At 40.5% G+C, this 487,587-nt stretch overlaps 3 protein-coding genes and 2 long non-coding RNA genes across 11 annotated transcripts in view; 3 read left to right on the top strand and 2 right to left on the bottom strand.

The window, feature by feature from the left end:
* Positions 1 to 9,078: 9,078 nt before the first annotated feature.
* Positions 9,079 to 312,169, bottom strand: STK39 (serine/threonine kinase 39). 5 transcript variants are annotated; one of them, XM_082396842.1, is made up of 18 exons: positions 311,414 to 312,169; positions 244,802 to 244,914; positions 230,239 to 230,347; positions 226,387 to 226,528; positions 225,124 to 225,179; positions 199,903 to 200,012; positions 199,531 to 199,632; positions 196,598 to 196,731; positions 188,933 to 188,981; positions 188,765 to 188,830; positions 124,567 to 124,689; positions 124,440 to 124,469; positions 116,251 to 116,313; positions 114,430 to 114,497; positions 66,132 to 66,184; positions 61,494 to 61,562; positions 20,867 to 20,931; positions 9,079 to 9,325 (listed from the first exon to the last, which is right to left on the bottom strand). In XM_082396842.1, the coding sequence occupies exons 1-18, from the start codon at positions 311,604 to 311,606 to the stop codon at positions 9,251 to 9,253; spliced, it is 1,620 nt and encodes a 539-aa protein (XP_082252968.1). In that variant the 5' UTR covers positions 311,607 to 312,169; the 3' UTR covers positions 9,079 to 9,250. The 5 variants fall into 5 exon arrangements, with proteins under 5 accessions (XP_082252968.1, XP_082252970.1, XP_082252967.1 ...); XM_082396844.1 differs by lacking the exon at positions 311,414 to 312,169 and adding an exon at positions 310,398 to 311,360; XM_082396841.1 differs by lacking the exon at positions 311,414 to 312,169 and adding an exon at positions 306,099 to 306,489.
* On the bottom strand, positions 46,588 to 61,487 carry LOC309630996. Its single transcript, XR_014245992.1, has 2 exons — positions 49,410 to 61,487; positions 46,588 to 49,370 (listed from the first exon to the last, which is right to left on the bottom strand). It is a non-coding gene; the product is annotated as an uncharacterized lncRNA (long non-coding RNA).
* Positions 124,697 to 404,224, top strand: LOC309630995. Its single transcript, XR_014245991.1, has 2 exons — positions 124,697 to 125,097; positions 404,146 to 404,224. It is a non-coding gene; the product is annotated as an uncharacterized lncRNA (long non-coding RNA).
* On the top strand, positions 348,373 to 350,367 carry LOC309630917 (cyclic GMP-AMP synthase-like; the record flags this gene model as incomplete). Its single annotated transcript, XM_082396763.1, has 1 exon — positions 348,373 to 350,367. A coding segment is annotated over one exon (672 nt), but the record flags the coding sequence as incomplete, so codon positions are not given.
* Positions 404,225 to 478,203: 73,979 nt separating the features above from the next.
* CERS6 (ceramide synthase 6) overlaps positions 478,204 to 487,587 on the top strand; it is a 313,957-nt gene continuing 304,573 nt past the window's right edge. For 2 of the 3 annotated variants that reach the window (XM_082396858.1, XM_082396856.1), the window contains exon 1: positions 478,204 to 478,744. In XM_082396858.1, coding sequence (XP_082252984.1) covers positions 478,575 to 478,744 — 170 coding nt within the window. In that variant the 5' untranslated portion in view covers positions 478,204 to 478,574. The remainder of the gene's footprint in view (positions 478,745 to 487,587) is intronic. The other variant, XM_082396857.1, reaches the window with a different exon arrangement.

Genomic DNA, 487,587 nt, shown 5'->3' with positions numbered 1-487,587 from the left:
TTCATCTGCTGTGTGTTTTTCTGTCTTCTCATTTTGCTTATCTTACTGTGTTTGGGGTCTCCTTTTTGCAGGCTGCAGGTTCGTATTTCCCGTTGTTTTTGGTGTCTGTCTCCAGTGGCTAAGGTTGGTTCAGTGGGTTGTGTAGGCTTCCTGGTGGAGGGGCCTAGTGCCTGTGTTCTGGTGGATGAGACTGGATCTTGTCTTTTTGGTGGGCAGGTCCACGTCTGGTGGTGTGTTTTGGGGTGTCTGTGGCCTTATTATGATTTTAGGCAGCCTCTCTGCTAATGGATGGGGCTGTGTTCCTGTCTTGCTAGTTATTTTGCATAGAGTGTCCAGCACTGTAGCTTGCTAGTCGTTGAGTGAAGCTGGGTCTTGGTGTTGAGATGGAGATCTCTGGGAGATTTTCGCTGTTTGCTATTACATGGAGCTGAGAGGTCTCTTGTGGACCAGTGTCCTGAAGTTGGCTCTCCCACCTCAGAGGCACAGCATTGATGCCTGGCTGGAGCACCAAGAGTCTTTCATCCACACAGCTCAGAATAAAAGGGAGAAAAGATAGAAAGAAAGAAAAAAAGAGGATAACATAAAATAAAATAAAGTTATTAAAATAAAAAATAATTATTAAGAAGAAAATTTTTTTTAAGTAAAAAAAAAAACAAAAACAGATGGACAGAACCCTAGGACAAATGGTGAAAGCAAAGCTATACAGACAAAATCTCACACAGAAGCATACACATACACACTCACAAAAAGAGAAAAAGGGGAAAAAATAATATATCTTGCTCCCAAAGTCCATCTCCTCAATTTGGGATGATTCGTTGTCTATTCAGGTATTCCACAGACGCAGGGTACATGAAGTTGACTGTGGAGATTTAATCCGCTGCTTCTGAGGCTGCTGGGAGAAATTTCCATTTCTCTTCTTTGTTTGCACAGCTCCTGGGGTTCAGCTTTGGATTTGGACCCACCTCTGCGTGTAGGTCGCCTGAGGGCGTCTGTTCTTTGCTCAGACAGGACGCGGTTAAAGGTGCAGCTGCTTCGGGGGCTCTGGCTCACTCAGGCCGGGGGGAGGGAGGGCTACGGATGCGGGGCGAGCCTGCGGCGGCAGAGGCCAGTGTGAAGTTGCACCAGCCCGAGGCACGCCGTGCGTTCTCCCGGGGAAGTTGTCTCTGGGTCACGGGACCCTGGCAGTGGCGGGCTGCACAGGTTCCCGGGAGGGGGTGTGTGGTTAGTGACCTGTGCTCGCACACAGGCTTCTTGGTGGCAGCAGCAGCAGCCTTAGCGTCTCATGCTTGTCTCTGGGGTCTGTGCTGATAGCCACGGCTTGCGCCCGTCTCTGGAGCTCGTTTAGGCAGCGCTCTGAATCCCCTCTCCTCGCGCATCAGGAAACAAAGAGGGAAGAAATAGTCTCTTGCCTCTTCGGCAGCTCCAGACCTTTTCCCAGACTCCCTCCCGGCTAGCTGTGGCGCACTAGCCCCTTCAGGCTGTGTTCACGCAGCCAACCCCAGTCCTCTCCCTGGGATCTGACCTCTGAAGCCCAAGCCTCAGCTCCCAGCCCCCGCCCGCCTCGGCAGGTGACCAGACAAGCCTCTGGCTGCTGAGTGCTGGTCAGCTCTGATCCTCTGTGCGGGAATCTCTCCGCTTTGCCCTCCGCACCCCTGTTGCTGCGCTCTCTTCCGTGGCTCCGAAGCTTCCCCCCCTCTGCCACCCGCAGTCTCTGCCTGCGAAGGGCCTTCCTAGTGTGTAGAAACCTTTCCTCCTTCACAGCTCCCTCCCACTGGTGCAGGTCCTGTCCCTATTCTTTTCTCTTTGTTTTTTCTTTTTTTCTTTTGCCCTACCCAGGTACGTGGGGAGTTTCTTGCCTTTTGGGAGGTCTGACGTCTTCTGCCATCGTTCAGTGGGTGTTCTATAAGAGCAGTTCTACGTGTAGATGTATTTCTGATGTATCTGTGGGGAGGAAGGTGATCTCCGCGTCTTACTCTTCCGCCATCTTCTCCTCTCTTGATTTCATTTTTAAAATTTGTTTTCTTTTTGCAATCCTGATTGGGTGATTTCCATTATTCTATCTTCCAGATCACTTATATGTTCTTCTGTATCAGTTGGTTTGCTCTTAATTCCTTCTAGTGTGTTTTTCACTTCAGTTATCATATTCTTCAATTCTGATTGGTTCTTTTTTATTTTCTAGTTCCTTGTTATAATTCACACTGTGTTCACTTATTCTTTTCCCTAGTTCAGTTAGCATCTTATTATTAATGCTTTGAACTCTTTATCCAGTAAATCATTTATCTCTGTTTCATTCATTTTTTTAAAAAAAATTATTTTTGGCTGCACTGGGTCTTCGTTGCTGTGCTCAGGCTTTCTCCAGTTGTGGTGAGTGGGGGCTACTCTTTGTTGCAGTGCGCGGGCTTCTCATTGCAGTGGCTTATTGTGGAGCATGGGCTCTAGGCATGCGGGCTCACTAGTTTTGGCTCATGGGCTCTAGAGCGTAGGCTCAGTAGTTGTGACACATGGGCTTAGCTGATCCACGGCATGTGGGATCTTCCCAGATCAGGGCTTGAACTCATGTCCCATGTTGGCCAGTGGATTCTTTACCACTGCGCCACCAGGGAAGCCCCAATCTCTGTTCCATTCATTTTTTTTCAGGTTTTTTTTCTTTCTTGTTCTTTTATTTGAAACAAACTCCTCTGTCTTCTCATTTTGCTTATCTTTCTCTGTCTCTATGAAATTAGATGAAACAGTTACCTATCCTGGTTCTGACGGGGTGTCCTTGTGTGGGAGCATCCTTATGCAGTCTGCATGTGCCCAGTGGCTTTTGTGGGTGAGCTGGATCTGAAGTGAGCATGAGTCACATTCCTCCTCCAGGTGTGCTGGCAGCTATCACCTTGCTAGGAGGTGGAGCTTGGAGATGGCAGAGATGGGGGAGGGCTAGAGCTAGAGCCAGGTGTGACAGGGGGTTTCTCCTCTGCCCAGTGGCCAACATCACCCTATCAAGGGAGGGGGTGGGTCCAAAGTTGCTGGAGCAGATGCCCTGAGGGTCAGGTTCTGTTCCCTCTGAGTGTGTGCTCTATTCCCTCCCAGCATGGGCACCTTTGCCCCGCAGGGGAGCATTGCTGGAGTAGGTGTCCCATGCAGGCCAGGGTGTGAGCTGGGGTGTTCCATGCACACCCGTCAAAGCTCCAGATCACTCCCAACCTGCTGCCTCTGCAAGTGCCAGTGATGGCCATCCTGACCCTGTTCAGATACAGTGCTGGGTCCAAGCTGGTTCCGTCCTCCACAACGGCATACTCTGCTCAGCAGCGGCAGCCTTTGCCTTAGTGGGGAGCTGTGCTGTGGAGCAAGAGGGGCCACAGTGTGTGCTGGGGTGGTCCCGGCACCAGTCAGAGCACTGATCTTTCACCCCTGTGAACACCAGGATGGATGCCTTGCCAGGTCTGAGCAGACTCTGTCCCTGACAGCTATGCACTTAGCTACAGCAGCCTTTGCCCTAGTGTGGAGCTGCTCTGCAGAGCAAGAGGGGCCACGGTGGGTGCTCAGCTTGGCCTTGGGCCTGCAATGGGGCAGTTGCAGAAAACCAGCCAAAGTCCTGGGTCATTTCAATCTGCTTCCACTGCCTTGTTGAGGGAGTAAGCATGTGTGCACATTTCATAAGAGTAGTCTAGGTTTCTGGCAGCCCTGCTGTCAGTCTCCTTGGCCTTCAAACCTGCTAAGGGGACCTTTCCTCCCAGTGTTGGACCCCAGGGATGGGGTGCCTGATATGTGGTTCAGACCCCTCACTCCCCAGGGACGATCTCTGAGGCTGTGTAATCCCCCTCCTATTCTGTGTCCCCTCCCAGGGACACAGGTCCTGACCTGATTGCTTCTCCTCTCTTCCTGCCTAACTCTGTGTCGATCTTTCTTACAGCCTTGGTTGTATAAGTCATTCTGCCAGTCTCCAGTTTATTTCCAGTGAGAATTGCTCCACATGTAGAGGTGTTTCTGATGTGTTCATGGGGGGGAGGTGAGCTCCACATCCTCCTACTCTGCCATCTTGATCTCCTCCTCTTAATTCACTTCTTTCTTCAGAATCCCACAGAGTTTGCAGAGAGAAGAAAACTACTTATGTATGTGAAAAATCTACCTGAATGTACTCAATCTCACTCTGAGCACCTGCTAATTTTGAACGTAATGTTACTTTACACATATAAGTGCTGCTGCCAGAATCGTTCAATACCAAATTGTCCATCTGGGTGGAGGTTGGACTGGAGTGTTGTTTATACCATTTAAAAAAAAAAAATTTAGTTTTTTATTTTTGGCTGCATTGGGTCTTCACTGCTGCACACAGGCTTTCTCTAGTTGCAGTGATGGGCTTCTCATTGCGGTGGCTTCTCTTGTTGCGGAGCACAGGCTCTAGGCGCACGGGCTTCAGTAGTTGTGGCACACAGGCTCAGTAGTTGTGGCTCATGGGCTCTAGAGCGCAGGCTCAGTAGTTGTGGTGCATGGGCTTAGTTGCTCTGTGGCATGTGGGATCTTCCTGGACCAGGGATCAAACCCATGTCCCCTGCATTGGCAGGTGGATTCTTAACCACTGCACCACCAAGGAAGCCCTCTATACCATTTTTTAAAGGGCACTATCCTACTTCTTCCAGATTATAGACTCATTAGTTTACTAAACATTCTATCTAAACAATAAGTTAGTTTCTTCTGTGATAAATTATAAATCTTGGTTTCTCAAGCCAGTATTCTACATGAGGGATAAATAAACTATAGGAATCATTATTCTATTACTGACCTTTCTTCATTCTGTAGCAAATTCAAATAATAGCATAAGATGGTAATTTTTAGTAATATTCCTTGCCCTTTGAGTTATAAGCTGCATTATACAGGTTCAACAAACCTCTTCAGCCAATGATGCTCATTTTGTACGCTACAATTCATGTGGGGAAGTTTTATGTACCTTTCTTAGCATACATTGGTTTGACATAGATGCACAGTAGCTGATAAGCTAACAGTGCAAATTTTTCTCCTTTTCTTAGGTCCCCAAACCAGCCATGACTAGGTTTGCTGAGCAAGGTATAAGAAGACAGGTAAAGAAACATCACTGTTATTGGACCGTGCTTTTTCTCTGTGGCAAAATAGCACTGAGGCAACCACTGGGACCTTCTGGAAACAGGTACTTTTGACTATTTTTTATGGCGTGTCTATTCCAGTGGAGTGCCAGCTCCTTTCATGTGTTTTTGGGTGTTGATATTGTGTCTAGGATCCCTGAGGGAGTCAGTCACTTAATCATATTTTAAAAATATGCCCTTACAGTCTCCACTCTTTATATGCATTAAACATTTTACTCGTTCTTGGTAGTGCACATCCTAAGCAGCTAACTCTAGGAAGTATTGCATCAGCTTAAAGGAAACACTCTTGTATGATCAAAGCTCATTACTTGAAATTTTAGTTCATGCCAATATACAATGGAAATTGTCATTTGAAAACCATTTGTTTATGCCTATTTGGCCTAGTAATAGACCTCTTGAAACTTAGAACCCTAGGAAACATTACATAGTTCTAGGTTGGGACATTCTGGCCCTGAGGATACATTCTAGTACCACCCACCCTGGCACACAAGTTATACTTAAACCCAACCTGCCCCTTAATGTCCTGGTGAGAGTACGAAATGGGCTAGGATTTCCTAACACGTTAGACAATAAATGTGTGCAGCAGAAAAATGGGGATATATTTGAGTTCCTTTAATTGTATCATAATTGGCTAAAGCCACTTTTGGATGAGCTAGAAGCATGCTCTCTGCTATATGAATGGATAAATATTTTAAACTGATCATATGATTTTACTGTCACAAACTCAATGACAGCCTTACTAAGCGACAGCTTCTCTTATCAAATACACCTCTAAGGCAAAAGAAGACCTAAGATCATTTACTATCAAATGCAAATCCTAACTTTGGGCAGAAGTCCTCCAATGTTAATTGGCTCATGTTCACCATCTCTGTAATTTAATTACTTAACTGTAGATTCTGCTTACCAATTTAACTTGGAGGGTTCACCAGGAAGGTATATTGCTCAACACAAAATAGACCACAGGTGCACTGTTGAGATGAGTGAAAATCCTGATATAAAAATTTCCCATGCTAGGATTCTATATGGGACTAGATTTGTCTTTTGAGAGAATTCTTGGCTCTTCCCCTAAAGACTGCTACTTCACCCTATTCCCATATGAAGAAGAGGCATGAAGATATACCATATTTACCAGCATATATGTAACAACACAGGGAAATTTATAACTTTACAAGGATAATTATTTGGAAAAAGAAATTAAGTTTTCATCGCACACGATTTATAGGAGTCTCTAAAAGTTGTCTTATATACAGAAAACCATTTTGTTCATATAAGAACAATATATTGAAGTTAAAATGAGATAATGATAACTTCCTTCTATTTTAGATCTTTTCAAGTTGACCACAGTAGAGACACATGGGATGTGGGACAGTTTCTGTATATATTTATGTATGAGATGTGAGTGCCTTGATTTTACGAAGAAGTGTAAACCCTCCTGTTTGTCAAAGCATGTGAAGCTGTCCAAATAAATAATGCCAAATAGCTGTGTTTAGCAACGTTTAGGTCTTTGCCAGTGAGCACAATCACAATGTGTCAGGTTTAATCAAAAGCCTGATTAGGAGAAACAGTCACAGAGGATTGCCTAAAGGGAACGTAGCCCACTCATTCCACTCAGTTTTAAATGTGTTATATCTTTCTAGACCACGAGTGAGAGCAACTGCTTGGATCACACTCTCAGCTCCTGGCTGACCAGCATTTCCTATCATATACCCTACACATCTGGGTCCCCGCAGAAAGTACTAGAAAGGGTAAGTAAGTGTTCAAAACTTGCGATATATGTATCAATGCTTTGAGGGTTTTTAAGTTTCTGAATACATAACTCGAACTTCCAAGAAAAATTTCATCTCAGGCTTTAGTACTAGGAAAAATCATGTTTCTCCTTGAGGAAAAAAAAAAAAAGTTCCTCTTCACTGTTGCTGTGTTGGAAGCTCTAATCCCAATGTGTGTACTGCTCTAGCAATGATGCAGGACCTCATCATGAACTTCTGTGTCCTGACTTTATACTTGCATTCATCTTGTTAGCCAAATCTTACTGACCCTTCATCCTAATTTCTTTATGTATTTGAAAGTCTTTATCTTGGTATATAAATATACGTAAGCTCCCTCAAATACCATTAGGAAAGGCATGGGAATATGGGCATAAAGAAAATATAGCATTATTCTTTACTATATTGCAAAACAGAGTTCTACAGTTCCTCATGTACGTTTTACTCTGAGAATATGAGGGTCTTTTCTTATACTGTTTTTGGCCACAAGTTGTGCAGTGGATGTCAGGAAGACAGGGCCCTAGGAGGCCAGCTCTGCAGGAAGCTCTGAAAGGCCCTGCACAAGTCCTATAACCACTCCTGCCTTAGCCGTTGGAAGGAATTCTTCTCACTTGTCCCCTGCAGCCCTGTGGTTTTTTGATTTAAAGACAGACAGACTGTCTACATGGAGTGTGAATGTTTGTCTTTCATTCTTTTATCAAGCAATTGTCATACCTGGTTTTCTGTGACTGGACGGATGCCTGATGGATGCCTTAGTCTTCCTCCGGGGCACTTTTCACCAGTTAATTCTCACTAGGCATTTTATGAAAGCGCTAAAGATCACTGCAGCAATGCAGACACTACCTAGAGGAGGAATGAAACAATGTGACACTACCTCTTTGTGCAATAATACACTTTTATTTTCCTTTTACCTTTGCAGTCATCTTTGAGTAATAATTGTTGTGTAAACAATAGAATGGAATGAAATTACATTAAATTGTATGCAAATGGCTCTAGAACACCTTAACAATTATGACAAGGCAATTATAAATAACTTTTTTTCCCTTAGTAATATATATTTGCTTTTTAAAGTACATTAAAGAGCTGCCATGTCTAGGGTTAGCTAGGAAAGAGCAAAGGCTACCACCTGGGAGCCACCTCCCTGAAAGTTTAGACTCCAATTTTGAAAATCCTAAGGTTTACTATTCCATAACGTATAGTCAAGCAGAGGGCTATTTGGGTTGAAAGTATTTATTCTTGAAACAACTTAACAGCGTTTTACCTTTCAGTCACTGCACAAAACCCTTTCTATTATTTTTCACTCCATCTGGGTATTCTGCAGAATTTCAAGTAAAACACGGATTCTGGTATTTTCAAGTTTATCATCACCTTTGGAACGACAGATCCTATCAATCAATCACTTCAGGAGATGTCAAATCAGAGGTGGGTACATAATTAGCAATCTAATAGAATGGCCACGGTTTATAGAGCATCCTAAACGTTCCAGTGAAGCAAAACTTACATATGCCACTTTATGTAGAGGAAATTTTAGATCTGAGACTATATTCCAGAGTAAAGCAGCCTCAGGCACATTCTTAATGTGAAAGTTTTTTTGTTTTTTTGTTTTTGCAAGGCACCTCCCTCTCCCAAGAGACAATCAATCAGCTTGTGGACTGGTTTTCAGGCAAACCAAAAGAGTAAGCGTCCTAGTTCCTAATTCAGTCAGTCATTTCAAAAATCACAAGTTATAAATACTCCAAAGATAGACCTGAAACTTTTTGTTTAAATAACAAGAGAGTAACTGCAAGAAGCATATATAATCAAAAACGTTTTTTCTTTCTTATAGCTAAGGTGTGTAATGCATAAATATATGAAAAATAAAATTCACAGTCAGTTTTAAAACTAGAATTCAAGTTCGGCTAATAAATCTTAATTTTATATTAATTTCTAAATACAACAGAAGAGGCGGTATTGTCAGATGTACAATAAAGTATTATAACAGAAAGGAAGGACAACAATGAGAGAAGAAATAGGCTTCTGATAGAAAAAAATTCCTTTTGTTGCCAATAAATAGGACCACCTGAGTGTGTTTCAGATTCTTTTCACGTAAGGGAGATCCGAATTGATTGCTGAGGATATTAAATAGCTTTTGGAAAAATGAGCAACAGTCGTGCAGCTGTGGTGTTTTTGCTTGTTCTCATACTGTGGGTTGCTAGAGAATAAAGCAGAACTCAGTGTTGTTAAGTTTAAAAAAATTCTTTTTTTATCCCGTTACGTTGAAGCCGGCCTCTTCACAATCCTCTGATTTTTGCTAGGGGGTGGGAGGAAGTGGCAGGAGAGGGAAAGGTTGGGGGGAGGGCACAGCGAGGGGTAGGCATGGCAGATCAGGGTGACATCAAGGGACAGACATCAGCTGACACTCAACTGAGCAAACCCAATCAGCTTCACTTCGTCGGGAATCTCCGACCCATCACAGCCAGAAGCCTGAAAAGGGAAAAAGAAATGCTCAGTGCTGGTTGGTTGCTACTGGTTTTTTTACAGACTTGTTCCTGTGACGGCGGATCCCAGCACCGTCTTCATGGGGCCAGGTGTCCCATCTCTTCCAGGAGACATCCTAAGAATCACTTTCTTCAGTGACTACTGGGTGCTAACTAACTACCCTGGGGAATCTGGGCGTCCAGAACAGAAGGGATTTGTTACCTGTGAAACCACCACCATTGGAACCACCGATGAACCACAGCACTGCCCGGAAGGTACATACACAATCTCAACAACTAAGTAAAATGCTTTTAAATGTGCTTTACTTTTAAAAGAATATTATGACAGTGAGCAGAAGAGATCTAACAGGTCACACTCAAGGGTAATTTGGTTTTTATCAAAATCACTTTCTTTGTCAAACTGGCCACCAGTTTGACACTACTGGCCACCAGTAGTACTGGTGACTACTTGGTCACCAAGTAGTGGAACGGCTCATGACAGACAACTGTTGTTTAAATGTGCGTAATTTTTACACGGAAAGGTACCATAACAATTATTTTTTCCATAAACAAACAATTTATAATATTCTAGGACACATTTATTACCAAGTTATAGCGTGCCAAATACTTTATCATTGCAAAAATCCAAAGAAACTGCAAATAAGCCATTGCCCATCAAAGCTTTCACTGGCCCTAATTCACAACTTAATCTCCTCTTTTTGACCTCCCTCTCCTACACACGCACACAGAATACTCAGATCACCATTCTAAGTTGCCTCTTCGCTCTGTAGTACACAAATCACAACTGGACATGATGTAAGTACTACGAGTGGGGTGAAGAAAGTTTGAATGCCTGGGAGTGGGCAATTAATTACCAAAGGGCCATACAAACCTTTTCTTGGCCTAATGCCTGCTAAATTATTGTCAAAACAATTAGTTTCCCAGGGTACGAAGCCGTTTCCAAAATCATCACGGTGAAGCTGCTTAGCATTGCTCCAAAACACCGTAGAGAAACCAGCCCTTTGCCAACCCCAGCATTTTGCTTTAAAATAAGCAGCTAATTAGAATTAAAATAAGCAGCTAATTAGAACATACAACTTGAATATTTTAAAATAATTATCCTTAAAATAACACTCCGTGTGAGCAGTTATGCTTAATAAGAAAATCCATAGCCTAAAGAGTAGGAATATTAACAATTAAATAATATACTTTGTGTCTGTCGAACGATGTCTCTAGTTTCACTTGACAGATAAGATATTCGGTAAAATACAATTTCCATTGTTGGCATTGCCAGGGGCAGAAAGGTCAGAAGTGCTTCTTTCCTTATGTCTGTGAACAAAGCAGTCATACTGATACTGCAATGCTTACCACCCCACCAATTTTCTCCTTCTACTACCTCTGTTTCTTGATCTATCTTCCTAAACCTTCCCTTCTCTCCTTGTCGCTATTGCTAACAACGTCATTTGCTCAGCCCACTGATGCGGGCAGAGACAATCTGTGTAGACAACTGACAAACATCTGAGGTCAAGCTATTGCTGCTGCCGTTGACAAAGAGGTCAGACTAGCAAGTGTGAAGCACGTCAGTGCATTTGAAAGCTACATCAGAAATTTGTCAATGTGAATAGCAGGAGGTTAAAATGGCTAGAAATAAAAACATTAAAATCCTTTCAGTGAAGAGTAATAGAAGTGAGAATTTATCATGAGAATGTGTAGTCAAACCAGTGATTACGTGGGTACACGGCATAGGGGGCCCATGTCCCATCCTATGTTCTGTTTGTTTCCTGGCAAAGAGGCACAGGCCAGGGGGTTTGGCTTTGCTTCAAGGCACTCAGCCCTCCCTCCTCCAACTATCTTGCTAGCTCTCTCTTAAGGCCAAGTCCTTGCCTCTTTGCGGCTTGCAAAATGCTCATGAGGGCAACATGCAAATGATACTAAAATCTAGAGAAAAGTGACCAGAAACCCTTAATGCAGCAGTTCTCAAACTTTATCAAGAACTCCAAACAGTTATGTCTCTGTGGGTTACATTTATTGTACCGACTTAGAGATGTTAAAAAAATTATTTTTATAAACAAATGGGACAGAACCAAACTTACAAGCTTTTGCACAGCAAAGGAAACCATAAACAAAACGAAAAGACAATCTACAGAATGGGAGAAAATATTTGGGAGAAAATATTTGCAAACAAACAGCTCATACAACTCAACAACAAAGAAACAAACAACCCAATCAAAAAATGGGCAGAAGACCTAAACAGACATTTCTCCAAAGAAGACATACAGATGGCCAACAGGCACACGAAAAGATGCTCAATTGCTAATTATTAGAGACATGCAAATCAAAACTACAATGAGGCACCACCTCACACCAGTCAGAATGGCCATCGTTAAAAAGTCTAAAAATAACAAATGCTGGAGAGGGTGGGGAGAAAAGGGAACCCTCCCACACAGTTGGTGGGAATGTAAGTTGGTGCAGCCACTATGGAGGTTCCTCAGAAAACTAAAACTAGATTTACCATATGATCCAGCAGTCTCACTCCTGGGCATATATCCAGACAAAACGAATCCAAAAAACATACATGCACCCCTATGTTCCTAGCACTATTCACAACAGCCAAGACATGGAAACAACCTAAATGGAACCTAAATGTCCATGGACAGAATGGATAAAGAAGATGTGGTACATATATACAATGAAATACTGACTCAGCCATAAAAAAGAATGACATAATGCCATTTGCAGCAACATGGATGGACCTAGAGATTATCGTACTAAGTGAAGTAAATCAGAAGGAGGAAGACAAATACATATGATATCATTTACGTGGAATCTAAAATATGACACAAATGAACCTATCTGCGAAACAGAAACAAACCCATGGACATGGAGAACAGACTTATGGTTGCCAAGGGGGAGGGGATTGGGGGAAGGATGGAGTGGGAGGCTGAGGTTAAAGTTATTATAGATATAAATGGAGAAACAACAAGGTCCTACCGTATAGCACAGGGAACTATTTAGTATCCTATGATAAACCATAATGGAAAAAGAATATTAAAAAAAATGAATATATCACTTTGCTGTATAGCAGAAATTAACACAAAATTGGAAATCAACTATATTTCAATAAAAAATATTTTTAGTAAAGTACTAAATATATTTTAAAACATAAAACATGTTTATGTAGGTTATATGGTACTGACCGTCTTAGAAAATAGTTATTTATTTCTAAAGTATTCATTTACTGATTCATTAAACATTATAGAAATAAACCCACTGCGTGCTAATAAATAAAAATCTTCATGAAAAATATATAACCATAGTTTCCCAAAACAGAAATTTGAGAAGAGTGGCACTACTTTTTCCATTTTTGCAAATCTTTAATGTCTTGCTTAATAGAAGATGGCTGGATTCTTACACCTGCATCTGCATTCACTCTATTGCTCTGTTTTCCTTAAAGTAAATAAAGAAAATCCAGTCTTTCACAAATAGGTAGTTGGAAAAGGGAAGAGTATCTTAATAGCCTTTCCAGATAATTGTGGATATCATTTGTTACTATGCTGAAACTTGCCAAGTGGTATTTTCTTTTTTTTTTTCAGATTCAGGTTCCTTTTTATTCAGGAGCACGTCTTTTCATAATGCCAATGGTGAGCATTGTCAAGATCCAGTCATTCATCATCAGGGGCTGTAAAATGATGATATTCTATCAATCATTCCTTCCTTATTTGCTAGCTGAATGCTTCTACAAAAAGAAACTTCTCCTCATCAACTATTTGGTTGCCCTTAATGGCAGTGTCCATATACTCCAGTTGCTGAGGCCTCCATGGACCGTGAGACGTGCAGACAGTCGCCGTCATTACATCGTGGAGGTGGGATGGGGGAGGGAGGTTCGCTGCTGCTTCAAGGCCCGGGCCCAGCCAGTGGGTGGCCGTCGAGAGGGCTCTGGGGGACACAAAGGCTCTGTCCCCGGGCCCCTCAGCTCCCCTGCTGGCCCCGAGGCGGGAGGACCTGGAGGGCCCGATCTTCCTCTCAACTGCACTCTCTGCCATGAGGACCACTGCGAGGCTGACTGCCAAGTGGTATTTTCTTAAAGCTTAGTTGCAATGTAGAATGTGAAACCATCACATTCAACTTTTCATAACTCTGTTATAGTAAACAGTGGTCTATTTTACCTTTGAATGGATCTGTTACCTGTGTATGATGTTTTAGCATCACTGAGCTATGCAAACCTTCCAAATGGTGACATCTTAAACAATATCAACAAATCATATTTATTAATATTACCCATCACCAATCTCATCAGAAATGCCTTTAAGTACTGGGGGTCGGGTGGGGGGTGTTTCTGTCAAGCTTACCGTGCCAGATACAAGTTTTCTAAAATCCTGTTTTTGCTTGAAATCTGAAATTTCTTATTGATTGACAACAAATATTGTCAGTTGTTTTCCTTGAAGTGTCAGGCTTACTTGGTTCATTTTGAAAAACAAGTCTGCCAAATCCCTAGTCTGAGTAGCCAATGTTTGTCAGTTGTTCTTCCAAGTAAAAGTGATACTCCATGGAAAGAAATATGGCTAGTTTGGCTCACAACTCAAACAAATCACCAGTGCTTTTCCTGGAGACAACCATCATGCTTCAGTACTGAAGAAATGCTTCCCATCTCATCACACAGCATACTAAAAAGATGTGTTCTCAAGTGGGGACGTGAGCCAGTTCCACTTATTTCTTAAAATTTTATTTATTTACTGAGTGATGGAATGAGTGCTTTGAAGATGATGGCTACTACTACGGCTTGATGTTCCTGCCTTGATTTGTGCCAACATCAGTGGCTTTAACCACAATGGCTTTTACACCAATGTCAACACAATGGAAAAGGCCAAGTAACACCTCAGTATTGTTATGAGAAGTTTTGACATTCAGGATCCCTTAAAATGGTTTCAAGGAATCCCAGAAGTTCAGTACCCTCACTTTGAGAACTCTGCTTCAAAGGAAAATGTATCCGTTATCAGGACTGTAGCACGATAGTGTAACACCACTGCTCTCACTCAAGTGTCTGTACTGATTCCTGAAAGACCCCACTTCCCCATCCCTCCTGACACACCAGCAGGTGTGGCCCACGTCCTGCGGAGGAGTTGAAGATGCGGTTGTCCAGCATCGATCATAAGGGTTCCCTCCACCGCCAGCCTGGGTGTGCTTTGGTAAGGATTCCTCACCACCTGGAGAGTTTCTGACCTCCTCAGGTGATTCAAAGGTTCAGCAGAGTTTGAGAACCTCTGTTCTACCCTGGTGCTCCACAAAGTGTGAAACTCCCTTTCCTTTAGAACGGGGGTTCCCAAACTTCAGCATCAGAATCACGTGGAGAGCGTGTTAACACATGGATTCCTGTGCCCCATCCCCCGACATTCTGATTCCTTAGGCCTGGGATGGGGCCCCAGAATTCACATTTTTATCAAGTTTCCAGGTGAAGCTGACACTGTCCATCTGGGGACCACACTTGCAGAACCACTGTTTCAGACTGAACAGGAGACAGCTGCTACATGGACCTCCTTGAACTGACAGTTTCAGTAGGGGGAGTAAGTTAATACTCTCAGCTAGTTTTTATATCATTTCAGTCCTGGCTTTACCTGTACTTTGGGGAATGTTGCCTTAGTTGTGCAGCCTCGAGAAATAAGGCTCTTTAGTCATTAATTACCAATGCTTATAAAATTGCTGTCTGCTGCTCACCATCAGTAATTATTAGAGAAATGCAAATCAAAACTATAATACAATGAGGTAACACCCCACACCGGTCAGAATGGCCATCATTAAAAAGTCTACAAATAACAAATGCTGGAGAGGGTGTGGAGAAAAGGGAACCCTCTTGCACCGCTGGTGGGAATGTAAGTTGGTACAGCCACTATGGAGAACAGTATGGGGATCCTCAGAAAACTAAAAATAGAGCTACCATACGATCTAGCAACCCCACTCCTGGGCACATATCTGGACAAAACTCTAATCCAAAAAGATACATGCACCCCTATGTTCATAGCAGCACTATTCACAATAGCCAAGACATGGTAACAACCTAAATATTCATTGACAGATGAATGGATAAAGAAGATGTGGTACATACATACAATGGAATACTACTCAGCCATAAAAAAGAATGAAATAATGCCATTTGCAGCAACATGGATGCAATTAGAGATGATCATAATAAGTGAAGTAAGTCAGAAAGAGAAAGACAAATACCATATGATATCACTTATATGTGGAATCTAAAATATGACACAAATGAACCTACCTACAAAACAGACACAGAATCACGGACATAGAGAATAGTCTGGTGGTTGCCAATGGGGAAGGGGTTGGGGGAGGGATGGAGTGGGAGGTTAGGGTTAGCAGATGTGAGCTTTTATATATAGAATGGATAAACAACAACGTCCTACTCTAATAGCACAGGGAACTATATTCAATACCCTATGATAAGCCATAATGGAAAAGAATATTAAAAAAGAATGTATATATATGTATAACTGAATCACTCTGCTGTACAGCAGACATTAACACAATATTGGAAATCAGCAATTTTTTAATTGAAGTATAGTTATCTGCAATATATGTGATTAAACTTCAGAAACTAAAATCTATACTGCTCGTGTAAATGTGTACCAACTGGATGTTAATTACATGTGCAGTTGACCCTTGAACAATGCAGGGGTTGGGGGTTCCAACCCTCCAAGCAGTCGAAAATCCAAATGTAACTTATATTTGGCCCTCCTTAAACATGGTTCCTCTGTATCTGCGAATTCAACTAATCACAGGTTGTTAGTACTGTGGTAGGTGTTTACTGAAAAAAATTCATGTCTAACTGGATTTGTGCAGTTCAAACCCATGCTGTTCAAGGGTCAACTGTACTTACAATTTGTGTTCTTTCTTCAAGGACAAATTAAATATTTTATATTTTCACTAACACCATTTCAAAAATTCCACATTGAAAGCAGCAAGACTTACCCACTTTACAAAACTGCAAGGTAGCAAATTAAAAAATGACTTAAAAAACATTTATGAAGACTTGCCTTGAGGCTTACGACAATAAAACCATACTGATATGTCAAACTCAAAGCACATACTACTTAAGCTGAAATGCCCCCTATGCCTGAACCACTCTGTTGAAAGTGGTAAGAAGGTTTACTGATCTCCCAGCTCCCAGCCATGTCAACAACGGAAATCATACTTCCCTTATTATCTTATCTGTCAAAGGAAGCTAAAGATCTCATTGGGTGGAGAAAAACAAGTACATGTACTTCTTTAAATAACCAATATCCTTGCCCCTCAGGCCATTGTCCTTCTTATATAAGCAGATATACAAGATAAGAGACACCTTTTTAAGCCTGAGCCAAATATTTCTAAATTGCGGTGGGAGCTGGGAGAGGAAAGAGATTGGAGGAGGAGTCATCTACAAATGGAATGCTTCCCAGCCTTGGCTAAACACTGGAATCACCAGGGGCGCCTTCCAAGTTCCCACAGCCCAGGCTGCACTGAAGGACAATTAAATTAGGCTATGTGGAACAGGACCCAGGCATTCGTAATTTTTTAAAGTGTCCCCACCATTCCTTGAGTGAAACCATTGTGCAGCCAGGTGAAGAACCACAGTACTAACTACTACTCTTTAGATAATTTTCAGGCCCCTTCCATTCTCCTTTAGAAAGCAAAGAAAGTGCTGAGATTAAAATGATAAACAGCTGGGAGATGAAAGAACTATGCGCAGTAGCAGCTTAGGAGGAAAAATGCTTCTGAAACATTTTGATCTTTTAGTCTTCAATAAAATAACCAAATTGGATCTCTGTGGTTTTACCAGGATGTTAGTGTCCTACAGAAGATTAAGCCAAGGAGCAGTTCAAATGAGCTCTGTCAAATGGGTCTCAAACTGGCTGGCAACTGACAACCACAAAGAAACCCTCTCAGGTTTTAACTAGGGATGGATGGAGAGTTAACTGACAGAAACAGAAGGTCACTCCTGAGTTTGGCTTTATTTAACATCTTGAACTATCTCTGGGGGAAAAGCCATCAATTTCCATTTACTGGGAATGCCACACATTACAATACATTCTCAAGCTATAAGGGGAAAGAAAAACCTGCACGGCTTCTCCTGCAGGTCTCCTGCGCCAGACAGGCCAACATTACTCACTCTGCTTAAGGTACAGAGGAGATCTGGTCTCAACCAGTGTAAGTGTGTCCAGCCATCCAAAAGGTGAATCCACAAACAGAAACCTGTAAAACCATAAGGCTGCAAGGTCCCGCCTGTAAGACTGAATAGTTGTTGAGCACTGGGCCGTGGTGCTGGATCAGGATTGAATTCCCAGCTTCTGCACTGCTTGATCCTGGGCACGTTAACCTCACAGAGCCTCTGATTCCCAAGACATAAAATGGACCCAGTGACATCACCATCTTGGAGGATTCGTGAGAACTAAATTGACTGAGATGAAGTATGTAAAACATCTCATGCAATGCCCTGCAAATGGTGGATGCCCATGAAACAGTAGTGATTCTTGTTATTTCTGCAGGCAAGGCCAAGGCATTTTGAGAGAAATTTTCCTAAATGAGGTTTGTGTCCTGATGTATTTTATTAATTATGATCAAGTCCCTACTACGTGCAGGGAATCCAACAGAAGTCCCTGCCCGCTTGGAGCCTCTAGACTTATTAGAGACACAAATAAGATTCTACACAATTTCAATATAATATCACCTTTCGGGGAGGGAATACAGGAGGAGCACCGAGGCCAAGATCGGATGCCAGAAAAAGCTTGTTGGAGAAGTGAAATTAAAGCAGAAAACTGGAACGTGTCTAGGTGTTGGTGACACAGAGAGCAGGCCTGGAGAAGTTGGGAGAGAAGGGTATTTTAGGGAAGAGTACATACAAAGGGTCAGCTGATGAAAATAGGAGGAGAGAGGACTAGGGGAAAAAGTGAATGGGGGGGGGGGCTTCCCTGGTGGCGCAGTGGTTGAGAATCCGCCTGCCAATGCAGGGGACACGGGTTCGAGCCCTGGTCTGGGAAGATCCCACATGCCGCGGAGCGACTAGGCCCGTGAGCCACAACTACTGAGCCTGCGCGTCTGGAGCCTGTGCTCCGCAACAAGAGAGGCCACGATAGTGAGAGGCCCGTGCACCGCGATGAAGAGTGGCCCCCACTTGCCATAACTAGAGAAAGCCTTCGCACAGAAACGAAGACCCAACACAGCCAAAAATAAATTAATTAATTAATTAAAAAAAAAATAAAGTCATACACCAGGAATGTCCCCCAAGGGAGGGAAAAAAAAAAAAAAAAAGTGAATGGGGGGATAAAGAAAGGTGGAGCAGGACCTAAAAGGAAGTTTGATCAGGGAGGACTTCCTTTAGCCATGATCAGGGTTTGAGTTTCAGAAGAGGACAGTGGAGAGCCAGTCGAGTATTTGGGGCACTTTGGAATTAAGGAAGAATTACGCGGGCTAGAGCCCCAGCGTGGTAAACAGAGCTGGAGGCTGGCAAGTTGTAGGCAGGAAGCTCAATTTCGGAAGATAAGAGGATCCCACTAGGGGGCTGAGAATGGGGATGAGGAAGAGAGGGAATCCAGGGAACTAGTTTCACAGGGACAGTATAGTTTATCTAGGGACAGTATAGTGGGTGTTTTTACAAAACCTTCAGTATTATGGAAGGCCTGGGGTTGCTACTCCTATTTTATAGGTAGGCGAGTTTAAAGACAATGGGAATAAGCCAGCGTAGAAGTTTTAATCTCTTATCTCTAGGTTTACATGTTCAAAATTTGGAAAATGTTCAGGAGGTGGTAGGTTGTAACTTCTTTTTTTGCAGTATAAAAAAAATGAAGAAACATTACTACTGGCTTGAAATGCAGACACAAGGTGCCATCTTTCTCATCCATATATCCTCATATAAATGAAACATGTTTATGAAGATGCAGGTGAATTAGAAACATAATAGAGGTGACAGGAGTCCCAAGCTAGAAGATGAATTTTCCAATTTGTTAATTTCTCACTCTTTGTCTGACTAAAATGTTCTTTTGTTATCAAAACAAAATGATTTTCTTCAGCTAAATTCTTTCTGTGAAAATCTTTGTGTTTTTCTTTTATCACTCAGCCTGGCCATCTGAATTTAGATGAGCAAGACCCAGAAAGTTAATTAGCACCAGGTTAACATTTACTGTAACGAATCATTTAGCATTTTTTGGCCATGCACATTTTCCATTAAATTTTCACAAGAAATAAAGAAGACAGACCATCAACGTATGTTGTGTAAAACAAAGTGTTGGTCATCTAGATCTTAAATTGCTTGCAGCATTCCAGACTGGCCCTTGATAAGATTAATTTATAATTTAAAAATGAGTCATTTAACATCCTGCTTGCAAAAACTTTCAGGAAAATCGTCACTTTTGACTACTTGGACTTCTCTCCATTTCTGGCCATGATCACAATCTCTTAGTTTCACAAGGACCCCAGAATGTTCAGTATCTGTATCTCTGTGGCTACCCTAGTTCTTACATTTAAAATCTGCTAGTGCAGAAAAACTGCTGGAATATCTACTCTCCACAAGAATCTGTTACTGTGATTTGAAATGTGGAGTTAAAATGTTATGTCTTTGCTCACTAGCCTTCAGAGGGCTGTTCTACAATCGCTTCCAATTACTTAAACCATTTCTACAACAATCGGCCTCAATTTTTAAACGTTAGAACCACTTGGCTTTTGCTTCAGGAAAGCTTTATTAAGAGTGCTGCTTCGAACTCAGTTTAATTTTGTCTTTATGGTCAAGTTGCCATACAAACTGGAAGCAAAAGGGTACAGACTTCAAGACTTCTCAAATGGCTACTCTTATTAAAGATGTGATGGTAAAAGAACAAGCTATGCTCATGGAAGAGGAACTTTCCAGTCATGATCAGAAAATGTTCCCAAGCCATAAAAAAGAACAAAATAATGCCATTTGCAGCAACATGGATGGACCTAGAGATTGTCATACTGAGTGATGTAAGTCAGACAGAGAAAGACAAATATCATATGATACTGCTTATATGTGGAATCCAAAAAAAGAGGGTACAAATGAACTTATTTACAAAACAGTGTCACAGATGTAGAAAACAAACTTATGGTTACCCGGGGGGAAAGGGAGGGGAGGGATAAATTGGGAGACTGGGATTGACATATACACACTACTATATATAAAATAGATAACTGATAAGGACCTACTGTATAGCACAGGGAACTCTACTCAATAATCTGCCATGACCTATACGGGGAAAGAATCTAAAAAAAAAGTAGATATATGTATACGTATAACTGATTCACTTTGCTGTATACCTGAAACTAACACAACACTGTAGATCAACTATATTCCAATTAAAAAACAAAACAAAACAAAAAACACCACAAAATCTTCCCAAATGTTGACCAGGCAAATGACAAATGCAAAAACGGATCCCCACCCCCCAGAACCAACAGCAGAATTACGGAACAGGTTACTAAATGATATTATTATTCCTTGTTGGCACAGCATGGTGAAATATTTACCTTCGTTCCATAACTTTCCACTTACCAACTTAAATGTCAATGTTTTTAAAGCTTTGGGATCATCTACAATCTTCTGTAAATTAGCAGCCACTGTAAAATACAAACATGGAGAAAAAGCGTCCAAATTATTTCCAATAACTGGATTTTCACATCAATGATTCAGAAAATCTGACTAATGATGCAATAACCTGCAAAATCATTTCTTTCACAGACATTACAAAATCCATATAAATGACCAAACTACTCTCATAAAGACGTTTTCTACTACAACCTACATCTTCAGCACATCTGAATTAATCACTATACACTGACCCCACGTTTTCTACAATAAAATGAGAAATTACTGTCTAGTGGAAAGTAGAAATGCTAGTAGCCCCCAGTGTTTCCGCCACCTGGTTTTTCTCAACACTCATTATTAAGAGATCTATTAGCCAGGAGAGGGCAGTACAAAACAAAGAGGAGGGGTATCGCAATGACCCATTTCTCTGGAAATAATAGGTCAGCATTTTGAACTCCTGTCCCTATAAATTCACTCAATTCTCTGCACCCATTTTTATCAAAGCAACAAAATACAGTGGATAACCTCTACGACTCAGGCATGTGTCTTAGTGCTTTCAGAGCATGATGATCTGTCACAGCAGTGAAGTGCCACCTTGAGCAACACCGAAATTGGCTGAACAGGGTCAAGCACTAGAGGCTGTCCGTTTGGAGCTCAATCGTGCAGATATGTTTTTAGTATTGGCCAGATCCATCAGAGACCCATCCTGCTCTCTGTGGTGCCATGACGTATTTGATGCTCTCAAAGAGAAGTCAGCCTTTCTTGCTTAGGGTACTGTTTATGACAGAATCCTCAACAGGTGATGCTGATGGAAATTTAACACCTTCCTCTTTCCATGTCCAAACCTGAACGTCAGGTAAGTACTATTGGTCAAAGAAAGAGAAGTTACTATTGAAGAAATTAGGAGAGAGGGCCTCTTCATCATTTTTATTTTTCATGAGGAAAATCCCCTGCTGCTTCAGTAATTAGGCATCTGAAAAGTTATCTGAATATTTTAAGGAAAAAAAAACAATTTAAGAGAAAATAGTAAACATATAAATATTTTGAGAAAAGTGTTTCAAGTAGGAAGTTTGTAAGTAGAAAGAAATCTGCAAATTTTATTTTTCTCTAAGGTTGACTGAAAACAACCTAGACACAAGAATTTTCGGCAGATTAGTTTCATTTAATCCATCTGCTGTGGAGGGAAAAAATTATATATTCAATATGGCCTGTTTCTCTTTTTTAAAATTTTTAAAATTTATTTTATTTATTTATTTTTGGCTGTGTTGGGTCTTCATTGCTGCACGCGGGCTTTCTCTAGTTGCAGCCAGCGGGGGCTACTCTTCACTGCAGTGCGCGAGCTTCTCTTGGCAGCGTCTTCTCTTGTTGCGGAGCACGGGTTCTAGGTGCGCGGGCTTCAGTAGTTGTGGCACATGGACTCAGTAGCTGTGGCACACGGGCTTAGTTGCTCTGAAGAAATGTGGGATCTTCCCAGACCAGGGCTCAAACCCGTGTCCCCTGCATTGGCAGGCAGACTCTTAGCCACTGTGCCACCAGGGAAGCTCTGGCCTGTTTCTCTTCATAAACCACAATTACAAGCACCATTTTATCTTCATCTGTTGCCCTCTTAATATTTCCAATCTGAGTAACAGACAAAGTTTCATTTTTGTTAACACCCGTCTCCCCCACTTATCTTTTTCTCTCCCTTGTTTTTGCCCACACAACAAACTTACACATATCATGTACAGATCCTGGGCCACCAACCTCAATGTTCTTTCGACCTCCTCCACAGTTTCCTGAACTTACCTCAGATACTAAAATCATTTAGTAATCTACACAAGAAACATTGGCTCATGGAGTGAAAAGCTCTGCTGTAAAATTCTGCCCACTAAAGCCAGTACTGATGGTGTCAGGGCATTCTGACCATATGCAAATTGCAGCAACTGAGCTGAGTCACCCTGTTCTTAAAGCATAAAAGTGTTCTAATAGTTCCTTGGATTTGGGCTGATTTCACGAGTGGCCGTAAAGTCTTCACATGAATTTCAGTCCTTTCATTAGAGTCTCCCTGTAAATGTGGATGATTTACTGCCTTGTTCTGGGTCATCTATTTCCAGTCTGCTCTCTAATGTTCCACCCAAAGCAGAGCTGCGTCCTACACTAATTCACAACCCTCTCTCTGGTGGACACGCATCTGCGGTAGGGCCAATTTCCAAGGAACATGGCTACAAGCAAGTTGTAGCCTGGAGAGCAACAATGACCTGCTGGCATCTTAAACAATCATCCCAGAAACCACGTCCCCAACTGTGAACCCTACACCTCAGGGGACATTAGAAATTCAAATTCTGTCTTCAGCTCAAAGCAAAAATAGCAAAACTGGCCACTTACCTGATTACTCATCCCAGGTGCTAGGCTTATTTTCAATTTCGTTGATTCTAATTTGTTATAAAGTGCTACAAAATACCTTCATTTAACTGACACCACATAAAATTCAGGGTGATGCTAATTTCTCTTCTAGTAGCAATGCTCATTAAAAAAGATGGGTGTCACTGTTTCCTGCCTTCTCCTGACTGCACCTGGATTTCTAAAATAAAAACGCTCCTTACCTGGAACGTGAACTGAGAAGGAAGGGCTGGGTTAGGGCTGGCTGTTACTTTAGAGCCCCTCAAGTATATGCTGATAACTTCATGTTTTAAGATACCCTAGTTTCCAAAAAAAAAAATACGGGGCTTCTGAACCCTGCTTACTCAGTGGCCATCAACTCATTTCTGATCCCTCCTGGCTTTCCCAAATAAAACTCATTCCCCTAGTTTCTGATGCAGACTCTGTGTTATTCCTTGAACTTGTCCCTTCCCTCCTCCACAGCCCACTGTCTTTGGTCTCTGTGCTTTCTCTGTCTCTTGACCACACAGGACACAGATGATACTCACTAAGGCCCCAGGGATTGTGGCCCTCTTGCCCTACCACTGGGACTACATGATACCTTTGTGTGAGCCATCTATTTCTTGCTATTTTTGTGTCCCTGCATCACACTTCAGGCTTGAATCTCTGTCAGGGCTGGAAGTCTCTATTTGCTCTTTTGGATCACATTTGGCCTAATGTACAGTAAGTACTGCCCTTTATGAAGCTGTAATAATATCATTAACAACCACATGGAAAAAGATGCTAATGCTCAATACCCTCCTGAATCTAAACAGAGAAGGAAATAAGAGTCTCCCAGGGGTAATCTACCGGAGGCCAGGCAGCAGAGGTGACATTTCTCTGGCAAACTAAGTCAGGCATTCTCCAGACACTGTTTTCTCTACAATCTCCCTGTACTACTCAAATTCTGCACATTTTGACAGTTAGGAAAAGTAACATTTAGCTAATGACTATTTACAGTTTGTGTTTGTATTCTGAGTGATTATTCGAAAGATACACTTTTCTCCCTACGTACCAGCATATTTCACAACAATCTCATACAGTACTGATGTTCTCATGGAGATGACTTAATTCGAGCTCTTCTCAAACAACAGCTTTGGGGAAAAGCACACCAACTGAGCCCCAAGGCTGATGTATTCCCCTAGTAAGAAATTCTGAGATAAGACAAAAGCGTAGACTTGGGTTACCTGACGACGATAACGTCACAATGTGTTTTACTCAAAGACACACCCTGTAGGTTGCACTGGTGCAGAAAGGCAGCATGAAATTGCAAAGAAAGAGACATGGGTGCCAAAAGAGAATCCAAGCTCTAAGTAAGGAGAAAAGGAGAGGCTAGGAGAGTGAGTTTCTTATGGATACCGCTATAACACTAATGCAAAATTATGGCTAATTAACAATTCAGTTTGGGACAAAATAAAAGAGATTTGCCCTTGTATTTCCCCCTGATCTCTGGCGCTTATCTTCAGGAGATGCCGTGAAGCACGGTGTGCAAGAGCCTGAATTCTCCAGCCAGACCGCCTGTGTTCCAATCCTCCTGCTTAGTTAGAGCTGTGTGGCCCCGTGAACTAGGGCAAGTTTCCTTAGCCTCTCTGTGCTTGAGGTTATGCATCTGTAAAATGTGGATATTAATGGTGCCTACCTGATAGCGTTGTTCTGAGGATTAAGTTAATAACAAAGTTCTTAGGATAGTGTTTGATTTATGGCAAGTACATAAAAAACATTAGCTTATTGCCTCTACCCTGGACAACGGTGAATCTTAACTGGTTTCCTTGCATTCAGTCTAAACTTCTCAAGAGCCCTGTTTCTCACACCTGAGTTACCTGGAGAATTTAAGTCATAAATTGGAACGTGTTGCCTCCTTAGGTAATACTGTTTAACTGTTCCCATCAGCTCTGGGATAAAGCTCAAGTTTTTAATGTGGTCAAACAGACCCTCTATGGTCCAGCCTCACCTACCTCCCTGGTTTATTTTTTGTAATTTCCTACCCCAAATTTTCCCAGGAAGGGTTCTGTAACCCCCATTCTCCTCTACACCTCTACCACTGTGTGCTGAAATTATCTGTTATAGATCTGATTTTCCCCACTAAACTCTTTGATAACCCAGACAAAATCTTATCCACCTCTGCAAAAGGTTTACCTTTGACATATATGTTTGTGTGTGTGACATATATCCACATACACAGAAACTGACGATTTCTCACCACCTGCACTGCTACGACACAAGTATAGCCACCATCATCCTGTCGAGATTCGTACAATGACCTATTGTCTCCCTGCTCCCAACCCAGTCCCTCAAGTCTGGCCTCCACCCAGCAGTCAGATGAGCCTTCTAACATATAATAAGACCATGTGACTTCTCTTTTCAAAGCCCCCTGCCAGCTGTGCAGCTCAGAGTAAAAACCACAGTCTCTACAATGAGCAAGTCTCCTGGTCCATGTCTGACCTCATCCCTCACCATTCTTTCTGGCTGCCCCTGCTCCAGCCACAATAGCCTCTGTGCTGCTCCTTGAGTGTTCAAAGCAGGCTTCCACCCGAGACCCTCTGAACCTGCCATTCCCTCTGCCAGAAACGCTGCTTCTCCATGGCTCTCCCTTCCAAGTTGCTGCTCACATGTCTCTGGCTACCCTATCAACACCCCTCCACAGCTCCACTCTCTACTTCTTTACCCAGAATATTTTTCATAGCACTTATCATCACCAGACATGCTATATATTTATGAATTTTTGGATATGGCTTTTCACTTGCCACCTCACCCCCCCACGAGGCACATAAGCTCCAATGAGTCCAGGAACTTTGTCTGTCTGTTCACTGCTATGTTCCTAGTGCCTGACACATAGTGTCAATATAGAGGGCTCTAAGATTCTAAAAACCCCAGGTTAATATCCTTTTATAGAAGAATTATTCATATCTTAGAAGAAGTTCTACAAATGTGTCTCCTAAAATAATCTAATTTATTTTCCCAAAGCAAATCAATTAACTCTTGGCTCATCTCAAATGAATCCTGAGTATCCTAGGCAACCATGACTTTGAAGACTGGCTATCAACAGGCACATGAAAAGATGCTCAATCACTAATTATTAGAGAAATGCAAATCAAAACTACATTGAGGTACCACCTCACACCAGTCAGGATGGCCATCATCAAAAAGTCTACAAATAACAAATCCTGGAAAGGGTATGGAGAAAAGAGAACCTTCCCACACTGTTGGTGGGAATGTAAGCTGGTGCAGCCACTATGGAAAACAGTATGGAGGGTCCTTGAAAAACTAAAAATAGAACTACCATATGATCCAGCAATCCCACTCCTGGGCACATATCTGGACAAAACTGTAATTCAGAAAGATACATGCACCCCTATGTTCATAGCAGCACTATTCACAAGAGCCAAGACATGGAAACAACCTAAATGTCCATTGACAGATGAATGGATACAGAAGATGTGGTACATATACACAACGGAATACTACTCAGCCATAAAAAAGAACAAAATAATGCCATCTGCAGCAACATGGATGGACCTAGAGATTGTCATACTGAGTGAAGTTAAGTCAGACACAGAAAGACAAATATATGATATCACTTATATGTGGAATCTAAAAAAAAAGGGTACAAATGAACTTATTTACAAAACAGAAGTAGAGTCATGGATGTAGAAAACAAACTTATAGTTACCAGGGGATAAGGGGAGGGAGCGATAAACTGGGAGATTGGGACTGACATATATACACTACTATATATAAAATAGATAACTAATAAGAACCTGCTGTATAGCACAGGGAACTCTACTCAATATTCTATAATGGCTTATATTGGAAAAGAATCTAAAAAGAAAAAGAGTGGATATATGTATAACTGAATCACTTTGCTGTATACCTGAAACTAACACAACATTGTAAATCAACTATACGCCAATAAAAATCTAAAAAAAAAAAAAGAATGAAATAATGCCATTTGCAGCAACATGGACAGACTTAGAGACTGTCATACTAAGTAAGTCAGAATGAGAAAGACAAATACCATATGATATCACTTATACATAGAATCTAAAATATGGTGCAAATGAACCTATCTACAAAACAGAAACAGACTCACAGATATAGAAAACAGACTTGTGGTTGCCAAGGGATGGGGGGTGGAGTGGGAGAGGGAAAGACTGGGAGTTTGGGATTAACAGATGCAAACTATTATATACAGAATGGATAAACAACAAGGTCCTACTGTATAGCACAGGGAACTATACTCAATATCCTGTGATAAACCATGATGGAAAAGAATATAAAACGAATGTGTGTGTATATATATATGTGTGTGTGTATATATATATATATATATATATATATATATATATATATATACATACACATATATATATGTGTATATATATATATGTTTAACTGAATCACTTTGCTGTACAGCAAAAATTAACACAAGTTTGTAAATCAACTATAATAAAGATTAGCCATCTTTTAAAACATTGAGATACAATCGACATATAATACTATATTAGCTTCAGGTGTACAAGGTATTATTTTGATGTATGTATATATTATGAAATGATCGCCACAACAGGTCTAGTTAACATCCATCACCACATGCTGGGCCCTGGCTGTAGCCACGGTGAGTTCCCATAAGCCCTCTGACAACTGTTTCTCAGTCCACTATAGCCTTGTGTGTCTTGCGGACACCAGCCTTTCAAAGCTCGATGGTCTGGGGGCTCATCTCTCAGGCGTGGGTCTTAAAAGTTGGGGTGCCAGGTGTGGGGTTCAAACCCTCTGCTCCTCAGGGAGAAGCTTGGAGTTGAGTCCCCTCCCAATGTGGGTCATGGCAAAATTGTGTCTCCACCCCTTCTACCCGTTTCAATGTGGATTTTTCTCATTTGCCTGATATGAAGCAGTCGCTCAGCTAATTTTGGGGTTTCTTTCAGAGGAAATTGTTCCACAGGTAGCTACAGATTCAGTGTGTCTGTGGGGAGGAGGTGAGTTCAGGATCCTCCTGTGTCAACATCTTGAACTGGAACCCAGGATTTATCTTGACCTATTTCTCTCATCTGTTACTTCTAATCCATCTGCAATTTCTGACAGTTTTGCCATTAATACAGATGTGCAACGGTTTACTTCTTTTCATCTCTGCTACCTCTACCCCATTTCATCTACAAGGAACCACCAAGATTGGCCGTTTTCCATTCATTTTTTTCAGAGAGGAGAGTCTAGGTCACTCGCCAGGTAAAACAGCCAGACTAGCACAGGGGGTCCGCAGATAAAGAAAATCTACAGTGGGTAGTAGAGGATGGACATGGTGAGTATCGCTGCGACCTCAAGACCAGCTGCCACAGTGGGCACTAAAAGTCACAGCACTAACCTTCCCTGTTACAGCTCTCCCCCAGGAAATGAGACCAAGCACTCCTGGAGGAACGATTCCCAGGTGGGTCCACGCAGTGCCAGGGCAGAACAGAGTGAATACTATTTTGTGCTGTCCAGATCTTCTTGTTAGGAATGAGGCAACTGTCCTCCCATCTGCGGGGGTTATTGGCGGCTGATGACTCTCATCTTCACCCCTCTCTGGGAATTCCCTTTGCCAAAGAGTACTATCTCCCCCCGAGTCTTTGCCCTCTCCCCAAAGGCAGCCCGCATCAGTGACTGCCCACGACAGCAGAAAGGCCCTGGTGCCTCAAGGCAGGACAATCGCAAGAGTCAGCTCAGATCCAAAGCTCCTCATGGGATTAGCGGAGGCTTTGGCTGTGGCTGAATCCTAGTTTTAATTCCTCCGTCTGCAAAATTCTACTTCCTTTACTCCCTCACAGATGTCAATCATGAAAGCACTCCTCGAAAAACCACCTGCATGCAAACCTATGCCTCTGAGTCTTTTCCCGGCGAAACCTTAAGCCTCCATCCACGGAGAGACATGGTACAATCATGAAAGCACTCCTCGAAAAACCACCTGCATGCAAACCTATGCCTCTGAGTCTTTTCCCGGCGAAACCTTAAGCCTCCATCCACGGATAGACATGGTACAATCAATCACCTTAGAAGGCGTTTTCATTAACGAAATTTTAAGACAGTACAAATGATAAATAAAATATTCAAGGAAAGGGGGGAAATCAGTGTGTCATACGACATTTTTCTTTGCATTTAGCTCAGAATTAGGATCCTGGATGATGAGAAAAAGCAGTAGTTAGAAGAGATTTTAGGAATGTTCCAGGTACTATAAGCAAGCAACCTTTGAGGTCAAAATTTTAAACAGAGTTGAGTATTAGTGTTACTTACATATAGCAGGAAGGGATTACAGGATATAAAAGAAACAGAAATACCTTTGCCATCCTCCTTAAGGTTTGGGCAAATTCCAGTTTATTACTATTATCTTGGCATAATGGGAAAGTCTGAAACAGTATGGAATAGCTCAAGTGGCTGGTATTGAATGTGTCCTCTAAAATATAATAATAAAATTGATATTTTTATCCTGAATTTCCTTTACTGTGCCTAAGGTAGAGTTTTATGAACTGGACAACAGCATGGTAATGAAAGTGTCCAATAAGCATTATGTTATTATTGTTCATTCTGAAAGCAATGAAATGCTATAATCAATAAAACTGCAGCCTCATTCAGCTGGTGGAGGTAATGTACCAGTATGTTTATAGTTAACTGTGAAGAATGGCTAAACTTCACAGTCGTGCTTGCCAAGAATACCCAACATTCATCCGAGATGACGGTAAGAATTAATTTATTTGCTTTGGAAAAGAAAAGAGGATTATTGCTTAGGAGACACAGTTGTTGAGAAGTGCTTTAGTTCTTCCAAAAATAGGAAGAATTCGATAGGTGTCTTAGCCTGGGGTTTTTAGTCGTGGAACCCTCTAAATTGTAGGCAAAATTTTGTGACCACATTACTGGAGAAGGGGTGTTTAGCTTTTACCAGATTCTTATGGGGTCATGTCCTTTATAACCTTAATAATCACTGTTCCAAATGCTTACTACCATCTTTTCTTACACTAACGCAGGCAGCTTGGAGGTGGGGCCTTTTGTTTCTCTTTATAACAGCCCCTTGCTGAAGTATAACTGCCATACAATAAACTGCACATATTTAAAGAGTACAACGTGGTAAGTTTTGACACATGTATACGCCAGTAAAACTATCACCACAAGCAGGGTAATGAACACGTTCGTCACACTCCAAAACTTCCTCAGACCCTTTATAATTCTCCCCACCTTCCCCTCTTTTTATTCTCTCCAGGAAACCACTATCCTGTTTTCTGTCACGGTAAACGTGCTGTTTGCATTTTCTAAAATTTCATTCCAGTGGAGTCATAGAGTATGTACTCATTTTGTCTGGCTTTTCTCACACATCATAATTATTTTGAAATCCGTCCATGTTGCAGCGGTATCAAAAATTCTGTCCTTTTTATTGCTAAGAAGTATTCCATTGTATGAGTATATGACAGTTTATGTATTCACCTCTTGATGAACATTAGGACTGTTTCCAGGGTTTGCTGTTACAAGTAAAGCTGTCACCAACATTCAGATACAAGTCTTTGTAGAGACATACTTTCTCCTTTCACTTGGGCAGATACCTAGGAGTAGAAAGGCTAAATCATATGGTAGATATATGTTTAACTTTTAAAGAAATTGCCAAAATGTTGCGGAAGGTGATTGTGCCATTTCTGTACTCCCACCAGCAGTGTATGAGAGATCCAATTTCTTACACACTTGTCAACACTTAGTATGATCAGTCATTTTAATTTTAGCCATTCTAATTAATGTGTAGTGAAATCTCACTGTAGTTTTAAATTGTACATATTTGGTGAAGTCGTTTTACAGCCACTTTCTGACAATGAAAGTATTTAGGGGTTCCACAAATACAAGTGTGGCTTTTCTGGGTTAAGTCGAAGGCTTTTTCTAAAAAGAATCAAAAGCCTTTGTTGAGGAACCATAGGCATTTCTTCATCTGAGAGGTAAGATATGCAGAGTGTCTATCAGATCTTCTTCTAGATCATCCAGTAAATGAATAAAAAGCATTTATACAGGTATCAGACAGAGTGCAAGCAGCACCAGCCCACATCTTGGAAAATCTAGAGCTTGGAAAATCTAGAGCTTCCTGTACAGTGCAGAAACCTCAACCCTCTTCCGCTAGGGATTTTTTTAATGTATAGGTCGTAAGTCTGAGTTGAATTAAAGAAAAGAAGGAAATGATCATACCATGGAAGGCAGAAGACACAGGAAATTCATCCAACTTTGATTTCTAGAGGCATCAAGAAAAGCCTTTCCAGGTCTACAGCAAAAAAGGTTTTACTGAATTATCTAGATGTCTGGATTCCAAGAGAAGAGTCTTACACCCAGGAGCACATTCTGGAAATATTAACAAGACTACATGTGTATAAAGCATGAAGGCAAAACATACTCTGGGATTCTGATGACAATCTCACAGCCACTGTTGAGGGAAGACTTATAACACAGCAAGTATTAACTAAGGACAAACTAAGACAACAGGGCGACTGCTCTCCAATGTACTGTATGTGTAAGACTAAAAACAATTTGTGTCTCCCTCAGTGCCTATAATCCCTTGATTAAAAACAAAAACACTTACAGAAATAAGTCTGCACAACCTAAGTCTGTGTAAGTCTTTAAGCTGTCTTTACAACCTTGTAAAATCATACACATTTTAGAAAAATTCTCATCAGTCAGAGGAAATAGGCCAAAGGAAAATAAAACACTTAACTTCATAGGACTTTTTCTTATAGTCACTCTTGCTTTACCTTAATCTGTTTTATAAAGAGGTTTTGCAATAAGCATATATTAATAAGACGCACACAGCTTGAGATTTAACCCAGTGGCTTCTGAACTGGGAAAAGCTTTGGAAAAGTTAAAATTAACGAGACAGTAAACACACTGATATGAGGAGGAATGCTACTTAAATTATGGGCCAATGCAGCCATCTGAGGGAGAGCCATCTGGCATGAGCACTAACAGCGGTGAGATCTGAAGGACGCTGAGCCTGGAACGTGGTGGCAGCCTTCCAAAGACAAACATTCCTCACACATGTGGCCCGCCCACGCAGAGGAGGAGAGAGCTGGCCTTCTGTGTACATCACCTGGCACTGCTCCAGAGAAGGACACCTCTTTTATCTTCACTTCTTGAGGTTTTTTGTTTTTTTTTCTTTATTTGTGGTATATTCCAAAACATTTAACGTAAGGGTTTAGTAGCCAGTGAAAGGTACAGAGCAAGGTTGAATAATTTCCTTCTTTGATAATAAGAAATCAAAGCAATTCACGGGTTGACTGGGTCTTCACTCTAGGTTAGGCTATAGCCTAAAAAATAAAGGACATGGTCACCCTACTTATTACAGGGGAGCTAGACTGAGGCTCCCTGAAAGCAGACACCGTCAATCACCTCTAGATCTCCAGTCAGTACCCAGCACTGGGCCTAGTGCCCAGCAGGCACTAAACAAATGAACAAAGGAAAGATTGGAAAGTGCTTGGTTGCCATGATTAGAAAGTATTTTTTCAGAAGCTGATATTTTCCCCCCACAAAGATGAAGAAGATGCAGAGCTGATCAGGATGAAGTTATAAAAGCTTGTTGTATCAGACCTTCCCCCTTCCACTGTACATGACCATCTCAACCCACAGAAGTCACCTCTTCGATCTTATTAGGTGCTTAACAAACTCTTCCCTCTCCCCAAGTGGCAAAGGCCAAGGAGGTGTGGAGAGAGAGACAAGGTCTGTTTAGCTCACTGTTGTACACCCAATACCCAGCACAGGGTCTGCCTCAAAGAAGGTGCACATAACTAACGATGGGATGAATGAAAATAAACTAGTGGTGTATTTTTTTCAAAGATAACATGTTAACTCTTCTAGGAATCTGCAATTAAATCTGAGCCTTGATTTCTCATTATGGATAGGATAGATTTCACAGTAAGGAAATGTTAGGTTAATTAGAAACTAGTGGAGATGGAATTATTCTCCTTTATTGTGGAAGGAAGGGGTGAAGCCTCTCTGTTCCTGAAATTTCACCAAACCTATAAGGAGTTCAGGCATTCAAGTATACCTTCTGATTATAGTACACTGAACTTGAGACATCCTCGTCCCGGCCTCCTAAATTAGGTCTCCCAGATGCTGGAGGCTGGGTATGAGAGCTCACACTTATCCCACCTTCTAATTATGCTAGATGTATAGCGTAATGCCCTAGGTCTCCTCTCCCTGAACCATAATATGAGACTTGGACTATGTTCTCCTACCTTCCTGCGCCTGCTCCCATCCCAACTTGAAAGCTCAGAGCCTCTGGACTCTAATTTCTACTGTTTTCAACCCTCCAGAGTCTCGAGGGGGGAGGGGGGAGCAGTAGTACTAACTCAGAGATCCTTCAGATGTATATTTCATCATCAGAAAGTAGCTCACGAGGAGACAGGCTACTGAGAACTCAGCTCCTCTGTGCTGTAGGGCAAAGGCTGGGGGTGGAGGGCACGGAGTGTTAGAAGCTGTGGACGAGAACATTCAAGTTACTGCCTATTAAAATCCATGACTTTTTAAAAGCAGGTGTGTGTTCCAGTATGTATATTATATAAGCACTGCTAGTAAACTCATTCTTACAAAAGTGTGCGCCCCAAGCTGGTGTTCCTGCTAGATTTTGGGGAGGTACAGACTAGAGTAATGCAGACCTTGCCTTGCTTAGTGTGTGGGTGGATTCATAAAGGAATGGCTACCTGAGCGCTGCTGGCGGGGGAGGAGTACAGAGCAAGGACGGCACAGAGGCAAAATGCCTGGGGAGTTCTGGGCAGGATTCTAGGAAGAGGTGATACTTGAAAGAAGAGGAGGAGCTTGCCAGGTGACCGGGAGCATTCCAGGCAGAGGAAGAGCATGTGAGAGGCGGAAGCAGCGCAGGTCTGAGTGCCGCACTGCAGTGGTCCAGCGCCCTGGAGCGAGCCCGGGCTGAGGGACGAGGGGAGACACAGGTGAGGAGCTGGCAGAGGCCAGTCGTCTACGCCTGGCCCACCAAGGAGTGTGGACTTCATCTTGTAGGAACAAGGTTTTAAACATGACACCGGGTGATAATGATGTTAACGATACACACTGAAGAATGTTATCATTATTTATGAAAGTTTGGAGAAATACAAAATTTGGGTTTGGCTTTGTAAAAGGAAAAATATTTTAACAGGCATGGGATACACGCTCATTAGAATTGAAAATATCATTCAATATGTCAACTTTTTAATGCATTTTTAAATGAAAAGCTTTATACATGTACAGCAGTGTTCACATTTACTGCTCATGTAAACTGATGTTCTCACATAGACTGCGAAAGAGGTTAATAAATAAAGTCCACTGTCTGGGTTAAGAGAAATTGAAGTGGGCATTAAAATACCCGACTTTAGTACTCTCATGCAGGCAGCTCTGCCTCACATATTCTAAGATGCCTGTGTGCATGGAATGTGGGTTTTAACGCAACCAATCTTATGTAGAGGAGCTTTTTTCCTCCAGACGATTCATTAATTGAGAAATCACTGTATCTCGCTATGTTAGTTGCCCTAATTGAACAGATAAGAAACCCCCTATGAGGGAATTCATTTTTCTTTCCTGATATTGTTCTCTTACCACCAGGGTAATGGAGAAGTAAGAGCTATTATTATAAACAGATAAAAAAAAAAAAAAAAAAACAAGAGTGGGAAAAGAAATCTTCGGTGGAAGAAGTTCAGAATTTTTTGTTTGTACATTTGTTTGTTTTACCACATACTGTATGAATAAAGGTATCAGTGGAAAAGCAGCTTACAGCGTGTCCTGATGTGAGAAGGGGCATCTAGGCCTTTCTTCTTCAGGCAGGATTGCTGTACATCATTCAAGACTGGGAGGAAGCTGTTTATCCTACACCTGAGATTGTCTACAATCAGAAGGACGTTCTGATCTTTCTTCATTACCCATTTTCATAGCACACCAGTTACAACTTTATTACGTGGTAGTGCATTTTTTTTTTTAACATCTTTATTGGAGCATAAGTGCTTTACAATGGTGTGTTAGTTTCTGCTGTATAACAAAGTGAATCAGTTATATGTATACATATATCCCCATATCCCCTCCCTCTTGAGCTTCCCTCCCATGGTAGCGCATCTTAATGAAACCAGCAGCCTTACTGAATTCTTGGTGGATAAATGACATTAATTTAGGGGGAACGGTGGCTGTCTAAATAGTAAAACACAGCCTCAAGGACTCTGCAAGTGCATTACTATTACCAATAATAAATATTAAATTGCATGCTTTGGGGTATCAAGACATTTGTTCAGCACCCACTATAATCCCTAAGAAGGTACTTTTAAAAAGTAAATATCGTAAAAATCCAACAGCTTCAAAACAACCTTATATTGAAAACTGTTATAATGGGCCTGAACTTCTATCTTATTCATTGAATAAAATGCAGTACTTGGGGGAAGAAAGAAAATACAGAGTATGCCAGACACTTATATCACAGAGTCCACAGTCACAGCCTTTCTAAATCTTTAAACCACTAACACTTCTCTAGACTGGAATTCACCAGTTATGTGTGCACAGCCAACAGTGCCTACTTGCACAGTGTACTGATCTATGAGACATTCCAACCCTGTCTGGGGTGGAGAAAGCAGAGATAATCTTAAGTGGATGCTTCAGGGACATTGCCTTTAATGCCAACCCCAGTGGAGATAATGATCAAAAAGATACTTTTTGTTGCTGTTATCAGAACTTATTTGAAAGAATGCCAGGGGAAATAAGACAGCCTGCAGGAAGGATGTGCTGGGTCTCTAAGGACTGCAGGGGGACTAAATCATTCTCATGCTTAAAAACAGCAACCCAAAGCAACCTGGGAAACAACGACGGAAATTTTTGCTTCGGTCCTTGCAATGATATTGGAACTTCTGAAGGAGAAGGTTATCAACCTTTCAGAAATGTTATATATTTATAAAGGGGTCAGCTGTCACAAGTTCCTTGCATGTACATGAAACATAATAAAACGAACTGAATTTCAGATTTCCATCCCATCCCCAATAAAGAGAGAAGAGATCAACCTGCTGTCTTTCAACCTTAGATACCTGAGCATGACACATGGATTTAGACTTTTGCAACAGATAGCAGGTAAAAAATAAGCCGAAGAGATATCACATTGATTTGGGGAACAAAAACCGGAGGGAGACAAACAAAACACTTCGGGCAAGGGAACAGACAAGAAAGGAACACTGTGAGGTCATGAAGTGCAGGTAGCTTACTATCCATATAAATAAAGCTGCTGATTATCTTCGGGTTTGTCAGAGGATGCGGAGCGGGGGCTCACGCGGTGTGTCGTAATGAGATCGAGGACTAAGAGGAGTCACAAGCAATCAAGATACAGAAGAGGAGCCAGAAAAGAGATGCTGACTTGGGGATGATCATCAATAATGCACTAAGGAATAAAAAGTGAGAAGAATGTTTGGCAGCAGTGAAGAAGGCAAACAAGACTGTGGACTCTGTGTGCAGCCTCAGAGAACACGTCTGTGCTACTTATTCCGAGGCTGTTTAAGGCAGCAAGATCTCATTCACTCTGGGCAGACCTGGCTTTTCCTACCCATCGGAAGAAATCGAACGAAATGCTGCGAGATGCGATGAAAGTCGATTGCGGGTTCAAAAGACCGGGGGAAGGGGGGGCACGGCGGGCACGGGGCCGCAAGCAAAGACAATGCAGTTGCCAGCCTCACTGTAGTTTTACTACAAGCCCTCCCTACCCTTTCCCTTCTCTGGGCTTATCATAATCCTACAATTTTAGGACGTTAAGAAGAGGGTTAACAGACTTAGATTAGCCAGCTGTGAGAAGAGTAAGGTCGTACAGACTGCAGCCTTTGTAAACTCTGTGATAACATCACTCCTCTTCATAGAAACTTCTACGGCAGCAGAGCATGCATGAGAAAAATAAGACATGCTAATCCTGAGGCAAAAGGTAAATAATATTTCTCTTTCTTACTGGTGTATTTTGTTCATGACTGTCCAATCATTTAATAGAACAGATCATTAAGGAGATGACCACTGAACTTCTAATCAGATCCTGGGAAGGGCACGGCAGAGGTAACCCCAGCTGGCTGACATCCTGATGTTTGAGCATTCTGCCACTAAGCCACCCAGGGAATACTGAAACCTCCAAATAACGCCCAATTAATCATGTCTTCCTGTGTTCCTCTTAATGAGATTTTAATTTCACTGATTGCTAGCGACCACTGGTTGAACAAGCCCCGGAGCTGACAGTTCATTTTGACTTTGAGGAATTCTGCAAACTGGAATAATGAAGTGGTTCTATTTCTAAACTATTATTAATGATAACATGTTTACTGAGATTTACCATGCTCTCTATATATCAACTTGTAATCCTCGCAGTCGCCTGCCCTATGAGGATGGAACTAGCATTTGCCCCGTTTGACAGAGGACACTGAGAGATAAAGCACTGCGTGCCCAAGGTCACACAGCGAGGGAAGGGATGGGGGGGAGGACCTGAACGCCAGCAGTATGGCTCTCCAGAGCTCGTGTACACAGCCACAGTGTGTGCTGCCTCTCAGATAGCTGCTTCCTTAAAACACACAGTTACTGTTTGAAGATACTTAAAATTTGGGATTTAAGAAGCACTACTGGCGCCCTTCACGTATGGGTCCTCTCCCCTACGTCAAAGGGCAGGTGCCAGTGAAGCTTCCAACTCATCTAAAAGCCAATTTTGCTACTGCAAAGCAATCACGATGTTCCTATGAAGATCCCCTCGGGGATCCAAATAGTGAACCAAGAGAAGAAGCAAAGCAAAACACACATCACAAAGCCCTCTGTGTTCTCCAGCTTGACTGTTTTAGAAAGAATTGGGGCTAATACTTGCCAGCATAGAATACCATCATCTTTTTGAGCTTAGTGTCTTTCAGTCAAAATTTTTCAGATGCCTCAACACTGAAAACACTTGACAGCTGGTCCCAGTTAAAGCTGTAGAAAAGTAAGCTTTGAGGATTATTTTGTCATTGATGTTTCTATGTCTTGTTTCCTGCTTTAAGAAAAAAAAACAAAACAAAACTTTTTCCTTAGGTAGAAGGCTTCATCTTGTAAGGGGGGAAAAAGTGTTGCTTGAATAGAAGATGGTAACAGAGTTGATTTAGTTTACATTAAATGACAATTTTAGAAAGTCACACGTAAAATTCCTGAGAGACGAGTGTGTTTAAAACCACCTAAAAAAAACGGTGGTGTTGGGATATATTGAGAAAAATGCCTGCAGCAGGCGAAGGGGGTGAGGAGACAGGCAGCTTCACGGCTTGCGTATGCTTCGTGTGAGGGCAGCCACAGTGATACACAGGGTGCAGCTAACAACCTATGGCTTTAACCTAGAGCAGCACTGAAGACATCACCATCCTCAGACCAGCGTGCTCAGCCCCCAGAGACCCAGGGTGAGCAGTACTCCCAGCTGTTACTTTTCTTCCTCAACACTGACATCCCTTAGTTAATACGGCTGAGACTAGGCTAGGGCAGGGCTGAGGATGTGACCAATGGTCCATCACTCATTAGCTGCTTCAGGGCTTTAAACCCACTCTCAGTCATCATAAGGAACCACCATATGGATGGAGCATCCTCTAAGCAATAAAGCCAGTCACTCTCCCAAACAAGGAATAAAAAGTACCGTGGTGAATGCGGGATCATGCGTGTGGTTTTGAAAGTCCAATGCTTGGCAGTAACATCAGGGAACTGACCCTTACAGCGAACTGTCAGGTTAATTGTCTTCACTAAATAGCTATCCTCTGGTGGAATTCCCTTGCTACCCAATACATTCCTATCCACCGTCCCTAAAGAACCAAGAGCACCTGGTTCAGGGAATTTGTCTGCTTTTTATGCAAGAACAAGTAAAACAAAATCAGAATGCTAAATATTCAATCAATGCTGGAAGAGGGGGGGGGGGGCGGGTAAATTTGACACCTAAGAGGTCCCTGGCGAGGATGGCCAGGCGGCAAGTGGGTAATGGAGTGACTGGGACTGAGTTGAAGGTTTGGACTCCGAAGTGCAGAATAGTTATTCAAGAAACCTCAAAAGGATATTGTTTGTAAGTTTTCATCCCTATTCATATATCCAGAAACAGGTATTTTTTTCTAGAAGATCAAAAATGAAATAGTCACCTGGTCCCATTGAATGTTATTTCCATCATACACATTAGGGACAGGGACTTTTTTAAATTGCAGGAAACTCTGAACTAAAAAAAGAAAACACATCAATCACCCATTAGAAGCATAACTAAATAAACAGGGTGTTAGGCAACAGGAAAAGCATGATCCAAGTTGCCCAGGCCGATGCATAAGAGAACTTATTTTTAAATGCAGTGATGGTAGATTAAATAACTTCTAGCTGCTATTAGAATAGAATTGAACGTGAGATATAATACCAAGTCTAACTGAAAAGAAGCAATAGGTTGAAACCTTAAGAACAAATTAGAAACATGGTCAAACACCAACTAAATGGTTATTAGAAACTAAACTAAAAAAAAAAAGACAAAACCTCATCCAACGTATATTTCAATAAGGTAAGAATGCAGCTAATGACAAAGTAAAGGAGGACAATTATATCTCTTCACCAATCCACCTTATCCAAGATGCAGCTGCCTGGGATTACAAAAGAGAAGCAGAAAAGACAGCAGGGCCCTGGCGTTTGATATGCAGGCTCTCATAAGACAAATGAGGCGCCCTGTTCACAGCCAAATGACATTGTGGCAAGATTATACAGAGGATTTATTTCTGGCTGGCTGGAGGTCAGTCAAATATATATGTTTTCCATTTCCCGAAAGTTAATCTGCCATAGGCCCACAGTGCGCTGTTCAAACATACATTCAATTCTTATTGTAGCAGAGTCCGAAATTTGGCAGTGTTCTAGATGAGATATTGGCATTAGGCTTTTAATGAGAAATGGTGAGATAAAAGTGATGAATTCATTCTTGCCTGGGTAATGTAGTAAAAAAATGATTGCATTCCAGCTTCTGGTTTCCGAGACATAATTCTGGAAAACAGAAAGCTCCAGAATGCCCATCCGGCTTAGTCTATGAATCTGAACAGTACAAATGCAGACCCCAATTTTGGCTGCTAACACATGCCGGCAATTTGACTAAGACCAAAACAACCCAATAGCAAAGAAGAACCTCATACATTTTTATAGCATGTACAAGGGTATGTCTTAAGTGAACTCGATCATTCATTCATTCAACAAATCAACACATATTTATTGGTATCTACTAAGCACTCAGTATTATTTTATTCTTCTAGTGTTCTAAGGTACACCAGTCAAGAAAGCAGGAGAAAACCCTGTGTGCATGGAGCTTGGTCCAGTAATGAGTGTACTTTCTCAGCAGAGCCACTGAACGCCCAGCATTTTCCAGAAACTACCTTTTACCAGGCATTACTAGCCACAGTGCCCAAACAGAGTCCAAAGTGGCAGAAACCTAGGAACCTGGAATGGGGGGGGGGGATGCCATGGGGAAATAATGGAGAGTAACTAGCTTCAGTTTTAAGGACCATCCAGATTACCTAGATGGGTAAAGTAACAAACACTTACTATCTGGGATTACTTAGCAGATGTTATAAACTTTCAAAACTTGCTGGTCTGCACAATCCTATTAATCATAAAAGTGTTATAAATCACTACTGGGAGAACATAAGAGTTTCTTTCAACTTACATACTTCTCCAATGATGGAACTTCCCATGACAAACATCTAAATCAGACTAGAAAAACGAAGCCAAGAACAGAGCATTATTCTAGGTTGTGTGCCTGGTCTGAGACTATCATTAGCGTTGGAATATTCAGCCCCGGGCAGCACCCTGGTTAGGAAGTGGGAGAATGGTGACCTAAGAAGTGACAGTCTGCCTAAACATAATCTGAAGGGATGTGAGTTAGAGTTTCAATATGAGTTTGTCTGATGGGGGTGGGAGAGGTCTTGGAGGTAGTTCAAAACTATAATCCTCAAGAGCAATAAGGGGATGTTAGGATGACACTGTAATCAACCTTGAGCAAGAACACCGTGTGTTGCTGCTGCCGCCTGATTACTGAGCCATAGGAACACGGCATATAAGTTCATGCTGCAGTTTTACATGTCAGATCGGGAGCACATACTGATTGAGCTCTATCAATAAAGAATTAATAAATGAGCAGGGAATCTGCATAGGAGACAGAAGCCCAGGAGGAGTGACCCCACAGTGGGTGTTCTTAAAGGGGGTGCTCCTGCAGGCACTGGCTGTGACTGACCGAGGGCCTGGCCCCCTGAGAAGTCTGTGTCTCCTTAGCTATCCACGGTCAATCCTCGTGATTACAGATGGCTCTTCCTCCCTTACGGGAAATGGTTTAGGACTTTATGATCTACTGGTTCGGTATTAAATCTTTTCCCAAACTGGCCAGTTAGGTGCCTACTGAATTCTTCTGGTCCAAGATCACGTCTAAGCATGATGTTGATTTCCAATGAGTTATAAGGGAGATGCGAGCCTTTAAAAAGCTGTAGAGCCTTAGGTCAATAGCCTGATCCAAGAGGAAACAACTGTACTTGTATTTTGCTCAGAAAAATATTCTTAAGCTAACTTTATCTAGGTCTGCAGGGCCGATATGCTATGTATGTAGGGAGAAAACAGGATGGCACCAGTTAGCACTAATGCACTCTACAGGGGTCAGAAACTCAAATGTCTTCAGGGGCCAGGGAGATCATGTAAATCATTCAGAGAGGAGGGGGCAGAATTTTTCCATTTAGGATTTTATGCCAGTTGTTTTCAGATCTTCTGGTTTTTCTAAGACAAGCCAGAAGTGGATCTTATGTCCACTCTCTCTCAATTTTTAAATGTTGGCAACTGATTCCAAAATTTAATAACATTGTCTAAGCCAGACAGAATACATTTGTAGGGAAGATCCAAGCCTGGGCCACTAGGTGGTCACCTCTGCAGTACAGCAAAAGAAAAATAATAAATAAATAAAAATAAAATACCAGAAGGAACTGCTGGAAACCGGAGCCGGGGCAGAAAAAAGGATGTGGGATGAACTAATGACTAAAATGTGGTTCTGAGGCTTTGCAGTAAAAACTTGAAGCTCAACAGATTTCAATTTTGGTATGCCAACAGAGGAAGAAAATTCCACAGGCAGAGAGACACTCAATTAAGACTGCCTAGGCTCATTTCCTCAAGAACCGTGATTAAATTAAGACATGAGATAGAAAATGCAGGCTGAAGTAATTTTAAAAATCAGTTTTTCACAGTTTGGGACTTATTTTTTAACATATTCAAACACAAGAGTCATGGTTTAAAGTCAGGGGAAAGTCTATAATACATAATGAAGGTTGAGCTTTTGCATACCAAATGCAGTTAAAGAAATGGAACAAAACAACACAGTCAGCAGTGAAGCACCAAGTGTGCACCAACTTGAAAAGAGGGCTTGTCTATTAAAAAAAAACCTATACAGCATGCAAAATCCAAAAACAGGTGCATACACAACCTAGATTTTCCTCTTCTGTCAAGTATGAGGCACTCACCAATGAAATATGAGCACAAAGGAAGGCACATTTTGGTTCTTCCTCCTCTTTAATATTCCTCGCTTTTGAAAATGGGCTGCAAATAGCACATCTCAATAGCACATCTGAAAGATATGTTACGCTACCATGGCCTAACCTAAACACAGCACAATAAATATTTCTTGTCTACACCAAGAATATAGACAGTTTAAAAGAAGACAATTTTAAAAGGTAGAAGATGGGCAAGAATACCACAGGGCCAGCAGTGGCTACTGCGGCTGATGCCCCACAATCAGTTCATGGGTATCTCAGCGCCCCACCCCCATGGGGCCTGTTTAGGGCTGGGCAGATGGATGGTAAGCCAATGTGGACCAATGACAGAGGGGGAAAGGCTTGCTGGGGGCTTCTAAGAGAGAAACTTTCTTGCTCCTTAGTAAGGACCACAAAAAGCCAAATGTGAAGTAGGAAACATGCAGCACTTTTTGCCTCTTAGGACAGTGAAGGGAATGAGACTTGGGATAAAAGCCAAAGCTGTGGAGAACCGGGCTAAGAGAGGAAAGACCGAAGGTCCTGATTGATGCCGCTGAGATGCTAAACAACCCTGAAACCTTCCCTTCCTCTAGGCATTTCCAGTTCTATAATCTAGGAGTCCTTCTTGTTAAAACCATTTTAACAGACTTTTCTGCTACTTGTAGCTTAAATCACTCCAACTGAAAATGCACTTTCCCCTGGAGAATCATTCAAATTCTTCAAAATGTTAAGGGTCCATTTTCACCCAGTGTGGTTTCTGGGTGAAAATCAGTGATAGGCACTGATTTTGTTCCTACAAAAACATAGAACTATAGAGAAAAAGATTCCCTTTGTCTTATCCGTTTCTTAAAACACTGTAATCTGCCAGGAATGATGTATTTTATTTGGAAATGAATGTCAACAGGCTAAATACAAATGGAGCCATTTTTTTCACACTATCCGAGAGAGATTCCTTTGGAGTCTCCGCAATGGAAAGCTTTCTGGGTTTGACCCAAACAATTTCTTTTGCCAGTTCTGGAATACAGTCTTACACCAACCCGTGAACAGCTTAAGTGAATGGCAAGAGTACATACCAGTACCCAAAACGTTACTAAAGACTTACAGAGCTTTCACTGCTATGAGCACAAGGAAATGACAGTCTCAAATATTATATGAACATAATTTGTTCTTAAAACACTATCTACAAGAACTGCTACACCGTCAATAACCATCTTCCCACCCACCAAGAAAAAAGCAGTACTTGAGGTTAGGTGTGTAGTAAATGATACTCATAATACAGTTACTAGTAAAGAAATATCAACATTACTGATTTCAATATTTATACACAATGCTCAATGCAAATATTTAAATATCATTTCATGGGCTTTGTTTTTTTTATTGAGATGAAATTCACATAACAAAAGAGTAACTCTTTTTAAAGTGAATAATCTGGTGGCATTTAGTACATTCAAAATGTTGTGCAACCACAACCTCTATCTAGTTCTAAAACACTTTCATTTCCCTGAAAGAAAACCCCACACCCAATAAGCAGTCACTCCCCATCCCCACCTCCTGGCAACCACTAATCCGTTTTCTGTCTCTATGGATTTATCTATTCTGGATATTTATATGAAATGGAATCATACAATATGTGACCTTTTGTGTCTAGTTATTTCACTTAGCATAATGCTTTCAAGGTTCATTTCATAGAATTTTAATAAACTTAAAAATTATGCCAGAAAGAGTGTTCGGTTTAGAACTCCCTGGAGAGAAGTCTCTAGCACAGCTACAGAGACAGACCCTGTATGGGCCCAAACAAAGAAAAATAATAACAGACAAAGTTAAAGCCTTCAGGTCATAAAAATCAACTATACAAACGCAGAATAAGAGCACACTGGGTAAGTAGCATCCAGAGGGAAAAAGATTCTAAAAGGGGATGCAGGAAGGGAGTGACATGCAACAAATATGTCAAAAACAATGAAATCTCAGTGATAAGTGTGTACGTCAACAGTACTTTACAGACTTCTCTGGATATTTGAAATATTTAATAATAAAAACATGAAAAAAATTAAAAGAGTAAGTAGTTTTTTGGCTGAGAAGTTCACTATAAAACCATGACATCTATTTTATTTAAAATTCTCATATAGTATTTGATGCCATTAGCTGAAATGTAGTATTCCCCTCACAAATGAAGGGTCCCCAAGCCCTGCAACCCCCATATCGCATTAGGAATTTGGAGTTCGTATACAATATTGACAGGGACTACCCTTCAGGAGGATTCAGATAAACTACAGGGCATCAAGAGAGATGAGATAGAGGAGGTTTTAAAAAGGATATTGGGGCTTCCCTGGTGGCGCAGTGGTTGAGAATCCGCCTGCCAATGCAGGGTACACGGGTTCGTGCCCTGGTCTGGGAAGATCCCACATCCCACGTGCCGTGGAGCGACTAGGCCCGTGAGCCACAACTACTGAGCCTGCGCGTCTGGAGCCTGTGCTCCGCAACAAGAGAGGCCGCGATAGTGAGAGGCCCGCGCACCGCGATGAAGAGTGGCCCCCGCTTGCCGCAACTAGAGAAAGCCCTCGCACAGAAACGAAGACTCAACACAGCCATAAATAAATAAATAAATAAATAAATAAATAAATAAATAAATAAATAAATAAACAAATAAATAAAATAAATTTTTAAAAAAAAAGATATTGCCACCCAAGAAAGTTCATTAAGAAAAGGAGATAAGGGGAAGCTTTGGCAGTTTAAAATATTTGAATAAATACTTGAAAAAGGGATTAGATGTGTTCTGCATTGCTCGAGAGGCCAGAAATTAAAGAGAGTGGATCTGGCTCAGGATAAAGACCTTCCAACCAGTAATTCACAACAATGGTGCCTCTCACCAGGGGAAGCTCCGCAGCAGTAGAGACAGTCAGCGAGCTAGTGACCCCCTCACACACCTCCCCTTCCCTGCCCCCTCGGCCTGTGCAGACACACAGGACCCCAGGCTTAGAAGGGCTCTGCGCTTGCTTTAATGCGCCACAGTCACCATTTTGAACTTATTAATTTTAGAACAATAGACCCTGCATTTTCATCTTGCACTGGGCTGTGCAAATTATGTAGTCAATCCTGTGTGTAGGTGTAGAAGAAATACTCTAATCTGATGAAGTTGGCAGTGCTATTTGGTTGGTTAATGCAAAAAGGCAGTTTAGGCAGGGAAACATAGAACTGTGATACAAATAAACCTTAAAATTAATGTTTTAACTTAAATCACATTAATGTACACTCCTTTACCAATATCGTGATGTAGGGTCAAGGCCATTTAAAAAATCCTAGATCTTAAAAATCTCTTTTTTTTACAATTATCTTTTTTATACCAAATTTAATAACAGTTTGTGTTTAACAATTTGTCTTTTTTCTTAATGAATTGTTTTTTGTTTTTTCTAAAAATATTTATTTATTTATTTTCCTTTTTTTGGCTGCATCGGGTCTTAGTTGTGGCACACGGGATCTTTGTTGAGGCATGCGGGATCTTCTTCGTACGGCGTGCGGTCTGCTTGGGCTTCTCTCTAGCTGCAGCGCACGGGCTTCTCTCCAGTTGTGGTGTGTGGGCTTTCTCTCTCTAGTTGTGGCGTGCAGGTTCCAGGGAGTGTGGGCTCTGTAGTTTGCGGCACGCAGGCTCTCTCTTTGAGGCGCGTGAGCTCAGTAGTGGTGGTGCGTGGGCTTAGTTGCCCCGAGGCATGTGGAATCTTAGTTCCCCGACCAGGGATCGAACCCGCGTCCCCTGCATCGGACGGCGGATTCTTTACCACTGGACCACCAGGGAAGTCCCAACAATTTGCCTTTTTAAAAAATAATTTTTATTGGGGTATAGTTGATTTACAAGGTTGTATTAGTTTCTGGTGTAGAGCAAAGTGAATCAGTTATACATATACATATATCCACTCTTTTTTAGATTCTTTTCCCATATAGGTAACAATGTGCCTTTATTAATAGATTTCCCCGAGCATCCCACTTGTTTTTTTGAACAAACAACTCACTCTTGGAACTAATCTTTTATCACTCATTTAAATGATATAATTTTAATAAGAAGTAAACCTGCATAAACAAATGTGGGAACAAACTCTTGTTAAACATGGACCTTCCCTGGTGGGAGCTGACATGGGGGTGGCGCTGGGGGGACAGACTAGAGTGTCATCTCCCAGCAGCGAGCAGCCAGCACGCCCTGGGCATCACTAGTGCATTTTACAAAGGGAACTGCGAGCACCACTTAATTCAGCGGGTCAAGTTCATGGAGGTTGGCTATTCTTCTGCAGAAATATTAGGCTTATTGCACCGTCTTCTGTTTGGGCTGTCCTGCTGAGGCTGATGAGCGCCGCCGCACGCCTGTGAGAAAGCAGTGTGAGTTTCCTTGAGGCAGGCGTGTAAACTCCCCCTGAAGCTGGTGGACATTCCTGCCGCCAAGTTCAGAGAAAGAGGTAGGTCTTTGGTGAAGGAACTGTAACTCAAAAGGTGATGGAGAAAGAGGCAGCTCACGGCTGTGGAAGTAGAGCTCAAAGGCAAGCTTCAGGGAGACAAGGGAATTCACATTTATCTCTGGACCTGTCTTCTTAGGCCACCCAGTACACATGTGTGTGACGTCTTCCCAGGCAGGAGGAAAGAGAAACTTCAGTCACAGGGAAACAGGCAGAAAACTAAACAAGGAGGTGTCCTGAGGGTCACACACCAGGCTGACCTCCAGGAAACAACTGGGTAGGACCAGTTATCTAGTTGCCTGTTCCTGCGTGTCTCTGTTCATTTTGTTGTCTTTACACCACTTTCCAGCACTGCTTGGGCCGGAGCACTAACGGGGGAAGGTAACTCCCAGTGCTAGCACAGAGGCGGCAGAGGTGACTAACAGTGACTCTCATAAACCCTATGTAGACCACAGTGTTTCGGTCATTCTTCCCAAAGCGGAGTTTCTACCTCCAGCCCCCGCCAAGGAACTCCCATCCTATTCTGGGAAACCGCAGGGCTGCCTTACATTCTCTGACTGGCATTTCACAGAAGAAGTATCATAGTGGATAGGAGGCCAGATGAATTCACTCCAAAATAGAAAGAGGAAAGAACTTACTGAGTGCCTCTGTGGGCCCGCTATCACACAAACCTCTCCACGTAATCAAGTAACACTCATAACAGCTCTACGAGTTAAGTGGGTCCCTCTATGGGTAAAGAAGAAACTGAAGACTAGAGAGAAGAACTATCTTCCCAATGTCACACGTAATAACTGACAGAGCTGGGATCTGAACTCGAATCTGTCTAATTCGAAAGCGGTTACTCCCTTCCCTACACCACACGGTCTCTATATGCTTCAGATCTGGAGAGTCTAAGAAATAAGATGGAGAATGTTTTATCAGTTTAATCACAAAAAGCAGGGACTGTGGAAAGCAGACACTCAAGAGACATGTAAAATTTGATTTTACCCAAATTTACCAATAACCAATCTGAAATCGGTTATTTAAATAATTATAGGAGATGTCAGCTAAAGGAGCCTGGAAGCTTGTATAGTAATTTCTATGCCATTTAATGTTTTTATTACCTCTACTTCTCAGAAGTTTGAAAAGATTTTTTTCCTAGAAAGAACTCCATAGAGAATAAAGCCAGTAAAGGGGAGGGGGTAAAAAAGGCATGACCAGCACTGTCAGACAGCTTTACTAGTTTATAAACACTCTAGAAATCACCACTGTGAGAAAACACTGTCACAACTCTATAGCCAGTTTACCAGGACAAAGGTTAGCTAAACAAGAAGTTATTTACTATGCCTGCATTCTGAACATGAGGCCACCTGAAAGCCTACTTTAGGTAATTAGAGTATTAGTCCCTGAAAAAAAATTTGCTGAATTCAACTGCAATTAATGGACTTGAAGTGGCAAGTTTTCTTTAACCCAATGAACATGAATATTTTATGTCTTCTGTACTCTATTATAATGATACTAGTTCTACTGTATGTGTAGTACTATCTTAGCCCACTCCATAATCTGTGTGAGAATTAGGCAATATTATGAAATGGAAAATATACTTCATCCTCTTTGGGAATATACATGAAGGCCCTTTGGTTACAATTAATATAAAGAAAATGCCTGCAATTAATATCCAAGTGTTGTCTTTTCTAGGAATCCTTATTTCCCTTTGATCGAATAACTGGATTCAGAATTACTGGAAGATATCTCTGAAATTCTCCTGATCCCCAAACAATAAATCACAAGTCACTTTTCTAATGCCCTCAAACTTAAATGAACCTAGAATGTTGAAACACCATTCAGTTTTTATTTCTCAAATTCTCCAGGGCTACTGTCCTTTCCTTCTGTGGTTCCTACTCACCTTGGTCAAATGGGCACCAAGTTCAGGCAGCAAAGGGATCCAAGCTTTCGTAAACTGCTTACTTAGATTCCCTGGCAGAGTAAATGAGCCTAAAGGAAAGCATTTATTTGCCCTGATAGGAAAAAGGCAAGAAAGGCACAAGATTTCTACTTTACCTACGTAGAGACAATCAAAGTTGAACAACTAGAACTTAGTATTCAAAAGGCGTTATGACTAGTGGCTATTTACAAGGTCCTACACTATCCAGCCCTCGCTCCTACCTGGCTTTATTTCCTACACTATCCAGCCCTCGCTCCTACCTGGCTTTATTTCCTATCACCCTCTCCTCGCTCACCTCTTCTGGCCACACTGGTCATCTTTTACAAAGCTCATCATCTTGGCACGGGCTGTGTGTCTGCCCGGGGTGGCCAGGCTAAATCCAGGACTTCACTCAAATATTTCTCCCTCAGAGTGGCTCACTCCGCTCTTGAATCTAAATGAGGAGCACCCCCAGACACCCCCTATTTGTTATTGTCTCCGTAGCACATTGTTTTTCCTGCACACTTCTCACAATTTGTAATTTCACTTCTACCTGTGTATTGACTTAATGTCTGCCTTTCCTGTGGGACTGGAGGCTTCATGGGGGACGAGAACCCTGCCTCTTCCGTTCACCTGGTGTGCCCAGCACAGCGTGGATGAGATGCTTTTTACTTATTGAGTAAATGAAGGAGGGCAGCTTCAGGGCCTGCATGACCAGTGTGGTAGAAGGCCCTTCTCCCCACTTCTGCATGAGAGCAACCACCACTCCGGCTGAATCACAAGAAGCCCCCTGGGACCTTCTGGAAGCAGCACCCCTGAGGCGAGCACTCAGGCCCTCATGCTGGCTGGTGACACTGGGGAGGCTTCTTCAAGAGTCTCTTGGGCAGGGAACAAGTGGGAGCCAATGAGCCTGCCACATGGTAACCAGCACTAACACAGCGATTCAAGAACCCCTGGGACACATTCCTTTGGAGACTCCCAGTAATATCCCAGAGGAATATCTGTTATTATTGGCTAAGAACTATTTAGTCTGCAGACATCTGAACTGCATGGATATTTCAGGTTACGCCAACAAGCCTGAGCTGTTCTATTTAATTATTGCAAATTAATCATGTAAAGCCACTGTTAAGAGTTCTTTCAAGTGCAGAATTCTGTATTTATGATGTTAAAAAAAAAATCCATCCTGAAAAAAAAAAATCAAGTTAATTTCTCATCCCCATTCCTCACCTAATGACTATTTTCATGAGCACTAAATTAAAAAGCCAACTTTTCATTTTTTTGTTTTTTGTTAAAACTCCAAGTGTTTTTAGTTTTTAAATTATTTATTTATTGGCTGCGTGGGGTCTTCATTGCTGTGTGCGCGCTTCCTCTAGTTGTGGAGAGCGGGGGCTACTCTTCCTTGTGGTGCACAGGCTTCTCAGAGCGCAGGCTCAGTAGTTGTGGCCATGGGCTTAGTTGCTCCGCGGCATGTGGGATCTTCCCGGACCAGGGCTCGAACCCGTGTCCCCTGCATTGGCAGGCGGATTCTAAACCACTGTGCCACCAGGAAGAGTCCCCAACTTTTCAGTTTTAAAGAAATCCTTAGAGCTCCGGTCTACTGTGCCAGGGGCCAAGAATCCCATGAGTCAGATAACCTTTGGCATTTTTATGCTTCCCAAGAATTGTGCTGTCCAAGCCATGTCCTCTCACCTGTATTCTAGCTTTCTGTTAGATATCAGATTTCCAGTGTATGCCATTCTCACCTTATCAGTCAGTTCCACTGACAGCTGCAAGAATTAGGAGCCAAACAGTGAGAAGCCTGTGTGAGGAATGAACAGTCAGCTCACGGGGAAGGAAAACAAGGCTACTGCCGAAGCCATTTGGAAGTCTTTCCTGTCCTTCTGACGCTGCATATCACAGACAGATTAGAAAGTGCAGAGATCTGGCAGTAGAATTCTGACCCCAGATCCATCCATCCAGTAAAGAAAAGGATCACAAGCACGTTGAGTTTCTCAAGACCCGGCTAGCAATCACAGACTGGTAAGGAGGCTCAAAATCTATTATAAATTAGACCTCCTGGGGGCCTATTACTGAAAAGATGCTGTGAATTTGATGTTCTTATTTCAAGTAACAATCTTCTCATGGCTGACCAAGTTCCCTAAGGGTGAAGATTAAGGCATTAATCTTTGCCTATTAAAAAATTAGGCAAAAATTTTAAAAAAAATCACCAAAACCTGTCTGCCAAGTCTAATGGACAGCCTCTTCTTCACTTTCTGCCATAGTGTGCTCTGGCCAGAAGGGGCATCGAGCCAGGCCCGCGGGTTTACACCCAGGGCTATTCAAACGATATCCTGACTACAGATTCCTGCTGGGTGGTTCTATGGCTCATCAGACATGGGCATGTGTCCCAGTCTATTAGAATGTGACCAATCAAGGCCTCTCCTTGTCTTAAATGAATCTGGGGTGAAACATTCTTAGACACCTTTTGGATGCAACGTAAGTAGTGCAGGATTAAGAAGAAGGTATTCTTAAGAGTCAGCAGGAAGGAACTCTTTGTTTTAAAAAAATGGTAACCAAATACAAGGTATAGGATCAAGGTTAAGAGTGTAATTGGATATGAAGCCAAAAATAAAATGATAATAAGCCCACATTTCGTCAAAAATGTTGACCTAATTTTCTTTCTTGGCTTTAAAATGTTCTTGATTGGATACACAAGTTTATTTTCTGTTATATAAGAAATCAGGAGGCAGTGACTTTTTTTTTTTACTAATAGAGTAAAAAATGCAGCAGAGAGATTTGGCTTGGTATTAAGAGATCTGCTTGTCAATCTACTAACAAGCACAAGAATCTACTTATATCTGCAACATTGTTCTATTGATGAAATAGTTAAAATTCACATGGGCCGGAGATTTCTGAAGTGGGTAAACACACACACACACGACTACAGCCCCAAACAGATCAATCTACTAATGAAATAGATTGTTCAGCAAAAGAGCCACTTCCTTTAAATCCTATATACTTGTAGTGTTAGAAAAATATATAGTATCAGGAAAACTAGGTTTTCTGCACCAGATTAAACCTACTTTACTTCCACCAGAAAGACATTCTCAGTACAAGTAGGGATTGGTATTTGGGGTTTATTGTAATACTACAGTCAGAAAGTTTGGCTGGATTGAATGTAATCCTCAGGCGTATCTGATTCTAGACTTACAAGACAGATTAACATAAATTAAAACAGGACAATTTAAAGTAATTGAAAAAAGCAAGACTGACAGTGGATGTCTAAAACTAATCCACTAGCAAGCTCTTGTTTCACTTAAGTGAAATTAAGCACACATCTTAACTGGAGTCTATCTTTATCAGTGGTTTTAAAGAGGATCCACAACTCCTAACTAAATAAAAAGTGACAAAGTTAATTAGAAACTCAGAGTTTACAGTGTGGTCTACTGATGTACTGATTCATCATCATGTAATACAGAAACTGAGAACACCTTTGGGGGAAATTACAGATTTTATGCTTTTTAGAACTTCCTGGAAATAACCTTTGCCCACATTTTGAAAGGTAATTTTGAATCACCCCCCCGCACCCCCCAAATCAGATGTCTTTGTAAACAAGAAGTCTGCCAACCCTTATCAGGATAGTCAATCATTTTCCATTGGAATCTGCAGATAAGTAAGCAGAGGGGGTGGCTAAGGCTGGCAGTGGGTTCAATCATAGGAGTAGGCAGCTTCTTTCGGGGTTCTGATTTGGTTTGCTAGGAAAACTTATGTTTAATTTCCTTGAATTTTGGGGGACAGGAGGAGTATGGTCAAAAAGATTATAAAAATGATACTTTGTTAAAACAAAAATTGTATTTTACTTCAGTCTCTCTCTTCCTGTTGCACTTAAACAAATTTAAAAAATATATTAACTTTTAGGTCTGTGACCAAATTAATGCTGAGTGTGTGTATGTGTACGTGCTCGCTCTTTGCATATTTATTCAGGCCTGGCTCCCAGCATTCGACAGAGCCAACAGCTCTTTAAATATTTAAACAGCGAAACTGTGATTCTACCACCTTGCCAAAGAGTACAAATGCTGATTAAGATGGTCAGTCATCTAATGCATGGTACACTTTTTATATATATTAGATGGTCCAGCCTATCACTTGTAAATATTTTAAAATAATTTCTGTACACTATTTTTTCATATTAAAATTAATAATAAATTTTCCTACTTAGGCATTAATACCTCAATAAGGATTTTTTAAAGAAGAAATGGTACTTGGAAAACCAGGAGCAATGAGCTACAATCAAATGGGCAGTGGCACATTTTTGAAAATGGCAACCCTATGCCATATCAAACTGTTCCACATTTATTTCTAGTAAATATATACAAGGAAAGTAATCAGTATAGTTCTCCCAAGCCACTTATAGTCCCTAATTCCCTAGCCTATTAAACTTAACATACTGACAACTTTTAATCAGGAATCACTCGACTGTATTTATTGACATCATTTAACTAACACTAAGCCTGTCTAAACCCAGGAAGGGCTTACCGAATTTTCTTCCTTTTTTAAATTGTCTGTCACCATTTAAAAATCATAGTACAGTTGCTTAATAGAGACACTATTTTTAAATGAAAGTTCTCCTTCATTGAATTTCAACATCAATAAACATCACAGCATAATCACTGAACTGAATGTAAGAGAGAATATGTTCACTCTTTTCCAAGACTTGCATTGTAAAAATGCACGGCTGCTCAATAAATCCTGGATCTCTCACAACAGACTTAAATATCCCTGGCTATAGCTGGGGGAACAAAGCACTTCACACATCCAATCATACGCTTATGAACGAGCAAATATTCTGTTGCTTGCGTACTTTGGAGCCTAAAGATACGTTGCCATTGTAGAGAAACATAAAAGCTGAAGGCCACCTGGAGGATCTACTGCACCCCAAGCAGCAATAGTAGTTTTAATAAAACTGTAATGACTCATTATGGTAAAAATTTATACCGACGAGGCTCCTCCACGCATCTACACCATTTACACACACACAGTTTTTAAAAGTTAACTGGCACAGTTTTAAAAGAGACTCCTAAAGGGAGAAGAGAATCAAGGCAGAAAAGCAAAGGAGATTAGTGAGATTGAAAAGGAGATACAGATGATAAAATGAGCTAAAACAGTCTCCAAAGGTTACCACAAGCACAACTGAAGAGGTAGCCACAAAATTCTACTGTGTTTAAGAATCACCTGGGATGCTTGTTAAAAATGCAAATTTCCACCCTCTATGCCCTAGACTCCAGATTCTGTAACTCTAGGCTGGAATCAAGAAACGTGCATTTTAAATACGTACCCAAGGTAAGATTCTGATGCAGGCCATCTCACAGTCTATACTTCTGAGACAAACACTGTAACCCCAGCAAGCACTGGAAGACAGAAGGCCTTCGAGACCAACCACATTTCCTACCCAAGAGGCAAGACTCAAAAGTCATGTGAATAGTCAATTCTTAAGAAAGAGAGAAAGAAGGGGAAGGTGGGCAGAGAGAGAGAGAGAGAAATCAATCATGGTGAATTACTCTTCAGTTTTGAGAGGGTGCATTAATATTTGTGTTGCCCAGGACATCAATTCATGAACTATTCCAGTGTTAAATTTCCCAAATGGAATTAAAATTATTCATTTATCCATAAACATATTGAAGTGCCTATGTGTGGCAAGGATGGTAGAGATTCAAAAAAATAGAAAACAGGCCTTGCCCTAAAGGTGCGCTCAACCTCCTCACACAGAGAAGGTGGGCGCCAGGAGCAGAGCAGGATGAAAGACACATGTTGCTAAAGGTAAAAATAGTTCTCTGGTGTTCAGGACAAGAAAAAACTGTCCTCTAGATTTCGGTAGGGAGGGGGTGAGCATCAGAGAAGGCTTCCTGGAGGTGGCATTTACAGTGAATCTTTGAGGGCAGACAGGTTTTGAACAGGATTCTCCATGTGCAGGAAAAGAGCATGCCAGGAACATAAACAGAATGTCCAAAAGTCCCCTGAGGGAGCTTATGGGAATATATATAGCTAATATTAGCTTCCAGGGCAATGCTAACTAGTTACCTAGGCACAAAATCCCTCAAAGGAAAATTGCATAAATAAAGGCAGAAACAGAGATCCCTTCTCAGGACACAGAAATTCCAACATCTGGCTCTCAACCCACTTAAAGGGAAAAAAAAAAAAAAAAGACATATGTTGTTGTTACAAAGCCAGGAAACGGTGGTGTAAAAACCCAGCAAAGAGCAGTCAGTAGGCACTTTCTCAAAAGGCAGCTGCCAAGCGGCTTCCTCTCCCACATTCACTCACTGTCAAATCTTGGACCCTGGAACAGGCCTTGGAGATTGAAGGAGGAGAGGTAACTGGCTAGCTTAACACTCAGCAGCGTTCCTTCTGCTGCTGAGGTCCTAACACTCATTCAACAGAGACTCAAAAATATCATGCAGCATAAGGCGTGAAGAGAATTCAGAACTTTTGCTTTCTTTTCTACATGAGTTTGTTTTTAATTTTCTCTCCTCTCTGCTTCTACTGCTGAGAAAACTTCTGATGGGCTGTTTCTGAACTAGGAGGCAAAGGGACCAAGTATCTCTGCTGCCTCACTGGGGGTCCCTCTTTGAAACAACTGGATCAAGGACTCAGATCTGGTCTATTTGTCAGCCAGCCCAGCGAGGCAAGAGAAGCAAATTCATACATGCATCAAGTTTTGCATCTTGCAAAGTTAACTTACTTTTTAAACCAACACCCACCCAGGAGGCCTTGTCATTCTTAGTTCTGATTTACACAAGGCCTAGATATATTTTCTGTTTCTTGCCTAAGGTAGTGCTGCATTGAAGCACAACTGAAGTGAGTTTATGATTTCAGTCTACAAATGCTGCATTTAATTTCTGTGCTGCTCTGCTTGTGTGAGAAAGCAATCACTCCATGTCACTAAACTGCTCCTTCAGTCTAAATTCTGCTTTGTGATGGTTGGCACTAAAGGCAGATTACCCTGAAGCTGGATACTGAAAAATTTTTTGTAACATTATGTTTGCCACATTACAGTAAAAGTCATAACACTCACTGAACCATAACATATACTATTGCTTTATTCAGTTTTTTTATATTGCCCTAAGCATTTACTCTGATTCAAGAGGAAATTCTGGTGGGAAAAAAAGGATTTTTAAATCTATTTAAATGTTAGCTGTTTTATTTTATGGAAACTGAAAAAATACACACACAAGAAATCACCCAGACCTCTACGTGCCAATGTTCTCAATTGAACTGGACTATTTTTGGTGCAAACTTTGTCAAGTGAATGTATTTCATATTTGTGAAATGCCATTCGATTTCTGTACTCTTGAAAGCAAGATTCTTAAAATAATTGAATCCTATACTTAAAATAGCCTTCTTTAGAAAGTGTTACGAGATATCTCTATATATCAAGGTAGTATTTGTTTATCTCTAACAAGTTACTGAGTGGCTACTATATGAAATGTACAGTTTAGGGCACTGGGAAAATAGCACTTAACAAAACAAAAATCCTGGCCTTCAAGAAACTTATGCTAGGGAAAATCCTATATAGTTAAAAAATGAATAAATGAACTATAGCCTATTAGATGGGGAGAGACTAGGTAAAGTACTTAAGTAAGGATGGGGGTAGAGAGTTGGGGGCGGGTTGCAATTCTAAGTAGGCTGGTCAGGGAAGGCCCCTTTGAGAGGCAGCATTTAAGCACTAGGAGATACCCAGGTGTACCTGGGGAAGGAGCATCCCAAGTATAAAAGCCAGTGTGGCTGGGGTGAAATGGGGAAGAGGGAGAGCCAAAGAGAGGGAGGGTATGAGAAATGACAGGGGACAGATCATATAGAGGATTGTAAGTCATTGAGATGTGGGATGGAGAGCTATTAGAGTTTTATTTAAAGCATTAATGTGATCTCACATTTTTTTCTTGAGATGTAATTCACATATCATAAAACTCACCCCTTTAAAGGGCACAATTCAGTGGTTTTTAGTATAGTCACAAGGTTGTACAACCATCACCACTTCTAATTCCAGAATGTTTTCAGCACTTCAAAGAGAAGCCCAAGACCCCTAAGCAGTCACTCCCCTTTTCCCTGTCCGTCTCAGGCCCTGGCAACCACTACTCTACGTTCTGACTCTACAGATTTGCATATTGTGGTCATTTCATATACATGGAATCATAATATGTGTGGCCTTTTGTATCTGACTTATGTTTTACTTGGATCTCTCTGGCTGCTGTGATGAGAATAGGCTGAAAGGAGGCAAAGTCATAAGCAGGGAGACCAGTGACCAGATGAAGGCAATAATTCAACTGAGAGATGAGAGGGGTTTGAAACAGGATGGGAGATGGTGAATAATGGCTGAGTCTTGGGTACATTTAGATAGGCTGGATATTGAGTATGAGAGAAAGAAAAGTCAAGGACAACTCTTAGGTTTCGGGCTTATGCACCTGAAAACATGGAGCTGACATCAACTTAGGGTACAAGGCTGCTGGAGGGGCAGATTGGGAGGAACAAGAGAGGCTGGTTCTTGGAGATGTTAATTAAACCTGGGATAGTGATTAGCCTTCTGTGTGAAGATGCCAAAAAGAGGGCTGAATATGAGTCTGGAATTCAAAGGATAGGTCTGTGCTGGAGATATAAATGTGGGAGTTAGAGAGTGGAAGGCATTAATACCATGAAACCAGATGGTATCACCAAGGATGTGAGTGACTAGAGAAAAGAGGAGAAATCCAGGGAAAGAGTCCTTGGACATGTCAATATTTCTGGGTCAGAGAGATGAGAAGGAACGAACAAAAAAGACTAAGAAGGAAGCATAAGTAAGGTGGGAGAACCAAGAGAGAATGGAGTCTTAAAAAACCAAATGAAAACACTTATGGAGCAGGGCATTGCCCACTATGCCCAATGCTGCTGACAGGTCACTGAGAATTAACCACTGGATTTAGGAGCGTGGCATGCAGTCATTCACAGATCATGTATCTTCTCTCCCTCCATCTTGCTCACTCCGCTCTGGCCACATCTATCTTTGCATTTGCCATTTTATCTACCAAGAGTGTGCCTTCCCCAGATATGGCTTTGGAAAAAATAGTCTGAGTGGAGTGAGGAAGTTGACTGGAGTGGGTTCAAGAGACAGTGGTAGAAGAAGAACTGAAATCAGGGGCAATTCTTTTGAGGACTTTAGTTGTAAGGGGATGAAGAGAAGTAGCTGTAATGGGAGGTGGAGTAAAGAGAGAGGACCTTAGAATGGGAGACAAAAACATGTCCATGTGCTGGTGGGACAAATCTAGTAAAGAGGGAAGTAAAGTGATGCAGGAGGGGCTGAGATAGGTTAGAGGGGACAGAATTAAACACATTTCATCTGTCTATCAAGTAGTCAACACTTAAAATATAAATCATCTACTGATACAGGAAAAACAGATAAGGGCAAGCTTTTTTTTTTTTTTTTCCAGGAGACACCGAAACCAGTTAAAATTATCTAGGTCCGTTCTTCAAGGCTAAAGATATTGGATTAATTGTACACAGAGTGTCAGGTTCAGGATTAGGCTCTGGGCTTGGAGTCACAAGATCCAAGTTCAGGGACTATGACAAGTTATAATAACCCAGAAACTTCTTTTGATCTCCCTTTTTTGTCCATAAAATACTGATTAAAACCTGTCCTCTCTACCTTATAGAATTGATGTAATGATCAAATGAAATATGCAGACATTGTAACTCTTAGGTGCGCTGTCCCTATGAGGCGTGGTCAGTACTGCTAGATAAGGAACAAGTGCACACGCTCAGTCTCACTCCAACACTCTACACTTCAGCTCTAAGAAGGGGAAAAAGGCAAAATGAAAAATTGGGGGAAGAATAAATACAGCATAGAAAAACAGGAGCTCTCTGGTTATTTAAATCACACTCAATAAGCTGGACATGAATTATGCCATAATTTCCACTTTTAAAAAACTCAACAATCCAAAATCCTCTAGTTTAGATTCAGCTGAGCCTGGGGCAAAAAAAGAAGTACACTAAATTTGACTGTAGGCCTGAAGCAAGATCATCGTGACCTGATACTTCTCCACGAATCTCTTTTATTCTTCCTGCTCCACCACCTGCCACGATGACCTCAAATCAAAAGACCATGTGCTCCTCAACTTTTTGCCAAATAGGAGACATTAGTGGGTGTTTTAAAATTATTTTTTATTTGTTAATTAATTTTAAAGTCTGGCTGCTTTGGGTATAGCTCTCTTTAAGGAAAATATATCAGTACCTTACAGGGTATCTTGATCTAGCCATTAACTTTTCTCCTTATTTCTTCAGGTAAACTAAGACACAGACGTATGTGCTCATTTTTTTCAAATGAGAGAATCTACCTTTATCAACTGTTAACATAAAGAATTCTGAGATGGAACTTATTGACACAATAGATGCCAAAGTTGAATTCATCTTATTACTCAACTTCCCCTCACATTTGATCAGAAAACTGAGGTAAGAACTCAGCTGACCATGGGAACTCACAAGGTTTTAAAGTAAAGTATGAAAGACAATATACAAGGAAATATATACACACACCTGTATGTACATGTGCATGATGTATGTCACTTTCCTTTAAAATATGTCTATATCTCTTTACACATGTACCACTTGGCAAAGGAAACAGAGCTCCCTTGTGAGGCCAATGTGTATACTTCATGTGTAATTAATAGGGAAAAGCTTACATTTTTCTAATTACAAAGATATCTTTGTATCTACATTTATGAATATTTGTATACCAATAACATATTAGATATTGATTCTTTAGTCAGAATTCCAATCTCCCACTAAACCCCGTTACTCTTATTTACATAAACAATTCACTTTATTTACTTTTTAATAAATTTATTTATTTATTTTTGGCTGCATTGGGTCTTCGTTGCTGCGCACAGGCTTTCTCTAGTTGCGGCGAGCGGGGGCTACTCTTCGTTGCAGTGCGTGGGCTTCTCATTGCAGTGGCTTCTCTTGTTGCGGAGCATGGGCTCCAGGTGCACAGGCTTCAGCAGTTGTGGCGCGTGGACTCTAGAGAGCAGGCTCAGTAGTTGTGGCACATGGGCTCAGTAGTTGTGGCTCGCGGGCTCTAGAGCACAGGCTCAGTAGTTGTGGCGCACAGGCTTAGTTGCTACGTGGCATGTGGGATCCTCCCGGACCAGGGCTTGAACCCATGTCCCCTGCATTGGCAGGCGGATTCTCAACCACTGCGTCACCAGGGAAGCCCAAACAATTCACTTTATAATGATGTATATTATAGAGATTCTAAGAACAAACTATTCTGATGGGTAAGTATATCTACCTCAAGCTCCCTCTTAGTGACACACTCCAGTATTACTGGGGAAGGATTTATTTCAAGTAAGTGATTTTTTTAAAAGTTAAAACATATCATTTAAGGGGCCCAAGCTATTTCAAGGATTGGTTTTGATTTGAATATTTTTAAAGAAAGTTTTATCATAATACTATTATAGTGTTATTATAATTATATTATATGTAATTAACAATATAATGAATATAATGTCATAATTAACATTAATATTAACTCATCGTAATTACTTAGGGTCATCATTACCAATATGCAGTAATAGGCTACATTATAAAATCTTCATAAACTCAGAATTTGCTGAAGAGTGTGGAGCCCTTCACCCTCACCCTTGGTAGAATCAGGCTATGCTTTTTCTTAGATGACACTGTCTGCCTCTTACAGCTTTCCTGCCTCGCCTGGCCAGCAGTAATTTCTTGCTCCTATCAGCATGCCTAGAGCTAGCAGGCTCCCCTATTTCCACGCAGCTTTTTCTTGATTCTAAAAGTAGTAGAAAGAGCCACAGTCTCAAAGTGTGGTGATTCTGCCACAGCCCAGCTGCATGGCCCTGGACAAACCACTGAATCACTTTAGGAATTCGCTTCCTCGTCTACACAATGGTAGAACTGGCCTGAATGATCGTTAAGTCCTAGCCAACCTTAAAACTTTATAATGAATGAACCTTGCTAAGAGCTAGGAAAAAGAATAGAGAAACTCAGAGAAAGGACCTCAGAAGTTCCCATACTTTGCTGCACGGAATTTATAGTATCTTGGGTTTGCTATGTCATGGACGTTTCGGTCTTCTAGGTTCTTTGTTTTATCTCCAATAAGTGACGTTCTACATTGGATAAATCACGTCCAGACAAAAGGGACAGAATTACATTAAGAGCTTTTGAAACAGGAAGTTAAATATGACTCTTAAATATACTTATTTCACATAAAAGATAAGAATTCAAGAAATTTTCAGAAATTCACAGAGTAAATTATTCCTTTATGAAAACTTTTGTTTCTAAGTGCATTTCCATTTGATGTATCAACAAAATGACACTACATGCATTAAAAAGTGACTTACCTATAACTACATCATGACCATCGACTAAGCCAGCAGAGAAGAGCTCCTGAGAAACGCCATCTGCCGTATCTGCCCAAACGTGAAATGAAGGTGTATCAGTAACCATACAGTAAAAACCAATAATCCAGTACAATGTAAAATATATATTTTTCATTTAGAAAAATCATCCATGTGTGTTTCAATTCAATAATTCAGATTCTATCAGGAGGAAAAATCAGAAGCAATGTGAAATACATTTGCCACGTACAATTTGCATCCTTTGCTCTTTATTCAACAGAAGTTATACAAACTTATTGTTTCATTTTTGTTGAACCAAAAAACTATTACCCTTTGTCTACTATCTGAATTATTCTCAAATGCACCTCTAGAAGTTAGCTCATAACTGTTCCCTATGAACACTGCTTTTCTTTCTTGCCAAGGTAAACTCCAGCCACCATCAATCCTTTTCTATCATTAGTAGCCACTGAGTTAGAATTTATGGCAAAGGTTGAAGATGTAGCATTTGATGCAACCTCATACTTGGTACAAACAGCCTATGAGCTTGTTGGACTGTTAAGATGAGCTATTTAAATTTATGCTATTAAGAAAATCCTTTAACATGACATTGATCATTTGATAGCAACAGACTCATTCTCTTAGAAAATGTGGTTGGATAAAAGAATGTAGTTTCTCAATGATAAGTGACAGGAGTTAGCAATCTCATAAAGATGGGACTGAACAGGCTGTAGCAAGTGAATATAACTGAAATTACTTAACTGAGAGGTCATACACGAACACGATAATAGTGAGAAGTCTGTTTGAAGACTTTGTAAAGGGAAATTGATAAATTGCCATGTGCTCAAAGAACCACGATGAACCCCTATGTTTTCACAAGGGAGATGACATGGTCTCCATGGCGGCCTGATAGTCTCACAAATAGCCAGTACTAGAGCTGGATAAGAAGAAACTGGGAAAGCATAGCTCCTGAATCAAACAAGCACCTAAACTGAATTGCAGTTTGCTATGCCAAAGCCTGCCCTCAACACAGACTGGGTTTCTCTGCTTAATCTGTGTTTCACATGTGGTGATTATGTAAGTGGCCTCAAGTGTGTGTGTGTGTGTGTGTGTGCGCACGTGCGTGCCTGTATGAGCACGTCGTTGAAGGTACAATTATCTTTCACACTGGGCTTTAATGTGCTTATTAGCCCAGTGTCTGACTCATAGTAATTACTCAACAAATGGTAATTGAAGATGATGAGGCAGCCAAAGATCATGTGAAATGCTCCTCACACCCTTGTGCTCTTTCTCCCTCTCATACGTGGCCCTATTTCCTAAATCTCCAATGAAAATTTGAGAGCTGATATATATTCTTTGTACTTTCAGAGAAACTGTGGTATTCTATCATTTTACTCATTCAGTGAAATGGAATGAAGGAAATGGAAAAGAAAAACATAGGAATCTTACTAAACAATGAAATTCCATAAAAGGTGGGCTTATCTTGGGCCTTGTCCTTACTGTTAGAAGTACAAGAAACACCTTATAAAATTCTCTCAGAGATAAAACCTCTCATAGCACGGAACCCAGGGTAGCATAATGAAAGGCTCTACTCTGAAAATGATGTAGCTTTAAAAGGTCAGCTAGGACATTCAGCCTCACAATCACCATCTTCCTGGATGCCACTAGAAACTTCAGGAAAAGAAGCCTATTGAATTCAAGTGCCTGCCTCGTAGACGCCGGGCACAGAGTAGTCAGTGGTTACTCTTCTACTGACTGATCTTCTGTTAAAGCAACTGGATGTGTTACCACCATCTCTAAAGTATCAGTAAGATCTTACACTTGAGTAAGGAGCTATAATCAAAGAAAGTAGTTGAAAATGGAATAATCAACAAAGTCACATTGAGGGCTAGCACTAAAGCAGTACGGAAGCAAATTAATGTTCCCAAATGATCAAAGTGTACAGCATCTCTGACTATTTTCAGGACTCTTGGGTACCAAATGAGTCATATTAAAATAGCAAAAGGGTTGTGCTGGTTGGTCAAAAATGGAAGTATTCCTTGTTTGTGTGTGTGCCATTAAGCAGTTATTTTTCATGCATGTTAAGTAACATATCATTAATAGTTTAGAAAAAAAACTTGAAGGTAATTGGTAATTTATTTTTCTTTAAGCTGCTTGACATTCCTAATGTGTAAACGGGTTAAATAATCATAAATAATCACGTACGCTCTGCTTTCTAGATCATTACAGCAACACAGTAAACACAAAGGGCTTGCCCTCAAATGACGACAGAATATTTGATATGTTCATATTATACACTCAATGACGTATATATTTATGTGTGTATACACCAGAGACATAGTACACACGGTATGCATGCACAGATCGAGTGCAAACAACATCTCAAATGCAGACAGCGTCGGTAATCACAGAGGTGCAGTGACATAGCTATGGTGTTTCTGAAACTAAACGGCTGTGCTCGTTCCCCAGGGAAGGTCAGCTATCATCAGGAAGCCAGCACTATGGTTTCTGTCTGGGCAACAAAAGCAGAGACTCTGAATCTAACCATGGCAAATGAGGCTGCCAAAGCTAGCACAAAGGGCCAGGTAACGCTGATAAGGCCATCTTATCCTCAGCAATCCTCAACTCAGAAATTCATTTCTTTGGTACCTTTGAAATTAAAATTGACTCTTATTGCCACTGTCAATCTTAAACAATCAGATGAAAAAAAAACCCTTAAAATAAGAATTCTTTTACTTACTACACTTGAAACATTTATTATATAATTGCTAGGTTTTATTACAGTATTGGCTGCTCAGTATCTTTATATTATGACAAAACAGCTTTTTGATAACAGCAACCGGCAGCTGTTCAATTTCACAGACTGACTCTAAATTGTCAAAGACTGCCCCCAGAAAGAAAGATCAGTTAGCAAATTCACTAGGGCCTTATTCACATTTCTTTTGTAAAAAGATATGTTTAATTCAAATATACTGGAAATCATGAAATCTTTGTGTTTACAGGGGACTAGACATCAGGGCCAATGAATCTATGACTGACCACCTATGGCCCAGGAACATACTTTGTTTGGGCACTGAACCTGAATGTATTTAGACAGAACTCTCTGGTTTTCTGAAGTTCCCACCATTCACTTTGGCTCCTGTAAGCATTTGAGTTTTTGTCTTCTTACAGTTGATAACAGCAGGGAGGTCAAGCAGTTAACTGACTGACTAGCTATCAAGCTAGAAAGTTTCAGGTTTTCAAAATTTTAGCAAATACAATTTATTTAATCGAATAAAAATTTACTTGGAATTCTAATACATAAAATAATTACAGAATGTTATTAGCTTACATATATTAATACGTTCAAATGTATAAGACTAATGAGACATCGAGGCTGTTTTCATGTACATAAAAGTCTGAAACCAGAGATCAAGGCGAACAGCTCCAGTCTTAGCATTAGCATCTGATTTTCACTTCTCCAGATTGTTTTGGTTATGAACTAAAGAGAGCAAAGAGCAATTTTTGTTTAACAACTGATGCTGTGATCTCCAAAGCCTGTATCCAATAATTAAGCAAAGTGACTGGAGATTCTCCTGCATACCAGGCACCTGCCAGGTGCTAGAGACACCAAGAAACAGGACATGGCTCGATGACTTCCCAGGCATCCAGGCGCTAAAAGAGCAACCAGTCTAGCCTTGAAACTCTTTTAATAACTACTCAAAATACTAAAATTGGGCTTCCCTGGTGGCGCAGTGGTTGAGAATCCGCCTGCCAATGCAGGGGACACGGACGGGTTCAAGCCCCGGTCCGGGAAGATCCCACATGCCACGGAGCAACTAAGCCCGTGCACCACAACTACTGAGCCTGCACTCTAGAGCCCGCGAGCCACAACTACTGAGCCCGTGTGCCACAACTCCTGAGGCCTGCATGCCTAGAGCCCATGCTCCGCAACAAGAGAAGCCACTGCAATGAGAAGCCTGCACACTGCAACAAAGAGTAGCCCCCGCTTGCCGCAACTAGAGAAAGCCCACGCACAGCAACAAAGACCCAATGCAGACAAAAATAAATAAATAAAATTAATTAATTAATTTAAAAAAAAAGAATAAACTTAAAATAGCTAAAAAAAAAAAATCTAGAAGAAATACTGATAAAAAAAAAATACTAAAATTATATTTGGCTGCAAGACTAGCACTGTTCCTACCAAGTTTCCTAGCGGTGCCTGCAGTAAGTAGAGGCCCAGATACTCCTCAGCACAGGCTTCGTGTAATCTGAACCGACAACAGAGAGGCAGAGTATGCTACCTTTTGGTCTGATGTTGTTTGTTGCTCAACCCTAATTAAGACTGCTATGCGCGTCTCATCACACTCATCATAATGTGTGGCCCTGCATCACCACGCCAGCACTTCTTTTCATGGTCGAGCTAATAGATCTAATTTATAAGTGCGTATATTCTGTGCAGCACGTGTCCCTGGAATTCATGCAGTCAGTAGTGGGTTCGGTTTGGATTCCCCACAATTACTACAAATCCTTCCTTTCTTCCTTCCTTCCCTCCTTTGTTTTTAGAGAACACATTTTTGAATAGCAAATTATAACCACATGCTTGTAATCAATTTCTGAAATGCTCTTGGTAGCAATAAAATGATAATTTCAATGAAAACTTACCTCTTCCTGGAGTAAACTCAAATCGTATATCATTAAGTTCCTTTCTGGAGTTCCTGAAATACATAACAAATAGCACATTAAAATCTAACGAAGCAAAGTTTAACCAAACTAAATGCATTCCAATTTTTACAAGATGCTACTGACATATAGATAGCATTTAATAGTTTTGGGTTACTTCTAAATACTTCCTCCACTGGAAGAGGCAGTTATGACAATAATAAAGGGAGATATTGTTTAACTGATTGAATTTACCTTATACAAACATGACTGTATCACAAAATTCCAAAACTAAATGCTCCTTTTATAAAATCTACACTAAATCAGTAACCTTAAATTTAATTCCATAATTAAAAATTTCAGAAGCTTTTAGTCTAGCATAAATAGTATTCAATACATTTTTCATATTTTTCCTGGGAAAATAGTATTGTATCAAATTTTTTTTTTTAATTTTTTTTTTTTTTGATGTGGACCATTTTTAAAGTTTTTATTGAATTTGTCACACTACTGCTTCTGTTTTTTGTTTTGGTTTTTTGGCCGTGAAGCCTGTGGGATCTTAGTTCCCTGACCAGGGATCGAACCCACACCCCCTGCATTGGAAGACGAAGTCTTAACCACTGTACCACCAGGGAAGTCCCCTCGAATTATTTTTAAAAGTGAAACAAACAAGGAAGATAGCCTTAGCGATAAACTTCACGACAGCACTATACATTAAATCATACAACAAAAATGTCCAGAATAAGGTGTGTATTTTGTTGTTAAAAATTTTATCTAAATAAATAGAGGGGGACCTCTGAATGTTATGAAATAGCCCACTGAATATATAAAATTTTTAAGAAATTTAAAATGCTTACATAAAACTACAATAGACACATATATGTACGTTCAATCAAAATATCAAATGACACTGGGGAAATATGGAACAAATAAGTATCTAAGATATGAGTTTTCCATTCATATTAATTTCAAGACATAATCGTAAGGGCCAGTGAGTTATAATTAGAATGGTTTTATTTTCTCATAAGAACACTAAAATATTATGAGTAACTCTTGACAGATGCTAGAATTAAAGTTAATTAAAAAGAAAAAACTTTTAAGAAACTGCAGTAGGACACATGAAATAGTCATTTCTGTATGCATTCAACTCTTTGCTCAGCTGCCAAGAGTGCCAGAGACAGAGACAGAGATGGTCTGAATACCAAGCCCTGAACATCCTCCTTCCGGTGCCAGGAGAGTCTGATCAAACCCTTTGATACTCCAGTGTGCTACTCTAAAACTCTGGTAATATCTTCTGGTCTCTAGGTACAGTGCCCGAATCTTGATGACGTCAGTCTATGGGCCCTTTTTGGACCATAGCCTGATGGTGGTTCTTTATGTCCTACCACATCCTACGACACCAAGTGTGAGGAGGTCCAGAACGATGACAAAGGCATGGTACCAACTGAGAGAAAGCCCTTCTCCCAGTGCCTAGAGAAGCTGACCCAAGTCTAATACCTTCCACAACCAGAGAGGTAAAGGGTCAGGAACTCCAGAGACAACCAAGCCCAGGCTACCTACATGAGAGCCTGGAACCTCGGCATCTCCTCTAGGGTGTCCGCACCACGACTTTATTGCTACTCCTCTCGAAGACAGAATGGGAACTAGCGGACATTAGTAATTCCTATAGCTGTGCTTCTTTCAGGACCTTCTGAGAATCTGAAAACTGTGAAAACTGTGAATGCTCCCACTAAAAAAGCAGACACATGACCAACGCATGAAATTGCAGGCAACTGTAGATGGTTCAGAGATCATCTTGGACCCCAGGCAAAGCAAGCCTGACCTGGAGGTGGAGTGGGCCATGAACAACAACCAGTGCCTGCACCGGAAGGGCTGTCTGCATGTTGCCTGAATTTTCTTAATAAACTACAATGTCACCACACATTACACAGTGTTTTCATATCTATCGGCAGTTCTCAAACTTTTTGGTCTTAGGACTCTTTTACATTCTTAAAAAGTATCAAGGACCCCTAAGGGACTTTTGTTTATGTCGGCTGTATCTATCAATATTTACTGTATTAGGAATTAAAACTGATAAGTTTTAAAATATTTATTAATTCACTTGAAAATGAAAATAATCAGCCCATCACATGTTAATGTCCAAAAATTTTTTTTACGTAAAATTATTTTACTTTCCAAAAGAAAAATCAGTGAAAAGAATGCATTGTTTTCTATTTTTTGTAAACCTCTGTAATGTCTGTCTTCAGGTAGCTGGATTCTTATATTTGCCTCTGTAGTCAATCTGCTGCAATATCACATATCATGTAGCCAGCTACTGGAAATTCTACTGTATGTATGTGAAACAATGAGAGAGAAAAAGGCCAATACTTTCTTAATATTATTATAAAAATAGTTTCCACCTCATAAGCTCCTTGAAAGGGTCTCAAGGACCCCCGGGGGTTACAGGACCACGCTTTGAGCAATACTGATACCAAATTTCATTTGATCCTGATAATCAACCTTTGAGATACACAAAGCAGGTATTACTTGTTTCCCATTTTTTGATGAATACATTCAATGGCTTTTTTACAAAGTTAATGAGTGGCAGAGTGAGGACCAACAATTCCAGACTGGAAATACCTAATGCAAATTACAAATGTTCAATTCCCTTTAACTTTTGAGTGAAAACAAATAAATATTCCCCAACATTTTACACATTACTATAAAAAGATCAGCAAGCATTCATTTATTTAACAGACTTGGTTTTGTGTGTTGTGCATCAGCAAAGGTTGAATTAGGACTACAACAATTCAATAAGAAAAAATAATCACTAGGAAAGCAAGTATTTATAGTGTGTTTAATAATGAAATGACAGAAGGAGAAATAAAGAAAAGGAATTAGGTTGGACCATAATTTATGCCATTGTTCCTTTCCTCTTTTTCTTTTGATCTGGCTTGTCTAAATTAGTTTGTTCTACTAAGGTCATGAGCAGAGAGGTATAAGAACCATACCCAACATATCATCATGCACATCCTTATTCTTTACATATCAGTCCTACAAAAGTAATACCCAACATCCATAATCTTTATCTACATCAACCGTGGCTCAAGTTGTGGAGGTTGCCTACTCACGTCATTCTTTTATGACTCTGAACCTAAAATACCCACCTTTGAAAAGATCACAGTGATTGATTGTGTGTAGTAGACTTGTCCCATCAGGATGAAATAAAGTTGGAAAAATGCCCAATTGGATCTAACTACTGAAGGTCATCCTTTCATAAAGAATTAATCTTTTTCGGACTCATACTTAACACCTTTAATTGAAAGTACATTTACTTTAATTGATATGGCACAAGATACTCCTGATTTAAGGGAAGCTGAAAATAGGTATGATTTAAAGCCAGACACTATGCCTGTGCAACTTTCCAGAGGAAACGTTAATAACTTGAGAGCAACAGTTTCAATACCCAGGGGACCTTTAATAACTCTTATTTAAAAAACTCTTTCAATCCTAAAAAAAAACCCCGAAACAACAAACTCTTAAACTTGGTAAGGCACAATCCCTTATTTCTTATTGGAGTATATACTGCATCACAGATGCAAATGCCTACGGGGCTCAAGGCAGAAAAATTTCTTTCTTAAAATAGGTAATACAATCACATGGCTTAAAAATCAAAAAGTACAACAGGGTATTCCATGAAATCTAGCCCTCTCAACTCCTGTCACTCATCTTCCTGGTCCACCTCACAGAGGCAATCATGCTATAGGCTCTCTGTGCATCCTCCCTGAGATTTTCTACGTATGCTCTAGCAAATACACGTACAGAGTTCCCTCTAGCCTGTTTAATTCAAGTGGGAGACGGTAGTAGCATACTATATGCTGTTCTGCACCTTGCCTTTTATTTAACTTAATAATATACCTTGGAATTTCTCCGTATAGGTTCACAGAGAGCTTTCTCATTCTTTTCTGTTCGTTTACAGCTACATAGTATTCTGTTGTATGCCATATCCTTCTTTAACCAGTTACCAGTCTATGAATAGATTGTTTCTAGTCTTTCACTATTATAAACAATGCTTCAATGAATAACCTTGTTCTTATGTCACTTGGCAAATATATGAGTATAAAAATAAATTTTCTGGAAGAAAATTGCTTGGTCAAAGGATACATATATTTACAATTTGCTAGATACTGTCAAATTCCCCTTCATTTAAGCTGTATCAATTTATACTCTCACAAGCAATTTGAAAGCACTACTGCAGGAACGTTAAAGGAGTATGGCAGAAAGTGTATTTAAAACAAAAAAACAAAAAACAGGGAGATGTGGGGACTATGCCAGCTGGAAAACTTATTCCCCATTGAAAGGGGGCAACCTCTACTCAGCACCACCTGGTTACGACGAAGCAGGATTGGGGCTTAATTTTGTTAAATTTTATTTTTTGCTATGTCCATTCAAAGTGAGAAGTTCCAAGATACGGACTGGCATGCATAGGGGTTTTCTTTCTGCTCTTTCAATTCATCTGCAAGGGACACAGTGAACACTCAATGGAGGCCTCTGGCTAAGAGGGTGGTGACGACAAACACATGAGCGAACACGTACGTACCCTTCCTGGTGGTGGAGGTGCAGGAGGCCCGGACGGTTGAAGTATATATTTTACAGGATGTAGCACTTTCCTGCACCTCTTAATGTACCATGTCAAGACAACCTGAAAGACTTACTGCTTTTGGAGGGCTCCCAAACTAAAAGGCCAGCTCAGAACTATCTGCATTCCTCAGCTGCACATGAATGTCTCTTAGCCCACGCCAACAAATATATGGGGGCACATGCACCCCAAGAACCAGATGGAAGCAAAACGCTTAGAAGTCCAAAGACCACTCATTGTCAAAGGGCATCATAAACTCTAAGTGTCCTTGGCGCTGCGTACCCTCCATCACAGGGTGCTCTGGAGTGAGGCTGAAAGTCAACCAGTTCCCCAAGCTCTGAAGTTGAAGGATGTAGTTGGAGTAACACCACTCAGGATCCCTGTAAGGGCAGTGGGTACAGTGTTTCCCAGGATCCAGAGGTGGCCCCTCCCTCCTAAGCAGCAGGGGGTTTTCTTAGCCAACAACATTCCAGGTGAGGGGAAAGCTGCTGGTGTCCAAGGAAGACCAGAGGGACTCCTGGACCCCTAGAGTGTCTCCCCGTCTCGGGAGCAGGATGGGGACCTTTCAAACATGTTGGGCTAGGAGTCAGTTGGAGCATCACTCAGCTTGCTTCTTTCCCACTCTTGGCACTGAAGTGACGTCCTTTCCCGCGGGTTTAGGAAGAGACACAGGACGCCTCTCCGTACCAGGAGACAGCGAGGTGCTAAGGAGGGGATCCTGTGAAATTGTGGAGAGAGGTCTGAGTTCAGATCCACCTGCTACTTGTCTGGCCTCTGGAATCCGTTTCCTCAACTATGAGGTGGGGAAAATAATAATTAATAGCATTTACAACCTGCTGGTACGTGCTTGGGGCTTCACATGTGTTATGTCATTCCATGCTCAAAACAACTCTTCAAGTAGGGATGACTATTACCCCCATTATTTTACAGACGAGGAAATGGAGGAAGCTCAGAAAGGGGAAAGGACGTATCCAAAACCAGGTGTCCGAACAGCACGTCTGGACTAGATCTAGAACTTAATAAACGTTACCCATCGTCTTTGCCAGTGCACAACCCTCACCTGTGGCTCTATCAGCCCCGCCCTGAGTCTGCAGGTGCTCCTAACTGGTCTCTCCACATTCAAGCTCACGGCCTCCAGAGGAGTCAGTCAGCTTGTACCTGAAAACCTAGTCAGGTCACCCCCTTGCTGAAAAACTCCATTTCCGTCTCCTTCTTCTTCTTTTTTTTTTTTTTTAAAGGGAAAGGTTTAAGCATTTACCCTGTCCTTTTTTTTTTTTTTTTTTAAATTAACTAATTAATTAATTTTTTAATTTTTGGCTGTGTTGGGTCTTCGTTTCTGTGCGAGGGCTTTCTCTAGTTGTGGCAAGCGGGAGCCACTCTTCATCACGGTGCGCGGGCCTCTCACTATCGCGGCCTCTCTTCTTGCGGAGCACAAGCTCCAGACGCGCAGGCTCAGCAGTTGTGGCTCACGGGCCCAGTTGCTCCGCGGCATGTAGGATCTTCCCAGACCAGGGCTCGAACCCGTGTCCCCTGCATTGGCAGGCAGATTCTCAACCACTGCGCCACCAGGGAAGCCCCTGTCTCCTTCTTCTTAAAGCAAGATTCCAAATCCTTAGCATGACCGTCTGAGACCTGCTCTTGTCCGTCTCCCCACCATGACCAGCCACCTACCATGACCCGTGGGCTATACCTTCCTTAAGTTTCTCATTTCTCTAAAGCTCCACTACTACTGACCAAGGGCAGGTCACCATTATCTGCCGCACATGAGAATAAATGGTTTTATGACCAAAGAGTATTTTACCCGCACTCACAGGCACCATGCAGATATACACAGAGAAAGCTGCTGCTAAAACTAAAGATGTACAGCAGAAGGGAAAAGGGCCATAAAAGGTGAGAGAGCTATTACTCAGGGTGTGACCTTTGGTAGATGAATGTGTAGCCCAGGAAGAAAACTGTTGTACTTCATGAGATGTGAAAAATGCCAAAGCAGCGATAAGTTGAAGGACACCTACAGGGTAAGGCCAGTGACAAAAGAATCAGGAAGAGAAAAAAGAAGCTTCCTATGGCCAGGCCACGTTTTCCTCACCCCGGGCTTTCCCAGAACAGAGTCTTTAAGTCAGCTAACTAGACCGCCTTAAAAGCTGGAGACTCACCTGGACTCGTCCAAGTTCACTTTGCAGTTCAGACCCTCCCCAGCTGCTTCCCCTGCCTCACCTGCAGTTTCTTCAGCTTCCCTCACAGATTAAACGAACTGTGTGAAAGCACCCTGTGGCTCCCGCACACCACTGACAGGCATTGTGATGCCCTAAATTTTGAGGCACACAGAAGTGGGCAGAAGGTCATGGTTCCGGTCCTGAATGAGTTTACAATCTTCCCAGAGAATGAAGAGACTGACAGCTGATCTATGCAAAATCACCGGGAAGACCCCAAGGTAAATACGTGCTTTAAAAATAGTAGCATAGAAGGAAATATCAGACTAATTCAGAGGAAGGAGCATTCCCCCTCTCTTGGCTCTCATTCTATCCATCCTTCATACTCCTGTCAAATTAATCTTCCTCTGAGGTAAAGGTCCAATCACAGAATCATATAATTTTACAACTGAAAGGGGCCCTGGAGGTCATCGAATCCATTTCCCTCATTCCTCGGGTGAGGAAACAGAAGCCACAGAGATTAAGTGGCTTGCTTAAGACTACACAGCTGGTTAATTCACTCAACACTCCCTAAATCCTTATTGATCACCTACTAGGTGTCAGCCCTATCTCAGTAGCCACTCATGGCAGAAAGGACACCCAAACCAGGGACTGAGATTCCTAGATGACTGCCCTTTATTCTCCACTGGTGGTTCTCAAGCTGCAGGCAGGGGACGGAGGCACAATCTCTAAAGAAAGAAGTTTTTTCCCCCAGTAACCCCCTGCCCCTAGTTAAGAATTACTGCATGCAATGCGAGGTGTTATTGATGGGAATTTGTTTCACGTATGATGGATGTGGTGGCAGAAGTAAAGGTGGAGAGCCACCGCTGTACCCACCAGCACCGTGCCCCAAAGGCCTGCCTGAAATCAAAGCTCTCCTGTATGTATGTATCTCCATGTACCACAAGCCATATGCTCCAGGAGTGTGAGAATAGTAACTGAGCCCTATACCTCCCTCTCCCCTCCAACCCCCGGCCTTGCATTTCACTTGCCTCAAAAGAGCCTTTTAGACCAGTGAGTGTCCTAAAAACTGAAAGTGAAAATTCCTCTCAGCACTATACCTCCAGACACCCAGAATTATGCCTATAGTCTAGAAAGTATAAGTTCGTAGCATCCAGAATTCTAGTCTACGTGAAGCCGTGCAGCATCACATAGCTCGTGATCAATGTCAAATAGATCAGGACATCATACTGTTCCCTTTAACCAAAAAAAAAAAGAAAAAAAAACAAGAGCAGTGACAAACATACATATGCATATGCACATGTGCAAGCGCACACGTGCGCACAGGCACAGACACGGGTTTCTTTAAATAAGGTATATTGACATACCAAAAAATTTGACCTTACATGTTGGTTGTCTGCAGGTTTTTCTGCAACTAAAACCCCAGGCTAAGGACTCTGAAGCCTCCCACTGGCTGTGGAGTGTGCTGAAGGACCCTTTTAGATTTGCAGCCTACAGGGAGCAATCTGGCTGCCTATGATTTCACACAGCAGACGCTTAAATTAGAGGTGCATATGCAGAGCCTTGCAAACAGAAATTTCTGATGCTCCGTACCAGGCTGACACCTATGAATAAATCACATGCAAAAAATTATCATAAATAACCACCTTTCCTGTCTACAAACAATAGTTTTCATCTGGAAATAGTCCAAACTAGGTTAAGGTTTTTGTTCTTTAACAGAAACCTCTTGAAAATCTCCATGCCTGCCAAGAAGAGGACACAGCTGTTTCCTCTCCCCAACCCGATCCACTCTCCAACCTAAACAAACACATCTGATCCGGTTTTCTCCAGTACATACTTGCAAAAATCATGACAGACATAGGGGATAGTGCAAAGAGTAACAAAACAAACACACATGTACCTACCACCCGGAAATTTTAAAATGGTAACATTTTTGTCATATTCTCTTCGGAGCCTAATCATAAAATTTTAATAATGTTTGACCTACACAGTACAAAATCAGTTGTGTTACATCTGAGCTGTGGTAAATCATGAGCAAACAGATTACTGTGTAAGGGCTCTGCCTCCTGTCAAGATTGTGGAACCATATTTCATGGGTAGCAGTCCTTTTCAGCATTCAGAATGTCCAGCGAACATATTTATTGAACCCATTTTCACCCACAGGGCAAAAGGGAGATGCAGTGACGCACAAAAACTAGGCTCATGTGTAGGGCTGGTGAGAACAGAAACATAGTCGAGTTGGAGTTCACTTTTTTTAGTAGCAGGAAAAAAATATTAAGCACACTTCTTACTTAGGGGTTTTGTGTATGCCTCTTGATTATAATCCACTGATGTAAGTATAGAAGCAGCCTTTGTTAACATTTGTGCCTGAAAGTTTGAAGTGTGTTAGGGTTTACTGCAGAAAACCCAGACTCGTCAATGTTTTTGTGATAGAAACCTCTCTTCAGTGAATCAGGATCCTGCATCAACACGCCAAGTCAATTATACAATAAAAACATAAAGGTACCCCTAAGACATGGATTCAATAAATGTGCAATTGGGCTCTAGACATCAGGTCAAGGCAGGTGTATTTATGCAGTTTGATATAGTATGTGGGGAGGTGGGCGGGGCTGAACATATTTACAGGATTCCAGGATGAGTAAATTTGCAAGACAATGGAAGCTTACTTCTTTAAGGCACAAAATGCTACAAACTCTATTATGGCCAAGTATCATCTCCCTTGCTAACTATTGGTTTGGCTCATTTAATTCTTGTAAAAAAGGATGCAAGTACTTTCAAAATAAATCAAGTATGTAACTGAACATTTGATTATTAAAAATAACATAAATTAGTTAAAGGGAACATTACACATGCTTGAGATGTCAAGTACTCCAACAGAGCACTGAATTTAGCTCTGTTTGCTTGCAACTAAGACAAAAAAAGGAAACACTGCATGATACAGTTCTTAATTTACCAAAAAGGAAACATGCAAGGCACATTTTCCCCCCTTGGCATTAATATCACGGAGAAATTTTTTATGAAAGCCCCTTTATCAGGGACACTGAGTAACGTCTTCAAATCTATGGTGTAAAAGACAGAAACTTTTTTTCATACAAATGTCTTCAACTATGTGGTGCAAAAGATGGGATATTTTTTCCTCCCATGTGCTGAAGGCACAATATTAAATCTTACCTGAATGATGGAATTTCTGCTGGGAGCTGAAATAATATACCCAAGGTACATTGTTTCCTGATGATTTACCTCAATAGAGGGAGCTCAAAGAACCTGGAGAAATGAATGGCCTACGCCGACAGCTTCCTGATGCCCCCAGAGTGTCTTTGCCAAGTGCCGCAATGGGCGATTTCATGACTGAACTCTGGAAAGTACTGGAAGGAGTCTGATGGTCTGTGCGCTGATGAAACACAGATCTTTCACTTTAGCTAAAACATACATGGGAAGCAGAGGTAACACTCTGCTGTGAACCTGTAGGAGCCTGACTGACTTACGTCCTCCCCATGAGAGCTGGCTAACTAGCTGCTAAGGGAGGTGGGCTGCAGGCTGTCTGAACTTCAAAAGGAAGCTCTGTGTCTGGCCAAGAACTTGCACATGTGCTGAGCTGAACACCAAACTTTGTTGCTTCAGAACAGAGAAAGGATAACTTTTTGCTTAAAAGCTTTAAAGAATTCGTGCTACTAATCAAGAGTCAGCCATAAAAGGACATTAGTAGAGTTGCAATAAATATAAAGTGAGTAGATGATAACAGAAGTCTTTAAACCTTAGACAGGTGACCACAAAAGCAGCAAGAACCACGCTTTATTTTAACTTTCCTATTCTTGTAATTTTCCTATTGATTTATGTGTATAACTGAATCCAGGGAAAGCTACATTAAAGATTAGCAAAACAAGCAAAAAAACCAAAAAACAAACAAAACAAACCCAAGCTCATGAATATAGAGAATAGATTGGTGGTCACCAGAGATGGCGGTGGGGAGAATGGGTGAAGGGGGTCAAAAGGTACACACTTCCAGTTATAAAGTAAATATGCCATGGGGCTGTAATGTACAGCAGGGTGACTATAATTAATTATACTGTATTGTATGGAATATTACTCAGTCATAAAAAAAGAAGAATGCCATTTTCAGCTACATGGATGGACCTAGAGATCATCATACTCAGCAAACTAAGGCAGAAAGAGAAAGATAAATACCATATATCACTTATATGTGGAATCTAAAATACGATACAAATGAATTTATCTGAACAGAAACAGACTCACAGACACACATAACAGACTTGTGGTTGCCAAGGGGGGAGAAAGGGGGGAAGCACTGGTTTGGAAGTTTGGAACTAGCAGATGCAAAGTACTGTATATAGGATGGATAAACAACAAGGTCCTACTGTACAGCACAGGTAACTGTATTCAATATCCTGTGATAAACCATAATTAAAAAAATGAAAAAGAATACATATATATGTATACCTGAATCACTTTGCTGTACACCAGAAATACAACACTGTAAATCAACTATACTTCAAGAAAATTTTTTTAAAAATAATAATACTCTATTGTATATTTGAAAGTTGCTATGAGAATAAATCTTAAAAGTTCTCATCACAAGAAAAAAAAATTCTGTAACTATGTACTGTGACAAATGTTACTGTGGTGAACATTTCACAAAAATATACAAATATCAAATCTCTATGTTGCACACGTGAAACTAATATAATGCAGGTCAATTATACTTCAATAAAAATAAAACAAAATACCCATCCAATGAAGGAGAAAACTATAAAGGCCTAATGAATAATAAGTGTTAATACCAGTGTCCTCTAGGTTAGAAATGTAAGCGTAGTTCTCCTTGGCTTTTCCACAGGTGAGATCTGAAGACAATTATATTTAATGATAAATGAGGTTGAGCAAGTATTTCCCCTTTTGATCCATTTCAGAGAAATGGCCTATAATTAAATGTATTTACAAGCCAGTGTGGATGACCCTTTGGCAAAGATAGCATAAATCCTCAAGTTGGACATTTCTGAAATTACTTCGGCAAATGGCTATTTATAAAATACGCAGTTGCACAGAAAATAACCTTGTTACTAGGCATTTGATAGGTTATGGATGGGCATCTGAAGGAAATAAATGTATATTAGGGTTCATCAGGTCATACTTGTCAGGAGGCTGGATTAGGACAGGACCTTTATTCAGAGTAATGTTGAAAACAAAAATTAAAAAATCCAAAACCACTCTCAAGGCCCCCCAAAAAATGCAACCACTTGTTTCTGAGACTTGGCATTATGTGATTCTCCAGTTCTTGGACCTAACAGGGCTGAAATGGCACAGAGAGCAGAGTGTGAGAAGCTTCATTCAGATTAACATATTCCAAAAAGGCAAAGGGCTGTGAAGGAGTTCATCATTTGCATGATATGATTTAAAGTGAGGGCAAATACCTGGAAGTGTTTACAGGTATTTTTACAACATTGATTTTCTTTTTAAATCTGAAGATCGCCACAAGCAAGAGAATGGAAATCTGAAGTTTGGTCTTATCTGCTTTCCATGGATGCTCTTTTGAAAACCCCCCTGATGCTCTTGAACGCATGACTCTTCTTATTACTGTAAAGTGGCCCTTGAAACGCAGCCACCGTGTGATGCCTTCTTCCTTCTCATCTGATCCTGGCAAATCTTTAGAAGTTAACATTTACAATAAACTTTAGTAAACACTAAATTTGTTCTTAGCCTCTGGAGCAGTAATGTATGGCACTCATTACAATGTTTCAGGAAGAAACCATCCCTTCAACAGTCCCAGAGAAAGTAAATAAAATGGCACTGATGACCTAGAAATCCAACCGTCCTTATTGGAAAATTCCAAGTATCCGCAGTTCACCAAAATTGGAAAGACCCGTAGCTGAATCGTGGAGGCTACCCTGCAATGGTGCCACGCTGTCTCCTCCACGAAAGGCGTATCTGAGGACAAGACTCCAAAGCAGACTGGTGGGGCTTCCCTGGTGGCGCAGTGGTTGAGAATCTGCCTGCCAATGCGGGGGACACGGGTTCGAGCCCTGGTCTGGGAAGATCCCACGTGCCGTGGAGCAACTGGGCCCATGAGCCACAACTACTGAGCTTGCACGTCTGGAGCTTGTGCTCCGCAACAAGAGAGGCCGCGATAGTGCGAGGCCCGCGCACCGCGATGAAGAGTGGCCCCCACTTGCCGCAACTAGAGAAAAGCCCTCGCACAGAAACGAAGACCCAACACAGCCAAAAATATAAATAAATAAATAAATAAATAATAAAGGAATTCCTTAAAAAAAAAAAAAAAAAGCAGACTGGTGTAATATATCTTATTCCAAATGCTCAAAACAGTCATTGGCCTGTGTTCAAACACATGTCGTACAATCGTCAAATAGTTAAACTGATTTTCATGTGTGAGTCGCGGAACCATTTGGAGCCATAACTCAAATTTCAGTGATTTTGAAAAACACGCTGGGAATGTTTATTAATCAACACCCACGTGTGTAACTGCACCACAAAGTGAAGGACTTAGCGTGACTGCAGGTTTCATACATTTTCCTTATCTTAGAATCATTGATTGAAAAAATATACCCAAGGATTTCCTTCACGATTTTTTTTTAAGTGACTGCTCTTTAAACTAGGTCTGTTGATCTTTGACAAGTTTTTGGGACTGGCTTAGCTTTTTAGATCTCTTAAGTGAAAATATAATAAAGGAGGTCAGGCTGGATAAAGAAGAGTTCTCACTCTACAGAAATATTTATACGGTACATCCTGCAAACTACTTGCTGTTAGTTTTTTTACTGTTAAGTTGACAGATGTGCTTTTCATAAAGGAAGTCCAAAAAATAAGTGCCGCTACACTAGGGAGGGGGTAGGGGTTCAGAAAGAAAAGTCAAGGTGCCCTTTCCAAAATGATTAACATATCAGGAGAGCCTCCTTCCATTGGTGTGAGGCAAAATAAAATAATCATTGATTATCTGTCAAGTGTAATGTAATATCAGAGAATTAGTTGATAACAAAAATAAGCAAGCCACTAAATACCCATAAGAAAGATAAAGAGATGGTAAAGGTGAACAATCATGAGCATTCCAAGTTAAAATACAGAATCCAAAAGATGGGCCAGAGGAGCCATGATGCGATGTCATGTCTTCCCCAGTGTGCCTAGCATGGTGTCTGCCACGTAAGTTCTCAATAAATATTCAAGATATCAAACTGACTCAAATGGTACACTATTCCTCCTTACCAGCTGCATGACACTGTATTAAATGTAAGCACACCTGACAAAACTCCTAGGTATGGAGTGAACCAACCCTACGTAAATACCCAAATAACCTAAAAAATGAGTTTCTGGGCTGTGGGCATTTAAGTAGCTATGCGGGCCAGAGCTATGATTAAAAGAGCAGATGTCACATTAGGAATGAATCTGGGAGAGGGAAGTGGGGTCTGTTATACTGAAGAGATTTCTGGCCAAGAAGCTATCTGTCATGAGCAGTGAGCCAACAGTCAGCATCCAAGGTGCTGGGCTCAACCTGGACAAGACTCGCATTAAACACGAGCCGTGGGCTCGGCTGCCCGGCACCAAGGCTCTGGGTGGCGGAAAAGTCCAGTTAGGAAATGCTGCTGCTACGGCACCTGTGCACTGCGCTTCAGGCTGCTGTAATGTCAACATCACACTTATTTGTATTTCAGTAAAAAAAGGCAAGGGAGCACGTCTCCTTATAACTGGCTTCTTCTCCACCTCATGTCCTTTCCTACCCTCTATTTGAAATCTTTGAGTTGGTTTCATGGGGAGTCCTAGGGAACAAAACATACTTTTCTTGCTTGGTCCACTAAGTCTATCATAGCTTGGATTCTGAAGACCACATTCTTGAGTTCACATGCCAACTGTAACACTGTCTTGCAACATTGACTAGTTATGACATCTTCTGGCAATTCACTTAACTTTCCAAGTCTTAGTATCGCTCTCTGTAAAATAAGGTAAAAACAGTAAGTACTTCGTAGGAGGATCAGAGAGAAGGCATGGGAGTGCCGGGCGCACAGCAAGCATTCTAGTCAGTATTTGTTAAATATCAACAACAGTAGTAATAAGTACACTCTTTCGCCATGGAGTTCTTTATGTCCGTTATTAGCCCCTGTCCTGAGATCTGTTCTTTCTTATCCCTTCACCTAACCTGGGCAGGAGTATAGGTATCCAATCCTCCAGAGTCCTACAGCAGATTCTAACCATAAGACCCAACATACATAACAAGATTTCAGGGGGAGTAAATGTCTCTATTTCTCCTTAAGAATCCCAATAATGCTTGAATCAGTGGGGAGGAGGAGACTGGCACTCTCCAGCTGAGCTTTTGAAGGAGACAAAGAGACTGGTAACTGGGCCTGCTTTGGAATCCTCCATAACCCTCAGAAAGTGAAACAAACCCATGAAGAGCTGAGAATTCTCCCGAGAATCCATCCCACACCTCTTTCTCTTCTGAATAATTTAAATTCTCCACTTTGTTTGGTTAAATCAAAGATCACAGTTTACCTGAAGGTAGAAAGACACACAGAAGAATGAAACAATGCCTAAGGTACGCAATCCTGTCTGTGAGATTAGGGGAATTTCCTGAGGAAGGAGACACAACAAAAGCACCCATTTTGCTGATGGTTTGACAGGCATTTCTGACAACTTTCTTTCCTTTGCACCAGAAGACAGCACACACATGTCATTCATATTATATACTCTCCACCACTGAGGGCCTCCTTGGACTCAGGAAAGCCTGAAGGAACAGTGCTCCAAGCTCAGAGTGCTATTTAATTGTGACTCTCATCATCACCGTTATTACAGATCTGTCATCGGAAACGCTCTCGGCTATCGGTGACAGCATGGCGCGTTATGAAGATGACATTTCCATGTTTTGTATTCTCAACATTAAAAGCCAGTTTGGCTCACCAAGTGAGCAGCGGCTGTCAAGCCAATTATATAACTTTTTAGAACACTAATAGGATCTCCCACTGACCCAACTGGGAGGGGGAAAGAAATACAATACTAATTTGTATCTGCGCCTCAGCAAACCGATCTCCTCCAGCCCGTTGATGTGGCCATTAATAAAAATGACCTGAAAGGCTTCTTATGAACTAGAGCCTGAATCTGGCTGCCACACAGCTGTGTATTTGAAAGACTTGGAGTTGGTATCAAAGTTGGCTGTTGATGATTCAAGCTTGTTCTGGGAACCTCCTGTGCCCAGAAGGTTGGTTATTCATACTTCTGATTGGTTACGGATGAAAAAATGATTCCCACTCTTGAGGAGTTTTAAAAGCTGGAAATAAGGATGCCTGTGATGATGGTCTTGCTTTGCCTGGGATGCATAAAGACTTGATTTCATTTCACTCCAGTTATCTTACATGTGATCACCAACATGCTTTCTTACAAACTCTTTTTAATGTTAGAATAATAAAGTAATATTACTACTTTTGCAATTCTAAAATATCCTAATGGGTAGTTCTTGAAAGCAAACCAGAGACAAGAGTTTGATCCTTTCTTACCTTGCCCTCCCTTTCTTCTGACAAAAATAACATAAGTAAAAATATGCATCAAATATGTAATTCTTTCAACTTCAAACAATATTTTACAGGCCATTTAACTGAGAAGATGTGATCAAATGTATTTGGGTGAGTTTTAAATGAGGCAAGCAGAGAAATTCACTCATTCAACTCAGATACACATAGAGGACACATGTAGGCAACGTGGAGTCTTGGGAGGAGAGAGCACACAGAGACAAAATGATGTATAGACTGTGCCCAGTGGGTTTACGACCAGCCACAGCATTCAGAGCTGGAGAGAAACGCTATAGCTGAGCGAGCTGAGGTGCATCAAAGGTGTCTGACGTGCTGTCCTTAAGAGAATTTCCATCTCAGATGTTGGGACCAGGAACACCTCTTTCTTTACCTTCAAAATGCCTACCCCATTCTGCTACTCCCCATCCCTACCACCCTCTCCTTAAACACACACACACTTAAAGAGCAAGGGAATTGCTAACACTATGAAGGCAGCGGTGACAGAACGGAGGTCATCCCCAGACTTCACATTTCCTAAAATAAACTGGCAAATAAATGCTCAAGCACAGAGAAAATTCAAATCTCTCAAGCTAGGAAAAAGATGACTAAGGAATTTCAATATCCCTTTGAGGGTTTCTTACGTTAAAACAGACAAGGGCAGGTTTACCAAAGATCAGTGCATAACTTCAGAATATTTTTTCGTGAGATTAGCCCAGATCTGTGTGGCTTCTGTGCCATGACCAAAACTGTAGTACTGTGAAGGCGGCACAGGGGAAGGACTTGCTGCCCGGTGGAAAGAGGATGAACTGGTGAAGAAGACTCACAGAGTGGGCTCCCCACCCTTGCCCACTCCAGTACGTGTTAGTCATTTGGAGGTTACACTCCAGGACTCCATCAGAGTCAGAAACATGTCACCATGTGCCTTTGTGGGAAAACAGATGCCATATTGGTTTCTCCATGGCATCAGGCAGGCCTAAAGATTCTGGCCCTAGAGTTGAGAGTTCTGCTAAGCTCTGTCTGAAACTGGGCTTACTGTTCTTAAGTGGAGCAAAACTGTTTACCCATATCAACAGACAACAGGCTCAAGAGCAGAGATTTTAAGGGGAGAAGGTGACACATAGTTCCAGGCTTATCTGGGTATCTCTGTCTGGTTGAACACTCGGAAGAGCAGTACCCCCCTGGATACTCATAAGTCAAGGGCTTCCCACAGATGCCCTGCTTCTGCTTCCTAAAAGCCAGCAGGGAAACCCTGCCACTAGATTCCTACTGCCCACTATAGAGGAAGGGTGAGGGCAAGGGCACACACACTGTCTTTTTAGGGAAATGTTAGGAAAGGAGAGGGAACAAAGAGACTGCTATGAAGAAGCTGCTCCTCCATATTTCGTTATTAAAGGGATAATGTGAGAGCACTCAATGATCGCTGGACTTCAGCAGGTAAATCACTAAGAACAGGTAAGTTCGGAATAACCTAATTTCTTCTCTTTGCTATTTTAATAAACTTTTCAATTTCAAGGGAAAGCCTTAGGCTTGCTTTGTTAAGACTAACACACATTTTGGAACATGGTGTGAATTCTTTCAGGGTAATAATAGAAATTTCAATTTCTTCTTATAAAGGGGTAAGTTATTTTACTGGACACCCTATAGCAATCAAATGGTCTTTTCATGCCCTCCCTGACTTTGTCTACCTGGGCATTTTGAGATTTGGCTCGACAGAAATGCAAACTAAAAATCCAATTACTACTTTTTTAATCTACCAAATTAAATTAGCAGAGCGTGAAACGCTCGCAAAGATACAGTCCGTTAGACTTTCTTTCACTGCTGCTGGGAATATAGATTGATACTCTCTTCTGAGAAGGCTGTTTGGCAATATGTTTACAAAATTTCAAAAATACCCCTTGATCTACCAATTCTACATCTATGAATTTGACTTACAAAATGAGAAAGTTGACAGTTTTCTGTATAAGGCCAGTCTTTACAGCATTTATTTTGTAACAAAAATCTGGAACCAAATTAAATCCCCAATGATAGGTAGATAGTTAAATAAACTGCAGTGGAATAACCACAGGATGCAATATTATGTAGCTATTAAAATGTTGTTTGTAAAGGATTTTTAATGACATGAGAAAATGGCTCTAATGTAACATTAAAAGCAGTATTAAAAGCAGAAAACAAAACTGCATATGTAGTATAATTGGAACAACAAAAAAATATATGTGCAGAGTAAAAGAAGTAGAAGGAAATACACCAAAACCTTAATTGCGCTTATCACTGAGTGATGGTTCGATGGGTAATCATTTTCTTCTTTATAATGTTCTGTGTTTTTCAAATTTCCTCTAATGAACGTGTATTACTTTTATAATACAGGTGGAAAAAAATCTCTTTAAAGGATCCACTAAGATTTGAAAGAGAAGATGTGCTACAAGGACTCATCATCATTTGGGTAAAAAAGACTTAAAAGAAAAGGCAGAACTGAGCTCAAACTTAAAAAATAAAAGCAACAACTAGGTAGGTGTTTTTGGTCACCAATGGAAAAAAACAGTGAAATAGGGATCCTTGGGTGAGGTTGAGATGATAATCTAAAAACAATTGGAGGAATGTTACCTGAAGCTAGGTTACAAAGCCATGTCTATGGCAATAATTAAAAACACATACGCAAGCACGGAGATAGTGCTTGAAAGAAAGACACCAACATGTAGGTGTATGGTTTAGATGGGAAACAATCTTTGTTTATTCTTTTGAACCATCCCCCCCAAAACATTATTTTTATTATGACAAATAAACTTTTGACAAATGTTCAGCTCATTGAACAAATGAGGCTGTAACTGTGTATCTGTAAGGACAACAAAAATGAGAATTGACCTTTACCTTACACCATACACAAAAATTAACTTAAAATATCCACAGACCTAACTGTAAAAGCTAAAATGATAAAACTTCTGGAGAAAAACATAGGGAAAAAAAAAGAAAATATCTGCAGCCTTGAGGTAAGAATTTTACCTTGAGGTTAACAGTTATACAAAAAAGCACAAACCATTAATAAATTAAACTTTTTATCAAGATTTAAAACTGTTTTTAAAGGACACTATTAAGAAACGAAAAAGCAAGCCAAAGTATGAGAGAATATAATCACAATACATATATTTGTCAGAGGACATATTCAGGATATACAAAGGATTCCTACAACTCAGTAATAAAAAGACAATTCAATAAAATATTGACACAAGATTTTAAAAGATATACAAATAGCTATTAAACACATGAAAAGATGCTCAGTGCCCCTAATCAGAGAATGAAAATTAAGACCATAATGAGATCCCACTACGCACCTATGGCTAAAATTTAAAAGACTGACCATACCATACAGCAGGGCTGTAGTGGAACTAGAACTCGCATATACTGCTGATGGAGTACAAAATGGAAAATCCACTTATGAGAACTGTTTTGGCAGTTTCTTAAAAAGTTAAACAGAAACCTACCATCTGACCTGGCTGTTCTACAACTAGGTATTTTCCCAAGAGAAATCAAAATATAGTCCACATTAAGATTTGTATATGGATGTCCATAGCAGCATTATTCATAAAAGTAAAAAAAGGGGGAAAAAAACAAATGTTCATAAGTAGGTGAGTGAATAAACAAAATGAGGTATATCCATAAAATGAAACACTACCCAGCAATAAAAGGGAATGAACTGTTTATACATGCAACAAACACGCGTGAATCTCAAAATAATTAAGCTGAGTGAAAAGAGCTCTTTCTTTTAGTACATGGCAGCTGCTACCTGATAAAGGTGCACAGGTCCCATACACGTACCCCCTTATATTTTATGTATAATCGGAATGGAAGACACAATATATCTCCTAATATAACCTAACATCGATTCCACTCTCAGAAGGGATTCTTTCCAATTTCTCTTTCATTAATACGTCTAAATAATGCCTTGGTTTTTAAATTTCGTGGTGTCATGCCCTTTTAACACAGCGTATAGGAAGGTAAGAATCTGCTTCATTTATCCTTTTAACAAGTGTTTTAATACGCTCTTCTAATGGCAGGAATGTGTGAGGCACAGAACATACAGAGATGAACAAAACAGACCTATAGTCATGGTGACTAAAGTTAATCTAGATAACTAAAGTTAATAATACTGTATTGCATACCTGAAAGTTGATAAGAGTAGATCCTGAAAGTTCTCATCACAAGAAAAAAAATGTAACTATTTGTGGTGACGGATGTTAACTAGACTTACTGTGGTGATCATTTTGCAACACAAATATTGAATCATTATGCTCTACACCTATAACTAATATAATGTGTATGTTAATTATATCTCAATAAGAAAATAAAGTGAATGTTGATCATATACACAGCTGAATGCTTAGTTAAGCATTTAATTTAATTTAAATAAAAAACCAGACCTGGTCCTTGTCTGCCTGGAGCTTACTGCTTGGTAGGAAGAAGCCAGGATTGAAATCACTAGGAGTCTCCCAGAGCAGGTGATTCTTTTGACTTTGTTTAAAAAAAAAAAAAAAAAAAAGGATTCTAAAACCAACATGGAGTGTTTGTGATGAACATTTGCTAACACTAAAATAAAAAATATGCAATCCTTCCGACTCTAAAGCAAAACTCTTGGAGATGTATTGAAACCACAGCATTTAATATAATCAAAGTTCTAAAGGATGTACCTTAGGCTTATAGACGAGGAAGCCATTAATCACATCTACTTGTGAAGTAATTTTGCTCAAGGTAAACACACTTCTGTATTGTATGGTTCAGAATCATGGGGTATAAATTGAATACTTGGGGGAAAGTATTAGAGGCCTTTTGTTCCTTCTCTGCAGTAGGTTTGCAAACGAGGACTCCTCCATCTGGGTGTTGTACAAATCAGCTTCTTGAATATTCCTATGAGAATGGCAACAGTGCTAGTTGCACATCTAATATCTATACATAAGAATTTCCTTTGAACAATGCACTGCAAAGGAGCACTCTGGTTGTCAGACTGTTAACTTGGACTAAATGCTATCCTCTCCCTGCCAAAAGCATCTCCTTCACTTCCCTAAGCTCAGGGCCCTCTCTGAGTTGATGAGCAGAAAGAATATAAACCTGAACCTGGTTGAGCCCCTGAAGAGATAACTTTATGCTGTAATTCAAAGAGGACAAGCCCTTGACTTATATAAGGAGGGTCTATCTAAGAAAAAAACAATTCAACAACACTTTTTGCAAAAATACAGGGAGTTGAGTTTTCTGCTCTGTTATCCAAGGTTCTTTATAGAAAGAACCATGAGATAAATTTCTCTTGAATTTAGTTTCAAGCAAAAGCTTACCTCTCTATATAATCTTTTAATGGTACAGGTTTACTTTTATCGGGAAAGGAGAACTACATAGACAACTATAATTTCCTGGTTGCTAAGAAGCTGAGAGCTAAATTTACCTCTCACTGGCTGTAATTATATCACTTTGGGTTCCTGGTCCAATTGTCTTTCCACTCTCAAAATAGTTTTAAAATCTCATTTTAGCTTCATCTTATTTCTCCTACTTGATGTCTTCCTATTTTAAGTTATCTCAAGTCTTCTCTGGAAAAAAGGCAAGGTAGAAATAAGAAGTCATTCGTGTATATCATGTGATTAAACCAACGCTTGAGTTCTGGTACCTCTAAATATCTCTATGGCACATTACACCAATCCCCCTTTTCCAAGTCACTAAGTCACTATTCAATATGCTGTTTTCCATGCACATCACAAAGCTCCTCTAGTTAAGTAATTCTTGCTGGGTTTAAAATGACACAATTTAAAAGTATTTTTTTCCTCGCAACGTTTACTCCCCCATTTCTAACAGGAGACATACTCTCAAAACATATAATGTAGAACATATGGGCCTATTCATAATTTTACATGAATTACATGTCCAAGTCCACCAGCACTCCTTCCATAGAGAACCTGGGGACTGGCCCGTGTGGGATGTTTCTGTTCTCTGACAAAGGAGGACACGGATCCAGAGAGGAAAGTAGAGGGGAGAATTAGGCAGGAACCAAAAGCAACTCAGGAAGGAAATCCAAGGGGCTCACCAAAACCAGATCAGCCAAAAGTAAGTTGAGAAGCCAGAGTGTGACCTAGGACTCTGGGAATGGAGTCAGGGAAGCAAGCAGGAGACCAATGGGGACGGATCCTGGGCAAAGGCCTACAATGGAGACCACTGACTGAAGCTTATGGGGCTTCAGTGGGTGCCTGGATTCAGTGTTTAAATGCATGGGTTTTACTGGAGGATTTAAAATCTCTCTTCATGTACCCTGGCTTGAATCGGTGCTTACATCCTTCACTGCTCCATTTTTCACAAGTACCTAATTGTTTTAATGAGCAATAAGCAGAAGTTAAAACTGCAAAGGGGTCAAATGCACAGAAATTATTTTCTGAACACGTATGGCAGTTTCCATTCATCTGTTCTGCCACTGCATTAATATCACCCCATCTATCTACCTACCTATCTATCTATCTATTTATCTATCATCTACCTACCTACCTACCTATTGAAGAGTTCTCTCTTTAGCAATCGCCTTTGCACATAGCCTATACTCTATGGTAGAAGTGAGCAATCTTCCTTTTGTACATTCAAAACAGCAAACAAATATGTTATGACATAATTCATATTTCAAGTCAGGTTAACACAGTTCAAAGGTAGGGGTTATGATGGAGCCTGGATATTCACAGAAAGACAATAACAACAGTAACAACAGGTTACAAGGTTTCTAATTCTAGCTCCCTGCTTTCTAATCGAGGAGACCTGTGGGGTCTAGGAAGGGTTTCTGAGCATCAGCAAACCCACTTAAACTGCATGCAAAATGCTGTTAAATGTTAAATATGCACATTGGGGTGGGGATGGGGGCAGCCCACAGCTTGAATCTGATTTTTAAGTCTATAACCATCCCCCAAGATGGTTAAGAGCTATTACCCTTTCAACCCCTCTGGCTCCCACTGCCCAACTCCACCTAATCAATCTTCAACTACAGAATCCTGACCACAAATACAAAACATAGCTCAAAGGTGACTTTTTACTCAGAAACCAGAGTATGTTTCCATTTATCTTTTAGCTTATTTTATTCACTTCTGTATCCCAAGCACAGTGCTTCACATATGGTGAAAAATAAAAAAAAAAAAATTGTTGAGCAGATAGAATTAATTAATCTGAGGAGTTCTATTTATTAGTCACTGATAGCAAAAGACCACTCACCAATAACTAATAGTGATAAGCCTAATCTGGAGGCCGCTGAGTCCTAATTTTTTAATTGAAAATAAATACAAACCATAGTAATAGGAGCAATTAAGTGTGTATGTACAGAAAAGAGGCAAACAAACAACCCCCTAGATATAACTAAACAATATTTCCCTGCTTGATTACGTTGTGTTGCAGCTGTTTCTAAACCTTAAGACATGGAAGCAATGCAAATGTGGATTTTCCCTGAAAATTCTCCTTGCAAGACTGAGGCAGCAAGAAGGGGTACATGAGCTTACAATGAAGTCAGAAGCACAAAGCAGGCACAACTCTTCACCACCGTCAAAGATGTGGGCCACTGCTAACACCACCACAGTCCTTTTGCAATCCTTTCCCTGGTTTCTCCCCTGACCAATGTCAAAAGCACACCCTGGAGGAGGAACCAAGATGGCGGAGTAGAAGGACGTGTTCTCACTCCCTCTTGTGAGAACACAAGAATCACAACTAGCTGCTGGACGATCGACAGGAAGACACTGAAACTCACCAAGAAAGATACCCCACATCCAAAGACAAAGGAGAAGCCACAATGAGACAGTAGGAGGGGCGCAGTCACAGTAAAAGCAAATCCCATAACTGGTGGGTGGGTGACTCACAGACTGGCGAACACTTATACCACAGAAGTCCACCCACTGTAGTGAAGGTTCTGAGCCCCACGTCAGGCTTCCCAACCTGGGCGTCCGGCAACGGGAGGAGGAATTTCTAGAGAATCAGACTTTGAAGCCTAGTGGGAATTGTTTGCAGGACTTCGACAGGACTGGGGGAAACAGAGACTCCACTCTTGGAGGGCACACACAAAGTAGTGTGCGCATCGGGACCCAGGGGAAGGAGCAGTGACCCCGGGGGGAGACTGAATCAGACCCACCTGCTAGTGTTAGAGGGTCTCCTGCAGAGGCAGGGGGTGGCTCTGTTTCACCATGGGGACAAGGACACTGGCAGCACAAGTTCTGGGAAGTACTCCTTGGCGTGAGCCCTCCCAGAGTCTGTCATTAGCCCCAAGAAAAAGCAAAGGTAGGCTCCAGTGTTGGGTCGCCTCAGGCCAAACAAACAACACAGGGAGGGAATCCAGCCCCACCCACCAACAGTCGGGTGGATTAAAGTTTTACTGAGCTCCCCCCACCAGAGCAACAGCCAGCTCTACCCACCACCAGTCCCTCCCATCAAGCCTCTTAGATAGCCTCATCCACCACAGGGCAGACAGCAGAAGCAAGAAGAACTACAATCCTGCAGCCTGGGGAACAAAAACCACATTCACAGAAAGATAGACAAGATGAAAAGGCAGAGGGCTATATACCAGATGAAGGAACAAGATAAAACCCCAGAAAAACAACTAAATGAAGTGGAGATAGGCAACCTTCCAGAAAAGGAATTCAGAATAATGATAGTGAAGAGAATCCAGGACCTCGGAAAAAGAATGGAGGCAAAGATCAGGAAGATGCAAGAAATGTTTAACAGAGACCTAGAAGAATTAAAGAACAAACAAACAGAGATGACCAATACAATAACTGAAAAGAAAACTACACTAGAAGGAATCAATAACAGAATAACTGAGGCAGAAGAACGGATAAGTGACCTGGAAGACAGAATGGTAGAATTCACTGCTGTGGAACAGAATAAAGAAAAAAGAATGAAAAGAAATGAAGACAGCCTAAGAGACCTCTGGAACAACATTAAATGCATCAACATTCGCATGATAGGGGTCCCAGAAGGAGAAGAGAGAGAGAAAGGACCCAAGAAAATATTTGAAGAGATTATAGTCAAAAACTTCCCTAACGTGGGAAAGGAAATAGCCACCCAAGTCCAGGAAGCGCAGAGAGTCCCATACAGGATAAACCCAAGGAGAAACACGCCGAGACACATAGTAGTCAAATTGGCAAAAATTAAAGACAAAGAAAAATTACTGAAAGCAGCAAGGGAAAAATGACAAATAACATACAAGGGAAGTCCCATAAGGTTAACAGCTGATTTCTCAGCAGAAACTCTACAAGCCAGAGGGGAATGGCATGATATACTTAAAGTGATGAAAGGGAAGAACCTACAACCAAGATTACTCTACCCAGCAAGGATCTCATTCAGATTCCATGGAGAAATCAAAAGCTTTACAGACAAGCAAAAGCTAAGAGAATTCAGCACCACCAAACCAGCTCTACAACAAATGCTTAAGGAACTTCTCGAAGTGGGAAACACAAGAGAAGAAAAGGATCTACATAAACAAACCCAAAACAATTAAGAAAATGGTCATAGGAACATACATATCGATAATTACCTTAAACGTAAGTGGATTAAATGCTCTAACCAAAAGACACAGGCTTGCTGAATGGATACAAAAACAAGAGCCATATAAATGCTGTCTACAGGAGACCCACTTCAGACCTAAGGACACATACAGACTGAAAGTGAGGGGATGGAAAAAGATATTCCATGCAAATGGAAATCAAAAGAAAGCTGGAGTAGCTATATTCATTTCAGATAAAATAGACTTTAAAATAAAGAATTTTACAAAACACAAGGAAGGACATTACATAATGATCAAGGGATCAATCCAAAAAGAAGATATAACAATTATAAATATATATGCACCCAACATGGGAGCACCTCAATACACAAGGCAACTGCTAACAGCTATAAAAGAGGAAATCGACCGTAACACAATAATAGTGGGGGACTTTAACACCTCACTTACACCAATGGACAGATCATCCAAAGTGAAAATTAATACGGAAAAAGAAGCTTTAAATGACACTATAGACCAGATAGATTTAATTGATATTTATAGGACATTCCATCCAAAAACAGCACATTACACTTTCTTCGCAAGTGCGCACAGAACATTCTCCAGGATAGATCACATATTGGGTCACAAATCAAGCCTCAGTAAATTTAAGAAAATTGAAATCATATCAAGCATCTTTTCTGACCACAACGCTATGAGATTAGAAATGAATTACAGGGAAAAAAACGTAAAACACACAAACACATGGAGGCTAAACAATACGTTACTAAATAACCAAGAAATCACTGAAGAAATCAAAGAGGAAATCAAAAAATACCTAGAGACAAATGACAATGAAAACATGACGATCCAAAACCTATGGGATGCAGCAAAAGCAGTTCTAAGAGGGAAGTTTATAGCTATACAAGCCTACATCAAGAAACAAGAAAAATCTCAATTAAACAATCTAACCTTACACCTAAAGGAACTAGAGAAAGAAGAACAAACAAAACCCAAAGTTAGCAGAAGGAAAGAAATCATAAAGAGCAGAGCAGAAATAAATGAATAGAAACAAAGAAAACAATAGAAAAGATCAATAAAACTAAAAGCTGGTTCTTTGAGAAGAGAAACAAAATTGATAAACCATTAGCCAGACTCATCAAGAAAAAGAGAGAGAGGAATCAAATCAATAAAATTAGAAATGAAAAAGGAGAAGTTACAACAGACACAGCAGAAATACAAAGCATCCTAAGAGACTAGTAGAAGCAACTCTATGCCAATAAAATGCACAACCTGGAAGAAATGGACAAATTCTTAGAAAGGTATAACCTTCCAAGACTGAACCAGGAAGAAACAGAAATATGAACAGACCAATCACAAGTAATGAAATTGAAACTGTGATTAAAAATCTTCCAACAAACAAAGGTCCAGGACCAGATGGCTTCACAGGTGAATTCTATCAAACATTTAGAGAAGAGCTACCACCCATCTTTCTCAAACTCTTCCAAAAAAATGCGGAGGAAGGAACACTCCCAAACTCATTCTATGAGGCCACCATCATCCTGATACCAAAACCAGACAAAGATACTACAAAAAAAGAAAATTACAGACCAATATCACTGATGAATATAGATGCAAAAATCCTCAACAAAACACTAGCAAACAGAATCCAACAACACATTAAAAGGATCATACACCACAATCAAGTGGGATTTATCCCAGGGATGCAAGGATTCTTCAATATATGCAAGTCAATCAATGTGATACATCATATTAACAAACTGAAGAATAAAAACCATATGATCATCTCAATAGATGCAGAAAAAGCTTTTGACAAAATTCAACACCCATTTATGATAAGAACTCTCCAGAAAGTGGGCATAGAGGGAACCTACCTCAACATAATAAAGGCCATATACGACAAACCCACAGCAAACATCATTCTCAATGGTGAAAAACTGAAAGCATTTCCTCTAAGATCAGGAACAAGACAAGGATGTCCACTCTCACTACCATTATTCAACATAGTTTTGGAAGTCCTAGCCATGGCAATCAGAGAAGAAAAGGAAATAAACGGAATACAAATTGGAAAAGAAGAAGTAAAACTGTCACTGTTTGCAGATGACATGATACCATACATAGAGAATCCTAAAAATGCCACCAGAAAACTACTAGAGCTAATCAATGAATTTGGTAAAGTTGCAAGATACAAAATTAATGCACAGAAATCTCTTGCATTCCTATACACTAATGATGAAAAATCTGAAAGAGAAATTATGGAAACACTCCCATTTACCATTGCAACAAGAAGAATAAAATACCTAGGAATAAACCTACCTAGGGAGACAAAAGACCTGTATGCAGAAAACTATAAGACATTGATGAAAGAAATTAAAGATGATACCAACAGATGGAGAGATATTCCATGTTCTTGGATTGGAAGAATCAATATTGTGAAAATGACTATAGTACCCAAAGCAATCTACAGATTCAATGCAATCCGTAACAAATTACCAATGGCATTTTTTATGGAACTAGAACAAAAAATCTTAAAATTTGTATGGAGACACAAAAGACCCCGCATAGCCAAAGCGGTCTTGAGGGAAAAACACGGAGCTGGAGGAATCAGACTCCCTGACTTCAGACTGTACTACAAAGCTACAGTAATCAAGACAATATGGTACTGGCACAAAAACATAAACATAGATCAATTGAACAAGATGGAAAGCCCAGAGATAAACCCACGCACCTATGTTCAACTAATCTATGACAAAGATATACAATGGAGAAAAGACAGCCTCTTCAATAAGTGGTGCTGGGAAAACTGGACGGGTACATGTAAAAGAATGAAATTAGAACACTCCCTAACACCATACACAAAAATAAACTCAAAATGGATTCGAGACCTAAATGTAAGACCAGACACTATAAAACTCTTTAGAGGAAAATACAGGAAGAACACTCTTTGACATAAATCACAGCAAGATCTTTTTTGATCCACCTCCTAGAGTAATGGAAATAAAAACAAAAATAAACAAATGGGACCTAATGAAGCTTCAAAGCTTTTGCACAGCAAAGGAAACCATAAACAAGACGAAAAGACAACCCTCAGAATGGGAGAAAATATTTGCAAATGAATTAACGGACAAAGGATTAATCTCCAAAATATATAAACAGCTCATGCAGCTCAATATTAAAGAAACAAACAACCCAATCCAAAAATGGGCAGAAGACCTAAATAGACATTTCTCCAAAGAAGACATACAGATGGCCAAGAAGCACATGAAAAGCTGCTCAACATCACTAATTATTAGGGAAATGCAAATCAAAGCTACAATGAGGTATCACCTCACACCAGTTAGAATGGGCATCATCAGGAAATCTACAAACAACAAATGCTGGAGAGGGTGTGGAGAAAAGGGAACCCTCTTGCACTGTTGGTGGGAATGTAAATTGATGCAGCCACTATGGAGAACAGTATGGAGGTGCCTTAAGAAACTAAAAATAGAATTACCATATGATCCAGCAATTCCACTACTGGGCATATATCCAAAGAAAACCATAATTCAAAAAGACACATGCACCCCAATGTTCATTGCAGCACTATTTACAATAGCCAGGTCGTGGAAGCAACCTAAATGCCCATCAACAGATGACTGGATAAAGAAGTTGTGGTACATATATACAATGGAATATTACTCAGCCATAAAAAGGAATGAAATTGGGTCATTTGTTGAGACATGGATGGATCTAGAGACGGTCATACAGAGTGAAGTAAGTCAGAAAGAGAAAAACAAGTATCGTATATTAACGCATGTATGTGGCACCTAGAAAAATGGTACAGATGAACCGGTTTGCAGGGCAGAAGTTGAGACACAGATGTAGAGAACAAACGTATGGACACCAAGGGGGGAAAACCACGGTGGGGTGGGGATAGTGGTGTGCTGAATTGGGCGATTGGGATTGACATGTATACACTGATGTGTATAAAATTGATGACTAATAAGAATCTGCAGTATAAAAAAACAAACAGAAAAAACAACGAATACTAAACTTTCTTTGGGTTATTTGTATGGAAATATGTTAATATAAATGTTTCAGACATTACATGAAATTTCTAAAAATATTATATGTTGTGGTATAATGTTGTAAGTCATAATTCTAGTTATTACTTTAAAATGTATATCTCAGAAATAAATTTCCTTGTCAATTGCATTATTATGAACTTTCATCAAATCTTTAACCATGGTCATTTTTAAGTCTTTTGTCATTTACAGACAGTTCTGGGTGTAGTGTGATGTTTTTGCAAATATGTTCCTATAAAAGGGTTTCATCTTCAAGGAATTCATGGAAAAGACTCTGACAAGTACAGGTTTCTGGTAACTGAGTATACTGCTGAACTGAATGAATAAGCATTTTCCGAACTCTAATGGAAAACTGATGAATTCATAAAAGTGCTAACAAAAGATCAAGATAAAAAAAATTAATTACATGGGACTGAGTGAACTGATGAGGATGATTATAATTTTTGTGACTTTCTGTTTGAGTAAAAAAAAAAAATTTGTATTCTCTATTCATTTATTCATTACATATGTTTAAACTGTTAATTATGTTATCAAAATTTATAAATTTGATTATATTTAATTTACTTAATCTTATAGTATATGAGGATGATTTGTTAAAGTCACCAACTATTTATTTTTCCTGTCATTATTTTAGTTTCTGTTTTATGTATCTGAGAGCAATTTATTTAGTATGCATGTGTTTAAAAATAAAATCACTGGTGTCAGTGTCAGTAAATAATAATAGCTGACTTTTGAGGGACAGAGGAAAGGTCCCTGCAATACTATTGAGGACATCAAAGGTATTGTCAGGTTAATGGCTGAGATAGCCTCCCTTTAAGGTAAGTGTAAACTTAATGAACCTTCCACCTTCAACAGTAGTAATACAGTAGAGAATAAAAGGGGAAAAAATATGTCTTTTCCTTATCACTCAACACGCAACTTGAAGTCCAAGGCCACTAAGATAAATGTGGAGTCCTTAAAACATGGTGATTTAATGAATGTCATAAATTCAATTCTAGGCTTAGAGAGGTTACCGAGCAGCAGCTTGGTTTGTCTTTAAGGTAATCTGGATAAAATACTGGAATATGACCCAAAGGCTGTTTTATACAAAAGATGACAACAATGAAGAGAGTAGCCTCTAATAATTCTCTAAGAAACAAAAAGGAAAGGACAGAAAGACCAGGAGCTTACAAAAAGAAAAGAAAGTGTAAGATTAAAAGGTACATGCTACCAAGTCTATCAACACCCCAAATTCATACACTGTCTCTGCTGCACTGTGGTGGGGCAGACTCAGCGAAACCAGTGACAGCTTTTTCGGGAAGGAGAGTGAAGACTGTATCAAGTGAAAGGAGAGGTGATAAGCATGTTGGGCATGGGTCACAGAAGACAAATCAGACTGGGGGAAGGAGGCTGAGAATGCAGCAAGCCGCAAACCGGGGGCAAAACCACCAACCGTATCCGAAAACCCAAGCACAGTAACAATTTTAGCAGGACCATTACCAAAGAGGGTGGGCATTTTTAATTCCCTATCAATTAAATACAGTGAAAAATGAATCAGTACACCGAACAGGAATAAACCTGGTAACGGAGACAAGAAAGAAAAGCAGTGAGCAAACAGCAAGCTCCTTGCAATTTCTATTTAAAAGGAAAAGCAGTTCTCAAAGGTACATTTCTCATTTGCACCTTCGCAAGTATGACAGACCCTTCTCCCCCTCCCAAAAAGTTACAACCAAGAATATAATAATATCTCAAAATTCAACTTGTTTTTTTTTTTTTTAAATCAAGTTAGTCTTAAAACTGTGCATTAGTACCTTTTCACATTTCCTCTTCCACTCCTCCCATTGCTCACAGTCTGTAGAGCACAGCTAGGAGCTGCACAGCACAGCTGGAAGACACCCCACCCAGTCACCTCCTCACTCACCCCCTGCCACAGCCCTCGTAACAGGTCAGAGATGCGGTCTTGGTGGGCTACTCCAGTGGACACTGCACCATTGCACCAGTATCCTCAATTACTGCACCATTTATCCTCAATTACATTTATTTGACAAATTCATCACGCGATGCCTGATACAGCTGTTTAATATTTCCTATGTTTATATTTTTATTTCCTTAAATTAAAATGTAATATGATCCTTAAAGGCCAAGGGTTATGTTTCATGATATTCCCTGGGTAACTTGCCCAGAAGTAGTTCTACATGGAGATGCATGCCTGTATCGGCAGACATTGAGTGGATCTTTTCCTCTTACTCCAAAATTGGTTCCCAGGATGCTAAGCCAAGGACAGACAGGCATCAGAAACCACATATTCTAAAGAGTGCTGCAAATATTAGAGGTCAGCCACTCCAACCCCTATTAATAACTCACCAAAATCACTCTGCTAGCACCAGTCATGATCTATGACTCCCTCGACCCTTACCTATATAAACAAAATTCGAGGGTGTGGGTGCAGAAGGTCAAACAATCTTCAATGGTGAATTACTGGTCCAGAGAATGTGCTGGGACAGCCCCAATACCAAGCCAACTACAGAAGTCTCCCAGAGCATCACTTAACACATCAGAGGTGCCTGTAAGGAGGGAAGGTTGGCATCTCACTCCACACATGTTTATCTGCTTATGGGGCAAATTTATCAACTTTATCAGCCTACTCCTAACTCCCTGAGCAAGGAGAAGAAAACTGGTGAGACACAGCAGAGTGGAGAGAAGGAGCAGCCGTATACATACTCACGCTTGGTATGCCAAGGAGTCAAGGGGAAGGCAGCCAAAACCAAGCCATCCTGCCATGATCCTACTCCTGAGGACCTCCTGCCCACCTGGCCAGGTGAAGGGAAGAAGGTGCTGGATCAGAACTCTTCAGAGAGTCCCAGCAGGGTCCCCACCAAAGAGGACACTGGCAGCCAGTTAGTGTTTTTGAAGCAGTGACAACCGAGAGGAGAAAGCAGCGCAGAAAAGGGAGGGTGGAATAGGGTGAAAGAGCTGAGTGTGTCCCCTACTCAGCCAGAGGGGACAGGTGGGGGAGGGGAGGAGACATAAAGGCTAAATTGAATAGAGACTGAAGTTTAGACTAGACTTGACTTCTTTATGTCATAACTAACTGGAGAATTATGGCCTACAGCCCAAGACACCATTAAAAGATGGGAAAGAAAGACTCAACATAGCTCTTTGAAAACGGTGACTAAAGAAAAATAAAACTTTCATTTTTACCCCAGATAGTACTGAGTATTCAACAAACTGATTAAAAAGAATGATGGAAGGATTATTAAATATCTTCTAGCCCTGCCTTTTTCAGCTCCTCATTTTCTTTTAGATTTTCTGAGAGGGGGTAGTGAGGGAGACAGAATATTTTGAGAAAGGAAAAAGACTTATCTTAGCTACTCGCATATTGCTCAAAGAACTCTAAGCAAACACTACACTTTCCTGCAACACAGCAGTTAGCCTAATGCAGTCAAAAGGCCAACCTGAGGAGGATCCTTGGTGTGATTTACAATGCAAGAGTTTAAAATGGTATAGTCCTTGCTGTGGTAATAAACATTCATTTTAAGCCTTTTAAAGGACTAATACTTCATCTGAACATTCTCAGAGAAAGACCTCTCTTTGAGCGAGGGAGCAAAATGGTTCAATCAAGCCATAAAAAGAGAATGGATCAAAGTACAAAAATTCCAATACCTTTTTCACCAAGCCGACCTCGTATCCACTCCACTGCATGAAAATCTAGAACCAACTCCAGAAAAATGTGCACAGTTTGATTTTATTGAATCCCCAGAGGTTCTCCATTAAGACAACAAAGGCAACCAGCTGGCAAGTTGGCAAATCTCCATTCAGGGAATTGACGCGTCATCACAGAGAACCCACCGAAGTGGGCTTTGACTTACACGACGAGCACAGGTAGAGCCCCAAACCAATGGGTGTGAGAGGAGCAACCCCTGGTCCTGGGGGCTCCCTGTGTCAGAGAAAGTGGAAACCACCCAGGGCAGAAGCCCTCCACCACTTCCTTGATCAGAGACATACTTCTGCAAATAAAAAGGAGCCGAGGGTTGTGAAGAAGACTTACATAAATATGTTGTGGCCAGGTGTACTTTCCAGCATCTTCAGTGTCCAAATTCATTAAAAACTCCACCAAAACTCATACTTTCTTTTGGAGATTAAAGTTACTTAACTATATACCTCACTGGGAAAACTCACGGAGCTAAGCAGATTATTAGAGGAAAGGATAGAGTTTTATTTTCTGAAAAATTTTAAAAAGAGTAGTTCCCGTATTTGTGTAATGGTCCGATTTCCACATGGCCCAGAGGCTGGGAACTCGGAAGATAATCTCTAGTTTCTCTATGCAGTGAAATTCTGATTCAATTAAGAGCCTTATCACGTGATGAGTTTTCATTTTGCTGTGGTCCCCTAAAATCTAGTGAGTATTTTCTACCTCTTTCTCAGACTATGCTTTTAAGTTCAGGTAAGTTAATGTTTTTCATCTTCTTTCATAAACACTGGGCCAAGCTTAGCCATCTGTGAAAGGCCACCTCCAGCCCCGAGGCACACACCTTCCTTTACCTATGTAACGCTCTCAACAGCAGCCCGCAGACTAAACATCGTCAACTCCAGCAAACAGCCCAATACATCATGCTATTGAGAAGATGATTTTTTTTTTTATCACCATCTGCAAAAGGGGTAACTAGTGACAGCACTGATAACCTGTGGTGACTGAGCATCTTATAAACAGGCAGGCCCTTGCCCCAATGCTCTGTGAACTGTCAGTTGATGCAGAGTCAAGGAGAAACAGTGTGAAACAAGCACTGCAGAACACTCCAGGTCTATGAGAGTGAACTGGAGAAGGCAAAGACTCCCCGAGTTAACCAATTCCCTCCCAGCCACCGCTTAATACCTAGGAAACATAAGTAATGTTGGATAATGACATAAATGAAAGCAGCAAGAAAAATAAACTCCAATTTCTGAGTAAGTGAAAGCCCTGAGAATTGTCTTACTAGTTTGCCTCCTGGAGATAACCTTGGGTATGGTGATGTCTATTTAGATACACCACCAAAGGCACAGTCCATGAAAGAAATAATTGATAATCTGACTTATTAAATTTAAAGACCTCTGCTGTGCGGAAGACAATGTCAAGAGAATGAGAAGACAAGCCACAGACTGGGAGAAAATATTTGCGAAAGATATATCTGATAAAGGACTATTGTCCGACATATACAAAGAACCCTTGAAGCTCAACAATAAGAAAAGAAAAAGAAAAATGGGCCAAAGACTTTAACAGACACTTCAAAGAATATACACAGATGGCAAATAAGCATATGAAAAGATCCTCCACATCACATGTCATCAGGGAAATGCAGATTAAAACACAGATACCACTACACACTGTTAGAATGGCCCAAATCTGGAACATTGATAATGACAGTCCCAAATGCTGGTAAGGATGTGGAGCAAGAGAAACTCTCACTCATTGCTGGTGGGAACACAAAATGGTACAGCCACTTTGGAAGACAGTTTGGCAATTTCTTACAAAACTAAACATACTCTTACCATGCAATCCAGCAATCATGTTCCTTGGTATTTACCCAAAGGAACTAAAAACTTACATCTACACAAAAACGTACACATGGATATTTTATAAGATCTTTATTCATAATTGCCCAAACTTGGAAGCAACCAAGATGTCCTTCAGTAGGTGAATGGATAAACCAACTGTGGAACATACAGAAAATGCATAGTGCTCACGGCTACAAAGAAATGAGCTATCAAATCATGAAAAGACATGGAGGGACCTTAAATGCACATGCCAACTATATGACATTCTGGGAAAAGCAAAACCATAGAAAGAGTAAAAAGATCAGTGGTTGCCAGGAGCCTGGGAGCGGGCTAACAGGCAGAGCACAGAGGATTTTTAGGGCAGTGAAAACACTCTACGTGGTACTGTAATGGTGGATACATTTGTCCAAAATCATAGCATGTACAACACCAAGAGTGGACTGTAATGTACACTATGGGACTTTGAAGAATACGAACATGTCACTGTAGTCTCACGGACTGTAAAAGACGTACCACACTGCTGGGGGTGTACACGGTGAAGGCAGCTAAGCATCTGTGGGGTCCAGGGGTAAATGGGACACCTCCACACCTTCCTCTTAGTATTGCTCTGAACCTGAAACTGCTCTTAAAAAATAAAGTCTTAAAAAAAAAAAGTCAAGGAAACATATTCTTCTCTAGAGGCTCCTGAAAGGACACAGCCCTGCCGACGCCGTGATTTTTTAGCCCATTGAGACCCATGTAGACTTCTGACTTACAGAACTGTGAGATAAGAATAAATAATAAAGATGATAAATTTGTGCTGTTCTAAGCCACTAGGTTTGTGGTAATTTATTACAGCAGCAGTAGAAAACTAATACAAAGACCAATCAATGAATTTCACTGGGCAGCAGAGACTTCCCACTACACCACCAGTTAACAACTGTATCAATTTTACCAAGAAGAACAAAGTTTTCTAGCACTCTGAGAACTGCAAAATAAAGTTGAAAGTATATTCCAGGGAGACTGGTTTCAATGGGGAAAGAAAAGTTAATGCAGAGAAAGCCCCCAAACTGAAATATGCTTGTTGCTTTTCCAAGACTCAACATTTTGAGGAAGAAATCTCACCACTCATTATCCCCAGGGATATGGTTAACTGACATAACTTTGCAAACAGACCTCAGAATTATTCAGCTCTGATCAAGAGGACGCGTCCTAAGAGAAAACCTTCCCTGATAAAACTGGAGAGGAGAATTTTTAAGAATGCTAAGAGCATCAGGTTACGTCATCAGCAGCTAGGAAAGGTGGAATATAAAAAAGGATAAGAGACGGCCTCTGCAAAGTGACAGAAAGGAGAACTTAAAACACTCAGGTGTTTGTTAAAATTTCGGGCTGTCGCCAGCCAAGGTGTCAGGTAATTAACACTGACTTAAATGACACCAAATCTTCTTCAGGTACCCACTATTTTAAGACATTTTCTCTTCATGCCTATCTGTTCGATGACATTACAAAAGCTCATGAGAAAGATGCAAGAGTTCAGGGGAGACGTGAAAGTCCCAGAAACGTGACCAAACAATTGGTCCAGCAAGTAAGACTGACTGCTGGCCAGAGCACGGCGGAACTTACGATCAGAGAGAGGACGGCCAGGAGGCTACCCCTCCGCAGGCTGATTTTGGGGTTCTGTTCTTGGCACCGATAGTGACTGGTCACGTGACACTGCCCTTCCGAGGTTAGATGACAGCTGCCCTGAAAACATTCTGCAACAGAGCTGCAGTTGTGGGTGAGCTCCACAGAGACACGCCAGCTGCCGCCTTTAAGCTGCCTGTAGGACTCAGGAAGACTTTTTAATAGGGAAACTTCTACCAGAGAGGGGTCTGGAGGAAGAAGCGTAACACACCGACACTTCAAAACTCACAAGTTGAGACCTGGTGCTGAGACCCAGAGGCAGGTATGGCCAATGGATGCTGGTGACAACCCTAGAGGAAGTAATCCAAGCTGGATGCATAGGAAGGGCAGAGGATGCTCCTGAAAGGATCCTCTTTCAGCAGGACTTTGTTCATATCTCTGCCACAGAAACCATCTTGCAATTCTTATAGCATGGAGTCCGTATGTATTTTAAAAAATAAAATAGATTATACCTAAAGTATTATCTCACTTGGGAATTTTTGTAGAGGAAATCTAGTAAAGAAGTATTTTTTGTACACATCTCCACTATAACATCAAAAACTATTGTTCCACTATAACATCTTTAGCCACATACATACATACATACAAATCTTGTGAGGCATCTTGATATTCAAAGTTTGTGGAAAATGCCTTTAGTTAAGAATCATTCAGTTGGCACTTGTGCAGTACACATGTATTAAGGGTCTATCACATGCTAGGCACTGTGTAAGGCTCTAAGAGAATAAAGGCAATCTGTCATCTCCTCCAACAGTTATGTCCCACACACATGTCACTTCCTCTAACCCCAGGCTGCTCACAGCAAGCAGCCAAGGGAGGATTTCTTAAAGAACATGCACTGGAGAGAAGAACCCAAAAGAATGGCTGCAAAATGGAACTCGGTGTTTGTGTTCTACTGTTGTTAGCATGTTACACTCAGGAATCATTCATTTTGGTGGCTTCTCAGTGCAGTGCCTAAGAACTCAGCCTTAACAAAGAGTAAGGAAGCAGTGTCAGCTGCCACATGGACACCTCTTGCGGACCCAAGTGCCACAACCAGACCCTAGAATCCCCATGTGCTTCGATACTGGGCTTACTCCATTTTGTATCTCCAGGTTTCTCAAAGTCTGAGAGCATTTCAGCAAGGACAAAATCCAGTGCTAAAGGGGATTTTTCTACTGGGCAGTTTTAAATCATCATTTTTGCACATATAAGGTTTCAAATACTGCCATACTGAAAAACTGGGAATTCCGTAAATATCAAATAATACTTCTAAAGTAATATGTTTTGGCACACTCAGTCAAAATATAAAGAAGCCATCCAAAAGGACTGTGTGGATTTATACTCATAGATATGAAAAGATATCAAAGACATTACTAAATAAAGCAGACCATAAAACATTATGTGTTTTGTGAAATAAAATATTTATACTATAACATTATTAACGTAAGTGTAGAAAAGAGTAGAAGAATATTTGTCAAGAGGCTAGTAATGATGTATCTCTGGGTAGTGAGATATGGAAGATTTTATTTCTTGTTCTTTTCTTTTAATTTACTTTGACTTTCTAAATTTCTAAGATGACCATATATTGCTTGAAAATACAGAACTCTATACATTCCCTATTGCTGAAAGTATCTGCACTGGAAAACATCTGCTTGCTCCACTGTCAGAAAGAAAAGGACATTATCTCACAATGAATGGCTTTTAATTCTTCTATTTTGCTTCTCATGCATTACCAAATTTTTCTGAATACAAATCTTCCTTCCTTTAGCATGTTCACCAGCAGAAGGATTTTGTAAATGCAAAAGATCTACACCCTGCACTACCCTATATCATCTCTACTTATACCATCTACCTATACCACACCACCAGTAACACTGGATTAACATCAGAAGACCCAGTCTCCAGCCTAAGTGTACTATCTCTGTGACCGCAGGAAAGTTACTTAACATCCCTGATCTTGCTTTTTCACCTGTAAGCAGCAAACACAGGATGAAAGGAAAAATTAAATCAGGCAAGTGATGTGACCGTGCTTTTAAAGTTGTAAGACACTACAAACGCTGACTGCTATTTTCATCATCAACTTTAGTATCTCCTCTAAAATATTTTCAGGTATTCCTGTCATAATATTTAACGATGGGCATATCAGGAAACACTGTTAAAAGAATACTTAGGTAAAATGTCAGTGAGAAGACAGGTAAGTGTAACAATCCTAAAAGTACATGGGTTTCTAATGGCATTCAGAACGGAACTGAATAGAGCACGGCCACGGGGTCAAGCGGTAAAGAGCAAGGACCAGCATGCTCAACAGACCCAGGTTCAAGACCCGTCTCTGCTTCATCTGAGCTGGAACGTATTGGACAAGTAACCCCCAGGACTTTACGCCTTAGTCTCTCACCTGTGAGATGTCAGTAACAACAGCATCGACGTTGCAGAGGTTTTGTGATGATTAAACACGACAAAGCCTACACAGTGCTTATCACGGTGCCTGGTCCATTGTAGGAACCTGATCTTTCTAAAGGATCTCACTCACAATATAGCCAAGATGTACAACAGCGACTCCAATTCTCAGAGGAAAGGAAATTACCAGAGGAGAACATTCCAAAAATTTAAATGCTAAATATTTCTCATAATAAAGAACAGTATTTCTAATAACTTGGCACCTACATAATAATACATAACCACTCTACTGAAAAACAGAGTCTCCTCAGGAATCATTTAAGTCTGATAAGGCCTGTACCAAAGACCACAGCCTGTCACTGCCCCTGGATTCAACCCAACCATTACTCTTCGCAAAACGTGGATGTTGAAAAAAATAAACACTGGTTACTATGGGAACAAGTAATCCAAAGGTAACATTCAGACAAAAGGGCTCTCACCTTCCTTTAACTACCCATAGCTCTTCTTTTCATCCATCTTCTTACAGCATTTATCACTTTCTACCTTGTGTTAGAGTCATTTGTGCAGGGTCTGATCTATCCGCCTACACAGTAAGCTCTTTGAGTGCAGAGACCCTGTCATATTCATCTTTGGATTTTCAACAAAGCCTTGCACAAAGAAAGCCATAAATAAGTAGTTTGTTGGGGGAAAAAAAGACCATGTACTAAAAAGCACTGCCACAACTGGTCACTATGACTACACTATTTAACCTTTGGGGGAAAAATTAATCAAGCCCCCCAACCACTTGACTAGAATTATGCGGTTAACCTGATTTTACAGACTAGAGTATCATTTAAGAATTCTAATCCCTCCTGAATGATGATAATATGGAATTAGAATTCAGGCATACTAATGCTAAAATGGTGAACAACATTGTTTTTTAGCAGCTTCAGCTTTCTTTATGAAATTATAACTTACTAAGTCTACAGTTTACCCATATCTAAGCTCACCTTTTAATAGAGAAACTAAAATAATAAGTCAAAGTAAGTAATACTGCCATGCTAAAGGATTTCTGTAAACTAAATATCCTATTCCAGAGATCCTTATCCCCCACAAACAGGAAAACTATTTTGTTGGTCTAGGGTCTTTAATTGGCCCATCAAGGTCTAATGATCTTGCTACATAATAACCAAGTAAATTCATTATTAGCAAACTGAGGGGGTAGACCAAAGCATCTATGTGTGATAACTGTCAGAGTTGCCCTCAGCTGAACTAACTGCGATCCACGGGGCTGCGCTGTCAAAGCGTGAACAGCATCCAACACAAAGGAATTAACAATTTAACTGATAAGTTTATCATTTTTCCAACTCACTGAGCCTGACTCTAAAAAAACATGTTTTATGTCAAATATGACTATTCTATTTTATGAAAAATATACTAATGACAAAATATTTGTGCAATGCCTAACTCAAACCAGAAGTTGTAATAACATCTACAGACAGTTACATAAATTACGAGGTGGCTCACTTGTGAGGTGGTATTTTTCTCCTCAGAGGTAAGAGGATTTCCTTATCTTATACCTAAATTTGTGACACTCATTTTTTTTGACAACACTACCATACACACAGTGGACAAGAGAATATCTGCAGAAAAGTACATACATGGAAAAAGAAAAAACTACATTTTAACTATGTCCAGCATTTAACATGGAGATCTAAGGTCTAATCCTTTTTCTCCAACCTTACATATAACAGATCAGTTTTAAAAGCAAGTTAAAGCAATATTATATTTTTTCAAAGAAGAAATTAGCCTTTGTCTCCTCGGTCTTTTGCCTATGATCACCAGAAATGAGAAATGGAGAAATAAATATACTACTTGTAGCTAAAATGTATTTGTCTTTTCTTTTTAGAATGTGGCGTGGTGAAAAATATTTCCCAGTTTCCTACCTAGAGAATGAAGGTGAGGTCTACCCAGCATTTTGGGGAAGGAAGCCATATTCCTAGCAGGTAGGTCTATAAAATGCTATGTCAAAAAGAAAGTCAGAGTGACCTTTCCAAGAGGTGGAGAAAGCAGCCACCCAAACAGCATTAGTTAACAACTGGTGAAATGCTGGCTTGAACCGATGTCTACTCACTAGCCTGGAGCACAATACACACACATGTCATGCCCAGATGGCCTCAGGGGATAAGAAAGGCAGGCACACTGTTTCCTAACACCCAATAGCCACGTGTTGTCTAGACCAGTGATCCACAAGGACAGAGCGAGGGTATATTTGTGTGTGTGTGTGTGTATATGCATATGTTTGCGTATGTATATAAATATGTGTCTATATGTGTACCATATACATATGTCAGAATCTTGTGGTCTAGATGGAAATGAATGAAAAGGGTACAAAACAGCACATGGATTTCCTAAATCTGATCAACACTGGCCAGAACAACCTTCCAGCTTCCTCTCACACAGGCTGGTACAAGTGATCCAGAGTAAGTTTCAAATGGGGACTGGGGTGTGATGAAGTTGCGTGGCAGGGACCAACACTAGATGGCAGATTTTGATACTCAATGAGCATGTAACGTTGAAAGTTCTAAGAGAAGCTGGCCCTGTGAGGGGGTGCTGGTGGTAAAAGAAGAGGCCAGGAGACTGCCACCCCACACACAAGAGACCACTGAGGGCAACTCTATGACCCATATTTGTTCATGATTTAAAAAGTGACTCTAAAGCTGGGGCCTGCAAGGGTGTGCTCATAGAACCCTCTAGGAATGTTTTTAAATGCTCTGTTTCCATTTAGATGATGATCACACTCGCACGCACTTATATTCTGGGACATCAGGATAATGTCCATTTCAGGGAACCGGCTACTGGTTCACCTTAAATTCACAGTCTCTAACCTCAAGTGATCACCGGTGCAGCCTGTTCATCCTATCACATCTCCCTGGTGAACTGACGCTCCAGCTCTCCTACACAATTATCTCCACATTTCTCCAACCTTGAACATCTTTTCCTTCCTCACTCTCAATGATGACATTCCTTATCTTACTGAGAGAAGAGAATTAACAGAAGAAGACTTCCACGAGCCCATACCCCAAATCACCAAGCTCCCTGCACCTCTGCCTGCGCTTCCATCACTGCGGCTGCAATGTCAGACAGACATCTATCCATTCTCCTGTCTAAGGCTGACATCTACATGGATAGCTGGGTGTCATCCCTTCCCACCCAGCTTGAGGGCATCAGGCTTACCAATGTCCCGTCTCTCATTCCATTTTCCTTCTCTATCGGATCATTTCCATTAAACAATACTTTAAAAAAAAAAACAACCCTCCCTTCATCCCATATTCTCATTGGGCTAACACCCCATTTCTTTGCTCCCTCTGTACAAGAGGGGAGGAAAGACTCCCCTTGTATGGACTCTTGTCCATACAAGAGTATGGACAACTCTTCTAGCAAGAGTTGTCCATACTAACAAGTCATCTATCTTTGTTACATTATGTTTTCTCTCGCCACTCTGTCCTGAACCCAGTTCTATCAGGCTTTTGTCCCCACCACTGCACTAAAATAACTCTTGCCAAGGTCAAGAATGGTTAAGAATGTATTGATATTTTGCCAAACACAATGGTGAATTCCCAGTTCCCACTGTACTTGATCTATTGATAACAACTGATGCAGCTATTCACTCCTCCTTTCTTGAGACTTCCTCTGTTTGACTTACAGGACCACCATCTCTCCTCGACCTCACCAGCCTCTCCTCACCAATCTGTTGATTGCTCCTCATCCATGCACCACCTGAGAGTGTGCAAGACCTTGAACTCTCTACCATCACTCACTCCCTACGTGAGCTCATATGACTTCATAGCTTTAAAAACCGTATGTACCAGTTCTCAAATTTATCTCTCTAGCCCAGAGATATATCTCCTTTGAAATCTAGGCTCGTGTACCTGAATGCCTACTTGACATCATGAAATAGATTTCCACTAGACAACTCAAACTGAACTTGTCCAAAACTGAATTCTTGATTCTGCCCAAACCTGCAACTCCAACTCCCCTCCTCATCTCAGAAGACAGCAACTCCATTCATCCGTATTTTCAGGCCCAAAACTTTTAAGTCCTCTCTCTTCCATCCAGAATCTGACAATCACTCGCCACCTCCATTACCTCCCACCCTGGTCCAGGTCACATCATCATTTTTTGCGCCAGGGCAATAGCCAGCCAATGGGCCCTCCGCTTCCACCCTGAATGATATCTATATGGTCTAGTCTCCATAAAGCATCACAGGACTTATTTTAAAATTTCACTCAGATGGTATAACTCTTCTGCTCACAAACCTTCCACCACGGTTTCCCATCCACAAACAGTGAAATCCAAAGTCTTCACCACAGGCTATATGGCCCTACATGATTCAGCCCCTGCTAACCTTCAGACCTCACCCCCCACCACCACCACTCTGGCCACACTGGTTCCCTGGCTGTTTCTATAACTACTTAGAACATCCTTCCTGCTCAGAATATTTGCGATCACTGTTTGCTCTGCCTAGAACTTTCTTCCTCCAAGCAACCTCATGGTTTGGTTCCTCACTTCTGTCAGGGGTCTGCTCAACTATCTCTTTATTTAGAGAGCCCTTTTATGGTATGTAGAATTCTATGATGGCCTCCAACCTTCCTGTCCCCTGGTGTACATGCCCTACGTAATCTTCTGCCCTGAGTGTGACCCGGACCTTTAAATATGATGGGCTGTCACTCCTGTGATTAAGTTATGTTTTATGACAAAGGTGCAGGGATTTTGCAGATGTAATTCAAGTTCCAAATCTGATGACTTCGACTTAATCAAAAGGGAGATTATTCTAGATGAGACTGGCTTAATTAGGTGAAAAACCTTTAACAGAGGGACTGAGCCCTTGGAGGGTAGGGGAAATGTTCTCCAACTGCCCCTGAAAAAAGCAAAGTCAGGCTGTGAACTGTCTGGAGTGGGGTGGCCTGTAGGAGCAGAGGATCTCAGTCCACACCTGCAAGGAACTGAATTCTGGCCACGCCCAAATGAGCTTGAAAAAAGACCTCAAGCTCCAGGTGAGCAGGTCTTAACTGCAGCCTGGTGAGCCACAGCAGAGGACCCAAGTAGGCCGTGTCCAGACTTCTGACCTACAGAAGCTATGAGATAATAAATGGAGGTTGCTTTAAGCCACGAAATTTGTGGTAACTTGTTACATAGCAATAGAAAACTAACATGCCTTCCTTATTACAGAATAGCACCCTCAGACTTTCTAGTCTCTTGACGCAGCTTTTCCTTCAGAGAACTTGATATATCATATCAGTAATGCTCGTATTTGAATTGTTCCTCTCCCTACCTCTAGAATGTAAGCTCCTGGAGGGCAGGAAATTTGCCTTTTGTTTTTTCCCTTATTGCATCACAGGGCCTAGAACAGTGCCATGCACAAGGTAGGTGCTTGATAAATATCTATAGGATGAATGAGAGTAGCTGCTGCTTACGTTTACATCAGCAGAGGGTGACCCCCAAAACTTAATAGCTTTTAACTGTTAACTTTTAAAGGCTATTTCTCAAATTAAAGTACAGTTGACCTGCAAACAACAGGGATTTGAACTGTGCAGGCCCACTTATATGAGGATTTTTTTTTTCAATACATACATACCACAGGACTACACAGCCCACAGCTGGTTAAATCTGTAGATGTGGAACTGTGTATACAGAGGGCCAGCTGTAAAATTATAAGCAGATTTTCAACTTCGCTGGGAGTCAGTGCTCCTAACCCCTGCACTGTTCACAACTGTACAAGGATTGCCCTTAAAGGAGTCCAACAACATATTCTGAGAGATTCATGAGTTCTCAAATGTAAAAAAAAAACACGAATTTAAACAAATACCTTGTAAACATTTAACAACAACAAAAAAGATGCATATAAGCAATTAGGCATAAACATGTGTTTGCTAAAAATAAGTTATACTAAAATTCACTTCCATTTTTTGAAAATATCATTGATATGTCTTAATTTCAGAAATACTTTTAATGGATCCTGTTATGATAGCCTTTTGAATAGTTAGTTAAATGTTGACTAAAAGGCAGTAGAGTCAATAGGATTTGTTTCTGATTGAGCAACTATACCAAAAAATACTAGTTAATTATTGAAAGCCATTCAGAAAGTGAGCAGTTTCTAACAGATGCCAGAAGGCTCTGTCCTACGTGAACTGTTGAACACGATAATCAATGTTCTGGATAAAGGTGCAAAAGATAGGGTCATCAAATTGACAAGGGACGTATATACAAACATTGTAACTAATATGACACATTGACAGTCAGGAGTGAAATGTACGGTGGGCGAGCAATGAGTCAAAACCACCAGGTCCATTCTTATAGTGACAAATGCGAAGATGTACACAGAGTTTTAAAACATAAGTTGCAGTTCAGAGTCAGCCTTGGTAGCCCTTCAAATGGAAAAAAACACAATCAGAGGTTTTTGTTTGACTGTTGGGTCATGCTAAATTCGTCATCAAATTACGCAGATATTTCAAAAGGCAATGAAAACTTGGACTGATTTAGGAGAAATTTATAAATTTCTCTATTTAGGAGAAATAGAGTGTGAATTGCAAAAAAACACATGATCTAACTACTGTATTCTAGCGTGCTCAGATCACATCTGGAGTCCTACATTTAAATATGGGTGCTCCATTTAAAAGGGACAAGGTTAAACTGGAAAATAATACCATGAAAAGAGTTCTGAAGTTGAAGAGGTCTTAGAGTAAACAAAGTTAAACAAATTCCTCTCCTGCAGAACTTCTTAGAACCTTTAATGTTAATCTTCCTTGTGATTTCCAAAAAAAGGCGTGTGTGTGTGTGTGTGTGTGTGTGTGTGTGTGTGTGTGTGTAATAGATGGATACTACCCGTTGTTTCTTAACTTATTTGAACATGGAACTCTTTCTTCATGGAGAACCTTTTAAGACTAGTGACCCAAGCCATAAACTCAGGAAAACCACCGCCTACGCCCATGAGAAAAAGGGTAACAAATGCAGATGCAGACTAAAAGTCACTAGGAGTAAACAAGGATGATTGGGAGGGGGATATAGAACTGTATCGTGAGAAGCAAGGCTAAAGTTACTTTTGCTGTTTTGCCTAGGAAAGGAGAAGAGCAAGCCTGGCAAACAACAAACGGCTCTCAGAAAAATGAGAGAATGCAACTGTTTTATACTGTCCCAGTACCTAGAGCAAAACAATATTTGGAAATAAGGCTCAAAGTATGCATTTTAACACTCTTCAGGAGACTTATCCAGAGAACCTGATATGTGCTCTAAGGGTCAGAATTTGAGCCCAGAATAGGAAGGTCGGCTAAATCTTCAAGAGGACATAGCAATTAAAGCTTTTCAGTATCACAGAGGTGATCGCGGAAAAAGAGTGAACTGAAGTATGCACAGGGGCTGGGTAAACACCCAGCAGGGGCACTGAAGAAAAGACTCCTGCGTATGTCAAGTAGGAGGTTGGATGACTGGGTTCTAAAGGTGACTTCCAACACTGCCTGCTCAGCGGGCTAGCCTGTAACCTCCGTAGTCTCACTCACCCTTGCGTCTCAAAGACAAACACTGAGCCCGGCGCAGAATTGCTTTCTCAGAAATATCGGTGAATATTTATGAGTGAATAAATGAACAAGTGAAAAATAAAAGGAGTACCTGTTTCCAAAGTCAAACGAAAAGGGAAAGGGCTATTGCATTCTTTGGAGACTGTTAAATACACTAACTGTGAATCACAAGCAAGGTTACTTTCAAATATAAGGAAAATAGTCTTGTAATAATTTCACATCTTGACTTGGAAATCAACTCTGAATTAAACGGCAGCAAGGGTCACTGTGAGGTTCCCATGGTAAGTACGGGAAAATGCACTGCAGATTGTAAATGACCATCAGAAGGAAGGGGTGATTATGGCGAAGATAATCTACCCTGACAGATTATGATAATTCAGAGGGCTGGAAACTAACCTTGAAAATGAATCCACCTTTTATAGCCACGGCTCTGAAAAAGGCCCATTAGCCATGTGTTCTATTTGTTTAATTGTCAAAGGAGAACATATTTGAAAATGCCTTCAAAAATGTGACAGGGAACTCTACTCAGTGCTCTGTGGTGACTTAAATGGGAAGGAAATCTAAAAAAGAGGGGATATATGTATACATATAGCTGATTCACTTTGCTGTACAGTAGAAACTAACACAACATTGTAAAGCAACTACTCCAATAAAAATTTTTTATAAAAAATGTGACAGTGATTGACCTGGTAAGTTCAGCTATTTACAATTAAGTTCAAGCAAATTTCTTTTGTCTTAAGATTCCAAATTCTTAACAAAGAATATACATTAAATTGACCTTATTTTTAAAAATCCTTGAAATAGAAAGCTTTCATTCACTAGATACAAAGACTAGACTGTCAGGCACCATATTTGTATCCATTTCCTGGAAGACTGAGGGTTCTTTCATAATATATCTATCATCTCTCCACAGTGGCTGATCAAACCTGTCACTGAAGAATGTTCTGAACAGGCAACTTGTCGTACAAGCATGGTTTATTTCTGTCAGAGACTGACTGCTGAAGTGAGAAAGAAACTCATTAAAAATCTCTTACTGTGATCTAACATTGTAAAAAAAAGAAAAGAAAAAAAAAAGAGAAAGAAAAACCCAAGGAAGAAAAGGCAAGGGAAAAAAAAAAACTTAATGAAGGGTACAGTGAGCCTGCAGATACACTCACATGGTGCTTTTCTTTCTTATTCTTCTTGAGGAAGCAACTAGAAGAGAGCAATTAGTCCTGGGAATACAGCACCCACAGGCTATTTGAGGAGATCAAACAAGGTAACAATTTTATTTTATGCTAATATTATGAAAAGCTAAGGAAGGAGATCAGAATATTGTACTATATGTAGGAAAAGTGATGCAAAATAAACAATATTATTTACCTTAATCTTAAAACTAGGTTCACGGCACAAGAAGCTTCTCTGTAGTCTTCACTAGCATTGAGTAAGCCCTTTAAAAACAAAACAGCAAACTGTTATAAACTCGGGGAAATAAATGCATAAAATCATGATAGCCCTTGACTCATAGAGCCCTTTCTTCCTGGAAATTTCAAATCTAGGTCTTTACACATGCAGGTCTTATTTGTCCACATAAGACCTCTGTGTGAACACTAGAATGGTGTCTACTTCCCATCACAACTGCGGATTCAAATGTTTCATACAGAAAGCCTCAGTAGGAGGACGGGCCCTAGGAACAACTGGTATAAGCAGCAGTTAAGTCAAAAGGAAAGCTCAGCCATCTAGAGGGGCGCCTTGCAACCCGAGCCGTGGACCGTACCGACTGGGCCTTGGTGATGCACAAAGGTTGGGCACTTTAAACCTCATGATGCAGAGGATGGAGGGACCTAGTAGGTAAGGCCACAGTTTACCTTTCTCGCCTTTCTTCCCTAGAGTCTATTTCCTTGAACATAGATCATCAGCCATGACTGCCTCTGCTACACAGCCTCTCCCTACTCCTACCAATTCCTGGACATGAGACATTCCTATTGGAGTAGAAAAACAACGGATTTTAGGTCAAGACTTGGCTCTGCCACTGACCAGTTATGCGACTGTGGGCAAGTCATTCTCCAGACTTACTTTCTCATTTACAAAACGGGGATAATACCTGCCTCAAAAGTTTTCTGGGAGAATAAAATAATGTATATGAAAATGAGTCAAACTATACCATGTTATTTACTACTAGGTATCCTAATCCCTTTTCCTGTTTCCTGTACTCTTTGCCTTCTGACCTGTTGTTATTCCTCCCTTTCCTTTTGTCATTCAACCAATCCCTACAGTTTACTTCAAGGTGTTTTACTGAGTTGCCCAATACAATGTAAAGGCTCTGCCTCTAAGTAGTTGTGCAACCTTGGCTGAGCCACTTCACCTCTGCAAATCTTTGCTTCCTCAGGTATAAAAGATAAGGGTCAAGGACTAGATGTCTGACCTGCAATCATGAAATCCCATCACTCTATCTCCTCTGCATACAGCTGTTTCATAAAATACGGATCAGGTAGAATAGAAATAAATTTAAGTGGAATATGCAGCTTTGGAGGGAAAATGTGATCCTCCGGCTGGTGATACTTGACAGTATAACCACTTTGAGAGTTGAAGGGCTTGCCTATTAATTACACAGCAAAACCAGAACGGGGGCCTGCACTCCGGTTCTATGTCCACAGCCCCTGCCCTGGAGAGCTCAGCATCCTTCATCAGCGCCCGACACAACTCGTGGCACACGTGTTCTGTCATATAACTTCTAATATGAATTCATTTCACAGTCACTGGACTATTATTTTTACAAGGCGAGTTGTAGAGATAAATTGGCCCATAAAACTCAGTGATAAAAGAATTATAAAAACAGTTTAGAAATCCAACCAGGAGCAAAAAAGAAAAGTGTCAATTAACTATAATGTTTTGTGGCTGGAATCTAGCAGAATGGTGAGTCATTTTCTTTCCCTTTTCTCATTTCTCACAGTACCAGCAATTTCAGAAGCAGTCTGGTAATCAGTTCTTGCTCTTGAACCTATCATTTAAAGGCTGGAGGCCCTGAAAATCACAGTCAACAGTGACAGTCCTCTCTTCTCCATACTTATTAAAAAAGAGTGTTTACAAGCCCCTGCTTTGGAAGCACCACCCTGATACTGTCTATCTTTCTAAAATGTCAGGTTTTGTTAAAAGAAAAAAGAAAATCTGTCTACAACGTAAATGACAGGCAGAGAAACGTACCTGAGAGTCCTGCACAGACAGGGATTGTATCTGCTTGGGTATGCTGCTGGCGTTCACCGCGATCTGTTAACAGAGCCACCATTACAGCACGTAAGAACACCAAAATCAGACGTTAAGGTCAGTGTGGTTACAGTAAGTCTCAGTTATCACAGACAAAAATCTTAAATAATTTAAGTAATTTTAAAGCACCATTTCCCAGAGTGTGGTCCTTTGACTACTTGCATTGGGATCACCTACGACACACGTTAAAGATTCCGGGGCACCACCCAGCCTATGATTCAGAACTTCATGGAGACAGAAGAGAATCTGTATCTTTAATAAGTGCCCCAGGTGATCCTTAGGCTTTTAGAGAACCACCGAGCTAAAAAGGCAGGGACTATTTGATATTTTAAACCTGATAACAGAAAGATGCCCAACGACCTTTTTTTTCTTGTCACACAACTTCATCTCAAGTTAAGGGCCCCCTAACGAAAGGATGTTAGGATTAGCACAACCTGCCCCTTTAATCACTACTTTGAACAATTTATTCACAGCACTGGATTTCAAAAATATATGTGTAGCTGGATTTTTAAAACACATTTTCCCCCAAAAGAAAAGCTAAGAGTAATAGGTTATATTTTTCTCTCCAAGCTGGAAACCTGACCCTAATGTGATACCCCAAATATTTCTGCCTCAAGTCCTACTTTTGTGAACTCTGCCCTGGAACAAAACTTGAAAGACAAACTAAAAGAGAAACAACATCAACAAAGAATGAAAAATATATATTATTCCCTAAACTTACTATCGATTCTAAAATTATCAGAAGTCATCAGAAACTCTTTGTGGCAAGAGTTTTCTAAAGTTTAAGAGCGTAAAATTCTTACTCTCTGTGCTTCCACGAAAAAAACTCTATTAGTAATGAAGAAATAAGGGGAAGTATACCCACGTCTGCAGTTTCCTTTGAATTGCATCCAAAAACGAAGATAGACTGATAGATGAATAGATGGCTGTGCATGAGATGAAGCAAGTATAGTAATGGCAGAATCCAGGTGATTGCTGGGTGGATGTTCACTATAAAATGTTTTTAATGTTGCAATATTTTGGAAGTTTTTCATATTAAAATGTTGGGGGAAAATGACTATGTTAGAAGAACAAACAATCTGTGTTCATTAACCAGCCAGAGGGCCTTGGCCTACCCCAAATGATCTCTTGTAAAGAATTTTTCAGACTGATTCCACAACCTTTTTTTTAAACTTAAATTTTTTTCTTTTTCTTTTTTATTGAAGTATAGTTGATTTACAATGTTGTGTTAGTTTCTGGTGTACAGCAAAGTGAGTCAGTTATACATATATATATTCTTTTTCATATTCTTTTCCATTATGGTTTATTACAGGATATTGAATATAGTTCCCTGTGCTATACAGTAGCACCTTGTTGTTTACCTATTTTATATATAGTAGTGTGTATCTGCTAATCCCAAACTCCTAATTTGTACCCCCCCTTTCCCCTTTGGTAACCGTAAATATGTTTCCTATGTCTGTAAGTCTGTTTCTGTTTTGTAAATAAGTTCATTCTTAATTAAGGTTTGAGATACTACCAAAAGCCACATCATATCACCTACAGAATATCCTACCTTTAGTCAAAGAAGGTTTGTAATATGGAAAATTCTTAATGGCATTTACTAGAGGTGACAACTTCTCTTTCCCCTGGGGAGGCCCATCTCATGCCCTGTCCCTTACTCCCAGACAGTTAGAGAGCTATTACGGTGCAACCTCACTGTGTAGGTGTAACCCTGCACGTGATGAAGAAACCAGTCTCCGGCTCCCACTGGTGCAGGAAATGTGCAGAGATGCACAGGAGTGGCGGAGAGGGAGGTTCCCTGCACAAAACATCTTCCTTGACAACCACTGTAGTCTGCCAAATTTCACCATTATGGACCCCATTCTATCAGTTTAGGGCATGACTTCTGGGCATGCGTTTTTAAATGTACAAACTTACAAGAAACCTAACACATTAAGCAGCTGTCATTCATTAACAGTATAATATAAATTTGTCTATTGGAATTTTTTAAAAATTTTAAACAGTTTGCTATTAAGAAGGATACTTGAGAGAATGGGTGTTTTGATAGGAGGGGAAGAGAAGAATAACAGATTAATGTTGGACACGGCCCTGGAGACAGGCCTCTGGGACTGAGTGAAAGAGGAAAGGATCTTGGAATAGAGACAAAAAAGGGACAACATCCACTTTCTAATTTTTCATAGTGCTCTATCTAATCTTCTCATTTTCTATTTTTAAAAATACTGGAGCTAAATGCAATGGGTTATCCTGGATTGGATCCTGGGACAGAAAAAGGATGTTAGTGGACAAACTAATGAAATACAAATACAATCTGAGATGTAGCGGATAGTAATGGAGCACTGATGGTTTTTAGTTGTGACAAACATGCCAGGGCTATGAAAGAAATTAATGGTAAAAGAGCATGGATGAGGAATGTACGGGAACCCTACAGAGTACACTATCTTTGCAAATTTTCTGTAAACCTAAAATTACTCCAAAACAAAAGGTTTATTTTCAGAAATACAGAAGATTCTAAGTTTATCCACAACCAGTTGGAAAGCCAGTCACCTGCAATAAGAACACCTTTTAGAGAGTGACATCATAAAAGCATCAAGTAAAAGCCGTCTGTGATCCAGTACAATCAATTTGGAGGGAGAAATCAAATCTTTGCCTCCAACTACAAATGCGTATAAGACAACATGAGAGCTGACAGGCGTCTGGAAAACACAATGTCATCAGAAATAATTTCAAAAAGCTAAAGGCAGTTTTAACAATCACCCAGCAATAGCACTGAGTAACATAAGCAATGAATTTAGCTTCCACATTGTGTCTAAGCTCTGGTAAAATTCACTCAACCTAAATCCACACCAAATGTATTTGCTCCTCAGAACAAAATATCAGAGTTGGGAAACAATTAACCTAGCCTAGACTCTACAACAAAATTCTTCAATATACCTGCCATGGGCCCTACAGGGCTTCTGTCATCAAACCTTCCCACCTGGCACCATTACACTTGATTAAATAAGGACAACTTTTCCAAGGGATTTCTGAAATGTCTTAATCGTTTTTTGTTTTTTTTTGTTTGCTTGTTTTTGGGGTTGTTTTTTTTTTTTTAGACTTCTGATAGGCAGATATTTTAAAAAAATCTTCAGGAATTTGCAGCACTCAATCTTCCTGGATTCCAGTCTGGACTTCTGGATTCAGAACGACTGGTGTGGTTTTCCTAGTCAGAGGGTCCTTGATCTTAGTCACATATCAGAATCATATGAACAGCTTTTTAAAAATCAGAGTTGCCTTGGACATCACCCCAAACCACCAAATCACAATTTGATTTGCTGGGTCTAGGGATCTGCATTTTTTAAACTTTTGGTTTTTCTGATGTGGAGCCAGGATTGCAAACCATGTTTTCATGACGCCTAACAGAAGGGTTACTATAAACCGAGTGGTCCCTTAATAGAAGCCTTGGAAAATGTCCTCCTCACTTAAATGAAACCAAAAGAAAGTGTGAATTTAAAGATAGAGTCAGGGCTTCCCTGGTGGTGCAGTGGTTAAGAATCTGCCTGCCAATGCAGGGGACACAGGTTCAAGCCCTGGTCCGGGAAGATCCCACACGCCACGGAGCAACTAAGCCCGTGCGCCCCAACTACTGAGCCTGAGCTCTAGAGCCCGCGAGCCACAACAACTGAGTGCATGCGCCACAACTACTGAAGCCCACGCGCCTATAGCCTGTGATCTGCAACAAGAGAAGACACTGCAATGAGAAGCCCACGCACCGCAATGAAGAGTAGCCCCTGCTTGCTGCAACTAGAGAAAGTCCACATGCAGCAACGAAGACCCAACGCAGCCAAAAATAAATAAATAAAATAAATAAATTTAAAAAGAATAAAAAAGTCAATTTTACTTTTATATAAAAAATTAAGGTATAAAAATTGCTTAAAGAATTATAAGACATGCACTGATTATTTTGGAGTCTGACAAAAGGATTCTAAAATCACTGGTCAAAAAGAAGATCAAACCACGACAATGAAAATTTTTTATAAAGCAAAAAAAAAAAAATCAATAATGAGATAATAGTTGAAAGGTTTTATATAAGCTAGGATGCTGTATCAACTAGGAAACCCTACCTAAGAAATATCACTTATTTGGTATTTGTCCTTGCAAATACCACTCCCAAGCCCTACACCCACAGAGATGAGCAGCTTCTGGAGAGAAGGCCCTCTTCTGTGTTTTTGTATAATTCCCACGATGCCACAGTGCCTAAGGCAGCTCCATGGGAAATCAGGCCCAGATTAAACATTTGTCCAATTAACTAACTTCATTATTATTGTTATATTATTAACCTTTAGTCTCCATTGGCTTCCACCATCCAAGTGGAATAAGATACTAAATAAATGAAATTAGCATGAATTATTTACTTATTACAAATTAATAATTACTAGTAGGTGACAAATACTTTGCAAGGCTATTTCTTAAAAACCAGGTTAAGAACACTAACCAATTTCTCACACTAGGACCAATTTCTCACTAAGTTTGGCTAAGAATCTCATTAGACAAGTGGTGTAACTCTGGAACTTTACATTTTACACCGGAATTTCTTATCTCCAAATACGGCCCAGTACCAGGCACATCTACCCAATGTCCCTCTGGCAAATACCCAACCCTGGCCTTCTCAGTCTTCTCCAACTAGTGCTGTAATACCTGGACATTCTGCCTATACTTCCCAGGAAGCCAAATAGCCCCTCACAAAATAAGCATTTCTAAAATGCCCCTCCTTTATTGCAGCATCTCACTCTAAGTGTGGAACTACTAAGGCTACTTTTTCTGAACTTCAGCTCGATTATAAAACGTCTGTCTTCTGATCCTTCCCCCACTTCTTACCTACTTATAAATATGATAAACCTATTCAGGCACTTGTTTAGAGTCTGATATTCAGTGCATAGGTTTCCATGTCACCAACAAATACATACAGCATGTCTACTAGATGCTAAGGGAACACGGACATGAAAAAAAAACTATCCCCAGTCACCTAGTGGCTTATAGTCAAGTAAATAACTCAACTGCAATTTAAATGACAAGTATTATTGAAAAGCTTATTACGAACTAAACACACTGGTATTTCAATGTTCCATTTAGTACATCTTTTCCCTTTAAAAGATGTTTAAAGGTATAAGGTACACTGTCTGAGACTGTATACAGCTTTTTTTTCAGCTTTGAGGTATAACTGACAAATACAATGATAAGATATTTAACATGATACAGCTTTTGATAACAGCTATAAAAATCCCAAATCAGCAGATTCTGTCAATCACAGTTCTACGTAACTATGCTTTATTTATATGTGCGCCCCTCAAAGTGCGTACACAAAAAGTGTTAATGGAATACAGCTTGTAATAGCAACCTAAATGCTCAAGAAGAAAGAAATGGTTAAATAAACCATTTTGATAGGTAATACTCCTCAGCAGTTAAAAATAAAGGGGCAGATCTATAGCAACTACTGTGGAAAGATTTCCAAGATATAAGGCAAGATGCAAAATTTTATAGTTTTCATAATCTCACTTATATTTTTAAAATGATATGCTAGATTTCTTTATGTACATATTTGTATGTGAACGAGCAGGAAAGGTCTGGAAGAAAACACTGCAAACTGATAACCTCTGGAAAGATAGGACAGTCACAGGGGTAAGAACGGTAGCAGGATAAAAGTGGTCCTCCAGAGTTATTTCTATTTAATTCTCCCATACCTTTTTACAAGTCTTTATGTGCCTCTCAGTAAGGCCTGTCCAGACTAACCCTTTTAAAATTATAAACCCCTACCATACTACCTCACCCTCTACCCTATTCTATTTTTTTCCATTACTCCTATTCCATTGTAACAAACCACATAACTCACTTACTTATGAAGGCTATTGGATATTGTTTATCTACTCCCATTGGAATGGAAGCTCCACAAGGACAGGGATTTCACTCTGTTTTTCTCACTGACGTATCCCCAACACCTACTATAACAGTGCACACAGTACACACATTATATATATAATTTATATTTTATATATATTTATATATATAATTTATGTTTATATAATTTATATACTTATGTTTATGTTTGTTGAATATTTACATATTCAACCATTTTAATTCCCTTTATAATAGATTAAAAAATATTTTTTGCTTCACAGCCAAAAAGTGACTTGGTGTGATTGGTAAATCAGGGGGCTACTTTAATTAAGAGCTGAAAGGACACAGGAACCAACACTGAAGAGATTCTGAACACAGCTCAGGATGCTGAAATGCCAGCCTTGCTAAAAATACCCAAAAAAACCAAAAACAATAAAATGGCATGGGAAGCTGTGTAATAGCAGATAGAGTTGGTGATTCCTAAAGTTTGGGGGTAGTGTTTACATTCAAACTAATGTATCCTTCCACAGAAATAAGAAGCTTATCTATATGCTTCCTTAATTATAAACCAGTATGGGAACAGACATATGCCACTGGGAAATCAAGTGAGTCTAGATACAGTGAAGTGCCTAAGACTTTCAAATTCCACTCAAGAAGGTTGACAGGGATGTTTGATGAACAACTGACAGCATGCTATACACTACTATTTTTCCTGTCTATGAAGAAAATATGTTTGCCAGAAAGATACTGCTATTATCCAAATAACAGATCAGTTATCAGAGCAATTGCAACAAGCACAGAGTAAGATATTCTCAAAATAAACTTAACAAATCCTCATGAGGAAAGACCTACACCCATCAGCCTATACTAGTAAGGCAGGATTCCAGTGAATATCATCCAACGAAAACGTCCTGTAGTGAACCAATAACGAATGATTTTTGAGTCAGTGATGCTACTTGAATCATGTTATTTTGTTCTATTTCTAAGGCGAACTGACACTTTTAGTTAGAGTCACTCTTAGAAATAGATGAAAAACCTTGATCTGCACTTCACTCTAGATAAAACAGTGACGAGATGAAGGCAGAGTTCATGATAATGGGTTAAGATCATTCCAAAAATCCAGCAGGATATGTGTGTAGCCAACATGTCCTACTGTGGAGCACATCACCATCCTTATAACTTCTTGATCAAAGCTCGTATTTGATGTACGAAACAAAGAGATTAATTCATGTGATAAATATAGGAGGAAACAGGATCTGAAGGAGAGTTACCAGTAGGAGGCAGGCAGACTGAAAAATCCCTAGGAAAGGCCCATCAAGGACGCATGAGAATGAAAAGAGACCAGAGCCGGGGTGGGGCGGGGTGGGGGGGATGACAGGGGGAAGAGTGGCTTGTAGCTCTGATGCTCTCTTCTTAGATGGTCCAGCTGGTTATTGCCACTTAAAGCAGAATGATAAGATTTACTCCATTTAATTAAATGGAGTCTGCTAATTTAAAAAGAAAGTTGGGATGGATATCATCTGTAGCCCGAAGTCTTCTGTTTTCTTAAAGAGAATTTATCAAAATACACATTAATTACTAGATTTGTAAAATACTTGGAGCTATTTAAATATGCTTAAACTTCCTCTAGGAGAATTAGGAAGTCCTTTGAACTACAGTCATCATTAGTCATTAGAATAATTAACCAGTGGAGGAAGTAAAGGTAATCAAAAGATGACCAGTTCTCAAAGGGAGTCTGATGAAAGACTGTTCCTTGCCTACTAAGTTACGCAGGAGATTTAAAAATCAAAACCAACAAATTCAACCTAGAGTTCCTAACCATGTTAGTATCTTGCTTTACGGTAAACTAAAAATCTAGAAGAAATTTTCCTGTATGCCTACTATGTTTTCTAAGTGACAGTAATCCTAATAATTAAGATTAAGTGAGTAACTAATTTGTGCTAAGAACCCCACTGAGTGCTTCATGTATGTGATTTTATCAATCCTCACAGCAATTTTATAAGTATTGTGATCACCCCCATTTGACAGAGGAGGAAACTGAGGCTCAGAGAGTAAAGTGATCTGCCCCAGTATACACAGCTCCAAAGTAACTCAGACAGTATCAAGACCTGCAAAGCCTATGTGCCTTTTCTTTTTTTCCCTATACCACGAGAACAAAATTTTGAAGGTTCTTCCCCGAAGAGATCAGACTCTGATACTCGTGGGAGGAGGCTGGGTGGGAGACGAGGCAAAGAACTAAATAAATAACCACCACTCACCTCTGGATTTTCTTCTTTTACTCTTCGTGACTGTAAAACAATTACATATTCATTAGTACACACACACCCCCAAAAACACAAAAATAAATTTGACACAGGTTAGAAAATCATCATCAATGTCATTTACCTTTTCTTGCGAAAAAGCTGCTTTCCCTTCTTCACTTTTTTCATCCATCTCGTCGTCACTCCACTCCCAGTCACCGTCTTCGGTTTTATGAAGGTGACCGCTTGACCCCGGAACTCTTCTCACCTGGACCAAAACAAATCCACCCAATTCTTCACCAGTTGAACACGACCAGTGTTCGCGGGTGCAGCTACTTGGGTTACACAGCATATGCTTACCCTGAAAATAACCTGAGTGGTTATGAATTCAGGGGTAACTAGCAGTGAATACCCCAAAAGACTACACAGCTTCCAGACTCCTACACTCATCTTCTTTCCAAAGATATTAAGTTCTTGGGCTTCCCTGGTGGCGCAGTGGTTGAGAATCTGCCTGCCAATGCAGGGGACACGGGTTCAAGCCCTGGTCTGGGAGGATCCCACATGCCGCGGAGCAACTAGGCCTGTGAGCCACAATTACTGAGCCTGTGCGTCTGGAGCCTGTGCTCCGCAACAAGAGAGGCTGCGATAATGAGAGGCCCGCGCACCGCGATGAAGAGTGGCCCCCACTTGCCGCAACTAGAGAAAGCCCTCGCACAGAAACGAAGACCCAACACAGCCATAAATAAACAAATAAATACCTACATAAATAAACAAACCCAAAGTTTAAAAAAAAAAGATATTAAGTTCTTGAAATGTTTTACTCTATGTGCAGAACAAAATATTTTGGAAGAGTACAACACACGTCAGCCATGAAGGATCAAGCCCATTTTTCACTTTGGCTTCAGTTAACACTTTATGAATCACTACACGTGAAAGGCCATGTGGTAGGTTTCAAAACTGCTTAAGGAAATGCATGCAAGCAAGAGACTGAGGACTAAGGGAAGACAAGGGACTCAGGCAGCCAAATGAAGCATACTAGTCTGGGGCATCAGCCATCTACAACCTATATCAAAAAAGCAAATACCCTTCTGTTGCCGCCTTGCTTTTTCAGAACCTGACATCATGCTTATTTTCCCAGGATTCTGCTCAACCTACTTGAGCAAAACAAAACAACATCAAGACTATTCTTAACACACCTTTCGCAATTGCTAGGAACACAACAAGATAAACAGCAGCCGTGTCAGATGATCTAAACAGATGATAACAATTTTCTGCCATTATTTCGTATTTTTTTGAGCTAAGGTAGAGATGTGGTCCACGGGGAATGCTTTCCACGTGTCTCTGTGGTTGAAAAGGCAAAACTTTTCAAAGGAGCAGATGACTGAGAATAATGAGCCTCTGACCAAAGTAATTTGCTTTAAAAAATGGACTGCGGTGACTCATAGACATAGAGAACAGACTTGTGGTTGCCAAGGTGGGGGGAGAGGGGGAGGGGGAGGGAGAGGGAGGGACTGGGAGTTTGGGGTTGGTAGATGCAAACTGTTACATTTAGAATGGATAAACAACAAGGTCCTACTGTATAGCACAGGGAACTATATTCAATATCCTGTGATAAACCATAATGGAAAAGAATATGAAAAAAGAATGCATATGTGTGTATAACTGAGTCACTTTGCTGTACAGCAGAGACTGGCACATTGTAAATCAACTCTACTTCAATTTAAAAAACGGAGCAAAAAATGGTCTGAGACATGGTTAAACAAAGCAATGTAGCAAGCGAACATGACGTGAACATAACAACCAGTGATCCACTGATTCAGAGAAACCACAAGTGGAAAGGGACCTTGGAGACTGTCTAGTCAAACCCCCTCACTTTACAGGTGGGAGAACGAAGGCCCAGAAAGTGACCCAAGATATCACACAGGTGTAAAATCAAAATGAAGGCAAGAAAAAAAGCCTTCAGATTCCCATTCAAATGCAAGTTTTCCTATGCCACTGAATGGTAACTGTGAAAAACCAGCTGTCTAAAAATGTTCTGTGAAGACTTTGCAAGAGTATGACATGAAGAAAGACTATTTTCCAGAATAGAAACCATCCAGTTATACCGCAGGAAGTTCATGAGTTCCAAGGGAAATACCACAGAATTTAGGTGTAAAGTAAGCATCTACACATGTTGGATCAATGTGAAGTCATAAACAATGCAGACTTGGGGTTGGGTTTGATTTGAAGGCATTACCATGTGAAACCTGTACAAGTAAGCCTGACCACTTGGTCTTGAGCTGCAACATAGAAACTTAAAAAACAAGCAAAAGGTTCTTATTCATAATTGCAAACGGTTATGCTCAATTTTTTTAAAAAGCTTTTTTCTCCACTAATTTACCTTCAAAACACTTAGCACTTAGTAAAAACTCCTTCTGTGCTTGGCATAAGATATTTTTTCCACTTGCATTTTGAGTCATTGGAAAGACCTATTTAATGATAGTGATTTTAATGATGCTTATAGATGTTGGCAAGGTACTGTAGAAAAGATGCTGAAATGCACTTCAGGATTTTTTAGAACAGATTGCTCATTTTAAAGCTACAACGAAATGGATAAAGAAACGATTTTCTGTTGACATATACAGTAAAATTAATTATTTTCTTAGCAACACTCATCATGACGAGAGCAATACAGAGGAAAATCTGATAATGACTACATTAAAAGAAAGCATTTAAAGCCACATCTACTACAAAACATACTATTAACTAAGAAGTGAGAAGACAAGTAAAATTGTGCATAATAAACAGAAAAAAACTCTACCTTCACTCAGATTGTAAAACCCAAGCATGGTTGACGAATTAGTATTCTTCAAGTACTCATTCAAAAGATCACACTAGAGACTTCCCTGGTGGCGCAGTGGTTAAGACTCTGTGCTCCCAACGCGGGGGGCCCGGGTTCGCTCCCTGGTCAGGGAACTAGATCCCACATGCATGCTGCAACTAAGAGTTCGAATGCCACAACTAAGGACCCTGCCTGCCACAACCAAGACCTGGTGCAACCAAATAAATAAGTAAATAAATATTAAAAAAAAAAAAAAAAAGATCACACCAGGGAAATCTCTCTTTCTGAAAAGCATCAGAGAGTGCAGCTTCACACCCTAAAATTTAGTTTATGTTCTTTTTCCTCTCGCTCTACGTTTACAAAAGCTGTCCGTTTTGTTTCTTCAAGTGGGATCCAACTACAGACAATAAAATGGCCAACTTCTATCTCTATTTTATTTTATAACCCTGACTGTGTCCCTCCTCTTAGTTTTATTTGCTGGAAGAGAGAACGATAAAGCAAAATGTCTAGGATTATAGCCTCAGACATTGAAAGAAACGGTGGGATGGGTCTTTAAGTAGTAAATATTGATTAAACAAATAAATGTAGAAATTAAGACGACGAACACTCAAAAATCTAGGTAGCATAAAATACTGGTGTAAGTGTAGCAAGAATAAGAATACAAATTTATTCCTTAAGACTGCTGTCTCAGTTTATTGGAAAGGAAAAAACTCACAGCATAATTTGAAACCCAGGTTTCACAGTGTATTTATGTGACATTGACCTCTACGGAAGAGACCAGAAAGCAATTTTACAAAATTACATCCTTGTAGGGAGTGTGTAGGGATGACAGGAAGCTTTTAGGTCTTGAGCCAAGGCAACTAAGTTTCACATAGTTTAAACAAATGGGGTTTTTATTTAGGAACTGAAGAATAATCTACAAAATAGATGCTTCAAAAAACGATGCGTAAAAGCTTCTATCCTCCCCCATCCCCTAGTGAAGAGAATGGAGGTTGCCCACCCTCAGAACTCTGACTGCATTCCTGTTACATCGCTCTTATTCTATTAAATGGCTCACTCACTGAGTAAAGCCAAGACGTGGTTGAATGAAGTTTTTTCTCTGTTGGGGATTTAAAAAAATAACCCAGTGCTTCTCAGAGAAATGAGCTCAAGTTAAGTGATAGCTAGAGCTATTCATAAGTCCACAAATTCCTCAGGTCAGAGCTGGCAGTAGCGAGGTTAGACAAAGTTTTACATGCAATAACATTTATTCCCAAAACTGGGAATAAAACACAATTGAGCAGTTCTATTTATACCATACCTCTGAAAAGGAAAGTAATATTATCTTCTCTTCCTTGAAACAGCATTTTTATGAAAATCCATTAAAGAAATGAAGTTCTGATTCCCACAAAAAGTCAGGCTCCACCAGACAGAGGGAACAACGGTGTGGTTCCCCGGCCAGTTCTTGTGGCCACGGGGTCACGTGTCAGAGGCAGAGCCAGGATGGGGAGGCCAGCGAGAGGGAACGGCAGCAACAAGGGACACAGTCCCTGGATCTGTTCCTGGACTCATCTTCCCAGGGGTGCCCCTTCGAACAGGAGCTGTCTATAAATATCAGGACCCAGGATCTCCATACAGTATCTCAGGTTGCCACCTGGCCCCAGACACCAGAACAGGAGGAAGGATGTATACAAGAGAGTACAAGAGAGCCAATGCAAGCACTTTCTATACAAGGGGTTAAATATGTTAGAAGTGCAAGTGTGTTTCTCTAACACACTCCTGAACAAAGGTTGAATGTGACCCAAAGAAATACTGACCACAGTTTAGTAGAATTCGTCTCAGTACTGCATGCCCTTCCTTCCAAGGCACCGGCCAGCTACTTCCACTGCCATATAACTTCTCCCTGGAGTGGGATTTCAGGGTCTCCTTGGAATGGTTTTCCCGTCTCTGGAAAGCCTGTTCTCCACCTCCCCTCCACCTGTTGGACAAACTACGTGCCTGACTGCAGCCTGCACCCAAGATGGGGAGCCCACCCACCTCACATCTGCCCACCAAGGACACCCTGGACGTGGCAGAAAGCAACACCCAGTAACTTTTCTCTCCTCAGGCATTCTACTAACCAGAAGTAGAAAACATGTTTCTAATCAATTGCTGTTTATAAGGTCCTTGAGGCACGGCCAAGCAAACAAAAAGCCTTCTAAATCATCAGAAATGAAACATCAAAAAATAAAATTAGACTCACCAAGTTTTCAGCAGTAAATATTTGCCTGTCCCCACAGCTTATACTCTGACATTGGCCCCTGTGCCCACCAGCTCTCGGGCACCTCCGTCCCTCGCCTACTGCCTGGCCTCACTGTGCTCTCGGGCCCTCGGTCTGCTTCCGCCTCTTGCATCATCCCCGCCTAGCTTCTCCCGTATCATATAAAGCCTGCAGCCCACAGCTGACGCTCTTGAGGCTGCACCCGTTAGAACCCCATGCCCCCGGGCCCATTCCTGGCCACCCCACACCCGGAGGAAAGCCTGGGCTCAGCCTGAGCCAATGGAGAGGAGGCACACTGCCTGGTGATGTCACAGGGGACCGCTGGCCACTCCTGGTCAGGGCATCAGTCCTGCTACGACGCTGCCACTCAGAGCGTGGCCCCCAGACAATCAGCAACGGCATCACCTAGAAATGCTCAATCTTGGGCCCCACCCCAGACCCACTAAATCAGAATCTTCCTTTTCGCAAGATCGCGCGGGTGATTCACACGGTCCCTCAGGTTTGAGAAGTTGTGCTCATTGTTAGTCTAAGTCCGCCTCCGCAGCCCTTGATACCAGCTGTTCCTCATGTACCAAAAGTGCCTGAGCACTTGAAACATATTAACTAATTTAACCTTCACAGTAGCCCTGGGAGCTGAGAATCACTTTATTCCCCCGTTTTTTTCAGAGGGGAAACCGAGGCGCAGGGGAATTTAAACAACCGGCTGGAGCTCATGCAGCTGCGAGTGAGGGCGTTGGCAGTCCCACCCCAGACTCCAGGGTTACCCCCTGCTACCGCTGCTCACAGGAGTGTCCATCCCGCCCCACCCCACTCACCCCAATAACTCCACCTGTGACCCTGAGAGCAACAAGGCCATCCCACTTACACCCCAAGCTTTCTATTCCCAAGAAAAGTCTTCACACCCTCACCCCCCTGAGCCTCTTTCCCTCCAGTGTGTAATGAAACGCCTCCTACTGTGCTTCTCATTTATTCATTCACTCATTCACTCCTTCAAGACACAAACAGCCAGGCTCTGGATCCTCTCCGTCCATCACAAACATGTGTAAGTATCTCCTATACTTCTTCTCCCCCCAAAAAGGACGGGGAGGGGGCTCAGTTTCTGCTGCTTCCATCACTCCATCACTCTTCCCTCTCACTGTCAACATTTTTCTAAAGAGCATCTCTGATTGCTGCCCTCACTTCCTCAATCTTTAATCTCATACAAAATGTTATCTGTCCCCATTCGGCCACGAAAACTGTGTGCTCTCTCTCCCCAAGATTTAACAACATCACAATTGTGTGATTCAGCGCTCCTCTCTGTTGCTATAATGTTAGCCTGCAGACACAGCTGAAATCCATTCTTCCGTTATTTCACACTCTTTCCAAACCTGTGCTGGTAACCTTTCTCTTCCTCCTCTCTTGTCCTGCTCTGTCTCCCGCTGTTCTCTGTCTTGAGCACAAAAATGGTTGCTCTTAGCCCACTACATGCTCTTAGCTCACTAGACGACATTGTCTAGTGAGCTAAAACACACAGTCTCCAGAGCCTCCTGTCTCTCGTGGAAGCCAATGACCTTGGAGACTTCATCTCTCAGTCTTGTTTTGCAAATGCTCTGTTGGATATGAACATCTGATCAATTTCTAGCTTGCCGTCTCCAGCCCATTTATCAATGCTCCACCCCAGCCTCACTCTGACACTTCTGCAGGGTCGCCTGTCTTAGTTAACACTTCCGGGGTGCAGCTGGCTCATGCTGGCTCAGGAGAGCCCACTGTTAGCATTTCAGAAAGTTTACAAGACACCTGACTTCACAGTGGTCACTTAAAATTGGCCAGTGTAGGAGTATTTACACAATGGAAATAGAAAAATAGTACAAATTAGGATTTGCACTCCCCCTTTACTGCCAAAGTGGCAGTTCTCAAGGTTTACAAGCACGCCACTGACCCTAAGACTCAGCTCACGGAAACATTTTAAAATTTGACAACATTTCACAAGAACTTAGTAGTTATTCCTGGACATAACTACTTTCCTTTGCAATGGCAAATATCTCAGTTTTATTATACAAGCCTCTCAAATCTCACCTTTAAAAGCAACACAGTAATTGATTTTTATATACCAAACATATACCAATGTAAGTACGGGGGCAGGGGGGAAACTATCTTAACATTTCTCAAACTGATACATATGGCTTGGGATAACATTTCTTATGAAAGCATCATGAGGAAACACAGGGCTATATATTTTTTTAATGTAGATAGAAGTGAAAAGAGTGTCCTCTGAAAAACTGTGTTAGACGATGCAAAAATTGGTTTTATGATAGTTACTGCCAACACTGCAAGTCAGAGCCTAAATAATACTGCTTGATACAAAGTAAGAAAGGAGAACAAATGGTGTATTTCTAAATAAAAATGTTTTGTGTAACTTATTTAACAGTTATATATAGTTATACTAATAAATTATTATGAGCAGATATTCTGTTATTTCACCTATGTCCATAAGTGTTCATAAGTTCAAACGACCAGAAAACTTTTTTTTCTAATCTTTAGATTTGGAAAGTAAAGTATCACAGTATTTTCAAGCTTCCTTTGTATTTAGGAATGCATGATAAATTTTACAAACAGGATCAAAAATTTTATACCTGGTTAATTTTTCTGCAAAATGGAAACAAAGATCCTTCTAGTTAAAGCATGAAACTAGGTTCTCAAATTTTCTGTAAATATTAATATGACAACAGATCAATGGTAAACATAAATGTCATTGAAAAATTATTCATTTTGTTTATAACAATTTGGAACCTTGATTATTTGATAGATTATTTGGGAGAAGTAAAATGTGAAAGATGGAGAACTACCAGCCTAGTTGACATTTCTGTCTGTACCTTCTAATCCCAGAAGAAACAGAAATACACACATAAATGTATTATTTCTACAATGCATGGGTATGTATGTGTGTGTTTGTATATACATATAAAATTTCTGCATGAAGCATTCACTGGATAACAAGGCACATATTTCCTATAAATTTTTTCAATTTAAAATAAAATTCCATTTTGGGTTAAAAAAAAAAAGACCTCTGAAACTCCCCCACCCCTGTCATTTTGGCCAAAGGGCACAGTCATATAAAGTTCCTAACATGATGCCTGGCACATAAATAAACACTCAAGACATGACAGGTGCTATTATCATGAATACACTTCATCTTTCTCACAAGCCAAATCTATCAAACACTATATTCTGCAGATTTTACCTCCTCAGCTACCATTGTGCTAGATCAGGTCCCCTTCAATGTTGATCTCCTGTCTCTCCTATTAAAACAAACTGCTAATCAATCCTCTGGCCTCTAAACTCTTGCCTATTTTATCCTTCATATTGCCACGAGTCACAGATTAGAACTTTCTCCAAAAGAAAAAAAACGACAAGAGTTCACTGTCACCTACAGAATGAGTTCAGATTCCTTAATATTCCAGTCTCTCCATACCCTTGCTCCAAATTACCTTTTCAAGACTTATTTCCCACCATATGCCATCAGACACCCACAATCCAGTTTTGTACAAATTAAATACTTACACAACTCTACCTTTTTACATATGTATCACATACATATCTTGGCCTGATCTGCCCTTCCACAATCTCTACTTACCTCTTTTCTTCCAATCCAAGAAGCTTCATTGGTATTTTGCCTGCACCTTTATATCATTCTACTCTGTGTTACATTTAACAGATGACATACTGAACTGTATACTCTTACAGGGCAGAGAGCTAGCTTTAGCCTTTTCAAAGAATCTTTTATTCAGTCAGTCAACAAAGTCTTATTTAATACCTACCTTGGTGACAAGTTCTAGACAAAAGACAAATAAAATAAAAGCCTATATCCTGGAGTAGTTCACAATCCAGAGAGGTGGACAGACATTTAAGCTAATAATTTCAAGAAAATGTGAATGCTACAACAGAGATACAAACGCTGTGAAATCTCAGAAGAGAGGATGACCATCTGTCTAACTCACCAGGCAGAGGAAGTGGAGAAGTTATTCCACCCAGTGGGAAGGTATGAACTTATAGAGTTCTGCTGACTCATGTATCAGGGCTGGGTCACACAGGACTGGGGCTGGTCTAGGGGCTGGGTTTAAGGAAACAGCTAAGAATAAGGTTGGAAAGCTGTGTGCAGCACTTGTACAATAAGAATGGCCACTTCAAAGGCCTGCAGGAACCAGGGTGGAAATGGAAAGCAGACCCAGTGAGGACCTGGGAGGTCTGGACAGGACCAACCTCATGACCACCACACCCACCCAAAGCGAGTCCCCAGCATGAGCTGACTGCTGCCACAGGAAGGTGTCCCAGTGTTGCCAGATCTTCTGATTCTTCCAGAGAAGTGGATTTTTACGTGAATGCTCTTGATTTTTTTTAATGTTAACAAGTGTACGTCAAGTTAAAATAAAATTCTCCTGCACAGCCTAAAAAATGATGTGTCTGTGGGACAAATCTGGCCTGTGAGTTGCACCCTCCATGGTCTACCAAGTCAGGGGGCTTAGAATTCAGACAATGGAAAAGCACAGAGGCTTTCCAGTGGCCACGTGGGGAAGGGGAATGATCAAATCTGGATTCCTGAAAGCAGAGCAGACGTCCTGTGACTTCAGGGTGACAAAGGCCAGAAGGAAAACAGTAGGGTTATTGGTTCCAGGAACTACTGACCTGTCACTAATCACACTCAAACTGCGTGACTTAAAGCAACAACAATCCCAGGAGCCCCGGGGCAGTCAGACTGGTTTCCTTGGTGGCCTGGGTTCCTAGCAAAAGAGCTTCAGCTCCACTCTGACCCCAAATCAGAACAAGCCCTTCCTGAATTCCTGACACACAAGATAATGGAAGATAATGAAAGGACTGTTGTTTTAAGAAGGTGGTCAGTGAGGGCTTAAAGGAAAGTGAGGAGAATATTACTGGATGTTGGAGGATGAGAGGACCTCGCTGTGCACTGACAGAGTTTGGCAACACTGATATCTGTGGTAAAGCGGGAATAGAAATGGACCTAATGATCTAGCTGAAGAGACCTCCAGGCAGAGTACTCGAAGTGACACCTGGGTGCTGCTCGCTGCCTGTGATAAAACGTGAGCAGAGAGAGGTGAGCGAAAGGACACACTGTTAAGTACAAAATGGTTCCTCATCCCCAGCCTCTCCAGACATCCAGCAGTTCTCAAACCCAGCCAGGGCTTCAAGGCAAAGATCAAATCCAGGGTGTGACTGTGTGACATTCTGTTGAGACTTCAGAAAGATCTAAGGCGGTGCCTCCTGGACGCTTTCGAACAGACCTAAGGCTTTCTAAGGCTCTGAAGAGCAAACCTTGCAGAAACTCTGCATTACATAATAAGGCTTCTGAGAATCTTAAGGGTGTGGTCCCTCAGTGTCACAGGGAGCCCAAGGTAGACAAAGCATCTTGAGGTCGTGGCTCCTGTCTAATACATGAACCCATCAACATTCAAAGAAAACCCACAAAGTTTTTTAGACATTTGTACTGTGAAATTACTGCCAGCTTAGACTAAAACAGAGAGAGTACAAAATGAAAAGAGCATTCAGATCCCCAAACTTTTAGGGGCAGAAAGCAGTCTGAGAAGGCTACTCAGCTGCAAACACTGGCTCTTTCTTCTGAAAAAGGAAGGGTCACTTAAAAAGTAGAAGTAAGAGCGCAGAGCATGGAACCAAGAGCCAAAGAGAACAGTGGAAAAGGAACAGGCAACAGGCAACTGGGCCAAATTCCACAACTCCCGTGGTCCCATGTGCCTCTGGTTTTCCCTCTTTGGGGCAGACCCTGAAGAGGCCTATCCTCCTGTTGTGTTCCGGGTGTGTGTCAAGCACATGATTAGAGGGCAAGGCCCTTGACTTTGAGCCTGAGCCTGAAGCCATAATGGGATGAGACTTCCGGAGGATTTTGGAAGCGCAAGAGTGTATTTTGCATGTGGGAGAGATGTGGATTATTGTGGCCAGAGGGTAGACCAGGGCAGACTGCTTTTCTCCAAAGATGCCCATAACAGTACCTCCTGCCTCACGTGTTCTTCCAGAATCTTACCACCCCCACCTGTCAAGAGACGGAGTCCAGTGTCCTCTCTTTAAACCTGGGTGGGTCTGTGCCTTGCCTGTAACTGACAGAACCAAGCATCAGAAAAGGTGACGCAGTTTCCACCTTGCTCACCGGAATAGGAGCAGCAGACGCCTGCAGCCACCAGATAAGCAGTCTGACGGCCCTGAGGCCTCCATGCTGCCCGGCAACCCAGAGGGAACCCATGAAGACAAGGCCTGACCATCTGACCGCAGCTGCACATGACCAGAAGGCAGCCTGCTAACACTATCCCGAACCCCTGACCCACAGAAGCTTATTAAAATGACTGTTATTGTCTGAAGCTGCTATAGATAATCAGAATAAGGATGGTGATGAGGTTATTTATTGAATTTCATTTCCATTTTTGTGTAGTCAGGAATTCTTTAAAAATCCGTAGGTCATATTTGATACCCCTTCCCACGACAAATAACAGGCTCTACCATACTTGGCTCCTTGGTCAGTGTTTTCTGACTGGATTTTCTGGACATCTGAACACTCAGATTTTAATTTATACTTACACATTTTTTTCTGTCTGACCATGTTATTACTCATTAAAATACCAAGAAGAAAAAAGTCCATTTCTATCAATAATAGATAAGTGGCTACAGCTAAATCTTGGACCTTTGCCAGTGATTTGCATTAACTGTTTTTTTTTTTTGACCTCTTGGAATTCAATGCTTATCTAGTTCTGCTAAAATTTTGCATTCCCTTTTTCTAGAATGTAAAAGGAGAGAATAAAGGACTGAGAATATTGAAACATTCATATAGGCAACTGGAAGAAATTCTAGAGAAACAAAGACTCATATAATTCAATAATAACAATTCAAAACACTGGGCTAGTTCAGTGAAGGACACACTTGTAGCAACTTCTTATAATGCTTTAACAGTTTCCAATGTGAAAGAATCAAATTTGATAAATGTCGCTCTTCAGATAATGACAATGGAATTCTGTAACCTCGGAAATCCAACATGAAAGGGCAATGCTGTGAGAGAGAATGTTCTGGAAGCTGGAAGGGAGCTATTCTGAAGCAGCAGCACAAAACAAAAAGTAATTAGATTTCTTATTCTGTTTTAGTCCTATCAAACCTCCAATATGGCATTTCCCCAAGTTAGGGTGACAAAGAACAATAACAATAGCCAGAAGCCAAGAAAGCAGCATCCAATTTTGCAACTATTGTCTTTGAGAAGGAAAGCTCCTGCTGGAATGGGTGCCAAGCTGATCTGTGACTTTAGCTAATAAAGAAAAACAATGGGAACGTTCTGTCCTGGTTAAGACAAATAACACAGATGAGAAAAACCAAAGGGTGAAAAGGGAGAATAAATGTTTGGCAGTGGAGCAGAGCCAAAGATGCTCTGGATACAGCAATGAGTTACCAAGTTAACTTAATTGCAGGGGGAGGAGGCGTGGGAATGAGAAAGAAGAGCATACAGCCAACTGCACGCAGCGCCAGGCAGGCAGCAGAACTGACCACGAGACCAGGAGAATTCACACAAGCAGCAGAGAGACACACTGTGATGGCTGGGTTTAGGTGTCGACTTGGCTATGCTACCGTCCACAGTTATTAATCAAACACTAATCTAGGTGTTGCTCACTCCATCAGCGGTAGAGGAGAAATGTTCCCTCTGCCCCTTCACACTTCTGTATCTTCTGAATTTTTAATCATTATTATGTATGATGCTATCAGTTGAAAAACAGGTATTTAAAAATGAAAGCTATACATATGTTTTTTAAAAAAAATTCAAACAACATGGGAGTGTATAAAACAGAAAGTAAAAGTAACCACTTCCTACTTCTAAACAATGTTCAAAGACATGACTTTTCCAGGAGGGGAGGAAGTGATGGAAATATGAGCTATCAAACAAATTCTCAAGATTGAAAATAATGAAACCTTCTAAAACCTTGACATGACAATGGGATCAACTTATGTGCACCTGCATTTATTACAAGTGTAACAATTTAGGATTTCCGACATTTTTAATGTTTGATTTTTATGCAATGAATTCTGGAATAAAGACTCACCATTACAGTGAACTATTTGGTCAATGAAATGATCATCAAATTTTTGCACACATAGGACATGTAATGACAGGAGCTGGTGCTTGTTAGTGCTCTGCCTTTACATTTCTCTTAGCCAAGTGGATGAGTTTGTGTTCTTCTATATTATGTCCACAGAGTAATGGATTCTGCTGTTTTTGTTAATCTGGTATTTGCTACGAAATTCCAAAGATATTAAGAAGATGTTCCAGCATGTAAGAAAATCTGGAGCTGGGAAAGCACATGCCCTGGTGGTAAGACACAGTTCAATCTATTCTGAGTCCTTATATTTAGAGTATCTTTTATTTAGTAGGTGACAAATATATATTTGTTAAACGCATAAACAACCTTTTTTTGCTGCCCGAAAAAAAGCTTTGCCAAAGCAAAACTCGAACCGGGAGGGAACTTCTCCCCATCCTTTTCTCACCATTTCCCCTGGAGAGGGATGTCAGGGGCGGCAGACACAGCATCATGGGGTTGTTGAAGGGATATGAGGGGAAAGGCAAGTTAAGACCCCATTACATCCTGAAACCCTTTTAGCTCCTCACGTCCATAATCCCTAGAGTCAGAACATACCTGAAAATTGCTGCAGTGAACAGAAAACCCTGCTCTATGAACCAGCACCCAATACAGACTACTAATGCATAACAGATACTTAAAACGTGTTAGCTGGACAAACGAACGAGTAAGTCATCCTTGGCTAAAACATACAGACGCAGTAAAGTTCTCGGCCAAAATATCTCAACCTGCAGCTCAAAGGCATTTTATCATGTCCTCAGAAAGCTACTACCCTTTGCCATCATGGACCCTGTCATTGTGGTGACATGCTTAACAGATGAGTATGAGGAAGCTGAAGGGCTTAATTTCTTCCACCTGTTTAAGCAAAGCAGCAGCTGGTGTCAAGGAAACTCTGGGCTTTCCTCTAAGCATCTGAAGATCCTGAGACGAAAGGCATAGTTCTAAACATCAAATAAGAGCAAAGCTGGTGATCAAAATGGATGGGCCCATCTGCCTCGGAGATGACATATTAACAACCCGCTGCGCTGGGAATAATTCAAAGAAGCAAACAAGCCCGTGGTGGTCCGCTGAAATCGTGTTCCCTTTGTAATGGACTCAGTTTCCTATCCTGCTGTCTGCAAAGGGCAGAGACTTCAGATGGGGGTTTAGTTAGAAAACAAAAAATACACACACAGCACTGACTTACACTTTGGTTTGAAAGAGTGAAGAGTCTGATTCCAGTACAAATTTGAACTGATAAGAAAGAAGAGCCAACAATTACATCATAAGGTCTCTATGCAAAAACATACCTCATATTGAAATCTCTACTCTCTCCCATTCCATATGTCTTTACAGACCACTCCACCCAAGTTATCATCTCATGTCTTACTCAGTCAAAAGTTTCAAAAATGTAACAGGGGGCAAGGAATACCCTGCATGGTCATTTCCACAGGGGGCTGAAGGCTCCGAGAAGGACGAGATAGGAACTGCCCAGACCACTGCCCGAGTCCTGGATGGTGCGGTGTTACACTCACAACAGCACAATCTAACGGTGGTGCCATATTCCTGGATTCTCGGGTCAAAAAGGCAAAAAGATTACCACCGTACGTGCAAAAAGAGTGACACGTGTCCACAGAAGTGTCAAAATGGGGTGAGAAGCAGACCTTCAACTCCCTCCTGTTCTGGCTTCTACATTTTCCTACATTCGCTTTTGTTAAGGCTTTTTTTTTTTAAACGAACTGTCCTGCCATTGACATTTCATCTTTACACCCCAACTCTTCAAGCTTCAGTATTCTCAAAGCAATCCTTAGACGTCATATCATTTTACCTGTAAATACTTCAGCACACATCTCTAATAGAGAAGAACATTTTAAAACACGATCACGATATTTTCACGAACAACAAAATCACCAATGATTCCTTAGTAGAATTAAACATCAGTCTATGTTCAATCTTGTCCCACTGTCTCAAAAATGTCTTTTTCAGTTTATTTATTCAAAACAGGATCTAAACACGACCCATATACGATCCACACTCTTAAACCTGTAATAGTTCTCATTAGGGTCGCTCTTAAAAAGCACGCCATCATACCCACTTAAGCAGGCTCTGACTTAGATGCCGCTTTTTCAACTAAAAAGACACGGTAAGAGCCTCATTGTTTTCTTATTGCTAACAAGAAACATTCACCGCCTCCAGCGGGAGAACACTCACTTCCTTTACATCACTGGGAAAATTAATTCTCAGTAATAAATTTTTAGAAGGCTACAGTGAAGGCTGAAGGCTCCAGCGTAAAAATGCTCCAGACAGGAGTTTTATTTCTGGGGCAAGGTCTCAACTGTGTTTCAATTCAATGCTGAAAAGGCCCATAAATTCTATTTTTGTTAGTTCATTTAGTACTAAGAAGAGATTGCCAGAGCAGCAAAGTAAGTAACATAGATTTCCCTGTAAAAGATTCCAAAACACTATATATTCTAATTCATGTATTTGCCAAAGACAATTATCTGTCCAACCACCGATTTAAAAAGAAAAAAAAAAAAGGAAGAACATAGTTGTGTATTCTCATGGGGTTAATTATTTTTTTAAAAATTGGAGCTTCGGTGTCCTTGGTAAGGGCCGGGGGACGGGGTGGGGTGGGAGCACGCGTTGAAATATACATGAGTTTTACAAGTAATCCAAGTCTTATTGTGGGATCTGATGCTCTTCTTCTAAGGATCCAAACCTCTCATCCCAGCTGCTAATCGGTAGTAAAGCTAAATATATTTGGATGCCATCATTTTTTTTCTTGTTCTGCCTAATGCCAGTAAGAGTCCAATGTCTAACCTGTGGATAGCTAAGACTGGAAAGTTAGAAGGCACCCAGAAAATTCAGAAAATGGATCATTAGTTCTTGAGTCGAGCGGCTCTGCATGTGTTTCTGTGTGTGTGTGTGTGCGCGCGTGCGTGTGTGCGTGTCTGTATGTGTGGGCTCCACACTCCAGGATATCTTCTGCATACACTGGTCTCAGCTATGGCTCCTGTGCTGTGTGTTCATGTTTCTCTCTCCAGGCCGCACCCTCCCATGATTTGCTGACACAGACACTGCTCTACTCTCCTCTCCAGCTGATAAGACGCATCCCACAAAGCTCACCACCTTCTAAACATTCAGCATCTCCCCCAGTAAATGTTTCTTCCTACCTTCCAAACAGTCTCGATGTCAGAAAGGAAGTCGACCTCACCTTTTCCTGAAATCTCCCCCCTCTCCCTTTCCTTCCTCTTAACCTCCCATCCCCATAAAAATCTTTCAGGTCCTCAGTCCCGTCCACTCTGCTTCCTAAGTGCCTCCTCTGCCTGTTCTCTGCCGGCTCTACCTGCAGTGCCCACCGATCCTCACCTGGACTAAGCACCAGAGTTCCAACCTGGCTGCTGCTGCCAGCCTTGCCCCCAAACCATCCTCCACACTGCTGCCAGGGTGGTCTTCCTAAAGGCAAACTAGATAGCTGCACATCTCTGCTTAAATTCTTACCACAGTTCCCCAAAGCTATCAAGAAAAACGAAAACCAACAAATGTAAAAACCTAAACTCCTCCTCAAGACACATGACATTTTTTTGTTCCGGCTCTCGTCCACCCCTCCAGCTTCACCTGTGAGTATCTTTCCTCTACTTCAATCACACAGACAACCGCTCTTCCAATACATTTCCAAGCATTTGCCCAGGTTGGCCCCCAACTTGCAATAAGCTTCCGTGCCTACTGGCGAAGGAACGTATATCCTACACAGGACAACAGAAGCACCATGTCCTCGATGAAGTCCTTGGCCACCTCGCCCTCCGCCCTCCTCGACACGGCCCGGCATCTGTGCATCATTGCATCTGAGTGCTCATCTTGATGCTCCACTGGTGTTTCCTGTCCGAGTCCTCCCGTCGTCTGTGGGGCTGCCAGCCCTGAGTCATCCAGGCTCAAATCCATACTGTCAACTTTCATCCTTCTCTTGGGATACTTACAGATGAAGGCTGAGTCTTACGTCTGGAGCCCTAGCACAGTCCTGGAACTTGATACGTGAAAAGTCAGTGTCTTTGGAACCACTGCCCTCTAGATTCCTCTGTGACACACACCATGCCTGCCCCACATGGAGCTCTGCAATATATACAAGTCTCCAGTGACCTCAAAGTCTTCTCACAGCCCAAGCCATGACAGTCTCTTCCTGCCCTTCACCATCAAGCTTTGAAAAATTACCCACTTGCACTTCATCACCATCTCTTTACTCATTAATCTGAATGTCCAGCTTCTCTCCTTACTATTAAAACTGAGCTAAATCCAGTGTCCTTTGAGAAGACCTCATTTTCCGTTCCCTCTCTGCAAAATTCAAAACTGCTGACCACTTCCACCTTCTTGGCTCCTGTGACAGCACTTTCTTTCTCTCCATCCTCCACCTGTTCCATAACTGCTCCCCCAGGACTTCTCCATCGCCCCTGCAATGTCCTCCTTGGCAATCTCACCTGATCACACGGTTTCCACAATCACCTACGTGGAGAGAACTGCTAAAGCACAGCTCCTTCAGTCACAGTCTCTCCTGAGCTCCACATTTCTGTCTCCCTACAGGACACCTTCAAATGGAAGCCCCAATGGCACTTCAAACTCCCGTAGATGCCAACAAGCCTGGCATCTCTCTTCCCTCCTCAACTGCCATCCTGCTATCCATACAGCCTCGATCTCTTTCTGTTGTCCCCCTTCTGTGATTTGCCTTCCACCTCCATCATTTGCCAGGCTCTTTCAACTCTGACACTTCAATAGTGCTTACTCATGTCCCTTCCTCCCTACACCTCTGCCGCGGTTCTAGTTCAAACCCTCATTATCTCGTGCCTCGAGGTCTTTAACAGCTTCCGCCAGCCCATAGCTCCTCCTTCAGGCTGCCCACTACTCTCCGCCCCTTCCAATCTGACTTCTACAGCTGTTTCCGGCTCACAAGGCGCCCCTCATGGGCTCCTCACAGCTTACAGCACCACCTCCCAAACCCATGCCTTATGATTCAAGGCTCTTCACGTTCTGGACCCAATCCAACTTTAAAATCTCATTTCCTACTGCTTGTCTTCATGCAGGCTTTCCTCTCACCCAGGAGTTCTCAAATATGCCTAATCATACAACTTACCCAAATCATTTGTTAAAAATGCAGCTTGTCAGGTCCTACCCAAGACCAAATGAGGCAAAACCTCCAAGGGACCATTGCAACTAGCTCAATGCCAAAAAGGACGGATTTGGGGGGAGGGAGGATTAAAGAAACAGCCTAAAATTAGCTGATTTAATTATCTAAATTAATTTGTCTCCCACAGTACTGATAACTGCTCCTAAAATCAAATTATGGTGGTGGGGCACGAGAAAGAAAAGGGGAAAAATGCTCAAATCCCCACTATTATCAGAAACTTTACTGAGTCTTCTAGCCACTCAGGTATCTCTCTTCCTTTAATCATCAAACTCCCTCAAATATCACCTATTATCTTTCTGTATACATAAATGTCTACAAAGAGGAAGGAAATGCTTTTCTTGTCCTTGCCCTAAACACAATGACAATGAAATAAGAAAATCAATTTAGAATCTGGGGGTAAAGATCTTAAATCAATAGGTTTTATTTTCCCAAGAAAAATAAATGAAGCAGAAACTTTAATACTTACATGTCTACTACATTTTATTTTAAGCATTAATTATAATACCTATCTAATTGCTAAATATAGGGGTACAATGTTCAGATGCATGTAGTTTTATATTTTTCACATCACACGCAAAAATATGTTTTTTAATCTAACTGCATTACAATACATGTTTAAATGGTATTGGTTGAGATTACTAGAATATAAAATTGATTCACATTAACTATAGAAAATTTGGTAAATAAAGCAAAGAACAAAGACGAAATTAGAATTTTTCCTCCAGGTGATAGTACAACATAGCAGATGCCAACAAAGGGGCTTTTACATCAGAGAGATCTGAGGCTAAGTTCCAACTTGACCACCCACTAGACGCCAATACTTATCCTAAGTGTCTGTCTCTTCATTGCAAAACTGAGTGATAATATCTACCTCATCAGCTTATTATGAGGACAAATGAGAATGTGTATAAAACATTTTTAGGCCAGGGCCCCAAAACTTGGCAGGTGTTCAAAAAAGGTTGATTTGTATTGAATTCTACTCCAGAAAAAAACAAAAACTGGGCATATCCTCAGCCTCAAGAATTCTCAGAGAATGAATCACTGTGGACTACATCCCAATATGTGGAGTTTTAAAACCTGCTGTAGACTTACCTATTTTCTTAGAAATATCCGGCCTGATACAACTGTTTTTGGATATTTGAGCTCATCATCATAAACACTGTTAATAAATGAGTGGATGAAGATGGCATCAGGCCGCAAATGTCCTCTAAGGTCTCCATACAGGAAGAAAGATGTGGGACTCAGGTTATAATGTTATAATGAGATCTAAAGTATTAATGATACAATGTCTGAGTTAAAGATAAACTCCCTTATGAGATCTTTTCTATATTTATATTCTGAATTATACTCTTATAAATATCTATGTTGAATCAGTGAGCATAGAAAAAAATCTTGCATAGGATATAACTGTGCCCAAAATACCCACAAGGGAGAGAGAACAAGCTATTAACTTATTATTGTAGGGCCCTTTCTTAACACATGCTACTGTGTCCTTGTCCTACTAAGCCTGGGTTCCTAACACCAGCCTGCGTTAAAGTTGACAAGTACCACCAAGTAGACCATTTCTCCAGCACTCTGAAACTGTTCAGGCAATACAATGCACTCAGAGCTGACTTCTTTGAAAATGCCAGAGTTCTACTGCATCATTGCTGACTGCTTTTTAACCAGTTGAAACCCCTTCCATAGCGTATCTATCTGAAAGAGAAGTACCGCCTCCGAAAATGCACACAGTTGGCTATATGTGCTCATGTGGCCATTTCACCTTTTCACTAAGTCACATGCATTTTCAGATCCTTTTCACAGAGGAATCCTCCTTATGTAGGTTCCACAGAACAGACACTTTGCCCAGCTTGTTCTTTCCTGAACCCCAGAGCCTGGTACTCTGGCACATTCCAGATGTTCAACCAAGAGTAGTGTAATGAAAGAAGGCAGACAGTCAGTAAACGCTTGAATTTATGCCAGAATTTATGTCATATGATTCTGCTTTGGAACATTTGATGGGATCACAGTCTATACAGGTGCTAAATTCAGCATTTATTAAGTGCTTCTGTGTGCTTTTCATTTTACAAACATGTCTCCAACACCTACAAGTGCTGTGCAAATGGGCACTACAGATAGAGTCTGAAAAATAGAGTCTCATCGAAGCTAAATGATTTTACTGGAGGTCTCACAGCAAGCTAACACTAACCCTTTCTCAAAATTCCTGTAGAGTAATTGAAACAGCTGTGTAAAACAATTCAAAGTAATCACTAGATTTACTCATCTTCACCCTTCAAATAGCCCAACCTAGAATAGTGCCTAGCAAACTGTAAGCACCCAATAAATATTTGATCCTTTTTATCAAGTGCACATATTTGAATAATCAAAATAAATATCTGTTGCAAAGGAAACAGGGAATGAGAACGGACAACTGTTAAGTGTCCATTTTCTCATTCAAGGTCTGCACGATCATTTTTTTACTAGTATCTTTTACTTCCCCTTACAGGAAGACTAGAAATCCCCATCTATCACAAGGCAATTCTGATACTACACTTATTGTACTTTACCACATGCTATCCTGGCCAGCTTATTACGGCAACTAGAGTGTGGGCCTGCCGCCTCCCAGATGCTGAATGGGATGGGTTAATATGCCTTGTACTCATGACTGAGATACCATCAAGGGCACATCCTCAGGTGTAGACCCTGTGACTGTGGTGCCAGTAAGCATCAGGGACACCCTATGCACCAGGGGTTCCATCCTGCCTCCCCCATACCTCCATCTGAACTGTTTCATCTCCTGCCTTTACCTCCCACTCTCATTTTTGCTGTATGCAACTCACTGTTGCCATACCACTACCAACCCCTCGGGTTCTTCTTTTTATTTCTTGTCTCCTCCTCCCATTATTGCCTTCTACTGAAAAAGTGACCATACAGATGGTGTTTTCCAACATGATCATGAGATTTCCCATCCCATGTGCTTTTTTACAATGCGTCATTGACACTCATCCCATTGACGGGTAGAGTTCATGTTCCCTCCTCGTGAATGTGGGTCAGCCTGTAACCACAGAAGCAGCAATGCTACCTGGCTTCCAAGGCTAGGTCATAAAAGCCACAGAGCTTCTGCCTGGCCCACTGGGGAAGCTCAGTCCTGGACCCCAGTCACTATGAGGAGAGACCACATGAAGAGGCCACACGTGGTCCCAGCTGAGGTCCCGGACAACAGCCATCTTCAGTTGCTTCCAGCTATGTGAGCGAACCAGCCTCAAGAAGCCCTTAGTCACTGATGGCTTCAACTACATGAGATAGCCCATCAAGATGCACCTGGCTGAGCCTATCATGCCCCAGAACCATGAGAAAGAATAAGAAAATGGCTGCTGCTAGGTTACGTCACTACATTTGGGGTAATTTATTACACAGCAATAGATAACCAATAAGGGAATGTAAATTGGTGCAGTTCATACAACTCAACAACAACAAAAAAACAAACAACCCAGTCGAAAAGTGGGCAAAAGACCTACACAGACATGTCTGACATATCCGAAGAAAACATATAGATGGCCAGTAGGCAGAAGAAAAGATGTTCAACATCGGTAATTATTAGAGAAATGCAAATGAAAACTACAATGAGGTACCACCTCACACCAGTCAGGATGGCCATCATCAAAAAGTCTACAAATAACAAATGCTGGAGGGGGTGTGGAGAAAAGGGAACTCTCCTATACTGTTGGTGAGAATATAAACTGGTGCAGCCACTATGGAAAACAGTACGGAGGCTCCTCAGAAAACTGAAAATAGAATTACCATATGATCCAGCAATCCCACTCTTGGGCATATATCTGGACAAAACTATAATTCAAAAAGATGCATGCACCCCTATGTCCATAGAAGCACTATTCACAATAGCCAAGACATGGAAACAACCTAAATGTCCACTGACAGATGAATGGATAAAGAAGATGTGGTATATATACACAATGGAATACTACTCAGCCATTTAAAAAAATAATAATGTCATTTGCAGCAACATGGATGGCCCTAGAGATTATCATACTAAGTGAAATAAGTCAGAATGAGAAAGACAAATACCATATGGTATCATTTATATGTGGAACCTAAAATATGTTACAAACGAACTAATCTACAAAACAGAAACAGACTCACAGACATAGAGAACAGACTTGTGGTTGCCAAGAGGGATGGGAGGTGGAAGAGTGATGCATTGGGAGTTTGGGATTAGCAGATGCAAAGCGTTATATACAGAATGGATAAACAACAAGGTCCTACTATAGCACAGGGAACTATATTCAATATACTGTAATAAACCATAATGGAAAAGAATATGAAGAAGAATATATATGTATAACTCAATCACTTTGCTGTACAGTAGAAATTAATACATTGTAAATCAACTATACTTCAATATATTTTTAAAATATAGATAACCAATAGATAATAATCAATAGTGACCTAACATATCAGAGTGTGCCTTCACATCTACAGAGTGAAATTACCAATCCAAACATGAGTGGGGTTGTTAATGTGAAGAGTTAACCTCTGTTAACTTTTTATTGATGTTTATTACTTGGAGGTTACTTTTATGCTCCAAAGAAAGGTCTTATTGCTTTATTCCACTACTACTTCTACAGGGAAAGCTGTTCTGGAAACCTAAGTATTCTTGAAATCTAATTTTCAGAAAGTTTCCATTTTACTGTAATATTTGTCAAGCCCTCAGCTATACCCTTTAAAGCCCTAAGCTTTATACAAAGTTAAACATGCACATTGTTTAAGTTATTGATAATTTATATGTGCCTTAACACTGATCAACAACAAACTGATATAATTCAAATCATCTAAAACTCTGTCAATTTCACTGGATTGAGACTATCAGGTTGATACTGAGCTTCATAATTTTTTCATGTCACAATGACTGGTCAACTCCTAGACTCAGTGGCCAAAAAAAAAAAAACATGACATAAACATTTAAAAAAAATCATAATGGGAAACCCAAATTTCACCTCACACCAAAACTACAGCTTCAAAAGTTATGCCAGATTGGCTACTGAGAAAACTCGAGAGACGGGTCTCCATTGCTTTTGAGTGCCCAGCCTATTTCAAGAGAGAAGTTTGAAAAGTGAAATGGCTAACCACAGGCTGCATGGAGAAAAAGTTAAAAAGCCAAATGCCTGGGGGCTTCCCTGGTGGCGCAGTGGTTAAGAATCCACCTGCCAATGTAGGGGACAAGGGTTCAAGCCCTGGTCCAGGACAATCCCACATGCCACAGAGCAACTAAGCTCGTGCACCACAACCACTGAGCCCGCATGCTACGACTACTGAAGCCCGCACGCCTAGAGCCATGCTCTGCACGCAACAAGAGAAGCCACTGCAATGAGAAGCCCGCGCACCGCAATGAAGAGTAGCCCCCACTCGCCGCAACTAGAGAAAGCCCATGCATAGCAATGAAGACCCAATGCAGCCAGAAATAAATAAATTAAATAAATAAATTTTAAAAAAGCCAAGTGCCTGGGTAACTCTGAGCCAGGCTAATCAGTCTCTGAGAAGTCAATAGCAGGCAGGGCCATGAATCAATTCAAGCAGTTTATCATGGTTAATTGAAAATTTTGCTGACTCTTTCAAGGTTTATATTGCATCCACAATTGGGAAACTCAAAAATCTTTTCAAGATGGAAAGGTTCAAGGCCAAATGAAGGTTAACTGAAGTCAAAACAATCCAAGATCTCCTTAGAAGGAACCATGGGGTCTCTATGGCTGCTCTCCTGAAGAAGGAGAGAACTCTGATTTAGGTTCAGGAGAACCGGGCTCTGGTTTAGGCCAAGGGAGCCACCTGATTAGGATAAGGCATTTCACCTCTCTGGGCCTCAGTTTCACCATTTGTTTGAAAAAGAAAAGGCTACATTTATTGAGTGTTTACTTAGTATACTGCTTATTGCACTACACTAAGAACTTTGTCGTGCATTATCTTTTGTGTGTGTGTGTATACACATATATGCATAAATAATATAATTCACCTACGATACAATTCACCTATTTAAAGAGTACATGTTGGGGCTTCCCTGGTGGTGCAGTGGTTAAGAATCTGCCTGCCGATGCAGGGGATGTGGGTTCGAGCCCTGGTCCGGGAAGATCCCACATGCCGTGGAGCAACTAGGCCCATGCACCACAACTACTGAGCCTGTGCTCTAGAGACCGTGAACCACAACTACTGAGCCCGCGTGCCACAACTACGGAAGCCCGCGCACCTAGAGCCCATGATCCACAACAAGAGAAGCCACTGTGCCATAAAAAGAAACGAAATTGAGTTATTCGTAGTGAGGTGAATGGACCTAGAGTCGGTCATACAGAGTGAAGTAAGTCAAAAAGAGAAAAACAAATACCGTATGCTAACACATATATATGGAATCTTAAAAAAAAAAAAAAAAAAAGGTCATGAAGAACCAGGGGCCAAGACAGGAATAAAGACGCAGTCCTACTACAGAATGGACTTGAGGACATGGAGAGGGGGAAGGGGAAGCTGGGATGAAGTGAGAGAGTGGCATGAACATATATACACTACCAAATGCAAAATAGATAGCTAGTGGGAAGCAGCCGCATAGCACAGAGAGATCAGCTCGGTGCTTTGTGACCACCTAGAGGGGTGGGATAGGGCGGGTGGGAGGGAGGGAGATGCAAGAGGGAGGAGATATGGGGAGATATATATATGTATAACTGATTCACTTTATTATAAAGCAGAAACTAACACACCATTGTAAAGCAATTATACTCCAATAAAGATGTTTTAAAAAAAAAAATGAGAAAAAAAAAACAGAAGCCACGGCAATGAGAAGCCCGCCCACTGTAAAGCAGTCCCTGCTCCCTGCAACTAGAGAAAGCCCGCGCGCAGCAACAAAGACCCAATGAAGCCAAAAATAAATAAAAATAAAAATAAAATAAATTTTAAAAAAAGAGTACATGTCACAGAGTAACCATCACCACAATCAATTTTAGAAAAATTTTATCACCCCCAAAAGAAACCCCATATCTCTAGCAGTTATTCCCTATTTCCCCCATAGCCTCTAGCCAGAGACAACCACTAATCTACTTTCTGTCTATAATCATTTGCCTTTTCTGGTCACTTCATGTAAATAGAATCATGCAGTATATTGTCCTTTTTTCCATTCATTAGTTGATGACATTTGGGTTGTTTCCACTTTGGGCTCTTACAAATAATGCTGCTATGAACATTTGTATACAAGTTCTGGTGTTTTCTCTTCAGTACACACCTAGGAGTGGCATTTCTGGATTATACGTTAACCTTCTGAAGAACTGCCAGAGTGTTTTCCAAAGCAGCTGCCATTTTACATTCCCACCAGTAGTGTATGAGGGTTCTGCTTTCTCCACGTCCTCACTAACACTTATCGGCTGTCTTTTTGGTTACAGCCATCCTCATGGGCACCAAGTAGTATCTCATCGTGGTTGGTTTTCATTTGCATTTCCCTCCCTTGCATTATCTTAATCCTCATGACAACCTCATGAGGTAAGAACCAGTCCTTACTCCTATTTGGTACACAAAGAAACTGTGGATTGGAGAGGTGAAGCAACTGACTCAAGGTCAAGTCATATGCAGACTCTGTTCCCTCCGGAGTCCCCTGAAAAGCACTACACAACTACAAGGCCAATACAAGGCCTCACACGATCCTAAGAAGGTTGAACAGGACGGCCTCTTAAGGCCTTTCCAGCTGTGATATTCTGGGTTCATGAATTTACACTGTTTAAAAATCTCTTCTCTAGGTGAATTTTCACGTTGGCCTCAATATCAGGAATATTTGACTTCTTCTGAGTAGGAGGGTTGTGATCTAATCATAACAACGATGAGGCTACAACCCCACATGCCAGCTCAGGGCCAAACCTGAGGCCCGTCTCGAGCAAGTACACATGACTTAATATTGTGGTTGAACCATACGAAACTGCCCACATGCAACTATTCTACAATGCCAAAGATAGCAATTTCATATTGCTTGTGTATTTTGTGAACTATCCTTACTCTTGGCTTTCTATTTCTTACCCTCATTTTCCGTTTACCTCCTTTTTCTCATCTATCAAATAAATTTTATCTAGCCCATTGTTTTCATCTTTGTAAACCATCTCAAATCTTTTCTGAAATAAAGTGGAGTAGTAAAGAAATAAACATATCAAAGTGTTTTCAAGTAGGCTTCAAAATAGCCCACAGCTGCAGGCTCTTTCATCAGATTGTGTACTTTCCTAAGCAAACTATTCTCCAAGAAACAGAAAACACTGCTCTTCTCTGTACCTTGGCAGGAGAGAAAATGCTTTTATAATATTCTAAATTAGACAAGCTTTCCAAAATAGTTTGGGGAAGGAGAAAGACAGGTAGTCAGTGCCCAGCAGGATAAAAGGCAGAAAGCAATGATTCATTTGTACACTCATGAATACATGCAAAGGTTATTTCTCCTAGAGTACCTCTTTGAGATTTTTTTTCCTTTTATTTATGTCTAATATTTCACAACACTTTTTGATGACTGAATGCTGTACTGAAGGCCACAGCTAACTATCAGAATTTGACAGCTGCCTAGGAAAAAGTACTCAACACTGCTTTAAACTTTCTTCTCTTCTATGAGTAATTATTTAGATCCCATAAGATTTACCCATGCTTTAACACAGTTCTTTCATTTCCAAGACTTTACCTTACCTAAAAAGATCATCACACTAGTACTGACAGATGCACTGACTCAGAGAGAAAACTATAAACCACAAATGTCAATCAGTTCAGTACTGGTTAAATGAACTACCGTGTGTGTGTAGAAACAACTACTATATAGCCATTAAAAATTATATAGAACCATACCAGTTGACATGGGGAAAGATCTAAATCTTCTATTGAAGAAAAGCAAGGTACTTAATTATTGGAACAGTGTGAGGTCACGTGTAAAACGGTGCACATCTATCTGTAGATCTATATATTTATCCATCAAGAGAGAACTGGATGCGTGACAACATGTCAAGAGTAGCTATCTCTGGATAGTGACAGTTCAGGGAGTTTTTCTATTATTTGGCACTTTTTCGTACTATTTTTTTCTTCATAAAAAGGAGGTGTTTTTAACCAAAACAATAAATCTGTTTTCCTCAGAAGACTGGAAAAGAATCCCACAATGGCACTGTCCTAGGCATTAACAAGTATACAAAATGTGAAAAAGGAAGGTAAGAACCCTCATCCTGCTGATAAACCTGCTGGGAAGGCCAGACATTGCAAAAGAAGCAATTAAGTTGCAAGTAGTATAAGATGGAGTTTCGAAATGAGTACAGTGTGTACACGCCATAAACATTCAGAAAAGAAAAGCAACATAAACTATGAGGCTGTGAGCCCGTAAGAGAGAAGGGTTTCCTGTGTGTTTGGGAACGATCTGTGAAGGTGTGGAGTGGAAGGAATAGGAGGAAAGGATGTTTTGAGAAAGTCAAAAATAGGTGAAAATCTTTATCAAGTTTTCCAGGGCCACTAACTAAGGCTCCTAATTAGTTTAGCTGAAGCCTAGCATTCTGACTGCAGAGTAATGAGAGGTGAGGGGTCTAAAAATCATGACGGTTTGGAAGACTACTGGGCCATATCTACCCACATGACATACACATACACCCTTTGATCCTGCATTTCTAGTTTTGAGTATTTAACCTACAGAAAAACTTAAATACATGCAAAATGACGTGTATACAAGAAAAATTAATGAAGCAATGCTTGTGATGGCAAAAGTCTAGAAACTTACCCAGATTTCCAACAATAGGGCACTGGTTAAATAAATTATAATATGCCTTGGAATAGAATATTAGGTAGCAGTACAAAAGAATGGGGAAGTTGTGTACACACATGAAAATATATTCAGTGAAAAAAACCCAAGGCAAAGAACTGTATAACATGCTGCCTTTCTGGGTTAAAATGAGTGAAAACTAAGAATCTGTGTTCGTACTGGGCAGATAAACATGTGAAAAACTATTTTTAAAAGGTGATTCTGACAGTGGTAGGTAGGTTGGATTTTCAAAGTGCTTCTTCATTATAACCTCTAATTACGGCCAGAAAACTCATTAATATGAGAAAGAGAACTCAGTCCGCCTTACTCGTTCCGATGCACTTCACAGCTTCCCGAGCTCTCCCTCCAACCTGATGCTCGCTGGGAACAAAACAAGGCCTGGGCTCCGTTAGGGACAACATAACTCAACGATTCAGCAAACTGCAAACTGGTTCCAGCCCACGCAGGTACCTTGAAGTCATTTTATAAAACAACGGAAGTCAGCAGATCAGACCTCGGCAAGGCAGATGGCTGCCTTGTTTCAGTGGGCATACTTCAGAAAATCCCCACAATACGACGTTATCTAATTGGCATGGAAATAAAAGGTCTTGGGAAAGGGAATCAGGGCTTATAAATCGATCTCAAAGGCAAGCTTACGCTGACACAGTGCAGCCATAAAACCTGGAAAATTAAAGGGAAATTTTTAAATAAGCAAATACCATTTCCTAGAGGAGCTTACTTCTACAGGAAATACCAATCATGTCTTAGAGGGATTGTGTGGAGATGTACACATTTAATTGAAATTTTTAAAGCCAGGGTTTGCAGGCTTCATAACCAAAAGGGCAAAACTTCGTGAGTAATGACTCCAATTCTGGGAGAAATGAAATCGGCTGTGTCCTACTGAAGGGCTACGTTTATTCCAGAACCTCACTTTAGCAATGAAATTCAAGATAAGAATTCCGTCTTCTTTTAAAGAACAATGATGGTTTCGTTTAAGGCAGTCTTGCCTTGCAGTCCTAGTGTACAGACCTTGAAAACAGCGATATATCAAGGCTCCAATATATCTGTAAAGTAATGATGCTCAGTGTGGAGGCGGAACTGCATATTCTTTTTAAACATCAGCTTTAGAGCTAGGCTGCCTCTGTACACATCCCCACCCTAATACTTACCAGCGGTGAGATTCCACATAAAATCACATTTTATGCACCTCAGTTCCCTCATCTGCAGTATGGAGATAGAACGGTACCAGCCTTATAAGGATTATGCAATGATTCGGTGAGATGTCAGTCAAGCACTTAGCATAGTATTTGCCTAGTTTAAACTCAATATAGATTAGCTATCATGGTTATTATTCCTGTTACTGTTATTGTTGTTATCAGTACTTCCTCTCCTATTGACTATACCTACGTTAGAACTAAAATTTAAAAGAACAGACTATATCCCAGATTAAGTTGCACCTAGGTTGAATCTTAAACTATAATCCAGAATTACATGTAATACATAATACAAAACTCACTCAAAAAAAACTAAAGGAATCGTTTTTGATGATTTGCATTTTTTTTTTTTTTTTACAATAGATGAGTCACCTGGAGAAGGGCAGTTGTCTCATATGACAGCTTTAAATGTAAAAAACTATCCCAGTTGATTATTTTACCATAAACATCTATTTAGCATCAACGGCACTGCTTACAAAATACTTTTAAAATAATCGTTAATTAACTTCAGGGCTATTAAAGTGGACCTCAGAGGTGACTATGATTTTATGCTCAGGTCTTATTCTCAAATATTCTAAACTTTGCTTTTTTTCTGAGTCTAATTCACAGATGAAGAACTTCACACATGATGAATTGGTCTTTTAAAAACCCATAGGTCTTGGACTGGACCTGCTACAGGAAAACCTTTTGAAAGATTTTAGGAATCTGAAGCTTTTCAGAGTGAGTCACCTCACTTACCATGTGCCTACTTGAAAGAAGAAAGCACCTGTCCTAAAAGACAGAAGGATAATTATACTTCATTCACGGTACACACAACATATCTCTTTGTCAGCCTCTGTAAAGCATTTAAATGTGGAATTAGTTCAAACATTCCTCATCAGGGAGTTGCCACAAAATAAAGGAAATCTGGACTGACTCGCTAGTTCACCTTAAAAGAAAAATCACTTTACATCTATGTACCTATGTTCAACTTTGTAACAGACTGCTTCGTGAAATATGTGGCCTTTTCCCTGCCACACAGTTACACTGAACAGTAAAATGAAAATATGTGTAAATATAACCAAACATTGGGGCATTATTGGAAATTTTACACATTTTCACATTCCTTATTAATCCACCGAGTGGTTAATAGCTACTGTAACACTGTTCATAGTGATATGTCTTGTGACCACACATAAAAATTTTTATACTTTCCTACGCTCGGGGTAACAGGCCACTTTATACAGCGACTTCCGCTCTTCCACCAATAATGCCATTCTTGACAAATCCAGTTTAGTGCTTCCCAATGTGTGCAGTCAAAACATTTTCAAACCAACCAAATTTTAAATGCTCTCTTTCTAATTCTAGCACAATTGTTTCAACAGCCCTGGCAAAATCTTACTTACTACAGAATATACATGCCACTTTGAATTATCCACTGGAGTTGGAATTGCATTTTACATTATAAAATGTCTTCTGGAGTTACTGAGCTCCATTCATACCCACTGAAGTTAAATGTGATTACTTCTAAGAGCACAATGGGATGTCTGTTTGGGGATGTCTTGACCCCATGGTGTATCAACCTGTGACCCACTTTTGGAAAATGGCCTTTCTCTAATGTTCTCTCGCTGTACTCAAGAAATGATGGAACACTTTTGCTAATATTCCAGAGTTTACAAGACTTAGCGGGCATAAAAGTTGCTCCTCCCTCCAGAAGACCTCTTCTTTGGTCTGTCAGAGTCAAGGAATCTCTACTAAACTCATTAACCCTTCTGAGTAATTCAATATGTATTATTTATGCATATTTAAATGCATATTGTGAACATCTCATTTCTGCCGTACGATCAGAAGTGCATTCTGTGTGGGAACACTGTCTGCTTTAATTCTAAGTGAAGTATTTAGCATCATATATCATGTTTTAAGAATAAGATAATGAAATAAAAGCTAAATATACTGCACACTTACTCTGTATTTGGCACTAACTTAAGCCTTGTGGAGTCCCATTTAATAATCACAACAGCTCAGTGATATAAGTACCATTGCTATCACCCCATTTTTCAGATAAGGAAACTGATCTTTGAAGAGGTTAGGTAACTTGTCCATGGTTGAACCTTTAGTGAACAGAAGTACCATAACAGGAACCCAGGTTGTCTGGCTCTTTATCTTGTTGCTATACAATTTTTTATACATACAAATGAACATATGTGCCATATGTATAAGTTATAACGCATAATAATAATAATACCCAACTTAAAATACTGCTGCATTGACACTTGTTCCTCCCCTGTCCCAGTCCTGGTCACTACCACAAAACTTCTGTTGTCATTTATTTCTTTTTTAAAAACAGTATTATCTCAAATACATATCTCTACATGTATCATTTAGTTTTGCTTGTTTTTAAGTTTTATAAAAATGGTATCGTTCTGACTAGTCATCTGCATTTTGCCTATTTTCACTCAATATTAAATTTTGAGACTCATCTACGCTGCTCAATTTCACTGTTATATGATATTCTGATGTGCATGTAGACAACATTTATTCATTCTCCTATGTAAGAATATATGGATTATTTTCTTGTGTTTATGATTACAAGCATAGCTGTTCAGAACATTCTCATAAATGTCTCCTGGCATGGGTGTGCAAAAGGTTTTCTGGATATAGAACTCCCTAAGTGTAGAATTGCTGGGCTATAGGACGTAGAAACAACTTTTATAAGAAGGTGCCACATTCTCTTCCAAATTGGTTGTAGTACTTTTCACTCCCACCAGCTATTTATAACAGGTGCAGTAGGTCTACATCCTGAACAAAACATGGAATTACCAGGCTTCTTAATTTTTGCTGATCTAATAGGGATAGAACGGTACCTCATTGCTTTTCTGGTTTACATTTTGTTGAATACTAATGATGTTGAGCATCTTTTGATATGTTTCTGGGTCACTTGTTTTCAATATTTATTCATCTGGGAAATGCCTGTTTGTGTGTTTATGTTCATTTTTCTACTGACCTGAAGAAGTTCTTTGTATATTTTAGACAAAAATCACTTGTCTGTTGTATGTCTTAAAAATATCTTTGCCCAGTTCGAGGTTTGTCTTTTTCTTTTTTTTTGGCTGCGTTGGGTCCTCGTTGCTGTGCGCGGGGTTTCTCTAGTTGCGGCGAGTGGGGGTTACTCTTCGTTGTGGTGTGCGGGCTTCTCATTGCGGTGGCTTTGCTTCTCTTGTTGCAGAGCATGGGCTCTAGGCACGCAGGTTTCAGCAGTTGCAGCACATGGGCTCAGTGCTTGCGGCTCACCGGCTCTAGAGCGCAGGCTCAGTAGTTGTGGCACACGGGCTTAGTTGCTCCGTGGCATGTGGGATCTTCCCGGAACCATGGATCGAACCCGTGTCCCCTGCACTGGCAGGCGGATTCTTAACCCCTGTGCCACCAGAGAAGTCCCTGAGGTTTGTCTTTCTATTACATTAATGATGCCCTCTGATGAACAGTTGTCATTAACTTTAATGCAGGTGACAGCCTGTTTTTTCATGGATCGACCTTTCGAATCTTGTTTTAAGAAAAACTTCCCTACTCCAAAGTAGTATGTTTTCTTTTTCTAAAAGTTTTCAAGTTTTGCCTTTACATTAAATTTCTGATTAGTCAGGAATGAAGTTATACATTTGTGTATTGATAGAGAAAGAACTGTTTTCCATAGGGATGTATATCTTGTCCCAGAACTATTTACTTAATTATTGCCTCTTTCCACTCAGATCTGCAATACATCTCTGTCATTTACCAAGGGTCCGTTTCTGAGTTCTTTATTTTATTCCATTGATCACTTGTCTATCCCCAATATCACAATGTCTTATTGAGCTACACTGTATATTCTTGGGCCTTAGTTCTTCAAATAAATTTTGGAATAAAGTTTCTCAGAAGTCTTTGTAGAAAATCTGATGTGGAAGAGCACTGACTCCATCAATCAACCCAAGGATGACTGGCTTCTTCATTATACTGAGTCTTCTTACTGATGAGCATGGTTTGCCTGTCCATTTATTAGGTTTTCCTCAAAATCCTCCAGTAAGTTTTATAGTTTTTCTACCTAAAATTCTTATACACCCTTTGTTAGATTTACTTAAGGTAACAGAAATAATAAACAATAATCTGTCCTGTCTGTTAATCTATAAGACTACTCAATTTTTCTTTTGTTTTCTTACCTTAATTTTGTTCAGTGACATTTTTCTTAGAATTTATCCATCTCCTCTAGATATATGGCATAGAGTAGTTCATAGCATTATTATAGTTTCTTTTTAATCTCAGCTAAAATTGTAGTTTATTTGTGATATCTTTTTTGTTTCAAATTTCACTAATTTTTGCTCATGCCTTTATCATTGCTTCCTTCCACTGTTTTCAGATTAACATTGTTTTCCTAGTTCAAGTTTGATGCTTAGCTTGTTTTCACTTTTCTTCTTCCTGAATGTTCCTTTAATGTAGGTTCATTAAGTATAAATTTTCTTTTTTTGTTCATTTTAAAATGGCTTCATTTCATCTTCAGTCTCAGAAATTTTTAATTTTCTCTCAAAACTTTGAAGATATTAACTGATTCCTCTGTCTTCAGGCTTTGATTGTTCCTACTGAGGTGTCTGCTGTCAGTCAGGTTATTATCATTCCCTTATAGGTGATCTGTTCTACTTCGCTAGATCACTTTAAGATCTTTCTTTTATCTCTGGGGTTCTGCAATCTTAGTTCAAAATACCAAATTGCAGATTTCATGTATGTTGATGGTTCACAATATTTTTTCTGTTTCTGTGGACTGCTATCTTTCAAATCTTCTTTTTCATAAATTACGATTTATGTCATAATTTCTCATTCTATCCTGTACATTATTAACCTCTCTGTCCGATAATTTTCATCTTCCTATGTCTCCATGTTGCATTCTCGGTAATTTCTTCAATTTGGCAGTTCTCATCTGTGTCTAATCTGTCTAATCACCAAATATTCTTTCATCTAAGACCTTCCACTGATGGTTTTTATTTATTTGTTTGGTTATTTTTATTATTTTAATTAACAATAATAAGATTCATTTCTAAAATCTGTTTCTTTTTCAGATCTGCTGGTCACTTTTGATATTGTGTTGCTTGTTCCTTTTTACGATTCTCTATTTTTTATTTCTTTAAACATTTCATTTATGATTTTTTAATAGAATGCAAAATACAGATAATTCCAACATCTGAATTTCATTGGGGGGTGCCACCTAAATTAGTTGTTTATGTTTTTTAAAGATTTATTTATTATTTATTTATTTGTTTCGGGTCCTAGTTGTGGCATGCGGGATCTTCACTGAGGCATGCAGGATCTTCGTTGAGGCATGTGGGATTTTTCACTGGGGCGCACAGGCTCTTTCTTGTGGCACGGGGGCTTCTCTCTAGTTGTTGCATGCGGTTTTCTCTTCTCTAGTTGCGGCGCACAGGCTCCAGGGTGTGTGGGCTCTGTAGCTGTGGCACACAGGTTCCAGAGCACGTGGGCTCTGTAGTTTGTGGCACATCGACTCTAGTTGAGGCGTGTGAGCTCAGTAGTTGTGGCGTGTGGGCTTAGTTGCCCCGTGGCATGTGGGATCTTAGTTGCCTGACCAGGGATCAAACCCACGTCCCCTGCATTGCAAGGCAGATTCTTTACCACTGGACCACCAGGGAAGTCCCTAGGTGTTTATTTTTAATGTTTTATTTATATTTGGAGGAAAGTGTTCCTTCAAAGAATAATTGTGTTTGCTTCTGCCAGAAGCCAAGAGGCACCATCTACATTTTAGCCATCTTTCAAGTTGCAAGATTATCAGCTAATTCAGAACACCTGGGCACAACTCTGAACTAGGGTATGCTGAAGGCTCATACATCCATCCTGCCACCAGAACATGTGAGACTGCCCCACACCTTCCAGTATTATGCACCAAAGAAACTAGCACTATGAAGATGGTAGAAACAAGTGCCTATATTAACAGTGCCAGTAAAATCAGAGCACTCTCAAGACTGACAGGCCCACTTAAATAGTGAATATAAGATTTCTTATGCAACACAAAGCAAAGCCATGGTTTAAGAAGATACCACAACTCTACTTCACATGGTATAGCCCTGCTAGCAGCTGATGGAATGCAGATAAGATAGGTCTTATGTGCAACAACTAGGAGGGGCTGCTCCAGTGGAGCTCACAGTGTAAATGACAGAGAGGAGGGGACAACACTGCCCAAAGGTGGGTAGGGAAAAGGCGAAAAGCAGCGGATGAAATATAGGCATTTTAATTATGGCTAAACAATTAGAAAAAAGGATTACTAACTTTTTTTTCTTTAATTTTTGAATTTTATTTATTTTTTATACAGCAGGTTCTTATTAGTCATCAATTTTATACACATCAGTGTATACATGTCAATCCCAATCTCCCAATTCATAACACCACCACCCCCACCGCCCCACCGCTTTCCGCCCTTGGTGTCCATACGTTTGTTCTCTACATCTGTGTCTCAATTTCTGCCCTGCAAACCGGTTCATCTGTACCATTTTTCTAAGTTCCACATTTATGCGTTAATATACGATATTTGTTTTTCTCTTTCTGACTTACTTCACTCTGTATGACAGTCTCTAGATCCATCCATGTCTCAACAAATGACCCAATTTTGTTCCTTTTTATGGCTGAGTAATATTCCATTGTATATATGTACCACATCTTCTTTATCCATTCGTCTGCCGATGGGCATTTAGGTTGCTTCCATGATCTGGCTATTGTAAATACTGCTGCAATGAACATTGGGGTGCATGTGTCTTTTTGAATTGTGGTTTTCTCTGGGTATATGCCCAGTAGTGGGATTGCTAGATCATATGGTAATTCTATTTTTAGTTTTTTAAGGAATCTCAATACTGTTCTCAGTAGTGGCTGTATCAATTTACATTCCCACCAACAGTGCAAGAGGGTTCCCTTTTCTCCACACCCTCTCCAGCATTTGTTTGTTTGTAGACTTTCTGAAGAAGCTCATTCTAACTGGTATGAGGTGATACCTCATTGTAGTTTTGATTTGCATTTCTCTAATAATTAGTGATGTTGAGCACCTTTTCATGTGCTTCTCGGCCATTTGTATGTCTTCTTTGGAGAAATGTTTATTTAGGTCTTCTGCCCATTCTTGGATTGGGTTGTTTGTTTCTTTAATATTGAGCTGCATGAGCTGTTTCTATATTTGAAGATTAATCCTTTGTCTGTTGATTCGTTTCCAAATATTTTCTCCCATTCTGAGGGCTGTCTTTTCATCTTCTTTATGGTTTCCTTTGCTGTGAAAAAGCTTTTAAGTTTCATTAGGTCCCATTTGTTTCTTTTTCTTTTTATTTCCATTACTCTAGGAGGTGGATCAAAAAAGATCTTGCTGTGATTTGTGTCAAAGACTGTTCTTCCTATGTTTTCCTCTAAAGACTTTTATAGTGTCCGGTCTTACATTTAGGTCTCTAATCCATTTTAAGTTTATTTTTCTGTATGGTGTTAGGGAGTGTTCTAATTTCATTCTTTTACATGTAGCTGTCCAGTGTTCCCAGCACCACTTATTGAAGAGACTGTATTTTCTCCATTGAATATCCTTGCCTCCTTTGTCATAGATTAGGTGACCATAGGTGTGTGGGTTTATCTGTGGGCTTTCTATCCTGTTCCATTGATCTGTGTTTCAGGTTTTGTGCCATTACCATGCTGTCTTAATTACTGGAGCGTTGTAGTATAGTCTGAAGTCAGGGAGTCTGACTCCTCCAGCCCCGTTTTTTTCCCTCAAGACTGCTTTGGCTATTCGGGGTCTTCTGTGTCTCCATACAAATTTTAAGATTTTTTGTTCTAGTTCTGTAAAAAATGCCATTGGTAATTTGATAGGGATTGCATTGAATCTGTAGATTGCTTTGGCTAGTATAGTCATTTTCACAATATTGATTCTTCCAATCCAAGAACATGGTATATCTCTCTATCTCTTGGTATCATCTTTAATTTCTTTCAACAGTGTCTTATAGTTTTCTGCATACCGGTCTTTTGTCTCCCTAGGTAGGTTTATTCCTAGGTATTTTATTCTTTTTGTTGCAATGGTAAATGGGAGTGTTTCCTTAATTTCTCTTTCACATTTTTCATCACTAGTGTATAGGAATGCAAGAGATTTCTGTGCATTAATTTTGTATCCTGCAACTTTACCAAATTCACTGATTAGCTCTAGTAGTTTTCTGGTGGCATCTTTAGAATTCTCTATGTATAGTATCATGTCATCTGCAAACACTGACAGTTTTACTTCTTCTTTTCCAATTTCTATTCCTTTTATTTCTTTTTCTTCTCTGATTGCCGTGGCTAGGACTTCCAAAACTATGTTGAGTAATAGCGGTGAGAGTGGACATCCTTGTCTTGTTCCTGATCTTAGAGGAAATGCTTTCAGTTTTTCACCATTGAGAATGATGTTTCCTGTGGGGTTGTCATATATGGCCTTTATGATGTTGAGGTAGGTTCCCTCTATGCCCACTTTCTAGAGAGTTTTTTATCATAAATGGGTGTTGAATTTTGTCAAAAGCTTTGTCTGCATCTATTGAGATGATCATATGGTTTTTCTTTTTCAATTTGTTAATATGGTGTACCACACTGACTGATTTGCGTATCCTGAAGAATCCTTGCATCCCTGGGATAAATCCCACTTGATCGTGGTGTATGATCCTTTTAATGTGTTGTTGGATTCTGTTTGCTAGTATTTTGTTGAGGAGTTTTGCATCTATATTCATCAGTGATATTGGTCTGGAATTTTCTTTTTTTGTAGTATCTTTGTCTGGTTTTGGTATCAGTGTGATGGTGGCCTCATAGAATGAGTTTGGGAGTGTTCCTTCCTCCGCAATTTTTTGGAAGAGTTTTAGAAGACGAGTGTTAGCTCTTCTCGAAATGTTTGATAGAATTCACCTGTGAAGCCATCTGGTACTGGACTTTTGTTTGTTGGAAGATTTTTTTTTTATATATATATATATTTTATTTTTATTTATTTATGTATTTATGGCTGTGTTGGGTCTTCGTTTCTGTGCGAGGGCTCTCTCCAGTTGCGGCAAGTGGGGGCCACTCTTCATCGCAGTGCGTGGGCCTCTCACCATCGCGGCCTCTCTTGTTGCGGAGCACAGGCTCCAGACGCGCAGGCTCAGTAATTGTGGCTTGCGGGCCCAGTCGCTCCGTGGCATGTGGGATCTTCCCAGACCAGGGCTCGAACCCGTGTCCCCTGCATTGGCAGGCAGACTCTCAACCACTGCGCCACCAGGGAAGCCCAATTGGAAGATTTTTAATCACAGTTTCAATTTTATTACTTCTGATTGGTCTGTTCATATTTTCTATTTCTTCCTGGTTCAGTCTTGGAAGGTTATACCTTTCTAAGAATTTGTCCATTTCTTCCAGGTTGTCCATTTTATTGGCATAGAGTTGCTGGTAGTAGTCTCTTAGGATGCTTTGTATTTCTGCGGTGTCTACTGTAACTTCTCCTTTTTCATTTCTAATTTTATTGATTTGAGTCCTCTCCCTCTTTTTCGTGATGAGTCTAGCTAATGGTTTATCAATTTTGTTTATCTTCTCAAAGAAGAAGTGTTTAGTTTTATTGATCATTGCTATTGATTTCTTTGTTTCTACTTCATTTATTTCTGCTCTGATCTTTATGGTTTGTTTCCTTCTGCTAACTTTGGCATTTGTTTCTTCTTCTTTCTCTAGTTCCTTTACAGGTAAGGTTAGATTGTTTATTTGAGATTTTTCTTGTTTCCTGAGGTACACTTGTATAGCTATAAACGTCCCTCTTAGAACTGCTTTTGCTGCATCCCATAGGTTTTGTATTGTCGTGTTTTCATTGTCATTTGTCTCTAGGTATTTTCTGCTTTCCTCTTTGATTTCTTCAGTGATCCCTTGGTTATTTAATAACGTATTTAATAACGTAGTGTTTAGCCTCCGTGTGTTTGTGTTTTTTACCCTGTAATTCATTTCTAATCTCATAGCGTTGTGGTCAGAAAAGATGCTTGATGTGATTTCAATTTTCTTAAATTTACTGAGGCTTCATTTGGGACCCAAGATGTGATCTATGCTGGAGAATGTTCTGTGCGCACTTGAGAAGAAAGTGTAATCTGCTGTTTTTGGATGGAATGTCCTAAATATCAATTAAATCTATCTGGTCTATTGTGTCATTTAAAGCTTCTGTTTCCTTATTTATTTTCATTTTGGATGATCTGTCCATTGGTATAAGTGAGGTGTTAAAGTCCCCCACTATTATTGTGTTACTGTCGATATCCTCTTTTACAGCTGTCAGCAGTTGCCTGATGTATTGAGGTGCTCCTATGTTGGGTGCAGATATATTTATAATTGTTATATCTTCTTCTTGGATTGATCACTTGATCATTATGTAGTGTCCTTACTTGGCTCTTGTAACATTCTTTATTTTAAAGTCTATTTTATGAGTATTGCTACTCCAGCTTTCTTTTGATTTCCATTTGCATGGAATATCTTTTTCCATCCCCTCACTTTCAGTCTCTATGTGTCATTAAGTCTGGAGTGGGTCTCCTGTAGACAGCATACATATGGGTCTTGTTTTTGTATCCATTCAGCAAGCCTGTGTCTTTTGGTTGGAGCATTTAATCCATTCACGTTTAGGGTAATTATCAATATGTATGTTCCTATGACCATTTTCTTAATTGTTTTGGGTTTGTTTTTGTAGGTCCTTTTCTTCTCTTGTGTTTCCCACTTAGAGAAGTTCCTTTAGCATTTGTTGTAGAGCTGGTTTGGTGGTGTTGAATTCTCTTAGCTTTCGCTTGTCTGTAAAGCTTTTGATTTCTCCATCGAATCTGAATGAGATCCTTGCTGGGTAGAGTAATCTTGCTTGTAGGTTCTTCCCTTTCATCTCTTTAAGTATATCATGCCACTCCCTTCTGGCTTGTAGAGTTTCTGCTGAGAAATCAGCTGTTAACCTTATGGGACTTCCCTTGTATGTTATTTGTCATTTTTCTCTTGCTGCTTTCAATAATTTTTCTTTGTCTTTAATTTTTGTCAATTTGACTACTATGTGTCTCGGCATGTTTCTCCTTGGGTTTATCCTGTATGGGACTCGCTGCGCTTCCTGGGCTTGGGTGGTATTTCCTTTCCCATGTTAAGGAAGTTTTCGACTATAATCTCTGCGAATATTTTCTCTGGTCCTTTCTCTCTCTCTTCTCCTTCTGGGACCCGTATAATGCAAATGTTGTTGCGTTTAATGTTGTTCCAGAGGTCTCTTAGGCTGTCTTCATTTCTTTTCATTCTTTTTTCTTTATTCTGTTCCGCAGCAGTGGATTCCACCATTCTGTCTTCCAGGTCACTTATCTGTTCTTCTGCCTCAGTTATTCTGCTATTAGTTCCTTCTAGTGTAGTTTTCATTTCAGTTATTGTATTGTTCATCTGTTTGTTTGTTATTTAATTCTTCTAGGTCTTTGTTAAACATTTCTTGCACCTTCTCAATCTTTGCCGCCATTCTTTTTCCGAGGTCCTGGATCATCTTCACTATGATTATTCTGAATTCTTTTTCTGGAAGGTTGCCTATCTCCACTTCATGTAGTTGTTTTTCTGGGATTTCATCTTGTTCCTTCATCTGGTACATAGTCCTCTGCATTTTCATCTTGTCTATCTTTCTGTGAATGTGGTTTTTGTTCCACAGGCTGCAGGATTGTAGTTCTTCTTGCTTCTGCTGTCTGCCCTCTGGTGGATGAGGCTATTTAAGAGGCTTGTGTAAGTTTCCTGATGGGAGGGACTGGTGGTGGGTAGACCTGACTATTGCTCTGGTGGGCAGAGCTCAGTAAAACTTTAATCTGCTTGACTGGTGATCCATGGGGATGGGTTCCCTCCCTGTTGGTTGTTTGGCCTGAGGCAACCCAACACTGGAGCCTACCTGGGCCCTTTGGTGGGGCTAATGGCAGACTCCGGGAGGGCTCATGCCAAGGAGTACTTCCCAGAACTTCTGCTGCCAGTGTCCTTGTCCCCATGGTGAGCCACAGCCCCCCACCCCCTGCCGCAGGAGACCCTCCAACACCAGCAGTTAGGTCTGGTTCAGTCTCCCCTGGGATCACTGCTCCTTCCCCTGGGTCCTGATGCGCACACTACTTTGTGTGTGCCCTCCAAGAGTGGAGTCTCTGTTTCCCCCAGTCCTGTCGAAGTCCTGCAGTCAAATTCCACTAGCCTTCAAAGTCTGATTGTCTAGGAATTCCTCCTCCCGTTGCCGAACCCCCAGGTTGGGAAGCCTGACATGGGGCTCAGAACCTTCACTCCAGTGGGTGGACTTCTGTGGTATAAATGTTCTCCAGTCTATGAGTCACCCACCCAGCAGTTATGGGATTAGATTTTGCTGTGATTGCACCCCTCCTACCATCTCATTGTGGCTTCTCCTTTGTCTTTGGATGTGGAGTGTCTTTTTTGGTGAGTTCCAGTGCCTTTCTGTCGATGACTGTCCAGCAGCTAGTTGTGATTCTAGTGTTTTCAAAAGAGGGAGTGAGAGCACGTACTTTTACTCCGCCATCTTGGTTCAGGCTCCTCTTGGCACTATTTCCCACATCTATTCTGCAGACTGACACTCCTCTGCAGAAGAAGGGCCTTCTTATCTCCAGCCCAGCAGCTTTGTTCCAGGATTATTAACTTTTTGCAAAGTGAGCTTAGCAATATAATTTCCTTCCAAAGCTGGAGAGAGACCAGGTTTGCCTCGATCCCTTGTATAACTATCAACTGACCTGCTTATGAAAAATGCAGAGTCCTGGGTCATGGCCCCAGACCTACTGAATGTGGATCTCTGGTTAAGGGGCCTGGGTATCTGCACAGGAAGTTTCAGAACAACTAGGTATTAAGCTTCTGTAAAGAAAAAGGACAGGAGAACATCTCTCAAATTGGTAAATAAGAGAAAAGCAAGAGGATCCCACGGAAGTAACATCCTATTACAGAAAACATCAGTGGTGGAGGGGACGGATTAGACATCATTTATTTCACATAACTTTATAACTTCGTTCTAACAGATAAAGTCATTATAGCTGGTAAAAGTGCATTAAACAGGGAACCTTTCTAATTATAACTTAAGTCTTCATAAGTAAATGAAGAAACTAGAAATCTTAATATTAAAACAAGAATAAATAATAGAGTTCTAGCTAAACTTCAGGAATTTGAAGTCCTCAAGGCAAGTAGTAAGACTGTGTGTGTTTTCAGAAGGAGGAGAACGGTTTTATTTGAAGAACAAGGGTTAGCGGCTGGGCTTCTACAGAGACAGGAAGAGGGAAGGAAGGAGAGGGATGAAATTCACTAATCTTAGACTTTAATTTCCTTGAGAAAATAAAAGACAATCCTTACATGACATTTAAATACTTCCTCCTCCTCATGTGAATAATATACTCTCCCTCCTTACAAAACCTTCCCTGATGCACAATGAGGAAAGGGAGACAAGGCAAAGGCAGTTATGAATCCCTGTTATGTTACAGATGCTGCAAAAGCATTTGATATAAACTGTCACACTGAAACTTTACAAAACCCTCAGAGTTTGGGAAGGTGTGAAAATCGAGGCTCAGAGAAGCTGGGTGACACCCCCAAGGTTCAAAGCCAGTCAAGGTGCAGTCGAGGGGAAGTATAATCTCAAGGTTAACTTTATTTAAAACATGGCACACAATGATTTAAAAACATAATGGGGTTTACAATTTTAAAAGCTATAATTGGTTAAGATCATAGGGGATCTGAACCAGAGCACTGGTATATAACAAAAGCAAAAAAAAAAAAAAAAAAAGAGGAAAAGCTCAGTACCCAAACTGTGTAGTACCACCCTTTGACTGTAGATGCTGGGCATGACCAACACCTTGTGTAGCACAAATGACTGACATCAGACCTCATAATGAGCACTCTCAAACCATAAACCAGGGGATGATGAAAATGGTTTGATCATTACTCACAGGCTGGCAGCTGCTTTATCATTTGTTTGTTCTGGACAGAAGAGATCACAGTGACAGTATAATGGGCAAAAACACCTCGTAACACTGTACACTCAAGCCCAGTCCCAACACTGAAAATAATTCCTTATCCAAAAACAGGCCACAGAAGAATAGGGCTTGTCATGCTTTTTCACCATCAACGACACTCTCTGAAATACCTTTAATGGCCCTAAGACTTTAGGACCCCAAGCTGGGACCTCCATAATAGGCTCTCTATCGATCAGCTTTTAGTACATGGTGCATTCCAATCTCTCCTAAAGTTACTGAAAGTCTCAAGGTTGCAAAACTGCTAGAAGACCTCCAATACTCTCTACAAAACAGCTGACTGCAGATCTAAGAAAGAGTGAAATAAAATAAATGTACGTGGAAAACATTTCAATCCCCAAAATACATAAGTAATAATATTAAATATCAAATGCTAGGCACTGGGCTAAGCGTCTGTGTGCATGTGTGTGTGTGTGTGCAATATGTTATTCTCAGATGAGAGACCTGAGACTCAGGGTAAGATCTGAAATACAAGGCCTCCCATTTTAGACGTGAGTAAGCCAAAGGACATCAATAATTATAAGGCATCCACTCTTTGACCAAGCTGACCAAGCAATTCCATTCCAAGGAACATGTCCTAACAAAATAGGTAACACTGTATGCAATAATGCACATACAATGATGTTCATTCCGGTATGGTTAGCAATTTTAAAAAATTGGAAACAGGGATTGTTTCCTTAATTTCTCTTTCACATTTTTCATCACTAGTGTATAGGAATGCAAGAGATTTCTGTGCATTAATTTTGTATCCTGCAACTTTACCAAATTCATTAATTAGCTCTAGTAGTTTTCTGGTGGCATCTTTAGGATTCTCTATGCATAGTATCATGTCATCTGCAAACAGTGACAGTTTTACTTACTCTTTTCCAATTTGTATTCCTTTTATTTCCTTTTCTTCTCTGACTGTCATGGCTAGGACTTCCAAAACTATGTTGAATAACAGTGGCGAGAGTGGACATCCTTGTCTTATTCCTTATCTTAATGCAAATGCTTTCAGTTTTTCACCACTGAGAATGATATTTGCTGTGGGTTTGTCATATATGGCCTTTATTATATTGAGGTAGGTTCCCTCTATGCCCACTTTCTGGAGAATTTTTATCATAAATGGGTGTTGAATTTTGTCAAAAGCTTTTTCTGCATCTATTGAGATGATCATATGGTTTTTATTCCCTAATTTGTTAATACGGTGTATCACACTGATTGATTTGCATATATTGAAGAATCCTTGCATTCCTGGGACAAATCCCACTTGATCATGGTATATGATCCTTTTAATGTGCTGGATTCTATTTGCTAGCATTTTGTTGAAGATTTTTGCATCTATGTTCATCAGCGATACTGGTCTGTAATTTTCTTTTTTTGTGATATCTATGTCTGGTTTTGGTATCAGGGTGATGGTAGCCTTGTAAAACGAACTTGGGAGTGTTCCTCCTATGCAATTTTTTGAAACGGTTTGAGAAAGATGGATGTTAGCTCTTCTCTAAATGTTTGATAGAATTTGCCGGTGAAGCCATCTGGTCTGGGAAGATTTTTAATTACAGTTTCAATTTCATTACTTGTGATAGGTCTGTTTATGTTTTCTAATTCTCCCTGGTTCAGTCTTGGAAAATTGTACCTTTCCAAAAATTTGTCCATTTCTTCGAGGCTGCCCATTTTATAGGCATATAGTTGCCGGTAGTAGTATCTTATGATCCTTTGTATTTCTGTGGTGTCAGTTGTAATTTCTCCTTTTTCATTTCTAATTTGATTGATTTGTGAAAATTAAGGAAACAATCCCATTTACCACTGCAACAAAAACAATAAAATACCTAGGAATAAACTTACCTAAGGAGGCAAAAGACCTGTACTCAGAAAACTATAAAACACTGATAAAAGAAATCCAAGATGACATAAACAGATGGAGAAATATACCATGTTCTTGGATTGGAAGAATCAATATAGTGAAAACGACTATACTACCCAAAGCCATCTACAGATTCAATGCAATCCCTATCAAATTACCAATGGCATTCATCACAGAATTAGAACAAAAAATTTTACAATTTGTATGGAAACACAAAAGACCTCAAATAGCCAAAGAACTCTTGAGGGAAAAAAACGTAGCTGGAGGAATCAGACTCCCTGACTTCAGACTATACTACAAAGCTACAGTAATCAAGATAGTATGGTACTGGCACAAAAACAGAAATATAGATCAATGGAACAGGATAGAAAACCCAGAGATAAACCCACACACATACAGTCATCTAACTGATGACAAAGGAGGCAAGAACATACAATGGAGAAAAGACAGCCTCTTCAATAAGTGGTGCTGGCTGTTGGTGAGAATGTAAATTGATACAACAGCCACTATAGAGAACAGTATGGAGGTTCCTTAAAAAACTAAAAATAGAATTACCATATGACACAGCAATCCCATTACTGGGCATATATTCTAAGAAAACCATAATTCAAAAAGACACTTGGTCACAAATTGTTAACATTTGTGGATCCTTTATATATACTTTGGATATACCTCAAAGGCAAAATTATCCCTTAATCAACTGATGGATTCATTTACTAAAGCACAGCTATATGTATTTTTGAATACATATTATGATCTTGAATTTATAAAATCCATTTTTATGACATTTATGCAGTTGTATAGGGATTACACCCTTTTATAATACACAGTATACCACGAAGGTCACAAATATTGAGCAATAAAAGCACTTTGCTTTGGCAGTCATTTTCAGATCACTTTCTATGTGTTTGAATTTTCTGGTATCAATACATAGTATAGAGTTTTAGGGATCTGTGGGTCAAATTGTGTCCCTCAAAACTTCCCAGGAAGGTGAAGCTCAAAGTTATGTATTCATTTATAGGGAATGAATTACTCATTTCTCCATGTACTAGAGTTGTAAAGAATTTGACTATGTTAATTTCCATCTCAGACCTACAGTTGACATTTTGCTCTCTTGTTTCCAAGTGTTTCTATCTTTTGTATTCTTTCATCAGAGGAATCTCACATTTCAGTGTACTTAGTGCCATTACTACGATATTTACTGCTGAAAACTGTTAACAATCTGAAGATTTGAAAAATGTTAAACATAGTTCAGTAAAGATAATAAAATAAATCTAAAAATGTAAAAAAATAAAAATAAAAAAAAAAGACACTTGCACCCCAATATTCATTGCAGCACTATTTACAATAGCCAGGACATGGAAGCAACCTAAATGTCCATCAACAGAGGAATGGATAAAGAAGATGTGGCACGTATATTCAGTGGAATATTACTCAGCCATAAAAAAGAATGAAATTGGGTCATTTGCAGAGGCGTGGATAGACCTAGAGACTGTCATACAGAGTGAAGTAAGTCAGAAAGAGAAAAACAAATACCATATGCTAACACACGTATATGGAATCTAAAAACAAAAAGTTCTGAAGAGTCTAGGGGCAGGACAGGAATAAAGATGCAGATGTACAGAATGGACTTGAGGACGCAGTGGGGGATGGGTAAGCTGGGACAAAGTGAGAGAGTGTTTTACATACGCTACCAAATATAAAACAGATAGCTAGTGGGAAGCAACCACATAGCACAGGGAGATCAGCTCGGTGCTTTGTGTCCACCTAGAGGGGTGGGATAGGGAGGTGGGGAGGGAGACACAAGAGGGAGGAGACATGGGGATGTATGTTTATGTATAGCTGATTCACTTTGTTATACAGCAGAAACTAACACACCATTGTAAAGCACTTATACTCCAATAAAGATGTTAAGGAAAAAAAAACAGTGATGCTGGGAAAACTGGGAAGCTACATGTAAAAGAATGCAATTAGAATACTACCTAATGCCACACACAAAAATAAACTCCAAATGGATTAAAGACCTAAATGTAAGACCGCACACTATAAAACTCTTAGAGGAAAACATAGGAAAAACACTCTTTGACATAAACCACAGCAAAATCTTTTCTGGCCCACCTCCCAGAGTAATGAAAATAAAAGCAAAAATAAACAAATGGGACCTAATTAAACTTAAAAGCTTTGGAACAGCAAAGGAAACCATAAACAAGACGAAAAGACAACCCTCAGAATGGGAGAAAATATTTGCAAATGAAGCAAGAGACAAAGGATTCATCTCCAAAATATACAAACAGTTCATGGAGCTCAATATCAAAAAAACAAACAACCCAATTAAAAAATGGGCAGAAGACCTAAATAGACATCTCTCCAAGGACATACAGATGGCCACGGGGCACATGAAAGGATGCTCAATATCACTAATTATTAGAGAAATGCAAATCAAAACTACAATGAGGTATCATCTCACACTAGTCAGAATGGCCATTATCAAAAGATCTATAAACAGTAAGTGCTGGAGAGGGTGTGGAAAAAAGGGAAACCTCTTGCACTGGTGGTGGGAATGTAAATTGATACAGCCACTATGGAGAACAGTATGGAGGTTCCTTAAAAAACTAAAAATAGAACTACCATATGACCCAGCAATCCCACTACTGGGCATATACCCTGAGAAAACCATAATTCTAAAGGACACATGTACTCCAATGTTCACTGCAGCACTATTTACAATAGCCAGGACATAGAAACAACCTAAATGTCCAACGACAGATGAATGGATAAAGAGGATGTGCTACATATATACAATGGAATATTACTGAGCCATAAAAAAGAATGAAATAATGCCATTTGCAGCAACATGGATGCAACTAGAGATGATCATACTGAGTGAAGTAAGTCAGAAAGAGAAAAACAAATATTGTATCTTAACACATATAAGTGGAATCTAGAAAAATGGCACAGATGAACATATTTGCAGGGCAGGAATATAGACACAGACAGAGAATGGACATGTGGACACGGCAGGGAAGGGGAGGGAGGGACGAACTGGGAGATTAGGACATATATACACTACCATGCATAAAATAGATAGCTAGTGGGAACATGCTATATAGAATAGGAAGCTCAGCTCGGTGCTCTCTGACAACCTAGATGGGTAGGATGGGCGGGGGTGGGAGGGAGGTCCAAGAGGGAGAGGATATATATATGTAGCTGATGCAATTCATTGTACAGCAGAAACTAACACAACATTGTAAAGCAATTATACTCCAATTAAAAAAAAAAAGTAAAAAAAAAACAACTGAAGAAAACAAAAACAAACAAAAAACAATACATAAAAATTTAAAAAAGAAGGCAACAAATTCTCAAAAAAAATAACAATAAAATAAAATTTTAAAACTGGAAACAATCGAACTGTCCATCAAGAAATAACTGATTATTAATTGCAGTCATTCTTGCAGTAGAATATTGTACAGCTATTAAAAATGATTGTGTAATCACAAGTAATGAAATTGAAACTGTGATTAAAAATCTTCCAACAAACAAAAGTCCAGGACCAGATGGCTTCACAGGTGAATTCTATCAAACATTTCGAGAAGAGCTAACACCCATCTTTCTCAAACTCTTCCAAAAAAATTGCAGAGGAAGGAACACTCCCAAACTCATTTTATGAGGCCACCATCACACTGATACCAAAACCAGACAAAGATACTACAAAAAAAGAAAATTCCAGACCAATATCACTGATGAATATAGATGCAAAACTCCTCAACAAAATACTAGCAAACAGAATTCAACAACACATTAAAAGGATCATACACGATGATCAAGTGGGATTTATCCCAGGGATGCAAGGATTCTTCAGGATACGCAAATCAATCAATGTGATAAACCATATTAACAAACTGAAGAAGAAAAACCATATGATCATCTCAATAGATGCAGAAAAAGCTTTTGACAAAATTCAACACCCATTTATGATTAAAAACTCTCTAGAAGGTGGGCATAGAGGGAACCTTCCTCAACATAATAAAGGTCATATATGACAACTCCACAGGAAACATCATTCTCAATCGTGAAAAACTGAAAGCATTTCCTCTAAGATCAGGAACAAGACAAGGATGTCCACTCTCACCGCTATTACTCAACATAGTTTCGGAAGTCCTAGCCACGGCAATCAGAGAAGAAAAAGAAATAAAAGGAATAGAAATTGGAAAAGAAGAAGTAAAACTGTCAGTGTTTGCAGATGACATGATACTATACATAGAGAATTCTAAAGATGCCACCAGAAAACTACTAGAGCTAATCAGTGAATTTGGTAAAGTTGCAGGATACAAAATTAATGCACAGAAATCTCTTGCATTCCTATACACTAGTGATGAAAAATGTGAAAGAGAAATTAAGGAAACACTCCCATTTACCATTGCAACAAAAAGAATAAAATACCTAGGAATAAACCTACCTAGGGAGACAAAAGACCGGTATGCAGAAAACTATAAGACACTGTTGAAAGAAATTAAAGATGATACCAAGAGATAGAGAGATATACCATGTTCTTGGATTGGAAGAATCAATATTGTGAAAATGACTATACTAGCCAAAGCAATCTACAGATTCAATGCAATCCCTATCAAATTACCAATGGCATTTTTTACAGAACTAGAACAAAAAATCTTAAAATTTGTATGGAGACACAGAAGACCCCGAATAGCCAAAGCAGTCTTGAGGGAAAAAAACGGGGCTGGAGGAGTCAGACTCCCTGACTTCAGACTATACTACAATGCTCCAGTAATTAAGACAGCATGGTAATGGCACAAAACCTGAAACACAGATCAATGGAACAGGATAGAAAGCCCACAGATAAACCCACACACCTATGGTCACCTAATCTATGACAAAGGAGGCAAGGATAGACAAAGGAGGCAAGGATATTCAATGGAGAAAATACAGCCTCTTCAATAAGCGGTGCTGGGAAAACTGGACAGCTACATGTAAAAGAATGAAATTAGAACACTCCCTAACAGCATACACAAAAATAAACTCAAAATGGACTAGAGACCTAAATGTAAGACCGGACACTATAAAACTATTTAGAGGAAAACACAGGAAGAACACTCTTTGACATAAATCACAGCAAGATCTTTTTTGATCCACCTCCTAGAGTAATGGAAATAAAAACAAAAATAAACAAATGGGACCTAGTGAAACTTAAAAGCTTTTGCAAAGCAAAGGAATCTACATACAAGATGAAAAGACAACCCTCAGAATGGGAGAAAATATTTGCAAATGAATTAACGGACAAAGGATTAATTTCTGAAATATATAAACAGCTCATGCAGCTCAATATTAAAAAAACAAACAACCCAATCCAAAAATGGGCCAAAGACCTAAATAGACATTTCTCCAAGGAGGATATACAGATGGCCAAGAAGCACATGAGAAGCTGCTCAAAATCACTAATTATTAGAGAAATGCAAATCAAAACTACGATGAGGTATCACCTCACACCAGTTAAAATGGGCATCATCAGAAATCTACAAACAACAAATGCTGGAGAGGGTGTGGAGAAAAGGGAACCCTCTTGCACTGTTGGTGGGAATGTAAATTGATACAGCCACTATGGAGAACAGTATGGAGGTGCCTTAAAAAACTAAAAATAGAATTACCACATGATCCAGCAATCCCACTACTGGGCATATCCAGAGAAAACCATAATTCAAAAAGACACATGCACTCGAATGTTCATTGCAGCACTATTTACAATAGCCAGATCATGGAAGCAACCTAAATGCCCATCAACAGACGAATGGATAAAGAAGATGTGGTACATACAAACAACGGAATATTACTCAGCCATAAAAAGGAACGAAGTTGGGTCATTTGTAGAGACGTGGATGGATCTAGATACTGTCATACAGAGTGAAGTAAGTCAGAAAGAGAAAAACAAATATCGCATATTAACGCATGTATGTGGAACCTAGGAAAATGGTACAGATGAACCGGTTTGCAGGGCAGAAATTGAGACACAGATGTAGAGAGCAAACGTATGGACACCAAGGGCAGAAAGCAGTGGGAGGTGGTGGTGCTGGTGTGATGAATTGGGAGATTGGGATTAACATGTATACACTGATGTGTATAAAACTGATGACTAATAAGAACGTGCTGTATAAAAAAATAAATAAAATTCAAAAATTCAAAAAAAATCTACTAGTGGAAAATAATCTTAAATATATGTACATGTAAATATCTGAATCACTTTGCTATACACTTGAAACTTATACAATATTGTAAAGCAACTATACTTCAATAAAAAGAAAGAACTATTCTCTTTTGCTAATAAAAGAAGAAAAAAAACCATCGTGTAAATCTATGTTTGTTGACACAAAAAATGTCCACAGATATTTTAAATGAAAATGCAGGTAGATCATAGAGCAGTAGATACAGCATGATTCCAATTTTGTTTTCTGGAGAAATGACTGAGCTGAAATTGAGGTCTGCTGAAGATGGAGGGGCTGACACTTCCAAACACCTGTTTGGGTAAAGCAGCATCTGTAAGAGCCTTGGGCCACTGGACACATGGAAAACTGGGTAGAGAGTGTGAGAGGAGTCCTAAGGGAGAGGAAGGGACTAAACCATGCCAAGCCCTAGAGGCCTGATTAAGGATTCTGGTTTTCACCCTGGAAGATCAATGGGAAGTCTGCATTTCACAGATGAGGCCCAGGGGGTTCAGCTGATGCTCAAGACTCTTCTGTGAGTGAGTGGTAGAGCCAGGGTCAGGCTGGGGCCTGTCTGCAGAGCCTAAGCTTGGTCGTAACTTTCAGTCACAGACATCTGTGCATCCCAGCTTCCTGATCGTGCGCCTCTCCCTCTCTCCAGGCCTTTTCCGCCTCTTTCCAGGCCTTTTCCGCCTCTTTCCAGGTTTGGTTTCTCATTTTCCTCTTCCTTTCTCTCCTTCCTCTACCTCCTTTTGCTTTCCAAAAAGTCACAGAGAAAGCCCACCCCCTCAGAACTTTGTCCTTATCCCCTAAGGGATCCTTCCCATCTGGATAAAACAGGACCTTCCCAGTTCCTCCCCAATTGAATCACAATCAGCCAACAAGCTGGCTGTACAACAACCAAAACAATTTCAAATGGTCTTTTAAATCTGGGTTAAATTAAAGGCCGTTGTTTGAATCTCTTAGCTCTGTTATTGCTTTGTAAGTTGTAATATAAGGCTCTTTGCCTTTCTGTATGTCTATATGTGAGAAGAAAATTAAAAAGTTATTATACACCCTTCTAAATCAGTATTTGAATTTGTGAGACTAATTTTATGGGAAGCTTAGAAAATCCTCTATCAAAGTGCAACCTTAAATGGGCCTCTTGAATTTTAATTTGTTTTAAAGCTACTGAATTTCAAAGTAAAAAGAAATTTTAAAAAAATACTTATGGATTTTTTTTAAAAAACAGAGCCACACATCTCTATTATGTCAGTCAAATCTGATTAACATAAAACAGGCAGAGTCCTCTGCCCCACCCCACATGATTTTCAGGCATGTGTACCACACGCCCTCTGCTGGCCTCACCACATTTCCGGAATGACCATAATGTAGTAAGGGACTAAGGAGGAAATAGGGCAAAACATCTGCATTTCTTTCGTTGGCATGGAGTTCTTCCTTTCTGAATTATGTACAAAAGTTCCATTATTTTCTGTCTCTTCTACCTTCCCTTCTCCAGAATGTCATACTTGTTTTAAAGATTTACAGGATCTTGATATAAGCGTTAAGTTTAAATTATTTCCCCTAAATGAAGAGATAAGTAACAGGTAAACCAAAATGAGAGAGTACTGAAAACTAATTTAAATCTAGTTTAGAAATATATTCCTAATTAGATGTGGCTTCAGGCAACAGGAAAACTTACATGCATACTGGCTGGGTGAAGAAAATGACAATAGAGAAACATGCTGAGTGCTAGGGACAAAATTTTTGCTGCCAAGCAATCCAAAGTGGATAATACACAATTGTTAGATAATAAAATCTAACCATTCTATTTTATAAGGCAGCAAAGGTGAATAAAATTAATTGGCTCACCCAAGACACTTAGCAAGTTGGAGATAACAAAGGATTTTAAACCTGGGATCAGAGAAACTCTGAGTCTTAGACTTGAAATACAAGAACACAGCACCAACTGAAAAACATCTTAGCAATTCTCCGTTAAAACTAAAAGCAGGGCTTCCCTGGTGGCGCAGTGGTTGAGAATCTGCCTGCCAATGCAGGGGACACGGGTTCGAGCCCTGGTCTGGGAAGATCCCACATGCCGCGGAGCAACTCGGCCCGTGAGCCACAATTGCTGAGCCTGCGCGTCTGGAGCCTGTGCTCCGCAACAAGAGAGGCCGCGATAGTGAGAGGCCCGCGCACTGCGATGAAGAGTGGCCCCCGCTTGCCGCAACTAGAGAAAGCCCTCGCACAGGAACGAAGACCCAACACAGCCAAAATTAAATAAATAAATTAAAAAACAATAGCAAATAAAATGTGGAAGGAAGGAACATTTAAAAAAAAAAAACTAAAAGCAGATTTGCTTTGCCTCCCCTCGTGCTCTCACTTCAACCCCTACATAGGTTGTCATCATAACTTCACAGCCCTGCTTGCTGAACTTCAATTCCAAAGATACTTATTGATTGACCAAGACACTGTGCTGGGTACTGGGGACATGGGGGATAATATGACACCATTCCTACACCCAAGGAGCTCACAGTCTGGTACAGAAGGCAAAAGTATAAGGAAATAAACTACCAACGGTGCAACGTGCAACGAGGGAATTATGCCTGAGGTTCAGAAGCAGCAGGAATGAAGGACGGATGAACCGTCTGGGGTGCAGGGCTCGGGGTGTGGTACGAGGAAGCTCCACTGGAGAAGCGCTAGCGTTGGAAAACTACAAGCTCAGGGAGAAGTCGAAACAGAGGGACCAGTACATGCACCTTCATGGAGAACACGCATGGGATTTCAGGAGTGTACTGGTAGGAAAGTAGAATCAGTAATTCTACAGGAGTGTGTCCAGGGTGAGGTGGCAAGTGGCTGAATGAAAGGCTGGAGACGAGGCCCAAACACAGATCACAGGAGCTTTGCGTGGTCCTTATCCTGCAAGTGACATGGACCTTAATCTATCAGCGGCAGGAACTTGAACCTTACCCTGTAATTCACAAGAGGCCATTGACTGGTTTTAAACCAGGGAGAAGGAACAATCATATTAGGGTTTTGACAAGATCAAAAAGGCATCTGCTAAGTTTTTATACTAGTTTTTCTGCAACCATAGACAAATTCCTTTCCATTCTTTGTGGTTTATTTACTTTTAAAAGACATGGTATGCTAGTATTAGAGTGAGCTGTAAAGCTGAATAAAGACAAACTACCTTAATGGCAGTCAGTACCTTGTATGTTATCAGTGATGCGCAGTGAATACCGGATGGGCAGACAGTCAGGGCCCCTCTCCTAGCACACACATGCCAGTTAAGTTTCCAAAAGTTCGTTGAATGCATACAAGCTTTGGAAAAAGTTAGCAAATTTCCCAAAGGCAAAAATGAAGCACATAATGTACTTGAACACAAAGGTCTCAAAAATCCAGCTGGATGTGAAATAAGGCCACTGATTCTGCCTATTCATTTCCAGTAACAGAAGACAATCAGTTCTCTACAAACTAAGTTGTACAAACACTATCTCTCACAATATTTTCAGAATGTATGTCATTATTTTTAAATTTCCAAAAGTAGATCTCCGAGATCTGTAAAAGTTTAAAACATTCTCTTAAGCAGTTGGTATCTTTAAAAGATACCTCAACCTGAAAATACAGACATTCGTCCTAAATTGGGCCGCCAGGATTAGCAAATCACAATTTCCAGAGTGGATCCTTTCTGCTCTAAGTCAAATGCCACCAGAAAGAGGCCACTTACCCAGAATATATGCATTTTTAAATTCAATTCACCAACTGAATTGAAAGTGATTTATGATGCTTTTTCCCCTTGCTCTTTCCTCTCTCCTCCCCTCTGCCTAATTCACCCCCAGCACAAACACCAGTCAAGTTCCTTACATCAGGCATAGAACAAAAGGAAGACACCCACAGCTGCAAGGGTTTTTATAGACGAGGAAGCAATTCCTGTCCACAGAGACTGAAAGTAAATGAACTATTCTGATAGCGCCCCCTAGTGACCAAAAGCACTTTATGAACTCTGCATGCTAAACTGATGAAAAGCAATGCATTTAAAATTTTAAAAATAGCAAACACATCAATGAACTTACCCTCTGGGAACACCTGTCCAGTTAAACCAATAACGTTAACCTCTGGCCAACTGTTCTCTCAGCTCTAAAATAGGAAAACTAACATTCCCAACCACTGTAGTCCTCCCCCCTGTGAGCATGTGAGTTCCTCAATAAGATATAGTCCCAAGTACATACAGCTGTTTTTAAACAAGAGGAAGTGGAAAAGAAATACAAAGCAATAAGAGGACACGCACCCTCGGCCCTACTTGGGTCATCAGGAGTATTTCTGTTAAACCCATAACATACATGGTGATGAGCATAGAGTTGTGTTCACTTCTCCTTCACAGGTATATACACTTTGACTCTCTCCTTCCCTATTTTACTGGCTCTGAGGAGAAGTGCAGGGGCCAGTGAACCTTCTGGAACTTTCTGCCACCACCCAGAACGGTATTAGTTTGACCACAAAATACTGGAAGCTCTCAAATCATATCTTCAACACTGAGACTTTTCTTTCTGACATGAATTATGTAAAACATAAATGTTAGGTTACTGTGATCTGTTAATAGAAAGTGTAATTTAAAATGAAATTGGTAATAACAAGAAGTACTTAAACCATCACCCTTCAACCTCCTGCCCAGTAAAACAAACAAACAAACACCCCAACTGACTGAGGTGCCTAGTACTCGGTGCTAGTACCTAGTAGTTCAGTAGGGGCCTAACATACTTTGGATCCTTCTACTCCAGCCGAACCTGAGACCTTCATCCAAGCTGGAAACTTTTGCTCAGCTCCCGGTCCACAACCACAGAGAATTAAAAGCCATCACTGCCCTCTACTGGGCAGACTTGTAACAAAACTAAAAATCCACCCATCAAGCGTTTGAAATCACCTAATTTCTTCTCTGGTTTCTTGATAATGTATAACCTTCAATATCTTATAAATTAATTATAAGATTCCAGGAGGGAAAAAAAAAGCAAGTTTGCAAAAATTCAGTCATTTTCCCTCTTTATCGACTAAAAGGAAGAGACTAAATGATAGCAAACTGGGAGGTTGGCTTCGGATTCAGCCACTACATGACAGCATGACCTTGGTCGGGGCCCAACCACCCTAGGTCTCAATTTTCAGGCCTGCAAATTGAAGGATTGCAAACCAGGAGACATTTATGATCCTGGTTGCTCTTTGCCATTCAGATTTCAAAATATTCATAGCTTTTTCTTAACCAGTCTTAACAATCTAACATATGATATCCTCTGTCCTATTACTGAGGACTTCATTGATTATTATAAGTCTTCAGTAATGAGACAGATGTAAACCAAGTGTTTTGCATGTGCATTACGGCCCACAATAAGTATGCGTTTCCCTCTCTCCCCTCCCCAGGTTCCCCGATTGACCAGTTCCATGACCCTTTCCATTCCTGTAGTACGTATTCTATGCCCATACCCTAAAGTATTTTTTTTTTTAAACATCTTTATTGAAGTATAATTGCCTTACAATAGTGTGTTAGCTTCTGCTTTATAACAAAGTGAATCAGTTATACATATACAATATGTTCCCATTTCTCTTCCCTCTTGCATCTCCCTCCCTCCCACCCTCCCCATCCCACCCCTCTAGGTGGTCACAAAGCACCGAGCTGATCTCCCTGTGCTATGCGGCTGCTTCCCACTAGCTATCTATTTTACATTTGGTAGTGTATATATGTCCATGACACTCTCTTACCCTGTCACATCTCACCCCACCCCCTCCCCATATCCTCAAGTCCATATCATCTCACACCGGTCAGAATGGCCATCATCAAAAAATCTAGAAACAATAAATGCTGGAGAGGATGTGGAGGAAAGGGAACACTCTTGCACTGTTGGTGGGAATGTAAATTGATACAGCCACTATGGAGAACAGTATGGAGGTTCCTTAAAAAACTACAAATAGAACTACCATACGACCCAGCAATCCCACTACTGGGCATATACCCTGAGAAAACCATAGGTCAAAAAGTGTCATGTACCCTAAAGTATTTATTCTCTGCTACTCTTTCAATTTTCCAGGTTTTGTGATGCTTGCACTGTGTTCCCCACTGAAAGGTGAGTTTCACTGGCTGGACTGTGTCCTTTATCTGTCTGCACCTCAATGTCCACTACTGGTAGCAGCGGTTGTAATGGTAGCAGCTGTTATAGCAGCAGCAGAAACAGGAACAGCAGCAGTTGGTGCCCCCAGCAGCAGCAGCAGTGAAACAGGTTACAAAAACAATACTGGGGCTTCTCTGGTGGCGCAGTGCTTAAGAATCCGCCTGCCAATGCAGGGGAAATGGGTTCGAGCCCTGGTCTGGGAAGATCCCACATGCTGCGAAGCAACTAAGCCCGTGTGCCACAACTACTGAGCCTCTGATCTAGAGCCTGCAAGCCACAACTACTGAGCTCGTGTGCTGCAACTACTGAAGCCTGTGCACCTAAAGCCCGTGCTCCGCAACAAGAGAAGCCACCGCAATGAGAAGCCTGCACACCGCAACGAAGAGTAGCCCCTGCTCGCCACAACTAGAGAAAGCCCACGCGCAGCAACGAAGACCCAACACAGCCAAAAATAAATAAATAAATAGATTAAAATTTTAAAATAATAATAATACCTGCCCTACCTGTCTTGGAGCACAATTGTTTAAAATAAATAAGCATATACGAAAGCAATCTAAAAGCTGTAAAAGCATAACAGCTCTGTGTGCATTTAACTCTTACTATTCTTAGGCTCTTTACAAACACGCATCCTGCACTTCACCCAGTAGAGGGGATTGCTACAGAGAGGGAACGCCCTGGTCCTTGCCCACTGTCAGTACTTTGATAGGGCAGAAAAGAACACGTGAAGACAGGTGAATAGGCAATGGTGATGAAATTAACGGCCGCCATTCTTTCCTTCTTTCTGTAGGCGTCCATGGGCTCTTACTCCATTCCGCCCAAAGCAACAGCAATAGACAAACACCCACATCACCCACCCCCACCTGCCCGCGACCAGGCCTCTTTCCTCACTCCCTGTTTCACTACTTATTTCTAAAATGCCTGCCTCCTATACCCACAAAAATTAGTCTCCTTATTTACATGATAGTCACGGCATCCACTGTTGGACTGAGCACCCGCTACGAGTCAAATAGAGCACCAGACTCCCTGGGCAGATCATCTCTCACCCCCAGGGCAGCACAACGTCCGTGTCCTTGGCTCCATTTGACAGATTAGGCTCAGAAAGATTAGGCAGCTCACCCAACAAAGGACACAGATCCAACTGTTTCTGCTTCCAGACCCGGTGCAGAGTCTGGAGCAGCACCATTACCACCTCCCACCTCAATGTGAACATCACACGCTAGCAAAGGGCTCCTCGTCTGCAAGATTGCTCAGAAATCATAGGGAAATCCTATCATTAACATCCTATGAATGCACAACCATAATGACACCAAGCAGATATGTTTCCTTGAAAAATGACTAATGACCCAGTACATTCACTTTACTTTTTAATGTTTAATATAAAGAAGGAATGTAATATTAATGAATTCTTCCTATTAAGAGGTAATTGTGTTTACAGTGAAGAAGCTGGCAGATACCTCCTTACGCATGTGGCAACATCACCAGTAAAGGACCAAATCAACATCATAGGCCTCTCAACATGATATGCCAAGAGGAACGTGGCATCACTTCCTAGATATTCCCGTCAAAAATGCATACACTGAATCTAATCGTGAAGAAATATCAGACAAACCCAAACTGAGGGACAGTCTACAAAATAACTGTCCTGTACTCTTCAAAAGTGTCACAGTTGTAAAAGGAAAAGAAAGACTATTCCAGATTAAAGGAGACTAAAGGAGACATAACAACTACATGATTCTGGATTGGATCCTGGACCAGGTAAATGACCAATGGCAAAATTGGCAAAATTGGTATGAGATCTGAAAATTAATCCTGTCACTGTTAGTAAATCTCCTGATTTTGACAATTATACTGTTATGTTAAAGAATGTCCTTGTTTTTAGAAGATACACACTGAAGTATATTTAAAGATAAATGGCATCACGTCTATAGTTTTGAAACATTCCAAAAGAAAGAGTGAGAGAAAATATACACAGAAATGTCTGTACTATTTTGGTAACATTTTTGTAAGTCTGAAATTATTTCAAAACACAAAGTAAAAACAGTAGAAGTTATCAATACATGTCAAGTATTAAATAAATGTGAATTGTAATATTCCTACCTACTGATTCCTAAGCACACACACAGGATGATCAAAACGAACCAACAGCCTTGCGTCCTTAATATGAAAGCAATCTTAGAGACTGATATAAGAAATTCTGGTACCCACAAATACCACCCTAGTTTTTCCAACTCACAATGGTTCCACTCAAACGTAGCAGTGATACAATACCCCTTTCCTCCTTCTGATAATCACTAACCGTTTCTACCTTCTCAATTTCATAATTAAGAAAATTCAAACCAAAAATCCTCCAGTGACTCTACTTCCCATGAAAACACAGACAACCAGAATAAAAAGATACACTGTGTATTACATTTCCCCACCTCATCCTTTTTCTGGCCAATACACGTTTGGCTAAGCGGTTGGCATTTAGACATCCCTTCGCCCCTGCCCTGCCCTGCATCGATGGGTTTTAGCCACAGAAAAGTATATGATATGAGTGTGAGTGTGGTGACTCAAGGTTCATTTTGCTAACGTAAAACAGAGACATCAGCCAACTCTGACACTTAGATGTTCCTACAGAAAGTGCACACAGCCTGAAGCATCTGCATTTGATCCTAACAGAATGATTTACACCTTCTCCACCTAGTGATTCCAGTAGTGTAAATGGTGGAACACCTCGCGGTCAAGCTTTCAAACCTCAAAAGATGGCTGGAGACGGGCCGCTAAAAAGCCACATGAGAAGGACTAATGGCTATGAAGCCTTTTCTTCTCATGCACAAGGATAAGCGAAAAGTTGAAAAGAAGTTATACAGCTGAACTTCACCCTGTTCTCATGGGTCATTATTAGCACGCTCTCATTTAGAATTTACAGTGTGCTGAGGTCCAGAAACATCAAATCTCCCATTACCCTTTATCACATTCCTGGGGTCAGACAGAATTTCTATTTCACAGACAGAAAAATCAAGGCAAAAGAAAATTAAGATGATCCCTAAACAACACTACCTTTTAGCCAAAGAACCCAGAATGGACCAAATACGCTGCCTTCAAGAGAAAAAAAACAAAAAAAACCACAAATATCCCTGATTTCTGCAATTAACACATCCAAAAAAAAATCATTTTATGTCACTAAATTACCAGAGAAGCCACACTGGTCTGTTTCTATTTTTTTATATTTTTTTCCTGATTTAGAGGAGTCATTGTGGATGCAGACAAGATCACATACCCACATGGAATTATGCGGCTCTCAACTAATGCTTCACATTCTGGGCAAACATGAATATGATAAGCCTCCGTCTCTGTCGCACCAAAAGACCACGTTGATGGGCTCCACAGGACCTCCTGAGAGCAGCTACAATACCAGTCCTTCTCTCTCTTAAATATGAGAGTTATTCATGTTACTGAAAAATAGCTCTTAATTTTGATTACCATAAAGGAGGAGAAGCAGAGACTATGGTTTACGACAACAAATTTCAAATCAACATGGTTGCCTAAATATCCAGAGCTTGGTCAACAGGCCCAGCTGTCACATAAACACTGGTATATCAATGAACTGTCTGTTCCTGTTTTAAAAACAACAAACTGAGGTGACAAAAGTCAAGGGACCAACATCAACAGTTATCCTCTAAGGAACAAATCCCCACCAAGAAACTAGAGCACCATCAACTAGTGGGCACCACAGCAAACAGGAAGGGAAACAGCTGAGCAGATGCCGATAAAGGCAAGTCCAAGGATGAATAACACAAATAACACTAAGGACTCCCCTGTATCAACTTTTAAATTAAATTTACTTAAACACTGTAAGGACCTAAGACAAGCAAAGACATAGTGCCACAAAGGTTTTCAACGCACATGGCAATTAAAATAATATTTACTTCCTAGTGGCCAGTAAGCCTGAATGAGGAGTTGCAAACAAGGAACAGTATGGCTGCTTATCAACATCATGAGCCCAGGGGAAGGAGGGCAGTTTGTCTATTATTAACAGGAAGCCTAGGAACAAGTATATGCCAAGCACTTGGGGGGCTCAAGTGAGTGACAAACAAGAGTTTCAAACGGTCTTTCCTTGGTCCACTGACGCATGTGTTCATTGAGTCAGCAGACGTTTTGTGGGCACTTACTATGAACAAGACACACACTGATTGATGCTGACCAGGACAGCATACCTGCCACGGAACCTACTGGCAAGGAGTAGAGTGCAGCTGATAACCAAAGTGCACTTTCAAATGAGAATTATGACAGGAAAACAGCCAAGCTGGAGAGCCAGAAGAGCATTATTATGGGCCCCTGTCTTCTCTATTAAGACGTTTAAAGAACTAATTTATATTCTCCCTTTCCTCCTTTGTGTGACTCTCAGCTGTGTGGCCATTTTCCATTTGAAGGGATGGATGACAAAACAAGCCCTGAGGAGTAAGTAAAAGGGCAGAAGACATGCTTGGAAAATCATATCTCCCGAAACTCTGGCTGCTTATTGTTTAAGATACGTGCAAAATGGAATTTGGAATGCACAACACACTAATACGTAATAATATGTACTAAATAATCTAAATTAAAAAAAAAAAGGAAAGAAAACAAAGTGAGAGTCTGAGCAGATTCTTCATTGATGGAATCTCAAAGGAAAGTATGGGTTATGTAGTAAGAACTATAGATGGTTCAATTTTCGCTGGAGTTTAGAATATAGTTGACCCTTGAACAACACGGGTTTGAAGTGCACAAGTCCATTTATACATGGATTTTTTTCGATAGTAAATGCTACAGTACAACACAACCCACAATTCATTGAATCCGCAGATACAGAGGAACCACACATACAGAGGGCCGACTATAAACTGTACTCAGATTTTTGACTGCTCAGAGGGTTGGCAGGTTGTTCAAGGGTCAACTGCATAAGGCGGGAAGTTGAAATGGTGCCATGAATTCAAGGCTAAGGGGCTTGGACTTTATTTGATAGGAACCTTTTTCTTTTCCCCCATTTATTTCCTTTTGTTTTTGTTTAATTTTGGAAACCACTTTTGAGCAATTAAGTGCCATGATTAGAAAGTTAATCTTGCACTAGTGTCTAAGGAGGAATGGGGTGGGGGAGGAGAGTAGTTAGAAATCCACTGCAAATGTTCAATTAAAAACAGGAGGAAACGTTCCAAGCAACGTTGCAGAGGGAAACGTGGAGAGGACTTGGAGCGGGTTTAGATGGGGAAGACAAAGAAGGAGGCCTAAAAATCATCCCAGAGCTCTGAGGTCGGGTGGCTCAGAAAGCAGCAGAGAGCACAGGGAGATGAGGTTTGGGAGGGAAGACACACAGTTTGGAAACACTGCACAGGGGGCTGGAGGTGTGAGGCTGGAGCTCCAGGAAGGATGCAGGCCTGGGAAAGTTCCTCCCGGGGAACAGCGACAGGATGTGATCAGAGGGAAACCAAAAACAATGTCCTCTGGGGACACATACTGTACAAATCAATGGCTTTCTAACAGCTTTCTTCAACTCTGGTTGGCGTTTTAGTTATCTGATCAAAAGGCCCCATGCTAGACTCCGACACCCCAGAGAAGTGCTCCAGGCACCTCCTTCAGCCCTCTGGATGGAGCGCTCGCACTCCGTTGGGCACTTTGACTTTCTGTTGCCTCAGACTGAAGCTTCAGCTTCTCTGTGCTGCCCCTTGGGATGTGCCACTCTGATGGACCATCAGTAAAGGTTCACTTTTCCCTCTGAGCCGTCCCAGAGACCAACCCTGGCTCAGGTCTCCGCAGTCAGTGCAGCAATCCCCCATCCCTGGCCCAGGCCCACAGCGCGAGAACCAGCCCACTCCAAAGGATTCTGTGGGTCCAGGAGAGGGGCTCAGATACCCACACAGAATGGGTCATTTCTTGAAGTCTATTTTAAAATCTGTTTAAAGCAATTCTAAAGCATCAGCTAAATGTATTTTATACCCAATGTTTTAGAAAGGGCAATGTCTGGAAGTTAACAGTCCAAGTCACCCACACCTAGTTATGATGAGATACAATCTCTCATGCCTATTTCTTTGTCAATTTTATTTACAGAGCAGACAACTCAGATTCATATCACCTTTCCTTATAACTATTAATTGTAAAAAGGAAAAAAAAAAACAAAGAAGCTTCCTCTTTCTAAACCTGTTGACTACGTCAATATTTTAAATTATAAATATCTAATATAATTTTCAAATCAAACTAAACCAAACCAAACCAGAGGTTAAATTTTGTTAGGTTTCATACCATGATGAAATCTGTAATAACAAATAAATAAAACTCTGGGTAAAAACACATAAATAAATACACTCACACATACATACCATTTAAAAACATCTAAATACTAGAATGGAAAGTTCTTCAGGTAATTATTAGCATAATTTAGTTCACACAGCGTAGACTACAAAAAAACCAAGGGTCTTTTATGATGAAAGAACCTATATCCCACAGATATTCAAAATAACCATTAAAAATAAAAGTTTTGTTTTTCGTGTTGTCATTTCAAACTGATTTAAAACGACTGTTCCTCTTCAGTAAAATCCCCCCGCCCCAAAAGATATTCAAAGATATTTTACCTCTCCAGTGTTTAAGCCTCAACATAAGCCCCTCCCCTCTGATCTTCCTTAAACAAGCCGATAAGTGGAAAAATGAAGTCATTTGAGCTTCACACCCAAACACAGAGCAGCAGACTGAGATAACAAAAAGGCAAAATTCAGTTATCTGAGTAATCGCTGATCAGATAACCTCTACATAACATATCCTGAGTATGTGGAAATCTTTTTCCTATTTTTCTATAGGCTCCATTGCCCTGAATGGGGAGCAGCTCCCACTGGGGCAGGAGGGCTCATGGCACTTACCTTTTTGGCTCTTTGGGCTATGTCTGGTGTTCTTGTAAGCAGCTTCTCAATCAGGTACTCTCTGTTCTGCAAAACAAATATTCCCAACAGTTTAACATCAAATACAATACACTGAAATTCATAGTGATTTCAAAATAGCAGATTTACTTGGGTTTTTAAGCATGTTACCTTGGCTTTCTGGAAGAATTTGCATTTTAAAAGTTCTGCTGCTGTGGGCCTGAAAGATCAATAATAAATTAGAGTTGAAACAATGACCACTCAATAAAGACACTGCCTTGACGAAACAACTTAATCCTAGAGTCTTTCTGGAAGACCAGTTTCAGGAATAGCAAAGCCACAGACTAAATTAATCATAAGCTGGCACCAAATTAAATGGTGCCAATTTTCCAGTTCCTTCCAAACACCTCTACTGCAAAACTCCTCCTCTACATAAACTCCTGTAAGTTAAATATGTGGGGCATGATCAATCTTCCATCCTTCATCCTTACACTTCACTAAGTGAATTCAGTGTTTCTAAAAGGTGGCAGACTGACACGTCTGTGAGCTAAATCCCTGTATTTATTAAGAAGCAGCACAAGCTGTGATATGACCCTATCAAAGAAACTCCCCAAGAGCAGCAGTTTCTGCAAGGGGACCACGCAGCATGCGTACAAGCTCTGTCTGGCCACCGAGTCACCCGGGCTCAAGTGTCCATGGACTATTGTTTTTCAGGGGAAGGTAATTAATAGAATGGTGATTAACAGAATGCAGATTCATTTAAAAGCATTACGGGATTGGTCTGATTGTTTCCTCATGGTGTCATTTAACTTGTTTCTCTGTCCTGTATTTCCCATAAACTGCAAGTTGGTTCTGACGGCTTGGCTAGGTTGACACAAGCATTTGGGGGAAGAACACATCATAGATGACACACATCTTACTGCAGCATGTGGGAGGCACATAATGATAGGTTATTTCAGCGGGAGGGATGCTAAGTTTAGCCGCGTGGTCCCGAGGCCCAAGGTGTCTCCATGGTAAGGGTTAAGTTTTCGGCACTGCAATTGGCAAGTATTCTGTTGGATAATACATTGCCACGATATGAATATCCTGTTCCGGAGAAACTTTCACCTGATGATTTTAGCATCTTTGCCTTAAATAATTATTTCATTGGAGGTGGCAGAACACTGATTTTCTACTTCTCTCATTCCTTCTACGTTTAATAACTGGCACTCTTCCATAAAGAATAGCTTCTTTCATCAATAGTTCCCGCAGTCATGCAGGAAGAATCACATAAACCGAGAGGATAGGACAGTCAGCAAGACAACTGGTCTGATCTCTTCAAAAAGTCGGTGTCATAGAAGAAAAGGGGAGACGTGAGGGGACTCTTCTAGATTAAAACAGACTTAAAGGAACATACAACCAAATGCAACACATGCCCCTCTCCTGAGTCCTGATTTGAACAGGACGGGGAGAGGCTGCAAGAGACATTTAGAAATAGAGACAGGTGAGTGTGCTAGGTATAGGACAATTTTAGGAAATTACTGTTCATTTACTTAGTGTGGAAAAGCATTGTGGTTACGTAGGAACGTGTCTGCATTTGGAGGGAATGCAAGCTGAGGCATTACGTCTGTTACTTATTTTCAAACTGTTCAGCAAATAAAATGTGGGTAAATAGGGACAGCAGATATGGAAAATGTGAATAATTGTTGAATCTCGGTGTTGGTGTAGAAGCAAACACTGTACAATTTTTGCACCTTTTCTGTTTGTTTTAAATTTTTCATAATAAAAAACTGGGAGGGAGGAGGGAAGTATGACTGAATACCATTAGGTCTCCTCTCGGGCAGTGGCTGCCAAAGGGACCAAGACTATTGTGTTAAGGGGATCCAAGTTTAAAGGGAGTCCTCACACTTGAAGAGATTGGAAACCAGTGCTTTGAACCAGGAAGCTCCACTAAAATGTTTCCAGGGACAAAACCCAAGCGTATAAAAGAATTAGGAAACATCATTAAGTGCAACGGTATACAAACTGTGTAAGTCTGCAGGGGCCATAAACTGTATTTCTGTGCAAAGAAATTTTCTCTTTCAATCGTTATTGCTCTTTTCCTCAATTTCAAGTGGAACACTGGTTAGGGGGTACCTAACAAAGAACCCCAAATCGCCATAGCCACTGCAATCAAGAGCCCCTAATTGCTAATCGCTTGGAGTAAACAAAGGTCTAAACAATAGGTGGGCCACGCTTTAAATTTTGTGTTCCGTATCCCTTGGTAAGCTGGTTCAAATTCATGAATTTGTACCTTGGACCTTGTTGTTGGACCTTGTTTACCAGGCACTAGAACTAAAAGGGATAACTGAAGTGATTTAACTTTGGTTGTCTCTTTAACGTAGACTACTCTTAGTGATTATTGGCAAAGTTTTTGGCTTCCAGCTACTCCAAACTCATCATTTCATTCTCTCAGTAAATATATACTGAGCATCTGCAGTTTGTCAGGCATCATGTTAGGTGCTAGGCACACTCTAATGACGACAGACATAAATACTACCCTCAGCAACTTACAATCTGGCAGATAAGAGTTAGAGTGTGCTGTCAGACTGTAAGAGGAAGGTCAGAACATTCAAACACGTGAATTGTGTTTGGGGAAAGGAGAGGACTACTGAGAAAACATATAAGAGGAACCAGTACACAAGGGACTGACCATGTTTGGTACCTTACCACACGAAACAAAATTTTAGAAACCAAGAGGCATACAAAATAACTTAGATTTAACTTTTTAGAGTGAAAAGAAAAGAAACCTAAGAAAATCAAGATGGTGAAGGAACTCAAGGCCACTCTTTTGGTAGAAACCCTCATCCCCTCTGGTCAATAGCGTTACGACACAGCCTCCCGGTGAGTCTGTCTGCCACTTCTCTCTTCCTCATTCCAACCCATCACCCACACTGCTCCCTAGCTGGCTTCTAAACGAAAACAATTTCTTATCCCTCCTAATGAATTTCAGTGGCCTGAGACCCCGACTCCTCCAGCCCCATTTCCCATCACGCCCCACGTGAACTCTATCCTCCAGCTACGGTGGTGGTCTCAGCCATCTCTTGCTCTTTCATGACAAAGCACACACTGCTTTTCTTGCTTTAGAATGTTTTGTGACCAACTGGCACACCTTTGCTCGTCAGTCAAGAACCCATTTAAACGCCATCCGTCTTCAGAGGTGTTTCTCCCAGGTCCTACAAGTAGCGGAATTCATTGCTCCCACCTTGGTGCTCACACACCAATCCACCACACTTTGCAATCATCTGTTCCTGTATCTCCCTGCCTCCACCCCCACGAGGTTATAAGCCTTTCCAAGAAAGGGACCACACAGTGTTCATTTTTTATATCGCCAAAGCCTAACACAGAGCACAAAACTGCTATAGCTCAGTTTCATGCTATAATCAAATATGGGGTAAAAGTGATGCCACTAGACACTGGAGCCCCAAACCACAGCTTCTGGAGCCAGAGTTAGTCAGCACTCTAAGCATCTACTCAATATGGTAGAGAGCAGGAGAATGATGTAATGAAAATAAGACTCAGGCTAACAAAAACGAAAAGGCGAGGGATGTGTCTGTGCACAGGAGGCACTGGGGGGGGGGGCCACAGACAGCCCCCCCTCTCCTCCGCACCCCACCTCCTCCCTCCTCATCCCAGGGTCAAGTGTAGGACCCATGTAGAGAGAAGGCTGGCAAATGCCAGGCATACCTGGAGACACAGGGCTGGGAATACTTTCCCTTCCCCAGCAAGGTCATTTCTATGGTAACCAAAACTGTAAAGGGGAAAAGCATGCTGCAGAGAAAACTCTTTCCTCTGGACTCCACCCTCAGCCTTCATCAACAGATACAGAAACACAATGACATGAGAAAGGAGAAGTGGTTTAAGAAGCCACACTCCTTTTTTAACAGGCTTAATATTTATGTTAAATAATAGGTAATTTCTACCCTATACAGAGAACTAAATAGCAGGTGCTTTTCGGAGTTGAATCCTACATGTGCCAAACTGTCTCCATAAAAAGTATGGAAAAGTGGAAGTGGAAAGAATGAGGAAAATGAGGAAGGGAAGAAAGTGATTAGAAGGTATGAGAAAAGCCAAGATGTGTGCTGCCCATCTGATTTTAGGGTTTTTGCGTGTTCTGTTTGTTTTAGTCTTATGCTATAGAAATTACTAGTGTAGGGTTAATGTGGAACCATCAGTGCTGCCTGCCTCTTAGCTGAGTACTACAGAAGAAAGAATTCTGCAAGCACCATTCTGTCTTACATGTCCACTAACAATTATCAAGAAATACAATATAATGTAAACACAAACACCATTTTACAAGAAATGCTAAAATGCTATATACCAGCAACCAAAATGATGGCCCAGGCTTTGAATAACGATTCAATTTTAAATCCTTAAAAACAATGCGGAAGTCTGCAAGTACCAACATTCTCAGAAGAAAATCCCTTAAAGGATTCCAATACATATGGATGAACCAAAGTCCACTGAGACTTAAAATAATTTTCAAAGGATTCAGGATGAATATGATACAGTTTAAATAGAAATTAAAATGCAAAATTTTAGAACAATACATTGACCTCTGGCAGAGCTGCATTTCTCACCCCACCCCTTCCCTCAGAAGAAATATTCAAATTTTATTTGTTTCCAGTGGATTTATCTATGTTTTTCCAGTGGATTAAATCTATGGATTTAACATCCACCCCTTTGTTGCTCAAAAAAAATGATAGTTACTTTTATAGTTGCCATTCATATGAAGTATATAACCTTCAAGATTAAGGCTCATTTTTTTTAAGAATAGCAAAATGTTCTGCTATGCAAATATAAGCAAATCTTTACCTATGCAAATGCAGGGCACAGACTTGGATGAGGCAAACAGCTCTGACACCCAGCTCTCAGGCAATAGGAAAGTTCCACGAGCTCTCAAGGTTGACAGAAAGCACAGCTCCTTCTCAGCTAGCCTGAGGGCTCCAGCATAGGAATGATTCTGTCCTGGTCACTGTTCCCCTGTGATAAATGTTTTCATTCATTGCTAAAAAGGTACTCAGCAAGACCAGGATTTCAGTACTGGTCAACTGCTTTTACATTACAAGCAGAGGATCTATATGCTGGCAACAGAAATAAATACAATGATCGAAACTCTTGCCTTCACTCCTCAACCCACTCCAATCTGGTCTGGTTCCGAAACTCTTTTCAATGAGTCCAAATCATCCCCAAATTGCAAGCTCCCAATTGTTTGCAGGTGTTCAAGAAATACCACTGAGTACGTAATACAGACCAGTCACTGTGGACAAAAAGAGAGATAGAAAGATGAGAGGCACAGATTCTCCTTCTAAAAAACTCAGAAACTCATGAGGAAATTGAATATGTAAGTCAATAAATGTACACAGTGTGATAAGTGCTACAAGAGACATATCATCAACATACTGCAGGAAACTCGAGGTTGCAACAACTCTACTTGGTCAGGAAGAAAAGGCAAATAATGAATGGCAATCCCAATTTCCTGAATACTTAGGAATGCTCCGGCACTGTGTTCTCTGCTTTAAGGGCATCATCTCCATCCTCATAGCAACCCTATGACGTGGTGTTATTAGGCCCATTTTACAGACAAGGAAACTAAGTCATGCAGATGATGTAGGGCTAGGAATCACACCCAGATGTATCTAACTTTGAGAACCTGGGGCCTTTGAACTAAGTATTGAAAGACAGGTGGAAGGGGGACAGGAGAAGAGGAAAAAAATCTTTGGACAATATAAACAAAGGCAGAGAAGATAAGAAATACTCGCAGGTTTCTTTCAGACCTGCGCAGCAATTAAATGTTTACTTATTAATTCAGTCATGAATACATATTTTTTAACTGCACCCTGTATAATAAATAATTTAACAATTATAATATTGCTTTTTTCCATTCTCACATTTCCTGAATCTTTTTTCCCCAAACTCCCCACGTCGTGTCTTTTCATTACAAGAAAAAATCACCTGGGAAGTTTGTGCACCAGTGACACTCTCTGTTTGTTATAGAGGACAATTGCGCAATAGTGAGAACAGATTACATTATACAGAAAATATCTAACAGAAGATCTTAACCTATTAATACTTTGTAAATCAATAATGTTACCAAGAGAATACTCTGAGGGAAAGATGTTGTAAGAATTCGAATAAATTCTGTATGGCTCTCTTCTAAAACTTTTGTTGTTATTATTGTTGTTGTTGTTTGGTGGGGTGGTGGGAACCTGATATTTGAGCTCATATAATAAATAAAATCTGGAAAGACTTTCAAGATTATTGAGAAGTAAGGATGGCTTGTTAAATATAATGTATGACGGTCTAATCTATTTTGACCAAATTATAAGTCTCCTAAAGAAATATATTTATCAGTTAGTACACTAACAGTTCTACCCTACAGAATCTTTTTTTGAAAGAGCTGGAATTGTGCGGCATTACACGTCACCACCACTAGGTGGAATCTCAACTATTTTGAGAATCACAAAGACCATCAGTCACAACCCAGTCCTTCCAATGGGGAAAATGAGTTCTCTCGCTGGGCTTTAGAGGATCAAATTCTGTCTCCTTGGTGATGCTAAAAACTTACGTTTGGAGATGACACCAAATACAAGGGGAAGGCAAGCAAGTGTTGCACCCCTTTTACAATAAATAATTTCAAGATGCGTAACAGCAAAGAGTCTTTAGAACTGGCTCCATGAGAAAGGTAACTGATATAGAAAAGATTCAAGGCAAATTCAGTAAAATGTAAAGGAATGAACAGAGTTGCTACAAAGAACAGGTAAAATAATGGAAACTGTGTTTATTCTAGAGAAGGGTAGCCTGCTCAAACAGTAGATCACTGTGTGAAGGCAAAAAGCTTAAGTTTCATAAAGAACTTAAGAATAAAGGAATCCTTCGAAAGGCAGGGTCCTTACCTGAAAAAGAAAGTTCCAAAAGAGAAGCCAGTTTTTATGTTTTAGAACGTAAGTATCAAGTTGGAGTCCTGGGTGGATGAGGGTAGCCAGTAACTTCTCAGCAGCCTCTCCAGGTGTGTAATCCAAGTTCACCGTACGTTAGGACAATGCAGCACACAGCCAAGCACTACAAAGGGACTCTACCCAGCCAAGGTTTATGCTCAGTTCATGTCATTAACATTCTCCTTCAAGTGACAAAGGACACTGGGCTCTACTATCACTACCCAGGATATTTCAAATTCACAGAAATGAAGAAGAAGAAACAAAACTCAGAAAACAGACATACCACAGTGCAGGGCAATAACCCAAGAATAAAGAGGAAATACTAAAGTTAATTTAAAACCATTTGCTTCTATTTATACGATTAATCTTTTGCATGTAAAAATGTTAATCTTCTTTACTGATAATCTTTTAAACAGCACAAACAACTTGTTCTGCAACTCAAAGGAAGCTCATGCAAAATTCAATAGCTCTGCCTGGTTTAGACTGGAGCTGGCAGGATATTCAAATCCTGAGAGGTCAGCGCAACCTACACAGTGCAGAATATTAGCTCAGCTTCTGAATTCACCACTGCCAATTGCTTTTGATTTCTGTTTTACTTCATTTCCTTTGATGACAGAGCCCATACCTAACAAGCACAACCAATCTTATTAACACGGAAAATTTTCCTCTGCCTCTCCCTCGTCCTCACTCACTACTCTCCCTTTTGGACCCAAGCTTCCACTAACAGGCTGGAAATCTGGGGACCAGAGCTGGATTTCCCTTGAACTAGACGGAACTAAACTTCAGGACTCCTCACACAGCCCTTCCCCATCCACAAACCAAGCTTTGTCATGGCACCACCCAGTCACGGCCACTCACTCATCCCCTCAGTTTGACATACCTTTTGGAGGGATCTTTCTGAAGACACAGTGAAAGTAATTTTCTAAAGGACTTGCCGTACTTTTTCATCATCTCCTTATCCTCTACTCCTGTTTCTAAAGTGGGTGGATCATTTTGCAAAGTCAGCATCAACACCTGCAGCAGAAACAAACAGGAAGACAGGATCTCAGGGCAGCAGTTGCTACAACTGAGTTTTTCATTTTTCAGCAAAGCCTCCAAGACCCTCCTTGACTGGGTACAAACGTTGCTTCCCCGTGATTTTCATTTTCTAGAAAGTGTGCATTCAAAGTATTCAGTTCCCTTTGCAAATCTGTTCACGTGCCCTTTAACCTTTTTGTTATTCCGTTGACAGAACTGAACAAAATCTGCTCTATGTGTTAAGAGTGCTCTCCCAAAGGGGCCAGGACAAGGGCTTCCTGGGAACTAGACTCTCACAAGGCCTGCAGGAGCACTTAGCTCCAGCACCGGCTTAGTGCAGGCTGTGCTCTGGCTGGGAAAGGGGGCAGTGGAGGGTAGAGAAAGAGAGGCCCAGAGCAGCAGGAAACGTTCACGTATACAGGTTATTCCTAAGTAAGGGACCTCCTGTACTCAAGGCTTCTGTAATACATTACCAGCCCTAAATATAAATCCACAACATCCCAAGAGGTAACACATGGTCTCCCTTTATTTTTTTTAAATGAAAAAACATACAGAAAATTGCTTAAAAGCTTGGCAAAACTGAGACAGTAAGACACTGAAAGATAGCTAGGACACAAGTGAGTTACTAAGAACCATAACCAGAACAAAAGGCCATGCTGCTTTTGGAAAGGGACAAAAGAAAATCAAAACACAGCTCTCACATCGAAAAGGTAAAAAATTCCACTCTTTCACACTAACGTCAAAATTATTTGTTCTTTTTTTAAAAAGTGTAGAATTTGTAGCAAACTATTGACCTATAAAATGAAGAAAAACCTCATTAATGCATAAATCAGCCTTAATTTATGCAAATGCTATACATGCCAAGACACTGTTCAAACACCTTCAGATGCGTGAATAGATGAAGGATTAAAGTGACAGTTTATTGTTTGTGGAGGATAATAGCAAACCGAAGAAAAGTGGGAGATCTGTGAGATTTTAAGAAAAGTCCTGCAGGACTTTAGGCTAGAATTAGCAATGTGACTGGATTCAAGTGGAAAACACGAAAAAGTAGGGAAAGAAAACAAACAAGAAATAAGAAAAAATAATAGAGAAAAACCAGATGAAAGAAAAGTCCTCAGAGCTGTTTCAGTGCTTTTTCCCCAAAAGGTCACTTCAATTGTTTACACCTCAATTTAAAATTTTCTGCTGACAAAATCAGGTGTGTACACACAACTCCCAAATCTTAACTATTTTAGAAATATGTATATAAATATATAGAGAAAAGCAATGTAACGAACTACACTAAAACTTTAATAGGGATTGTCTGTGGTTGATGAGATTATGGATGATTGTTTTCATCTTTATTCTTATTTGGACTTCCAAATTTTCTACAGTAAGAACGTATTGGGCTTCCCTAGTGGCGCAGTGGTTGAGAATCTGCCTGCCAATGCAGGGGACACAGGTTCGAGCCCTGGTCTGGGAAGATCCCACATGCCGTGGAGCAACTAGGCCCGTGAGCCACAATTACTGAGCCTGCGCGTCTGGAGCCTGTGCTCCGCAACAAGAGAGGCCGCGACGGTGAGAGGACCGCGCACCGTGATGAAGAGTGGCCCCCGCTTGCCTCAACTAGAGAAAGCCCTCGCACGGAAGCGAAGACCAGCACAGCCATAAATAAATAAATAAATAAAAAGCCAGACCCTTAGCTCTTTAAAAAAAACAAAAAACAAAAAAAAAACAAAAAGAATGTATTAAGTTTTTAATCAGTAAAATTATTTAACTTTTTTTATCCTCAGGTCTTTTTTTTTTTTTAATCCTCCTAAAGCTTTTCCAATAAAATCCTAGGAAAAAGTTGAAACAAACATGGACCACATTCTCTGTAAAATACCTTCATAATTTCCATTCAACTATTTCAGCCACAAAACAAAATCCAGTTGGGTAAATTAGCCCTGAGACCACCACCTCAAAACTAACAGAAATAAGGATGTAGGCTAGTTAAAAGAATAACAAAAATAGGGACTTCCCTGGTGGTCCAGTGGTTAAGAATCCGTCTTGCAATGCAGGAGATGCCAGTTCCATCCAAAGTCAGGGAACTAAGATCCCACATCCTGAGGGGCAACTAAGCCCGTGTGCCACAACTAGAGAGCCCGTGTGCTGCAACTAGAGAGAAGCCTGCGCACACACCACAACGAAGTGAAGAGCCCGTGGGCCACAACGAAAGATCATGCGGGCCGCAACTAAGATCCCAAGCAGCCAAATAAATAAATAAATATTTAAAAAAATAATAACAATAAAGAGTAACTTCCAAAAAAAATAACAAAAATCTAAAAATAGTATCCAAATCTATGTTAGTTCCTAAAAACACTGGGCTCCCTTATTTCAGATGAGTCACCAACATGACACTATGAGAACAGGAGTGAAATGTTACAGACCATGGGGAAAAAAAGGCCTGAACATTTGGGAAATCCATCTGTAAAGATGATATCACTATAATCTATTTTTAGATTTTTCTTGGGGAGCTGGGGGTATTCTGTGCTAGAGAGAGTAATGACCAGCATTTGTCTCATCTATCAACCTCCATCGACCAATCTGATCACATTCTTCTGTGCTAAGAACGTAAAGCAAGCTTCAAAGCTGGGAACTGTGCTACTTTTGTCCCATTCTGTCCACTGAGAGCATCAGATAACATTTAACTTGGCTGCATCCCTCCATTAATTCCCCTCAGGTCTACGAGAAAAATGACTATGTTTAAGAGAATTAGAGAATGGATTCTGTTAAATCATATTTCAAACCCGACATAATATTTCCAATAGCAATTACTTTCATAGGAGGATATTTGTGATAAGGCGCTGCTCCTGTGGCTAGTTCAATGGCAGTTATTCCAAAACTCCACATGTCAGCCTTGAAGTCATAGCCTCTCACCTAAGAAAGGAAGCAGGGAAAAAAACACAATTATACAGCCGGCATGTTATACATGACGAGGTCCATATTATGTCAGAAGTCCACGGCTGTGTGTGCACAACCTTGAGATTACTTTGCTAAGGTCCAGCAATCGGGAATTAAATCTTGCATGATGCATTCTAGTAAAATGATTGATTTGAACAAAATGTTAGTGTACTAATGATATGTATTGTACAACTATACTATGTCAATCAAAACATCCCTTTTATTTTATTTATTTATTTATCTCACCTGTTCCATGACTTCAGGGGCCATCCAACACGGGGTGCCAACAAATGTTTTTCTTACTTTATTCCGGGTAACATCACCCCCTGTTGCTAAGAAAGCACTTACCCCAAAATCTGAAAGGAAAAAAAAAAAAAAAATTAGGTTATTTTTTAGGTAAAATTTTAGGTAAGACATTATTTATTAGGGAAGACATTATGGCTTACAAATTCTGGCTTTATGAACATCTCTTTTTTTCCTGGTGGGCCTCACGATGGTGATGACTTGCTCCAAACACTGTGGAGCTCTCTCAGCCATCCAGCAGGGCAGTCCTGCCACCCGCCGTCCCCTACACCAGCGTTCCCCAACCTTTTTGGCACCAGGGACCGGTTTCGTGGAAGACAATTTCTCCCCGGGGGCAGGGACGGCCGATGGTTCAGGCGGTAATGCGAGCCGGAGCGATGGGGAGCGGCAGATGAAGCTTCGCTCACTCGCCCACCCGCCCCTCACCTCCTGCTGTGCGGCCAGGTTCCTAACAGGCCGTGGGCAGGTAGCGGTCCGCGGGCAGGTAGCGGTCCACGGGCAGGTAGGGGTCCACGGGCAGGTAGCGGTCCGCGGGCAGGTAGCGGTCCGCGGCCCGCGAGTTGGGGACCCCTGCCCTACACTTCAGAGAATGCCCTCATCACAGGTTATGGGTCAGCAAGCTCACCAGTCCAAAAGCTCAGCATATCATTTGATATTTTCTACCAGAAAGGTATCACAAGTCATAACTAACCATCAAAGATTACAATAAAAATATACATACCTTCCCAAAGCCCTAAATTAAAGGATCTTAGCTTTTAGCTAAGATTCATTTTAGAAAATTATTTATAAGAATAGCACCAAAGGCAGTAAAACTAGCATGTGTTTCCTTTTATGTTTTCTTTTATTATGATTATTTTCTAGCCTCTTTAATTCCACATCATCAATGTTTGGGGAGTGGATTTCTTCCTTGAAATAAAGGATGAGTAACATACAACTTCCACATTCCCATGCCCTTCCTTGAACAGTGCTCTGTAACACTTTAGCCAAAATCATAATGGCAAATCCACAAACCCAGGTACATAAAGCCAACATGCCCAGTTTTGTCCACATGTAGCAATCAACACAAAGGATAAGCCCAGTCAGTAAAGACTGGTATTTTTTCAACGTTTGCTTTCTGGATAATTTTCATAGATATAGATGGAAAGGTTTGTAGAATGAAGTAATACTCTTCTTGACATCCATTATATATTAGAAGTTCTTCTTGTGAGGACATGAATTAATTAAGCATACTGTATACGTGCATGCATTCATGCAAAAATTATGTTTGTATATGTGAAAGTAGAGACGGAATACCTAGTGATTATTAATGCATGCATTTGTGCTTAGAGTTTTACTAATGGTTAAAATTAGTTAGTAAGTTAAACTACCAACTACTTAGGGCTAGTACAGACCTACCAGTAAGAGCCAACTCAAGGACACCTCAATAGAAAGCTGGTAAATAGTTATAAAAAAGGGATGTCAATACCTCAAAACACTGCAGCAGATTATGCAGGGTGGACCCCTTCAAACTGCTCTCACATGACTCTCCTTTGCTGGCCCCCTTTGGTGATTGCCAGGATGATGGCAATTACCAAAGAACAACGTCAAGTACAAACCAAGGTCAAATATTAGCATTTGCGTTAGATCTACATTATTAAGTTATGCAATAACACTGGAACCAGTTCCCTGAGTTGAAATCTGTTGACTGTTCCATTTTATTTACGTTTAAATTTACTCAAATCCCAATAGGATTACAACTTCAAGTAAAAGGAATAAAAATTGACAAAGGGAGTCTTTATTCCAACTGCTACTCTCGTGTTAATAGTGAGCAAAAGTATGTTCTGAAAATGCTATATAATTTAATTTGCACGTATGTGCTGAACTCTATTTGAACTCTTATATTACAGTCAGAAAAATCAAGCTTTCTGAAAAGAAACCTCTGAAACCGCTGAACCAGTCTCCTGCAGGTAGGAGGAGATAAAATTCATTCTCTTACAGAAGAGCTAGGTGAACTTAATCATTTGTAAGTATCTACTATATTTGGCTAGAGGAAGAGACAACATGATAAGGCTTTCGAAAATATAAATTTCAACCTCATTTGTATTTCGGAAAAGAAGTTTAACAGTGAATCCAACATTGTTTTTATTAAAATAATTTTGTAACATGATAATATTAAAGAAATACATATCATCTGTAAGTAATTAAGGATATGGGTAAAAGTTGCTTTAAGGAAAAATAAATTCTTTTCCATGCAGTTGAAGCAGTTCTACAACCCAAATATACATATATCTTCCTAAAAGATATAATCTAGATAAAAATCCATTGTTAACATTAATTTTTTTTAATTCCTTAAAAATACCATTGGATGGGACTTCCCTGATGGCGCAGTGGTTGGGAATCCGCCTGCCAATGCAGGAGAACACGGGTTCGAGCCCTGGTCCGGGAAGATCCCACATGCCATGGAGCAACTAAGCCCGCAAGCCACAACTACTGAAGCCCACGTGCCACAACCACTGAAGCCCATGTGCCACTACCACTGAAGCCCACATGCCACAACCACTGAAGCCCGCGTGCCTAGAGCCCATGCTCCACAACCAGAGAAGCCACCGCAATGAGAGGCCCGTGCACCGCAACGAAGAGTAGGCCCTGCTCGCCGCAACTAGAGAAAGCCCGCACGCAGCAACAAAGACCCAAGGCAGCCAAAAATAAATAAATAAATAATAAAAATTAAAAAAAAAAACACATCTGATTACATTAGACCTTTTAAAGCTGCAAAAACAGCTGAGAGAGATGCATAGTTGCAATTCATTATTGACAATACCTCTTCAATGTATTTTCCTGATTCACATTTGTATTCACAGCCTCCACTTAGAACACTCACTTTTAAGTCATAAACAGATGGTTAAATGTCTTTAAAGTTCAGAAGAAAAATTCCGGAAGCAGAAACACCAATCCTAACATCTACTCACCCTATGACTACAGAATAAATGTACAATTTGCTCATACGTGTGGCCAGTGTATATAGAAAAAGATTTATATGTGCTGCGAAAGAGAACTTTTGGACTGAACTTTGTAGGGTGCTTGTGTCAACAGGAAGACGGGTATATTCTGTGGAGACAGCTTACATGTGACAGAGAGGTGGAGGCGGCAGAGCAGAAAACAGTGACAAGCGCCCTTGATTGCTGAGGGGGACCTCCAGACAGCCCAGGGGAGTGGAGCCAGATACGTGTGGGTCAGAAACCATGAACATTTCTCTGGCAACATGGAATCAAAGGCTACACATCAAGTTAGCCAGCCTCCAGGAATAACTGCATCTCAAACCAGAAAGAGTGCTGTCATCCTGGTAACAAAAAGGCTCTCACATCTTTTGAATCCATCCAGTTCTCTCCTTCCCCATTGTCACTCCCTTGGTTTAAGCGCAAGAGTCCTGGGGCAGCCTCCGAGGTCCCCACCTCCCTTCTTTCCCCAGACCAGCCTGCGACAGCCAGGCACTGCTATGTCACAGGCCTGCCGGCTCCTTAAAAGTCTTTAAAGGCTCCCTGCTCCCCCAGGATAAAGTCAGAATCCCTCGGCACAACATGCAAATCTGACTCCCCTTTCCTCTCCCGCCTCATCTATCACTACTCCCAAATTCCAGCCTTGAGCCCCGGCTCTCCTACTTACTTTTAATTGCCTGAACCCACCACCATCCTTGCCCTCAGCAGTGTTGCCTTTGTACCTGGACGATGCCTTTGCCTTTGCATCATCCCAGGGCACTGTTCCCTCCACTAAGGGGAGGACCATCAGCAGAGGACACTCTGCTGGTCCTTATTAAGGACAGAAGCATCTTTGGCACCCTGACTCTTGGTGCCTTGGGGCTTTTTCACAGCTGCCTCTGTGTTAGGGTATGGTTAAGTTTGATGTACCTTCATCACCTTTCCCTCATTTGCGGCATACGATTTAAGTGACTTTGGGAATTGTCTTGTTTTGATATGTGAACGCTAAGCCCTGTGGAGGATCTGCAGGGGTTTGGGGTGCAGCTACCTGATTTAGCAAGTAGCAGATCTGCCAGGAAATAGCACAGCCCTAAGGGACCAAGGCAGGATGCTCAGTGGTTAGGCTGAAGACTAAGCTATTCCCCAGTTGTGTGACTCTAGCAAGGCACTTAACCTTTCTGGAGCTCTGTTTTCAGGCTTCTTGGTTATGCCTGTTTTTACATTATTTTCACATTTATAACACTCCCCTACTTCTTTTTACCATGGATAAATATGCTTTATAATAATTGTTAGGTAGATCAATAAGCTATTGTTCTCTGCCTTATAACTGGGCTGAGGGGATAAGCATTAACGTTTTTACAGTGGTAGATATAAAATACAAGAAGGATATGCTTCCTGATCTTAAGGATATTACCATCAAGGAGGGAGAAGGCATGAAACAGAACGTGTAGAATCAAACGCTATGCTCTGCTGTCCGTGTAGAAGTGGAAGAGCTAGGACTGTAATAGCCATGAAACACTCCATCTCCAAGTGGGCCTTGGACCTGGCCTTGAAGATGACGTTGAGTGTTGGACAGACGAGCCCAAAAGGAAGTGACATTCCAGACAAAGAAGCAGCATGAGCAAAGCACAAGTGTTGAGCCAAGAAGAAAAACTGTCTGACAGCTGCATGGCTCAAAAACTCAAATACCTACAGGGGCCCAGGCAGGAATATGAAGGAGGGAAGGGGGTCCCGCAAACCAATAACACCATCTCAATGATGAAGGGCACTTGATATCTGTCTCAGCATAGGCGGACATTAGGAAGTGCAGGGGCCTTCCCAGGAGCCCATGCCCAGGTCTAAAGCAAGCTTCTGCTACTCAGCTGGAAAAGAAAACTGTCATAGAGGAAAATGGCCCTGGTTTTGCAGATGCCCCAATTTTCCCAGAGAAAACCGAACATTGAGATCTTGATGTAAAACCTCTTGTTTTTGCTGTCGTTGGCAACAAATTCATTTAAAAAAAAAAGGTGGAAAAGGACGATAAAGTACAATTCCGCCTGCCTGACTTAACCTGCAAAACTAGTCTGCCAACTGTGTTGTTATGATGTCTAAAATTTACCTATAATACTTCAATATACACCATGTGATATTATATTTGTGGTACTGCAACCCAGGTGGTCGACTGGTGTTCTGAGCCAGAATGCCCAGTGCTAGAAGGGTCTGGCAGCATTTGATTCAGGATGCCAGAGGCAGCTGCTAGAAGTATTTCTGTTATCCGTATCTAAGTATAGATAAGTATGAGCCAGGTGAATGCCCAAAAGGGACTATTGTTGGGGAAAAGAGTCACCTGCTGATAGGCATGATGCATGTTAGAAACAGGTTTTCACTGGTAAAAGTCAAAGCAGTGAGCACACAGAGAGTGGCTAAAATATTTTAGATATACTCCCCATCTGGCATGAATAGAAAGAAAGAATCCAGCCAGGCCCAAGAGTAAGCTAAACCCCTAACCAGTTTTCTGCCTAGTTAGATTCTAGATGCCAGGCACAAGTGTACAAGAAAACTGCATCTGGAATGTTGGCATGTCGGCTTCGAGTGAATTTTTCATTCACCTAGAAGGACAGAGAGCAGGAATCTCCTTGAGCTTACGGAATAAATTGTGAGAACCCTTTAGGGTTCTTGCTTGCTAACGAAGGGCAAAATTTGGTCTGAAACTTGATTTCCTTAAAACCTGGGAGTGACGTTGTAGGTGAGTTAGCCAACCCAAACCTACCTCAAACATCTATAAAATCTACTAATATCTGTGAAAGGGAACCTGAGTTGTGCATGGAAAAAAAAAAAAAAAGGCTTAGGTCCATTCCATACTTGGCTAGAGAGTAATGGAATCAACACTTGAGAGCTCAGAGCTTCCTAAATCATATTCAAAATGGGTTGCAACAGATACTGACCCTTTAGACCTCCAAGTGGCTGGTTGCAGGTCTGGGGCAGCGGGAGTTACAGTGGCTACAGGGGCCCCTGGTAGTTCCCTGCCAGAAGCAGCCTCTCTTCCCCAGAGGCCATGGTCTGGAAAAGGGAAGAAGCACTGAGCCTGTCAAGGAGCCCAACTACAGAGTCTGAGTTGCAGGTAAAGGAAGCTGTACTTGATCCAGTTACTACCCTGGACTACTGTTGCTTTCTCTCTAGTCAAGAGGAGAATTGGGGGAAAGAAATCAGGCAGGGATGTTCAGGAAAAGAGAAAGACGAGAAGCAGGAAGACCACAGCCATAGTCCAGGAGTAAAATCAACAGGGCCTATATTTGAACAGAGACTCTGAAAAAGGAAAGGGTGAGACAAATCCTTAACGAAACGTGATAACTTAGTGAGTACTGGAATTAAAAAAGAGGAAGGAATAAACAAGATGAAATAACTTGCCAAGGACCATATAGCAAGTTACTGAAGGTCTGAATGAAATCCACAGTCCTTCACAGAGGAGTTTTAGCCACATGGCCCCAGGCTCCTTTTTGGGAAAATTCGGTGTATTCTTAGGTACCGGAAAGGAAACACAAAAAGGAATAATGGGGTTAATATTCCACAACTCCTACACTCTTCCCTGAGTAGAGATCAAATTGTGATTACCCAGCATCGAAAAACTGGCTTGAGGTTCTCTGGTTAATCCTAAATGTCATATTTATATCATCAAAAACAATCCCTGCATAATTTGGTTTGATTCCCAGTTGTTGTTTTTTTCTCATGAGAGAGTCAAGACTTTACTGGCGAAACTGAAATGTACTTCTCAACACCCAGGAACATTTTCAGGGCTGCCAGCATTCGGCCTTCGTGAGTCTCACAGGTTTCCTTAAAATGTTATACATGCAATGTTGGTGAATGAAGAAGCATATAAAGAAGCACATTATGATTTAAATTATGCAAACTATGATAATGGGTATAAAACAGAAGCAAATATTTTCTTAATTCTGTTAGGAACTGCATGAACAGCTGTTTTGCTTTAAATGACGTATTTCGTTCTTTTCACGTTGTTTTTATAGTAAAACGTGTGTCAGTGGTGCAGCGCCCCCGTAGGCACAATAGTGTCCAACTGGCGTGGGTGTCGCTTTGATTTTGCAGAGCTTTGATTTAAACACAATGCCAGCCTTCTAGTGAGAGCTAACATGGGAAAATATGACATTAATTTAAATAGAGTGACTATTACATGACCTAAACAGCACGAATAGAAGAATTATGTTAAGGTATCATCTTCTGTTTGCTGGTAATTCCAAGGTGTCCTTTCCGCCCCCGGATTTTCTTTTTTTTCTTTTTTTTTTTTTTTGTTAGAGGAATGTCATGATAATTTTATCCTTTTACACCTTTAACTTTTTTTTTTTTTTAATTTTTTCTTTTTTCTTTTTTTTTTTAATTAATTAATTTATTTATTTATTTTTGCTGTATTGGGTCTTCGTTTCTGTGCGAGGGCTTTCTCCAGTTGTGGCAAGCGGGGGCCTCTCTTCATCGCGGTGCACGGGCCTCTCACTATCGCGGCCTCTCTTGCTGCGGAGCACAGGCTCCAGACGCGCAGGCTCAGCAATTGTGGCTCATGGGCCCATTTGCTCCGTGGCATGTGGGATCTTCCCAGACCAGGGCTCGAACCCGTGTCCCCTGCATTGGCAGGCAGATTCTCAACCACTGCGCCACCAGGGAAGCCCTCGCCCCCGGATTTTCTTGGTGAGAGAGGAAAGACACAGACCAGGGTAAGTGAAGGCTTTAGCAATTGCAGAATCAGAGGCATGCCTCCCCCAGCTGCAATCCAGACTTATTCCATGCAGATTACTCTTCCTAAAGCACAGTTCCGATCACAGCCCTCTCTGGTCGAACTCTCTCCCCACATGGCATCTGAAGAATAACAAGGCAGAATCCCCGGCCATAATCCATCCTGTAGGTAGAAGCCAACAGTCTCCCGGTATTGTTTCCTTCTGATGGCAATGTTTACCCCCTTATCACATCCTTGAGCACAGTGCTTTTCGCTTTTTTAACTGACCAAATCACTTGTTTCTCAATTTTACTTTTCTTTAATGTATAGTTAAACCCAGCCTTTTCTACCAGTTTTACTGCTTGTTTTATTTCTGTTTGTAAATTAAATAGGAACAACTTTTCACTCTCCTGGCGGCTTGCCATCTTCAGGGCGTCATCAGACCTCCAGGCAGTAAGAAGCAAGTCTGCAGGGGTGGGAAGGTGGGGAGGCAAGGGCGGCACTGCCTCGTGCCTGCTGGGAACCCCTGAAAGCAGGCAGGAGAGAGCACAGGGCAGCACTGACTCAGAGGTGGCAGAGGGGACGCCTCAAGCCCTCCAGGCGGATGCGGCACCTCCAGGTACCTGCCGAACTCAGCAAACCCAGAGCAAGAAGTACAGCCCAGAGCCCAGCGAGCCAAGGCAGGATGTGGCGAGACCTACACAGTGGCCGCCAACATTCACCAGGCTGGTTTCCTGCTTGAAGTAATGCCACTTTACTCAGAGGCGAAGTTTTCTCTCTATTCTAACAGTGGTGTGGGCATAACCAGTAAGAGGCCAAATAGCGACACGCTTGGTGTGGGATACGTGGCCCCCGTTCAGAGGCACACCATGGGGTCCTGACCGTTCCCGGTAAGTCCCCATCAATGATCCCTGAAACTACAGGGGAGAGGAGAGGCACCGAGGAAGGACACAGTGAGTAGCAAGGAACCACATTTCCACCCCGAGAAGGTACTTTGGAATCAAACAGGCCTGCGTGTGATGCCATTTACACTCCCTGCTCATCCACTTCACTCCTTTGAGCAACAGTTTCACAAGCTATAAAATGAGGGGCACAGAATGCATATAGTAGTTTCCTAATAATGTTAAGTCCCTGGCAGCACACACTGGTGATTTGCTACCCAACATCCATACCCCGATCTCTACCAGCATCTTGATTTGGTGTGCCGGGCCCCAGGGGGATTAACTGTACAGATCTAAGTCAATCATGGTGTCTGGTTCCTGGTCTGGTGAACGGTCTGAGGGTCTGCCCTAGTCCTGACCCATGGGATTCAAGAGGAATATGGTACAGACACTTGTGGGAATATTTTCTGTCTAACACAAGAACCACCCTACCAGGGTGGTTTCCTCCCCGCTCCCCCTGCCTGTTAGGGACACTGTCACGTGAGGATGTGATGCTGGGAGCAAAGGAGCCCGTGGGAACATGGGCTGCCTGACATTACTGAGGTGCAGAACAGAGAGTAGTAAAGAGCCCAAGACCTCTGTGATACCCCTGGGCTCCTGCACCAACCCTGGAACAGTATACCGCAGACTAATGTTACGTGAGATTGTTAAACGGCCGTATTGCTTCATCCCCTGACGGTCAAGCCCTCTGGTGTTTGTACCCAAAGGCTTTTTAATTCTTACAATCCCCTGTCTTTCCCCAGTCCAGCCATGTTTATTCATACTTCCTGACTCTTAAGAGTTAACCATTGCATCAGAGGCCAAAGTCGATGCAATCCCCAAATGGGCTTGGTAAAAATCAGCAAGAAAACGATTTGGCGCACGGTGCAATTTTGGAGTTCTAAACAGTTCCACTATTAAGCATGGCTTTTAATACCAGGGGCACAAATCAAAACAAATAAATGCAACCAGCGTCTCAAGGGGAAAAAAAAAAAACATACTACAAGAAGAGCCTAATTCACTTTTTTGCCAATAGTTTCTGTTTGGGGCTACGCTTACATAAATGTTCCAAAAATGGAACAATACACTTCTAGGAAAATAGGAGAGAGAGGTATCGTCAACATTCTCGTCTAGGTCCTTGCTACTCAAAGTGGGGTCCACGGACCAGAAGCATCAGCACCACCTGGGAGCCTCTGAGAAACACAGAATCTTGGATCCCACCCCAGACCTAGTGACCAGAATCTGTACTATAGCAAGAGCCCCAGCTGATTCGATGCACAGTGAAGCTGGAGAAGCACTGCTCAAGGGCACCGCCTTCCTAGCAGGCACCACGGCACGATTCAGGATGACCGGAAGACCTCCAAGTACAGCCATCTCCACGGCTTCCCTTCTCCACCTCTGGTGAAGAGAACCACAGCAGTAGAGAGAGAGAGTGGCTTGGAAAGAGTCGAGCGCACATTCACGTATTTTATGACGAGTAAGTACAAGGCCAACGCTACAAACGAAAATCATGTCCTACACAGAACTGTCTGACCCAGTGATTCTAATGTGTCACGCAGGACAAACTCGCACACGTGGCACATCTCTGTGGGAGTACTCAGATTTGTACAAAATCTTTCTATAATACACATTTACATAATTTATAATCACAATACTTATTAACAGTCCATCCGTAACAGCTGCTCACTGGAGGTGCCAGGGCATAGAAGAGCCGGGCTGAGGGCCCATCAGCCTCAGCACAGATATCTGTAACACTAAACCTCTCTCTCCCCCTCAAGAAAGCTCTGAAATGCAATTGTGTGAGGGTGATAGCATTATAATATTAAAGTGATAACACTGAATCCACTCATTGTTTAGGCAAGGCAATAAGAAATATGCTGGCACCTTATCTGCTATTAGTAATCAATTATTCACACACCACCTCACTATGGGGGGGTGGAGGACACCACCTGTCCTGCTCAGGAGGAAGGAACCCCAAGAGGGACCAGATAGAACCAAAGAGAGTCTTCTGAAAACCCTTGCTTTCCACCCAAACTTCTTTCCCTGAATCAGACTCCTGGTTTTCAATTCTATTTATTCCTTCTCGTAAGCAAATGGTCTCAATGGTCTGGTCTGGTTCTACAGGCTGCAGCCCCACCCACACGTGGCATGGTGTCCAAGGCATTCAGGATCAGAAAATAGGATCTGCCATATTTCCAGAGCCTGGGCCCTAGGGAGTCACTTCTAGCTGCTCTGTACAAGTCCATGTTTCCCATCTATTAATGAGGGAAAGGCAGTCCTGACCGGGTTTGAAACATCAGAGAATAACAATTGCATAGCCTTTTCTGACAGCAGAAGAAGAAATCAGAAGACATCGTTTTATTCTCTAAAGCTAGAGTTTCACCTTTCAAAGCACACACACAAAAAAAACCCACAAAGAAGCAAACCTTCCCATGATTGGTATTTCGTGTAGGTAGACTCTCGAAATTGCCATCAACAGGTTTCCTTCAAATGTGCTACATTTCTACTTATAAAGGAAAAGTTCTTAGTACTTATTTGTACTTCGGACATGGAGTCAACATCAATCCACAATGACACAGACAAATTATTTTAAAAATTCAACAGAGGTATTCTTGGTAAAAATTTGGAGGCTACACAAGCTGCCAGCCCTCCCCAATTCCTCAACCATTCTCACAATCAAGACAACACGGGCTTAAAAGAGACAAAAAGAAGAATAAATGGTAGCTGGTGTCAATTCACATTTGGCTCACAGTTCAGCTGACTAATCCAGCCAATTAGCCCCAGCGTGAAGGAGAACACTAGTTTAAGACAATGGCAAACTACCGATAATCTGCCCATCTATGTCAGAGTCGCTGAACCCTTCCCCAAAGCCCAAAGCAGGTGAACTTCTGGGGAGAAATGGAGCCAGAGGCCACACTTGGCGGGGCAGCAGCAGAAGGAAGGGGGGCCAGGAAGGCTGGAGCAGTAAACCCAGACCAGGTGTGCTGCAGGTGCAGGCAAGAGCCAGCTTTCTCAAGTCTAAAGACAGACACAACCAAGAGCCCACTCGTGGTCAACTTTCTATCACCTATGATAATTACAGTGAGCAAAGGAAAACCACAGATGATCCCCAAGTCACAAACTCATTCTCCCTGGCTCCCCAGTGGGAGTGGGAGGGATATTTTTAAAGATGCTTTGGTGAAAGTAGCCACAGGACAGATGCTTGGCTTACTCTCTGCTCCATGCCCAAGACCACCCTCTGATGTGAATGCTTTCAAATAGGACTGAGAATGCCTTTAGTGAGTGAGGCTAATGAAGGGACACTGAAACACTCTGATGCAAGATAGATCCTTGGAAAACATCCTGTCAACCTTCCTTATTTTTCAGCTGAGAAACTGAGCCCCGGGACAGCCGAGCTGTCAAAAGGCACAGCGTGAAGAAGCAGGTGGGGGAGGGGGCAGGGAGCCTAATGGCAAGGAAGTCAGCCAAGGATAAAAAGTGGAGTCTGGGGAGATCTGGAGTGATCTGCTTTTACGACCTTCAGAATGACCTCCAACAAGGCCACAATCACTCAGCAGTCCTCAGTACCCTCATCTGTAAGACCGACTCTGCTGAACTGACAGCAAAGTGAGGGGAACACTAGGTAAGCATATTATACAGGGATCATCATTTCCGAAGCCAAAGGCGTGCTCTGCAGTCACTGGGGGCTCCTGGCTGGCCATACCCACAAAGACAGGCACAAGCAACTTAGATCAAAGATTAATGAGTCTAAATTTCCAATGCAATATTCATATACCTCCAGGTGGTCTTTTTCATGCAAATCTCCACTCAACTAGCTCGACTATCAGAAGCTTCCAATAAACCAGAATGACCTATCTGTACAGTTTTAAAGAGATGGTCCCTACGGGAGATGATTAAAATAGCACAATTCCAGTTGCCACAAGTATTTAAAGCAACAATTCACATCATTTTCACAAAGTTTCAAGAAGGATTAGTCGGGGATAACGCAATCTTCGAAGAATCTGCAGATTTTTAAATCTGTGATAAAGAAAACCTCATATTTAAAACTCCTAACACTGAGGAGAGTCACTAAAATATGAGGAACATACATTAAACTCTATTGCTCAGTATTCTTTTAATTTAAATTTACTACATAGTCACATGTTCATTCATTCATTCAACCACTATTTACTGAGCTCTTACTAAGTACCATTTCCATTCTAAACTCTAGCACTATAGAACAGAAACCCCTGCCTTCACGGAGCTGACTTTAAGTTGGGGCAGGGGTGGGGAGGAGAGATAAATACAGGTAATAAAATTATGAAGCACAATAGACAGCAGTAGTTCTCAGACTTTAGTGTGCATCAGAATCATGAGAGGGCTTCTTAAAATATGGATTGCTGGACCCCACCTCCAGAGTTTCTGACTCAGCAGAAACTAGGGATGGAAGAGGACAGGAATTTGCATTTTTATCAAGCTCCTATGGTGATGCTGATACTGCGATTTGGAATCACACCTTGAGAACCACTAATGTAGAATACATTAACGTGCACAATAAAGATAAAAAGATCAGGGGATGGAGAGTATGGGGCAGAGGTGCTGCAATTCACCATAGGATGGCATCCATGGAAGCCTCACTGATGGGACATGTGAGGTATTGAGTAGAGCATTCCAGGTAGAGGGAACAACCCATGCAAAGGACATGAGACAGGAGCATGAGTGGCAAGGAGGCCAGTTTGACTGGAGGAAAGTGAGGGAGAGGAAGGACTAGGAAATGAGGTCAACAAGATAATGAGGAGCTAGATCTTGTAAGGCCCAGTAGGCCACCATTAGGACTTTGACTGAGGTGGAAAGGCATTACAAGGTTTTGAGTAAAGCCATGATACAAGCTGGCTTATTTGAACAGCATCACTCTGGATGCCGTGTAAACAGCTGAGCACACAGGGACAAGGACAGAAGGGGACCTCTTAGGAGGCTACGGTAATAATCCAGGGAAGAGATGATGGTGGCTTGGACCAGGATGACTGCAGGGGAGGTGGGGTGGTGTGGCTGACAATAGCGTTTGCTGACAAATTGGACAGGACATGGGGTATAAGAGAAGAAGGGTCAGGAACACTAGACTTCTGCCCTATTACATAGGAGGATAGAGCTGTCATTAAAAGAAGCAGGGAAGAATGTGAGGATGGCAGTTTGTTGGGGGGCATGGGGATTACAGAGCTTTTCTGTACTGCAGTTATACAATTTTTAGAGCTGAAAGGAAACTTGAGAGCCTAAGAGCCTCACTTTATAGGTGATACATGGTCAGCAAAGAACTTGAGGGAGGGTACAGGGTAAGTTAGTGACCTGGGGGCTAGATAATCCTTGGCTACTGTGTTCTCAAGTGTACTCTGCGAAATCAAGTGTTAAATTATATTACATACGGGGCTTCCCTGGTGGCACAGTGGTTGAGGATCTGCCTGCCAATGCAGGGGACGCGGGTTCGAGCCCTGGTCTGGGAGATCCCACATGCCGCAGAGCAACTGGGCCCGTGAGCCGCAATTACTGAGCCTGCGCGTCTGGAGCCTGTGCTCCGCAACAAGAGAGGCCGTGATAGTGAGAGGCCCGCACACTGCGATGAAGAGTGGCCCCCACTTGCCGCAACTAGAGAAAGCCCTCGCACAGAAATGAAGACCCAACGCAGCCATAAATAATAAATAAATAAGTAAATCCAAAAGTTTAAGGGGAAAAAAAATTATATTACATAGAGTGTAAATACATGTTAAATCTATTTAAATTTCCTAAAAATCTCTAATCTACATATGATACTGCAGTAACTTATGAGATGTTATTGATCAAAAATGCCTAGTCCCAAATTACTCATATCTACAATACATATTTAAGATTTATTCCCAGGACAACATATTAAACTGGACCTAGAGTGGCTAACTTAAATTCCTCGGGTATATGCATTTCTCTCCACGTACAAATTTTTGAAATTAAATGTCATAGCAAATTGCTGATAGCTGTCTGTTTCACCTGAGCTGTAAACTCCAGGACAGCAGACACGAAGTCTCCACTGCTAACGACAGATCAGCTCAGAGACTGTGCCTGGAACATAGTAAATGTTCAATAAATATCTGTCAACTAACGACCCCAGAGGCATTGAACCCAAACACCTAATGTTCACCTTTTCACCAGGGAAGGACCATTTTTGTTAGAACAATTGAAGGTTCTGGGAAACAAAAAGTCAATGAAAACAATAAAAATGACCCAGCAAAGAACTGAGTTGAACTGCTCTGCTCTCAGTCTAAAAACTCTGGAGAGGGTGTGGAGAAAAAGGAACCCTCCTACACTGCTGGTGGGAAGGTAAACTGGTGCAGCCACTAGGGAGAACAGTATGGAGGTTCCTTAAAAAACTAAAAATAGATCTACCGTAAGATCTTGCAATCCCACTTCTGGGCATACAGCCAAAGAAAAGCATAATTCAAAAAGACACATGCACCCCAATGTTCATTGTAGCACTATTTACGTAGCCAAGACATGGAAGCAACCTAAGTGTCCATGGACAGATGAATGGATAAAGAAGATGTGGTGTATATATATATATGTATATATATATATTCAATGGACTCTTAGCCATAAAAAAGAATGAAATAATGTCATTTGCAGCAACATGGATGCACCTAGAGATTATCATACTAAGTGAAGTAAGCTAGACAAAGACAAATATCATATGACATCGCTTATATGTGGAATCTTGAAAACATGATACAAATGAACTTATACAAAACAGAAGTAGGCCCACAGACTTAGAAAACAAACTTATGGTGACCAAAGGGGAAAGGGGTTGTGGGGAGGAATAAATTAGGAGTTTGGGATTAACATATACACACTGCTATATATAAAATATATAACCAACAAGGACCTCCTATCAATATTTTGTAATAACCTATAAGGGAAAAGAATCTGGAAAAAAAAAAAAACAGGTACATACATATGGATAACTGAATCACTTTGTTGTACACCTGAAACTAACATGATATTGTACACCAACTAAGCTTCAATTAAAAAAAAAAAAAAAAAAACTCTTGTTTTCCCCAGACCTCAGCAGCTTGTGGTAATACATGAAATTTAATTTAATAATGACAGTGCAGGCCCTTAAAGACAGAAAGGAAGGGAGGAAGAGAGAGAAAGGGAGGAAAGGAAAGGGGCAGGGGAGGGGAGAAAGGCGGACGGAGGGAGAAGGGTCCTGCTGCACTCTTCCTTGAAGCTCAACCCCGTCCCCCTGCAGCTGAACGTGCACAGCTGAGGAAAGATTCCAGCGGGCATACAGAGCAAAGTGGTCCTCCCCCACTGAGTTCACCCAGTAAGATTTCCTTCGACTGCTGCTCAAACAACTGCTACCAGCTGTTAAAGGATGGGAAGCTGCTGAAAATCTCCCCAAGTATTTCTCCCCGATGGTATACAAATGGAAAGGAAAACTAAGTTTCCAGAATTGATTTTATACACGGTTCACACCAGAGGGTTCACCAAATGGTACCATTTGTCAAGATCCCGAAATTCAGGAAGCCACATTAATTTGTTGTCTTTATTTACTTACAGCCCCCCAAAAAAAGGAATAAATGAGAATTTTGGCATAATTTGTTAAACCATAATTCACATAACTATCAAACTTCCTGAAACTCAAAACATATTTTGGTTCACTATAAAGCAATTTATACCCCCCCCCAAGATTTTAATTTGCACTGTACTCTATTTTCTGAGTGTGCCCAATGTCTCTTAAATTCATGCGTTTGCTCCACGCTTCCTTGGCTTAATTAATCATTTCATTGCTAGCTGGCTAAGGCAGAGCTTGCCTAAAATCAGAGCTGAAACATGTCTGTTAAAAAACTATTTCAGGCTTAATAAAATGGACATTTCATGTGGAATGATAATTCACTTATTATTATAAATGAAACTATATCCTGAGATAATTCACTTATTATTATAAATGAAACTATATCCTGAATTGTTTAGATGCATTAGTTGATGTAAATCTCATAACTTCCTGGAGACTAGTTTGGAGAAATATAATTCAATTAAATTGAATTATATTTAAAAAAAATTATTTCAGCCTTAAAAATGTGCATTAGTGTATGTGCCTAAATATTTTAAATATTTTCACCTTCCTCTCAGTTAAGGTGATATATTCTTGTTTGTCTGAACTTTCAGCTGTGACTGACACGAGCACCCCTATCACTGATGGATGCATATGGGTGCAGAGCCTGGTGAGACCACTCAGATCACATTGGCCAAAAGGTCGTGAACACCTGCCACGTGCCAGGTACTAACAGGGAGTGTTGAGATGAACACCATGGGGTTTCTACCGCTGATAAGTTTTGATATACGGTCTGGAGGGAAAAGGGGGACGTAGAGACCCAATTTCACTATCATGTAATAGGCAATCTAGTTGGAGTGTATTAAGGGCACTTTCAAGCCACCAGGGTAAGGTGCTTAATGCAGCGAGAATGGGGGTGGTAGAGGAAAGGATGGGAAGGGCTTTCTCAAGGAAAGAACGCCTTGAACTGAATCGGGAAGGAGAAGAAGTGAGCCAGGTAAAGAAGGGGGATCACAAAGAAGTACAGAGAAAGCACTGGTGGACGAGACTGGAAAAACACTCAGGGCCTTCATATGCCACATTAGGGAACCGGGGCTTTATTCCATCAGCAACAGTTTTCAGCTTTAGGCCAGGTAATCAGATGGTCAGATTTGCATTGTAGATTCTTTACTCCGGTGATATTGAGGAAATTGATGGAAAGAAGAAAGAAAGAGGGAGAGCAAAATGATACGGCAGGCGGTCACGGTCACACGAGGTGCCTTCAACCTCACCTTCCCAACCGCCTCCCTGTGATCTTAGGACACCTTGCATAATTAAAGGGCACGACCCCATTTCAATACAAAAGCAACACGAGCTCACTAATTCTAAAATGGAATGTGCGTTAACTCCTTTAACCCTCTGGTATTTTCACATTGCACAGATGTGGAAACTGAAGCGCAGGGAAGTTGAATAACTTGGCTACAGGGCCAGGATTGGACTCACAGCAGTCAGGTGTCAGAGCCCATGCTCTAGACCAAAGCACCCTTAAATATGGCGACATCATCCTTTCCTGATCCAGTGCCTCATGGGCTTCAGAGCTCTCTTATACTAATCAGAGGCTGCCTCTGGTGCACCTAGGGAGCCCAAACCACCTTGCTTGAAGCAGCAGCCTCTCTTCCCTATGACATGAGAAATATTCCTTTCCACCCCCCGATCCAAGTACACTTTACCAAAGCCAAAGAACACAGAAGGAACACAAAAGAACCCAGCAGCTATGGGTATAAAAACTCCACCACCTTGCACTTTCCTCTGGCTCCTTGAGAATAATATCTGAATACTGGAAGCAAGTTAAGTCTAGTTGCAAGTTTTCCTGGCAGAAGTTTTAGTCATAGGGTTTTCAGCATTCAAGAAGCTGACTAAAGCTGAAAATGCATTCGAAGGCTGACTAAGGAAAAAATCTCCCTCCCAGAAAACAGAGATGCTACCCAAAGTCACACCAATGTGCCTTAGACAGTGAAAAACCTAGGGCATAAGCTGATTTGTATGGGCTCAGATACACTGAGATAGATGTGATGGTAACTTTCTAAATTTCTAGGCTGCCATAGTTAGCTAGTACCAGATTTGATTTCTGTCGTGAAAAACTAGGAATGGGAAATTCACATTCACTCACATACACACACCTAAAAGGCAAAAGTAAGTGAAAATGAGCATGAGATCTACTTACATAATGCAGTTGTATGTTTCTAGAAAGTTCTTCAGAAATCAATCGTTTTGAAATTAACATTTTTAGAGTAGTCTAGTAGAGTAGATTAGATTAGTCACATAGTAGAGTAGATTAAGAGTAGTGACTATTTTTTAAAAATCCTAAGATAAATATATTTGTAGTGACCACCCCAAAGAGACCTGTTTTATATGAATTTCTGTTTTAAAATAGCGTCTCTCATAATTCTGGACAAACAGCCTTAGACACTTGCCAGACAAAGCACTAAGCTCTTCCTGACAGTTTATGACAGAGCATCAAATTGGAAAAGAAAATGCTAGGCCGTGGGAAAAGCATGACATTCAAATAGCCACTCCTTCTATCATATTGCAGCAAAATCTATTACACTTACCAAGGCATCCTCTCCAAGTTTATTATTAGGAAGTCTCTCACACTCACACACACACACATACACACACACACACACACACACACACACACACACAGGTTTTCTGAGCAAAGAAGATCTAACAAGAAGTAAAGCATTTTCTTTTAAACCCTGAGTAGGCAATCCTCAGGTTTTAATTCACTACATTTAACCTGAAGTTTTTTAGTCTGAAAAGAGTGTGGTGTCACTACCACGCTTAATCCTGCACCAAATGATGCCTAAGATGATGGCTTCTCCCATCCCCTAAAACCCTACCAGTGATGCTGTGAGCAAGGAGGGAAAAGGTGCTGAATATCTTCCTTAGCCCCAAACAGAATCAATTCGCAGAGATGGAGAAGCGCTAGTGATTGATATTGGTCTTCCACCAAAAACTGAGATCACTCAAATCCAGATTTAGGGTTGTCTTCCCAGAAAACCCACAGATGTGGCGTCACAGGCTCTGGAGCCAAACTGCCCAAAGCTGAAGCCTGACTCCACCACTTATTCTACGTGTGACCCGGGCCACTTACTTCCGTTCTCTGTATCTTAGCTTCTAGCATGTAAAGTAGGCATAATAAGAGCACCTCCCCATGGGGCTGTGGTGAGGCTGAATGAGTCACAGTGCGCTCAGCACACGGAACCAGGCCTGGCACACAGGAAACACTCGATACACGTTAGGTACTGACTTTACAGCCACACTCAATAAAACTATGTATAATACCCATGGGATTGGAACTGCTGGAAATAGAACCAAGCATACCAGCCTTATTCACCACACTTGTTGGCTGTATAATAAGGCAAGAGTTTCTAGTGGTCTGAACCTGGCCCCTTAATGTACCCTTTTCTAATAAAAAGTTCTGAGAAAGAGAATACACACACACACACACCCGCGCGCGCACACGCACGCGCTCATATATGTGTGTGTGTATATATATATATATAGAGTGAGTGATTTTTTTAATAAAAAATGTTATGTTTTCTATTAGAATAGTAAGAAAACTCTTTTTAAAAGAATACTCGTATTAATACTCTCAAGGTAAACATTACATTCAAAGAAATAAATGCAAAGTTCTCCCCAGTTTAACTCGTATTTCAAAAAACAGAGCCTAGAGAGCGTAAAGATGTGAAGGGAAGAGAGTACAAATAATCTGAGTAAAAGCAGTGGATTATTTGTCCAAATATAACAGCCACAAAGAGACGGTCTAGCTCTGCTGTTGCTGTGAGTCTCTGCTTTCAACTCTCCCACCCTCCTCCCCTACACTTCACCCACCCAAGATGCCAGCAAAAGACCTGAGGACTCCTGGTCCGAGTTTTTCAGGCAGTGACCCACTGCCTGACCAAGAAAGTCAAACTCCTGTAACGTGGGGAGACCAGCAGCATCCAGCTCTTCCAAGAAACCATTACAAATGTTTTTGTTTTTTTTAAGGCAATAATCTTATTTTAGAGTTAAAACCACACAAAAAAATGTTAAATACTGTATAAACTCAATGTTATGCTCAGGTTAGAGGACACGGAGAACATTCGCTGTGAATTCTAGAAAAGCTATAATGGCTCCAGAGATGTATCAACAGAAAGTGCACACTTAACATGCCTGAGAGCCGACCATTACTCACCGGGAAGTGAGGCTTTCGGGTAACGTCATTACACAAGCATGAAGTCGCATACACAAAAAGGACACCAAGGAAAGCCCGGAATGGCTGTCTACAAAGTCCTCACCATGTGCCAGGCACTGTCCTACACACCATAGACACTGACTCATTTAATCCTCATGACAACCCAAGCGGTGGCTTCCTGCACGGGCCCTTCCGAACCCAGGAGCCGAACATCGCACCCACCAGCTGCTTACATTCAACACCACCACCCAGGGTGAGGAAAAAACCCACAGACCTGAGAGGGAGAGAAAAAGTCGGGAAATCTTACCTCGGGGGGTCCCAACTGAGAAAAAAGAAAAGGACAACGTGGTCCTGAAGGCCCAGAGAAGGAGCTCGGGTCGGTACTCTGACAAGAATAATGGGAGAATAAACGGAGTGACTGGCAGAGTAGCAGATGGTAGAATAAGCCAGGGGCTGGCCTGCCTCTGCATTTCAAAGGCAGTTCACTGCTGTTTTGACCCTTTTAGTGAGAAATGATCATTTCATCACAAAACAGAGGAAATTAGCTGTGCTTTTTTATCAGCTTAGAGCAAGATTAATGACAAGTTAGCTTCCAAGTTCCATAATTAACAAGCATCCCCTTTTTATAACTCATAAAGCCCCTCAGAACTGAACCTCCCGCAAGACAAATGTGAGGTACGTATGACCTCCAGGCAGTGCGAGAGGGGGTCGGTGCAATCCTGTCAGTTGCAGTAACAGTAGTAGCAGTAGTAACAGTAGAAACAGTAGCAGTAATAGGATTAGCAGTAGCAGCTGCTGCTATTTTCTGTGTGTCTATAATGTGCCAGCCACCGTTATAAGACTGCTAGATACGAAGAGCCTCATTTGATTTCACAAAAAAAGATGAAGTGGGTTATACCTGTATCTCCCTTTAAGGAAACTGAGTCTTTAAGACGTTGAGCCACCTGACCAAGGTCCCAAGAGCTTGAGTGGTAACCTGGGAATTTCAACCAAGCCAGTTGATCTCAGAGATTATCTTCTTAACAGCTAGACTATCTGATGCTGGATGTTTGAAGCTTTCAGTTGTTTAGTTGAAGTCTTTTCTTCATAATGCCCCTAGCCTGTGGGATAAAGGCTACTCTCTAGAGGAAGGACAAGATACGCATACATAAGGCACTAACTTAGATGACTCAAGAACAAAAGTCAGCATCAATAATGATAAGAGCCTCCAGAGCAAGGAGGGGAAAGAGAGGTGAATCAAGAATCGGCCAAAGACTGATGAGGACCAAAGCCAGGTGATGGGTACCAGAGGATTCTTCCTACTCTTCTCTACTTTGGGCTACGTTTGATAACTTCCATAATAAAAGGTTTAAAAATGGCTCCGACTTACTGCGAGTTCATTAAGTTTGTTGAGTCATTTCTTTTCATTTGTTTTATTAGGTCATACTTCCACATGGTTCAAAATTCAAAATGTTATAAAAGGTCTATACTAAGCAGTCCACCCCTGCTCCCACTGACATTATCCTTCTAATGTTTCTATATATAGAGAGATATTCTTATTTCTCCCCATTTCTTTCACAAAAGGTGGCATATTATATACATTGTATTTCACCTTGTTGTGTTCACTTAACCATGTAGCCTGGTGTTTTTTTTCATGTCAGTGTACAGAGAACTTTTCATTCTCCATTGGTAGGTCTTCCATAGTGAAGATACACCATATACCATCTTTAACTGGGACACCTTCGTTGTTCCCAATCTCTCGCTATCACGATAAATAAGCTTAGACTGTCTTTTCCTGTCTATTGCCATTTTGGGGGTCACACTAAGCATTTCTCACATTCATTTACTTAATGCAACAACAGTAAGCAAGGGTGGATCCAGGCTTCATGGGACATAAAGCTTATACAATTTGGAAGATCCTCTGTAAAACAGAGAATACAAAATTATGAGTACAAAATTAGGTATAAATGTGTATATTTCTTTAAAATTAAAAATTCAGGGACTTCCCTGGTGGTCCAGTGGGTAAGACTCTGCACTACCACTGCAGGGAGGCACGGGTTCGATCCCTGGTCAGGGAACTGAGATCCCGCATGCCATGCGGCACGGCCAAAAAATTCTTTTTTAATTTTAAAAAGGGACTTCCCTGGTGGTCCAGTGGGTAAGACTCCACACTCCCAATGCAGGGGGCCCGGTTCCATCCCTGGTTGGGAAACTAGATCCCGCACGCATGCCGCAACTAAGAAGTCCACATGCCACAGCTAAAGATCCCACATGCTGCAACTAAGACCTGGCGCAGCCTAAATAAATAAATAAATATTTTTAAAAAAAATTTTAAAAATTCATTACCAATTCACTGGAGTTTTTTTTTTAAATAAATTTATTTATTTTTGGCTGCTTTGGTTCTTCGTTGCTGTGCGTGGCTTTCTCTAGTTGCGGGGAGCAGGGGCTACTCTTTGGTGCAATATGCGGGCTTCTCATTGTGCTGGCTTCTATTGTTGCGGAGCACGGGCTCTAGGCACGTGGGCTTCAGTAGTTGTGGCACGGGGGCTTCAGTAGTTGTGGCTCGCGGGCTCTAGAGCACAGGCTCAGTAGTTGTGGCACACGGGCTTAGTTGCTCCACGGCATGTGGGATCTTCCCGGGCCAGGGCTCGAACCCGTGTCCCCTGCATTGGCAGGCAGATTCTTCACCACTGAGCCACCAGGGAAGCCTTTCACTGGAGTTTTAAAGATTAAGGTCCTTTCTTCTAGGATCTTTTTAGACAATTTAATAAAAATGCCTGTATAGAAATACCTCCCGACTGCAAACTGGCATCTCCTCTCTACCTAGAACACTCTGTAACTCCCAAAAACACATTGCACTTACAGGGGCCTGAATCCTATGATTCAACAGATGCACAGGAAACCCACGCCTTTCTGAATGATAGGCATTATCATCACCATCTCACAGATGGGGAAACTGAGGCTTAGAGATGCAATAACTTGCCCCATGTTGCACAGTGGGTAGTAAATTGGGCCTGTTTGATTCCAAAGCCTTTGTGCTTAACTGACACAACGAGTGCCTCCCCAGCGGTCTTGAACTTGACTAAATTTATCTTTTCAAAGGGGAGGACTAATACAAGATAACACTTCCATTATTAGTTCCCTAGGGAAGAAACATTTGATCTGAAACAAATTCTCAGTTTCCCTTTTGTATTTTCAAGACATCTTGTCTCTTCTTTAAAAAAATAACTCAGTGAGGGTCCCCGTAAGTGTACCTAACTAAATACAGAGCCTAAGGTCAGCATCATGCTCGCCATACAGGCCAGGGCATCACCTGACTGGTCCTCTGGTACCGAGAGAGGGGCAAACAATGAAACAAAGAGATGACTCAAGGCTTATCCTTTGTGTTGAGGGTGTGTTTGTTTTCTGCTGAACTCTCACATTTCTAGTAATAACCCCAGATCCTCAGATTTGTCTAGAAACAAGAGTGGGACCAAGAATTGCCATCAACTTTGTTCTAATAACTAGACATGTAAAGACCCTAAACCTATGCTAGAAGGTAGGACTCTTCCACTCCAACTCAAATACAAGCAGATTAGGCTGATTCAACATCTTCAACATTTCTTCAACAACACAAGCTAGATGGCTGATCTTCTCACCAAGGATGTTGGCAGGACGTGCTGCTGGTGATATTTAATGCCCGGAAGCCAGAAGGCTGAACACCCTGCGATGACAGGGACAGTCCAGTACAGAGAAGGACTGTCCAGCCAAAAATGCCCAAAGCAATGATGGCTGAGAGGATGCTGAGACAGACCTTCCCAGACGGGGGCGTAAAACAAGAGTTGATATGAACATGGCTACATTTTAAACCAGGCCTTTCAGGCTATTCTAGGAGCATTAACAAAATGAGAGGTTCTGCACATAGAAGGCTCCTGTCTGATGTTCTCACTCATTTGACCTTTACTGCTTTGCCATGCCTATCAACTGTCAAGAATCTCCATGAAGGGTCAGATTTAAGAGCAAAATAAGCCCTAGATTTTAAGAGTTCACAATTCTTTCAGCTACCTCTTGAGAAATGAAAGGTTTAAAATTAATGTGTACAATGGTTTTAAACTTTCAAACTCATCCAAAAACTCTCAGAAGTGCTTCTTACAGTTATATAAATATCACCATTATTCAATCTGGAAGGTAGAAAACATAAAAAAATTAAAAGTAAAATTGTTCTTTATTAAAAGGTCACATTCTAAAATAGCAGGAAAACATGTTATACCTCAGACCGAAACATTCTATGATAGGGTAGCCCAGATACAGTGGTACATACAATGGAATACTACTCAGCCACTAAAAAGAATGAAATTTTGCCATTTGCAACAACATGGATGGACTTGGAGGGTATTATGCTAAGTGAAATAAGTCAGACAGAGACAGACAAATACTGTATGATATCACTTATATGTGGAATCTAAAAAATAAAACAAACTAGTGAATATAACTAAAAAGAAGCAGACTCACAGATATAGAGACCAAACTAGTGGTCACCAATGGGGAGAGGGAAAGGGGGAGGGCCTGTATAAGGGGTACAAACTACTATGTATAAAATAAGCTACAAGGATACACTGTACAACATAGGGAATATATCCAATATTTTATAATAACTATAAATGGAGTATAACCTTTAAAAATTGTGAATCACTACACTGTACACCTGTAACTTATGTAACATTGTACGTCGACTATACTTCAGTTTAAAAACACAGATTACATGCAATTTGTTCATTTCTTAGGAACAAGTCTACATTCTTTGAAGCCCTAACACTTCTGTAAACAGGTAAAGAATATTTTATCTTTGTCAGCTTTACCTGCTATTTGTACTGAGCCATCCTCACCCAGAAGAATATTACCAGCTTTCAAATCCCTATTAGAAAAAAAAAAAAAAAAAGGCGAATTTAATTGTGGAGTACAGACATTATATTCACTCAGGGAGATTTTAATACATATCATACAATGGAGATGTTTGACAAAATTATTATTTTATAAATATTAAAATTATATCACAGATTTTAAAAGTTACAAAGGTACATTGTGATTTTATAGTTTGCTCCTGGGGGATGATTAGGATTTTAGTAACAAATACTTTATGTGATATCATTATCCAGATTTAATTAAAACAATAATGAGTAGATTATTTCATGTTACAGAGTTAGAGACGGCCATCTGCACACAATACTATCATTTTATCAAGAACTAAAGCCCAGTCTATGTAAAGCTGTTCTACTTCCACTTAAATGTGTCTGTGATGCAGTTTGCAATCAATCCCCTCAGCCTCTGAAACAGTGGATTTGATCAGTCTCTCCTCTGGGGAGATACTGATGGTAAATACTAATTACAATACTCTGTAACGTATTTCTTCACTATATAGAAGTTGTGCTGAGTAGTCTTAACACTTAAGAAAAATGAGAATTTACAACTTATAAGTTTGCTTTCTAAAGTAATATTTTTTCTAATTATTGAAAGACATAGTAGATACCATTAAACATATAGCTCACTTATAGCTCAGGGCAAGGGAATTGCAATATTCATATTACTGGTAAATGGTTATTTACTTGCAACAATTCCTAAGAGCCCAAGGAGTACTGACCCATTTGAAGCATCAGGCACTCATATGCGATGCTGTTTAGCTATTTAAAGAATTAGCATTTTATGTCACAAAAGAGATGAAATTAGTGCCTCCCCTCCTTCTCTTCCACCACCATGTCAAAAATAATTAACATATTAAATGTTTGGAACACTCTTGCCTGTATTAGAAAGTTAGAGATGCTATCCAGTTCAAATGAGTATACTTCAAATGAGTATAAAATGTAAACGGATTTTTTTTGAGTCCCCACAGTACTTTCTATAGTCTACTCTTATTTCAGTGAAAGCAGATAAACCAATATACCAATATAATTCATCAAAACTTGTTCTCTTGTTTCGTTCTTAAGTACTTTTTTCCCATCTATTTAACCTACCTAAGTTAGAGATATGTCAATACCTACCTGTGAGGTGTGTTTCCTTAGTATTCTTTACTAACTAGGACTAAAGACATGAACAGCTGAATTTAAACATCTCTGCAGGGGTCATACCTGTGAATCTGACCATTTCTGTGTAGATAGTCTAAGCCTTCCAAAACCTCTTTAAGAATTGTTGCTATTATTGCCTCTTCCAGAACTCCATTCTTGTGTTCTCCTCGGTTAATGATGTATTTTATGATATCCAACATTGAACCTAAGTGGACAGACAGAAGAATTGAACAACTGTATAAGCACCTTCGTTACCTTTCCAGAATAGTCCTCCCTATTTAAAAAACTAAACGAGGGACTTCCCTGGTGGTCCAGTGGTAAAGAATCCGCCTTACAATGCAGGGGACGTGGGTTCAATCCCTGGTCAGGGAACTGAGATCCCACATGCCGCAGGGCAACGAAGCCTGAGAGCCACAACTACTGAGCTCGCGCACCTCAACGAGAGAGCCCACGTGCCGCAAACTACAGAGCCCACGCGCCCCGGAGCCTGCGCGCCACAACTAGAGAAGAGAAAGCCCACACGCCACAAGTAGAGAGAAGCCACAACGAAGACCCCGCATGCCTCAACAAAGATCCCGTGTGCCGCAGCTAAGACCCGACGCAGCCACAAATAAATTAAATAAATAAATAAATAAATAAATAAATAAATTTTTTTAAAAATCCTTAAAAAAATAAAAAGCTAAACGAGAACAACAAAATATAGTTTTCATTTGTTTATTTAACACAAATATTCCCAAGGCACACAAACAATTGCATGGTAGCCCGTGACCAGAAAAACACTAAATCCAAGTTTGCAAGCACACATCCAGCTGAACTTAATGAGAGGGATTCTGGGTCAGGAAGCAGAAGACTGTTCACGGCCACTTCACAGTTAGTCCCTTTTCCATAGACATGCAATTGGTTACAGTTAGTCCCTTTTCTGTAGACATGCAACTGGTTACAGATTAAAAGAGGGTTCAGGATGTCTAAACTGAAAAAGAAAGGAACAAGAGGCCTGGAGAAAAGACAGCAGGGAACTGCTGAGAGAAGGAAGCACAGTTTTTCCTTAACCTCAGGTAGGAGGAGAGAAAAAATGTCTGTTGCCTTTAGACCCCTGCTTATAACCAGAAGATTCCTTTCTGTGACTCTAGGCAATCTTCACTTACATTTACTTGAGGGGTGATGTACAGAGTTTAATAATAAAGAAATAAATACATAGTATTTTGTTACTATAAACAGATTAGTGTCCTTGGCACTGTGAATTCATGGTTCAACATATGTTAATTAATATTCCAAACTTCCCGGTCACCTTAAGAGCCATAATTACCTGGGGGTTCAACACTTCTGAAGAGTTACCAAACAGCCTATCTCAGGACCTGAATTTGGCTCCAGGCTCTCCCTGATTTAACTAAGAGGACTGAGTTTCCCATCAGATATTACTACACCAGGATAGCCACCTGCCACTCAGTAAGAGATTTGATGTAATAAAATAATATAGAAGAAAACAAATGCATATCTTTCCCCTCAGGGAGAAACAAAACATCTCTTTATTCATTGACTCTTGGATTTGGGGATCATTTAGAAAACGATACTTCCAAAAACATTTTAATTTTTTTCTTTTAAGGATATACCATACCAGGCACGCATGCATTTCTGGCCTGCTGAAAGCAAAATGAGCCACAGGCTACATCTGCCCACATTCCCCTTACCTGTGGAAACCTGTTCCTCTCACCTAGGAGGCCAGGGGAGACTAAATTGGATTCTTTTAAAAAGACAATGAAATTTTCTATCCAGTCCTTAGGAAAGGGCACAGGGGATATTCTCAAGCTTATAAAAGGTTAATTGGGATAAAAATAAAGAGAGGAATTAAAATCCACAGGGCCCCAGGTCACCAGAATTTCTTGTTTCCTCAGTTAGTGGACCCCCCTACAAGAAGAGACCAGGTTAAGATCATCTTATCAATAAAGCACCATCCTCAGCAGAACCAAGAAGCAGTCCTGATACTCAGCGTTGCAGTAGGCTCCAACGGGCTTCCTTTTTCCTTCCATTTTTCTTTTCCTTTTTAATTAAAAGCCAGAGTCAGCAGTCAAGGAAACAATAACTAATAGGATTGACAAGACTGGGAACAGAACCGGACTAAGCTCTCCCAGGCTCCCTACCGAGACCTACACAAGCAGACCCAAGGCAACTACAATGCCTTCGTCATCTCATTGCAGGGCTTCTGCTGGATCCAAGACAGTTTCTCTAAAAAAAAAAATTTTTAAGTTGTGATGCTGCCTTGATTCAGCCTTAGCTGAACTGGGTCTGCAGATAAAAATGGGCTCCACCAAATAAACTCTGCACCGTCAGTTCCGGCTTCGTCCAGGTACCACCAAATGTTCTCCTCTACTCCTAACCATACTTCACGTCTCGGTAAGATGGATATACAGGGAGGGACGCTCTGCAAAGAGAACACATGAGAGGTATGGGGATGCTGGGTATTAGGAAGGAATCCCTCGGGCTTTCTCAGCTCCAGTTTTCGGGTCTGTAAAATGAAGGTGATGATACTTGCGGCGCAGGGTAGCTTTTACGTGTACAGATCCCGGCACTAACAGGCACGGCGTGTGTGGCCTTGGGCAAGCAGCCTAACTCTCTTGAGCTCTGGTGCCCTTTCTGAAACACAGGGATCATGGCACCTGCCATGCAGTGGTGTTGTCCAGATTACAATGAAATAAAGTCAGTAAATCGCCTGGCACAGGATCCAGCCACGGAGGAAGTGTTCAAGAAAATTAACCGTTGTCGTTATCCTCCCTTATCAAAGAGTGATGTTAAAAGATTAAAAGAGATAAAATACAGGAATGGGAAAGTGTCTTATAAATTTAATTGTCCATGGCTTTTTTTTTTTAATAATTTTAATTAATTAATTTATTTATTTTTACTTTTGGCTGTGCTGGGTCTTCGTTTCTGTGCGAGGGCTTTCTCTAGTTGCGGCGAGCGGGGGCCACTCTTCATAGCGGTGCGCGGGCCTCTCACTATCGCAGCCTCTCTTGTTGCGGAGCACAGGCTCCAGACGCGCAGGCTCAGTAATTGTGGCTCACGGGCCTAGCTGCTCCGCGGCATGTGGGATCTTCCCAGACCGGGGCTCGAACCCGTGTCCCCTGCACTGGCAGGCAGACTCTCAACCACTGCACCACCAGGGAAGCCCCCCCATGGCTTTTTTAACTTCAGTGATCTGAGGCTAGAGAGGCAAAGTTCCTTCACCTTCCCACATGCTTTCTTCATGAAATCCACAATCTAAAACTACACTGTCCAGTACCATAGGCCACTGGCCACCTGAGGTTATTTAAATGTAAGCTAATTAAAATTGAATAGAAATTCAGTCCCTGGGTAACACTAGCCACATGTCAAATGTTTAAGAGCCACTAGTAGAAACTGGATAGCACAGCCGCAGAACATTTCCATCACCACGGATCTTTAGTAAACTGCACTGAAATAACTCATTATATTACAATGTGTTAAAGACTTGAATAATGTTAAGAATGAAGGCTTTAAAGAAGAAGGATTGGTTAACTTTTCTGAAGAGAGTAAGGGGTGGCTTCAGAGAGGATGGGGCCTTTCAGGACTTGAGCACATGGAGAAGGATAGACAGACATCTGGGGCTAAGGAGCAGCACAGAGACATCAGAGGGCAGAAGGCATTTGGGGAGTCTCACCCTCACCTAGAAGGCTGGGGTAAAAGAGGACACAAGTTATTCTACAAGTTAAGCTGAATTATGAAAGGCTTTGAATATCAATGTGAAGAAATCCGGACTTTACTCTCCAGGCAAATAATAAACCAAGAAAACGTTTAAATACGGGAATAAGGGGATCAAATCTAAAGTCTTATTCAATATGCTGACTCGCACAAAAGGAAAAAAAGAAAACAAGCAAACAAACAAAAATGACAAAATCCACTTACCTCCACTTAGTAATTTCATGACCAGCCAAAGTTCATCTTTTACCACAAAAGAGGTGTAATAGGTCACTACGTTGGGATGGCTGCACTGACTCATGGCTTGAATTTCTTTCTATAAAAAGAGCAAAACACGACATGTACCATGGGGTGAAAATCGGGAAGCAAGACACAAGTGAACCACAGTTGAATATCTGGGTAACTTTCCTACTTAAAGCACACCTGGGCGAGGGGCTGCCTAAACCATTACTTCACAGAAACCACACGAGAACTAACTCTCTCACCCTCGTTAACAACTTGCTAGAATTAGGAAGGCCTCTACAGGAGACCCCAGAGCCCTGAGGACCAGCCACAGGACAGAGGAACTTCAGATCAGCACACAGCCCCATAACCCCCCCCAGCCGCCATATGTGATAAGTGCCTCCTACCTGAACCCAAAGCCTCGACAGAGAGATAAAAGATTGGTGAGCTATTAGGAGACCTGGGTCCTGGTGCCAACCTGAACCCTGGTGCTCCTCACTCATCCAAAAAGGGGCAACAAAACTGCTTGTTTCTCAGGACTGCTGTGACGGTACATGAAAAACTACCTATAAAGATGCTAGAGTATCATTTCCCAAACTATCTTCCATGGTAGATATTCCATCAAGGAAAAGAGCAGGGTGGGGGTGGGAGGGGCAGCTGGTAAAACGAAATAAGCTTGGGCAACATCAGATACTACATCTCAGTTTACAGGCGTCACGTCACAGGGTATGCTAGTACTGTCAAAGGCTCTGAGAAGTCCTGCAGTAGATAAACTGTCATAGTTGAATCCACAGGAACAATGCAGGAAAATAATGCTTTGTGGGTCACAGTTTAGAAAAGAGTTTTATCAAAAGACAAAACAACAAAGCTTTGAAACCAAACAAATGGGCAACTTCAATAAGCCACAGTTTTCTGCAATACTCAAGTTCATGTTGGTTTTGGTTTGCTGTTTTAAGTTACCGCCAGATGACTCCTACAAAATGTCAGTCGAATGCTAACCCTCAATCAAAGGTACCAGACCAGTGTAACTCACTTTCAAGGTGCTGACCAAAAGCCACAAGAATAACCTAAGTCGTCACAGAAACCTCACTTATGTTATTATGTATTTATGATGAAATAAAAGTGTATCTGTGCATCCTGTAAATATTTTCAATAATGAGTGTCTACTTTGCATTAACTTAAAGTTGCCAACCAGAATATTCCAATTTGAGCTGCTATCCTTATATATCCAGTACTACTTTAATCCTCAAATTACTAAGATGACCCTACACGTCAATTAACTTGGCCTAAATACCATGACATATAACACATATACGCGTCTTAATACATGCATTTATTTAGGTGCTTTTTATCCTGGATAAACTTGTAAGAAAATCACTACTTTTTCTATTTTCCTTTCACTGTATGACAACACTTCCCCTTCATCATCTTCCTCATCCACTTAACTGATCACAGGTTTTCTAAATCTAACACTTTTCAATTCAGCACCTCCTGTCCTTTGAAGAAGATCTGAAACCTGAGGTCCAGTTTCCATCTGTTTCTGGTGTTAGGTTTCGATAGCGTAAGACGCTTCTGAAGGAGAAATGGAACACCGACCAGCATTCCTATTCCAAGTGGCTAGCGTCTGCTCGTTGCGGGGATGGCGCACTTTGAAGGCCTGCAGCGCTATGGAGGGTCCGGTTTAAACAGATGCCCCCGTTCCTCACAGAAATGAGAAGACTGTTTCTTCAAAGTATGTGTGCTCTGCATTTTCACCATTTTATATCTGATGTAAATGAACGCCTTTCTAGCTTTCTAACACCAAACTTTTAAATCATTAAAGCATACAATCAACAACCGGTGCTCATATGAAAGGAAATTCTTTTGCATGGAAGCAAAGTCGGGTCAGAGTCTGGAAAACCACATTTTTTTTTTTTTAGACCTTTGCATTTAGATGGCCAGTATCACTTCCTACCCAGAGGATCAGATTCTCTGAGATGATAGCAGTGAGCTACTGTGTGTGCGTGTGTGTGTGTGCGCGCGCGCGCGCGCGTGTGTGTGTGAGAGAGAGAGAAACTCTTTTAATCAACCTATGGAGAAACTGTTTTAGAAAGCCTATGGATGTAACTTATCAAATTCTATTCCTTCAAATTTCAGGGCCTCAGAGGTACCAGCTGGATATTTAAAAGTCCTGAGGACTTAAAAAAAAAAAAAAAAAAAAAAAAAGAAGAAGAGACACAGATACTGCCACTACTAATAAACCCCCATGAGCAGTATAAGGGCAGATCAAAGAACAGGTGGGTCCTGAGAAGAGAGGTGGGACTTGTATCAGTCTGACCACTCATAATCTCACTGCCCTCCTCACCGCTTGGCCAGGGGTCCATATCCCCCACTCCTACACCACCTATTTTACTACACAGCCTTTCCATGCAGTAGAGCCTCTAATGTGTAAAGACACGATGAAACTCGCCTTAGGGAAAAACACTGGTCACTCTGCCTTGGGATATGACCTGTGCTATCACTGAACCCCCATATTAAGTAATATTTCCACAAATGGGGTAGAAATACACTTTTAAAAAGGAAGAAATAGGTGTTATACTGGCCTATCCAACCCTTAAATTAATTTATATATAAACCTTTTGTTTAGTTGCCTTTTAGAGAGATACAAAATTTTTATACAGTTTCCCCTTGAAAAACATAGGGGGCGCCGACCCTTCGTTCATCAAAAATCCTCCCTAGGTATCCAAGGTTTCATTCCTCCGTGTCCTCGGATTCAACCAACCAGTCATGTAGTACTATAGTATTCACTATTGAAGAAAACGGGTATAAGGGGACCTCCACAGTTCAAACCTGCATTGTTCAGGGGTCAACTGTATTTATAATTTTGCTATGGTCTGCACATTTGTGTCCCTACAAAATTCCTAAGCTGATGGTATTAGGAAGTGGGGCCTTTGGGAGGTGATTAGGTCATGAGGGTGGAGCCTTCATGAATGAGATTAGTGCCCTTATAAAAGAGACCTCAGAGAGCCAGCTCACCCCTTCCACCACGTGAGGAAGCAGAGAGAAGTCTGCAGCCTGGAAGAGGACCCCCATCCAGCCAGGCTGGCATCCTGACCTCAGACTTCCAGACTCCAGAACTGTGAGAAATAAGTTTCTTTGTTTATAAGCCACCTGGTCTATGGTATTTTGTTCTAGCAGCCCAGACACACCAAGACAATTTTATATATTTTTTATAATTTGAAAAATATAATATTACTTAAATCAAATATTCTTTCCACAGAACTACTCTCCCCATTTTCTTTCAACAGTGATGATGGTTGCTATATGAATCCTTTCTTGGTAACAGTCTATCAACTAAATTATCCAAGCTTTTCCCAGTGCCTTAACTTTACCCACATGGGTAGGCAAAGCCATTTACCCCCAAACATACTCATCCCTTCCATCCCTAAAAGTAACCAAAGTATTGCCCAAAGATGAATAAATGGATGAAAAAAAATCCTTTTTATCCAATTCTTCCTACAGAATGACTGGGTTCCAACACTCTATTCCCTTAATTAGGGCACAATCCACGGAAGATGTGTGACTTAGAGCAGCGCTTCTCAAACCTGAATGTGCACACAGATCACCTGTGGACCTTGTGAAAATGCAGATTCTGATCCAGTAGGTCTGGGGTGGGGCCTGAGATTCTGCATTTCTAAGTGGCTTCTAACTGATGCGGATGCTTCGGGCCCAGAAACCAGACTTTGAGTGACAAAGTGGCAGAAGGCAGGCAGACAGGCCCTCGGGTGGAGGGGATGTGAAAGGAAGGAGCACAGACGACTGGCTGCAACCCAGGCCCTGGGGTTGGAAGGGTAGGAGAGCAGGCCCGGTGGCGAGGCCTGGCTGAGTGAGACCTCGTGAAAGGGGTAGGAGGCAAAGCTGGAGATCAAGGAGATCATGGGATTACAGTGGTTTGAATTTCACAACTACAGGAAAGGGTAAAAAATTCGAAGCGAGAGAAAAACATGAGGTCAAAGTTGGAAGAACTCACGGAACTCTGAAACCCAGGCAACACATTTGCCAAAACTATAGTCAAGGAATGTAACACAGTGGCTCCCTTGGAAGTCTCGTGAAATCAGACTCAGACGTGTCATCAAGTGCCAAACCAAGCTACGGCACGGTATTTAAGCTTCCCTGTGGCTTGAAGAGCTGGATCTGCTCTTGCAGCTTCACCTGAAACGCGGTACAAGTGAAATTTCACACGAGTGGGAAAACCGACCTTAAATGGGGCAGCGAGTAAAAACCCTTTCCATCTGCTAACCCCAAAGTGGCAGCCACAGCAGCGTCTCTGCTGGGAGCGACGTGGGCTAAAGGCAGATCAAAGAGGGACACCCACACACTGCTGCTGGCCCAGCCCGGATGAATTCGCCGAAACAGGACATGACACATCCCTCTTATATGGGACAAACTAGGTTTGGCTGCACAAAAGAACATAAAGCGTCCCACCCTGAAAATGTGATGCGTGGGGAGGAAAAAAACTACCCCCCAAAACTGGAAAGTTTTAAATTTAAAAAAAACTGTGTTTAAATATTTATGAGCAATTTTCTAATATTGCTGTATGGCCTTTGTCTAACCATTTCCCTCCCCCCAAATTTTTTTCTCCTATTACTATTACTGAGAATAAGCAGGAACCATGATTAACAGGGATGTGAGCCAGCAGGAGCCACTTCGGAAGGGCTGCACTCTAAGACACAGCTGGCTTGGAAGCTTGGCTTTGCCACTGACCGCAGCTTGATTACTTGCGCGGGTCATCCAGCATCTTTCAGCCTCAGAATCCTTTTCTGTAATACAAGCTTAATAATGCCATCTACACAGGACTGTTGTGAAATAAGCAAAGTGAGATCTATACGACTCCTTGCAGAAGGCCTAGCACATGACAGGAAGGTTGAAAGTCAGTCCCTCGATGTCTCAGTTCCTTCTTTGTGTGTGAGTATCCCCAAGCTGATCACTAATCCCACGTGTCCCACGTTCCCGACTAAAGTCTCAGAGGCACAGAGACAGCCCTTAGCAGCAGCACTCACCCTTCCCCACACGTCACATACGAACATGCTCTGTGCCCTGCTGGCTCAAGGAGTGTCCTGTAACACGTGTCCAGGTCATTGGGCCATGAGTTTTTCGCTTCATTCCTAACTCTACAACATCCTCACCTGTGTTTTCCCTTAGTATCTCGTCCTGTGTTTGATTTATATCACCTTATCATACTTCATGTATCCTAGTATGCTGCCTCAAACGCTTTTGAAATTAAGAAGTCTAAACATATACTTAGGCAAAGCTTTCAGAACAAAGAGAAACAAAAAAGAGCTTGGAGACATAAGAATTAGGAAAAAGTTAAAGTCTAGTTTCTGTTGTCCTGAAGACGATGCGATTCACAAGCGCTAAAAGGAAAGAGATTTAAATGGATCCTGAATTCAAAATATTAAACTATGCTTAACCACATTAGCATATTTTAATACCTCAGCTAAATCTTAAATAAATTCTTCTTTATCTGATATTGGTGGCAAAATATCAACCCACCCAAGTTCCAACATCATGTGCAGTTAAATCTGAGGAGGTGCTATTTCTAACTTTATTCTAAAGTACTTGTTCTCAACCTTGGCTGCACAGTGGAATCGCCTCGGGAGCTTTAAAAAATACCAATGCCTGGATCTCAGCCCCAGAGACACTGATATAAAATTGGTTTACGACACAGCCTGGGAATGAAAATTTTCAAAAGCTCCCAGGTGGATTCTACTGTGTAGCGAAGGTTGAGAAGCGCTGCTTTCCAGCTAAGCACTGAGATGCATTAATTCTTTCAATGAAATGCTGAGAGAAACAGCTACCTCCCAAGCACATTTCCACACTGCAACTTAATCTAAAAAGGAAAAATAAATATATGACCCACAAATACTATCAAATAAAACGCATATTTCCAAATGCAAGAGATAACCAAATACATCTTTAAAATGTATGCAGCACCATCCAAGCATCTAAAGAATTCCTTACATGATATGAGGGTAACCGTGTTAATTGAAAACACTTTTCAGAAAGTCGTCGTCAGGCTTGCACTTCCATAATATCAGCATCATTATGAAGGGTAACCTCATCGATATTCATAAGTAAACCAATACTGTAAGTAGCTGAATTATTTTTAAAAAAAAGAAAAAAAAAACCCCATAAACTTCAATGATTTCAAATGTCAGCCAAGAAATGGAAGGGAAAGATTGACAAAGTTCTCCTAAGAGCACTGTATTTTTCGGACTGTCATTTTCAATCATGAAAAATGTCATTGTGACGTTTTTTTAATTATAAAAAAGTAAATGCCACATATGCAGCAAACTCCTGCCTCTTTTAAAACAAGAGTACCAATAGGAAAAAACCTACTCAAGGTAGAGTTAAGTCAAATATTCTGACCTGTACTATTTATGAATAAATCAACCAATGTCCCTCACCAGTTAGTTTTATAATTATTTTCATATGATTTGGTATCTGTCTATCCAAGTACAGTCCAGTTGAAGACAGGATTAGAAATGGGGAAAGTCTAGATGTTTTGAAGACAGGGAAACACTTGTAAGAAATTAGGAAAAGGGAAACAAATTTTGTGATAGCCTTAATCAGTGTTTGTGGAGAAGTATTTAAAACTAGAGGGAGCAGTTGTAAAAGATAAAGTATCAGGGGAGTTGGAGGTAGGTCTGGAAAATCCCTGGAAATCAGCAGAGAAATCACAATGGGTAAACATCTACTTCCGACAGAACAGAATGCCCATCCCAGGGCCTATCTGCTTGGTTATGAATGATGGGCATTCTGCAAAAACTGGTCCCAAAAACACTAAAGAATTTTGCTTGGAAATGAAAAAGTCGCCGCAATAGTTATTTTTCACCAAGAGAAAATAACTCTTTCCAAGGAGAGGAAAGAAAGCAAAGAGTAAAGGAGTGACGTGGAAAGTTCAATGGGGGAGAACCATTTTCTTTCAGAGTTGGCTGAAAAAGCTCTTCAGCAAACAGTAACAAGGATGCCTTATGGGTTCTGAAAGCTCTTAAGTTGGCTATCAGGAATCTGAATCAGACGCAGCTATCAACAACTGCTATTTGATCATTTAACTGTCCATGACTGGGTGTACTGGGAAAAGTAAAGTCAAAGACTTCGTTAAAAACAGAAACACGAAGACTCTTTCTTGTCAGCCAATTTATGCTGCTGGCAACCTCCAGGCCAGTTTTCAGTGCTGCTGCTATTTTTGGCTTCATCACCAAAGGATGAGAATGCGAGGTGAAACGTGTCTTTCTTTTTTGCGGCCTCCCGTGTCCCACACCTGGGTATGACCTGCAGCCTGGGGTTCTGCCAGGAAACAGAGGCAGAAACCCCGCTGAACACTCTCCAGCCTTCTCCCTGTTTCCGAGTCCTTCTTTTTCAGAGTCAGCTTAATTAATTGTGGAAATATAACCAAACCAAAATAAGAAAGACAATAACATAGGAAAGAACAGAACCATCTGTCTCAACCCAAGCAATAACATTTTCCAGAAGTTTATGAGGATGGCAAAAGTGAAGTATAAAAAAAAAAAAAAAAAAAAAAAGATGTTAACTGAAGTTGTATTCAATCTGGGAATGTTTTCCCCATTTTCTCCTACTCTGAAAATGAGTATGTACTGGGTCTCTCTGTTACCAAGCACATGTAAGTCCAGAAGCCTGAGTGGCCTTGAAATGTTAATTTCTGCTTACATTTTGAAAAAAAAAAAAAAAGAGATGTTAAACATTTTAGCAAGCCATTTCTAACAAATGTATAAGAACACTTAAAAGTAAATTCAATTAGGATATTTAATTATTATCTGGATCTGCTATGATATAACTTTTAAATTTAACGTTCCAAAAAGAAAATTATTTTTCTCCAGCCAAATCATACATATTCCTAAGCTAATGTAACTTTAGAGCTGTAAAAATAAGTTACTTTTGCATATGTGATATTCTTTAATTTCTTAAAAATGGTACGTCCTCAAATTATCCAAAAGTTTCTCATTTCTAATTCTGCCCTCAATTGGACTATACGTGGGTAAGCACAAACACCAAATCATATGAAAATAATTACAAAGCCAAGTGGCAAGGGACAAATGACAGTATAAAATATAATATTTGGGACTGAAATGTTCAAAATAGTACTACACTCAGTGAAGTAGTCTTATATTTTAATGCTATACCCTTGGTATAAAAGATTCTACAAGAAATAGCCAAATGCAATTTGTTACCACATATGACAAGGGATGTGCTGGGATATGAATAATTAATTTACTAATTAGAAAGTTCTTTAGTTCAAAAAGAATGGAAGGTACTTTCACTGACACAATAGAGAAAACACATACATTATAGCTTCCAGCTTTTTAAGCTGATGTCCTCAAACTGGTACAAATTTTTTTCTATAATAAACAAGATTTGCAAAAGTATTAACACAATTACAGAGATTAGGTTAAAATGCACCAAAAGAAATTTTTTTCTTCATTTTTCAAAATCTCAGTTAAAAGGGAAAAAAAGCCTTCTGACTAGAGGAACTGCTTAGAGGTCCCCAAATACTATAATTTAATTTTAAAAGGAAGAGAGAAGCCTGTGTCAGATAATAGGAGATAACTATTCTCTCAAATGACCATTAGGCAAAGTCAATATTTAGAGCTTTATTCTCCAAAATAACCTACAAATCATAGCTAATTCATTCCTCTAAAGAAATGGAAGGAAAGTATGGAAGGAGTGAGGGGGAAAAGGTAAAGGATCAGGGGGAGAGAAAGGGGAGTACAGAGGGAACTGCAGATCAAGAGAAAAGCAAAATAATTAATAAAATAGGGACTTCCCTAGTGGCGCAGTGGTTAAGAATCTGCCTGCCAATGCAGGCGACACAGGTTCGGGCCCTGGTGTGGGAAGATCCCACATGCCGCGGAGCAACTAAGCCCATGTGCCACAACTACTGAGCCTGTGCTCTAGAGCCTGCGAGCTACAACTACTAAGCCCACGTGCCACAACTACTGAAGCCCACGTGCCTAGAGCCTGTGCTCCACAACAAGAAAAGCCACTGAAATCAGAAGCCCACACCAGGGGCGGGTGGAGAAAGAAAGAAATTTATTAAAAAATAAATATATAAATAAAATAGCACTATAGCAGAAAGCAAAATGAGAGCAGGGCTTCGTTCTGAGCAATGTAAGCACGATTTACTTACAAATACTGTCAGTGAGAGCAAAATATCTTTATAAGTTGATACAGGAAGAGAAGGGCAAATGCTAGAGTTTTTCTATTTCAAGACTGAGAAATTTTTTCATTATGTACATAGGAGAAACAGATGGCACTCTGTGTACCCAAATCTACGAATTTATGGTGAATTTTAATCGTTACACCACAATACTGGAGTGACTTGACACTATCCCGAATTATAAAGCATAATTTGCTATTAATTAGTGTTTCTATTTAAATGATTTTAAAAGGGGATTTCATTAGAAGAATTAATTTTTAAATACACAGAATCATAGAACTTTTGATGGTGAAAATAAATTTTTGCTTTTGAGTATACTTCCTTATTGAACAAATGAGGAGACTGTGGACCAGAAGTGAAAGTGATTCATCCCAAGTCCAGGACCCAAGTGGAGAATGCAGGCCCTCTGACCCAGGAAGCAATCTTCCCTCTACCACAAATTTCAGCATTCATCACTGGTGCATAGTTGTTTTTTGAGACGGTTTTGCTCACATTTGTCACTCATCACAAACTAAAATATTTTAATGATCATTACATATTATTGCATAATATAATCACTTAACTAGACATTTTACCCCCTTTTTTTTTTTTTTTTAAAGAAATAAGCACTTTGTCCAACCCCAGGGCCATGATTTTTCCTACACCTAAAGCACTCCTACAGTTTAAGAATTAAACTGTAAGATTTGATGGCACTGATGTATATGAAAGAATGAGAAAACGGTACTGAGTTTTCTGTGACTCAGTACCAAGGACAGACTAAAAATATGAGAATTCTAGTCTAGAGAAAAAAAATTGAGAAGGATATGATTAAAATCTAAAAATCATAAAGTCAAGTAAGATGATGACCCAAAATGTTCAACAATCCCTGGGTAGAACTAAAGGAGAGTGTGCCCTGAAGGCTGAAAAAGTGGGATTTAGGATAAATAAAAGGAAGGACTGTGTCACATTTATGGAATTCACTGTCACCTGGTAATAGAGATGGAAAAAGATAGATGACTTCAGAAAAGTCATCTATCCGTGTAATAAATTCTCCACCCACGTAATAAATGTTAACGGAAGCCAAGCGTGCCCTCGAGTAGCATCCCTAACCTTTGAGGTTGACCACAAACCAGAGAACCAAGCTCTTTCAAGAAACCTCAAGGCCATCTTCAAGAAGAACATACTAGTCTGCAAGACGGTGGGTCAGACCCACTTAGCAAGCCTTAAGTTCCTACTGGAAAGCAAGAACTTCCTCAATGGAGTACACATTAGAGAATCTATCAATCTGCCAACCCATTTCTAGACAAATAGAGGGGAAATGTGCAGAAAGATATTCCTAGCTCAAACATCTCACCAGCCCAATACCAAAATGAAGAGACTCACTGGCCAGTCCCTGGGCTCCACAACAAAAAGGACCCATCTTTGTTTTCCCACCATCTAGCTCAGTGCCTACCATCTAGCAGGGTTTTAACATTATTTGTTTTTATTTATTTATTTATGGCTGTGCTGGGTCCTCGCCTCTGTGCGAGGGCTTTCTCTAGTTGTGGCAAGCGGGGGCCACTCTTCATCGCGGTGCGCGGGCCCCTCACTATCGCGGCCTCTCCTGCTGCAGAGCACAGGCTCCAGACGCGCAGGCTCAGCAGTTGTGGCCCACGGGCCCAGCCGCTCTGCGGCATGTGGGATCCTCCCACACCAGGGCCCGAATCCGCGTCCCCTGCACCGGCAGGCAGACTCTCAACCACTGCGCCACCAGGGAAGCCCTAGCAGGGTTTTAATAACTATGGAGTGAACAAATTCTGCTCTAAAACTATATCTCCCAGAGGGTGTTAAGCTAATTATAATTAGTCATTTTTAACACTGTGGGATTAACCAAATATGGGGTTAACAACAAACATGGGATTAACAACTCTCAGAAATTATCAAAGTATCTAGGTTGGGATGGTTAAGAATATAGAACAGACCATTAAAACCCCTTGGCTCCTGGAAAATTAACCACCAAGATCATCAAACCTAGCGAGATTAGGATGTATAGGCCAAAGTCAAAAACACATATGAAAATTCAAAAGAATGCATAGAAAGATAATTAGTTTAGATTGAGTAGGTTAAATGCTACTCATGTGATGCCAAGGAAAACATTTATTCTAGGGTGTTCTAATCTAATTGTTAAAATGAAATGAATTTTTAGTGAGTGTATACCTTTGTCCTCTCATGTATATACCCAAAACTCATCCTTTTTATGGGCTTAAGTACAATGGAGAAACTCAAGTATTTACCAAATAAATTAGTATCTCTGAGGATATGACAGTACTTATTTCAACAGCATAAATTTTATTTAAATTACCAATTATTTAGCACCAGTGATCTCACTGAACATTTCTTTTCCTCCCTTCATTCTCAGAGAAGGTGACACTGTAATGATTACTTTGCTTCAGAAATCATGATACTTCAATAAAACAATAAATTTAAAAAAAAAAAAAAAAGGAACGAAATCATGACCACTCGAATCTTCTTCAGCCAAACCTCGAACAAACTCTATGACCATGGGAAAATCGGACAGCCTCCATCACATAAAGAAGCAGAGTCCAGGGCCAGTTGTCCAAAACTGTTCTCTACCATCATACCCAAGCTCCTTGGTTAAATCCCAGCTTACTATGGGAGTCAGGGCAGGGGGGCAGGGACAGGGCAGAGAGTAGGGGTGGGAGGTGAGAGTTTTAACAGGGGAGGTAGCTGTTCCTGTAGCCAGCAAACAGTTGATAACTGTGACTTCTATAACATAACACTCCCACAAGATAAGGATTCCAGCGGCCATTGTTTCTTATAAGGACAATGGTTTCCAGTCAACACAGGGCACAGTTTGTGAAATGATGCAAAGCACTGACCTGTATATAATACACACACACACAGAATTAAAGGATTATTAGGATACCGGATGTCCAAACACTGCCAAAATGTGAACCCACAGAGATAATAAAAGCGCGAGCACCAGCAGGATGAGAAATCGAAAAGGATTACAGCAACTTTGCGCCACACAATCATGTGCCGATAGCTGGGCTACAAAAGCCTGCCAACTTTAGGCAGCCTATACTGTAAATTCCATTTCTTTTTGTTTGCAAAGGACCTGGGAGTTTTGTGTCCTAAAGAACCATTGCCATTCTCCCCATCCCTAGAAATAGCAAGACATCGAAAGGTCAACGGTTCAAAATTAAGGAAAGATCAGAGCAACAAATCAATACATGTTTTAAAATGAAAAAACAGATAATTATGCACATACACTATACTCCATTAACACAACATGGGCATTGCTGGGACAGGGGTGCAGGGGGGAAGAACGAAAGAAATAAATTAAGTGCTAATAAGCAAACTTGTAAATCTTAAGACCTCAGATTAATGGAGTCAAGGACAAAGCCATAAAGGCACCAGTCCTCACACTGACAGCTCTGGCTAAATTACGAGTAACTCCAAATGACACTGCTATGGTTCCTGGTGCCGGGGTAATAGAGAAAATGGCCCGGAATGACAGTCTCCCTCATGCCTCCACTAGGACCCTTACATAGCTATCATCACTGACAGCCAACTGCTGATGAGACGTCAGCAAGGGGAAAACACGGAAGCTTTGGGCAACTGACGGCTTGGTAGGAACCAGAGACCACAGCATCAGCCCAGAAGTCTGGTTTCAGAGCTGTCAGATACAAGCACACACAAGCCTTACACATATTCTGTATAAATATTCTGCTGGTGGTAAAAAGATGGCTGTGAGACCTCCAACAGAACACCACGATCAAATACAACTGTCATGGGCAAAGCTGTCACGGGCAAGAGTGCTATTTCCAAATAGGGCGTTAAGTATAAATGTATACTCCAAGGTTTTTTAAAAATTAATGTGTACTTTGTATAGCCACAGAACTTGAGGACTCCTAATGGGATCTTAGAGATCTTGGGATTCAACTCTTTTTAAAGCGTGCAGAGCTGTCAGGTAACTTGACTAAAATCAAAAAACAAGTTAGTGGCGAAAGCAGGACACAGCTCTCTCCACAGTTTGTTTAAAGCTTTTTCCACTCCGGAAAGTGATCTTGAAAACTGGTCTGATGACAAAGTCACAATTTTATTGGTCACTGTGATAGCAAGCAACAGAAGTATGCAGTAATAATTTCAGTAAGAGCAAAGCACAGCTAAAATTTTGAAGAGAGTAAAAGCCTTAAAGGTATGCAAAAAAAAAAGATTTTTTTTTTTTTTTTTGAAATTAACATTAAGTTGTGGAAGCCCTTCCTTTAATCTGAGTTTTAGCTGGCAATCTGTTGCTTCCAATCCAGTGAAAACTATGCCTTGTGTAGTCTAATTTGAAATGTAAGACCAAACAGATCTGGAAAAGTAGAGCTTTATCCTTGTACTTAATTTATACTATAGTGTACTGTAATTATGCCTGAAGTAAAAGCTATATTCTGAGTAAAGACAAAAAGCTCTTGTTAATGACATTCCATTCCCCGAATGTAGGCTATAACAAAAGGCTTCTTCATTTGGAGCCAACTGTCATTACACTTTGTAGCGTGTATGGAGCTGTTGGACTAATATTTGTCCTGGGATTAGTGTTGGGATAACCAATCAGTTAACTCCTCCACTGCAGTATTTTATTATCCTCAAATAAATGACCAAAAGGAAAAAAAGAAAATTGGCAGGTGGAATGACAACTATATTTATGAGATTAAACTCTCAAACCCTTCACAGTTTGCTGGGCAACTAATAACCATTTGCCAAGCTCTTCATTTAATAATGAGTCAGCTAAGCCAAAAGCAAATGTTCCTTCAACCAACCAATGGTACTACAGTCATATCCACACCGACAAGCTCCAATTATTTATGTAATGTACTTTATTTAGAAGAAGTACAAATTGCCCTATACAAAAAATAAACTCCTCTCATTAGCCAATAAGAACGCAAGCTACCCTGCAGTATTTTGAATAACTGAAATTTACAGGAGATTTTGTAATTTATGAAAGCCAAAATGACCAGCAAATTGTTTAGGGAGTAATTCCTATTTGCGTCAGGATTCAAGACTGAGGACCAGAAGCTCACCATCTAACTCTGCACTCAGTATCACATGACCTTAGGTCATCTGAGTCTGTTCCCTCATTTCATAAAACAGAGTGTCAACACTGAGACCCTCCCCACCTGGGGATTATGAGGACTGAGCAAAATTCTGTTTGTCAAAGCAAAGTAAGCTGTATATTACACAACACAATCACAGGAGAAAACACCAAGTTGCCTCTGCTCTCTACTCTCCTGCTTCTCCGGCCCATCTCTATGTATCCATGAGTTAAGAAAAGCAATGAGCAGTATCCCCTTCACTTTTACTTACTAATAGTTCATCCATGCTGGTCTGGCATTTTTCCAAGTTGATCCGCTTTATTGCTACACGTTCTTGCCTGGGTTTACATAGAGCAGCCTGAACCACAGCTGTAGCGCCACTGCCTGAAACGAAATAAAAACAACATCAGCTATCAAGTGGCACACAGTCTGGTTACTATTTGTGACCCTCTTCACAAATTAATATCTATTTTTTTAAGTTTCTACTCAAAGTATTCAAAACATTATCATTTGACATCTTTTTAAAGCGTTTCTTAAGTCCGAAAATAATTCTATAAAGGAGAAAAAGGAAAAACTGCATTTTTCTAGAGAATACAAGGACAGTATCTGCACTTCAGAGGCTTAACAATCCAGGAAGGTGACCCACATCAAAAGAGCCCATTGCAATACAGGGTGTTCACTGCTGTCCAGAACAAAGGCTGAGAAAGTGATGGGTCTAATGTCACAAGAATAAGAGAGGGCTTCCCTGGTGGCACAGTGGTTAAGAATCCGTCTGCCAATGCAGGGGACACGGGTTCGAGCCCTGGTCCGGGAAGATCCCACATGCCACGGAGCAACTAAGCCCATGCGCCACAACTACTGAGCCTGCGCTCTGGAACCCTCAAGCCACAACTACTGAAGCCCGCGCACCTAGAGTCCGTGCTCCGCAACAGAAGCCACTGCAATGAGAAGCCCGCTCACCGCAACTAGAGCAAGCCCGAGCACAGCAACAAAGACTCAATGCTGCCAAAAATAAATAAATAAATAAATAATTTAAAAAAAAAAAAAGAATAAGAGACATAAGCATCTAAGCACACCCGTGTGGACGCCATTACCATCGTCTGATGCTGATGCCTTCCCATTTCAGTGCCTTTACAATATCTCAAGCTCTTCTCCCACTGCAGCCCAAACCAAACCACTTCAGCCTGAGCTACTTCAGGGCTTCCATGAGATGCTGTGACAACTTATCTACTCTGAGCACTCTTTGAGCTTGTTTCTTCCAAGTTTGCTCTACAATGAGAAGAACAGGAATCAACCTGAGTATTCTCATGCTGAAAGCAGGACTTTTCAAGGATGCCAAGCAAAATGATGCAAATGTGTAATTACAAAAGCTCTCAGCATTCATATGCATTTCCCATTTCTAAGGTTTCATGATCATTAGCTAATGCACTCAAATTCCTAAGAGAGAGAGTCATGTCATCATCCATATTTTATAAGAGCAAAATGTAGACATGTAATGATTTATGGCAGAGCACGAAGAGCTCCTAATTGGATCTGTATTCCGTAGGGGCAAAAAGACCTCCAGGTTAAGGCATCTCAATTCTGCAAAGAATACCAAAAATCTCATTCTCGTCACATAAATCCTCTCCCTGCAAGACTGCCAAGGAGAGAAACAGCCTGTGCTCGGGACTGTGCAAAAGGGGGCAGATGTGACCGTCCACTTTTCTCCTTCAAGTTTTTCTTTGGGTACTATTTCCCAAATGAGTCGCCGAATATCATCCAAAGGGTGGGAGGGAGGATCTTTTGTCAATAAGGAGGGGAGACCAGTATTAGATTTCCTGATACATGTGAGAGAAATGCACGACACTTCTTGTGCAAATCAAGGCTTTCCCACCCCAAAGAAGTGCCCAAATGGGTGTGTTTAGCGCTGAAGTTCTGCCCTGTGGTCTCATCATCAGCTCTGGCCCCCTGATCTATGACCCGAGCAGGTCACCCTAATGCTCCAAAGACAGGCCTCTAAAGTTCATGGCTTCCGTTCCAGGAAGTCCCACCTGTGTTCACTGGGGAAGAAACCACAGATACTGAGCACCCACTATATAGTCGGCATTTTCCTCGCATAATTCTTGTTACAAGCCTGTGCAGTTTTTGTTATTAGCCTCATTTTATATGTGAGAACACTGGGACTCGGAAAACTTGCCCACACAGCTAACAAGTACCTGAGCCGGGATCTGAGTCAGGTCTGCAGGACTCTAACGTCCATGCTTTTTTCCTACCTCCCACAAGTCAGAAGCACACTTCTCCCTTCCTTCCTTCTTTTGCCCTTCCTAGGAAAATATTTTCTGCCCTACATGGTTGAAGAAAAGAGAAACAACCTAGAGAGCCTCACTCTCTCTAGAGCTCAGTGCAAGGAGCAAGCGCCACTGTCAGAGGTTGTTTAAAAGGGGCTCCCTGTCCTTAACCTCACTGCTTCTCCATCAGCTGTTACTCCAAGTCCCACTGGATCAACCTCACCAGCCCTGCAGATCGCAGCATGCTGGGCTCAATCCGGAATGCTCCAGATACCACGGCCAAACACTACAAAGAGCCCTGCTGATAGCAGAGTGTGTTTTCCAGTCAGGGTCTCCAGAACAAGAGACCATCACTGAAGGGAGCCACAGAGAAAGTGATAAGTAGCCAGTTAGCGCTGGGCCTGGTACCCAGCAGAGAAATCAACAAACATCTTTAACAAGCTGCTGATGGGAAGCTCAGCCCTACCTGTTGTAAATCGCCCCCCAGTCCCACCCCTTCATCCACCATCCACATCCCAGAACATTCTTAAATTGGGAAAACTGCAAAACAGGAGAGAAGAAAACAAATTCCCAGAAACGGTAAAATAAGTGTACGTAATATGGGACTACCACTCCCAGTCAGTTAAGCCCTTGACTATAAAAGCTTTCTGGCTTCCACAGACAAACGCAAGAATCTGGACACAAAGAAGAATTCTAAAAAGGGGAAGGGATGTTGAGTTGGCTTTTGCACAGCAAAGGAAACCAATGACCAAATGAGAAGACAGGGACTTCCCTGGTGGCGCAGCGGTTAAGAATTCGCCTCCCAATGCAGGGGACGCAGCTTCGATCCCTGGTCAGAGAACTACATCGCACATGCATGCCACAACTAAGAGTTCACATGCTGCAACTAAGACCTGGCACAACCAAAAATAACTAAATCAATTAATTAAAAAATTAAAAATGGCAGAAGGCGAGAGGCAGCATGTGGAAAGGAGGGCCTCTGAGTGTGGAGTTCCTGAGTTTGAAGCTGTATGGCTGACAGAGTCTTGGTGCTCCAGCCGGGTGTCAGGCCTGAGTCTTTGAAGTGGGAGAGTCAAGTTCAGGACACTGGTCCAGCAGAGACCTCCCAGACCCAAGTAATATCAAACGGCGAAAGCTCTTCCAGAGCTCTCAATCTAAACGCTACGACCCAGCTCCACTCAACAACCAGCAAGCTACAGTGCTAGACACCCTATGCCAAACAACCAGCAAGACAGGAACACAAACCCATCCATTAGCAGAGAGGCTGCCTAAAATCATAATAAGGTCACAGACACCCCAAAACACACCACCAGACGTGATCCTGCCCACCAGAAAGACAACATCCAGCCTCATCCACCAGAACACAGGCACCAGTCCCCTCCACCAGAAAGCCTACACAACCACAACCCACTGAACCAACCTTACCCACTGGGGGCAGACACCAAAAACAATGGGAACTACGAACCTGCAGACTGCAAACAGGAGACCCCAAACACAGTAAGTTAAGCAAAATGAGAAGACACAGAAACACACAGCAGATGAAGGAGCAAGGTAAAAACCCACCACACCAAACAAATGAAGAAGAAATAGGAGGTCTACTTGAAAAAGAATTCAGAGTAATGATAGTAAAGATGATCCAAAATCTTGGAAATAGAATGGAGAAGATACAAGAAACGTTTAACAAGGACCTAGAAGAACTAAACAGCAAACAACCAATGATGAACAACACAACAAATGAAATTAAAAATTCTCTAGAAGGAATCAATAGATGAATAACTGAGGCAGAAGAATGGATAGGTGACCTGGAAGATAAAATAGTGGAAATAACTACTGCAGAGCAGAATAAAGAAAAAAACAATGAAAAGAATTGAAGACAGTCTCAGAGACCTCTGGGACAACACTAAACGCACCAACATTTGAATTATACGGGTCCCAGAAGAAGAAGAGAGAAAGAAAGGGACTGAGAAAATATTTGAAGAGATTATAGTTGAAAACTTCCCAAATATGGGAAAGGAAAGAGTCAGTCAAATACAGGAAGCACAGAGAGTTCCATACAGGATAAACCCAAGGAAAAACACTCCAAGACACATATTAATCAAACTATCAAAAATTAAATGCAAAGAAAAATATTAAAAACAGTAAGGAAAAAAACAACAAATAACATACAAGGGAATCCCCATAAGGTTAACAGCTGATCTTTCAGCAGACACTCTGCAAGCCAGAAGGGAGTGGCTGGACATATTTAAAGTGATGAAAGAGAAAAACCTACAACCAAGATTACTCCACCCAGCAAGGATCTCATTCAGATTCAATGGAGAAGTTAACCTTTACAGACAAGCAAAAGCCAAGAGAATTCAGCACCACCAAACCAGCTTTACAACAAATGCTAAAGGAACTTCTCTAGGCAGGAAACACAAGAGAAGCAAAAGACTTACAATAACAAACCCAAAACAATTAAGAAAACGGTAATAGGAACACACATATGGAAAACTACCTTAAATGTAAATGGACTAAATGCTCCAACCAAAAGACATAGACTTGCTGAATGGATACAAAAACAAGACCCATATATATGCTGCCTACAAGAGACCCACTTCAGACCTAGGGACACATACAGACTGAAAGTGACGGGATGGAAAATGATATTCCATGCAAATGCAAATCAAAAGAAAGCTGGAGTAGCAATACTCATATCAGATAAAACAGACTTTATAATAAAGAATGTTACATGAGACAAGGAAGGACACTACATAATGATCAAGGGATCAATCCAAGAAGAAGATACAACAATTGTAAATATTTATGCACCCAACATAGGAGCACCTCAATATGCAAGGAAAATGCTAACAGCCACAAAAGGGGAAATCGACAGTAACACAATCATAATAGGGGACTTTAACACCCCACTTTCACCAATGGACAGATCATCCAAAAGGAAAACAAATGAGGAAACACAAGCTTTAAATGATACATTAAACAATATGGACTTAATTGATATTTATATGACATTCCATCCAAAAACAACAGAATACACTTTCTTCTCAAATGCTCATAGAACATTCTCCAGGATAGATCATCTCTTGGGTCACAAATCAAGCCTGGCAAATTTAAGAAAATTGAAATCGTGCCAAGTATCTTTTCCGACCACAATGCTAGTAGACTAGATAATAATTACAGGAAAAGAACTGTAAAAAATACAAACACATGGAGGCTAAACAATACACTACTAAATAACCAAGAGATCACTGAAGAAATCAAAGAGGAAGTCAAAAAATACCTAGAAACAAATGACAATGAAAACACGACGACCCAAAACCTATGGGATACAGCAAAAGCATTTCTAAGAGGGAAGTCTGCAGCAATACAATCCTACCTCAAGAAACAAGAAACATCTCAAATAAACAACCTAACCTTACACCTAAAGCAATTAGAGAAAGAAGAACCAAAAAAACCCAAAGTTAGCAGAAGGAAAGAAATCATAAGATCAGATCAGAAATAAATGAAAAAGAAATGAAGGAAACAATAGCTAAGACCAATAAAACTAAAAGCTGGTTCTCTGAGAAGATAAACAAAATTGATAAACCACTAGCCAAGACTTCATCAAGAAAAAAAGGGAGAAGACTCAAATCAATAGAACTGGAAATGAAAAAGGAGAAGTAACCACTGACACTGCAGAAATACAAAGGATCATGAGAGATTACCACAAGCAACTATATGCCAATAAAATGGACAAACTGGAAGAAATGGACACATTCTTAGAAAAGCACAACCTCCCAAGACTGAACCAGGAAGAAATAGAAAATGTAAACAGACCAATCACAAGCACTGAAATTGAAACTGTGACTAAAATTCTTCCAGTAAACAAAAGCTCTGGACCAGATGGCTTCACAGGCGAATTCTATCAACCGTTTAGAGAAGAGCTAACACCTATCCTTCTCAAACTCTTCCAAAATATAGCAAAGGGAGGAATACTCCCAAACTCATTCTACGAGGCCACCATCACCCTGATACCAAAACCAGACAAAGATGTCACAAAAAAAGAAAACTACACACCAATATCACTGATGAACATAGATGGAAAAATCCTCAACAAAATACTAGCAAACAGAATCCAACAGCACATTAAAAGGATCATACACCATGATCAAGTGGGATTTATCCCAGGAATGCAAGGATTTTTCAATATATGCAAATCAATGTGACAAACCATATTAACAAATTGAAGGAGAAAAACCATATGACCATCTCAATAGATGCAGGAAAAGCTTTCAACAAAATTCAACAACCATTTATGATAAAAAAAAAACCCTCCAGAAAGTAGGCATAGAGGGAATTTACCTTAACATAATAAAGGCCATATATGACAAATACACAGCCAACATCGTTCTCAATGGTGAAAAACTGAAACCATTTCCACTAAGATCAGGAAAAAGACAAGGTTGCCCACTCTCACCACTATTATTCAACATAATTTCGGAAGTTTTAGCCACAGCAATCAGAGAAGAAAAAGAAATAAAAGGAATCCAAATCGGAAAAGAAGAAAACTGTCACTGTTCGCAGATGACATGACACTATACATAGGGAATCCTAAAGAGGCTACCAGAAAACTACTAGAGCTAATCAATGAATTTGGTAAAATAGCAGGATACAAAATAAATGCACAGAAATTTCTTGCATTCCTATACACTAATGATGAAAAATCTGAAAGAGAAATTAAGGAAACACTCCCATTTACCACTGCAACAAAAACAAGAAAATACCTAGGAATAAACCTACCTAAGGAGACAAAAGACCTGTATGCAGAAAACTATAAGACACTGATGAAAGAAATTAAAGATGATACAAACAGATGGGGAGATATACCATGTTCTTGGATTGGAAGAATCAACATTGTGAAAATGACTATACTACCCAAAGCAATCTACAGATTAAATGCAATCGCTATCAAACTACCAATGGCATTTTTCACAGAACTGGAACAAAAAATTTCACAATTTGTATGGAAACACAAAAGACCCTGAATAGCCAAAGCACTCTTGAGAAGAGAAAAATGTAGCTGGAGGAATCAGGCTCCCAGACTTCAGACTATACTACAAAGCTACAGAAATCAAGACAGTATGGTACTGGCACAAAAACAGAAATATAGATCAATGGAACAGGATAGAAAGCCCAGAGATAAACCCACACACATATGGTCACCTTATCTTTGATAAAGGAGGCAAGAATATACAATGGAGAAAAGACAGTCTCTTCAATAAGTGGTACTGGGAAAACTGGACAGCTACATGTAAAAGAATGAAATTAGAACACTCCCTAACACCATAAACAAAAATAAACTCAAAATGGATTAGAGACCTAAATGTAAGGCCAGACACTATACAACTCTTAGAGGAAAACATAGGCAGAACACTCCATGACGTACATCACAGCAAGATCGTTTTTGACCCACCTCCTAGAGAAATGGAAATAAAAACACAAATAAACAAATGGGACCTAGTGAAACTTCAAAGCTTTTGCAAAGCAAAGGAAACCATAAACAAGATGAAAAGACAACCCTCAGAATGGGAGAAAATATCTGCAAATGAAGCAACTGACAAAGGATTAATCTCCAAAATATACAGGCAGTTCATACAGCTCAATATCAAAAAAAACAAACAACCGAATCCAAACATGGGCAGAAAACCTAAATAGACATTTCTCCAAAGAAGATACACAGATTGCCAACAAACACATGAAAGGATGCTCAACATCACTAATCATTAGCGAAATGCAAATCAAAACTACAATGAGGTATCACCTCACACCAGTCAGAATGGCCATCATCAAAAACTCTATAAACAATAAATGCTGGAGAGGGTGTGGAGAAAACGGAACCCTCTTGCACTGCTGGTGGGAATGTAAATTGATACAGCCACTATGGAGAACCGTATGGAGGTTCCTTAAAAAACTAAAAATAGAATTACCATATGACCCAGCAATCCCACTACTGGGCACATACCCTGAGAAAACCATAATTCAGAAAGAGTCATGTACCACAATGTTCACTGCAGCACTATTTACAATAGCCAGGACATGGAAGCAACCTAAGTGTCCATCAACAGATGAATGGATAAAGATGTGGCACATATATACAATGGAATATTACTCAGCCATGAAAAGAAACGAAATTGAGTTATTTGTAGTGGGGTGGATGGACCTAGAGTCTGTCATACAGAGTGAAGTAAGTCAGAAAGAGAAAAACAAATACCGTATGCTAACACACATATATGGAATCTAAAAAAAAAAAAAAAAAAAGAGGTTCTGAAGAACCTAGGGGCAGGACAGGAATAAAGACACAGACGTAGAGAATGGACTTGAGGACACAGGGAGGGGGACGGGTAAGCTGGGACAAAGTGAGAGAGCGGCAATGAACATACGTACACTACCAAATGTAAAATAGCTAGCTAGTGGGAAGCAGCTACATAGCACAGGGAGATCAGCTAGGTGTTTTGTATCCACCTAGAGGGGTGGGATAGGGAGGGTGGGAGGGAGACGCAAGAAGGAGGAGATATGGGGATATATGTTTATGTATAGCTGATTCACTTTGTTATACAGCAGAAACTAACCCACCATTGTAAAGCAATTATACTCTAGTAAAGATGTTAAAAAAAAAAAAAAAAAAAAAGGAAAAGACAACCTACTGAATGGGAGAAAATATTTGCAAATGATATGTCCGATAAGGGATTAATATCCAAAACATGTAAACAGCTCATACAACTCAACATCAAAAAACAAACTGATTAAAAAATGTGCAGAAGAACTGAATAGTCATTTTTCCAAAGAGGACATGCAGGTGGCCAACAGGCAAATGAAAAGATGCACAACATCGCTCATCATCAAGGAAATGCAAATCGAAACCAAAATGAGATAACACCTCACACCTGTCAGAATGGTTATCATCAGAAAGAGCACAAATAACATATGTTGGTGAGGATGTGGAGAAAAGAGAACCCATGTACACTGTTGATGGGAATGTAAATTGGTGTAGCCACTGTGGAAAACAATATGGAGGTTTCTCAAAAAACTAAAAGTAGAACTACCATATGACCCAGTAATTCCACTCCTTGTTATATATCCAAAAAAAAAAAAAACACACTAATATGAAAAGATGCAGGCACCCCCAATGTTCATAGCAGCATTATTTGCAATTGCCGAGATATGGAAGCAACCTAAGTGTCCATCAACAGAAGAATGGATAAAGAGGATATGATACACACACACACACACACACACACACACACACACACACACACACACTGGAATATTAGTCATAAAAAAGAATGAAATTTTGCCATTTGCAGCTAGCAATGTGGATGGACTTGGAGGACATTATGCTAAGTGAAATAAATCAGAGAAAGACGAATACTGTATAATATCACTTACATGTGGAATCTCAAAAATACAACAACTAGTAAATATATCACAAAAGAAGCAGACTCACAGATATAGAGAACAAGCTAGTGGTTACCAGTGGGGAGGGGAGGAGGGGCAATAAAAGGGTGGAGGAGTGGGAGATACAATCTATTGGGTATAAGATAGGCTCAGGGATGTACTGTACAACATGGGGAATATAGCCAGTATTTTGTAGCAGCTGTAAATAGAAAGTAACCTTTAAAAATTGTAAAAAACTTTTCTTAATTTAAAAAATAATAATATTTTTAAAAACTTTTTTTAATTTAAAATGGGGAGGTAGTGGTGGGGAAAGTCTTTTATTAGAGCCATACAACTAGAGGATTGTTATTGCTTTATAACTACAGCTGACTAAAGAACAACTGGCAGCTTCTCATCTTTAGAAAGAATAAATATGAAGCTTTATGACCTGAGGTGATTGTCACAGCATGAATGGATTTAACCACTCATTGGACAATTTGGAACAGTCTACTTTGAATCCAAAGATTTCCTTCAACTGTAAGAGAGATCAAGAACAACATGAGAGGTGCAGGGAGGCTTAAAGACCATCAAGTCCAGCCCCTCACTATGTGGCTGAGGACAGGAAGGGAAGGGAGGCAAGCTCTCATCAGAAGCCAGATCAGCCAGCACCTTGATATGGACTTCCCAGCCTCCAGAACAGTGAGAAATAAATTTCTGTTGTTGAAGGCACCCATTCTTAAGGTATTTTATTATGGCAGCCCAAGCTGACTAATACAAAAAGCTTTCCTTGTCTGTTCTGAAGTCACTCTCCCATCATCACCTATGCTCAATTATGCCATATAAGTTAGAAGTTCTCAGAAACTTCCTAATTAATTCAAATAGCAATAAGAGACAAGATTCAACTGAAGGGCCTCTGGAAGGCCTCTGTAATTCTCAAGTCTTAGGTTAGTAAGACCCTTGAGAAGAAGGTTAGACAGGGATTCTATCCAACCCTGATACTGATTCCCTCTGTGACACTGGCCCTATTTCTACCTATACCTCCGTTTCCTTAATGGGCATAATGAAATCTACCTGCAAGGCTTAATAACAATGAGTTTCACATCCCTAGAAAACATCGACTCAATAAATGTTAGGCTCTCTCTCTGGGACTCATTTCTCCATCTGTAATATGAAGGAGGTGGACTATATCTGTAGTTTGTACTGGGGAAAAGAGAGAGGGCAAAGTAGCTCCAGGTCAGGACTAAGTTTCATTTTGCTCACCAGGAAGATTCAGTTGGTTTAAAAGTGGGGGAAGAGGTGGGCTAAACTGGAAAACCAGAAGACTAAATGATTTCTAAGGTCTGATACAGCATGATGAGTTTAAGAGTCTAAGATATAAGAGAATAACCCAGAGAACTGAGGAACAGCTATGAATTAATATCCTATAGCTACATTCCTCACTGAAAATGTACTTGGATATCTAGCCAAACAAAATGATTTTAAGAAGTCTTTGTTCATCCAGATTGCATGAGTTCATATCCTAGCCCGGCTACACACTAACTGCTTGTCCTTGGACAACTTTCGTAACATCTCCATGCCTCAGTTTCTTCCCTTGTAAGATGTCAATAATAGCACCGAGTTCACAGGGCAGCTGTGAAGATCAAATGAGTTAATACATGGAAAGCCCTTGGAACCGTGCCTAGCACACAGGAAGTACTAATTAAATCTCAGCTAGAATTACTCCTCAGGGAAATCCCTCCAGGCCAGCTGGTGTCCTGTCAATTTGTCATGTTAACGCCACATAGTATTTCACGATGTTGATGTATCACAATTTATTCAGCCCTTCTTTTATTGATGAGTACTCTTTTTTTTATGTCCAGTTCCCCCCCCCCATTACAAACAGTGTAACAATAAACATCTGGAACTCTTAAAATATATATTAGTCGACAAGAACTTTCATGTTAAAGTTAGGACATGGTCAATTGTTCAGTAACCCTTCCCATAAATGTCAGGATTTAAAAAGCAAAATGGTAAACAGGAAAGGTATTACATTAGCCTGTGACAGGAATGGTGGCCAGGGGAAGCAAATTCTGTCATCATATCCTACTTAAATGAAGAGCATCAAGCCGAGAAATTTTAACAAGAGTTTGCCCATCTCTTAGCACCTGAAAAAGCTCCTTAATTATGCATAGCTGTCCTTTTTTAGTGAATAGAGTCCAGAGCTGTATCAGGCTTTCTTTTTAGAGGTGCTGGCTGCTGGTATGCAGTAAACAAAACAGATGACTTTGGTCCAGCTGGTGATTTCTTCCAATTCTCTCTTTACCCAACTTGCTCGAGGTGCCCTATTTATGTCATGTGTCCAACCTCATAGCTCATGAGGCCAATCAGGTCCCATGAGGACCACAAGCTGGCCAGGGTGTGAATGGACACACACGTGAGCTCCACGGGGGCACAGCTGCCACTCTGCCTCAGTCCACTGGCGCCATGTGACATCACTGACCTACCGGGGCAAGATTCTGATTCTCGCAGAAAAGCTGAAAATCCAGAATTTTGTGTGAGAGCTCCTAAATTAAGGTTAGCAATTAATGTTTAAAAACATAAAAATATGGTAAGTCACATAAAAGCTCACCACAGGCCGTATTTGCCTCCCTGGGTGACTGCTAGTTGGCTTTAAATGTGTACCCTTCCTTACCTGAGGGTACAAATTTAAAATTATCTATTCGATTACACATACGAAGTTGTCATTCTTCTAGATCAAAAATGGTCACATTTCCTATGGTTCAACATAATTTGCAAATATACTCAGGACACGGGCCCACACTGATTTACAGCAGGTCACCACGTGGCCATCCACCGCATCCTGCTACTTCATACAAAGAGAAAGCCATCACAGCTATTCGGTCGTTTGGTGCATTCTATGTGGAAGGAACACGGGCACAGTAAACTCTCAAGTCAAACACAAAGAACAGAAACAGTGAGACAGGTGTTATGTGCAATTTTCTGGACAGATTCTTTTACAAAACAGATGCTACAGCTGGCCTGTCAGGATACACCAGGCCGGGCACAGCAAGGCCACATTTCTCATGGCAGCTACAAACAGGTGACCCTCCTAAGCAACCTGGTTTGTGTAACAGCCAAGCTGGTTGAGTTATGTCCTTCTGCCTCTGTCAAAAGAACCAGTGACCAGAGCCTCCTTCTGGGGTTGTTGGAGCAGATTTAGAGCTTACTATAAAAAATCGTAAAGACCAGGGTGAGGTAGAGAAATGGCCACTCAGTGAATGAACTTGCATTTCACCACTGACCTGGATAAACTACCTTCCTTGGGAAAGCCTGGCTCGTTAAAACCTTTAGAGGTCACAGACCTCACCAAAGAAAAGCAAGGCTTGTGTGTAACTCAGCAAGAACCATCTGATAATACCACACAAAAACAAAAAGTCACCCGGGGCTCTGATCGTAAGGGAGATAGAGGGAAACTGGTGTGTGGAATCAAACTGGAATGAGTGTCATATGCTCACCTTGGACCTCAAGCTACACCTAAAGCAACAATTAAATATGTTTTAAAAATGTTAAACACAGCTCTATACTACCCTTACTAAACTCAGAAAGTGAACTGGGATTATCTAACACAAAGAAAATTATTATTAAGGGATACAGGTAAAGTCTAGGTACCTGGTTAAAGAGGAGTGGTATGTATGGGATAAGAAGCTGTTAAATATCAGACTCTGACTTCCATCTAATTCAATGTGATTGATACTGCGATTTACTCCTAGACATTTTTGGTTTTCTTAATGATACACAGCAGATAAAAGAGTCACTCCGTAAATACGATTATTTGCCAGTTTAAAAAACATTTCACAATTACAGTCGTTCCCCCCTTTTCTGTGGTTTCGCTTTCCGTGATTTTAGTTACCCAAGGTCAACCGTGATCAAAAAACATTAAATGGAAAATTCCAGAAATAAACAATTCTCAAGGTTTAAATTTTGTGCCATTCTGAGTAGTGTGATGAAATCCCACTCCATCCCATCCTGGACGTGAATCGTCCCTTTGTCCAGCGTATTCCACCTGTAAGTCACTTAGTAGCCATCTAAGGTTATCAGATCAACTGTCAAGGTATCGCAGTGCTTGTGTTCAGGTAAAGCCTTATTTTACTTACTAATGGCCCCAAAGCGCAAGAGTAGTGACGCTGCAATTCGGATTAGGCCAACGAGAAGCCGAAAAGTGCTTCCTTTAAGTGAAAAGGTGAAAGCTCTCGACTTCATAAGGAAAGAAAAGCATCGTCTGCAGAGATTGCTAAGATATACGGGAAGAAAGAATCTTCCACCTGTGAAATCATGAAGGAAAAAGAAATTTGTGCTAGTTTTGCTGTCTCACCTCAAACTGCGGAAGTTACAGCCACAGTGCGTAAGTACTTACTTAAGGTGGAAAGGGCATTAAATTTGTAAGATATTTTGAGAGGGAGAGAGAGAGACCACATTCATATAACTTCTATTATAGTATATTGCTATAATTGTTCTATTTTATTATTAGTTATTGTTAACTTCTTACCGTACCTAATTCATAATTTAAACTTGATCATAGGTAGGTATGTACAGGAAAAAACATAGTATATGTAGGGTTCAGTACTATCTGCTGTTTCAGGCATCTACCGGGGGTCTTGGAACACATCCCCATGGATAAGGGGGACAGCTGTAGTCTGAAGAGCACTCACTTCAAGGTTAGATCCCTTAAAGCTGAAACCGAAGAGTTATTCTAAGATTCGAGTTCTAATGCTGACACTAATTCTAATGCTGACCAACAGAAAAGTTGGAGTAAAACATATGATCTGGGCTTCCCTGGTGGCGCAGTGGTTGAGAATCCACCTGCCAATGCAGGGGACACGGGTTCGAGCCCTGGTCTGGGAAGATCCCACGTGCCGTGGAGCAACTGGGCCCGTGAGCCACAATTACTGGGCCTGCGCGTCTGGAGCCTGTGCTCCGCAACAAGAGAGGCCACGATGGTGAGAGGCCCGCGCACCGCGATGAAGAGTGGCCCCCGCTTGCCGCAACTAGAGAAAGCCCTCGCACAGAAACGAAGACCCAACACAGCCATAAATAAATAAATAAAAATTAAAAAAAAAAAAAACAAGGAAGAAGAGTATTACCGAGTTTTTCTGCCACATATGCAGTTCTACTACACTGCATAATTTCATCCTTACCTATAGCCTTCTGTATATGAAACTGAATAAAAAATCTAAAAAAAAAAAAATATGATCTCTCTGTCTGTGAATGTGTATTTATTGTTTAAGAAAAAGATCATCCTATTTGGGTGGGGTGGGGGGCTTTGACAACCCAGTCCCAGGGATTGGCTATGAATCACTTGAGATGCTGCCTTCTTTAACAACCCCAGGCAGAGTTAGTCACTTCCTCTCTGCCCCTAAGAACTCAGTCCAGTCTCATCCCAGCACTTAACATGCTCATAGAGTTGGTCTCCACAGCCTTATGACTCTAGAACCAACCCTTCCACTGAGGTCCCTGCCTGGAACAGAGGAGGTCCTCAATAACTGTTTGCTAAGTGGAGGAAACTCCCATCAACCTCTCCCTGGGTTGACAAGGTAAACAAGGGAGGTGTAGCTGTGCTCAAAGCTGGGTGGATACAGAGGAGTCTCAGCCCCATAGGCTATAGAACCTGGAGGCAAGGAGGCAGAGCACTTTTACTCAGTATGCTCACTGTGCGTGTTTGTAAGTAGGTAGCTGTTGGTAGACATGGCAGTTAACGGCAAGGAACAAGCCTTGCAAGGCCATCTGCCTGAAGGCACTTACGGTTTGCAGAACATCCCTTTCAATTCTGGTGTCGTCAAGTGTCACGGGAAAGCTCAGACTGAAGAGCAATGTTCCACCAGAATGGGTTGGGATCCTCAGTTTTTAAAAATTGAATCCCCTGGCCACTGCTCAGCACGCAGGAATCATGCAAAATGAGGCAGGCTAAAATAAAGTAGGGTCCTTCAGTGATTCCACTTGATGACAAGGAGGTGACATAAAACACCTAGTAATGTGGAGATGTGACAGACAGGAGCCGATGACAATCCTCCAAACCCATCTTGGGAAACACTGCATCAGGCCCTGGACTGCAGGAGGGACACATCCCTACAGAGCAAACTGGATTTTTATACTCAGTAAAGGTCACTTTGAAGTCCTCGCCCCCTGTAAACTCAAAACCCCATGATCTGGCAAGACTGAAAAACTTCCTGTTCTGCTCTGAGAGGGTAGCAACTCCTCCCAGCAAAACCCACTCATTTTACTGATTAAATCAACCAAATAGAAGCCAACATTCCACAAAGGAATGTCCATTGCTATTCACACAGATAAACAGATACACCCACTGGCAAAGGCCAAAAGACGTTGAGTGCCCTGGTTCTCATACGGTATTTTAACATGGTATGGGGATGGTCTCCAGCTCCTTACTGCTCCAACCTTAAGCCACCGGGAAGTGGGAAGGGCTCTAAAGGCAAAAAGAAGAGCCAGTATCTACTTCGAGGTCAGTCTCATTTAACCATCTCGGCCACATGCACGTTGTCTCTGTATGAATAAGAAAAAGGCATTCCCCTCACTGGACGTCGAGCTGGAGGGCAAGGCCTGCCAAGTGGACAACATACGATTGGGCAGAAAGCTCCTTCCTCCCAGCTGACTGCATCAGAGCTTGCTGCGCTGAACAAGGGTTGGGTGTTCAGCTTCCAGGGACCAGTGTACAACTTTGGGGGCCCCTGGTCTAAGCTTAGCACATCTGTAGCCCCAAGCCTGTTTAAAAAAAATAAGTAAAGTCTGTTTCTAAGCCCCAAGACAACCACCTCGGATCTAAGAAAGAGTCCCCACGAGAAGCCCTGGGTTTGGGCAGATTTTTCTCAAAGCCTGCGAGACACAGTAATTAATAGCTGAACTCATCTCAGAAACACCTAAGATGTCTGTTTAAAAAGCAGATTCTTTTTTTTTTTTTTTATGATGAACTGATTTTATTTTTTTTTATTGAAGTACAGTTGATTTACGTTTCAGGTGTACAGCCAAGTGATTCAGTTATACAGATGTATTATTTTTCAGATTCTTTTCCATTACAGGTTATTAAAAGATATTGAATATAGTTCCCTGTGCTATATGGTAGGTCCTTGTTGTTTATCTATTTTCTGTATAGTGTGTAACTGTTTAAAACACAGATTCTTGAGCCCATATCCAACCTACTGAATGAGAACTGTTGCAAATAGAGGCCTGGAATCTGCATCTTTAATACGCTTCTCCAGCGATTTCCCTATGTCCTTAAATTTGAGAACCACGGATCCTGAGTGTCGGCTTCTCTGCCCCCTCCCCAGCCAGGGCACCAGGTCTTGGGAAAATTTATCAGCCAGAGGTCAGTCAGGAAAACCAGTTACACTAAGTCTTGTAACAGATATTATTTAGTATAAAGAATTGTTCCACAGGCGTTAGAGAAATGAAAAGACGAGTGACACAGAGTAACTGCGGGAAGCAGCTATGTCCCCTAGAGCCAGGGGGAATCAAAGAAGGGGTTTGGGGTTATGAGAATTTGACAGCTTAGAGGAGGAGACCCACAGAGCTTGGACCCAGATGTCCGAGGAGCAGGGGCTAACACCTCGGGAGCTCCAAGGAGGGCCTCTCAGTGAGGGTCCACATGGGGCTGGGAGGCCGTTTGAGGACCGGGTGGTGATGGCATCTCTGAGGGATGCCAGGAGGCTGGTTCCAGGATGTAGAAAAAAGCTGGAGACCGGAACCAACTGCTGCTAGAGAGTGAAAGACCCTTTCTGGAAGGAAGCTGATAAGGACCGTAGGCAAGCAGGATGAAGCATGTCCTTTCTCCCTCCTCCAGCCTCCCAGAATCCCTCAGCACCCCCCCTATTAGCAGAGCTTAACAGGGAACAGCAGGCAAAGGAGGAACGTGGTTTGCCGAGTTCCAGCCCAATATACAAGCCGAGTCTAGAAAGGTCTGTCTAGCGCTTAGAGACAATCACTTAATAAGGAGCCAAAGAAGTATGAAGTACATGGGCTCCAATAGGAGGATGGGGCCTATTCCAAGCTCCCCCTAACCAAGGCCAGGCTTTTTCTTTTTTTTATTTAATTCTCATTTCACTCTATTTTCAAACACAATTTCTATCATAGCCCTTTTTAGCATCTAACACTCCCCAAATGTTCACTCTCTACTTCCTCCTGGTTGTGTAGTAATTAGGAGTGGGAGCCTGGGGACAGACAGCCCGACCAGCCATGCGACCTTGGGCAAGTTGCTCAGGCATTTGTGCCTCAGTTTCCTCCATTACAAAAAGGGAATGGCAACAGTATCGACCTCACAGGATAGCTGTAAATATTAAATGAGACGATACATGCAAATGTAATAATATAAAGGAACATGTCTGGCACTTAAGTGTTTAATTATGATTTGACTGTGAATATTATCAACACTATGATTATCCCAGACACCTGGATGGAAACTAGAACTAGACCTACTACAAGCTTCTGAAAAATCCCCCTCCTTGAGATCACCTCTGCTCCCACAGAGCCCCAGCTCCTGCCAGCTTCTTCTCAACTCCACCTCGTCAAACCCTACTCCTGGTAGCCAGCACTGACAACCAACTCTTATACCACAATGACTGGGTGTACAGAAAATTACGCAGGGAAATGATTCATTGTTCCAGATCCACTTCTCTGATAATTAAATATCCTTGGCTACCAGATCCATGAAGCAGCAAGGAACTAAAACATTTCTCCTAGCTCAAGGACAGAAGGAAAAAAGTCCATTCCGCTAATGCCGCCCACCCCTCCCTATCTCTCCATCTGATTTGACTTCACTCATGATCAAACTCCTGCTTCTCTGGTCTCCCTCGCAACCTGAGGTTCTCCCCCAAGCTACACCATCCAAGAGGAAGGACAGGCAACCCTACAGGGGAAAGGGCTTTCCCTACCTCTCTCTTGCCTCACTCTCACCCAGCAGCAGGGGAATGATGCCGCAGGCAGTCTGAAAAGACAGAAGAAAAGAAGAGGCATAGGGAAAGCAGTGTCCTGGTAACCCCATCAGGTCTGAGATCACAGCTGTATGAGCAGGAGGAGGAAGAAGTGCCCCGCGAAGGGCCCCAAAGGGAGCAGCCGCAAGCTGTCAGCCCCTGCCTCCACCAGCCCTACCTCGTGGGTCTTCCTGCAAGATCCCATATTGCCATCGGTGGGGCCTGGCAGGAATTCAGAACTCTCCCTCCCATGGTCTTAAAGCTGGCAGCCAAAGTGTTAGGACCATATAGGAATTGGAAGATGTGCAGATAGCATAAGGTATCTGGGTATTCTGTGAAAATGTAGATGCTGATTAGTAAGTGTGGGATGGGGCCTGAGATTCTATGTTTCTGCAGGCTCCCCCGTGACACGTATGATGTAGCTGGTCCATGGACCCCTCTTTGAATTGCTAAAGCATAGGGGATATAGCTTCCCCAAATCACCCCCAAAGGTTCCTGGTACTTACCTCCTAACAAGGGAGTAGAAAGTCTGGAAACTGCCTGACCCACCTCCTAGTCCCCTATGGCTGACTGGGGAGGGAGGTATGAGGCATGGGAAAGCAGATGACTGGGGAGTCAGGGATAAAGGGACCAGCTTGATATATCTGGAGAGAACTCTAATTCAAAAAGACACATGCACCCCAATGTTCACTGCAGCACTATTTACAACAGCCAAGACATGGAAGCAACCTAAATGTCCATCGACAGATGAATGGATAAAGAAGACGTGGTACATATATACACGATGAAATATTACTCAGCCATGAAAAAGAATGAAATAAGGTCATCTGCAGCAACGTGGATGGACCTAGAGATTATCATACTAAGTGAAGTAAACCAGACAAAGACAAATATCATATGATATTGCTTATATGTGGAATCTAAAAAAAAAAAAAGATACAAATGAACTTACTTACAAAACAGAAATAGACCCAGAGACATAGCAAACAAATTTATGGTTACCAAAGGGGAAGTAGGGGGTGAGGGCACCGGGATAAATTAGGGGTTTGAGATTAATATATGTACACTACTATATGTAAAATAGATAATCAATCAACAAGGACCTACTGTATAGCACAGGGAACTGTACTCAATATTCTAATAACCTATAAAGGAAAAGAATCTGAAAAAGAATATACACACACACATATATATACACATATATATATATACAAACATACATATATATATATATATATATATATAACTGAATCACTGTGCTATACACCTGAAAATAACACAACATTGTAAATCAACTATACTTCAATTAAAAAAAAACAAAACAAAAACAGAGGGACCAGCCTGGGGAATGGGCTTCCGGCCAGCAGGAGACCAGAAGGAGCAAATCCCTTTCTCCAAGGAACCACACTTAGGAATTTTATGTGTATTTAGCTCTTCAAAAATGAAGATTCAACACTCCTCCCCTTAACATGTAAGTTTATTACTTTTCAGGTATATTTTCAGAAATTCACCACAAATGAAAGATGAGGACGATTCTCCTTCCCTGCCTCAGTAAACAAAGTGTAATTAAACTTAGAATTATTTCCAGCAACTATGGTTGAAATTAAGTTGGGCTTCAGTTATCTGGAAATTTATTAATCCAGAAAACATGATTCCTCAAATATTATAATCAACTAAGGATACTCAGTAAACAAAGGCGAACAGCCAGATCACTGTAAATGTTTTTATTCAATATATGTCGGGCCCCTGGTCATATTCACATGAAACAATTAGTCTTTACAAGAGCAATATGATGTCTAAATGCAACATATACAGATTACTTCGTATGATAGTTCAAGAAAAAGAATCATTACAAATATTGTTTAATTGAAACCTTCTTACAGCATGAGGCCCAGATCCTCATATCTGTGATCATATCTCTGGAAGCAGATGTATATTCTATGGAGAGCTGCTTAGGATGGCATGAGTTTCAATATGTCTTGTAGTCACTCATTGATTACCTTTTTTAACAGCTGGGCTGAACTGGATTAATAAGTACCTGTTAAATTGATCTTTTAACAGATAAACTTCTTTATTTCCTTTCTGTTTCATTTACTCGGCAAATGATAGGAAGTAATTTAGTTTTATTAATTTGCTGTCAAGTTTTTGGTTAACTAATATTTCTACCTTGAACTCTAGGCTCTCAGTAGGCAGTTACCTACCCTCTTCATTCGCCTTGTTCACCACCAAGATGACCCCTCCTGCACATAATTTAATAAAAACCTGCTGGTGATAATGGCCAGGCCTTCAGGTCTAGGCTCTGGGCTGTGGCCTATGGTATGGGGACCAAACTACTGAAAAAGCCCAAGTTTCAGATTCCATCTCCTCATGTGTCAGTTAGCTTCACTTTGTTGCTTCAGCCCATCCCGTCTCAGTAAGAACAAAATGGATAGATACGTATAACAACTCCATCACCAATGGGGAGGGGGGAGGGGGAGGGGGGAGGGGGGGAGCAACCAAAAGCCTGATCTACTAACCATGTATAATAATTGTAATAACACCTTCAACATGCAAAGAATAATGGTATCTTGGAGCTGGAAAGAACTTCTATTTATAGGTCATATAATCATATAAGGACAGAGAATATGTACTTGTTTATTCATTCAGCAGATTCTACTGAGCTTCCTGTATGTGCCAGACACTATTTAAAGTTCTGGAGGCAGAGAGCAAAAAGTGCCTGCCTTCCTAGAGTTTACATTTTAATGGGAGTGGGGGCTAGATTTTTTAAATCTATGAATAATTCTATTTTGCGATAAGTGCTGTGAAAAAAATAAAACAGACATGCGTGATACTGAAGGGTGGGGAGAGTCCTGGAGCTGTGACAGTCAAGGAAGCTTCGCTAAGGTGTTGACATCAGGTGGATGAGAAGAAGCCACCATACAAAGATCTGCGGGCAGAGCGCGCCAAGAAGAGGGGCAGCACATGTAAAGGGCCTGAGTCAGGGATGAGTTTGGAGAGCTCAAGCGACAGAGACAAAGGCAGCGTAGCCAGAACTTGTTGACTGAGAAGGCAGATGGAAAAAGGGATGGTCAGACAGGTAGGCAGGGACCATATGCAGAGAGACTTGTGGACCAAAATAAGTGCTTTGGAGGATGTTGAAAAGAAGAATTAGATGATCTGGTTCACATTTTATCCAGCTCACTCTGGCTGCTCTATGGAGGTGAGGTTGTATGTGGAGAAAGAGTAGATGCAGCAAGATTGGTTAGGGAGCGGCCATAAATGTGTGGGCACAAATTAATGATAATCTGGGCTAGGATGACAGCTGATGGATTGGAAATTACCTGGGGGGAAAATACTGAGGTACTAAAGCTAAATATGTATCACCTCTACTATAATCATCACTGAATTTTGTAACGAATAGCCATGATTCTCTCTTCACCCTTCCCAAAACCTGTCCAAAAGGACTGGTCTGTCCACCAGAATAAATTCTACTTGCTCCAGATGACATTTAAAAGGCTTGAGCTACCAGGCATTGCTCAATCAACCTCCGACAGGAAGAACAAAGAAGGCTGAGGATGCAGGGGAAGGAGATGTAAAAACCAAATTGCTGCCATCTCCCATTTACTAAAGTGAGAAGAGGCCAGCAAGGGAGGGGGAAGTGTTTGCACATATTCAAGAGATAGTTCTGGGAAAAAACAAATTGTTCGGTCATCTCTTACAAATGGGTATTTGTGGATGCTGCCTCCTATGAAGAAGACTTTATAAAGCCAAAAGAAGAAATATAAATATTTAGTATTTGAAGGTATTTTTTCCATCCCACTCTTTTACTTTCGGAGGCTTAAAAGAAATAAACCAGTAAAATGAAAGCTTTTTTCCTCCCTTCTTTAAAATTAAACCATACTAAACAAGGACAAAGAATGTTTTAAATAATTTTTCTTAAATCCCACTACCCAAATACAGCTATTTTCATAGTTGCATATTACATTCTAATCCTTATTCATATATACACACGCACATTTATATGCACTCACATATACAGTCACAGTAATTATAGCTCTGTATTCTGCTAATGCATTCTGAATTAGATCATAAACCATTTTTCATGTTTCTAAAATGTTTATAATTATATTAGTTGCAACACAATATCCCGACACGTTACTAAACCATAAACTATTGCCTTTAACCCTAAAAGTGGGCATTTGAATTCTCCTTTCTCTCAGTTTTATCTAATAATTTCAAAGGGATAACCCACGCTTGGCGCAAATAAAAGCTAAAACAATGCCAAATGCATAAGCTTCAAGGCTCTTATAAAACTGCTCTATTTGGTAACTCATTAAATTGCTAATAAAATCATTTGTCTGTCAATGATTTGCCAAACCAAGTGAGTAAAAAGAAATACATCAATTTCACTCAAGGATTATTTACCTAGGATATACAAGAATAACTCACCAACCCAGCAGGAAATTAGCTGAACCTGCACCATAGAGTGTGCACTTTTTTTTTTAAAATAAGCGAACGGAATATGGACTTGGAGAACACATCATGTTCTCTGCACTGTAATTTTCGCCCAAGTCTTAGCTTTCGCTAGGTGGCTGAGTACTTACAGGTAAGAGTCCACAGATGAAATGCTGCAGGAGGCAACTCTCTGAATGTTTTAAGAATAGTACTACATTAAAATAGTTTACATTTCAACATGTGCGGGTAACTCTGAACTATACACATGTATACGTATAGCTGATTCCCTTCGTTGCACAGCAGAAACTAACACAACATTGTAAAGCAATTCTGCTCCGATAACAAAATAAAAACTAAAAAATTTTTTTAAAAATTAAAAAAGTACACATAGAGATAAATGTTATATATAGCGAGGATTCTGTGCTGTGCCTTTCCTTTAAGGCTTCCTAACTCCTTGAGGCGTGACTAAAAAAAAGCGGAACATGCTCATGCGATTGCCAGCTTCCCAGCTGTCCTCCAGATTCTCCACTGTGGCATCGTATTTTAGGCAATGCTAAAAGTATCACAGGGGCGCGGGGCGGGGCTTCCAGGGGCTTTAGCTTCAGGAAATGCTTAAAAGAAAAATCCCATATCCTTTGATACCCTGATCCTCAATGGGGTTATACCCTTCAGCAGACAAGAAGCCTACACCACTGAAGTTTGTTCTCAGCTTTAAAAGGAGGCCAGCAGCAGCCCCTGTGAAGACTCCCACCAGCCACAGAGACCACAATGGGACACCTCTTCCACGTTTTTATGCACCATCCTTAACGCACGAGGCCGATCATTTCAGGAGAATGTCTGAAGGAGAAAAAGAGATGGCTATCTACACATCAGATCCCATCCTGGGAGAACCTGAACTCCATCCTAGGAAACTGAGGAAGTTGTTCAGTTTTGCAAACTGTATCATATTTCAAAGTGACTGGTGGAGAAGCGCCACTTTATGCTGATTCCCTTTGTAAAGGGAAATGGGAACCCTGCATCTCAACATTATGTCCATGCAGACTTTCACATCTTCTGCCAGGGCTCACACTGGACAAAGGCTCCAAAAGGATGTCCAAATTCTTTAGACAACTGGTATTCAGCCACATCAAATATTGCTTGAAATAATTAAGCTGTCAGCAGGGCCTTGGAAATGTTTGGGCTTTAAGAGTATCCGGATGTCCTATTATGTTTCATGATGGTATCTGACCTGTATTACAATTCCTCACATTCTCCAACCAGAACCCAAATGACCAAATACGGCCAGCAAAATAATGTTTATTTTCCATTCACCTTCGTTTCTCTCTTGAACTTTAAAGTAACATGTCCATGCTTTTATCAAAACATATCAAAAACCATATCAAAATATTTAAGAAGTGGGAAAAGGCAATGACTTATGAGACCAAAAAAAAAAAAAATCCATGGAAATATTAAATGCCACACCATTAGTCTTAGAGATCAGCACACTTTAAATCTACAAAAAGCAGGCACACCCAACTACTATCTAACCTCATTCCTGACTCTAAAACAAATGTATTTAAAGGATACTATTAGTTAAACTTGGAATGGAAAAAAACTATTCAGTTAAGCAAATCCTTCTTTCTCATTTTTCACTACCATTTAACCATTAAACATTCACCTTTTATTTTTGTACCAGTTTACAAATAGTATGTCCTCTATTTGGTTTTATTATGATAAAATCCACAGAAGTGTCCACTTGCCATGGGCTCAGGGACCCAACATTATCAAACAAAACAATCTTCTATTAACTCAGAGAAACTAGGACATATTTAACAAACATCTTATATGCAGGACTGAAAAATATCAACCAAAGCAACCTGACTCTTTGGTTTGTATACTTTTCATGTAAGAATCATATTCACAGCTTCAAACTCATTAAATTCAACAGACAGAACTTTAAAGGGAGTTCTTGAGGGAAGGAGAGGAGGGGATTCCAAGAAGGGTTTTAAACTTTAAAGGCACATCTCACATGGTTTACATTTTCCAGCTACACTCCCTGGTTGACTTTTGATTTCTACCTAGCACTTTCATTTATTAAATAAATGATGCAAATTCCTTCCAAGGTTTTCTTTTTAAATATTTTGGAGTCGCAGCCTACACTGCAGAGGCCAAACCTTAGCTGGCAGCAAGAAGCTGTGCCTGACAGAAAAGTGTGGGTAAAACATATCCCACAGAAAGAGATCTGAGAACACACGCAGACCCGAAGCTGCAGCACAGGGGAAGCACTAAAATATATTCCTGGGCAAGCCTTGGATGTTTATTTTGTCCTTAAGTCAGGAAATCACAAACATTCATTTCAGGACTTAGCAACTCTGGTCATCAGGGGTCCGCTCAGTGAGCCATCCTCCCACCCCTCAAACCTCGGCTGCAAAAAAAAAAAAACTTTTTAAAATACTAATGTGGTCAGTATTCTAGATTGCCAGGCATAACTCAATGAAAGGAAAGATAAACTAGATACGAACAATTTGCAAATGGATGGAACATCATTTTCATCCCATTCCTAAAGGAATGCAGTTTGGAGCTGGGAGGAATCCCGTCCATGGCTCACTTCTTTTTCCCCAAAGCCTTCCAAAACCCCCATTAAGAATAAGCACCACCTCCTTCCAACCTGCCCCTTCCCCACCCCAAATCACAATTCCATCAGCCAACAGTCAAGGAGATTTCCCCAGCCCGGGCTCCTGAGCTGGTTCCGGCAAGACTTAGGACTCTGAGTCAAAATAACGTTCGAGGAGACCATCCAATAAAAAGATACCTCCAGTTATCATTAAAAGCAAGAACAAAGAACAGTTTTGTCCTGCTTGAAACAGCTCTAAAAGATTATTCTCTGTCAATGGCCCCAGAGAAACAGAAACCAACTAGCTGGAGGCTTCCTGAGAAGGCGGGGGTTCCTCATTCATGCTCACCTGGTAGCCAGGAAGGTGTTACCTGTGCACCACCTGCATCAGAACCACCTGGGTTACTGTGAAAAAAACAAATGCCCAGACTCGGCCAAACTTCCCAAATAGAATCTCTGGGGCTGTAGCCTGAGGACCTGCATGCTTGAACAAGCACCCTGGGAACTCTTCTGCACAATAAAGTTTGAAAACCACCATCAAACTCAAACTACCTCTGTAGATTTCCCAATTTTGAGTATCTTCTCCAACGAAAACCATGGACGCAGTTAATTAAAACACCAAGTCCCTACTTACCCCAAAGTGCTAATGATCATTCGTACAGACATCGTCCCGTTCACTTTACACTCCCAACAACCCTCTGGAGTGTTTCATCCCCATTTTATGGCTCAGAAAACTGAGGCCTGTGGCCCGCTTTTTGCACGTGGCAGGGTAAAGATTTCTACCCAGGTCTCCCTGATGTGGAAAAGGACTCCCCCTAATGAGCCGGAGAAGTAGCTAACTGTTTTCTTGCTCTCCTGGCAGTCATTTACATGGTTGGTCATGATTTTCCCTCCCACCTCGACCAGTTCCACCCCAAAGATAACCACTTTCGTCGTATGTGGTATTGGCCAAACTGCTAGAATGCTGCCTCTGGATTGTGTCACTACAATTTGAGACATAATATTAATACCTGAAAAATTTGGAAAACATCTCGAGAGCTTATTAAAAAGAGAGGCAGAAAAGAGGCTATAAGAGAATAAATTTTAAAAGTTAACTGAGATCAGCTTGGGAGAGTATGATCATACTCAGAAGATGGTGAGCACACATTTTCATCTCCACTTCAGAGCAACTAACTGAAGCATAAGAGACTTAGGCTGGACGTACAGATGAACTTTCTGATAGGGGATGGTGTAATATTGGCATGGAGGTCATATAATGCCATTGATGGGAAGACTTTCCCAAAAAGCACCTTTAAATCTAGAGCAGGGTTTCTCAGCATCGGCACTATTGGCATTTTAGATCAGATAATTCTTTCCTGTAGGGGCTTATCCCTAGATGGCGTAGGATGTTTAGCAGCAACCCTGGCCTCTACCCATGAGAGGCCAGTAGCATTCCCTCAGCCCTCCCCAGCTGTGACAACCGAAGATCTCTGAAGACACTGACAAATGTTCCAGAGGTCCAAATCTCCCTGAATTAGAGGGGAGAGAAAGCAGGTGGGGCGCAAGAGAAACTAGACGTTCTTTCCAACAATCAAGGCCCCAGACAACCCAGACGATGAGAACTGAAATTGCCTGAGGGAAAAATCAAGGAACCTGGATAATTCAGAAACCAGATGATGTGCCTGGGACGGCTAAGAATCGATTGCCCTCAGGGAAACAAGAATAAGGAAGAGATGAAGACAAAAAAAAGGGAAGGGGAATGGCCTTGTGCGGCCTAGTTATGTCAAGTCAGGGCTCCACAGACCCCAGTTCCCAGGAAGGCAGTTGAGTTTATGAGAAAAAACAGGTGAGAGCCGTCACCAATGGCAGGACTGAGGCTTCTTATAGTTTTCAGCGGCGCTGACGTGACACCGAGACTGAACACCCTGGAACGTGAAACACAGGAAAGAAGAGGCACAGAGCCTGCTCTCTCCAGGGCCTACAGCCACTCGCAAACACAAGAAAAGGTGACAAGTTTGGTAGAACCAATGCGTCTTCTTAAGATGCTTGTGAGAGGGTACCGTGTGCTAGCAGAGCAGAACAACTAACTACAGCGATTCTGGAGGGTTTAACAGGGACAGGCTCCTTGGCTATCAGCATTTATTAAGAGGTTAAACACACAAGGTGCTATATGCTGGGAACTGTACACAGACTAAGGTGGCTACACCTGGTCTTGCCCCTTAGGATATACAGCTTTCAAAGCAGGCGTCGGAGAGATACGAGCCAGAGGTGTTTTCCGTGCCCACCAAGGTCGGCCCACGCCGGCCCTCAACATTCCACCACCATCGCCAAAACAGAAGAAAGAACCTCTCACTCAAACAGGAAGCCACCTAAACTGGCAGGAAATCTGTCCCCAGCAGAAGCAAGAGTGCAGTTACAGAGCAGAGCAACAGGGCCTCAACCTCCTGCCCAGGGAGCCCGAGGCAGAAGAAAGCAGGAAAGCACGTTCCCGGAGCCACAGGGCAGCTGGGAGTCAACCTCCCCAACTGGAGCAGAAGTGCTTTTCCTCCCAACAAGTCAATCCACATTCACTATTTACCAAGTACTGGGGGCTCTGACAGCATTGAGAACCACAAGGGAAAGAAGTATTGGCTCCTCTAAAGATTTTCCTTGTCCCCATGCTGAAGTCAGCTTTAGGCATAAAAGCAGATGAGTGAGAAGGAGATCCTTCTTCCTGGTTCTTTATTTGCCACCTCAGATGCTAATGACACACACTCTGTTCCAAGGCAAATTTTAGGTCCCTGGATGTCCTTTCTCACTACACCCAACAAAATTCTCTTGGCAAGTTTTCTGGGCCTTCCTTTGTATGTGCTCAGAGAATACAAATTCCTTTGAATATTAGTATAAACCAAAAACAATTATGAAGGTTAACTAGCTTGGTTAAAAGCAATACACTGCACTGAAATTTACTTTGAAATGCAGGGAAAACGCAGTAAGATGGATTGATGGATGAAGAGAGGGGGTGGATAGATGGATAGGTGATGAAATAAGTATCGTAAAGTATTAATGGTAAAATATAGGTGATGAACATATGGGTATTCGCTGTAAATTTCTTCCAGGTTTGCTGCATGTTTCTTCCAACTTGGCTGAATGTTTGAAAATTTTTCCTGAGAAAATGCTGAAAGCAATTTTTAAATAACCCTACGTCTATCTAAGAATAATATGTAATGACATGGGGAAATTAATACTATATTTAATATAACAGGCTATAAAATATGTACAATGTAATTCCAATTTTATGAATATACAGTAAACACCAAAATATTGCTTCCTCTTTTGGCGATAGGATTACGGGGGACTTATATTTTCTTCTTGGTGCTTTTCTACATTTTCCAATTTTTCTTCAACGAGCATGCATTGTTTTGCAATAAAAATTTACTTTATAGTATTAAAGTTTAAACAAATAAAATCTCTGAAGCAGAATTTAAATTACTTACTATTGAGGGACTTCCCTGGTGGCGCAGTGGTTAAGAATCCGCCTGCCAATGCAGGGGACACGGGTTCGAGCCCTGGTCCAGGAAGATCCCACATGCCGCTGAGCCACTAAGCCCGTGTGCCACAACTACTGAGCCTGCGCTCTAGAGCTCATGAGCCACAACTACTGAGCCTGCACGCCACAACTACTGAAGCCCACGTGCCTAGAGCCCGTGCTCCGCAACAAGAGAAGCCGCCACAGTGAGAAGCCCGCGCACCATAACGAAGGGCAGCCCATGCTCGCCACAACTAGAGAAAGCCCGCGTGCAGCAACGAAGACCCAACGCAGCCAAAAATAAATAAATAAAGTATAAATAAATAAATAAATTACTGTTGAGAAGTATATGGACTATAATAAGTTTTACTGTAGTGGGTTTTTTAATATATACATTCAACTCCCTTAGTAGCAGATCTTTGAACAAGCAACTCAGTAGAGGACAATCCTATAAAAGCCCTACTCTTGACAATTAAGGCAAGAAAGGAGGAAGCGTGTTTTAGCAGTCGGTTCCTTTTAAGCAGATTTGTAAATTTATATAATTCTACCAACCCCGTCACAGCCAACTGGTTTGCCACCAATGCATAGCACAATCCCAATCACAACACACAGGACAGCAATGTCCTCACAGGGGCCTTCTTTGGTCTCCAAAACTCCCACAGGGGACATGTTTACCCATGTTTCTCTGTCGGGTGCATACAGTGCAATACCTACTTCCTGGCACAAGCCCAAAGAGACACCTGATGAGCCAAGTGCTGTAGCAAAAAGCAGAAGATCAAAACTCTCAATTCCCTGGGGGACGCGGAGCAAAGCACATGACCCCTAACTGTAAAACGAGAGTACTTGCCTCCGCACACTACGGTCCCTCTACATTCTTTCACATGTTATGGTGTTACAGACTATAAGGCAGACCCCCAACAGTCCACTCACTTCTAGAAGAGAATAAAGGAATGAGAAAACAAGAGCTTTCTTAAGGACATCTTGGAGGATCCAGCGTTCAAAGACGGCGATCAATCCGAGGTACGGAAGGAGTGGTGGGGGAACTCACACACGTCTCCAAGCTTCTTCTGATGGCCTGGAGGCAGAGGCAGGAGGACCCATGAGGCCCCTCTAAGAGGAAAGGAAACCAACTCCACTGACACAAGTTGGGTCTACAATACGAGCATAACGCCGGGTAAATCCACTCACTTAATGAGTCTCCGACTTCAGGAGAGACTCATTTAACACCCCTCTTTTACCTCAACACGTTCAACTTCCCATAGGCAGAACCAGTCAGAAAGCTGTGAGCCTTGCAAGCAGCTGAGCAGAGAAATGAAAGCCACCTTCTCGGCGATATAAATGACCAAGGTCATATTAAGCTCTCCTCTGATCAGTCGTGAACTGCTGCTTTATGATAGTGATTACCGTTTATGCCATTTGCAGCGTTTTCAATATTTCTTTTGTTTTCCCCCTTTTTGTTACATTAAGGTTTCAGTTACATAAACAGTGAGAATCACATACATATACACACATATCTGTGTGTGTGTGTGTGTGTGTGTGTGTATCTATCTAGCTATCTATCTATCTATCTATATATATATATATATATATATATGCTAACTAGGGAAGCAACTCTCCCCTTTTATCTCATTTTGAGCCAATTTAACCTTTAACGAGCACCCATTACTTGCACCACACAAGGAAGGCAATGCAGCAGAATCAGCAATGAGTTAAGGATACTCACTGCCCCACAGGATGTTAAGTCTCAGTACATGAGTACACATACACATAAAGAAAAAAACAAAATGTTAGCGGAGATCTCAAGCCCTTTGGCAGATCAATGGAGTAAATAATATCCACGGCCTGGTGAAATAACGAAGTAAGCTTTCATGAAGGAATTATTCATGAGTGCCTTGAAATATGGGAAATGGCGATAATTCTAAACATAGCTAACATTTATTGAGCAATTAAAATGCACAAGGTGCTGTAGTATTTTGCATATATCTCTAAACACTAAAAAGCCCATGAGGCAGCCATTTAGCCCCATGTTACAGATAAGGACACTGAGGATTGAAGAGTGAGTAAATTTTGCCCAATGTCAAACAGGTGGTCACAGGAACAAGCTCCAACCGGAGGTCTGCCTGCTCCCAAAGACCATGGAGGGAAGAGTAAAGAGGAAGACTTGCTGAGAAGAAAGAAAAGGGGGTGGGAAAGGCGAGATCAGAGACGAAGAATCAGAGCAGTAAACACCCACCAAAACTGGCTCACCCTCTGACCCAGTAGGTCCCTTCTCTGTGGACGTTTTGGGTTTAGTGGCAGAAGTATGATCATACATTCCAATGTCAAGGGCAAGTGATGAACATTTTTGGGAAAAAAGATAGTAGAAAGCCAGTGTCCTCATAATGTTTAACATGCATAAGAGTACACACAAACTCTCTCCTAATCCCATTGAGAATAATAATAATAAGAATAATAATAAGCATTTTCACCCGCTCACCACCTAAGCTCTGGCCAAGACAAATTGTTGTCATCAAGATTTAAGGACCCACTAACCTACAAGTTCACACCACCCAAAAGGATCAATCGACAAGGTGCAAGTACACTTTTGGAGGCAGACAATGTAAACATAGCACAGGAATCAACAAAGGACCAACAGAACCTTCCTGACTTCCTTGACAGTGGCAACAGCTACCTTTATAATATTTTTCTAGGGCAGCATAATACAGCCTAGGTTATGAAGAAAGCTACGTGCAGAGAAACCATTATGGAAAGCTACACCTTTGAGTGCCCACAATGACTTCTCTCAAATCCTTATGTCTAGTTCCAATCTCTCCTCCGAGACCCCATCCTCAATTAGACACACATGACAGACTTTACGAGGGCTCACCAATATCTCCTTCCTAAACACAATAGCGCTGCATTACCTTGCAATAGGCAAGGCCACGTGAATGGCAGGACCAATGAAATGTGGGCAGTGATGAGTCACTCTTCATGGCTGAGGCAGAGGAAAGCTCCCGCAGCCCCTCCCCTCCTGCGGCAATCAGATGACAGAGCCACAAGATTGAAGCAGCCTGGATCACTGAGTTGCTGCAGGAAAGACAGCTGACCTGGAGCATCTCCCAGACTCACCAAAGACTCTGAGAACAAGAAGTACACTTTTGTTGTATTAAGCTTCTGTGATTTGGGGATTGTCTGCTACCACACCATCACCCAGCTTACCTGAGAGAACAAGCTTAATGGACATCCCAAGGGCACCAAAAATCCATCTAAAACCAAATGTTCCACCGTCTTCCACCTAATCCCAGAGAAGCCTACCTACCTTCTGTTTTGGTTAACCCCCCAGATCTTAGGTTCTGCTCCTTTCCTTTGCATCCTTAGGCATGAATGAAGAAACTGCACTGAAGCAGTTTTAATAAATTTTCATTGATAGTGATCAAAGTCTTAAGCAAAAAAATCAAATGAATTTTAGTAAGTTAGACTTTTAAAAGAATGATGGAAATTATCCAGAGACTACCAAAAAACCATTTTTGAGGGGGGAAAAAATAAGACTCAATCATGAAGCTGAATGTCTACTTAGCTATATAACTTTTTTTCCTACCATAAGAAACTAATGTAATTGAAAGAAATCCCAATCCCCCCCCCACCAAACCACCATGCTGCAAGGGTATGCCAGGTCTGAACTCAAAAGAGCAGATAAAATAGGCAGATAAATGTGCTACATTTTTTAAGGGTCATAACACTACTACTCAGAACATACTGGAAACTCTTCACAAATATCACCCACAATTATAAAAATTAAAAGCTTAAACCCACAAAATTGTCATGCAAATATCAAAAGTTCACTTCAAAGGTCATTTATCACCCTTTTTCCCTCCCCTTCTTGAAAGGGGCCCACACATGCTGGCTCGGAGAATAGCTATGAAAGAAAATATATATTGTGGTTTCATAAAATTTTCTATCTTAGGCGTGTTGCAAATTTCATTACCAGTTCCCAGATCATACAAGCTGCATAGAAACATCAAGACACACACTCCCATTTATTTATCTACCAGTTAAGCAAACTGTCGCACTTTGAATAACGGATCTAAAATCGGCACTCGGAAAAAAATCTTTCATCTCTTTTTTGTTTTCTGTGGGAACACCAGGGAAGGTTCTCTTTTCATCTGAAAGGCAATCTACATAAAATGCTATACAATTTAATTATTATTCCACTGGTCTTTCTCTGAAGTAAAGCAAAAATGTGCTCATCAAAATCTCAAGCCTGAGCAGGCATTATATAGTTAAAAAGGAAAGGTAATTAATCAGCCCGTTCTCGCTATGGTCGTCTAATCCCACCGAACAAACTGTTCAGTTCCTCTCAAGCTAACTTAAAAATCTTGCATCTTCAATATTCTGGGCAAAAGATTATTCAGTAGCTATATGTCTAGATAATAAGACGGTTTTAACTTAAATTCACCCAGAAGGCAAAGCACAATTGTTATCTCTCCCATTGCACCTATTTTGTCTCAAGACTGCTACTTAATATGGCAGGATTGCTCAACTTCCCTGCTCAACAGAGGTATACACAGCAATCAGAGGGACTAGCCTTCATTTCAACTATATGAGTCAGAAGGAGGAAGTAGGAGTATTTATTGGTCAGCACACATCCATCAGGTACTTACCACACATGTGTACCTGTTCATAAGCGTCATTTCTGTTCTAGAGTTTACACAGAGTTCACCAACCCTGGGAAGAACAGAGAAGCTGGTAGTTCTGCCTTCTCAACCATGCCTTGTTCCTTTAACCTCCAAACCAGTGAGTTCTGGGTAATAGGTAGTGGTAGGAAACATTCCTGTCTTCAAGATGTGACTTTGTATCTGCATCTGCCTTGCAATATATTCTTTTTTATTTTACTTAGTTGTAAGCAGTAAACATATGTCTACCTCATAAAGCACCATCCACAACATGCTGTCTTCTGTCCCCAGGCAGCTCATCAGAGGTTACCAGTATTACCACCGGGTGAGAGGAGAAAAGCACGTATCTTTGTGGCTGTGTGCAAACACCTGCTTCTTCTGCACAGAGCCTTCGTGTCAATATTCCTATTCCTGGTTCCAAAAGTAAAATTCAGACACATTCACTGGTTCTGTTATAAACCAAGTTAGGCACCATGATCAGGGTGTAGGTGGAGGTGATGGGGCAGGCACTGGAGAAGTCCTTGAAGATAACTGCCCAGCTCCATCACACTTACGTAAAAGGTGACCAATTGCTCTCTATGCGTTTGGGCTCCTTAGAAAGTATGAGGCATCTCAGTTGAAAATAATATCCCAGAGGAACCAGAATGGCCCCTTTAAAAAAGTGTCTCTTCAGTCATCCAGAACCCTTGTTTCTCCCACTTCAGAAGAGGTGAAAAGAAGGAAGCTTGAGTCCCGACATGAAGGCCACACACCTTCACTCTACAGAGAAGCGCTCATAAGGAAAAGAGTATCTTAATACCCTGTGCTTAGTAAACAGACCAAACTAATACATTCATTCAGTTAAGTGTTTGGACAAGGAAGTTACTGAAACTCACTGTCCTTGAGAATGTTCCCTCCCCACCTCACCTGCAGGAAGGCAGCACCGACTTCCTCCCAAACCTTGATTTTCAAAACATTAGCCCTCCAGAGAGAAGTCTTCTACTCCGGCCCATCTCCCCAACACCACCTCTCCACAGCAAACCTGGCCAACCGTCTTGACCCTGTGCCCTTGAGAAAATCACTTTACCTCTCTGAGCCACCTGACGTGGGGGGGCCTGGGCAAAAGATTATTCAGTAGCTATAAGTCTAGATAATAAGAAGGTTTTAACTTAACTTCACCCAGAAGGCAAAGCACAACTGCTCTCTCTCCCATTGCACCTATTTTGTCTCAAGACTGTTACTTAATATGGCAGGACTGCTGATTAATTACCTTTCCTTTTTAAATGTCTAAAGAGGGTTTACAGGTAGTACCAGGATAACTCTTCAGAGCAGGTCTCAAAAAGCACCAAGCCGCAGAAGACCTCATCCCATGTGCCATGACTAATCTTCATCCGCGCATTCACAATTCCAAACATATTCATAGAATACAACAGTAAACTTTACGTAAAGGTCAGGTTTCCAGACCTTTTTTTAAACAGTAACTTATAACGACAAGTTACACACAAAGACACATCCTCCTTATATCAAATCATGACCAGCAAGGCTCGAGGTACCCTCTGACCAGCCTCTTCCTCCTGATCCACTTGTATGTGTTCCCAATGTCACCGGTGTGGTGTATATATCCTTCTGGTCCTTTCTCTAGACATTTATACACATATCTTTGAAACCACAGAAAACAGAGAGACTAGGAGCGTAGACTCTAGCACAGCCATTCTGCAGGAGGATCTGCCTCGGCCTATGTAGAGCCTAAGTACATATACCCTCCCGTGATCCGTGTATCCTGTTCCTGGACATATGTCCCAGCGACTCCTCCCGCAGGTCCGTGAGGGCACATATAGGATGTGCCCTACAGTCCTGTGCATGGAGTTAGAGGAAAAGATAAGGTGGCACTGATGTCTAGGTAAACACAGCAAGGTAAATAGATTAATCATAAGAACATAGTGCTGAGTTTAAAAAAAAAAAGGAAAAAATAGTCAAAGCTAGAACACAAAACCTTTTATATGAATTTAAAACATGCATAAATAATATGTGCTGTAATAACATGTGCTGTAATAACAAGACACCCCTTACGTGATTCCTGTGAAATGGTAGAAAACACTTAAAAGTCTGTCACATTTTAATCACTTAGTAAATATTCATCATTACTAATTAGATAACAAGATGTTCACAATATATTGTAAACCTTCTATTATAAAACTTCATTTACATGTCATCCTTTCTCCTAAAGGGCTTTCTTTTCCTCTAAAAAAAATGCATAAAAGAGATTGGAAAGCTATGTTTAAAAATGTTTATAGTGGTTACCTCTGAGGAAACTCATATATTTGTTTTCACTTATTCTCCTTGTTTGGCTATATTTCCACAATGTATAAACATATATTACTTTAGAATTTTCTTTAGTCCTTAATGGTCCTTACAATATGATTCATGACACACAAAAAATAGAAACATCCCAAAAATCCATCCCATCAATGGGGAAATAGTTCTACCACGGTACAAACAAACAGCGGAATATTTTAGAGCCACTTTTTGTCAGTGTGGAAAGACAGCACGTTGTGTGAGAAAACGCAAGCTCTGGAACTGCACGTGTAAGAGACCTGGGAGGCCGTGGACAGCAGTGGCCAGCAGCATGGGCTCTGGAGCTGGCCCATCCACAGTCACACGCTGCTGCAGGGCAATGCAATAGCCTCCTTGAGCCTCAGTCCTCGTCTGCAAAACGGGGGTGCTGTCAGTAAACGCAAACGATGCAAAACAAGCAAACACAAACTATGTATAAGGTCCACTAAGACATGTGTGCCTTTTATGTAGATTAAGCCTCAATTAAGTTGATTCAAAAATACATGCACAGGGCTGCCCTGGTGGCGCAGTGGTTGAGAATCTGCCTGCCAATGCAGGGGACACGGGTTTGAGCCCTGGTCTGGGAAGATCCCACATGCCACGGAGCAACTAGGCCCGTGAGCCACAACTAGTGAGCCTGCGCGTCTGGAGCCTGTGCTCCACAACAAGAGAGGCCGCGACAGTGAGAGGCCTGCGCATGGCGATGAAGAGTGGCCCCCGCTCGCCGCAACTAGAGAAAGCCCTCGCACAGAAGACCCGACACAGCCAAAAATAAATAAATTAATTTTTAAGAAAAAATACATTATTAAAAAAAAAAATACATGCACAATGTATGTGGCACCTAGAAAAATGCTACAGATGAACCGGTTTGCAGGGCAGAAGTTGAGACACAGATGTAGAGAACAAACGTATGGACACCAAGGCGGAAAAGCGGTGGGGGGTGGTGGTGGGGGTGGTGGTGTGATGAATTGGAAGATTGGGATTGACATGTATACACTGCTGTGTATAAAATTGATGACTAATAAGAACCTGCTGTATAAAAAAACAAACGAACAAAAAAAAACAACTAATACTAAACTTTCTTTGGGTTATTTGTATGGAAATATGTTAATATAAATGTTTCAGATATTACATGAAATTTCTAAAAAAAAAAAAAAAAAATACATGCACACACACAAAAGGTCACAATATTCTGCAATTTCATTTATATGAAATATCCAGAATAGGTAAACCCTTAGAAATGGAAAGCAGGGTAATTCCCTGGCAGCCCAGTGGTCAGGACTTGGTGCTTTCACTGCCGGGGCCCGGGTTCCATTCCTGGTCAGGGAACTAAGATCACACAAGCCACACGGCATGCCCCCCCCCCCAAAAAAAAGGGAAATAAAAGAGAAAAGCACACTGGTGGTTGCTAGGGGCTGGGATAAGGGAGAACGGAGAGTAACTGCTGACTGGGCCGGGGTTTTATTGCGGGTTGATGGAAGTTTGGGAACTAGGCAGAGGTGGTGGTTCCATAGCATTGTGAATGTACTAAATGCAACTGGATTGTTCATTCTTAGAGGGTTAATTTGATATTTATGTAATTTTGTTTACATGAATTTCACCTGGGCGGGGGAGGGAAACGAATGCTAAACAAAATGTTTGTCAAGAATATATACAAATTAAAAGATGAACAGACACAGGCAAAAAGGTTCAAAGGGGGAAAGGAATGAGTAAGGGGAATAAGCATAAATGAAAGCCAAAAAATAACGTGACACAGCATAATTCGGAAAAGAGCCCTGCTTGCTGACAGTGTTCCATGAACGGACTTCGGAGCGGTTGAACCTTCCTCATCTGGGGCCAAACGCTGCCTTGGTCTGCTGCCATTTCTTTTTTAAAAAAGAAATGGTATTCACCTCTATTCCTCATTTTGCCATGTGATGCTCTTACCCACTGGTGTATATCTTGGAGCTCTCTTCGCGTTAGTACGTATCATCCTTTGTCATTGTTTCGAAGCTCTAGGGATGTACCATGATCCAAACACTTTTAACTTGCTTTACTTCATCATACATGATATTTTGCCCTTGAGCATACAGAACATGCCAATTAATGAAAGTTTCATAGAGAAAGGTTAAACACGGTATGCAACTGCCTATACCAAATAAAATCCTATTCTGAAATAATGTTAGCTTTTAGAGCTCTCTCAGATGCATCCTTCACAGCTAGACACCTCCCACTAATCACTATTGCTACCACAAAACAAAACAGCCAAGGGTGCAATGACACCCCCTCCATTTCCACACCCTCCAAACTGAAGTTGATTTAATCTGATTTCACAGGGGGAGGAAAATGTTATCTGGATAGGAGCTCACTGCACGATTCTTTGCCCCAAAATGGCCCTTCCCTAAGCCCAGTGACTGCCTGGCCTGGCTGCTTGGTATTAAGTTTAAAGGCTTGGAATTAGTTCAGAGGATACACACAGTGTCAGTAACAAATCCCCGAAGTTCACCTTGGAGCTTCTGGCTCCTCCAACTACCATGCCAAAAACTCTACTTTTTTCTGGATCGCTTTTCCAAATCCCAGACACCAACATGTCACCTGCTCAATTATACTGTATTGAACAGAATTCTCTGGGATTTTATTTTCATCAAAATAAACTAAAAGGCTGCCCTTTTTAATAATTAGCCACGAATGTCAGGTGCCTCGAGGTGACACAGGAGAGACAAACTTGACATTTGTGAAGAAACGGCAGCTGGAAACAATCACACAGGGAAGACACACATACACTCAGGGAAACACCCCCTTCTGGGCTAAGGAAAGACAGTCATTTTAGAAACCTAAAATAAGGCTTTTATCAGAGCTGGGGTAAAGGTCATCCCCGTGGTACCTGGGTGGAGGACAGAGCCACCTCTCACATACACTGTGTCTTGCTTTCACAGGACCTGCCAGCAAGGAGGGTCTATTCTGGGGCCAAGGGCCATCTGGCATCCCTAAGGACTGGGCAGTTATGCAATACAATTATTTTTTTGCATAGCATCCCTCCCACAGGGCATTCCAATAAGCTTGACAAAGGGAGTCATTCACAAACTCGATAAAAGCAAATCAAGGAGAAACTTTGCAACACGGAGAAGAGATGGGAAATAAACAGTTGAGATAGGAAAGGGCCCCCAGCACTTCCCTCCTAGGCTTTCATGTCCCCACCCAACTCATGGGGCAGAGGCAAGAAGAGCAAGGTGACAAAAGATGCAAGGGGACAGCGAATAAAAATCAGAGGATGACAGAGGAAAGGCTTCCCATCTCCCAGAGAAGGTACAGCCTCACTGTTGGCAAACAGTAAAACGATCCTCTGTCAACTGACCCGAGATTGGATTTTTGTTTTTGTTTTGTTTTGGGTTTTTTGAGGCCAGCTATTTATTCTACTTGTTAAATAAATAAACACAAGTCCCAAAATGTTTTCCTAATTTATGACTTACCAGCCTGATTTACTTTGACAGAAACAGAAGTGTGCCTACACACCAAGGCAGAAGTTGTGTTTGGCTGTTTAACGATGTCCTTGGAATTCCAGCAAGAAATTCCTGGTTCAGGGCAGTCCAGGAGAAGGTGCTAAATGTCGTTTTTCAGGGAGGTGAGTCATCTAATGAAGTGGCGAATCACCATTCTTAGCTTGAGCAGACCTTACAGAAATATGTCTTTAGTCTTTAGGCTGAGAAACGTTAAAGCTGCATTCAAAAGAATGCATTATTTGGGTACTTTCCACCTTCTAAAGGCAAAGCCCATTCCACCACAGCACCTCTTATCCACAGACGAGCTCATGAACAGGAGAGGACTTTAATCTCCCAAGGAGGTCTCAGTCAGGTCTGCATCAGGCCTCCCCAGCTGGGCAGCTATCTGCACAGCCTGTCCCTTCTCCGTACCAGGAAGCTTTCCGCAGCAGGGTCTCCTTAAAAAGCCAGCCCAGGTGCTGTGTGGCCGAGGGTGGGGCATCTGGCTGGGATGAGGGATGAGGTCAGCTCCAGCCCTGGCTTCTCCGCAATAGCAGACGCACTGTGTCAGGTAAAGGAGACTTCTCTCAGGCCTGCCAGGGCTGTATTACCACAAGGCATTTCCTTACCAGCCTGAACCAACTCCCAAAACCCAAATAGGTGATGTGTTTCACTGCAACTCTACCAGTATCTTCAAAAGCATCCCATTCTCCCCACTTATCTAAGAAGAACATTCCACAAAGGAAGCCTGGAAAGTAACATATTGGAATTCCTTAAGTCACACGGGGAATGTGTTCCATTATGGGTCTGCCTGGTTCAATTTCCTACCGCTCTTCATATACAGAATGAATGAATGAATATATATATATATATATATATATATTCATGAATATACTCAATGAATAATATGTATAGGTATAGATATGGATATGGATGGATGATGGATAGATAGATGGATAATCAAAGCCAGTCAGGAAGCGAATGTGTATTAAAAAAGAGGAAAAAGCATTAACTACTGATTTTAAGGTCAAGTCCATGTTAGCATCATGACTCAGAAAAAGCTTACTAGCAGCAAATCTCTTAAATTCTCTCCACTTTGAAAATACAATATGTATAGGGATAATATAAACACCTTATAATACTGCGTCATCATTAAGGAGGAAATAAATGGAAGTTACTCTTGCTGATGGGAATCCTGACAAAGAAGGGATTTAAACAGCACCAGACCACATAAATTGGAAGAGGGTACCGCAGACGAGTCCTGTGCTCTGCCCAACGAAACCTTTCTCTGGAATCAGCGGCACTGTTTCTGTCAATCACTGAAGTCCCGCAGGACAGCAGAGGATTTTGTTTCATTTGTACAGAGGGTCCTGCAGCCTGGCCTGGACGTCCAAAGTAGGTAAGTGACTTGCACAGAACCACAAAAGCGTTGAAAATTCCCAAAAGAATGTCTTGGGAAAGTTCACTTTCACAGTATCAACATCTTTCCTGGGAAGCTGACCAGTCAGGTCAAAGTCCTACCATCAGAAACGGTGACCATGGGATACAGAAACACCACACGTACCAAGGTTAAGGGCAGAGGTGCCCACATCCTCTGCCCTCCCAGTCCTCCCCAACAAAGGCTCCCCAAGGAGGGTTGGCAAGAACAACTCACGTAAAGACCACCACCGACCGACCTGAGAGAAACTTCTCCACATTAGCCTGGAAAGTCTGAGACAAAAGCAAAAAGTGTCACATTTCTCCAGAGGTAATTCCAGGCACAGAGAGCAAAGGCAAGAGCAGAGGACAGACTTCTCCTCCCCCCGCCAAACTCCCAGAAAAGTAAAATAAATAAAAACAGATTCCAAAAGGTCTAAAAGGGAGGTGAGAAAGCCTGAACTGGACACTAACAGAACAGTCAGAAGACCTATGTTCATGCAGTCACTCAACAAATGACCACCGGCTCCTGCCAAGTGGCAAGAACCACGTTTAACGTTACTCAGGATATAAAACCTGGGACAGACATGTTTCCTATTCTCAAGGATTTAAAAGTTACCAGAGCAAATAAGCTTTATGCCCACATAGCTGCATTATCTAGTTATAGGTGATTTTCCCTAAGAACTGAATAAATCAAGAGTTTGCGATAGGCATTTGGGTTGAACCTTGAAAGACTCATATAATTTATATACCAGGCAGAAAAAAACAGGGAGGCTACCACTCTTAGAAAGTAGCCAAAGGAGCAACAAAGGCAAAAAGGTGGGACTAACCATTTATTTTCAGGAAGAAGGAAATAGTACAAGTGAAGAGTAATGAAAGATTACTTGAAAAAAGCAGACTAGGACCAGATCACGGAGGGGCTTAAATAATATGCAAGAGAAAAAAAAAAAGATGAAATCCTAAAAGAGCAGACTAGCAGGGCTGGAAAAGGAGCAGAGACATATCAGGGCAACTGACATCACCTGCTACGATCACCGACTGCCCTGTCTTCAAAGTGAAATCAAACAGAGCAGTATGAAATGTGGGATGATCACTGCTTTTCTCTGTTCCTTTTCCGTCTAGTACTATTTGTTTAGGGGAGAAGAGGTATCCAATTAGTCTAAGAGATGAGCAAATGATCCCAGGTACCCAGGAAGGTAACACCAGTCCTTAGGAGGCACTGTTACCTTGGCCAGGCAAAATCTCAATTCTCTTACCAGTCTTATGTGGTACCTAAAGCACCTTGGTGGACCAAACATGACTCTTAACGGCCATTAAGTGAAAAAAAAAAAAAATTCGATACTTTGAATGTGTTCACATCTTGGCATATACACTTAACTCTCAATTTGTTGGTCAGCTGCCTTACAGAGCACAGATAAGTCATGAGTAGGGGGACTTCCTCCCACCCCATGATGAGGAGGTCTCATAGCCCTGTCCCCTTCCTCGGGAGGGGAGGGCTTTTCCTGTAGCTTCTTTTACTTCCCTCCTACTAGATCACAGAGGGTTGTGTTTAGGTCTCTGTCCTTCCACTGTCCAAACCCAATGTCTATCAGACAGATGCCCTCAGCTAAAGAAGAAAACTTATCTAGCCCATCCCTGATCTTTTCTCCGAGTGGTGTGTAGCAAGCTAGCACTCCCCCTCTTAATGCAAAAACACTCTGGTCTCTCGACTACTTTCCTGGCAAGCTCAGTGCTGCCTAATGATGCAGGCTTAGGAACAAAAGAAGCCATTTCTTAGAGTCAACCTTTAAAACGATGAGACTTCACAGACAGCCTTCCAGGCCATCGCTTACCTTGATGTTATGATGGAGGACAAGTCAAGTTTCTTTAACCTGCTTTTCTTGCTTTCATCTAGTTTTTTATATATCTATTGCTAATTTTGATTGACTTATTTGTTTTAAACGTTATCATGTAAGCACTATTTGCTTATCTTACTGTGGAATGCACCTCAGATCATAATAGCATGCCATGGACTATTCATGCAGAAAAGAGATGAACAGTCTTCCTTTCCTTGTGTACCTGAATAATCGTGATAATCAACGTTTCTCTTTGTTAACAGATTTCAAGGTGAGAAAAAGTAATGGAATGAAACTAAATGGCTCAATTAACAAGAGCAATAAATGCCAAAGAAAGCATCTCTGCAGAGAAGTGACAGTGGTGCAGCTGGCTTACCTGGTGAGAATTCTGGGACAAAGAGAAAGCCACTCGAAGCTGTATGACAATGATGGTTAAGAGTATGGACTTTGAAGAAAGAGAAACCAAATCTGTCCTTGGCAAATTTTTGTAATCTGAAGGCTTTTGTTTCTTCACTGGCTTGATATGAGTTCTAAATAAAATATGCATGTAAAGTACTGGGAAGAGTAGCTATTAACACAGCACTGATGAAGTGCTGATGACCAACAACACAGATACAGAGCTTTTTCTCTCAAGGAGATGACATGTATAGGCAATGCCAAAAGAGACACTGAAATCAAAGGCAAGGCATTTCTACTGGATCAAGAAAAACAGTCCATCAAATGAAAGCCAGTATTTCTAGGAAAAGTTCTGGTTCTAAATACTTCTCCACTAAATGCTTTAGTTTCTTTTGGATAAAAAAAAATTAAAAAAAAAAAACTTTTAATTTAAACTGTCAAAGATAATATAATTGTACATGTGGGCAACTGAAGGGATTAAGATGATATACCCTGCCTCACTCATTCAAACAGCACCTCCAATTAAATCTAGGCTATAAAGAAGGGGTTATATTTTAAAGAGGGCCACCTTACACAGAAAAATATTTTTCTAGTAAAAGGTTAAAATATTTGATTTCAAATGCTGATCTAGGAGACAGAGTAGAAATAGTAGTTCCTTTTGCTTCCCAAATCCATTTCTTTTTCTTTTGAAATTATTATTTGTTAAGTTGGTTAAATCATAGTGAACTGCTGTTGATTTCGGAGGCAAGGGAACATGTGAACAGGATGATGGGAAGTAAAAAAAATTCCACTACAACCAGGGTATCTTTGTTCAAAGGCACAACTTGATTAAATTCATATCCTGTGCTCGTTTGTTGAGTTTTCAGAACAATGACAAATGTAATTACTGGGAAAACAAAAAAATCATTGTTCCTTTTCATTAGTCCTCTTCCTTGTTGAAAGTTTAAACACTGATTGTCTAAGAGTCCACAGCTTATATACAAGATAAAAGCATGATGTTAATACATGCACATCAAAAAGCCAGACACAGATTCATACATACACATACTTACATATACAGATATTCAACTAATGTTAGCATTTAACCCATGTTTGTATAGACAGTAATAAACTTCAGAAATTGCTTTTTATGAAGAGAATTTCCAAATTTCATCGAAACATTAGTCCTGTCTATCTCTCACCACAATGCTGCCTTGGAACAAACTTTACAACACACAGTAGGTGGCAGGAGTTCCACAACTTGGATTGGAAATCCCTTCCTTTAAAATTCTGACAATAACTATATGACAGGCTGGTGGTAAAGTCAGAAGGACTCTGGAGAAGAGGTGATTAGCTCTGAATCTTAGTTACACACGTCCACTAGAGAATGACCTCACTGGGGTGTAATCGGTTCCCTGTTTTCTCCTCTAGACCTTCTAAGTTCCTCAAGGTCAGACCCCAAAGGGGTCCCCAAAGGACCCCAAAGGACCCCAAAGGACCCCAAAGCTCCTTTTTATACCACCAAGATGCAGCAATGCCTGGCACACACCGGAGCTCAGCGAACACCAAATAAATAGGTGGCGGGTAATCAACCCACCTCTGATCAAGTAAAAGCAGGGAGGTGTATAAACTCGGACCTTCGGCCAGCTCACACTGGCGCAGGTCTTTCTAAAGAAGACTCATCCCTACCCTCTTCTTTGGGTTCTAAGAACCATCGTTCCACTTTCTTCAATATGTGAGGAACGACCTTCTTAACCCACACAAGGCCTCTGACTACCAGCCACGAGATTCCAGGGTATTACAGGAATATTTAGAGCGTAGTGTGTTTGCACAGGTTTGTTTTCTTTTCTTTTCTTTTACATGTTTAACAGTCTGCTGTTTTGGCTGAATTTTTTAGTCTGGTTTCTATGTTGGGAAGTACACGAGCAAAGTTCTACAATTTTCTCTCTTCTATAATGAAATGCATTTGAGTCCACTGCCAAAATTCTGTGTTCTCTACAGTTGTCAACACATCAGCATTAATGTTAGTAACTTTTTTAAACCTCCCAAGACCCCCATCACTGATTTAGGTAGATGACAGACCATGAGAATTGCTGCTTTATGCAAATATTTATTGATTGAATTTTGGGGTACGTTGTATGATAAAGAAGAAAGGATGGGAGGACAGACAGTAGAGGACATTTTTTAAAGAGTCCTCATCCTCTCATATAATCTCCAGAGCCCTTTCTATCAACATAGTGGCATTACTTTATTTTGAGGACACATAAAAATTGGTTCGGGGGTTTCCCTGGTGGCACAGTGGTTAAGAATCCACCTGCCAATGCAGGGGACACGGTTCGAGCCCTGGTCCAGGAAGATCCCACGTGCCGCGGAGCAACTAAGCCTGTGTGCCACAACTATTGAGCCTGCGCTCTAGAGCCCGCAAGCCACAACTACTGAGCCTGCGTGCCAGAACTACTGAAGCCTGCGTGCCTAGAGCCTGTGCTCCACAACAAGAGAAGCCACTGCAATGAGAAGCCCGCACACCGCAATGAAGACCCAACGCAGCCAAAAATAAATAAATAAAATAAATAAATTTATTTAAAAAAATGGGTTTGGAATGTAGGCACTTCTGTCCATGATTTTCCTGTCTGTGAAATGTTTAAATAAGTACTTAAGTTATAAGATTAATCCTGTTTAACAACACAAAAGAAACCTGTTAAAATATTAGTTACATATGAAACAGTTATCACTATGATAAAAAGCTTGGTGATAAAATCACTACCTATTTTAATAACCATACAGCAGGTGTTAAGTAAAGTTTACTGAATGACAGTGGATTCTCTAAGTCATCGAATACTCAATTATCCATACCAATGGAAAGGAAATATAAATAATATTGTGAAAAATATAAATAATATTGCTGTATACCTGAAACTAACACAACACTGTAAATCAACAATACTCCAATATAATTTTTTTAAAGAAAATATAAATAATAAAAACAGCCTTGGGACTTCCTTGGTGGTGCAGTGGTTAAGAATCTGCCTGCCGCCATAAAAACAAACGAAACTGAGTTATTTGTAGTGAGGTGGATGGACCTAGAGTCTGTAGTAAGTCAGAAAGAGAAAAACAAATAACGTATGCTAACACATATATATGGAATCTTAAAAAAAAAAAAAAATGGTCATGAAGAACCTAGGGGCAGGACGGGAATAAAGACGCAGACCTACTAGAGAATGGACTTGAGGACACGGGGAGGGGGAAGGGTAAGCTGGGACAAAGTGAGAGACTGGCATGGATATAATATATACACTACCAAATGTAAAACCGATAGCTAGTGGGAAGCAGCCGCATAGCACAGGGAGATCAGCTCGGTGCTTTGTGACCACCTAGAGGGGTGGGATAGGGAGTGTGGGAGGGAGACGCAAGAGGGAAGAGATATGGGGATATATGTATATGTATGGCTGATTCACTTTGTTGCAGAGCAGAGACTAGCACACCATTGTGAAGCAATTATACTCAATAAAGATGTTTAAAAAACAAAACAAAACAAGAAAAGAATCCACCTGCCAATGCAGGGACACAGCTTCAAGCCCTGGTCCAGGAAGATCCCACATGCCGCGGAGCAACTAAGCCCGTGCGCCACAACTACTGAGCCTGTGCTCTAGAGCCCACGAGCCACAACTACTGAGCTCACATGCCACAGCTACTGAAGCCCGCACACCTAGAGCCTGTGCTCCCAACAAGAAAAGCCACCGCAATGAGAAGCCCGCGCACCACAACGAAGAGTAGCCCCCGCTCACCGCAACTAGAGAAAGCCTGCACACAGCAATGAAGACCCAACACAGCAATAAATAAATAAATAAAACAGCCTTCACGTACTGATGACTTTCTATGTCAAACAGGGGTAACTGAAGCTGCCTCACTGGGTTGTTGTGAGGATTAAATGAACTAACTATGAAAAGCATTTAGTTCAGGGGTTGACACATAATAGCTCCTCAGTGCTAACTACTATTATGATAATCATCATCACCATTATTATTTATTATGCATTATATTATCCTGCAAAGCTGATACGATGGTCCTGATTTTGATGATGAAATACCATGAAGCTCAATGAGGCCCAGAAACTGCCTCGCAGTCACAAAGCTGGTAAATGATGCCAACGGGCTCCAAGCCGAGTCGGCCTAATGTGCAAGTTCCAGCTTTAATGCTATGTGATGCTGCTTTTAAAGCAGGGACCTTTCTTCTGGAAATTAACTCCTTGTCCTGATAGCTTGAGAATCCTAAAGGCAGATGGCTTAGCAAAAGCAGAGGAGGCAAAGAGAACCCTGGAAAGGGCAGGGGCTTTACAATCACACGTCACTAGGTTCAGATACAGCTGTGTGACCTTCAAAAGGTAATACGATCACCCAAGTCTCTGCTTCCTAATTTGTAAAACTGGGATAATCATACCAATCCCAGCAGGAATAAGGTAAAGATGAGACATAAAGTATGTAAAGTACTTGGTCCAGTCCTTGGCACACAGTGGGTGCTCCATAAATTTCTATCAGAATCATCCCTTCGACTTGAATCACCTTTACAAGTCCTCAAGTCTGCATGATATAGAGGAAAAAAAACCTCCACCACAACTAAGGAGTCCACCTGCCGCAACTGACCCAGCGCAACCAAATAAATAAATATTAAAAAAAAAAGATAACTATATCTCAGGAGGTATTAAATAAAATTCTCCCCCAAGAGTCAAATAACTTGCATCACCCCTAATTTTTCTTCGGTCATATGTAATTTTACACCCATATATCTCTTTTCCCTCTATACACATAAAGAAAAAAAGTGATATATAGTCATATATTCTATATGTAATCATATTTCTGCCACATTTTGGCACTTCCAAAGGAGAATGAAAAGAATGTAATGAAAATTAAACCAAAACAGAAAAGAATGGGAAATTCTTAAAACACAAAAAAATCCATTTTCCTAGATGAAAGGGCCTCTACACATACATGTGTGTTCACCAGCATTTACCAAAAAAGGGGGGGGGGGGATAAACAAAAGGACATGTCACCAAAAGGGAAAATGGTTAAACTTTTAATTTAAATCTGGAAATCAGATGAACAGTCAAATATACTAAAACAACACGTAGGGAAATTCACTTGATTATTTCACAAGATGAAAACCCAAAGAAAGCACATTTATAAGCACACTCTAAGCCAGGCACTCAGTGATTTCCAACTCCCCACCAAAGCAATCAAATAGAGATTAACATGCCTATCAGCTAAGACCAGGCTGTCAAAATGAAAGCTTTAAATTACACATGGCCTTACCAAAAAAGTATTTAAAAGATTTTTCTCCAAAATAATAAAGAGCATTGCACAGACTTTAATAAAATAATGTTTAATTTTGCTTATGTGCTAAAAGGCATTTTTAAGCAGATGAAAACACAGAATTCAAGACCATCAGAAGAAACTTCCCCAAATGAAATAAAACCATTCGGTGTCTTTTCAAAAGGCAAATATGTTGTTCATCTTTCTCTGACCCAACAAAAATTCCTACAAAATGATAATCAAAACCTTTTGGTAACAGGAGCTTAAATGCTGCCTTGCAAATCAGATTACATTTCAAGTGATCTGAAACCAAACTACGACAGCATTTTATGAGCACGGTTCTCGTTTTTAAAAGTAACACGGAAACTGCCCTTTGAGACGCTGGGAGACATAGGCACCAAAATGAAGGACTCAGGAATTCAAGAGTCACTGAAACATTCAGCCTGCCAGCCTTTACTTGAAAGAGAAGCAAACTGGGGTTAAGGAGGGAAGAAAACAAGAAAAAGGGGATGTGGGTGGATACTTGATAGTAACCCTCAGGAAGAAAACAGAACAGCTTAGAGAAACCTTCCAGAGAAATATTAGCAACTCTTCATCTCTGAAACGCTGGAGCGCCAAACACCTAACGAAATTAGAAAGAACCCGATACCCTTCTCAGTGTACACGGGAAAGATACAGTTGGGATAAAAATATTCACATAGGAAAATAAGCTGTTCCAGGAGTTTCGGGTTCTAGGTATATTTTTCAGAACTTCACCATCATTACATAAACAGGATGAACTATTTTGTAGCACTTTCAAGTCCAGCAGAAAAGGCAAGACCATATCTCATGATCCAGGCATCAGTACTGCAGAACTGAAGACAACTTACAACTGTGACAGGGCACAAGTTTTCCAAATTTACATTCCATATGGGAAAAGGGGGGTTGCTTCCCAGGGAGGTATTTACTGACTTCAACGAATAAACGGCTTTTAAAGCATATCATAAGTATATAGTTCTTAATTTTAAAAAAAAAGTGCATTACTCGGGATTACACTCTAGACAGGTGACTTATCTAAGAGTAATGTTACATTAAACACTAACTTGTGGTGCCTGCCACATCCAAGTTCCCTTCCCCGATGGGAGCTTCTGATGTCAAATCCTTATCCGAGGAGGGCACCTGAGCTTAAGGCAGCAGTTCATTGGCTGGGAGGTGTCCTATGCAGGGACTCTGGTAAAAACTAGATTCTCAATCTTTGGGATTAAGATAATTAGCAGTCGACGCTATGGCTAAAAGGGAAAGAGGAAAAGAGAAGCTGAAAGGGTCATAAGGATTATGAATGAGCCAAAATCCTGACTCAGCAGAAGAGAGGAACAGGTAGACACAAGCAAAAGCAGACGCACACTGACTGGCTAAGTCACACCAAGGTTAGAGGATCCGGAAGTGAGGATCCAAAAATTCTTGCTGCTGAGGTCCTGTCCACTCCCAGGGTTCACGAGAACATATTTGACTGCCGTTCCCGAAGACCTAGAGGCTCAGTTTTTTCCTGGGCTGCTGCAAAACCTGGGATGATGGATGAGATTCCTGTCTCCCCATCCCCATATCTACCTGTATAAAGAATGCCCTATGACGTGGGGGTCATTTTAGTGAGTCCCGGGTCCTTTTAACCAAATGGGTATATTAATCAATTTAGTTACATTCTATAACCCAGACCTTTCACCAATTCAGAAAGTCTTTCCATACATTTGTCCATAGTAATAAACTTCACGACATTTCACTTTTTTAGTTCATAAAGTGATGCAACTTTGATTTCTTAAACTTGGGTGATTATTTTTCTCTTTCCGACCCACCACCATTTTCTCTTCCTGGTCTTAGATATTAAAGGTCTGGGTCAAGTAGGGAATAAGGCAAGATGCCATCTCAATCTAACACTCTTCTATCTTTAAGACCAGAAATGGGAGCAGCTAAGAGGGCAATTAATTAACATAACAAGTGCAGGAGATATTCACAGTATCTATCAAAAGTACAAATGGTAACACCACTAGTCCCTGCAATCCCACTTCTGGGTATCCATCCTACAGAAGTATGGAAACCTGGAGACAACCAATAAGTTACTCACTAGAGGACTGGTTCAATAAGGTACATCCACAGAATAGAAATGGACCCGGAATAGAAATAAATTGGCATATTTTAAAATGAGGTGGATCTATAAGAAATGACTTAGAATGAAAGCTGTGAATATTTATAATATTTTACTACAAATACATATAAAAAATACACAGAAGTAAAATATACATGTAATATATATGACTTGTAGAAGTAAAATCTGTAAGTGGTAGAATATGATGCATAGTTACCACATTTCATGTACAATATTTACATTTGGAAAAAAATCTATGTGTATATTTATACACAGAAAAACATCTAGAAGGATACCCTGTATGGTCAATTTGGTGTGTATCGCTGAGGAATGAAAATTTGAGGGTTGTTATTTTCACCTATTTGACACCAAAGTATTTATTATATCTTTGTAATTTAAAACTCTTTTAATAAAATAAAGACTAGTCGTGCCAACAGGTATTTCATCCTTTTGTTCAAAATGCTATGAAATTCAGCCTTAAAAGACCGAAACACTCAACATTCAGATCATCAAATTAAATTCCTAGAGATTCCTTTCTCCCACATGTCCCTGAAATCTAAAAGCTAGTTCTACAAAAAGATATCTTACCAATCTAGAAAATTCTCGCTGCCAGCTCGAGGTTTGATATGAAAGGTCATTGTGAAATCTAAAAGTCATTACTGTGCTCAAACACACCCACAAACAATGGGAAAGTTACTCACTCTTAATTTACTGCTATCCCAGAACTTTCTGTTAAGATGTTTTCACTTCCCATCAGCCAAGTACCAAATACGGTGATCCATAACACATAGAGGACAAAAGGCAAAGCGTAACAGATACTTCTAAGAAATAAACTGTAACACAGACATTAAGATTAGATTGTAAATGTATTCTGAGAACACTTAAGTGTGAGAAAAAATACACATAAGTTCTCTGTCCAGTAATCATAAAGTGTGCTCGACCCTCAGTATGTACCAAGTTCTCAAAAAACAAATCACTTTTGCCAAGCAAGTATTGATCTAAGACTAGTTTATTTTTCTTGCTCCAAACAAATTAAATGTGAAAGTACTGGGAATGCTGAAAAGTATTAATTTCCCAAAATATCAATTTATGCTTTTTTTCTGCAGTCCTATCCCATTTAAACTTACACTCCTCCAGCAAAATTCAAATAGCATCTAGTCCTGGGCCAGGTGGTAACTGGTGATTTTTCCCCCCTTTTTATCCATCTGTATTATCCAAACTTTCTATAATGACCATCTATTATTACTTGAATGATATTTTGGAACTTTAAAATAAATTAGATTGGAAGTTTTTTTTATAACTCAGAGGTCTATGTAACATCCTTTTCTCAGCCTTTCTTCTTTAATGTGAGAAAGCAGTGTGAGCCAACCAGTTTCACATATTTTATCCATGTGCAGATCTGTCTCCTCTTTGGAATAAACAGCAAGCCACTTAGCATTTAAATCTGTATATGTATAAAGATAACACCCAGCCCTCTTTCCACATCTAAAAGCATATAATATTTTGTAAGGGCGTTTACCAGAAAGACATTGCAATTTAAAAAATGGTATACTTGCACACCTCCCGTCCTTCTATAATTTCTGCCATTAGTATATGATGGGCAACTTCTGTCAATAACTATTAATGGGTTTCTAATATTTGTATCCTAATAGGCTGGCAATTCTTTTTTGAAAACTGACTATAAAACGGGCAGTACAATATTGCTGGATTGACTTCAAAGTAAAGAAACTTTCATAATTGTCTAAGCAACAATCTACCTTTAAACTGAGTGATGCATAGAAAACCTGTCATTTTTAGAGCTGTGATAGACTTACTTCACTGACTTCTTTGAGGCAGGAGAAATAATTACATATGCATGCAAACAATCTATACTTTTAATGTGGTGCTCTTGAGTTTTAAGAAGGTCAGTCTGGAATAGAACACCTCAAGGCTAAAAAAGGATCAGCATTACACACACACACACACACACACACACACACACACACACACACACACACCCTCTGCCCTTCAAATGTTACATTAGAAAAGACATGTTTAGATTTCTTAGAAAGTTATACATTTCTAAAGCCACTTTTCTAGCCAAAATCATGCTGATGGATGGTTCACACAAAAAATTAGTTTATGAAACCTGTAATCAACCACACTATAACAACCAGGGGTAAGGCAGTCAGGTAATTAGCTCCTCTACCACAAGTTAGAAATGAATGTTAAATGAATGACAAACATTGTGTACACATCACCCTTGAGCTACATAAAGCTGTGTGGTAGAGAGTTTGCAAAGATGGTAATAAGATTTCCTCCCGTCTCTGTACACATGTCCCTTCACCATGTGATTTTACCATTCCTCCCAGCAAGCAGGAAAATCGATCTCCCTCCCGCCTGAGTCTGAGCTACCCTATGATGTGCTCTGACCAACTGAAAGAGGCACAGTGACGCTTTGTCACCACCAAGCCCAGGCCTCGAGAGTCCTTGCAGCTCCACTCCAGCTACCCTGGAACACAGCTGCAGCCAAGGGATGAAGTACGGGCGCCCTTCCTTGAGAATGAGGAATCAGTGGAAAGAGAGGGCCAGCCAACAGCCGGCACCAACCACCACATACACGATGAGACCACCTTAAAATAGATAGCCCCAGCCTAGCTGGTCACAGACTGTCCCTAGGCGAGACCAGCAGAACTGCCCAGTGAAGCCCAAATTGCCAACCCATAGAACTATAAGCAAATAAAAAGGTCACTACTTTAAGCCATTAAGTTTTGGGGTGGTCTGTTACACAGCTATACATAGCTGACGCAGAGACCATCAGAACTGAGCCTTTCTGTTCATCAGAGACACCCTCCCTTGAAGGCAAAGCTTCAAATGAGGGGCCCACCTCAGCAAGATGCTGCCACTGAAACTTTCTGGGAAAAGTTACATTGTCCCTACTTGCCTTGGCCCCTTGCTGAACCCCTGCAAAACTTGGAAATGCCCCTGAGTCCTTACTCTCCATCTTATTCACTCCTGCTCAGATCCGAGGTCTTTTGTTGCCTCATGCTAGTCTTTGCCTTCCAATGATCCCATCTTGTCTCTGGCTTCACAGATCTGGTTTTGGAATCTCACACCCAACCCCTCTATTACACATCCTCTCAGCCTCTCAGCTTTTGCTATTGCTATCCCTGCCTCTAGACAAATTGCTCGTTGTAATTGCAAACCACAGTCCTGGATAATCTCATTACTTCTATGAAGCAGTGATGCAGAATCTATTAAAAATAACAGTAAACAAAACTGACTTTAAACAACTAACAGCACTGTTCAGACTAGAGTCCTTTTGTAAGGCTAAATAACGATTCTGATCAAGCTACAACTGATAAAAACAGCTTGGGAAATACCTTAAGAGCAAATTAATGTCACATTAGAAAATCGGTCTCATTTCTTCATAAGAGGGCTGATAGAAATGGGTAATTTTTTAATTTAAAATAAAATGTGGCTATAAAGTATAAGTGGACCCCCTCCCACTATGTCCCCTTGAAGGAAACAATACTTCTTGTGCATATCAGTCCTGATATGATTAATTTTAAAGTTGGTCAGACCTCATAAATATCACCTTTTCACATTTTTGTCACTCCCTTTCTTCCAAGGAGCTCCAAGAGAATATTTCATTTTTAAACAACTACATATAGCTGAGAACAATGTCACTCTTCTTTTTTGGCCATGCCACATGGCTTGTGGGATCTTCCCCAACCAGGGATTGAACCCAGGCCACGGCAGTGAAAGCCCAGAATCCTTAACCACTAGGCCACCATGGAACTCCCAAAAATGTCACTCTTAATACAGGAGGCTAAATGGACCATAACCTATAAGCAAAAGCCAAACAAGTGCCCTGACTGCAACATTTACCTATCCCAGTGACCGCACGGAAGTTACCCTCTTTGTCTTTAAGACTATTTAAGCAAACATATAAGCTACAAAGCCGCCTATGTTGCCTATTTCTAATGGGTTCTGAAGAGTAGGACGTGAAATTATAGCCTTTAAACAGTCTTGCTGCTTCTATGGAAACAATCAGGAAGATGGCTACAGATGAACTAAGAGGCTCATTATCTCTTCACCCTAGAGACTGTCACTTTTTAAACAACCAATGAGAATTTATTTCAGTAAAGATATACAATCTAGCCCTGATCTAGACTTATGCCAAAAATATCACTATTCTTAAATTTGGCCTAATGATCATTAATTTGAAAATACACAGAGACACTTCCCCTAGTCCTATTTCAGCCACCCAACTGCCATATTAAAAATGTTTCCGAAACGGCCCTTGTTGAAGGTCAGGCACTGGATTTAGGACTCCAGAAACTTGAAAGGGCATCTACAAGGAAAAATAAAAAAGGATTACATAGTAAAACATTCTCTGTGCCGGCCCCAGTCACCCTAGGGACACTAAACGTGAGAAAGTACAAACTGTTTCTGAATTGCCCAAAATTAAACCCAGTTAATCTCCCTACACAGATATTTGTTTTCACCCACCCCTAGGTCATTAATTCCCTCTCCTAACAAAGCAGGTGTCCTAACCAAACAGTGATGACTGAGTTTGAATTTCTGTTAAGGTACTGACTTCAATACTGAACGTTTTATTTGCTTTGTGTTATATAACTTAGACTAAACTATTAAACCCTTTAATTACTCAATTACCGAAATGTTTTAAAATCAAGGGAAAAGAAGGGACCATGATTCAAACTCACCATTTAAGTGACTAAAACTGACACAGGTATCATTTTTTTCTAAGTGGAGTTAATTTCACAATGTCTTTGTAATTTCACCAAAAAAACTATTTAGTCAGTTCTTTCTTACTTCATTACATAAAAGAAGATAAACTGAAGTGATTCTGTCTACCACATCCAGCCCCAAGACTCTGAAGTGATTTCTTAAGGAAATGTAACATTTTGATACTTCTGAAAGTACTGGATTTCATTTGGGAGGATTCTGTGTTTCCAGTAATCACAAGAATATCCTAGAATGAGTTAAGTGGGTAAGATAAAAACTCATACTTCGAAACTATCTTCCTACCTCAACAGGGGTATCTGTTTCGCCATACACAAATAAGAATAACTGTTCTTCTGAAAATATGAATTAGCTTTCTAATAGAGCACAGAGTGAAAACAATTTTTTTTTTTTTTTTAAATCAGGTTAGCATCGTTTGTCTCCTTTTGTACTTCTAAGTCAGTGGCAATGCCTCAGCATGTTATCAGGAGGTAGCCTCAGGATATTTACAGCCATCATAATAATATTTAGTCAGTTTGTGAACACTTCTGAGAAATTACCATCCAGCACTGTCCGGTAAAACTTTCTGTGGTGATGGAAATAGCCGCACTATCCAATAAGGTACTTTACTGGGTAGTGCCCGTTACAGACCTAAAATTAAATAAATAAAATACAGTTCCTCAGCTACACTAGTCACAGTTGGCTACTGAGCACTTGAAAATGTGGCCAGTTCACTGAGGGACTGTATTTTATTTCATTTTTAAAGACTTTATTTTTTTAAAGCAGTTTTAGAGTCACAGCAAAATTGAGAGGAAGGCAGAGACTTCCCATGTACCCCCCGCTCCCACACATGCACAGCCTCCAGCATTACCAACATCCCCCAAAAGAGTGGTACATTTGCTACGACTGATGAACTTACACTGACACAACCTTAGCATTCAAAGCCCACCGTTTACGTTAGGGCTCACCCTGTGTTGTACATTCTGTGGGTTTGGACAAATGTATGACACGTATCCATCATTATGGTATCACACAGAGCAGTTTCACTGCCCTAAACATCCTCTGTGCTCTGCCTCTTCAGTCCTTGCCACCCCAAAATTTATTTAATTTTAATTAATTCAAACTGAACTAGCCACATGTGGCTAGTGGCTACCATACCGGACAGCTCAGAACTAGACACTGCTAGGAACGCCGTTGCTGCTCTGACTGCTATAAAGTTATCAGCCTGGCAGCAGGGACCTGGCTCTAGTGCAGAAGCTCTGCTCCAGCTAATGATCAGCCCTGAAGTACATCTATCTGCTGCTCCTCAACCTTTTATGTGCCATCACACACACACACACACACACACACACACACACACAAACACACACACACTTCCACCTCACTGACAGGTTCTAACTAAGGATTAAAAATAGAGTCTAGGGCTTCCCTAGTGGCGCAGTGGTTGAGAATCCGCCTGCCAATGCGGGGGACACGGTTCGAGCCCTGGTCCAGGAAGATCCCACATGCCGCAGAGCAACTAAGCCCGTGCGCCACAACTACTGAGCCTGCGCTCTAGAGCCCACGAGCCACAACTACTGAGCCCACGAGCCACAACTACTGAGCCTGCATGCCTAGAGCCCGTGCTCCACAAGAGAAGCCACCACAATGAGAAGCCCACGCACCGCAACAAAGAGTAGCCCTTGCTCACCGCAACTAGAGAAAAGCCCGCGCGCAGCAACAAAGACCCAACGCAGCCAAAAATAAATTAATTTTTAAAATATACATTTATAGTCTATTCTAACAGCCAGGCAAAAGATGATGGTTGAAATGAAACTATTTTATGTTCATATATCACCTGGTTTATGTGTTAAATAAACATGCTCTCATCAAGAAAGATATATAAAGATCATTTCAACCACTCTAAAGAAAAATTTTTACTATAATATCTATATGGTAAATATGTTCCCAGATAAGATATATATTTACTTCATTAAAATGGTAGTTATAAAATTCACTGAGTCGATGACATTTCTAACTTCCTCCTTCCCACCAATGAGGAATCAATATGATGTAAGTAGAAGAAAACACTGAACTGGGGACTTCCCTGGTGGCGCAGTGGTTAAGACTCCACCTGCCAATGCAGGGTACACGGGTTCGAGCCCTGGTCCAGGAAGATCCCACATGCCGCGGAGCAACTAAGCCCGTGCGCCACAACTACTGAGCCTGCACTCTAGAGCCTGCGAGCCACAACTACTGAGCCCATGCACCACAACTACTGAAGCTCGCACGCCTAGAGCCCGTGTTCCACAACAAAGACAAGCCACGGCAATGAGAAGCCCACACACCACATCGAGAAGCCGGCGCCCCGCAACAAAGAATGGCCCCCGGTCACCGCAACTAGAGAAAGCCGCACAGCAACGAAGACCCAACGCAGCCAAAATATAAGGGAAAAAAAAAAAACACTGAACCGGGTAGGAAGCATTGGCCTAAGATTCTAAGGACTTCTGGACCACAGGTAAATTAAGTTAGGTTGTTAGAATCTTCAGTTGTAGAAACAAAGGAACAAGAATGGACTTTCTCTTCGGTTTCCTCCAAAATTAAATTTCATTATCCCCCTATATTCCTACGCTATTCCTCACTTAGGAGCTGACCTTAAAAAGCCAGCATTGACCTATCATTCCTACCCCTGGGCACTCTCTTCCCCTGCTTTCTTGAGTCATCTCATAATTAAGAAAGGGGCTGGTGACATTGCCAATTTCAAAGGAAGGAAGAGAGGAAAGGAAGGGAGGGAAGAAGGAAGGACAGACCAAATAATTCAAAGTAAAATGTCAACAACACAAGACACGCCAATAGGAACCAATCCATAAAATGAATACTTTTCAATCCCCAAACAAAACAGAGCAGGAAAGAAACCAGTAGGAATGCCCCTTATTAAAAACCCTGGTACAAACTGATGTTACCGTTCAAAACAAGATCACAAATTCTTCTAAGACCTCAACCATCAATAGAGTGATTGTGAGAAGTTTCAGAATTGTCACAGGTCACTGGCTTCTAAAATACTCCCCCAATGAAGATCTATCATTCACATGATAGAAAGGCATCAATCTCTACTTACCATACTAGTTCTTCTGGTACATCAGTGACTAAACGTTGGAAACTTGAACCCCATAAATGTCACCAGAATGTGTATTTTCACCTGAGCGAAGAATTGAATGAACACCCAGGACTAGGCCTCTGAGATATACTAAATGCCACTTACTAGGAAGAAGTCTGAAAATAAAACTATCTTAAAATGATGTTTTAAGTTCTATCTTAAAATGATGTTTTCACCATATATCAAAATATACAATTAGTTTAAAAGGTCAATTCATCTAATTCCTCAATGTCCAAGAAGTTTTTTAAAGCTTTAAGTGAGAGTTTATTCCCAAATATTTGTTTGGCAAATGGGAGGAAGCTTGAAATACATCAGCATTTACTCACATCAGATTCCCAAAGTGTTTATCTAAATCAATTTTGAACTAAAGCACTGCCAATCCATTCTCTAAAGGACTGCTCTTTCTCCTCTGCTTTCCAGTTAAGCCAAATCTAAAATGCCTTTTTAATGAATATACTGAATTCTTCTTTAGCAGCAAAAATTGAACCAATGAACAGCGGATTTGGAAAAAGAAACACCTGAAGCACTTGAATCACTTCAGCCATCTTGGGGTTGTTTGGGGATAATTTAAGCAAAACTGTCCTGGAGGAAAATGTAAAACCTCACTTGATTACACGGAGAATGTTTTTTTTAATGGGGAAAAAACCTTTCCCAAAAATACACCACAGAGGAATTACAACACCTATTAGACTGCTTTTGACTTTAAAAGATCCAGTTCTATGGTCTTAGCATGTACCACACCAATCCTATCACCCCCCCAGTCCCTTGTCATTTATAAAAATACAATTCCTGCCATCGTAACAACCTTGGAAAACCACCCGTCCTGATATTCTGCTGCTGTGTTTCACCTGTATCCCTGATCTTCTTCAACAGTCCTGATTTCTACACAGCAAGAAGGCCCACAGATCTTCAAGGGTGGGTTATATATATAACTACACAAACAGCGAGAGCTCATGGGTACACTCAAGAAAGGAAAGCTCTAGAGAAGAGGAGAGGCGTGCTAGGACTTCCCCACCCTGCTCTGCAATGCCTGAGTAAAAGGGCGCAGAGACTGTGGCAGGGAGCTCCGGGTCCTTTAATCTGGAGAGGCCACCTCGCAGAACAATGACCTCAGGAAAGCCAGGCCTCTGCCTCCCTGCCTGCCTGCCTGCACAGGCAGGTGCAAGTACTCAAAGTGCTTACTCTTGATCTGGGAGGATTAATGAGCTAATTTCTACAGAGCCCTTTAAGCTGATTGGCCCAAACGCAACTGAATAAGCATCATCATTAACCACAGGCAAGATTAAATCTTCAGGATCCAAGGAGGCAAATATTCAGAAGCGAGGCAATGTTCCTCTTCCACAGGGGGTGGGGAGGGAATTTATCCCTAAAATTCAGACTTTCAGCCAGAAAACACTTATTAAATCTTTACTAGGAGGTGTGGGCTATGGAGGCCAAAGGCCTGTCCTCAAGGAGGAGTGGCGGGATGGGCAAGGAGGCAAACAATCTGCACAGGGTATGAGGACCACCAGGGGTGAAAGAGCCAAGAGAGGGGCAGAGGGGAAGGCGGTTCAGGGGCAGAGACTGTTTCTGCGAAATCATTTATTCCGGGTCTTAAAAGGGAGCCCGGATCAGGGTGGGTTCCGTTTATGAACATGCATCAAGCTATACATTTATGACATGTATACTTTTCCATGTGCATATTATACTTCAATAAAGGTAACGCTTAAAAGGAGAGACAGAGCTCTCTGTTAAATATATGAAAATGGAACGGAAGGGGTGTGGAAGGGTGTTCCAAGCAGAGGGAAAACTTGCCTAGCAGGGGCTGAGAAAGCATGAAGCATTTCAGCAACTGCAAAAGGTTCCCACTGGCTGCGAGTCCGTCCTGAGAATAGAAATGACAAAGGGTGTGGGGCAGGGGGGGAACACACTGAATGGGAGGCAAGAGACAATTCCCGAAGGCCTTAAACACCTGCTCAGAGTTCATCTTAAGGATGATGGAAGAGCCACTAAAAGTGTTTAAGCCTGGGGGTAACTGATAAAAATTTGGGTACAGCAGTATCACTTTGGTAGCAATGCATTCTAGAGCTGGAAGCAAGGCTGCAGACAAGGAACCTGGTCAGGAACAGTCATCCAAGTAAGAACTGATAAGAGCCCGAACTGAACTGGAAATGGCCAAGAGGAAGCGTGAGAGACAGATCAAAGAAGGGATCCAGCACGCAGAGTATTTAGGACTGAGGGACCAGTCAGATGTGGGAGAGAGAGGAAGACGGAGAAGAGCAGGATGAGCAGCATATTTCTGCTTCACACTCGAGGGTCTTGTGTAAGATGGAGAAATGTTGAAGGAGCAGGATTAGGATGAAGCAAAGGTGGCGAGGCAGTGAGTTTCACTGTGAGCGTGAAGTTCTGTGAAGTATCTAAACAAAGACGTTTAAAAGGTAGCCCTCATACCAGTCCAAAGACCAGAGAGGCCCTGGGCATTTTAGGCAGTGGTGGAAGCCTCAGACCCATAGAGAAGTGGATCCTGGAGCAGGGACACGCAGGGAAGGAGCAGGAGAAATGGCAGATGGTGCCAACTCCTGCAGAGAGGGGAGGAGAGGGAAAGCCTGCAGTGTCCACTGGCCGCAGCCACACAAGGTCACGGTGACTGTGGACATTCCAATTTTGGCTTCTTAGCAAGAGGGCAGACGCCAGATTGCAGTGAGCTGAGAAGTGGATGGGAGGTTCTCCACTGGGAAGGGAAGGAAAGAGATAAGGCAGGAGCTAGAGGAAGAAGGAGTAGTGAGAGTGCCGGTGTTTTGTTCTCTTTTGCTGTGAATGATTAGAGGGAGACGAGAATATTTGTAAGTAGAGGGAAGAGCAGACAGGCAAGGAAGGAGACAGGAGAGCAACAGTGACGACCTGATCTGCAGACAAATGCCCCGTCCCCTGACCCGCTGGGGCACACAGTGACCATTTCTTTTAGTCAGCAGCATTTCCTGCCAGCGCGGCAGCCTCCGCAGGGCGGATGCAGAGGTGGGAGAAAAGTGCAGTCGGAGCAGGTTGCTCACAGAGCCCTTTCGCGACGGGCCGTACCTCCAGCAACCTTCCCGCAGGATGCTCTCACCACTTGTCAGAGGGCCATCTGGCACCCGAGGCCCTGAGCCGTCCTGTTCCACAGGTCTCTGCAGCTTCCTCCCCGCAGGGGCCTCAGGCTGCCCCGCCAGCCGCCCACTGGAAGGCACCGCCCACTGGAAGGCGGGGGCTCGCGGGCCAACTCCCCCTCCTGCAAGCTCCCTGATGCAAACCGAGCGGAGAAACTCTTCGGGACGCACCACAGTCCGGCCAGAGGCAGGGCAGTACTCTCTGCCGGTAACTCGGATCTCATCAGCCGGCGCAGCGCACGGCAGCGCAGGCTCAGACCCCCGGAGAGCTCGCCCTGTGCCAGGCACTGTTCTAAGGGCTCCACAGTCTCCCTTTCTCTGCAACCCTATCGTTATCATCTCCAGGCTGAAAATGAGGAAAACCGAGTCCAGACACCTCCCAGTAACTGGCTCAAGGTCGCGAGGCCAGCGACTGCCATTGCCAGGCCATCTGACTCCAGAGCCTGCCACGTTTCAAGTTACTCTCCAACACCATCAAAAATGGGGGATACAACAGACTTACAAGAGACAGGGGGAAATTTATAATTTTATCTGTCACAAATCAAATGCATAAAGTACTATAGAAATTCTAACATGAGTTTCTCTTAACCCAGAGATTTTTCCCACATGCCAGTTTGAACAGCACATTTAAAAGCATTTCTGTTGTGAATGTAATTAACACCACCGAACTATACACTTAGAAAATGGTTAAAATGGTAAGCCTTATGTTACCTATATTTGTATATTTTACCACAATAATGAAAATAAACGAAAAGAGCAGTTCTATATACATTTTTCTCTTTACCAAAAAAAAAAAAAAAAGTGAAACGATATGAAAATCAAAACACCTGCGTGAAGCTAAGCATCTCAGGACTCTGTTTTCTTCTAAAAAAAAAAAAGCCAACGTGCGACTTCCCTGGTGGTCCAGTGATTAATACTCAGCGCTCCCAATGCAGGGGGCCCAGGTTCTATCCCTGGTCAGGGAACTAGATCCCGCATGCATGCCCCAACTAAGAGCCGACATGCCACAACTAAGGAGCCCGCATGCCCCAACTAAAGATCCCGCGTGCTGCAACTAAGACCCAGCGCAGCCAAATAAATAAATAAATAAAAGGCAAGTTAACAACTGACAGCAACAGCAAAGCAGCCCGGTTTAAAGGTCTGGGAGATTAAAATACACACTCAGTGCTCCAGGCCTCTGAGGTCCTGTGCAAAAGAGTGTGATGCAGTGTAGTTCCACTGTCCTCAAGATCCCTCTAGAACATCTATAAAACCAGTTCTAATCCCTAACCCACAAGAGCTCCACAGAACCTCTGCGAGCACAGAGCAGGAATGCTCTGGGCTGCTGCTCCTGGAAGACCTGGAGAGTTGCCTATTACTTGCGCCTGGGGGAGATGCACCGGAATGGTTAAACAAAGCTCCCGGGAGAGCAATAAACAGAGTACTCGAGAACCCCTCTGTCAAACTACAGTTAGGAGTCTAGGAACCAAATTCTTTTTGTTGACTAGAACCAGAAATGCAGTAGGTGGTACTTTTGGATCACTCTAAATGACTGCCCAGGATAAAAGTGAAGCAACGCTGAGAAATAAGGTGCAAAACTACAGAAAGACTCATCCCGCAAAAAATGTCTAAGAAAATCAAACATGCTCTGAGGCGTGAGTCTCTTTAGTGTTTCTCAGAGGAAAATCAACAAAGATAACAGACCCTGCTAGAATTATCCGATTCAAATAAGGAAACTGATACTGCACTGAATACAACTCTTTGACAGGAAAGTTCCTTGAGGTTGTTCAATCGATTAAGGAAGCCCAAGTCAACATTTACATGATTCACTTTTTGTTCTTTGTTTAGCAAATCAAAGTGATAATATTAATACCACCAACAAATAAACTAATTTTTCAACTAGCATATCTTTGGGTGCCCCATATACTTCTAAAGAACGAATCTGAGAGTGAGATGGGGGGGGGCAGGTGAGGAACAAAGATTGATGAGGCTGAAGAGTATTAAACAAGCTAGAACACCTCCCATGAGCAGTTATTTCTATAGGAGACAGAAATATTTGAAACCTACTAATATTGATGGCTAAAAGAAGGAATTTAATTATTTCACAACACGGTTAACCCCTCTCTAAGTATAAAGCTCCCTCCAATAGATTTTACATCATTTCCAGGTCGCACACAAACTGTTGAACCAGATTACCATTACAAACTCTCCACTGATCTTTCACCACACAAGAACAATATAACAAAGAGAAAACTTTATTTTTAGACTTGCAAAATCCTGTGTTTATTTTTCTAAAACAGAAGTCGAACAACTGAACCTGCTTTGTTTGGACTTTAGTAAGCCTCTTCTCTTCTAATCTTGAGACCCCAACCTCTGCCAGGAGGAAACGAAGAAGAAAAAGTGCTGGGTGCCACGCTGCAAAGCTAGAACACCTTGCCTCTCTTGGCCTTCTTCTCAGGCACATCTGAGCCTCCTGCTGGTCACGGTTCACACTGCCGCAGCCCTATCGTATGACACCTGCCTTGTGGCCGGGAGAGGCCAAGGCTGTCCACCCGCACTCATGTCGAAACTGGTCCAATGTTTGAACTACTAACTTCTGCGTGTAATGTTTAAGCAGAAGTGCTTAACCGCAAGTTGACTCTTCATTACTTAACTAGCATTAAACGCTAAATGGGAATGGGTTTGTAATTCCCTATAAACATTAAGACCCTGGAAAACCCTATTCCAGCAATTTGACTTCAACAACACGGGCCCCACACAGGCCATCTCTTTCAGTTGGAAAAATACGAGATAAATTTTAAATGTAGAAAAGCCCTTTCCACAGTGTGAATGTGCAAAAAATCAATGTAGAAGCAATAAGCAGGTGTTTCTGCTTGAAAATTCCTCAGGTAAATTTCTTCTTTTTAATTAAATTGACCAACCGTAATTAACAATGCTGCTACTGCAAGCGGAAAGAAGCCCTGCAATCAATCCCGTCACTTTAATTAAACTAAGATTTTATTCATTTCAGTTGACAAAACTGATCAATTCAAAACATTGTTTTCAAAAAGCAAAGCTTGCATACTGACCCTAATAATTAATAAAATAAGCATATAAATTGATTATAAGTAAGTGCTGGTCCTGACCCTATGGAAACTATGTGGCAGATACCATCATTCAACTTTTATGCACCATCCCTATGTGCTGGAGACAGAGGGATAAATAAGACCCTGGAAGAGTTCACAGCTAGGAACTCCTAGCTAGGAAAGGCAGCAATGGAAATAATCAGGCACCTTACAAACTTACTCAGACTTCAAAATTCAGCTCAGATGTCTTCTGTGGAATACCCTGTTTCCTTATTTCTCCTAGCAGTCAATCCCTCCTTTGTGCTCTACCAGTGCTCACTCATCACATCTTACAGAGTCGTTTACTTGGGAAGTCCTTGAAAGCAGGGACAATTTTTATTAATTTCTATACTGCTAGCACCTAGCACGATGCTTGGGACATAGTAGGCTTTTAGATTTTGTTGAGCAAATAAAAATTATGGAGTTACATGCTGTGAGATATAAAAAGAGGGGCAGAAGAAGCCACCATACTTTGCCTTGGGAGAAGCAGAAGGTTTCTCAAGAACATTCACACTGGCCTTGGAAGCTGAGATTCACTACAAAGATGGGCACTTAGAAAAGAGCCTGTGAAAGGCAGCAAGGAATGGAAGGCCAGATGGGTCCTAAGACAGCTGACTATTCAGGGTACAATCAGTGCAATCAGAATATGGGAGGGGGAAAGCCAGTTGAGAGTAGGCCTTAAAACTGGGAAGATGAAAGGGCTCAGCTACCAGGTTAAAGGAGTTTTCACGAAATACTCTAGGTTTTGAGAAGCCCTTGAAAATATTTAATCCACTCAGTGACAGGAAGACTCATCCTTTCAGAGTCTTTGGCCAAAAGTTATGAAAGTTCTTGGTTTTCAAAGAATTTTATGTAGAGATGCCTATTTTAGGTTATTTGGAGCTTTTATATCCTAGGTTAGGGTTCTGCCCTTCAGTATTTATTTCAGTCTATGCTGTTTCATTCACACAGCAGCAGATGATAAAGGCTCGTTTAAACACCTAATGAAATTCTTAGCATCTGTTTTAATTTTTTTTAAGGGAGGAGTGCAGCATTCTTCTTAATGAAAAGAAAAAAAAAAATGGTTTAAGAGAAATATCCTGAATTCCTTTTTCATCACCGTACTTAAATATCAAGATACGGGAAGGCAGCATCCCATCCCAGCGCCAGTAAGGTTAGAAAGCTGAGGGCCCACTTTACCTGGTGGGTTCCCTAACTGGGTTTAACAAGCCTCTCAGACGAGATGATCCAATAAGGGTCAACACAACTCTCCTGGTCCTTCACGTGCTTGGCCCAGGGAAAGGTAATGCCGACTTCTTGCCATTCGACTTTGCCAAGTTTTTTAAAACGTAAGATAAGGTGGAATTTGTGGGCCGACGAGAAGGCACTGAAAGGCAGGGAGGAGATCACCGACAGCCTCGGCTTTCACTCTTGCAGCTCGGCCTTGGACCAGAGGGAAGCATCGGCCGGCGCAGGGCAGGAGGCCACGGTGCCTGCTTTCCACGGGCGACCGGGCTGGGCGGCAGGCGGCGCGCCCCGCTACCGAGAGGCGGGTACCCGGGAACGCCGGGCTGCGAGGCGGGCGTGGAGCAGCGGCTGTCAGGGAGGGAGGCCAGCATCCTCCCCGGCCTCGGGAAAGAACCTGGGCCTCCGCAACTCCTACGTAGCCCGGTTACCCACGCCGAGAGGCTGCTGACGGGAGACCGAGGCGCGGAGCTTGGAGAGCACAGGCGCGGCTGCGCCCGCTGAGTCCCCTAGGACGCGGCCCCCAAGGCGCGGCGCGGGGGCGCTGGAAGCCGAGGGCGGCGCCCCCGCAACCCCACCCCGGCCGCGGCTGCCTGCTCGCGTGGCCACCGACCACAGGCTGCGGGCCCGGCGCGCGGGAGGAAGAAGATGCGGCGGCATTGCCGGGTCCCCAGTTCCGCCGCCCCGGCGATCGGGGAGATAAAAGTTTGCAGCATGCGGCTCGTCTGCAGTGCGAGTCACATCCGCCGCGCCGCCTCCGGCAGCACCAGCGCTCACGGAACGAACAAATAAATTAAAAAAAAAAAAAAAAAAAGCTGTTGAAGCCGGTAGGCCCAGAAGCCGACCGCTCTGCCTCCCGGGCGTGCATGGAGGCAAGCCCAGCATCCCGCGTCCCCTCCCGCCCCGGTCGCGCCTCCCGCCCGGCCTCAGCGCCCGGCCTGAGCCGGCCCCGCCGCGCCCGCCGCACTGACCGATAACCTCCTGCAGCTCGTACGCGTCCCTGCAGATGGGCCAGCCGACCGCCTGCGCCGCCGGGGCTGGGGCCACGGGCGCCACCGGAGCCGGCGCTGCTGTCGCGGCCGCCGGGGCCGCCGCCGCCGGTGTCACCGGGGCCGCCTGCTGGGGCTGCTGGACGTGCACGGGCGAGCCGCTCGGCTCCGCCATGATGCTGCCGGAGGAGAGCGAGAAGACGCGCCGGCCGGCGGACGACCTTCCACTTGAAACTTCCCTTCCCTCCCCTCGCCGCCGACACCTCTCGACCGGCGCACGCCCTCCCCGCCCGCCGCCGACGCCGCCGCCGCTGGAGCCAGCCACGAGAGGAGGGAGCAAGGGAGGCCGAGCCGGGCGGAGGGAGGAGGCAGCGCCACCGGAGGCGGGGAGGGGAGGAGGCGGCGGCCGCCGCGCTCGCCGCGCGCCCCGAGCCTCGCGCGCGCAGTTCTCTGTCTCCGCGAGGGGAACCGCCGCCCCGCCGCCCTCTCCTGCCCTGCTCGCGGCCGGGGAAGTTTCCACCGGAGGGGAGCGAGGCCGGGTTGGGTTGGCTTTCGGGGCCCGCGTCCCTCGCCCCCTCACTCCCTGCTTTCCCTGCGCCTTCGCCCCAGACAGTCGGACTCTCCGGAAGATGTCCCCTGGGGACCCCGAGGACGGGGTCGTTGAACCGCCGCCAGGTTCTCAGATTCAGAAGTCTCCCCAAGTAAAGAGAACCTGAAGTTCATTTACAAGTCAGCGACTGAGACACCTACACGCCGGCCATTTGTAGGACGCCAGTTAAAAAATAACCTGAGTTGTAACTTTCCAGCCACCTACCTGCCAATATCCCTTTCCCCACCTTGCCTAATCTAATCGCAGCCCTTCTAGTTTTTTCTTAGTGAAACACGATTCCTTAGGTCTCTCGCTGTTCACCGACTTTCTTCATTTGTTCCAAGCCACTTGGATCCCAGGGAGGTGATGAAAGGGACTGTGCAGCTGGAATAAGAAGTGTAAGAGAAATTTGGACACTATTTCAAATTTTAGACCCTTAATAACAAGCCACATTAACCCGTTAGGACAACAGATAGCAGGCATTTATTTTACAGAGCATACTGGTTGTCAAAGTTTGTACCGCAGCATAAATAAACTGCGCTGGAAACAATTGCTGCTTTTCATCACTCCCAAAATTACCTCATCCTTAAAATTGCTATGGTATAAACCATAGGTCTTCCTAATTACAGGTGTCATATTTAACGCTGAATGTTCTCTGCGTTCCCCTGGTATAGATGACCAAGATTGCACCATCCTTGTCTTAAGGTGAAACGGTGCAGTGACCCAATGGTCATAATGGTCATTTGGCCAAAATTATCTTGCGTAGTTTTCATGATGAGGACTACTGAATAAGTAAGAATAATGAGCATATTAAAAAAAAAAGACATTCAGAAAGACTGTGATACTTTGTCTCCTGTGTTTATACACAAAAATCTCCTTAAATTTTTTTAAAGATAATTCAGATGAAACCCAGAAATTCATTAGGAGAAACGCTGTATGTCTAATCAAAACACTGATGGAAACCGAACGGTGAATATGCTTAATCTCTCACAGCATGATGGAACAGTTGGGGTAAAGCAACTCCTGTGCTCTGGTCTACACACAGAAATTTATGCTGAACTGAGAAGTTGTACATTCTTTTATGAAGGAGTGTTCAAAAACTGTGTATTAATTTTAATGTCTGTCAAGAAACAGACAACATCAAGAACAAATAAATTCTAGGCCTCTGATGTTTCAAGGGGGAAAGAATAGGGAACAGGAATGCTGTAACTGGTCACCTCTTCAAGTGCAGCTCCCAATCCGAAGAACATTTAAGGACTATTTTTTAGGGAAAAGAAAAATGATTAAATGAATATGACTTCCATTTTGTCATATGAATTTATATTTTGACTTTCAAACCATGAAGGCCGGGAAACTGTGAAGGCCAGGAAAGTTCTTGGAACTTAATAAGAAAACATAATGTTGTCAAGACCAATAGCACAGATTTGAATCAAACACAGATCACTTAGTTTCCCACAAAGAACAAGTGTTCTGTAGTCATATACCAGATATCTGTACCCAGCGGACTACTTTCCAAATGGCTCCTAGGATGATGACTTGTAAGAACTGATGACTGAGTGCAGACCCATCGCTACTGCCAGTAAATCAGTTTAAAGAACGTTTACTATCAGTGGCCTTTGGCATCATTTTTATATATGAAGAACAGAGCATGAATTATATTTTTAAATTATATAAAAGCATTGGATTAGAATTTTAAGTTAATGTTTCCGTAAACAACTGAGTAGAGTGGTACTTAAAACTTGGAAATATATGTATTTAAAAAGTATTCAACTGATATGCAATTTCCTCTGAAATCCTATTACTAAATTTAAACTGAAAGGTGGCAGGGGAAGAAGCCTTTAAAATGTAAACAACGTTTGTTTCAATACATATCTTTATTCTTTATTTATCTTTATCTTTATTTACATTTAGTCAGAGACTTTAAAACATTGGAAAGAAAAAATAAGAGGCTAAATTTTGTTAAGTGTTTACAACTACCTCATTGTATGTCAGGGTTTCTTAACTTCAGCAGTTTTGATATTCTGTGCCAGATTATTCTCTGTGTTGTAGAGGTCTGTTCTGGCCTCAGCTCACTAGATGCCAGTAGTACCCGCGCTCTCAGTCATGACTATCAAAAAGGACCCCAGATGTTGCCAAATGTCCTCTGAAGAGCAAATCACTGCTTTAGGTAAACTGAATATACAAAATTGTCATTTTATAAACAGATTATTGCAGTGGTTATTTGCATTACGAAGAGTTTAAATAGGGTTCAGTTATTCACAAATCCTGAAGAGGATCAGAATATGCTACCCCAAATATGCCACTTTGGCATAAGAATTATTTTGAGCTGAAGGCAATTAAGAAACAATAGACACAGGAAGAGTTCTCTTCCCTCCCCCAGTCTGCCTAAAAACATGGCATAAATTGCCCTTTTGTAAATGAAATTTCCATTTATAAAGGAAATTTCCATTTGCAAAGGTGCCCCCTCTCCCATACCAGGAAGAGGAGAATGACTGTTATCATGGAAATGGTGCTGAGATGATTCTGCACAAACAACTCTTATCTACCGGTAGTTTCCCCCATACATTTCCTAGTTACCTTCCCACAACTTACCCACAGCCCCAGAAGCCCAAACCCCCTTTTCCTTGTCTAGTCACTTCTCCATAATTTATCACCCTTTGTTAAAATGGTATATAAGCCCCCAATTCTAACCACCCCTTTGAGTTATTCATCACTGAGTACTCCCACACAAGTGTGCATTTCACATGCAAATAAACTGTTTTTTCCTCTTGCTAATCTGTCTTTTGTCAGTTTAATTCACAGGTCTCCAGTTACTAAATTTGAGAAGTTAAAGGAAAAGCTTTTCCTCCTGTACAGCCTTTTGAACATCTAAAAGAAGATGTGTAGTGTAGTGGCCAAGACCGTGAAGAAAGAAAGTGCCAGATTCAAATCTTACCACCACCAACATTTTTTTTTTTTTTAATCTCTGACTTTGGACTGACTTTAACTTTCTGAGTCTCAATGTCCTCATTTACAAAATCAGCATCATAACTTTGACATGGGTTGTTACAACATAATTTGTATGTAAACAGCTTAACATAATGGCTGACACATAGTAAATGTTCAATAAAATGAAAACCCTTATCAATGTCATCATCATTATTCTTATCTGCCAAGATTTGTAACAAAACATAGAAGAGAAAGATTTATAATACTGGCAATCATGAACTGTACAGACTATAAGCTCCCTGAGGGCAGGCATTTTTGTTCCTTTGGTTCATTGCTGTATCCCAGTGCCTGGAATAACATCTGCCACAGAATATCCTCAGTAAATATTTGTTGAATGAATATAACACTTTTTAAATGGATAAAAACATGCTTTTAAGCATCAGAATGAGTCAGCCATGCCAAGGGTGGATTAGATGGGAGGAAACTGGAGGCGGAGAGACCGATTTGGAAGCCACTGCCATAAAGTTAGAGAAATGTGTATATGAATAAAGCCATGATATTGAGGATAATGATGAGGGGGTAGATTTAAGAATTATTTAAGGAGCAGAATAATGGAACTTAATGACAGGTGAGATTCCTTTAAAAGTCAAATTGCCCAAATGCATTAAAAAAGTAGATGTAGGGGCTTCCCTGGTGGCGCAGTGGTTGAGAGTCTGCCTGCCAATGCAGAGGACACGGTTTCGAGCCCTGGTCTGGGAGGATCCCACATGCCGCGGGGCAACTGGGCCCGTGAGCCACAACTGCTGAGCCTGCGCGTGTGGAGCCTGTGCTCTGCAACAGGAGAGGCCACGATAGTGAGAGGCCCGCGCACCGTGATGAAGAGTGCCCCCCACTTGCCGCAACTGGAGAAAGCCCTCGCACAGAAACGAGGACCCAACACAGCCATTAATTAATTAATTAATTAATTTTTTTAAAAAAGTAGATGTACACAAGTACAAAGTATAAAATGTTTTAGAAATACTTCTGTTGAAGGAATGAGAGGTTCTCTTGATTGACAGGTGGTCTTTCTCCCATGGCTAACCTATAATCTATTGCAAAGTCACTTCCATTGCCTGGTGAGGAAAGGCCAGATGTTCTTGGGTGTGAAGAATATCTATCACCATATTTCCCATCTCCAACTCTCTTATAATTCCTGTTTTAGTAACTATGTTTGAGGGGAAAGTTGTGACAGAGCTGAACATTTATTTCAACAATTGCTTCCAAAGACAAGCATCCAATTTTTTTGAGTTAGGGTGATGGCAGGGCATAGTAGAAAAGGTATGGGTTTAAGTCTGTAATAGCTGGATTTACATACTTGATCTGCACTTACTAGTTGGCAGCTTAAGCTCTCTGAGCTTCTGTTTTCTTAAAATAGGGACAATTATCCCAGGATGATTGGGTTGCAGTAAAGATGAAATGAGTTGGTATGTGTAACACACCTTACCCACAGGACACACTTCAGTAGTATAGCAGTGGCTCCAGAATTTCCTCCTAGGAGGGACTCGAGGGTGGTGGTCTCAGGTTGAATTGCATCGCCCCAAAAGACATGTCAAAGGCTCAAACCCCAGCACTTGTGAATGTGACCTTATTTGCAAATAGGGTCTTGGCAAGTTAAGATTAGGTCAAAATAGATAAGGCTGGGCCTATTCCAATGACTGGTATCCCTACAAGAAGAGGAAATTTGGACCCAGGGATACAGGAAGAATGCCATGTGAGGAGAGAGGCAGAAACTGGAGCGATATGTCTGCACGTCAAGGGATGCCAAAGATTGCCAGCAGCAACCAGAAGCTAGGAGAGAGGCATGGCACAGATTCTCCCTCAGAGCCTCCAGTAGGAGCCAACACTGCTAATACCTTGATTTTGGACTTCTAGCCTCCAGGCTGGGAGAGAATCAATTTCTGTTGTTTTACTCCACTGAAGTCTGTGGTACTTTGTTACAGCAGCCCTAGGGAAGTAATACTGCGGGATTATGGGATTTGTTCTTTAGCCAACTGCATTTCATTTGGACCAGATTTAGCAATGAGCACCAGTGGAAATAACCACTGCTTTAGAGCCATCACTCTACCAAAGCCCTGGACCTTACGCTACACCTTGTTTTTAATCCAATTTTAGGTGGGGGAAAAAAAAACAAACTGCAGAGTAAATATCTGAATGAATTTTCAGCAGAGATGTCAAATGTCCATCTGAAAAATGCATTTGAGAACATATGAACCTTTCCAACTTTGAAGACCAAGGCATCCTACCATGAGCGTACCCATAGAGATGTCATGTGCTTGCCATTGACACAGCTGATGCTGTTACCCAAAGTCCAGAGTTGGTGTGATCCAGTTTTCTTAGGTTAACACAATTTAATGTTAAGGAGTCATTGGTGCCTATTTCCCAACCATAAATGGAAAGAGAGGCTTAAATCTATCTTAAGCTAAATTATTGCAAAGACACTGCTTTTTTTTTTTTTTTTTTTTTTTTTATTTATGGCTGTGTTGGGTCTTCGTTTCTGTGCAAAGGCTTTCTCTAGTTTTGGTAAGCGGGGGCCACTCTTCATCGCGGTGCGCGGGCCTCTCACTATCGCGGCCTCTCTTGTTGCGGAGCACAGGCTGCAGACGCGCAGGCTCAGTAATTGTGGCTCACGGGGCCTAGTTGCTCCGCGGCATGTGGGATCTTCCCAGACCAGGGCTCGAGCCCGTGTCCCCTGCATTGGCAGGCAGATTCTCAACCACTGCACCACCAGGGAAGCCCGACACTGCTTTTTAAATTCATGTGATTTAAGGAATTAAACTTATATGAATTGTAACTTCCAGACACGTGTTTTCATTTATTTCCCAACCTACTGTTGAAACTTTCTATTGCATTTATGTTACAGACAGAATTGCTCTGGTGACAACTAATGTCTCTTCACTTATCTCAGAGGTTTCTGACTATGATTTGGGTCCTGATAGAAGTCTCACTAGAAGCCCTACCCTCCGTATGCATAGGGAAGACCTCCATATTTAGCAAGGCTTGCCCTTTGCTATAACATCCAAAGGCATTACCATAAATCTCTGTGGCATATATATGTCTTTTATGATGTAACCTGTCGAAAACCTGATAGTCTTGTCCCAGGCAGACTGACATAAAAATGTAATTAAAAACAATTTGATTCTTTATTGCTGTCTCCACTGATGAATCTCAAAGAGGAATCCTGTTCATTACACAAAACAGCATTTTCTGAAAATTTTTGTTCAACCCTTCTCAACTTCAAACTTTTCCAAATACCAAGGATGTCTCAAAGCCTCTCTTTTCCTCTCTATTAAAAAATCCTCCCACCAAAACTATCAACAAACCCTGAGCACTCTTTCTTCTCTGCCTCTCTGGCCTCCATGCCAGGCTCAGATCTTTATCAGGAGAGGCATGTTGAGTTATCTGTATTCTGAAAAGCAAAGGAGGGTCAGGGGCTGCCCTGGTTTATAAGGGGTATGTAATAAAACGTTTAATAATTTAACTTACTAATATTCTTTCATTCAGTAAATACAGTTTTAGGGACTATAATTTGCATGACACTTTGCCAAATGCTGTAGAAAAATAAAAGACAAAACTATCTCAGCCCTTAAGAATTGTATAACCAATACAATCCCATTTTATCCAGTGTCCAATCTTCCAGCACCCCAGCTGCCCCCAAGTTACTGAAACATGTAAACAACACTTAAAATAAGGAGACTAGCCCAAACCAGAGGTCACAGAGATGCCATATGATGGGTTGATTTGCTGATCAAAATAAATCACTTCTCTTACTATTGACTGGCAAAGTCTAAAAAACAAAAGCAAAAAACCCATGCCCTACTGGTGCTGAAGTCAAGAATTCTAAGAGAAATGGCAGGAAATAGCAAGAAAATTAAAAGGAAAACCAGACAAAAGAGGGAATTCATGGCGGTCCAATGGTTAGGACTCGGCACTTTCCCTGCCATGGCCGGGGTTCAATCTCTGGTCGGGGAACTAAGATCCCACAAGCCACACAACATGGCAAAAAAATAAAATAAAATAAAAATGCAACAAAACAGCAGAAGGAGAGGTAGATATTAGAGGCAGCTAGAGAGGTAGATGCCTTTGCTATTAAGCAGTTAGGAGAGGACGGCAGAAATGGCCTTGAAGAAAGCAAAGAATCATAACGGAAGGAAGTTCAGTATCAAGGGCCAGACCTGCATCCAAGGAGACACAGCCCAGGTGCAAGCACATATGTCTACACAGTGTGGGCAGTGGGACAGTGTCACACCGACCAGCGTTGGCCCAGCATGGTATACCATCATGCCAGAAAGCTTGCCCAGTGCTGCCAGATTTTCTGGTTGTTTTAGGAGAAGCCAACAAATCTGATTTTATGTGAAATATTTCCATTTTTAAATATTGGCCTGACTTTATAAAATACTGCACAGAATCTGATACCATATACATAATGTTTCAAAACAAGAAAATGCTAAACACAGTCTTTGAATAAATACATAGTGAAACATGGGCCTGAGCAATAAACGTCAAATTCTGGGTAGTGGTGATCCCTTGAGAGGGTAGGCAGGGGAAAGGCACATAAAGGGCTTCTATGGCATCTGTAATGTTTTATTGCTTTAATAAAAATCTGTAATAAATATAGCAAAATGATAAGATTTGTTAGACTAGATGATAGGTCCATGAGTTTCTATTACATTAGTGACTCTGCTGTTCTGTACGCTTGAGATATTTCACAATTATAAGACAATAATACTGCACAGGCCAAACATTTTCAGTCCACATCAGACCAGTGGAGCAGAATTTTGCAGACTCTGCATAGCATGATTCAAAAGGCGTAGAGCCCACACTCAGGTTAGACCAGGGTGAGCAGCACTTTGGTCGCCCCTCCCCCCAAGAGTAAAACATAGGTGGTCCAAGTGGTTTTCAACCTGCTTGGATATCAGAGTCACCTGTCCAGCTTGTTAAAACTTCCCATGCCTGGGTGTCACCTAGATTCTACTAAATCATAACCTGCATCTAGAAACTGGGCAGCGAGGGGACTCTAATGTGCAACCAGAGTTGAAAACTACTGTGATAGTTCAGAGAACATTACCGTGACACAGGGAAGCCACAACTAGAAAAGCACCTGAGTCGGGGGGCTCCCAGATAGGTGACAACTTTAAAAATCTCAGTGGTCACTGGTGGCTTTCCTGGAGTTAGACATAACAAATGACAATGAAAGCAAAATACTCATTAAAAAGGACTAAGTCTTTTTGTAATAAGAAAATTGAAATACGAACTATTGAAAGAGTAACTGTTTAAAAAAATATTTTCATTGAAATGGTTAGAATAAAATATTATTCAGTACGTTATTTTAAAGAAGCAAACTGTGTACCTACTGTGTGCAAGCTTTCTGCGTAGAGTTGTGGAATGATGGAAAGATGGATGAGCCCCATCCCTTACTCTCAAAGAAACAACATCTAATGGGGCAGACAGACATGTCAACAAATAATTTCTCCTTTGGGGAGACGGAGACTGGTCATGTGAGTATGACTCTAGTTTTGACTCAAAGACTCCAAAACTAGAGCATTCAAGTTATTGGGTCACAGGGTCTTATTTTAACCATTCTCTGATGGCCTAGGTTTGGTGGAGAGACCCCAGAAGCTGGGAGAGAAGAGCAGAATGGAAAGGAATCATCTTAAAATGACTTTGACTTCAGACAGTGTTAAATATATGAAGGGTTCAAAAATGATGCCTTGACATGGAAGCAACCTAAATGTCCATTGACAGACGAATGGATAAAGAAGATGTCGAACATATAGAAAATGGAATACTACTCAGCCATAAAAAAGAATGAAATAATGCCATTTGCAGCAACATGGACGGACCTAGAGATTATCATACTAAGTGAAGTAAGTCAGACAGAGAAAGACAAATACTATATGATATTTAGTATTTACATATCCTTATATGTAGAATCTAAAATGTGACACAAATGAACTTATCCAGAAAACAGAAACAGACTCACAGACATAGAGAACAGACTTGTGGTTGCCAAGGTCGGAGGCGGGGTGGGGGGGGGGGCGGCGGGGGAGGGATGGTTGGGAGTTTGGGTTTAGCAGATGCAAACTATTATATACAGGATGGATAAACAACAAGGTCCTACTGTATAGCACAGGGAACTATACTCAGTATCTTGTAGTAAACCATAATGGAAAAGAATACGAAAAAGAATATATATATATGTATAACTGAATCAATTTGTTGTACACCAGAAACTAACACAACATTGTAAATCACTATACAGTAAGTCCCCTACATACGAACCTTTAAGTTGCGAACTTTCAAAGATGCAAACGTTCATTCCATCAACGTCAGACGTGAGTGAAACTGCAGCTTGCCCTCCATCTCCTATTGCTGACGATCTTTCAGCTCTACCACCTCCCACCTCCTCTCCCTCCACCAGTCAATAACTCTTCTTGCCTGTTCACTTGATGCCAGCCCCTGTATGCCGGCTGTTGTACTGTATTACTGTACTTTTCAAGGCACTGTACTGTAAGATTAAAAATGTTCTTTATTTTTTTTGTGTGTTTTTTATGTATTATTTGTGTGAAAAGTATTATAAACCTCTTACAGTACAGTACTATATAGCCGATTGTGTTAGTTCGGTACCTAGGCTAACTTTGTTGGACTTATGAACAAATTGGACTTACGAACGCACTCTCGAATGGAACTCATTCGTATATAGGGGACTTACTATACTTCAGTAACATAAATTTTTTAAAAATGATGTCTTGAAAGACTATTCTTACTATAAGTTAATCAGGTTAATCCACAAAAGCTTTTTTCTTTTTTTTTTTAATACTATTTATTTATTTATTTATTTATTTATTTATTTATTTATTTGGCTGCACCTGGTCTTAGTTGCGGCATGTGGGATCTTTTAGTTATGGCATACAGGATCTAGTTCCCTGACCAGCGACTGAACCCAGGCCCCCCTCCATTGGGAGCGTGGAGTCTTAACCATTGGACCACCAGGGAAGTCCCACAAAAGCTTTGTTCTTGATATAAAGAAATTTTTTTTCCTTTGCTATAAAGAAGACTTTGGTATGACTTTCTCTTTCAGAACCTCACATGTGAATGAATCACTGAGTGAATGAATAGAATTTCAATCCTCATAACCAAGATAACATTGGATCATAATATACTCCTTTAGGATAATTTTCAGGAATGTCTATAATTCAAAGCATTTCCTTCTACAACAATAACAATAGCTATAGTTTATGGATACATTTCACTAAGAATTTTAGATACATTCTCTTGACTGATCTTCACCTACAACCTGCTGAGGTAGATCACATTATGTGCATTTTTATAGTTGGAGAAATTGAAGGTCATGATGGTTAAATAACAAACCGAACCCTAATCTTGGTTTATCTGCAGCAGAGCCAGGATTCAAACATGCTCTAACTCCAAAGGCTAAAACTTAAACTCAGCACTATATTCCTCTATCGCTCGACAAAGCATATTCGCTATTATTACATTAAAACTTTTAAACAAAATTTTATTAATTAAATTAAATTTCAATTTAATTTTAATTAAAAATGCCTACTGAGGTACTATGCAGTTTGAGACCATTTCAAGCCAGAAGGTAAGGCTGTAGATAGCCAGGAGACAATCACTAAGAGTGGAGTGTTCCTTCTTCAAGCATCAATTTTTGGTAATTTTGAGTTAAGAGACAAATAATCCATATGTGCCTCTATTCCTTCATCCAAATATTATAAATATTAGTTCCAAAACTACCTTTATGCACCCGCAACAATACTCTGTGAACCATGGCTGTTGTTAATCTGTGTTTTAAAAATGCTAAAGTAACCGTTAACTTGAATAATCAATATAAATAATTTATTAGTTTGGTCTCCAAATCAAGTAAAAGCTATATGACAGTATTTCACAGCTCAATGAAGCAGATAGTTCAGTCAAGTAGTGAATAGTCTTCAAATCAGTTGTTCCTTAAATACAAAGAAGAGTGGTGTATATATAAGCAATTCAAGAGACTAGAAAAGGCCAGGTAATGTTACAGAATTTTGACACATATTTCAATAGATAATCCAATAATTTTTTCATTTTCATGAGTTTAACTCTTTAAAATTCCATTAAAACATAAATTTTTGAAAAAAGAGAAAAAACAAATCACAGTGTTTTGGTGTTATTTTCAAGTCATTTAATGCACACATTATTTGAATATTGAGCATTATAGGAGGCTTACTACTTTGTGTTCCCGTGACTGGGCTGTCAAAGGAAGCCGATCACTGCCTTAACCAGCTGTGTGCATAAAGAAAGGCCATTATTTTTTCCTTTCTCATGAAAATGCATGGCCCATTTTGTATTTCCCACAGATACTGCATGGATTTAATTCAGCAAATGAGGTACTCGCTATACTAAAAGAAAGAGCTTATGGAGGTAATATCATGTCAAGAAAATATTATTTTATTGGGACAAACATTTTTTTCAAAGATAGCAAGAACGTTTATTGTGAGGTGGAAAACAGTAGCACAGTAGAAGCCCAAAGAGTTCATATATCTATTGACAGAGGTTTGTTCTTTCAAATAAGCAATTAATCATGGGAATAGAGGCTGATGAAAAATTTAGATTATGAAAGAGCTTCATTAAAATTTTTTTCCTTTTGAATACATAAGTAGATGTACAAGTTATAAAAATTGAAAGTAGGAAGGATATAAAGTGAAAACTGTATCTCCCTCCTGCCTTTATCTTTCACCCATGTAGTTCTCTTTGCTAGAAGCAACTACTATTACCTTGTTCTTGCATCCTTCAAGAGATATCCCATGCATATGCAACCATATTTATATGTTGTTTTCTATACTAATAATAACATAATACTGATCCATAGTCCCATTTTTTTACTTTAACAAATGTCTTGGAAAAGGTGTCATGGAGTCCTAATTTTTTTTTTTTTTTAACCTAGCTCTATGCTGCCCATGTTTCTTTTTTTTTTTTTTTCTTTTTTTAATTTTTATTTATTTATTTATGGCTGTGTTGGGTCTTCATTTCTGTGCGAGGGCTTTCTCTAGTTGCGGCAAGTGGGGGCCACTCTCCATCGCGGTGCGCGGGCCTCTCACTATCGCGGCCTCTCTTGTTGCGGAGCACAGGCTCCTGACGCGCAGGCTCAGTAGTTGTGGCTCACGGGCTTAGTTGCTCCGCGGCACGTGGGATCTTCCCAGACCAGGGTTCGAACCCGTGTCCCCTGCATTGGCAGGCGGATTCTCAACCACTGCGCCACCAGGGAAGCCCCATGTTTCTTTTTATATTGGGGTAAAATTTGCACTTAGTAAGATGCTAAGATTCATTTTCCTACATTTGGAGAATTGAATACAAGGGTGTAACCATCTCTCAAAGCAAGATTTAGAATATTTCATAATTCTTCTTAAGAGCTAATTAATATTCCACTGCATGGATGTGCCATGACTGATTTAACCAAACCTCTATTTTTGCACTCTTTTGCTGTTATAAATAAGCTTGCAGTGAATAACATGTATATGTATGATATTGCATGTGTCTAAGTACACCTATGGGATATTTCCTAGAATTAGGATTGCTACATCAAAGGGTATGTGCATTTTTAACTCGGAAGGATATTGACAAATTACATAGCATAGGGGTTGTACACTCTGGCTGACAATTTATGAAGGTTTTTTTTGCGGTATACTGTGGTTATTAAACTTCTTGATCTTTGCCCACTGGTAGGTGGATAAAGTGTGATTGTAGCTTTAATTTTGTTTCTCTCATTCGGAGGATGCTGAGCATCTTTTCGTGTGTTTAAGAAGCATTAAACAGCTTCATTCCAAAAGAAAATCTGAGCCAAAGCAAAGGTGCTGTGAAGACTGCCATGTATTTGGAGTGATGAACAGAAACACAGAAGACTTGACATTTATTCCAACCTTTCAAGAGAAGCTGGACAAAGTAATGTGTTTCTGAGGACAGTAGAAACTTAAGGAAGCTTGATATTTCAAGTATGACCTGAAAAGAAGATGCCAAAATCTTGAATGGAAAAGTCCAAGAAACCAAAGATCTAAGAAAGTATGCCTGCCTGAATCACAAATGAAGACAATGTTAATTTGTTTCATCAACATAAATGGTATTGTCCATGCTAATTAATCTACAAGGTCGAACAGTCAGGCAAGCTTATTATGCAGAAATTCTAAAACATCTGTGGTATTGTATACTGCACAAATCACTGCTTGATCATCCATTTTATTTACTACACTTTGCTCTGTACAACCTTTGACTAGTCTTTAAAATCAGTGCCATCCTAAAAGGAAAAAAGCAACCCAAAAAGGAAAGAAAACTTGCCATTGAGGATATTCAAAAGACAGTGACTTCAGTTCTAATGGCAATTCCAACAGAAAAGATTCAAAATACTTGGGGCAATACTTGAAATCACTACATAGTTCCCAATGTGACTTATTTGGGAGAAACAATACTCTCTTAGATTTAGAAGTTCTTATTTTAAGTTGGTTCCATTGCTGGATAATTATATTATTTATGCCATGTTAATCTAACAATCAGGGATACTTAAAATCCTTCAACTACCCTTTCTCTCTCCAATAAAGTACTTCATGGAACAATAGAACTATGGGAAAAAAAACCATTATTGTTTAATTTATTAGACTCCCACTTATTTGCTGCAAAGTATTATTAAAGTTATGTCTCTTACCTGGGCCTCAGTTTTCTTTTCTGTTAAATTCAGATAACAAATTGTAGTGCCTAATTAACTAATAAAGTCTCTGTCATATACTAGTCTCTCAGAAAATTCTGGTTCTCTTCCCCACATCTGTATCTGATTAGGAATTTGTCGATGGACCCAAAAGTAGCAATTAAAAATGAAACTCTTGAGATTTCAAAGGACTGAGTATGAAAGATTTAGGTTTCAAATTAGGAAGAATTTTCTTTTACTGACACCTGTGATTAAAAAAAAAAACCTTCAGTGGAACACGTAAGGAAAAAATGTACAAAAATATATTGTCTGAGTTCATTTGCGAACAATAGAATCCACTCTAGCTAGTTTACAGGATATTAAAAGACTTTCAGATTTTGGAGGAGGGACAAAGGGACTGAGTCTGGATTGAACTTTCAGGAAAGATTGCCACAGCTACATTTCACTGTTGAGGCACTATACTGGGTTGAATACTATCCCCCCAAAATTCATGTTTACCTGAAACCTGTAAATGTGACCTTATTTGGAAATAGGATCTTGCAGATGTAATCAAGTTAAGATGAGGTTGTACTTGATTAAGGTGGGCCTTAATCCAATGTCTAGTGTCCTTAAAAGGACACTGACAAAAGAGACACTGACACATGAGAAAAGGACATTTGAAGCTGGAGGCAGAGATTGGAGTGATGCCTCTATAAACCAAGGAATGCCAAGGATTGCCAGAAACTAGAAAAGGCAGGGAAGGATTGCCCCTAGAGCCTTCAGAGAGCATGGATCTACTGATAACCTGATTTTGGATTTCTAGCCTGCAGAATTGTGAAAGAATACATTTATGTTGTCTTAAGCTTCCCCAGTTTGTGGAACTTTGTTAGGGCAGCCCTGGCAAACTAACATAGGCACCAAGGGAACTGTTGAATCTTCCATAATCAGGGATCCTCCAGTTCCAGAACCACACTTCTACCTTAATAGTTAATAAGACTTGGGGCTTCCCTGGTGGCACAGTGGTTGAGAGTCTGCCTGCCAATGCAGGGGACACGGGTTCGAGCCCTTGTCTGGGAGGATCCCACATGCCGCGGAGCGGCTGGGCCCGTGAGCCACAGTTACTGAGCGTGCGCGTCTGGAGCTTGTGCTCCGCAACAAGAGAGGCCGCGATAGTGAGAGGCCCGCGCACCACGATGAAGAGTGGCCCCCACTTGCCACAACTAGAGAAAGCCCTCACACAGAAACGAAGAGCCAACACAGCCATAAAATAAATAAATAAACAAATACTTTAAATTAAAAAAAAAAGCTAAAATATTAAAAAAAAAAAAGTTAATAAGACTTTAAGATCAGGAAACTACTACAATCAGGAAACCAACAGGATCAGGCAACCTGCCATGGTCAAGGAATGTCACTACTGCTGGTTCCAGAATTGTGGCACACCTGCTACAAACAGTCCACACCTTATCTTAAGGCATAATGCAGGGTTCTTTGAACAATAGGACTTTACCTGATACTCCCACAGAAAAAGCAAACACTTCCATCATAATTTTTTCCAGCAGTGGAGGAAGAAAATGCAGCAGAAGCACAGCCTATGCCTCACAGTGGCAAATGCATCTGATTGGTCAATCCTAAATCACATCCAGAACCCTAGCTGTAAGGGAGTCTAGGAAGTATAGTTATTCGTTTTCCAGACTCCACAGTACAGGAAGATAAAACAGATGTTAAGCACCAATCCACCATATTTACTACAGATAGTTCATGCAATTATTCCTTTAATTCAGAAATTACCAGCATTAGATGTATTAAATCACTTAATTTCCTGGACCTCAGTTATCTTATCTGTATAAAACTAAGATTGAAGGTGATCTCCAAGTATACCCTTGATTTTAAAATTCTAAATTTTTAAGCCATATATAAATCTGTACATAAAAACATACTTTCCACATGTTTATTTACATAGTTTTCTAGACTTTCTTGAGAAAAGATACTGGATAGAAATTTTACAGCACCTACGTGCTAACATGTAAACTTTTTGTAAACTTTATGTAAACTCTTTTTTCTTTTTTTTAGTTTTCTTTTTTTTTAATTTTTATTGGAGTATAGGTGAGTTACAATGTTGTGTATGTAAACATTTAATTGTCTTCAAAGAGGTGCAGAGAGTAGATTTACTCTTTGGAGGAGGAGAATTTGTATAGGAATGTGTGTGTGTGTGCGCCCACGTGTATGAATTGTGCATGTAAATGCAAGTCAATTAAAATTTCTCATGAATAAAATTTCTCATGACTAGGTAAAAGCAAACTGGCAGAAATTCAATACATATGGTAAATATAGACAATGAAGTAGACTCTGCTTCACGTTTTTGTCTGGTTTTGAAATCTTATATTTGCTTCCCACATTTATTTTTTCTAAAATGAATCAGGCTCATTAAATTTATCATGACTAAGGTTTTCCAGATATAAAAAAGAATAGTAAGTTGTGAATGGGCTTTACCATGTTGAATAACTACTATAAAAGTAGAATTTTATTAACTTTTTGTAAGTAATTACATATGAATTGGTTGATTACTTATAATTTTATCACTAAACATCTTTTATTTTATTTATTTATTATTTTTTATTTTGGCTGTGTTGGGTCTTCATTGTAGCACAAGGGCTTCTCTCTAGTTGTGGTGTGTGGGTTTTCTCTCTCTAGTTGTGGTGCATGGGCTCAGTAGCTGTGGTGTACAGGCTTACTTGCCCCATGTCATGTGGGAACTTAGTTCCCCAACCAGGGATCGAACCCACGTCCCCTGCATTGGAAGGTGGTTTTTTTACCACTTGACCACCAGGAAAGTCCCCATTAAAAATCTTTACATATTATTCATAACCTTAACAGTCAGTATATTATCTTTTTATAACATAAGGGCTAGTGTTCACTATGATAGATTTGCAAAAATGGCCACAAATTATTCCCCCCCTGTTATCTAAACTGCTACATGATGTGACTTTTCAGCTCACTTTATTAACAGGTGGAGTCTCTTTTTTACCTCTAGTATCAAAGCTGGTCTTGTAACTTGCTTTGGCCAATGGAATGCTATAGAAACAATGTGTACCAACTTCACCAGGGCCTCAAGAGCCCTTGCACACTTCTACTAGCTCTGTTGGACTCTTGCTGAGTGACTTTGTGAACAAACTTAGGCTAGCCTACTAGAGGATGAGAAACAACATGGAAGACTGCCAAGACACCCGAGTCAATAGCCAGCCACCTCTAGTCAGTCTGGGGTGATCACAGTCATATGAGTTACCTCAGCTGAGGCCAGAAGAGCCACCCTGCGAAGCCCAGCCCACATTGCTGATCCACAGAATCATGAACTAAATAAATGGTTATTGTTTAAAAAACTAAGTTTTGGGGTGTTTGTTATGCAGCAAAGTTAAATACTGTTCTCAGTTAACCTTGTTTAAATTTTCTGAGTGCCTCAAATATCTGGATTACTTCCTTCCAAGAATAGCATGTACTGGGGAAGTTTCCAAAATGGCAGAGTAGAAAGACCCTGAGCTCACCTCCTCTCACAGGCATACCAAAATTACATCTATTTACAGAAAAACTATTGATGAAAAAGACCAGAACCTACCAGAAAAGGTCTTCTACAATTAAATATATAAAGAAGGAACCACAACAAGACAGGTAGGAGGGGTGGACTCATGGTATAGTACAGACCCACACCCCAAGATGGGAAACCCACAAAGAGGAGAATAATTACAATTGCAGAGTTTCTTCCCAAGGAGTGAGGGGTTTGAACCCCACATCGGGCTCCCAGCCCAGTGCTCCTGTGCCAGGAAGACTAGCTCTCAGAATGTATGGATTTGAAGGCCAGCAGGACTTACTTTTGGGAGACCCAGAGAGCTGGGAGAAATAGAAACTCCACTCTTAAAGAGTGCACACAAAATCTCACACACTCTGGGATCTAAGACAGAAGCAGTAATTTAAAAGGAGCCTGGGTCAAGCCCACCTGCTAATCTTGGAGAGTCTCCTGGAGAGGCAGGAGGCAACTGGAGCTCACCCTGGAGACACAGATACTGGTGCCAGGCATTTTGGGGAGCTCATTCCACCATGTGGACACTGGTGCTGGCAAAATCTGAGTTCAGCATCCCAAATCAGCTTTACAGGAAATGTTAAAGGGACTTCCCTAAGCAAAAAAAGAAAAGGCCACAACTATAAACATGAAAATTAAGGTAGGAAAGAGCTCATTGGTAAAGGCAAATATACAGTAAAAGTAGGAAATCAACCATATCCAAAGATAGTAGGAATGTTAAAAGACAAAAGTAGTAAAATCATCTATATACATAGTAAGCAGTTAAGGGATACACAAAACAAATAGATTTTAAATATGATATCAAAAACAGTAACCATGAAGGAAGGGGAGTAAAAATGCAAAGTTGTTAAAATACATTTGAAATGAAGAGATCTGCAACTTCAAATCATGCACGCACACACACACACACACACACACACACACACACACACATATGGCTATGTATAAACCTCATGGTAAACCACAAACCAAAAATCTATACACACACAGAAAAGGCAAAGGACTCAAAACTCCAAACATAAAACCAGATAATCATCAATTCACAAGGAAAGAGAACAAAAGAAAATGAAAGGAACAAAAAAGAACTACAAAAACGACTCAAAAACAATTAACAAAGTGACAATAAGTACATACCTATCAATAATTACTTTAAATGTCAATGAACTAAATGCTCCAATCAAAAGACTTAGAGTGGCTAAATGGATACAAAAAAAAGACTCATAAATATGCTGCCTACAAGTGATTCACATCAGATCTAAAGTCATACACAGACTGAAAGTGAGGGGATGGAAAAAAGAATTCCATGCAAATGGAACTCAAAAAAAGCCAGGGTAACAATACTTATATCAGAAAAAATTGACTTTAAATTAAAGACTGCTACAAGAGACAAAGACGAACATTACATGATGATCAAGGGATCAGTCCAAGAAGAAGGTATAACAATTGTAAATATATAGGCACCCAACATTGGACCATCTAAATACATAAAGCAAATATTAACAGACATAAAGAGAGAAATTGACAGTAACACAATAATAGTAAGGGACTTCAACACCCCACTTAATCAATGGACAGATCACCCATACAGAAAATCAATAAGGAAACATTGGCCTTAAATCACACACTAGACATGATGGATTTAATAGGTATGAAGATTCCATCCAAAAGCAGCAGAATACACATTCTTTTCAAGTGCACATGGAACATTCTTCAGGATATATAACTTTCTAGGCCACAAAACAAGCCTCGGTGAATTTAAGAGAACTGAAATCATATCAAGCATCTTTTCGACCACAGTGGTATAAAACTAGAAATCAACTATAAGAAAAAAACTGCAAAAAACACCAACATGTGGAGGCTAAACAACACGCTACTAAACAACCAATGGATCACTGAAGAAATCAAAGAAGAAATTAAAAAATACCTGAAGACAAATGAAAACAAAGACAAAACAATCCAAAATCTGTGGGATGCATTAAAAGCAGTTCTAAGAGGAAAGTTTATGGCAATACAAGCTTACCTCAGGAAATAAGAAAAATCTCAAATAAACAACCTAACCTTACACCTAAAGAACTAGAAAAAGAAGAACAAACAAAACCCAAAGTTAGTAGAAGGAAAGAAATCATAAAGATCAGAGCAGAAATAAATGAAATTGAGACTAAAAAATCAACAGAAAATATCAGTGAAACTAAGAGCTGGTTCTTTGAAAAGATAAAATTGATAAAAATTTAGCCGGACTCATGAAGAAAAAAGAGAGAGGGACCAAATCAATAAATCAGAAATGAAAAAGAAGTTGCAAGCGATACCACAAAAATACAAAGCATTATAAGAGATTACTATGAACAATTATATGCCAATAAAATGGACCCTCTGGAACAAACAGATAAACTTCTAGAAATGTAAAATCTTCCCAGACTGAACAAGGAAGAAATAGAAAATATGAATAGACCAATTACCATTAATGAAATTGAATCAGTAATTTTAAAAAAACCTCAACAAATAAAAGTCCAGGATGAGATAGCTTCACAGGTAAATTCTACCAAACATTTAGAAAGAGTTAACACCTATCCTTCTCAAACTAGAACAAATAATTTTAAAATTTGTATGAAAACACAAAAGACCCCAAATAGCCAAAACAATCTTAAGAAAGAAAAAAATGGAGCTGAGATATCACACTCCCTGACTTCAGACTGTATTACAAGGCTACGGTAATCAAAACAGTATAGTTCTGGCACAAAAAACAGACACATAGATCAATGGAGCAAAATAGAGAGCCCAGAAATAAAACCACACACTATGGCCAATTAATCTATAACAAAGCAGCAAGAATATACAATGCAAAAAAGACAGTCTCTTCAATAAGTGGTGCTGGGCTTCCCTGGTGGCGCAGTGGTTGAGTCTGCCTGCCAGTGCAGGGGACATGGGTTCGAGCCCTGGTCTGGGAGGATCTCACATGCCGCGGAGCGACTAGGCCCGTGAGCCACAATTACTGAGCCTGCGCGTCTGGAGCCTGTGCTCCGCAACGGGAGAGGCCGCGATAGTGAGAGACCCATGCACCGCGATGAAGAGTGGCCCCCGCTCGCCACAACTAGAGAAAGCCCTCGCACAGAAATGAAGACCCAACACAGCCCTAAATAAATAAATAAATAAAATTAAAAAAAATAAGTGGTGCTGGGAAAACTGGACAGCTACATGTAAAAGAATAAAATTAGAACATTCTCTAACACCAAATATAAAAATAAACTCAAAATGGATTAAAGACTTAAATGTAAGACCAGAAACCATAAAACTCCTATAAGAAAACACAGGCAGAACACTCTTTGACCTAAATTGTAGCAATATTTTTTTGGATCTGTCTCCTAAGGCAATGGAAACAAAAGCAAAAATAAACAAATGGGACCTAATCAAACTTAAAAACTTTTCCACAGCAAAGGAAACCATCAACAAAATGAAAAGAAAACCTACTGAATGGGAGAAAATCTTTGCAAATGATATGACCAATAAGGGGTTAATATTTAAAATATATAAACTCATACAACTCAATAACAAAAACAAACAACACAATCAAAAAATAAGCAGAAACACCTAAATAGACATTTCTCCAAAGAAGACATACAGATGGCCAACAGGCACATGAAAACATGCTCAACATCGCCAATCATCAGGGAAATGCAAATCAAAACCGCAATGAGATATTACCTCACACCTGTCAGAATGGCTATCATCAAAAAGAACACAAATAACAAATGTTGGTGAGGATGTGGAGGAAAGGGAACTCTTATACACTGTTGGTGGGAATGTAAATTGGTGCAGCCACTGTGAAAAACAGTATGGCGTTTCCTCAAAAATCTATGATCCAGCAATTCCACTTCTAGGTATATATCCAAAAAAGTCAAAAACACTAATTTGAAAAGATATATGTACCCTTATGTTCATTGAAGCATTATTTACAATAGCCAAGATATGTAAGCAACCTAAGTGTCCATCAACAGATGAATGGATAAAGAAGATCACACACACACACACACACACACACACACACACACACACACGAATACTACTCAGCCATTAAAAAGAATGAAATTTTGCCATTTGCAACAACATGGATGGACCTGGAGGGTATTATGTTTACTGAACTAAGTCAGACAGGGAAAGACAAATATTGTATGTTATCACTTATATGTGGAATCTAAAAATAAAATGAACTAGTGAATATAAAAAAAAGAAACAGAATCACAGTAGGGAGAGGGAAGGTGGGAGTGGCAAGATAAGGGTAGGGGTTTAAGAGGTATGAACTACTATGTGCAAAGTAAATAAGCCACAAGGATACATTGTACAGCACAGGGAATATAGACAGTATTTTATAATAACTATAAATGGAATATAATCTATAAAATTATTTTGAATCACTATGTTGTACACCTGAAACTAAAATAATATTGTAAATCAACTATACTTTAAATAAATAAATAGATAAATAAATTGTACTTTTTTCTATTCAGAATTAATATATTAACTGTCAAAAAATTGAAAAACACTGAAATTCAGAAAAAGGAATAAAATTAGTATGTGATATTCTACTGCAAGACAATGCCTCATAAAATTTCTAAATATTGATATTCTAAATATTGACACAAAATTTTACATAATTTGAGTTATTCTCTATTTAACTAAAATTTTTATTTCAGACATCTTATGTCTGAAATAAAAATTTTCAAACATTTCCACATAATTGATATTCTATAATTTTTAATAGTTTGCTTAAGTAGTCTACCTCATATATATAATTAACTTTTAAATATTTTCAATTTAAAAATTAATTCCAATTACTTAGATTTGTGAATAACAACATAGTAAACATTATTTATACTTTAACATTTCCATCAATCATGTATAACAGTACCCCTTTCACTGAACCATAGCCAATACTGTATATTTACATTGAAAATAAACACAAACTTTGCTGCCTTGATAGGTAAAAGTATATTTACTATTTATTATATTTAATATATATTTACTATATAGTAACTACGTATGCATATCAACTAGAGTTCTAGATTTGTTTAAGAATATTTTTAAATTAAAATTTATATACTGTAAAATATCCAAGCCTTAAGTGTGCCAGTCTAGAAGCTTTGACCTATGTGACCCAAGCCCTTATCAAGATGTAGAAAATTACCATCAACCCCATAAAGTTCCTTAATCCTCCTTTTAGTCAACACTCACCCTCATTCTCCAGAGGAAACCACTGTTCTAATTTTTTCTATCACAGATTAGTTTTGCCTGTTCTAGAACTTTATATAAGTGGAATGATATCATATGTAGTGTTTTGTTTAAAACTTCTTTCAAATAGCATAATGGTTTTTTTTTTTTTTTTGGCTGCATTGGGTCTTCGTTGCTGTGCGCAGGCTTTCTCTAGTTGTGGTGAGTGGCGACGACTCTTTGTTGCCGTGCGCGGGCTTCTCACTGCGGTGGCTTCTCTTGTTGCAGAGCATGGGCTCTAGGCACGTGGGCTCAGTAGTTGTGGCTCGCAGGCTTTAGAGCACAGGCTCAGTAGTTGTGGCGCACGGGCTTAGTTGCTCCGCAGCATGTGGGATCTTCCCGGATGAGGGCTTGAACCCATGTCCCCTGCATTGGCAGGCGGATTCTTAACCACTGTGCCACCAGGGAAGCCCCAAATAGCATAACGTCTTTTAAATTTATCCACACTGTTGCATCTCTGAGTAGTCTCTCAGTTTGCTTGGGCTGCTATACAGTAACAAAAATACTGTAGATTGGGTGGTTATAAACAACAGAAGTTTATTTCTCATAGTTCGGGAGGCTGGGCAGTCCAAGATCAAGGCACTGGCAGATTTGGTGTCTGGTGAGAGCTTGCTTCCTGGTTCATAGAGGACTGTCTTCTTGCTGTGGCTTCACATGGTGGGAGGGGAGAGGAAGCTCTCTGAGGTCTCATTTATAAGGCTACTAATCCCATTCATGGGGACTCAACCTTCATGACATAACCACTTCCCAAAGACCCCACCTCCAAATACCATCATACTGGGGGTTAGATTTCAACATATAAATTTTGGGAGAACACAAACACTCCATCTATAGCAAGTATTAATAGTTTCTTCTGTTTTCTTACTTAGTATTCCATTATATGAATATACCATGATAGGTTTAGCTGTTCTTTTGTTGATGAATATCTGGGCTCTTTCTAGTTTTTGGCTATTGAGAATAAAGCTGTTGTGAACATTCTTCTATAATGGTCTTTTTTTTGTGGCCACATGCTTTCATTTCCCTTAGATAAACACAAAGGAATGAAATCATTAGACTGTTGGGTAGATATATGTTTCATTTTATAAGAAACCACCATAACTTTTTCCAAAGTTACCATTTTCCAATTCCTTCCACCAACAGTGTGTGAGAATTACGGCTACTCCACATCCTCTCCAGCATTTGGTGCTGTCAGTCTTTTTAATTTTAGCCATTCTAGGGATATATGACCAGTTGGCTTTTTAAGTATTTGATTTGAGGAATAATTACCATAGTCGTCTAGTTCAAAATTCAAAAGGTGCTAAAGACCATACTAGACGGGAAGTCTTTGTCCTGGCCTTTACCCTACCATGCAGTTTCTTGTATATTCTTCCAGAGACAGTCTGTGCATATTATAGTGCACATGAGTGTGAATACTTTTTAAAGATATTTTCACACAAAATGGTATCTAGTTTTCTTAACCTAACAATATTTCAGATATTTCATCTCAATATACAAAATACTTAACCAGTCCTCTGTTTACATTTAGGTTGTTCCTAGTCTTTGGTTATTATAAAACAGTGCTGCAAAGATTTTCCATAAATATGTGTGTGTATGTATAAAATTTTACATGTGCAAGTATATTTTTAGAGTAAACTTAGAAGTGAGATTGGTGAGTATGATGGTTAGTTTTATGTATCATCTGGTCAGGCTATAGTACCCAGTTCTTTGATCAAATAGTAATCTAGGTGTTGCTGTGAAGATATTTTGTAGATGTGGTTAACATATATTCAATACAATCAGTTGACTTTAAATGTAATATTTGATAATGTGGATGGGTCCCATCCAATCAGTTGAAGGCCTTAAGAGAAAATACTGAGGTTTTCCAGAAAAGGAGGAATTCTGACTCGTGACTGTAGCATTTAACTCCTGACTGGGTTTCCAGCCTGCTGGCCTGCCATATGTATTTTGGATTTGCCATCCCCCGAGTCATGTGCACCAATTCCTAAAAATAAATTTCTTTATACATACATCCTATTAGTTTTGTTTTTCTGGAGAGTCCTGACTGATACAGTGAGTTGAAGGGGATGAGTATTTTTCATTTTCATGGATATTGCCAAAGAGTCCTCTAAAGGGCTTATACCAATTTATATACCCACAAGCAATACTTAAGAGTTTCTGTCTCCCCTATACCTTCACCAGCATAGTGCAATTTCAAACTTTCCGTCTGGTAAGTTTAAGAAAGTATCTCATTTTAATTTTAATTTGTATTTCTATCCATTAACTATTTTAATGTTTTAATCTTTCTAGAAAATACTATTTTGTTTGAGAGGACAAAATAGTCCTACAAAATAGCCCTGTATTTCCTGTAAAATAAATTATCCAAGTGCTATAAATTCAGTAAACTGTACCTTTTCTCACTATAAATTGCCACTCTTGCCATGAACTAAAAACATATAAATAAATATTTGGGATACCCATTCATACATATCTCTGATCAAAGCATATGAATATTTCAAAGGGTATGGACCTCATTTATTGACTAAACCCTTCATTCTCCACTATCTTGAAATGCCCCTTTTATCATATATTAAATTATTTTACATATATACCTCTGATTCCATGTTTCCCATTTTGTTATGTTGTTTCACCCTCCTATTCTGGTGTCACTACTACAATGTTTTCATTTCTTTCTCTTCTTTGTTCATATAATATATAGAAAACCAAGATCACAATTTTTTCAGAATTTTCATAGCTATTTTTGCTCGTAGTTGAACATTAGGATAGTTCTGTTGCATTTTTTTCTAAAAACCTGCTTTGAGGTTTTAGTTTAATATCTTTAATTAACTACATTAGGCTATGGAAAACTGGCATACTTATAGTTAGTTTATTCCCATGATTCTTTCAAGCAAGTTTATTTCTCTAAAAAGGCATTCATATCTATAAATAATGGTAAATTTGTACCATTCTTTCCAGTATTTATCATATTTATTTTGATTTGGAGATTAATTGCACTGGTTACATTAAATAATAGTAACAACTGATTGCATTGAATGCGTCTAATTTTTCCACATCAAGCGTAATACCAGTTAATAGTAATATGAAACATTCATATACACATATATTCATATTTGTAAATACAGCTATATATGGAAGTGTGGAGAAGATTTATTCTTGTTTTCTTAAATATATAAACATTCCATTTTAATTTTACTAATGCTGATGTCTGTATCCAGCTCCATCTAATGTTTCCTTTTATGCAAGGACAGTGCCAGGATCAGGGAAACAAGCTGGATTAAAAAAACACTTGCTTTAGTTACATTGTTCAAGACCTTCTACTAATACAATGCTTCTTTTAGCATTTAGAATTCACCTGGAGTGCTTATTAAAACACAGATTCCTGTGCCCCCATCCCCTCCGGAAATTCTGATTCATTAGGTCTGGAGTGTAGTCCAAGATTTGCATTTCTGAGAAATTTTCAGTTGATGCTGCTGCTATCAGTCTACAGACCACACATCAAAACTTAATCTTAACTAAATCATTGGGGCAATTAGAAATGGTGCCTAAATAGTTGTCATAGTTGTACGCTCTGTTCCAATTTGATGAACTACAACTGTGTCTCCTTTTTGTGGTTGCAGGATTAAAATCAAGCAGTTGCCTCCTTCTGGTCCTGCCAGTGTCTTCATACATCTAATTGACCAATACATGTTCTCATAAGTCCACTAATTTAGTACATTCTGTTTCTATTGCCACATATACATAATATGTCCAAGAATACATAATTATATAATTATCTGCTTATAAATGCTCTAAAAACAAATACATTTATGTAGTCACCATGAACCTAAAACTTTTTTCTTGTGATCGGTTTTACCCATCATTTTCCCATCTGTTACATGAATCTAAATTTCTTCTCTTCCCATAAAATAATCTGGCTCTTTCCCTCCCTTCTTCCCCTATTCAATATTAGCCTACAACAAAACTAATAAGCAATTGTTTATTGATTTATAAATATATCTCTATATATTTTTAGTTCAATCTTATCATGTCTTCGCTAAGTTTTTTCACATTTGTGATTATTAAATTGCCTATGGACCAACAATTAATATTCAAGGGAAATACATACTCAGTAGGGTGTAAATCTCTATATGTGTGTATGTGAGTGTAAAAATAAAAAGTGATAGACTTTAGGTTACAATCTTATCTGATAAGAAGATTTGAAAAGAGAATAATCTGTGGGTGTAAGTATTCAAATGCTAGGTTGAAATCATTCTTTTTATATTCATTTATATTCAGGGGGCCACAAACAAATAGTAAACAACAAGCACCATTGGAGATGGTCTGGGGGAGTCATAAGTTTATATCTATATGTGCTCTGTTTCTTGTTAGGGTTATTATCAGTTCTTATTTTTATGTTTGATGATAAGGAAAGGCATGTGGATTTTTGTGATACTTAACTGTTTACCTATAAAGTTTTAGTTATGTCTCCAAGAATGCACTGTTTATCCATGAGACTTTAGTGACCAGAATGCTTGTTAAATTTGTTCATTAAAAAGGAAAATGTGCTTGTTATCTAAGTCATTAAGTGCATCAGTTATAGGCTAGAGTCAACTCGTAGGGCTTGTGAGATCCAATTGGGTGTATGTCTCCCCAACTCGACCTTCAGTGACTTCACATTGTTAGTGTGAAATCAGCCATGGTGGGAGTATTTACACCACAGAAATGCACAAATAGTACAAAACAGAGTCCCTTTTTCCTCCCTGGACTGCTGGTTGTAAAACCTTTGCCAGCACACTGGTATTTGTTGTAAGAAATTGAATTTGCTCACTTAAGCTGTACATGAATTCATCAGACTTGTGCTAATTAACCCACCATTTTAGCTGCTGTTTCTTTACCAGATATAGAGCATTTGAGTCACTCTCTCTTATACATATAGAAAAATTGAAGTGACCTCTGGCAGAGCTGATTCAAAAAATTTTCTCTGCATCTTTGTAATTATACTGGCTTTTCAGTTTCTCCATTTCCTAGATTAATTTTGTCGACTTCATCTTTAGAAACAGATGGAGGTATATTCTCATTAGTGGTTTCACTTTGTATCTGACAATTGTTTATATATTTTAAATGTATGTCATTTGGCATATAGATGTTATTAAATATATTTTTGTTGTGGATTTTACTTTTAATAAATATAAAATGATTCTTTGTTCCATTTAATGATTTTTGTCTTAAGTTCTATATTGATACAAATAATGCCACTTTTTCTTTCTTTATCTTTTGTGCATAACTTTCATTTTTAACTTTTTACTAGTTTGTTTGAATTGGGCCTTTCATTAATAGCTTACACTTAGAGGTGTTTTTAATCCAATCTGAGGATCCTTTCCATTTTATAGTAGAATTTACCTGGTTGGGTTAGTATGCTAATTTTCTCCCTTTGGTAATCTGAAATTTTAACTTTGTTAGTGGTTATAGTGATAGGCAAAATAATGCCCGCCTCTCTCAACTCCAAGAAAAAAATATCAGCCTAATCCCTGAAAGCAATAAATGATACCTTATAAGGACAGGCCTCTTAGATAGCCTCATCCACCAGAGGGCAGACAGCAGAAGCAAGAAGAACTACAGTCCTGTAGCCTGTGGAACAAAAACCACATTCACAGAAAGATAGACAAGATGAAAAGGCAGAGGGCTATGTACCAGATGAAGGAACAAGATAAAACCCCAGAAAAACAACTAAAGGAAGTGGAGATAGGCACCCTTCCAGAAAAAGAATTCAGAATAATGATAGTGAAGATGATCCAGGACCTCGGAAAAAGAATGGAGGCAAAGATCGAGAAGATGCAAGAAATGTTTAATAAATACCTAGAAGAATTAAAGAACAAACACCTAGAAGAATTAAAGAACAAACAAAAAGAGATGAACAATGCAATAACTGAAATGAAAACTATACTAGAAGGAATCAATAGCAGAATAACTGAGGCAGAGGAACGGATAAGTGACCTGGAAGACAGAATGGTGGAATTCACTGCCGCAGAACAGAATACAGAAAAAAGAATGAGAAGAAATGAAGACAGCCTACAAGACCTCTGGGACAACATTAAACGTAACAACATTCGCATTATAAGGGTCCCAGAAGGAGAAGAGAGAGAGAAAGGACCCAAGAATATATTTGAAGAGATTATAATCGAAAACTTCCCTAACATGGGACAGGAAATAGCCACCCACGTCCAGGAAGCACAGAGAGTCCCAGGCAGGATAAACCCAAGGTGAAACATGCCGAGACACATAGTAATCAAATTGACAAAAATTAAAGACAAAGAACAATTATTGAAAGCAACAAGGGAAAAATGACAAATAACATACAAGGGCAGTCCCATAAGGTTAACAGCTGATTTCTCAGCAGAAACTCTACAAGCCAGAAGGGAGTGGCATGATATACTTAAAATGATGAAAGGGAAGAACCTACAACCAAGATTACTCTACCCAGCAAGGATCTCATTTAGATTTGATGGAGAAATCAAAAGCTTTACAGACAAACAAAAGCTAAGAGAATTCAGCACCACCAAACCAGCTCTACAACAAATGCTAAAGGAACTTCTCTAAATGGGAAACACAAGAGAAGAAAAGGACCTACAAAAGCAAACCCAAAGCAATTAAGAAAATGGTCATAGGAACATACGTATTGATAATTACCTTAAACATGAATGGATTAAATGCTCCAACCAAAAGACACAGGCTTGCTGAATGGATACAAAAATAAAACCAATATATATATATGCTGTCTACAAGAGACCCACTTCAGACCTAGGGATACATACAGACTGAAAGTAAGAGGATGGAAAAAGATATTCCATGCAAATAGAAATCAAAAGAAAGCTGGAGTAGCAATACTCATATCAGATAAAATAGACTTTAAAATAAAGAATGTTACAAGATACAAGGAAGGACACTACATAATGATCAAGGGATCAATCCAGGAAGAAGAATAAGAATTATAAATATATATGCACCCAACATAGAAGCACCTCAATACATAAGGCAACTGCTAACAGCTCTAAAAGAGGAAATCAACAGTAACACAATAATAGTGGGGGACTTTAACACCTCACTTACACCAATGGACAGATCATCCAAAGTGAAAATTAATAAGGAAACACAAGCTCTAAATGACACAATAGACCGGATAGATTTAATTGATATTTATAGGACATTCCATCCAAAAACAGCAGATTACACTTTCTTCTCAAGTGCGCACAGAACATTCTCCAGGATAGATCACATCTTGGGTCACAAATCAAGCCTCAGTAAATTTAAGAAAATTGAAATCATATCAAGCATCTTTTCTGACCACAATGCTATGAGATTAGAAATCAATTACAGGGAAAAAAATGTAAGAAACACAAACGCATGGAGGTTAAACAATACGTTACTAAATAACCAAGAGATCACTGAAGAAATCAAAGGGGAAATCAAAAAATACCTAGAGACAAATGACAATGAAAACACGATGATCCCAAACCTATGGGATGCAGCAAAAGCAGTTCTAAGAGGGAACTTTATAGCAATACAAGCCTACTTCAAGAAACAGGAAAAATCTCAAATAAAAAATCTAACCTTACACCTAAAGGAACTAGAGAAAGAAGAACAAACGAAACCTAAAGTTAGCAGAAGGAAAGAAATCATGACGATCAGAGCAGAAATAAATGAAATAGAAACAAAGAAAACAATAGCAAAGATCAATAAAGCTAAAAGCTGGTTCTTTGAGAAGATAAACAAAATTGATAAGCCATTAGCCAGACTCATCAAGAAAAAGAGGGAGAGGACTCAAGTCAATAAAATTAGAAATGAAAAAGGAGAAGTTACAACAGACACCGCAGAAATACAAAGCATCCTAAGAGACTACTACCAGCAATTCTATGCCAATAAAATGGACAACCTGGAAGAAATGGAAAAATTCTTAGAAAGGTGTAACCTTCCAAGACTGACCAGGAAGAAATAGAAAATATGAACAGACCAATCACAAGCAATGAAATTGAAACTGTGATTAAAAATCTTCCAACAAACAAAAGTCCAGGAATTTTTTTTTCTTTCTGTAGGTGTTTATTCTACTTCAAGTAACAAAGCTATGAAGTTCCATGTTTTAATGCAGAGTGATATAATACTTTGCAATATAAAATACAATTTACAGAAATTTCTATCAAGTAAACCTAAAGAAACACACTTGATTTTTTACATTTGTTGTATTTAAATTAGAAAAAATTTGTTTTACATGTAAAAAAAACCTTCACATCACATTAGATGTTGGAACTCATCACCACTTTAACATAACCTACTGACAGGGTCTATAACACCAATCACCCCAAATTGCTAAGTTCTCCATGTTCTGATAACTGTTTGTGCTAGAAAGTGAAAAGTCTGTAGTGATGTACAATGGAACAGACTCCAAAGAACAAATGAAATTCTCTAATTTTATATTTGCAAAAGTAAGTTTATGAAAATATTTTAAAAATTATCAAAGTGTATTTGTATAGTCAAATAAGTTAGCAAGTTTTTTCTCTCTTTCGCACTTCAGAAGTACTTGGAAAATACATGACAAGAAGCAGTACACTGTGTCTCACAGTGGAAAGCTTTCTAGTTTGTAGTTCTTAAGCTAATATCACTATTTTCATCTCAGGCTTTATACAAATATTGTTCCATTTAAATGACAAACGCTGAGATTTGTCACCTGACAAGTATCACAGTGTGGAGCTAGTGCACTTTTCCTGGGACATAGAAAGAACTGCTCAGATGGTAAAGTTCAACAAACAAAATGTTCCTGATTATTCAAATCAAAGAAAGCTACTCCCCCCACCCACCCCGCCTTTTAAAGTACACTTAATTGGTTTATTTCTCACTTTCTTTAGGCTGGTAAAATTTAAACTTTTTAAAATAAATTGTTACTTAAAATTCAACAATTTCTATTCAGATGTTGCTTTTAATCATGTTTTGGAGGAAAAAAACATGTAAGGTGATACATAAACACTGAGCAAAACCAAGAAATGTGTTTTGTTTCCTGGTTGAAATTTGTAATTCAAATTTCTTTATGACAAGAGAAGATGCATCTGTAAGTTTGGTGTTTCTCAACATCCCAGAGATGAGCTGACACAGCCATGCACAGAAAAATGCAGCCACCCGCCCCGAACCCTGTGAAATCAGCTTCTGGAAACAGATACACAGATGAGATATCAGGAAAGGTATGGCTCTGAGGTCCACTAAACTCCCTTAAAATTTACTATAGCCAAGTTATTAGAAAAGATAACTTTATAATCTGAAAAAGCAATATGCTTTTGTAGGTACTTTCCCATTTTAGTACAGTTAAGGGGAAATGTGAAAGAGTTCTTAGTTTTTTGTTTTTATTTAAAAAGCATAAGAATTGTAAAGGTGTGAAATTTTGTAAGAAACCATTATACACAAAATCACAGTAATTTCTCAAGTCCAGAAGGTTCTGTTATGTGCGTGAGCTCCCAGCTCTTTCCAAGACGACCTGCTCAGCACGTGAGCACGGCTTCACAGGCAGCTTCACAGGTGAATTCTATCAAACATTTAGAGAAGAGCTAACACCCATCTTTCTCAAACTCTTCCAAAAATTTGCAGAGGAAGGAACACTTCCAAACTCATTCTATGAGGCCACCATCACCCTGATACCAAAACCAGACAAAGATACTACAAAAAAAAAGAAAATGACAGACAAATGTCACTGATGAATATAGATGCAAAAATCCTCAACAAAATACCAGCAAACAGAATCCAACAACACATTAAAAGGATCATACACCATGATCAAGTGGGATTTATCCCAGGGATGCAAGGATTCTTCAATATAGGCAAATCAATCAATGTGATACACCATATTAACAAACTGAAGAATAAAAACCATATGATCATCTCAATAGATGCAGAAAAAGCTTTTGACAAAATTCAACACCCATTTATGATAAAAACTCTTCAGAAAGTGGGCATACAGGGAACCTACCTCAACATAATAAAGGCCATATATGACAAACCCACAGCAAACATCATTCTCAATGGTGAAAAACTGAAAGCATTTCCTCTAAGATCAGGAACAAGACAAAGATGTCCACTCTAGCCACTATTATTCAACATAGTTTTGGAAATCCTAACCATGGCAATCAGAGAAGAAAAAGAAATAAAAGGAATAGAAATTGGAAAAGAAGAAGTAAAACTGTCACTGTTTGCAGATGACATGATACTATACACAGAGAATCCTAAAGATGCTACCAGAAAACTACTAGAGCTAATCAATGAATTTGGTAAAGTTGCAGGATACAAAATTAATGCACAGAAATCTCTTGCATTCCTATACAATAATGATGAAAAATCTGAAAGAGAAATTAAGGAAGCACTCCCATTTACGATTGCAACAAAAAGAATAAAGTACCTAGGAATAAATCTACCTAGGGAGACAAAAGACCTGTATGCAGAAAACTATAAGACACTGATGAAAGAAATTAAAGATGATACCAACAGATGGAGAGATATACCATGTTCTTGGATTGGAAGAATCAACATTGTGAAAATGACTATACTACCCAAAGCAATCTACAGATTCAATGCAATCCCTATCAAATTACCAATGGCATTTTTTATGGAGATAGAACAAATCATCTTAAAATTTGTATGGAGACACAAAAGACCCCGAATAGCCAAAGCAGTCTTGAGGCAAAAAAATGGAGCTGGAGGAATCAGACTCCCTGACTTCAGACTATACTACAAAGCTACAGTAATCAAGACAATATGGTACTGGCACAAAAACAGAAACATAGATCAATGGAACAAGATAGAAAGCCCAGAGATTAACCCACACACCTATGGTCAACTAATCTATGACAAAGGAGGCAAAGATATACAATGGAGAAAAGACAGTCTCTTCAATAAGTGGTGCTGGGAAAACTGGACAGCTACATGTAAAAGAATGAAATTAGAATACTCCCTAACACCATACACAAAAATAAACTCAAAATGGATTAGAGACCTAAATATAAGACTGGACACTATAAAACTCTTAGAGGAAAACATAGGAAGAACACTCTTTGACATAAATCACAGCAAGATCTTTTTTGATCCACCTCCTAGAGTAATGGAAATAAAAACAAAAATAAACAAATGGGACCTAATGAAACTTCAAAGCTTTTGCACAGCAAAGGAAACCATAAACAAGACGAAAAGACAACCCTCAGAATGGGAGAAAATATTTGCAAACGAATTAACGGACAGAGGATTAATCTCCAAAATATATAAACACCTCATGCAGTTCAATATTAAAAAAACAAACAACCCAATCCAAAAATGGGCAGAAGACCTAAATAGACATTTCTCCAAAGAAGACATCCAGATGGCCAAGAAGCACAGGAAAAGCTGCTCAACATCACTAATTATTAGAGAAATGCAATTCAAAACTACAGTGAGGTACCACTTCACACCAGTTAGAATGGGCATCATCAGAAAATCTACAAACAACAAATGCTGGAGAGGGTGTGGAGAAAAGGGTACCCTCTTGCACTGTTAGTGGTTATGTAAATTGATATAGCCACTATGGAGAACAGTATGGAGGTTCCTTAAAAACCTAAAAATAGAATTACCATATGACCCAGCTAACCCATTACTGGGCATATACCCAGAGAAAACCATAATTCCAAAAGACACATGCACCCCAGTGTTCATTGCAGCACTATTTATAATAGCCAGGTCATGGAATCAACCTAAATGCCCATCGACAGACGAATGGATAAAGAAGATGTGGTACATATATACAATGGAATATTACTCAGCCATAAAAAGGAACTAAATTGGGTCATTTGTAGAGACGTGGATGGATCTAGAGACTGTCATACAGAGTGAAGTAAGTCAGAAAGAGAAAAACAAATATCGTATATTAATGCATATATGTGGAACCTAGAAAAATGGTACAGATGAACCAGTTTGCAGGGCAGAAATTGAGACACAGATGTAGAGAACCAACATATGGACACCAAGGGGGGAAAGCAGCGGGGGGTGGGGGTGGGGGTGTGATGAATTGGGAGACTGGGATTGACATGTATACACTGATGTGTATAAAATTGATGACTAATAAGAACCTGCCGTATAAAAAAATAAATAAGATAAAATGCAAAAATAAAAAAGAGTATACCAAGTATTATAGGTTTTTGATCCTAGTGTAAATTGTATTTTTTTTCATTTTAATTTTAAAATTGTAGCTAGTATATAGAAATACTTGATTTTTATATATTGACCTTTGCCCTGCAACAATGCTAAATTCATTTATTAGCTCTAGTAGTCTATCGGCAGAGTATTTAGGATTTTCTGTATACACGATCATGTTGTCTGTGGTAAAGACAGTCTTATATCTTCCTTTTAACCCATATGTCCTGTATGTTTTTCTTGTCTCCCATACAATGCTGAATATAAATGGTGAGAACAGATATCTTTGCCTTGTCTTTGATCCTAGGGGGAAAGTATTTTGTATTTCACCGTTAAATATGATGTTAACTGTAGAGTGTTCATAGATACCTTTCATCAGATTGAGGTAGTTTCCTTTTATTCTGGTCTGCCAAGAGTTTGAGGGTTTTGTTGCTGTTTGATCATGTTTTGTTTTATCATAAATGGGTGCTGAATTTTATCAAGTACTTTTCCTGTGTATGTTGATATAAACATGTTTTTTCTCCTTTATTCTGTTAATATGGTGACCTATAGTGATTGACTTTTTTAAGACCTCTAAATACTGAAATATATATTTCCTTAAAATAAGAACATTCTCTTATATAACTATAGTACAGTTACCAAAATTAGGAAATTAATATTGATACAATGATATCTAATTTACAGACCTTATTACAATTCTCCATTGTTCCACTAATGTCCTTTTGGGGGTCCAGGATTCAAGGTATGATCACATTTTGTGTGAACTGTCATATTTCTTCTGTCTCCTTTAGCTTCTAACAGTTCTGTAGTCTTTCTTTTTCTTTGTCTTTGACACTTTTGAAGAATATTGGTAAGTTATTTTTTAAATTGTTCCTCAGTTTGGGTTTGCCTGATGTTTTCTCATGATTTGATCAGGTTATGCATTTTGGACAGGACACTAAAGAATGGATATCATGCCATCCCAGTGAGCACATCAGGAGGAACATGATGATAATTTGTCCTATTACTGTTGATGTTAACTAATGACTGCCAGGTTCCTCCAAGATAAAGTGGCTACCTTTTCCTTTATCATTAATTTGTATCTTGTAGAGGAGACTTTGTGAATAAATTGTTTCTCACTGTACTTTTGGCCACTAATTTTATCATCCGTTGGTGATTCTTGCCTGAAACAAATACTACTGTGATGGTTGACAAATAGTAATTTTCTAACATTTATTACAGGGTCTGGGATCCACCATAAAAAAGAGCTTTCTTTTGTTCTCCATTTATTTATTCATTCATTTATTCATATATATGTATATATCCATATACAGCAATATATATATATATAAATGTATATAATATATTTCAGTATATATGTATCAGTAGGTACAATATATCAGTACCAATTCATATGTTCTTATTTTATTTTATTTTATTTTATGGATTTTAGCCCATTACTATTATTATTTATCTATTTTGCTCAAATTGATCAAGATGAAAGGAGAAGAAGCCTTTTCAAGATGGCAGTTCTATCCATTTGACATCATTTTTTCAGAACTTCCTTACTTTTTGGCACAAGATATTTAGATCAGGCAGAATTCTAAGATGGTCCCTGAAATTTCTGCCCACTGCTGTACAAACTTGGTATAATCCTCTCCCCTTGGAAGGGGGCAGGATAGTGATTCCCATGATTGTGTTACATTATATAAAACTCTGTTACATTATAAAAACATTATATAAAACTCTCTGTAGGAGTAACACTTCTGGTTAGAAAACCTAAAGAAATATCTGTGGATATAATCCTGGCTTTGGAATATAAAAGCAGGTGGCCTACTAGCACCCAGGGAGGCCTGCCCATCAGTAACTGGCTTGGAGCAAAAGTTAAGAACAGTTTAAGACGACAGCCATTTTACCTCGTACCCAAGCATGCAAAGGAAGGAAGTGGTTTCCAAGAAGAAACGTGGCGTCTGTCCTTCTCTCACATTGAAAAGGACATTTTGAAAAATCACGGACAATCTAAAACATGCTGTGAAATTGATGGAGTGAAATGTTGCAGGAAAGAGTGTTTAAAACTAATGAAATATCTTTTAAAACAACTGAAAGAAAAGTTCGGAAACCGAAAGGAATTGGATAAGTTGTGTTCTTATCATGTGAAAACTGCCTTCTTTCACGTCTGTACCCAGGACCCAGATGACAGTCAGTGGCACTCCGAGGATTTGGAGCTCTGCTTTGATAACTGTGTGACATACTTTCTTCAGTGCCTCAAGACAGAACAACTTGAGCATTATTTCATTCCTGAAGTCGATCTCTTATCTCGAGACCATATTGACAAGCTAAGTAAAGAATTTCTGTCAAAGCAAATTGAATATGAAAGAAACAATGGATTTCCAGTTTTTGGTGAATTTTGAAATTATATTTTTAAAAAGAATCAAGAATTAGAGTGACTTTATAATCATTGAAATGCGTCACAGCAATGATTGACTAAAATGAATGTAAATGATTATTCAGCTCTCCGTTTCTCTTCATAAACTCTAATCAATATAGAAGGATGGATTATCCTAGGAAACAGATTATTCAAGGAATAAGAAGCAAAGGAGTATTTAAAATATAAAAGCTTTACCAGAGTGGCATGAAAAGAAGGACAAAATACATATCACCTCAATTAAATTCATCAAGCACTGACTGAACACCACTTCTCACATAGCACAGATGTGTGGAAGGAGGCAAGGTCCTTGCCTCCATGAACTGGTAGGTTTTGTTTAACATACGAATATGTTTGGAAGCCATGTCCTGTCCTATGTGTTAGGATAGGTAAGAAGGAAATGAAAAAATAGGTTCTGTGTGTCCCGGGAAATTCTTAATTTTTCATAGGAAAATATAGTATACTTTTCTACACATGGCTAAATATAAAACATAACTTACTTTCTTTTATTTTAAGTAATGCTTTTACATGTATTTCTGAAAAGGCAATATGCACATGGTACAAAACTCAAAGAAAAGGGTATGGAATAAAATGCCATCCTCTCTCCTCTGCACTTAGGCAGCATTCAACTTGAGGCAGTTGCTGTCTGTTAACTTTTTCCTATTCATATATTTTGCACATTTTCTTATTGGCTTTTTTATTGTTTTCTCATTGTCATTTTATTTTGTTGTCATTCTCATATCACGAATAACTTCTGTGTAGACTGTCTATACCAATTTTTGTGTCTTCTAGTGAGAAAGTTTTTTTTTTTTTTAATCTTTTTTTTTTTTTTAATTAATTAATTAATTTATTTTTGGCTGTGTTGGGTCTTCGTTTCTGTGCGAGGGCTTTCTCTAGTTGCGGCGAGCGGGGGCCACTCTTCATCGCGGTGCGCGGGCCTCTCACTGTCGCGGCCTCTCTTGTTGCGGAGCACAGGCTCCAGATGCGCAGGCTCAGTAGTTGTGGCTCACGGGCCCAGTTGCTCCGTGGCATGTGGGATCTTCCCAGACCAGGGCTCGAACCCGTGTCCCCTGCATCGGCAGGCAGATTCTCAACCACTGTGCCACCAGGGAAGCCCAGTGAGAAAGGTTTTAAAATTTAAATTTTGAATGTATCAGTCTTCTCCTTTATGCTTGTGCATTTTATGTATCTTTAACAACCTAATGTGTTTGAACGTGCTAAAAGTTGGACATTTGGAGGAGAGTTTTGGGGACAGTGTGTGATAAATAAATAGAAATTTAGACAAACAAACAAACAACAACAAAAACAACTCTCTGCAGGGATTGTCCCGCTGGCTCTGAAGAAGAATGCTACCATGAAGTAAGAGGGTCATAAAGGGTCTTTGGGTGGCTTTTGGGATCTGAGAGAAATCACCACTGACAGCCAGAAAGAAAATGGGGGTTTCAGTCTTCAATCACAAGGAACTGAATCTTGCCAACAACCTGCATGAGCTTGGAAGAGGACTCTGAACCCTAGATGAGAAAGTAGCCTGGTTGGCCCCTTGATTTCAGCCTAGTGAGATGCTAAGTAGAGATCCATTTGAGCTATACCTGGACTTCTGACCTACAGAAATGGTGAGATAATAAATGGGTGTTATTTTTAACTGCTACGTTTGTGGTGATTTGTATGAAGCAATAGCAAACTAATACAGTGTTCCAGGCTCCCTTGTGCTCTCCCTGCCCAAGCCCTGGAATCAGTCATTTTTCAGAGAGTCTTCCAACAATGAGAAAGCTGGCTATAATTTCATATAACTAATAAGCCTGGCTATAATTATATATATTTATATTCACACACACACATACAGACACACACACACTCTCTATGTATTAGAACAAAAATAAAAACCCAGCTATCTCTCTCTCTATCTGCATATGCCTCTAATCCTCTTTTTCTCTTGTTTAATATTTTATTCTTTTGTTTGTCAGTTTTTAATGGTATAATTTAATTCATATCTATTGTTTATACAATGATTAATAAATGTATTCAACTTTCCTCTTTCCCTTTTCAAAAACCATCTTTTATTTATTTATTTATTTATTTTTTGGCTGCACCATGTGGCATGCAGGATCTTAGTTCCCTGACCAGGTAAAGAACCCTCGTCCCCTGCAGTGGAAAGCAGGTTCTTAACCACTGGACCACCAGGGAAGTCCCAACCATCTTTTAATTTTATTGATTTTCTCTATTGTTTGCCCTGTTTCTATTTCACAGATTTCCTCTTTTTTATTAATTTCCTCTATTTTTTTGGCTTAATTTACTCTTATTTTATATCTTCCTGAGGTAGAAACTTGGATTTGAAAGAAATTTTTTTCTATATAAGCACTTAAAGCTATAACTTTCTGTCTGGTTATTGCTAATCCCACAAATGTGGATATGTTGTGTTTTCATTATAATTTGGTTCAAATATTTTCTAATTTCCTTTATGACTTTTTTTTTTTTTTTTTAGAAATTCACGTTCTTTTATTTATTTATTTATGACTGTGTTGACTCTTCGTTTCTGTGTGAGGGCTTTCTCTAGTTGCGGCAAGTGGGGACCACTCTTCATCGCGGTGCGCGGGCCTCTCACCATCGCGGCCTCTCTTGTTGCGGAGCACAGGCTCCAGACGCGCAGGCTCAGTAATTGTGGCTCACGGGCCCAGTTGCTCCGTGGCATGTGGGATCTTCCCAGACCAGGGCTCGAACCCGTGTCCCCTGCATTGGCAGGCAGATTCTCAACCACTGCGCCACCAGGGAAGCCCTTTATGACTTTTTTGACTGATGATTATTCAGAATATTTTTTTATTTCCAACTATTTGGGAAAGTTTTGATATTTTAATTAGTAATTAATTTCTAATTCCATTGTAACTGAAAAACATTCCATGTGACTTTGATTATTATAAATTTATTGAAATGCATCCTGTATTTCAGCATATGACTTACCTTGATAAAAGCCAGTACCTTACTGCCTTGATTATTGCTGCTTTGTCATAAGTTTTTTTTTGTTTGTTTGTTTTTTATAAATTTATTTATTTATTTATTTATTTATTCTTGGCGTGTTGGGTCTTCGTTTCTGTGCGAGGGCTTTCTCCAGTTGCGGTGAGTGGGGGCCACTCTTCATCACGGTGCGTGGGCCTCTCACTGTCGCGGCCTCTCCCGTTGCGGAACACAGGCTCCAGACGTGCAGGCTCAGTAGTTGTGGCTCATGGGCTTAGTTACTCCGCGGCATGTGGGATCTTCCTGGACCAGGGCTCGAACCCGTGTCCCCTGCATTGGCAGGCAGATTCTTAACCACTGCGCCACCAGGGAAGCCCCTGTCATAAGTTTTTAAATCAGGGAATGTGAGTCCTCCAGCCTTGTTCTTTTTAAAGATGGTTTTGTCTAATCTGAATCCCTCCATTTCCATATGAATTTCAGGATGTTTGTCAATTTCTGCAAAAGAAGACAACTGGGATTCTGATAGGGATTGCACTGAATCTGTAGGAAAAGTTGGGAAGTATTGTAATCTTAACAATATTAAGTCTTCTGATCTACGAACATGAGCTATCTTTTCATTTATTTAGGTCTTCTTTAATTACTTTTAACTACATTTTGCAGTTTTAACAAACTACAAAAATCTTACACTTCCTTTGTTAAAATATTCCTAAGTATTCTTATTATTTTTGATGCTATTACAAATAGAATTGCTTTCTTAGTATGATTTTTATTTTATTTAAAAAATTTTTTTATTATTTTATTTTTTTGGCTGCATTGGGTCCTTGTTGCTGCATGTGAGCTTTCTCTAGTTGCGGTGAGCAGGGGCTGCTCTTCGTTGTGGTGCATGGGCTTCTCATTGCGGTGGCTTCTCTTGTTGCGGAGCATGGGCTTTAGGCGTGCGGGCTTCAGTAATTGGAGCACATGGGCTCAGTAGTTGTGGCACACAGGGTTAGTTGCTCCACGGCATGTGGGATCTTCCCGGACCAGGGCTCGAACCTGTGTCCCCTGCATTGGCAGGCAGATTCTTATCCACTGCGCCACCAGGGAAGTCCCGTTAGTATGATTTTTAGATTGTTCAATGCTACTGTATAGAAGTAAACAATAGAAATACATTTTGTGTATTGATCTTGTATCCTTCAGCCTTTCTAAGCTTATTAGTTCTAATTGTGTTTTCATGAATTTCTTAGGTTTTCTATATACAAGATCATGTCTTCTGTGAATAAAGTTTTAAATACTTCTTCCTTTTTAATTTGGATGTTATTTATTTATTTATTTATTTATCTTATCTAACTGTCCAGGCTAGAATCTCCAGAACAATGTTGGATAGTATCTTTTTTTTTTTTTTTTTTTTTTTACTTATAACCTATCTCTGTTAAAGTGTATTTTGTTTAAATAGCATCATAGTGAGTATTATGTTATATTGATATGCCATTCTCTGCCCTTTGATTAGAGAGTTTATTCATTTTATATTTCATGTAATTTTTATATGGTTTAGGTCTGTGGTATGATGGTAAATAGGCTTTCCAAAATAAAAAGTCCTTACTTTTAACATCTACTGATTTCCACTGTGTAAATATTCCCAACAATGCTGGTTTCAAACTACCGACATGTTTTCATTAGATGGAGAGTTGGGAAAGGTGTACATTCAGTTTCATGAGGTGGCATCAATCAGCTCCAGCACACATTAAAGATGTTTTACTACTACCATCTTTCTATGTGTTTTCTCTTTCTAATTTTTTTGGCTTCCTTTTCCCCTTTATTCTATGCCTTTTTATAGGTTGAATTGTCTTAGAATTTATTTAGCTTTCTCTATTGAAGTATTATCTATACCTCCACATTCTTTTTTTTTCCTCCAGTGACTGCTCTAAGGTTTACAGTATACATATTTAACTAATCACAGCCTATCTTCACATAATGTTATATCATTTCATACATAAGAACCCAAATTACAACAGTATATTTCCTATTTCCCCTCCTCATGCATTTTCTTATTAATTGATTTCTTGTTAATTTTATTTCTAAAAATGTGATTAATCTCACAAAATTGTCATTTTTTTGGTACAGAAAATCAACAATCTTTTGCATAATTTAAAAATGCTAAAATGTATTTTATATTGTACTACATATTAACCATTTATGGCATTTTAAAAATTTTATTTATTTTATTTATTTATTTTTGGTTGCATTGGGTCTTCGTTGCTGTGTGCAGGCGTTCTCTAGTTTTGGTGAGTGGGGGCTGCTCTTTGTTGCGATGCATGGGCTTCTCATCTCGGTGGCTTCTCTTGTTGCAGAGCACAGGCTCTAGGCGCGTGGACTTCAGTAGTTGTAGCTCGCGGGCTCAATAGTTGTGGCTTGCGGGCTCTAGAGTATAGGCTCGGTAGTTGTGGCGCACAGGCTTAGTTTCTCCACGGCATGTGGGATCTTCCCAGACCATGGCTCGAACCTGTGTCCCCTGCACTGGCGGGAGGATTGCCAACCACTGTGCCACCAGGGAAGCCCCTGGCATTCTTTATTATTTTGTGTATATTTGAATTTTTATTTAGTATTATTTTCTTTTAGCCTGAAGAACTTCTTTTAACATTTTTTGTGGTACAAGTTTTGTGGACAAGAAATTCTTCCAGGTTTGTTTGTCTGAGGATATCTTTTACTTTCATTTTGAATGATATTTTTTACTGAATATAGATTTCTAGTTTGACAGACTTACCTTTCTTTTGGCATTTTGTAAATGGCTTTCCATTGTCTTCTGGCTTGCAGCACATGGGCTCAGTAGTTGTGGCTCACAAGCTCTAGAGCACAGTCTCTATAGTTGTGGCACACGGGCTTAGTTGCTCCGTGGCATGTGGGATCTTCCCGGACCAGGGCTTGAACCTGTGTCCTCTGCATTGGCAGGCGGATTCTTAACCACTGCACCACCAGGGAAGTCCCCAGACCCCTGTAGTCTTTTTTTGTCTAGCTAATTAAAAATTTTTTCTTTATAATAATTGTGGTTTTTGTAACAATTTGATTATAATGTGCCTTTGCCTTGGTTTTCTTTTTTGAAGTATGTTGAGCTATTTAGATCACTGGATTAATATTTTTAGTTAAATCTAGAAAATTTCAGCCATTAAAATTTTTTTCTCTTGGAAGTGATGGATATGTTTATGGCATTGATTATGGTGATGGTTTCATGGATGTAAATTATCTCCAAACTCAAGGAGAGTTTGGAGATACATCAAAAATACATCAAACATGCTTTTTTGTTTTTGATAAGTCAATTATACCTCAATAACTTGTTTAAAATTATTTTTCTGACTTCTCCCTTTTCTGAGATTCAAATCACATATATGTTGGACCACTTGACATTGTTCCTTAAGCAATGTATGCTTTGCTGTTGATTTTTAAAAGTACCTTGAGTTATGATTTACATACCATAAAATTCACTCATTTTAAGTGTATAATTTAACCACGCAATTTTTCAGTTTTGCAGAGATGCGCACCATTGCCACAATTTTAGAACATTTCCAACATTCCCAAAAGGGATCTTGCACCTTTTTATAGTCACCTCCCATTTTTACCCCTAGCCCTAAGCAATCACTAGTCTATTTTCTACCTCTATGATTTGCCTTGTCTTGACTTTTCATATAAATGGGATCACACAACATTTTTTGTTTTGTGTCTGGCTTCTTGCACTGAGAAAATACGTTAGTATTTGAGGTTTGTCTTTTTTTAAATCTCTTTTTCTATTTCTACTTCAGTTTTGATAGTTTCCATTGCACTGTCTTCAAGTTCAGTTATTCCTTTTTCTGCAGTGTCTAGTATATTAAGTTCAGTGAATTTTTAATTTCAGATATTTTAATTTTCAGCTCTAGAAGTTTGACTTGGCTTTTTTTTAATAATGCCCATTTCTCTCTTCATTGTATATGTTTTCCTTAAATCTTTAATTATATTCATTAAAGGTGATTTATAGTCCTTATCTGTTAATTTTATTGTTTCTGTCAATTCTGGGTCTGCTTCCATTAACTGATTTTCTCCTGGTTATGGGTCACATTTTCCTGATCCTTGCACTTCCAGTAAATTTTTATTATATGCCTTCTATTGTGAATCTCATCTTATTAAGTGTATGAATTTTGTTATCTTTCTTTGAAGAAGGTTGGGTTTTATTCCTGTGAGCAGTTAATCTATTGCAGCTCCCCTTAATCTTTTTGAGGCTTGTCTTAAAGCTTTGCCTATATTGTAGTGGTAATTCAGCTCTAGTCTTGGCAGAGCCTTTCTGGAGCCTCTACTGAATGCCCAATTGTTCAAGGATGTTTCTCCACTCTGGCTCAAGTACAGAAGTTGAATGTCTTCTAATTCTACGGATACTCTAGTGGTTTTTCAGTTTATAGTTCCCTGGTAGTTATCTTTGCCTGGTCTCATTGAGTGTGACCCTATGCAGATACAGATAAGTATTTAGCTAAAGACTTAAAGGGATCCCTATGAAGATTTCTGGAGCCCTTATTCTGTGCAACTCCCATTCCCTTGTTTTCTGTGCCACAGATTCTAGCTGCCTCAGTCCCTTTTGCCTCTGATCTCTGTCTTTTTGCTCAGTGAGACTACTGTGCTTTGCTTGGGTTCTTCCTTCCATCCCATGGCCTGGAAGGTGCTTCCATGCAGTCAATCTGGGTAATTGTAGGTTTACTTTGCTTGTTTTCCTTCCCTCAAGGATAATAGTCCTGTACTGCCTGTAGTCCAATATCTGAACATAGTTGTTTCAAATATTTTACCTAGTTTTCTAGTATTTTACCATAGCAGAATTGGTCCAGTATCAGCACACAATCATGGCAAAAACCTTAAGTTCCAAGACTGTTCATTTTTAAACCAGAAATATTTTTTTCCAAGAGGTATTTTATCAGTTTAAAAAGTATTTTTTAACGATTTTTAAATTGCCAAAGTGATATTAAAGTAAATTGAAAAATAAATGTTAGAAATCACCAAGGTATTTAACTGTGGTTACCTTTATGCAGGTTAATGGAAAACAAAACTTTACAACCCAAATAGTAATTAGGAGCTTGTGTCAAGATTTTTCAGTGAATGTCCCTCCCATTTTTATCTCTTCCTTCATCTTCCAAAGATAAGCCATTCATCTGCAAAATACTTTTCTTCTAAAAAGAAACTGTTTCCAGAGGGGTTTGTATTTGATTTAAGATAGTTATTTGGGGAATATTTAAGTACAAAAAAAATACATCTTAAAATACTCTCTAAGTGGAAATTGTATTAGCTAGATAATTGCATGGGTCCAGAATAAATGTAAAGTGTTTCCAGCTTCCCTCTAACAATCTAATAAAAATAGTAATAATAATAATAGCGAATACCTATATAGATTTTATTATGTGCCAAGTAATCCAAGTGCTTTATATATGTTAACTTGCTTAATAAGCCTGTGAGGTAAATGTTATAATTTACGTCACTCTACAGATGAAGAAACAGAGCTACAGAGAGATTAAATAATTTTTCCAAGGTCACACAGTTAGAATGATTCAAGTGTATTCTGAATACATTTTGGAGAAGGTGCCTCTGACCTAGCCAAAAAGCAGACTTCACTAAATGAGGTAATCATTTAAATGTACAATCCCTTTTGATTGCTGGCTCAAGGCCCAAACTCATACTCATACCTAAGGAAGATCTCGCCAGATTAAGTCAACTGGAGTGTTGCCTGCATTCATTGTGTAAGACTTGTATCATCATACATATCCTGTAACTGAGGCCAGAATTTTGGGCAAAAGTGGTCATTCACATCAACAGTGTAATTTGGATTGAAAAAGCTCAGGGTTTTGCTAGCATCACAATGGTTTTATTTAAGACATTGTTCATGTCTGTCTAAATGAAAACAAAATTCTGGGTTGGCTCACTGAAAGAAATTTTACCTTTTCTTACAGGGTTAGAGGTTGAGAGACTTGGAAAGTAGCTGTGCTTTTTGAACTCCTGGCAGGAGACAAATCTTTCTTTCAGCACATAAAATCTTAGTGATTGAATTATGCATGTGTTAAAAGCCCCCAGAAGAGAATTGCTCATCTTATTAAGTAGAGAATCTACTGATAGAGGCAGGAAGTAGTGGCTAAGAGGAGGGAAAAAGAAGGTCACCCTGGCAAAGATAGGTGTTCCAGTTGGGAAAGGGGTGACCTGGTGATACTCACACCTTCTTTGGAAAAGAAGGAAGTATTTCCTGGGGCCCTGGCTCAGGCTCACCTAGTATATGCTGGGTTTCATTCACTACCAACCAGAAAGAAATGCCAGTTTGGTGGGTGAAATCTCCTAAGAGCCAGGTTATGGCAGGTTGGAAAAAAAATCTATGAATTCTTCTAATGACAGGGGAGACATAGAGACCTGGATTTGTCAGGAATACATAAGACATCTCGACAGGGGCCTGAAACCCAGGGGTATGTGTAGGGTAGTAAGTACTACTTCCTTGGGAATTTCCTCCCATCTGAGTCCTTGGCTGGCATGGCTGAGGACATATGTTCATTACATCTGAACAGAAATGCACTATTGCCTGACAGACATGGCCTGACTTGATGGTGGAAACACATCTCTTTTGGATACTATGACACCTACTAAAGTTGTTGCCCTTAGAGCCTCTACCCGTTGGAAAAAACGGTGCCCCTTTTCTAAAACGTATGGATAAAAATTAAAATAATATTAAGCTGGAATATGCACAATTTACATTAAAGAGAAATTAAAATAGTTTTTCCCCTGAATTTCAGATTACAATATTCTGGATAAATTCACTGAAACTGAACTTAAATTTCTTTCTCTTTCTCACTCATTTTTTTTGGTGCCCAAGCATGTTTAGTCTGCCCATTTAGTAATTCAGCAAGTCCACTAGCCAGCTCAAATGTGAAAGTTTTTTTTTTAATATTCCATCTTTATTTTAGTCTTGAACTTACTTGCCAGTCATTCTTGACACTACACAAAATTGAATAGTTGTATGAGTATGTAGCTATGTCTAAGACAGTAATTTTGTAAACTTTTAATAGAAAACTCAAAGAGAATTACTATAGCTCTTTTGCCTTTTATCATCATAAATATCCTGAAACCAGGATTTAAATTCGGAACAGCAGACTTTGGAGATAGGGTGGGGTTGAGTGAGGCTCAGCATACCCTATCCGAAAACATATTTTGATAAACATTTCTTCTGGGAAACCAGGGAACTGAACAATTAAAAACTTTCATATGGTACTAGGCAGGGAAATGTCTAATAGCTACAGCTAATAAATTGGTTTCAGGGAATTGGAGCACATAGTGGAAGAGTGAGAAAGCATTGAAATGTTATGCATGTTAATACCAATCTGATGCATTTGTAAATTTGTGACATTAATAATCTATGTACAAAAATTAACATAATTTTATAATTATAATTATAAAAGGAGCTAAGTTTCTAAGAAAAGCATGTGAATTAAAATGAGATAAATATTTCAAATCATGATCATTTAAAAAGTTATCTTATGACAATTACAAGAATATTTTAAATTAACAGAACAATTTTCCAAAATCTAAGTAAAAACAAATTCTATTTTATTCTATTCTAGAAAATCCCACAATTTTGAAGATGGGTTAATTCATCTGAAAATAAAACAATTTTTGCCATGAATTTTAACACACAAAGTCTGTTATGTACAGAATCATGCACAGAAACCAATTATTTGCAAGGAAGATCAAACCTGCCTAAAGAACTGAAAAAGTTAATTTAGAACTTAATAAACAAAAAGTCTATATTTGCAGATATGTTATTCATTGAGATATTACGGGTTTGAAAATTGTTAATAAAAATTATAACTTATGGGAATTTAAATATATCTTTAAAAGTTTTCTTATTTACTCAAAAAGTGTTTTAAAATTAATTTCACTGGTTCACTCTCTGAATTAAGTTTTCTCAGCAGATGGGCATGTCTCATCTGCTAATTTGCCAGTTATTTGAGTTTCTTGCCAATTGAAGTATTTCAAAACTTGGGATATTTATACAAACTGCTCAGGGGTGAGCTGTTAGCCTATGACTGTCCATGTCTTCATGAGAAAAGTATTAACTACTCTATCACATGTGGTTCAAGTCTAACATCAAGTCTATTTTCATTTTCCCAAGGTAAATGAAAACTGCTTAAACCTCTTCACGCCAGATGGGAAGGAAATCCTAGAATACACTCTTGGGGTTCCCTCAATCCCTTTGCTCATCCAAAAATTGTGGTGGCTTTCTATACAACAAAAAGGCCAATCCACTTTCACTTCTATCTGGGGAGGAACTTTGTGTCTTAAGATCTGCTGTTGTCTTGTGGTCATCATTCCTTGCTGCTACACACGGTCCCTTTTGTGTGTCCACTTGACTGTCCAGAGCTGCAGGGAAGTCACCCTCAGCCAACTTCTGCCACAGGTCATCCTAAGCTTTCAAAGGAGGCCACATAGGTGGGTGGCTCAGCTTGATGCAGGGTTCCTTCCCTTGAGGTCTCTGGAGATCACCTAAGTGCCCAGGCAGCTAAGTTCTGCCCAGAAGTGCTGTGCTTGAGCTGATTAGAGGGTCAGTCCATCACAGAATATGCAACTACTCTCCCTCTTTCCAGTCTCAGAAATTCAGGGAGGCTAGGGAGGGGTTGGCCAACCTCCTTTCCTTTCCAACTTTCAAGACATCGAGTATTCATTCCACATCCTTCATCAGAAAACAGAGGTTGCTTGCCTTTGACTGGGTCAAGATTATTTTTAATGGGAAATATCAATATTTTCTCTGCTTCCCTGATCAGTCATCCTGCCCAGTATAATTAAAGGGAATCTCTGGAATCTATCTTGCTAATGCAACAAGTAAATAACCACCACTACTACCAACAACAACACAATTCAAAACAGAAGTTAAATCTTTGGTGGGTCACCCCACTACTTTTATACCATTATGTAGCGTGAGAATCTTCAGGTGCCTCTCTATTTTTAAAAAATCTCTACTTTTTCCAATGAACTACGTATATCTTCTCTTAGGTGGAAATTCAGTAATTTAGGTAACAATTTTATTATTTTTAAATTTTTTAAAAATTAAATTTATTTATTTACTTTTTAAAAATTTTTGGCTGCATTGGGTCTTCATTGCTGCGCATGGGCTTTATTTGTGGCCAGCAGGGGCTACTCTTCATTGCAGTGTGCAGGCTTCTCATTGCGGTGGCCTCTCTTGTTGTGGAGCATGGGCTCTAAGTGCCTGGGCTTCAGTAGTTGTGGCTTGCAGGCTCTTGAGCACAGGCTCAGTAGTTGTGGTGCACGGGCTTAGTTGTTCCACGGCATGTGGGATCTTCCCAGACCAGGGATTCAACCCGTGTCCCCTGCATTGGCAGGCGGATTCTTAACCACTGCACCACCAGGGAAGTCCCTAGGTAACAATTTTAGGTGGGGCCTATTTTTGTCTATTCTCCAGGTGGGATATAGAGCAGTGCTGTTTAGTAAAACTTTCTGTGATAATGAAAATGTTCTCTATCTGTGCTGTTTAATATGGTAGCCACTAGGCCCATGTGGCCATTGAGCACTTGATGTGGCACATGCAACTGAGAAACTGAAATTTTAATTTTATTTAATTTTAGATAAATTTAAATAGCATGCATGGCTAATAGTTAATGCATTGGACAGAGTATTTGCCTTAGCTACTCTTTATGAAAGAAATTAATCAAAATTCATTTCCAGAGTGAATTTTTTTCTTAACTCTGAGTTTAAACTCCTTTTCAAACCAAACTAAACAAAAACTTCATCTGGTATTTTTCAAAAACACACATGCTGAAAATGTGTATTTTTGTTCTTTTATCAAAACAAAAGATTATTATAAACATTAGAACCAGATATTTTTGCTGCATAAGCCTTACCCATCAGCCTTTCCCTCTTCCACAGCATGGCTTTTACAAGTTAAACATTTGCAATGGTAACATAAATATTTCTCTCCAAAATTAACACACACTGAATTTCAAGTGCAGAGAGACATTCTTCAACCCCACAACCTATCTTTCTGTCAACATAACCTGTCTGACAAAGCTGTTCTTATGAATTGACTCATTTATGAAATGTGCTTTTTTGCCTCTTAAGACTCTGCTGTGTAGAGAAATTGGAAACTAAAAATAAATGTGAACTTATGTTATTTCTTCGGGCTTACTATCTCTTTGACAACTTGCCTTCAACTAAAACAGGCCTGAGACTGGTTAAGAGTCTCATCTAACAGACTCGGGTTTCTGTCCTACCCAAAAAACTAAATATATATGAAGCTCTGTTGTCTTCAGTAGGAGGTATTTTAATTTACCATGTGGCCACTGTTTGCCCATGGTTATTTTTAGAAGCCTGTTCATATTGGACAATTGTATACTCTGCCACAGGGGCTAAAGTTAGTTGCCAAAGATCCATTTATCTTCTCTCTCACTCACTGGGCCCCCAGTCTCTAAAATTATATATTAAAAAATGTCTGACCACTCAGGAATAATTCCAATGTTCAAACATCATACATTTTTTGGTAGCTAAAAAGTGAATCTGCAAAGAAAAATGATTCACTTTTGCTTCTGTGACCAAAAGGCTAAGGAATTTCATTGGAAAAATGACTATATTTAGGGAGTCTAATTTATGCAACTTGTGGTCAATAGGTCTTTTTTTTTTTTTTTTTCTTTAAAGGCAGACTGACACGTGCAGAGCCTCATTTGGATGTGTCTGGAGTCTTGGAAGCTTGACTACCCTACGTTCTCCTACAAATGGACCTTGAGAGCTTGTTTGGAGGTTCTAGCAGGGGAGCGCAGCTACTCATATACCCTTGACCGAAGAAGAACGGTCCTCCTCTATCGGGGAAGGTCGTCCTCTTCGACCGAGCGCGCAGCTTCGGGAGGGACGCACATGGAGCGGTGAGCGAGGAAGGGGACACCCGCCTAGCCAGCCAGATCAGCCGAATCAACCCTGGCGATCAATGGGGTGACAGATGTCGCTGCCAGATCGCCCTCACATCCGTCAATAGGTCTTTTAATAAACGATTGGCATACCTGCGTCTTCAGTAAACATGGTTTAAAAGCTGGCTCTGGAGGAAACTGAATAGAATTACAATTCAAATGTATTTACTCATTTGCCCAACAAATTATTTTCTACTGGAATGAAAAGTTACAGCTGATTTAAAGAATGTATTTTCCCCTCAGCTGTCTAATATAGTGGCCTGGGACATGCGCCATGACTATAATAATAATTTATTCAAGAATTCAAAGCTGCTGTATAGTCTATACAAGTATCATGGAAAATCATACTTCATTTAAAATTCTTGTATTGAAGAAGAAAGTCATACATCAGAATGTGCATCAGCAATGTACCAACAGGGATGTGTAGTAAACAAATGCCAGGAAATTAAGGCTGATGGCTTAGACTTTTTTCTCCTGTGGGTCTAAGCATTAAAAAGAATTACATACTGAAGGAAGCATACTTGTACCAAATGGTAATAACACTGCATCACTGGGTTGGTCTCTGAGCCCAAATTGGGATTGATTAATACTCTCACCCATGCACTATGGCTAGGGACAAGCACATGAGAAATGCATAGATATACATTATTTATTTCTGTTGTACTTAGCACAGTGGGATCTGTGCCCTTTAAAAATTAATTATGTAGATGCTGAAATGGGTAATTTGGAGTCGGTGAAGGGTTTGTTATACTGAGCATGTTTCCTGACTTCACCAAAGAAGTGATAAGAATAAAAGGACTCAAATCATAGCAAGAACTTTGCGGGAGGGTGGAAATTAACTTCCTAAACAAAGTAATGAGATGTGAAAACAACTCTCGGAGAATTGATACAATCTCTGTCCCTAAAACATGTCAAAAATAGGGTACTTCCCCTTTGTCTGATAGGGGTGTGTTAAATGCAGCTTCTTTGGAAATAGGGGCTGTTCTACACCTAAGGCTGGGAGATGCCCATTTGTGGCTGTAAGTCTGGGATGTAGCCATTTTCTTCCGTCCACAGATGCTTGTGCTGCATACCCTGCCACAGACTTTGCTTTGCAACTGAGCCAACAGAGCTCAATAATTATTTGTTGGCTCAAATGAATCAATGTAGGAAGAAATAAGGAACTTACTTATCTCTTACTACGTAACAACAGTACCCTGTATTTAGCAGCTTACAACACAAACATTTATTATCTCACAGTTCCTGGGGATCGGGAATTCAGGAATGGCTCAGCTTGGTGGTTCTAGTGCAAGGTTTCTCACGAGTTGCGGGTAATATGTTAGCCGGGATGTGGAAGCACAGACTAGGGCCTCTCTCCTATCAGAGTTTGGGAGCTGAAGGGCCATTATTAGCGGCAGGTGGCAAGCACAATGAAGTAAGGGGTGGAGATCCCAAATTGAGGGGCATCTGAAATTCGGCCAGAGGAAATGGAACTATATAACGAAGCACTAGGAGGAGTCAGAATGTCAAAGCAGACTGAAGAGGAGTGAGGGGAGAGCCACGGAGCAAGCAGACTTTACGTGACTTGAAACAGAGCGGGCAGGACGGCTGATCACGTTGTGAGAAAAGAACGAGGCTGGGAAGCGCCAGCCAGAGCATCCTGATTTGGGCTCTCAGCAGCTCCAAGTGCCTGCCCTTGCTCCCCCGGGTGGCAGGGAGGAGTTAACAGATGGGCTAGGTGGAGAAGGAGTTTTAAAAGGAGGAGTTTTCACCCTGAAAGCAGCCCTCTGTAGGCAGTTGCCTGCTCACCGTGGTGTAGTTCAAACCCTGCTTCTCTCTTGTGTTTCCATGAACACCCACTCCGTCCAGCTCCTGACCTTGCTGGAGTCTCCAATATGACATCATGCTACTGCTTCTGTCATCATGGGATTCTGAAAATATTTATTCACAACCCTCACAGATTGAACAGAAAATCAATAAACATTAGGTTCCATCACAGTCTTTGAAAATACGTCACCATGAGAAATGTGTAAAGAATTTCCATACGATTGAGAAAATTAGAAAATGGATTGGGTACCAGATAATATTAAGTAGTAATTCTTTTTCTTTTTTTTTCTTTTAGGAGTAACAGCGATATTGTGGTTACTTAGGAAAATGTCATTGGTGCTTAAAGTTCTAAAGCCCTAGACTGTGCTCTGGATACAAGCTCACTAGAAGATCGCTACTTTTTACTGATCTTGATCTAAAAATTCTTACCCATGTAGTTATGATCATGTGTTTGACACCCTCATACCAGGCACAGTCTTCACCATGATCCACTCCCCTTGCCTGCCTCACCCTCTGACTCTGGAGCTGTGTCCAATCTTCCAACTTCTGACATGGTTACCTGTTAGCTAATGACGGCCTTGCCTCACTCCTTAGACCTGAAATTAGGCACTCCATTTCTGGCTTCAGTATTTTGCTTCCTTCCTCAACTATGATTCAAGCTCTCCTTCTGGTTCTATGACATGAGTTTTCCTAATATATATCTTTGGACTTCTTCCTAGTTCAGAGTGTGTGTCCTTGCTGGATTTGTCACAAATATGAGACAAGATCTTCACATTGATGACCATGTTGACGTGCATGAAACCTGTGTGAAACACATCAGCTCTTCTTTTCCTATTTCAAAGTCCATGTCCCTCCTTGGAACACCCACTAGGTTTACTTCCTGTCTAAAGGATGCTTCCTATAGTTAACTCATTGTCGAGTGAAAATGACTGACATGCACAAAATCCAGTGAATGACCAGCTTTATCCTGGCTTGGCAGATCAACCCCACTCATGGCTCTTTAACAACTTATCAGTCATGTTACCCCACATGCCCACTTCTTTATTTTACCCCCGTATATCATCGAATTATGCCAGAACTTCTACTAAATGTTTGCAGTAGTTTTAGAGAGAGTGCCTCAGAGAGCACCGAGATTGGGAAACTTTTGATCCTCACAGACCCAGAACGTAAACTCCCAAATTACAATATAAAAATTCATGTAGGGACTTCCCCGGAGGTCTAGTTGTTAAGACTCCGCTCTTCCAATTCAGGGGGCGTGGGTTCGCTCTCTGGTCAGGGAACTAAGATCCCACATGCCGTGCTGTGGGATCTAAAAAAAAAAAAAAATTCTTAAAAAGAATGATCTAAATCAATTACTCACCCCACTATTAAATAGTAAACTCCATAAACCTGAGAGCATTTTAGAGTAAGTGACATCTTTAGGAGTTAACTCACATGTGTTCTTCCCTTGGCCAAGAGAATTTCCAGCAACCCCTGTGGGTTCACTCAACTCCCAGCTCACTCTTCCACTGTATTCTGGGACCCATCTCCAGGGAACACTGCTTATTGGAGCAGCATAACCTGAGGCTCAGGTAAAGAGGAAACTTCTCATCCATTTTTAGGAACCTAGGAAATGGCTTATATTTATTTGACCCTAATTGAATTCAATTACAAATATTTACTAAGTTTATTTGGTCTCCAATTCATTTTACCAGATTCTGGGATGCTGGAAGGAATTTGTTTTTTTAAAAATTATTATTTATTTATTTATTTTTGGCTGTGTTGGGTCTTCGTTGCTATGCATGGGCTTTCTCTAGTTGCGCCGAGTGGGGGCTACTTTTCTTTGTGGTGCGCGGGCTTCTCATTGTCGTGGCTTCTCTTGTTGTGGAGCACGGGCTCTAGGCACGCAGGTTTCAGTAGTTGTGGCACGTGGGCTCAGTAGTTGTGCCTCACGGGCTTAGTTGCTCCGTGGCATGTGGGATCTTCCCAGACCAGGGCTCGAACCCGTGTCCCCTGCATTGGCAGGCAGATTCTTAACCACTGCGCCACCAGGGAAGCCCCAGGAATTTGTTAATTAAAAAAAAAAGTAAGAAATCATCCCTACCTTCAAGGGTGTGGAGAAAAGGGAAACCTACTGCACTGTTGGTGGGAATGTAAATTGATACAGCCACTATGGAGAACAGTATGGAGGTTCCTTAAAAAACTAAAAATAGAATTACCATATGACCCAGTAATCCCACTACTGGGCATATACCCTGAGAAAACCATAATTCAAAAAGACTCATGCACCACAATGTTCATTACAGCACTATTTACACTAGCCAGGACGTGGAAGCAACCTAAGTGTCCATCAACAGATGAATGAATGGATAAAGAAGATGTGCCACATATATACCATGGAATATTACTCAGCCATAAAAAGGAATGAAACTGATTTATTTGTAGTGAGGTGGATGGACCTAGAGTCTGTCATACAGAGTGAAGTAAGTCAGAAAGAGAAAAACAAATACCGTAGGCTAACGCATATATGTGGAATCTAGAAAAATGGATATCGATGAACCTAGTGGTAGGGCAGGAATAAAGATGCAGACATTGAGAACGGACTTGAGGACATGGGGGGGTAGGGGAGGCTGGGACGTAGTGAGAGAGTAACATTGACATATATACACTACCAAATTAAAATAGCTAGCTAGTGGGAAGCTGCTGCATAGCACAGGGAGATCAGCTTGGTGCTCTGGGACGACCTAGAGGGGTGGGATAGGGAGGGTGGGAGGGAGGCTCAAGAGGGAGGGAATATGGGGATGTATGTATGCCTATAGCTGATTCACTTTGTTGTGCAGCAGAAACTAACACACCATTGCAAAGCAATTATACTCCAATAAAGATGTATTTAAAAAGAAAGAAAGAAATCATCCCTATCCTCAAGGAGCTGTAGCTTAATAAAAATTTACACATATAATTATTATATAACAGAGAAAGGTAAGAGCTCTGAGAGTCCAAGAAGGCCCTAAGTTGGTTTGAAGAAAGGAGACATTTGGGCAGTTGGGCAGAAAGGGGTGTGTGAGGCTGTATTTAGCATTTAGCACAGGCCTGCAGTAATAAATGTGATTTTCATGGCAACAGTAGGAGAAGGAAGGGTGTTCTCTAGGCTAGGGGTTGGCAAACTTTTTCAGTAAAGGCCAGAAAATAAATACTTTAAGGTTTGCAGGTCACATCCTGTCTCCATTGCACACTTTTACACTCCTTCTCCTCTAGCATTAAACATGCAAAGTCATTCTTAGCTTAAGGGCTGTACAAAAACAAGCTGCAGACCCAATCCCACAGGGCAGAGTGTGCCAACCCCCTTGTAGGCCACATGAACAAAGATGTTGATGTGAGAAGCTGCAGTGTGTTTCCTTTTGGCTGAAGGTTATGGAAGTTTGCAGGGGGGAGGAGAGAGTGGGAAATAGGATTGAAAAAGTTGGTTAAAGCTCTAGTTTGCAGAGCCTTGGCTGCCAGTGTAAGTTCATCAGGCAAGAGAGAAAAGCTGAAGGTTTCCAAGCAAGGAAAATGATATGACAGAGCTTCAATTTTGGAAGCTTAATTTGATGAGCATATATAAGGTGGAATCGTGTGGGTAGATGGGAGCAGTATACAAGGGAAAACACACAGGGTCTGCATTATATGGTAGTTATAGTGTTTGAAAGATGGAGACAGACAGAAGGGACAAGGTGCCTTTTTATGAAGAAAAGAAATAAGCATATTGTTATGGGAAGTACATTTGCATAAATAAAGCATGGCATGATGGATGCAAGGCTTGATAGAACCAAATCAATCATGAATACAGTCATTAGTCAAACAAGATTTCACAATGTCTCTGTCAAGTTTCACTTCACCAATTGAAATTTTGATTCTCAGGCTGCTGAATGCAGCATAGTAATTTCCTGTCGAATTGACACCTGGGCCATTGAGATTCTTTCAGAGATCTCCTATCTGATGGTTGACCAAGGAGTTATTAAAGACTATTTGTCATTAGAGCTGGCCATGTCTCAGGAGAAGAGCAGACAAGAGTCATGTATGGAAACAAGTTTGGGGGAGAAAGAGACATTCAAATGCATTTCTTAAATATGAAGAAGAAAGCAGCTGAAGTTAGGTTATTGCAATTTATTCACAAAACTAACAAATTTAAGTTCTCTTTAGCAAAACTGTGCAGAAAAAGATAATACAAATTGAGATTCCCCACCTCCACAAGGTCTGATATCTCCACAGGACCACCTAGCAATCCCAACCTTTCTCACAGACATCAAAGCATTTCCCTCTTTAGAAGGAATAGAAGCTATGTGCCAGTACTGTTCTGCCATCACTACAATGAATGCCCATGGAAATTCCTTTGTGTAACTTCAAACTTGACCTTGAATCAGACAGCACCCCAAGAAGAACACTCTCCATCAATAGCAGTAAGAACTCCAAGGGAATACAGGAGGGGGTTAAAGTAGAGCCCTAAAGCTATGTATGTAATAGTGAAAATAGTTCTGTTGAAAAGATAAATAGAAACTAGTGAGTGCTCCAAACATTCTCATGTGTATTTGAGACCTCTTCCTAGGACCTAGAAATTATTGAGTCTTTAGAGTCATAAACTGGAGTCGTTTCCTTGAAGGTTCTAAATGGTTATTGGCTGCTGTGATCACAATATGTAAATATCAGGTGGTGATTCCCTTCTTGAGCAGAAGATCTAAAAAACGTTCTTAGACTAAGCAACTCCCTGCCCCCCGACCCCTGTATGCACTGAGTAGTTTTTGAATTTCATTTAGTGAAAACAGTTTCCTTTCATATATCAAGAAATTGTATTCAATAGCATAATTTTAAATACGATTGCTTTTTCTATTTAGCCTGTATAGCTAAAAATGGCCAACTTAAAATAACAAACATGTTTTTCCTGTCACTATGCAGCTTGCAGATTTGAAGCAACACTACAGACTAGTTCCAAATGCAGAACTCTCAAAGAATTATGCCTTTTTAAAGAAATAATAACACCATCTTCAGTGTTTAAAATATTGTAAATTATAGGTAATGATGGGATGACAGGAAGTCTGCGTTTGTAGCCCAAAGGGTAAAATTTTTCAGAATCTTCCCAATTCTGTTCTTTCCTTTTAAAGAATTCATTGCAAATGAGTACCTTCATTATTCTCTACTGAGTACACTTAGCTGTCAATTACGTGAAAATGTATTATAAAAATAATTGCTTTTCGTCCTCATTAACCAACTATTAGGAATAAAAATGATGGAAAAATCATTCAACATTTTATTAATTCTACAACAGTATTTCTAATGAATCCTCTTATCAAGTTATGTGTAGAAAAGCATTTCCCTCCCCATTTTCTAGTGAATTAGGCAGCACTTGAACAGAAAGATAGACGTTCCCATTACAAACACATTACAGCATTCCCCACAGACTACAGAGACTCTTCAGCCTCTGGGGGGAAAATTAAATCTCGCCTTCCCACCGTTGCTTCTCACAGGCTTTGTAGAAGATTTAATTGAACCTGGCACACTCTCCTAGATCTTCTACGTAAAATTCACTATTTATTCCTTTTAGAGTAATTGCGAGGAAGCAAATGCATCCTTTAGATTCTTTGGGCCATAAAGCTTGAAAGAAAAGGGAAGGGCTCTCAGACATTTCCATAAGCCCACAGGGAGCGAGATAGGGAACAAAAGCCTTGCACCTGTGCTTTGCTGCAGCCCTTTCCCTCTGATGGATGCAGGCGGCTGATTCCCCAAGCCCACTACCCATCTGTGGCTACAGCCGAGTCTCTCTCATTTCCTGAAAGAAATGTTTATCAGCGTGCCACCTGACTGACGTTCACACCAGTTCACAGCACCCACCTTTGGCTCAGGGCTGGTAAGTCATGGTGGGATTTCTGTCTGAAAGGTCTGGTTCTCCTCATCAATGATTTAGGACTAACGACATGGCACTCTAGCTGGTCTGAAGGGACCAGGGCTATAGTCTGAGGACTTCCTCAGCTTCCTTTAAAATCCAGTAGAGGATGGGTGAACAACAAGGCTCTACTGTACAGCACAGGGAACTATATTCAGTATCCTGTGATAAGCCATAATGGAAAAGAATATGAAAAAAATATATATGTATGTATAACTGAGTCACTTTGCTATACAGCAGAAATTAGACACAACATTGTAAATCAGCTATACTTCAATAAAATGTTTTTTTTTTTTAATCCAGCAGAGGTAAAGCAAATCTGCTCAAATCAAGAAAATGTAGTCATTACCTGCCACGTGCGAGAAACAGAGGATACAAGCCAGTACACGATGAACTGCCAAATGGCTTGCAGAAAAGGGCCCATTCGAGTGCAGAGCTAGGAGAGGGATTTCCCACTGCGGATTCAACCGAGGCTCTGTGAAGAAGGTAGCAAATGACTTGGGGCTTGGAGGCCACACAGGATTTGAATGGGCAGAAAGAGGGGGAAATCTCTGCCAGGTGGGATAGTGTGAAGACAAACAGCTGGCAGAGGAGAAGTGTTTTGGGAAGACTATCTCAAGTTGTTTGGTAACAGCAGCGGTTCTCACACTCAGAATCACCTGGAGGGCTTGTTAGAACACAAGCTGCCAGGTTCCACACGCTGCGCCCTTCCTCATTGAATAGGTCTGAAGCCAACTGAGAATTTGCATCTCTAACAAGTTCCCAGGTAATGATGATGCTGGTGGTCCAGGAAGCTTACTCAGAGAAACCGTAAGCAAGAGGACAGCTTTTCTAGGGGAAGAGGAGGCTGAAAAGATGGATGGAGCCCAACTGTGAATCGTTGTAAGGTCTTGGAAGAAACTGGGATGGATTTGAAAAATGAGAGAGGTGTTTTAGGAAGCGTCCTTTGACCACTGTGCTGAGAATAACTTGGAAAAGGAAAAGATTCATCACAGGAGATTCTCATAGGAGGTGAGGCCCAAGGTTTTAGGGCCTTAACATGGATGTGGAAGAGGGAATAGCAAAAGAAAAGGGACGGTGCAAAAACCCACTCATTCATTCTCCTTTAAACTAAATTTCAAGATACCTTTGCACAAGACTTGACAAAACAATTTACTAGGAGATCCTCTAAGCTAGTGGCTATCAAAATTTAGGGCAAGAGGCTCACTAGGGAAGTTCATTAAAAATGCAAATGAATTCTCAATATATATGCAAAAGAACTGAAAGGGACTCTAACAGGTATTTGTACACCCGTATTCACAGCAGCATTATCCACTACAGCTAAAAGGAGGAAATAACCCAAATGTCTATCGATGGATAATCAAAATGTGGTATGTATATGTGTGTATATATATATATATATATGTGTGTGTGTGTGTGTGTGTATGTGTGTGTGTGTGTATGTATATAATGGAATATTATTCAGCCTTAAAACGGAAGAAAATTTTAACACCGTGGCAACATGGATGAAACTTGAAAACATTATGCTAAGTGGAGTAAGCCAGATACAAAAAAACAAGTATTATATGATTTCACTTATGTGAGGTGCCCGAAATAGTCAAATTCATAGAGACAGAAAGTAGAATAAAGATTAGGGCTGAGGAATAAAGAGAAAGAAAGTTACTTTTTAATGGGCATGGAGTTTTAGTTTGAGATGATGAAAAATTTCTGGAGATGAGTCATGGTGATGGCGGCACATGAGTATGAATGTACTTAATGCCACTGAACTATCCACTTAAAACTTGTTAAAATGGTAAATTTATGTTATGTATGTGTGTGTATGTATATATATGCACACATATACACGTGTGTACATATATACACATATACACACATATATTTTAACACACATGCACGCACACACAAACAGAACTCAAATGCCTGAGGCAGTCCTCCAACTAGAGAATGTGATTCAGTTGGTCTCGGTGGGCCCAGGGATCGGGAACATTCAGCCCAGGGTGCTCCAAAACAGGTGTCAGAAGAACACATGCTCCATCTCAGCTCTAGGAAAAATAGCTCCTTTGCAGTAAAGTCTTATATGAGTGAGAGGTTTGCTTAATGGGAGAGTTTCCAGGCACTCTTTTTCCTGTAAGGCCACAGAAGTCCATAACATTTCTGACTGTAAGAAATCTGAATAGAAGCCTTCATCCAGGGCTCTAATCCCCATCTGAAGGAAACCACATGGGAGAGTCACCCCTCCTGTGATTCTTGCATTGCATGTTTTCTGTAATAACTACTAGAAGCAGAAAAAGAGCAACATAAACACAGATGACGCACTTTTTGTAGCTGCAGAGAATGCCTGAATTTTATGGCTTGAACTTTGTACAATTATTGACTGGCTGAGAGCCCTCTACAATGAGTATTAATTAATGTGAGGCAGGAAACAGTCCAGCAGGAAACGGAATGGAATATAGATGAGGATAATGGAAGTTGGAGACACAGAAGCAGGATAACAAATGTGAACTAGGGTCTGCATTAGGACCAAAATGGAGATACCATCTCAGCTGCTCTCTGATGATTTAAACCTGGAGACCACAGGGGTTATTCCTCCCCAGCCTGAACTTGTGCATTATAAATTCAAGTATAATGCAGATGTACTTCTCTGAGTCCCTTTAGGAACTGAGAATTACAGGATCAAATATATGTGACTCTCCAGTCACTCCAAATAGTAATTTAGGAAAAATGATTCTGAGCTCTGATGAAACCAGAAAGGCAGACAACAAAAAAGAAGAACGAGCCTTAGTATGCATATTATCTGGCAATAAAACAAAAGGAATTTTAAAGTACTTTTTAAAACCGAGAATGTGGTATGGGGTGGCGTGATGGTTAATTTTATGTGTCAACTTGGCTGGGCCACAGGGTGTCCAGATATTTGGTCAAACATTATTCTGGGTGTTTCTGTGAGGGTGTTTTAGATGAGATTAACATTTAAATCAGTGGTCTTTGAGTAAAGCAGATTGCGCTCCATGGGGAAGGTGGGCCCCATCCAATCAAGCAAACGCCTGAATAGAACAAAAAGAGGCCTCCCTAGAGCAAGAGAGAATTCCCCTGCAGATTGCCCTTGGACTTCATCTACAATATCAGGTCTTCCTGGTTCGAAAGTAGTCTTCCATCCTTCGGCCTAGAACTGCAGTGTTGGCTCTTCTGGGTCTCCAGCCTGCTGGCCTATCCTGCAGATTCTGGAATTGTTCACCTCCATAACTGTGTGAGCCAGTTCCTTCTGAAACAGTTCCCGACACAAGGGTTAGGGCCACAGTCTGTGCAGTCAAAAATCCTCATATAACCTTACAGTCAGCCCTCTGAAGATAGTGTAGTACTGTGGTATGTATTTAGTAAAAAAAATTCTCTTATGAATGGACCCAAACAGTTCAAATCCATGTGACTTATGGGTCCACTGTATACATATATACACACATGCTATTGGTCTGTTTCTCTGGAGAATCCTGCCTAATACAGGTGGCAGATGAGATCTATAACTATTTCTAGTAAGTTAGGAGAGGTAAAATGTGTGATTGTGTGGTTTTTAAACAGTCACAAACTCTTTGACATCCTTCCCATCAAGAGGCGAGGTATGTTCCCAACCCTTGAATCTTGGGTGGGCTTGTGACTATTTTGACCAAAAAGTATCGCAGACTTTCACTATGTGACACCTGAGGCTATGTCATAAAAGCCACGTAGCTTTCTCCTCATTCACATGCTCTTGGAGCCCTGAGGGGCCACGTAAGAATGCTGATCATCCTAAGGCTGCCATGCTATGAGGAAGCCCAAGCCATGACAAGAGGCCCTGTATAGGGTCTCTGGTGATGGCCTCAACTGAGCCCAGCCTTCAATTCATCATGGCCCATGTGCCAGACATGAGACTGAAGAAGCTTCCAGGTGATTCTAGCTCCCACTTACTAGTCTTCCCAGCTGAAGGCCCAGAATTTGTGATGAGAGACAAGTCATCCCTGCTGGATCCTCGCTGTATTCTTGATCTGCAGAATTCAGGAACTTAATAAAGTGGTTTATGCCGCTAAGTTTTGGGGTGGCTCGTTACGTAGCAAGAGATCATTCGAACAATGACACTACTATTTAAGATGCATAAACGTCACTGATTTCTCCTTTACTTAGCTGTAAAATCTATTGCTTTATTTTAGTGAACATTAAAAAGTTTTTATAGATTTTATAGATATACCCCTAATCTTGGCCCCTAATCTAATTCTTTCTTAAATTCTTTTCAGTGACATTTTCTACTTTGGGAATCTTTAAGGATATAATCTTGGAAGATGAGGAGAGAAACTTAATTTTTTAAAAAATTTATTTATTTAATTTATTTATTTTTGGCTGCATTGGGTCTTCGTTGCTGCGTGCAGGCTTTCTCTAGTTTCAGCAAGCTGCGGTGCCCGCAGGCTTCTTATTGCGGTGGCTTCTCTTGCGGTGGAGCATGGGCTCCAGGCACACAGGCTTCAGTAGTTGTGGCACGTGGGCTCAGTAGTTGTGGCTCGTGGGCTCTAGAGCACAGGCTCAGTAGTTGTGGCACACAGGCTTAGTTGCACCCCGGCATGTGGGATATTCCCGGACCAGGGGTCGAACCCGTGTCCCCTGCATTGGCAGGCGGATTCTTAACCACTGCACCACAAGGGAAGCCCGAGAAACTTAATTTCTAATACATATTTGTTAGTCGTTAGCAAACTGTAAATAGTTAATTCCAAAGTCTATTTTCTGTTTTTCAACCTTTCTTTTTGTTGTATTTATAAAACATGAAATTTTAAAAATTCATATAATTACTACCAAGGAGAGCTAGCCGATCTGGTGTGGACCTTACTTGTATTTGAAAGTACCGTCTTGTTGTCTATTTATCTGATTGGGTAGAAGAGGTGAGCATAGATTTTTAACAGGGTTTTATGAACCCAAGTGATCTTAGTACTTTCAACTACAAAGACAGATTATTAATATTGTTCAATGCAAAAAATATTAATCCCTGTAATAGGCAAATTTAGGGCTTAAAATAATTGAGAGAACAATTACTCTTTTAAAGCACATAGCCACTATGATAAGGTATTCTGGTATCATAAAAGGGTAGTTACATAATCACCAGTGGTTTATAAGAGTTCCTTGAAATTAAGTTAATTCAACCATATTCATAAAGTTTTTATAGTGTGTCATTAATTCTCCAAAAGTATGTGATGAACATTTTAAAAGTTCATACAGGGGCTTCCTTGGCAGCGCAGTGGTTAAGAATCCGCCTGCCAATGCAGGGGACATAGGTTCGAGCCCTGGTCCGGGAAGATCCACATGCCAAGGAGCAACTAAGCCTGTGCGCCACAACTACTGAGCCTGCGCTCTAGAGCCTGCGAGCCACAACTACTGAAACCTGTGCACCTAGAGCCTGTGTTCCACGACAAGAGAAGCCACTGCAGTGAGAAGCCCACGCACCACAACGAAGAGTAGACCCTGCTTGCTGAAACTAGAGAAAATCTGCACGCAGCAACAAAGACCCAACACAGCCAAAAATAAATAAATAAATAAACAAATTTAAAATAAAATTAAATTAAAAGTTTGTATATATATGTGTGTGTATATATATATATACACATATACATGTCACTGAATCGCTTTGCTGTATACTTGAAACTAATACAACATTGTAAATCAACTATATTTCAATAAAGATTTAACAAATTAAAAAAGTTAATATATAGAACCTGACCTTGTGAATCTTCTAGTCTAGTGAACACAGTAAGATTTGCTCTCTTGAAACCACTAGGCAGGAGTGCTTGGTGGAAAAGGTACATTCAGATGAGAATCCAAGAGAATTACCTCTGACTACAGAGCCTTTATGTCAGACAAGAAGGAAGTAATTCCCTAAATGATAGGAAATGCATGCTTTCACTTCTAAGGCATTCTAGTCATTTAAATTTGGCAAGGTCCTTTCTGTATTTTCAGCTTGGTTGGTCACAAAACAAGGAAAAACAATACAAAACAGAATAACAAACTCCCCACTGAATTGGCATATACTAATCTGGACTCTTGGATTGGACAATTTTGTATTATTTGAAAATGTTATTGAACTGTCTTTCGCTGTAATTAAAATTTTTTATGAGAATGACTGCAGTAGGTTAGTAAACAAAACAATGCAGCCTACACAAAAACTTCTTTTGTTTTTCTCTTAATTCTGTTTAATACTGTGAGCTAAACTAGCCTTTCTTACTGCCTACTCTTTGTATAAATAACTTGGTCCTGAGAATTCCGCCTCCCTTGGGATCTCAGTCATCTGCAATTCTCTGTTTCATGTCTCACTCCTATGATTTCCAAAAGCAGGGGGGTGCTCAAAGAAGCTGCAAGAAAGTTGGATTTTGGTAACAAAAATCACATTAACCCCTGTAACATATGTATTCTACATTCCGAGGGGAAAAAGAATATAGCGGAACAGTTGTCACCTTCATTAAACTTGAAATTTAAAAGAAAAGAATAAGTAGTAGTAGTAGTAATATATGAACACTCCAAGTCTTATAAAGACACTCAAGTCAAGTCTTGTAAAGTCTTACTACAACTCATAAACTTACTGGAATTCACAACTCTTGCATTGTTTCATCTTATCTTTACACAGCTCCCCATGCTTCCTCTGTCTCTCTTTCTGTCTCTCTCTTTCCTCCTGGCATCCTGATGGGTCCCACCTTCTGCTCAGTCTCTGACAGTTTCTCATCTAGCCACCTGCATGGCCTAGGTGTGGCAAGTGGCCTCGGCCCACTTCTGGTGGGCTAGTGTGAAGTGTGTCCAGTGTCTAGGGACATGCTGAGTGCCAGGTAACCTTGAGTCATCTCCCTAGCCTTCTCCTTCTTAGGACTCAGCCCGATGAGTTACCTAATAGCCCAATCTCTCTTTAGGATGACAGCTCTTCCCTGAACCTCACCTGCCTTGGAGTCTCTGTCTCTTGCCAGTAGGTTCCTTTTCAACTATCTATTTCTGCAGAATCAGTCAACTTCCTCAAAATGCAGTGGTTTCAAACAATCGTGATTTCTTCGTGTGGTGCCTCAGTGCTCCCTAGGCCTTCTCTTTCTCTCTCTCCTCGATCTCTCACCCTGCCACCCCACCCAGGCACATCCTTTAGGGCCTAGTGACAGCACGGTGGCTTGGCCTTCTCATGCATGAAGGTTTCAGAGTAGGTGGATTTCCTACATGGCATCTGGCTTCCTCAGAGAGACTGTTCCAAGAGGTAGGATTTGGAAGCAGCTAGTCTCACAAGGCCTGGGTTCAGAAACTGGCACAGCATCACTTCTGGCAAATTCTATCAGCCAAAGCAGTCATAGAGTCTGCCCAGATTCAAGGGGAAGGGACTACACTCTGCTTCTCAGTGGCAGGATTGTCAAAGAGTTTGAGGCCATCTCGAATCTGCTGTGACCCCTTTCCCCTGAAGTCCCTGTGGCTTCAACCACTGATAAGAGTCCTGCTGTGGTTGACTGGACCATTAGGAGCTACTAGACATAGCTGTGCTTGACTCCATTTATGTCCGTGCTGCATCCAACAGGTCGTGCACCAGGATGGATGATTGCCTAAGCCTTTCTTGTGAGCTTGCCGTACCCTTTTGGGCATAGTGCTTGGGCTGCCCCAATGCCCCTCCTGCAAGCAGGGCAGTAGACAACTCAGTTCCCCATCCTGCACAGCCTCAGCCCCCTCTACCCTTGCTCACTCTCTCTATGACAAAGTTTGCTCCATAATCACGGGCACCTCTGTGTCTGAGATTTAAGAGAGCCATTTCCTTAAAATGCATCACTTCTTCCACTCATGGTGCCATTGCTGTTTGACTTGTGATTTGTTTATGAAGACAATTACTTACTAGTCAAACCAGATAAATATCACTTTCTAGAAGCTCAGTTGTCTCTATGTACTTATGCGTTAGATGGCTGTGCAGGGGATTGCTGAGGTGTTTGCAAGAAAAAGAACTAAGGGATATCAATGCTCACAAAAATCTAATATTTGTCTACGTCTTTACAATTTACGAACAACTTGTATATACCTTCCCTTCTTGTGAACCTGATCATTGGTATTATTATTATAAAATCTGTTTTGGAGAAGATAATATTATTAATAACAAAACAGTAGTAAGTGATTGACATGCATGGTCCCCTTTATTTTCACAACTATAATTCATTCACTCATATTCATTCACTGATTTATCGAGTGTTGGGTGCTGGAGATAAAAAGAGAAAACAGTTGTGTCTGTTCTCAGGGAGCATATAGTCTATTACAGGAGATTGATGTTAGTTAAAGAATCTCACAAATCAATATAAATTTAGAACTGTGAACCGTGCCCTGAAGGTGAGGTAATAGTGGTAGGAAAGGGACATTGGCCTAGTCCCTGAGGACATGACCACTGAACTGATACCTGAAGAAAGGGTAGGCATTTACCAGGGTAAGGGGTGGGGAGGGGCACTATGTTCCATTTAGAGGGAATAAATTCTGCAAAAGCCCTGTGGTAGGAGGGGAGCACGGTGCCTTCCAAGAACTGAAAGAAAACCAGTGTGCCTGGAGCACAAGCCCTCTACAGTAGGATTAATACTGAACCCATTTTACAGATGAGGAAAATGAAGACCAGTTACTGGACTTCATTTGTCTGGTACGCCAACTTAAGTTTGACACTTGCCATCTGCCTCTACAAGGATAAAATTGCAAGCCTGCTACAGCTGCTGATCTTCAACACCCCCTGAAAGGAGTTCAGGGTGGAGATCAGGAATGAGGCACTCTGCGCTCTGGGAAAAACTGGCAGAACAGGCCTTCAGATAGTTAGATATTTTCAGGAGAAGATTTTATGAACCCAATACTTGCATCTCCTCATATCTAGAAAAGCACTAAAATCTTTCATGGTGATGTCTGCTCCTCGTGACTAGCAGCAACCGTCTGCAAAAATGTGTACTTGATTGGATGTACCCCCCACCCCTTCACCAAAATCACATATAGACTGACCTTCCCCCCTACCTGTTCGGAGTAGTTTCTCAGAGCTATCTGAAATACTGCCTCCCGGGCTATAGTCCTCATTTGGCCCCAAATAAAATTTAACTCACAACTCTCACGTTGTGCTTTTTTTGTTTTTTCTGTTGACAGTTAATACAGCCAGGAGGTGGCAAAGCCAGACCTTGAACAGAGTTCTTCTCATTCCTCATTTTCTGCTCCTCCCCACATGGCTTGCTGTTTGAGCCAGGTCAATATTAGCAGTGTTTTCAAAGAGGGTAAAAATGTAGCAGGGCCAGGGTGGGAAACCCACATCCCAGGCAAGGAGCATGACTATTAAGGAAAGTCTGGAGGAGTTGCAGAAAGCAGGAGCTGAGAATTTTAAGTAAGGGAGCTGAGTGCCTGTGGAGAGCTCAGAGAAAGAATGACTAAGATCAAAGCATTAAAAAAAAAAAAAGACAAGGAGGGTGGGGGGAGGCTTGTTTTGTGATTAACATTCTGGATTTGAAATAATTGTAGGTCAACTAGATGAGGTTAATCTAATCACAACAGAAGCTAATTCTGTGTTTGAGCAGTCTAATCTGTGACACTTCTCCTCCCTGGTGGTCTTTTGAAATAGGATCAATGTTCCTCAGAGTAAAGCAATTCCGCTTTTCTCCTCTCTGGAGGGTGGGACTGAAGGGACTCCAGGACTTCTCCAATTCCTAGTGATTGACAAAATGGAAGGTTTCCTAAGTGTGTTGTGAAATATAGAGTTGGGTAAAGCAAGGCCTACTAGGTCTACGGAGAGGCTGACCTCTATCGTCTAGGTAATTAAGGACTTGGGAAATGGAGAGAACCAACAAGAGGAATAAAGCTCCCCAAACAGTGCTGGTTAAAATGCAAATCTCCAGACTCCCCAGAAACAGGGCCTGGGAAGTTGAATTCTTAACATATTTCCTAGGAGCTAGTTAAGGATCTAGGCAGTGAATGAATTATGAATGAAAAGAAAGATGCTTCCATCAGACTTCAGCCAAATGAGACCCCCAATTGAGAACCACCTAACTGAGCCCAGTCAATCCACAAAGCTGATAGAGATTATAATAAAGACTTAATCCACTAAGTTTTGAAGTGGTTTGTTACACAGTGATAGTAACTGAAACACAACCTCAAGGCCCAGAAAAGGTGTTTCTCGTTGGCAGGCAGTTGCCTTAACTCTCTGATGACCCAGAGATCTTCCATATGAAGCTCCACCATTTTCAATATGGGGTTTCCAAGATCATTGTGAAAAGGAAAAGAGCCTGAAGAATAATGCAGAGGAGATCTTTATGTACCAGACCTGGAAATGGGATATATCACTTACATGCACATTTTGGGGGCCAAAACTCATTTGCATGGCTGCACCTCACTGCATAGAAGGCTGGGAAATGTAGTCCATGAGGAAGAGAAATGGGTTTAGTCAACAAGCTGGTTGGTCTGTGTCTGTCTCCTGAACTAATGTTCCTTCTAGGTCTCTTTCCCATTGGATATGGGGGTAGAAATAACTAAACTAGACAAATCTCAGTATATTAGTCTCTTCTGGTTCAAACAGTCTTTTTAGATTGTATTTCTTCTCCCTTCTGCTGCTCCTCACCAAAATGGTATCTGGGTGTTTGGGGCTGGGGAACAGGTAACCTTGGGGCTTGGGAATAAGGAGGCCTCAGATCAACATATGCAGGTTCTAGTGAAAATTCCTGTTTTGCGTCTAGAACCAGAACCCCGGCATAGAGTCTGGTCCTTTTTGGCACTTACGGATGTTACATTCTCAACTTCAGAGCTGAAGTTGTTGGTTTAGCCCATCTCTGCCTTTGGCAGCCTCTTGGATACAACCTGTGGTCACCGGCAGTTCAGGGGCCCTCTGAGGACTTCCATGTCCCCTCAGTGGGGACATAATGGAAGTTCTATTTTCCCCCAGCCCCCGGCCCCTCATGCTTCTTATAGGCTTCGGAGAATATGGAGCCCTTTGGCTTGGATCCATTAGCTTGGATATGATCTACAAAGAAAAGCGGAAGCCCAGTACAGCCTAGAAGGAAATGGAAAAGAAATAAAAAGAGAATCCATGGACCTCAGTGCTTCTCCTTAGAGCTGTCAGCGTGGTTAAGTCACAGAGGACAGTATCTACTTCTCTATGGTTCCTAGCATACTACTTGGCACTTCAGTGTATAATATTTACATAATCAGAATATATTTGCATTGAGATGGGGCTTTACATTTTTTGAAACCTCTAACAAACACAGAAGACCTATTTAGAGAAAAGTATAACTGTAATTAACCTAAATAACTTAAAAATCGTAATAATCGTAATATAGCTAACAATTAAAAGAGGGAGGCTGAGATAGCAAAAGTATGTTGAACTTCCCAGCTATCACTGAGGCAGGACAACAGTTTGTTCTAACACAGAGAAACCAAGAACTGCAAGTATCTGTATTTAATTCAGTTGTAAGGTGACCTACCCCGAAGAACAAAAACAAAAGTAACAAAAATGACAACAACAAAACTCTAGGGAGTGGGAACTGGAATGGAGGGTGAGAGAAGAGAGCCTTCAATTTCCATCTCAGAATTCTTCATGGTTTAAATGTGAAAACTCACATGTAGAAAATACTTTAATTAGAAAACACTAATATTGAATTTCAAAATGAAACAAAACAGGGCCAGCCTTATCAATAAGGAAATGTCTAAATAAGATGTAATATAATCATCAAATTGAATATACATATTAGAGGTAAAAATAAAATAAGTGTATAGATTCTGGTAAGGAAGGATATACATGATGTAATGTTAGGTGATGGAAGTGAGTTACAGAACGATATAGTTAGAACATCCATTTATGTAAAAATTATAGATGTTCACATGTACAGTTAATTATATGTCATGTGTGTAAATACACATTTGCATGTACAGGGAAAAATGTCTATAGGGATATACCCCAAACAGTTTGGAATGTGGAGAAGGGAAGACATTTATTTTTTATATTTCATACTTCTCTATTATTTTTTTACTTTTTAAAAAAGCACACATATGTCTTAGTTATAATTTTAAAATGTGAGCTTGCATTTTGGCACTGCCTTTTCCAAACTGTGTAATGTGGGGAAGTCACACAACCTCTCTGCACCTCGGTTTCCCCATCTTTACACAGAACTCCCCCACCCTTCGCATGTTGGGGTGTGCAGACGAAATGCACGAATGTAACCCTGCAGCTTTTAGGGATTTTAGACAAATTGCACCCTTTCCTTTTTCTCCTTTCCTAGTGAGAAATGGCAATCTGGGTGACTCAGGAAGAGGGGTGAGTTGGAGGGTGGAAAGTGGAGGGTGCGGGTGGAGGGAGGCTTCAGACAGACAGTATTTAAAAACAGCCCTCAGATGTATACACACGCATTCATCTCCAGCCCCGAGATCACACCCTCCCCTTTCCTATAATTGTCTTCCCACTCCCACCCCCATCTTTTCCTTCCTAGACTCCTCTTAATATTTATTTTAACCCAACATTATCTGTATAAAATGTTCCAAGGTTATTAAAATATTCCAAGATAGGAACAGCCTTTTTTTAAATGCTCCCCTAAGTCATCACACTAGTTAGTGATGAGTACCTGACCCATTAAGCTCCTGAAGGGTACAGGCATTATTTTGTAATTTTTTCTGTAGTGCCTTAACACCTTGCCTGCCACCTTGCATTTACTCAATAATACATATTGAATGAATCTCAGGAAAAACTTTCTTGGTCCTTTCCGTAATTCTCATTGCTCCCATGCCAGAATCATAGCTAATTATATGACAAAAACATTTTCAAGGACGTAATACATCTAAAATATTCGAGATGCATTTGTTTAATAGCACAAATGCACCTCTAATTGGTCAAAGTCCAGACTAGGGTATTGGTTTAGCCATGTGTGGAAGGAGAAAAATGGAATATTTCTGAGTCATTGAATTTTTATCCCTGTAAATAATGGCTACTTTAAGCCAAACCAGTCCCAGGACTCTAAGATTCTGGCTTATGGTAAATGTTCTGAGTGTTCCTTTTTGGTCTTACATCAATGGAAAAGAGATTGAGAGGATGGCGTTTGGTTGGGACCCAGCAATCTCAACAACCAGAATCCAATTCTTCCTCAACCTTCCCCAGCCACTGAGGAAGATAGCTATCTGCACAGAGAGCAAAGTCAGACAATTTCACACTTTTTATTTCCATGAGGATTTCACCTCCACTCTCAGTACAGACCCCAGGTGAGCTAGACTGGACCACATTGAAGATGCCTTGTGGTAGTTAATGGTAGACGTAGACCAAAGGACAGTGCACCATGGGAAGCAGGCTGGTGGCCTCTTCCTAAGAGCAGCTTCAAATTCTCCATGCTCTGTATCTCACCAATCCAATGTTGAGGAAAGGAGAGCCTCCCAAACAGACGCAGCCCTTCCAACACAACCCATCAATCTCAGCATTCTTCTCCTTGGAGATGCAGTGGGGGAGGGGCAGTGCAGGTGTTAGGGGAAACACTGACTGAAACCGCCTGCCCTGGCCAGGCAAGATAGTAGCCACTTGCATGAGTTATCTTACAATAGGAAGTCCTGGTAAGGAACATGGAACTAACAAGCTACCACCAACCGGAAAAATTCGGGAAAGGTCAAAAGGAGAGAGGAGATGCCAGTCCCCATGTCCTACCAACCTCCCAGAATCCTTCTTGTTGGAATCCATCGTGGCTGAGGGATGCACGAGCCACAAGGAAGGACCCTGAGTCAGAGCAATTGACCAGAGAAACCCCGGAAACTAACAGAGTTACCATGAACCTGAGACTGCGAGCCATGTGGCAGAGCAGTTCTCCTGGGTTCACTTACCCTGCTGCTCTCCACCTGGGCGCCCCTTCCCAATAGTCTCTTGCTCTGTCAGCACGTGTGTCTCCTCGGATAATTCATTTCTGAATGTTAGACAAGAGCCCACTCTGGGGCCCTGGAAGCAGTCCCCCGTCCTGCAACACAGGGGTGAGGAGTTCCAAGGGGCTCACACACTTGTCAGCTGGGACCTCTTGGACCATCTGGACTACCGTTGCTAGAGATGTGGATGCAAGGGAAGGATTTAACCTCCTGGTTTTTCAATCCAGGGTCCTTCATAGGAACTGCAGAACAACTTCCTGCTGTAAATTGTCTTCCCTACAGCTGACTCTGGAATCACTTGGTTTGGCTTTGTTGACATGACAATAATTACAGTCATTTTCATTAATTGCTCCATATTTTAGTCTAATTGCCATGGAACACAATAAAAATCATGCACATCATTCAATGTGCCATATTAACTTCAGATTTTATTTCATTATAACACTAGATTTGGTTCACTTTTACATATTATTGCTCACATGACTTGGTTTTATACACTTTTTTTAATAGAGAAAAAGAAATATTTCAATAAGCCAAGTCAATGAAACCAGCCGAGGAAACTTATGAGGGATTGGGACCAAGAATGAAAAACTATCCTCTTTGCCTTTCTCTGTGCTTTGCTTTATTCTTTTCCTTTCTCCCGATCATCCTTTTTCTGTTTCTCCATGCACAAGGCTCCTCCTTTGGGGGCCCCTGAGTTTATATGACCTCCATTTAGGTAACCAGCCAGAACAGAGGCTCTCTTTGAATCCGACTCCAAACTCCCAGGAGAAAGAATCTGGGTAACCCAGCTCGGTTGACTATTTCTGATTATTTCTGTGGCCAGTTAATGGGGTGAAGGGGTTCAAGAAAAACTTTAGGGGCTCCCAACCCCTGGCTGGGTGGGTGACAGTAGGGGTGAAAGAGCTCTCAACTTCTTTAAGTCTTTCTGTAAACTGGGGGTGTGGGTGATAATGCACAGAACTTGTCTTTTAGGGTGTTGGTGAGTGTTGCAAGGGGCAGGGTTCACAGAGTATTTTTGCACATTCCTGGCACACAGAAAACACTGAATATAATGTTTACCATTATTGTTGTTGTTATTATCTCTTTGAGTCTTTAAACCATTTATTTTGAGGTTTGGGGGCAGATATGATTTGAAAACCCATACACCGCACCCAAAGGTTTATACAAATAATCTGAGAAGCTCGGAGAAATCATCTCAAAAAGCTATATTTATTCCCTTCCCACACTCGCCAAAACTCTGAACAGCAGTTAAGGCATCTTTACAAATTAGATCCAATTTTGGAGAGCTTTGAAAACGTGCAATGTAATATTCCACTAATCCAGAAGGGGGCATGCTTCACAAATGTAAATGGTCTGTACTGCAGAGACCTTGCTCGGTGGAAAGCAAAGGTGATTCCAAAGAGCGAACTTCAATATAGCACCTGTTGACTTTCAGTAAAGCAGTAATACTACTATCTTCAGGAAATGTAGGAAGGGGAGACCTTCAAGATGGCGGAGGAGTGAGACGTGGAGATCGCCTTCCTCCCCACAAATACATCAGAAATACATCTACAGGTGGAACAGCTCCTACAGAACACCTACTGAACGCTGGCAGAAGACCTCAGACCTCCCAAAAGGCAAGAAACTCCCCATGTACCTGGGTAGGGCAAGAGAAAAAGAAAAAACAGAGACAAAAGAATAGGGACGGGACCTGCACCAGTGGGAGGGAGCTGTGAAGGAGGAAAGGTTTCCACATACTAGAAGCCCCTTCGCGGGCGGACACTGCGGGTGGCGGAGGGGGGAAGCTTCGGAGCCACAGAGGAGAGCGCAGCCACAGGGGCGCAGAGGGAAAAACGGAGAGATTCCCGCACAGAGGCTCAGCGCAGACCAGCACTCACCAGCCCGAGAGGCTTGTCTGCTCACCCGCCGGGGCGGGCGGGGCTGGGAGCTGAGGCTCGGGCTTCGGTCGGATCCCAGGGAGAGGACTGGGGTTGGCGGCGTGAATGCAACCTGAAGGGGTTAGTGTGCCACGGCTAGCTTGGAGGGAGTCCGGGAAAAAGTCTGGAGGTGCCGAAGAGACAAGAGACTTTTTCTTGCCTCTCTGTTTCCTGGTGCGTGAGGAGAGGGGATTAAGAGCGCTGCTTAAAGGAGCTCCAGAGACGGGCGCAAGCCGCGGCTATCAGCGCAGGCCCCAGAGACGGGCATGAGACGCTAAGGCTGCTGCTGCCGCCACCAAGAAGCCTGTGTGCAAGCACAGGTCACTCCCCATACCTCCCCTCCCGGGAGCCTGTGCAGCCTGCCACTGCCGGGTCCTGTGATCCAGGGACAACTTCCCCGGGAGAACGCACAGCGCGCCTCAGGCTGGTGCAATGTCACGCCGGCCTCTGCCGCTGCAGGCTCGCCCCGCATCTGTACCCCTCCCTCCCCCTGGCCTGAGTGAGCCAGAGCCCCCAAATCATCTGCTCCTTTAACCCCATCTTGTCTGGGTGTGAACAGACGCCCTCAGGCAACCTATACGCAGAGGCGGGTCCAAATCCAAAGCTGAACCCCAGGAGCTGTGAGAACAAAGAAGAGAAAGGGAAATCTCTCCCAGCAGCCTCAGGAGCAGCAGATTAAATCTCCACAAACAACTTCATGTACCTGCATCTATGGAATACCTGAATAGACAACGAATCATCCCAAATTGAGGAGATGGACTTTGGGAGCAACGATATATATATTTTTTTCCTTTTTCTCTTTTTGTGAGTGTTTATGTGTATGCTTCTTTGTGTGATTTTGTATGTATACCTTTGCTTCTACAATTTGTCCTAGTGTTCTGTCTGTCCGTTTTTTGTTTTTTTTTTTTAATATAGTTTTTTAGTGCTTGTTATCATTGGTGGATTTGTTTTTTGGTTTGGTTGCTCTCTTCTTTCCTTCTTTTTTTTTATTACTTAAAAATTTTTTATTTTTAATAATTTTTTATTTTTTATTTTAATAACTTTATTTTATTTTATTATATTTCTTTCTTTTTTTCTCCCTTTTCTTCTGAGCCATGTGGCTGACAGAGTCTTGTTACTCAGGCTGGGTGTCAGGCCTGTGCTTCTGAGGTGGGAGAGCCGAGGTCAGGACATTGGTCCACCAGAGACCTCCCGGCTCCACATAATATCAAATGGCAAAAGCTCTCCCAGAGATCTCCATCTCAATACTAAGACCCAGCTCCACTCAATGACCAGCAGGCTACAGTGGTGGACACCCTATGCCAATCAAATAGCAAGACAGGAACACAGCCCCATCCATTAGCAGAGAGGCTGCCTAAAATCATAATAAAGTCATAGACACCCCAAAACACACCACGGGACATTGTCCTGCCCACAAGAAAGACAAGACCCAGCCTCATCCACCAGAACACAGGCACCAGTCCCCTCCACCAGGAAACCTACACAACCCACTGAACCAACCTTATCCACTAGGGGCAGACACCAAAAACAACAGGAACTACGAACCTGCAGTCTGTGAAAAGGAGACCCCAAACACAGTAAGTTAAGCAGAATGAGAAGACAGAGAAACACACAGCAGATGAAAGAGCAAGGTAAATACCCACCAGACCAAACAAATGAAGAGGAAATAGGTGGTCTACCTGAAAAAGAATTCAGAGTAATGATAGTAAAGATGATCCAAAATCTTGGAAACAGAATGGAGAAAATACAAGAAATGTTTAACAAGGACCTAGAAGAACTAAACAGCAAACAAACGGTGATGAACAATACAATAAATGAAATTAAAAATTCTCTAGAAGGAATCAATAGCAGGAAAACTGAGGCAGAAGAACGGATAAGTGACCTGGAGTATAAAATAGTGGAAATAACTACTGCAGAGCAGAATAAAGAAAAAACAATGAAAAGAATTGAGGACAGTCTCAGAGACCTCTGGGACAATATTAAACGCACCAACAGGGCTTCCCTGGTGGCACAGTGGTTGAGAATCTGCCTGCTAATGCAGGGGACACGGGTTCGAGCCTTGGTCTGGGAGGATCCCACATGCCGCGGAGCGGCTAAGCCCGTTAGCCACAACTACTGAGCCTGCGCGTCTGGAGCCTGTGCTCCACAACAAGAGAGGCCACGATAGTGAGAGGCCCGCGCACCGCGATGAAGAGTGGCCCCCGCTTGCCGCAACTAGAGGAAGCCCTAGCACAGAAACGAAGACCCAACATAGCAATCAATCAATAAATAAAATAAATAAATCTTAAAAAAAAAAAAAAAAAAACGCACCAACATTCGAATTATAGGGGTCCCAGAAGAGGAAGAGAGAAAGAAATGGACTGAGAAAATATTTGAAGAGATTATAGTTGAAAACTTCCCTAATATGGAAAAGGAAATAGTCAATCAAGTCCAGGAAGTGCAGAGAGTCCCATACAGGATAAATCCAAGGAAAAACACACCAAGACACATATTAATCAAACTATCAAAAATTAAATACAAAGAAAAATATTAAAAGCAGTACGGAAAAAAACAACAAATAACATACAAGGGAATCTCCATAAGGTTAACAGCTGATCTTTCAGCAGAAACTCTGCAAGCCGGAAGGGAGTGGCAGGACATATTTAAAGTGATGAAAGAGAAAAAGCTACAACCAAGATTACTCTACCCAGCAAGGATCTCATTCAGATTCAACGGAGAAGTTAAAACCTTTACAGAAAAGCAAAAGCTAAGAGAATTCAGCACCACCAAACCAGCTTTACAACAAATCCTAAAGGAACTTCTCTAGGCAGGAAACACAAGAGAAGCAAAAGACCTACAATAACAAACCCAAAACAATTAAGAAAATGGTAAGAGGAACATCCATATTGATAGTTACCTTAAATGTAAATGGATTAAATGCTCCCACTAAAAGATACAGACTGGCTGAATGGATACAAAAACAAGAACCGTATATATGCTGTCTACAAGAGACCCACTTCACACCTAGGGACACATACAGACTGAAAGTGAGGGATGGAAAAAGATATTCTATGCAAATGGAAATCAAAAGAAAGCTGGAGTAGCATTTCTCATATCAGACAAAATAGACTTTAAAATCAAGACTATTACAAGAGACAAAGAAGGACACTACATAATGATCAAGGAATCAATCCAAGAAGTAGATATGACAATTGTAAATATTTATGCACCCAACATAGGAGCACCTCAATATGCAAGGCAAACGCTAACAGCCACAAAAGGGGAAATCAACAGCAACACAATCATAGTAGGGGACTTTAACACCCCACTTTCACCAATGGACAGATCATCCAATATGAAAATAAATAAGGAAACACAAGCTTTAAATGACACATTAGACAAGATGGACTTAATTGATATTTATAGGACATTCCATCGAAAAGCAACAGAATACACTTTCTTCTCAAGTGCTCATGGGACATTCTCCAGGATAGATCATATCTTGGGTCACAAATCAAGCCTTGGTAAACTTAAGAAAATTGAAATTGTATCAAGTATCTTTTCCAACCACAATGCTATGAGACAAGATATCAGTTACAGAAAAAAATCTGTGAAAAAATACAAATACATGGAAACTAAACAATACACTACTGAATAACCAAGAGATCACTGAAGAAATCAAAGAGGAAATCAAAAAACATCTAGGAACAAATGACAATGAAAGCACGACGACCTGAAACCTATGGGATGCAGCAAAAGCAGTTCTAAGAGGGAAGTTTATAGCTATACAAGCCTACCTTAAGAAAGAAGAAACATCTCAAATAAATCAACCTAATCTTACACCTAAAGCAATTAGAGAAAGAAGAACAAAAAAAAAACCCCAAAGTTAGCAGAAGGAAAGAAATCATAAAGATCAGATCAGAAAAAAATGAAAAAGAAATGAAGGAAATGATAGCAAAGATCAATAAAACTAAAAGCTAGTTCAATGAGAAGATAAACAAAATTGATAAACCATTAGCCAGACTCATCAAGAAAGAAAGGGAGAAGACTCAAATCAATAGAGTTAGAAATGAAAAAGGAGAAGTAACAACTGACACTGCAGAAATACAAAGGATCATGAGAGATAACTACAAGCAACTATGTGCTAATAAAATGGACAACCTGGAAGAAATGGACACATTCTTAGAAAAGCACAACCTTCCGAGACTGAACCAGGAAGAAACAGAAAATATACACAGACCAATCACAAGCACTGAAATTGAGAATGTGATTAAAAATCTTCCAATAAATAAAAGCCCAGGACCAGGTGGCTTCACAGGTGAATTCTATCAACCATTTAGAGAAGAGCTAACACCTATCCTTCTCAAACTCTTCCAAAATATAGCAGAAGGAGGAACACTCCCCAACACATTCTATGAGGCCACCATCACCCTGATACCAGGAAAACTAAAAAAAAGAAAACAACAGGCCAATATCACTGATGAACATAGATGCAAAAATCCTCAACAAAATACTAGCAAACAGAATCCAACAGCACAGTAAAAGGATCATATACCATGATCAAGTGGGGTTTATCCCAGTAATGCAAGGATTCTTCAATATATGCAAATCAATCAATGTGATACACCATATTAACAAATTGAAGAATAAAAACCATATGATCATCTCAATAGATGCAGAGAAAGCTTTCAACAAAATTCAACACCCATTTATGATAAAAACCCTCCAGAAAGTAGGCATAGAGGGAACCTACCTCAACATAATAAAGGCCATATATGACAAACCCACAGCCAACATCATCCTCAATGGTGAAAAACTGAAACCATTTCCACTAAGATCAGGAACAAGAGAAGGTTGCCCACTCTCACCACTATTATTCAACATAGTTTTGGAAGTATTAGCCACAGAAATCAGAGAAGAAATAGGAATAAAAGGAATCCAAATCGGAAAAGAAGAAGTAAAACTGTCACTTTTGCAGATGACATGATACTACACAGAGAGAATCCTAAAGAAGCTACCAGACAACTACTAGAGCTAATCAATGAATTTGGTAAAGTAGCAGGATACAAAATTAATGCACAGAAATCTCTTGCATTCCTATACACTAATGATCAAAAATCTGAAAGAGAAATTAAGGAAACACTCCCATTTACCATTGCTACAAAAACAATAAAATACCTAGGAATAAACCTACCTAAGGAGACAAAAGACCTGTATGCAGAAAACTATAAGACACTGATGAAAAAAATCAAAGGTGATACAAACAGATGGAGAGATATACCATGTTCTTGGATTGGAAGAATCAACATTGTGAAAATGACTATATTACCCAAAGCAATCTACAGATTCAGTGCAATCCCTATCAAACTACCAATGGCATTTTTCACAGAACTGGAACAAAAAATTTCACAATTTGTATGGAAACACAAAAGGCCCTGAATAGCCAAAGCAATCTTGAGAAAGAAAAATGGAGCTGGAAGAATCAGGCTCTCAGACTTCAGACTTTACTACAAAGTTACAGTAATCAAGACAGTATGGTACTGGCACAGAAACAGAAATATAGATCAATGGAACAGGATAGAAAGGCCAGAGATAAACCCATGCACATATGGTCACCTTATTTTTGATAAAGGAGGCAAGAATATACAGTGGAGAAAAGACAGCCTCTTCAATAAGTGGTGCTGGGGAAACTGGACAGCTACATGTAAAAGAATGAAATTAGAAAACTCCCTAACACCATACACAAAAATAAACTACAGCTGGCTTAAAGACCTAAATGTAAGGCCAGACACCATGTTTTAGAGGAAAACATAGGCTGAACACTCTATGACATAAATCACAGCAAGATCCTTTTTGACCCACCTCCTAGAGAAATGGAAATAAAAACAAAAATAAACAAACGGGACCTAAGGAAACTTAAAAGCTTTTGCACAACAAAGGAAAACATAAACAAGATGGAAAGAACCCTCTGAATGGGAGAAAATATTTGCCCATGAAGCAACTGACAAAGGATTAATCTCCAAAATTTACAAGCAGCTCATGCAGCTCAATATCAAAAAAAACAACCCAATCCAAAAATGGGCAGAAAACCTAAATAGACATTTCTCCAAAGATATACAGATTGCCAACAAACACATGAAAGGATGCTCAACACCACTAATCATCAGAGAAATGCAAATCAAAACTACAATGAGGTATCACCTCATACCAGTCAGAATGGCCATCATCGAAAAATCTATAAACAATAAATGCTGGAGAGGGTGTGGAGAAAAGGGAACCCTCTTGCACTGTTGGTTGGAATTTAATGGAAACAGCCACTATGGAGAACAGTATGGAGGTTCCTTAAAAAAGTAAATGTAGAACTACCATATAACCTAGCAATCCCACTACTGGGCATATACCCTGAGAAAACCATAATTCAAAAAGAGTCATGTACCACAATGTTCACTGCAGCACTATTTACAATAGCTAGGACATGGAAGCAACCTAAGTGTCCATCGACAGATGAATGGATAGAGAAGATGTGGCACATACATACAATGGAATATTACTCAACCATAAAAAGAAACGAAATTGAGTTATTTGTAGTGAGGTGGATGGACCTAGAGTCTGTCATACAGAGTGAAGTAAGTCAGAAAGTGAAAAACAAATACCGTATGCTAACACATATATATGGAATTTTAAAAAAATGGTTCTGAACAACCTAGGGGCAGGACAGGAATAAAGACGCAGAGGTAGAGAACGGATTTGAGGACATAGGGAGGGGGAAGGGTAAGCTGGGACCAAGTGAGAGAGTGGCATGGACATATATATACTACCAAATGTAAAATAGATAGCTAGTGGGAAGCAGCTGCATAGCACAGGGAAATCAGCTCAGTGCTTTGTGACCACTTAGAGGGGTGGGATAGGGAGGGTGGGAGGGAGATGCAAGAGGGAGGGGATATGGGGATATATGTATACATATAGCTGATTCACTTTGTTATACAGCAGAAACTAACACAACATTGTAAAGCAATTATACTCCAATGAAGATGTTTTAAAAAATAAATAAAAAAGAAATGTAGGAAATAAGAATCACCAAACATCTTTAAGACCCAGCAGAATTCCTGGCTGTGTGACCACAGGAGCTCCTTGTCACCTCCCAGGTCTGGTTGACTATAAGCTTGGGAAATGAGCAAGTCATTAGTAGTGTACCCAACCACCCTTCTCTTTGCCTTCTGGTCCTCTGCCCCCTTTCTCCCTGTGTCTTCCTACTTCTTATTTGTCCCCTTATCCTATGAAAATGTATCTTCAGGAAAAATAACTGTGATTTAAATTTTAAAGAAATAAAAATCCTAGCAATTTTAGCTCACTGCCCACACAGTCAAGAGAGTGACAGTTACTAAAAATGGCATTTGGATTTTCAGATGCCCTCCCAGGACTCATATTAAGGGGGTTAGAGTATTAGTGATTTAAAGCAAGGCCATTGAAGCCAGATAGGTCTGGGTTTGCATACTGGCTTTGGTTATATACATATTACTATCTCTGTGACCAGCTAAGTAACCTTGGGCTAATTACTAGGTTTTCTCCTTATCTGCGAAATGGGGATAATAATAAAACCTGTCTTAGTGTTTCATGGGGATTAAAAAGGGATACTGCATGTAAAGTATATAGTGTTCGGCACATAAAACACATTTAGAAGTATTTGCTATTATACTGTAAGCTTTATGACAGTGACATTACATTACTGAATTACTATGGTGATATGATGTTATAGTACTTTATTATTATATTTTTATAATGGTCTCATATTATCCCACACATGTTAGACCTTTGCCTTAGACATGTTGCCTTTAGGCCTGAACTGGATGAAGAGGGCACATTTTAAATGGAACACCCATATATTAGAGAGAACACAGAAGAAAATGAATGGAGACAGTTCTGGAAATTATTGTATGAAAAGTAGTTGACAGAGTTAGGACTATTTAAACTGGAGAGTATAAGATTTATGAGGAACATAAGAAGTATCTTCAAATATGTGAACAGCTGGAAGAAATTCTGAGAGATTTGGACAAGCGCCTCGTCTTCCAGAACAAGTGGGTTTTGCATTTGTTTCTGTTAGCTGCCCAAGGGGAATTACTGCCCCCACCTTGGTTTATGATAATTTCACAGCTTGGGTATTCTTGGAACTAATGTAATGACAGACCCATGGTTACAAATTCTCCAGGGAAACTTTTTCCCCAGAGCCCAGACCAAGATAGAAAAGCATCCTTATTGCATCCCTGAGTCACTGGGAGTATTTTTCCTGATTCACTCTTTCCTTATGGTAGTCTTTCTAGCTCTATAATATTTTAAAGAGTTTTTCTTCCACAAATATTTTCTCTGATTGTCACAAGAACTTCAAGTAATAGAGATTATTGTCCCCCGGTGATTTGTCTAAGGATACACAAGTAGACAAGACAGGCCTTGAATTAATGCCTTAGGCCAGATCGTGTGATGCCAATTCTTTTGTGTGAATTGCACTCACTTCCAAGTCCCTGACACACCCCTTTCCATGCCTGTAAGCTAATATCCTTAGTTGTCTCCTTCAGAAGCTCTAGGTCTCTAAAACAGAGTCTCTGCTCTTACTTGCTGTGTCTGACTGAAACACATCTTAGAGAAGAAGATAGCTGAAAGGAGTCCGGTGATGCTTTGTTGTATTTCATGGCTCAAAGACTATGCATTTTGTACTTGGGTGCTAGATTACAGCCACAATCAGTTATATTTGAATCACTGGACTAACCTAGAATAAGCATATTGTGGAAAATAGTAGCACCAGAGAGACAAACTGGGGCTTGGGCCCATTCTTTCAGATCTTATCAAGCTAAGTAGGATAGGGAGCAAATTTTAGTGGCCAACCAATCAGACGAGAGCAGCAATCATCACAGCAAATCAAAATTCTTGAGGTTCTTTAAATGCAGGTTTGCAAAGCAGCTTTCAGTAAGCGCATGTAAATTCCCTCCACACTCTTTTCTATGTGCCAATCTCAGGTAACTTTGCATACCCATTATAAAGGTCAGAGCACTATGTAAGGACGTAAGAGGTTGCCCTAGTTATCCGCCATAGTCTTTTTTCTGAGGCTACTTCTCTGTATAGGATAGAAAGTGCTGGCCCAGCACTGCAATACAATATCTTGGATTCATTTCTTCCATGTTGATTTCACAGAAAGGCTCTGTGTGCCAATGGGATCACTCACCCTAAGCTGGGAAATATTCATTAAAAACACTGTATCAGTCTGTTTTTACCAGCTATCACATGTATTCTTGCGATAAACACTATTACATATTTTCTCCTAGAATTCACAGAAAAATGTAATAAAATCCAGAAGTAATTAGAGGTTGCACAGAATAAAAGAGCCCATTCTGGTTAACAACAAGAGCCAGCAAATCATGTCAATAGCCCTTTCATGTCTCTGACCTTCATTATGGTGCAAATATTATGGTGTCATAAAGTGCTAATAATTACTAATGATATTACCTATTAAGGCAAAGGCAAGATGGGATATCCTCATTGTAGGAAATAAAGAGGTTTGTTTAAAATCTCATGACTTGCAAAGCAGTCATGTAATAATGACGTGAATTCCAAGATCTCAGTCATTTCTTTCCAGGGGAAAGTTATCAGAAACAAACAATATCAATAAAAGTTTTCAGTCTCAAAGAGTATAAGTGTATAAATATTATAGAAATGACTTTCAGAAGAATGATAAGCATAGTCCTATTCCATTTACCTCGGCTGAAAAACCCAACTAAAACATTAAAACACCAATTACCCCCTCTGACGGCCGGAAGTTTTATAACAGGGAGGTAGGATGACTTCAGTGAAAGTAGCTGCATTTATATGGTGGGAGCTGAGTCAGGACTTGAGCATTCATTCATGCAACCTTGCCACCTCAGCAGCTCCAAAGCCTGGCCCCTCACTTCTCTGATCCAGAGTAAAATTGTGAAGTTTGTCTATGAAGCTCTCATATGGTTTCACCCATATTTTCAACGGAACTCTCTGGTCCCACTCAGACATTTCTCAGCTCTCAAGAAAACTAATTTTTACTGAAGTGTGATGTTGGAAATAGTTTCAATATCACCTGTTTACCTCTCCTAGGGGAGTTACATTTAAACAGGAATCACAATTCTAAGCTAAACACGGAGCAGAAGAGTGTTATTTGTGTGCTATCTTCTGTGTAAGAAAATATAAAATCATAGCTGCCTGTATTTGCAAAAATAAACAATGAAAGGAAGAGACAAAAATCTAATACAAATGGTTACCTCTACAGCAAGAGAGGGAACAAGATGGAAAGGATAGGTAGAAGGCAATCCTTTTCTCAATGTGCTATGCTTTGGGATTTTGACCTTGGAAGAGAGACGTGCTGGACCCAGGTCACACCAGCTAGTGAGAATCAATTGTTAAATTTTCAAGAATTTTGTGAGCCAGTTAGTCAATAGCCATTAATAAAAATTAAATTATATAAACTTAATGTTAGATAAATTACATCAAAAATAAAGATAAATACTCAAAACTCATCAATCTGTAATTATTTTACTATTATCTATGCTACTGAGATTATTCTATCTGTATGGTAGAAATATTATATAATGATATGTGACTGCACATCTCCCAAACTCTGCATTCAGTGACATAACTTTGGTAGCTTGAAATCAGTCATGGTAATATCTAAACCACAGAAATTAGCAAAATCAGGGCTTTCATCCCAGGGAGCCAGTTGTCAAATATTTACCAGCACATTGTTACTGTGGAACCATGTTAATATTTGCATAATTTAAAAGTAAAAGTAAACTTTAAAAAGAGTAATCACTAAAAATAAAAAAGAAACGGAAATAAACAAATTTATCAAACGTATATCATTTAGCTGCCATAACAATAGAAAGAAAAATTATTTCAGGTGGCTTTAAAACACAGTGTGTGTTTTTTTTTAAACATCTTTATTGGAGTATAATTGCTTTACAATGATGTGTTAGTTTCTGCTTTATAACAAAGTGAATCAGCTATACATATAAATATATCCCCATATCTCCTCCCTCTTGCATCTCCCTCCCATCCTCCTTGGATTTATCCTGTATGGGAGTCTCTGTGCTTCCTGGACGTGATTGACTATTTCCTTTCCCATGTTAGGGAAGTTTTCAACTATAATCTCTTCAAATATTTTCTCAGTCCCTTTCTTTCTCTCTTCCTCTTCTGGGACCCCTATAATTTGAATGTTGGTACGTTTAATGTTGTCCCAGAGGTCTCTGAGACTGTCCTCAATTCTATTCATTGTTTTTTCTTTATTCTGCTCTGCAGTAGTTATTTCCACTATTTTATACTCCAGGTCACTTATCCGTTCTTCTGCCTCAGTTTTTCTGCTATTGATTCCTTCTAGAGAATTTTTAATTTCATTTATTGTGTTGTTCATCATTGTTTGTTTGCTGTTTAGTTCTTCTAGGTCCTTGTTAAACGTTTCTTGTATTTTCTCCATTCTGTTTCCAAGATTTTGGATCATCTTTACTATCATTACTCTGAATTCTTTTTCAGGTAGACCACCTATTTCCTCTTCATTTGTTTGGTCTGGTGGGTTTTTACCTTGCTCCTTTATCTGCTATGTGTTTCTCTGTCTTCTCATTTTGCTTAACTTACTGTGTTTGGGGTCTCCTTTTCGCAAGCTGCAGGTTCGTAGTTCCCACTGTTTTTGGTGTCTGCCCCTAGTGGGTAAGGTTGGTTCAGTGGGTTGTGTAGGTTTCCTGGTGGAGGGGACTGGTGCCTGTGTTCTGGTGGATGAGGCTGGGTCTTGTCTTTTTGCGGGCAGGACCACATCCGGTGGTGTGTTTTGGGATGTCTGTGACCTTATTATGATTTTAGGCAGCCTCTCTGCTAATGGGTGGGGTTGTGTTCCTGTCTTGCTAGTTGTTTGGCATGGGGTGTCCAGCACTGTAGCTTGCTGGTCGTTGAGTGGAGCTGGGTCTTAGTGTTGAGATGGAGATCTCTGGGAGAGCTTTTGCCGTTTTATATTATGTGGAGCTGGGAGGTTTCTGGTGGACCAATGTCCTGAACTCGGCTCTCCCACCTCAGAGACAGAGGCCTGACAGCCGGCCGGAGCACGAAGACCCCTGTCAGCCACACGGCTCAGAAGAAAAGGGAGAAAGAAAGAGAGAGAGAGAGAGACAGAAAGAAAAAAGAAAGAAAGAAAGAAAATTATTAAAATAAAAAATTATTAAAAATAAAAAAATTTAAAAGTCATAAAAAAAAGAAAGAAAGAAAGGAGAGACTAACCAAACCAAAAAACAAATCCACCAATGATAACAAGCGCTAAAAACTATACTAAAAAAAAAAAAGAAAGAAAAATAGACAGTCAGAACCCTAGGACAAATGGTAAAAGCAAAGCTATACAGACAAGATCACATAAAGAAGCACACACCTACACACTCACAAAAAGAGAAAAAGGAAAAAAATATATATATCTATATATAAAAAAAAAGGAAGAGAGCAACCAAATCAATAAACAAATCTACCAATGATAATAAATTCTAAATACTAAACTAAGATAAACATAAGACCAGAAACAAATTAGATGCAGAAAGCAATCCCAAGGTCTATAGTTTCTCCCAAAGTCCACTGCCTCAATTTTGGGATGATTCGTTGTCTATTCAGGTATTCCACAGATGCAGGGTACATCAAGTTGATTGTAGAGATTTAATCCGCTGCTCCTGAAACTGCTGGGAGAAATTTCCTTTTTTCTTCTTTGTTCGCACAGTTCCTGGGGTTCAGCTTTGGATTCGGACCCGCCTCTGCATGTAGGTTGCCTGAGGGCGTCTGTTCTTTGCTCAGACAGGACGGGGTTAAAGGAGCAGCTGATTCGGGGGCTCCAGCTCACTCAGGCCGGGGAGAGGGAGGAGTACGGATGCGGGGTGGGCCTGCGGCGGCAGAGACCAGCGTGACGTTGCAGCAGCCTGAAGCGCGCTGTGCGTTCTCCCAGGGAAGTTGTCACTGGATCACGGGACCCTGGCAGTGGCGGGCTGCACAGGCTCCCGGGAGGGGAGGTGTGGAGAGTGACCTGTGCTCGCACACAGGCTTCTTGGTGGCGGCAGCAGCAGCCTTAGCATCTCATGCCCGTCTCTGGGGTCCGCTCTGATAGCCGCAGCTCGCGCCTGTCTCTGGAGCTCATTTAGGCAGTGCTCTGAATCCCCTCTCCTCGCGCACCCCAAAACAATGGTCTCTTGCCTCTTCGGCAACTCCAGACTTTTTCCCGGACTCCCTCCCGGCTAGCCGTGGTGCACTAGCCCCCTTCAGGCTGTGTTCATGCAGCCAACCCCAGTCCTCTCTCTGCGATCCGACCGAAGCCCGAGCCTCAGCTCCCAGCCCCCATCCACCCTGGCGGGTGAGCAGACAAGCCTCTTGGGCTGGTGAGTGCTGCTCAGCACCGATCCTCTGTGCAGGAATCTCTCCACTTTGCCCTCCGCACCCCTGTGGCTGTGCTCTCCTCCGTGGCTCTGAAGCTTCCCCCCTCTGCCACCCGCAGTCTCCGCCCATGAAGGGGCTTCCTAGTGTGTGGAAACCTTTCCTCCTTCACAGCTCCCTCCCACTGGTGCAGGTCCCGTCCCTATTCTTTTGTTTCTGTTTTTCTTTTTCCTTTTGCCCTACCTAGGTACGTGGGGAGTTTCTTGCCTTTTGGGAGGTCTGAGGTCTTCTGCCAGCGTTCAGTAGGTGTTCTGTAGGAGTTGTTCCACATGTAAATGTATTTCTGATGTATTTGTGGGGAGTAAGGTGATTTCCATGTCTTACTCCTCCACCATCTTGAAGGTCTCCAAACACAATGTTTTGATTGTAAATTCCTACTGAAATATATCCTAAATGGAAAAAAATGCAAAGAATTCTTTATCTGCATTAAGTAGTCTTATTGCTAGTAGTAATAATTATATTGTTACTTTGAAACTATTATATATGTATGTGATAGTTTCAAAGTAACAATATAATTATTACTACTAGCATTAAGACTACTTAAACACACGTATTTATATATTTATTTTATATATATATGTTTATGTGGTATATATATGTATATATATGATAAAGCAAATAACTAAATTTCTTATTAGGAACCAAAAATTTTTGTAGCATAAAAGGAAAGACGTACAAATATAAAACCAAAAAAGTTAAGTAAAACTCTATAATCTTAAATCTAAATTGTAAATATCAGTATGAATTCATGATGTGTTTTTATCTTTCTATAAATACCTATTCCTAAGCTCTCCGCTGAATAGCTTAGAAATAATGACAATCCAGGAGAAAGAAGCAGTCTTAGCACCCAGATTATGGTCTCTAAATACCATTCCCTACTACAAAAGATTGAGTGCTATCTAGACAAATAGTTCATTCCATGTCTGGGTCAGGAAATATGCAAGATGAACCTGGGATATTGTGTTTTTTCAGAAAGCAATGAAGCTATCTAAGACTACTGAAGTAATGTCAAAATGACATAGAAACCAATTTGAAGGGACTTCTTGGTCATAGATAGAACAGTTTGAATATTTAAAAAATTTTAAATACATTAAAACTCATCAAATATATTAAATTTCATGATCTCATAATAATAACTTAAATACATTTTTTTGTAGTGAAAATAATAAAGGGAGGGGACTTCCCTGGTGATGCAGTGGTTAAGAATCTGCCTGCCAATGCAGGGGACGCCGTTTGATCCCTGGTCCAGGAAGATCCCACATGTGGCGGAGCAACTAAGCCCGTGCACCACAACTACTGAGCCTGCATGCCACAACTACTGAAGCCTGCACGCCTAGAGCCTGTGCTCTGCAACAATAGAAGCCACTGCAATGAGAAGGCCATGCACTGCAATGAAGAGTAGCCCCCGCTTGCTGCAATTAGAGAAAGCCCATGAGCGGCAATGAAGACCCAACGCAGGCAAAAAAAAAAAAAAAGAAAGAAAAAGGAAAATAATTGGGGCAGACAGGAAGTGAGTTGGGGTGGAAGCTGAGGGTCTCCTCCAACTTCCTCCTTAATCAGACCCTGTTCTTTGTGGGCCAGGTGGCATGAAGGCAGGCGGACCGGCACTTCTCTCTTCCTCTTTAGCCTTTGGCCTCTGCACCTATGTTTCTTCCCTCCATGGCTAGAGTCTTTCAGATTAGATTACCACCTATTACAAAAGGATAATATAACAACACAGGATAGAAGAGATGCATAGGGCAAAGTCAGAGGATAGAGTGCAGTGTCCATGCCTTCTCTAAGCCTGCTACTCTGCCCAAATCCCCACGTATTCAATCTGGAAGCTCTTAAATACAATTTTTAAAAGAAACTCACTGATTACCTTTAGAGAATGCTAGTGAAACAGCTAATTATTCTGAGAACTGAAAAACATAGGAAGACAGCACTTATTCTTCCTTTTCTTTATAAACTATACTATTAGGTAACAAACTGGTTAAGGCAGAAAGGATCTTTTAAAATAATTCCATCTAACAGATGCAGAAATAGTGAGCAAATTAAATATCATCAGTTTATAACCCCTAATATGATAATGGCTCTAGGACTTGAACATCAATGATTGATGAAACAGTTAAGTGAAAGGCTGATGGATTATGACACCATACATCAGATAACAAAGGATAGTGTTCTCTAAGAGATGGCAAATAAATGAGGTGAACCCTACAATTGCCACAGTTTGAGATTAGCTTGAGAGAGTTTCCAGGCCACAGGTCAGGGAGACTGAAGCCTAGTGAATCTTGGTAGATTCCTTGAGTAAAGGAGTAAAAGTACTTGGTATTATCTCAGTAGTAGAAAATAATTAGCTTTAGACTGAACACAGCTCTTGTCCTGCCTACAAGTCATAAAAAGCAAGATGTGAAAAGATTAAACTGTTTCCAAATAATTTAACTGTGTCCCAGAGCAAAGCTCAAGCATATTTATGGGAATATAAAAACATCCAGCACCCAACAAGGCAAAACTCACAATGTCTGGCATCCCACCAAGCAGGCATGCAAAGAAGCAGGAAAATATGACCCATAGTGAGGAGAAAAATCAATCAAAGCAGGCTCAAAACTGACACAGAAGTTAGAATTAGCAGACAAGCACATTAAAGCAGTTTTTATAACTGTATTCCAAATGTTCAAAAAGTTAAGTAGAGACATAGAAGGTAATTTTGAAAAGACCCAAATTAGACTTCTGCACATGAAAACTACAATGTCTGAGGTAAAAACAAACAAACAAACAACACTGGATGAGATTAAATATAGAGGAGACATTGCAGAAGAAAAGATTACTGAACTTGAAGAGATAGCAATAGAAACTATACAAAATAAAACACAAAGAGAAGAGGGAATTTTACAAAAATGATCCTTAGTGAGCTGTGGGTCAGTTCCAAGTGGTCTAATTAACATTTGTGTAATTGAAGTCCTTGAAGGAGAGAAAAGAGAGGGGTGGGAAAGAAGAAATGTTTGAAGAAATCATAGCCAAAAATTTCCCAAGTTTGATGAAAACTATAAACTATAGTTGCAAAAAGCTCAATGAACCCTAAGCATAAGAATAAAACCACATCAAAGCACATTACTGTGCTCAAAATCAGCAACAAAGGGGGAAATTTTAAAGCAGCCAGAGGGGAGGAAAAAAGGTATGTTATGTACTGAGAAAAAAATAAGGATGATGGCAATTTTCTCATTGGAAACAAGGTAAACAAGAAAATGGTGAGTAACATCTTTAAAGTAGTGAAAGAAAAAACCATCATCCTCGAATTCTATATGCAGCAAAAATATAGTAAACATAGCTATCATTCTCAAAGTTTTACTCTTGCCTCTTTGTAAATCCTCCCTCCTGCTAACTCTTGTCACTCCCTTGCCCTCAGTTCCGAGGCAGTCACTGATCCTTTCTCTGTCACAGTTGATTTGTTTTCATTCTCTAGAATTTTATATAAAAGGAATCATACGGTATGTATGATTTTGTCTGACTTCTTTCACTGGACATTATTTTTTGAGATTTATCCATGTTGCGTGTATGAATGGCTCACTCCTTTTCATTGCTGAGTAGTGTTCCATTTTCTGAATATACCACAATTTATCCATTTGCCTGTCAATGGAGACTTTGAGTTGTTTCCAGTTTTGGCTATTACAAATAAAGCTGCTATGAACATTCTTCTATTACATATGACTTCCTTTCTTTTGAATAAATACCTAGGAGTGGAATGGCTGTATCATATAGTAGGTGTATATTTAGCATTTTATGAAACTGCCAAGCTATTTTTGAAAACTTCTCAATGACCTTGTAAGGTAAGAATAATTACTCCCAGAGATGAGGAAATTCAGACTCAACAATATCATGTTGATTTGCTCAACGTCACTCAGCTAGTAAGTGATAAAACCAACCAACCAACTAACAAACAAAACAAAACAAAACTTAGTTCTCCTAACTCTTCACTTACAGTAAGCTTCCATCAGCCCACAGGCATTCCTGAAAGCCTAAAGTCTCACCACTTATCTTGCCAGGATTGATAGATTGTTACTAGAGAAATAGGGGCTTGGAGACCTGCTGTTAGGACAGTGTTTCAAAATTCATTCCACGAGGGCTTCCCTGGTGGCGCAGTGGTTAGGAATCCACCTGCCAATGCAGGGGACACGGGTTAGTGCCCCGGTCCGGGAAGATCCCACATGCCGCGCAGTGGCTGGGCCCGTGTGCCACAACTACTGAGCCTGCGCGTCTGGAGCCTGTGCTCCGCAACGGGAGAGGCCACGATAATGAGAGGCCCGCGCACCGCGATGAAGAGTGGCCCCTGCTCGCCGCAACTAGAGAAAGCCCTCGCACAGAAACGAAGACCCAACACAGCCAAAAAAAAAAAAAATTCATTCCACGAAATTTTAGTCTACAAGATGATGTGTGACACAAGGGTTCCATGGCCAAGGAAGTTCGGGAACCCATTAGCCACCTCTTGTGTAAATACATCATTTCATTAAAATATGAAAGATATGAGAAATTCTGTAGTAACAAAACCCATTTATATTTGTTTAATCAACTATTTTCTAGATATATAACAATAATAAACATGTGCCAGAGATGAGATAAACTTAACAAAATTTGAGTTAGGAAAACACAAAATTAAACTTCTAGATATATAACAATAATAAACATGTGCCAGAGATGAGATAAACTTAACAAAATTTGAGTTATGAAAACTCAAAATTAAACTTAACAAAATTTGCTAGTCAGGATAACAGTACAGGCTCCTTTTACCTGGCCCCTGAGGCATCATGAAAGACACAAGCAGAGCCACAAGTCTTGAAGGAGTAAAACTCTTGCACCCAGGCATCAAAGTGAGGTTTCTATATTGATTGCCTAGATATCAGAATAAAATAGTTTAATTTTTATACTGAATTAAAACCTTTTGGAGCTTGTTAATTTCAAGCTCAGTTATTCTTTGATATTTTGAACTTCACTAAAAGAAGGAAAATCTTCAAGCCATTTCATAGCAGAAGAACAAACTGTCAAGTTGTAAGGACATGTCTTCTCTTGGGTTCCTGTAGATTATGGGGCCTCAATGCAATTAAGTGAAGTTGAAAGAGTTAAGAACGATTTATTGACTTCAATGGCCTTTGTCTGCAGGGACTAAATTCTATTAAACACTATGTTCCAAGTTGTATTTCTGTTTTAGAAACAAGACACCAAATCCTTTTTTTTTTTTTTAACATCTTTATTGGAGTATAATTGCTTTACAATGGTGTGTTAGTTTCTGCTTTATAACAAAGTGAATCAGTTATACATATACATATATCCCCATGTCTCTTCCCTGTTGCATCTCCCTCCCTCCCACCCTCCCTATCCCACCCCTCTACGTGGTCACAAAGCACCGAGCTGATCTCCCTGTGCTATGCGGCCGCTTCCCACTAGCTATCTATTTTACATTTGGTAGTGTATATATGTCCATAAGGCACCAAATCTTGATCAGACTGCCCAGGTTGTCTCTTTAACCTACTATTGTCCTTGTTTTGACTGCAATTTTTTCCTTCTATAAAGGACTTTGCCCCAAATCTAAATAGAGAGTATTGCAAAATCCAGGAAGAATTAGTTTACCAATTCTTCCTGTCCACTCACATTGTCAGTCACATCACAGAGTGATGAAGAGGTGGGCAGAAGGGTGGCAGAAGGCTGTGTAGAAAGAACCTCTTTGAGCAGGTTATTCTCCATTTGCCACTTAGATCCATTCTCTGTCTTCTCCTTCCTGCTCTGTGCCCAAGGAGGCTGACCTCCACTGACTTCATCACTCCTATTCCCTTTCCCTCTGGCTTCTGATTGGGATTAGCCAATGGGAAACACCAACAAGATATTACTTCGGGACTCCTTCTGCCACCCCCAGGGACCTTCCTTGCCTGGCTGTGCTTCAGCTGAGGTCTCCTTCCCCTCCCCTCAGCCACACTCCTGTCGGGCAATCACCCTCCCACAGCTGTACAGCTCCACTCAGGTTCTGGCTCACTTCATCTCCCCTGGTCCCGTCAGGCTTAGCAATGCTAATGGCTTCCCAGTGCTGCTAATCCTAGGCGCTTCACCATCCCCCATCTTTTCCCTTAACCCTGATCTCACCTCTGTCAATAGTCCCCTTATTAAACTTCCACCCCCTTTGGGTGTGCCAGCTGTTTCCTGCTGGTATTCTGACACATACTCCTGTTCTGATGTCAAAATTCCTACCAAATTTCTCAACATCATGTTATGGTTAAACGTTGGGATATGAAAGTCTTTCAAATTAGAAGTCCTGCTTTGAAACAGGAATCTTTTTAAATGTAGAAGTTTAACATGACTATTTGATACTAAAATGGTGGATCCTTATCTTTTTTCTCAGTGCATCTTGGGAAAGTATTCAACTAATTAGACTGGCTGTCAAAAGTGTATTTTGTCTCCTGACTTTTCAAGGTATACTCATGAAAAGTTCTGGGACATGCTGGTCCCAACTTGGGCCTTCTTCTCCCCATCTACCCAGTCTTAAGACTCCATTGAATAAAGGCCCAAGTCAATTTGCTTTCTTTACTTCCAAACACATCTGCTAAACTGGGGGAAGTCAAAGAAGCTGGTATTCTTACACTCCACACTGCCTGCCAAATTCTTCTTTTCCATTTCATCCCTATTCTCTTTCCCACCCCTTTTCATTTCCTATAAAAATGGTTTTTCTTCCTTTCCCTTCCAGTTTCCCTCTTATTATTTGATGACCTAAATTCCAAGACTGTAAGTCTCAATCATATGTGAGGTGTGTCGCAGTAATGTATAACTGATGAGAACTAAAGTTCTCAAGTTTGCAAATATTTTAAATTTAAAATATTCATTTGAGTGGATTCAAGTTTACTCCCCCAAATAACATAACTCTCAATCATCTAAAATCCATAATGCTGTCTTGAGTGGAAGAAAACGATGTGGAATTACCACTAATGTATCAGGAATTAAGTGTAACTGGCAGTCCTGCCTATCCATTACTGATCTACATTTAATAGCCCTGACCATTACAAATAATTGTAGTGCTTTATTTCTGCACACACAAATTGTTTTTGATTCATTAAAACCTGGGTATGCCTGTGGGAGTGTCAAATATTTAAATGTCATCCATCAAGTGAGTTGTAGTACAGAAAAGTTTGAGCACAGCTGCTCCAGGGAACAACTAAGACAAATCCCATTACTGTGGAAAATCCCCAATGGAAGCCTTTATACGATTTGAGAGAAACTCTCTATTGTAATAGTTGCATTATTATATCCATGGATCTTGAATGAGTCCTGTCTTATCTGCAATATCTGCTTTTTAAGGCCATTTTTTTTTTTCTGTAGCAACTGAAAAAAATTCCAGACAGGGTAAGGTTGTTAATTAGTCCATTTTGCTTCATCTCTTACTTTCTCTCAAGTGGAACAAAGTAAACTACACTATTTTCAATTTTTCGAACTCATCAGTCCAGACTTTATGATGTTGACACATTATAATTGCTTGAACATAATGTGTATGCTGACATTTATTTTTTTCAAGCAAAGAGGAAAGTGCAATTTAATGGGACCCATTATTAAGATGCTGGGCTGTGTCTTCACCCACCGTGCAAAGGAACACGCTAACAAAGATAAAAGATACATGTGATTCTTGTCTTGAGGACTGTGGAACTGAGCTTTTTATTGCTGTTTGAGTTTTTAGATTAATGCTTCTCTCTCCTCCCTTGATTTTAGTGGCTTTGACATCTCAAAAGAACAGGTGGAGGTGGGGGGATGGGTAAAGGAAAAGAAAAGTTACAAGTAGGCAGGTGGAAACGGTCTTCAGCCTTATTTTGTAGAACCACCTAAGTACGTGTCAACCCACTACCTAGAATTAATTTGGTTTTTAGTGATCAATTTAAACAATATTTAGCACTTCATTTTCACAGGTAGAGCTATTCTCCTCAGTACTCAAGGGGAACGCCAAGCCTGTGTTGAAAAGTAGTTGTGCACATGGTTTCCAAATTGCAGTGTATGGTTTGTTTTCCCCACAAGCTGACATCAGGAGCTGCAGTTCTGAGAAGGGACTTATCAGGGCCTGGCTTGACTGGTTGCAGCGGAGGCCTGGGAAGAGCCCCCTCTGTAAGGAGGGCCCTGGCTGAGAAGGGCCAGCCAGGTGGGCTCCAATGAGCAGCAGACTCAGGGAAGGGGCTAGCGTGGCAGGCAGGACATTGTGACATGTGCGTCATGTTACAGATTGGAGGTATTGTTGAGAACAGCAAATCGCATCAGAGAGGGCCAGCAGAGCACATCCCCACAAGAGCACTGCGACGGGAAATCAGGGAGGGAAAGGTCTAACAAAGCTACACACAGGACAGTGGCACAGGGGATACTGTCTTCCCACAGCTAAGCCCTGGATCATGTGGGAAGGAAAAGACAGAGCCAGGCCTAAAGGGACTGGGACCAGACAAGTGCATCAGGTGCTAGAACCAGAAGAGCCCTATTTTCAGAACTGGGTGAAAACGGGGAACGGGGCTCAGATATGGATCCTGTTATTAAAGTGGGACATGAGAGCAGAGTTGGAGAAGCAGTAAAGCCAGGAATGCAAAATCCAGCATTTCAGGACACAGCTCATTTATCCCTTCTGCTTCAAGTCTGATTTGATCCTGAAAGTGAAGGCTGTGTCTTCAAACCTGCAGAAACTTCTTTCTCAGGGCTTTAAAAAATAATAATAATAATAATTTTTTTTTTTTGTTCCCTGAATTTGCCTGTGACACATAGCATTAGTCAGGATTCTTGAAAGCAGGTGACAAAAATCCAATTAAAATTAGCTTTAGGCAATCACAATGAGAGGAATTTACTGGTTCATGTAACTGGAGAATACAAGGGTGGATCTGGCAGTTATAAATACTGCTGGATCCGGGGGCTTAACACTGTGCCTCAAGCTCTTTTTCATCATACACTTCTACTTGTCTCTGCCTAGTGGTGGGCTGGAAATGTTCAACAACTAGGTCTCTGAAGAAAAGGAATGTATGTATGCATATACATACATAAGCTTATTGTAAATTTCACTACTCTAAAGGATGTTTAGCACAATTTACTACTAATAACAAAATATATCATCCTCTTTATATAAATTTGATACAGCTAATTTATTCTCATAGAATGCTTTTGTTGATTTTTGTCAAACTCTTGTAGCCAAATGTCGTGGTTACTGAAGAATGAGTGTAGTTTTGACTTGAATGTTCGCTGCTATTTTCATGAATAAGAAAGACAATGTTATGGACTGAATTGTGTCTCCCCACCCTAAACTCATGTTGGAAGTCAGTTATGGACTGAATGTGTCTCCCCAAAATGCATATGTTGAAGTGTGAACCTCTAATGTGATGGTATTAGGAGGTGGGGCCTTTGGGAGGTAATTAAACTTGGATGAGGTCATGAAGGTGGGGTCCTCATGATGGAATTAGTGTTCTTATAAGAAAAGAAAGAGACTAGAGCTCCTCCCACAGCCACGCCCACCCCTCCACCAAATGTAAGGACACAATGAGAAGGTGGCTATCTGCTAGCCAGGCTCTCACCGGAACCTGATCATGCTGAGATCATTCTGATCTCAGACTTCTAGCTTCCAGAAGTATGAGAAAATAAATAGTGTTTAAGCTACCAGTCTATGGTATTTTCTTATAGCAGCCTGAGTCAACTAAGACAAAGCCCTAACTCCCAATGTGACTGTACTTGGAGATAGGGCCTACAAGGAGGTAATGAAAGTTAAATGAGGTCATAATCAATCCTAATCTGATAGGACTGGTGCCTTAAAAGAAGAATAAGAAATGGGCAGAAGACCTAAATAGACATTTCTCCAAAGAAGACATACAGATGGCCAATAGGCACATGAAAAGATGCTTATCATTGCTAACTATTAGAGAACTGCAAATCAAAACAACAATTAGGTACCACTTCACACCAGTCAGAATGGCCATCATTAAAAAGTCTACAAATAATAAATGCTGGAGAGGGTGTAGGAGAAAGGGATCCCTCTTATACTGTTGGTGGGAACGTAAATGGGTACAACCACTATGGAAAACAGTATGGAGGTTCCTCAAAAAACTAAAAATAGAGTTGCCATATGATCCAGAAATCCCACTCCTGGGCATATAACCAGACAAAGCTATAATTCAAAAAGATACATGCACCCTTATGTTCATAGCAGCACTATTTACAATAGCCAAGACATGGAAAAAACCTAAATGTCTTTCAACAGAGGAATGGATAAAGAAGATGTGACACATATATACAATGGAATATTACTCAGCGATTAAAAAGAATGAAATAATGCCATTTGCAGCAACACGGATGGACCTCGAGATTATCATACTATACGAGTGGTTCAGACAGAAAAAGACAAATACCTTATGATATCACTTATATGTGGAATCTAAAAAATGACACAAATGAATGTATCTACAAAACAAAAACAGACTCACAAATATAGAGAATAGACTTGTGGTTGCCAAGGGGAGGGGATTGGGAGAGGGATGCATTGGGAGTTCGGGATTAGCAGATGCAAACTATTATATATAGGATGGATAAACAAGAAGGTCCTACTGTACAGCACAGGGAACTATGTTCCATATCCTGTGATAAACCATAATGGAAAAGAATATGAAAAAGAATATATATATATGTATAACTGAGTCACTTTGCTGTAGAGTAGAGGTTAAACACAACATTGTAAATCAACTATACTTCGATAGAATTTAAAAAAAAGAATAAGATATCCCTTTCTCTCTCTCTTTCTGCATGCACACACAGAAGAGGTCATGTGAGCACATAGTGAGATGGAAGCTACTTACAAACCAAGAAAAGAGGCCTTAGAATGAAACCTACTTTGTTGGCATGTTGATGATCTTGGACTTCCAGCCTCCAGAACTATGAGAAATACATTTTTGTTGTTTAAGCCATCCAGTCTATGGTATTTTGTTATGGCAGCCTAAGCTAATACAGATAAGATGAAAGTGAAACAATAAATATGTATGTGGGAACTCCTTTTACAAAGCTGGATTTTGCTGAATCAGACTATAATTTTTGAATACCTGGATAGTATTTCCTCATTTCTTTATGCTATGTAATATAACTTCCTTAGACATGACACACTTTTATGTTTAATCTGTATAATTAACATTTGCTCTACAACTTTAGAGACAGGATTAGCAAACTATGCCTGTGGTCCTAATCTGGCTTGTAGCTTGTTTTTCTAAATAAAGCTTTATTGGAACGCAGCCACATTCATTTGTTTATGTATTGTCTATATGTGCTTTTGTACTGCAGTAGTACAGGTGAGTAGTTTTGACAGATGATATGGCCTGCGAAACCTGAAATGTTTATTATTTGGTCCTTTACAGAAAAAGTTGGCTGACCTCTGATCTCAAAAGTCAATAGAACAAAAAATCCAGCCTTGATTTGTAGTGTTTATCAATTTCTATAGTATAAATACTCCTACACTGGCTAATTTCAATCTACCAATGTAAATATCACTGAATACAGAATTGGGAAGAGATGTGCAGTAATGCACCATTATCTAGTACTTCCACTATTTAGAGAACAATAGCTGTAAATAGTCCCAAGAGCACAGATAATAATAAAATGTAGTAAAATAATTAGGAAGAAATGAGTTTTGAATAGGTATTACCTTTGTTTTTAATTATAATTTACTGAAGTGTATGTTTATATAATTTATTTTTTAGTAATGACTGTGTTTAAAAGGGAACCCTCCTACACTGTTGGTGGGGATGTAAATTGGTACAGCCATTATGGAAAACAGTATGGAGGTTCCTCAAAAAACTAAAAATAGAGTTGTCATATGATCCAGTAATCTCACTCCTGGGCATATATCCTGAGAAAACCATAATTCAAAAAGATACATGCATCCCAATGTTCATTGCAGCACTATTTACAATAGCCAGCACAGAAGCAACCTAAATGCCCATTGACCGATGAATGGATAAAGAAGATGTGGTATATATACACAATGGAATACTACTCAGCCATAAAAAAGAATGAAATAATGTCATTTGCAGCAATATGGATGGACCTAGAGGTTTTCATACTAAGTGAAGTAAGTCAAATACCATATGATATCACTTATATGAGGAATCCAAAATATGACACAAATTAACATATTTACAAAACAGAAACAGACTTATAGACATAGAAAACAAATTTATGGTTACCAAAGGAGAAAAGGGGTGGGGGAGGGATAAATCAGGAGTTTGGGATTAGCAGATACAGAGTACTATATATAAAATAGATAAACAACAAGGTCCTACTGTATAGCACAGGGAACTATATTCAATATTCTATAATAACCTATAATGGAAAAGAATATGAAAAAGAATATATATAAAGAATATGAAAAAGAATTATATATTATTTATATATCTATATGTATAAAACTGAATCACTTTGCTATACAACAGAAACTAACACAACATTGTAAATCAACTATATTTTAATAAAAAATTTTTTAAAATAGAAACTAAAAACTAGGACTTCCCTGGTGGCACAGTGGTTAAGAATCCGCCTGCCAATGCAGGGGACATGGGTTCGAGCCCTGGTCTGGGAAGATCTCACATGTCGTGGAGCAACTAAGCACGTGCACCACAACTACTGAGCCTGCACTCTAAGCCCGTGAGCCACAACTACTGAAGCCCGTGTGCCTAGAGCCCGTGCTCCGCAACAAGAGAAGCCACCTCAATGAGAAGCCCGTGCACCGCAACGAAGAGTAGCACCCCGCTCACCACAAGTAGAGAAAGCCCGCGCACAGCAACGGAGACCCAATGCAGACAAAAATAAATAAATTTAATACATTTATAAAAAAAGAAAAAGAAAAAGAAAAGAAAACAAAAAGTAACAAAAAATGGCTGCCTTTAACTACTGGTTCATAAAATTTCATGAAAATTTAAGAGTTGGCTCTTGTGAGTCAGTTTGAGCTGGCTGTAACATACCACTATCTCTGCTTCACATGCTGACCTCACTCTCCTCTGTAGGCAACAGGCTCCTATGGCCAGATAATTGGTACCTGGCTGCCCCAAGCCTACATCTTACAGCCTATCATAACAAAGATGAAAAATACTTGAACCTTAAATACACAAATCTCATCAGTCCCTGAACTAATACACAAATCTCATCAGTCCCTGAACTTTGGACAAAAGACTAGGGAGGGTACAATGATGGATAATCTCACCAGCACCACATGAAATAAAGGGGGGGTTATTTCTTTTTTGTAAAAAGGGGTTCTGGGTATATAAAAATTGACTTAGTTCCTTGCAATTCCATTTACCTTACTCCAAAATGCTTTCCATGATGTACCAAGAAATAAATATAACTTCTGGATGAGTTGTGTTGGGGGCAAAGTACATTGAGACAAGTACTACCCTAGATGTAGAGGTTCCTTTCTTACAGTTCAGGGAAGTGCTTAGCCACTCACAACTTCTCCCCCTTTGTTATCATCATGTACTGGAACCACTTTCCCTCATGACTCCTGCTATTTCCATACCCCTGACCAGTCTTCCAGGTTGGCTAGAAGTACAGCCAACATAGCTGTTTCCTCATTGTTTTTCCTACCCTAACAGGAGAAACTACAGCCAACATAGCTGTTTCCTCATTGTTTTTCCTACCCTAATAGGAGAAACTGTCAGCAAGCTAAGCCAAGGATTTATTAGATGTTCCTCTTTGGGTAGGATGACGCATGCAGAAGAAGTATGGTATCTTCTAACTCTCTCCTAATAAATATAGCCAATGTGTCCTTCTGAATTTCATGCAGGGTTTTGTACCTTCTCAACAGATCTCTTCCATTAGATACTTTCTTGAACTAGATTTCCTTTCCAAAGCCCCATTCCTAGCTGACAGTCTATTCCATTGGGATTTTGTAACACCAATGATGTCATATTTACTTTTCTCTGTGAAAAGGTCATATTCATTTTACCTACTACCTATGCTCTATAAAATTATCTATCTTTATGTTACCACATTAACGAGTGCCTGACACATGATAAGTAGTCAGTAAAGGTGAGTTGAATAGAAAAAGTAGGTATAGACACATATGAAGGCTTAAATAATTTTTAAGACTCTTCCCCTTAGCTGTATTTTCTTGAGAATAACTGGGCTCCTTCTTTGTTATTTTTCTTTTCTCCACGTGTCATGGACTTATGTTTATGAGTTTATAGATTCTGGAACTTGTGTTTGCAGCCCTAATATGTGGGCTTACTAGGATTCACAAGTACCTTCTTGCTCTCCCTCAAAGAACAATATAGCATTGATACACAGTGAGCCCCAAATAGAAAGCCAACGGTGAAATTTCATCATATAACAGCCAAAGAACGTTACTATATATAAAATAGGTAACCAACAAGGACCTACTATCTAGCACAGAGAGCTACACTCAGTAACCTATAAGGGAAAAGAATCTGAAAAAGAATATATATATTATATATATGTATTATATATATACACACATATAACTGAATCACTTTGCTGTACACCTGAAACTAACACAATGTTGTAAATCAACTATACTTCAATAAACAGAACAAAAAAATAGCCAAAGAACCAGGATTTCCATTATTCCTTCAGGACAAAAAGACCTTTTTTAAAAAATGCATTATTTCAAGTTGTCCCATGAGAAATGTACTTACTATTCAGAAGGCTGTCTTGTATATTTGGGCCTGAAAGAAACAGGAGAGAAGAGGGAAAAGAGAAGCCTGAAGATTCAAAGGTTTTATCCTAAGATATAGGGAATTCCCTGGTGGCCCAATGGTTAGGACTCCTGGCTCTCACTGCCAAGGGCCTGGGTTCAATCCCTAGTTGGGGAACTAAGATCCCACAAGCTGGGCGTCGTGGCCAAAAAAAAAAAAAAAAAAAACGATTAAGATATAAACAAGCCACTGTGGACAGTGTTCCTAAGAGAAATCTACAAGTAACTTTTATAGGTAAATCATCAAGAACCTAACTGAAGATTCAGAAAGAGCTAATTGTTCCCACCCACAGAGAGAAAAATGGCATGGCAAGGCAGAGAATAGAACAACTATTGTTTTAGGTTTAGAAATGAGTAGGTAAGTCAGAAAGGAAACATGATATTTTAAAATAGATTGAAGAAGAAAAGAAGGACTGGAAAGAATAGTGGAAATATGGCAAGTATCTGGCCAGAGGAACATGTTCAGAATACTGCTTGTGGCCAGAACACACTGTTTCTTCCTTGTTCCTCATCGGCGAATGATGTCTTTTAGAGTTACATATTTTTACAGACTGGTGTTCCAGGAAAGCATTTGGTCTCAGAGCAAAAAAATTACTGGAAATACTAAAAAGGAAACCTTACACGATTCAGAGTGAACTTCCAAGTTATTAATTGAAGAAACGTCACCGTCATGCCCATGTCTAAATTTCCGCTGTTACTGATGATGCTGTCTGATGATACTTGTTTTCAACAATTTCCCTCTCCCTGCCTGCTGTCCAGGGGCATCGGCAGAGCCCACTCCTTGGCTTACTGCTCTTCCCCCTTGACACGCTCTCTCCGAAGTCTCATTGCTGCCCACAAAATTCAGCACCCCTTTCTCTATAGTTGACGCCCAAGACTTTATCTCTAGTCCAGACTCATACCCACCACTTCCATCCTCATAACTGTGATGGTTATTGGGTACTTCCCGCTTCCACATCGTGCTGTGACCTCAAACTCCTCAATCAAACTCATGTTGCATCTTTCTGCCCTGCCACGTGGCCTTTCTCCTTGGCAGGTAGGGAGGACACCCAGAATTAATTGGTGTACAAGGGGCAGAGAAAAGGTGTTGCCAGGTGCAAGTAGGGACTTAATTGATACATGGAAGAATGTTCCTTGCTGCTTGAGGACTGTCTTTTCCGGGCTTTTATCCTGAGGTCTTAACTCTTCCCAGAATCAGTCCATTAGTCTGATCCTGCCTGGTAATTCTTCACTTTGTTCATAAGTCAGTATACCATTAAATGAAGAAAGAGAGTATATATTATATATGTTTGTACATTCACAGAATATTTCTAGACAGACATACAAGAAATTAGTAAAAATATTGCCTCTAACAAGAGAAATTAGTTAGTTGGGGGCAAGAAGAGAGAGACTTACTTGTCAATTAAACCCTATTATATATATTGAGTTTTTTTTTAACCATTTACATGTATTATGTACTTTAAAAATTAAATGAAAAAGTATGTGCTCTATGGTCCAACGGCCATCCTTTGTTCAATTAAAAAATAATCAAGTACCTACTGTATGCCAGCCTATGTTGAATAAGTAAAAATAGAATTACCATATGATCCAGCAATTCTACTTCTGGGTATAGTACCCAAAAAGTTTAAAAGAAAGGACTTGAAGACATTTATACACCTATGTTCACAGTAGCATTATTCACAATAGCCAAAATGTAGAAGCAACTTTAGTGTCAATGAATGGATGAATGGGTAAAAAAAAAAAATGTGATCTATACATACAATGGAATATTTTTTAGCCTTAAAAGGGAAGTAAATTCTGGCACATTCTACAACATGGGTGAAACTGGAGGACATTATGCTAAGTGCAATAATCTGGTCACAAAAAGACAAACACTGTATGATTCCACTTATATGAGGTACCTAGAATAGTCACATTTCTAGGGACAGAACACAGAATTATGCTCGCCAGGGGCTGGGGGAAGGGGAATGGGGAGTTATACGATGGGTATAGAGTTTCAGTTTTGCAAGATAAAAAGAGTTCTGCAGGTGGGTGGTCATGATGACAGCACAACTTCGTGAGTATATTTCATGCCACTGAACTTAAAGATGTTTAAGACGGTACACTTCACGTTATCTGGGTTTTGCCACAGTCTTAAAAAATCAATAAGTCAAGTTCAGAGTGTAAGCAGTGTGAGGAAAACGAAATGAGGTGACAGGCCAGAGGGAACGGGGTGGGTCAGAGAGAGGTGTCAGAAGAGGCGTCCCTGGGGAGAGGCCACCTGAACACGATGGGAATCATGGAAACGCACCAGCCAGTAGAAGGTCTGGGGCAGTACGTCAGGCAGAGTGGGCAGCAGTGTGAAGACCCCCAGGCGGGAAAGAGCTTTGAGTGCTTGAGGGGCAGGAAGAAGGCAGAGGGAAGCAGGGCAGGCCGGGCCCGGGGCGCTGAGTGGCGCTACCGCACAATTCCAGTCAGCGCTCGGCAATCACCTCACCACTCTGTCTTTCCTCTTTCTCACAGACGGCTTCGAATTCCTCACGACCCCTCCCCCTTCTTGCAGGAAATCAAGATTAAAATGTCTTTCTGATGAGTTTTCTCAAGAATCTAAAAGTGGGCCCATGTGGAGGCCTGAGGCCTGGGATGATCCCGGGTCCAGAAATGCGTGTGGGCAGCGGGTACCAATTTGACTCAGTTCTGAGTATCAGAAGACCAGCTTTTGAGTTTAAGCTCAGATGCTTTCTAACTGTGCCTTTTAGTTATTTTGCATTGCTGAAGCTCAGTTTCTCCATCTGTCAGAGGGGATGCATTATAATACTTCCCTCACAGTGTTATTGTGAGGATCAAATTAATTATGAATAACTAGTAGTAAACTAGTGCTATTTGTGTTAGTTATTATTATGCCATTGATTTTCGGGTACTGTTCTACCTCACTCTGGACTGGTTTGAGCTATTTCAAGGGTTTTCAGAATAAAAGTAAAGAATATTTTTAAAAGAAAACATGTAACATGCAGTAGTTTGGAGGGCATACCAAGAGGAGGGATGGCATGATATAAAATATTGATTCTAGAAAGGTTTTCTTTTTTTAAATGTATATAGGAGTCGAGTTGATTTACAATGTGGTGTTAGTTTCAGGGGTACAGCAAAGTGGCTCAGTTATACATGTAGGGCATCCAGAAGGGCAGACCCTGGGGATCACACACAGCGGCTCCTATGAAGCCAGTCAGTCTGCCTCTGCGGGCACAGCTTCCTGAGATCACAGGCTGTGCCACTTGTCCACTCTTCTATGATTTGCTGGTGATAGAAAAGAAAAAGCCTTAAAAGAAATGAGCTGTTGAGATTTCTTGAGTTTGTTCAGAGAATGAATTTTTTTTTTTTTTTGGCTGCGTTGGGTCTTCGTTGCTGCACGCGGGCTTTCTCTAGTTGCGGCGAGTGGGGGCTACTCTTCGTTGCGGTGCTCAGGCTTCTCATTGCGGTGGTTTCTCTTGTTGCGGAGCATGAGCTCTAGGCCTGCGTGCTTCAGTAGTTGCGGTGCATGGGCTCAGTAGTTGTGGCTCGAGGGCTCTAGAGCGCAGGCTCAGTAGTTGTGGTGCACGGGCTTAGTTACCCCGCGGCATGTGGGATCTTCCAGGACCAGGGCTCGAACCCGTGGCCCCTGCACTGGCAGGCGGATTCTTAACGACTGCGCCACCAGGGAAGTCCTCAGAGAATGAATTTTAAATGTCCCAAAGAACTTCATAGACAGAGGGAACTGAGAAACAGTAGGATGGATGAATGGAAAAGCCTCCTTCTAATCCTGCATATTTTGACTATAGAATAATAATGTGTTTTGGGATTGGGTAATGCTTTGGCAATCTTTCAACATATTGCAAATAGTGTTCTCAGTTGCTGTATTAGCCCCACCTAGATAAGCTTTTGAACTTTATACAGTGTGAGCGAGTTGTCATAAGACACATCTAAGAATATTATCTATGGAAAAGTATGCTTTGAGCAAAATACAGTTGGACAGAGGGCAAACATCTTGGGCAAATCATTTGTTCAAAGAGTGTATGTGATGGCACATAGCTGACTCTTTTTCTTTTTTTAATTGAAGTATAGTTGATTTACAGTATTATGTCAGTTTCAGAGGTATAGCAAAGTGATTTGGTTATACATATATATGTATATGTTTATAGTCTTTTTTTGATTCTTTTCCATTATAAATTATTACAAGATATTAAATATAGTTCCCTGTGCTCTACAGTAAATCCTTGTTTATTTTATATGTGGTAGTGTGTATCTGTTAATTTTATACTCCTAATTTATTCCTCCCCCTCTTCCTCTTTGGCAATTATAAATTTGTTTTCTATGTTGGTGAATCTGTTTTGGTTCTGTAAATATGTTCATTTGTATCATTTTTTTTAGATTCCACATATAAGTGATAACATATTGTATTTGTCTTTCTCTGCCTGACTGACTTCACTTAGTACGATAATCTCTAGGTCCATCCATGTCGTTTCAAATGGCTGACTCTTAATCAGAATGTAAATTCCGTGAGGCACAGCCCATGTCTACATTGGTCACTCTTCTATCTCCACAGCGTGTCGGTGGCACATACTAGGTTATCAATATTCTTTGGAAAAGAAAATGAGTGAATGGATTAATGAAGTGGGGTATCAGCAATTTCTTCAGTTTGCCAACTTCAACGAAGAGTGATTTTTCTTCTTGAAGTGGCGGTTTCAATCATGAATCTATTGAATAAATGCCCCTCAGTTTCAAAGGATGTTGATTACTCAAACAGACTTTAATCAGAGAGCTGCCTCACGGATTGCTGGGGGAAAGGAAGGAGAGGCCAGGTGCTGTGGGAAAGAGCAATCCTCAAATACTCCCACCCTCTTCAATTAGAAGAGCTCTCCTTTCATTTGGTTTACACACTGAGAATATGTAAATTTTTTATTGGAAAAGATTTTGGCCAGTAAAATAAAAATGTGAAAAACTATTGCTTTGCATAGCTGACACCAAATGGTTTAACTGGACCATAGCCAATAGACACTTAATAAGAACCATGTAAAATAATGATGAATAAATACATCTATATGGAAAACTATGCAACATTCCCTAAAGCTTTCCTGCTGCTTCTTTTCTTTGATGAACTTCAAACCACGAACTATCTGTTTACAGTGTGCTGCCCTCCAGGCATTTTTCTCTACCACTTCTCTTAATTGGTCCTTTCCATTTAAAAATTACACTTCATGAATTCCCATACCTTTAGTGTCTGCTCTCTGTTTAGGTAATGTGAATAATGATAGGTTTAACTAGCCCCCAAAGATGAGCTACTAATCCTAAAACATCTTTACCAGAAAGCCCTTAAGGAGTGGTTCTTCTGAACCTTGGTCAGAGAAATATGTGCGACCAAGGAGCTTCCCAGACCCCTGAAATCATTCCAGTTGGTCAGTTGCCCAGAGTGTGCAGGGAGGGCCTCAAGTATGAAGCAATAATCTTGGGGGAATTTCAACTCTCTATAAACCTGACTTCTAACTACTCTACCATTGGGAGAAAAATATTCTAATTAGAAAACTTCTGCACGATTACATTCTTTCCTATGTATTAAACCATTCCTTACATTTTCCCTATGATAACAGACCCACCTATTAACATTATGATCATTTCTGCCAAGATTCTATAGTTCAGAAAAAAAAAGTCTTCATATAGTTTCCCAGGAAAGTAGAAGGTTGGCAAGATATCATTGGAAACAACATGAAAATCGTGGGCGGTGAGAAGAGGTGGAGAGAGAATTTTGTAACAGAAATTCAGTGGAGTCAAAATATACCCACTATGCTACTGAGGTTCTGTGAAGGCTGGAGAATGACCTACACCAGAGAAATAGTTACAAACACACAAGGGGAAGGCAGATGCAAAACACTGCCAAGCAAAGGAGGCTGGCTGAGCAGGGAAAAACAGCAACACATAAAGACTCTGAGACATGAACTCGTGGAGCTAAATAGTAATTAGTGACTGGATATTGTACAAAGACTTAATGAATATTCCTATGTTACAAAAGAACACCTGCAAGGCATTGCACACTCAACCCTCTAATGACCATGAATTCATATTGGGCTAGTAAAAGAATAAGAGAAATTGCTCCTGTCATTTGCTTTTAAGGCGGGTTGACAAATGAAAGCTATGTTGTCTATTTTTTTTTTTTCTAGCTGAGTTATTTACCAGGCCCGTTAATCACATTTATCCTTGGAGAGAGCAGCCCTAACTGTACAGATTGTTATTAGTGAGTATTTTTCCATCAGATATTCTATAAATCAGGAGATGGAGATTTTATATTATTTTATATAACAACAACAGAAACTGAGAATCCTTTTACATTGGAAGAAATATTTCTTTCCCAACCATTAATAATTATAGGTAGTTAAACAAAAATACATTAATCATGAATTTCTGTTTTCAAGCATAGAGCACACTTGAACTAGAAATTATTCTATTATTATCTACCATTTGGGCCAAGTTTTAAAGGCATCAAAAGCCATATATCTTTAATGTAAATATTAGCATTTGATGGTTTATTTATTTACTGAAGTATAGTTGATTTACAATGTTGTGTTAGTTTCTGGTGTACAGTAAAGTGAATCAGTTATACACACACACACATATATTCTTTTTCATATTCTTTTCCATTTTGGTTTATTACAGGATATTGAATATAGTTCCCTCTGCTATACAGTAGGACCTTGTTGTTTATCTATTTTATATATAGTACTTTGTATCTGCTAATCCCAAACTCCTAATTTATCCCTCCCCCACCCCTTTTCTCCTTTGGTAATCATAAGTTTTTCTACATCTGTGAGCTGTTTCTGTTTTGTAAATAAGTTCATTTGTATCATATTTTGGATTCCACTTATAAGTGATATCATATGGTATTTGTCTTTCTCTTTCTGACTTACTTCACTTAATATGATAATCTCTAGGTCCATCCATGTTGCTGCAAATGGCATTGTTTCATTTTCTTTTTTAATTAATTTTTAAAAATTTATTTATTTTTGGCTGCAAAAGATCTTAGTTGTGGCATGCGGGATCTTTGTTGAGGCATGTGGGATCTTCGCTGAGGCATGCAGGAGCTCTTCATTGCAGCCCGCGGGTTTTCTCTGTAGTTGTGGTTTGCCAGTTCCAGAGGGCGTGGGCTCTGTAGTTTGCCGCAGGCAAGCTCAGTAGTTGTGGCACGTGGGCTTAGTTGCCCCACGGCAGGTGGGATCTTAGTTCCCTCACCAGGGATTGAACCCTCATCCCCTGCATTGTAAGGTGGATCCTCTACTACTGAACCACCAGGGAAGTCCCTATTTCATTCTTTTTTACAGCTGAGTAGTATTGCACTGTGTATATATACCACATCTTCTTTATCCATTGATGAATTATTATTTAAAACAGTAGAAACTAACACAACATTGTAAAGCAAATATACTCCAATAAAAATTAATTAAAAAAATAAATGAAAGGAAGGATACAAAATGGTTAAAAAGGGACTTCCCTGGCAGTCCAGTGGTTAAGGCTTTGCCTTCCAATGCAGGAGGTGTGGGTTCAATCCCTGGTCAGGGAGCTAAGATTCCACATGCCTTGTGGTCAAAAACTCAAAACATAAAAAAGAAGCAATATTGTAACAAATTCAATAAAGACTTTAAAAATGGTCCACATGAAAAAAAATCTGAGAAAAATTTGACCAAAAAAATGGTAAAAAAAAGTTAATATCTTTGTTATTTATATTATTGTTAATGGCATTTGTTGGTATATATTCATTGACATTTAGCACAATATCTATCTTTAAGTGAGAAAATGGATTCAATGTCAACCGTAACTATACTGAACAATACTTTCAAGACATTTTGTCAAATGAAAAAATGTAACTGTGATATAAAAAAAGCCACAGAGAGTGAAAAGAAAGGAAATATGGGGAACTATAAATTCATTAATTTCTAGCATTATCATGGGTTTGAAAAAAACATATTAGTTTTGTAAAAAAAAAAAGAAAGTGACAAAAATAAAAACTAATCATTTAATCTATTTGGCTTAAATACTGCACTCTAGTTGAGGCTTTGTAGGAATTTTACAATTACACTATAAAACTATCAAACTATTGAGAACAGGGCTTCAAGGGAAAAAATAAATTCTCAATAACATTAGATTGTTTTTAGAATGTGTGATAGATAGAATAATGGCCTCCTAAAGTCCTAATCTCTGGAACCTATGAATATGTTAACTTACATGGCAAAAGGGACTTTGCAGATATAATTAAGTTAAGGGTCATGAGACAGGAAGATTTTCTGGGATTATCCAAGTGAGCTTGATGTAATCACAAGGGCCTGTGAAAGAGGGAGCAAGAGGATAAAGTCAGAAAAGGAGATGTGATGAGGGGACCAGAGGTTGGAGTGATGTACTTGGAAGATGAAGGAAGAGGTCACGATCCAGGGATTGTGGGTAGCATCTAGAAGATGGAAGAGGTAAAGAAAACAGATTCTCTCCTGCAGCCTCCAGAAGGAAAATGGCCCTGCTGACCTCTTAAGCCCAAGAAGACTCATTTCAGACTTCTTTTTTTTTTTTTTTAATATATTTATTTATTTATCTATTTTTGGCTGTGTTGGGTCTTCGTTGATGCCTGCGGGCTTTCTCTAGTTGCAGTGAGCAGGGGCTACTCTTCGTTGCGGTGCACGGGCTTCTCATTGCGGTGACTCTTCTCTGTGGAGCATGGGTTCTAGGCACGCAGGCTTCAGTAGTTGTGGCACGTGGGCTCAGTAGTTGTGGCTCGGGGGCTGGGCTCTAGAGCACAGACTCAGTAGTTGTGGCACACAGGCTTGGTTGCTCTGCGGCATGTGGGATCTTCCCGGACCAGGGCTTGAACCCGTGTCCCCTGCATTGGCAGGAGGATTCTTAACCACTGTGCCACCAGTGAAGTCCCTCATTTCAGACTTCTGACCTCCATAATTGTAGGATAATAAATCTGTGTTGTTTTAAGCCACTAAATTTGTGGTAATTTGTTACAGCAGCAATAGGAAACTAATACATAAATCTTATGGAAAATAACAAATTAAAAACTATCTCTTTATTCCTGTCTCCCATTGAGGGTCATCATGAAGTTCTGCTGTGTTTATATTTACATACTGTATATATTCACAAACATGCACCTTTCAGAAATGGGGTTATACTTGGGACTGTTCTTCTATCTAGCTTGATGTTGGGTTTTCATGCTTTATTTTTTTTAACTTACAATTGTGTCACTGACATTTTTCCAAAACCATTAACTTTTGGCAGAAGAGGGGGTGGGATGGGCAGTGGAAGAGACAAGTGTTGTAGCAGAGTTTGTCTTAATGTGGCCAGTCCAACTGGTGGATATTTAAGGTGACTTTTCTTCCCACATGTTTTACTCTTAATAGGCAATGTTTGATGAATGCTGTTATATATCAACAATGCCTTGAACCAAGAAGTTCAAATGGAATGCAGTGAAAAAAACTTCAACTACCACACCAACAGAACTGCTCTACAATTATTCAAACTGCTACTGCGATATGCCTCTACCAGCTTTTTGTTGGTGATCTTTGAATAATTTTTGGCCTCCTCTCTATTTCTTCCTTAATCCATCTTATATTTTAGGGTCCCTTTGAGGTGCTTATTTAAAGTTTTGCATAAACTCCAGGTGCATCAGTCAGGTTTCTTGATAGCAAAAACAGAAACATTGATTATTCAGAGAATAATTTAGTCAAAAAATATTGGTAGCTCAAAGGATGGCCAGCAGAGCCGAAAAACCAGCTTGGAACCCCAGCCATAATCATATTAACAACCTGGTCCCACATTGACTTCATGGCTGAGCATATATCAATAGGCTCTATACACTGAAGCTGAACTCAGATACTGGCACCACTGTCACTGTCTCCCACTGTATTCCTCCTCTCCCCTCCCTACCCACAAAATGGGCGTGGCTGCCAGGGCCACTGCACCCACAGCAGGCTCTCTGTGTCCGTTCTTCTTTGGGTCACCAACTCCTTTTTACAATCTGGGGCAGGTGTGTCTCATGGCTAAGCCTCCATTATGGCCATGGCTCTAGATACAATAGAGCTGGAAAAGCGATCTTCTGCATTTTCAGCTCCTACAGTGGGAAATAGATTTTTCTTCTATGAAGCTTCAACGTGTAGAAGTCTCCAAAGACAGAAAATGGTATTCAGATGCTAGGCAGACAAAAATCATTATGTGCGTCTACTATATATGACAGTGAATCTTCACCTTCTTGACTTTTTTTTCCAATAGATTGACTACTAGTCTTGGTTAAAACTGTGCTCTTATCTTTCTTGGGCTAAAATGAGAAGCTATGGTGAGCCAATGGAATCAGGAAGCACATTTAAGGTGGGAGTGACTTCAGCACTTTCCTTTAACATTGATTTACTGCCTATTTCAGACTACAAATCTTTAAACTTGAGAAGAAATTGTATATCTACAAATGAAATGATATGCTGTCTTAGACACGCTTCAAGATTGTATGGAAGGGTGTTAAGAGGATGATGTATAGATGAAATAAGATTGACCATGTGTTGATAGTGGTTGAAGCTGTGTGATAAGAGCTGAGGATTCATTAAAATGATCTCTCTAATTTTGTATCTATTTGAAAATTTCCATGAAAGAATAAAGAAGAAAGTGTGTAAAGTCATGTTTATTTAGGGACATATCAGTTTCAGTCATTCTAGGAAGGCAAAGAAACCTGGAGTGGTTTTCGAGGGAAGAGTTGAGTCAGACCATTTCCATGGGTACTACTGTATACATCACACTCTAAGAACCATTTGGCTTCCACTTGGAATATGATAACTTGTGCTTGGTTACTCTCTATGCCTGATTTTTCCATATGATTTAAAAAGTAAATGTATCTTTAGCTTCTGAAGAAAGCAATTACCGTAGATTGGCTTTCTGCCATTCAAGTTAATGCCATCAGTCTTAAAAACTTGGTCAACATACTAGTCTTTCCATTTTTTAAAAACTAGAATTTCCTTTAAAAAACATTATTCACACACACAAAAAAATTATTCACAAAACTCATGGTTTCCTTCACCCATAACTATTTCAATACCCATTCCAAGTATAACAATAGCCAAGCAATTGTAATTTTACATATTCGTCATGGAGAAAATATCCAAATTTTCCACTCTCTTTTTTTCCATTTCAGTTCAGTTACTAATGCAAAAAGATGCATTTCTTCCGTGTCAAGATCATTGTCTTTCTAGCTCAAGGATTTCATAACCTAATAGAGGAGTGAACATTCTGTCCTTCTGATTCTGGTTTGAAATTTGACAAACACTTTTACCAGGAGAAAATATTTTATACATATTGAAGAAGGAAAACTAGTTCAATCCTCTTGTGTTTTCTTTGAAGAGAGAAGGAGATGATTTAATTTGGACAGGGATAATGCTCATAGGAATTCTGATGAGAAACATTCATCAATGGACAGAGAAGTGAACAGACTTCTAAAACTTCAGTACTATTTCCTGGCTTTATTTTTAATCTACTTTGCATTTGATTAAGAAGGTGGTAGATAGGGTTGAGAATTTAGAATTTTTTAAAGTAATACTGTCAAAGACTGAGGTGAATCTTTAAAACTGTATGCAAAAATAAATAAATAAGGAATTCCCTGGTGGCGCAGTGGTTAAGAATCTGCCTGCCAATGCAGGGGACACGAGTTCGAGCCCTGGTCCGGGAAGATCTGGATCACACGCTGCGGAGCAACTAAGCCCATGCGCCACAACTACTGAACCTGCGCTCTAGAGCCCATGAGCCACAACTACTGAAGCCCACATGCCACAACTACTGAAGCCCACGTGCCTGGAGCCCGTGCTCTGCAAGCCACTGCAATGAGAAGCCCGCACACAGCAACGAAGACCCAACACAGCCAAAAATACAATAAATAAGTAAATTTAAATAAAAAATAAAAGGAGGAAGGAAAAAGGATTTACCAAAATAACTTGCAAAAGCAATGTCTCTGAGTATGAGTGCTCACAATCCTATATTCACGAAGTAAAACTTAATCCGAAGAGGCTCCACCAGACATCTTTGGAGGAAGAAGCCCAAAGAGGATGTGGTTACCCTCTGGTGTAGAGATTTCTGCTTGAGGCTGAACTGGTTTGTATGCAAAGGCAGAGCTGGTAAAATTATGGAGGATCAGAATGGGAAAGAAGAGGAAAGAATTTGGAAATGTCACAAGATGGTAAAGGGGCCATGGAAAACCCCTGCTAACACATTATGCTCTGTATTTGAATTAAAATGCATCTAGGGCTTCCCTGGTGGCACAGGGGTTAAGAATCCTCCTGCCAGTGCAGGGGACACGGGTTCGAGCCCTAGTCCGGGAAGATACCACATGCCGTGGAGCAACTAAGCCTGTGTGCCACAACTACTGAGCCTGTGTGCCTACAGCCCGTGCTCCGCAACAAGAGAAGCCACCGCAATGAGAAGCCCGCGCAGGCAACTAAGAGTAGCCCCCGCTCACCGCAACTAGAAAAAAGCCGACGCAAGACAATGAAAACCCAATGCAGCCAAAAATAAAAATAAATAAAATAAATAGATTTATAAAGTAAAATAAAATGCATCTAAAGGACAAATTAACCAGTAAAAGAGGTCAGAACAAAGAACTGCACAGTTTTGACAAGTGGGGAACAGAGTAGAGCTAATCCAGTCTTGACCTCCAAGACAAAGATGTAGTGCAAAAAGTGTTGTGGCTAAGAACGTGAGCTTTGGAATTAGAGACATCTGGCTCCAGTGGTTGCTAGCTGTGTAATCTTGTGCAAATTATTCAACGTCTTAACGATCTCGGTTTATTTATCTATAAAATGGAAGGAATAACTCTGCCTACATTGTGAGAAGGTTTTGAAGATTATATATAATAATGCTTAGAAGACTGCTCAGAGTTGAGAGCTCAGCAGAAATTAGCTACTTTATTCCTAACATTATTATTATTTCTGGCTTCTACACTGGCTTCCTTATTGTTCCTTGCCCAAGCCAGACATACTTCTGCTTTGGGGGCATTTGTACAGTGTGTTCCCTCGACTCGTAATTTTTTTCCTCCAAATGTCCCTGTGGTTCACTCTCTCAGATCCTTTACAATTTTGTTCAAATGTCTTCTGACCAACCTATTTAAAAATGCAAACAACATTCCATTCTCTTTTCTCATTCTGATCCTTTTTTTCCTATTCTATACTTTTCTCTGAAGCAGTTATCACCTTCTAGTGCTGTAAAGTTTATCTATCTATCTATCTATCTATCTATCTATCTATCTATCTATCTATCTATCTATTTTTTCCTTACCAGGATGTAAGTCCACAAGGGCAGGATTTTTATCTGATCATTTTTATTGATGTATGCTTTGTATCCAAAACAAAGCCTGAAACATAAAAAGGTGCTGTTAATGGAGTAACCGATTTTGTCAAATAATGCTATCCTCAAAGTAAAATACTACTCCATTCTCTTTTCTTAGTCCATTGGCTTTTGGGGACTTAATTTGTCTTCAAGTTTGCAACTCATGTTTAGTTTGCATCAGGAATTGAGCAATAAGCTATTCATCCTGTAAGTGACCATGCCTCATTCATTCCTCTGGTTGGCTACCATTTTACAGAAACTATTCATTGCATTTATTGAGCTTCTGAACTGATTACTAAGCAAAGATGGTGGTTGCTTTTCTATGGCAAGAGAATTAAGACAAGCCAGGTAGATAGGTACCCTCTTTCACTGCCAAGAGAACCCCAACTTTCTAACCCTAGAATCCAAAGCACAAGAAATATAGAGAAAACACATCCATTTTAAAGGAATTTGGATTAGGTAGAGGAAGGGGGATGGAAAGGGATGAGATGTAATTACAATGGGGCAATAACAATTGCCAACCATTTTTAGACAGTTTACTGTGTCCCAGCAACGACAGCTAACACTTAAAATACGTCATTTACTTAAAAATCCTCACATCAGCCTGATGATGAAGTTACTATTGTTATCATGATTTTACGGATGAGGAGGTGAATCCTAGAACCTTAAGAAGTCCTTCAGTGTCGCACAGCTGCAAGAACCAGAACCAGGATGCAAACCCCCAGCTCTCTGACCTCGGAAGCTGTGCCCAACCACTGTGCTATCCTGATGGCTACAGAGGATGAAAAGGAGCCAGACATGCCTCAGACGGAGAGCTAAGAGAAGATATCACTTCAACTCAGACAATTTTATATTTCTTTTTACTAAGAAATATAACATATTTTTATGCTGGAATACAAAGCAAAGGTAAATATAATAATTACTAAATAGACATATAATCACTAGAGGAAAAATAGAAAATGCCAGGCCCTTCCAAAATACTCCCATCCGTAGCTCCTTCTTGAGGTAACCGCCAACCTGACTTTTTTTTAAATTGTGGTAAAATACCCATAACGTAAAATTTATCATTTTAACCATTTTTAATCATTCAATTCAGTGACATTAAGTATATTCACATTGTTGTGCAAGCATCACCACTATCCATTTCCAGAGATTTTCATCATCCCAAACTGAATCTTTGTACCCATTAAACAATACCTCTTGGGTTAGTCTTGATTAAGAATTGCCCTGGTATTGTTGAGGGATTAACCAAGATGGCGGAGTAGAAGGACGTGCTCTCACTCCCTCTTGCGAGAGCACCAGAATCACAACTGGCTGCTGGACAATCATTGACAGGAAGACCCTCGACTTCACCAAGGAGGATACCCCACGTCCAAGGACAGAGGAGAAGCCACAGTGAGACGGTAGGAGGGGCACAATCAGAGTAAAATCTAATCCCATAACTGCTGGGTGGGTGACTCACAGACTGGTGAACACTTATACCACAGAAGTCCACCCACTGGAGTGAAGGTTCTGAGCCCCACGTCAGGCTTCCCAACCTGGGGGTCCGGCAACAGGAGGAGGAATTCCTAGAGAATCAGAGGTTGAAGCCTAGTGGGAATTGATTGCAGGACTTCGACAGGACTGGGGGAAACAGAGACCCCACTCTTGGAGGGTACAAACAAAGTAGTGTGCACATCGGAACCCAGGGGAAGAAGCAGTGACCCTGGGGGAGACTGAACCAGACGTACCTGCTGGTGTTGGGGGATCTCCTGCAGAGGCAGGGGGTGGCTCTGTTTCACTGTGGGGAAAAGGACTCTGGCAGCGGATGTTCTGGGAAGTGCTCCTTGGCGTGAGCCCTCCCAGAGTCTGCCATTAACCCCACCAAAGAGCCCAGGTAGGCTCCAGTGTTGGGTTGCCTCAGGCAAAACAACCAACAGGGAGGGAACCCAGCCCCACCCATCAACAGTCAAGTGGATTAAAGTTTTACTGAGCTCTGACCGCCACAGCAACAGTCAGCTCTACCCACCACCAGAGCCTCCCATCAAGCCTCTTAGATAGCCTCAACCACCAGAGGGCAGACAGCAGAAGCAAGAAAAACTACAATCCTGCAGCCTGTGGACCAAAAACCACAGTTACAGAAAGATAGACAAGATGAAAAGGCAGAGGGCTATGTACCAGATGAAGGAACAAGAAAAAACCCCAGAAAAACAACTAAATGAAGTGGAGATAGGCAACCTTCCAGAAAAAGAATTCAGAATACTGATAATGAAGATGATCCAGGACCTCGGAATAAGAATGGAGGCAAAGATTGAGAAGATGCAAGAAATGATTAACAAAGACCTAGAAGAATTAAAGAACAAACAAACAGAGATGAACAATACAATAACTGAAATGAAAACTACACTAGAAGGAATCAATAGCAGAATAACTGAGGCAGAAGAACGGATAAGTGACCTGGAAGACAGAATGGTGGAATTCACTGCTGCGGAACACACTGAAGAAAAAAGAATGAAAAGAAATGAAGACAGCCTAAGAGACCTCTGGGACAACATTAAACGCAACAACATTCGCATTATAGGGGTCCCAGAAGGTGAAGAGAGAGAGAAAGGACCAGAGAAAATATTTGAAGAGATTATAGTCGAAAACTTCCCTAACATGGGAAAGGAAATAGCCACCCAAGTCCAGGAAGCGCAGAGAGTCCCATACAGGATAAACCCAAGGAGAAACACGCCGAGACACATAGTAATCAAAGTGGCAAAAATTAAAGACAAAGAAAAATTATTGAAAGCAGCAAGGGAAAAACGACAAATAACATACAAGGGAACTCCCATAAGGTTAACAGCTGATTTCTCAGCAGAAACTCTACAAGCCAGAAGGGAGTGGCATGATATACTTAAAGTGATGAAAGAGAAGAACCTACAACCAAGATTACTCTACCCGGCAAGGATCTCATTTAGATTTGATGGAGAAATCAAAAGCTTTACAGACAAGCAAAAGCTAAGAGAATTCAGCACCACCAAACCAGCTCTACAACAAATGCTAAAGGAACTTCTCGAAGTGGGAAACACAAGAGAAGAAAAGGACCTACAAAAACAAACCCAAAACAATTAAGAAAATGGTCATAGGAACATACATATCGATAATTACCTTAAACGTGAATGGATTAAATGCCCCAACCAAAAGACATAGACTGGCTGACTGGATACAAAAACAAGACCCATATATATGCTGTCTACAAGAGACCCACTTCAGACCTAGGGACACATACAGACTGAAAGTGAGGGGATGGAAAAAGATATTCCATGCAAATGGAAATCAAAATAAAGCTGGAGTAGCTATACTCATATCAGATAAAATAGACTTTAAAATAAAGAATGTTACAAGAGACAAGGAAGGACACTACATAATGATCAAGGGATCAATCCAAGAAGAAGATATAACAATTATAAATATATATGCACCCAACATAGGAGCACCTCAATACATAAGGCAACTGCTAACAGCTATAAAAGAGGAAATTGACAGTAACACAATAATAGTGGGGGACTTTAACACCTCACTTACACCAATGGACAGATCATCCAAAATGAAAATAAATAAGGAAACAGAAGCTTTAAATGACACAATAGACCAGATAGATTTAATTGATATATATAGGACATTCCATCCAAAAATAGCAGATTACACGTTCTTCTCAAGTGCACACGGAATATTCTCCAGGATAGATCACACCTTGGGTCACAAATCAAGCCTCAGTAAATTTAAGAAAATTGAAATCATATCAAGCATCTTTTCTGACCACAACGCTATGAGATTAGAAATGAATTACAGGGAAAAAAACGTAAAAAAGACAAACACATGGAGGCTAAACAATACGTTACTAAATAACCAAGAGATCACTGAAGAAATCAAACAGGAAATAAAAAAATACCTAGAGACAAATGACAATGAAAACACGACGACCGAAAACCTATGGGATGCAGCGAAAGCAGTTCTAAGAGGGAAGTTTATAGCTATACAAGCCTACCTAAAGAAACAAGAAAAATCTCAAGTAAACAATCTAACCTTACATCTAAAGAAACTAGAGAAAGAAGAACAAACAAAACCCAAAGTTAGCAGAAGGAAAGAAATCATAAAGATCAGAGCAGAAATAAATGAAATAGAAACAAAGAAAACAATAGCAAAGATCAATAAAACTAAAAGTTGGTTCTTTGAGAAGATAAACAAAATTGATAAGCCATTAGCCAGACTCATCAAGAAAAAGAGGGAGAGGACTCAAATCAATAAAATCAGAAATGAAAAAGGAGAAGTTACAAAAGACACCGCAGAAATACAAAGCATCCTAAGAGACTACTACAAGCAACTTTATGCCAATAAAATGGACAACCTGGAAGAAATGGACAAATTTTTAGAAAGGTATAACCTTCCAAGACTGAACCAGGAAGAAACAGAAAATATGAACAGACCAATCACAAGTAATGAAATTGAAACTGTGATTAAAAATCTTCCAACAAACAAAAGTCCAGGACCAGATGGCTTCACAGGTGAATTCTATCAAACATTTAGAGAAGAGCTAACACCTATCCTTCTCAAACTCTTCTAAAATTTGCAGAGGAAGGAACACTCCCAAACTCATTCTATGAGGCCACCATCACCCTGATACCAAAACCAGACAAAGACACTACAAAAAAAGAAAATTACACACCAATATCACTGATGAATATAGATGCAAAAATCCTCAACAAAATATTAGCAAACAGAATCCAACAACACATTAAAAGGATCATACACCACGATCAAGTGGGATTTATCCCAGGGATGCAAGGATTCTTCAATATACGCAAATCAATCAATGTGATACACCATATTAACAAATTGAAGAATAAAAACCATATGATCATCTCAATAGATGCAGAAAAAGCTTTTGACAAAATTCAACACCCATTTATGATAAAAACTCTCCAGAAAGTGGGCATAGAGGGAACCTACCTCAACATAATAAAGGCCATATATGACAAACCCACAGCAAACATCATTCTCAATGGTGAAAAACTGAAAGCATTTCCTCTAAGATCAGGAACGAGACAAGGATGTCCACTCTCACCACTATTATTCAACATAGTTCTGGAAGTCCTAGCCACGGCAATCAGAGAAGAAAAAGAAATAAAAGGAATCCAAATCAGAAAAGAAGAAGTAAAACTGTCACTGTTTGCGGATGACATGATACTATACATACAGAATCCTAAAACTGCCACCAGAAAACTGCTAGAGCTAATTAATGAATATGGTAACGTTGCAGGATACAAAATTAATGCACAGAAATCTCTTGCATTCCTATACACTAATGATGAAAAATCTGAAAGAGAAATTATGGAAACACTCCCATTTACCATTGCAAGAAAAAGAATAAAATACCTAGGAATAAACCTACCTAGGGAGACAAAAGACCTGTATGCAGAAAACTATAAGACACTGATGAAAGAAATTAAAGATGATACCAACAGATGGAGAGATATACCATGTTCTTGGATTGGAAGAATCAACATTGTGAAAATGACTATACTACCCAAAGCAATCTACAGATTCAATGCAATCCCTATCAAATTACCAATGGCATTTTTTATGGAGATAGAACAAATCATCTTAAAATTTGTATGGAGACACAAAAGACCCCGAATAGCCAAAGCAGTCTTGAGGCAAAAAAATGGAGCTGGAGGAATCAGACTCCCTGACTTCAGACTATACTACAAAGCTACAGTAATCAAGACAATATGGTACTGGCACAAAAACAGAAACATAGATCAATGGAACAAGATAGAAAGCCCAGAGATTAACCCACACACCTATGGTCAACTAATCTATGACAAAGGAGGCAAAGATATACAATGGAGAAAAGACAGTCTCTTCAATAAGTGGTGCTGGGAAAACTGGACAGCTACATGTAAAAGAATGAAATTAGAATACTCCCTAACACCATACACAAAAATAAACTCAAAATGGATTAGAGACCTAAATATAAGACTGGACACTATAAAACTCTTAGAGGAAAACATAGGAAGAACACTCTTTGACATAAATCACAGCAAGATCTTTTTTGATCCACCTCCTAGAGTAATGGAAATAAAAACAAAAATAAACAAATGGGACCAATGAAACTTCAAAGCTTTTGCACAGCAAAGGAAACCATAAACAAGACGAAAAGACAACCCTCAGAATGGGAGAAAATATTTGCAAACGAATCAACGGACAAAGGATTAATCTCCAAAATATATAAACAGCTCATTCAGCTCGATATTAAAGAAACAAACACCCCAATCCAAAAATGGGCAGAAGACCTAAATAGACATTTCTCCAACGAAGACATACAGACGGCCACGAAGCACATTAAAAGATGCTCAACATCACTAATTATTAGAGAAATGCAAATCAAAACTACAATGAGGTATCACCTCACACCAGTTAGAATGGGCATCATCAGAAAATCTACAAACAACAAATGCTGGAGAGGGTGTGGAGAAAAGGGAACCCTCTTGCACTGTTGGTGGGAATGTAAATTGATACAGCCACTATGGAGAACAATATGGAGGTTCCTTAAAAAACTAAAAATAGAATTACCATATGACCCAGCAATCCCACTACTGGGCATATACCCAGAGAAAACCGTAATTCAAAAAGACATATGCACCCGAATGTTCATTGCAGCACTATTTACAATAGCCAGGTCATGGAAGCAACCTAAATGCCCATCAACAGACGAATGGATAAAGAAGTTGTGGTACATATATACAATGGAATATTACTCAGCCATAAAAAGGAACAAAATTGAGTCATTTGTTGAGAAGTGGATGGATCTAGAGACTGTCATACAGAGTGAAGTAAGTCAGAAAGAGAAAAACAAATATCGTATATTAATGCATGTATGTGGAACCTAGAAAAATGGTATAGATGAGCCGGTTTGCAGGGCAGAAATTGAGACACAGATGTAGAGAATGGACATATGGACACCAAGGGGGGAAAGCTGCGGTGGGGTGGGGATGGTGGTGTGCTGAATTGGGCGATTGGGATTGACATGTATACACTGATGTGTATAAAATTGATGCCTAATAAGAACCTGCAGTATAAACAAACAAACAAAACAACTAATACTAAACTTTCATTGGGTTATTTGTATGGAAATATGTTAATATAAATGTTTCAGACATTACATGAAATTTCTAAAAATCTTATATTTGTATTTGTATGGAAATATGTATGGAAATATGTTAATATAAATGCTTCAGACATTAAAAAAAAAAAAAAAAAAGAATTGCCCAGATTTTCTGGAGCTCTAGTCTTTCCAAAGATAAAAAGGTTTTAAAGTAACTTAGTGATTTGTGCACGTCAGTGGAAGGGAGAAAGCAGGGAGGAAAAAGTTTGAAGATTTTGAATATCCATGGTAGCCTTAAAAGAGAATGAAGGCTGAAACTGATACCATTTTTATGTTGAAAAAAAAGAAAAAAGGAACGGACTCCAAACACCTAGCACTGGGAAGTGCCAATGAAGTCTCTTTCCAGAAGCTTTCTAGAATCAGGGCATGTGCTGCACAACGAACCCTACCAGCTCCCTCTTAGGGCCCTAAAGTTGGAGCCACCAGCCCTCCATAACTGAATCCAAAGAAACTACAGCAGAATACACTTTACAGTTTAAAAACATAATTCTTAGTCCCAGATTCCCAACCTTTTTTACTTCTCTGAGTGAACTAACGGAATGTTCACAACTCCCCCATCTGAGGAGCTTTCCGTCATAGATAAGAATTGCTATTTCTCTCTTGCCAACCACGTAAATAATGGAATCTGTTCTCCTACTTACAGCGTCTAGGAGGAGAGAAAGGCCCAGATAGGGAAAAGGTGAGTGAGAATTCCAGGAGGTGCAAGAGAAAAGATCACTCAAACTGCGACTGGCAGACTAGGTAGAGGAGGGGATGGGTGGAGGTAAGTGGAGGCTGGCACCAAATACCATCTCCTCCTCACACATTGTTTTATTTTTATTTTTATTGGAGTATAGTTGCTTTACAATGTTGTGTTAGTTTCTGCTGCATAGCAAAGTGAATCGGCTATACATATACATATACCCCTCTTTTTTAGGTTCCCTTCCCATTTAGGTCACCACAGAGCACTGAGTAGAGTTCCCTGTGCTATACAATAGGTTCTCATTAGTTATCTATTTTATACATAGTAGTGTATATATGTCAATCCCAATCTCCCAATTCATCCCACCAACACTTCCCCCCTTGGTATCCACAGGTTTGTTCTCTACATCTGTGTCTGTTTCTGCTTTGCAAATAAGTTCATCTGTACCATTTTTCTAGATTCCACACTTAAGCAATATTATACGATATTTGTTTTTCTCTTTCTGACTTACTTCACTCTGTATGACCATCTCTAGGTCTATCCATGTCTCTGCAAATGGCACTATTTCATTCCTCTTCATGGCTGAGTAATATTCCATTGTATATATGTACCACATCTTCTTTATCCATTCCTCTGTTGATGGACAATCAGGCTCCCCGACTTCATACTATACTACAAAGCTACAGTAATCAAGACAGTATGGTACTGGCCCAAAAACAGAAATATAGATCAATGGAACAGGATAGAAAGCCCAGAGATAAACCCTTGCACATGTGGTCACCTAATCTATGACAAAGGAGGCAAGAATATACAATGGAGAAAAGGCAGTCTCTTCAGTAAGCTGTGCTGGAAAAACTGGACAGCTACATGTAAAAGAAAAAAATTAGAATTGCTCCCTAACACCATACACAAAAATAAACTCAAAATGGATTAAAGACCTAAATTTAAGGCCAGACACTATAAAACTCTTAGAGGAAAACATAGGCAGAACACTCTATGACATAAATTACAGCAAGATCTTTTTTGACCCACCTCCTAGAGTAATGAAAATAAAAGCAAAAATAAACAAATGGGACCTAATGAAACTTAAAAGCTTTGGCACAGCAAAGGAAACCATAAACAAAACAAAAAGACAACCCTCAGAATGAGAGAAAATAATTGCAAACGAAGCAACTGACAAAGGATTAATCTCCAAAATATACAAACAGCTCGCACACTCTTTTTTCCCCAGAACACGTGCCTTTGGGGAAAACCTAGTTCCAGTGAATACCAAGGGCAGCCTATAATCTGAGTAGGACAATATCCAAGTGCATGGTGATATTCTTATAATACTATTTGTCATAGATGTAACTACAGGTAGTTCAGGTGAATACAAAGAGCCAAAATACCAGTCATGTCATTACCATGAAAATTCCATTCTGAAATACTTTCCCTCTGCATTAATTCACCAAGGCTACAAACTTAACAAAAAAAGGGAAGACCTAAGGCCATTAAAGGCCATACCAATTCTGGCTTGAGAGACCATGTCCATATGTTGTGCTATTCTGAAAAAATAAAGCTTTCCATTCTCAAATATCTGAGGTCTCAAGAGTCTCTAGAATGAAGTAGTTTGATTGCATTTGAATACCTGAAGAAAATGGAAATTCTGTAATAGTTTAAAAGGAGTCTCAATTCTTCTGTTTAACCTAAAGAGAAGACCCAGAGTTACCACCTTCTGCATTAGCACTACTCAATCTCAAAAATTTTTTGAAATAAAAAAATATCTCTACCATTCTCCAGAACTCTCAGTTTCAACCGTAATATAATTACTGAGTCACCATGTCTCCTATCCCGCTAATATTCCAGCAAACTCCAGGTCTTGTTGCCTTTACTTCTTAAAAGATTTGTGCATCTGCACTCCTATTTGTTCCCACTGCCACAGACCTTTCATTCATCAGACCCATTATAATAACCTCCTGTTTCTTATCTCTTTATTTGTTAGTATTTATCAGTCTTCATTATTAGAGTTTTCTTTCTCTGGGAAAAACAACCCATCCCATAATTGTATTTTCTCTAAGCCTTTCCATTTAAAGAGCTTCTTCCTTTTTTTTTTTTTAACATCTTTATTAGAGTATAATTGCTTTACAACGGTGTGTTAGTTTCTGCTTTATAACAAACTGAATCAGATATACATATACAGGAGATTGGTTCAAGATGGCGGAGTAGAAGGACATACTCTCACTCCCTCTTGCGAGAACACCAGAATCACAACTAACTACTGAACAATCATTGACAGGAAGATACTGGAACTCACCAAAAAAGATACCCCACATCCAAAGACAAAGGAGAAGCCACAATGAGATGGTAGGAGGGGCACAATCACAATAAAATCAAATCCCAAAATTGCTGGGTGGGTGACTCCTAAACTGGAGAACACTTATACCACAGAAGTCCACCCACTGGAGTGAAGGTTCTGAGCCCCACGTCAGGCTTCCAAACCTGGGGGTCTGGCAACAGGAAGAGGAATTCCTAGAGAATCAGAGGTTGAAGGCTAGCAGGATTTGATTGCAGGACTCTGGCAGGACTGGGGAAAACAGAGACTCCACTCTTGAAGGGCACAAAGTAGTGTGCACACTTCTCTGATTCCTGTGGCTAAAACCTCCAAAACTATATTGAATAATAGTGGTGAGAGTGGGCAACCTTGCCTTGTTCCTGATCTTAAAGGAAATCGTTTCAGTTTTTCACCACTGAGAAAGATGTTGCTGTGGGTTTGCCATATATGGCCTTTATTAATTTGAGGCAAGTTCCCTCTATTACTACTTTCTGGAGAGTTTTTTTTTTATCATAAATGGGTGTTGAATTTTGTCAAAAACGTTTTCCCCATCTATTAAGATGATCATATGGTTTTTCTCCTTCAATTTGTTAATATGGTATATCACATTGATTGATTTGCGTATATTGAAGAATCCTTGCATTCTTGGGATAAACCCCACTTGATCATGGTGTATGATCCTTTTAATGTGCTGTTGGATACTGTTTGCTAGTATTTTGTTAAGAATTTTTGCATCTCTGTTCTTCAGTGATATTGGCCTGTAGTTTTCTTTTTTAGTGACATCTTTGTCTGGTTTTGGTATCGGAGTGATGGTGGCCTCGTAGAATGAGTTTGGGAGTGTTCCTCCCTCTGCTATAATTTGGAAGAGTTTGAGAAGGATAGGTGTTAGCTCTTCTCTAAATGTTTAATAGAATTTGCCTGTGAAGCCACCTGGTCTTGGCCTTTTGTTTGTTAGAAGATTTTAAATCACAGTCTTAATTTCTGTGCTTGTGTTTAGTCTGTTTATATTTTCTATTTTTTCCTGGTTCATTTTCGGAAGGTTGTGCTTTTCTAAGAATTCGTATATTTCTTCCAGGTTGTCCATTTTATTGGCATACAGTTTCTTGTAGTAATCTCTCATGATCCTTTGTATTTCTGCAGTGTCAGTTGTTACTTCTCCTTTCTCATTTCTAATTCTGTTGATTTGAGTCTTCTCCCTTTTTTCCTTGATGAGTCTGTCTAATGCTTTATCAATTTTGTTTATCTTCTCAAAGAACCAGCTTTTAGTTTTATTGATCTTTGCTACCATTTCCTTCATTTCTTTTTCATTTTTTTCTGATCTGATCTTTATGATTTCTTTCCTTCTGCTAACTTTGGGTTTTTTTTGCTCTTCTTTCTTTAATTGCTTTAGGTGTAAGTTTCAGTTGTTTATTTGAGAAGTTTCTTGTTTCTTGAGGTAGGATTGTATTGCTATAAACTTCCCTCTTGGAACTGCTTTTGCTGCATCCCACAGGTTTTGGGTCGTCATGTTTTCATTGTCATTTGTTCCTAGCTATTTTTTGATTTCCTCTTTGATTTCATCAGTGATCTCTTGGTTATTAAGTAGTGTATTGTTTAGCCTCCATGTGTTTGTATTTTTTACAGATTTTTTCCTGTAATTGATACCTAGTCTCATAGCATTGTGGTCAGGAAAGATACTTGATGCGATTTCAATCTTCTTAAATTTACCAAGGCTTGATTTGTGACCCAAGATATCATCTATCCTGGAGAATGTTCCATGAGCACTTGAGAAGAAAGTGTATTCTGTTGTTTTTGGATGGAATGTTCTATAGATATCAATTAAGTCCATCTTGTTTAATGTATCATTTAAAGCTTGTGTTTCCTTATTTATTTTCATTTTGGATGATCTGTCCATTGGTGAAAGTGGGGTGTTAAAATCCCCCACTATGATTGTGTTACTGTTGATTTCCCCTTTTACGGCTGTTAGCAGTTGCCTTATGTATTGAGGTGCTCCTATGTTGGGTGCATAAATATTTACAATTGTCATATCTTCTTGGATTGATCCCTTGATCATTATGTAGTGTCCTTCTTTGTCTCTTGTAATAGTCTTTATTTTAAAGTATATTTTGTCTGATATGAGAATTGCTACTCCAGCTTTCTTTTGATTTTCATTTGCATGGAATATCTTCTTCCATGACCTCACTTTCAGTCTGTATGTGTCCCTAGGTCTGAAGTGGGTCTCTTGTAGACAGCATATATATGGGTCTTGTTTTTGTATCCAGTCAGCCAGTCTATGTCTTCTGGTGGGAGCATTTAATCCATTTACATTTAAGGTAATTATAGATATGTATGTTCCTATTCCCATTTTCTTAATTGTTTTGGGTTTGTTATTGTAGGTCTTTTGCTTCTCTTGTGTTTCCTGCCTAGAGAAGTTCCTTTAGGATTTGTTGTAAAGCTGGTTTGGTGGTGCTGAATTCTCTTAGCTTTTGCTTGTCTGTAAAGGTTTTAATTTCTCTGTCGAAGCTAAATGAGATCCTTACTGGGTAGAGTAATCTTGGTTGTAGCTTTTTCTCTTTCATCACTTTAAATATGTCCTGCCACTCCCTTCTGGCTTGCAGAGTTTCTGCTGACAGATCAGCTGTTAACCTTATGGGGATTCCCTTGTATGTTATTTGTTGTTTTTCCCTTGCTGTTTTTAATATTTTTTCTTTGTATTTAATTTTTGATAGTTTGGTTAATATGTGTCTTGGCATGTTTTTCCTTGTATATCTTGTATGGGACTCTCTGTGCTTCCTGGACTTGACTGACTATTTCCTTTCCCATATTAGGGAAGTTTTCAACTATAATCTCTTCAAATATTTTCTCAGTCCCTTTCTTTTTCTCTTCTTCTTCTGGGACCCCTATAATTCGAATGTTGGTGTGTTTAATGTTGTCCCAGAGGTCTCTGAGACTGTCCTCAGTTCTTTTCATTGTTTTTTCTTTATTCTGCTCTGCAGTAGTTATTTCCACTATTTTATCTTCCAGGTCACTTATCCATTCTTCTGCCTCAGTTATTCATCTATTGATTCCTTCTAGAGAATTTTTAATTTCATTTACTGTGTTGTTCATCATTGTTTGTTTGCTCTTTAGTTCTTCTAGGTCCTTGTTAAACGTTTCTTGTATTTTCTCCATTCTATTTCCAAGTTTTTGGATCATCTTTACTATCATTACTCTGAATTCTTTTTCTGGTAGACTGCCTATTTCCTCTTCATTTGTTTGGTCTGGTGGGTTTTTATCTTGCTCCTTCATCTGCTATGTATTTCTCTGTCTTCTCATTTTGCTTAACTTACTGTGTTTGGGGTCTCCTTTCTGCAGGCTGCAGGTTCGTAATTTCTGTTGTTTTTGGTTTCTGCCCCCAATGGGTAAGGTTGGTTCAGTAGGTTGTGTAGGCTTCCTGTTGGAGGGGACTGGTGCCTGTGTTCTGGTAGATGAGGCTGGATCTTGTCTTTCTGGTGGGCAGGACTGCATCCGGTGGTGTGTTTTGGGGGTGTCTGTGACCTTATAAATGATTTTAGGCAGCCTCTCTGCTAATGGGTGGGGTTGTGCTCCTGTCTTGCTAGTTGTTTGGCATAGGGCGTCCAGCACTGTAGCTTGTTCATTGTTGAATGGAGCTGGGTCTTAGCATTGAGATGGAGATCTCTGGGAGAACTCTTGCTGATTGATATTATGTGGAGCTGGGGGGTCTCTGGTGGACCAATGTCCTGACCTCGGCTCTCCCACCTCAGGGGCACAGGCCTGACACACGGCCGGAGCACCAAGACCCTTTCAGCCACACGGCTCAGTAAAAATATTTAATTATTTTACTGTCTTACATTGTCTTTCTTAGCACCTTTACTGTGAACTCGCTCCTCAGCCCCAACAGCAGCCGCCGCCACCGCCGCCACCATCTGCAGCTCCTAAAGAACTTGTTCTTAAGCCAGTCTTCCCTTACCTCTCCATATTCCATCATCATCATCACCTCTGTTATTTTTTTTCTTTACATGACTCAGATTTTGGCCATTTAAGTTAGCAAAGAGTCCCGGAAATACAGTTTTGAAGTTTGATGAATTATAGCCCCAAACCTCCTTCCTGAGAGGAAATAAAAATGGATAACAAAAATATGGAGTGCAACAGAGGTGGTGGAAGGCACCTCCATTGCTAGAACAAGATGTTTTCTATAGGCAAAATTATCGCCATGTGGCTAACTCAAGATCGAATGGAAAGAGACAGATTTCATGATATTTAAGAAGACTTCTGTGTCTGAATAAGGTCAGCATGTTTTTTTAAAATTAATTAATTAATTAATCTATTTATTTTGGGCTATGTTGGGTCTTTGTTGCTGCACGTGCACTTTCTGTAGTTGCAGCGAGCGGGGGCTACTCTTCATTGTGGTGCGCGGGCTTCTCATTGTGGTGGCTTCTCTTGTTGCGGAGCACGGGCTCTAGGCATGCGGGCTTCAGTAGTTGTGGTACATGGGCTCAGTAGTCGTGGCACACGGGCTTAGTTGCTCTGAGGCATGTGGGATCTTCCCAGACCAGGGATCAAACCCATGTCCCCTGCATTAGCAGGTGGATTCTTAACCACTGTGCCACCAGGGAAGCCCCATTCAGCATGTTTTTAAACTGAGGTTCAAATAATCTTCTCTTTCTAATTCATTTTTTGCAGTTACTATCTTGACAGTGTAGAGCTTTCCTTGCTCACTACTGCCAAAAATGTGAAGGCATAAGGCATCTATCATACTACAGTGTGATTCATCAAGAATAACAATTAAGCCGCCTTCCATATATGTGATGGTCAGGCTTTGAGTGCTCTGGGGCCAAGTCTTTATTTTTCCACAAACTTGAGATTTTGACAGGTAATTTTTATTTCAAGAGACAGCCAAGTGCTGAATTTTGAATTCCATTATAGTAAATGCTTAATTGTCAACAAACAGATATCATTTGCAAATATATAATCACTTTGTTTACATAGCAGCCAGAGAAACCTTTTAAAAACAGAAACCTGTTCCTGTTATATCCCCGTTGAGTAAAGCCTCAAGACGTTGAACTGGGTACAGGGCCCTGATGACCTGGCCCCTCTACCACTCAGTGCCTCCTTCCCTCTGTCCTGGCCACTCTCATCTTCTTTCAGTTCCTCCAGTAGGGCAGACCTCAGAGCTCTTGCTCACTGCTATTCCTCTTGTCTAACTCTTGACCTGGCTAGTGTCTACTCAAACTCCAGATCTCAGCTAACATATTACTTCTTCAAAGGGGCTTTCTCTGACACCTCCTTCCCCAATCTAAATTAAGGCACTGTATTTGTATGATCTCATTGTAGCTCGTACTCCTCCTTGAAATCCCTTAACACAATTGTAGAGTATATTGCACGATTCTTTGAGCAATGTCTGTCTCCCTGTATCACTCAGATTTGATCAGAGAAATAGAACCACCCTGAGTAATATCAAAAGCAAGAAGTATTATAGGGATTAGTCCTTATGCAATTGTGGATGCTGGTGAAGTCTGTGGAAGGCTGTTGCCTTGCCTCTGGTGGTGGGCCTGAAGTCTCCATAGGTCAGCAGGATTAGCAGTTAGGAAGAAAGGCTAGGCATGAAATGGGGAGAGTAAGGACAAACAATAACCCATGAAGACAACCAGAACCCATGTTCATCTCACACCACCTCTGTCTTAGTGTATTCAGGCTGCTATAGCAAAATGCCATAGACTGGGTGGCTTATGAACAATAGAAATTTATTTTTCACAGTTCTGGACTTTGGGAAGTCCAAGATCAAGATGCCAGCAGATTCAGTGTCTGGTGAGAGCCCACTTCCTGGTTCATAGATTCCCATCTTCTCTCTGTAACCTCACCCGGTGGAAGAATGGGGAAACTCTCTGGGATCTCTTTTATATTCATCATCTCTCAAAGGCGTCCTCTCCAAAAACCATCAAGTTGGAATTTAGATTTCAACATATGAATTTTGAAGGGACACAACCATTCAGTCTATAGCAACCTCCTACCTTCATGATGTGGGAAACGTGCGGAAGAAGCAGGTACCCTTCTCCATGGAAATACACAAATATCTGGCCCAGGACTCAGAAAAGCAGAGGGAGTCAATGGGGCAGGAGCAGGAGGAGCTGCTGGCTGGCTGCTGCTTGATGCCAACAAGGGAGCCAGCAGAGCAGTGGCAACGTGTATGAGGGCAGCAGTGCCTGGTGCCTTACACCTACTTCCCCTTCCCCTCCCCTTCCGAATTTCACGGTGATGAAACTTCATGATGTTTCTTGTGGCCAACATTAAACCAGAACTATACACAAAAGGGGAAGCTAGGTTGATACAGTACAAAACTACCCATTCCCTTACGTGCCTACAAGTTCCATGATGGTGGGGAACATACTTTGTGCCCAGCACCTAGTATAGTTTTCAACTCACGATGTCTTGAATAAGTTGTCATTCAAAGGATGCATCTTTTAAATGAACAAATTCTACTTTTGTCAATGAAAAAAATGAATTTGCTCATTTGAAAAAAAGCACCCTTTGAATTAATACTTATCCAGGATTTAATTGTAAACTGGAATTGTAAAGTTGACAAACTTTGAATACCATGCGATTTTAGCAATGCATTTAATAATATTAACCACTATTGGTAGCCTAATAATTGATGGAAATTTGCAACGGCCTCCAATTATTTTGGGGTATAAATATAGTAAAGTAAAATTAATTAATTTTAAAATGTCACTACTGGCAAAAGGTGGCTATTCCTTTTCTTAATGATGACATGTTTACTACTAAGAAATCAGAAAAGAAAATGTTTTGACAATTCCCCAGAACCCCCTCAAAGGTGTAATTAAGGGCAAAGAATGAGATTACCTTTAGTCAACTGTTAAACACTTTGTGTGGAACTAGCCTAAATGTCAACAATTGTGTTGAAAATTAGGAACCTTTGGTGAGAAAGGGAATCAGAGAAACAGATACTGTCCACAGAATTCCTGGTACCTTCCAAGGAGCTGTGGTATGAAAGGCTGACTGCCTCTCTCTATTTGACTAATCTCCAAGGATCTGGAGGCCCCATCCAGAGCTGGCTTTTGGCACATTTATCTTTGGCCTTGAAAAGTCAATGTTTACCAACTCTTGAGTAACAATCATTGCTTAATTATGCTTTGGTTTGTAGGATGCGTTGAAGCATGTGAATGTACAATTTCCCATAGATGAAAACTGAAGAAAATACCTACTAGGCAGTATGTTTGTTTTAGTAATATTTAGTTGCTAAGTTTAGAAAACTACCCTGATTTGTCATGATGTGCAGTGTACTCAGTGAGGAGGAAGGGGATTCACTGGGATTTATCCAGTCTCAGGGACTTCAAAGAAATACTTTGGCATATCAGTCCAAGCAGGGGAAGATACTGGAAAAAGCAGCCTAGTAACGAACATTGAGTTGTTATATCAACATCAGGCAAGTTTTAAACAGAGAAAAACTCTGGAACATCATCAGCTTTCAAACTACTATTTATTTAATCATTTATTCATTCCACAAATAATTTTTAAAGTATCTACTATGTACTAGTTGCAAGTTAGGCCCCAGGATTACAGCAGTGAGTTAAACAGATAAAATCCCCTGACCTTATGGAACTTAAAGCCTAGTGGGTGACTCGGTCAATAATCATCTTCATAGATAACTATGTAGTTATAATACAGGGTACAGTGAGAGGGCTAACAAAGGACTGTAATTTAGGCTGGAGTTCAGAGAAGTTCCCCATGAAGAGATGATAGTTTACTTCTCAGGTGCTTAATAAACCAAAGTGGCAAAATTAAATGGAAGTGTTTAAATGAACAGAGTTAGGCACCACGTTTAATTACATACATACACATACACACACGCATAAAATAGATGCCAACTTTCTAAATAAATTATAAGTAAATTGAACGCAAAATTTGTTAATAATGATAAAGTAGTACATATTCCAGAAATAAAGTCATGATCAGTAGCAAAAAAATCTAGGTACTGTTAATGTTATCACATTAATACATGTTTTAATGGTGATTTCAATGGCTATAGAAAAGGCATTCTATGAAAAAAAATTGCTTAGTAAATTAGTAAAATAAGGAAATTCCTTACCCTAATGAGAGAAGGATATTTTTAAAGATCCTTCAGCAAATATATTTAATGATAAAACTTTAAAAATATTTCTGTTAAAGTCTGGAGACCACAACTATTGCACATTGTTCTATAAGTCCCAGTCAATAGAATAAGAAAAGAATAAGTAGCGTAAGAATTAGAGAATGTGTCAGACAGACTGCACATCAGTCAATCTGTTGTAGTTTGGAAATTTAAAAAGTTAACCACGTTGTCCACTTCTGAAAGGAAGAGAAAAATTTGTCATTATTTGCAAATGATAGGATAATCTTATCAAAATCAAGGCAAGGAATGGAAAAACTATGAACAAGATAATTCAGCAGAATTTTCCAGTAAGATAAAAAGTCAGCATAACAACTCAAAAATATTTCTTTTGGGCTTCCCTGGTGGCGCAGTGGTTGAGAATCTGCCTGCTAATGCAGGGGACACGGGTTCGAGCCCTGGTCTGGGAAGATCCCACATGCCGCGGAGCAACTGGGCCCGCGAGCCACAGCTACTGAGCCCGCGCATCTGGAGCCTGTGCTCCGCAACAAGAGAGGCCGCAATAGTGAGAGGCCCGCGCACCGCGATGAAGAGTGGCCCCCGCTCGCCACAACTAGAGAAAGCCCTCGCACAGAAACGAAGACCCAACACAGCCAAAAATAAATAAATAAATAAAAATATCTGTTTAAAAAAAAAATAGAGTTCTTTATAAAAAAAAAAAGTATTTCTTCTACCAATTTTTTTATACCAAGTCATTCTCAAGAGCAGCAAATATTATAAAATGTCAAGAAATTAATTTTTTCAACGTTAGATTTTTATAGAGAAATTCTGAAAATTTTGTGGAGGGCATAATAAAAAAATCTGAATAAATAAAGATTATTTTCAAGGATGAAAGGACACATTTTAATAAAAATATCTCCTCAAGTTAAGCTACATATTTAATAAGTTCCAATAAAATTACAAAATGATTTCTTCAGCAAATCTGATAACCTGAATCCAAAATTCATGTAAGTCAAAGTACATGAATAGCTAAGGCAATTTTTGAATAGGAAATATAGCGGTTACACATTCTTTAAAAAAGGCAAAAGGAGCAACCAAAAGGAAAAAAATTGACTACATTAAAAGGTCTATAGAGTTAAAAACACTGAGCAAAGTTAAAAGAGAAGCAATTGATTGGGAAAAGTCTTTTCAGTAATAACAATTAGAAAAGGACTAATATTTGTATTATATATAGAACTATCTCAAATTGATAGAAAAAAGACAATGCAATAGAAAAAGACAAAAGATATAAATAGGCGATTCACAAATGAAGCAATCTACATGTCTAATACGTTCATGAAATAATACTCCTCCTCATTAATGTTAGGAGAACATAAATTAAAACAACACTGAGATACTACTTTAAACCATCAAAGTAGCAAAATTTCAAAGTCTGAAAATATCATTACTGATCAGGATTTGGAGAAAAATATACTTTGCTGTTGGGAATATAAACTGGTATTATATGGCAGCATCTAATAAAATTGAAAATATACATAACCAATAATTCACTAATTCTATGTCTCAGTATACACTCTCGAAAAACACATGTATGTACACAAAGGGAAAACATCAAGGATGTTCACGGAAGCACTGTTAATATTAGCAAATAAGTGGAAAAACCTTAATGCTCATCAATAAGGGAATGGATGAATGAAATGTATTATATCCATGCAATCCAATGTTCAGTGACAGCTAAAAGATCTCTAAATCTATAAATATAGATATAGATATCAAAAGTGATGCTGAAAAAGAAAAGCAAGATGGAGGTTGACACATATAGTATGATGCTATTTGTGTGTATTAACCATATACATATACAAAAGAAAATAATCTTACATGTATTTTTATACTTATCTTTTACAAACAGATAGCATTTAAAAGCATAGGCATATTATATGTGTATATTTCTATATGTAGAGATATGTAAAACTGTATGTAAACCTATTTGAGGACATACTGGAAGACACTAGACAGCACTTCAAACACACCAGAAGAGAGGGGTGTGGGGAACGGGAGGGAATATGATGGGGATATAGTTTAAGGGAGGCTGACCTAGATCTGTAGTGTATTATTCCTTAACTAACCAATAAACAAAAAACTGAGAGTCAATGAGACAAAATATTGGCAATGTTTAATTCAGAATGACTGAATAAGATATCTGGTATGTTACTCTTTGTAATTTTTTCTCCTTTGACTCTCCCAAAATTAAGCACAATTTTAAAGATATACTTATAAATTCCTTCTTACATAATGCAAACATGCAGATCAAATGCCCAAAGTGTCTTTGGAATTTTCTTTTCTAAAGGTCTCTGAGGAAATGAATTGGGTCACCTTTCTGGTTAGGTATGGAAAGGAAAATAGAAGAGAAAGTCCAAAAGCCAAGTTCATTGCGAGAATTCCCTGAATTCTTTTAGAAGGACCTGATTCCCATGGTGGGGGTAGGAGGGGGCGTTAGAAGGGAAAGAGAGAGGTGGGAGAAAGGTTATCCCCAGAGACTTCTCCCTACACCCTGGCAAACAACTCCATCTGGCAGAGCACAGGCATAACAAATAACAAATGAAGCAGGACACATAAGTCCCTTGAGGCTTAGGCAAGACATCATTGTTAAGGAACATTTACACACTTTCCAAGTAAGATGCCAATAAGGTGAAAAGCTCTGGTAAGGCATAACAATGGTGGAAGAAGGAAAGAATGGAGTCCATCGCTCCAGAAAGTCTTGAGCTACACCAGTGCACAGTAACTTCAAACTCTGAACAACGGTAGTAGACTATTCAACCAAGTATCCATCATATGTCATTATATTAATAGAATTGTAGAGCCTCTCAGAGGCCAAGAGAGGTTTGGGTCACTTCTATTTTTCTGAGGCTCCAGCATATTAAAAAAATGATGAAATACAAGATAGACTTAGAATAATTGTACATAAACATATATAATAAGTTTATAATTAACAATAGTGCTTTTAACACAAATTATCATAAATGCAACTATGCTATTCATCACAACTACAAATCATGAAAAAATATCAATTCATACTGCACTGTGGAAGTCTGCTCCAATGAAGGGACAAAAATGTAAAGTTCTACAACAAATGTCTTTGTCTCTTAACCCCGTTAGTATCTCTGTATGTAATACCTCAATAGAACATAAGGCTAAAAATCTACAGTTGAGCCCCTTTGTGAATAAGGGATCAGGCCCAAATGGATTTTTTTTGGCATCCCCCTCCCCTCTCCCTTTCTTTTAAGTTCTGCTCATGGGGAACCACTTGAGATTCCAGAATGACTGTGTCTTCTAAGTCAAGGGGAACAACAGCAGGACTTTGACAAGACCAGTGGAGAAATGGCACATACTACAAGTCAACTGGATGGAAAGTTTGAGTTCAGAAAGGGTCACATAAATCAGGGAGAGGCAGGAAGATGCCGTAAGTCTAGGCAGGGAAGATGCTTAGAGCAGAGACTTGTGCCTGGTCTAACTGCCACTGCATAGAGCCTGCTGGTTCGTGGAATGATGGTAGGGTGCAAAATGGATGGGCGGGCTGAACTTTAAACAACCTTCTCTACGCAACTCATGGTCTGATCACCATGTTTTATTCTTATATTCACTTCTCTAAAGGCTTTATTTCTCAGTCTTAACAATAGTCACGTTCATATTTACTTGGAGAAATTGTTGAAAATGTGCCACTTTTGGGGAATGTGCTCAAAGACAGTGGTGGTTTCCCTCGTGACTCTTCCACCCCTGAAAATGCACACCTCCATCCAACTACTCTTCCGACTTCAAGTCTGGGGAAGGCAGTGGCAAGGATGGGGTACTTAGATTATCAGAGGAGGGCCTAGAAAGAAGGACGAGTGAAGGAATTGGGAGTTCTGGACAAACAGAAACAAAATCCCAAGCCCAAGTCTGTGAACTATGCAATGAAGATCTAGGTAGAGGGCACCAGCAGCTGAGGGTGGAGTTTGACACTCAGCAAGGTTTCCCTTTATCCCTCCAGCTCAAGTCAGAGGTGGTCCTGAATGTGATGGGCCTAAAGTGCAGGTGGAAGAAACATGTAATTCCCATAATGGACACATCTCTTAGGAACTCATCCAAAGAGAAAATATAATACATCATCAGGCCTATCAAAGGTGCTCCAGTAAGAAAAAAAAAAGTGTTATTAAAAGTACAATGGAAACTCTAAAAGGTCCGAGCCTACAGGGACTGTGTATGAGTGGACCGTTAGACAATCTGGCCAAAGGGCCTTCACGGCCATTTGTCATTTGATAATAATTTCTTCATCTGGAAACTCAGAATGGTACACTATTATTAGAGAATGGAAGAGAAAGGCCTAGGGCACTCCATTCCCAAGAGATAATTTATATAAGTTATAACAAAGAGAAAGAGAATGAAAGCATAAGATGTTCTTCAGTCTTGGTCTTTTGCGAGGTCAAGAGAAATCGTTGCATGCTTGCTACTTTGTTGTTAGAAAGTAGAGAACATTCTTCTTTCAGTGTCCCCAAATGAGAAAGGAAAGTCATACCTGAATTCCATCAGTGTGTCAGGAGGCCAGTAACATCAAAAAAGAGAAGAGGGACCAAGTTATGTCACCAAAATTTCAATTTGGTGAACCTTTTCTATCAGTCTCTCCTAACTTGGGGAGATGGAACAGGAGGAAAAGTGGGAGAGAGAGACTAGGATGAAGAGCCTCTAGGGACTCAGGAGAGAGAAATTTCACCTGTAAAAGGGGAAACAATGCGAATTCTATCTGATGATAATTTAATATAATGTTAAAAAGAGAGTAAGCAACTTTGATCAAAACAAAACATAAAAGCAAACTATTTTAACTAATTTGGACCCTCATTAAGAAGAAGTTCTCCCTTGACCTTTGGCTAAAAAGTCCTCTAAAAAACAGGCAACCTAAAAAGGAAGGTTATGTTTTCAGGGAAAGTTGCTGTAAAGTCTTTGAAGAGTCAGTTCCTAGTCAGATTTTAACAGAAAAATCCCCTGAAATTCTAAAGTTTCTCCCTCTGTGTCATTCTGAGTTGCTTTCTTCTGCCCCCAACCCCATTCATATTAATCATCATGAGAGGATTTGGGGCTATTTCTGTCCATTAATTTATTCATTTTCATAATTTAAAACACCCTCATAAACAAAAAATTAAAGCAAGTATATTCCAAGGATAGTAAAAGGTTAAAAATTTGTTTTCTAAGATGATGGCTTCTTTTAATAGGAAAAATTCCCCAAAGAGCTTTGTGTAAAAAAATTCATAAATTCACCTGACCTTTTATCAAGTCACACTTTTTTTTTCTATGAAGCCATTGAGATCATATGTTATTTTGAAATCACTAAATTACAAAAATTCTGTAGAAACTCTTCTCCTCCATTCTCCCTCCAAAGTGAGTGTGAAAAGAAAGGCAGAGGATGTGATAATACATATTTTAAAATATATGTATTTAAAGTATAAATACATTGCTGGAATTTAAATTCAAAGAGGGCTCCAGGTGGAAGAAACTGCACAAATTAATTAGATCAGTGGGTTTCAAATTTAGTTGCACAATAGAATCACCTATTTAATATTATTCCAGCCTTTTATTTCAACTCAGATTTCTTAAAATACATCTTTAGTTATTTCTTCTATATCAAGTCTTCTCATCTGCTCCTCCCATCCTACCACCACTGCCAAATCCAGCCATAGGAATACCTATACTTTTTAGGATTGATTTTCATTCTCTATCCTGTTTGGGATCAACATCTCTCATCTCTTTATCTTTTTGTATGAACTCCTACTGGGCTTTTCAAGATTCTCTTCTATTTCATGGGTTCAAGTGCTATAATACTTATTGCTTCTAATGCACAATGTAATTAATAACAACCTGCATTTGTTCTATTATGTTTGTTTTCTTTTTAAAGGTTAATATGTTTATTATAAAATAATTTAAATATTAAAACTTAATAAATATAAAAAGACACAATAGATAATACACAGAAGAAGCCACATATAAGAAAATGTTCATAAGGCCAGATACTGTAAAACTCTTAGAGGAAAACATAGGCAGAACACTCTCTGACATAAATCATATCAGTATCCTTTTTGATCCACCTCCTAGAGTAATGAAAATAAAAACAAAAATAAACAAATAGGACCTAATTAAACTTAAAAGCTTTTGTACAGCAAACAATAAACAAAACAAAAAGACAACCCACAGAATGGGAGAAAATATTTGCAAACGAAGCAACTGACAAGGGATTAATCTCCAAAATATACAAACAGCTCATGTAGCTCAATATCAAAAAAACAAACAATCCAATCAACAAATGGGAGGAAGATCTAAAGAGACATTTCTCCAAAGAAGACATACAGATGGCCAAAAAGATGCTCAACATCACTAATTAGAGAAATGCAAATCAAAACTACAATGAGGTATCACCTCACATGGGTCAGAATGGCCATCATCAAAAAATCTACAAACAATAAATGCTGGAGAGAATGTGGAGAAAAGGAAACCCTCCTACACTGTTTGTGGGAATGTAAATTGGTACAACTAATATGGAGAACAGTATGGAGGTTCCTTAAAAACTAAAAATAGAACTACCATATGATCCAGAAATCCCACTCCTGGGCAAATATCTGGAGAAAACCATAATTGAAAAAGATACATGCACCCCAATGTTCATTGCAGCACTATTTATAATAGCCAAGACATGGAGCAACCTAAATGTCCATCAACAGAGGAATGGATAAGAAGATGTGGTACATATATACAGTGGAATATTACTCAGTCATAAAAAGAACAAAATAATGCCATTTGCAGCAACATGGATGGACCTAGAGATTATCATATTAAGTGAAGTAAGTCAGAGAAAGTCAAATATCATATATCTCTTATATGTGGAATCTAAAAAATATGATACAAATGAACTCAAATGAGTTCAAAACAGAAACAGACTCACAGATCTCAAAATCAAATTTATCGTTACCAAAGGGGAAACATGGGGGGAAGTGATATATTAGGACATTGGGATTAACATATACACACTACTATATATAAAATAGATAACTAATAAGGACCTATGTATAGCACAGGGAACTCTACTCCGTATTCTATAACAACCTATATGGGAGACGAATGTGAAAAAGAATGGAGATATATGTATATATATATAACTGATTCACTTTGCTTCACACCTGAAACTAACACAATATTGTAAATCAACTATACTCCAATAAAAATCTAAAAAAAAGAAAATGTTCAAAGACATATAAAATTACTTAAATATTATTTTCTTGTGTATTAAAGTAGCAGAGACTCTTAAATGCACAATGCCTAACAAAATAAAATAGCCATTCTTAGGACTTTTGTGTAGGACTATAGATTATTACTGTGCTTTGAGATACAATTTGACAATATATATCAGAAGATTTAAATATATTCATTTTCAAAACCTAGCATTCATTATTCAAAAAAGAAAAAGTCAGCCATCCTATTTTGCATCTTTTTCTTTCCTTTATGAATTTCTGCTCCCTCGTCATAATAGCAATGACTTTGACCATCCTATTAGGACTTTAATAAATGTTTTATGATTTTTTTTCTAGTTTCTCTATTACACCACCCTTGGAGTAATACGTATCTTCAGAGTCTTCATCAAGGAAGAGTCCCTATTTTCATAGGCTACAAAGTGAGGGTCATAATAGTACCTACTTCACAGTATTATGTAAATTAAATGAATTTTATGTGGAAGATTGGGGTTAACTAGCTGGTTGGAAGATTTCTATCAGCTCAGTCTGTAATTGAAACCCAAGTTCTTGATTGTCTGTGAGGCTGCTATGATGTAGCCAATAGTCTGCAAATTTTCTCACATTGCAGGGAAAAGTAATCATGGACAAGTCACGTTCTGAGTATGCTCTGTTGCTGGGAGCATGGCAGAGACCTAGAGAAGAGAAAATGGAGGAAGGCCAGAGCATAAAGACTATGGTTTTAAAGGGAGACATTTCCCTGTTTCTGCTAGGGAATACCAGCACCAAAAGGCAGGTAGCAACCAACGGAGACTGGGGCAGTTACTCTTGCATTTGGGGGCTGGTGTTGTGAAGATCATCTAGGCAAGAAGGAACTGCTGAGCTGTGACCTTAGCTGACTCCCACAAACTATCTCAATTTTTGGTCGTATTTGCCCTACTTCATGGACTCTTCCTAGCATTCCGGGTCAGGGCAGATTTGTTCCATCACAAAGAACCTATAAAGATATACTGGGACTGTCCTGGTGGCACCGTGGTTAAGAATCTGCCTGTCAATTCAGGGGACACGGGTTTGAGCCCTGGTCTGGGAAGATCCCACATGCCGCGGAGCAACTAAGCCCGTGCGCCACAACTACTGAAGCCCACATGCCCTAGAGCCCACGCCCCACAACTACTGAGCCCATGCGCTGCAACTACTGAAGCCTGAGCGCCTAGAGTCTGTGCTCCACAACAAGAGAAGCCACCGCAGTGGGAAGCCCGTGCACCACAACGAAGAGTAGCCCCCACTCACTGCAACTAGAGAAAGCCTGCATGCAGCAATGAAGACCCAATGCAGCCAAAAGAAAAAAGATATACTGTTCCTAGACTTGTGGTTGCCAAGTGGGGAAGGAGGTGTGGGAGGGATGGACTGGGAGTTTGGCATTAGCAGATGCAAACTATTATATATAGGATGGATAAACAACAAGGTCCTACTGTATAACACAGGGAACTATATTCAATATCCTGTGATAAACTATAATGGAAAAGAATGTATATATATATGTATAAATGAATCACTTTGTTGCACAGTAGAAATTAACACAACATTGTAAATCAACTATACTTCAATAAAATAAAATTTCCAAAAAGATATACTATTGCTTTTCATCCATCCCAACTTAGCATCTTTTAACTTAGTTCAGTTGACACAGAGTTGTAATTTTTCAAAAGAAACCAGATGGCAACAAGAAGGGAAAAAAAAAGCTAACAAAATAAAAGCACACAGAATGGGCTCGTTTACAGAGTTTCTTTTAAGATTTTCCATCCCTCTCTATCTCCCTTTCTCTTTCCCTTCCCTTATTATTTCCTTTTTCTTTTTTCATGTAATAAATTTTTGAACACTATTGTGCTGGTCAGTGGGAAGACGAGGATAAAGAAAAGGCTTGACTTTCTTCCCCTAATTTAGTTACAGCTGAGGCAAGCAGTGGCTTCACTGCTGCAGGTTGTAGCACACGAACCCTAGAGCCATTTTCTAGCTTCAATCCTGAGTATGCCAGGTCTCATTTCAGCTCGTTTTAGTCTAAGCCCTTCTTTGAACTTCTCGGTATCCATTCCACCTAACATTTTTCTGTGACATTTGTGCTGCAGCTCAGAATGTACTTGCATTACTCTTAACTGCCACCAGGTGGTGTCTAACACTGGAGCCCATAGTTTAAATATTTTGTTAATTTAAAAAGAATTTACAGGGACTTCCCTGGTGGTGCAGTGGTTAAGAACCCACCTGCCAATGCAGGGGACACGGGTTTGAGCCCTGGTCCGGGAAGATCCCACATGCCACGGAGCAACTAAGCCCATGCACCACAACTACTGAGCCTGTGCTCTAGAGCCCGTGAGCCACAACTACTGAGCCCGCATGCCACAACTATAAACTACTGAAGCCCACGCGCCTAGAGACCGTGCTCCGCAACAAGAGAAGCCACCGCAGTGAGAAGACCGCACACTGCAATGAAAAGTAGCCCCCGCTCACCACAGCTAGAGAAAAGCCCATGCGCAGCAATGAAGACCCGATGCAGCAAAAAATAAATAAATTAATTTTTTTAAAAAAAGAATTTATGGTGAAGTCAATTCTGTTTTCACTATAAAAATGTACCTTTAAAATAAAATGTAAAGTGCTTAACCATTTACTAACCACTTGATTTCACATAATCACAAGGATAGTCATTTGTATCCTGCCTTTTCATTTGCAAAGTGTGTTCACATTAATTATTCCTTTTGATGTTTCCAATAGTTCTTCGAAGTCAGTTTGGCAGGTGTTTTTATTTGCTAAACTTTACAGATGGCCACACTTTATATAACCAAGGTCACACAGGTACTAAGGCCTAGTCCTCTTATTTAATTTCCAAGCAACCTGTTTAATGCTGTGCTGTAAGGACATGAACAGAGAACAACATTAGGTACAGGTCCTGTAAATCATTGAACTAAAGTCCCAGTATTATAAATCTCTACTCAATTATCATACTGCTTATTGCTTTTAGGAAACTGTTGAAGTTATATTCTGGGTTTAGCAATGAGCCACATAGCATTCACCTGTCTACTTTGCAGTTTTAGATGAAGTGTCAATTGCCATTGTAACCTTCAGTTTCTCTCTCAGTTCAATACAGTGGACCAGTGAACAACATGGATTTGAATTGCGTGGGGCCACTTTTCCCGAGGGAAAAAAACCGTCGGATTTTTTCCAACAGTAAATACTGCAGTACTACACCATCTGAGGTCGGTTAAATCCAAGGATATGGAATCGCAGATACGGAGGAACCGCGTATAAGGAAGGCTGACTAAATTACCCAGGGATTTTCCACTGCAGGGAGAATTGGTACGCCTAACCCTTTCATTATTCAAGGGTCCATTGTACTTTCTTTTTGTCTTATTTTGTGCAATGAGAAACTGCCTCCCTCCTTACTTTACTTCCTTGAACAGTAAGGATCCCTAAACATGACACACATCTAAAATATGTTAACACATAACAATTTCTTCCTCAGTTAAAAAAAAATTCCCTAGTAACCAAGTTGCTACGTTCCTTAGGAAGCTCACCTATCATCACTGAATGCTCAGATCTATCTTTTCTTCTTGAAGGATCCAAGCCAATTCTTTTTTCCTTATGGGCAACTTAAGGATGATCTTAAAATAATTTTAAAAAGCAGTTAAAATATATTTCTTTATGACCATCCACTTGTGGCCTAACTCATGGCAAGCCAGTGAGATTATACATGAATTTAGAAAAAAAATCATAGTCATAGCAAGTTACATTTATTGATCACTCACTGGTTAACAGACACTCTGCTAACCATTTAAAATTTCTTACAGCTCATTTCATCTTCATAAGAACTTTACACAGTAGATACCTTTATTACCTGCATTTTCCAGGTAAAGAAACTGAGGCTTAGAGAAGTTAAGGAGCCTAAAACCAGATTAAGCAATGGATTTAAAGCTGGATCTTCCAGAACATGAATCTATGTCCTCCTGATTTTATGTGTGCTCCTCTCCAGGCCTCCTAGAACTGAGGATAAGCCAACCTGATTCTTTATTCTTCTAACTAATTAATAAGCATCCCTGTTGCACTTCTTTTGTTTTTTTCAACCATCATCACTCCACCTTTGAATGCCCCTTTTAGCAGGGAAAATCTGTGTAAGACAACTCAGGGGAAGTGGTGTCTGGTGGATTCATGCTAATGACTTGCTCTATAATATTGGGCTTTTAGGGAGTTTTGATGTCAGGGATTTATCCCTTGTATTCCCATAATCTTAGGACATGGGTAAGAAAGACATGTCATGAAAGAAAGAAACTCTATGCTTATTAGCCTTTACTCCTCATTTCCCCTTCACTAACTTAAAAAGGAAAAGGGGAGCTATCAGGATACAGTAGAGCTCACAGTCTCATGAAGAGCTGAGATACCAGGTCTCAGGAAGGGCAGGAAATATAGGAGCCCTGGGATGCTGAGCAGAAAAAAACAGGTGGACTTTTCTTCACTGTGATGCCAACTGATGCTCAGCACCCACATCTTCTTCAGTGTGCCTCTGCTCAGGTGTCAGATTCCAAAGAAGGAAACTCAGTAGGTCGACATTGGCTTCTGTGTATGTCCCCTCCAACTGTGACCACCAGGGGAACTCTGGTCAGGAATGCTGGTCAGAACAAACAAGCAAGCAAACAACAACAACAAAAACCCAGATGTCTGGGCTTCCCTGGTGGCGCAGTGGTTGAGAATCTGCCTGCCAATGCAGGGCACACGGGTTCGAGCCCTGGTCTGGGAAGATCCCACATGCCGCAGAGCAACTGGGCCCGTGAGCCACAGCTACTGAGCCTGCGCGTCTGGAGCCTGTGCCCCGCAACAAGAGAGGCCACGACAGTGAGAGGCCCGCGCACCGCAATGAAGAGTGGCCCCTGGTCGCCACAACTAGAGAAAGCCCTCGCACAGAAACGAAGACCCAACACAGCCAAAAATATAAAAAAAAAACCAAAAACCAAAATGTCCAATACATTGGTCTGGGGGAAGCAGTTTCAGCAAAGACGCCATATTGCATCAGGGAGTGAATGGGAGGTGAGAAAGTACAGACAGTACACGAAGCCTTACCCTTTCAACAAATCTGTGTAAAGGGAAAAAAAGTGAACTGGCAGTGTGTGGGTTTGGGGTAGAAAAGCCTTTTCATGTGTTGGTTTGCCTTTAAGATATGGTGCCCTTGAACATATTTGTAACCTGAGAGACATAGGAGACAAAAATAAAGGTAGTTGATGGAGCGAGTTACAGAAGAAGGTAGGTGGGACTGGTGTTAGGAGCATGGGAGGAGAGCTTAACTTTGAAAAGTAGGAGGCACACTTTTCTAAATAGAGGGAGGTTTGCAGGGTGAGGGGAAAGGAAAGATTTTCAAACCGTTGGCCTCTATTTCTCAGTGAAATATGAGACAAAATGACCTTCAGATCGAGGGATCTAGAGAGTGAGGACTTGAGGTGGGCGGTGAACGCCTCTGACACCTGCTACAAGGTCTGTTCCTTAAGGGCAGCAGAGCAGGGAAGAGGTCCAGCCAAGCTTGAAACCAAAGATTACTTATTTTTTCCATTTTCCTCCCATTGCCTGCTTTTTTTTCTGACATTTTAATGCTTGTTGGTCTCTCTCTCAAAGCGTGAACAAAGAAAGAAAATGGAAATTGGAAACCAAATGTTGCAGGTCGTACTGGATGGCCATACCTTGAAATGTCTGCTCAAGCTTTGGTGGGGGCAGAGGATGCACTGGGGACACAAATGGGTTGTTAGATCACCACTGGACCCTGTCGTCCATTCTTCGCCATGGTGATCCCTAGATCTTGGATGTTGGTTTGTATTACCGCTCTCTAGGACTTGGAGCCTCTGGTTCAGAGGATGAGACAAGAGTGTAGCACATCCTCTCAGGGGTAACTTCATCACACAAGGATGTACTGCCAAGGAAGTACCAAGGAAGGCAGATTATATCACCTCGAGGCAGAGTTGTCCAACAGCCAAACAAAAATGGCATGAAGACTATAGTGGCATAGTTAACTGCCACTACTGCAAAGGGCGTCCTTGGCAAGATGAAAGATTTGTGGACTTAAGCCAGGTGATCCTGAGTGAGATGTCCAACTAGATCTGCCTCTTTTGAGAATGTAAATTTGTGCAGCCACTATGGAGAACAGAATGGAGTCTCCTTAAAAAAGCTGAAAATAGAGTTACCATATGATCCAGCAATCCCATTCCTAGGCATATATCCAGAAAAAATGAAAACTCTAATTCGAAAAGATACATGCACCCCAATGTTCATTGGAGCACTATACAACAGCCAAGACATGGAAGCAACCTAAGTGTCCATGGACAGATGAATGGATAAAGAAGATGTGGTATATATGTACAATGGAATATTACTCAGCCATAAAAAAGAATGGAATATTGCCATTTGTAGCAACATGGATGGACCTAGAAATTATCATACTAAGTGAAGTAAGTCAGACAAAGACAAACATCATATGATATCACTTATATGTGGACTCTAAAAAAATGATACAAATGAACTTATTTACAAAACAGAAACAGACTTATAGACATAGAAAACAAATTTATGGTTACCAAATGGGAAGGGGGAGAGAAATAAATTAGGAGTTTGGGATTAACAGATACATACTACTATATATAAAATAGATAAAGAACAAGAACCTACTATATAGCACAGGGAACTATACTCAATATTTTGTAATAACCTATAAGGGGAAAGAATCTTAAAAAGAATATATATATATATCTATATATATCTGAATCACTTTGCTGTATACCAGAAACTAACACGACATTGTAAATCAACTATACTTCAATAAAAAAGTAATAATAATAATAAAAGATCTGCTTCCTTTGAGTTCTTTAAAACTGAGTCTCAGAGACTCTTGGCTTCAGAATGGCTAGAACCAAAATATCACAGAACTTCTAGATAGCACAGCCAATAATTTCAGATTGCACTCTGATGAGAGAAGCCACTAGATCATGTGGGAATTAGATAGACAGACATGAGTCAAAACCCTTATCCCACCACTTCTAAATTGTGTGTCATTGGGCAAATTATTTATTCTCTCAGATCCTATTTCTTCATAAATAAAAGAGTAATTTGAAAATTACATTAAACATGTAGATGAAAGCATTAAATAGTGATTCTGGTACATGTTAGGTGTGCAACAAGTGCTGGAAAAAATGGATTACGACACCTAGTTTGATTAAAAGTTGCAGGTGGGGGTCACTCTTAGAATCAGCTAAAAGATACTTGTGAAATTCCTCAGTGGATACAATGTAATACAAATTATAAGTATAAAGGAGTTAGCCTCTTTATCAGAAAAAAACAGCAACAACAGTGACAAAAATAACAAACAACAACCAAATAACCAAAAAACCTTCAGGCTCCTAGCAATTCATAAAAACAGGTCTGTTCCCCTAAAGACTAAGAATGAGATTCAAATTGACAAGGACATTAATTTTTGATAAATCAATAAAAGTCAACACAGAAAATATGCAAATACTCTCATCAAACACCACTTTGATTACATCAAAATGCTGTTAAACAAGCTCACCAAACTTCTCCATTCCATTCCTGTCCCTTCTTCTCTCCTTTCACTAATGACTCCCCGTGGAACTCAGCTCCAGTGAAATTGGACTCCTCAGCCTGCACTTGTTTTCCCAGTTCTGCATACTTGTTCATGTCATTCCGTCTCTGCAGAATTCCTTCTCCCATCCCTACACACAACCATATTAATTTCCTCATCCTTCAAGTCTTGATCAAATCTCACCTCCTGTATAAAGCCTTCCTTGCCCATAACTCCTCAGGGTGACCACTCTCTGCTCTAAAACCCCATGGGACTTCTGCAGAACTCATTTGGCCAGCTAGAGTGGGCATTGGTCATTCTGGTAGGCTATCCAGCCTCTGAACCCTTTTCTTGTTTTGGAGGAAGCAGAGCCTGCCTCCCACTCTAGAAGGTCAAGATGTTTGTACACTTTCTGAGCCTCCCTTTCAGTTAAGACAAGGACATGTGACAGAGGCTGAGCCAATCAGATTCACTCACCACACTTCAAAGGCGAAGCCAGTGGCGTGAAGAAGCAGTCACCACGCGGTCCTCAAGCAGTACAGGGTGATACCTGGGAGGCAGCTGTGTTCTCTTCCCAGGTCAGTGGTGGCAGCTGCACACACTGACTTGTCCGTGCCCTGTGGTGGCAGTGGCAGGGTCTTCACCAAACTAGCTCCGTGGCATGACTTGGGGCATTGTTCATGGCTGATCTTCTCCAAGCCTGATTCACCAGCTTTGCTAGAGGTCTGGGCCTAAGAATAGGAGACTTCAGCATAGCATAAAACAGGAAACGGCTTAAAATGGCGTTCAAGGTCTCTCTGGGAATTGTTCACTGCTTGTCTTCAGCCATATTCATAGGCCTTCTTTCTCCTTAGGTCTCTGCCACAGAGGGATTTGCGGCAACATTTTTGGATGTTGCAATGTTTAGGGGGTAATGCTGACATTTGGGAGGGTGGCAGAGGTGCTAAGATAGTCTCACATAATGAAGAATTGTCTGGCATCTCACGCCACTTTCAAAGGTCCCCTGGGCATTCATGTAGGTAAAAATAAATCCTGTTATCTGAACCTAGGACCTGACTCTGAGTTATATATAAAAACAACATATTTGGGACTTTTTGAGGGATGATTGCATTTGGTTTGGAACTTCCCCAAGAGTTGTTCACTATTTCAGGACATCGCATCAGGATGGCAACATTGCTCAATGCAACACACAACGGTTCAGAGTGCAGTTGTCACCACTGTGTTTGTTGGATTCTAGGATCAGCGCAGGTATCTGATTCCATTATGGACTTTCTAGTGTCCTCTTAGCCAAACATTTGCATATTGAATACATATTTTTATGTATTTCATAAATTGCTTCCTTTTTTTTTCTCCTTTATACTACAGTTAGGGAAGTACATTGGATTTTTAGAAAAGATTATTTGAATTTCATTTCAGGATAGTCAAGGTGGCAGTCTTAATTACTTAGTATAAAAATGAGATGTTTGATCAAAAATGGTGGCAAACCATGGCCCTAAAGCCCTCTCTTATTTTCCCACAATCTTCTAGCCTACTCTTCCCCACCCCCTTCCACTGTTAGGAAAGATCCATTAGTGCAGAATTTAGAACGCTATTCAATTTTTTTAGATAACATATTTTTCTTCCTGTTATATACACAAACACCTTTAGAAAATGGCTTTTTTCTTGCTAAGCTACAACCATAACATCCTGGGTTGATAACGACTGAAGATCTAATGGCCCATTTCAACTGCTGATAAAAGGGGGTGGGATAGGCTTTAAAACTAGCAGCCTCCTGAGAGCTCAATTCTGTAGAAAATTAATTGGGTGTAAAGGGCGTATGGAAACCCTACCCACACCCTACTTTTAACCACCCTGTGAGGGAAAAAACTTTCCCTTCCACCCTGGATGCTTAAAAGAATTTGAATATAAATTAGCACGAGATTTGAAAAAGAAGAAAAGAAGTTGCATTGTATCTTATTTTTCTGTTACCAACCATCAAACTCCATTGGTGAAATTTTGAGCAGACTGAGCTACTTGGCAATCACCTCATGGTGAGACCACGGAGAGACACCTCAGGACAAGGTGTCCTCAGTCAGCTCTGAGTGCAGATTTCAGATGAAGCCCTGCTTCAGCCAACAGTGTCCAGAGGTTTCCTTACCTGTTTCGGGCCTCCTCTTGAAATGATAATAACTGTGAGGCTGATATTCCAGGGAGAATGTTCCTTGACATTAAAAATCCCCAAACTTCTCGGCCTCGTCATATTTTATGAGTGGCCTCTCAGCTGATGATGGTCTTAGTCCTACATGTTTCTGCTGGAAACCAAAAGACATCAGTAAAATGCCTTTTCCAAACCTTATTACTTCACAGGCAGAGGCAGCCTCTGAGGATTTTCTGCATTCAATCCACCTGTATGTCCTGAAAGACCCGTATGTACTTAAAAGGCAAGCTCTGATTTTAAAGAAGACTGCATTTTAATCACTTGGAAACTATGAATTGACATGATTTCCAAAATCCACAGCCTGAGACTTTGATTGTATGACTCCAGAAATCCTCGACAGAAGGTTCCTGGGGAGTGACACAAAATGTCCCAAAGAGTTTCATCAAGGGGAGGTAATATATACAAAAGTGAACTCTAAAGTCCTACACAAATGAAAAGTATTTTAGGATGTGTCACTAACGGTCACAGCCAACTAGGAAAATAATTGAGTACAAATTCACAACCAATACAGTAAATACACTGTGAAGCTATATTCCCATATAGTAACAGCTACTCATTGAAAAAAGAAAAAACTGGTCAATACTTAAGACACTAATTGACAACTGATTTTTTTAATGGGTATTACCTGTTGGATTTTGAGTCAGATATAACCTGAGTGGCCAAAAAAAGGTTATTTTTTTCCAAATATACCACTTTTATATGCTCAAGATGTGTTCCAAGTGTGTAAGCCACACCGGAGAGATTTAAAGAATGCTTTCACACTAAGTATCAATTACTGCTCTATTATTTTCAGACGGTTGAGTCACTTGGTAACCTCTCATCGCTGTGTGTTTGTCTCGTTCTCTTTTTTTGAATGCTCACCAGAAAGTGACCTGGGGCTTTGTCTGTCTTTTGTTTTCATAACCCCCATAACATTCTCTCTTTTTCTTCCTTGTCAGTTTCACAACTTCAACCTCAAGGCTGTTTTTCAGCTCTCTGAGCATCTTGCAGCTCCTAAGACTATGTGGTGGGAAGATGACTTTGTGAGAACTACCCATGCCTTGATGTGGTGCAGATACTTCCCTTCTAGGAATCCAGTAAGTTGCCAGTACTTGTTTTCTTGACTCACATGTTGACTCAAACATTTATTATGTGATATTTGGGGATGTTGGGAAATACAAAGATGAATTTGTCTCATTTCTTGACCTCAAGAGACTTACTTTACACTGAATAAAAAGAAAATGATAGGTCTTCCCTTGTGGCGCAGTGGTTGAGAGTCTGCGTGCCAATGCGGGGGACACGGGTTCGAACCCTGGTCTGGGAAGATCCCACATGCCGCGGAGCAACTAGGCCCGTGAGCCACTACTACTGAGCCTGCGCGTCTGGAGCCTGTGCTCCGCGACAAGAGAGGCCGCGATAATGAGAGGCCCGCGCACCGTGATGAAGAGTGGCCCCCACTTGCCGCAACTAGCGAAAGTCCTCGCACAGAAACGAAGACCCAACACAGCCATAAATAAATTAATTAATTAATTTAAAAAAATTAAAATAATTTAAAAAACTAAATAAATATGGGGAAGATATTGAATATTTTTTAAAAAAGGAAATGACATGGGCTAAATGCTATAGAACTGCACAGTCCAATAGAACAGCCACTACTTATTGATTATTGGGCATTTGAAATGTGGCTAGTTCGAACTGAGATGTACTGTAGGTATAAAATACACACCAGATTTCAAAGGTTCAGTGCAAAAAATGCAAAGCATCTCATTAATAATATTTATTTTGATTACATGGGACACGATAATATTTTGGATACATTGGGTTAAAATATATAATTAATTTCACCTGTTTCTTTTCACGTTTTTAGGTGGTTACTAGAAAATTTAAAATTACACACGTGGCTCACATTATTTCATTTGGCTAGCGATGCTATAGAAGTTTAGAGAGGAGTGAGTGGGAGAGTATGTCCTGTGTGTGTGTGTGTCTGTGTGTGTGTGTGTGTGTGTGTGTGTGTGTGTGTGTGGTAGGGGGCAGATGGAGGGAAAGATGGTGAACAGAAAACCATGCAAGAAGGGGTGACACTTGAGCTGAGTCTTGAAGTAACTTTTGCACATGCAGAGTGGAGAAGCAACCTCAGCTAAAGGTAGTAATGGGCAAGGCATGGTCTTTGGATCCCATCTCAGCTCCTCTTCTTAGAAGCTGTTTGACTTCTATAACTCTCAATTTCCACAAGAAAAAATTAGGGCTTGTGATGCCTATCTCATAAGATTGATCGTGATGGGAATTATAATGAGGTAATGTATACAAAGAAATTAGTATAGTGCTTAGAACAAGAAAAAGCACTCAGTAGATGGTATCTAAATTTACTAGCATGTGCAACATCAGTAGGGTTAAAGGATGATTTAAAGGATGTTAAAATGACATTTAACCTAAAAACCATTTCCTCAGCTACTATGCCAGAGACACCACCATTAAAGTCTTGCCTCTCTTTTCAAATCATTGCTTAAAATAAGTGTTTATAAATCTGAAATAATCCCAGATTTTACACAACACACCTTCAGGAACAGAGGGGGAAAATATATCTATATTTTCTGGTTAATTTTCAGTGTCCTTATTCTGTTACTGACTTTTATAATACTTTATAACCTTTTTTTGTGTGTATGGGGGGAAAAAGATTAGAAGTATAAACTGGTCATTGTGTTTCCTTTTCCTGTTGATATCCTTGGTCATTGGAAACACTAGGAGAATATTCAGTGGTCCACATCTATCTTCATCAAAATTATGGATGGCTCTTGAAACTAGAGCAAATTTTGAGGATGATGGAGTTCTTGTTACCTTAGTGATACAGGACAAGCTTGGCATATCTCCAAGTTCCCACTGAAGCAGTCCTTACAGAAGGGCTTTATGACAGTCTGATACCTTTCTGAAATATGCCAAGAAACTAATATTAGACCTGCACGTACAGGTACAGGTTACTTGGAGAGTAACTGACTGGAGAGGTCATTGTAATTACATACAGAAGCTAGCTTCTCTTAAAGACTGGTGCTCACCACAGGATGGTGGGCCAACCACTGTGAGGGTGCAGGTATGATAGTGGCCCCGACACATATATTCTCTCTCCCATCCTGAGGTTCTGGCTCCAGGAATTTTAAGAGGACTTCTTCCAGAGAGGGAAAACCAAATCTTCGCATGATTTTATTCACGCACCAGCTCGACAGATCTCTGCTTCTAGCGTGGGTTCCTCATCAATTTCAACTTCTCTTTCCCCTGGTTATCTGTTAAGACACCCAGAAAAGAATGTCTCTTGAGAGCCCTCATTCGCCTCCAATTTTTGCTTAGTAATTGCCTTTTTTTGTTATAATAAAAGCATCTAACATTTTTGAGCACTCACTGCTGTGCTAAGTTTTGTGCTATTTCTTTTAATTCTCATAACACCACCATGGATTACATACCATTATCTCTCATTTCAGTTACATATTGTTGCATAACAAATCACCACAAAATTTAGGGGCTTACAACAACAATAATCATTTATTATCTCTTATGGTTTCTGTGGGTCAAGAATTCAGAAAGAACATGATAAATTTGATTTATCTCTGCTCCATGAGGTCTGGGATCTCAGCTGGAGGATTTGAAGACTGGGCTCTGGAATCATCTGAAGAATCGATCACTCCCATGTCGAGAAGTTAATGCTGGCTGTCAGCTGAGGGTCTGGTGGGGATGTCAACTGGGACACCCACACATGACCTCTCCATGTGGCCTGGGCTTCCTCACAATATGGCGATTGGGGTCTAGAGGCTGAGAGAGAGAAAGAGAGCCAGGCATGGAAACCTATTGCCTGTTATAACTTAGCTGGAAGTCACATCACTTCTGCCACATTCTTTTGGTTGAGGCAGTTTCAAAGTTCAGCCCAGATTCAAGGGAAATGATTACTGGTCCCATCTCTTAATGAAAGAAGGTCAAAGTCACTTCATGAGAACAGCATGTGAGATGAAATATATACCGGTGCAGCTGTATTTGGAAAATACAATCTGCCACACATCTATATTTTACAGATAAAAAACAGAGGCTTAAAGAGGGTGAATAAATTGTTTGTGATTACACTAGTAAAAAGAAAAGCCAAGATAGAAATCTACTGATTTCCAGAATCCATTCTCTTAAAAAAAACACTATGGGCCTTTCTCACCTTCTGAGATGGCCCACATTCTGTCTGTGGACTGTGTTTCTAAATAACTCCACTTCTTACCCATCAGAAACAAACAAACAAAACCCCACAATGCTATGCTATCCCCCACCCCAAATTCTTTCTGGCTTTAAATTTTAAAAAAAAAATTAAAAATAATAATCCATTTTAAAACCAAATATTTATTTATTCAAATAGCGTGCCACAGATTTTATAAACCTGGAACTGGGGATGGTAATATGAGGTCACAATAATTTTAACGTCCAAGTTACAAGAGCTCGATAAGTCACGTCCTTGACCTCACTCTTCCCAGAAATGTTTCCCTTTCTTCCCCACTACTTCTATAGTTCCTAAAGATGCCCACCAACCCATCTGTGCTTCAGGCCACTACGTAACAGCTACTGCGTTCTTTGTTTTCTCTGCCAGTGGTTGGACCTCTGAGAACAACAGTGACAACAGAGGTGGGTATTCTTGCTCCAGTAGCTGCTGGGGGAGGCAGAGGGGAGCTGGTTTTGCAAAGAGGTGGGAAAAATGACTCTGTTCCAACTCTGTCTTGTCACCTGGGCAGAGGAGCAGCGCTGCCCTTCCCAGAGGGTGACAGGGTTCTACAAAAGGCCGCCCTTCAACTTCACCCCAACATCAGTCTCATTTTCCTGCCATTGATGCTGATAAAACAAAGCAAAACAACTCACATCACCTGGCTCCCAAGCCCAGTGCTAGCTAGGACAAGCAATAATTCAGCCTGGATCTCCAAACTCACTCCTGCAAGGGTTAGAAGTATTTTTTTCCTTTACACACACACACACACACACACACACACACACACACACACACACACACACAAATTGCAACCAAGTCTACAGGAAGAAGCTCACTTCAATAATACAAGAACTTACACACCAAACATCAATTCTGACTTTGAGTGCTAAACATGGGTCTTCCAATTATTGGTGACCTCACGGTCTCTAGCCAAACAATGGGTAGACATTTACTTTTCATTTGTATGTCTCAAAGAGCTAGTGAGGTAGTTTTCCCAAACAAAAGAGGGGTTAACCCAAAGACAAATTCTGTGCTCAAAGCTGTGAAAAAAGTTTTCCCAGGCTTCTCTCCACTCCAAGATAACAAGGCCACGTTTCGGTGACAGTTACAGTATTCTTTGCAAGAAGGAAAATTCTTCCTAAGACATAACCTAGAGACGGAGCCCAGCTGTGGGAGAGGTAACCAGGTTTATAGTCCACAGCTGGTCTTCCCCTTATGGTATTAAGATAGCAAGAGGAGTAGTAATGAAGAAAAGGAGGAGGAGAATGGGGGAGGAGGAGGGGCAGGAGGGGAGAAGTAACAAGTATTGAATTCTTACTAAGTGCTAGGCATCATGCTAAACGTGTTCATCTAGTTCTTCCAATAGCTAGATGAGGTAAATACTTTTATGTATTATAGACGTAAACATACCCCATTTTTTTCAGATGAGGAAACTCAGGCTTAAAGATTTAGTTAGTTCCATGGCCATAGAGCTTGTAAGAGGTGAAGCTGGGATTTATATGTGAACTTCATTCTTACTCCTGAACTCTTAACAATTCATATCAACTGTCTCCCACCCTAAATGAGCTGTTAGCTGCTGTTCTCCTAAGAAATCCAATTAGACCAAACTTTATTAAATACCTGCTATGTGCAAAAATCCCCGCTAGGCCCTGGGGCAATAGAGATGAAATAAGAACTAGTTCTGCCCTAAAGGAGCCAGAGGTTCAAGAGAAAAGACAACCTGCCTGGTGGAAGGCCCAATGTTAACACCAGGGAGGGAGGGATTCGTTCTAATTCTGAGGTGATCTAAATTTCAGAAGGTGGTTTTTGAGACGGAAGTTAGCTTACAAATACAATTTTGATGGGTAGAGAAGAAAGGGAAAGGCATTGTAAACAGGAGGAAATAATATGAAGAAGAAAAAAAAGCTTGTTTAAGTACACGTGTGAGAGACGAAGGTTGAGTTGTTGAGATGGGTGCAAAGTTCAACGATTTGGATTAGGAAAAAGAGATGGAAAGTCAACTGTTGGATTAGGAAAGAGAGATGGAAAGTCAACTGTTGTGGGCCCTGCTTACCTATGAAGGAGTCTGGATTTGTCCTGTAGACAAGGAGAGCCAGGCAGAGGCTCTTGCACAGCGCAGTGGCAGATTGCGTACCAGATATCAGGCAGGCCCTGTATTCCCTCTAATGGATGAGTCTTCCAGATCCACCTCTTTTACTGCCCAGCTGGTTGGGGCAGCCCAAAGGGAAGGCCAGATGCATTGGGCAGAAATCCATGGACACCTTGCCAAAATCTTCAGGTTTTATTTTGTTTCCCTGAGTTGGATATTTGTGGCTTTGTCTTTTGGATGGCTCTCATGTTACTTAGACATTTTCTAATGGTGCAGGAAAAGGAAGGCTGAGATTTGTCCTTAAATTCTCAAGCAGAGGCCAAATGTTGACCGTGGGCAGTCATTCCTGGAGAGGGCAAAGTTTTGCAAGGGGGAAGAATGCATGGTGGGAGGAAATCCGCCCCTTGTCTGAAGGTGACCTGGGAAAAGACAGTAAGATGGGAAAAGCGTTACTTCACCATTAGGGCCTTTTTTTCTGGGCCTTTTCAGTGGTGTTTGTTCATATTTTTAGCCTGCAAGAATTGAAACAAATTCCCATTACTTGAAACTTAAGACATGAAGTTTTTCCAAATGATTTGTTATTCCTTTTTGATACTGAGGTCTTCTTCATTGAGATCTATGAAGAGTTGTGTTAATTAGCATTTCTGAGGATGGACTGAAATCCAGAAAATCAATGTCTGCACTGACCGTATTGTCTCTTTACCTTGGGTACCCTTGGAAGGCCTGAGCAAACATCTCTATCTGTGCCTCCTGCTCGAATAGAGCAGGTGAAATCAAATCTTGCGAGGAGATAAAGCAGGCTTTTTGACTCAATGAAATTTTCTTTTTTCAAACTGACTACAATTTACAAATGGTCTAATTCCACACAAGCTACTATGTTTCCCCGCAGGTGCTGTGTAGCTCTGGCCTGCAGCTTGAAGGTTAGTTAACCCCTCAAAATAGTTATTGGTTAGAGACTAAATTAAGGGGGTAGTGAAGGCACAGAAAACCATATCCATATGTTTGGGTAAGTTAAGATTAATTGAGGAGATAATACATACATGCACTCCTATGTAAACGGTTCACCAGCCCAGGGGGATGAACTCCTTGGTTGTGTGGCCCAAACAAAATTAAGAGGAGAGAAGTAGCAGAAGTACAGGTGTACATTAGGACACAGCTAGGCCCAGGGTCTGTGCAGGGCATTTGGCCTAGTTTTCCTAAGTTTAGGAAATGCCTCACACTTGACCTTATCAAATGTAGGTCAAAATGGGGTTAGACCAAGAGTTCCAGAGATTCACTGACAGCTCCAGAGGGAGGAGATAGATGAGGGTTAAGCTGATAACATTCCAGCCCAAGAGAATGAGTAACCCTGCAAGTCCTGCCAAGTGATCAATTGATCGACTGATTCTGGTCAAACTGACCTGAGCGGACAGCTTCGGTGCAGAGGTTTGGATGTGTGCAGGGGACTGTGGGTCCTCGCACGATTATCCTGATTAAATTCACGGATTCCAGGTTGCTGCCACAGGATATCCAGCTCCTTTCCTAGCTCAGGCTCCAGAATAAATCTTTTTTTGATTGTTAGAGGAGTTTGTTTGACATTAAAAACAAAAAATCTACACTCCCCTCCTGTAACAATGATTTACTGAACAGCCATCATGAGCCAAGGGCTGCTCAGAGCTTGGGGTAGAGCAGTGACAAGGATGGCCAGGACCCTGCTCTCCCAGAACGCACATGTTTGAGGTGGGATGACAGGAACAAACTGGTAGATAAGTAATCCCACAAGAAGATATCAGATGGCTGTGAGTGATGGGAAGACTGTAAGTGGGGGATGTGACAGAGTGACTGGGCAGTGGTTGGAGTTGGCTACCAGAGGAAGTGACATTTGAACTCAAGACATGTGCCTACATTTAGAGCTTTTTAGTGTGTCCCATAGCTACATGGAGCTACCTGATTCAAGAAGAATTCCAGGAGAAACAACAGTTACCTGGATAACACTCAAGTTTATTTCTTAAGATAAACAGCCTTGTATATGGTTAGTTCTCTCTCAGTTCAACCAAGATTTTCTGAGGACATCTGATTTTTGCTTTTCTGGAAAGGGCAGGCTGCTAGTGGGGAAAGTGTCAGGGCTGGCTGACTGCTTCTGGTGGTCAGAGCTTAGAATTGCCTGATGTTTAACTGTAGCTCTTTCCCTCTTTTCATTTTTATCGCTATAAATTTTTTTTCTGGAAGGGTCTCTTATGTGAGGGATGATGATATTAATGAAGCTGATTTCGCAAACCACCAGGGAAAATTTGTCTTACTGTTTTATTGTGACATCGAAAAATCTTCCTCTCTTTGGCCACTGCTGCAGCCAATAAGTAGAAGAAATACCTTCAAAGTGGATGTTGACTCAGAATCAAGCAGCCCACTGCTATTTAAAGATGCAGGGCATTTCTGAGCTTTCCATAAGGGAATAATTAAACCACTGCAGGTAACAAAGAATTAATTTTGAGGGATATTAAGTACCCTTAATTAGCACATTTGAGTTTCGTTTCCCCACAGGGAAAATATTCTCATGGCATCTTGCCATGCCAAAGCTTCTAAAACTTCTCCTTAAACTTAGAGCTGAAGTCCGTTTTACAATGCAAATGAGGACTGCAAAAACCTTTGAGCCAAATCATTCACAAGCATTAGGAAGCTCCAGGGCCTCTGGATTTTGTTAATAATTCTGTGGCAACCACTGGGGAGGCCTTCTGAAAAATATATGGCTGGTGAAATGAGTACCTAAATCTTCTCATAACTCATATCTGTGTAGACTTCTGAAAGCTTGTTTTTTCTCAATCTTGATTATGCTGTATTTTAATTGCATTTTAAAGTTTAAGTGAATTTAGGGATCATAAAAATGTGAGACAAATAGAAACATCGCAGCCTAGACACATCCATCACAGGGCGTTGATTGCTTACAATGTCACATGTAATTAGGGCAGCAGAAGGTATTACAATTTATTGGTCTCAAATTCAATTCAATGAGATCAATTAATTCCTTGGAATATTTACTATATGATTCTCCTATCTAGGTATCTACGCTGCACTTAATTTAACAATGAAAGAGGGCTGATCTGTTTGGTTATTATGTAGATTTACATATTTTTTAATTCGAAGGGAAAAACTTTTAAAACTATGTGTACTTTCCAAATATGAGCATGTAGAGTTTAATTTAATATATACTGAGATTTCCTGGTAATGATTATTTTAGACATGGACATGAACATTTGCCTTAGATGCAGTTCTGAAGGCAAAACTAAATGACTGCAAGGAAAGGTTATCTTTGAAATTCTACCCTCCTTCTTAGATCCACACGAGAATGAACTTAAACTCTAACAACTAATGAAGGAAAGGAAGAACACAGTCATCTGAGGTAGTATCAGTTCTCAAATGGCATATAACAGAATAATTTCTGATGTCTAATTTCCCACTACTAAAAACAGCACAGAAAAATGTTCAAAGTGCTAGGGATGGAAGCCGGTAACTAACAGACTCTGCCAATATAACCATGTGGCCTAAGTCCTTTGATTTTGTTTTCTATTGGGATCCTGCAGGCAGCTAGCAACATATTCTGACAAAGCCCTTTTAGGCTTTATCAGAACATTTTAGCAAGAAGTGATCTATTTTTTGGACTTAAAAATTTCTCTTTCTAACTTTTGAATGTACTTCTGTCCCATGGTAATTACCTTCTGTTTTTTCCTTTCCTTTTCCTTCACTCCTTCTTCCCTCTTCCCTCTCCCCTCTAAGGGAGTAGAAATTTAGTACAGAAGAGGTCCTGAAGTATTAGGGCATTGCCTCATGTCTTCTTCCAACTGCAAAAATTCATAGGGCAAGGCAGATTCTTCTCCAAATAGTGTTTTCTGTTAGCTCCAAAGTACTAAAGGGAGCTTAGAAGGCGTCAATTTCCAAGTCAGTTTCAGACAGGACTGCTTTGCCAACATATCTAACAGGTAGACTTCCGCCTGAACACTTCCCATGATAGGAAGTTCCCTGCTTGATGAGACTGCTGATTCATTTTTGGCCAGCTTTGCATATTTCTTCTACGGAGATAAAATTAGCCTTGCAGATATTTAAGCCAATTGTCCCAAGTTCTGCCCTCTAGATCCGCACAGATCAAGTCAAACTGCCCCCACCTGACAGCCCTTCCAATCTTGGAACATACATATCAGGCCTCCCAACAGTCTGTTTTCCTCTAGTTTCTGCCATGGTTCACAGGGTGACTGGATATAGCTATCCTTGTGAACTACACCCGCTCCTTAACACCTGACTCAAATTCCAGTTTTTGACCTCTAGGAGATTTAAAATACATCTCCGCAATTTTTCAAATTCTTTTCGGCTTACATCCTCCGGCTTTCATGTTTGTACAAGCCGCTTATATCAAAACTTGGTGTCTTTACAAGTTTCTACCAAACATCACTGGTTTTCAGCAGCTTGTGTCTAATACGTTATGGCAGCTTAGCAGCGAAAACATCAGGAGGAATCTCACGCAGGGTGCATGGGCTTCTGAAATCTCCCTCCACTGCCCTGTCTCTCCCTTCCTGACGTCATTCTCACTTCCTCTGCTGAGTGAAAGCTAATTCTACTAATCTCAGAAGTAAAGCCCTGCTCATCCTCAGATGTGAAAGGCTCAGCCTGCCTTGAAGGTAAACTATCCCAGCAGAGTCTGATCCTTCTTTCCCTGAAACAATGGCATTTTCACCACATTACTACAGTACATAATAATAATGGTAACCGCCTCCATATAATTGTTAAACACTTTACATGATCTCACCTAAATCCTACCTTAACCCCATGTGGTAAATAGTATTATTCCTTTTGTACATGTGAAGAAACTGAGATTTCAAAAGGTTAAGTAATTAAGAACTTTTTCTAAGGAAGAATAGGCTATTATTGGCAAAACTAGCACTTAAACCTACATTTTGTAAAACTCCAAAGTTAGTGCACTTAACATGTATACTAAATGTCTCCTCAAGATTTCCATATCCTTCACCATCTTGCTTGTTGTTTTCTGCATAAATTCCATTTTAAAATAGTATTCCTTTAAAAATACGGCCTTCTAAATGAATACAGTCCCTTAGGTGTGCAAACAAGGAAGTAATTGAAGATTGTAAATCTGGCCAACAGATGTGCTTGACTTGCTCATCCATTGTTTTTCATAAAAAAGCAAAACAAAACATGCACTGTGCATGTGTATAGAGATTATTAAGAGTTTACGAGCACTTTCCCATATATTATCTCATGTGAGCCTCAGGATAGTCAGGTGACATAGGCAAGACAGGTACTTGCAACTTATGCAGGAGGGTGTTAACATGCTCTTAGAAGCTAAGTGACTTGTGCAAGATTCACAGATAAGCAGTGAGTTCTCGTTCCAGGGTCCAACAAAAGCTATCTTTCAAAGTGTTCCTGAAATCTCACCACCTTCTCAGAGTTGATGAACAGGAGAGCAACATGATCTTAGTTTGGCTTCTCTAGAAAAAAAGAGCATTTCCAGAGAGGTGTAATTTCAGGGAAGCAGGAATGAAAGAAATAGAAAGTGAGAAAGAGAAAGAGAGGAAATACAAGGCAATTCCTGAGCTGGCCACAGTTTTGAAATAAGCTGAGTGCTGTGTATCACAGGACATTTTCAGAGAGGCTGTTTGAAGCTACTGTATGTGTCCCAGGGCAGGGGAGGGAAAAGAACGAAAATGTACCACTGGCTTCCATTGCCCAGGATCAAAGTTCAGGTCCCAGGGCATTAAGCCACCAACACTTCCTCATATATATATATACGTGTGTGTGTGTTTGTGTGTGTGTATGTGTATATATATATACATATATATATATGTGTGTGTGTGTGTGTGTGTGTGTGTGTGTGTGTGTGTGTGTGTATGGGCACACAGTGGGTCTTTCAGGAAAGCAGAGAAGGCAAGGTCCTGTCAGGTCATACATTAGAGTGACATGAGGGACCAGTGGCAGCCATGGAGGGGGTCTGCCTGGTCCAGAAGGCCAGGGTTCACCATGATATGACCTTTTGCCACAAAGGTGGCAAGAGACCTTAATAGAACTCCTCTCTTGGCCTACAAGAATGCATTTGGTGTCAAGGCATTTTCCTGGAAAGTCACCAGTAACAATGAGCAGTTGGGTGCATGGTCTCAAATGAGGATGGTGATGAACTACTCCCTGATGAACCCACTTCAAGGACACCACCCCTACCCCACCTTAGAACTGATGAAGCCCTTCTTTATGCCCACACTATTCTTCACATGAGTTTATAAACATTTAACACTATTATTTATTCAGATTTTTTCCTCTCCTAGAGAAGATTTTTGTGAGGTTAGAGTAGTGCTGATTCATTAATTCAATAGTTTATTGAGTACCTACTATGTGCTGGGCACTATTTTAAGTGCTAGGGATAAAACAGCAATAGACACAAATCTTTAACTTTCAGAAGCTTACATTTTAGTGCGTGTGGGGAGGCCAATTGAAAAAAAAGTAAAAAATATATTGTGTTAGATGGTGGTAAATGCTTTGGAGGGAAACAAAGCAAGAAAGTTGATTAGGAAGAGCAGGGGTGGGGAGTGACAATTATAGATAACTAGGGTGTCGAGGGAAGGCTTTACCGAGTGAGTGGTATTATAGAAAGAGTGGACATGGATACTTGGGGGAAAAGTTCCAGAGACAGAGCAAAGCAAGTACAAAGGCCCGAAGGCATGCTAGGTGTTTTGCAGGAAGGGCAGGGAGGCCAGTGTGATGAAAGCACACTGAGTAAGGGACAGGGAAATGAGAGAGGAGAGTAGATGAGGTCAGAGAGGTAACATGGAGCCACATCTTGGGTCACTGAAATGACTTTGGCTTCCAACTGAGGAGGAATGGGGAAGCAGTATGGTTTTAAGCACAGAAGTGATTTTACTACATTTCAACCAGATCACATGGGCTGAGAATAGACTGTAGAGGAACAAGTGCTGAAATTGGGAGTTAGGAGGCTACTAGGGTAACTCGGAAGAGAAATGTAGGTGGTTTGAACCAAGATGGTTTGCAGAAGAAGTGGTGAGAGATGGTGTCATTCCGGTTTAAAGATGGAAGTGACAGGATACGTGATGGATTATAAAGGAGATATGAGAGAGAAAAGGAAAAAAAGTGACTCCGGGTTTTGGGCCTGAGTCAAGAAGACAGGAGAGGAAAAAAATTAGGGGGAAGATTAGTAGTTTGGACAGGAAATGGCTTTTAGACATCCAAGTGGAGTAGTTGACTTGATAATGGGCTTAGGAGTCTGAAGTTCAAGGAAAAGTTCATGGCTAGAGATACAAATTTGGGAGCAATCACTATGACACTGAAGGCCACACAGATGGCATTGAAAGCTATGGGACTGGATAAGACCACCAAGTGAATGAACACAGATAGAAAAGTGAAGAGGACAAAAGACTGACTCCTAGGCCACGTCAACTTTAAGGAGCTGAGAAGGTGAGGAGTAACCAGAAAGGAGATTCAGCAAAAGCGGTCATGAGGTAGGAGGAAAACCAGAAAGAATGTGGTTTCTGGAAATCAAGACAAGAAAGTGTTTCAAAAGGCAGCTACTGACGAACTTGGCCAAATGCTACTGATAAGAGGTGTTGAGAACTGACCTTTGGGTTTAGCAGCATGAAGATCATTGGTGACCTTGAGCAGTTCAGTGCAGCAGAGAGGGGCAAATGCTCAAACGGAAGTTCGAAAGCGAATGGAGGGGAGAGAGTGGAAGCAACAGATATAGGCAGTTCTTTAGAGTTACGCTTTAAAGGGAAGGAGTGAAAAGAGGGTGGTAGCTGGAGGGGGAGGGAGGGTAAAGAAGTGTGTATTAAGAGCCTGTTTATTTTCCTCTTGGAAGGGTCCAGTAGAACTTACTAGCGGAACCAGGCAGGAAATGAACGTTTGTGAGAAAAATCAACAACATATTCCCTGGAACCAGGTTCTGCATGTACCGCCTAACTGATCCACACATGGTTCCCGTATCAATGAGGAAACGTATTGTGGGAGTCAAGGTGCCTGGGTTAGGCCTCAAAGACTTAATACCTTAAAGGTTTCCGATTCAAAAGGCGTTAACAACGAGCCCGTCAAGCAGCAGAGTGCAGGTTCACTGCCCATGGGCAAAGCCAAAATGTGGTCGGGAGCCATCTTCTGAGAGGTTCATTTAGTGGGGCAGTTTTACAGAAGGCTGCGGTTGTTATAATCATCAACATCATCTCATCGTTATCAAACAGCAGTTAAGTGCCTAATTTCTCTTACCACGTCATAAATTAAAATAGAGGGCCTTTTTCCCTGGGGGTGCTGACTGTGGTGACGAGCAGGAGTAAACGCAGGCTGGAAGGTCAGAGATGGGGAAAGACGGGCGCGGGGTAGAGGCAAGTGCCTCTTGGCAAACCATCCTGCCCCAGAACCCGATTTTCCCCCTCCTTCTCCAAACGCGGGAGTGGATCACTCTCTCCCTGCTATTTCTTCCTCCTTTGCTCTTTGCGCCCCCTGCTTCTCCTTCTGCTGTTCTGTCGCGGCGCAAGGGTGGATCTGAAGATCTGCCCCGACCCCTACCTGCCTCCCCAGCGCCTGTACGCGCACGGGAAGCCGACCGAAAGCCGTGAAACTCCAGCGCGGCAGAAGCCGGCGTTCTGAGCATGTGCGAGCAAGCCCGGGGGCTGGAGCGGATTCGGGCGGCCGAACCCAGGTCGCTGCCCTAAGCGCCGCTCGAGAGCACTGTGAGCGCGGGGCCGAGCGGCACTCCCCAGAGCGGTGCCCTGGCGCCCTGAGCGCAGCGGCTGCGCCCTGCCCTCCGGGCGTGGGCTAGCCGGCCGCGTGTGCCTGGCTGCTTGACGCGAGGACGAGCCAATCAGGGCCAGCGGCCCTGGCTGCCATGTGACGGGCGAGGCGGCTCCTTTCCCCAACGCGGCCAGAGGGAGGAGAGAACCGGGGCTCGCCGCGAGCCTTCGAGAGCAGCGGCCGCGGAGGAGGCGGCGGCGGCGGCACAGGCTCGAGCCAGCCGCGCGCGCATCCCCGGGCGCCCTGCGCGGCGGAGATCTCGGCGGGCCGCGGGAGCCCAGGACGGGACTGGACAAAGCAAGATGGCAGGAATCTTAGCCTGGTTCTGGAACGAGAGGTTTTGGCTCCCTCACAATGTCACCTGGGCGGACCTGAAGAACACGGAGGAAGCCACCTTCCCGCAGGCTGAGGACCTCTATCTCGCCTTCCCCTTGGCCTTCTGCATGTTAATGGTACGGCTCATCTTCGAGAGGTAAGACGGGCTGGAGCGCTCCTCCCCTCCCCCTACACACACACGCGCGCACACCCTCGCGAGCGCTCCTCCCCTCCCCCTACACACACACACACACACACACACGCACACCCTCGCGCGCACACGCACACTCGCGTGCTCCGTGGCGCACGCACCCGCGCCCCCAGCGCTCGCGCTTACGCCTCCCAACCTTTGTGTTCGGGAAGGGGTTGCTGACCCCTCAGCCTGGCTGCGGTTCTCGGAGCCGGAGCGGGTCTGGCTTGCCTCCGGATTTCCTCCGGGGCGTTGGGGAGGGCCCGCGGAGCACTGGGGTGGCCCCCCACACTCCTCCTTGGCCCGCGCTCTCCTCCTCGCGGAGAGGGCGGGCGAACAAAGGTGAGCGACGGCCGGCCTTGGGACGCGCCACACTCCGCCGGGCTGGTCCCTCTCCGCCCCGCGGGCACGCTGCGCTGCCAGGCAGCGCTTCCCTGCCGAGCCTTGTCGCCACCCACCTGACAGCCAGGAACATTCCGGACGCGCGGCCCGGAGGGCAGAGGAACCGCGCACACTTCCAAATGCTTTCACCCGGGCGCACGGATTGCCCGGACTGTGCTTTGGAGAAATTCACCAGGGACTCCTTGGTTTATGGCCGCTGTTTGGTTTCCATCAGTGACACTGAGTATCAGGACCACAGTGCTGGGAAATAGGTGACAATAGTTTGTAGGTTTCCAGGACTCCGGGCCATTAGCGATTTCTTTCCAGGACGGGTGCGCAGCCTGCAAAATGGGGTTATTAAATTGATAGATGTTTCCTATGAAATTTAATAAACATAAACTTTAATTTGGTACCAAAACACAAACAATTTTAAAGAATTGCCATATTATTGTTTGTATAATTGCCGGATTTGGTTGGGTAGCTCCTTTGTGTCATAAACAAACTTGTGTTACTCACTGAATCAGTCTTAGTCACCAAACTAGATTGTGCCTGCCACGCACTCTCCGGGTGCTATTGAAACAAAACCGGGACAGCAACACACACTTCTTTTTCTCAACTGAAAACCTCAACCTCCCATTCCTCTCCCCTCCCCCGTCCCCCATTCATCAGTAGAGGCTGAACTTCTTAGATCACAGAGTATAGATTCCACTTCTCACTTCCACCTCTCCTCCTCTACCCCCAGCTCACCTTGGTCTTGTTTCTTAAGCTTTTGCTCTGTTTTTTGGTGTTTCTGTTTGTCCAAAACCACTCTTGAGGATGGCAGAATTTGTCTTTTGTGTCATTTGTTTCTGGAAATGGCAACAGACAATGCTTCATGGGAACAAAAGGTATCTTTTGTTTAAGGAAGGTGTATTTTTCAATGGGCAGTATTGTTGCTTGAGAACTAAGTCAGCTGTTCGCATGCAGAGATTGACGTGCACAGAGGAACAGATTTAAAGACCTATTTTAAAATGATTGGAATCTAGCACAGATACGTCATTGATCCTCTCCAGCGCTGAGACTTACTGTGAGAAAGTGGGTGTGTTGTGTTTGCAGGGTTAGAGTTGCTTTGTAGAGCAGATGTTTACTTACAGAAAATGGGAACTCATATCTGACCTTGCAATCTGTCCAAAAAGAGCCTCTTGGGAACGCCGGGTGCTCTGTGGCGACTCATAGTAGGGCTTCCACACAGTTGCCGAATGACATCTGATCAATTCTGGCTGATCAATTCTGACTGGGCTCACTTTTAGCTGGCTAATGCATTTTGAAAGAGATGTGTAGTCCTATGTTTTGGAAAACAAAACCATGTCAGCTATTGACCTGTAGGCAGAAAGCTGATTCCAGGCTGTTCATTTGGTTGGAAAAAATGCATGTTAGAGAATGGAGATAGCTTTGTACTTTGACTTTCTCTGCTTTAAAAAAAAAAAAAAAAAAGCTAATTTCATGGTTGCAAACTGGAAGTTCATTTTTCCTCATCCTGAACATCTTTTTCTTCCTTTGCACAATCCCATGACTTAGAATTTACACAAAGGGGTCAGCTGCCTTCAACCATCAGTCACAGCAAATGTCCTCATATTGATACATAGAGAGTTGGTGGGTTTCTTTCAGGCCATTGATCCAAATTGAAGTGATTTAATAGCCTGTATGGAAAGTGAAAGTTTATGATTAATGTTCAGCATAATAATCCAGTATGGCCCATATACCACAGGATGCTACTGACTTTTGGAAGGGTGTCTATTTCTTTCTGTAGTAGCGACAGCTCTGTCTTTAACCATTCGGGACTCTCTCACTTCTCTGAAAATCCAAGGGTATAGTTGTATCCAGAATTACAAGTTCTGCATGTTTCTCCTCTTCTCAAACCTAAATGACACATTCTGGTATCCAACCTGTGGCCTTCATTTCAGCACCCATCAAGGACCTGAATCAATATAACTGAACCAAGCGATATCGTTGGCAGTGGTATGACTCACTTTCGGTACCCTTCTAACATGTTGTGCGTAAATGTTTTTCTTTTGCAGTATTCTGTAACGTATAACATGATTTTAAAAAGCTGGTTGTAAATCTCTTTGAAAAATGAAATGATTTATAATAGGAAATCATTCCCCCAGGATTCTATTCCTTTTATGCTCCTATTGTCATTTATTTCAGAGCTGAGAACATATCTATGAAATAGCTGATTATCTTTGATTTCTATTAAATGGGGGTCTTTAATGCCCTTGTTGAGGAAAAAATTGTGAATTTGAATTCATTCTCCTCAATCTTATGTATTTGTCTCTGTAAAGAGAAGCACTAAAGAATTAATTGAATCGGGCTTTGCCCATTTGGGCGGTCCTACCTTCCCGTTTTCACCCCCACTGTTTGGGTGTTGGCAGTGAAGGCACTGGTGGCCAGAACAATGCCATGTTGTAGTACCATATGGACAGCAATATGAATGTCCAGCATGATTGGTTAAAAATGGAGCAGCCTAAATTCAGTGACTTTTTGCTGATTCTGTGAACAGCCCAAAGCCTGGTGGTTTTTACATTAGTCTTTAAACTACAATTAGCTCTGGGTAGGGACCAGAAGGGCCACCATAGATATTACCTGATTGACTGAATAAAATATCTGTTTTTTAAAAAAATAGTTGGATGGTTTCTCCTAGAATGAAAATTGTAGTGTATACCGTTATGTTGTTGGCTTGTTGACAAGGAGCAAAATATTATTTAATAATGTAGCATTCTCATCTCTTTGGTGAATTTTCTTGATTTAATGCTTGTTTAGGCTCAGTGAGCCATTCTCTGGAGTTATACTAAATGCTTCTTCTAAATTCATTAAAAAAATGTGTGTTGCTATGGTATTCATAAATGTGGGATTAAAGTTCTGCTGAATTTCTATTTGGGAGTAAAAATTTTTTGAGTTATAGTTACAAAAGATAACATTAATGCATTTTCTTCCTTGTGGGTTTAGGAGAGAGACGCAGAAGGTACTGATTGAGAATCGGAACATTCGCATTCTAGTCAATCTTACCTCATACTGGGGCAGCCACCTAATTTCTCTCTGCCTTATTTTCTCACTTATGCAGTGAAGCAGATGGCCTTTGTAATCCAAGGTTGCTTGCACTTTCCCAGTTATCTGATTCCTGTAGGGATGCTATATATTTGAAGCTTACTAATTGTTATCTCATGAAACTTTGAAGCAGGCTAAATGTTACTTTTTTTGCAGGTAGAAATAAGTCATCTAAGAATAAAGAGATTTTTTTTCATACAAATATCCTAGCTAATGGTTTTGTTTCTTGTATTTTTCAATTATGATTTGAGTTAAAAGAATCATGTGGGCTGTTATCATTTGTGATCCAAATAGCGACACTCTTTCAGAATAACCAACAAAGAAGATTCTCCAGAGAAGGCAATTGCTCTCTTTCCTCAGACCTTTTTTAGATGGATCCCAGAGTAGATCTGCATCTCTTGTGATGTCTGGGTAAGAAATGAGCAGCTCATTCCTGTCAGGTTGGTTCTTCAAGTGCCAAGCTACATGAGAGCTGTCATTCTTCAGAGGCTGACACCAGTCTTGCCTGGCTCATTCAGCCAAATAATGACCTCCTGCCACCAAATCCTCAAAGAACAACAGTGTCTCAGTTGTATCAGAGGGAATGTCTGGCCAGTGGGTCAATTTTTATCATGGGTTTACTTAATATCTTTGCCTTAGCAGCAGCCTTGGGTAAGGCCACTGAGGAGAGGAGAGGAGAGGACAGAGAGAAAACGAGTGAGAATGTATTTCTGATGGTTAGAGGAGAGAGGGGAGGTGTGAGTGAATGACTGCCAGGAAAAAGTGGGGTGTCAGGTGTTTCATAACTGAAGGATGTTCCTATAATGTAGCTTGTAATGGAGGCTGATATTGTCAGATATAGTTTAGAAGACTGGAGTGTGCAATGGACTGAATGTTCATGTGCCCTCAAAACCCATAAGTGGCAATCCTTATTCATAAGTTGCAGTAGTAGGAAGTGGGGACTTTGGGAAGTGAATAGGCCATGAGGGTGGTGTCTCATACATGGGATTAGTGCCTTTATAAAAAAGACCCCAGAGAATTCCCTCACCCCTTCCATCATGAGGACACAGTAAAAGGATGGCTGTCTGTGAAGCAGGAAGATTGCCTTCCCCAGACACCAAATCTGCTGGTGCCCTGATCTTGGACTTCCCAGTCTCCAGAACTATGAGAGAGAAATTTCTGATATTTATAAGCCTCCCAGCCTACGATATTTTGTTATAGCAGCCAGAATGGCCCAAGATGGAGTACTTGAGAACAACTTGCATACAAACATGGTTTTTTCATACAATCCATCCTGGATGTTTAACTCCATAAATGTACCTTTTTTGCTTGTTAAATGATTGTGTGATTCAGATTAAAACTACAGATACCTGCTTTGCCAGACTGGTGTAAGAGGCAAGAGTTTGGGTCAGACACAAACAGGTTGATGCCTGAAGTTTCTGACTGGGGTAGAAAAATTGGATTACAATGGATGTTTCATTGGAAAACAACCTAAAATCAAAGGGGTGGTATTCTCTGCAGAACTTTGGTACAGCCTTCTTATCTTGCAAAATAAGAGGTTTGTATTTACAGGGTGCAATAGTGTAGCTATTTGTAATAGGTTGATTTGTGGATAAAAGACATGACATTACTCTTAATGGGCAGCACCTTAGAATAGTGGAGAAGGCAGGTGAGATAACTTTAAATTATCACAAATGATATAATGTCATCAAGGACTGATGAAATTAACACCCTGAGTTCACTTAATGACTTTTCTGTTGAAAGTATTTGAATTCTCCATGGACAGGTTTAGATTTTTTCCTCAATTCCAGTCCCAAAGGTATTTCAGAAGTGGTTTGTCTTCTGTGATGGGGAAGGGCAGGTGGCCTTGGCAAGATAATGGAGTTTCAGATGAATTTCTTCCATCATCAGACCAGTCCCATGGCTTTACAGGAGATCACTGCACCTGCCTCAGGCTTTCTTTGTCTGTTTTACTCACCTGATAGCACTTTGTTGGTGAGCACTAGAATCTCGGTCCATGTTGTACATAGAAGATTTTAAATGTTTATTACATGCAGTTAACATTCCTTCCTCCATCACCAAGCAAACCAGATTTTCTAAAGCTATTGGTCATCTATTTCTTACAAAGCCATGACCCTCGAAATTATATTGTTTTTTTACCCCTTGCATCTTCATTTGATCAATTTATTTCTTAAGCACTTCTGAGTCAGGATACCAAAGTTTCCAAATTTTGTTTGCTAGTAACTAGTGTGCCACTTAATGTTGTTAGGGGGGTATTTTTTCTTTCTTTTTATTTGTGAAAGTAAGAGGTTAGCAAGATTGCCACTCGTATTACAAGGATCCTTCTGTATTAGTGATGCCCTGAAAATCTTTATGCCTAAAGTTATTCTTTGGTCCCTTCCTTCCCACATCCCCTCTTTTAAAAAAATGGTTTCATAAGCTCTTTTGTCGTCACTTTTTCCTGCCATCATAGTTTCTATTGACTTCTCCAAATGCCTGTGCTATGGCCTGATTGAATACAAAATGGTGATTCTCACAATGCCTTTTTTGGGGTACTACTATGGATGATGGTGTGCCCAGGACATGTGGTCTGAAGTTGTAACTTGGAGCTCACCATTTGTTTTGTTTTATGTTGGACTATTGCAAGTGACTACAGTTTTTAGTTTTAATTTAAAAAATAACAACTAATATTTATTTCCTAGTATGAGTTTATTACTTTACATGGTTTACATTGTATAATCCTCTTACAAGCCCTGTGTGGTAGATATTAATTTTCCCAATATTTTACAGATGATACTAAGGATAGAAAATTTAGGAAATGCACCTAACTTTACACAGCTTAAAATAACAAGGTAGGCATCTAGAACCAGGTTTCTTGATCTCCTAATAATTTCTTCGATCTCCTATTTTAAAGCAAGTATCATGAGCTCATACGGTATATATATATATATGGTTTTATATGCAGGCTTTTGCTATGTAATGATATAATCTGAGCATTTTCCATGCAATTAAACTTATTCAAAAGTGTTTTCAATGGCTGCACATTATTCTACGCTTTGGATATGCCATAATTCATTTCACTAGTCCCCGTATTATTGTTGGATACTTAGGCTGTTTCCAGTTTGTGTATATAAATCTTTCAATTACTGATGACTTCCTAAGGAATGTTTCCCAGAAGTGGCATTTCTAAGCCCAAAGATAAATATTTTAGTGTTCTTGATAGATACAAATCACCAAATTGGTTTTGGGAAAGATTATATTCATTTGTATTTCCTTATTAGCATGCAGATTATTATTATTTGAGGAAATCTTTTTCTTTGAAAGTTGAAAAAAATGTTACTCTTGTAATGTGTGTTTTATGTTACTCACGATAAACTTATTTCAAATATTTATTAATCACTTGTATTTCACTTTCTGTGAATTCATGTGTATTTTCCTACTGGGATGAGCTTCTCAACTTTTTGGGTAGGAAATGGTGGCCTTTGATTTTTTTTTTAATCGGAATGGTTTCGTATTGTCTGTTTCTGTAGTCATGTGTTTATACTCACTTCTTTCTGCCTCCTGCCTTTCCTCCACAACCTAAGTCCTCATCATCAGGAAGGAAGCTTCTCAGATTCTATTAATACATACTGGAAAGGATACTTGCAAGAGGATGAAGTAGATAATATCCTGACTTTATTATGGAAGATGAGGCAGAGAGAAAGGGCTTGGAATAAGTTTCAGGGATTAAGAATGAATGGGTTTTGGGACTTCCCTGGTGGCGCAGTGGTTAAGAATCCGCCTGCCAATGCAGGGGACATGGGTTCGATCCCTGGTCCGGGAAGATCCCACATGCCGTGGAGCAGCTAAGCCTGAGCGCCACAACTACTGAGCCTGCACTCTAGAGCCCGCAAGCCACAACTACTGAGCCAATGCACCACAGCTACTGAAGCCCGTGTGCCCTAGAGCCTGCGCGCTGCAACTACTGAGCCCACGCACCGCAACTGTTGAGCCCACATGCTGCGACTACTGAAGCCTGTGTGCCTAGAGCCCATGCTCCGCAACAAGAGAAGCCACTGCAATGAGAAGCCTGCACACCGCAACGAAGAGTAGCCCCTGCTCGCCACAACTAGAGAAAGCCTGCGAACAGCAACAAAGACCCAATGCAGACCAAAAAATAAATAAATAAATAAAAAATTAAAAACAAAACTAAAAAAAAAAAAAAAAGAATGAATGGGCTTTTATGAAGGAAAACTCAGAGATAGAGCCTAAACACCTTTATATTGTTTCTCTGAACATTTGGATAAAAGTGACTTATTAGACTAAACATTAGGGAAATGCAAATCACCCCACAAGCATTAGGATGGCTACTATAAAAAAAGAAAAGAAAAGAAAATAACAAGTGTTGGTCATGATGTGGAGAAATTGGAACCCTGTGCCTTGTTGGTGGGAATGTAAAATGGTACAGCCACTGTGGAAAACAATATGGAGTTTCCTCAAAAAATTTAAAATAGAATTACTATATGATCCAGCAATTGCACTTCTGGTATATGCCCAAAAGAATTGAAATGCGGGTCTCAAAGAGATATTTGTATACCCATGATCATAGCAATATTATTCACAATAGCTAAAAGGTAGAAGCCACATAAGTGACCGACAGGTGAATGGATAAACAAAATGTGGTATATACGTGCAATAGGATATGATTTAGCCTCAAAAAGGAAGGAAATTCTGACACATGTTACAACAGGGATGAACCTTAAAGACATTATACTAAGTGAAATAAGCCAGTCACAAAAAGACAAACACTGTAAGATTGCACTTATGTGAGGTAACTTGAATAGTCAAATGCATAAAGACAGAAAGTAGAATGGTGGTTGCCAGGGGCTGGAGGGAGAGGGAAATGGGGAGTTAGCGTTTCATGAGTATTCTCATGTACTTTCATCAGTTTTGCAAGATGAAAGAGTTCTGGAGATAGTGGTGGTAATGGTTGCACAATGTGAATGTACTTAATGCCACTGAACTGTACACTAAAAATGTTTAAGATGGTAAATTTTATGTGTATTTTACCACAATTAAAAATAATAAGAAAAAAAGAAAATGCACTGACTAAAGAAAAAGTCATTTACTAGAAATACCTGATTTCATTTTCTAGACTTGACAGTTTTCTAGTTATTAATAAATACTACTTCCATGAAGGGTGAGGGAAGGAAGGTTGAAGGCCAGAGAGCACTCAAGTACCCTGGGCCTTTTTTGAAAGGCACTTCAACCAAACAACCTCCTTCAATCTATTTATCAATATAACAATTTAATAATTGGCATGTCCAGAAAAGGAGAGCAAAGTGTCTTTGGAAAAGCACACTGTATAGTTTCAGAGGATCCCTCGG

The sequence above is a fragment of the Balaenoptera borealis genome (assembly GCF_965194805.1).
Source record: "Balaenoptera borealis genome assembly, chromosome: 6".
Taxonomy (NCBI): Eukaryota; Metazoa; Chordata; class Mammalia; order Artiodactyla; family Balaenopteridae; genus Balaenoptera; species Balaenoptera borealis.
The sequence above is the reverse complement of the archived record's forward strand: the minus strand, read 5'-3'. Positions and strand labels throughout refer to the sequence as shown.

Excerpts from the sequence above, each read along its gene's own strand:
- STK39 (XM_082396841.1), bottom strand. The coding sequence starts at position 306,474 with ATGATAACGATAGGGTTGCAGAGAAAGGGAGACTGTGGAGCCCTTAGA. Across the intron at positions 188,982-196,597 it reads CAGAAAGATCCCTCCAAAAG|GCCCACAGCAGCAGAACTTT; the intron begins GTATGTCAAACT and ends TTGATCTTTCAG. Across the intron at positions 20,932-61,493 it reads TGGTCATGATGTAGTTATAG|TGGCTGCTAATTTACAGAAG; the intron begins GTAAGTCACTTT and ends TGTATTTTACAG.